The sequence below is a fragment of the Mauremys mutica genome, chromosome 7 (genome assembly GCF_020497125.1).
Source record: "Mauremys mutica isolate MM-2020 ecotype Southern chromosome 7, ASM2049712v1, whole genome shotgun sequence".
Classification (NCBI taxonomy): domain Eukaryota; kingdom Metazoa; phylum Chordata; order Testudines; family Geoemydidae; genus Mauremys; species Mauremys mutica.
In genome coordinates, this window is record NC_059078.1 from 10,262,771 (window position 1) to 10,808,250 (window position 545,480).

At 44.9% G+C, this 545,480-nt stretch overlaps 4 protein-coding genes, 2 long non-coding RNA genes and 1 other non-coding gene across 24 annotated transcripts; 3 read left to right on the forward strand and 4 right to left on the reverse strand.

Annotated features, from left to right (window-relative positions):
• Positions 1 to 4,005: 4,005 nt before the first annotated feature.
• EIF4E3 (eukaryotic translation initiation factor 4E family member 3) lies at positions 4,006 to 75,037 on the reverse strand. Of its 3 annotated transcripts, none has more exons than XM_045024878.1 (7): positions 74,950 to 75,037; positions 17,612 to 17,684; positions 13,351 to 13,445; positions 11,166 to 11,226; positions 9,169 to 9,235; positions 6,781 to 6,936; positions 4,006 to 5,793 (listed from the first exon to the last, which is right to left on the reverse strand). In XM_045024878.1, exons 3-7 carry the CDS (start codon positions 13,374 to 13,376, stop codon positions 5,747 to 5,749), a joined length of 357 nt encoding a protein of 118 aa, XP_044880813.1. In that variant the 5' UTR covers positions 13,377 to 13,445; positions 17,612 to 17,684; positions 74,950 to 75,037; the 3' UTR covers positions 4,006 to 5,746. The 3 variants fall into 3 exon arrangements, with proteins under 3 accessions (XP_044880813.1, XP_044880811.1, XP_044880810.1); XM_045024876.1 differs by lacking the exon at positions 74,950 to 75,037 and adding an exon at positions 47,441 to 47,839; XM_045024875.1 differs by lacking the exon at positions 74,950 to 75,037 and adding an exon at positions 33,509 to 33,716.
• Positions 59,378 to 61,584, forward strand: GPR27 (G protein-coupled receptor 27). The gene has a single exon (XM_045024874.1). The coding sequence runs from the start codon at positions 59,411 to 59,413 to the stop codon at positions 60,551 to 60,553; it is 1,143 nt and encodes a 380-aa protein (XP_044880809.1). The 5' UTR covers positions 59,378 to 59,410; the 3' UTR covers positions 60,554 to 61,584.
• Positions 75,038 to 79,403: 4,366 nt separating the features above from the next.
• On the forward strand, positions 79,404 to 79,590 carry LOC123375220. Its single transcript, XR_006581344.1, has one exon. It is a non-coding gene; the product is annotated as a U2 spliceosomal RNA (small nuclear RNA).
• Positions 79,591 to 81,769: 2,179 nt separating this feature from the next.
• Positions 81,770 to 306,157, reverse strand: PROK2 (prokineticin 2). Of its 13 annotated transcripts, XR_006580818.1 has the most exons (6): positions 306,031 to 306,157; positions 298,080 to 298,174; positions 293,756 to 293,943; positions 246,214 to 246,409; positions 109,184 to 109,318; positions 87,988 to 88,115 (listed from the first exon to the last, which is right to left on the reverse strand). XR_006580818.1 is itself a non-coding variant. In XM_045022728.1 (3 exons), exons 1-3 carry the CDS (start codon positions 93,703 to 93,705, stop codon positions 82,618 to 82,620), a joined length of 330 nt encoding a protein of 109 aa, XP_044878663.1. In that variant the 5' UTR covers positions 93,706 to 93,713; the 3' UTR covers positions 81,770 to 82,617. The 13 variants fall into 13 exon arrangements, 1 of the variants encoding a protein (XP_044878663.1); XR_006580819.1 differs by lacking the exon at positions 109,184 to 109,318 and having other exon boundaries at positions 88,000 to 88,115; XR_006580817.1 differs by lacking the exons at positions 87,988 to 88,115; positions 109,184 to 109,318 and adding an exon at positions 131,525 to 132,332.
• LOC123373679 lies at positions 247,850 to 253,928 on the forward strand. The gene is made up of 3 exons (XR_006580825.1): positions 247,850 to 247,940; positions 248,877 to 249,006; positions 253,673 to 253,928. It is a non-coding gene; the product is annotated as an uncharacterized LOC123373679 (long non-coding RNA).
• A 5,436-nt stretch (positions 306,158 to 311,593) lies between the features above and the next one.
• LOC123375012 lies at positions 311,594 to 329,972 on the reverse strand. 2 transcript variants are annotated; one of them, XR_006581292.1, is made up of 3 exons: positions 329,898 to 329,972; positions 321,505 to 321,697; positions 311,594 to 312,204 (listed from the first exon to the last, which is right to left on the reverse strand). It is a non-coding gene; the product is annotated as an uncharacterized LOC123375012 (long non-coding RNA). The 2 variants fall into 2 exon arrangements; XR_006581293.1 differs by having other exon boundaries at positions 321,505 to 321,724; positions 329,898 to 329,971.
• Positions 329,973 to 352,956: 22,984 nt separating this feature from the next.
• LOC123374777 (RING1 and YY1 binding protein) lies at positions 352,957 to 437,300 on the reverse strand. 3 transcript variants are annotated; one of them, XM_045025058.1, is made up of 6 exons: positions 437,117 to 437,300; positions 427,586 to 427,636; positions 426,372 to 426,497; positions 361,384 to 361,560; positions 361,146 to 361,244; positions 352,957 to 357,050 (listed from the first exon to the last, which is right to left on the reverse strand). In XM_045025058.1, exons 2-6 carry the CDS (start codon positions 427,615 to 427,617, stop codon positions 356,798 to 356,800), a joined length of 687 nt encoding a protein of 228 aa, XP_044880993.1. In that variant the 5' UTR covers positions 427,618 to 427,636; positions 437,117 to 437,300; the 3' UTR covers positions 352,957 to 356,797. The 3 variants fall into 3 exon arrangements, with proteins under 3 accessions (XP_044880993.1, XP_044880992.1, XP_044880994.1); XM_045025057.1 differs by lacking the exon at positions 437,117 to 437,300 and having other exon boundaries at positions 427,586 to 427,836; XM_045025059.1 differs by lacking the exons at positions 427,586 to 427,636; positions 437,117 to 437,300 and adding an exon at positions 381,351 to 381,434 and having other exon boundaries at positions 426,372 to 426,404.
• Positions 437,301 to 545,480: the final 108,180 nt, after the last annotated feature.

Genomic DNA, 545,480 nt, shown 5'->3' on the forward strand with positions numbered 1-545,480 from the left:
AGGTTTTCAACCTGGGGGTCCGCACGCTATGTCTAACGGGTCTGTGAAAGGTTGTCGTTACCATAGAACTGTGGTTTTCAACCTGTGGTCCGCAAACTGCTTGGGGTCCACAGACTACGTCTAAGATTTCCAAAGGGGTCCACACCTCCATTCAAAAATACTAGGGGTTTGCAAATGAAAAAAAAGGTTGGAAACCACTCGTCTAGCGCCATTAATATTGTGACTCTCCTGTTCCCATACAAATTACTCAGTCTGCAGAAGCCTGTGTTAAAAAACAGACAGCACAACATTTGAGAGAGTTGACTTGGAGGAGACAAGTCTCAGTATGCAGCTGTGTCCTGTTTAAATCCATGATAACTGCAGATGTGTAGCGCCTCCTGCTGAAGAGAATTTAATGTGCTTTATAAGTTACATACGGGAATCATGTCACCTGGTTTGAGCCTTGAGATGAGTAAAATGTTTCATAGTGCAAAACACTGCACAACACTTCAGTGCTAACCGCGTGAGAAAACTCTCTCCACCATTGAGTGTACATGGGGTAAGCAAAATGCAGTTATTCAAACTGAAATCTGGCTACAACACCAGGGCTAACCTTTAACTTTGCAAAAGATGTCAGGATTTTTTGAACGAGGAATACATCTCCCTCAGTATTAACATCTGATCACGCAAATAGCTCCTTGGAGTGCCTTCTAGCGCCATGCTAGGACGCTGGTTAAGCACCAACTTAGAAAGAGAAATACCCTCTACAACTTCCTGCAATCCCCTGGATAAAGGACTGGCAGCCAAGTACTTGGCTTGACTTTGTTTAGTTTGTGAGATCAGAAAATAGCCAGTGGCAGTACTGGCTGCAGATACCACTGCATAACAAGGCTACCAAGGTGATCCAATTGGTAAGGATATTACTCATGAAGACGTTAGCGAACAAGGAGGTTAACTGATACCAGTTGATGCAGGAAGAATAACTTGTTCAAAACCCAAGCACCATTTAAAATGCTGAGATGAATCCATACCAAAGCTCTTGCTCCAACAGCAGGAGAGGGGGAATACGTTGTCAAATAATATTGCTGGAAAAGTATACATAAAACAGCCACAGCTAGATATGTTTAGAAGAAGGGAGGATTAAAAGGATAAGTGACAAGCTGGGAGTTGAGGTGTTGAGGCAAAGTGGCCTTTTCCTGCTTATTAATTCTTATGTCTTCACAGATTTCATCAAATAAGTTGTGTTCAGGGAACTGCTCCTTGTTTATTACAGTGGAATCCTGTTAACTAGGCTGCCCCAGAAGACAGTGTTTCAGCCCCCTGAAGTCAAGCGTACAATTAACAGTCACCACAGTAGCAGTAACGCTGCTGAAGAGCCCATCCAGAGAGGCCCCGGAAGTTGGGAGGAAGCACTGCCAGAGTCACAGCTCAGAGCCCGGCCACTGGCACATGGCTCAGTGGTCCAGCAGCCAATGTCGCTGTGAAAGTGGAAGGGACAAAACAACAGCTAGCGTAAGACAGCAGGAAAGCCAGTGATCCTCATCCTGCACGTATCCCCGCAGAGGAGGATTCAAAGCCGACAGAGGAGCCCAGTCAGAACAAGCGTGAGACAAACACCAGAAATCCCACGCGTCACTAAATCATTAAGCAGGATGATCATCCGCTTTAAACACCGCCACTAAGAACCAGCACTGCCGGGCCTCTCGATCCCCTGGAAAATGCCTATCATTATTATTTATTGTTTGTATTATTGTAGCACCTGCGGCCCCAGTCAGAGACCTGGACCCCATCGTGCCAGGTGCTGAACAGAGAACAAAAAGACGGTCTGTGTGTACAAGTGACAACAGATGGATACAGGCAGATGGGTGACTACAGCGAAACACTGAGACCATATTGTCTACAGTAGTCAAGACAGACACGGGGTGGGGGGGAAGGGCTGTAACAAGCAGAGTGAGCAATGTGATGGCAGCAAATGTCACGGGAGTCCACGGTTTTGGGGGTGGGTGGGGTTTCCTGAGGAGGGGGTCAGCTCAACGGAAAGAAAAGAGAAGTGAAGAGCGGGTGGGGGACAGGGTAGAGGAGAAGAGGGTAGGAGAAGAGTGACGCTGAGGTGAAGAGATGAGGGAGGGTTGGAGCAGACTGTCCATCAGCACAGGGCAGAGAACGCCTGAAATTCCAACAGCTTTGCCCGGAGGTGCGATATCCAGTAGCCCCTGCTTTGGCTGCTCCTGTTCCTATGGGCTGGAGTTTATGCAGATTTCCCGGTTACCTCAAGCATAACGCACAGGGACTTCTTGAGCTGCTCATGCATCACTAACGGTCAAGGGGCGAGCTCTAGAGCAGGAGGCATCACACGTTGCGAGAGCCTGGGCAGCTTCTCAAGAGGGGCCCAACCTTCCCTTGCAAGTCCCTGCCACCACCCATTGCTGGGGCAACCACCACAAGTGATTATATTTAAAAGTAATCATCCACGGCTGTTTCTCTCACCCCTTTTCCTCTGTTCTCCTCAGGGCAACTCCTTCGCCTGCCCGCCCATTGGCTCTGCTTCAGCAGCAGGCCACAGGGCCTTCCCCTTCTCTCTCCCACTCCCCTGTGCTCAGCAGCCTGCCAGCAGGACATCCATGCTTCTGTTCCCTCTGCACGCAGCAGTGCCTTCTCCCCTCACAACACGGATCCACCTTGCTCCCCTTTCCTGCCTTATGCACTTGGTTCCGCACTTCTCCAGTCAGTGCAACTACTCCCTAGCTAAGCTCTACTCTTCTTCCCACCCTTGCAGAGGTTGCTCAGCTCCTGGGTTTCTCTTCAGTTGGAGGCTGTAGTGGTAGCCTCTTACTCAAATGGTAAGAACAGTTCCCAGAGAAGGCAGCTATTTATCACCTCCTGACAACAGCAGCAACTCTTTTGCTTTTCTTTCCCTTCCTCCTTTTCGGGAATATTTATAGAAGATCTTTGATGCTATTAATACTTAGCTGATCTACTATCAGAACTGGCCATTAGTTTTACTAGGAATTTGTTCGTGGTCTATTTTGAGATCCTTTTGACTAGTCTGGGGTTATTTTACATCAGTGCACTGTTCGTTTAATCGCGTTCAGTGAAGCGGGATCTCTAGGTACAATAAGACATTACAGAAAAATACTTATGGCACTTACAGAGTGTCCCTTTTCTGAACTTTACTGTAACATACTTCAGAAAACATCACATAGATCAGTCTGAACTAAAGACCAATTGACTCCAATTCTGTAAGCTCGCTTGACTGAGGCCTGGTCTACACTACAGAGTTAAGTTGACATAAGGCAGCTTATGTCGACTTAATTATGGCAGTGTACACACTATAGCCTTGCTCTCGCCGATGTAAGTGCCCTGCTACACCAACACAACTCCACCTCCACGAGAGGCGTAGGGCTTCTGTTGGCGTAGCTAGGATTCAGTGTCTGTGGAGTCACTGCATTACTTACATTGGATGGTGGCTATCATTCTGGTCAATCTCATGGCTCCATGCTGGAGCCATGAGATTGACAAGAAACTGGGGCTGTCACCAGGGTGGGTGGGTGGGTCCCAGCTAGAGCCTGACTGCCCCCGGGGTCCCCATTGCCAGCCATGCTGCCCGGAGGCTCCCTGCTCGGACCCCCAGCTGCTGCCCAGAGTATCTCCACTCCCTGCAGAGAGCCCAGGTGCTGCCTGGAGGCTCCTGGCTCCCCACTGTCTCTTCTTTAAAGCTACTGTGTTATCAAGAAATCTTAAAAATAATTTAAACAGCTTCTTTAGTTTGAAGTCTATTGTAAGTTAAATATTGAATTTTAAAATTGCTGAAACAAATTTAAAGATTTCAGACAGATATGGGGTAACCAAGAGAGGATATGTTCCTAATTCAACTTAATGGAAGGAAATCCTTGCAATTTGTAACTAGATTTTAGAATAGCACAGGTGTTAAAGCTCATTTAGACAAACAACAGTAACTAGTACATTTCATATTCTGAGACACTGAAACAATGCAAACTGCAAAATATCAAGTCATTAAGATGAGCATATAGTCTCTCTGCTTTTATTTCAGAACATCAAACTACATGCGAAGTTTAATACAACATATAAAGAAATACAAGTCTTTCAAAATAAAAAAAAATCCTAAATCAGATTTACTACTGAAAATATACAAGAGCAGTTCTGATAAAGATTAATCAAACATGCCCTTTCTTCATACTTTAACAAAAAAAAATATATTTGAATTTTTAAAAATAAATATTTCAATGTATGTTCAGGATTAGATGTATAGTTTCTTGGAGGTAAATTTTCATCCAAACATATCTAGTTTAAGAAAGCAGCTCCAGTAACACAATCTTAAAAAGCAATTATTGAAGCAAGTCATTTGATTTTAGAAAAATTTTGTTTAATTAATAATCCTCATTAACTGCACAATTCATAAATACAGATGGTGATGTAAAAAAAATGCAAAGGGAATTTTTATTTATAAATGTAATTAATTCCAATGGTTGCCTCTTAATATACTAAATATGTGAAAATCAGTGCAATCTGAACAATTTCCAAACAAACACACCAATCCAGTAATACTCAGTGGAGTATACATTCATTTCTACTTTGTAGCTTCCTTTAGTAAAAAGAACTAACTCAATAAATCTTTGGTACTATAATAAAACATACTGAAACCTCCAATAATTAATATAGACAAAAACACACGGCGTTAAACATTGTAAATATTCACATTCATGCTGTAAAATGTTAATCAACTTCATTTTTCTAAATTAAGAACAACCTCACTTAAGGTGCCACCATAGCTTGAAACTAAGTATAGTGGGGTTTATCTGTTTGCACTGAAGCCAACAGGAGTTTTGGTACTGACCTTTATGGGTGCAGATAGAGGCGAAATATGATCAAAACACAGTGACAGAAGGATCTATTTAGTAAAATGCGTTAGAATTGACTTGTGAAACTTTTTTTTAGTGAGTGCACCGAAAAACTTCATAAGAAAGCATACAAAACTATTTAAATATCATCTCCTCTAAAATACGAGGTGAAGGGTTTAATATTGAAAGATCTCTCATTCTAGGCTGAATGTGTTGTTTTGAGATAGCTAAAATCGAACACTGGTTAACAACAACTCACAGAATTTAAGACAGTCCCTATACAAATGTGTTCTTTGTTTGCAAGATCTCATTCAGTGATTATTATTTATTTTTACAGTATGTGTGCTATTATCAGTGCAAGACCACGTGACTTGATATTAGAATAATGCAGTGCAATTTCTCTCTCGGGACAAAGAGAGTGAGTAAATCTTAACATGATAGGAATGTTTCAAAACAAATATTGAAAACACATGTTTGACCAAGACAGAATTCCTCTATGTACAGCAAATCTAGAAAAAGCAGCATATCATGTTTGTGCATATTTGCATTTTACTAAGTACAGTACAACTACTTCAAAAGAAAGGAAAGTCTACTAAATTTAACAAAACAGAAATACAAATACAGTCTGAATGAAAGAAAAACAAGTGGCCAAAAATATATTTTTTTTTCCAACAAGGAAACTAAACTGAGAATGTACAAAGCCAAAAAAGGAAGGAGCACCATGTTTAGTAATCAAGGCAACCATTTTCCTCATTTTGAGTAATAATGGCTCAATTTGAAAGCATTAGAAACAAACTGAAAATGACCAGCAGACGTGGTGCTTCTGCAAGGCTTCTGCCCATCCATCTCCCTGCTTAGACCACTTCCCAAACTCAGACTACAAAGTATGAGTTTTTTACAGGGTGCAGTTAATGTCTTCTACGTCCACCTTCAAAAGCATGATGCTCTCTGTGAGCTAAGGGGGGAAAAAAGGAAAAACTCAGCTTTTACATTGACTATATGAACAAGTACTAAGTAAAAAGATGCTAGGGGATGGAGATTTGGGGACTGAGGTATATTTTAATGGATAAAAAGTATTCCTATTGTTGCTTTTACTGTTAGTAAGAAATAGTCTGTTTCAATTAAGGCATTAAGCTTTTTGTTACAAATGCCTGTACACTTAAGGCATAATGGAAGATCTAACATGACTGTACTTACGGGCCTGACCCTGCCACCCTTACTCATATGGATGTGAGTTGCTATATCAGGTCCTAAGTAAATTTCAGTTTTTTTGTGCTGCAGCTTGATCCAAAACTCCCATTGACTTCTATGGGCTTTGGATCAGACCCCTGGAGGGATTCCCCCCATTCTCTTCTCCTTCCCAGACCAGCACCATGAATTAGCAAAATAGCACTCCGACTTCAAAGGCAAGAATTTCATCCAGAGTCCTTACCTGGAAGAGCTTACAGTTTAAATTAAGATGAGAACAAGAGAAGACAATAATAAGGGTGAGTGGTAAGGGAGGACAAGAGAAAAGATAACCATTTTTACTAGTGTGTTTATATAGAGCTTAGCAGAAGGCCCCCCCAATCCTGACTGTAGTTGCTACAACAATACCAATAAATATATTACTTAACAATAACTCACAATCTTGAGGGTTATGTGGCATTTTTTTATTATTTCATTTGCAGACAAAAAAAAATCCTTGTAAATCTGACAAACCAATTTGTTAAAACTTAACTATGAAAGCCATCCTCGCTATTTCGTACAGAGGGAAAAAAAAGCTCCAATAATTAGAAAGTAAAAAATCCTCATGAAACAAGAGATACTAAATTTCAGAATGCTAAAAATTCAGTCAGTCACTTAACAAGGTTATCCTATAGCATACATCTCAACTATGATGACTTTCGCTAACAAAACCTGGAAATCCTGCTATGAGGAAATAAACTGACAAGATACTTACGCTTATAAAACACTGCTTTAAAGGAGGTGTGCGGCAGAAGTTCATAGATCTTTTCTAAAACTGTTGCTTCACTTGCCAAAGATGCATTCACATTCCAAACTTGAACAACATCTTCACGGTCACGAACACTAACACTAACCCCTATTACTTCGTCATCTGTATAGAGGAAGAAGCGTTGAAAAAACAATCAGTTTTTTAAAAAGGGAGAAGAGTCTATACTGGCTAGTTATGCTACTGTGGAACATTTTTTACAAAAAAATCAAACATGAAATGAAAAAATGAAAAAGAGCAGTCTAGAATGAAGGGAATACTAGTGTAGAAACCATATGTATGCTTACTTGCAGCAGTTATTGTAAATAGTACTTCAGAGTGAAATGGTGCAGTTCATAAACAATCTATAGCTATGGCTTTAATTCTTTGTTGCAGTAATATAAGGAACTTATGCTGAGGGACTGAAAAATGTGTCACCACGATGTGGGAAGCTTTATTTTTCAAAGTGTGATGGAGACTGAGACAGTAAAGTTTCCAGAATGTAAGCTTCAATAGGGCTGCCACACAGTTTTCTCAAGCAGCAGCAGAATGAAATTAACAAGTCTATGGTCAGTTTCACACAGCTGCTACCAGTATTCAGACCTCTGTGCTCTACTGCTGAATCACTGAGATTGGGACAGAATTCTGCACACAGAATTACATGTAAATGGCATACATGCTTTTTCACTTCCGGATGTCAGCTTAACTAAGCATAAGACTGAACAGACACAGATTTAAAAAGTTTCTTACTGTGGAAGGATGTGGGTCACCTTTATTCTGTTTCCTATAATGCTGAAAGTTGTGCAAGCAGTCAGAGAAGTATATTATCTGTGATACTAGCTCAACAAACCCTTGCTGGAAAAAACTCAAAACAACCAAGCCAAACACAGCAAAAATATGCGCAAATACTTCTTTTCTGCTCTACTGTACTGATCAGGCTGGAGAGAAATTCCCTGTTTGAAAGGTCTTTGTTGAACTGCATTATGGAGTTAAGAAACCAAGTTCTTTTTTACTGAACGATAAATCAGAAATGGAACTACTTCAAAATGTAATATTCAGGGCATTAAATAAACATATGTCTAACCAGATGTTTGTGTTTAGGACATATAAATGTAGTTATAAAGGTATCTTTTTATCATTCCTTGATCAAACAGAAAAGTTAGCTTAGTAACAATTTTTGAGCATTTATTTCCTAGTTCAATGGACTGACAAGTTAGCCAAGCATTTGCCTTCTCCAGTAACTATGGACAATTCCTGTAACTCAGCCTTATATTCTGAAACAGACACAGACCTCTACCAGTGTTTGATGACTGGAATATGTAAAATGTGGTTATATGTCTTGGGCAAGATTACACTCACAAGCCCTCTGCAGTCCATTCCCAAATAAAGCATGCAATCTCAAGTATATTTTTAGGGACTAGAGTTAATTTGAAAACATGGTAATTCAATTATTGCATCTGAACAATATCATTTATTGAGTGAATTTAGTGGTTCCATTTAACAGGCAACATATTTTAAGTACAAATTTTGTGTAAAATCAATACTAACAACTAGTTTGAATCAAGTGATATCAAATGAGAAAAAGAGTGGTCCACTGATTAGGGTGCTAACCTAGCATTCAGGAGAGCCTAGGTCATTCCCAGCTCTGCCACAGAATTCCTTTGTGACCCTGGACAAATCACTTAACCTCTCTGTGCCTCCATTCCTTATCTGTTAAATGGGAAAACAGTACTTCCTTACCCCACAAAGGTGTTGCAAGGATAAATACGTTAAAGATTGTGTCCCCCCTGCTCTATGGAAGATGGGGTAAGTGGGGTGCAGGAGCAAGGGGAAAGGGGACACCCTGACATTAGCCCCCCTCTTCCTTCTCTCCCCCCCTGCACAGCAAGCAGGAGTCTCGGGGAGCAGCTCCAAGCAGAGGGCAGAAGCAGCACATGGCAGTGGGGGGGATGAACAGCTGCAATTGCTAGCTTGCTGGGTAGCTGCTGCACAGGGAACTTAGGGGAACGGGGAGCTGATAGGGGGGCTGCTGGTCCACCCTGGTTCCAACCACCCACCAGTGAGCTCCAAGGGGCTGCTCTTCCTGCAAGCAGTGGACAAAGCAGGCGGCTACCAAACAACATTAGAAGGGAGCATTGGGCAACTTTAAATGAGCATGTTCCCTAATTGATCAACAACGAAACAACAAAATGATGTTAACCAGGGCGACTTTAAGTGAGGAGTTACTGTATGCTGTGCCAAAAGATTTAAGTGTTGAATGTTTTAATATTTTGAACAAGAACCTACTGCTTGGGACAGGGGCTTAAAATAAATCTAAAGAAATAAAAAGAAAGCACTGTAAGAAAACGATCTCTTTACCTGCTGCAGAGCAATCTGTAAACTGTTCCCCAATAGTTGCCAGCAATAACTCTTTCCAAACTGCAGACTAACAAGAAAAAAAAATCAGTTATTATTCTAGGTTATTGATCTTTCAGTGTACGTGTTAGGTTTGCTTGCTAAGTCTTGAGGGCAGTTTCTGAGGCTGTGTGTTACAAGTGCATCTTATATTATATTCTTTCTTTCCACAGAGTTGGAGAAAACATTTATAACACTTATAATAAGTAGCATAACTTGACATTCTTCTATTAAATGTTTAAATATAAATTTACCTTCTTTAAATTTTTGTCTGGGATTCAACCTAAATAGATTCATTAATGTAAAGTACAAAAGTACGGTAGATTTCTCTCAAGTATATCTCCTGCTTATGCAAGATAAAAGACCATTAAACTACATTTGTGAACACTTCTTTCTATAAAAAATAAGTACTATTCATTTTAAGAAAAGAACCAATCTGTACTAGAAAAACTGATGAATTTATATTTAAATCTCATGTCTTGATTTTCCTTTGACTATGAAAAAAGTTTCTTTCAACAAATTCAAATGCTAACTAGAGAATTATAATAATAATGAAAAAAAGTCTATCACACAGTTGTCTTTGGCTATGTTAGACAGATGATACTGTTATTTCCTTTTTGACATTTGTTACTATCTAAGCCAAAAGAGCATTCAAAACTTGGAATCCTGTTGCTGATCATATGCAACTCTGGGCTAATAAATTCAATAATATGCTCCAAGGTGTGTGCTTACAGGGAAATAATAATATTTCTGGAGCATATGGCAACATCTATCTTTGTCTATACAGCCATAATGACTTTTGCATATGCTGCTTTTAAACAAACCTCACTATTATTTCAATTTAGTTTGTGCTTTTTAGTACTATTAAAAATGGTAAGAAATTAAAACAAAATAAGTTTAAAACCACAAAGCACAAACACAATGAGCCAAGAAAAATTTGACTTTGTTTCTGAACATTCTTATCCGCCTTTAAGGATGCAAAGAATTGGGATAAAACATTTCATTGGTTCATTATCAGCCAATACAAGGTCCTCTATTAATCTATAGTAGGGAAAGATAAATTGGAGGTCATGCAACAACGTGCAGTCTGAAGATGTCAATCTGACAATCTTTGACATGATCTATTTTTTCTGTCAATGGAGCGATTCATACATGAATGTAGAGACTGATCCTGCAAACTCTCATTACCAGCACAGAGCATAAGCCACCAGGCATAAACACACTACTGTGAGTTGTCCTATAGTCTTGTGCGTAGGAAGCATTTCATCCAGTAAAAAATGTTTGCAGGATTTGGCTTAGGAGAATAAAAAGCACATTAGTTGGTGTGTTGAAAAACTAATATTATTATGCAGTACCTTTTAGTACTTATGGCAGTGAAAAACAGGACTGGCTAGAGATAGGCACAGTGTGATCCTCACTATTTCGGCCCTACTCCTAAAACACTTATGTAGAGGAGTATTGTTATGCACAAGTAGTTCTACTGGGGCTACTCACATGTGTCAGTTTTGCAGGACTGGGCAATCTTTGCTGCTCCAGCTATTATTAACTATTAACTTGCAATCATAACAACAATTGCTAAATTTTATCTTGCGTATCTGTAAGTGAATAAATCAAGTCTTGAGATGGAAGTTAAAAATTACCAAATAGTATATCTGCCAAGCGGAGATGCTATATGAAACCTTTAACTACAGCTTTTATTTAATTAATAAAATATTGTCAAATATTGTTATAAGCAAAAAATCAAGTACTGAATTATCTACACTAACAAATTTTCTCACCTTCTTAACATAAAAGGTGTTAGACTTTATAATGGTGCACTGGCATCAATCAACACAGTTCAATAACCAAACTAAGAACTCCACAAAAGGAATTTCTATAAAGAAAATTGTCATCATTTTATATATGGAGATTAAGCTGAAACCCCGACTAGTCATTTCCAGATAGAAATTGACATTACATACCGTACTTTCTTTAGGGACCTTCATTTTCCATATACCTCCTTTGGCATTGCTTTCCTCTTCCCTGGTTGTGGGAAATATGTCAAAGAAAACAAACCATTCAAATCCACATGTAGGTAAAGTTTACATACAGTGTGCTTTTCATAGTATGATACAAATTGAAACTTATTTATGGGGTTAATTTTTCCAGGACAGTCCGATTTAAAATCTGAGCACTAATTCCAGGTAACAAGGCTTGTGCTAGGAATTCTGACACCAGAGAGAAATCATTCATTGTTCATGTGAAGCACACCTGTTGACATCCAATACCTCTCCTACGTTGTGTCTCTTAGGAAATGATTCTATTTTCCCTGGTCACAGGGCACCTTTGAAATGGCTGCAAATTCTTAGAGAGCACATGACCACAAAACATTTCATGGTTTATTGTGGTAACCTCAAATTTTGGCATTTCATTTCTTCTCAGGTTCTTGCTAGTGAACACAGGAGCTTGTACATATTTCAGTTAAGTTCTGTGATCACTGGAAATTAATTGTCCTTCAAAAAAAAATCAAGTGATCTGTGGTTAGGGCTGACAACACTTTTAAACCATGCTTCATAATGCTACAGTTATTAGTTACAGCTTTTTCCAATTCATTCTGTTGCAGCTAATTTATAAACTTGAATTGGTGTTTTCAGTCACGGCTCCACAAAAGAAAAAGTCTAAGAACCAGTTTTTAAAAGGTATCCACTAATATGTTCAATGTACGTCTGAACTGCTGAAAATTGTTTGCAGCCTCTAAAGATTCCCTAGCCAAAACAGGCTCCCATCAATGGGAATGAATGTTGAGGGAAGGCTTGGGACATAAATCAAGGAAAGCACATTTTTAAACACCAATAAAAATAGATTGGTATTTATAAAAGCATGGCCATAATTAGCCAAAAACCACACTTTAAACCCTAACTAATTGAGAATCTCAACAAGACCCTTGTTTCCTGTGCAATAATTTATTAATACTTACTAAGACGACAGTGACTTAGTGATGAGATCAACATTGCACATTCCTTCCCTTAAATACAGTACACTGAATTTCTTTGACAGAGGAGTTTTAAAATAGACCTGCATCATCTTCAGAGAAGGTCTTTGAAGTGCACCCCCCTCAAAATCACTGACCAAATCAAAACTAAAAATAGGGAAGAACAAAGCCAGGAAGTTCTCTCACTCATCCTTTGACATTGTCAATGAAGAGATCAAGACTGGTGTCCACATATCCCAATGTCGACATTTACTTAAAACCAATTTAACCTACACTGTTCAGCAGTAATATCTTTTAAAAGGAGTTCTTGTGCTTACTTGCCAGTCACTTGAACCTATAGTCGTTTGTCAAAATTCAGTGAAACATGTTATGGTCTATTGTTAATATGTAAAGAATTGTAATTCGATCATAAGCCAAACTAATAAGAAACCGTGCAAACAAGTAGCAAGCCTACTCAGAAGGTTCCTAATCCATCTAACTAAAAAGTACATGAACTATATAAATGGGAAGAGAAATTAAACTCAGTTTATAAAGAAAAAATTTATGGTTTATAGTTCTGAGTTTCCATTCTACGAACAATAAACTATCAAATTGGAATAAGCTGCAACATACTGTTACAAAACTTGATAGTCAATCTTCTGTGATCTAAGCCTATAGGAACGTGTGTGTGTACGTCTTTAGGTATGGGTATGTTTGTGCATATATGGAGCATACTTGGCACAGTGAATATTACCAATGAATATTAGTCACCTGCATTAATGTCCCCCTATTTTGTGTGGCGAGAAAAGAAAAATCAGTAAATTCAAAATAATTCAAATACAATTAATCAACATAAACGTGTACTATACTGTTAGCTTTTTCTTAGAACACTTGACTTTAAACAGGATGTCTGTTTAATTCAGGATTTCTTATAATGTACATGTATAATCAAATATGGACAATTAATTTGTAGCCCATATTGCCACATACTAATTTTCAATAAATTCTCAATTTCAGATAATTAGCTTTTAAGCTCAACAAGATCTTTAGTGATATATGAAAGTCACTTTTGAATCCCAATGGCAGTACGGGACAGACATGCTACTCTTTGCCCCCTCCTTCCACTCATTATTTATTATTTCTACAATGACGTAAGTGTCCCTAGCCCCAGGAGCTTACAGTGATAAGATACTTACCAAAGTGGCCGTCTTTCTCCCCGCATTAAATGGTAACTACATCTCAGAGGCAACTTTGTCACAGCAGGAATATTATTATAGACACTCCAGAAAATCTTTAAAGGAAAAAAAAGGTTCTAGTATCATTCATGTACGACAGTGAACTGTATACTGATTTACTTGTATACTTTGCTTTGCTTATACTTCATAAAATTATCAAGATTCTTGCTCATAGAAAACTATAATTTACCCTTGTTAGGTATTTAAGCTCTTTAAAGTACAAGCACTTGTCACGATTTCACTTTCAGCTTTTTGTTAAAGAGAACATAATTCAGAAGTGGTAATATTTTAATTACAAGCCACTAAAACTAAGACAAGTTGTGTCCTATTAGGAAGCCACTGTTGCTTAGCAAATGCATGTTTCTATGAGAGGTAAAGGTGGAGAGAAGGGAAACAACTGGTCTGTAACGAAGTTCCCAAAGTGCAGAATACTCCACACTCGGTGTTCTCATATGAGAACCTGGAATAGAAGTAGCAGCTCTTAAATCTACTATTTTAATCGAGGCTACGTCTACACTACTGCGGTAAGTCAATCTATGCTACACAACTCCAACTACGTAGCTACGTGAATAACATAGCTGGAGTTGACGTACCTTAGGTCAAGTTACTGTGGGGTCTACACTGCGGGGGAGGGGAGTGTGTGTCGATGGGAGAAACTCTCCCATCGACTTACCTTACTCTTCTCGTCGGGGGTAGAATACAGGGTTGACTGGAGAGCAATCTGCTGTTGATTTGGCAGGTCTTCACTAGACCCGCTAAATTGACCACCGGTGGATCGATCACAGAGCATCGATCCTGGCTGTAGTGTAGACCAGCCCCTACTAGCTTGCTGTATGTGCTGAAGAGATGTGTGCTATATCACAGCCTCCAACCAACACCTTTTTACCCTAACAACAGAGCCTTTGATACTAAAGCATAATGAGTGTGAGAAAGAAAACAAGTATATTAAATATTATTATCTAAATCTGAGTTACAATGGAACATATATCCAAAGCATTTGAGTAAAACTTCCTTAACATGCTTTTTAAAAAGACATAAACACTTATTCTGTCTATCTACTGAACTAGTTCAATACCATAAAACAGTAATCCTCTAGCTCTTCTGTCTAGAGATTTAGATCACACACAGCTCGTCATAGTATCGTGTATCACAAGATTACATTATAGCTCTTGTGAGCATCATGACTAGTTGTTGATCCGCTTATTTTGTCTGAGATCAGGCAGAAAGAGTACTGCCCACGACAAAATATGATATACCATGACAATGCAAGATTGGGGATTTCTGAACAGTCCAAGTAGCAGGGGAACCATCAGACTCTCCGTCTCAGCTGCAGGTAAGAGAGGAAGCCACCATCGAGGGGATGGGGTAGGAAAAGAGCAGAGATAATCCCATTTAGCTGCTAGAAGTGGTAGTGGGGGCTGGAGGAGAACAAAGAGATCCCTCCTTCCCAGAAGATAGGTAAAGGAGAAGCAACAAAGATGTTAAGTCATTATGTTGCATCATAATCATGCATTAGTACAACTTTACAACAACAACAAAAAACTTTGCAGCATTATAATATGATTTTGTGGCTTTCTGCAATTCCATTTGAGAGCTACTTTGTTATCCAGCTGTTAAAAGTTGAGTACCACTACGTAAAGCCATGAGAACTGATAATAGAAAAGTCTGACAGAAAAACAGAAGAACTGGGTGACTTTAGATTGGTGAAAGCAGGGCACACAAGACAATCTAGTAGTAAGCAATAATCTGCTGAAATTGAAAGAATAAGAGACACCTTTGTGTTTACAAGGTTTTAGCTCACACCTATAATATTCTTGAACTTGTACAGGCTACTATGTTCTGTACCAACTACCTTTGATGAGATACAAATTCTAAAGAGTACAGAGAAAGTCACTAAACATTTCTGTTGTTTTCCACAGGGCAGTCATATCAGATATATGATAGTACATCTGAGGCTAAACCTATCAATAGACAAGTTATAGGCCAAGCTGTTGGCCTCCAATAATTCATCTAGTGGAAACAGCTTTCTCAGGGGACCTGAAGGAATTCTCTAAAACTTCAACAACCTGATGGGAGGAAACCAATGTAGCTCTTCAATACAGTAAGGTCCAGTTTAATTAACTGGGTCTGGATTAAGAGTGGAAAAGGCAATGATAAGTGATGCTATGTACACCATACTCTGGGCTTAAGCAGTGCTCTCTTCAGTTGTCAAAGCGACAACCATTTCAGCCACTTTAGACAGGGGTGTAGTTATGCTGTTAAACTTAATTCTCTGGGCATAAATCGCTACAGAAATCACCTGAATGATGTGCATATTCTCCTTCATAGGTAGGGCAACAGACACTCCAACAGAGATCTGCAAAGCCCAACCACAAGCTATCCAACTGCAGCCTGTTTGCCAGAGCTCTGACCGGTGCCCTCATTTCCTGAAAATTTCTAAAGCAAATTGCCTCAAAGTGAACAGAGGAAAAAAGTGTGGCTGGGAAGGGACAACTGATACAAGGCATAAACTAAACAGTACAAATGTCAAGGCAGTTTTATTTCAAAACATAGCCACCAAGACAGTGTCCCTTTAAAGACAGGGTTTTAGCCTCATCTCCGAATTTCCAGGCTTTTGTCACACAGCCCTTGTAAAGCCTCCTTGACACTCACCAGGCTGCGATGTATGGGTCCCGTCCCACCACACTGGGCCCAGATATTCTTAAGCTTCCCTTGGTCTGAGGAGGCTGCAGCACTCTCTCTCTCTCCAGCATACTTCCTGGGCACAGACTCTCTGTCTTCTACCCCGTCACAGAAATTGACTCTTTTGGTCCAGCTGACCTAGGCCTGCAGGACCAGTGCTAACACTGCTCTCCCTCACCCTACTGGATGCCCCAGCACATGATCGTAGAAGCAAACAGACACACAGGCTTTGCCAAGGGTTCAAAAGCCAATCCCTCTTCAGGTAGCAGAAGAATATACAGATTTAGACAAAACAATAAAATACCCCTCTCTCTGAACTCGGCTGTCGGTGCCCAGCCTCCCTTACCGCCTGCCAAAAAACGACTGATGAGAGACCCTTTCTTTTATAACCTCCTGTTCCTTATGTCAGGTGACCCTCTCATCAGCCTTGTTATGTGATAAAGTCCCCACACTAGATGGCCCTTTGTTTCATTACTAGCCCCTGGAGTTCAGACTTGAAAAAAAAACCTCATTTGCCCTGAGCGGTATCCACCTATTCATCCAAGGCACTCCATTTGAATAGGCAATAATCAAAGTTTAGCAACCTTCCACTGTTAGTCTTGTGCCAGGTGCAAGAACTTCTCCTGACACCTCCTGTGGGTTTTAGCCTCATGAGGAGGCAAAAGACAGCAGAAAAGATGAACAAGATCCACATTCAAAAGGGAGTTTGCAGTCTGACACAGATACACAGAGTCTCCAATATCAACCAGTCATAAGCTGTACATAGATCTCCCAAATTGCCACAACAGTTTTAGCCTCATATCAGAATATCCTGGCTTTTTGTGAATTAAAGCCAGACTTTTAACATTATGTAAGACAAACCCAACAACAGATATTTCATGCCTGCACCAGTACTAATATGGACCCACACTCCTAATAAGGTTGTTTCCATTCAGAATGCAGAGTGCAGGTATTACCCACTGACTTTTTGCAAATACAAAGTTATATGACAAGTAAAGGGAAAACACGGAATGATATTATGCAGAACCTCTCATCTGTTGCAAGCGTTCCGGAAACAGACAAAGCCTTAACATAACAAATCAGTTCACAAGAAAAAAAGTCACAAACAGGGAACTCAAAGGTAGACTTCTGTGTACTATATCTTCCGTTGCTCATATAATAATTTATTACACTGGAGAATAGCTGGAGAAAAGGCAGACAAATACTTAAAGTAAATCAAGTTTCATGATCCAATTTAGAGGCACGGCCTGAGGCTCTGAAATCTTCTAGAAAGACAGAGTATCTGGCAAAGCAAGTGTATTACCCTGCAACTCACCCCTTTATGATCCCTCAAAACCACCAAGGAATCAAACACGCTATCAATGAAATTCTAGGGAAGCCTAAGGAATAGCATATACTATCAACTGATACTTAGATTTTGTACCTCAGAGAGGTGAAAGCATGAGAATCACTCATCTGGCACATGGCTGTCAATATAACCTCACAACTTGAGTGTTATTTCTTGTGTGTAGCAATTTCTGTCGTTCTATTTTAATCTTACCTGTACTGTCTGTACTGTATAGATCTTCTTGAGATTTGATGCACATTCAGCTGCTGTGGTACCTGGAAGTGACCTAAAAAAAAGTTTATCTTAATAAAATACTTTATCCAAAAAATGATTACTTGATTGTCTTAGCAAATGACTGAAACATTTACAAACATATCAAAGTTATACAATCAACTCCAATCAATATAAAAATTACTATAAAAAGTTTTAAAAGTAAAGGCTGAGCATTCTTAGGTTTAGTTTAATTTGAGAGTTGTCAGGATATTTTAAAAAAATATTTATGTTCTAATTAAAATGTGCATTAAATATTTAAAACAAAGATATGTCTGATGGTTCTAAAAAGGCACCCACCCACTTTATTTATGCAAGTGCACTGGTCTGTAATTATAGATTACTGGTGTGGATTTTGAGAAAGGGAAAGAGTAGCTAAGTGGATTTCTATTTGTTTGTAATCAAAAGGAGCCCTCGGAAATCAGAAAAAATCCAGATCAAATTTTGAACCATGGGTACTGAGAGTGTCACTTTAAAACAAATTTCAGGATTAATGTTTTTAAATTTCAACTTGATTTACATCTGATTTATCTTTGAATACTTTAAAATATTTTAATGTCATACTTTAATGTTCTCTTACGGAGTTTTAGCTGTATTAACTATACAGTTCAAAGTAATAATTATGATTTTTTTTAAAGAAATCACCTTTAATTTACATACACATCCCACTAGATGGCAACATACTACAAACTCTCACAACTAATATAGTACCTGAAATTTAAAACAACCAAAACCAAAAACCATGCCAGACTTTAAAAAAAAAAAGCAGCTAATTTTACCAACTCTTAGCTGTATTTTCTCTTAGGGGAAACAGAAGCACTTTTAGTCAGATGTCACATTTTAAAAATGGCATTGATTACACAGAGATCAAGCAGGTAGATCCAGCATATAGGGCCACGTCTTTGGCTGCAAAGCCAGCAGTTAAAGTTGCAGAGAATTTACACAGGGTCTTGCAGCATTATGCTTAATTATTCTGAAAATACGCTGACATTCCACCAAAACCCTGATACTTAAATTCTCCCCCTACTGTGCACAACCAAATGACGACAGATAAAACAAACATACATAGAGAAAAGTGGAAAAGAAACAAATGATACAGGAAGTCTCCCTGCAAAAAACAGGCAGAGTTTACATTGACAAGAAGCATACAGTACATATGCACCGATGCAAGTATAAACCCTAAAGGTCAGCTCTCTTCTAGTTTTTCTTCTTGTGATCCATGCAATGCAGTGCATTCAGTCTATGCCTACACTGAGCATTTCAGATAGTTCTCCCACCATTGTCCTAACGCCAAATGCTGATACAGATCCAGCATCAACAACAGCTGGAGTGGCAGCACATGGTACGTCTTCACTACCGGCCGTATCAGCGGGTAGCAATCGATTTCTCGGGGATCGATATATCGCGTCTCATCTAGACGCGATATATCAATCCCCGAACACGTTCCTGTCGACTCCGGAACTCCACCAACGCGAACGGCGGTAGCGGAGTCGACATCGGGAGCCGCGGACGTCGATCCCACGCCGTGAGGATGGTAGGTAACTCGATCTAAGATACTACGACTTCAGCTACGCTATTCACGTAGCTGAAGTTGCATAGCTTAGATCGATCCCCCCTCCAGGGTAGACTAGCCCACAGACCAGATGCTAGCATTTTCACCCCCCGAGTTGTCTAGCCATTTATGACATGGAGGTGAAACACCTTATCCCTGTATATGTTGGTGTTTACACCATTGCTATCACAGATACGGCTGCATTGTTGATCGCAGCTGCAGTAGTAAAGGTACTATCTTCATCTAGTGAAGCCACAGGGCAAGGTCCTCAGCTGATACACGTCAGTATAGCCTCACTGAAGTAATGGAACTATGTTGATTTACACCAGATGAGGAACTGAACTAACCCCTCTCAGCTTCTCCAAGCAACTTCCGTACTATTTTCATAGCCTTAAGGTTTTATAAGGTGAAATGCATGCAAACTCCAATGCAAAAGACTGCAGAAGCTTGAAACAAACAAGTAATCAGGAAAACAGGAGACAGTGAACAGAGTAGTCAATTGGCATGGTGTTGGAGACTGTGGGCGTGTACTGGGAGGATCAATTACAATGGTGCAAATTCAGCACTAATGGTTTTTGCGTACATTAGCACCACAACAATGCACAGTGACCTAATGCAGGATACAAGAGTGGTGTATCTTGCAGGCTGAGCCTGAACAAGTAAATATTGTAGCTATTATTTCTGTGCAGCTCCACTGACAGAAGCAACAGCGTAAAACACTCAAACAAATATCACTGAATGGCAGGTGTGTATTTTCTGATATTACTACTGCCAGTGGAGCTGCACAAGTGCTGTGCAAAGCTGCAAACAACTGTGTGTGCGGACGACACATGTTACAAGCATGACAGGTGCATGAAATGGCAAAATCCTCTAGTGGACAGAAGGTAGAGAAGACAGCACATTACTCTGTCTGGGTGTTTGTCCATCTTGCCTCCCAAATCCTGAAATGCTTTGTCTTGTCTTTGATCTGGACAACTCAAATTGGTCTCTCTCTTCAAACCAATGAGTGCTGTCAAAATTCTTATTTCTCTCTTCTTACTGGCAGTAATACATTTTACATTATTTGTGTTTAACCATTGGGTTAAAATGGTAACCTCATGTAAGTCATACTGAGAAAGCAATAAGGAGAAAAGAAAGATTGTATTTCGTCTCTATTTCTGGAATCTTTGTAGCTGTATCTTCAGCGTGTTTTTTTAAGAACACACAAAAGATAGCTTAGAACAATTACTTATTTTTTTCTTCAGTGCAGAGCAGACAACAATGTATGTTTAACCATTTCTCTGTTGATACAATGGCATAGACATTGCATTGTGCTGATGGACCCAATGAGAAAACTGTTTAAATAAATGTTAGAACAGTTACACTGGTGTCACATTGTTTCTAAAGTAGTCATGGGTTCAGTACAATGTCGATTATTTTTAATGGGAGTGTTTTATACACTATGAAAATTTTACTGAAAGTGACATTCTGTCAGCAGATCTGCTAAATTAAAAAGAAATATTTGCCCTATGTCCCCTGAATGAATTATTACAGTGACAAATGAAGATGTTCTTCACAAACACACACACACACACACACACCTTACTTTTTGAGTATTGTAAGTCCAGGGAAACTGGTCTTAATTTAGCAAAAAAAATCATTTTCATGACAGAAAGATTTTGCTAATAAATGGAGAGTAGGCTGACAGTCAACATATTTGGCAATACCCAGAAGTAGTCTCTGAGGCCAGAAGATTGCTTAATAAGGGTAGTAGTCCTTGCACAACTTTTACTGCATTCACGCAACTCTTTACTAATCAGTGTAAAATACTGTGGCTATCATTTGCAACAACGGTATTTTGTCTCTTCTCACATCTTAGAGTCTCTAACATTTTGTGCTTCTTACACTGTAACTCCATCGTCAAAAGACAAGGGCAGATTGTTTTGTTTTTACATGTATCAGATAATGGTCTGAAAAATTAGTTGTGACATGCTTTCCTTTTGCCTGTTTCCTAACTTCACAGTCATACATGGACATAATTTTGCCTTACTATACATTGCATCATCATCCCCACGTACGTTCACTGATGTTGCCGCTGGAGTGTTGTGGTAAGACAAAAACCTATTCCCATGAAAGGTAAATAAACATTATAAAACAGTAAACTTCAAAAGGCAGCAGGGTGTCAGCAGTGGATATTTATCACATTTTTATGCCGCTTCAAATATCTCTTGGGGAATAAAGAACAGAGTACTCCACTTTGGGGCCACAAAAATCATTCGTTTTGATAGCTACAAATCACATGTTCCCGAGAAACAACATTACAAACTGGTAGAGAATAACAACCAACCACCACATTACTCATTTTAAGGTTTAGGTGGAAGACTATTCGCTGCTTATTTTTAGCAGCTTGACTGACAAGTACTACAGGTGCTGCGTGGACAAGCTTGCATAGCATATTTCAGCATTACGCCCAACTCTAGCAAATGACATCAATCTTCTGTCATGAGCACTAACACAAATGAAAGAACAGAAAAATATCTAAGCTGCAAAGAAAAAATTAACATTTAAAGAAAAGCGCTCACCATAACTATATTAAAATGGCCCAGTAATCTTGGTTGAGTTGCTATCTAACTCACTTTAAAATCATTTTCAAGGTCCTTAAGAATACTCCTCTGTATTTCTACATTGTTTATTTGTGAAAAAATTGTTTTTCTACAAAAAAGCATTATTGGACTAGTGAGAAAGAAACTGTTGAAAGTCCTAAAATGCAAGCAATGGTCAATTTGGAAGTTTTAGCTTTGAACTACTTGCCACGCTAAATGGAATTACACATTTGTTTATGGGACAGAAAACTGTAGCTGAAGCCACAACTTGAGATGAAGAAAAAGTATCCAAAATACAGACAACAGCTAGAAGAATGGAGAAATGTCTAATCTTGCTGCAAAATGTACAGAAAACACTGACAGAATTTGGGGTGCCTAGTGTTTCAATACCTGGAAGTGCAAGAGGTCAGTCTAGATCAGGGGTAGGCAACCTGCAGCACGCAAGCTGATTTTCAGTGGCACTCACACTGCCTGGGTCCTGGCCACCGGTCCGGGGGGCTCTGCATTTTAATTTAATTTTAAATGAAGCTTCTTAAACATTTTGAAAACCTTATTTACTTTACATACAACAACAGTTTAGTTATATATTATAGACTTATAGAAAGAGACCTTCTAAAAACATTCAAATATATTACTGGCACGCGAAACCTTAAATTAGAGTGAATAAATGAAAACTCAGCACACCACTTCTGAAAGGTTGCCGACCCCTGGTCTAGATTATCAGAATGGTTCCTCCCAGGCCTTAGATCTATGAAACTATTAACTTTTGTTGTAGAATGGACAGGACAAAAGTTTAGATCATTTATAAACTGGCACATAAACAAGTATGAAAAACAAACAAAACTTAGAAAACTCCTTTTTCTGTATTCTTCCAACAAATGATACAACATCCAATTATACTGATTCACAAATTCACAGTTTATAAAGCCAGAAGAGACCAGTGGGATCTAGTCTGACTTTCTCCATATGAACTAATGGAGTCTACATACAGAAATAGGAGCCCTAAGGAGATTTAATTGCCCTTTCATATAAAAAGAGTTTAATTCTGGAGCCTAACGATGATAAATTAATAGTTATTAACTATCTTTCTACAACATGAGTAAAGTTCCACCGATTTCTCCTCCCTAGTTCTTATTAACCTTGAAGCACTGCTCCAACCACAACAGAATTTTTCTCTATTCAATTTTAAAATTTCCCTCATGGAATCCTTCAATTTTTGCTTCATGTTTGTTCTCACGCAAGTTAACATAAAATTATCTAGACCTTTCTTACCTTTCTTGTGCCTTCTCTTGATAAATAAGGCCCTTATGCCAGAGAAGTTTAAAAAGTTTTTCTTCTCTGTGAAAAGTCAGAGGAATAGCCGGTCTAACCACAGGATGAAAAAGAGGAGGCCATTTCCCTGAATTCATATGATAAATGTGGCCCTTAGCATATTTTTTCCACATAACATCAGAGACAGAAAAGTTTTCTATCAGCTGACAAATTCTAATTTTAAAATGTACCCTTGACTTTCTTTGAGGTTGTTACAGTAGGCTCAAATCACTGCTCTCAATCATCTCCAGACTCCCTAGGGCTGTGTAATGGATGGTCAGAGCCCCGGTAGTCAGGTCAGTCAACAATGTAACAGATTTATGATGAATACCTCTACTGTATCTATGTTATAAACTGGACAAATTGCAAAAATAGTCCTCCACTGGATAGGGAAGATGTGAGCTTCTAGTCAGAGGCAGCGTGAGCCTCTATTGCTGTTCCAACAGTAGGGAAGCTGTCATAATTCAAGATTCAACATATAAACCTCCTCGCTGTCCATTCAGCAGACTCAGCACATCTTATTCTGACCAAAAGGTTCTTAGACACCACAGAGATGATTATAAGATATATTAAGTTACGTTAGTTATAAAAGGCTTTCTTTAGAATCATAGAAATGTAGGACAAGAAGGGACCTTGATAGTCATCTAGTCCCCTAACCTGCACTGATCCAGGACTAAGTATTATCTAGACCACTGATACTCAGACTGAAGCCTGTGAGCTGCAAATGACTCTTAAATCACATGGTATTAACCAATCTAAGTTATTAACCAATCAGGATGCTTTTACTCTGTTATTAACCAATTGTAGTTGATAAAAAAATACACGGTCAGTCATGTTGCTATGAGATATCTATAAACTAAATATTTCCACATCATACTGTTTAAATATGATTAGTACTATAGTAAATGAAACAATGAATTCTCACTACTGTGGCTCTTTTGGGTAAGGCTGATCGCTAACTTGGCTCCTGAAACACTGAGGTCTGAGTCTCACTGATCTAGACCATTCCTGATGGGTGTTTATCTAACCTGTTCTTAAAAAAACCTCCAAGGATGGAGATTACACAACCTCCCTAGGTAAGTTGTTCCAATGCTTAACTACCTTTACAGTTAGGAAGTTTTTCCTGATGTCTAACCTAAATCTTCCTTACTGCAATTTAAGCCCATTACTTTTTGTCCTGTCCTCAGTAGCTAAGGAGAACAATGTATCACCTTCCTCCTTATAACAACCTTTTATGTACTTGAAGGTTGGTATCATATTCTCCTCCTCCCGTCAGTCTTCTCTTCTCCAGACTAAACAAACCCAATTTTTTTCAATCTTTCCTCATAGGTCATGATTTCTAGATCTTTAATTGTTTTTGTTGCTCTCCTCTGGGCACCAATTTGTTCACATCTTTCCTGAAGTAGGATGCTCAGGAACTGGACACAATACTCCATTTGAGATCTTATCAGTGATGAGTAGAAGAATTAATTCCTGTGTCTTGCACACAACTCTGCTGCTAATACACCCCTAAATGATGTTTGTTCTTTTTTTTGCAACAGCACTATATTGTTGACCCATATATAGTTTGTGATCCCCTATAGCCCCCCAGTGCATCAACAGCCACTTTCTGAAGTATATGGCAGGAGGGCTCATTGGGCTTATTTACCACCAAAAAGCTGGTGGGTTTTGTGCATGTGGTTCTAAGAATCAGTGTATTTTATATAAGATGCTGATGAACTGAAATATATCCTTGTGCTCTCTATTTTCCAGTTTATGCACCAACTTATTAGAATACATGTGCATCAGTATTTATTTTGTTTTAGTTTAGTACCACAGCAAATATCAATTTAAAAAAAAATGTTTATGGGGGTGATTTTGCTAGTTATCACAACTATTATTGCTGTTCAATAGGGGGTTGGCAACTGATTGCCCATTGTTAATCTCCCCTAAATCTTTGATGCCAAGACTAAAATACAGGACAGCTTTAGAGCTCTTTCTGTCCAATCACCTTCACATTTTCAAAACAGGTAAAGCAAAAGTGCCATTTCACCTTTCTATGAAGACCAGAAATTAATCTTTATAGCTCTTCACTGCTAAATTCTATGTACTAAGGAACAACATAATTTTAAGCACCGAATTACTGAAGTTGAAGGATAAAACTAATATTAGCCCATTTAGATCATCTACCTGGCAATGAAGGATTTATCCTAATTTTAATAATAGATGCAGACAAAAGCAGATATTGACAACAAATGCCTTGAAAATTGTTTGCCATGGCAAAATAGTGCCTTTCATTTGCTCCTCTCTTACGGAAATAGTTACAACATCCCTTGCCCCACTCCTATCCGTTAGGATACTGTTTTATTCCCTTCTAAGGTGGAATATACAAAAAGTCTCGCACATACTTATGTGAAAAAACTGTACTATCAACAATTTTATCATTAATAAAAAGTCAGTAACTAAAGTATTTACTTAGCCAATAAGACACCAATCATTTAAACACAGGATGTTTCATGCTTTTTGGTTTTGGGTCTGGTTATTATCTTATTTCACTTCTTTATATGCACCATATAAGTGATATTTTCTTTTAGAATTCTATGAACAATCTACTGATAAAATAACATTACTCTGCTATGTGCCAAAAATCATGGACTGAACAAAGACACTGGACTTATGGCTTATTACAACAACCTGTATTCCCCTCTTTTTGTCCTATGACGGCAGAGGTGTTAACATGCCACTCTATCTTGAACGGTCCCTTACAATATGAGCTAACCACTTATGCTAACCAATCTGTTCCACCTTGCATCTTGCTCTGAGGCTGGGTGTTCCTTTCCCAAATACTGCATGGTCATCAGGATCTTAGCAGGGGAAAAATTAATGCAACAAGAAATAAAGGAGTTGCCAGACCACATGGGACCCAGAAGTCCACCTATCCTCATATGCTGTCTTTGACAGTAAGCAGTAAAGTTGCTTGGGACAAAAGTGCAAGAAACCTGGCACTTTAAATAACTTGCCCAGACATGAAGATTTTTTTCTTACCCATAGCAGTTAGTGGTTCCTTATTATGCCTGAGCCATTAGGATTTATATCCCATTTTTTATTTTCTAATGCTACTCAGGACGTTCTCACTATCCATGTCTAACGCTGACTTGCGGCTCAGACATTATCTGCAAGAATTAAGGGTCAGATTTTCGGACGTGCTCAGCACCGACATAACTCGGCTCCCACAGACATCAATGGGAGTTTTACCACTGGTTTTGATGGGAGGAGAATCAGACCAAAGTTGAGAACTTCTGCAAATTTCACCCTAAATATTTAGATGCAAACGTTTTTGGTCTAGAAAAGCAAAATATTTACCTCCAAAATGTACACTCAGAAGCACCCACTAACAACCAGCCAAATCTGGTAATCCAGCCTGAATATAGACAAAGAATGACTTCAAACCACTAAAACTGTCACGAAGCACTTGCTAAGCTGAACATTTTTATATTACTAATGTTTTTCATTGCAAGCCACCTCTTCATGATCCTAGATAGCTGATATAGATGCCTAGACAACTAAAGGTTTGCTGCAGGAGAAGCTTTAAAAGTCTAAATTGTTTCAAATATGTTATATCCACAACTGTATAATTTCAAAATGGTCACTAAAATACCATTGGTGGAAATGTTTAAAACTAGTGATTGGTGGAAATGTTTAGTGATTGGTGGAAATGTTTAAAACTATATTTTAAACTCCTTTATTTGTAATTACAAAGCTCATAATAATGTTAAAGGGAAAAGGGAAATCTAAAATTTTGACAGGATAAGTGCTGTATATAAAAGTTTTCACTTCCCTGGAGTGGATTAACAACATTGCACTAAATTTGTCAATGTTTAGTCACAAGATATTTTTTCTTTTTTAAAAACAAAGAGGTTTGTGGTTTTTTTGTTACAGTGGTATTAATCTATGCTTATAACATAAGTAATTTAGCTTAAAAGCATTGCTTTAGCAGTCATGCGGGAACAGAATTAGGTCATGATCCTACCATCTAACCTACTTAGCAGACCCGTGCACCCATGTGGAGTCCCACTGAAGTAACTGGGGCTCTGGAGAAGTTACCCGCAGATCAGATTGCTGGATCCAGCTGTAGTCTTTTCCTGCCACAGCTTGAATAACTAGCATATTCTTTTAGTTATTCATTAGAAAGGTTTTTACTCAGTGTAGCATTGACCATAAATTGTTATACATTTGGTCATATTACAGGCTGTGTTCAAATTTTCTGGGGCTTATTAACTGCTATAAAATTTGCTCAATACTGACATATGAAATTGATATACATGTGTAAATGGGCACATATATTAGTTTCAGTTGTAGCTTTGTTTTTTATACAAAGATGATCTGCAGATCTAAATTCCAAAATTGAATGAAACAATTGTTCTGAATGCCTCAAGCCACCTTAGTACCTGCAAGACCCAAATCCAAGACTTTCTGCAAGACCTGTCGAATTCTCATTTAACACAATAAGCCAGACATCACACGCACCAGGAAACTGCTAACTGCCTAACGAGAGTCTTCATTTTTTAAAGCACTGTTTTTAAAATGCTTATACCCTATGGGATATGATTATTTTTGAAAACTGGCAAGACTGCAGGGTATTGTAAAAACCACAAGACTTCCCTTTCACTCAAAGGCCCAAGATCCTGAAAGCTGATTCATGTGGGCAGAACCCTACACCTGTGCAGAGCATGGGCCCCATGTGGGCATAAGGGTGCATTAATACAGATCAGTTTGCTGAGTTGGAGTGACAGGCATCTGTAAGACCCAATGGAGGTCCATCGGCAATACAATGTCACCAATGCAGTTCATACTGCAGCTTTCCAACAAACAACAAAAACAGGTAAACTACAGCAGGCGCAGACTAGTGGCCCTGCAAAAGGAGGAGGAAAACAGTTTAATTTTCATGTGCTAAATGCTCCTTTCTAGTTTTGGAACACTTGCAAACTTCTACTTTTAGGTTATGTTCTATCACTTTTTAAAACGTTATATCGTCTTTTTTTTTTAAAAGCTGGAGGTGAAGCAGAGACATTTATTTTTCAAAGCAGGAAATATTAATCAAATTACTATTATAATACAATGAGATTAAATTTAAATCATCCATTTGGTAGTACACCAGGCACTAGTAATATATGTGTGTGTGTTTGTTACAAATTATTATTTATCTTGTTATAAGAGAATGGACTTGATGCAGATGTATAAATTCCTTGGAGGTCTTTTAACGTATGTTATAACTCTCTCCCTCAATACAGTTTTGTAATTTAAAGTTACCAGAGGTTACAGACAATTCTACACACCTACCTCAGTGTTTTCTTGATACTTAGCAGCCACTTCATCTAGCATTTCAAAACAAGTCTGGAGTAACATTATATTTAATGGTAGGCAAAAATACTATTCCCTGTCACGAGATAGTCTCTTCACCAACCCACATTAAGTGGTTTTAGAAGCAAATGAAAAATATGTTTGCATTTATAGATAAAGTTGTGCACTGTTTGGATATATTTCAGTTATTTACAACTCATTACAGACGGTACAAGCCTAAGCACTGATCCTACAACAATCAGTTCTGCATAGGTGGATGCCTCCGATGCCTCCGCCCATAGCCACTTCAATGAGACTTTGCATAAGCACAGAGGTCTGCCCACACAAAGATAAGTGCAGGATTGGGGCCCTGCGTATCAAAAGCTACCTTCTGTTTTTATGCTTTAAGCTTATATTTATTTTTAATGTATAAAACACCTATTCTGTTTTCTGCCATCCTTCTCTCTTGACATTAATCCATTATTTGTTCACCTCTTCCTTATTATTAGTAAATGCACAAAAATATTTTTTTGTGTATTATGAGTATGAAGACCACTAGAAACTTTTGACTTCTGAGCCATGCTTTTAGAATTACATATTGCACAACCTTCAACTCCTAACTGGTTAGAAGGGGCTTGTCAGACAACTCAGTAACGCAAAAACATATCTTCCAGTTCTGTGGTGTTTAATTTCACTATTTTTATTAATTTAAAATAAGCAAAAACGTACACTATCGTATGTACTTATATGAGGTAGTTAAGGCAAAAGTTAGTAAAAAAATCAATTTAAATTTAAAAAATTCTGAAATAGGATGGGCTTTAACATTTCATAATATATAATTCAATAATTTGACATGGATCTTAAACTTTCTTTGCTGTTGGCCACAAGAGATAAACATGCACATCTCCAAATGGCTGTGTAGATCAACTGGGAACAAATCCAACTGACAAATCAGCTTCAGGGTAGCTAACTCCAGCAGGGTCTGAATGGTTATTTAACACTTTAGGCCTTGATCCTGCACATACTTATGACTTAAACCCAATGGGATTACTCAAGTGAGTGTTTGCAGGATCGGAAGATCCTCTTGTGTATTCTCAAAGGTTTCTCCACATTTCTCAATTAAACAGTTAATAAGACACAGTGAAGATATTTTTTACCGGAGATACTAGGATAGAAAAGAACTTGCGATTCTTTTTTTTAAAAGGTTGTATTTCTCCAAAGAGGATAGTTGTAAAAAGTCAAAGATTAAAGCCTCTTCCTCATGCTGTCACATAATTTCTGAACTCTTGTGGGTTTTGCATTGTTCCTGTATGTCCATCTGTAAGCCTCACCAGTATCAATTCCAGTGTTGATAATTGCCCACGTTTAAGACTGCGGGTTTGTCATGGAGACTTTCTGTGACCTCCATGACTTCTGCAGCAGCTCAGGGGCAGCTCGGGCAGCCCCTGTGCCAGTCACACCGGCTGCTGCTGGGGCAGTCTCGGGCTACCACACCCCTCCCCCCGGCAGTGGCAGAGTTTGGGTGTGGGCGCTGGCAGGAGGTTGGGGCATGGGATGGGGTGAGGTGAGCTGTGGGCGGCGCTTACCTGGGGGGCTCCCCAGAAGCAGCGACATCCCCCTTGCTCAGCTGCTACACGGAGGCATGGCCAGGCAGCACTGCACGCTGCCTCCGCCCAGAGCACTGGCCTCGCAGCTCGCGGCCCGCCCCGCGCCGCGCCCCCAGTACCTAGGCCGCTCTCCTTCCGACACACATCCCCCGCCCAAGTTTTAGTCAGGGGTATATAGCAGAAGTCATGGACAGGTCACGGGCTGTAATTTTTTGTTTACGGCCTGTGACTTTTACTAAAAATACCTGTGACTAAAACGTAGCCTTACCCATGTTTCAGCTACAGAGTAAGGTCAGGTTTCAGAGTAGCAGCTGTGTTAGTCTGTATCCGCAAAAAGAACAGGAGTACTTGTGGCATCTTAAGAGACTAACAAATTTATTTGAGCATAAGCTTTCGTGGGCTACAGCCCACTTTATCAGATGCATGCAGTGGAAAATACAGTAGGAAGATAGATATACACTTCAATCTCCCATGTCACTTGATTACAGACCTAAAAGTCGAATATTACAACAAAAAAAAGTCAAAAACAGACTCCAATGAGAGACTGCTGAACTGGAATTAATTTGCAAAATGGACACCATTAAATTAGGCTTGAATAAAGACTAGGAGTGGATGGGTCATTAAACAAAGTAAAACTATTTCCCCATGTTTATTCCCGCCCCACCACCATCACTGTTCCTCATAACTTCTTGTCAACTGCTGCAAATGGACCATTTTGATTACCACTACAAAAAGTTTTTTTTCTCTCCTGCTGGTAATAGTTCACCTTAACTGATCACTCTCATTAGTGTGTGTATGGTAACACATATTGTTTCATGTTCTCTGTGTGTATATATCTTCTTACTGTATTTTCCATTGCATGCATCCGAGGAAGTGGGCTATAGACCACAAAAGCTTATGCTCAAATAAATTTGTTAGTCTCTAGATTAAGGTAAAGCTCCTAAAAAAAGTCAAGTAGGTAAAATGTTAGGTGGCAATTAGATATTCACTTTGCTTAACTAATGTAAGATTTAGCTAATTCCTCCAAAAATCTCACTTCTGCTGGACCATCTATAAGAAGTGAGTTGATACAGTTTTTAAAAGATTATAAATGTAGGCCACAGTCCTTCAAATAACTCAGTGTAGGTAGATCCCTGCACCCAGATATAATCACGCTAAAGTCGGGGAAGGCGGCATTACAGAAACTATCAAGGTTGTACATGCCTTAAGTGAAATAACAGCATGATCTTATAAATATAACCATTAGTCTACTGTTATTTCCCTTACAAGCATTATGTCTAAATTTAGGGCTTGAAACAACACTATTACCTGAATCAATGTTTGTTTGTTACAGTACAAAGAAAAGCCATTTCTGAAATGTATTTTCTTAATGTTATGACTATAGTATTAGAAAAAGTTAAAGCTATCAACTAGTGGTATATAAAAAAGTTTTGTTGAATTAATGTCTATACTAGCTACCTATAGAAAGTTTTCCCATGTGTAGTACACATGAAAGTCAGGGTGAGACAAATAACTCGCCATCATTCAACCCAGGTTACAAAAGACACCGGTGAAGATCAGAGCTGTTTTTCAGTGTTTTTACGCTTATTTTTAAAAAGAACATTATATCAAAACCCTAGAGTATGTTGTGAGTAATAGCAGTAATCAATGGATACTTATTGGCCAAAACAGTCTAGGTTGTTTACCATAAAACAAATACAACTTAATTTGCTAAAACATTATATATAGACGGCCTGTAGCATCTGAACTGCATTGTCAGTGTTCAATTTAGATCATTAACACTATGGCACTGGGACAATTTCTTCTTCTGTACTGTACTCATTGCACTGCAGATGCACAATAACTAGCAATAAGAGTATTTCAGGAAACTTGGTGAGCTCTTACTCCTTTAAAAATTCATTTATGATCTTATTAAGTGTCAGCATTACAAGGAAGTTTTGTTTTTATTACTGTCGTCCTTCACTTCATGTTCTAATTTGTTGTGCTGTGAGTTGTTTTGTTCACATGTTAAACAGCTGCCATAAGCATGGCAACGTTTCAGCAACAGCTGAAATGATCCCTGAATACATGTTGAACATTAGTTTGTAAAGCCCTGTGGGGGGAAAGGTGCTAATGAAATCCAAGATGTTGTAAGAAATTGTATTAGTTTCAGGCCACAGCTGACTAATAGAAAGAAGCTTTTTATTTATGGCTCCTGGACTCATTCTCTGGTTACAACCCAGTTCTGTAGGACAACAAGCCAATCTCACATTATGAAGTTTGGGTAAAGATGTGTGCGCTTTGACTTTAGGGTGAGGCAGTCAAAGATGGGAGCAGGCATCAAACTTTCACTCTAAGCTGGGTAGTCAGGAATGGAGGGGTGTCGGGTTTGAGTCTGGACTGTGGCAGTTAGGAGTGTGTGGGCTGGGACAGTTAGGAGCAGCGGGGGGGGGGGGCTTCTAGTCTAGGCTGGGAGAGGGTCCCCCCTGCTGCTCAGCCCCATGTATTTGGGGTTGGGGGTTATGGAGCTGGTCTCTCACCCCCGGGCAGAGCCCGCAAGGCAGAGAAGACCAGACCCACCCCCCACCACCCCGGTCTGAGAGACCCAGCAGCGCTGAGCCCTGGGCTTGGGGGTCTAGCAGGGCCCTGCTCAGGACAGAGGTTCCTATGCTGGGGGGAGGGGTGTCTCACAGAGGGTCCTTAGGCGGGGGGGGGGCGGTCTCTTGGGGCCTAGCAGAGAGTCCCTGTGCGGGGGGGGGGGGGTTGGTCAGGCAGAGGTTTCGGGGGGGGGGGAATCGCGGAGGGGCCCGGGGGCGGGGGTCAGGCGGGCGGTCCCGCGGGCTGGGGGGGGAGGTATCGCGGAGGGTCCCTAGGCCCGGGCCCGGAGTCAGTCAGGCGGGCGGGGTTATCGCGGAGGGTCCCGGGGGCGGAGGTCAGGCAGGCGGGCGCGGGGGGGGGGGGATATCGCGGAGGGCCCCGGGGGTCAGGCGGGCGGGGGCGGAGGGTCCGGCGGACGGTCCCCGGGGCAGGCGGCGGGGAGGGGATCGCGGAGGGTCCCGGGGGCGGAGGTCAGGCGGGCGGGGGGCGGGGATAGCGCGGAGGGCCCCGGGCCCGGGGGTCAGGCGGGCGGGGGCGGAGGGTCCGGCGGACGGTCCCCGGGTCAGGCGGGGGGGGGGTATCGCGGAGGGCCCCGGGGGTCAGGCGGGCGGGGGCGGAGGGTCCGGCGGCCGGTCCCCGGGTCAGGCGGGGGGGAGTATCGCGGAGGGGCCCGGGGGCCGGGGTCAAGCGGGCGGTCCCGCGGGCGGGGGGGTATCGCGGAGGGGCCCGGGGGTCAGGCGGGCGGGGGCGGAGGGTCCGGCGGACGGTCCCCGGGTCAGGCGGGGGGGGGGGTATCGCGGAGGGGCCCGGGGGCCGGGGTCAGGCGGGCGGTCCCGCGGGCGGGGGGGTATCGCGGAGGGTCCCCGGGCCCCGGCCGCAGCCCCGCACTCACTTGTCCAGCCAGAAGGTCCACGGCGAGTGCAGCGGGATCCCGCCCGGCTCGGGCTCCAGGCTCCGCAGCTGCTGGTGGTTGATGGGCACCGGGTCCTCGTCGCCCTCCTGCTCGGGCGGCGGGTGCGGGGGCTCCGGGCCCGGCTGGCTCTCGGGGGGGCTCAGCGCCATGGCCCTGCGCTTCCTCCCGCCGGCCGAGGCTGTCAGGGCCTCCCGTCCCCGGCCTGCCAGCCCCGCGCCGGGCAGCAGGGGGCGCCGCGCCGGCAGGGATACGGGCGGGGAGGGGAGGCGATAGGGCCGCGGGCAGCCATCGGGACCCACAAACAGACAGACACACACACAGACACACACACACACACACACCCCGACAAAGAGGGAGACTCAGGCAGTGAGAGGGACAGATACCCAGAGCCTAGCAGCGTTGCCAGCCCTCCAGGATTGCCCTGGAGTCTCCAGGAATTAAAATTAAATCTGTCCTTAAATATTATGTCCTGAGATGAAACCTCCAAGGGAGACGTCCAACCTAAATTGGCAACCCTACGCCTACTGGAAAGGGACAGACAGATGGGAAGGCGGGGAGGACACACTGGCAAAGGGACACAGACAGGTCGGTGCACCACTTCAGGATACCGACCACTACCGCGAAGGAGAAAGACACAGAGACACCCCCAGAAATGCAGGGACATTGAAGACAGTGACATGTGCGCCCTTCTAATGAGGGAGAACCATTTTTTAAAAGCAAATCATCCATTTTCCATTATTGCACACTCCTACCGCACTGGAAAGTTTGCCAGATGCATATGCTTTACAGCTGGAGAAAGATTCCCTGTCCCAAAGAACTCCCAGCCTAAGGCCCTGATCCTGCAGTAGGCTCTGTGGGCAGACCAATTCACACATGTTGACCTCACTGTCAATGGGACTTTAGTTCCTAAGTCTCCTTTCAAAAATGAGACTTGGGGTATGTCTAGACTGTAGAAATTATACGTGCATTGCTATGTTGTCACAGCCTCAGAGGGCAGACAGTCTACACCGATAAAAGGATTTTTCCCTCAACGGTATTAGCTATAGCTACATTGATGGAAGAATTCTGCCATCGGCATAGCTGTGTCTGCAATGGAGGTTATGGCAGCATAGCTACAGTCCATAAGACTGCATTTTTTCCACACCTCTGATGGATTGTAACTATGCAGATATAACTTTCAAATGGAGACCAACCCATAGGCTCAGAAATCACTTAGATCTTGGAAGGCTGAACTGGTCAGAGCAGTGCCTAAATACCTTTAAAATCTGGACTTTAGGGCCTAATCCTGCAAACACCTGGGTAACAAATGCATGTTTCATCCCATGGAGTGAAATGGGACTGCTCATGTGTATCTGCAGGATAAAGGCATAAGTAGACCACATACAGTCACAGGGAGGGACATAGCATATGACAAATCTTTAGTTAATTTTTTTAATTCTCCATATACCTTTTTGATCATCCTTTTTTATTGAATGTATTTACCTTTGTCTATAGAAAGCTGTTCCTTATATTTCAGAAAGCACACATGCTAGAACCTTACTCTAATAAAAAGTAAATACAAAGTAATTTTACTCATAGTAAAGTTAAGTAGGTGCATAACTGATAGCATGACTGAAGACCATGAATCGTATAGGATTCTTGGAAAGCATATTTAATGGGCTGAATAATTTCATACATACCTCATCCTAAAAGAGCATCAATAAAACCATGTTCCTTTTAAAAAACGAATCCATCAGTAAGGTCACCCATAAAAAACAGGATGTACATTACCAGGGAAACAAAATGTTAATGATTATACTGTGCAGATGGAACCTGCTAACTGCTTTGACAAATCAAATAAGATCTGGAAAACTAGTTGCATCATCTCTTGTTATTTAATTTACTCTTAAAATAGAAGGCAGAAGATAATGACCATTTGGAATTGTTTGGATTCCTGTATCCATTGATATGCCTGTTGTGGACCCTCCTTTTATTTTGGCGGTGAACATCAAAAATTGTAATCTTGCAAAAAAAATACAATATGGGGCCTTATCCAGCCAAAATAACCCATGTGGTTTGTTTTACTCAGAAGGAGTAGGGGATGAGGAAGGGGCCAATGTCTAGGCCCTGTGACTGCAGTAGTTCAGTCTCCATGCCAATATTAAGTTATTGGTATGCCTTTGCTGAGATTCCCAACCAACGTGTCCATCAGTGCCAATAGATGTGGTGATTTTCTCATATGCGCAGCTGTTGCCCTAGGAACGAGGCTGAGACCACCAACTCATTTCACAAACTCCAGCAGATTACTAGCTGTTACTAGCTTTTGTTCACCATCAACCTAGACCAGACAGAAATCAGTGGCCTCATCAAGGTGAAATGTTCCATATTCCATTAGCACTGAGGTATCCAGCCTCCAAGCCCTATTTCTCAATTTTAAAAGAAATTGCTGTTATCATGAACTCTGTAAGTAACAGTACACAAAAGGACTCCAGAAATAGAGAGAACCAAATCACCCAGATTCAGGGCTTGTCTATGTGGGGAAGTCAATTACAAAATAAGCTAGTCATGAATTTAAAGCTCAGTAACTATTCTGCTACAACTTTCCTTCTGGACACTCTTATTTTGCACTGATGCCATTTTGTGGTTTAGCTTAATCCCCTTCCAAAATGGATTAAGCCAGGAGTTCTCAAACTGTGGGTCTCCAGGGCTGGTGTTAGACTTGCTGGGGACTGAGGCCAAAGCCCGAACCCCAGTGCCGAAGCCCGAGGGCTAAAGCCCTGGGTGGCAGGGCTCAGGCTTCGGCTTTAGTCCTGGGCAGCAGGGCTCAGTTTACAGGCCTCCTGCCTGGGGGTGAAGCCTTGGGCTTGGGCCCCCGACCTGGGGTGGCGAGGCTCGGGTGAGCTCAGGCTCCAGTCCCTCCCTGGGGTCATGTAGTAATTTTAGTTGTCAGAAGGGGGTGGCGGTGCAATGAAGTTTGAGAACCGCTGGATTAAGCTAAAATCAGAAAAAGACCCTCGTAGTGTCCAGAATAAGAGCATCTACCTGGGGAGCTTGTGCAGATTGGCTGTTTCCCCATGCAGACAAGCCCTCAGCCATTTTTTCCAAGAGAGACGTGTACAATCTAAATTCCCCCCTAGTTTACACCAGTGCAAACGAGGGCTGCCAATGACAGAAAGTCTACAGTGGGGAACAGAGGATACAACAAATGCTGGAAATCCCATTGAAGAGGGTAAATCTGGCTGGGGAGGAGGAGTGCAGCCAGATGATGCACTGGATTAGTGCATTCTTTATCTACGGGGCTTGTATGGAGCCTTTGATAGAAGCTAAAGCTACCTTCCTAGGTGGATCAAACAAAGAACAACTATGAAAACACTACCTGCCCCCTACAACCCTAGGATGAATCCTCTGTGCATCACAAGCACCTCCTTGCACTAGCAGGTTTGAATTCAGACCAATGAGGAAAAATCTAAGGAAATAAGCATTGAAACATTTAAAGATTTTTACAGGATTTTTGTTTAAAATACTGTTTTAATGTTTGTCATGTAGTTAAGATTTCTTTTTAAAGGGATACACACTGATAAAAGCCACCCTTTGCCATCTCCTCTTACAAAGTAAATACTGGTATGTACTGGAAACTTCTGCTTTCTGTATCTATAAAGTCAGTAAAAAAATTTGATAACCCTTAAGCCATGGTCAAATTGAGGAGATGTGAGTATGCCATAACCTCAGTTCTCCTAACTGACAGATGAAAAATACAGTTGGGAGTGGGACATATACTACTATCACATTTTGTGGGTGATGGATTTGGAGCTGCTCTGTAATTATTTATGAATATTGTATGTTGCCCTGGTTCTTGGGGTACTTTTTGTCTGACTATATTATGTTAACAACAAAAGTCGGTCTGAAAAAAACAGGAAGGAAAGAAAATGGCTCAACAAACACTTAGGAGTCGTGAAGGGACAATGCCAGAGATACTACCTTTGCTTAATTTTGCTTCATCTCTAACCTACAAAACTGATTTGAACCAGGGCAGGAAAAGTCCTATGAACACAGAAGGACAAAAGAATTCTGCCAGTTTAAAAGGAGTAAAATTCTCCTGAGAGAGGTGTAAATTGTTTGGGGGAACCGGACTGAGGAACTGGGACCTGCTGGGGCGTCTGAAAAAGTTAGAACTGCCTAGGTCACCATCACAATAAGGCACAGACACACGTAGACTGTTTTAAAACCCTTTTTTCTTTAATGCTTTGTTCTTCCTGCTAAAATAACTAATACTTTGGTTTTAAGAAAGCTGCCTTGATCACTGTACATCACTGGTCACAGACTCCCAAAGGGCGAAAAAGATCACAGATGTTGAACAAGTTAGACCTGCTGATACACAGGCTACTGTAGCCGAGGGTGAGACTAAGAGTGAGAGAACTGCAAAATTCCATCCTGGAATAGGTAAAGGCCAAGGCCTGGCACCACTCAAAGAAACCCGGGAGGCAACAGAGGCACAGCTAGCTCTGTAACTGTAGCAGTGTGCCTCTAGCAGCACTTTCCTGCACCTAATTTGAGTTCTTGCACCTCTCTGCCATAGCAGAGCCTCAACCAATTTCATGTTGGGGGCAGGTAATTACAGACACACAATGCTGGAGTAGGCTCTTTGGAAGCATCAGGAAGAAGTGCTGAATATTGCCTAGAAAATTGGGATGGAGGTGATTTACATTTAGGGTCTACACTTACAATCTCCAAAAGTGTTACTGACTTCAGAGGGAGTTTCACAATGCAAGAGCTGGTTCTGATTTGCAAAAAGAGACACCCATCGCAGGGGAGCATTAAATATAAACCCCTACTTTAATCTTAACTTAGGGTAGTTTAGAATGGGGGCACTCAGTCTTAAAACATGAGATTGTTTGGTGGAATCCTTTCCTCTCCCATATGGGACTGTTCACATCCCCTCCAGTCCCATTTGCTGTTGTAGAAGATCGATGTGGCAATGACCACAATTGCATATGTGAAAATGAGACCGAATTTGATGAATTTTTAGCTTTTTTTTTTTTAAGTGCAATTTAGCAACTGGAAGCAAGGAAGAGAACTATCACAACACGATAGTCCGCTCTTTTTGGACCATGGGAAAGTGCATCGCTGACCACCAGTAAGGTCCACTGACCACAGGTTTGATACGACAGTACTTTGGAAGACTTCTCTGAGAGAAAAAAATCCAGCACTCAGAATGGCAAAGCAAGCAGCCTGGAATGACTGATGTACAGTCAATTGGGAATGACCTGTTGTGAATAGACAAATATACCCTAATTGTGAGCTCACCTGTAAAAAGTATATGAACAGTCATAGGATTTTACAATAACCTACAAGAAAAAGGTTGATGGAAAGTAGGTCAAGTTGTTTTCAGTAATGAATGTTATAAACAGGTGTAAGAGAACCAGACAGAGCCTAAATTAATTCAAACAAAAAAAGGCCACATTCTTGTAATTCAAGACTATCTTGAAATCATGCTTGGTAAAAACAGAAGACGTGGAACCAGAAATTAATGAACCAATACTGGTGTGTCGGATTTCACTCTAGCTAATTGCTAGAATGATTACTGTAATACTACCCTATGTATTATTGTGCATTCATTTATTTTCCCCAGCACATATCTAGTAATATTAGCACTTAATTTAACTAAAGACATATTAATTTTACATAACGTATTTAAGGACATGAATATTATCAATGATCTAAGGACATTTATTCTACACCATGACTATAGACACGGTACCAAGTTATTTCTTATACTACCCAGTTTATAACTAGGCATCAGTTGGTTTTACTTGCAATATACTAGTTCTATTTTTCTGTTTGTTCTCAGGCATAACTGATACCTGCCAACTAACTGAGACTGAACCCTTGTTAAAATTGTTTGTTTTTTTTTAAATGTCACCTCCATTCTAAACCAACTAGGGGTCTCCTATCATCATCTGATCCAAAGCCCACCGAAGTCAACGAAAATATCCACGGACTCCAATGAGACTTGGATCAGGCTCCAAGTTCAATGGATCCTCAAGCTGGTACTGCTCACAATTCAGTTGCTGATTCTGGTATTCTTGAGGCTCACAGAATGGGCCAGCAGCCATGAAAACTAATTTCTACTGGATATAAACCTTATGTTACAGTCACTACTGAATCATTGACTGCGACAATGCTGTGGGTTGAGGCATTGTGAGAAATAAAAGACTTGCTGATGGTAGGTGGAAAGAGTGACAAGCAAACCGTTCAAAAGCCAAAGCAAAGTTTAGAATAAAATAAAAGCATCCTTTATAACCCATTATATTTACTTCTAAAAGGTTAAAGGAAATGTTTTAAAATGCCTAAAAATATGTATAATGTTGAACTGCACTGTTTTTGGCAAGAGATCCCCCATCTAGGAAAGATTTCATATCAGCCAAGCTGTTAAGCAGAGGTTGTCATGGAAACAGAATGTATTCAAGTGATACGGGCAGTGATATACTCTATTTAATGTGTTCTTCATTTGCTGCAAATTTGGAACATGTCAGAGCTAAAATCCATTATGTAACTTTATTTTGTTAAAAACAAATGGGCTTCCCTTTAATTTTGTTACAAAGCATGGAACCAGTCCTGCACAGTGCACTGTTTTCCACTGGCATATCCAACCAGAGGTGCTCTGAGTTACAGCTGTAGTGCAACCTTAGCTATGGCATTTCCTGACTTTTGCGTACCTAGCCAGGCATCCTAAATGTAGTATTTAGTTTGGAATTTACTAGTTTTTTTCCTTAGGAGAAACTAAGGATGCTCAGAGCTGGGGTCCCTCTTGCAAAATTTGTGACGTGCCTAGTACTCATCTCTAACCTTTACATCCTCTAGACCCCCTTGGTAAATTACAAAGCAAACAGCAACCTTCTCAGAACCCACTGCCTCTTCAGTACATTTTTTTATAGTGAGAAAGGAATTATACATATTTAGAATACAGAAAAGGGACTGAATTGGTTTTGTTCAAATTTAAAAAACAAAAAATCACCTTTGGGAAGGACAGCCAAGCTTGGAAATCTTCTATCTGGAATAAAATGTGACCCAAACTGACCCTGCAATGGAAACCATTATGGAGTTTTTACTATAGCAGACGTTGCTGCTTCTATTACAATTGCAAAGAAAATTGCATGTAAAGTTACACTATGAAAGCCATTAGCATGCAACACATGGATTAGAGAAGATAATGCACTGGAAAGTGTTCAGGGGAAAATGTCTTAAGTGATGACACAAGGGAGCAGGAAATTCTGGCTGCCTGGTACAGGTTGATCTTCAGGTAAAAGATCAAAAAATTGAAACTTTGCTCAGCACGTCTGTATTGAAGGCGTTAAAATGGTCAGTAGAATGGTTATGGTATTTCATGATCTCCTGCTCTTGTGGTTATGAAAACTGGCTGAAAGTTTCTTTTCTTCTGGGGCAGAGGAGCCTGTCTTTCTCTTTGGACATTCCCTGTAGTTTAGCTCATGAGGCAAAACCGAAGGTGAAACAGGCATTGCAGCCAAAGAAGAGGTTAGAAGAGTAGCTATAGGGCAAACATCTTGGGTTCTAAACAGACTAGCTCTTCCAAGCCAGCATCCTACTTTGAGCTTCTGATATCTTCTTTCTATCTACCATATAGTGCATTATCTATCTATTGCATGACTCACAACTGGGAGAAAAATATGCACTGATATAAATCTATCCTGTATCCTTTTAAAGACAAATATCTTCATGATAAATAATGACCAATCTTTCCTGTTCTATATCACCCTTGATTCAAGGAACTCAAAGTGATTTACAATTCATTAAGCCTCAGTTCCTATGGACCAGAGTGGAAGGTTAGTACTAAGGGCATAGATAGTGCCGCTATAGCACTCTCCGAAGCTAGATGCTTCAGAACCATCTTGGGAATCTGCAGCTGGGCAAAGGGAAGGTTGAGGATATAACAGGGGGGAAATACCTTCCCCTCCATGCACCAATGGAAAAGGTTATGGAAAAAATCTGGGCCTGATCCAAGCCCACCGAAGTTAACGTAAAGACCCCCATTGACTTCAGTGGGCATTAAATCAGCTCCTTAATCCTCCCATGACCAGTTCGACTGGCTTTGGGGCAACACAGCTTCAACACAGCACAGAATCTTTGCCTCAGAGTTAGAGCTTGGTAGGGAACCCAGATCTCCAGACTCTACTTTCACTGCTAGACCACCAATGCTCACTTATAGAACACCTCTGCTCCCAGTGTCATAAGGCATTGAATCAGGCCCTGAGACACTGAAAGGAACACAAAGAACAGGAGTACGTGTGGCACCTTAGAGACTAACAAATTTATTTGCGCATAAGCTTTCGTGGGCTAAAACCCACTTCTTCGGATGCATAGAATGGAACGTACAATTTGTTAGTCTCTAAGGTGCCACAAGTACTCCCGTTCTTTTTGTGGATACAGACTAACACGGCTGCTACTCTGAAACCTGAAAGGAACAAATACTAAGCAGGGTAGGAATTTCACGTGCAGAAATGTAAAAAAAAAATAAAATTGATCAGAGTAGTGCTTTAAAACCAGGATTGGATGTATAAAGAAAAAGACCCTCTCACCATCTTTCCTTTCCTCATGTCACCAAGAAATGTCTGTAATACTCTTTACTTAACATATGCACTTTCCCAAATATATGTTCTTTATTTCGTTACTAGTATCCTCCATTGGAGCAAAGATTTGACTTTTTTTTTTTTGGATGAATGCTATTGGCACTGCAACTAACAGCTGCTTTATGCTGACACCAGCTCAGATGGAAATCTTTTCATGTTATGGCTCATAGCTGAAGGGAACAATATGCAGGAGAGAGATCCTAAACAATGGGCAAAACATTTCAGCTTGTGTGCTAGAGTGGATTTGATCTGGGAACTGCAAAGTTTGGGAGCAGCATACGTTATTTAAATAGTGAAGAATTAAACAAGATTCCACAATAAAGGGAAGAATATGAAAAAGGAAAAGAAAAGATATGGTGGAGTCTATTCTCATCTTTTGCAGATTATGAGTTATAATCTGTTTTATGATTCAGCCAACAATCTTTTATACCAAGGTCAGCAACTCTAGGCTACACCAGTACTTTAAGAAAGAAAAGCCATGGACCCCTATGTAAGTTAGCCCCCAGAGGCAGACTAGCTTCATGGAAGTAACGGAAACATGCAGATTTAATATATTATATATAAAAATTTAAAAAATAAAAGCTACAGAGTTCAAACAAAGTGTGTTCCTTAGTTCAGATCAAGAACACAGACTTCGGTGCAAACATTTCTTCTTCACATAAAAAGGTAAGGATAAATCAAATGGGTCAAATTTTGCTCAGTTATGTCAATATAAATTGGGGTTAACTTCACTGAAATCATACTGTAAATGAGATAAAAATCAGGCCCATAGCCTTCTATTAAATAGTAAAGCTCCCATTAACATATTGTTTGTATATTATGTTAGAATGAACCTATTAAAACAAAAAAGAATACTAATGGTTGTTAGTATCCTGGCAACGCGCCAGATTCCATGAAAACTTGGATTGTAATAGCAATCCTGTTTCACCAATATAGTAATGCTTTATTTCCAGCTTGTTTGAAATAACTTTTTGACTCTCAATACCATCAACAGCCAGATAACACTTACTGTATGTAAGTGTCCTCTATTAGGGGAGGGATAGCTCAGTGGTTTGAGCAGTGGCCTGCTAAACCCAGGGCTGTGAATTCAATCCTGGAGGAGGCCGATTAGGGGATTGGCCCTGCTTTGAGCAGCAGGTTGGACTAGATGATCTCCTGAGGTCCCTTCCAACCCTAATAATCTATTATTTGGCACATCGACCAAGATAAAATGGAGCATTGCATGCTAGAACTCAGTCTTGATGGATGTTCAATCCTGCTCTCACTGAAGTCAATGTCAAACTCCCATTTTCTTCGAAGGGAGCAGTATCAGATCTTGGGTGCCTTATTGAACTTGGTGAGCCAAATTTTGCTCACAGGACTCAATTCACCCCAGTCTTGATGTCTCTTTCCACCACGTAAGCCCTTAATGTGAAGCTTAAATGGGTGTTGAATGGCCTGGAATGTTTTAAATGCCATGCACCATCACTTGAGGGATGGATTTTACTTATTGTGCATAACTGATCCTCCCCTTTTTAAATATAACTACAACATTTAAAAGGGCAAACAAAAAATCATAAATCTATTAAAAGTCCTTTCCCACAGCACTCACTCACAAGAGAAGTCTCATTTTCTCACATGAGTGAGGACTGCAGGATTAATACACAAGGCATTAAAAATAATATTCTGGAAGATTAAAGTACCTTGTTTTTTATGGCACTGAACAAGCTGCCTCTTATTTCCCAGATGTTTGCAAATTTTATGCTGGCTATTTTAAAGAGCTTTCCCCCCCTTATTCTGACACAGCTCTGGCCTCTGGGTCATCCTGAAGTGGAGCTTTTGTTCCAAACACTCCTGTCAAACTGAACCTAGTTAGATAGAATGTGAGAACCAAGAATAAAAATAAAAAGACCCAATACACAAGGGGTTAAAACATGGGTAAAATAACAAGGAAAACAGTCCATTATGTCTGACAACCTGAATGGGCATCTGGGAGTTCTGGGGCATTTTGACGTTTAAACTCCACTCAAATTTTGGTTACAGAATTCACTTGTCTCCATTACATGTCACAGCCTTCCTGTCAGTTTCTAGCTGATATTTCAAGTTCTACTTACATCAGTAAGTGAGTAAGACCTTTTACCAGAGAGCTAAGGAGTGAGCTATTAAAATAATAGATTCCCTTTCATTAGACTGTCTTAAAAGCTAAAATAATAATATAGCATGATAAAAATGTTTTAAAAGCCTTAGTTAGTAGCCCACAAAAGCTCAGTTCAGACCTATGAATACTCATAAAAATTAGATACCCTTTTTCTGCACTATTTCAATAACATATTTTTTTTTCAAATGAGATAATGTTGGAGAAGTACTTTAAATATAAAAAGTGCTGGATAGCTTACTTAACCCCCCGCTCCATACATGAAAGCAATGAGGGCGAGATTCTAACCCTTGGCACAATCCTGAGCAAACTGCACCATCCCAGACATAGTCTCTGGAGGCACTGTAGCTAAGACATACACCTCAAGTCCCAGTTCTTTCTTTAATTCCTCTTTTCTCCAGGGGGGTCATAGCCTATAGCAGCCCATCCTAGCACACTGGCTTAGGGCTTGTCTAAACACAGAAGTTGCACCAATTTAACTTAAGTCAGTTTAATTAAACTGGTGTGACTGTTGTATGTGCACTCTCTAGTATTGGTATAAATCTTATATTAGTTCAGCTTGTGCCTGAAAAAGTACCCATTTCTCACCCTCCCGTTCCATTTGCTCCAGGCACGTTGACTCAAGACCTGGGTAGCCTGTCCAATGATGTAAAGGATGTACGGGAGGGGCAGGGCAGTGTCTTGCTTTTACTCAGGCACATAGGCCACATGAAACTTTCTAAAGCCAGCTTGTTCACAGCTATCATTCATAAATCACCTGAAGCCTAATATACAAAGTACACCTCTACCCCGCTATAACGCGACCCGATATAACACAGGTTCGCATATAGTGCTGTAGCAGTGGGGCTCCAGCGGCGCTTTAAAGGGTCCGGGGCTCCGGCTGCTGTGGGGAGCCCCGGGCCCTTTTAATCCTGCTGGAGCCCTGCCGCTGCTATCCCGGGGCTGCGGCAGCGGAGCTTGCCAGTGATTTAAAGGGCCCGGGGCTCCTTGCAGTGGCTGGAGCCCAGAGCTCTTTAAATCACCGCCGGAGCCCTGCCACCCCTACCCCGATATAACGGGGTTTCAGCTATAACGCGATAGGGATTTTTGGCTCCCCATGACCGCGTTATAGCAGGGTAGAGGTGTGTGGTATAATAGTAATATCAGATTTCAGGTATTATTATTTGTTCAAGTTAAATGATCTTATAACTTGAGAGTGAATGAGAGAAGTGTAACAATTTTGAAGAAGTACAAATAAATCATCTCTCTCAACCCTTTGATGGTTTAAAATAAAAATATTAAAGTTTTAATGTGAAGAGATTCTCAAAATGCTTTCTGGATTCTGGAATCAACAGAAATATGGAAATTAATGCCCCCAAGAAGACTGATGTCTGAGAGCATTTCTTCTGTATGACAACAGGCTTTTCAGTAGAACGCCTTAAGCTTTTATCTGAACAATTATGTTGTGAAACTCTGACCTGAGCACTTTCTGTATCACCGGAAAAACAAAATTTATCAGTACAACAAAAGCACCATAGAAATATATTTAAGTAATTATTATAAGGTGGAATAATACCCAAGCAACAGTAGTGGTTAAAGATTTTTATTTGTGATATGTTCCATCATAACCTAGTGACAACATATGACTCCATTATTACTGCTGTCATGCCAAATAATTCAATTAGGAGATCAAATCTACAGGTATTCCCATGGAGAGCAAGTGACTTCAAAACTTAAAAGACACATGGGGTGCGTTCCAAATTCTCTCCTCAGTTATACTAGTGCAGCTCCATTGAAGTCAGAACTGGGCTCACTTATTTTTAGCTAAAATAAGGCAAAACGCAGAACAAAAATAAAGGTGCTTTGACTAGCCAATTAGAAATGTTTTTATTTCTAAAATCTTGCAGACACAAAGAGTAGCAATTACTCCCAGGAGTCACCCCATTGATTTCAATAAAAACTATTTGTGGTAGTGGGCATTAAGCTTAGTAAGAAGTGGGTGGAGGATTGGGTCCTTAATATAGTGCTGAAGACTCATTCCCTCTGAAAAAAAAAGACTTTGTTGAGGTTTCCCTTTTTTAGCTAAATCTCCCATGTGTGGAAGTTTGTAGTTGATTCTATCTGATGGCAGATGAAGGAAAGGTTGGAGTAATTAGTGTTTCCTATTTTGGTAAAACATGATTCTATGTTTTAATTATGGAAATTTAGGTCAGGTATTATAGTAATACCTAGCGATTCCAATCAGGATCATATTCTGTGCTGTACAAATAGAATGATAAGAAGCACATCTTACATGTTTAACAAATAATTATTACTACAGTATCCAGTGTAGAAGTCAAGCTATATATTAAGTATTGCAAAACAACTTCCATTCTAACCTGGTTTCATACCACATGCTCATAACGTTCCAAAAGATTCCCTTTTCTCTGAAACCGTCCATGCTTTGACCCTGCTGAGAAGTGAATTTGTTTTTGTAGAAAGCTTGTGCAAAACCTTGTAACCCTTAGAAAACATTAAAAAGCCCTTTCCACGTGATAAAATTACTGTGTCCACTTGCTTTTAACAGCAAAGAGCATGGTAACACACTTGTTTTCTGTTTCTATTTCAATCAATGGGTGTTTTACCATTTACTTCAATGTTAACAGGTTCAGCCCATGATCGCTAAATGGACCTTTCTGCAGAGAGAACATGTTTGGCTAAGTCCGAATACTGAAAAGGTTGGACAATAAAGTTCTGAATGTGGAAGAGGACATGACGCACAAAACTATATGTTAAAAAGACAAATTCCCCCTCAGTCTCCCAACAGGAGGGTCCTGAATTCAGGGGTCCAAAAGGGTCCTGCTACACCAAGGACAGAATTTGGGGAGCTCACAAAGGGGGGGGGGTCTACTCCTCCTTCATACCATGCAACACAGCTCCACAGGAGCTTATGGCACCCCACCTCCAGGGCCTGGTTTGGGGAGAGACAGGAGTAGAACTAGAAGTAGATCACCAATTCCCCATATGCATTGTTGTCACAGGGGGACAAGAATTCCTTCCCTTTTTCTCAGCCCCCTATTTCACAGCCTGTATATTCATCTCTGTGTTCAAGTGACATCCAGTCCTTAAAGAAGGATGCAGCATATGCAGATAATTAATAGCACATTATTTAGTCACAAGAATTTATAACCTCACCTGCTGAAGCAGGGGATTTTGAAGTTGAGAGGCATAATAGCTTCAGAGCAAGAGGCTGGTGCAGCTTCTAAGTGCAGCAAGCTACTTATCGCTGGACTAAGGTGTTTAAGCACCTTTGTATCCCCATAAGCTCATTAGCTCTAGAATAAGGAGCTGAGACTTTAGGTGCACAGGCAGAATAGCCCTGATTCCAGGTAGTTACATTGCTACTGACAAAGCCTGTGCAGTTGGCATGTTGAGGGAGCCAAAGAGTTGTAGTTCAAAGAACTGAAGAGCTTCAGCTATTTCCCTTTGTTGGGCATTATAAGCAGATAGTATCTTTACACTGCTCCAATACAGCCACCACCTGCTGGGAGGTTCACTCCACTAGCATAAAAACAGCCTGCTAAGCCCCAGACTCAGAACCTTCTCTTCTGACCAGAAGTGGTGTTGCCTAGCTCCCTTTATACTCAGGGTGACTCAATGAGCTGCACCTGCCATAATGATCAGGGCTCAATTCGCTTTTCCTTGCAGGCTTCCAACACCTGTTTAATGGGGCAGGTGCCAGATACGCATCAAAATCTAGACACTCTTTCAGTCAGATACAGGGCCTGAGTCCCCACTGCCTTCCATAGTGATTAGTCAGTTACACATGCGCGAGGAGGGTGTAAAATGCTACCAAATCAAACAAGTTGTGGCCCAAAGAGAGGGTAACATGGCAAAGTGGACTGAGGCAGGAAGAAAACTTACATGCGCATAGAAAGTTTCCTTAGAGATTTTCATACGATTATTTTTTGCAACTTTCTCAAAATGTCTCTGGCAGGGTCTGGAAGTGCCGCCAAAAGCTTATATAGAAAGACTTGATGGTGCTGGTATTTCCTGCCTTGCTACTGTTGTGTCCTCTGTCACAGAGGAACTGATCTACAAAAGCTCAGTTTCTAAAGAACAGCACGTTATCAACAGCACACAATGTCAACCTTAGGCCTGGTCTACACTAGGACTTTAATTCGAATTTAGCAGCGTTAATTCGAACTAACCACTCAACCGTCCACACCAGGAAGCCATTTAATTCGAACTAGAGGGCTCGTTAGTTCGAATTTGGTACTCCACCCCGGCAGGTGGAGTAACGCTAAATTCGACATGGCTAGCTCGAATTAGGCTAGGTGTGGATGCAAATCAAACTTAGTAGCTCCGGGAGCTATCCCACAGTGCACCACTGTGTTGACGCTCTGGACAGCAGTCCGAGCTTGGATTCTCTGACCAGCGACACAGGAAATGACCCGGGAAAATTTGAATTCATTTTCCTGTCTGGGCACTTTGAATCTGACGTCCTGGCTGGACATCGGGGCGAGCTCCGCAGCACCTGCAACGATGCAGAGCTCTCCAGGAGAGGAGTTCATGTTATCTGTGAATAGAAAGAGGGACCCAGCATAGACTGACTGGGAACTCTTCGATCTGATCGGTGTGTGGGGCGAGGAGTCTGTGCTTTCGGAGCTGCGCTCCAAAACAGGGAATGCGAAGACCTATGAGAAGGTCTCCAAAGCCATGAGAGACAGAGGATACAGGCGGGATGCAACGCAGCGCCGCGTGAAAATCAAGGACCCCAGACAAGGCTACCAAAAAATCAAAGCGGCAAACGGACGCTACGGAGCCTGCCACCACTGCCCCACCAGTGACCGTGGACTCTGACGATGGGACAGTGTCGACGGCCAGTTCCTTGGTGATGTTCGCGGACGGGGAAGATGAGGAAGGGTTTGTGGAGGACGAGGCAGGCGAGAGCGCTTACAACACTGGTTTCCCCGACAGCCAGGATTCTTTCATCACCGTCACGGAGATCCCCCAACAACCCTCCCCGGCCATTAACCCGGACCCTGAATCAGGGGAAGGAGCAGTCGGTAAGTGCTTTAACCATGTTAACTTTTATTCTTAATATAACAGGAATCTTAACTGTGTGAAAAGGAGGACTCTCTATATATGGGGATAGAACAGAAATCATCCTTGGAGATCTCCACGAAGCTCTCCTTGCGTTAATCGAAAAGCATCAGCAGGAGGTTCCTGAGGAGAGCTGCCTTATTGGGTGCTCCGTGGTAGCACAGTTTTCCGCGCAAGGCTTTCATGAGGTACTCAGGGAGCACTGCCTCCCCGAGCACAGCTGCATCGGGCCCTGGTTCGTGCTAGCTTTCACGCAGCATGCGCTCTCTATCTCCTTCAGTGACCCTCCTCAGGGTGATCTCGCTCGGAGACTCCTGCATCTAACTAGGTTAATTACTGTAATTTTACGCCTGGTCCAAAGTATTTTTAAAAAATCTACGGACAGACGGCATAGCACAGACTCAGCACGCAGCTGCGTGACGAGCGTAACGGAAAGCCAAAGAATATAATGGACGCTCATGGAGGGAGGGGGGAATGAGGATGCAAGGTATCCCACAGTTCCTGCTGTCTCCGAAAAGTATTTGCATTCTTGGATGAGCTCCAAATGCTTCTAGGGTCAAACACAGTGTCTGCGGTGGGTCAGGGCATAGTTCGGCAATTTGCGCACACACCCCACCCACCACCAGAAGTGAAAACAATCCTCTGTTGACTCTTTTACATGTCACCCTATCTTTACTGAATGCTGCAGATAGACGCGATGGTGCAGCACTCAACACCAACATCCTTGCTCCCCCACGCTATGGATGGCTGATGGTACAAAAAGATGGAAATCCATCCTCATCATCAGCCTATTGGCACATGGGGCAGTGCAAAAGGGCTGGTAACCATGCCGACTAGCATCAGTAAGGTCGATCAAGGGCGCCTGTCCCTAATTTTTCATGGCAGATGGTGCAATATGGCTGGTAACCGTCCTCATCATTGCAACAGGGGGCTGAGCTCCATCAGCCCCCACCCTTCATTGTAAATAAAAGATTCGATTGCCCCTGGACTAGCAGAGGGATGATGGGCTCCTTCATCCACACTCCTTAATGTCCTGCCTGGACTATCATTGCAGCTGGAGGCTTCCTTCCAGTCATTTCTCACAAACAAGTCACTGTGTCTTATTCCTGCATTCTTTATTACTTCATCACACAAGTGGGGGGACAATGGTATGGTAGCCCAGGAAGGCTGGGATAAGAACGGAATGAACAGGTGGTGTTGTTGCAGGAGCACCCCCTGTGAATAGCATACAGCTCATAATTTATGCAGGATCGGACACAGAGCAGCTGTGCTCTCTGGTTCTATGATACAGTGGTTCTCTAGTACACTTGCCCATAATCTAGGCAGGACTGATTCTATTTTTAGATACCAAAAAGGAGGGATTGACTCAGGGAGTCATTCCCAATTTTTGCTTTTGCGCCCCTGGCTGCTCGGCCAGGGGCACTTATGACAGCCCCAAATGGGGCAGTGCAAAAGGACAGGTAACCATGCCCATCTTATTACCATCTTATTACCAATTTATGGTATGGTTGATGGTACAATATGGCTGGTAACCATCTCTGCTGTCATGCAAAAGCAAAAGCATGCTGCTGTGTAGCGCTGCTGGCCCGCCTCTGTCAGCGGCATCTAGTACACATACGGTGACATACACAAAAGGCAAAACAGTGTCCATGGTTGCCACGCTATGGCGTATGCCAGGGCAATTCTGGGAAAACGGGCTTGAAATGATTGTCTGCCGTTGCTTTCCCGGAGGAAGGAATGACTGGCGACATTTACCCAGAATCCACCGCGAAAATGATTTCTGCCCCAGCAGGCACAGGGGTCTCAACCCAGAATTCACAGAGACAGCCTACACTCAGTTAATTGTTCGCAAAAATGTATCTTTGCAAGGAATTCACTCCCTGTTTCCCATCTCACAGCTTCCACTGTCTCCAGACCTGCCACAGCATCCCCCTCGCAGAGGCTGGCGAAGATTAGGTGGCGAAAGAAAAAGACAAGGGACAAGATGTTCGAGGAACGTATGGGCTGCTACCTAGCAGAGGCGGACCAGCAGAGCCAGTGGAGGGAGACCGTCTCTCTGTGCCAGCGCTCACACAGCGAACGGGAGGAGAGGTGGCGTGAGGAAGACAAGCAGGCGACTGAAACAATGCTTGGACTAGTGAGGGAGCAAACGGACACGCTCAGGCGCCTTGTGGATGTTCTGCAGGACCGCAGGAGGACAGAGCCCCCCTGCAGTGTATCTGCAACCGCCCTCCCCCGCCACAAAGTCCCATACCCCCCTCACCGAAAATAATCAGGAGGAGGGGCGGCCGGGGACGTGAATACTGTCACTGCACCACAGCACAGTGCTCAAGTACCCAAAAGCTCTCATACCCTACATTTGCCGAAGTCCTTCACTTCCAGACTCACAGTAGTCCCAATCCCAGTCCCATCCCCTAACTGTCTACTTAATTAATAAAAATGATTTGCTGTTAATTACTGTTTCCGTTATGTTTTTTCAAAGAAGACTGTGTTCGAATGGGGGGCGTGGGGAAGGGGGTGGTTAATTGCATAGGACAGTCACCTTTCCCAGGGTACAGACACGGGGGCAGGATCAGCAGCGGGTCACACACACGGTGCAGTCAGTAGGCAACCTGGTCGGTTTTTGGAGGTGGTTTCCAGGATCTGTGTGGGTGGGGGAGATGTGACTTTGCAGCGGGGGAGGGCGGTTTCAGATCTTATACAGCGGTCCTTGTCCTGGACCGCTGAGTCACGCAGCTGAGGAATCTGTATCCGTCCTCCTCCACCACAAGGTCACATATCCGCCCGCACACAGAATTCCATAAAGAGGGACGGCAGGCTCCGTTGAAAGAAGCCTTCCGGCACTGCGGATCGCTCCAGGAGCAGGAGCCTGTCATTCCTTGAGTTTAGAGGCGGTCTTTACATCACCGCACACCCTACCCAGCACAGCCTGCGTCCCAGTTTCAACCCTTTCACGAAAAGTCATGAATAAAGAAACCTTTGTTAAGTAATAATGGGACATGTATTTTATTTTTACATGTGTGCTGGAAGTGGGGGTAACGGGGTGAACGGGGTATGTAAGCGAAGAGGAGAGTCAACAGTCAGTGGGTAAAGAAACAGGGGCAGGTTCAGCTTCTCTGTAAAGAAACTGAACAGTCACAGGTCACGCTGCTCGCTGCTCGCTGGTATTTGAAGAGTTCCTTGTCGCTGTCCCAGGCGCCTGTATAGGGCTTCATGAGCAAGTGCATTAGCGGGCAGGCTGGGTCCCCGAGGATGACTATAGGCATCTGCACATCCACAACAGTTATTTCGTGGTCCGGGAAGAAACTACCTTCCTGCAGGCGTCTGAGCAGCCCACAGTTCCTGAAAACACACGCATCATGAACCTTGCCCGGCCACCCGACGTTGATGTTTGTAAAACGTCCCCTATGGTCCCCCAGTGCTTGCAGCACCATTGAAAAGTAGCCCAATTTCTCAGCAGCTGACTGTGGAAGAGGTGAACAATAAAGTGCGAGGAGGAGAAAACGGCGATGATTGCAGCGGGCTCCGTGCTTGCAGTGCTGTGGCGTCCGCGCTGTCACTGACCAGAAAAGTGCACGAACAGATTGCCCGCAGGCGCTTTCACAGAGGGAGGGAGGGAGGTTGTGATTGACGGTTCAATGACGACACTTACCCAAAACCACCCTCGACACATTTCTCCCCCCAGCAGGCATTGGGGGCTCTACCCAGCATTCAAATGGGCAGCGGGGACTGCGGGAACTGTGGGATAGCTTCCCACAGTGCACCGCTTCCAAAGTCGACGCTGGCCCCGTGAATGTGGACTCAGAAATTCGAATTAGTGTATTTAGTATGGATACACAAATTCGACTTCATAAGGTCGAATCCACAAATTCGAACTAAGTTGATTCGAAATAGTCTTGTAGTGTAGACAAGGCCTTAGAAAAGACAGCGATAGAACTGAATTCCAAATGCCCATTCTTCTCTCCTCCTTTTCTTCCCTCTCCATTAAGCGAGCTCTTAAAAAGCTAACATCTGTTGTAAGGAATGCAAGTGCTAAAGAACTTTTAGCAAGTGGCATGCATGGAGGCAATCACAGTCATGGTACCTGGGTCTGTCTGGTTATTTCCAGTCAAAATAATCTTCTGTTCAATTATGGAGAAGAATAGAGAAGCCAAGCCTGACTCACAATCACATGGGGGAAAATGCGAGTAACTCTTCTAGTTCAAAACATCCAGCTTGCTGTGGAGGAGGATTACTGTCAGTGCAGAGCTCTGCTCTCTTTTTCTATTCAAGAGCTACAGGAACTTGGTAGTTAGAGATGGAATAGACCCATTAAGTCAGAGACCATTTTCCTGTCAGGATAGAATCTACTCCCCCGGTATGGAAATGTCAGGTATTAAGCTGTCAGGGATAACCCCTTCAAAAATTGGATCGCTCATCTCGAATACCTCTGGACCAGACCTGCATAGCTATATGCATGCTTAGTGGCTTGGTGGAAGGGTATTGTGCTGGATTCATTAATACTCATTCATTCTCCATTATCTCAGAGACACAGGGGGAGAACATCCTGGTCAGGTCTAACTTGTATGTTTTGCACTAGTGTGGCAATATTTCTATGGACAGAGACAAGCCAAAAATGCTTAAATCTAGTTTTACGGGCTGCAAAGCTTTCCTGCGCTAAACTATCCCACTGTCGTGGCAGGCCTGAATATGCCACCTCTGTGACCTGGCAGCTGGAACTCCTGAAAACGGAGTTAAGGACTGATGTTGAGAGAGGCTTGTTTTGCTTTAAATCACCATTTTATTCTATACTCATTGTTTACTTATTTGGGAGACAATGCAATGTGTGATATAGGCTACAGCAGGGAAGCATGGTTGCTGTGCAACCCTCTTTAAATCAGGTAATACTAATCAAGGTTTACAATTCCTTACACCATTGTCATGGTAATGTCCCAATATTCATTTAATGGTGTGTCACTTTCTGTTTTACAGTTGTCACACAGTATTATTCCTTGGGGGATCTCCCCAAAAACATCCACAAAGCTCCCTCATTATCCTCCTTCAAAATCCCTCCTTAAAACTCTCCTTTGCCATCATACTACCAAAAAAATTGACACCAGTTAGGCTGCCTTTCCACTGATACCACTGCCTATCATGCTGACCAACACTGTCACCTTGTTTCCTTATACTCCCCCATCTATCTATATTCATCTGTTGTCTTGTCTTATACTTGGATTGTAAATTCCTTGGGGGCAGGGACTATCTTTTTGTTCTGTGTTTATACAGCTCCTAGCACCATGAGGCCCTTGTCCATGAACAAGGCTCCTAAAATCTGAATCTTGCCCACTGCGTCAGATGGGTTTAAATTATGGAAAAAGCTCCACCCTCCCTGTCTAGCCTAGGCTGCTCTTTGCACGTATCAAGTCCCAGACATGTTCCTCTCGGAGTATTATTTGATGGAGTTTATTCTTTCAGCGAGCCCCTTTTGCATGTTACTCCAGTTGCCCAATTATTTGTATATCGGTAGTGTCTGAGAGCACTGGAATAACTTCCCCGGTAAAGTTATCCAGGATTCCTAGGTGCTACCGTAATACAAATTATTATTCTCTCTGAACTAATCCAGACAAAAAGATGGAAATATTTGGGACATGTGTTAAGGATCAAGCCAGATCATCTTGCTGTTCTTGGAGGACACAGCTGTGCGCTGCCCGTTGCTCAGGATGAGACACAAATTCACAGGGCCAGATTCTGTGCTAGCTGAGGCACAGCACAGAAAGCAAAACTCAGAAGAGGAGGAGACACAGGTAGCTTTTAAGCCCTGATGGCTTCTGTAATTCACACCAGCCCCCAACAGATGGCTACAGGTGGCGCTACAGCCCAGAATCCCCCTACTGCTCTATGCTACAGGCATGCTCTCTCCAACCCACAATCCACCCCCAATGCCAGGGTAATGTATGGACTTTTATGCCATGGGATTCTCCCCCAGCCCGCTGTGGCTCCTTTGCAGCCTCTATACACTGCTGGGGTGGAGTGTAGCAGTGAGGCCCAGAATCTCCCCCTGCATTTTGCCCAAAGAGAAATTCCCACCCAATTCCTTCCCTGTCTCTCCCGTACCCACCACCTGCTTCATTCCAGTAACACTGAGCACTATGGGGATTCTGGACTGCAGTGCCACCCACAGGCATTGGTTGGAAGTTGGTGTAAATGACAGCAGCCATTAGGGCTGCTCTAACTCCACTTCAGCCCCTGCCGCCACCAGGCAGTGCTGAGATGGCTTAAAAGCCACTTTTGTCTCCTCCTCCCCTGAGCTCAGCCTTCTCTGCGGTGCCTTTCAGGAGGTGTGCTACAGAATCTGGGCTTGAGAATTTACCTCTCACCCTGCATAGGGGCAGCACATAGCTGTGTCATCCCAGCAGCAGCACAGGGAAGGAATCATTCCTCTGAGAACCAGGATTCCTTTCCTGCCTCCCCGTTGCTCTGCGGGGGAGAGAGGATAGCAGGTGTGCGGTACCCGCATGCTCTTTGACCCTGAACCCAAGATTCAAGTAGCCTGCACAGACATCAGGGGTTCTAATTCCCTCTTACTCCCCTGCCTAGTCCTGTAGTTGCACTTGGGAAAATGTTTAATTTTTCTCCTGGCAGCCTACATTTTGTTGTGCCAGAGTCCATTAGCTTAGTCCTTTGTTGTACTGTGGGCAATTAGGATATCAAGTGCCTTAGCTCCCTCCTGGAAGGCACTGCTGCTGCTAACCTTGGTGCCAAGGAATGCAGGACCATTCAGGCTGTATAGGGGAGACCGCACATCACATACTCAAGTAAACTGCCTGCTGTACAAATATGAGAAATGCCTTGAAAACTGTGCAGAACACTAAATGACCCATAGGCATAGTAAAACTTTTGTGCAAATGAGAAACCTAACAGCTGAAATCAGCTTGGGGATGTATCGGTAGTAAGCAAAAACCAGACTTAATTACCTGCATTTTGCTATCAGGGTCTCTCTGCTTGCCTAATGATAGCAATATACAAAAATACAAACCAGAACAAAGGTCAACAAAAATCTATGGGATGAATTAGCGTAAATTGCCCCTGCCAGTTCTTTGTGTGAGTCTGATCTCAGTTTCACCAATGGTGGGATTTCAATGGAGTTAATCCAAACGTACAGTGGTGGTGTAACAGAGATCAGAATCTGATCCCTTGGCACTAAATCCAATAGTAAAATGTTGAAATTAGGCAGAAAGTTCTATTCCAATAGATTCTGTCTAGCCTGGTATTTTGATTTTCTTGGGCTGCTATGAATGACTAACTATTTTTTATGGAATCCACTTTGACAGCCTGAAGAAGAAATAATACTGAATAAAACTAAACGGATTCCTACAATTTGTTTACATTTTCAGGAAGTCTTTGACAAAGGCCCTCACAAGAGACTATTAAGAAAACTACATCACATTGTAATTATTTATATTACAGTTGCACCTATAGGCCCCAACCGAGAACAGGGCTTCACTGTGATAGATGCTGTCTGAACACAAAGTGAGAGAGAGAGTCCTGAAGTTTATACTAAGTAGGCAAGACAAAGGGTGGAAGGGGAAACAGAAGCACAGCACTGTGCCCTACACCCCACTGGCTCCCCAGGACAACACTAGCCAAACTAGTAGCCTTATTATATCAATTGTCACCAACAGTTCAGTTGCACCAGCGTACGCAGATCTAAAGTGTGTTCACCACCTTGTCACAAAAAACTTTCTGTGGCTATTCTGAGTTGGTGGATGGTGCCACGGTTGCTGTAACTTAACTCTGGAGTTGACAGGCCCCTAGACATGAAAACAGCAAGCAGCTAGGTGTTTTAAAGCCACTTTTGCCCACCATCCCTGTCCCTCAGTTCCTATGCAGGAACAGAACATTAGCTCCAAATCTCTCAGAGCACTTGAGCCATATTTCTGAATTCACTCCCATTACTAGGGAACAGCCTTTATTTGGTACCTCCATTTACTTGTTTGCCGCATAAACCTGTTTTTGTTTTTTTTTAAACCAGCCAATAAATAATGATGGGCCCCACCCTGGCAGCCTTACTCTTGTAGAGTTGCAGTTACTGTGAACGGTTCCATTGAAGCCAAGGGGCTACCCATGGAGTAAAGTACTAATCCCTGTAATGCTGGCAAAAGCTCTCTCAAGAATATTTTGCATGGATATACTCTCATATGAAATGGGCACTTTATAAATTATATGTGCATTAGGGATCACTTCACCCTTCTCTGACAGCTACCTCTGGGGTGGAACCTGGAGGCTATTAACAGCCCACAGCTGTTAGACCAAGAGGGGAAGCATTTTCTACTCCGTATTGTATTATTGGAATGAGGACAGGCAATGCCTCAGTTGGAATTTGGCCAGGGCAGTGGGATTAGTGTCCCTATTCCGACGTTTCATTTCAAACATTATTTATTTTGGGCCAGATTTTGACATTCCTACCCATATTGAATAGTATTGTATTCTTTGTGTGGCCCCAAAGAAATCAATGGGGTTACTTGAGGAGTCAGATACTAATCAACACGTGCCAGGGCTGTGGAATCCAGACCTGCTGTGGTTTTGATTTGTATTTGTACACTTTATTTAACGTTGCAAATTATTTCTGTCAGGAAGCCAGGAAATCAAAGTTCCTGAAAGTATTAGCTATCAAACAAATGGACCCCATGCTACTTTACATTTCAGGAACTATTCTTTTCCATTGTGTCCTTCATTTAGGGTGACCAGACATCCCAATATTATCAGGACCATCCTGATATTAGGGGCTTTGTCTTATATAAGCAACTATTTCCACCACCACCACCCCCCGCCAAAAAAAAAAAAGTGTCCCGATTTTTCACACTTGGTCTCCCTATCCTCATTCTGGGTCTTTCTGTCCCCATGTTTGGATTATGGCAGGCAGGCGCTCATTGGTAACGGATAAGGATCGTGTTCCCTTGGGAAGAGAGGGAAAATCCATGCGGATGGGGACAGCCTCTGAATTTAAGAGTGAGTGGGGGGTGGAGGGGAATGTCTCCCCCTTTCTCCCCAGGGATTTTACATGACAGCTGGTCCCCGCTGAAGGCAAAGGAGCTCCAGGGAGAGATAAAAAACCAACAAACAACAATTTATCCTCCGGCAGGGAGGGGCCCAGAAATGTCCAAGCAGCAGGGCGAAGCCCACCAACCCTTCAACTCCCCACGCACACGCAGGACACGACTCAGCTGCCCCAGTGGATCAGCGCCACTAAAGAGCCTTGGCCCCATTTCATCCCCTCGTTAACGCCCTGCCCCACGCGTGGGTCCCCCCCGCTGTCCGGGGGGGGGGGAAGCAAGGACAGGGCGAGCAGCTGACAGCTCCGCCGGACCCCCCACCCCACCCCGGGCTTTCCCGGCTCCGGCTCCTCTGCGCAGGCTCAGCCGGCCCCTAAACTTGGCTCCGGAGAAGCGTCTCGCCGGAAGTTGAGCCCGAGCCAGCGCCCGAAGGTAGCGGCTGCTCGGCGGCTCCAGCCCCGGTGCCTGCGGCGCTCCCCGCCCCGCCGCGAGCGGCGGCCCCGCGGGAAGCGAGCGCGGCAGGTGAAGCCCCGTGGGAAGGAAGGAGGGAGACAAAAGACTCGGCAGCCGGGCCATGCCGCACCATGCCGGAGCCCAGGCGCCCCCGCCCCCTGCAGCCGCCCTCCCCCGGCGGCGGCGCTAGGCGCCCTTGCGAGCTGCATGGCCCCCGATGATCCCAGGCGCCCGCCCCGCTGCAGCAGGGACACCGCGGGGGCCCGCCCGTGCCTGGGCGGGGGCGGAGGCGGAGGGGAAGGGGGGGCAGCATGCCGGCATGGGGGCGCAGCAGCCGCCGCCGCGCTCCGCACGCGCCCAGCCCAGCCCTGAGCCCGGCCTGCGCATGAAGCCGCGGAGCGGGAGCCGGCGGGGAGCGGGGATGGGGCCGGAGCGGGGATGGATGCAGCCGCCGCCGCCTGTGTCCTGGGGGGGCGCCGCGGGAGCTGAGAGCTGAGCCGGGAGCCCCCCGCCGCGCGTGAGCGGAGCCAGGAGCAGCAGGAGGCGAGGCGCCCCCCTCCCCTTTCCCCGCTCGATGGCGAACGCCAGCGAGCTCAGCAGCAGCAGCCCGCACCTGCCCAGCCCGGGCGGCCCGCTCAGCGCCTCCGGCCTCAAGCTGGCCACGCTGGGCTTGATCCTGTGCGTCAGCCTGGCCGGCAACGTGCTCTTCGCCTGGCTGATCCTGAAGGAGCGGCACTTGCGCCGCGCGCCCTACTACCTGCTGCTGGACCTGTGCCTGGCCGACGCGCTGCGCTCGCTGGCCTGCTTCCCCTTCGTCATGCTGTCGGTGCGCAGCGGGGCGGCCGCCTGGCCCCACGGGCCGCTCAGCTGCAAGGTGCTGGCCTTCCTGGCCGTCCTCTTCTGCTTCCACGCCGCCTTCCTGCTCTTCTGCGTGGGGGTGACCCGCTACATGGCCATCGCCCACCACCGCTTCTACGCCAAGCGCATGACGGGCTGGACCTGCCTGGCCATGGTGTGCATGGTCTGGACCCTGGCCATGGCCATGGCCTTCCCGCCCGTCTTCGACGTGGGCACCTACAAGTTCATCCGGGAGGAGGAGCAGTGCATCTTCGAGCACCGCTACGTCAAGGCCAACGACACGCTGGGCTTCATGCTCATGCTGGCCGCCGTCATCGCCGCCACCCACCTGGTCTACGTCAAGCTCCTCTTCTTCATCCACGGCCACCGCAAGATGAAGCCGGCCCAGCTCGTCCCGGCCATCAGCCAGAACTGGACCTTCCACGGGCCGGGAGCCACCGGCCAAGCTGCTGCCAACTGGACGGCTGGCTTTGGCAGGGGCCCCACGCCGCCCACGCTGGTGGGCATCAGGCAGGCCACCCACAGCCAGATCAAGAGGCTGCTGGTGCTGGAGGAGTTCAAGATGGAGAAGAGGATCTGCAAGATGTTCTACATGATCACCCTGCTCTTCCTGCTGCTCTGGTCCCCCTACATTGTGGCCTGTTACCTGCGGGTCTTCATCAAGGCCAGCACCATCCCGCAGGTCTACTTGACTGCTTCGGTCTGGATGACATTCGCCCAGGCAGGAGTCAACCCCATCCTGTGCTTCATCTTCAACAAGGAGCTCAGGGTCTGCTTCAGAGCCCACTTCCCCTGCTGCCAAAGCATACAGAGCACCCAGGGCACCCTCCTTTGTGATCTCAAGAGCTTTGGCATGTAGGGTCGCTTTTCTATTAATGAAAAAAAATAGATCATTTTCCATATTTCTGCATATGCACTCCAGAGTGCTGGTTCTGAGGAAATTCAAATCACCACCCTGCCCCCAAACTTTCAGCTGTAAGAAGCTATTTTGTTTATTTTTTTTATACTCTGCATATGCCATCTTCAAAACATAAGAGATTGCTGCCCTATGGGCCACTTCCATGAACAAAATACCCCAAACCTTAGGCTGTAAGAAGCAGTTTTATTTATGTCTTTGTGTGGTTTTTAAAAAAAAACAAAACAGGGCTCCAAGTTTCTGGTCTTGCTTCTAACCTTTGTAGGTGTGACTGCACCTGATCTGGATAAAAGGCCATGGTAGTTTTATCCCTTATTCCTGTCTGTTTTGATAAAGGCTTAACAATTTTATTCAAGATTTGATAAAGGCCAAGACAAAATTTTATACAAAAGTTATTTTTGATGACCTCAACAGGTGTTGTTTTATTATTTGTTTTGAAGTCAAGAAGAGGAAGTTCCTAATGTGTTCAGAAGCAGTGTTCAGTTTCTATGGGGAGCTGTTGGGTTGACATTCGCAAGTGATTTTAAGTATTGAAAGCAGTGATGTAATTTTTGCCTGAAATGCAAACACAGTGTAGAACTAATTTTAATTTTCTTGTTGCACTACTCATTTGGTAATATTTCAGAATTCTTTGTGAAATGTGATTTTAAAATGAATATCAACTTTAAAAATGATCAATTCTACCAGTTTTTAAACTAGATTGAATTAATATTTTACTGACTTTGTAGGAAGTTATCTACAAAACTGGGTCACATACTTGTATGTTTTGACTGTTTTCTTTAATAAAATACTGACACTTTATGAAGTTGTTTTAGAATGGAAGAATAGTGCTTTCTGACAGAATTTGTGTGCAAAATTGCATGTCTTATGTCTGAGTATAATTCACAGTTTAGGATGTCATGGAGAAGCACAGAGTTCTCATTTGCTGTTCAAAGTCATTTTAGGTATTTATACCAATAAAAGTGACTAAAGTATTTTTAAAGAGACTTAAGTTCATGATGGGTGACAGGTTTAAATAGCACAATTCTTTTTCTGTCTGGTAAAACTAATTGCCATGTAAAAAATTGCTCTTCTATTAATGATGGGAAAATTCTGGATAATTATGTATCACTAATTTTAGTAGGCAAAGGAGTTTAACACAGTTGCTTGGTTTAACATTGTGCTCATCTATAGGCTCCACTTATCAGGAAGGTTATTTTGAATTATTAATGGGCTGGGCATTTTTATATTTTATTATTGTGGCTTATGCTGTAAAAAACTTACCTAAAAGGCATTAACTGAGTTGTTGGGAGTGGGATCCTGAACCAATCTATCCTATCCATACCAGGAATTAAGCTTTCTTCAGAGATATGTAGTCAAAAACATTTGTTTGGCAAGGAAGCTCTCTCTGACATAAAATTTAGCAAACAGTAATATTTTCACTGTTTTATAACAAGCCGCATACATGACAAATAAGGGACTTAATTTCTGCGAAGAAATTTCAGTGACTGCTACAAGAGTATTTCCATAAACACTAGTCCAAAATTATTATACATCTACTAGATGAGAGATCTGTCCTGAGTGTAAAGTTACTGCATAGATGTATTTGCTATATCCTAACCTTAATGGAAGAGACTACAAGTTGTTAGGTGAGACAGTTAAATTAGAGGGCTGAGAAGATTTGGATAATGAATGGTGAAACCAAATTTTTGCTGTAACTCTGAGTCTAGAAAACTTAAGAAACAAAATTTCCTGAAGTATGTAGTGTAGGCTTTGCGATTTGAGCTTTCACTTCAGTAGTAATGTACAAAAAGCAGATGAAAGGTTCAAAAACAGGAACATGAATTTAAATCATCAGTGGCTGGATTTTGCCAAAGTTTGAAAAAGGAGCCTGATAGTGACTTAAATAGTTCAAAGCTTTGATCTACAAAGTGAAACTTAAATCAACAGTTACAGAATTGCAAGTGGAAATGTTTGTTTTTTTTTTTAGGGGAGGGGGAGAACATACAATTTTTATGTTACAATTCCTAGTCAGTTAAGACTTATTCACAGACATCCATACATCACTGGTAATTGCCTTTTGGGTATCACTAGTTCTTTTCAGTTTTATTTAAGTTTTACAGAGTAACACTGACTTTGAAAATTAAAAAATGTCTTGTAGAGATATAAGAATGTGACAACTGGGGATACTGTTTAAGGACACATTAACAGTCTGAAAATATGCATCCAAGTTCTCTTCCCTTTACATACCAACAGAAATAATAAACCCAGTATATTTTTTTTTCTCTAAGCTTGATTTAAAAAGCTTTCTTGGTGAGTGCAGGGCGGCGGGGAGAGGATGAAGAAACCACTAAACATAGCTTCTAAACTCTTAGGGGGAAGATAACTGCATCTTAACGCTATATTTTTATAAATCAGCGATGTAAAAGTGTTCTTGCCACTGCAAGAGCCAGATTTCACTTCTTGTAAGACTAGAGGCATGAACAGAAATCTATAGTCAACACTGGTGGAAATGAAAAATCACCTCCAGGAGAATGGTGGTTCTATTAATATTTAGTAACTCAGACAGCAGCATCAGATCATTCTGCTGTAAAGGACAATGTCGCTGTGTGACAGTCTCACTAAAACCAGAGAAGTTTCCACCTCAATACATGAAATCCCATGTAGGGATGGTGAGCCTGATCCTGCACCCTTTGAAGATGGTGGTGGTTTTGCCGCTCACTTCAATGACAGTGAAATCTGGCTCTGATATACTAGAAGGCTTAGATAAAACAAAAGAATGCCAACAAATACGTAAGGTTGTATACTACTCCCTATTGTAGGCAATTCCCAGTGCTATCTAAGAGAATTCTGACATGGACAGAGGGCAGAGTATGGAAATGCTTAATACACCTCTACCCTGCTATAACGCTGTCCTCGGGAGCCAAAAAATCTTACCCTGTTATAGCTGAAACCGTATTATATCGAACTTGCGTTGATCTGCCGGAGCGCACAGCCCCGCCCCCCTGTAGCACTGCTTTACTGCGTTATGTCGGGTCGTGTTATAGCGAGGTAGAGGTGTATATTTCATTCTTAACCCACCTACACAAAGAAAATACTGAGCTGGATTTGGATCTCAGTCGTATTGCTGTAAGACCGGAGTGACTCCTCTGACTTTAATGAAGCTATTTTGGACTTATATCAGTGTTCCATAACAGAATATAATTTAGGCCCAGAAAATACAAAATTAAGCACCAAAGACTGACGCAAAGGAAGAAAGCTGTATTGCTTACAGTACATGTATACCAACCAAACCCACTTCACAAGTTATATACAATTGGCAGAATCAATCACTGCCCTAAGAATACACAAAGCAATTTATCAGGAAGTAAAACAGCAGCAAAAGAAACGTAGAAACAGTAAGATGAAGACTGTTCTTCCATAGATGGTTATAAAAGAGTGAGAAAGTTACTAAAAATAAATGCACAAACCATCATATTCGGTAATAATTGTAATGAACCCCTTCAAAGCACTTACAATGTTAGCTAACTAGTTTTCACATTGTCCATACGAAGTATTATCCCCATCCTATAGATGGGGTAACTGAGGGAGAGATTTTAAGTGGTTTGACCAAGGTCACGGAAGGAGTAATTGGCAGCAAAAGGACAACAATCTCAGATAGTCTGATTACCACTCTTGCATGCTAACAACTGGACACCATCCCTCTGAACAACTGGATGAGAGAAACATACATAAGCCAGCATGGGTTAGTGGATATGGCACTGGACTGGGACTCAGGACCCTGGGTTTTATTTCTGAGTCTGTTGCTGGCCTGTTGGGTGACTTTGTGCAAAAACCTTTGTCTGTACCTCAGTTTCCCCATCTATAAAATGGGGATAATTATGTCTACCCCCTTAAAGGTGCTTTGAGGTCTATGGGTGAAAGGCAGTAAATAACTAGATATTTGTATTACCTAGCCTCTTCCACCAAAAGAGGTGTTTGTTAGTACTGCGTTCACAACAGACTTTTCAGAAGGTCCTGCAAGGTAATTTATGGGGCTGTGTTGACATACTGTTGCTTTCAAACTTAATGTCCCTAAGTAGGATTTGTATTTAGTGTTCCTTACTTGATTCATATATACTGTATTAAAATAGCATTCCTTTTCTGGGGAACATTATTGTTCAGTGTCACAGACAATACCAGCATCAGCTCATGGTAGCATCTTATTAGCCCAGCTCATATACTGTAGCTCATTTTGCATAGATTATGGCAGGTTAGTGAAAGTTAGCTCCTGCATTATACTGAAAATATTTGTTTATATTGGCAACAAATCCCTAACTTTGAAGTATTTCATGCATTCTTTTCAGATACCCCCGGTGACATCCTCTCTGATGAAGTCAATAGAAGTTTTGCCAATGACTTCAAGAGGGCCAGGATTTCACCCTCTACATGCAAGCAAATAATTGAAATCTAAACAAAGACTGGGTATAAGCATCTCAGCTCTGCAAGACAAAGTGCTGTCATGCCCTCAGAGGCCTGCAGTATTACTGTGCTGAGGGTCGGATGCGGTCAGAAAATGGCTGCGGAAAATGTAAAAAAGGGGGGAAGTTTTGCCCTAGCCATCATGCAGGGGATGAGAGGCCCCCATCCTTGCATGGTCATGTAAGGGCTGCCAGGTTTGCAAAGCTGGAGGACGAGCAGGGGCTGTACAATCAGCACTCCCCTCAAGGCAGGGACTAGGCAGAGCAGAGTCTGTTTCCCCGCTCCCAGCAAGCCAATCTGGCCATGCACAAAGGGAGAGAAAGCTGCATCCCAGAAAGAGGGGAATAAACTAACAAGAGGGCAGAAATTAGGACTGAGTCAGTGCTTTCCTCAGGCTTTGCCTGGGTGCAGTGCAGCTACATGAGACAAAGGGTTGAACCTACAGGCTGCTCTGACTTATGCTGGAGGATTGGCCCAGCATACTCTAGGATCAGAGGCGTGCAAAGATGAGCTTTACACTACACCCATACTCTTCCCTCTCACACACCCAAACACTATGCATGCAGCTCCTGGTCTGGCCCACTGTACTTACATGTAAAATCCTTCCACGCCTGGTGCCCCATCCCACAACCAGTGCTCACCAAGAATTCCCACTGGAGCTTCTCACCACAGAAGTGGCCTCACAGCTTTGACAGTGGAATATTTTTGCCTCCGAGAGCATAAGTCTAAAATATCCAAGGATACAGTATTTGTTTAGATTTCAGCTGAGCTGGTAACTGAGAGGTGTAATCCCACCTTAAAAACCCGTATTTAAAGTTGACAGCTCTGTTGCAAAATAAAATATATTATCAATGTGACTGGGGCTCTAATTTCTAATCCCTCCGCCCAGTATAGACAAAAATAGACTATTGTGATGCATAATCTGAGCCAGAAAGCTGTGATGCTGGCACTGTTCAGAATGTCAAAGAATATAATGAGGCCCAGGAAAAATGAAACCTGTCTTAGCCACCACTCAAGGGAGTGATAAAAATTGGTTGCTCAACAAAAGTGATCTCTTAATAAAGATGGCATAGAATTGTACCCAGTGGGGGAAGAGGTAATTTTGGGTGGTCTCTTAAGACAGGCAGTTGCCTAATAAAGGTGATTACTGTACATTTAATAAAGTTTACTAGATATGCAGCAAATCAAGCTAATTAAGTTTGAAAACAGCAGCCTCTCAGTGAGGCAAGTTGCCACAGTGCAACACAGATCACAAAAGCTTGGTTTCGTTATGTCATAGTGCACTTTTGTACCTTTACAAAGATTTTCCTTCATGAAGACTGGAGTCAGTGTATTTCTTTTGTGAAGTCCCTCAGGCTAACTTTTTCAGAAGTAGGTACTGATTTTTGGGGACCCACCTTGGGCCTTTTTTTTTTAAAAGAGATAAGTATCTAAGACTCCAATTAAAGTCAGGCTCAGAAAAATCAGGCCCAAGGTGTCTAAGGTTGATCACTCCCAAAATTGGAGCATCCATAATTAGAGAATGGTTTTAAATGTCTGTTTTGACATGCTTTGTTCAAAGCCATGGAGGGGATTATTATTTGAGACCATGTATTAAAACTCAGGAGTTCCTGGCTCCCACTCATGCTCAAACCACTCTTCTCTCACTACTACTGCACTGAAGGGTTGAAATTTTCAAAAGTATCTAAGTCTCATTTTCAGAAGTGACCCAAGTTCCCAAGTTACTTTTGAAAATGGGACTTGGGTAAAAATTTCAAAAGCACCGAAGACATGCTCCTGTAGTCTTTGCTCACCTAGAATTGCCACTGACTTGGGGCCCAATTTCATAGCCCTTATATATTGAGTGATTCAGTAATCCTTACTCACATAACAGTCCAAGCTAAGGACTGCAGAATTGGACCCTAAAAGTCTGATTTTCAAAAGGGTCTGAGCAGGTTTCTGGGTGCTAAGCACTTCTGAACATCAGGCCCTATGTGACCTTGAACAAGTCAATTAACCATCCCATGCCTCAGTTTCCCTATCTTTGTAAAAGTACTAATTATTATGGGTGAACAGTCAGTCACTATGCAGGGTTTCGTCAACTAACTGTGAAAGTAAAGCTAAACAGTTTTTAATGTGCATTTCTCTGCATCTTTATTTGTATGTAATTACCTCAGTACTTGTAGCTCCTTTGATTTTGTGGGTCAGGCACATTTGTACTGTAAAATTTTACTGGAAAGCTCTTGAAGCCATCACTGCTCCCTTTGGTTCACACTTTTCACCTGTGTTGTGTCCAGGTTGATAACAGTCAGCAGTTAGCGTGGGAAACTTTTAAAATCATCTTGTAAGGATATGAGGAAGTTATGAAGTCCCAGCTGATTTTAAGCAGTCAGCATAGTACGTTGCAAGGAAGTGGAAACCTAGAGCCAGAAACCTTCACAAGGAATGACAAATAAAAGAAAATCCTTCCCTGAAACTTCTGGCTTGCGTTATTGGTTTTGTAATTAAAATTAACATGTTATAGGTTAAAAGTGAGGATTAGCCATTGGAACAAGCTACCAAGGGAAGAGGTGGATCCTCCATTTCTTGAAGTCTTCATAATCAATATTCTGGAAGATAACTTGTGTTTGACTAGAGCCTATTAGACTCAGGACAGGAGTAACCTGATTCAGTTCTATGACCTCAGTTAGGCAGGAGGTCAGACCAGATGATCGAGTGTTCCCTTCTGGCCTTAAAATCTATGAAAATAGGCACAGGGCCAGATCTTCGGCATTGTCATTGGAGCTACACTGATTTGACCCAGATGAGGATCAGGCCCATAGTTTTCATTTCCCATACGCATACAGTGAGGAAGGACCGATGATGAGGGCCTCTCCCATCAAGTTTGATGGATGAGCTCACCTATTGTGAGTCCTGAGATGGGGCCAAAGACCAATTTTGGAGTTGCAGCCCTGTCTGCAAGTGCCAGAGGCGAAGACAATGGTAGATGAATGTGAGCTGCTTCCAGTTTTATGCCTCACATGTTTCTCCTTGGATGCGGCAATCTACGAGCTCTCAAAGTCCATCGGGCTCAGGTGGTGGAGCTACTGCCATTGGGCCTGGTCAGGGGCTCAAAGCTCCCAGGTGTTGAGATCAGCATTGCAAAATCGGAGGTTAGTCTCGAGAGTGTCTGTGGAGCGTTTTCTTGGTCTTCCCCTAAAACAAGTTCCAGTCTCTTGTTCTCCGTCTGCAATAAATACAGGCACAAAGAGAGCAACCCCCCTTTTTCCTCTTGAACCCACTGTCCTTGGCATCCAGGCATCTCTTTAAAAGCCAACCAACCAGAGGAGAGGGAACAGATTCTTACTAGGTTACTGTAATTAGCCTGTTTAAGGTTAACAATGTCATCTGCCCTGACTAGCTGAATCATGAACAAGACTCTGCTGCTTTGCCTCTGCTCAGCCCAGCTAGGTCCACCACTTGCTGTTTTGGAATTCTGCTTCCAAGGATGCACAAGACAACTCTCCTCTCTCTCCAAAAGCATAAACAGGCCTCCTATGGCAGGTGACAGAGGCCTATAAACATTCCAGTCTATATCTAACAACATAGCCTAAAACGGTAGGCCAGGCGTAGAAGGGAAGGCTGGATGCTGCTGGCCCACGAGAGCTCCCCATTGAGATTTAGATGGAAATTCAACAGGAGCCTTGTAATTTTCTGTAGGGATCTGACAAATAGATAGGAAGCCTTTCAGGAGTTGCTCAGTCCCCATTTTTTTTTACAGTGGCCCATAGGGGCTGGAACTAGGGGTGCTGCTGCACCCCCTGGCTTGAAGTGGTTTCCCACATATACAAGCAGCAAAGAGTCCTGTGGCACCTTATAGACTAACAGACGTATTGGAGCATGAGCTTTCATGGGTGAATACCCACTTCGTCAGGGGCATGTGACATATACAAGGTTCAATGGCTTTCAGCACCCCCACTATACAGATTGTTCCAGCACCCTTGCAGTGGTCAGTGCCGTCCACTCAAAGGCACAGCAGAAGAGAATGCGCAGTGGCTTACTTTCAAAGAAGTGTGTTTTGGGGTTCTGATCTCTCATTCCAACAGGGAGAGAGTAAATTCCCAAACATGTCAGACAACCAAGAGACCATGAAAAAAAAGAAAAAAGAAAAAACCTTGTTTGTTTTATTTATAATTTGTTGCCATATTTCAGAATTAGGAAACAACACTCTAACCAATGTGCACCAGCAGCAGATCAGTCCCTAAAGTCAGTGGAGCTAGACCACTTTACAGCCACTGATGATCTGGCCCATTGTCTTTGGTTAGGTCAATAGTGAGATGTGCTCCCCAGCCTGAAACCATGAGAAAAAACAGAGAAAAATAATAAAAGGGACATCAACAAGCATTAGTTCTCCAGGCTCCGATAGCTTTCAAGGCACCCTCTCGTGTTTGCGAAGCTTTTAGAACACTTGCTCGTGTAGTATAAGTATTACTGCTTGCTTCTTAGTCATTTTAACAAAAAAGTATTGTAAAAATTCCAAAGGGGAAAACAACAAAAGGCAAAGATTTGAGGATTGAAGGCACGGTGCTTTTTGACAATGAGAGAAAGTGGAATGATTTAGTGGAGTATTACCTCACTCCATCGGACTATTCAATCTGTTCCCATCTGTCACCCCCGCGCTCGGAGAGGGAGGGAAGCTGTGGAGCAGTGTGATAGAGTGAAGTAGATGAAGTGGGTTCCCCCCTCCCTGCATTAGGCCTGACATACTAGTGCTGAGCAATATTGCTGTACGCCTCCGGTGTATTACATCACACTGGAAAGGACGGAAGTAACAGCCATCCCTCTCTATACAGCGCTAGTGACCCTGCCCCCGGAGTGAGTACGGTGTTCGGTTCTTTGCACCATGTTACCAAAAAGACACCGCCCAAGTGGAATGAGATCAGACAAGAGTAGTCAAAAGGATCAGGGTCTGGACGCACTGATTGATGAGAGCTTGATATGTACAGCTGAGCTAAACTACGACTAAGGGGAGAGACTGTGGGCGTAAGTGCCAAGAGCTATAACTAGGAGCAGTGGTATGAAATTAAGAAAGAAAAAACGTAGGCTGAATATCATGAGAAAAAAAAAAGTCTTCCTGACAGCAATATTTATTAAGCTGCAAAACAGTCGTTTCTCAAGGGAAGTTCGGGATGCTCAATCACTTGTTACGTTTAAAAGTCAGCACGGACATAACTCTGAAGGAAATGGTCCCCTTGTGACCAAGAGAAGGACTGGATGATCTAACAAGTTGTTTCCCTCTCCAATCTCTATGGCACACATTGGATCAAAATCTCTCCTGCCCTTGGGCTGCTTTCTCTGGTCAGACTGTAAGCTCTTCAAGGCACGGACTGTCTCTTTACTACGTGTGTGTAGCACACATAACACAAAGGAGCTCGGGTCTGGGCTGGAATCCCGAGGTGCTAACGTAATACACACAAAGTAAAAAGGAGCTTGAGCCACAGCTCCCTGAAGTTACAGCAGCTTTGTCATTGACTTCAGTGCGCTTTGGATCAAGCTCTGTGGGTGAAATCCAGGCTCCACTGAAGCCCAAGAGAGTTTTGCCATTGACTTTAATAAGCCCAGGATTTCACCCTAAAAGCTGCATCCATGGGACAGAAGTAGTAAGAAAAAAAATAAATTACTGATGTGGAGAAATCACAAGTAAAAATGAGTGAGAGAGAATGCATGGAAGCAGTCACCAAAGGTTCCACCCCTGAGTTTGCCTTCCTGGTAGACCGTGCTAAAGACCCCAGACCCTCTTTCTCATGCCTTTGTTCTAAGATATCTCAACCCAGGAGTAGGTCTGATTCTACAACCATTAAAGTCAATGGCAGCTTTGTTTGATTGTAAGCTCTTGGCAGCAGGAGCCATGTCTTTGTATTTGTTCTGTAAAGGGTCCTAACATACTTTTGCATGCTCTGCGTAAAAACAACACAGTTAGTGCTCTGGAATGCTTATATATATATATATAAAAAAAAGCTCAGTCTTGCGCTTGTTTAGTTGGAACCAAGCATTTTCACTGTGTTTCTGAACTGTGCTAGGTCCTTGGGATCTGCAAAGCTGCATTACAATTAAAACAGGGTTTAATCCCATCCACATGGGCTGGTCTTGTGGTCGAGGCACTGGCCTAGAACTCAGGAGGCCTGGGTGCAATTCCAGTTCTTCACTAACTTCCTGTAGGACCGTGGGCAAGTTGTTTCTGTGGCTCAGTTCCCCATCTGTGAAATGGGAATAGTGAAAGTGCCTTTCTCCCACTTTGTCTTGTTTAGTGGAACTGTAAACTTTATGGGGCAGAGACTTCTTTTACTGTGTATTTGTCCAGTGCCTAGCTACAATGAGCCCCAATCTTGGTTGGGTACTCTAGGTATTACTGAAATACAAACAATAACAACTGGATTCCTAAACATGTTAGTTTTTGTCATGTTGATGGTACCTTGCCTCCCTTTTCCACAGCCAAGTTTTCCTGATACCTATTAGGGAATTTTCCCCCTACCCCATGTCTCCTTCAGCTATTTGAAGGCAATACTGTGATGCACTTAGAAGACTTAGAACAGGCCTGGCTTTTCTTCCCTGTAGTTATAGGAATAGATAATACCCCTTTAATTTGTGAGCCTTGTAGTGGTGCTCTCCACAGTCTTGGTGTTAGAAGCCATCAGACCCCAACCAGAGCAGCAGTGTGTGTATGTTTAGGCCTCGCATGTTGCGGATTTTCAGTAGATGTGGTTATTTGGATCCAACAGTGCCCTTCTATTTCTTTCATATTTGTTGCATAAAGATCACGAGACGCAACATTTCCTATCTGTATTCATTCTGCAGCTTCCAATAAAACGCACCATTGCCTTTCTACCACCAAGACCATAGCTTGAATATTGCACACTGCAGAACAAACAGTAGAGATGTGCAGCAGCTTGCAGGACCTACTCCACCAGGGCTGCCATCTTGGATTCCCTTCTCTGAGGAAAGGGTCACTCATGTCTGTGTTTGGGAGAGTTAATCGCTTCTTTTTGCATTTTAAATTCCTCCTCTTCCGACAACTCCCCAATAGACCTGCAGCTCCCTCCTTGCTAGAGTAAGAACTGCAGTCTATTCTCATTACACTGTGTCAGAATTTATTCACAGATAGATCTCTGATTGAGGAGTCTGAAGTCCAGAAACGCCCCCCAAACACACTCAGCCCTCCTGCCCCATTAGAGCTGTATGCTCCCTGAACAAAACAAGGAGTTGCTATGTAAGCCAATGGTTTACAAGGCTCTATCTATGTCTGCACCCTGCGCAACATTTAATAGATACATTTGTGCACTTTACAATTCAAACCACTTGCAAGCCTGGGGCCAGTTTCTCTAGGATGCTACGGCTCCATTCTGGTGATGCAAAGCAGCTGATGCATACCAGTGAATTGGGCATATATATCTGACCGCTTGCACATTATTGGCCTAATTCTGCATTCTGCAAGCACCCACAACTACCACTGAGAAGGAACAGAGGAGTCACGCTGTGTTAGATGTGCATTAAAATCTTCCAGATTCCTGGGTCCATGTTACTGATTGATGATGACGCGAGTGCTACTCACTGAGTTTGGTAACTGGTTTCAAAAAACCTTATTTTGTCTTTAAAAAGAGTCCTGCCACTCCTTGTGATTCTTCTAACGCCTGCTGGAAAACACATTATGCGTCGTCAAGATCAGACTCCTGAGACATCTTGTTTAAATCAAGGGATTCTGAACACCTTCTGTTTCTTTTGAACAGCCATCTGTGCAGCAATAATAAGATGTGGCGCTAAAGGGGGGCTGTGAACAAGGGCCTTAGTTTGAGGTCAGACTTGCCGGTATTGTACATCATTAAGGTGCATTATGTTGACAAGGCAAATGAGTAAAAAGCCTCTTGTAACGGGGTCGGACCCACCTCACGCGAGTGCCTCCTGGCTGGGTGGGTGTCTGCACCTTTCTCAGTCTGTAGCGACCCCTGTTGGTGGTTTCTCAGGCGGCTTCGGTGACTCAGGCCGAGTCACACACAAGTCTGTATGTGAAACACAACTCAAGCAGACCCCTTCCAGGGTATGCGTCCAACAGGGCCTTTCAGGTGTCCTCAGCACGGACTAACTGTAGCTTTCCCCAAACTCAGTCCATAATTACTCCCACTGTCTTTACACAGTCCCAGCCCAGGTCTGGGGCCGTGCCCCAAGGGCTTCCTCCCTGAAGCTGATATTTTCACCCTCTCGGTGCCTTCCACTGACCACAGCTTTCCAGCTGAGTCATTAATTTCAAGTCCCCTTTCAACAGTGTATCAGAGTCCAACAGAGTCCAGTACCACTAACCCTCTTCAGGGGTTTTCAGTCTCCTTTCTGAGTGCTAGGCCACTGCCCTGTGGCAGGGGGGCAGGGGGGGAAAATCCAGGCTGCCCACTAGTCTGAGTCCCAGCCCAGGTCTGACCCGGTGGTGCCCAGGGCAGCTCTCCCTAGAAATGCCCAGGTCAGGGCAGGCTGCAAAAAGGAGAGCAGATATTCCCAAGACTGGTGGGTAACGCTGAAGTTAAACTCCCAGCCCGTCAAAAACTCTGCTCCTGATCCCCACATTGGTTATCAAGAAGAAAAAACAACAACAACAACAGTAATAATAATAATAATAAAAATCATACAATCCCCTTTACTGCATTCCAGTTCTCTGCCTCCCGTCAGCACCTAGGTCCAGTACAGTGAGAAGTTATTTGAAACTCTGCTCAGTATACAAACTTCTTCTGACCCCCAAAGGGTTGGCCACGTTACCAGGTTAATATGAGTTTGGATCTTACCCAAAATACCACGCTGCCAGCCAGTCCTTTAGTATCTAAAACTAAAGGTTTATTATAAAGAAGAAAGAACAAGAAGAGAGTTGTTAAATGGTAAACCAGTCACATACATACCCCCCACGGCAGGGAGCCTGTCTCCCTGTGTGTTTGCAAAGCACCTAGCCCACTTTGGATGCTGTATAAATTAATAAGCTTTGATACTTCAGAGTCATTTTGTATTGATCAGACAGTTGTATAGCCACAGTGAAGGAGGATTTACATTTGAGGGTGGAGAAGCTCAATAGCATGACCGACGTTTTCTTAGGTAGTCTGAATGTGCTATAAAAGGGTTTCAAATTAATGAATTATGCTGAGAAGCGGACACCTAGACTCACAATTCCCTGGAAAGTCAACAGGTTGAGTGACAGAGGCCCAGCCCCCCCCAAAAAAAGTATTTAGGTACCTAACTCTCACTGAAATCAATGGGAGTTAGGCACCTACATATCTTTAAAGATCTGGGCAAACATCCATAGGCCAAACTCATCTCACAGCTCTGGGGCTGTAAAGGACACTTAGCCATGGAAATGGTGCATTTCCACTATGCAGGCAGGTAGGTGGATAGGCAGGAGCAAACCTGCAGCATGGAGTCCAGCTACGTCAGGCTCTTTGCATGACAGTTCACAGGAGGTCAGTGGGAGGCTGGCAAAGAATCAGCTACTGCACCAATTCACTGGTTCTGCCCCCCATGGCAGGTGCATACTGGGGCTTCAAATGGGTCCCACACTCATTAGGCTCAGCTGCAATTGCTTTAGAGCCAGAGATGGAGAATTCCTTTCCCCTGGCCATTGTGCAGAGCTAGCCAGGGCACAGCCCACAACTCAGGATGGTTCCTGGCTCTGTCGCCCCATACCCACAGTGGCTCCCAGGATAGGGGCACATAGTCACTGCAGAAGCAGCACTACAATGCACCTGCATTCTAGTTGGCAATGGCCCTCTGTGTAGTTCACCACACACACTTATTCCTAGCTCTATAGCTATCATGATCTTAAGAAATTCCTGCAGCTAGGAAGATTCCGTGCATGGGCTCGTGAACAGACCCATTGCAGAAACAAGATGGATGATATAAATACAGGCTCATACCTTTCTGATGCTGCACTGGAAAAATCTCTCTGCACTCCTGTTTCTGAAACCTGTGGAGTGGGTTCCTTGTGGTCCTAATGCTCCCCTGTTTTACACCTGTGCAGATTGAGTGCAAAGTGGATGTAAAACTCTAGCCAATCAGAATTCTCTACTCATGTACCCAGTGGGTGTTTCACACCCACTTTCCCTAGATGTAGATGGCTAAAGCAGGTGCAAGAGAGTGGAGATGCAAAGTCACTGGGCCAGATCTTTGTTCCCTATCCCCTCAACATGCTTTCCCCTGCACCAGCAGCACACTGCCTGGGGAATTACTCTAATCTCTCCTGGTTAGCATAGTATGTGTGTGTCAGAGGCATAACTGATGGAAAGGGGGAATAGCTTGAGAGCTGCTGTGGTCTGCTGATCCACTTGTGCCACAATGATTCTTTGGGGGAAGGAGAGGAGAGCATTGCACCTGGGCTCAACTTAGAGAAGCCACGAGGTTGCTCTGAATTGTTCCAGGGGGTCACACTGGCTGCAGGATCAGGACAGCTGCACCCAGATAGCACTTGATTGGGACATTCAAAGGGACCAAAAGGGAGTTAGGTGCCCACTGAAAGTCAGGAGGAGTTGAGCACCTAACTAATTTAGGCCCCTTTGAAGATCCCAGCCTTTCTCCTGCTGAGCCAGGTGCAGCACCAGTGCATCTGAGGACCTGGAACATGTAGAGGTGGGGGAAGGCAGCATAGGGCTGAGACAGCTTCCCCTTTGCTCGCCTTGTGCTGGGCTCAGATTTGCTGGCAGATCCCTGTGTGTAGCACGTGCCAGAATTTGGCCAAGGATATGAGGTGGACGTGACAGGACTAGGATAATACAGGTGGGAAAAGTGGAAGGTTGTTGCTTGAATAAGGTCCATATGGCAGCTGTAATGGCAACTGAGAGGGGAAGTGGAAACTGCAGCAGTTATAAGTTACGTATATAAATAGATGCTGTAGAGAACTGGGATGTCAGTAACAAGAATATATAAAGCTCAGAACAATATGCAAGCTAAGAGGTGAGGGTTGTGACCCACTATATGTGCCTGGTCAGGGAAGTAAGGGAGTGAAAGGTGCCTCCTTATATCCTACTCCCTGACATGGGCTATATCACAGCACATGGAGGAGAGGAGGGAGGTTCCATATTCCACTCCCCTTCCCCTGATGTACCAGCTCAGTGGCAGGGGAAATAATCTGTGCAAGGCATGGGGCTGGCTCACATTGCTCCCTCCTGGAGCAAGGCAAGGCTGGGGTTGGGCGGGGGAGGAGAGCAGGGAGCAGACTGTGACCCTCCACGCCACGATCCGGTTTATTCCTCGAGCTGTGCAAGATGCCATAGATTTGCCAGTAGGTTTTGTCCAAAGAGAGAGGAATTGACATTCTAGCCCCACTGTTTTTTATCACAGAGAGATACATGGAATGGGAACACTATTCACAGCTGGAACCTGATAAAGTAGTAAGTAAATTTCCCTACGGGTAAATTCAGCAGAAGTCCTTCAAATCCTACCTACCCTTTATAGAGCATGTTCCATCAGGAGGTCTCATAATGCCACAATGGAGGGTAGTAGCATCATCCCCATTTTACAGATGGGTAAACTGAGGTACAGAAATTAAATGACTTGTAAACACTCACCTAGCAGGTCAGTGACAGAACTGGGAATAGAATCCAGGTCTCCAGAAGCCCAGTCTAGTGGGCTGTTCACCACAGACCATTCCCTCCTGCTTAGATAAAGGCAATCAAATCCAGGTCTTGTATATGCTGTGATTCCACTGTCTTGGCATTCACCTCTTAACTTGCCCAAGAAAGCCCTTCTAAGCCCATCACTGGTATTACAATGAAAGTCAAACCATAAGACCGTAGGATCTGGTCATTTTCAAGCTTTCCATTAAGCTACAAAAGCCAACCACTGAGTGCAAAATAAATAGACCACATGTTTTTTTACCAAAAGTCAAGATTAGTTACCATTGACAAAGCAGGTTTGGGGTTTTTCCTCCTTCCCCTGTTAATGAACATATCCAAATCACAAACAAAGGCACAGTAACACACAGAGACATACTGTCAGAAGAACTAATTATCTATCACAGGGGATGATGGGGGTCTTCCTTGCAGACAGAGGCCTGAGAAGCCAATAGTCCTGGCCTAGAATTTTTACCCAATATTATGTCAAGACAAATAGTGTAGCATAAAAGTCTGAAGCAACACCTTAATGGCAGGGCTAGCTACCCACTATCCCATTGTCTCTGCTGACTAAATTTTGATATGGCCCTTAGGTAAAAAAACCAGTTCAGCTAAAGGTTAAGGATAACAGGGAGGGAATGCCTCACCGTGAACATTTTGAAATACTCGGTGTCAAATGAAGCAAAACTGAAGTGTGTCATGGTTTTCGGGTGAGGGGGTGTTCCACTGCAGAGAGAAATTGAGGGAACTTTTCAGCTGTAGTTAATGCATGAAATATTCACTGGGACAGGTAAAGGGTGTTGACTAAGGCAGAGTTTAGGAAAGAATTTGAGTGGAATAAGCCATATCTTTATCTACAACAGTCATGCTAAGCGCTTATTCCTGCCAACCCAACCTTCATTTAACATGTGAGAATTAACAAGGCTCAAGTGGCTAAAATCAGGGTTATGGTAATATTAACACAAAGTGACTATTCCATGGCATGGGAAATACTATACCAGACTGGTGATTCATTTAGTCCAGTTTCCTGTGGCTGACAATGAGCAGAACAAGCTGCTTCACAGAAAGGTGCAAGAAACTCTGTTATGGATAATTATGGCATTAGAAGCATCTTCCTAACCCCCACTAATTAGTTAGTGATTGGCTCTGAAACATGAGAGTTTAGAGCCCCTATACATTGCTACAACCTTATCTAATATCATTATGGATGGTCTCATTACCCGGCTAAATCTCTAATCCCATTAAAAGTTAATTGGCATGAGTTAACTACAGCAGTTGCTCTGCTTCTGTGTGATAAAATCTGCTAGGATTTCTATCTGATGGACAGCTCTCTAGTAGTCTTTGCTCACACTGATACATAATGGGAGTATTGGCTTCAGGTGAGTTACTCCTTATTTATGTGAGTGTGCAATGAGCTGCAGGCCCTGTGTCCTCTTGTATGTTGTCACAGCTCTGCGCACAGTATCACTGCTCAGTAAGAAATAATAGCCTAAGACTGCCTGGATATGTGCATAGACTACAGTATACTTTTGGGGTGCCATGGACCTGTTTCTCTTCTCATGGGTGTGAACTAGGGGTAACGCCACTGAGGTGACAGCATGCTATTGAAGTCAATGGAGTTACACCTGTGTAAAAGTAGCATAAGGGAATGGAGACTCAGGCCCCAGATTTCTGAAGCCTGCTCTCATCTGCAGCCTTGGGCTCATTTCCTTGACCTTATGTGTATTGCCAATAGCTTTACTGAGTTCAGTGGAGCTACTCTGACATCAGCTCCTGGTTTCCAAGGCTGACTGGCCTAGAGTTAGCCTTTACTCTGGCAGAATCAGGCCCACAAAGAGAAAAACAAAAACGAATCCATCCATTGGATTCGAATGCTTGTGCTCTTAAGGCTCTTGGACTGAAGCTCTCACCAAATTATTCAACCCTGAAAGATTTACAAAGATCCCTCCTACAAAGGCAGAGCAAATTAAGACCCTCGGAGACTTCAGATTTGATTCTCCCTTGTGTTCTATAGCCATTGACACCTCCGCCACATGGATGCAAAATGGTTATAGAACAGTCCTGTTCCGATGGGGTAGCATCTTAACAAGTGCAAAGTAGGTGTAAGGTGGCTGTACACAATGCAAGACAATGGAGAATAAGGTCCTTCATTGTTTTATATGCCAGTGAGTTCTGACTTGGGAATAATAGTTGATGCCATCAAGTATGACATCCTTAGCCAAGCCCGTGAATGTGCTCCTGCTGAATTCTCAATTCTGCTGTCATGCTTTTGGGGGATACAACTGTGGGAAGACAGACTTTTACTTGAGCTACGCTTGGGACATTGCACTTCCTAGATTGGAACTTTGATTTTCTGAATAAGTATGTTATGGCAATTATTTAATTAGGAGAGAGCTTGCTCTTGGATCATCTGTTTACAACTGGGAGTAGCCGATGTCTTGGAAGTATGAGTAAGGGATTTTATCGTGGTGGAACATGGTAAGGAACTCCTCCACCTTCTGGCTGCACCCAGTAATTCACAGATCTGTTTCTTGGCTTTGTGGTAAAGGAAGTGTAAGCACTTGCTGTGTATCAAATGTTACCATCATTCTGTGCTTTGCTGGCTCTACATCTAGATCCTCTCAACTGGCATAGAGTTGAATATGCTGATTATGCACTATATGTATCTTATGACTTTAAAAACAAACTGTGTATTTGTGGATAATCTAAGCACTCTACCCAGATGTACAGAGACTCTTTTCTCAATATTCTCTTAATGTTATATAATTTTAACATTAGCTTAATAAAAAAAAGTTATCTGTTCTTATCAGTTTAATATCTGATATGTCCTTTATTAGAGGACTGTATATTAAATTGATTTTTGAAACAGGGGGATGGAATAGGAGCGTGCTCTGTCCACACCATGCGTTGACCTAGTATTGCAGTGCCTCTAGGAACGGTGCATCTCCTTTTGGTGAGAATATTCTGGTTAGAAAAGCAGACCAAGTTTCACTGGGAAGATGCTGATTTTGTATGGTTTCTTTAAAATGGGAAAGTAACTCAAATACTTTCCTGGTGGACTGTTTTCTCTAAATAGACAACCTAGTCTAAATTCTCCATTACTGAGGGACAATCTTCACCCATTGATATATTTTGCTTTCCGCCACCAACTCTCTGTATAACTTTTTTCATGAGTAATGTACCCGAATGCAGGGATGCTAAACATATAAACTGTATTCTTAAATTCATTCACCTAAATTTGGGTTATTGCTGGATTATGCACTATATGTATCTTATGACTTTAAAAACAAACTGTGTATTTGTGGATAATCTAAGCACTATACTCAGATGTACAGACACTTTTCTCAACCTATGTATTATATAATTTTTTAACATTAGCTTTAATAAAAATTTTAAATCTGTTCTTATATTTTAAAAAAGGGTAGAAATGTCTCCTTAACCCTTTGTTCCAGGGTCAGTAAGAAGTGAGTGCCAGTCAGCAAAGGGTGTACTAAGTACCATTAACCAATTTTTAAAAGGTAGTTTTACCTCTTACACTCATGGTTTATGTGAAATGCTGCCTATGTCTACATTCTGTCCTTTGATTAGCTCCATAGCTACTAAACCAATTATTTGTTTCCCATGTCATATGTTTATTGTAGGCAGATGCTTCTGGATCTCCTCCTTAAATCTGGAAAATCACTCACCTCCAAAGTTGTAGCGTAGCATCATTTAGGTGCATCACATTAAATCATGTATCAACTGTACATTCAAATATGAAAGCTGAGTCAAAAATCATTTATCGAAGAGCAACAAAACAGTGGTGTGTTTTCAATGCACAGGTCCTCAAGCACATGCCCTTGCTAAATAACATACACATTACAGCTGGACTGAATTGAAGGCAGAAGCCCTGTCTTGACTTGTATTAGGAGATAGAATTGTCTCTGAAGTGCTACGGCAAGACTGACGAGGATATCATAGAACATCAGGGTTGGAAGGGACCTCAGGAGGTCATCTAGTCCAGCCCCCTGCTCAAAAGCAGGACCAATCCCCAGACAGATTTTTGCCCCAGATCCCTAAATGGCCCCCTCAAGGATTGAACTCCTAACCCTCTGTTTAGCAGGCCAATGCTCAAACCGCTGAGCTCTCTCTCTAGGATGGCTGTGCTTCCAGGGTGACTAACAAATTGCAGACACCTTGATTGTCTGAAGTGATGCATGGTGGTCACACAACCAGAACCACCATAATCTACACCAACACAGTCAAGGACAGTTTCTCTGTTCTTCTAAGGCCATTTTACGCAAATGAGGCAGAGGGAGCATTCTGTTTTGCAGGGGTGGAAATCCTGTACCAGCTGCCCCAACCCCACTGTAAGGGGAACAGGAAGGTGGCATGAAGTAGAACTCTCAGCTACACCCAATATTCCACTGGAAGCTTCCAAAGAGGGACAACTAACTTGTACTGGCATCAGGCAGCTTTGAATCGGGGAGATGCAACCTGCTCTCAGTGGCTCCCCCTTCTCCATTCCATCCAAGCTCCACAAGAAGAAATGGAGGAGCATCAAGACCACAATGTTCCTCTCCTGGGGGTCCATGGCAGTGCATGGAAAGGTATTTGTTGACAAGGCCAAGGTATTTCCCATCCCCTCTGACTTTAACACACTTTGCTTTAATACACCAGAATACAACTTGTCTCAGAACAGTAAAGCAGCAGAAAAGGAACTTATTGTTGGAAGATGAATGGCTCCCTTTTTCTCCTTCTGGGTCTATAGACACAACTGGTGGTAGACAAGTGTGAGAAACTCACACAAACTATAGGAATTCTTACCATGGCATTGACAAGTTACATGGTGTTTCATAAAAATCACACTCTACGTATATCTGACAGGCTTCAGACACTTGGGGGCACATGCCTAGCAAATGCCTTGATGTTAGCGCCAAGAAAATTCTCCGTTATTCAGGTCACATCAGCTAAGAATCTGCTGGAAACTTGCATTAGGGAGCTTTTAGTGTATGAACCATGGAGTTTCCTTAGAAATATATAAAAGTGTGTACTCTTTTATGGACCTACTTTTAGGGAACTTTGTTAATTTTGGTCTGTGATATATGTAATAGCAGTTTACATGGAATAAAAATTGAAGACCAAAGTGACAAAAATAATGCTATAATATTAAAATAAATCAAATGATATACTGCCATTATTCTGATACAGAATTTTTACACAGCAATATTAATACATGTACATGACAAGAAGTCAGGCGGCCTCTTAGAATAGATTTTAGGGGTTCTTTTAAAATATAAACTACATTTTAATACATAATTTCAGATGAGCAGCACGTTTTATGCCAGATTAAGTAACAAGTCTTTCTTCTCTTTGAACACTAAAACAACATATAGAATTCTTTGAACACTTTTTACACTTAGATGCTTTGGTTTAATGTGACAGTTTTAAAAAATGTAGAAGCTACACCTATTGGTTAAATTGTTAATGTAGTGATGCACCTAACCTACGAATACTATAATAATTACAATAAAGTTACCAAATTTAATCTAAATACACTTCTTTTGACAGTCATCTTATGCTTGGCTCTATACTTCTGTACAACCCGCCCCCAAACACACACACACACACCCCACATTTTTAATCAAGCTTATTCAAGTATAAAAATATTGGCCAAGAGTTACCAAGCGACGAGTGATTTTGGAAGCTTCCATTTCTGGGCCCTGTCGGGACATTTTAAAGGGGCATGATTTCCGGAAAGTGCTATAAAATTGCCAATCACTCCCCTTTAAGATATCTCAGTTTGGGCATCCAAAAATGGAAGCATCTAACAGCAGTAGTCCCTTATGAAAATCTTGGCCATAACACCACAGTATCTCAATGTTTGTTTTCAACGTTTACGAGGCAAGAACGTATGTTAAAGAATTTCCTCTGGCATATAACTTGTTAATCACAATAACAAGGAAAAATGTAAATACATGAAGTGCCTGTTTATGGTTAAGAACTGCTCCTGCTAAAAAAAAAATCTTCGTTTCTGAACTCTGGTAAACATTTGAATCTGCTAGGAGATATCCGTAGGCAGGCCAAGTTAGGCAGACATGGGCAGGTGTGATGCATTCTTCTCCCAAGAAACGGGACCTGGAAGCAAGTATTGAAAAGGTCAGAAGTGACAAGAGGAAGCAGCGTCAACAGCAGGTAGCAATAGTACACATTGGTATGCTGAGATGGAGGCAGTGACACGAGGTCATCTTTTCCTCCAATTTTATAAATAGGCATATTGTAAAAATGCATTAACCTTAGTCATCAGGTCCCTGCTTTTTCATCTGTACTTCATACTGGTATCTGCGTGCAGTGATCTAGATGGACTCCTGCCTTCATGACTCTTTGCTCTGTACTGCCATTACAAAGCAGCCACAAAGCAGCATAATTGGCCATAGGAAGACCACCCAACTGGAGAAGAATTACCTGGTGGCATACAGCTCACATAATGGTTTCTATGTGTCACTCCTGCTTCTGCCCCCACTATTCCCTGTGCCCAGCAATTCCTGGCTTCTGTAATGGCTTGTTGGCCTTAACAGTGCTCTAAATTATGTCCAGAGAACAGATAGATCAGGACTGGAGAAGTTCAAGCCACCTTTGTGCACAATTTCAAGTTGTGCTGTGCTTTTCTTGGTGTGTATATCTATATTAAATTGACAAAACCCCTGCATTAAAAAAATGTTGCTTGTGCCAACTTAACTCACTTCCCTTGTGCATATGCATTATGATACAGTGTTTGGTTACATGATAATATACTCTTTTTCCACAGGATCCCTGCCTTATTCAGCTCTAGCATCTACTCAGCATGTGTGAAATATGGTTTTGCAATTTGGCCAAATTTGGGCATATTTTTATGGGGACAGCAAAAGGTACATCCCTGCGACAAAGGCCCTGCTCATAAGCCTGGGGACACTTAGCTTTCCAAGAAAAGATCACTAGATTTTTTTTAAAAAACAAAACACATTTCCCCCCCCCCCCATTTTATTCTTGGAAACAGATGAAACATTTTGGCTGAAACCTTCCAAAAAGCTCAGCCTGAGGCAGACACCTGGCATGGGAAATTTCAGCCCAAGTAGTTAAAGTTTGACAAAGCTACAAGCAATTGAAAACAAGGTCTTACAATGGGAAGTGTCAGGCAATGTTAATCACAGGCAGTGCTACTAGCCATGCCTATAATACAGATCTGTAGATTTAGAACATAGGAACATCTTTTCCTTCCAGTTCTATTATTTCACAAAATTAAATGAAAGTAATTTGACTCTTTTTTGCCATAAAGCTCAAATATGTCTGTTGCATAAATTACAATCTAATATTTCTATTATAGAAGTGCTGAGAGGGCTGTACATATACATATGAAGACATTGGGGGATGATTCTCCTCTTACTTACACCAGTTTTATCTTAGTAAAACTCCTAACTTATTTATATTAGTGGGAAAGGAGATTCAGACCCAGCACCTGTGACCCAAACAACCTGCAGCCTAAGAAATCCTGTTGCGTTTCTCTTTTATGTGTTACAGAAAAAGGCTTGTCTTGGAATTGTTCTCTGCTATGACCTAGAGGTGTGTGTGAAAAAGAATGGGATTAATTTAAATGCAGAGTGAGTGAAACTCTCCAAAAGGATAATACAAATGTATTCCTCAGTCTAAAAACTGAGCAACTCTCAAACAGCTACTTACCATGTGATACTCTCATACCACACCTCTACCTCAGTATAATGCTGTCCTTGGGAGCCAAAAAATCTTACTGCATTATAGATGAAACCACGTTATATCAAACTTGCTTTGATCCACCGGAGTGCACAGCCCCCCCGCCCCCGAGTGCTGCTTTACCGCGTTATATCCGAATTTGTGCTATAACCTGATAGATGTTAAGGTCTTCTTCGAAAACGATGGACGAACATCATATCGGGGTAGAGGTGAATCCCGAACCTAACCATGGGCCCAATCCCACAAGTGCAATCCCACAAGTGCAATCTCCAGTGAAGTCGAAGGGAGTTTCATTGCCACATATGACAGATTCAAACCCAAGGAAACCAACACTTATATCCTTGCATGCTTGTCACTAAAATGGCACATTGCACTTGGCCAATAAGGACAGAGGCAAGTGGAATGTGTCCAAGTAGCTAAAAAAAAATATTAAAAAGTTGAAAAAACCCCACATACAAAGCAGCTTAAAGGCACCTGTCTTGGCAGCAGTCAGTGACTGCGGGGAGGACAACGTTCACCCTGAACTGTAGTGGTCTCCCCCAGTTTGACACTCAAGCCCAAGCAATTTAAATGTCCTGAGGGGCCCACACAATTTCAAGGCCTCACCAAGCAATGTCTGTCAAGGAACCCCCAGTGTGGGGAAATCCCCAGCTGGCAAAGGGCCAGCATACATGGCTCCCATGCTCTCCCTGATGCCGCCTGAGGAGAGAGGGAGGGTGAGTGGAGTGCAGTGCTCTCAGACTACGCCCAGTTGGCATACAGTCCCTGGGGAGCTTTTGCCAGTCAGCACAAGTTAGAGCAGGCCCTGTTCTAACCAGAGCTGGGGCAGAGAATCAGGGAGCCATAATTGTCATCTGCTCCCTTTCCCCCCACCCCTTTATTAGGTTGCCTCGTGTCAGGGGCTGGAGCCACCCTTTGCTAGGCACTTCCCTAGGCTAGGCAGAGCCAGTTTTTCCCCACAGCTCAGTAGGAAGCAGGCAACGGATCAGCGACTCTCTCCTCTCTGCAACATAGCAGGCAGCCAGCAGGGGAACTGCTTACCAGCTGCAGTCGGGAAGGAAGAACAGCTGCTCAGAGCACAACTGGCTCACACCAGAGCTGCTGCTGATGCTGTAGGAGGAGTGGGATGCAGTTGAGAAGGCGGCGCCCACCGCTGCCTCCTCAAAGCCATGGGGCTGATCCAAACACTTCAATTTAGAAAAATTACAAGGGGCAGCTCAGGGAGCACGTTTTCCCCATCCACAATCATGACATTTTCCACCTCATAAAATTGACCTTAAGGGCCACAGATTGCACAGCATTGCCCTAGAGATACGGTGACTGATGCATTACAAACAGAGAGAGAGAGAGAGATCTGACAGGACACAAATTCATCTTCATAGTCACAGGGTGTACATTTCTGGGTTGATCCTTAGTGAAACAACGGTTTAAACCTTTTGCTGTACAATATGTACAGAAATAACAGTTTACTCATTTTATACATGGAAAAGTATGTTGGGGTGTGGGGGGAGATTGGTGTTTAATTTGGGAGGAAGGACTGTCCAGTGATTAGGGCGTAGCCTAGTATTTAGGAGACCTGGGTTGTAGTTCCTGCTCTACCACAGACTACCTGTGTGATCTTGGGCAAATCAGTCTCTCTGTTCCCCATCTGTAACATGGGGATAACACCACTGCCCTACCTCCCAGGGGTGTTGTGAGGATAAATATGATAAAGATTGTGAGGTGAGCAAATGGGGGATGGACTTTAAATAGAAACTAAAGGGCAGGTCTGCACTAAAAAGTTACATCAGCCCAGTTACAGCACTCAGGGGTGTGAAAAATCCATATCCCTGAGTGACGTAGTTAAACCGACTTAATCCCTCACGTAGAAAGCACTAGGACAATAGAAGAATTCTTCTATCAGTGACGTTACTGCCTCTTTGGAGGTGGATTCACTACAGCCATGGGACAACCCCTCCCATCGCTGTAGTGAGTGTCTACACTGAAGCGCGGACTTAGCCTAAGGAACAGTTTTCTGCAGTAAGTGAAATGCTTTTAGTGGTCTCAGAACAGTTGCTACCAGTCAGGAGTCCACCACACAAACTCATCATGTGTTATTTAACACAGGTGAGAGTTTCTGCCCAAGTGAGCGCAAGGCTAATCTTTCATGAAGACTAAATTGCCTCGCAATGCAGGTTAGTCTTTGCAGAGCGCGTTTAAATTCAATGGCAAAACAGTGTGGGCAAGTATAAACTGAAGGTGTGTGGTTTGTACCTGACCTGCAGACGAATGAAATGTTTCAATACTCAGCAGTCCTGGTCTCTCAATCCTCACACACTAAATATTTAAAGGAGAGGAAAGAAACCTTGAGAATAACAACAAACTCATTGAACAATTAGGTCCTGATTTTCATTTACAGTGAAGCTTCCTTACATCCCTCTGTTAATGAAAGGGGCCTTAAAATGGGAGTAAGTGACATTACTTAGTGCAATCTGGTTCCTAATACCTTACTGGAAGATTTAAGGGTATATTTTTAGCTAGACTGAGACCTGTATTTTCTTTCAGGAAATGAATTGCAGACTCAAAGTTGTGACGTTGTGCCTACAATCAGCTAGTCAGAGATACAACTAATTTGTACGGCACTCACAGATCTGAAATTAGTATCTTCCACACATGGCTACTCTTAGGTCACATATTTTCTTTGGCATGACCTTCAAGACCACCCAGTTTTAAAATTATGGTCTCAAACCTGTCGGTAAAAACACTTTCAAAATGAATATATGGTTCTGATTCCATTCTATGTCAATTTCTCTCCCATCAACTTCAATGAAAGGACTAAACCCTAACAAAGTTTAGCTCAACGTACATAGTTGTAAGTAGTATTTTGGGTTACGTGGCTGCTGTTGACTATGCTTGGAAAAGACTTGGATCATGCTGTTAGATTTGCAATTAAAGTTAAGCATTGTGACAAGATATTCCAATGTGGCTTGTACTGTATAAAAATATCGGTCAGAGCTAGATGGTCAGTCATATGTTTTTGAGCATCCGTTTAGTAAAAGTAGCCTTTAATCAGAGTTCTCAAATGCAATTTCTACTTTTCTGGAAACCAATATCTTTTTTAATGGCTTTTTGTGGCATCAATGGATCTTTAAGAGTAAAAGCACAACTGGCATTGATGTGGAATATCAGGGAATACGCTCCAATGAATACACCAGGTGCCCACTAATGTTGTTATTTGTGTGACTACTGTAGTTCTTACTCACTAGAGTAGTTCCACTGAAGCTACTGGCACTTACTTGTATTATCAAGGACTACTTGCATGAGAAAGGGCATCAAGAGTTGGGCCCTGGAATTGTGAAATACTGTTTCTATCAAATAATGCAAAAAAAAACCCCGTACAGTACTTTTGACCTTGGGTTTTCTTCAGAATAATTTTGACAGTAATATATTTCTTTACGTATGTTCCTTCAATGCTGTTTCCATAAAGGAGCAAACTGCTGGGTATTGTAACTGACACTACGGATCCCTACGTTTTTACCATGTATAATTTTTTTATGCAATTTGACTTACAACAAAATATAGTCACATTTATTTCTGCCTTGTCAGTTTCAGTGTCGTAAGAACCGCCATTAGTACATACTAACTTTATTACTCAAAGGATGACATTCTTCTCCCAAGTCGCCCATTGGAGTGCACATTCGGAGGCTGCGAATCCAGAGACTAACAGCGCAGCACATGTCGCCCCCACACTGTAGATCCTTGTCGCAAGCCTGAAGTTTAATAAACAGATAAATAGTATTAGGCAAAGAAAAACACTCCAAAAATAGCACAGTCCACTGCTTTTTGCAAATGTCTGAGCTACACTTTTATGTGGGAACCTTACAATACATTGAAAAGATAGCAAGCTACAATGGCTCATTTAACATTTATAACAACAGAATCTAGACCTGTATGTTTAAACAAGCCATGACTATGTAGGGGGTCTGGATCAGGGCTGAAGGATCAACTCTGCCACCAGGTACCCCCCATGTATCTGGGAGGGGTAAAACTGGCATTAGTCTACAACCCTCATTCAACTTCCCAAAATGCTGTCCTGAATAGTGATGGCCTTAAGCGTATGCTGACATTCTTTCCAATCCATGGCCTGAGGTATTTGTAAAAGGAGTAAAGTGTGCCAAATAGATAAGTGGCCCTGTCTTGAAGAGAAGCTAATGCTGAGAAATTCATAAATGAATGTAAATATTTTTGAATCATTTTTCCTTCTAGATTCTAATGCTAGTGTTTTATGGTTGAGTGCCTTTGCAAATGTAAGACCGTATTATACTTTTATCAAAAAAGTCCTCTTGGAACTAGATAAAATAAAAGCTTAATCAGGGATGTTATGATTATTATCTAGACCATATTATGCATCTAAATTAAAAGGGGTTTTTAGTAACTAAGAGTAGCTTGGCATAAACAGTCCACACCCAGATAGGTGCTGATGTGAGCTGTAGAAGGAGGGGCTGTCCATTGTAAATTTCAGCTGTTGGTTTAAGGCATACGGTACTTGTATAAACACAAAATGAACTAGGAATTGCTTTGTGCATTTTGAAAACCAAAAATTTATGAGCAAGTGAAATGCTGGGGTTCAGAAGTGAATGGCTATACATGTTCATTCCTGTTAAAATACATTAAAAAAACCACAAAAGGTTATAAGGATTTTAATTATAGCATTATAGGGCCAAATTCCATTCTACTTGCTCAAGTGAGGAGTCTCACTGAAGTAATGGGCCTCATCACATAACTAAGATAAACTGAATCTGACCTCCTCCCCTTTCCCCCCCAGTATCTGACAGCAGGACTGACAGGCAAAAAAGGGTTTTGATCCATTGTCTCAAACAGGCAAACTGAGAACAGGATGCATAAGGAATCTTAACTGATCTGAGGGAGACCGTCTATTGAAGCAAACCCTCATTTTAGAAAAAAGTGCTGAAGTATCTTATACTGGGATTTACATGATAAATGCCATTCTATGTACTCCCCCAGGTAAATATTATGCCATTTCAAACTCACATCAAAATACATATTTACTGAACAGACAGTAACTTAGAAAAAGCTCTTGGGGCTAGGGAAGAGTGATGAAATAGCATATGTAACCAACCTGTGTAGCACTCACATTAAAATATATATTGAATAAATTCAACAGCTGTTACAAACCAGTCTAAATACATACTTACCCAAAAGACTAGTCCGACTCTAAAACTGCTGTTAGAACCTCTCAGGTAGATAATGTTTGTTTTCTAACCTTCCATAAACAACAAAATAAATCTACTGGTCAAATTCTGCACTAGTGACACTGGGATAAAGCCACAGTATTGCCACTGATTCAAAATAAGTTCTTTTGGCTTTACAGCAGAGTTTAGCAGTGGTGCAACCACATGCAAAAAGTTTGAGGAAGACAGAGTAGTCTGAGAATGCAACCCCACTGAGGTACACGTAAACAAGACAATTCAAAAAGGGGAGGGGCTTCCTCTTTGTTCTTCTGTTGTCCTGTCTCTGGAATTTGGTCCTTTAATTTTGTATACAAAATTAAATTATTAAGTCTGTCATTTGAGGTGGGGGAGAGGGAAGATGCTAACACTACCACTGCACAGAATCAAGTTTTAACTAGTTTCAGAGTAGCATGCCTGGGTGCTTATCAGACCCATCTTGTGCTGGTGCATTTTGAATTAATCAAACGCATGCAAATTTACAGCATTCATTGCCCTGGTCTTGTGAATGTTGTACAGCTCGCAGTGCTTTCCCAGAAGGCAGGGAAACTCATGCTATGGTGATGTAAAATCTGCTTCTGACCATGAACAACAGGCTGTACATTTGACTACCATGCTACTCTTTATGGGTCATATTCTGGCACCTGTGCTCACCCCGAGTAGTACCTTACTCCCCAAGGAGTCCCATTCATTTCAGTGGGACTACTGGCAGAGTGAGGTGTTACTCAGTGTCAGTCAGGGTGGCAGAACCTAGCCCTGAAACAACAGTGAATACATTCTAAATAATAATGACACTTACGGCATTGTGTTAGTCAATATTCCTTTTCAACCTGATCTTCAGCTATTTCCTCTGGAACCCATTGAAGGTTTTCCCTCTAAGAATTAAATTATATTGTCCCAAATCCTAAAAAAGGGATGGCCCCGCCATTCACTTTTTAGGTCCCCACTTTCTCTTATCTCCAACCTTTAACTTAAACCAATATTCCCCATATTTGGGGCATAACACGGTGGTTACTTAATGACATTCCTGCTCCTCAGTCTGCGTTCAACTAAATTCTTGTGGAAAACCCTGGTAACTTTCTGTGTGCTTTATTTGTGATTCAGTGTCTGAACCAAAGTCGATTTAAGTTAATGGAAAGACCCTTCCTGACTTCAATAGGCTTTGGATCAAGCCCTTAAATCAGACATGCCAAACCCATGAAATTGGGCTTGTTTTTGGCTTAATTAACTTGTGAGTTGCTTGTTGGCTAGTTTTTGGCTTGTAGCTTCTTTTTTTTTTGATCAGCTCCCAGCAAGCAGGGCCAATGAGGGAAAGAGAGTCTGGGGTGCACAGCGGGCCCACCACAGTCCCAGACTGCACGCCAGCGGGGATCTAGTCACAGGGTGTTGGGGTTCTTAGGGATTGCCTTGTTTTGAAATGGGATTAGCTTGAGTGTGTCTTATTGTGAAAGTCGGGGTGCTTATTTACCGCGGGAAAGTTGGCAACTGTGCCTTAAATTCACAATGCTCATGCATGCTGAGTGTACACTAAAAAGAAAAATGAACAACGCAGTCACCCAGTGTATGAGTGTACAGTGTATGAGTGTACATGGTAAAGGGATGAGTAAAAATACATTTCAGTTTCAAGCAAATAGCATTTTATAATTCTAATACACTTTTCTGTTCTAATCCATTTAGTCCCTGCCTACTATTCTGTTCTTCACTATTAGCTTTTTTACTGGGGTTTTTAATGCTTTAAAGGTGTAGCTAAGACTTTATTGGCAAATATTTAGACTGGACCTACAGCGTATCCGGAAATATTCTTAATGTAAAGAGATTTTCAAATTCTCAGATATTTCAAAACTCCTTCACAGTTTCCCATGTGCAAGTAAACAGGTTCTCAACGAAGTATTCCCATTGATTAGACCAGAACCTTGTTAAATAATGAAATATCTGTTGCCATGAATACAATTTCTAAATGGTTACATTATGTACTGAAAATACGCTTTAAGATGTCCAAAGAATGTAAATGCTTAACTATTACTCTAAAGCAAACATTGAAAAAGAACAGTTTACACTTTAAAATAATCTAACAGTTTTTATTTAAACAATGAACATATTAAAAAATTTGTATTTTTCACCCCAAAAGTATATTCTAATAAAAAATAGCAACGAACAATTCGCTATAAACTAATGGCCAGTTCAGGAAAGAAAAAAGAGAGAGAGAGAGACAGTAAAGCATTGTGCTTTCTGAACCTTTTAAAGCAGGTGCATTTCAGCGGATGAAACCAATAGAATAATCTCAGAATGTATTTAAAGGAAATTAAGCCTGTACAGACATTAGACATTTTTAACATCAATTTTTAACTGGGCAATTGGAGACAAGTTATAGAAGGAAAATGAATGGACAGTAGAGTTTTAAAAACTCTACATACATTAATACACAATAAACCCTCTCTTAAATAACCATTCAAGGGATGAATAAAATTGACTTCTTAACAGAGATACTCTTCTAATAACGCTAATTCTCTTAAGTATGATTGAGGATAGGTTTGGGAGATTGGTCCTGCTTTGAGCAGGGGGTTGGACTAGATGACCTCCTGAGGTCCCTTTCAACCCTGATATTCTATGATTCTATGAGATCTTTTAGGGACAATAGGAAGTTAAATGATCAAGTTTCACTGCATATTAAATGTTTAAACTGGAAAGTACTGTGGCTAATTCTTTAAAGGGACACACAGTCTACAAATCTCAGCTAGAACTTCAAGGGGAAAACTGACAGCTGTCAATCCATCTGCTGGAAATAAGCTAAAGAACTGAAAGGAGGTGGATTTCCTTGTGAGAAAAGTGAAATCTTGTGGTAAGTTATGCAAGAAGAAAAGCAAAATCAAAGGGGGGGGGCATTAGCTGTTACTGGGAATCGGCTCCAGCCCTGCTTTTCATTTTAACTAGTTACAAATAAAATGTCAGTTGCAACTAGTGCGAACTGTCCCCCGCACAGGGCCAACCCATCTGGGCTAAAACTGTCATCTCCACCCTGCAGGCTTCAGTGGGAGATCTGCGTGAGGCAGGACCGCAGGGTGGGACCCTGGGCCTGGACACAGCTTGGGGGTGAAGCTCAAACCAAGGGCAGGGATGTTCACCAGTCAGAAAAGTCATTTCATCTCCTTTAACAAACTCTTCCTGCCCTACAATAACTCCCCACCTGGTGCAGACCAGGCGCGGGCACCTTTGCACTGAGTGTGCAATAACACCCGGCCAGACGGGGGGCAGAAAAGTACGTTAGGGGGAACAGAATAAGGGCTCTGCTTGCTCCCGATGCAGCAGCTGCTGGCAGAACGCAGTGTGGGCAGGTTAGGCACCCAGCGCCCACACACATGGTGTAACAGGAGAGACCCCATTACCTCCACAGCCCCCCAGCACATGGGACCATCCACCCCCATAGAAACCCCCCAACTTCAGAGACCACTGATCCCCAATCATCCCCAGAGACCCCCAGGATCTGGGACCGTTCCCCCTCTCCCCCCGGGAAGCCCAAACCATCTTGCAGAGACCTCCAGTACCTGGGACCATCCCCATAACCCCCTCCCCCCAACCATCCCCGCAGGGATCCTCAGTACCTGGGACCACGAACATCCACAGAGACACCCCCAGAACTTGGAACCGTTCATCCCATAGGAACCCCAAACCATCCTGCAGAGACCTCCAGTACCTGGGACTACTGGCACCCCCCCAGCCCACTAGGACCACTCACCCCCAGGACACCCCCAGCACCTGGGACCATGAACCTCCCACCCCAGACGCCCCCTGCACCTGGGACCACTCAGCCCCATAGAAGCCCCCCCAACACCAGGGACCACTGATCCCCAACCATCCCCAGAGACCCCCAGGACCTGGGACCGTTCCCCGCTCCCGGGAACCCCAAACCACCCCCCAGAACCACTCAGCCCCTTGCCCCCGTCCCAGGAGCCGGCTCAGCCCTGCCCCGCTCCCAGCCGGAGCCGGGGGCTGGGACGTTCGCGCGGCGCTGGGCGGGCTCCCAGGACCCCCGGCCGCCCCCGGCTCTCACCCCGGTGATGACCGCGGCGTGCCCCGCGGAGAGCAGCAGCAGCAGGAGGGGGGCGCAGCGCATGGTGCCCGGTGCCCGGAGCGGGTCCGCCCCGAGGGCAGCGGCGGCGGCAGCTGGAGGAGCAGAGCCGGGAGCTCGGGCCGCTCCCGCCGTTATAAAGCTCGGGGCTGCCATTCAAAGGCAGCGTGAGTCACCCACCCGCCCCGGCAGCGCCGCCGCGAGAGGGGGAGAGACGGGGGGGGGGGGCACGCCCACGGGGGTAGGGGCAGCGACACACCCACCCACTGGGAGTCGGGGCAGTGACACCCCCCCTCCCACGGGGGTAGGGAGAGCGACACACTCACCCACTCACTCACTGGGAGTCGGGGCAGCGACACACACACCCACCCACTGGGGTAGGGGCAGCGACACACCCACCCACCCACGGGGGGTAGGGGGAGCCACACACCCACCCACTCACTCACTGGGAATAGGGGCAGTGACACACCCACCTACTGGGGTAGGGGGAGCCACACACCCATCCGCTCACTGTGGGTAGGGGAGCGATACTCCCACCCACCAGGGGTAGGGGGAGCCACCCACCCACTGGGGGTAGGGGGAGTGACACACCCACCCACCCACCCACTGGGAGTTGGGGCAGCGACACACCCACCCACTGGGGTAGGGGGAGCGACACACCCACCCACTCACTCACTGGGGTAGGGGCAGCGACACCCCCCCCCTCCCACTGGGGTAGGGGGAGCGACACACCCACCCACTCACTCACTGGGAGTAGGGGCAGCGACACACCCACCCACTCACTCACTGGGGTAGGGGCAGCGACACCCCCCCCTCCCACTGGGGTAGGGGGAGCCACACACCCACCCACTCACTCACTGGGAATAGGGGCAGTGACACACCCACCTACTGGGGTAGGGGGAGCCACACACCCACTGGGGGTAGGGGGAGTGACACACCCATCCACTCACTGGGGTAGGGGCAGTGACACACCCACCCACTGGGGTAGGGGGAGCGATACACCCACCCACTCACCCACTGGGAATAGGGGCAGTGACACACCCACCCACCCACTGGGGGTAGAGGGAGCGACCCACCCACCCACTCACTGGGGGTAGGGGGAGTGACACACCCACCCACCCACCCACTGGGAGTTGGGGCAGCGACACACCCACCCACTGGGGTAGGGGGAGCGACACACCCACCCACTCACTCACTGGGGTAGGGGCAGCGACACACCCACCCACAGGTGTAGGGGGAGCGAGACACCCACCCACTCACCCACTGGGAATAGGGGCAGTGACACACCCACCCACCCACTGGGGGTAGGGAGAGCGACACACCCATCCACTCACTGGGGTAGGGGCAGTGACACCCCCCCCTCCCACTGGGGTAGGGGGAGCGACACACCCACCCACTCACTCACTGGGAGTAGGGGCAGCGACACACCCACCCACCCACTGGGGTAGGGGTAGCCACACACCCATCCGCTCACTGTGGGTAGGGGAGCGATACTCCCACCCACCGGGGATAGGGGGAGCCACCCACCCACTGGGGGTAGGGGGAGTGACACACCCATCCACTCACTGGGGTAGGGGCAGTGACACACCCACCCACTGGGGTAGGGGGAGCGATACACCCACCCACTCACCCACTGGGAATAGGGGCAGTGACACACCCACCCACCCACTGGGGGTAGAGGGAGTGACCCACCCACCCACTCACTGGGGGTAGGGGCAGCGACCCACCCACCCACTCACTGGGGGCAGCGACCCACCCACTCACCCACCCACAGGGGGTAGGGGGAGCGACACACCCACCCATCCACCCACTGGGGGGGACAGAGAGCGACACACCCACCCACTCACTAGGGTACAGGAGCCACCCACCCACCCATGGGTGGGCGGGAATGGAGAGAGGCGCACCCACGGGGGCAAGGAGAGCAACATTCCCATCCACCCACTTGTGGCAGAGGGAGCAACACACCCACCCACTCACAGGAGGAGCGACACACCCACCCACTCCCTGGGGGCAGGAGGAGCGACACGCTCACTGGGGACACAGGGAGCAGCGCGCTGGTACAGAGAGGGTCGAAGTGGCACGCACAAACACGCGAAACAGACACACAGATTGATGCAGAGGTGCTGATAAGAGAATTGTGTAGTGGGGGACACAGGACAATGCACACAGAGTGACACGGCACAGAAAGAGAGGCATGAAGGCCAGCACAGTGGGCTACATGTGCAGTGACCAGAGGCACCCATGAGGGAACAGATGCAAACACAGGGATGCAAACACAAGTACAAGATACACACACACACTATCATAGTTTGGGATCAGCCATTTTTGAACTGCAACAAAATGTTGCGAATCATTGAACCAGTTCTTCAGCTGATGTAACTGTGCATAGCTTCACTGAAATTAGGGCCACTTTGCACCAGCTGAAGATCTGGCCCATTATTTTTGGTATCCTAGATGTAAAACTGGCTGATTTAATGAATGAATTACTATTTTCATAGTTCAGATATCCAGCATTTGGAGAGTCAGACTAGCTATTTGAACGCCAAATGTGTTGAGCCCCTCAAAACCCAACAAACTTCCGATCAAGAGGGGAGAAGGGAAGAATTTTATCATGTCTCATGTGCAGTCAGTGTTTTCTTTTAAAATATATTCATTTACAATTTGGTGTGAATTTTATTGCTCTGCGAAAGGTTCCCAGTTACCAGCCCTAAAGGTTGACATTATATCCATGGAACAGCTACTCATCCATCCCACGCTACCCTATAATGTCCCTCCAACTATGTTCTGCTGGGAACACATCTAGGAGTAGAGGATAGTTTAAAGCCATTCATGTCTTGGCCTCTTAGCTGAGTCTACTGACAAGGGGGGTAATTAGTGCCAAATGCGGTCACATATCCAATGGGACATGGAGTGAAATCATGACACTCATTTCAGATAGGACGTAAAGCAGCTATGATATTACCAACTTTTGGTTGCTACTGACTTGTGCTAGATCTGGATTGGTGATCTAGAGGTGAAAGGCTCTATATACACCACTACAAATTCCTGCACCAGTAGTTTTTTGAGAGTGCAAATTAAGAATGATTTTTACTGAAGAAATGAACTCAGTCCAAAACTATATGGGGTTTTAGTTCATCACAAAACCATAATTTTGAATCAAATTAAATTAAAAGTTTGGTGCCTTTCAAAGTAAAAGGATTTACCATTTTATGACTAGTATTTAGTGAGCTTTCCAAGGAAGAATGCCTGGACACTTGTTGACTTCAATGGACCATAGAGGCTCGCATTATATCTTTCCAAACCTCTGGACAGATTTGCTGGTTCCTTTCCTTGTCCATGTCTAACCTCACAGTCAGTATTGCCCCACTGTTCTACAGTAGAGAAAAGAAGTACCTGCAGCATACTTATTTCTCTCTCTCTCCCTCTTTTTTTTTTAAACCGAATATCTGCTTATCCTGTAATTTCTTTGCATTGTCCTCAAACTACTAACATCTGGAAACAGTATCATTTTACAGCACCGATCAACCATAAATGATGTTAAATTTACAGAAAATGTTAATAAAAGAATATGTTTCCACACCACCCATCTCACAAAGTGTGTCAGAACTTCAAAGTCCTTTTATTTCTTAAAATCAGTCTTGAAGAAGAGCCTTGTACTAGTTCCTGTTGTTTTAAGCATTCTGGATGGCCCTCAGTCAGCACCTCTGGAACATGTAGTATTTCTTACATTAGTGGCATCATAGGGCCTGGCTCCTTTCTCTCCTTCTCCCCGCAGAAACTGGATAGATTCCAGTAGTTGTCCCTTCACCATATTCTTTTAAGTTCCCTCTACCATTTCTCCAATTCCCAAGCAACAGTCTATTTACAGTGCTGACGAGACTTTTGGCCCTCTCCCTAGGACCTGAGGGGAACAGAGGCCTCTCTCCCTTGAGGCCTCCATGGTACTGAGCTATTAGTCACTCAGTCGGTTGGTCAGGCGGTCGGTCTGTCCACCCTCTTTCTCTCTTCCCCCAACTTTTGGGGCTTCGTTCCTGCCTCTTTATCAGTCTTAGGCTGAGGGGGTAATTGGCTCCTTAGACCTTCCAGCCAGTTAGCCTGATTTTTCTCAGGGGGAACTAATTAACATCTGAGTGATCAGAGTGCGTGCTCATCTGATCCCACCCTGCAGTCTGTCACAAATGGATTCTCAGCTTGAGGAATAACACAAATACCTCCATAGTGTCCATAGCAAAGGATCTCTCTGTGCTATTTCTTTCTGCCCTGAGTGGCAGGGCTGAGCTCTAGGAACAAAATAACTGTACTTCACTCATCAGCCTTTCCCATATGTCCATGTTTCCCAAGTCAAATAGGAATATGATCAAAATGGATTTATTTCTCATTCCTCCACAGAGATAACTTTCCAATTTACTATTTGCGGAGTAAAAGGATATCAGAATCTAGCCCTTCAGTGGTATTGTGTCTTCCATATTAACATTCCAAACTTCTGCTAGGACTTTCATGATGATCAAACCTATTGCATCCACTCCTTTTATACCAGGAAACACAATACTATTGAGCCGTCGACTCCTGTCTCCGATAGGCCCAGGAATCCATCATTCACTTGTGACATTTTCGAACAAACACCTTCATGCTTTTCCCCCATGCTGCCCCTCACACTTGGGAGGTGCTCCTCATAAAATCCACAAATCTACCCCTTCATTCTCCTTCAAAACACTCAACTTTCTCCTTTGCCATGAGGCCTACAAAAAGCTTGACTGTGGTTAGGCTGCTGGTGTCCTGAGATCACTGCCTATCATGTGGATCAATATTGTCTCAATGTTTCCTTGTACTCCCTGCCTGTCTGTCTCCATTTGTTGTCTCTTTGTCTTATAGAATGTAAACTCTTTGGGGGGTAAGGACAGCCTTTTTTTGTTTGTTTTGGGTTTGTACAGCACCTAGCACAGTGGGTCCTGGTCCATGATTAGAGCTTCTAAGTGCCACAGTGATGCAAATAAATAAGTGCCTGTAGAATTATAGCCTTGCTTGTTTCTGATAGGTTCACCCTCCCCTCATAGTAAAAGTTTGTGATTATATATCTGTATGTATCTCAGATTAGAATCCTGACTGATTTTTTTTAAAGCAAGTCACTTTCGATGAAAAGGATTCCTTTACGACCTTTGCTTTCAATCTGCTGACTTCAAGCACTTGCGGTAAGTGGGATTAAAATGCTATAGTATAATGCTATAGTATGACCCACTTGGAGACACATGCTACGTACATTCAAGTTGGGAGTTTCAAAGAAGCCTAAAGGTACCCAACTTCCTAATGCCTTTAAAGTCCTTTGATATTCTACCCAGAAGGCCATGATACTTCCATGACTTATCTTTTTATTTAACCCTGCTTGCATTTTACATCACCCTCAGCAATCCATTAAACAGCAGCTTTTTTAATCACAAAAACTCTAATACCAGAATTGGGAATACCATCCTAAATTAATAATGATACTTTTAAATGTGACACAATAAGTTATTGTTAGGTTTCTAAAAGCAATTGAGATCTTATAGTCTAAATGAAACCCTTATTTTTAGATTTTCAATGCAGTTAGTAACTGTCTTTTAAAAATTCTTTTATAAACTTCAGTTTTACTGAAAGCTAATTGTCTATGAGTAGGCACTCTAATTATTTGGTCTATTCAAGTGATAATGTGCAACAAAGTTTACAGATTTCTAAAGAATAAGAATACGAATATATCAGTTATCTAAAAAGACTATTTTCTCATTAAAGAAATAAGTAAATGCATATAATACAATACAAGACACGAACATTAACTTTTTGTCCTGAAAGCTCGGTTAATAACTAATGTGTCTAATTTGTTTGATCTTTCTTTCACACTTAGTACAAAACAAAGGTCTGAAGTCATCAAAGCTTAGTCCAAGTTCTGTGGGTTCTAGACAACAGGAAGAATAGTCATGTAAATCAGACGCTTATGGGGATTAGTGTAGGGTTATGAACAAAGTCACTAGAATATTATATACCTTTCCCTAGCACTGCATATACGACATTTTTCCCCTGAAAGAAAAATGGTCAAGCAGCTGAAACAGCTGCCAACCAGGGAGCTCAGAGATGGCCCACTGAGGCAAAGATACACTCACCACCCTAGGCAATTTGAGGTGCAGACAATCATCCTAGTGGAACATTCCTTGAAATGCAGAACAGTGGAGATATACTGTACTGCTACAGCCTATGCTCTCCTTCTTCAGCGCTTTGGAGCCTTGCATTTTCTCTGCATCTGTATGAAGAATCAATAGAGCTGGTTGAAAAATAGGGCGGGATTTTTTGGTGAAAATTAAGGGAAAAAATAGTTTGTTTTTGCTGACGTTTTCTGTGGGAAAATATAACATTTCATCTAAATATTTTGGCTGAAAACTAAAATATTTAATTTCAAACTGGCTCCAGGGTGTCTCACAGGAATTGTAGGTCAGGTCTTGTATTCCCGTTGCGTTCTTTGGGCTGGACCTTCTAACTCAGTGATACTCAGACCTGAATGGTTCAGGAGCCAAATTAGCGATCAACATTACACAAAAGAGTCACAGTAGTGTGAATTCATTGTTTCATTTAGTATAGTACTATTCATATTCACTATGACGGGAAATATTTAGTGTGTGTGTGTGTATATATATACGTGTGTTATTCTCCAAGCAAATAAGTTAATAACTTAGTGCAAGTTGATAACTTGATTGGTTATTAACATAGCAAAGGCATCCTGACTGGTTAATAATTATATCACACAGTGTTTTAATAGTGTGTGTTGTAAAGAGCCGCAGGAGACAAATTAAAGAGTCACTTGTGGCTCGTGAGCTGCAGTCTGAGTATCACTGCTCTAACTGGACTACATTACCCATTAGGTACCACAGCCAGGAACACCTATGATGCACCCTTTTCCCTCACCAAGAGAACCGCAAGTGTTGCATCATGGGAAATGTAGTCCAATCTGAGGTCTTAGTCTATGGTGGAGAATGGGAGCATAAGGCACTCAAACTGCAATACCCATGAAACACCATGGTGCCATTTTGAATTTAAATATTTGTGGACAAAATATTTCAATTTTTTCTGATTAAATATTGAAACTTTCTGCAAAAAGCAGGCACTTCTTGTGAAAAATGTAGTTGAAAACCCAATTTTCCATTAAAAACAAGTTTCAGCAGAAAATTTTAAACCAGCCCCAGAGCAGAGAAACTTTTGAGGGTGATAAAAATTGCCAGTTCCTATGACTTTGCTTGACAGAAGCCAGCAGAGAAACCTTAAACATTTATAAAGAACCCGGGAAAACATCTTTTTTTCATCCACAAACTCTACAGTAGAAAGTATAGGTTGTGTTAATTAATCATGGTAAAGTTGGCCTTTCGTGTTTATTTGGAAGAAAGGCTGTACAACATGTGGAAATTAAGTTCTGATGCTATGATGCTAAGCCTCCAGACCTTGATTCAGCCATTCACTTATATTCAGCAAAAGATTTAAGCATATGTTTAGGCATATTTTACATTCCATTGAAGAATCCACATGGCTTAAGTGCTTTGGATATACAGGAATGGACATTAGAACATTGTCAAATGCTTTGCTGATTTATGACCTCAGAAGCTGAGAAACTCATTGAAACCTCTTGAATCTGCAAAATTAAGTTGACTTTCCTGGGGACTTCTCAGTTCTAGTTTTTTCCAGTGTAGCCAGAAACATGATGAGAGATCGTATTATGGAAATAAGGCTCCAGATATACATTTACTTTGAAGATGAAAGTAAAACTAAAAAATAGAGACTGGAATCTCATTTGTTCAGGACAGTTTATCTGTAAATACATATAACGCTTATAAAATGTTTCTAGCCCTCATGATAGTCGAGAAAAGCTTGAAAACAGGAACCCTAAAGGCTCAACATGGGGAGGTAAATAAAGTGAATTTAAAAAAAAAATCAACTTTTTAAAGCCAGTTGCATGATTTCAGGGGACTGAACTCATAATTTTTGTCTGCTTGGAGCTGGCAATACTCAACCAGCTAAATGCTAAGGATAAAAAAACTGATCAGCACTCTTGGATAAACTCTACCTGTAGATGTGTGACACAAAGGTTTAAGTGGGAGCTGCACTCACGTAGCCAGGGATGGAATCTGTCATATGATAATAGCAAAGATTCCAAGAGACCGTCACTTTCTCTCAACAGTGAACTAAGAACTTTGTTAGACAGTATTAACCTCATACCATTCATTTTCCACTCCCACTCTGCTTCACGACAGAGCTTCTGCCTAGGACCTTCCTACACAAATCATTGTAGTTCCTCCCCCACCCTGCCTTTTGTATATATAATCTTTAACAAGGCTTCATATCTAATAATGCATTATCGATCAAAGTGCCTCATCACAGTCGCCATTTGCCATACCTAGTCATCGTCTAGTCTTGAGGAGGGTTCTATCCATGCAATTCACTTGGATTATCAAACTCTGAAGATGTAGACTCCTGATTTATCTGAAATATGGGATTTATTTAATCCGGCAATGATTCAAAGCCAGCAAACTATTAATACTAAGCCAAATCCTGGAGTCCTCAATTTTCATTCATTGCTTATCTAACCCTGTGTGTGTTATGTGTCCCCTTCTGTGCCTGAACCATAGAGATCATGGGTCTGTTACAGCTCTGAGATGGAGCCTGACTCTTTAGTTGTAGAGATTCATGCTTCTAGTTCTACAGGTTGTCTGTTCAATTCCCTGTGTTGGCCATTACACAAGTAAAACTCCAGCTAAAGTCAATGGGCAGACTGGTGCTTAGTCCCTTCTGCCCTTAATGAAGCCAAAGGGCCATATTCTGATAAACCTCTATTACTATAAAGAGAGTTTTCACCTGAGTAAGGACTCCAAGATATGTCTCAATAGGAACTCTGCTAGGGCTTGTCTATGAAAATTAATCCAGGATAAAATAGGGTGTTAATTTAAAGCGGAATAAGAGTGCTTATTCCAAATTAGTTTAATCTACTTTCAAAGAATAAGAGAGTATCCACACACGGAGTTAATCTGGAATAGCCCCCCATGTAGACAAGTCCTAAGTAAGAACTTCAGGGCTTTGCTCATGACATGTAATGACAAATACTTTAGGACTAGTAGGAAAACTGTTTTCTTATGTAATTTATTTTATTTTTCATTACAAATGGCCTTGAACTTTTCTAAACCATTCAATGTTTTCATTATCTAGAAACAGGTAATGAATAGAAACCAGCCTTTTTTCTCCCTCATTAAGACTGGTTTCAGTATATCCTGGTCTTTTCTTAGTGTGTTCCATTTTATCAAGGCCTTGTCAACAGTATAGGGACAAATAAACATATCCATCATGAAAGCAACTGGAAGGCGATCACGCATAAATGTGACCCATAACCTTGACTCATACAAACAACACAAAATATTGTATAGCGTTTCTAAAGAACCTCTGAATTTGTTCACAATGTATGAAAGCTTTAAATATCATTGCTAGATATTCCTCATATAGTAGTGTCCTTGGAACGGAAGGACATTTATTTATGACAGGACACATTTTTTATAAAGCAAGGTGGGAGCTAAGGTGTAAAGAATTTAACAAGGGTGGAACACCCAATGATGTTATTTTAGTTTACTATAAATACTTGGCTTGTGTGTATTCATATATTGTCAAGAAAGTTAAAGTTCATGTAGCAATGCTACACAGCATTTGTAATGCTGTTATGATTCAAGGGCACATCTCACATTTACCTCTAACTTCCTTCCAGCTGCATTCTGAGTTGCCCATGCAAACCGAATTTGTATGCAAAACCAATAGCTAAGCATCTATCTACCCAGTTTGTACAGAAACATGGGTATCCAGATGTGACACTTTAAACAGACAAGCAGGTAGCGCATGCAGTGTTGTTGTAGCTGAGTTGGTCCCAGGATATTAGAAAGACAAGGTGGGCAAGGTAACATCTTTTATTGAACCAACTTCTGTTGGTGAGAGAGACAAGATTTCAAAGAACTCTTCTTCTGAAGAAGACCTGACAAAGAGCTCTGTGTAGCTCTGTCTCTCTCACCAACAGAAGCTGGTCCATTAAAATATATTACCTCACCCACCTTGTTTTTTGCTACATTGGTGGACACACTAAGTAGGTAGTGTGTCCACCAATGTAGCAAAAAACAAACAAACAAACAAAAAAGCACAACTGTATGAAAAATACAGGGAAATGATTGTTAGTAAGGTACCCCTCTCTATGATTCAAAATGAATCACAGTCTTGATTATTACTAGACTATGCGATGAAGTGTGTTCTCTTTTGACTTGCATGCATCCGACGAAGAGGGTATTCACCCACGACAGCTCATGCTCCAATACGTCTGTTAGTCTATAAGGTGCCACAGGACTCTTTGCTGCTTTTAAAGATCCAGATTAACATGGCGACCCCTCTGATACTTGACTCTTTTGACTTGATAGAGATAGGGTGACCAGACAGCAAGTGTGAAAAATCGGGACGGGGGTGGAGGGTAACAGGCGCCTATATAAGAAAAAGACCCCAAAATCGGGACTGTCCCTATAAAATCAGGACATCTGGTCACCCTAGACAGAGAGGATAGGACATTAGGCACCAAATAAAGGATGTCTCAAAATAAGAGAGTCAAAGATTCACCAATTTTAGGACAAAGGCCCATTGGAATAGTTTACTCTGACCTTCTACATAACATAGGCCATACATTTCACCCAGTAAATCCTGCATGTAGCCCAACATCTTGGGCTTGAACATCTTTTAGAGACATCCAGTCTTGATTTAAAGACTCCAAGCAATGAAGAATTCCCATGGTAAGCTATTCCAATTGTTAGTTACCTTCTCTGTCTAAAACTTCTTATTTCCAGTTTGGATTTTGCTGATTTCATCTTGTGACTACCGGATATTACTGTGCCTTTGTCTGCTAGATCAAAGAGTCCTCTAGCAGTAGAAATCTTCTGTGTAGGTAATTATAGGCTGAGAACAAGTCACCTTAACCTTCTTTTTGATCAATTAAAATAGATTTGAACTCCCTTAGTCTCTTACTGTAAGGAATATTTTTCTAGACCTCAAATCATTAAGGTAATAATTGGAGATATACCAATCTCCTAGAACTGGAAGGGACCTTGAAAGGTCATCAAGTCCAGCCCCCTGCCTTCACTAGCAGGACCAATTTTTGCCCCAGATCTCTAAGTGGCCTCCTCAAGGATTGAACTCACAATCCTGGGTTTAGCAGGCCAATGTTCAAACCACTGAGCTATCCTTCTCTGAGCCTTCACCAATGTTTTAACTAACTTTTTAAAATGTAGACACCAAAACTGGAGCGTTATTCCAGTAGCGATCTCACTAGTGCCATATATAGAGGAAACATCACATCCCTGTTCTTGCTAGGTATTCCTAACGCCCCCAGAAAATTCTTTTAATTTTTTTGATAACTTTTCATTTTATTTTTCTGCGATTCCTTGTTATTTTGTTTTATGTGTTACCTCTCTCCCCTCAGGTGTCAAATCCTGCCCCTGTGGTGTGTGTGGGAGACCCTAGGGCATGGGTGTGTGTGTGTGTCAAGTTTTGCATCCCCCAGGGGGTGTATGGGGCAGTGTACAATAGGGTTCAGCCCTGGGTTGGAGGCCCTGGTGCAGGGTCAGATTCTTTCCCTAGAGTGTGGGAGGTCCCGGGGGGCGGGTTGCAGAATGAGTCTTCCCCGCTCTCAGCCTGCAGCAATGGCTTCTGTCCTGCGGGGCTCGATCTGGCTCCCCTCTCCAGGCGCTGCGACTTGGCACACTGGGTCGCAGAGCCACTCAGGGTTGGCCCAGCCACCTCTCTGTCATGGTGATGACCGGGGGGGCGGCCAGGCCAAATCTGAGCCAGCGGCACACACTCCAGCATCTCCCATTCCCCACTCTTTGGCCCATACTGGTTCCCTGAACAGCCCTTTCCATGCTGTGCTGCTACTCTATAATGCTGGGTACTCAAGTAGAAACACAGAGAAGGCATAAGCAGAAGGGTCTTACCCGGTCTTCCTTTGCCTTCAGCGTCTATCTGCAGCCTTGTTTCTCTTTGTCTCTCTGCCTGCCTTCTCTCTCTCCCACCTTCCTCTTGTGCTTTCATTTCTCTCCTCCTCCTCTTCCCCCTGAACTCTGTGCCTCTTCTCTTCTCCCTGGGGCCAAGCAGCAGTAACTGCCATTGCCAGCATGCCAGTTCGCTGAGGTGCCTCTGGGGCTGGGAGCTATACCGTGTTCCTTTTTCACTTACACATGAAGATCTGCTCAGAAAGGTGAAAAATTCCCAAGGAAATGGTACATTAGCAAAAGCACCCCCCCCCAAAGCCTCGTGGGACACCTGCAAAATGTTTCACCTTGTCAGAGCCATCTCCAATGTGCAAACTTTGCCTAATTTTCTCCTAAATATAGATGTAAAAAATGGTAACATATCTCTAGTGACTTATGTCTCAAAGAATCCCAAAGCCCTTCACGAGCCACAGATACACGAATGACTTTAACTGCCACTGACATGCACCCAACTCTAGGGTGACACATCACAGCTATTTAACTTCGCACCGTAACATTGCACAACAGTTAAGGACAGGAAGTGAAACAACACCACTGTCTGCAATTCAGACTGTAGTGGGGGGTTTAAAATAAAGGATGCAGAACATAAATAGCTAACATGGAATTTGGCTGGTACCCTGAGGCTAATACTCCTACTCTTAGGACAAGAGCTATGAGATCTTCAATGACCACAAAAGGTCAACATCTCAGCTTTACCACAGAACCTCAGAGTTACGAACGCCAGAGTTACAAACTGACCACTCAACTACACTCCACATTCAGAACCAGAATCATGCAATCAGGCAGAAGCAGAGACAAAAATAATAGCAAATACAGTACAGTGCTGTGTTAAATATAAACTCCTAAAAAAATAAAGGGAATGTTTAAAAAAAAGATTCGAGAAGGTGAAGAAACTGTTTGTTTCATTGTGCTTGTTTCATTTAAATTCAGGTGGTTAAAAGCAGCATTTTTCTTCTGCAGAGTAAGTTTCAAAGCTGTATTAAGTCAATGTTCAGTTGTAAACTTTTGAAAGAACAACCAGAATGTTTTGTTCAGAGTTACGAACATTTCAGAGTTACAACCAACCTCCATTCCTGAGGCATCTGTAACTCTGAGGTTCTACTGCATCACTCCTCTCAATGATGGGACCTCTGGCAGCCCAGTACCAAAGCCACAGAACTAGGATTAGTCAATTCTGCCTAAGAGGAAAGAGTGCCCCCTGCTGAAGCATTGTAAAGAGGAAACATTTTGAAGAACAATTTTGGGTCCCCCTGCTTCTCTCATTTTTTCCCTATTCTCCAGCCATCTCTTTCAGGCTGCTCTGCATTTCATGAGCCACTAGAGCAAAAGCCACTTAGTTCTTCAACCCTAAAATCTAAAATAAAAGTTTAATTCCAGGGAATCAAATACACGTTTCTCCTTCTCTTACCAGAAAGACTAAATGAAAGGGGAAAAAAATGAAGTTCCCTGCTGCTGACTCTGTTAGTCTTCCACACAACCAGGATAGCCGTTGGAGGCTGCATTTTGGGCCTCAGGCAGGGAGGACCAAGCAGATAGGAGAAGTTTCACGGCGGTTGGAAGAGGAAACTGAAGAAAACAAACTGTTAATAGTGTGGAAAGCTAACAACATGGCACTGGCCCCTCTTCAATGCATCTGGTAGCACCTGGGAGGCCAGCACTGAGTGGGCAACACACCCCGAAGCAGGTCTATCATGAAAAACCCCTTTAATTCCTCGCATGACTTCCTCTTGATTCTGGCCCCTCGGTGCTACTTGGTGCATGAAGAAGGGCTTCAGGTTATGCCTTCTACCCACCTAGCCACGCCTCTTTGGGGGAGTAAATGCCTTTTCTCATCATTCTCCCCCAGATCCTCCAGAGGCCTTGTGCCTGCCTCTGCCCTGCACTGGCTTAATGCCTTCCGCTAATACCATCTTGGCTGTACACACACACACACACACGGTGACAGCCCTGCCCCACCTAGGTGCTCAGATACAGGTAGATAGTGCAGTTGTACAATCCGTTTTTCCCTTTTCCTGACTATTGCCAAAACATGAAAGCGCTACCAAGAACAGGCAGGGTGACATTTCGCACTCTGCACCATTCCTATAAAGCTGACTTCTCCTGTTACCATAGAAGCCTGGCTGCTTGGAAACACAATCTCACATAAAGACCTTTGCCCAAGGGTAACAAGGCTGGGGTGAATGGCAGAATAAAACCTTAGTGTATTTTCTCGTTGCCTTGACAATATGCTTGTGCTCAAAGAGATCTACTGTAACCCTCATGCTACAGTAAGCCGTGTTGATAAAGCCTGCTGGAAACATGACAAGTAACGACACTTGCCCAAACCAGTTTTCTCACACACAGTAAGCTCATCATTAAGATAAAGTGGCCTTTTGCATTGCAAGATGGATTGGCTACATGCCAGAAGAAGATTTTGCAGCATTAGAGTCTAAGTGCCAGATTTTCCAAAGAGCTCAGCATCCAACATGCCCCCCATGCCCTGAGCTGTTCTGAAAATCTGGCCCTAAAATACAGCAATAAATAAGGATTTATGAACTCCTAAGATAGTCTCTGAATGGAACCTGATCCAAAGCCCAGTGGTGCTAATGGAAAGACTCCTGTTGATTTCAAAAGGCTTTGGAACATCTTGGATTTACAACTTTCCTCTTGTACCATATGGATTCACAACAGATTGTTGCTCACAGAAAACTGTAGTTGCTGTTTCCCAGACGGTTGGTTCTCTTATCCTGTTTATTACCTCACATCATGGCACATTTGATTTAAGAATTCCCCAATGACCAATATATTTCACCATGAGGACAGCAGCTTTCGGCATAATCAGACAGTGAGAAATCAGTTAAACGCAATTCCCTAAGACCAATCCCTTAGGTATTCTCTGGAGTGTAGTACCATTCCCTAAGGGGAGCCCTCTCTTTGATAACTGACATAATTGCACAGTCCATAAGTTGCAGGTGGGCTTGCTCATGATAATGTCAAAATGACCATCGTTCAGTGAGGCTCTCCATGCACAATTTGGGAGCAATTGCTCTGGGAGGCACAGAGAAATCTGTCAGAGGCTTTACTAAATGTAGCGTCACTGATAACTCTGGCTTTTACAAATCTGTACGGTACCTGCAGAATCCACAGCTGTGTGTGAAAGTCTAGGAGACAGGGCAAGTGTTTATGGGCTTCCTCATCTCTAGGGTCATAGAATAGTCACAGCACTACTGATTAGTGTGGAATTTAGTGGAAAGTGAAAGATGTCACAAGACAGATATGCTTAATAGTGTTTATTTGTCTTGTCATTTAAGACTGCAAGCTCTTTGGGGCAGAGACCATCTTCTATTCTATGTTTGTAGAGTGTTTACCACAACAGAGCCCCAAACTCACATGAGGCCTGTAGGTGCTACCAAAATACAAATAATAAATAATAGTAATACCACCTCAGACCATTGCTCCATCCAGCCTATTACCTTTCCTCCAGTAGTGGCCAATACTGGATGCTTCAGAGGAAGGTGGCTTATGTGGACTGTATGTTCAATGGGACAGAGACTATGCATTCTTCTGTGCTTGAAAAGTTCCTAGTAAATTCTGGGCACCACTGCAATCTAAATAAAAAATAACAACAAACAACTTTGTGGAAAGCTATACATAGGGATCAGGAGAAACATCTTTCTTTAGTCTTGCGACAGATCATTTATGCATGTGGCAGATCATCTGTGTATGAAGACTAATGTGCCTTGTCTTAGTATGCAGACCTCATGGAGGCACAGTGATGAACATAAATACCTAGACCTGAAAAACAGAAAGGCAGATACGGTTAATGGTTCATTATCCAGCTCTGTTCTAATCTGGGCCATGGCACCTAACTTCCAGTGGCAGTGAAGACTGCTTATGTGCTAAATGTGAAGTAATATTTCCTTTACTTTATCGTAAATTCCCTGGTGGTGACCAAGAAGGATTGATCAATTTTCACTAGACCATTGAGAACCTTCAATACCTCACTCAAATCTATTCTCTTCTGGTTCCCTCTGTGCCCATCAGCACAGCATCCAAGTGCCTAAATATTTCTCTTTTCCAAGTTTAGCAATCATAGATGTCACTGTCTCTCCCCATTTCATCATTCTGCCTGAGACAACATTTTTATCAGAAGGTGCTTTGTGTTTTATCAGCTTAATGTCAAGTGACTGTTACCTTTGATAGCTAATGATGCGCAGTACATCCATTTAATCAATTTTCTGATAAATGGCTTGTCCATATAATTAGGATAATTGCTCAGGAACAGATTCAGGGGTATGCACTGGGCATGCATTTCAGGGGAGAAATTGCACCTCTGGTGTCGTATGCTGCCGAGATGTCCCTTTGCTCTTTGATTATGGGTCAGTATGAAGAGTTGGTTGAAGGCCAGAAGAGGAGTCTGAGGAAAGATTTCATTCAGGATGGGGTCCCCACTGAATATGGGTAGTAATTGTTTAATGATAGCCCATATGGATTCCAGTCTGGGATAGTAGGTGCAGCTTCAGCTCAAGCAATAGATTCTGTGATGCGAAGTGTCTCAAATCAACGTAACTTGGGCTGGAACTGTTCTGAACTGCAGTGAAGTAGCAATAAAAGAAAAACCAGCTTTTATTCTGACAGTCAAGCTTAAGTCTGCCCTTGTTGCAAATAAAAGGCAAACTTTAAACAGAAAAACAATCAAAGGGAAGGATTCAATATATCACATAAGCTTGGCTGCCAGTGGAATAAAAGCATTAAAAAAAAAATCAAAGCCCTAGTTCCGCTTTACAGGCCGGAGTAATTTCAGCACCAGCTATTTTAACTCAATGCAACTAACAGATGCAACTTAAAGTAGCCCTAAGGCATTGGAGTAGATTGGGTCCAACTCTCATAGAAATTAGAGTGGGGTGGGAAACTGCTTGCCCATCCAATGAAAATTGAGAGTGAGAGACAGATACATACCAAACCTGCCCCAGGGATGTGAGAGATGCGGGTTCAAATTCCTGTTCTTACTCCGGCTATTCTGGGGTGGGACTCTCTCTCTGGTTTTCACCAGAAATTTCATCCTGGACCTGAGAACCTTTCCCAATCAAAACTGACCCTTTCCCCACCAAAATATTTGGTCTTGATATTTGTTTTTTTTCTGATGAAGAAAACGCTCTGTCAATAAATCCTGACCGGCTCTACTAATAATTATCTGGGGAAAGTTAATAAAATTACATTCTCTGTGACTGTTGCCCCTTATCTTCATGAGTTATAACCAGCAAATCCAATTGCTCTTTATTAACAGCCCATTTTACAACCGCCAATATCCATATCTACCTCTATGGATCTTCATTGGTAATAGATACAGGAAAGAGTTCTTATTCCCAGCTTCAATTCTTGCATGATGGTTGACTTCAGCCCCAAAAGTTAGCATGCACCTGTTTTGTGCGCATAGACAGACATCTGCACATGCAAATGAGGTAAAAAAATGTACCCAGACTGGCTGGAAATTGAGAAAAAATAAAGTACCCAAACTAGATTTGATGATAATTAATTTGATTAAACTTTCCTTTCTAAAGGGCATAAGATACTTGAGATAAAACTTAAAGTAACATCAATGAACTATTGATGAGGCATGAGTTAGAGCTGAAATTAATTTTTAAAGCAGATATTATGCTTAAACTGTAATGCATTATGTTTCACTTGAGGAGGTGCAGTCTAGTGGGCTGCATGGGCAACCCAAAGGCAGGAAATCTCAGTTCTAATACTGACTGGCTGCATTTGGCCTGGAGTAAGTCACTAAATTCTCGCTGCCTCAGTCCTTGTGGTATTTTCAGTAATGACTGCGGCAGGTTTTAAGATAATTTAACCAACTGCGAGAAATCACTTTATGTCTACACTGCAAGCGAAGGAGAGATTGGAGCAGGGGTAGGTGTCTCTGTGCTAGTTCTAATCTAGGTAGCCTGGGTAATAACAACAGTTTAGATGTGGTACCACAGGCTTAAACATGGGCTAGCAACCAGTGTATGTACCCAGGCTTTCTGGAGGGCTTGTACTCTTGTTGCTAAGCCTGGGGGGAAGCCCACGCCACTATGTCTACACTACTATTGATCCCAATGCCAGTTAGATGAAAACTATCCTGGGTAGGCACATCTATGCTACGGTCACACCTTCACCTGCCGTGTAGACATACCCATAAAGAAAACAGCACTGATGCTGCTGTCATCTAGCCTGACTATATTCTCAGACCGAGTCCCTGCAACTAGTTCCCATCTACCTGTGTGTGAGAGTCTGTATGAATCAACAGTCAACATAACACTGCAGAGGGTTCTGGAGAATATGTACAACTTTACACTTTCTGCCGAATATTAACCCTTGACGACATGGTCACCATCCGTAGCTGAGATGGTAATGCCTTCGTCTACGGAGGATGTTCCAAGCATTAACTAGTTCCTGCTTTAAATTCCTTTGAACATTAAATGCATTAGATAAAGCCTCATTGTCATACTTTTGCTTGAATCACAAAGAAATGCTGAAAATATAAATGTGTAATATAGATCATTAAAATATTTGACTTAACATTTTGCCATGCAGTATAAAACAAAATTAAAGTAATTTCAGTTCAAATATATTTTAACTGTAAGCAGAATTTTTAGCCATGATTTTTAAATAGCTACATAATACATGCATGTTCATAACTATGTATTAAACATGTCACTATATATTACATAAATAATAAGACTTTTACTGTAGAAAAACTATAAAATATTGTAATTGGTCATTGCGTACTTACAAGAGACAGTAAAAAACTGTGCTCATATTCAAAATGCCTCTGGTGAGAAAAGATCATTGGGAAAATGGCAAATTGGGGATGCATATAGTACATGTGCTGCTCTCTGACTTCCCTGTCATGTTTGCTCAGTTTATTAGCAAAAAACATATTTTTGCCGCATTCCTTACTTCAAATTTAATCTACTTCAGGAGACTCAGACACAGAGTGTGTCTTGCTCTTTATAGATCACAATTTGGTACCAATCATTCTGAAGTAAGAACTCTCTTTCCATTACCAGGTCAGTGATGATAACTCCGTATGATGAGACCGGAACTCAGAACAGCATGTTACTATCATCTCAAGCTAAACCTATTCTGCTAGTTAACTCAGACTGGTGCAAACATATTCAGTACAAATATCCTTTTGGCGTAAAATAAATCTCTGATGTGTTTGAATAAGGCATATGTAAGAAAGATAGAGTATAAAACAAACCTAGGTTAAGCCGCAATTTAACCAATTATCTGTACCAATTTAGGGTTTTTAATTTCGATTGCATCATTATTTTAAAAAAAAATCTCAGGAGCTGAAATTAGTTTGATATAGTTCATTAAATATCCTTAATGATAGCAATTAATACTATAGGATATAAGAAGGCAAAACCAGTATTAGACCATGATTTGGTACAAACTAGAAAGTTGGTCGATATAACCACTCAGGTCTTCAGAATCAAATCACACAACCACACTAGGATACAACACTTATATACAGTGAGGTGGCAAAATTTGCTGATGATACAAACTACTCAAGATAGATAAGTCCCAGGCAGACTGCGAAGAGCTACAAAGGGATCACACAAAACTGGGTGACTGGGCAACAAAATGGCAGATGAAATTGAATGTTGATAAATGCAAAGTAATGCACATTGGAAAACATAATCCCAACTATACATATAAAATGATGGGATCTAAATTAGCTATTAGCACTCAAGAGATCTTGGAGTTATTGTAGATAGTTCTCTGAAAACATCCACTCAATGTGCAGCGGCAGTCAAAAAAGTAAACAGAATGTTGGGAATCATTAAGAAAGGGATAGATAAGACAGAAAATATATTGCCTCTATATAAATCCATGGTATACCCACATCTTGAATACTGCATGCAGATGTGGTCGCCCCATCTCAAAAAAGATATATTGGAATTGGAAAAGGTTCAGAAAAGGGCAACGAAAATTATTAGGGGTATGGAATGGCTGCCATATGAGGAGATATGGGACTTTTCAGCTAGGAAGAGAGATGACTAAGGGAGGATATGAATATGATTTAGGTTTATAAAATCATGAGTGGTGTGGAGAAAGTAAATAAGGGAGTGTTATTTACTCCTTCTCATAACAAAGAACTAGGAGTCACCAAATGAAATTAATAGGCAGCAGGTTTACAAGAAACAAAAGGAAGTAGTTTTTCACACAAAGCACCGTCAACCTGTGGAACTCCTTGCCAGAGGATGTTGTGAAGGCCAAGACTATAACAGGGCTAAAAAAAAAAACAACAAACAAACAAACTAGATAAGTTCATGGAGGATAGGTCCATCAATGGCTATTAGCCAGGATGGGCAGGGATGGTGTCCCTAATCTCTGTTTGCCAGAAGCTGGGAATGGGTGACAGGGGGTGGATCACTTGATGATTACCTGTTCAGTTCATTCCCTCTGGGGCACCTGGCACTGGCCACTGTTGGAAGACAGGATGCTGAGTTAGATGGATCTTTGGTCTGACCCAGTATGGCCATTCTTATGTTCTTACACTGCAGATGACCAGATGACCGCGGAAACTGACTTGGATGCTGAGCTGCTGCCAGTCAAGAAGATGCCTGAAATGGGCCTTGTGGTAGGAAGTGACCCAGTGAATGTATTACAAACCGATGCTTGAACCTTTAACTGGGAATTTCCCAGCTTCATAGTGCCCTATGTCAGAACCCAATGGAGTAGGGTGGGCCTGGGTTCCCCTACCTTTCATCCCGCATTTGCCACTAGGTGTGGCTACTGGGGGATACAGCCATAGATTGACTGTTTGCTCTGCCCCGCCCAGGGGCTACAGGTGAGGTGTTGGCTTCACCCTGCCCAGAGGGTCAGAGCCCCCCAACTGCTATTGCCTGCCCCAGTCAGGAGGTTTGGGAGGCACAGACGGAGTGTTTACCAGGCCCTTCCAGGGGCCCTGAATCCCCTTAACTGCAATTGCTTGATACAACATGGAGTCCCGGTGACCGTGTGATGGGGTGTACCAAGCCCGCACTGTGCTAATGGGGGCGGCCCTGCTCGACACGCAGGCACCTTTCATTTGGAGATCCCAAAGCACTTTACAAAGGTGGGAATTAGGTCAACTGAGACACAGAGAAGTCAAAATCCTGATCTAAATCCCAGTGAAGTCAGTGAGAGTTTGCCTTTAAGGGCCAGGCCGTCAGAGAGTTGTTCAAGGTACTGCATCAAGCCATTGGCCATGCTAGCAATTGAACACCGAGTCCTATGCTTCAATCATTAGCCCATTTTTCCTCCCATTGAAGGTAAATAGAAGAAAGGTGAAACGAGAAGTGGTGATTCTGTAATTGTTATTCTAGAATAAGCCGCATTAACTATTATATATTTAAGAAAGATGATAGAACAGAAAGGATATTACATGGGTAAGTGAACTATACAGCTGACAATACACCGCACACCTTTAGGAGCTCTGATTATTAACCATTTACAAGAGTGTACATGGTGCTGCGTTAAACCTAGGACAAGACACAAACCCAATTGAACCTAGGGCAAGACTGATTTTTCTGAGGAAGAGAATTGAGAGGCACTGGGGAGGTGCAGTGCACTGGGGAAGGATTGACTCTTATGTTTCCTCCCTGGTTCAAAATGCTACCTACTCCCCACTCCTACCTGCCCATCCTTGCTTGCATAGTGTAACACCTGCTCTCCTCTGCATGCTACATACCCCCATGTATACAAAAACCCATCGTCAATGAATTCAGAAGCATTTGACAGAGCTCAACATGTATCTGTAAGTGGGGAATCATCACTGAATGGTGGTGTTTCTAGTGGGGTCCCCCAGGGATCTGCACTCAGTTCAGCGCTATCCCATATCATTCTTGGCGATCTAGAAGAAAATAGAAAATCATTGCTGTTAAAGCTTGTAGATGAAACAAAAATGGATGGAAGGGTAAATAGTAAGAACAGGTCAGTCACATCGAGTGATATGGATCACTTGGTAAGCTGGGCACAATCAAATGTGCATTTTAATACAGCCAAATGCAAAATACAAAAATATTGTTTTCAATAATATCTGTCAGCTCTAGTTGTAGATAAGCCACTGGGCATTATCTGCCAGTGTGATGATATGATAAAGAGGGCCACCATGATTCTTGGCTCTATACACAGAGCAATAGAGAGTAGGAACAGGGAGGTGGTATTACGTCTGCTTTCAGCAGGTGCAAGTCCACTGCTCAAATACTGGGTCCAGTCCTGGTGTCCACACAAGGTTGTTGAAAAGCTGGAAAGGGTTCAGAAAAGAACTCCAAGAATGACTCAAGGCCTGGAAAACTTGCCTTACAGGGAGAAACTAAAGGAGCCAAACCTCCATCTCACCGAAGAGATAGTACTAAGGGTACATATGTACTTCCCGCCAGATTGGCGGATAGTGTTCGATGTATCGGGGATTGATTTATCACGTCTCGTCTGGACACGATAAATCAATCCACTAATCGATGCCCGTATTTCACCTCGGCAGGAGGAGTAAGCGGAGTCGATGGGGGAGCCGTGGCAGTCAACTCACTGCCGTGAGGACAGCCAGGTAAGTCGAACTAAGATACTTCAACTTCAGCTACGCGAATAGCGTAACTGATGTTGCGTATCTTAGTTCGAACCCCCCCGCTAGTGTAGCCCCGGCCTAAGATGAGTACGGGGATCACAACCTAACCCTAGATTTTAGATGTGACACAATGAATGAGGGTGATGAATGGTAGGGAGGGGATGGGTGAGAATGGAATAGGGGTTATCACCACGAGGTGACTCAGCTGAGGTGGGTGCGCATCTTGCGGGTTTAAGTAAGTTTTCGTTTAAACCATCATTAACTCATTTCCTGCGGGCCTGGTGGAAGAGTGCCCTGAAAGCTACAGATGAACAACGCTATATAGGCCTGCTCCAAAGCCCACTGCAGTCAATGGAAAGACTCCCACTGACTTCAACGGGCTTGGGATCAGGGCCTGGTAGCACTAGGTCTATAAAGGAGGGATTTGAACACGGCTTTTTTGCAGAACAGGATTTGGAGGGTATGAAGAGAGGCATGGAAACAGTTAGGGGAAGTGGACAAAGGGCACAATCTTGAAAGGGGATGAGCCTTTCTGACTGTGGAGCATTCTCGCTGCCCTTTGACTTTAACAGGAATGAGGATGCTCAGCACAATTGAATATCAGTGCCGTCTTCACTGGGAGAGTGGAGTGGTGGGGTGATGGAATAAACAGCTGGGTCAGAGAAGTAGGCAGAGACTGTATTACCAAGACTGAGGAGTGATTAAAATGAAAGTGCCCTCCAGTGCCAGCTTCCTTCTATTTCACTCAATTCCATTAGCAGCTCACTTTCATGATATTGAAGCAAAACAGTTGCACAGAACGGTAGGGCTGCTGGATGTGGGTTTGCTAGATACAGGCTATAACATTTTCAGTAGCATCCTGGGTAGCAATGAGCAAAATGGATGTTGTGGTTCCCCAGGAATTGCTCTCATTTCCCATCCTTGAGCAAGATTTGCAGCTCTGGCTGCCAGAGATCCCTCATCCATATGATCACCAACTGTTCTCCTCTTAATAACCTGAATCTCTGTGTCTGAAAAGCAAGCAGCATCCCAGAGCTTGTAATGTAATTGACAGCTACACCCTCTGGTTCCACTGAGACAAACAACTATGCAGCAGCCGTGTCTGGAAGCTGTAATACTGTGGGCCACGTTCCCCTTGCATAGGAGTCATCTGCATGGGGGAATTGGGGGGGGGCACACTGTAGGATGCCAACTTGCCCCCAGCCCACAAAGAACCCAGTGCCACACCTACAGTCTCTTTCCAGACACAGTTTTATTTGTCAAAAGGGCCACAAAACCAGCCCACTCTTGGCTACAATTCCCAGGGGATTTTCCCCCTTTGCCTCTCTCGGACCCTCTTGCTTCATTGCTCCTTTAGCTGAGCACTGCCTACCAGGCTTTCTCCCTGGAGGCCCTTTTCCCCCAGCAGATTTCCACTGCCCCACCTCCCAGGGGACCCAGTCTCCATCTCCCTCTCCTGCTTCTGCCACTTCCTTACTGACAGCCTGGCTCTTCATAGCCCCACGTGCTGCTCTGCCTCTTAACTGGCAAAACTGGGAGCACCTCTTCTGGCACAGGGGATCTGGCCCTGCTTCATGTAAAGGGACCAGCCACCCTGTGACACACACACGGTGTCCTAATAATTCTTCCTTTACTGCCTTGCCTCCTATAGACGAAGCCAGGGGCTCCATCCTGTTGGCAAGGAGTGTCTGCACAGAGGCCCCTCCACGCTGCCCAGCAGTTCTCTTGGATCTATGGGCTGCCTGGCTCCTGCGGGTGGCATGCTTTCAGGGGCTCCCCCTGCTGTGGCTGAAGACAGAACCCACCAGAAGGGGACAGTGCTGTTTCCACATTACTGGAGCAAGCATTACAGATCGATATAGTCTCAAACTGTATTGACGTGCACTGGGAGCCCCTCTGGGGTGGGAAGAGCATCCCACCAGCTCCTGTAGAGCAGGGGAGTTGTGAAACTTTCACGGGACTGTTGTAGTGGTGGAACTTTTCCATTCTGTGGTGACAAGCTCCACTTCTAAGGCCTGATCTTTTACCTGTTGACTCCAGTGGGAGCAAGATGATGTCTCAATTGTAGGCTTGGAAGCAAGTATGAGTCCCTATATTTTTATTATTGGCATTTAAATGCTACATCCCTACATATCTGTATTCCACAGCCTAGAGTGCGTCACTGCTATTACAAAATGGAAATTACAAAAAAAAAAAATCAGACATGTGCATTTACTCAGAATTATGATGTGTCAAGTATTATAGGACGATTAGATTCGGAAGGAAATTTTAAAATCATTCTTCTGACATGTAGTCATACAAATAAGCTATTGAAAGTACATTCTAAGGCATTATATTTAGCAAAAAACACATAGTGCTTTTATGCTTCTTCCCTTTATAATAAAACCAAACCATAAACAATAGAGCCAAAGAAAGAAAGACTAATTTCATTACTGTAAAAGTGACATAAATTTAATAATAAATAATGGCCTTTATCTATAAAAATATGAAAAACCATTTTCAAAATCATTAGCTCTAATCACAAATGAATTTTGCAGTGTTTCTTGATATTTTGCACCTTTGTAATGAACGCTGATAAATTCATGGGACTACATGTTAAATAAAGAGATAGAAAGGTCTAATTTGCTGCTTCATTAAACCAGCTTATTTCCAGGCATCTTGCATATTGCTTTGAATTTCGTATCTCTGAAAGGCGGAGACAATGGAACTATTCGTCTCTAATGTAGTGTGGCACACAATTAGGGGCTCAAAAGGATGTGAATCTCTTTCCATCAGAGATACACACCGAGATGATTATTTTATTACCGAAGACTGTCAGCATTACATATCTCCAACAGCTATGGAGACACCTGACTTGCATGTTTAATTTTGTGCTAAGCATTGCAAAAGCAGTAATTTGGAACTTCTTGTTTCATAGCGTTATTCCTTACAAAGTGCAGCATGTAGCCCTCGAAAGGGCACAGTGCACTTCAGAAACATCTGGGTGGGGTTCAACACCATTGATAATTTGCAAGCCGTTTGAAAATTGAAGCCAGTGGGACTTAAGCGTGTGTGCTGTCCTGGGGTGTTAGTCTTTACAGGATCGGAGCTTAACATTATTAAAGAGAGAGCTTTGTGTTTTTACTGCAACTTCATTTGTTCAAACCACAAACGCTTGGGAGGTGGGGTGGGGTGGGGTGGGGTAGGATGGGAGGATACTAATCCTAAAGGGTCCTATCTTACAACCTGTACTTACACAAGAGTTCCTTAGGCACGCATGGCCGCTCAGCAGAAGGGTGACAGAATCTCAGCCTGAATTTTTACCAGGCTTATAGATCCAAATCCTGCCCTGTCCTGTGACCATGCAGAGGTTCTGCTGGTTTTAACGCAAGGGCAGAATTCATTCTGTTGTCCTTGAAAGTGGCTCAGTTGATATTTTGAACAATAGCAAAATGAAATGACAGAGATTTAGAGCCAGAGTCTGTCTTCAGTATTGGGAGGTAGGAATTATATACACGCATCACAGAGTAGAACTTGGCCAGAGCTTTCAGTGTTCTACTCACCCAGGGAGCATAGTGAGTAGAACACTGGTGAGTAGAATATATATATTTTCCCATTATTATTCTCAAAGTAAAGGGCCTGATCCAACTCTTAATGGCGTCAAAGTGGGAGATTGAATTTTGTACCTGTACTGGTAAATTTTCATGACAGTTTTGCAAGGCTCTTTTCAAATACACCTGGGGCAGTAACTATTTTATATGTTTTCCCTATGATGTTAATTTCCAGGTAAATGAACGGGATGGCAGAACCAGTCTCTTTAATGAGATACAAGGTAGCTCTACAAGGAACTTCTTATTCAAGATTCTTCATTACATGACCCTTCTGATAGGGAGGGAGGGTATGTCTACACTAGAAATGCTTCAGCGGCACAGCAGCAGTGCTGTAGCACTTCCATATAGAAACCACAGTCACTGAAAGTGTTCTCCCATTGCTATAGTTAATCCACCTCTTCAAGAGGCGGTAGCGAGGCTGATGGAAAACTTCTTCCGTCGACCGAGCGCAGTGTACACAGGGCTTAGGTAGGCTTAACTAAGGGCTTGTCTACACTACCTGCTGGATCAATGGGCAGCGATCGATCCAGTGGGGTTGATTTATCGTGTCTAGTCTAGACGCGAAAAATCGACTGCCGAGAGCTCTCCTGTCGACTCTGGTACTCCACCAGGGCGAGAGACGCAGGTGGAGTCGACGGGAGAGCGTCAGCTATCGACTTACCACAGTGAAGACACCATGGTAAGTAGATCTAAGTAAGTCTAAGTTCACATAGCTGAAGTTGTGTAACTTAGATTGATCTCCCCACAGTGTAGACCAGACCTCGGTTTCCCAGGGATGTGAATTTTTCACACTCCTGAACAACGTAGCTGGATCCACCAAACTTTCTGGTGTAGGCCAGCCCTGAGCACAATTGAAATGCAAAGCTCTCTATTGACCCTTGCTTGCCATAATTCCTCAGGCTGATCTATGATAGAAAATTAGGTTGACCCAGCTATGTCTCTCAGTGGTGAGAAAAACTCACACCCCGAGAGACATAGTTAAGCTGACCTAAACCCCAGTGTAGACATTGCTGGTTTGACAGAATAATTTTCCCGTCCACTTAGCTACTGCCTCTGAGACGTGGATTTATTGCGGTGACGGAAGCACTCCTAGAAAGTGTTTACAGTGATGCAGATGCAGTGTTGAGGCTGTAGCCTTTCTAGTGTAGCCATAGCGTTAGTAAATGCCTTCCAAGTCCCTGAAAACCTCCCACCAGGGAAAATAAAGCAGGGATTTAAAGGAGATTTGCAAGGTTATCATCATACAGATGACTGAGTGTACTGGTGAGACAACAGACCAACTCTGCCCTTTTGGAGATATATTCATTGAAATACAAGTAAATGTGGTGGAACTGTGCACCATCAGATCTTGTATTCTGCCCTGGGATTTTCACTGGCATGTATGTATCTAACTGAGGTTGCATTATCAAATCCTCACATCTGCCATACGTGATTAGTGCTTAAGCTGCACCCATTTACATACAGAGGTGTCTGCTTAAGCTTGCTCATGGTTACCATGTAAGTAGCTAACAGAGCAGGCTTCTTAGTTCTATCTTTTTCAGATACAAACAAGACAGACCAGTATAGTGGCCTATATAGGAGATTAGATGAGATGATCTAATGGTCCCTTCTGGCCTTAAAAATCTATGAAGCTGAGAATAGTAACTGTGATCAGCTTTATGTGAAGCATAAACAGTCTTTGGCTATTTAAACTGCAGAATCCAAACTGCTGTGCCAGCATATGGGAGACCAGGAGCTACAATATATTTTATAGCCACACAATGCAAAAAACCCTAGTACATTAGGCCTGAGAATTTAAACTCACAAGTCAGGACATTCAGAATGATGATTCCCACAGCATCCATAACTCAGCCCCTTGCACATATGTAGCATGCTTTAGTGGAGATGTAGGGAAATTTATGCCTTACTATATATGTGTAAGGGGCAGAGTTATGGGTGTTGGGGGAGCCATAACTTTCTATTTCCTGACTTTGGTGCACTGATTCTTTAAGAAATGGAAAGAAGATAAATAAAGGTCCATTTTGTACTATGGTGAATGTTCCTCTTTCTTCCCGTTTTCCTTTCCCTTCCCACATGCCCTCTGCTTCCTCACACACACTACCCCAGTGCTTTACATGCACACGCCCGGTAGTTACCATTGAACAAAACAAGCAACCAGTAAGCTCTTTGGGGCAAGGACTCTCTTTTCTTTACTCATGTACATTGCCTGGCGCAGGGAGGCCACGTGGCACTACTGCAGTACAAATAATTGGTCACACTTTATATTAACGTTCCACTGCTAAATAATGTATAAAGGCTTAATGATTGATAGATGTTTTATTTAATTTTTAATCGAGTATTCGAGTCTCCAACAGGTTGCTTGTAACCTTGTTTTGTAATGAGCTGTAACGCCTTCGACTTATGTACTTATGATCATCTATAACCTATAACTACTCATGTCTCGAACATGCTTATAACTATTTATTTATTAACTCTTTATATATGGCAACTTTAATATAAAGTGTGAGTAGTGTGAAAAATCATTACTAATCGTATGCCAATAGTTACCACACTGCAGCAGTGGAGATCCCACGATCATTATTATTTTAGGCACAGGGTAATTGTAGGTGAATGTTGATATTTTGCTGGTGACTGCTGCAGGGTGTTGAAACAGATGTTTAATGGCCCATAGCTGGGCTGATTGTTACCAGTACCAGTGAAAATTTGGATTCAATTTGCTCAATGCACAGCAATTTATTTGAGAAAGAATCACACAAGCAGTAAAAGTTTATATAATACTTCTCCCTAATAAGCCTCAATTCCCCAAGCATAATCCCTCAGTAACTATGTTGCCCTTACACAGTATCCTGATTGGCAAACAATAGCTATCACTCCTAGATAGAGACTTTTTTTTGTTTTTCCCCCGTCAAGTACTTGGTCTGTCAAATGTCCCCCGAAGCAGGGTGTTGGTTACCCCGAGGCCTTCTGGTTTAAAAGTCCTACAAAAACCTCCCTCATAGCAGTGTCTTGGCTACCCTGAGACCTGCTGTCTTCTAGCATCACAGACTCTTTAGATGTTAATTGGGGAACTAACTAATTAACTAACTCTGCTTAGCATTTATACCTTTTGTTTTCAAAGGAGTCACATGTCCCAGAAATATGCCCTGTGAGAGTTTCATGACTGTTTTTTTAAATTAATATTTTAGAAGCGGGCTGCAAACAGACACAGACCAAAGATCAGGTGACGTTTACCCTCTTATCAATTATTCACTTGAACTCTTAGTGTGATGTCATCCAAAAGGGCCTGTGCCGAGCTCACTGATGGCGCGTTTCTGTGGTTTTTTGTTAAAACACATACACAGATAAAGCCTATAATCACTGTCAGTAAATTTCTATACCAACTGTATAATGCGAAAAGACCCTGCTCCCCAAAATCGTCTAGCAAATACAGACGTACCAAGCCATTCCAAACTCATGTTCACCACATTCATTCATATCAATTACATCATAATAATTTGGCACTGTCCCAACTTAGGGGAGACATGTACCCACTTTTAATGAATGTTTTCACTTTTGTGTCTCTCCCTGACACAAATAAGGACTTCAAGTATGGTCCAACAGGTGTTATAATTAAGGCTGCAAGTTTGTCACGGAGGTCACGGATTCCGTGACTTCTGCAACAGCCGCTGCACCTGGCCTAGGGGCTGCCTGAGCAGTTCTGGCAGCCCCTGGGCCAGTTGTACCTGCCACTGCTGGGGCAGTCTCAGGCCCCCATGGGCCCCTCCCCCCGCAGCAGAAGGAGTTTGGGTGTGGGAGGTGGCAAGGGGTTGGGGCACGGCATGGGGTGAGGCAGGCTCTGGGTGGCGCTTACCTCAGGGTGGGGACATTCCTCCACCCTCAGCTCCTAGGCAGAGATGTGGCCAGGGAGCTCTGCGGGCTACCTGTGCCTGCAGGCACTGCCCCGCAGCTCCCATTGGCTGTGGTTCCTGTCCAATGGGAGCTGCAGGGCTGGTGCTCTGGGCAGAGGCAGCATGCAGAGCTGCCTGGACACGCCTCCACCTAGGAGCTGAGCGAGGGGGATGTCACCACTTCCAGGGAGGCACGGAGCCAGGTAGGGAGCCTGCCAGCTCCACCAACCTCCCCCCACCCAGCACCCACGGTGCCCCCGGGCTGTCCCCCTCCACCTCCGACCAGCCGTGGAGTGGCAGCACCCCCCAGGCCACTCCTTCCCCCCACCAAAATTTAGTCAGGGGTATATAGAAGAAGGACAGGTCACAGGCTGTGAATTTTTATTTACTGCCCATGACCTGTCCATGACTTTTACTAAAATGTAGCCTTAGTTATATCAGTGGAAGGACTAGAATCTTTACCACAGCTCACTGAAATGTATGGTGAGCTTCACATTGACTTCAATGCGCTTCGGATCAGGCCCCAAATCACTCTGTCTCTTTCCTCCCCCCCCCGCCCCCCCGCTGCCTGTCCACGTTTTCATCAATTAACCAGATAACATGAATTGCATTCAATGGTAGCAGAAATAGTAAGATATATGATCAAATGCTTTAATATATGTAACTATTCAGAGAATAATAAGTAGCAGTAATATTATAAACTTGATAATACATGACATTTTAACATTCAGTAGAATGCCATTGAGACGTTTCTCATCGTAGTGCAACCAATATTTCTCCTTCTAACTTTCAGTTTCTTCATTTATTTGAAGGAAAGAAGGAAAGAAAATAAACCTGTATTCCACTACTCTGCCTTTCATAAAATGATACTTTTTTGTAAGCACTAGTGATTAAAAATATGTGTTTGATTTGGTCTCCTGGAACATTATGTTATTTTCAGCTTCAATCAGGATGCATTTCTGATATACTTCAGATGCTTTGAATGAGCAAAGATGCAAGGAAATGTATTACATTGGAGAAAATCATACAACTGGTAAATGTCTTTTCAAATAAGTTATAATGATATTTCAAGGGCAGTTTAGATCTATTCATATTCCGTATTCTCATTACCATTCTTAGCAACAGGCCCAAGTCCCTCAATTCCTGTGTAGTTCTGTTAATCTCTCTCCACAATGTCCAATTTCCTTACAACTATTCAGCTGATTTATTATTTCCCTTCTGTATTTTAACTGCATTGTAACCCCATAAATTTGTTTCACTCTCTCAGCTTCAATACTCAAGGTCATTAATACCCCCCAAATATCCTTTGCTTATATCACAACCTTAAATGTGCTCTTTCTTGCCCAATGGCTTGCTAAATAATTACCAGTGGCAATATCATCTTGTTTTTATAGTTTTATGATTAAAGAGAGAAAAATTAACTGAATCGAGTAAAATGTAAAAAGACACATGAAATATACGTGAAAGTGCTGCTGCTATTTAACTCGCACCAACGATATACAGAGAGCCAAAATTATTTTTTCTTGGAATGTTGCTTAAGAGAGGGCTAGGGTAAAATGAATGCTTCGTTTGGGATTGGATGCTGCATAAAACATGGGCAGATTTTTTTCATGCATACAGATGTGCAATATCTAATGCAAATGTGAAGGCCCACCTTACATGCATGCTCTGCTGGAACCGTTCTATTCCCCTTGTGATGCTGTATGGAATTTGGGGGACACTTGAGGATATTTTGAATATTAATATTGTAAAATTGTAGTGAGTTATGCCAGATATGCCATGTGAGGTATCTGCAAAAATGTTATACCTTGCCAGATATGATAATCTCATTTATGTGTTTGTATCACCTTTGTATTATGAGTTATACATATCTATGTCTGTATTTCAAACTTGTGCTATGCTTCTGGGTGTCACCCCCAGACAGTTTGGGTGTCAGCTCTGCCTAGCCTGCTTCATGGCCCGCTAAGGACCACCAGCTACACAACTGACCCATAGAGAGAAGACAGATGCACCTTGTGACTCAGCAAGGCATGCAGGGACATGCCTATGGACAGAACTCTAAGACTTATAAGCCAAGTGTTGGGCAGCTTTTTGTTTGAAACAAAGGCCACAAAGGCCACATGGCAAGAGACTATAAAAGGCAGCGGCATCTTCTCCATTTTGTCTTCAATCAGGGCTGGCTCCAGGCACCAGTGTAGCAAGCAGGTGCTTGGGGCAGCCAACAGAAAGGGGCAGCACGTCCGGCTCTTCGGCAGCAATTCGGCGGCAGGTCCCTCACTCCCTCTCGGAGGGAAGGACCTGCCGCCGAATTGCCGCCAAAGAATGAAACAGCGGTGGTAGAGCTGCTGCCGAAGTGCCGCCGATCGCGGCTTTTTTTTTTCCCTGCCGCTTGGGGCGGCAAAAACGCTGGAGCTGGCTCTGTCTTCAATCCTGCTTCTTACCTCTGGAGGAACCTTGCTACAAACTGAAGCTCTGAACAAAGGCCTGAATGACCCATCCAAGCTGTGGCTGTTCCAGAGGACTTTCAAGCCAGCAAACTCACCAATACTGCTAGGAACCTGATAAATGGACTTTGAACTCTTTGTATGTATGTGACTGTTTTACTATTTAACAACTCGCTTCTTGTTCTTTCTTTTTTCTTTATAATAAAACTTTAGTTTTAGATACTAAAGGATTGGCTGGCAGCGTGGTATTTTGGGTAAGATTCAAACCTAGACTGACCTAGTAATGGGGCTGATCCTTTGGGGGCAGAAGAACATTTTGTATATGTGAGAAGAGTTTAAAATAACTTCTAACCAGTTTGTGACTGGTTGGGAGGTTTAACTTCAGTGTTACCAACCAGTCTTGGGAGTATCTGCTCTCCCTTTTGAAGCCTGCCCTGACCTTGGCATTTCCAGCGAGGACTGCCCCGGGCGCCATGGGTCACACACCTTATCCTGGCTCCAGCTGAGGGCTGGTTCAGCTTCCATATTTTAGAGCAGTCTGTAGGCTGCTCTAAATTAAAACAGCTTTGGAGAAGACCATTCTGAGATCACAGGACCCAAAGGGCTTTGGCCGTGCTCCTTTCACCCTTCTTTCATACCTAGCACCCTGGAAGAGAGGAGAAGTAGGTGATGTAGAACTGGTTACATTGGTTCTATGCAACCTGAGAGTCCACCCATGCTAGATCCCCTGCTGGGCTCTCTTTTCTTACCCAGTTCTCAAACTGCTCCTACTGTTGCCAGATTCCAGAGAGCATAAGCTCTTCCTCGAATAGATCTTTTCCCTCTTGGTCATGAGAGTCCAGAGGGAGAAATGTTGTGAAGCTGTTGCTTAACTGCTTAGAAAGGGCGTGTGGGTCAGGCAAACAAGGCCGGGAATTGGGATAGCTAGGTTCTATTCCCAGTTCTGCCACTGACCTGCTGTGTGATCCTAGAAAAAAAGGCCAGTGTGGGACTCTCTTTTACTAAATGTTTGTGCAGCACCTAGCACAACGAGGGCCCTATCTTGATTTGAGAAAGTATCATTCAAGCTGTATTCTGACTATGCCAGAAAGAAGCAGAGCAGCAAAGCTGTTTGTCTTTTTTAAAATAAACTTTGCAAGAAAAGTTTGGAGAAAATCATATTTCCATTGTACCAAAAGGAAAAAAGCAAGATACATAGGAGAGAGCAGGGCTGAACATGGGAGGTGCAAGGCAATAAGTCTGTGTCTATCTAACAGATTTTAAAAAGTGTTTTTTGTGAATTTAGCACCCATGAAAGCAACAAGAGAATTTATATCCTGGGATGGCGGGCAGAGCCCCGCCAAGCAAAGGACAGATTACCCCCTTCAGATGAGGGTGGGGTCATTGAACTCAGATATCAGCCAAGTATGGGGAACAAAAAATGAAAAAACAGAGATAGAGTTCAGGTCACAGAGTCCAAATGAGGGATCCAAAATGGGACACAGCGCATAGAACTTTGGGCAATGCCTGTTGCCCTAAGGAAGAGGCAATAGATGCCACTCAGGAACTCTGTGCTGACGTATGCATGGCTGAGAGACTGGAAAAAGGCCCCAGCCACCCAACAGTTGCAGAGGATCCCCCAATCCTGCCTCCTCCTGGTCTGATAGATGGCCCAACATCAGGAGAAGGTTGATGAGACAGTCTCAGGATCTTGCGTGGCCACAGACAGGAAGTGTGTAGGGGAACAGGTGTGCGAAGAAGTACAGCCAGAACTTCAATTCTAGGTTCTGGAGAAGATGGAAGAGGAGCTGCAACTGATCAACAGCCCTGGAGACTGAAATCCCTGTCGACAGACGGTGCCACCTGAGCACTCCCCGATCATCTCCTTGAGGTACCACCCCCTACCCAAAGCTGCACCTAAGAGCCCTATATCCCTAAGTGTTTTAAAGTAAAACCAGTATTCACTGTAACTGACAAACATGACCATGAAGACACTCCCAAATTATGTAGCACTCATTCCTGACAATGCTACTGCTGCATATTATGGAAGTGTCAGTCATGGTTCTAAAATTAAGGTTGAGTTGAGTTTGCAACCAGGGCTGGTATTAGCGGGTAGCAAGCAGGGCAACTGCCTAGAGTCAGGCTTCACATGGCAGGGCTTAGGCTCAGGCCCTGTACAGTGGGTCTTGGGCATGGGCTTCAGACGTGTTGTAGAAGTGTTGCAGAAATCCAATGTGTACGCAGGCAAGGGGGCCCACTCCTTAGTTTCTGCCCTGGGCCCCAGTGAGTCTAACGCCGTCCCTGTTTGCAACTAAAGCAGGATTTCAGGCACTTCGTTACACGTGACAAATATAGCTCATCCTCTCCAAAATTATAGTACTTACTCTTTGAGCAGAGAATGGATTTTCTGAGAATTCACAAGTTGATGGGTTAAGAAAACATCCTTTTATGCCTAATGCTGACCTCACAGAGCAAGAGAAGAACATCCATACTGGCCCGAGAAGTATTGCTCCCAACCAACTGATGGCAACTGCATATCTAGCACAGGATAATGGGTCCTGTCGATTGCCATATGTTAGTGTTAAAAGATTATTATTTTCAAGGAAACATTAATACGTTGGAACTTTTCAATATCCTTTCTTCCCCCCCATCCCCTTTTTACCATCCATATATACTCTGAACTGTGACTCGATCGGTAAGCAAGGTGAATTCCCAACTTGCTCACAAGTGGATTTGTATTGTTATTTAAGGTGAGAAAATATACAGTGTTCTTGGATTGACAATGGCTCCATGGGTCAGTTAAGACCTGGGGCTCAATGGATAACAAGATCGCCACAAAGAATATGAGCTGGAAACAGTTTGACACTCATGCAGCTGCTATGCGCCTCCCAGTAGCAGTGCAGTGCTAGGAAGCTATGAGAAAAGCATGACTATGGAGATATGAAAATTCTTCACGACCTCCAGATCGGCAAGAATGACCTGAAATGTAGCTAAAATACAATGTTACCTGCATGTATGAATGTGTGGGACCGTTATTACCAAGACAACACAGGTCAACTCAACAAACCCTGTGCACCGAGTTGCCCCGTGATGTCTCTGCACTGCTTGGAGAGGGAGAGGAAAAGGTGGGCTGGCCTGTGGACTATTGCAAATATAACCCACTGCCCCCAACTGCCAGGAGGATCGTGCTGCATCTGCCATTCCCCATACCCAGTCATAGTGATTGCGGCTTGGCAATAGAGGTGCCCTAGACTCTACTTGTGGACTGGGGGCAGATTTTGTATCCATTAGCCCACATAGTCCTCATACTTGGGCTTTGCTTGTAGGGTCATCATTTGGGCTTTGGTGACTGGATTATATGATGAACGGGTTGCTGAAAAAAGAGAAAGGGGAAAATAAAAACCTAGACTCTTTCCTTTAAAGACACAGAATATATTACAATGAAGAGGTTTGTGAAGAAAGCGACTACTTTTTATTCTACAGTAGGTGGGAACAAAGTGGCAAAAATTAATTAAACCAAATTGGGACAGTGCTATTTGCGTGTGCCCGGGAAGTACGGTATGGAGGTGTTTTAAAATGCTGTGGGTCCCTTCCATTTTATGGTGTAATGAGTGAATGATAACCCTTAATTGTTGCTCATTACAATCATTTTTTATTCAAAGGCAAAATAACACTTCTTATACTTTGCTGTAACATGCTTAATTTATAGAAGGTAAAAATATTGTAGGAGGCACTGACTATTCCCTATAGACAAAGAAGCCAAGCAGCAACCTCTTAAAATATATCAAGAATGACAATGAAAGAGCACATTTCCCAAACTCTAACCACCAGGCAGTGAAGGAAGTAATTCAACAGAGAAATACTGATATGGTGCCTTCACCAGACATGTAACTCAAGACAGTTGACAAAGCAACAAGAAAAACAGATCAGCTGTAGGTATGATTAAAGTATGATTAAAAGTGGTCGAAAGATCAGAAAACGAAACCTGCTGAGCAGAGTAGCCAAATTATATCCCACAGTTATACCCACAGCCATGTGTGTTCAGACTGGCTGTTCCTCTATAAGAGCTGCTCACCCCACACTCTAGATCCTCTTTTCTGTTCCCATCTTCTTTATAACCAGTGTGATAACAAGCTACATTGCTCTGGAAGAAAGAGGTCTGGTGAAATATTGAAGAAACCTGAAGTTACAACAGAGCTGTGAAGGAGGAAACCTAAAACCACAAGGTGTCTCCAACTGATTAGACAGCTGAATGGGTTGGGGGCAGGAAAAGAGAAACTCTCCATACAAATGTGAGGTGTCCTTTATTCACTGTACCTAAACCCTCTGCTCTATGACCCGAGTTAGATTTTACCAGTAAGGCCTTGTCTACATACAAAAGTTGTACAGATTTAACTATAGTAGTAGAGGGAAAGTGATACAACAAACCCTGGGGTGGGTGCAGTTAAGACGGGTATATATTACTAATCTTGCTATGACTTAAGGGGGATATGAGTGAAAGGCACTGACGCTGGCCTAACTGTCCACACTAGAGATTGTACTTGTATAACCCTGCTGGTTAAAAAAAAATTCACCCCTAACCACTACAAAAACTATGTGTACTACATGTGCTGTGTAAAGCATTTCTTTTGTTTTAAATTGACCTTTCCCCCTACTTTTAATAAATCCCGTATTCAGTTAGACAACTTGAGTCTTAGGCCTGGTCTACACCTCAGCGTTAGGTCGACATAAGGGAGGAAATGTCTAATGACCATGGAGGAGAATAGGGTAGGGTGGTAACACATAAAATTACATATTATCAAGTGAGGCTACGTATGTGTCAGGAAGGTTAAGGAAGTCTATGCTGGTTTAATTTCTATACTGCATGGCTGGAAGAAAAAGCATGCAGTAGGTCAAGAAAGTACCTGTCAGTCACCACTATGTGGGCAATCATGCCTAGTGGTCAGAGCAGGAGTCAGGCCTAGTGGTCAGGACCAGGTTACCTGGAGTGAGGCAGGGCTGGAACAAGCAGGCACAGGAGCCATCACAGCCCTGGGCAAATGCTTTGAGAAGCCACTGAATTGCTGCTCACTTTTCCAGCCAATCAGGCGGTGCAGTTAATCAGGCAGCCTAGTACAGGCCAGCTGGGCTTGTTAGGTGGCCTGGAGACTGGCTCTGCTGCAGATGCTGATTCCTGACAGTACCAAGAATCCCTGCCACATTCACATACCTGCACCTTTTGCATCCTATTAATGTGTAAATTATAATTTAGACTCCTTCAGGCACCCTTATTCTCATCTTGGGAGCTGGGACTGAAAGGCTGAGAGCTGGGGTGGGAAGCAGACTGTTCTTGCAAATAGGCCAGTGGTAGCCAGGACAAGTGGATACTCGCAAGGGACCTGCAAAAAAAGGGGCCATGCAGATGAACTAAAGGATTGAATTCTGGCAGGGGATCTGCCAGGCAGTGCTTGATTGTCTTTGGAAAGAGCCCCATTTTCATACCCCTGTACTGGACTGCCCCTAGTGACTGAGATTGGAACCGTTGCTCATCTTTTGTTTGTAATTGGTAAAGCGACCGTGTCTCGGCTGTTTGCACTGTTTATTCCGAGGGAGGGAATCCTTTGTTATTCATCAGAGTCTGTGAGCATTTATGGGAACCCACCGAGGGCTAGAGCCTGCTGAACCTAGTTCTTGGAGCACCTACAGGTCTGATGGGGTACACCCAGCATGCTCCTGATACAGACTGGTGTACTATACCACTCGCCGTCAGACCCTGCAGCATGGCTAGGTCCAGCATCATTTCTGACCCAGTCTGGCATAGCACTGAAGAATGCATTTGCAGGACCCACTGGAGATAGTTCTTTGGAGCAGGGGCTGGCTTTTCTTTATGTTCATTTTTAGCACATAGCACACTGGGGCCCCGATCCCTGACTGGAAGTTCTAGGCCACAATGAAAATTCATAACAGTGTCACCTCACACAATCCAGATACATTCTCAGAAATCTGCTAACATCCAGAAATTATCGCCAAAGTCAAGGTCACATTTCTGAAGCTCCAGTTCAGTACAGTGCAGTGTCGCTTTGTGGCCGTTGTTTAGCGAATGATTAAAGGAACATTGTAGGCAAGTGTGGGTACTGGGGTCCCATCTGTCGGAGGAAGAGTCAGAAGTTAATTTAAGTGACTCCTACAACATGTTGCCTAATTCCAGTAGCAGTGGGGCTAATTAAAATGGAGTTGGTCCAAGAGCACAGCAGAGTATCAGCAGTAAGGCATAAATCCTGTCTTACAGGCACCAATAAAATTCCAGGCACAGTAATGAACAAGACATGCTGGAAGCATGCAACGTGTGTTACAAAGCCGGGAAGGAATGCTAAGCAGCATAATTAACTGATAACCCCCCTGGTGCCATTGATAACTCCGTGAATATTTCATAATCTCTTCCCACAAATCTGTACTGACAAACATGATATAGAACTAGTTACAACAGAATGTCTTTAATATGCCTGTATGGTGCAACTGCTATTTCTGTAACTATGAATGTATCATTAAACATATTATTTTTCAGATACTCCTGTAGGAGACTTACTAGCTACAGAGACATAGCCAACTTCCACTTTCTGCGTGGACTTTGGAGAAGACTTCCTCTAACGGACATTTTAAAGCTCCTAGCAATATAGCTAGGTACTAAACTTATTCAAGGAAAATCAAAACAATATAAAACAGGTCTTTAAAAATAAACAACAAGCAAGAAATACTAACCCTTAGTTACACCTATGACGCATTATTGGTGTCAATGAAGGTACACAATTTTACTTGAGGAAATAATTATACCCTGTCGCTTTACAAATAATTTCTTATTTACCAACCTTGCCAAGTTATCATTACACTTTGCCAGGCCAGGCACAAAATCTACTTGCCTTCCCATTACCATAAATGGTCTTTGGTATTTGAAAGATACACTGTCTCTGTCCAGCGACTCAGTTACCGCTGGGGCCTTTCCCAATGCTAACCAATTACAGATGGAGCTATTGCAAGAAATGTAGGATACTTAGGCTCTCCTGTATATGAAAGAGGGGCTGAACAGAAGAACAAACACCCAAATTCCACAAGAAAAGCTGTTCTCACATTATTTGCTACCTAGAACAATCCATAAGTGTCCAGAACTTTGCTGGGAAGTCTGTTCTAGTGGGATTTTTATTCTAATTCCTAGATCAGAAAGATGGGGTTAAGAGTTCATAAATATTAGAGAGAGCCTGGAGCCACAAAGGTAAGATCCAGATCAAATCTTCTCTTTAGCCAAGGGTTTGGAGCCAAGATTGAGCTCCTCTCTCTATCGAGTATTTAGATGACTTGATGCTTAATATTCAGTGAATGCTCTGAGGTTCGTTCATCTACTAGGTTTTACCTAGAGCTATGTGGAACAACCTTAGTGCCTTTTTTTATGATTTGAATTATTTGATTCTTATGATTTCACCCCTGAGGTTTGCTTTCAAGTTTCAGCATCAAATAATCCCCAGATTTCAAAGTGAAAAGTCAGCTGATTCCACTGAGTTTTGCTTTGTTTTAAGGGCAAACCATGCAAAACTAAGGAGTTTTGTGTGGTTTCCAGTTCCATTCAAACCTAGATGTTTCTTCTTGACCTATTGTACTGCAGATATTTATAAAAGACTATTTCTCTTTATGGAGCTATTGTGCATAGGTACTGGCATGACTGCAGGATTCAGCGTAATATGCTTGCTTCCTCTGAGGTATTTTTCCCCGGATACTGGCACTGCTGTCACTCGTTTTTGAAACTATATCCTCTTTTTACAAACACGACCGTATCGTGGTATTTATAAAATTCAGCCCTGAGAGCTCTGAAAAGTGCTGCCTTCATTAATCATTTGAAATGTTTAAACCAGTTGATCTCATTAAATATACATTTTTGAGTGGACAATAGAATATGTGCTGCTAGATTTCTTTCTATGCCTAACCTAAGGTACTGTAGACACCTGAATCTTTTCCAGATTATTTTCCTTTTATTGCAAGCAAATTAGGCCCTGATTCAGCAAGGGATTGTAGCAAGGGTTTACCATTGATTTGAATGGGAGTTAAGCATGTGCTTAAGTGGTTTGTTGAATTGGGTCTTCATACACCAGTCTTTTACTGGTACCAACAAGGGCCTGGTCTTAAAGGTGCACCAAAAGGTTCAGCAGCTCACAGGATCAGGTTTCTTGGTTACCGAGAGTGGGCCCAGTCTTGCTCCTACCATTGCTTGATCATTGGCTTCAACCGGAGCTAGACTGAGCCTACTCACTGTAACCATTTTATGCAAACCTTGGAATGGTTTTGGCTATTGACTCAATGGCCAAATCCCAACCTCCTGCTCTTTGTTTGCACATGTTAACAGTATGTGTATATTCACACTTCTGGCTGTGTGTTTGCCTCTTAAAATATGCTCTGCTCTCACTTATTTGCATGCTCCCAAGTCCATGGAGGTCACTGCACCTAAGTATCTCTGCAAGAGATCATCTGTATACACACACATGCAATATACAGAAAGCAGGCATGCATAAACAAATCCCTTCACTTTTACATTGTTCCTGCTCTGCTGTTGCTTTTACTATGCCAACTGCCTCACCTAAAATGAGAGAAACAACTTTCCACTCCACAACAGTACATAGATAAGGACATGATTAAACCGTACTGGGTGCTGCTGAGAGGCAAACTACTGCACTCCGATGTTCAAAAAGCCAGAATAATGTGATGGTTATATAGACAGACAGCTCAGGCAAAGATTGCCTAGAGCATGGAATGATTGTCAGAATGGGCAAAAATGTAGAAAATCATGTGAGTGTGTAATCTGCCAAAGCCAATTAACCCAAAGTACATTTTGCAACCATTAGTGCTGTATTACTGTGCATGCATCATAATCACTACAGGTCTATGTGGACAAGATTGCAGATCTTAAACGATATCGAGTTTTCATGTGACCTTTAATTATTTTCAGTGTGTTTATTTGCATTGAATAGCTGCAGTATCTCATGTTAAAAAATTGACTCATTTTTAATTCGCCATTCACGCAGTACTGCAAGAGACCACCAGGATCTTTCTAAAGAACACCGGGATCTTTCCAATAACAACGTACAAGAACGTGCTCTGATGGTGGAGACTGGAAGAAAATCTATAAAGAAGCAGACACCATGTATTAGACAACATCAGAGGAAAAGAGAAGTGTAAAGGTGCATTTGTGTCATCCTTTTCTCACACACGCTTTATTGACATACCACATGGTTAATACCATGCCTGAAAAAACATTAGGAACTTAAAAACATAGTGTCTAAGTCAACTATATAAATCAAAGCTCCAGACTGCACTTTAGCCTTGCAGCTTTGATGTAATCACACTTCCCTAGGTTTGGAATGCAGGCGCCATGAGTTAGAAGTGGTGGTGAGCCGAAACCAAACACCCAGCTCTGAACGTTTCTGGAATTTAAGAGGATGGGGTGGACTTCAGCATTTGAACTTGGATACACATTTTGCAGTTGGCCCCATCTCTATAATTGGCAGAATTAAAACCGTGGATCAACATACTCTACAACTTTGGGTTCTGTGAAATCTGGATCCTACCGTTGTGGTCTGGACCCAATTCTAGCCAAAAGTCAACCATATGGGCTCATGCCCAACTTGGTGCAGGTGTCTACTGTAGCTGAAGGCCATATCCAATAAATAACACGGAAAATACTTTTTAAATTTAAGGACTTGGTGATACAGTGTTTGCTGGCTGCTTCTACTCCTGGCCTTGGGAGGAGAGGCCAAATATTTACTACATTCCGGGGGAAGAGGGAATAGGTCCAATTTTTTTTCTTTCTGATTTATTTGGTCTCCTAAAATTAGTGTTAAATTAGTGCAAAGCACTTCACTACCTCAGCCTTCACTATCTTCACTGTCATAATTCCTATAGCACGTGCCTGCACTCTAGACTTTGGGTAAAATTTTCAGAAACACCTAAATGACTTTGGTGCCAAAGTGCCACTGAATTTCCATGAGTCTTAGGCCTCTAAATCACTTTGGTCTTTCAAAAATGTTGCCCCTTGACTTCAATAGAGTTTAAGTTCACTTCATACAAGGCTGAAATTCAGCCTAAGGGGAGTTGCCCTTAAAAAGGCCCTCTATTCTAAATGCTCTATACAGAATCGTTTAACTTGTGTTCTGTGTCCTCATTTGTGGAATGTCAGAACTTCTAGTACTTTTTTCAACCACAGCCACATAACCGTTACCTGGTTGTGTCTAGCTTCAGTCCCATCAGTCCCCTGGAGAAGAAATGCGCCTGTTGAACATAAACTCCCTCTTTATTTTGAACCTTAAATCTCATGACCTTATATTTGTCTAAGCAGAAATTCCCCTAATACTTCCCCATGTGTGTCTCCATCTTGATGTCAAGCCTTTTCTTTTACATCACTTCTTTCTCTGCTTGATCGGATGGCGTCCGCAAACCTTGGCCTGTCTGTTCCCCTTCTGCATTCAGAGAAATATAAAACCCTCCAAATCACCAGCAGCATGGTCTGCCCAGTAGCTCGGCTGCCTAGCCCGTAGCTACACTCTGCGACCCATCCAGGGCAGCAGGAATTAACTGAATCAGGCCGCATGCACTTGATGTCACATTCACTGCATTTGCTACGTGGATTTCCTAGAGGAATGTTTTTGCCTAGAGTGGCCGGCTCCCTAATCCCTCCTCTACCCTCATCCCCTACACCCTTGAAATCCATCTGCTAAACAGATGTTTGGCAGAGGGGAAGGAAGGACTAAATAGATAGGATGAGTGTTGGCACTTAGAAGCGGATTAAGATTTATTGGAGTCGAGGGCACAAAGAACATTTGGGCCCCTCACATGCCCCTTGCCATAGGGCCCTGCCCCCTGATTCTCCTCTTCCTCTAAGGGTCCCACCCCGTTGCCAGGCTGGAAGCTGGAGTCGGGTTGTGGTAAGAGCTTCCCAGGGAGCCTGGGCCACTGTGGGGAGCCGTGGACCCTCCACCTGCCCGGGGCAATATGCCTGTGTGGGGACATAGGCCGGTGGCTTCTCTCAGGCACCTCAGCCCCCCAGTTGGAGGGTCCAGGGCTCCCCACAGCAGCTCACGCTCCCTGAGAGGCTCTTACCATGACCCGAGTCTGGCTTCTGGCCTGGCCAGCAGGGCAGGGTCTGGGGGAAGAGGAAGAGCAGCGGGGGTGACCACAGTTCTGGCCTCACCACTTCTACACAGGTTCTGGTGATCCTGTGGGTGCCCTCCAATTGGCCAGGGCCCCAGGGCACGGCCCCTGTGGGCCTGTGTGTTAATCCACCACTGCTGGCACTAAGGGCATCCTGAGCAGTTGCCTTTACCTTCTGCATTACTCAACCACACAGATCTCCCCATGGTTTTGTTTCTCTACCATACTGGGAGGTTGCAGGGAGACTTACTGGGGCCGGATCCTCAGCTGGTGTGAGACAGCACTGCTCTATTAAAGTCAATGGAGTTACATTGATTTACACCAGCCGAGGATCTGGCCCCACATCAGTGTTATCGTTCTGGAAATCTTTTCCATACAAACCAAATTGTACTAGGTCCCTAGCCTTGCAGAGCTGTGCGTCAGTCCAGTCCTTGTAGGCAATGTGCATTAGACCAGAAGGACAAGAGAGTCCTCTTCAATAAATTATTTTTAAAAAATCAGTTAAAAGAATAAATTCCCCTTACATCAAAAGTAGAGCAGCTCTGCTAGCAGTGCTCATCCCCAGCATATTTCCTTGGCCTCTTCTCTTTCTAGGTTTAAAAGTCGTTAGGAGATGGATTTATTTAGACAAGCCTTTAATTGTTAATCTGTTTTCTTTGTTCGGGAATTGATTGTGAACTGCAAGTTATATATTGTTTTTCCCGGATGTTATTTTAAGTGCCTGTGTTCTATAATTGGATAGTGCTTTGGGCAACTCAGTTGGAAACGCACCATATCCATAAATCTGCCTTGCCTTTCTGCTAGCATTTAACCACTCCTTTGGCTCTGAAAGAGGAGGAAGAGACAAGAAGCAAAACAGCCTCTTTTAGAGACAAAAGCAGCCTGCCTTTTAGCGTCGCCCTCCCATCTGAGCACCCAACAGGCACCTTGCACCAGTGCAGGCTTTCAGAAATGATGGCCAAGGAGTATAGCTCTGGAATTCCACGGCTGCACACATCTGCGACTCCTTGCACGCTGGGGCCATGGAGGGGATGTTATTCCAGCTGAAGTAAAACAGGGCAAAGAACAGGTGGCTGTGCTGAACAGAGAGCTAGTCTGCATGAGCTCTCACCAGCTCAGTCAGCTCCCCTTTACCACGTGCACATGGGTTTTTTCTTTTCTTTGGCCTTCTATTCTGTACCAGGCTGATGTGTCTGGCGAGCGGATCGGCCTACTGCACAGCCAGTATTCTCTGCCCTCCAGTTCTCTTGCAGACCAGAAGGTTCCCGATATTTACAGCCAAACACTTTTCCTCTGCAGCAGAACTTGGGCTACAGATCACTCAGTACAGCTACAGTACATGGACTGAGTGAAATAATTATTTTAGACCAAGGCTGACAATTATTTAAAGGAGTTTGGAAGACCCATTAAAATAACTGGGCCCAACTCCAGTTCCGATGTCTCCCTGTGCAGTCCTGGCAGGGGGCGTAAAGCAAGACTGATCATAACATGATGAATTAATATTATTATGTTAGTGGCGTTATCGAGCTGGACCTCACAAGGCCTATTCAGAAGTGTAATGGAAAGCGCAAAAGTGAATACGAAGCCAAAGAGCACTCATGGGGCCATGTTGTGCCATCGATTTTGAAACGTTTTAGGAGTTCTGCTGAAAAATTGATGACACAAGATGGCCCATAGTTCCTATCCACAGTGAGAGCTTTAGCTGATTGTCTGAATCAAAGCCCTATAGCTGAACCTCCTACCCATTCAATTTTAATTCACTTTCAGAAACTTCTGCCTCATGCAGTGCCAGACATCAGTTAGACAGCATGAAACACGAAGAAACAGTCCTTTGATGCAACAAAGACAGACAGATTTGGGTATCATCTCTGCTAAGATGATACTTGACTATCCATATGGCTGGGTTCAATCACCGGCTGGTTTTGTGAATAGGCGTGTACACACACACACACACACACACACACACACAAATGAAATACAAAAGCTGGCCATGACAGAGGACAGAAGCTGAAAGCAAAAGCCTTTGATTCAATTCAGTGTCTCAATCCGGCTGCATAATTTAGCATCCTGGAAACATCCATGCTATTCAGCATGAAAGATTAAAATAAAATAAATGTATGGAGATATACCTATCTCATAGAACTGGAAGAGACCCTGAAAGTTCATCGAGTCCAACCCCCTGCCTTCACTAGCAGGACCAAGTACTGATTTTGCCCCAGATCCCTAAGCAGCCCCCTCAAGGATTGAACTCACAACCCTGGATTTAGCAGAGCCAAAGTTTTCAAAATCAGAAGCCTGGGGCTCCTAAATACATACTAAGGCATGTGTCTGATTTTCCCATTGTGGATAATGGAGGCTGTTGGAGACTCCACACATTTGAAAATTGACGGGTGTTTTACTCTGGATTTAGGAGGCTAAGGCTCTTGTTTTTAAAATCTTGGCCAGAACTGCTCTCTCTGATGCAAACATCTGATTGCTAGTATTTACTTAGGAATAAGCTACTTGTTGGTGATCTATTTAATCCCACACTCCCTGGTTTATATCTTCTAGGGTACCCGAGTCCCTTAGTCCACTTCCCAAAACAATATCAAAAGAGTCTTCAGCCCCACTGCGCTCAGGCTAAAACCCTCTTCTTTACAGGCAAGCTCCCAGGAGCTAATTGCCTGTCTCACTGTCTAACCACTGACTTTTGGGTTCCGATCAACCCAACCTGGGTCAGGTCTACCCTCCCACCAAGAGCCTCCGACAGTCTGTAGCCTTCAGCCAGTTCCCCAATCGAGCTTGTCTGCTCTCCTTCCCAGTCAGCTCTGCCCTGCTGGCAGGGGCGGCTCTAGAAATCAGGCTGCCCCAAGCAGCGCGGTGCGCTGCGCCGCCCTTCCCCGGTCCTGCGGCGGGTCCCCTCTTCCCGCGGCTCCGGTTAAGCTCCCGCAGGCATGCCTGCGGCAGGTCAACCGGAGCCCGGGACGAGCGGACCTGCTGCAGGCATGACTGCGGCGGGTGCCGTGGTCCCGCGGCTCCGGTTGACCTGCCGCAGTCATGCCTGCGGGAGCTCAACCGGAGCCGCGGGACGAGCGCCCCCTCCGCAGTGATGCCTGCAGCAGGTCCACTCGTCCCGGAGCTCCGGTGGACCTCCCGCAGGCATGACTGCGGCAGGTCCGCCGGCCCAGCCTCCCGCCCTCCCCGGCGGCAGGGGACGCCCCCTACATTTTGCCGCCCTAGGCACCAGCTTGTTTTGCTGGTGCCTAGAGCCGCCCCTGCCTGCTGGACTTTCCTGCTCTTCAGTCCAACACTCTGCACAGGTGTAGCAGGATCAGAGTAACTGAACGGGGCTCACTGGCCCAAGGCCTCTTGCCCTTAAAAGGGAAGACTGGCGTGTTTCAATCACCTACCAGTGGGGGCTCATTATAATGCAATATTTGGCATGGGCCATATCTTGAGGTCCTTTCTCAGAAGTGGGCTTAGCAAACCACGTACATTCCTGCTGAACTTTAACCACCTAGGGATAGGATTACGCATGTGCTAAGGGCTGGCTCCAATGCCAAGCGAAGTCAAAGTCAAAAAGCAGGGCTTGCCTCAAAGAATTTACAATCCAAGGCCCCAGTCCAGCATAGCACTTAAGCTGACCTTGGCTTTAAGTACACGAACAGTCCTGTTTACGTCGGTAGGATTACTCATATGCTTAAAGTCAAGCACGTGCTTAGGTGTTTTTTTAAATCAAGGCCTAATTTAGTGTTCTTCTTACAGGATTATTTAAAACATAGTACCAGACCCTCTAATGGAAAATATTTTCTTAAAGGAAAATTCTTCTGTAGAATCAACAACAAAGAGCTCTAACAAAATTCAGGGGGTGTTGCCTCTGGCTCTTGTTGCCTTTAATGGGAGTCCATGGGTAAAATCTGGCTTACCATGTGGAGAATTAAGGAGAAAGGCTGCAGATGTTCGACTTCAATAACAGAACAAGCCATTTTGACAAAGATATGAAATATTTAGACTCGAAGTGTTTCCTTTCACTTAATTTCATCTCACTAAACACTTTGAAAACTGCTATAGGTGAAACCACCAGAGACTTGGATTCATACTGTGTCCAAATGTATCCACAAGAGAAATGCATCCATTTTCTATGCAACAAATGCTCAATTGCAGATTTTCTGGGTAATAAAACCTCCAGCCTAGCTATTTAATTATTCAGCTGACTGCCAGAGGAACATGAAGCCATAGAACGCTAAAGCCACTTGCTTGAAACTCTGGAGTAAGGGATAACAAATGTTTGTTTTAAAAGACACGAAGGCTCCAAGCAGGCAAAAACTCTCCCCATACAAGCCCTACTGCAGGTAGGCAACCGATGGCACGGCACGCAAGCTGATTTTCAGTGGCGCACACACTGCCCAGGTCCTGGCCACCGGTCCGGGGGGGGGAGGGCTCTGCATTTTAATTTAATTTTAAATGAAGTTTCTTAAACATTTTAAAAACCTTATTTACTTTACATACAACAATAGTTTAGTTATCTACTATAGACTTATAGAAAGAGACCTTCTAAAAATGTTAAAATGTATGACTGGCACACGAAACCTTAAATTAGAGTGAATAAATGAAGACCCGGCACAGCGCTTCTGAAAGGTTGCCGATCCCTGCCCTACTGGCTAAAATAGGAGCATTGAAAAATTACATAAATAGCAAGATTAAGAGCACTATATAATTACGAGGGATTTTTCATTCCCATCCAATAATTTCCTGGGAGCAATTCATGCTTTTGCAGTGGGTCATTATTAATAATGTTTATATTGGGATAGTGCCTAGAGGCCAAACAGGTCAAGGCGCCATTTGTGCTAGGTCCTATACAAACAAAGACACAGTCATTCATAGATTTGTAGATTTTCAAGGCCAGATGGTGCCATTAGAACATCTAATTTGACTTCCTGCATAACACAGGCCAGATACTAACGAGCAGGCCCGGCTCCCAAAAGATGACAATCTTCATGACTGAGACAGACAGGTGAGCCTGGCCAGGGCAATAGGGAAACACCCACACTAGGGTGTGTGCAATTCGTAGCCAATCGTAACAGCTAGGCTAGTCGGAATGGATCAGGTTGCTGCTGCTGCTGCTGCTGCTATGCTTTGAGGAGTTTTGAGGAGGACTAGATGAGGGGTTTGCCCATTTTGGCTGGGATTTTTTCCCATGCGTAAAGGTTGGCATGGGAAATGGTGCAGGAGTGGTTGTGGGAGAGGTGAGCAATGGAGGCTGGCATCGCTGGTAGAAAGGAGGCAGGAGTCAAACTTGCACTAAAATATGAGAGCAGATAGGTAGGACAGGGCTAAATTGTGAAGGGCTTTGAGGGGCGTTTGAAGCAGCGAAAGAAGGGGAGTCAATGCAGAGACTTAAAGAGAAGCATAGTCAGAGTGATGACAGGAAGACTATCTTAGCAGAGCATTTGGAATAGATTTGGGCAGCCTGAGGTTGCCAGGAATCTAGGCCAGGGATAGCAGCGGTCAAGGCATGAGATGACCAAGGTTTGGGCAAGAGTTTTGGCCACCTGGGCAGAGAGGCAAGGTTGGCTCTTGGAAATGCTGTGCTGGATCAAGCAGCAAAGATTTGGACAGGCTGGATGAGTGGACCGAGTTAAAGATGAAACCGTGGGGGCTTGAGCAAATGGAAAGATGGTGGGGCTACCCAGCCTGCTACAGAAAAAGAAAAGTGGGTCGGGGGTGGGGGGAGAGAAGAACTCACCCAAGATTCACAAATGGAAAACAACTGCCCAAGGGACAAGGCAGGGCAGATTCAGACCCCATCATTTATCGTTGCTTTAAGAGGAACTCCATGAAGGCAGCAACGGTTGGAGCAATTAGTGGTCATGATAATAATCACATATACTGAAGAGATTCGCAGGTTCAGCCTTCATTGCTACTACCCGGGACAGCATTACTTTTTAGTTTATGTAAATGTTCCTCTCTTTGTCTTAAAAAAGTTTGTGGCTATGTCATCACAGCTGCTTTTCAGCTCTGTGCAGCTGCTCCAAGTGTCATCAGCTTGGCATCCCTGGAGTGCCTGTATCGTTATAACTGTACTGCGGTCTGCTTTGCAGAGCATAGATCACTAATTATATGGCCAGGCAGACCACAATACAGCACCACTGACAGCTTTATGGTTGATCTAGTGGCGACTGGATGGCGTCATCTAGATATACGGTAGCGGCCAGCAAAGAGAGCAGCAGCAGGGCTACGGGGCAATGCCCCCTATGGTTTTAAGAGCTGAAAAGCGACACTTTGCCCACCTGCAGAGAGCCCCTGATGGGCTGGGTGGTCCCTTCCCTAGTCCTGGGGTCGTAGCTTTGCTTTAATTGAATGTACTGTAACATGATTCATAAAGGAAATGTAAAGGCAGCTCCTAGGCAATTTGCACAGTTGACTTCTCCCAGAACTAGGGTGGGTGTGTGACTCCTGAAAATCCATGTGGATGAAGGGAGCATCAGACAGCAAAAGCAGGGGAAAACAACTGGAAAGTGGGCCATAGTTCAGGGCAACTGCACCTGTACTCCCCCTCTGTGGTCCCCTGAGGACACCCAGGGTACGTCCACACTACCCGCCGGATTGGCGGGTAGCAATCGATCTATTGGGGATTGATTTATCGTGTCTCGTCTAGATGCGATAAATTGATCCCTGAACGCACTCCCCATCGACTCCGGAACTCCACCAGGGCGAGAGGCGGAAGCGGAGTCGATGGGGGAGCCGTGGCCGTCAATCCCGCGCCGTGAGGATGGGAGGTAAGTCGATCTAAGATATGTCGACTTCAGCTATGCTAGTCTCGTAGCTGAAGTTGCATATCTTAGCTCGATCCCCCCCCCCCCACGCCTCAGTGTAGACCAGGCCGAAGTGTAAGCCCTCTCTTGGGTGGAGGCCTGTCTCTCTCTCTCCGTCCTGTCTAGATTTTTCCAGGCTGCGCAGTTCCCTGCCTACACTGTGGTATCCCCAGCAAGCCAGACTGCCTAAGCAGGCCAGTGCCTGAGCTTTACTTTCTCTAGAGGCTATGAACAGTGGCAATTGCCAGCAGTTACAAGTTATGACACGGCTCTTTCTAAGCAAGCACACTTATTCTTAAGGTGAAAGCATTACAGAGAAAACATTTAACATGTTTTTAAAAACTTCATGCTTGCTAAAAAACTTAGAGGTCACCCCCACAACTCCAACATGGACTCTGGGAGGAGTCAGTCCTTCAAACCAGCTCACAACAGCTTTAGCTTACAACTAGCGCCCCCATGAATAGGCCTAGTCTTTCCTTTATTCAGCATGGGCCCTTTGGAGCAGGTAATTAGCAGACAATGGTCCCCTCTTCAGGGCATGGCTTCAGAAGTCTGGGATGTTCACAACCGGAGGTGGGGAATTTGCATTCACCTCCCCCTAGAGATTCCCCAGGAAAGCCATTTAATACTGTTTGTCCCAAAAGTCCATTCTCACCTGGCACATTGTACGATACAGTCCTCTGAAGTTCTACTCCTGAGGGCATTCTGTTCCAAAAAAAATAAAAAATTCTGCCCACAATATTTTAAAATTTTGCAAAATTCTGCAAATTTTATTTGTCAAATAAATGTGGAGGCTCCAACCTGGCACTGGGGAGCACAGGCCACTGGCTGCAGAGAGGTGGGAGATCACTGTGCAGCTTTCCCCCAGGACACGGACTCAGTGGTGAGGCTGCATCCAACCCTGACACAGCGCAAGGACCGGGCCTGCCCCAGAAACTCCCCAGGGCCCTACCCCTCTGTGCCAGGTGCACCAGGTGTGGGCAGACAGGCTCAGCAAGGCAAGATCCAAGTGGTGAGGGGCTTAGTTGGGGGGAATCCAGGTGTGGGTTGAGAGGGCTCTTGTGGGGCAATCTGGGTGCAGTGGCTCAGTGGGGGATCCAGAAACTGAGAGAGTGGGGCTCAGTGTGGTGGGGGTCCAGGTGCAGCTGGCTGGGGCTTGGTAGGGTGGGGGTGCAGGTGGCTCATTGGGATGGTCCAGGTGCAGTGGGAGTGGGGCTCGTTGCAGGTGGAGAGGCTCATTGGGAGATGAATGGGGGAGCGACTCCCTGTATAGTGATTGCTCCCCGTGCAGCTGAGGAGTGATGGCTGCAGGAAGCACGGGGAGTGAGGGGGAGTTTGCAGAGCTTCCTACAGCTGGGGGAGAAATCTGGGGGTGGGTCTGACACAGCCCTGGATGCCGTGCATGGGAAGAGGAAGTCTCATCCTCCCCAACCCAGCTGAGACTAGCAGCTGAGCCCAGCACAGGGTAGGAGCCACCAGTCAGGTCTTCCACAGTCCTGCCGCCTGCCCCACAGTGATTTACCTCTCTGCCAGCTGCCCTGAGCACCAGAAACTTACTGCTGGGGAGGGTTGCATGACCGCTTTTGTTGCTTCCTATTGCTTCCCTATCAGAAAGCCATTTTTCTGTGGGAAAGCAAAGAAATTTGCAGGGAACATAAATTCTGCACATGTGCAGTGGCGGAGAATTCCCCTAGGAGTAAAATTCATAACACTTCCCAGGGTTCGAAACCTATCCCTCCCCCCGAGAGATTACATGCTATCACAGTCCACAATAACACCCAACCTTTGCATTTAATACAACGGACTCCCAGGATACTTAAACTTAATTCAGTAAGGTTGTTCAAGGATAGTGCAGGGAATTGCCAAATCTGGCACAAAGTGCCCCCTCTCCTGCAACATTAGCTACATCTTGTGGCATCGGTGTCCCCTCACCTAGTGACAACACTGGAGTGGTGCTGCCAAGAAGCTGATGGAGAGACACAGACGTTCCTGCTCTTCAGCAGACCCCCTGAATGCCACATGCATTGTGAAGGGCTAACAGGTTCTGCCCATTCTGAAGGAGCCAAACCCCATCTCCCTGACACAGCCTGTGGGGAGCACCAGGTGTACAGCAGCCCCAGCCATGCCCTGTTCCTCATTACTGGGCCCCCAACGCTGGCAGCCAGGAGGGGGTTGGTGTGGGAGCAGCCAAGGATCCCCCTTTGCACGGAGGTTCTCCAGGCTTCAGGCTGATTTTTGCAGGCAGAATGGTGCAAAGCAGCCAGCATGTGGATCAGGAATGGGGCCGGAATCTGAATGTGCTTCTCTGGCTCGGTGAATTACCACCAGCTACTTCAGGAACCAGGCAGTTTACACTAACATTACTAACTACATTACTACTCATCACTCACAATGCAGTTTCTGGAATTTACTTGCTAACCAAATCCTCTGTCCCCAGCTCATGAGACACACCCCTACAAGTATGGCAGTAGAGAGAACTCACGTGGCCCTCGTTATTGCAATATCTCCTGCTGAGCCAGAGGTGATCAGATGTCAGATCAGTTAGCAGGAGCTCAGCAGGCTAAGCCCAATCGAACTGTGCATTCATGCGAACTGCAGCAGCAGTTGCGGATAAACCCACTAGGTGGTGGCATGAGGGAAAGAAACATGCTAAATGAGTTCAATTCCCCGCCTGCGACAGCTCATGGGAGAAAGGGGAAAATCAGCCTTAATACTGTCCAAACACATCAAAACACTATTGACAATTTTGCTCCCATTTCACGATGGTGTCATCTGTTTCAGGCCACTCTTTCCATAGACTTACAGCTATGCTACTGTATATTATGTTCTGTGTCATTTAGAAGCATGTGATGCTATGATTAGCATGGCTCTCATTCCATGCCATGGACCGGTAAGCAGGCAGCTCTCACTCTGGACACACTGGCCCAGATTTGAGGAGCAGGCGATAATTTCAGACACAGCGTTGGATGTCTTTGGGCTGATTTTCAAACGTGACATGCCACAGTCAGTCAAATCCTCTGATCTGGCCTCAGCGTGCCCAGCACCAGTCAGAAGGAAGGAAGGGGGTATGCCATGGTGGTTTAAAGCCAACCTCACCTTCTCCCAATTCTAGGGGTACCAGGCATGCACCAGTCCCGTACTGAAACGTAAAGGAGCCTGCAGGTTTCTCAAACTAGAATGCCGCCAAGGGGGCCATTCTCATTTCTAGGGACGGCCCGGCAGCAGGCACCTCCTGAAGTAGTGACAGCTCTGCGGCTGCTTTGCTGGCTCTGCTCCACCAGAGGATTCTGTCATGCCAGAGAAATCCTCTACTGGCCTTTACAACATATTTAAGGCTTCTTTCCTCATGCCATGGAGATGTGCTTCCAAGAAGTCCCTTCATGTGACTTAATCTGGGAAACTGACCCCTCTGTGCATACTGCCTTGTACTCTGAGCACTGCTGATTATACTTCATCTGTATCCACCTGTTGTCTCTTGTCACAGACTTAGACTGTAAACTCTCCAGGGCCGCCCTGAGCTCAGTGAGGCCCTGGTTGGGCCCCTAGACACTGTCGTAATACAGCAAAGAGTCTTGTGGCACCTTAGAGACTAACAGACGTTTGGGAGCATGAGCTTCCGTGGGTGAATCCCCACTTTGTCGGATGTATTTGTCGTAATACAAATAACAAACACCAACAAAATCTCTTGGTGGCTTTATTGAAATGTTTATTAATGGCTTCTCTCACTGAGCGGGGAACAAGCCTGAACAATGAAATAAGCAAAAAAGAAAGAAAAAAAGAAAGAAAGAAAGAAAGAAAGAAAGAAAAATCAACCCCCCCAACCTCCCTCAAGCCAAAACAACAACAACAAAAACACCCAAAGCTAAGAACCACATACAACCTCTTGCTTCATGTTATAACATAGTATTTCACCAGTGGTCATTGCTTCATGTTGCAGGAAAAGCCAGAGAAAGAACCACAGGAGAGAGGAAAGAGAAAGAAACCACAGGAAGTGAGAGAAGGGTGATGCACAGGACATTGCTCCTCAGACGGAAGAAATGCCAAGCGGTGCCAGAAAATGGGCACCACACAGAAATGACAACATCTGTCTACGGGTTCGATTTTTAGCTGGGACACATCAGCGTAGCTCCACTGACTTCTATGGAGCTATCCGGCCCCCAGTCCCACAAGTGACTCTTTGTTCCATAGGTTTATCTATCGAACGCACAGGCATGATGATACTGGCCTCCTTTATAAAGCACTCTGAAATCCACTGATGCAACGTGCTATCTCAGAGTTGGGTATTATCAACACTACTAGACCTCCTTGAGCACAACTCCATTCCAAATGTTCTCTCTGTTGAATTACTAAAGAAAAAGGCAAATGTCGCCATCTTTGTGGAGTTCTTCTCCTCTTTTATATCCTGCTTTCGCTAGAGCTGCCCAATCACTCACCCTAGCGTATCAGTTTTCTATCTTGGGCATTGTGGACGATTTCCAGTGTTGCACTGTCAGATATTTTGCTACCGGGAGGCCGGTGGGAGCCAGCAGTTATGCAAATCAGTGAGTGCTTTGGGCTGGTGAGCCTCAATACCAACAATTCTGCCTGCAATAAGAGAAAAGTCCCTAATATTAGTCCCAAAATGGGTGACTCAAGTAGGCGGCTAAATCTATATTTAGGCTCCTAAATAAGTGGTTTGATTTTCAGAGGTGCTGAGCAAATTGAATCTGGAGATCTTGGGCGAGTAAAACCAATGTCATTGACGAAATCTATAGGAGTGACACAAGAGTGCAATACTAACTATTTTTCCTGCCTAGGTGTAAAAACCCCTCTCTCATCTTTGATGGCTTCCAAAAGCACTAATTTAATCTTTCTTGACAGTTTGTCCAACTATAGTGCCGATTTTTTTAGCGTGATAAAGCAGTCATTAATTTCCACAGGAAAGAAAAGAAGACATTAACTGCTCTACTGTTCAAACAACAATGCTGCAATTGTTACATTGTCAGGATAAATTAGGCTGCAGAGTGGTGAAAACCCCAAAGGAAACTACATTCCCTTCTGAAATGTTCCTGCAAAGACCTTAGCTGGCCTTTTCCTGCAACGATGCTTTCAGAAATATTCCAACAGCTCAAGTTTGGACACTAAAGGCTCGGATTTTCAAGAGACTAAGGTGCTCCACTCCATTGGATTTCTATACAGTTTTGGGCACCAGAATCCCTTGGGATCCTTTGAAAATCCCAACTTAAATGAAAGGCATGTTGCAAACAGAACTGAAATTGTTCCCCTAAAGGATATGCCTTTTCTTAGCTGTTTACACTGGATTTCTGGGCAAGTAACATTGGAAATGTTGATCTATCATGTCAGACCCTCCTCTCGTCATCTGATGCTCTTACTCCCCCCTTCTCAGGTTTGTCGTCATCAAAGTTAGCTCCCTGTCTTCTCAGGAGATTCATGATATGTATATTTTTGTGCCGGATGCTCTTGAGATGTCTGAAAAATGTTCCTGTGAACCAGTCACCGTTGCATCACTCTCAAGTGAAGATAAATTTCTGCCCATTCCACCCTTCCCCCTGTTCCAAGCCATGCCAGGAATACAAATTTGCTTTGCAAAGTTAGGGCTAAGCCGATAATATACCTAGTTTTTATAAGGCAGCAGTTTCACTTTTAAAATTTAAGATGACAGAGTTTGAAGGGATATCTGGCTTGTTTGACTCAAGATGTTTCCAATTTAAGCCAAGTCTAATTTTTTCTTTAGTAATATCCATGTCTGTTCTTCTGTAACTTAAGAGAGACAAAACATTTACTAAGAACTTAACAGAACAACAACCATGGAACACTTGATCAATATTGATGCTTATTTTCCCCCACTGAATTCCTTGTATGCTTTGAATTTCTTTCACTATAAACGCTCCTGGGCTGAGATTTGCTATTGTTTGGCATAATTTTGCCACTGCATTGCAACTGCATCCATGGGCTGAATTCAAAGGCTATCAAAGCCAATGGAAAGACGTCCATCAGCACCAATGGGCTATGGGTCAGGTCCTTATAGCACAGATGATGAACAATAATTTAACAGTGTTAAAGTCAAAGGGCTTCAGAGTAGCAGCCGTGTTAAAGGGCCTGGTTCTACTTCCACTTGCAGTATATAATCAGGAATAAATGGAGTCAATTGGCCTGATTCACCTTCCTTTATGCTGGTGCAATTCCACTCACTTCAGTGGAGTTATTCCTGGTTTACATTTTTGTAAGTGAGAGGAGAATGAGGCCCCAACTATTGTCTGGATTACAAAGTGATACATTTCTCAGGTGGAATCTGTCACACTAGGAAATTCAAGCAATCCGACTTCACGGTGGGGAAATCAGATCTTCTTCATTACTTTTAAGAGGTTTGCAACTGTCAGAGACAAGGCCGCTGCAATGAACTGTAAATCCCGGGCTAGCCGGCTGAGAACAGGGGGCTGAGAATTTGTTGGGCTAGATCAGTGGTTCTCAAAGTTTGTTGCACCGCGACCCCGTTCTGACAACAAAAATTACTACACGACCCCAGGAGGGGAGACCAAAGCCTGAGCCTGCCTGAGCCCCACCACCCTGTGTGTGTGTGGGGCGGGGGGAAAGCCCAGGGGTTTCAGCTCCAGGCAGGGGGCCTGTCACCTGAACCCCGCTGCCCAGGGCTGAAGCCCTCAGGCTTTGGCTTTGACACTGAGCGGTGGGACTTGGCTTCAGCCCTTGGCCCCGGCAAATCTAACACCAGCCCTGGCGACCCCATTAAAATGGGTCACGACCCACTTTGGGACCCCACCCCACAGTTTGAAAACCCCTGCTCTGGATCCTTTAACAGCAAATGAGGCGAGGGAGGGGGACTGGGTGGTTCAGGGGACTGGCAATTGGATCCAGTGCTTGAGTCATCTCTCTTAGGAGTGAGTGAAGGAAGGGAGGAGATGGGGCAAATATCACTTGCCCTTTGTGCTTGTCAGCATGGTTGCCAACTTTCCCGCGGTAAATAAGCGCCCCGACTTTCACAATAAGCCAAAAATCAAGCTCATCCCATTTCAACACAAGCCAGTCCCTAAGAACCCCACCACTCTATGTGACTAGATCCCCCGGCGTACAGTCTGGGACTGTGGTGAACCGCTGGGCACCCCTGACTCTCTGCCCCCCATAGCTCCTGCTTGCCCCCCGTTGCCCCTGCTTGCCGGGAGCTGATAAAAAAAAAAAAGGCAGCAACAAGCTACAAGCCAAACAAGCAAGAAGCTACAAGCCAAAAACTAGCCAACAAGCAACTCGCAAGCCAATTAAGCCAGAAACAAGCCCCAAGTCTGGGTTTTCCCCACGGGTTTGGCGTGTTTGCTTGTCACCCTTATGCCTGGGACAAACTCCACAAAGTCTGTATCCTCCTACAAAACGCTCCTTAAGATTCGCTGCTGCCAGGAGGTTTACAGAGTGCTTCCATCTGAGTGACAAGGGCACAGGCAGGCAGGGAACTGAGCACGCTGCTTATTATGGAAAAAAGAGTTTGTTTCACTGTGTCCTGTCCCTCCCCTCCCTGCCGCTGCCCCTGCCCCTGCCCCTGCCCCTGCCCTCTCACTTCTGCTTGGCTATTTCATCCACCTGTTGCATTTGGCCAAAATCCTAAATTCAGGACCGGTTTTATGACCCGCGGGGCCCAATTAGGATACTCAGCAGTGGGGCATCTGCTCCGGGTTTTCCATGGCACCAAAGGACCCCCCGCCACCGAAATGCCACCGAAGACCCCCAGAGCGGACCCCCTGCTGCTGAAGACCCCCAGAGTAGGGCCCCCTTAGGCGTGGGGCCTCTTTGGTGCAGGGCCCGATTCCGGGGAATCGGGTGAATCGGCTTAAAGCCGGCCCTGCCTAGATTGTAAGCTCTCTGGTGCAGGGACTGCCTTTTTACTATGGGTTTGTACAGCACCCTGCACACTGGGTCTCCCAGTCCTTGACTGGGCTCCATAGTTGCTACTGTATGACAACAGATAATAACGTTAATAATAAAAAACCATTAATACAAGTTGTCTGTGCACTTATTCGTTGCCCCAAATCATGACGTGAAAAGCAGCAAAAAGAACTGCTAATGGTTAGCAGAGCCGGCAAATGATCAGAATGATTTCCTATTGCTGAAGTGTCTGATTCACAGTATAACTTTGTCCTTCTATCTCAGCTGCGGGATAACTGCTCTGACTGGCAAAGGATCGGGGGGTAATGTTTTTAAGCATGCCAGGCTCTTCCGTGCTTGCGTAACTAGTAGCAGAACAGAAGGAGGGGCACAGCTGGTGCTCCAGCCAGCCGTAAAAGAAACGGGGAGAGAATAAAGTAGTGTACATTTTGTAGAAATCATGAACCAACTAGGACAGAGCTGTGTCAGGCACAGCTGGCACCGTGGACTTGCAATATGAAGCATGACTTTCAAAAATAAGTTTGCCATGACTGGGCAGATGCCAGCAGCTTCTGAGACAGAAGGATTAGAAATCATTTGCATGGAGCCTCATGAAAACAAGAAGTCAGGATTTGTTATGGCATGTGTCACATTCTTGGTTGAGCGTCTCCTGATGGATATTCACTAGGTAGTTGTGTTTTGGACCCACAGACTGAACCCCCGTGTTTCTAAGCTGCCTGGGTTTTGGGGCAGGCTCCAGCCACATCCTTGGATGTTTTTCTACATTCTGGCTCCTTAGGCACATTTCTCAGACATGGACTCTGTCTGGTACCACTTCTAGGGAATTGAGATCCTCTGGTCCAGCTGCACCGGGCCCCCCAGGACACCCCTGCCACTCAAGTTCATCTTCTCCAGAATTCCACCCCTCTGAGTACTCTGGTCTATAGTTTAACCCTTCGGGGATACGTGGTAGTTGAAGCAAGAAAGACAGCCTCTGAGCAGAGGGATTTCTGAGCCAATCACTCTTCACTTTTAGAGTTACAAGAAATACACAGATCTATTCTAGGCAATATACCAGGGGTAGGCAACCTATGGCACGTGTGCCGAAGGCGGCACGTGAGCTGATTTTAGTGGCACTCACACTGCCCGGGTCCTGGCCACCGGTCCGGGGGGCTCTGCATTTTAATTTAATTTTAAATGAAGCTTCTTAAACATTTTTAAAACCTTCTTTACTTGACATACAACAATAGTTTAGTTATATATTATAGACTTATAGAAAAAGACCTTCTAAAATCGAATGACCAGCTGATGGCCATTCCGAGTGATCTTGAGCACCAGACTTGGCCCACTGCCCTTACAGACACGTCAGGAATACCATCTGATCTGTGGTCATGGAAACATACTTGCACACTTTCTGGATGGAAGTGTGGACATTTACAGTGCTCCTTCCAAGCATATGGACCGGTGAGGGGGGGTGTGGGCTCCCACATACCGAATCCTGCCGGGTCCATGGGGAGGATGCATGTGGGACTGAATTCTTTACCGAGACATCTGGGAAATTAGACCACCTGGTATACCTAACTGATTTATAGACAGTACCCCTAGAATAACACCTGACATTTTGGATAAGAATAGAGAGTCAATGGACATTTTGTCCGTTAGAACCACCACAGCTCAGTGTATCTATAAACTGAAGCCAGGGGAAGTTGTCACTGTTTATGACAATATTTGCTGAGAGGGTGGAGGTCAAGGAACTATCCTGATGGGACACCCACTTTTTCAAGCTAATGATAGCTGTGTGTACATTAAAGCCACCACATTGCAAGATATACATATTAATCTTACCACTGCTGCAGGCAATCATATCATTTACTGGCCTGCAGATAGAATGTTGCAAGTAGCTCTTAGATTTCAGGTATATTTTAATTGGACTAGAGTAGTGCCTGATCGGTTTCAAAATTTGCTTTCATTGTTACCAGAGGTTTAAAGAATCTCTGAATTGCAAGGGCAAATTCGCATGCTTCAGAATATATATATCAAGCTGAAAAGAATGCCTCTCATACAGCTTGTCGGAGAAAAACTCAGTTCTCGCTTTTTCGTTTGGGTGCAGCAAAATCAAATACTTTATTATTTCTCCAGTAATTACAATGGAGGGAGAGAGTGCCATAGGACACAGGGTCGCCCCAGTCCCGAACAGGTCTCTCAACTGGTAAACAATTACAGCAAGCCTTTATACTTTTGTTACAGACAATAACTAGCAATAATACAAACAATAAAGAGCAACAACTAAATTTTGTTTATACATAAGCCATTCTGCTATCTTGTTTTCTCACTCCTAAAAGACACCAGGCTGCATATTTGGTTATCAGTTAAAAGGTCGTAATAACTTTTTACACAGTTCTTTCCCTGCTTCCACAATGGTATGCCCACATCTCGAATACTGTGTACGGATGTGATCTCCTCACCTCAAAAAAGATATACTGGCACTAGAAAAGGTTCAGAGAAGGGCAACTAAAATGATTAGGGGTTTGGAGAGGGTCTCATATGAGGAAAGATTGAAGAGGCTAGGACTCTTCAGCTTGGAAAAGAGGACACTAAGGGGGGATATGATAGAGGTATATAAAATCATGAGTGATGTTGAGAAAGTGGATAAGGAAAAGTTATTTACTTATTCCCGTAATATAAGAACTAGGGGTCACCAAATGAAATTAATAGGCAGCAGGTTTAAAACAAATAAAAGGAAGTTCTTCTTCACGCAGCGCACAGTCAACTTGTGGAACTCTTTGCCTGAGGAGGTTGTGAAGGCTAGGACTATAACAGTGTTTAAAAGGGAACTGGATAAATTCATGGTGGCTAAGTCCATAAATGGCTATTAGCCAGGATGGGTAAGGAATGGTGTCCCTAGCCTCTGTTCGTCAGAGGATGGAGATGGATGGCAGGAGAGAGATCACTTGATCAATGCCTGTTAGGTTCACTCCCTCTGGGGCACCTGGCATTGGCCACTGTCGGTAGACAGATACTGGGCTAGATGGACCTTTGGTCTGACCCAGTACGGCCGTTCTTATGTTCTTATGTTCTTATGTTATGACTGGCAGGCAAAACCTTAAATTAGAGTGAATAAATGAGGACTCGGCACAGCACTTCTGAAAGGTTGCCGACCCCTGCAATATATTAAGGCACAGTACACCATTCCCTCCCTCTGAGTCCTCACTGCTCTTTGGGTGTTCTTTGGGATTCAGTCAGTGTCTTAGTTTGAAACCCAGTTCCTCCCCCGGACCTCTTTCTTCTGGCTCAATCTTCTCCTGGTCATGCAGCCTCCTCTCTGACCCTACAGCAAGCTCCCTTCAGCTTGGCTGATCCAAAGGTTCCCTCTAGCTCAGGACGCATGCCTCTTGGTGCATCTTAAACCACACAGAGTCTGAGTTTTTTAAACCCAGTTCTAGCACCTTTACATAAGAACTAGGGCTGTCAATTAATCGCAGTTAACTCACGCGATTAACTAAAAAAAAAAATCACGATTAATTGCACTGTTAAACAATAGAATACCAATTGGAATTTATTAAATATCTTTGGATTTTTTCTACATTTTCAAATATACTGATTTCTATTACAAAACAGAATACAACGTGTACAGTGCTCACTTTTTTATTACAAATATTTGCACTGTAAAAATAACAAACAAAATAAATAGTATTTTTCAATTCACCTCATACAAGTACTGTAGTGCATTCTCTTTATCATGAAAGTGTAACTTACAAATGTAGATTTTTTTTGTTACACAACTGCACTCAAAAACAAAACAATGTAAAACTTTAGAGCCTACAAGTCCACTCAGTCCTACTTCTTAGAGGACGGGTTTCGTTTAGGCTGCAGCCATCTCATTGTTCTGCTAGGTGTGATGGGGTGTTTAACTGCCCCGAAGCAGTTAAAATGGCTCCAAAGAGTCTGCTTAACAGGATGGGCTGCACCTGGGTGAGGTGTAGGCTTGATATACAGCCTTAAGTGACCCTGAAGTCTAGCTAGGCAGGAAGAGGCTGGCTCCTATAAAGCCAGGGAGAGGCAAGCAGAAGGGGCTGCAGGGGGGGAGAGTCAGCAGTTACTCTCCGTATTGAGATAAAGCCTAGGGAAAACGGCAGCAAGGGTGAGACCGTAGGTACCTGAACTGTGGATTGTAGGGTCCATCAGCTGGAACCCAGTGTAGAGGGCGGACCTGGGTTCCCCTACCAGCCACCGGGAGAGTGGCACGGGGAAGGCAGTGGATTTTGAAGAGTGTCTGAGACAGTTTTGTTTAGAGAGAATTTGATACCCCAAAAGGGGGAGAAACTATAGTGACCGAGCCAGAGAGCTAAGAGCCGAAGAGGAAGTGCTGCCGCTCCCGGGGCATGAGAGAGGCCCCAGAGTGAGGGATTGGGACAAGGGATGGAGAAACGGCAAGGGAGGAGTGTGTCAAACTACTGGTGAGCTCATCCCCAGAGGAGCCACAAGGAGGCACCCCCGCAGTGAGTGCAGCAAACCCCAGGACATAGGGGAAGGCGGTTCAATGGTTGAGGATCCTAAACAACCATCCCGTTCAGGGGCAGAGGCGCATGCCAGCCCTTCTCCCCTTATGACAAGAGGAATGAGGCAGTGACAGAACTTTACGTGTGTAAACGTACAGAGAGTTCGTAAAACTAAACTGGAATTTGTATGTTCACACAGATACATTTCCTAATGGTCACAGCCCGTACTTAGTAATGAGGGGAGGGGAGGATATGAATAAATGTGCTCAGTTTGTGAGTAAAAGATGGCTTTGCCTATCTCCTAGTCCTGCAGCCTCAGCTTGGGATCTGAGAATCAAGCTGTATTCATTCTGGCTTGGGCATCATGAGCTTTGCAGGCCAAATTCTTCTATCAGTGACACCTGTACAACTGCACTGCCTCCCATTGGAACTTCATTAACAATTCCCTTGACACAGCATGAGGCAGGGAGAATTTAGATGCCTCTTGCATAGCACTGCTCAGCCACCACCAGCGCTAATGGGGGTATGAACATATTCTGGGCATCGGAGTCAGCAGATGTGAATGCACACCGGGAGCTGACATATTTGGTAAGACGACGCTATTTCTACAAGGTCGCTTCTCAGGGTAGAATCACATTTTCAGATCTATGAAGTTACCAAAACAAAGTTCTTATATGTCCCTGCCCCCATTGCTCTCTCAACACCAATTTCAAACAATGTTCCTCTACTCTGGTCAGGAATCTCTGCCTCTAGTCCACCGCTTGACAGCAAAGCAAAACAATTCCTAATATCCAATGTACGCTGCCCACACGGGTCACATCATATAGCAATCAACTTCTCCACCTATAAATCCCTGCTTAAGAGGCACTTCTTCAATCAAGCCTACAACCCTCTGCCCCTGAGGGAAATGCAAATAACCCCTTAAACAAATAGGAAAAACCATGAGATTCAACCCACTTTCTGCTGCTTATCCACACTGATCTCTCTGGTCTCTCTATCCTGGGTGTCTATGCTGTGTATCTAGACTGTAAGCTCCACAGATCCAGGACTGTGTATTTTATATGTCTGCAGAGCACCTGGCATACTGTGGGCACTGTACAAATACCGGTAAATGTCATCCACACTGGCAGTGTGGGACTTTGGCCATCTCAAGTGACTGGGCCACATTCAAGGTTTAGGAGTCTGCTATCACCTCTGCCCGAAGGAGATGGCCCTTCAGCTCAAGCAATACAGGCTCATGCTTTTAGATCCAGAGGTTCTGGATTCAGTCTTGCAGACATGCCCAGTGGCAGCACTGTGACAGCATCACAAAGTGGAACCACGACAGCACTAGTTGCTATGCTTGGCCATACACCAGGCCAGCCATTAACAGGCAGAACAAATGTTGTTCTCACAACTTTTCTAGCTTCCATTTATTCCTTTCTGCTGCAGGGCATCTCCAGAGTGGGGCAGCCTACTAAGCAGAGCTCCTCTTACCACCTCAACCCAGACTGAAAGGCCCTTGAAAAATTCATAATACTTTTCCATACACCTTACCCCACTGTGTCCCACATCTTCCCTAGCACCTGGGGTGAAATCCTGACCCTAATGAAGTCAGTCAAAGGCAAAACTCCCAGGGACTTCAATGAGGCCAGAATTTGACCCAGCATCTGTAAGATTTAGAATCTTTTCACTGGGCATTTCTAGCTACATGACATTCTTCTCATGGCTGGACTGTACGATGCGCATGTTAACGTAGGCAGCTCAATTCCGCAGTGTGTTCCCAGGGTCTTAGCATTTTCCACGGCTTTCTCTTACAAAGGTGAGCATGCCACTGGGCTGGCCACCTCCCGAGTGCCCCTCTGTGGCCAGAGGTTGCTCTGCAGTTGGACTGCCTCAGTTTCTCCCCATTCAAGGAGCTTCTTAAATAAACGTCACGCAGACTTTCATGAGTCTAACGACAAGAGCCCTCCTTAGGGTTTGGGATTTATTAACTTCAAGTTCCGAATCATAGAAGATAAACATAAAAGTCTTCCCCCAGCCGTAAGCTGGTCAGTCAGGGCCGGATTTAAACCTTACGTGCCCCTAGGCACAGCATCTTCAGCGCCCCCTCGCCCCCTGCCTCCAGCTGACCTTTGTGTTACACACAGTTTTAGAGAGGTAAAGTGCCCCTAGAAAGCCGGCAACCCTAGGCATGTGCCTACTGTGCCTAATTGGAAATCCGTCCCAGCAGCCCTGGTTACAGTCCCAACCTCTCCTGGTGTCTCCGGGTCATTCTTGTCTTAGCAGGCTACTGCCAGCCCTTCCTATCTGGAGAAATGACTAGGGTCTCAGGGTCCTCCCTGTAGGAGCTTCTCTCATTCTCTGCAGTCTCTCTGCAGCTTCCTGCTGCTCTTTATAGGAGATTCAGCTCTTCCAGACCCAGCAAATTAACCCCAGGCCTCATCCTAGATGTGGCAGGCAAGGCTAATTGGATGGGGCTGGCCAGTTCCAAGCCTCCCACCCTCGAAGGAGCAAGCTAGCCCCTCACAGAGCACATGGCACTAAATGCTTGTTAGAAATCCATGAACAGTCCTGGGAATTTAAAAGCAAATTTTAATTTGACCATTTTCACCTCCCCTTTGTGTTCATTTGCTGCACTCAAGCATCACCAAAAGCAAATGCTGAGCTCAAAGCGTCACTGAAAAGAAACTTTGAATGGAAAAATTCACAATTCGTGCTGTGTGGGTTAACTATACAGATGGTCTGGAATAAAAAACATCCAAACAAATCAAAACCACTTGTGATTCATGGAGCTAACCAACCCAGCATCAATAGTGAATATTTGCTGAGAACAGTTTGCAAATAAGTTGCAGATCAAGAATTATTTTTGGAGTAAATGCACAAGCAATTTTAAATGATAATCAGTGGGAGAATTTTGCAGTCTGCTTGTTGACAAGTCACAAACTAAATCAAAGGAGAAATTAAATAAATTAGCAGTGGTGAATTATTCTCTTAGGTCTAGTGATTAGAATTTTACTGATCTCACTTCCTCATTAAAGTCAGTTTTATCAACCTGTAAGATTCACTGTTGTAACAAAAAATAACCTTTAAAATCTCTCTCCCTAAGGCAAACACACTTTGATCTCATCTGCCTCATAAAGAAGCCTAATGAAAAACTATTTTTCTCAGACACACTGAAAGACACTTAGTTCCAGACATGTCAAATCCATGAAAAAAACGCAGAAATTGGGCTTCTTTTTGGCTTAATTGGCTTGTGAGTTTGCTTGTGGGCTAGTTTTTGGCTTGTAGCTTGTTGCTTCTGTTTTTTGATCTGCTCCCGGCAAGCAGGGGCAGGGGGGAGAAGCAATGGCAAGTGGGGGAGAGAGTTTGGGGTGCACAGTGGGCCCACAATCCCAGACTGTACGCCGGGGGATCTAGTCACATGGAGTGTTGGGGCTCTTAGGGATTGGCTTGTTTTGGCCTTGTTTTGAACTGGGATTAGCTTGATTTTTGGCTTATTGTGAAAGTCAAGGTGCTTATTTACCACGGGAAAGTTAGCAACTGAGCTTAGTTCTCAATGGAACCATTCATCCCTCCTTATAAAAGTGCATTAAAAGAGGGTCTATAAGTATTAGGCATCAGCCAAAGTAAACCTTTATTTCACTTTCACACTGTGCCAACTTCAGTTGAAGTCCCGCAGAGCTGAGACTCTGTGATTGTTGTGTAGACTCCTAGTTCTTCCCTCCAGTTATCATGGACATGTCTGATGAGGAGACCAACATATAACGCATGTTTGCAGTGTTGTTTTAGCCTTGTTGGTCCCAGGGTCTGACAGAGACAAGTACGTGAAGTAATATCTGTTATTGGAACAACTTCTGTTGGTCATGGGCGGTGGATATTGAAGGCCGGGGGAAGCTAAGTTTCCCCTAACCCAGGCTGTGGCTCTGCCCCAGCTCCACCCAACTCCGCCCCTGTTCCTCCCTCTCCCCAGAAGCTGGCAAGGGCTCAACTCTAGCAGGTGGCCTGGAGCTTGGTGGTTGGGCCAGCCTGCGCTTCTCTGCCATGCAGGGCGGCTTGGGCGGATAGCATAGGGCGCTACCCTCCCCACCTGCCGCCCATGCTGTTGGTGAAAGGTACAAGCTTTCAAGCCACACAGACTTTGGAAGACCTGTAAGAAGAGCTTTGTGTAGCTTGAAAGCTTGTACCTTCCTCCAACAGAGGTTGATCTGATAAAAGATATTACGGTAGTTCATATACCATACATGCACTGGTTCATTCCATAATAGGTGACATAGAAACTACACAGTTTTCATTAACCCTTCCGTAGGAGTTTTGGATACTCAGCAGTCGGTAAGTTTGGGCCCTCAATCAAGATCCACTTCTGGGATTGGCCTTAACTTAGGAAAGAAAAGGCCTAGCAGTCATCAGTTGTACTTCTGCAACAAGTATCTCTCCATGTCATATTTCTATCAACTCCAGGGCCCTCCATCAAAATGAACTTGACAACCCTGGTATAGCTAAAAGCAAAAAAAGATTTCTTATACATTAAAATGGAATGATCCCAGAAGTCAAGGGTGATAGCCGCAGTTAGTGACACTGCCTGAGTAGCTCTGGCATACGGAGAAGACTCAAGTCATTTTCAGTGGCATACAACCTTATGTACACCAAAGTTCATGCATACTCAGCATAGACTGTTATGCAGCTAACGATGCATAAGAAAAGCAAACACTTCACATTTAAAATGTTCAGCTAGAAAATACTATTTCAAGGTTTGTGAAGGCAGGTCAACAACAAAAAGTGAGCTATTCCTGAACAATTCAAAGTGCAGCGTTTTCTGCAAGACTGATTTATGAAATACCTCTCAGGTCAAATCTTGCATTATTTACCATATTAAGGCAAAACTCCCATTGCATTCAATGGGAATTTTGCTTGAGAAAGACGGAGTAAGGAATTGGCCCTAGCTAATGTTTACCTTTGCATCTCATCACACTTGGCACAGAATTTTATTCCCAAGGGACACAAACCAGCATGGCAGGAAAAATTTGCATTGTCCTCTCTTCAGCTAGGCTGAGACACTATATTCAAATGGCAATTTTTTTTTTTAAAAGAGTGGACAGAAGCAAAGTGAAGAGCAAAATATTTGCATTGTTATAATCTGCCAGGTTGCGTGGGCTGTGAAGTCAACAGACTATTTTTGGGATAATTCAGCACCTTTCAACTGTCACATAACATTTCATGGAGGATGATGCCTAGCATTGTTCATATGACATTAAACTTCACCTCTTCATCCTAGTGGGACCATCAAACGCAAAGTTGGATTAAATTCAGCAGATCACATTATATGTGGGAAAGTGAGAAATATTGCTGTATCACAATTGATTTTCCCAAAGGCACAAGCCATTGATACGGCAATGACAAATAATTGTCCACCAGTACTTTTCATATTCAGCAAGCCGAAAAGTTCTTCTGCATATGCAAGTAAGATTTATTTAAAGCATATTTTATGTCGCTTACAATCTGAGAATGGCAGGCAAGGTTTTGTCTTGGTTGATTTTTTTTTGAATGGGTCGGAACACAAAAGGGACAGTCCTTTGTACCATGATTAGAGTCACCTTTGACCTGAGACAGATGTAAGTGTGGCTGGATAAAAGTCACACAAAAATAGACAAAACGGGAATGTGGCAATTATAAACTGTTGCATGCTTCATGTGATGTCTGAAACATCAGAAATTATTGCTGTGCTAGGACAGTTTCACAAGCTACAGGCCTGCTTTAGCCATAAGATTTCTGGAGCTAATTGGCTCATCTGCCATATTTCTGGATGACGGATTTTACAGTGTAAAACCAAAATCCACAGCCTGATTATTCACATCTGAACCATTTAAAAACCCATGCCATGAATCACATTCCTTTTACATTTGCTCTAAATATTTCTGCAGTACAGGTCTGATCCAAAGTTTATTGAAGTCAGTGGGAGTCGTTCCATAGATTTAGATCCAATCCCGTATGCATGGGAAACTCGCTGCATTCTAACGTGTGCTGGGTCATTAGAATTTGTGTGGGTTCCAAATTTTGATTCAATATCATCATTTATATTAACAGTAGCACTCAAAGACTGGAATTTGTGCAATACTATCGATTCAATTTCACCTCCGCCTTTTCGAGCTTTAGATTTTATTTGAACTGCTCTATTGCAGTCTCCGTTCCTACATTGACTTGCACTCCGGTTTCTATTCTGTATGTCACATGGAAGCCATCTGGGTGACATTCATCCCCGTGCAGTAAGTCAGAATAAGGCTGTGCATCACTTAAGCCCTGTTTTGATGAACTGAATGGTACACAATGCTTGTGCTGGCTCTAGGCACATGGGGGAATTTCGCCCATTGAGCATATTTATATTAGCTACTATTGCAGCTTCTCTTCATTCTATGTATGAACAGAATATTCCCTTCACTTGAGAGAGCCCCACGTTTTAGCTTTACCCCATGCATTTTTCTATTTTCTCTGTCAAAGCAGTTGCAGTTAGTGCAGTGTCTACCTATTGCCCGATTGCTGAACCTTTTCTTCGCTCCTGCCAGCTGCCACATGGCTGACGTACTTCCTCCTTTGGCATGGTTTTCTCCCTTTTCTTTTTTTATTTTATGTTCAGCAGACTGCCTGTTTGTTTAACTGGTATTTACAGTCCCATGCGCCGTAGTCTTCTCTAAGGCCTTTAATTTGCATGGCTGTTTATTCAATAGTTGAGCTGATTCCTGAATGGAAGATCTCCATAGATGGTGATGTGTGCTTTCACATGACTCTTCCTTGCAGGATGCTACCTTTGATCCAACCCTTGCTGCTGTACAGTATGCAGGAAGTCTCCAGGGGATATTGTGAGAGAGGATGTGGGCAGAGGCACCATTAATATTGTAATGGTAGTACTCAGCTACTGTCAATCTGCTGTGAAATGTTTCCTGGCTCTCTGATTGTCTGCAGGACATTTTTGTTCCACCAAAGCACAGAGGGCTAGGTTAAAAATCGTGGGCCCAACTCTCAGCTTGGGTGCAGCTCCTTTGTCTTAATGGAATTTCACTCACTTATACCAGTAGAGAACTTAGCCCTCTGTATTTAAAAATGTTCTTGACTTATGTTACTAATGTAATCTGTATGGTTATGTTAGTGCAGCACTCTGTCTCCCTCTAGTGGCTGATCTACCACTTATAACACCCCGGGTTGGTCATTGGCTGGAACTTCTGGATCTTGAAGCATCAGCCTCTGATACCTGCGCTAAAAGATCCAACTTTGTTAGCCAAGGTTCTAATAGGCTCATCAACCTTTATGTGTGTCTCATCCACCACGACAGGAGGACAGAGCTCTACACTAAGCGGGTGTGGGCTACACCCATGGCATATTATGGCAGCAATCAAGGTCCAATCTAGTCAAACCATCTCTCTGCCTAGGTGCCTCCAAGCAAAATGCAAATGCATGGGATTGGTAGACATGTTATAGTCCACAAGTGACTAGTGATTCTGGATGTCTCAATGTTTGGTGCTCAACTTGAGACATCTTAAAGGAACCTGATTTTCCAAAAGTGCCAAGTGCTTACTCTCTGCAAATCAGATCCCTTTCACATGTAAGGCACCCAAAATTACTAGCCAGTTTTGAAAATCTTAGCCAGAGTCCACCTGACCTGAGACCCACACCCAGGGCCAGCAACCTAATCCTCGAAATCACACCACCTGCCCTCTCAACTTAAAAAACAAAACAAAACAAACACACCTTAAACATTTCCACGGAGCCTGCTGTAGTATTAGTCCCCAGTCAGAAATTGCGGATCATCAATATTAAAGAAGAGAAAAATAGGCTTGTCTGAGCCAGTTTAGAAGTTCCTCCTCTGGCAGCAATTAGGGAGAACTATGTTTTTGTATATAAGTGCTACCCAGAGTTTAATAAATGCTCACATACATTATTAATCTGGCATATTAACCAAAGATCATATAATAAAATAACTCAAGCTTTGCAAGTTATCTCAAGGGCTTGCAAAATCCTTATAAGTCACTAATTAAGGATGCATTAGAACAATAGTGCAGTAAATTTTATAGCCAGGTTTCATCTTCTCTGTAGAAAGAGTGGACTGCAAATTTATGCCACATAAAATGGGACCTAATGAATTCCAAGCACATTCAGTACAGTGTGCATTTAACAACTGGGAATAATAATGTTAACAGCGCTTTGAGGTAATAGACTATTTAAATCCATATTTATAAAAGAAGCCAGAATAATATACAATACTACTAATGACACATTTGTTACCTTTATTATTCAGGTTGTTAATATACATCACAAACTATGAAGCAGAGACACAAATTCTCAGGCACACCAGATTGCTGTCAAGCCATGGAACTGGTGGCTCAGAAAGGAGATAAATAGACACGTTATGTCTTTACCATGAGGTGTAGCAATGGGATTCTGTACTGCAAAAAGAAAGCCTATTGCAGGGCCACTTTGACATCCCTAGTATCTGTAACTTAGGTGGGATTTCTGTTGCAGGTATTATTGCTGCAGGCATCTTGTACTAAAGAGAACACCTTGTATTGCCCTCAATCAAGTAGTGAATCAAATAGCAGTGTCACCTCTCCTCACTCAAGAAAGCTTCTTTGTGTGCAAAAAGCCTCACTTCTTAGCCTGAGTCCTAGGGCCGAAGCCCAGGAAGATTAACATGTGTCTCTGTGTTTGGTTTTCTCTTTGTTGCATGCTACGGGCAGGACTCTTTTTAATGGTCTACATAAGATGTAAATATTAAAAGTACCACCAAGTTCTGGCCATTTAAAGTACACTATAATAATACCTAACTCTTTTATAGTGCTTTCCATCAGTAGATCTCAAAGCACTTTCCAAAGCAAGTATTGTTATCTCAGTCTTACAGATAGGGAAACTGAGGCACAGAGTGATAAATGACTTGCCCAACGTCACCCAGCAGGCCACAGGCAGAGCTGAGAATAGAGGCCAAATCTACTGAGTCCCAGTCCAATGATTTATCCACAAGGCCACACCGCCTATTATATTAGTGGTATTATATTGTGTATAGTTAGTTTATGCAATGTACCAACTCCCCCCTCCCCATCAGGTTCCTGTATTGAGAGTTCTAGGCATCTCCAAACATTTAAAACACACAATTATATTCTAAAGTTTTCAATACAAAAAGTTAATTCTTCAATTTGTTTTTTAAGTTATGAGTCTTCCAATAGAGGGTTGGGGCTAGGTGAAATGAATGCATCTATGCTGATTTCCACCATCTGCGTATCAATCTGGCCCTTAATTATTAGAGGTTTACATTGTGCCTCTAGCAGTGACAACTGTCTGGCAATTAATTAATTTATTAAGGTATTAGACTTCTATATTTTTTTCATATGCTGCTACATTAACCCTGGCATGTCATGACATTAAGGAGTCCCCTCCCATGCATGCAATGAGGAATTTGATTGCATATCTGCTGATTTTAGGGCAGTGGGTCAAATCTAGTCGGCAATTATAGCCACACAGCCCACTGACTTTGGCCTTGGGTCTCTAGCATTAGGTTATATGGGACCCCCTAGTATGAGATTTGGAAGCAGAGTTTTTCTAGAAGATCATTTCCATGGCCACAGTACACCCTGCTGAAGGGCTCTCCGATGCAGCCCTTGGTGTTCAGAATGCTTTCAGTTTTCTGCAGTGTGTGGTTAAATATCTCTCTATCTGGGGGGTGGGGGGAAGGAAGGCGTATGTATAGAGTGCCTAACACAATACTGGGCCATTAATCAAACACCTGCATGGTTTTCTCAGATGTCCTTTTGAGAACGCATCATGCTGCCTTTAAAAAAAAAAAAAATCTCATGAAGCACTATTAGCATGCTCAGTGCTCTCCTGTAGCAAGGGGGAGACATGGCCCCTTGCCCCAAAGAGCTAACAATACTATTCAAGCGCAGGCAAAACTATTCAGATCCATATAAAAACCAGAAGGAAGTTCAGCGTTAAGTGGTGAGGGCACGTCCTGAGAGATCAGCATTGCAAGGCTTGACAGAAGAAGTGGGCTTTGAAGAAGGATTTGAAGGATAAGAGGGAGGACACTTAATGGCTGTGAAGAAGGAACGTACCAAACGTGAAAAGAAAAGTGCTTTAAGTGATGCAAGTCAAGACCGTTCCTTCGCTCTGTAGCATCCACACACACCCACTGGAAGTGGCAGGCCCTGAGGAGCGTCTGTACCAGTGTTGCCCCTTTGGTCTGAGCAGTTAGCCAATATTCGGGGCCTTCCAGGATTGTTTCCATTGGTGGTAGGAGTCGGGTGTGTTGTTGGTGTCATTTTGTTTATTGACAGTAAAGGACACGAGGCCCCTTTCCCTGCTCACAGTAGAAACAAAGAGCAGCAGGTGCTTTCCTTCCTCAGAGTTCCCCATGTCTGCCACTCAGGCGACTTCTTTGCGCTACTTTTACAGATGACAATATGGGGCTTGATCCAAAGCACAATGAAATCAATGGGAGTCTTAACAGAAGCAAGAATTCACAGTTAACGAGGGTAAAAACTCACTTATCAGACTAACAGTAACTCCGGAAGCAGCTTCCAGAGACATCCCCGGAGACATCCTTGTGGCAGTAATCACTTAGCATCACTATTGTTACATTCATTTTAAGTGTATTTGTTTTCTTTTTGAAGTTAAAATGGAAAAATTGAATCAAGTGAGAGGCGTGCATATTTACCTATGCAAGGAACAAGTATGTAGGAGGCAAAATACAGGTGTCCATATCTGTAGATTTATTAGAAGATGTGCTCTCATTGTAATTAACTAGTGTTTGATCATTAATAAAAAAGGAAATTAAAACCACCCTAACAAACAGGAAAAAATGTAAATAAAACGTAAAAGTGGCTCAAATCAGAACATCAGCTCCAACTCCCTTTCTTTCCTATGCAGGGGCCTGCAAAAATGGAGGGTGTGTGTGTTTTTTGACATTGACCACACATGTCTGCTATAAATCAAGGTGCCATTCACATAAAAAGAACAAGTTATCCTAATTGCTGCTTTCCACAATACCCCCTTACAATCATCCACCTTACAGCACTCTACACCACCGAATAAAGCTCTTGAAAACATCTTTCCTAGGGGGCCGGAGGGGGGTGGGAAAAGCTCCCCTAAAAAATGATGAATCTGAAAGTTATGAACTCAAAAGCTGCCCTCTGTCCACCGTGCAACACTCTGCCTATGCCAGGAGCGGCCATCTCAGACAAGGAGGGCCAATCACGGTGAAAACTACTTTCTAAAAGGACAGAACACACCAATAGCACATTTCCCTTTGTTCTGTCCTCCTCCAGGGCTTATTTTGCTGAACCTGTTTGACTGCAGCAGCGGAGGGGAAGCTCAGCTGCTTTGCTGTGTAGGAGGATATAATCCTCACACAGCATACTTCATACCAAGGTGCCTCTCGTGTCCTTTACAAATCAAATAAAGCATCTCTGACGAGCAGATCTAGGTCACAGCAAACAAGCAGGTTTGAACTTTGATTTCCAAACAACCAGTGACTCAGCCCCATCGATGGCGGGATAAGAGTTCCAAAGGCAACTGTGCAAAACCCCAACATATAAGTGGAAAAAACTTGGTGCTGAAAACAGGCTGGTGGATGAAGATCTCAAAGCTCACCACAGTCTAGAGGGAACAAGCAAATCAATAATGTAGGAAAAGCCCTGGCTCTAGAGTGCTTTAAAAGTCAATAAAAAGATTTGAAATCAGTGTGAAACTTGACAGGAAGCCAATGCAAGGGTCGGCGCACAGGAGTGATGTGCAGCAATTGTGCAGAATGGGTAAATAGCTGAGCTGCATCTTTTTGAATGAAGTGAATCCTATAAGCCAATTTTACCCAGTAATCCAACTAATAGGGATGATTGTGTAATCCTGCAGTGATTAGAATGTGGATCAGCACCTCAGCACCTCGGAGAATTTAAGGGACGCTACATGGTAACTAGAATCCAAGACCGGCATCCACAAAGCTACATTTCTCCTTTTCACTAGAAAAAGAGGAAGTGCATTCGGGCACGGAGCTATAAGCCCATTTGTATTACTCTCAGGAGGAAGGAAAAAAAGCAAGATCATCTGATCCATAACAGCTGCCAGGCAGTGTGACAAAACAGGCTGAAACTAAAGCATGAGAAGAGAGGGTGACACAGAACGGAGCCTCACTGGGCAAAAATATGCAACATAATAAGTTAACGTACACCATGGAAACAGCTGAATTAACGGGACTAAGCAAATAAATAAGCATAATTAGCCCAATACCGAGTCTTAACAGCAAAATACTGATATAGGTGGCCCAATTTTACCTTTTGAAACTCTTTCAATCCAAGATTTTGCAAGGGATCTAACTGGCCCCTGGACTCCAGCAAGGCTGTTTGTCATTTAATAACAGAGCCCCCAAAATAACCACTTGCCCCCACTCCCCCAATAATGGGACCCTGGAAGCAGCCCTCACAGGGGATTACTTTCCCTGTAAGGTGATACTTGCTCTGAGTAAGGGTATCAGGTTCTGACCCTTTGGACAAGTCACATAAACTGTGTGGCACTTTACAGATGAAGTTGTCGCTAATTTATTGGAAGCCGCTCTGGTACAATATTTTCAGTGACTATAGCCAGCAAGTGGACCAAAGTTAGACGGCAGATTAGACAAGTGAATGTTTTTTTAAAACTAAGGAATAACAAATTGTACGTTGAGAACAAGTGGAACAGAACCAGGAGCCAAGGGCAGATGCAGGAACAATTGATGCAACACAATCACCAACTTTCTTGTCTAAGCAAGGCAGGCCAGGAGTCCAAAGAACAGCTGCCCAGAGGGGACTTGCTGAATTAGTGTAACAAAATCAGATAAGGAAACAGAAAATGATCTCAACAATTCATATGGAAGAGAGCGACTGTCCACACTTTAACAGCTGGAGGAATGGCAGTGCAACTCTAATAGAGCCCATTTTCTCCTGCAAGTAATTACTAACTTGGTTATATTTAGTCACTGAAGAGGTCTCATTATGAACAGATGGAATTTTGGGATTTAACTAATTCCCCTCTGTGTGTGTGTGTGAAATTACTGATGATTATCTTGTTGTGGCGCTATACCCCATATTCTTTATGGAAATATGGTTATGTTATAGATATGACAGAACTGAAATTACTTTATGCAAGATGGCTCAGGAAAGGTACCATTGGAAAGGTTACGAATTACCGAATGTGTTTATCCAATTTGTATGTATGTATCATTTTTGTATCTGAAGCTGGGAATATTGACCATGGCTCTGTATTTAAAATGTGCTACGTTGGATGAGGCCAACCAATGTTAGTGGTTTATTGAAAAAATGCGCACAAGCGTAAGGATCACCCCAAGAACTGTGTGCAATAGAAACCTCTCAGAGACAGCGCTACACAATGGGAGTTGTTTGACCCAGGTCACAGCAAAAAAACTTTCCAGCAAGGGTGGGGGATGATATAAAAGAGGGACAATTACAACATGCGGGGGTCCTCCCTCTCCCTACAACAACACACCTGAAAACATCGGAGGAACAAAGACTGAACGGTGAGCTGAAAGCCAAGGCAACTTGCGCCATAAGAATCTGCCAGCCTGTTTATCACTCAGGGTGAGACTTTGCTAATTTCTTTTCTACCTATCTAGTGCATCAAGCTTAGTTTGCGTGTTTTGTTTCATTTGCTTAGGAATCTGCTTTGTTCTGTTTGCTATCCCTTGAACTACTTAAAATCTGCCTTTTATAGTTAATTAAATTTGTTTTGTTTATTATTAAACCCAGTTTCTGTAATTTCTAATTGGGGTGTGGGGGGGGGAGCAAGAAATTGTGCATACTTTCCTCCACATTGAGAGGGAGGTGGATTTCATAATACATCTTTGGGTCTGCACTCCAAGGGAGGTGGACACCTGTGTGCTGGGGCATGTCCCTTAAGCTGAGTCTTCCCAGAGCTGAACTGCAGCTGGGTATGGCCCTGCCTGTGTGTGCAGGAGGAGGCTTTAATAGCCTGGCTCAGCAAGACAGGTTAAAAGGGGCCCACGCTGGCAGAACAGGAAGACTCAGAGGTATCTCAGCACATCAGGTGGCATCCCAAGGGGTCCAACCCGTCACACTTGTATCTGTGCAGATGAGATTTGAAAAATAAGTCCTGTTGCTAGACAGGCTCTGAATATAGCTAGGGCCTGGCACAGTGTACAATGGCAAATGAAGCCCAGTTTTCCTACCTGCTACAATCTTTATCCAGTAATCTAGAATCTCTTCATTCTGATGTGTCTCCAAGTGACCTGAGTGGCAGAGGGCACACTCAGGCCTGACACACTCATTGCCCCAAGTCACTGTTATCATTACTGGTTTCTAAAAGGGGTCATGTAAGGTGTCATATGCAACACTCTGGTCATTAATATTATTGTGTGATGTAGTTACAGGTGGTATATAAAGAACTGTAGGTGAGTGCTGGAAATGTGGCCCTAAAATGTGTTTGGCAGACGGAGCCTAAACCCTGCCTGTCCAAGACAAAGGGATGTTGTTTCACAGGCTTGACTGCGGCTCCAGTGTAAATTAAGCAAGGTGTGACAAAAGAGATTTACAGCAAAGATAAAACAAGCCATCAGGTGAGCAAGCGGAGGAAGATGATCACTTCCCAATCTCAAGAAGGGATGGAGACTAGACGTCCAGGAAACCTTCCTGCTTCTTGAAATGGGATCCAGGAACTTTGGAGAGGTATAAAAGCAGAATCAAAAAGCCATTCTGTGATTCATCATTGAGGAGCCGATAGGGTACAGCAAACCTTCAAGCCTAGGAAAGTTGGGTCCCCTCGTCTGGAGGATTCAGGATGCTGATAACTTGACGTAAGTGAGGAAACCGCTTAGGCCAAGATTATCACTCGCTAGAATTAAGTTCTAGGCCCTAGAAAGCGCGGTTTGTTTGTTTTTATTTGGAACCTTTCCCATCTCTTTCACTCTTATGATCACTTAAACCTCTGTTCTTTGTTAATAAACTCATCCTTGTTTTATTACAAATCCACCTCAGTGCTGTGCATTAAACTGGAGCGTGAGCCTTCAGCCAAATTATCAGGCTGATGTGTGCTCTGTCTTTTTGGGGGGTCCACTGAGCGGAACTGGGCACAGCACGGGAGACGTTTTGGGGGGGAGTCTCAGGAATGGAAGGGCTGTTGGTGTCACCCTGCAAGGAATAACCGGGTTGGTGGACGCCAGGCCAAGGCCACTGTGCTATGAGCAGCCTGCTGGCATCAGGGCTCTAAGCCAAAGCGGCACAGCACAGAGGCACCTAGGGTTATGGGACAGGTGGTGACCCAGCCCTCTTACTGGTCTGGGTGAAACCCCAAAGCATTACAGCCCCTGGGGTGCGCTGGGAGATACAGCAGAGATGGGGCAGGGATTACAGAAGGGTGCTCCATTATGTTTACAATACTTGCTATGATAGAAGCGAATACTTAAATTGGATAAGTTAAAATCACATCCTGAATCCTGGGGTACTGATGGAAATGAGAGGTACCAAGGTAAGGGGTATCAGAATAAAAATGTGAGTGATTATTTAGCACCATGTGCACAGAGAGCAAATGAAGTTTAAAATATCAAGAGGAGGGCAGAAGGGTTTCCTTCATGGTCAACATAAACTTCAGTGGTGCTTGAGCAGTCTGAGAGCGGGAACAATCTAACTCATTTTGGCAGCGTAGGCCACGGTAGCGTGTTAGAGGAGATAAAGGATCATGGCTGGCTGCCTGAAGGGGATAAAAATGAGGCAGGTGTTTTACATCACGGACTATACAGGTGCTTTCCTTACTCGGTCATTGATCACATGCCCCTAGCGCTCTCCTTACAATACCTTTGCCTTCTGCTCTAATAAGCAATTCCATTCAGTGATGTCAATCCCATTTGGTTGGCACATTCTGCCTAAACTAACGCTACGACAAGTAGTTTTCTTGCAGAAATAGAGTTTTAAAATGTCAGGATTTGGTAGCATCAAAAACCGAGTGTCTCTTTCTGTGAGACTCAAGAAAAAAAAGTCATAGGCTATTATGGCTACACTTACGATGACATATGGAGTACAGGCGCTATGTGGGTAGCTACATGCAGAGCCATCCCTTGGGTACGGTGAATCGGGGAGACCGCTGCGGGCCCCATGCTTTGGGGGGCCCTGCGGGCCGGTGCGATTGGCCAGTGGGTCAGTCCTGGAAGTGACTATAAAAAGCATTCCAACGCCACTGCTGAAAGTAGCCAGTATCAGAAACTCCAGAGCAAGGTGTAAGCCCTGCAATAGGAAGTTATGAAATAACGTGACTACAGTGAACATTTCTTCTTCACTCTCCATATTTTAGAGGTTGGCTCATATCCTGAATCATGAGGGTTTACTTCCAAAAATCTGATTGATTCTTTTCCATATTTACTGTACACACATAAACAGTCCGACACTTTTTTTAAACTTTCAAACTCTTTGCCTAATGCAAAGATCTTGTGGCAATGAGTTCCACAGGCAAACTGTGCACAGCTTGAAATTTCTTGTTATTTTTTAAAATTTGCTCTCTTCCAATTTCATTAAAATGTCCTCTTGTTCTTGTATCATGAAAGAAGTACCTTTTCTATACCAGTCATTATTTGCATACATTCATCATGTACCCTCTTAATTTATAACATTTCCACCACCCAGGTTTTACACTGCTAATACAATAATACTATCACAGTGATGTTCCAACATTTTGGCACTAGATGATGTTTTTTGTGTGCTCACATCTCCGTATTAGCAAAATCTTACGGCCAGCCTGTTAGAGTGGAGCTGACTAATTCAGCAAAGTTCAGGAAGATAATTGTAGGTGGTGCCACCTAGTGGTGGGAGCAGGAGTCTTGCCTAGTGATCGGAACAGAATCAGAGGGCAGAACCAGAGGTGTGGTCAGGAGAGAAGCCAATGGTTGGAGCCAGGAGTTAGGAATCAGGGGTTCAGGCAGGCAAGGACTCAGGTTGGAGCAGAACAGGCAAGAAGTGGAGCAAAGCCTGCACAGGAAGCAGGAAGAATGTCTGGTGCAGCTGCGGGCATGGAATGCATCAAACAGACCCTGTGCCGCTGATGCTACCAGGCTTAAATAGAGATCCTTTGGCCCTTAAATAGGGATCTGTCCAATCAGGGAGTGTGACACTGTATGGAATATGTGGAACACATTATGATACTTTAATACCAATATTATAAAATTGCAAGAAATCTCACCAGTTATGCCATGTGAGGTATCTGCAAAAATGTTATAATCTGCCAAATCTGGTAATCCTGTTTATGTATGTATCATCTTTGTATTATGACTTATAGATATGTAGGGTATATCTGTATTTCAAACTTGTGCTGTGCATCTGGGTGACACCCCCAGACAGATTGGCATCAGCACTGCCTGGCCTGCTTGATGGGCCATCAAGGGATATCAGCTGTACAATGAATCCATTAAAAGACCAGGGACTACACCTTATAACTCAACAAGCCATGTAGGGGCATGCCTATGGACAGAACTCTCAGGCTTTCCATGCCATGTGCTGTGAAGCTTGTGTTTGGGACACAAAGTACAAGCCACATAACAAAAGGAATATAAAGGGCAGCTGCATCTTCTCCATTTTGTCTTCAATCCTGCTTCTTGTCTTCAATCCTGTTTCTTACCTCTGGAGGAACCTTTCTACAAACAAATCTTTGAACAAAGGCCTGAATGATGTGCTCCAGAGGGACTGTCAAGCCAGCGAACTCACCAATACTGCTAAGAACCTGATAAATGGACTTTGAAGTCTCTGTAAGTATGTGACTGCTTTACCATCTAACAACTGTTGCTCTTTCTTCTTTACAATAAACCTTTAGTTTTAGACACTAAAGGATTGGCTGGCAGCGTGGTATTTTGGGTAAGATCCAAACTCATAGTGACCGGGTAACATGTCTGGCCCTTTGGGGTCAGAAGAACATTTTGTACAGTGAGCAGAGTTTTAAAATAACTTCTCACTGTACTGGACCTAGGTGCTGACTGGAGTCCAGAGAACTGGAATGCAGTAAAGGGGATTGTGTGATTTTTGTTATTATTGTTGTTGTTATTATTTAGCTTCTTGATAACCAGTGTGGGGATCAGGAGCAGAGTTTATGACGGGCTGGGGAGTTTAACTTCAGTGTTACCCACCAGTCTTGGGAGTATCCGCTCTCCTTTTTGCAGCCTGCCCTGACCTCGGCATTTCCAGTGAGGGCTGCCCTGGGCACCCTGGGTCACCTAGTGAAGGTTTATGGGGCGCAGCTGAGCTCGTTGGGTTGCTAGTGACTGTGCCGGGAGGCAGCTGAGTTCCTGGCAATAACACAGTATGGTGTGGGAACAACAGCACAAAAGGAAAGCATAGATGACGTTCAATTATAAGTTCTCCCAGAGGTGAAGAAAAGGTGCCAGTGGAAAGGATGGGACCTACAGGCTATAGGGTCAAACACAGGAGTCTAAGCAGCATCAGAAACTGCTCTCTAGCAGAAAAGAAGAGAGGTGAGTAAGACGTTATGATAGTATGACTCCAAAGTGCAAGTGACCTAGAAAATGAATGAAATCCTCTAGGAAAGCTGGGCCAGTGACACTCTGAGCCAGCAGCATAAGAAAGGGAACTTAGGAACTAGTTTCTTTCAGTGTACAAAGAAATTACACAGCAAAAGATGCACTGTCCTCTCTCAGTCTGAAGTAAAGTGACAGCCAGGGGATTTCTAGAATCAGGAGTTAGGAGTATAAGGAATGTGTGGGGTTTGGTCAGACACCTCTTTACACTTGGAGAATGATCACACTAGATCAGGGTGTGCAAACTTTTTGGGCCGAGAGCCACATCCAGGTGGGAAAATTGTATGCAGGGCTGAGGCAGGGGGTTGGGGTGTGGAAGGGGGTGCGGTGTGCAGGAAGGGGCTCAGGGCAAGGGATGGGGCAGAGAAGGGGTGCAGGGTGTATAGGGGGCTCAGGGAAGGGGGTTGGGGTGCAGAGTGCAGGAGGGGGCTCAGGGCATGGCTGCGGACTGCGGGAGTGGGCTCAGGGCAGGGGGTTGGGGTGCACAGGGGTGCAGAGTGCAGCAGGGAGCTCAGGGAAGGGGGTTGGGGTGCAGGAGGGGTGCGGAGTGTACGAGGGGGCTCAGGGCAGGGGTGCAGGAGGGGTGCAGACTATAGGTGGGGGATCAGGGCAGGGGGTTGGGTTGCAGGAGGGGTGTGAGGTGCAGGCAGTGGGCTCAGGGCAGGGGGTTGGGGTGTGGAAGGGGGTGCGGTGTGCAGGAAGGGGCTCAGGGCAAGGGATGGGGCAGAGAAGGGGTGCAGGGTGTATAGGGGGCTCAGGGAAGGGGGTTGGGGTGCAGAGTACAGGAGGGGGCTCAGGGCATGGCTGTGGACTGCGGGAGTGGGCTCAGGGCAGGGGGTTGGGGTGCACAGGGGTGCAGAGTGCAGCAGGGAGCTCAGGGCAGGGAATTGGGGTGCAGGAGGGGTGTGAGGTGCAGGCAGGGGGCTCAGGGCAGGGAGTTGGGGGGCGGGATGCAGGAAGGGTTCAGGCTCCGGCCTGGCCCCGCTTACCTAAAGTGGCTCCGGGGTGGCAGCGGCGCGCACCGAGGCCAGGGCAGGCTCCCTGCCTGCCTGCCCTGTCCCCGGCCCCGCTCCAGGAAGCGCTGTGCCCCTCGGGGAGGAGGGGCAGAGGGCTCTGCGTGGGCTGCCCTTTCCGCGCCTCCAGGTACCTCCCCCGAAGCTCCCATTGGCCACGGTTCCCTGTTCCTGGCCAATGGGAGCTGCGGGGGGCGGTGCCTGGAGGCAAGGGCAATGCACAGACCCCTCTGCCCCCCGCCAGGGGGCCGCAGGGAAGTGGTGCCGGCCGCTTCTGCAGAGCGGCGCGGGGCCCACAGCGCCATGGGGGGCAATCTGCGGGCTGGATCCAAAGCCCTGAGGAGCCAGATCTGGCCCGCGGGCCGTAGTTTGCCCACCTCTGCACTAGCTGGTATTTGTCACACATTTTTGTAGGTGGTGAAATGTAGGATCCATGGCAGGGCATGTTAAAATGTCGCTCGCTAGGGTTTGAGAATGGGTTAGCGGCCAAACAGTAAGCTTGAGTTCAGGTTCTTCTGTTGACTGCAAAGTTCATTTAGTTCAAAATTGAACAGCTTCTGTCTACCTAAAGCCTAGGTAGATTTTTTCTGGTCCTTTCTGTGCTGAAAGGATGAGCAGGAGCTCATTCAGGGTAGCACTTGTGTGCTGGCCACCCAATAGGATGATCTTTGCACTGCAATAGGAGTGTCCAAAGATGGAAACCTTGTGTCTGATAAATGAATATCTCAATGTTTGAATTCAATAGCAGAGAATATGACTGTGTCAGGCAAGCTTGGATCTCTGCTCTGTTTGCTCATAAAGATGAAAATAAGCCTGTAAGCATGCATGACAATATTTAAACAATGCCTCTTGTGTGACCCTGCTAGGTACGTCCTTCGGATTGTGATTTGCTCTCACCCTTCAGCTTTCATTCTATTGCAGAATATCTCTCCCATTACTATTAAGCTAGGGTATGAATCATGAGAAGTCATATATGGGGTTGTGGATATTTTACAGAACCCTTATGTCAACTCGCAGCCGGAGAGGGGATTCTTTTCAGTAGCCTTTAATCCATTGCTTTCATCGTTACAATGAGTTTTTGCAGGTCATTTTCTCCAATGCTGAACAAAGACCCTTTCCAAACACAAGTGTTCATACACGAAGCATTAAAAGATGCCTTTTTGTTGTATTTCACAAATATAGGCAGTTTCCATGAACCTCACTTGCATTTATCCTTGTAAAGTATTAACAAAGAAACTGACACTGAGTGAACCAGTAAGAGCTTTAGAGTTTCCTGCAAAGGCATTAGTATTATCATTTTTAAAAAATCCTTTGAAAAAGAAAAAGCAACTGAAAACAAGCAGCTACTAAATGCCATTCCCAGTTCTCCGATCTCCCGAGTCAGACCATGTAGATACAGTCAGATTTTTCAAGCGCTCAGCACCCACCAATGGAGTCAGATTTTCAACACTACAGAGCACGCAACATGTCAAGCTCCCTTGCAAAATCTGGTCACTTATTTGGATGCCTAAATGGGAGCTGAACTCTTAAAAACTGGAGCCTGTTTATGAGTGCTGAGCAATGTTGAAAACACAGCTCTTAACATGCAATGTAATGCATCCATGTCTTGACAGTTAAAAAGTGAAAAAAAAAATTAGAACAGCTGCTTCTCCTGTTCTTCTTCCCTAAAATGGCAGGTTGCTGCAGGAGAGCAACAAGTTATGGGCAAAAAATGGACTGGAAATTTAATGAAAATAAATCTTTCCAGGTTTCCAGTGTTTCCTGGTTTCAGCTCTATTGGAAATATCATCACACCATCCGCCATGACTCCCATACTAGTTAGTTAACTGTCCAGCCAGGGTCTTAAAATAGGTAGATAGATAGGTAGACAGACAGACAGACAGACCGACCGACCGACCAGGAAATATGGAGGGGCATAAAATTGAGACAGAGAGAGATGAGTCAAGCTGTGTAGGACCTCACAGAAGGTTGTATTTCATTGAAGGAATAGACAAAGGTTAATCATTCGTCCAGCCTTTGATCCAGCAAATTTGCTTCACAGGAGCAGTTCTTACCTCTACAAAGTTCTACACATGAGTAATTCCACTGTGAGGAAGTGACTGGTTGGTGCTGGTCCTGCTTTGAGGAGGGGATTGAACTAGGTGACCTCCTGAGGTCTCTTCCAACCCTAATTTTCTATGATTCTGTGACTCATAGTGGTGGAAATTCAAGGGAAGACCAAGTCTCTTAGGAACTTAGTAAGGTGTGCAGTGTGCACAGAACCATGTAGAGGTTAGTAAACAGAGTGAGCAAGTGAAAATCCCACCCTGCTCTGAGCAAACACACACCATACATAGTGCAAACTTATCCCCTCCCTGGGCTTTGGGATGGGAATAAATAAATCCAACAAAACAAACTTCAGCCTAAGTTTGGCTATTCCTAGTGTTTCACTGTAGGGCTTACTCTGTCCCTTCCCCTAGTTCTCTCTGCCCCCGAGATAGACACCAGCCTTTTCTTAAGTTCTGCTTAGAACTAACTAGCTTCATCTGCCAGCATGATTCAGCAGTACCCGCTCTGTATTTTTATGGAAGGTTTAGCACCTGAACATAGGAATACAGGGCTCCTTTGTTGAACCACCCTATGTGGGGCTCTAGAAACACGTACGGAGATGAATCCTAAATTACTTTGGGATGCAAAGCTGAGGAATGTCCATGCTTTCTATAGAGGAGCTATAAAATTTTGGAGGAGAGTTTCTTTACCGGTAAATAATGCAGTTAAAAATGCTACCTCTTTTTTGTGTAGCATCCATCATACAAAGCAACTCAAAATACATAGTGGGGAGAGGTAAGAGGAATAATTCTTCGTGGAGGTCAACACGACGACTGTCACATAAGGAAAACTGCATGTGGCTACTGAACAGAGGTGATCCTTTTTACATTTCCGCTTTCTTTTTTGAAACTAGTAAATAACTAATTGTTGACTCTGCTTTCACCATACCGTGACTTTACACTGCCAGTCTGCAAAGGAAGCTAGGAGCACAAGGTGGGTGAGATAATATCTTTTATTGGACCAACTTCAGTTGGTGAGAGAGACAAGCTTTTGACACAGATCTCTTCTTCAGCCCTGAAGAAGTTGGTCCAGTAAAAGATATTACCTCCCCTCCCTTGTATCCGGGACCAACACAACAATAACAACACTGCATACAACCAGGCAAAGGATGCTGCTATTTTGGGAAAAAGGACCAACAGGACATACCACCGCAGAGTGCAGACTCACATGATGGTTTCTTTCAGAGACTTTATGTAGGATCAGGTGCTTCCAAGGTACTTCTAGCCTCCCTTTCGCCCAATTACCAACATATCTGAGTGCCTCATAATTGTTAACGTATTTATCTTCACAACACGGCAGTGATGTAGGGCAGTGCCATTATCCCATTTCACAAATGGGGAACTGAAGCACAGAGAGGCTACGTGGCTTGGCTAACGTCACACAGGAAGTCTGCAGCAGAATGACAACTTGAACCTCTATTTACAGAGCTCTTGGCCAGCTGTCTAACCCATAGCCATCTTTCCTTTGTGTCTCGCTCCCTCTGGCGAGCAGGTACTCACAGGGAGAGTCCCATTTTGTCCCTTTTTAATTGGCTCTTCTTATTACATTTAAAGTCATTCAGACTGAAAGGCTGCTGCACCATCGTTACTTCTGCATGGAAAAACATCAGGACTCTTCCTTCCTCGTTACGGTGAGGAGTCAGATTAATACAAAATTGTATATTTGTCTAAAACCATATTGTGCCCCTTCTGACCGGCTTCCTGAGTGCTTTTAAACAAATTGTTGTAAAAAAAAAAAGATGTAAAAATAAAAATATCACTGCTTAGCCAGTGTTAGAAGTATTGTAAAGGCAGGATTTTCTGCCCCTCCTGCAGGGGGAAGGAATATTCTCCATTCAGCTGCAGAGGACACAAGAAATACTACTAATCGCTTTTGGTGAGAGCCATTAACTTCTGTTTCCAGCAGAAGGGGTGTGTGCATCTGTGCAGGATACGGGCATAGGCACTGACTCCATGGGTGCTCTGGGGCTGGAGCACCCACAGGGAAAAAATGGTGGGTGCTGAGCACCCTCTGGCAGCCCCCATCAGCTCCACCCCACCCCCCTAGCACTTCCAGCCCGCCTTCCGCGATCAGCTGTTTCATGGTGTGCAGGAGGCTGGGAGAGACGGGGAGGAACGAGGACACGGCATGCTCGGGGAAGGGGCGGGACTGGATGGGACGGGGCCTTGGGGGAAAGGGGTGGGGTGGGGGCAGGGCCTGGGGGGAGACGGGCTCTTAAAAAAAGTGAGCCATGATGTCCATAATGGTTTCATTGGGTATGTGTCCACTACAGCTGTGAGTGTGCCTCCTGCATGGGCAGACAGACACACGCTAGCTCTGCTTGAGCTAGTGTGTTAAGAATTGCGACATGGGCAGCAGCGTGGGCTAAAAACCCGAGCTCAGATGCAAGGGATCAGGCAGGCGTGTACTCGGCTGGCTAGCCCTTGTTGCTGCCCATGCTGCAATTAGGGTCACCAGATGTCCCGATTTTATAAGGACAGCCCTGATTTTTGGGTCTTTTTCTAATATAGGCTCCTATTACCCCTCACCCCCTATCCCGATTTTTCACACTTGCTGTCTGGTCACCTTAGCTGCAATGTTCAAACTGCTCTGTTTAACATGCTAGCTCACGTGGCGCTTGCGTGTGGCTGTCTACCTGGGCTGGGAGGTGCGCTCCCAGCTGTACTGTGGACGTGCCCGTTGTTAGCTGGTGTGTTGCTCCCACACCTCCTGCCCCCCCAGTTGTAGCCACCTGTTGTCTCTTCTTATTCTTAGATCGCGAACTCTTTGGTGCCGGGACTGAGTTATGCATGTGCACCGGGATTAGCACAACCAACCTCGAGGGCCCCTAGCTACTACCACGGTACAAATCAAGTGACAGAGGGGAATGGGGCCCCAAAAGGAGAATGCCCTAAAAAAAGATTCACTCGTGTGCCATGATGGTGTTAGATATTCAGAGCAGACGGATAGGGGAATGAACTCCCTCTATACAAACGCAGCTTGGTCACAAGCAGCTATATATATAGTTGCAGTCCAAACATGTCATCAGACAGCATCAATTTAGCAGAACTGTTTGGACCCAATATGTTCATCGCTTGCCACTACTCGATGTGGCCTGAAGCTATGTCGGAATCAGAGAGAAAGCGAACGCCTGTTACCAGTTATGGTTTATCAACCAAATACTAAGGAGAAACATATTAATAATATCATCTAAAATGCATTCACTTGGCATGAACTAATTGGCTGTCCAAAGAACTGCAACCACTGTAACAAACTGTGTCGAAGAGTAAGTGAGACTGTGTGTGTGTGTGTGTGTGTGTGTGTGTGTGTGTGTGTACGTATATATATATATACGGAGCATAGGACACCCACATTTAAAGAAAGCATTCGATCATTCTTTGCACAGTTCTTGGGATGTCTACATGCACATTGAGACTATGCTGATTCTGAATACAGCAGCTGTGTAGGGTAGGCACAGGGATGACTGCGGGACAGTGACTAAGGGTATGTCTACACTGCCCACTGGACTGGCGGACAGCAATCGATCCAGCGGGGGTCGATCTATCGCATCTAGTCTAGACGTGATAAATCGACCCCCAAGCGCTCTCCCGTCAACTCCTGTACTCCAGCTCGGCAAGAGGCGCAGGCGGAGTCGACAGGGGAGCAGCAGCAGTCGACTCACCACCGGGAAGACACCACGGTAAGTCGATCTAAGTACGTTGACTTCAGCTACAAAGTTGCATAACTTAGATCGACCCCCCGCCCGCCACCTCCAGTGTAGACCAGGCCCAGCATTGCTCAGTGTGTTAGGCATCCCCCGGTAGTCTCTGGACCACAGAGGTTCTGAGTCTCCTACAGTTACTGGCTAAAGAAGTTATTCCTTAGGCTCAAGCAGTAGAGGCTCATGCGTTAATCCTCTGTGCGTACTAAATGGTTCTCACTCAGTATCTAGCATTTCAATGGTGATAAAAAAAAAGGCTTTGTGCAGCTTTATTCCGGCCACAGCTGAGAACCCAGCTGAATGACAGTGCAGGGGGGTGAGTGATCATAAGGAGCCCCTGACTGCTAGTGTAGGTTGTCCGCTTCGCTAGACCCTGCACTGGCAGAACAGCTGCTGTGGGGCTGCCCTTCCCCTCCCTTGCAGGGGGGCAGGCAGGGGTGGGGATCTGGTAACGGGAAATGCAGCAGTGCTGGTGCAGGAAGAAAAATAAGCTGCACCAAGACTACAGATGGTGCCTCCTTTCCCCATGGAGCAAAGAGGGACTGAATTGTGACCGGTGGCGGATTAATGCATGGGCCCCTGGGGGCCCCTGGTCAGTTTGGGGGGCACCTGCAGGTAGAAGTGGGGGGCCACTGGCGCTGGAACAGTGAACCTGTCCCCTACTCCTCCTCCTCTTCCCCTGGCATCCCACCCAGGCCACGAGCCAGAGCCCAACAGTGGTAAGAGCTGCCCAGGAAGCCCAGGGCACTTTGGGAAGCCCTGGACCTTCCACTGCCCCGGGCGGGGGCCAGGGTGTCCGAGAGAAGCTCCCGGCCGGTGTCCCTGCCCCCTGGTCCAGCCTCCTGCCCCCTCCCCAGGGCCTGCAGACACACTGCGTGGAGATGGGGCCCTGCCGCGGCTGGAAGGCGGCGGGGAACCCTGGGAAGATCCCAGACAGCAAGGACCCTGCAGGGAGAGTCGCTGCACTCTGCCCTGGCTCATTAATGCCTGTGCCCAGCTCACTGCCAGGCTGCCCCCGCCAGGACCCTCCTGCTCCCGGTGACAGCCTGCCCCCACTGCTGTCTGGGCTTTGTGCCTGAGGCAGTAACCACACGTGGCACCACCCTTCCTGTCGCTTCTGGCCCGAGGCTCGCAATTTTCACCTCCTCCCGTCCCCGCCACTCCTCCCAAACTACGCCTATGCCACTGCTGCTCCGTGTTTGCCTGCAGGGCCGGCTCTGAACCAAAAAGAACCCCCCACAGCGCCACTCCGCCGAAACAAAAAGAGAATGACCCCCTCCCCCCTGGAGCGCCGCCCCGCCAAACCAAAACCAACAACAACAACAAAAAAACCCAGCGCCGCCCCACCAAACCACAAACAACCCCCCGCAGTGCCGCCCCGCCAAACCAAAAAGAAAATCAAAACCCCCCTGCATGCTGCCCCACCGAACCAAAAACAACAACAACAAAAACCCAGCGCCGCCCCGCTGAACCAAAATCAACCCCCCCAAGCGCCGCCCCGCCAAACCAAAAAGAAAATCAACACCCCCCTGTGTGCTGCCCCACCGAACCAAAAACAACAACAAAAAAACCCAGCGCCGCCCCGCCGAAGCAAAAACAAACCCCCTGAGCGCCGCCCCACCAACTCCAAAAGATAATCAACAACCCCCCGCAGAACACCGCCCCGCCAAACCAAAAAAAAAACCCCTGAGTGCGGCCCTGCCGAACCAAGATTGCCCGCCCTTTATAGGGTGCCGCCCCAAGCACGTGCTTGGTCGGCTGGTGCCTGGAGCTGGCCCTGTCTGCCTGAGGCTATTACGCCTGTGTCTAAAAAGTAGGCAGGCATGGTCCTCCCACTTTTAGAAGTGTGTGTGTGGGGGGGGCATGACCCCCCTGGTTCTGATGCCCCTAGGCCCCCGGGGTGTGCGGGACCCAGGGCCGGCTCCAGACCCCAGCGCGCCAAGCGTGTGCTTGGGGCGGCATGCCGCAGGGGGTGCTCTGCCTGTCGCTGGGAGGGCGGCAGGCGGCTCCGGTGGACCTGCTGCAGGCGTGCCTGCGGAGGGTCTGCTGGTCCCGCGGCTCCGGTGGAGCTCCCGCAGGCACGTCTGCAGGAGGTCTACTGGAGCCGCGGGACCGGCGACCGCCAGAGCGCCCCCCACGGCATGCCGCCGTGCTTGGGGCGGCGAAATGTCTAGAAGCGCCCCTGGCGGGACCCAACGTTCCTTGTGCCCAGGGCCCCAATAAATCTTAATCCACCTCTGATTGTGACAATCCAGTCTCTTCCCTGCTGCTCCTTTACAAGGCCACAATCCAACCTTCCGAGAACTAATTACCTGTATACCTCATTGGGTGACAGTTGATGGCAGAAAAGGACTCAAAGCAATAAACAACAAAGAATCCCCTTACTATTCCCACTGATGCGAGTCCCGAGAAATCCCCGACTGTATTTCAGTGAACTTTTTCCCTTACGAATTTCTGATTCATTCGGTATGAGAAACGCGGAGATGATGGGTTTTTTTAAAACAAATATCCCCTCTGCATGTGCTCAGGTGTGTGCTTTGTGTACTTGGCATTATTTTGCTTCTTTAGTATGCCCCAAAATGCTGCTAAACAATGAATTGCTTCACCTTTCCCTGTCTGAAGAGGATGTGTCTCTTATACATAGCAACAGTGAAGTCAAATTTTTGACTTAGTGTCTTTGTTCATATTGCTAAGCAGATCAAGTAGGAAGAAAAATGAGACAAGAGATAAACAATGTTGTTTTGTCTGCTAACATGATTGATAGACAAGGTTCAATTATTGTCTCTTCGACTGACAAGAAGCACCTTAAAAAAAATCCTAAAAGATATTGTTTCTTTCTGGCTCAATGCTATTTCCATGGAAAAAATATACAAGGTTGCTCTCTGGTGGTAACTGCATGGCTGTGCCAGGCAGACTGACTGTTTCAAGGTCTTTTTTATCAATTATTATAATGGTGTGAATCCTTGCTTGCTATCGGAATAGCCAAAAAGTAGTTTATGCATCATGTTCAATCCAGTTTACATTTGTTCTAAAGAAACAACCAAAATCTGAAGGCTGGTTTTAATGATTTCTTAATTGAGTTCAGCCAGACTGAAGGAAAAGGTTAGTTTAAACTATAATAATAAAAAAAGTTCCTCTGGGAGTTTTTGCCATCCCGCTGGGCTCAGCAGACATACTAGATTTATCAGTACTCCCTGGGCAGCAGGGGGGAGAAACGCAGTTCTCTTATCTGAGCGGGAAAGCCTCAGCAGGCATTTTGTGCTTCCCTATCTCAGGAGTTTTATCAACTTTTATGAGACTGGTGTATGGAATTTTTCTGAGTGATAATCGCATTCCAAAGAGTTTGCTGGCCATTCTCAGGTCATCTCTTAAATGTTATGTTGGGGCCACATACTTTGTTACTCTGCATGGTCCCTCCCGGTAGTATTTCAGTCTCATAGCACCCCTGTGAGGTAGGGAAGTGCTACTACCTCCATTGTACAGCTGCAGAACTGAGGCACAGAGAGACTAAGGGTATGTCTACACTTGTAGAGTTTTTGCGCTGCAAGTTTCACCGGTGATAGGGAACCAGTGAAAGAAAAGCGCTGGTTTGTGTACTCACTCAGTTCCTCAGGCGTCACGCGTCAGAGAGAGTTTACACTAGCAGCACTTCCATCGCGGATGAGAGCAGCGCTGTAGGGCAGCTATCCCACAGCTCTCTTGATAGGTCTTGTGGGAAGGAGCGCAAGGCATTCTGGGTCCCTGCTCAGTGCCCCATGCTGCCCTGCTTCATGTCCCAGCAGCCTCGTTACTTACTTGTTTCTTTCGTGGCATTTTTTTTAAACCCTCCCTGCTGTTCGGCTGCTTTCCCTGCCATATCTACAAGCAAAGGGAAAGGGAGTTTCAAACTTCCCATGGTTTACAGATGGAGGGGCGGACGTCCATTTACCTGGCATCAGAGCAGCGGAGATGCTGGCCAGAGTGGTCACTTTTGGAACTGTGGGATATCCTTCGGAGGCCAAAAGGGGTTTACACTGGTAGAACATGTCTTCACTTTCAGAGCAGCACAGAAAGAACAGTGGTTAGAGCTATATGCCTCTTGTGAAGGTGGTTTTCTTTTTGCAGTGAAACTTCTGAGTTTCACTGCAAAAAGTCATTAACAAGTGTAGACGCTCCCATGGTTTTAGTGAAAAAAAAATTTTGCGCTTTAAATGGTAAACGTAAACATAGCCTAAGAGAATATCTACAGTGAAAAGAAAAGACCCGCTGCAGCGACCCTCAAAACTGGGGCTTGTGCTACAGGACTAAAAAGAGCAGTGTAGACGTTTGGGCTCAGGCTGAAACCTGGGCTCTGAAACCTGGGGAGTGGGTCCCAGACCCTGGGATTGGCGGGTAGTGATCGATCTATCATCTAGTGTAGACACGATAAAATTGATCCCCGATCGCTCTGCCGTCAACTCCAGAACTCCACCGCAGCGAGAGGCGGAAGCAGAGTCGACAGGGGAGCGGCAGCGGTTGACTCGCCACCGTCCTTGTGGCTAGGTAAATCAACCTAAGATACGCCGACTCCAGCTACGCTATTCTCGTAGCAGAAGTTGCGTATCTTAGGTCGACCCCCTCTCCCCCCACCAGTGTAGACCTAGCCTGAGTCAGTTGACCTGGGCTCTGAGACGCACTGCCAAGGGTCTGTTTTTACAGTGTAGACATACTCTAACTGACTTGCCCAAAGGTTGCACAGGAAGTCTGTGGCAGAGCAGGAACTGAACCCAGCTCTCCTGGGTGTGAGGATAGTGTCTTTAGCCCCAGACGTTCCACCCTACTCTAAATACAGAATACTAGGGCTTTATACTAAATCCCCTTTGACTATCGTGTATATGGGCAGGTTTCCTTAACTGCTTTAAAAAACAGACCTTTCAGTCTATTATAAAAGAGCTTTACAATTACAATTGTCAGAAACCTTGGCATGGCCATAAGCCAGAATGTAGTAGATGATTCATTTATTGTTAGATTTATGACTGGTGAATTCTGGCCATTTGGAAGCTGGGCCTATATTTCACGGACACTCAGCAGAGATATTCTGCTTGATTCAAATCCCTGGACTGTGAAATTCAGTGCCTGGTCCCTGCTGAGGGTTAGAAGATGTCTATGAGGGAGGCAAACCAGATGATGGAGAAGGTGAGCTTATCTCAGTGAATTCCCCACCTCCCTGTGGGCCTCACTTCTTTTAAATACAGCACCAAGCAAAGGCTTGAAGAAGTATGGCAAATTTACTATCAGCTGGCCAGGTACTGAATCTATTTTCAGCAATTTCCAGAATATTAAATGAACTTGAAGTTTCCTGAAATATTCCATGCAGTATATGTGTTTTAACCGATCCTTCGAATGGCAGCTTACCACATGTGTGCACACTGCATTAAAAAATATCTACTTGTTTTTGCAACTTTTTCTTTCAGAACAGTTCAGTCCTGATGGATTGCATTTGTACTATAAACTGTATTTTTATAACACATCTATATGTCCTTTTAATTAAAAATACTAAAGCAAAAGGTCAAAGTAATGAAGATCGATTAATGCATTTTTAAAAAAGGGACTGTAGCGAGGCGGTCTGGTTCCCCGCCCCCTGGAGAGGGACGAACCTGGCCGAACCCTTCTACAGGGACAGTTGGGTCAAATTCCCCCAGTTTAGATTTCAAGACCAACTGAAGTGTTTCTGTGAAATTTTTTATTCTAACAAGAACAGTGCATTTTTAAACCAATGTGCACTGAACTGAGAGTCAGATGATCTTGCTCTGCCAAGGACATTGGCAAGTCATTTAACCTCTCTCTGCCTTGGTTTCCCCACTTGTAAAATAGAGCCAATAAGACTTTGTGAAGTGCTTTGACAGATATGGCTGACGAGAGCTATATGAAAGAGCTAGGTATTGTTAATAAGGTTCTAAATGGTCAGAGAAGTGTGTGTAATTGTGTGTCTAATTTGTGTAGAGGTTTAATGTGATGAGACATCAGGCCCTTTCTTCCCCTGGGTGTGGGATTTGAGTTGACACACAATATACTCCTTTAGCATATCTGATGTGCGTCAGTCCAAGAACTCAGGGACTGAGATACATTGATTAATTTAGATCTGCCTGTGTGGTGGCATGCGGTGCTAGTTCCAGGTGTTATTACCATGCTGTGCTATTAGCCTGCCAGCCTAGCTCCTTAACATTTTTTTTTAAATCACATCTAACATATAGCCACTGCCTGATTTGTTATGGGTGTAGATTTTTGTCTGGCCACCAACTCAAAGGTTAGATACATTACCTCTGTAACCACAAACCTGAATGCAATTTCCATTTTACAAGGATTATGTGAAAATTTATGGCCCATCAATAGTTGAAAACGTATCTTCATGATTCCATTGTGCACTGTGGTTCCAAAAACAGTGCATAAGCCTATAAGTTGTGCTCCACAGATTGGGTCATACTGACCACCAATATACCAAGAACCTGTCTCACTTCTGATGAGGAATTCAGGATTTTCATAGAATCATAGAACTGGAAGGTACCTCGAGAGGTCATCTAGTCCAGTCCCCTGCACTCAAGGCAGGACTAAGTATTATCTAGACCATTCCTGACAGGTGTTTGTCTAACCTGCTCTTAAAAATATCCAATGATGGAGATTGCACAACCTCTCTAGGCAATTTATTCCAGTGCTTAACCACTCAGAGTTAGGAAGCTTTTCTAGTTAGCAACCTAAAGTGCCCTTGCTGCAATTTAAGCCCATTGCTTCTTGTCCTATCCTCAGAGGTTAAGAAGAACATTTCTTCTTCCTCCTCCTTGTAACAACTTTTTACGTACTTGAAAACTGTTATCGTGTCCCCTCTCAGTCTTCTCTTCTCCAGACTAAACAAACTCAATGTTTTAAATCTTCCCTCATAGGTCATGTTTTCTGGACCTTTAATCACTTTTGTTGCTCTTCTCTGGAGTTTCTCCAATTTGTTCACATCTTTCCTGAAATGTAGTGCCCAGAACTGGACACAATACTCCAGCTGAGGCCTAATCAGTGTGGAGTAGAGGGGAAGAATTACTTCTCGTGTCTTGCTTACAATGCTTTGGATAATACACCCCAGAATTATGTTAGCTTTTTTTGCAACAGTGTTACACTGTTGACTCATATTTAGCTTGTGATCCACTATGACCCCCAGATCCCTTTCCGCAGTGGGCATTTTATTTCCTTGCTTAAGAGTCTAACATAAACTGAATTCTTGCAGAATATTGGGATGATGGGAAATGCAGATCAATGATGAAAATTAGAGAGAAAAGGTGGGCGAGGTAATATCTTTTATTGGACTGACTTCTGTTGGTGTAAGAGACAAGCTTTGGAGTTACACAACGTACCTTGAAAGCTTGTCTCTTTCATCAACAGAAGTTGGTCCAGTAAAAATTATTACCTCGCCCACCTTGTCACTCTAATATCCTTGAACTGACATGCTGACAACAGCAAGGCAAACAACAATGGAAAATTAAAGTGAAATTTAGGATAAAAATGAATCTGAAGGATTCCCAGTGTTGACAGTTTTCTTTGATAGTAGCCTAGTGAAAAATGCAACACCTGATTTATTTTTTCTTGATTAAATGGTGCCTCAGGAATAGCTGCTGTGCTTTCAGTTCATACCCTACCTTAATTTGAATTAATTTTCAAGTATAGACAAGCTCCTAGATTTGGGATCTACTTGTATCGGTATAGAAAGACTTATCCATAGACGTATTGCCTTTTATATCAGGGTTGTTCTTACATCAGTGGAATGAGAACCACTGCTGCCTTCTGGTAATGTGTACAGCCATAAAGATTTGTTGGTTCAGTTTAGTTCACATGAGCATCGCAACGTTCAGATGCTCACTCAAACCTCTGATCTCATGTGATTTTTTTTCAACTCAGATTTCAAATGAAACTGCATGACAGAGATTCACCAATACTTTAGCCTGAGCTGGACATACTGCAAGAGCTTCCCTCTCATAGTCAGGGCCGGCTCCAGGCACCAGACGACCAAGCACGTGCTTGGGGCAGCACCTTGGGGCGGGGTGGTGCTCGGGTTTTTTTTTTTTTTTTGGTTTGTTGGGGCAGAGCTGGAGGGGTTTTTCTTTTGATTCGGCAGCGTGGCACTCGGAGGGGGGCGGGGGCTTGGGGCGGTGCTCGGAGAGGGGGTGGGGGTTTGGGGTGGCGTGGCGCTCGGAGGAGGGAGGGGACTTGGCGCAGTGCGGTGCTCGGGGGCTTCGGGCGGCGTGGTGCTTGGGAGGGCGGGGGTTTTGGCGGCGCGGCACTGGGGGGGTCAGCGGCGCTCGCAGGGTGGGGTGTATGACGGGGCTGTGCTCTTCTTTTTTGCTTGAGACGACCAAAAAAGTTAGAGCCGGCCCTGCTCATAGTCAGTATTTCTGGGTTTTGCTGAGGCCAGTCTGGTGCAGGAGGCGAATGAGAGCATGCCACTTCAAATTTTAAATAAAAAAATTTTTTTTTCAAACTACACACACAAAATCTACACATGCCAATTACAGCTACAGGTAGAAGTAGGCAGAATGTAATTGCATGAGTCTGAATTTGGTCAAGACACTGTGGTGAATACCTTCCTTCTCTGATGCCATGTCTATCCAAGAATTTTTGCTAAATTTTCCCTGGTATTGGTCTGAAAGGCTTTGTTTGTTTGTTTTGTAGCTTTCTTTTTATCTTTGGCCTGGTACTGCTTTATAATGGTCTGGTTAAAATGGCACAGCCCCACAAGTGTGGATGTGGTCACACCAGTATAAATGGCCTTTACTGGTCTAGTTTTATACCAATAACTATATTGCTAAAAAACCCCACACCGTAACCAACATGCTTATCCTGGTACAAAGTCTCTGTGTAGAGCGGGCCTGAGAAATATCAGGAATGTCAACTCTGGCCTGCCCAGGTTTCCTGGAGGACTTTGAGGTTCTCAGAGCATGTATATATTTTAGCTTTCAGACTTCATCTGACAGTTGAGAGAGCTCAAACTTCAAAAAACATTTCCCTTCTCCCAAAACAATTAGTAGTTGAAGTTAAATAGGTGTTAAAAAAATTAAAAATTTTAGACACTCTGACAACAGATTGCTTCCCTTTCAATTGCTTGGACCTTGTGATATAAAAGTTTCATTAGCTCTTAAAGGTTTTATAAATAGAAAAGACCCAAATTTCTCATCTAAAAAACAAAGAGGGAAAATTAAATAACTACAAACCATTAGCCCTCAAAAGAAAGCCCTGAAAGCATACTACTCCAATTTATATTTCCCTTCACAAGTCACCTTTAAGACTCTCGTCATGAACCAATTCCCTTTCCACAGAATTGCTAATGATGAGATGTAAATAAAAGTGCTTAAAGAATTAGTGGAGAACCCAAACAGCCTTTTAGAACATTGATTAGCAATTAAATCAGCAACCTTGTAGTGACTGTGCAGTTTAAGGCAATTTCTATTTTTAGGACCTATAAATAGCAATGGTGGCCCAAGTTCACATTCCACACCTGGGACAGAGTTTGCTCTTTTGTATACACACTTGAAAACAAAGTAAAATATTTCCTATACCCAAAAGGCTTCCTAACTTGGCTCAAACCCACTATCCACTTCCTGGTCTTTGAGTATTTTCCTTGAATGCAAGATTTCCCCCAATATGCCCAAACCTGGGTTGACATTTTCTTGTAGTGAATTTTCCACATTTAATATAAACCTCCACCTGTAGATTGCTCAATCTGGACTGAGCAGATCACAGTCTGAAATGCTGTAGCCAGGTAGAATTTTTATTCAACTTAGAATGATGAAAGATCTTCTGCCTCACTGAAACGGGACTTGTTCTTGTAAAAAAAATATTCTCTCCTCTTTAATTGTTCAACCACTTAGGAAAAAAGAAAGACCATTGTTGGTTAGGCTGAAGCCATAACATGTATGCTGCGCCCCTTGGTAAGCCATGAACGAATAGAAGAAATGCTTTGATCAGCTCAAGCCTTTACACGTCAGGAAAGTGATACTAATAGCATATAATGAAACACAACGGCGGAGTAGAGCACTGGAGACCCTACAAGTAAGCATGCAATCACCAGCTTTATCAAAAAGGGAACATACACTACCATAATCTGATATACCACACAAGCCATTTCCCTTCCTCCTAAAGCAGCGGTTCTCAAACTGTGGGCTGGGACCCCAAGGTGGGTCGCAACCTGATTTTAATGGGGTCACCAGGGGAAGCTGGGACCCAGGGCTGAAGCTGAAGCCCTAGCTCCAGCCCCACTTAGGGTGGTGAGGCACAGGCACAGGCTCCGGCCCACTCCCGGGGTCATTTAGTAACTTTGTTGTCAGAAGGGGGTCACGGTGCAATGAAGTTTGAGAACCCCTGCTCTAAAGCCAATTGACACCTAAACCCCTTTAAGAATCTGGGCCTTAGTCTACCAGTCTGATAGTAGCTATCCGGCTTTAATGGGAAATACGGAATGTTACTGAGCAAGAAGTGATCAAGTGCCTCAAAGTTTGGCTCCACAACGGAGCTACCCCAAAGCGCAGGGCTGTGAGGTGTTTTGGGAGTGGTTCTGGCCCATCTTTGCTAGGGTGACCAGAGAGCAAGTGTGAAAAATCGGGACTGGGGTTGGGGGTAATAGGCACCCATAGAAGACAAAGCCTCAAATATCGTGACTGTCCCTATAAAATCGGGACATCTGGTCACCCTAATCTCTGCTTGTATCAAAGCAGGCAATGTCAGTAAAGCCAAATTCAGAGGCCGGTGCTGCAGGGTGAGCTCTTTTTCAACGCTGGCACCTGTACCGAAATTGGAAGAACCACACTATTTCTCATTGTTCAGATCTTAAAAGGTGAATATTTCCTCTTCAATACGTATCTGAACTGTTTACACCAATAAGGATGGGGCCTAAGAAGGATCTGACCTTTATTAATAAGGACTTGGCCCCGATGAGGGCCTGTTTGAACTACTACTAAAGAAGTTCATTACATGCCCAAAATGTATGAAAACAGAGAGTTTGGGTCATTCATTCCAAAAGGGACAGGATGAACCATGCTCCCTCCATTATCTTCTTCCTGTTTCACTCTAGAGCCATGGGAAAGCCCACTGTTCCTTTCCAGTTCAGGACATGGGATCTCCATGCCTGTCAAAGCTTCGCTCGCCAGTTTGCTCCCTGCTGCAGTGGAAGCTTAGCTGACAACATCCCAGACAGAGACAATCAAAGGGGCTCTGCCGTGGATGACATTTGCTCACCCTGTGCTCTCTAATATGGATTCAGTTAACACAGGTTAAAGGCTGTAGAAAGAAGAGTGTTATTCCAGCGGCTCAGTCGCAACTTTGACCCCTAAAACCAGCTAAACCATGAGGAAAAGACACGCAGATCAGCAGGGAGCATGTACACCACCAGTCTCATCTGCACATGTATGCAGTGCTGGTGGGGTGGAGAGAAGGGGCATAATTGTACCAGGGCCCAAAGCTAGGGGGCCCCCGAAAACATCTGTAACTGGGATGAAATAGGGGTGAAAAGGGAGAGGGTCAGACCCTGGCAAAATGATGTACCGGGCCCCCAAATTTCTCTCCGTGGTCCTGCACATATGTTGCATGGCTTTAACTCTACCATTATACTGGTAGAGTTAAAGTGGTGTAACCCTCATAGCATACATGCAGTTATACTGGTGCATACGACAAGTATAACTATATTGATAAAAAGATTACACCCTAATAGAGTTATACTGGCACAAAACTGTGTGTAGACCAGGACCTAACGGGAGATGGTTGGAAAGAGGCTTTTAGGGCAGAACAAGAGCTGGCCAATACTGCAAGAAAATTCATGAGGACTTGTTGAAATAAAAAACACTAACTTTGCTTTGATGGCATTTGACACCCTTATTATGCTGTCGTGGCCATCTTGAAATCCCTATGAGTTATAAAAAGGAGGAGAGAAATGTTTCAATCATCAAATCTGGGAGCAGCACCAGTGCCATGTGACTTGTATGAGTGGTTACCTATCGGGCAGAATAAAGGGCCCCGCGAGATAAGCCAAAGCGAAGAACTTACCAACAGCCTTATAACCTGAAATATGTTCACCCAACAGGTTTGTGGAGCATTTTCCAACAACACAAACAATTCATAGCAATCAGAGTCCGACAACAGCAAACTCAGAACAAATGACATGGGTAAGATTGTAGAATACGTGATTTGCCATGAACACTTGGCTTTAAGCAGAACAGCCTGCCTGCCCGAATACACAGCAACATCATATTACTGCAGCTCCAAGGAAGCTAATGAAGATGTCTTTCCCAGGGCTGTCACTGCCGCCCACCTGCCGTTTGATGACTTTACACATGTGTGACAGGTAGTAATGTCACTGACAATCTTTCCCTAGCACCCGCTTTTTATTCCTCCCGACACTACATCTGTCTGCACCGTTCCAAGGGACAGGCTCTATTCACCAACAAGCCGTAGATTATTTCCCCCTTTCTTATTGCTGTTTATCTTTCTACAGAATTGGATTTATTAATTCTCTGCTCCTCCACCATTCCAGGCAGTAGATCAGCTTACAAGTGTAAACCTCAGATCACAGCAGGAAAGGATCAGGTCAGCACTAGACAAGACGTACATGGTGTCAAATCCCCTACAAAAGCAGAATATAGTCTCCTGACAGAGGATATATCAGATACTAAACTAATAGCACACTGGGTCTGAGCCAAAAGGCCAAAGAGAAGTGATCCCACAGGAAAAAGCATCCAAAAGCTTTACTTACTCACGTCTTCACTAAGCTGATTTCAAGTCAAATTCTCTTTAAGTATTAATGTTGGGAGAACTGTATTTGTCCCTATTGTGCCGTCATTTTATTTTTCTGCAAACCCTTTATCTCATGTTATGCTTGCCTAGCCTTCGTCAATCATTTTGTGCAGATACTCTTATCTGTCACTAGAGGGCACTGTGGAATCCCTAGACTTAAGCATTACTTGTTAACCCTTTTCCAGGGAGGTGACTTTACCTAGCGTAGAAAATCTCCTTTCCTTACCTCGCGCATTTCTTCCCTGACTTGCAGGGGTGCTGGAACAATTTGTATAGTGGGGGTGCTGAGAGCCATTGAACCAAACTGTAAACCTGCTATATAATGGAAACTACTTCAAGTCAGGGGGTGCTGCAGCACTCCCCCACATCCCTAGTTCCAGCCCCTATGCTGACTCATTATAATTGAGAGGGAATGTTAACACAGTAACAAATGCATTTTTCAAAAACATAACTCGTGCAAAGGCCAGAAGCAGGACAGAGCACAATATTCCTCCACATCCAATAACTCAACTGAAATCACTGTTAAAGTTTCAGGGGAACATTGTTCATCCAAACCGTTCAGCAGACTGGAAATTCACTTGCTCCCAGGAGTCAAGAGACCTGTGTTCTGTTCCCACATCTGCCACTGACCTGCTGTGTCACTTTGGACAGATCATTTCTCTCTGTCTCCGCTTTCCTTTGCAGTCTGTGTCATTTTTTCAAATCCAGATTGCAAGCTCTTTAGGGGCAGAGACTGTCTTTTATTATGTGTCTGTACAGTACCTAGCAAAATGGGGCCCTGATCTTAGCTGGGATCTTTGGAGGCTACGGTCCTAAAAAATAATTGACTAAGGGGTGGCTTGGATAAATGTGGGCTCTGATAGATAATGAGATTGTTAGCAGGTAACTGATTCACACTGTGGGTCCAGGAGTCCTGATGCATTGGGTCATGGCTGGGGACAGAGGTCCTTCTGGCTTTCCAGGAATCAGTTCCCATCTGCTAGGCACCGTACACACATGTAGTTGAAAAACCAACCGTCTATGCCCTGAAGAAGTGATGAGCGATAACAGGCAGAGAAAAGCAAACAAACAAGGGAAGGACAAGATAACAGGGAAACAATCACATATGGTAAGGTAAACTGGAGTCACAGCATGGCCCCCTGCCCCGCCTTTGCCAAGTGTTTGGTAGGCTGTGAAAACTCACTGCTCCCACTCGCCTCCATGATAATGCCAAAGCACACAACACTTGGAAGTGGAATTTATGCATCCAAAATTTTCCGGATGTGGTTAGGTCGGGTTTTCACTACAGATTTCTGCTAGGTTGGTCAGGAGTGAGGAGAGGTTTGAACCCTGACTGACGCAGCTGTGCTGGCAGAAGCCCCTAGTGTAGAGAGAATTATACCAGCAAAGCTGTACTTTCCCTGGTGAAACTCATGTCGCTCGGGGTGAGGGAGGGAGAGGGCTGGAATAAGCTATACTGGCCAAAGTGGTACAGCTGCATCCACACTAGGAGTGCTCTGCTGATATAGTATATACCAGTATCGCTATCCCGAGGAAGGGCTCTGTAAGGGCCTGGGGCCAGCCAGCCCTGCTCAGTTTCTCAGACCCAGCTGGGAAGGGGCCAGGTGTTTTCTATAAAGGGCTGGGAGATATCAGTTGAAGGGAGCTGCAGGTGGGAGAGGGCTCTGCCTCCTGCAGTTGGCCCTGAAGGAGAAGGGGCAAAGGGAAAAAGGCTCTGGGTGCTGTAGCCCAGAGTGGGCTGAGGAACTGTTTGTGTTTGATGTTTTGCCTAAATTTTATGACGGGAGAATACAATTGTGCTGGAAAAAGACTTTGGGTGCAGAAGTGAGTCCTTCATGGATTGTCGAGACAGAAGCTTATATACGGTGCAGCATGCGTGCAGGCAATTAGCCCCAGGAACAGAAGGGAAACTGAGGCAGCAGCTAACCCAAAGCCAGATTGGATAAGGTGGCCTATGACATGCTCCGAGTGTAGACATGGCCTTAGAAGAGAAAATACACACACAGGAGCTTGCTCCCTGATCCTGGTTAGTCCTTCTGCTTAGCTCTGCTCTCTCTCTGACCTATACAGCTCCCTCAAGTGCGTGGTAGGTTACCCAGAGGGGATGCACATGCATCCGAAGAACAGGAAAACCTGGGATAGATGAGAAGTGTTACAAAGGCAAATCAGGGCCTTTGGGCCCTAATTCAGTAAGGTGCTTAAGCATGTGCCTAACTTTAAGCATTGACTACTGGCTGAATGCTTTTGGAAATCAGATCATAGCCCTTCTGCCTCCAACCTCCCTGGAGGATTATGGAATCTGGGAAGGTGGGACTAGAAAAATAAATTCCTCTCCGATTAATGGGCCTGTAAACGTACGGATGCTTTTAAAAAATGAAGCTTGGATCTATTGCTTGCAGTAAGTCAAGTCTAGTTTCAATGAAATAGTACCCAGCGCTATTTGTGTTTTAAACGGTACAGTGCTATTAATTAGTGTTCAAATTAGGCAATAAGATAAGAGTGGGCATATAATAGGCTGCTAATATATGCCCTGGGGGTGTTGGGAGGTGCAAGTCTGAAGGAAAAGTGATTTTAATCACCACAGAAGTGTATTAATAATGGCCCATAGATTCTTGTATTGCTCTTCTGACACTTTGGAATATTACATTTTCCTATTAAAATGCCCATTATCCTTGAGCCCGCTAAAAATTTATCAGTGCAGCCATATTCTGCCAATTCCTACTCCACATATTATATATTTAGCACAATCCAAAGGACTTATAATTAGAGATGGGCCTGAATCAAACTCCCAGATCCAGAGGCCACCCAGCTTTCAGAACTGAGAGACTCGGCTCCATCTTTGCTCAGGAGATGACACCTCCTCCTTTTGCTGCCCCTGCCGGCTTTTTTGCCCTCTCTGTGCCCCATGGAGCAGGCCGTGTGGAGAAGAGTCAGACAATAGAAAGGAGGCAGCAGTTTGGCATTCACTGCCCAACTGCCTCTTGGCCCTGAGCAGCAGCAGAACACCCTCCTCTCAGGAGGACAATGTGAATGTGTGGGCAGGAAAGACCAGGCCTGAAGACAGGAACAATGTTTGGGAGACACACAGGATCTAGGCTGGACACATGGTGGGACAAGAGAGAGGACCAGAAGAGTGACAAGTAAATGGAGGCAAGGGAAAGAACTGAGGGGAGAAGTCAGGTGGGGACACTGGACCATTGTGTGAGAGAGTATAAGTAGAAGTGGTGGGGGATATTAAGCCAGGTTGCTGGCAAAGGCTGTAGGACAATGGTAGTGGTGAAATACGATGGGGAGATATTGGGAGCAAGAATAGAAGGGTTGATTGGTATTGTGATCAATGCATATCACTTGGAATCAGGCTGCCTTGGATTCTAATTTCAGGTCTGCCAGCGACTCAGGTCTTGTCTCCCTGCAAAAGATGTACTTAATTGGTTTGTAGACTAATACAGTTAAACTGATGCGCACACTCCTTTGTGGGCACGCTTATTTCGGTTTAAGAGGGGTTTACTTCAGTTTAACTTGAACATGTTCCTAGTAGACTTAAACTAAACTGAAAAAGAGACACATATCCAAAATGAAAGTGGCCACACAGGAGTCTGCACTAGTTTAGCTATATGGGTTTTAGTTCATACCATAGGTTAAATATCGGCGCAAAATCCTGTTAAGCCAAAATAAGAGGTTCCACACAGCCTTCTGCACCAGGTTCATTCCACACCTTACATAAAATTGTTTCATGTAGAAAATCCCTCAGTGTGTCTCCTTGGACAACTCAGTTCACATCTATGTGCCTCAGATTTTCCCATTTTAGGAATATTTCCCTACCTCCCAGCCGAGAGAAAAGTACTGTAAGGATCTTGGACGGCTGGAGTTCTAGAAGTGCCAAGTATTGTTCTTACTGTTGGGTTAGGAGTATGAGAAAGAGCCAGAAAGGCTAGATGAGAAGAAAGTCATGGGATGGTCACCATTTTAGCAGACACAGCAGAGATTGAAGTGGATACTATGGAGGAACTGCTGTAGCTTGAGCTTGAGTGCCAGGGCTCCCTAGCACTCGTATCTTCTTTGGATTGGCACAGAGGGAGAGCTGTACACACACCAGTGGGCTACATTCACTCACATCTGTGGGAAGTATTATGGGAGGAGAAGCAGAGTTTTGGAAGCCATCAGACCAGATCATTGCAAACTTGTATCCGTCGTCTACAAAAATCAAAGCCTACAAAGTACACCGAGGGTTGTTGTTCTACTGACCCCAGGGTATTCTGGGGGTATTTCACAGACAATTAAAGCCACTGCACTGAGGAGCTTACTGTCTAAATACTGCACTGCGCTAGGTACAGTATGTGAGTGGTTATACAATGGCATCAGTGAAAATAGTGATATTTTTCATTTTCGCCTGGATACATTACTCCTCCAAAAAGTCATTTGTACTCAATGCCATTTGACTGCAGTACATTGCTAATCACCTACAAAGACATTTTTGGGCAGAGTTTATTGATTGATTCCATGTAAATAGGTGGAACTTTTAATTAAATACAAATGCAGATGAATAACTCACAGTGCATTGACAACATGCAGCACAGACCACTGGAAGGGGCTGATTCTGGTCTCATCGACTCATAGACTTTAAGGTCAGAAGGGACCATTATGATCATCTAGTCTGACCTCCTGCACAATGCAGGCCACAGAATCTCACCCACCCACTCCTGTAACAAACCCCTAACCTATGTCTGAGTTATTGAAGTCCTCAAATTGTGGTTTGAAGACCTCAAGCTGCAGAGAATCCTCCAGCAAGTGACCCATACCCCATGCTGCAGAGGAAGGCGAAAAACCTCCAGGGCTTCTGCCAATCTGCCCTGGAGGAAAATTCCTTCCCGACCCCAAATATGGCAATCAGCCAGCACCCAGGAAAGAATTCTCTGTAGTAACTCAGATCCCACCCCATCTAACATCCCCTCACAGACCACTGGGCATACTTACCTGTTGATAATCAAAGATCAGTTGCCAAATTAATTGCCAAAATTAGGCTATCCCATCATACCAACCCCTCCATAAACTTATCAAGCTTAGTCTTAAAGCCAGATATGTCTTTTGCCCCCACTACTCCCCTTGGAAGGCTGTTCCAGAATTTCACTACTCTAATGGTTAGAAACCTTCGTCTAATTTCAAGTCTAAACTTCCTAGTGTCCAGTTTATATCCATTTGTTTTTGTGTCCACATTGGTACTAAGCTTAAATAATTCCTCTCCCTCCCTAATATTTATCCCTCTGATATATTTATAAAAAGCAATCATATCCCCCCTCAACCTTCTTTTGGTTAGGCTAAACAAGCCAAGCTCTTTGAGTCTCCTTTCATAAGATAGGTTTTCCATTCCTCGGATCATCCTAGTAGCCCTTCTCTGTACCTGTTCCAGTTTGAATTCATCTTTCTTAAACGTGGGAGACCAGAACTGCACACAGTATTCCAGATGAGGTCTCACCAGTGCCTTGTATAATGGTACTAACACCTCCTTATCTTTGCTGGAAATACCTCGCCTGATGCATCCTAAAAACGCATTAGCTTTTTTCACGGCCATATCACATTGGCGGCTCATAGTCATCCTGTGATCAACCAATACTCCAAGGTCCTTCTCCTCCTCTGTTACTTCCAACTGATGTGCCCCCAATTTATAACTAAAATTCTTGTTATTACTACCTAAATGCATGACCTTGCACTTTTCACTATTAAATTTCATCCTATTACTATTACTCCAGTTTACAAGTTCATCCAGATCTTCTTGTATGATATCCCGGTCCTTCTCTGTATTAGCAATACCTCCCACCTTTGTGTCATCCGCAAACTTTATTAGCACATTCCCACTTTTTGTGCCAAGGTCAGTAATAAAAATTTTCCCTGGCATAAACCAGGAGCAAGGCTCCAGTTCAACAAAGCACTTTAGCACATGTTTAAGTCGGTCATATTGAACAAAAGAACTTAAGCACGTGCTTCGGTTCCTTTTAAATCAATGGGATTACTCAAGTGCTTAAAATGACGCACTTTCTGAATCAAGGTCAATGGTGTTGTATTGTGGGTGTGAGGTCATACTCAGACCCAAAGAATTCCAGCTGCTAAAATGCCCATGTTAATAGCTGCACAAGTTAAGCAGCAAAAGAACATTACGGATCAGATCCTGCAAGGTTAGAAAAAGCCTAGGCTCCCTTTGATTTCATTGGGAGAGGAGGGTGCTCAGCACATCACAGGACCAGGCCCTAGAGGACTACGTTAGCTAAAGAAATAAACTGTCTACATTCCCCTTCAGAGGGTATCACATAACACATTATGGTACTGGTTAAAAGAATGAGTGTGAGTGTGAGTGTGTGTGTGTGTGTGTGTGTGTGTGTGTGTGTGTGTGTGTGTGTGTGTGTGTGTGTGTGTGTGTGTGTGTGTGTGTGTGTGTGTGTGTGTGTGTGAGAAGATGATTCATTAAGCAGGTTCTCTCCCATCAGCTAATATAATAGGTTTATGACTTTAGAGACAAACTGACAAGGTTCGTAAAACATAACAATGAGGTGCTATTTAACCCAGTGAATAGCATTCCAGTGAAAGCTATAAGGATGTTAGAAAAAAATAAGGAATTAGCTTTTGCTCATTTGTCAGGCTAAACAGCAGAGCTACTTGGGGCTTTATATTATCTTTAAAGGGTTTATTTTTTATTTTTAAGCAATTGCACATTTCACTGGCTGTTGGTAATTAATTCCCCTCTCCGAGCAGCGATGATAACACTTCATTTAGATTTCACAGATGTGAAGTGATCGCTTTTAAAAATCTTTCATCCTTCAGCTCTGTTTGATGGATATCTCAAATGACAGAAGACATGATTAACTTGAGGACAGACAGAAAGTGTAAGTGGCTGTTCAGATTCACTCGGAGCACAGACACAGGAAAGCAATCTGGGTCTTTCAGCTTGACCCCTATTATCTGATGACTCCACACACCATTCCCACTAAGGTTTTCTCTAAGCTCTTCCCCAGATCCCTAAGCAGAGGTCCTGGATCACCTCCCTGGTTAGTTTATTCCACGGGCTCTTAACCTTTTCCATAAAGAGACTCCTCTCCTACAAAACCCCACTCCCACCCAGCTAGGACCCCCCTCCCTTCAAATTAGCAATATGGGAAGGGCAGGGTAGTCTCAACCCCAAATCTATTCAATTCCCAGTTGTTCTAACTGTTAAGAATTTACTAAGATGTGGGGGTAACATTTTCAAAAAGTGCCCAAGTGGTTTAGGAGTCTAAAGTTATGTCTGCGCTACAGAGCTTATGTTGGCATAGCAACCTATTGTAGACACAGCCAACACCGACAGAAGGGTTTTTTCAGTCAGTGTAGGAACCCCACCTCCCTCAACAATGTTAGGTATGTCTAGAGAAGCCCTCTTCCATCAACATAGCTGCATGTACACTGTGGGTTTTGTCAGCATAACTATGACAGATGTAACTTTTAAGTGTAGACCAAGCTTGAGTCCCAGAGACTTTCAAGTGCGTGTCTACACAGGAAAAAATGGTGTGTTAACTCAGGGCTGTATTACACTTAAAATGTCACACCCGAGTGCTATAGTTAAGATGACCTAACCTCCAGCATTGATGCAAGTAAGTTGCTTGCTCGGGACAGCGGACTACATACAGCAACAGAAAAAAACCTTTCCATCGATGTAGGAAGTGCCTACACTAGGGCTATGTCTACACTAGCAATTGAATGACAAAACTTTTGTCTTTTAGAGGTGCTAAACCCTCTCTCCCAGAAAGACAAAAGTTTTGCTGATGACAAGCACCAGTGTGAACAGTGTGTTGTTGGCAGGAGCGCTCTCTTGCCGACAACGCAAACGCCGTTCATTGGGAGTGGAAGTTTTTTTGTCAGCAAGAGAGCTGACAAACAGCGGCTACACAGCAAGACTTTTCGCAGCATGGCTGTAACCACACAGATGTGTTGCTAAAAATGGTGTAGTGTAGACATAGCCAAGGGTACTACAGCAGTATGTGCTTGTAGTGTAGACATGGCTAACCTGGGTTAAAATAGCAATCACGACATGGCAACTTGACTTTTAACTCATGCTGCTACCCCAAGTTAAACCTGGGGGTTGAACTTGCACGGCTATCCCGAGTTAATAGCGAGATAGCCATGTCTTCACTGCTATTTTAACCCAAGGTAGCTAACCCAAGTTAAGAACACACTCCCTCCCCCACACAGTATAGACATACTCTGAGGTTCCTAAGTGATAGTTGGTGGAACGTGGATGCCTTTGAAGATTTTACCCAGGCTAGTCCTTCCTCAGTTTTAGGTCATGGTTCTGTGCCTTTAGCTCTTTCCAACCATGTAACAAAGCCTGTGTCTGCACTAGGATTGTTTGGGCCCATAATTTCCAGCAGGTACAGATTTCACTGTGGGAGGCTATTGTACAAGCAGGGCTCAGGTGTTTCTTCCTCTGTATCATCTAATCTTGATCTATGCAGGGTCAGACAACATGGTGGTAAAAATGCCTGAGCACACCTGGGCCTTATCTACACCGCAGCTTCCTCTGGTGGACCTGCAGCGGTCTGAAAAGTCCTAGTGAAAGTCTAATGCACAAAAAGGTTCTACAAAGGTTAGATGGTAAAGATACATAATACATGAAGGATTTAAACCCAAATATCTGTCGGCATCTCGTAAATAGGCGATATTATCACATTCACTCCAGCAGTAAAGTAAATGCTACGGTTATCCTCTATATTCAGCCTTGGAGTAATGTGATGGGGCGCTTTCCACCTGCAGATCATTGATTCACATACAATATCTTTGGTGTTGACCCAAAGATACCAGCTGATGGCTGTTAGGTGGGTTTTGTGGGTTGGTCTTATTTCTGTTCCTAAGTATATCCATGGATCCCAAGGATTGTTATCGGCAGAGTCAGCCGCAAGAACAAGGATTAAAAGGTCTGGGCAGCCAACCCCTCAATTCATTCCTGGTCAGGGTGGAGGCACATTGGCAGAGTAGCTGACTATGGTATCCGTTTAGTGGATAGAGAGAGGATATAATTCCATCCCCTTTTCGCAAACACTAATTCCCTTTGGTAAGTACAGAAAGAAAACAAGATTGAAACCTTAACTAAAGGCTGCTCTTTGGATAGCAGCATAAAGGGAGCTCAGTCACTGAAGCCATCAATTTTCATAAGGCAGGGAAAACATATGGGAGACAAAATCCTTCTAGTCTTGGTGCACTTTGCCAGCTCATTAATATGATAGCAATAATGTCCTTACTTGGAGGAGGTGGTCGCAAGAGGAGTCTTGCTATGGAAATCTGTGACATGTTTGCATTCCAAGCTCTAGAGAAAACAGAGAGGAAGCAAAGGATTAAAGCAATTAAAAATGTTAATTTTTGCAGATTAGCAAAATAAGTAATTAAAAACAGGATAGTAATTCCAGGGCTCAGAGGAGAGAATTACAGGACCTGCTGGCATATAAACTGCAAGGGGATTTTTATCATTCATTCTGCTTCTACACACTGGAATAAATCAAGTCCGGTATTTGCTGCATTAATTGATGGCAGAAAGCAGATCTGAAAAATTGCTTTCCTTAACTTTCTGAAGCATTACATTGGGTTATGATAGTTTAGAAATACCTGCTGCTTGGGTCACCAATTTCCTTACGTTTGCAAGGTGAAAAAAAAATTCCCTATGTACAGTAGTGTACATTCATTAGATTCAAAGTTGATAAATTAAATTCAGGCAGGCAGAATCCCAAGTGCCTCATGTAATGATGTGAGGATGTAATGAAGTATGAGATTGGAAAGTGGGGAGGGGAGAATTATGATTTTGGATTCTCTCACTCTGAAATTGGAGAACAACAAGCAAGTTATAGTTAAGTGGAAAGTCTAGTTCTCTGGAGTTCACAGAAGTGGACAAGTTTGCTCTATATTAGGGGTAGGCAACCTATGGCATGTGAGCCGAAGGCGGCACTCGAGCTGATTTTCAGTGGCACTCACACTGCCTGGGTCCTGGCCACTGGTCCGGGGGACTCTGCATTTTAATTTAATTTTAAATGAAGTTTCTTAAACATTTTAAAAACCTTATTTACTTTACATACAACAATAGCTTAGTTATATATTATAGACTTCTAGAGAGAGACCTTCTAAAAATGTTAACATGTATTACTGGCACGCGAAACCTTAAATTAGAGTGAATAAATGAAGACTCAGCACAGCACCTCTGAAAGGTTGCTGACCCCTGCTCTACATGTTGAGCAGTGATGGGCATGAGATGGAGAGTTGAGATCTTCCCCAAATTTTCTGGGTGGGAACCGATCAGATCCAGTGCTGCGGTCTGGGCATATTTCTGCCACTGATGAGAATTTGTGCTTTTTTGGAGGGGAGGGCGGGGAGCGAGGAGATGCTATTCAAAGAACCTGAGCTTTTCACTCTTTGTGGAGAAAGGATTTGGCACAGACGTAGACTTGACTCCTTTGCTTTAATGTCTCTGCTATCTGACACCATTCTAGTGTCCCTCATTGCAGGGGATGTCACCCATTTTGATCTCACAGTTACCTGCCTTCCACCTCATATTTATTGTTCAAAACCATTTACCTCAGGAATGGAGAGTCCTGGAACAGAGGTTATGTACGGAGACAATAATTTACTCTGCAGGAATGAAGCCCTCAGTTATAGTTACAGTTTCCTGCATGAATGGCTTTTTTTTGTCCTGCCCCATATTTTGGGCCTTCGTCACATCCCACATTTCCGTCTTGGCAGGTTTAAATGTATCAACCCAACAGAGCGGGAAGAGAAAGGTGCAGTTAGACTGGAATACAGTTGAAATGTCACCGTAAACTGCATTTATATTAGCCTGTTTCTTGCTGCACTGGTGATGAAGCCAGGGGCCAATGGTAAAGTCATAATCAAGACCCTGTGGTAAAATCTTGGCCCAATTGAAGTCAACGACAAAATTTCCCATTGATGTCAGTGAGACCAGGATTTCATCCCAAGTACGTGGTAAGATGTCTGTTTCGTGCTGCAGAATTGAGTGTGCAGCCAGCTGGGAATTACAGAGTTGTGTTAATACATAAAATTGTTTAATAGCCTTTAGTTTTCATCAAAATATTCTAATAATGCACCTTCAAGTGGTCCCTAATAAAGACGGGCTGAACCAAATACCCCCAGATGTTGGGAAAAATTGGGATCTAGATTTGAACTTCTTGGCCTGAATCCACCCATGGTATCTCACAGCTATATGTACACCCTCTGCTAGTATCAAAGGGTGCACAAAGCAGCAGCCAAAGAGCTACTTATGATTGGCTGGCTCTAGCCGGATATGAGATGAAAGACTGGAGGTAGAATGGCTTGAGATTACTGGAGCCTCTTGGGGACTGAGCACTGCATCGTGATCTGCTCACCCATTTTGCTGGTGGCATCTGTGGCTGCCTGTATGAAGAAGGCACTGTGGGAGGGAAACAAGCTAAACCTGCTACAGCAGGGGTAGGCAACCTATGGCACATGTGCCGAAGGCGGCACGCGAGCTGATTTTAGCGGCACTCACACCGCCCGGGTCCTGGCCACCAGTCCAGGGGGCTCTGCATTTTAATTTAATTTTAAATGAAGCTTCCTAAACATTTTAAAAACCTTATTTACTTTACATACAACGATAGTTTAGTTATATATTATATACTTATGGAAAGAGACCTTCTAAAAACGTTAAAATGTATGACTGGCACGCGAAACCTTAAATTAGAGTGAATAAATGAAGGCTCGGCACAGCACTTCTGAAAGGTTGCCGACCCCTGTGCTACAGATTTCTACTCAGAGATCACTACATTTCTAAGGATCTCAAAATAACCCTCAGAAGCCAAGGACAGAACTTCAGCTGGTGTAAATTGTCATTGTTCCATTGACTTCATAATTTCCAAAGTCAGAAGGGACCATTGTGATCACCTAGTCTGACCTCCTGTAGAACACAGGCCCTAGAACTGCCCCCAAATAATTCCTAGAGCAGAGCTTTTCGAAAAACCTCCCATCTAGATTTAAAAATTGCCAGTGATGAAAAATCCACCATGACCCTTAATAAGTTGTTCCAATGGAACTAGGCCAATTTATACCAGCAGAGGATCTGCCCACAAATATTTGCCATCAGAAGCCCTGGCAAAACTCTCCCAATTCTAAGGCTGATCTTTAAATAGAAACAAAACAATTGCATCATGCATAAGCACTGCATGATTTGCAGCACATACAGTTCGTGCTAAATCCTATCCCCGATGTATATAAAAGGGCTGTGATTTTATTTCTAAAAACAACAGCTATTTTAGTTATTCATGTTCTTTTTTTAAATTAACTTTTGATCATTCCATCAGAAATATTCCCACTACCCAGAATGCTTTGGACAGGTCTTTGAGGTCAGTAACAAACGTGTTGGATGCTAGTGGATACAGTAGTATTATTCCTAAACTGTGATATTTCAGAGCAGCACTGAAACAGTCTGGGAGAAAATACTATTGAGTGTATTAGCATTATTATTAATTATAGTACCTACAGGGCTCAGCCGAGAGCTTTGTTTGCACTGTGCAAACACATACCGAAAGCCATTGCCTGCCGGGACTAGCTTTTACAATCTGCCTTCTTGGAATCAGGGAAAAACTTCACAGTCTGGAAAGCAGGGCTGGGTGGGTAGTAATCCAAAATGTAATGAGTTTGGGCTTTACGAGGCATTCATAAACCAGGCTCGTTATTTACTAATCTATGAAAATACTCAATGAACATGGCTGTTCTTCGGCGTACTCCTGCAGCGTCCAGTGTTAGTATTTGAGATTCAAGCTTAAAAACGGGTCGCCCATGCCATCGGTAGGTCAAATGCACATATTAAGTTCTGAATATGAGCTCTAGGGGGAAGCAGGCAGACTAGTTTAGAAGCTTCACCGATCTGTGAATGCTAAAGGGCTCAAATAAGGTCAAATTGAACCGAATGCCTGGTATTCACAAAATAGTCAAACATTTGTTTTCCAGGATTTAATGAGTTCCGCTGAAAACCCACAGCCTGGTTTTCCAGGGGAAGTAGAACTTGATTCTGAAAATTCTTTGGTGGTTTTTTAAATGGTCAGTTAATGCTATTTCCCTGTGTAAAACTTACACCATCCAACGTAACTTTTTTCTGGAGCACTCATGTGCTGTTTTAGGAATAAGAACAGAGGCTGGAGGTGTTGGTGCAGGCTTGGATATTTGGAAACCAATTAAAAATGGGGGGGAAAGAATTAACTTTGAGATGTGTCCGTCTATAATTAGCTATGATTTTGGTTTCCAGGACTATTTTTCTTGCCCAATACCTCACACCTCCTTTGTTCAGAGATGCTTTAATTAGATCAATCCAGTGCAATGGTTTTCTGTGTATAGAAATCAACACAGAAATACATCTGCAAGATGGAAGAGAGTCGGCAGTCTCAATGGACAAGGGCACACCAATACATGGAGAAAGTTTAGCATCAAATTTCCTAAGCTTTGGGACTGCTGCTTTGCTAATGCGGTGTAGACTTTAAATTTAAAAATGCAAAAATTACTCTTAAATTTCTTTGTGTAACCTTTTAACGGTGACTTCTCATAAGGTCAATGGCTACTGACCATTAGGGACAATTTCTGATATCATTACTCATGCTGATTAGCACCTTACTCCATGAGCAGTCGCTTCCATGGTGCTAATCAATTTGAGTAAGGGTATCAAAATCTGGATTTTGGTGTCCTTTGGTGGATACTGTTGAAGATTTTGAGCCAGATTTGGCTACTTTGGCTTCAGTGGGGCTACGTAGATTTGTACCAGCTGAGGATCTGGCCCTTGACCCATAGCAGCACTAGTATAGGGTATGTATACAGTGCACATTTAACTGAGGTTTTTACCTGGGTTTCAGCCATAAGCCAACCTACCATCCATCTACCCCTTTTGGAGGTGCTTTAAGCCAAGCCTAGCTGACTTGGCGGAGGGGGCGGTAGGGGGCGGCGGGAAGGGGGAAGGGAAGGAGGCTAGAGACCAAGCTCTACTGTAACTTGGACGGGAACCCATCTACTTCGCTGTGGTTAATCGGTGCATCTGAAGAAGTGGGGTTTTTACCCATGAAAGCTTATGCCCAAATAAATCTGTTAGTCTTCAAGGTGCCACCGGACTCCTCGTTGTAGCAATGAAGGGTTATTATGGATGGCTCATTCCCATGATTATGAGTTAGGAATGTACCGATCGATGAAGCCATTATGGTCTTTCAAGTCAATTCGAGGATAATGAGAGAATCCTATACGCATCCATAACAATCTCAAAGGAGAATAAAAACTTGAAGGGTCTTAGCCAAAATCCCAAATCTGAACACACCTGAACTCTGGGGTGTTTGAAATCCAGACATGGATGTAAACTTTGCAAATGGCCAATATCTTTATTATGGGTTAAGCCACAAGTGGGTCAAAAAGTGAGTGAAATTCAATGGGTCACGTTATACAGAAAGTTAGACCAGCTGATCATTGTGGTCCCTTCTAGCCTTAAAAATCCACCGGTTTCTGACCCAAAACACTCTTGCACCAGGCAGATTTTGAAACCCAGATCTGAAATGTGTGGCGGCGTTGGTCTCAGTCTAAAGAAAAGAGGGTGAAAAGAATCTAGTCACTGAAAGTGTATTGGGTCCTTGAGGCAGAAGTGATTTCATGATAGCTGAAAAGTTCATAATGAAAGCTTCTCCTTCTGCCCATAAACTACATCTTTGTACACCGCACAAGTGAAATGTCTGAGTTCTGCAGCACATGAAATTTTGGTGACTCATTCAAGAACTTTCAGCTCTGGAGATCATTTTCATTCAAATATGTGCTGACCATTAAGCTAGTGATTCTAACACAAGGAGGAATAATGCTTTCCAGTTTGGGGTCGGACATTAACATTAATGCGTTTCTGCCAGATGTGTTGCCTTAAACATGGTTATGGAGGAGAATAATTTGTTTTTTCCACATACTGTGGCATGGCTTGGAAGCCAATGCTCTGACTTCATGCCTGCATTTGTCCCGATGGGGATTTGGATGCATTTATCACTGTTACAATCTGCCAGTTCAGAGGTGTCTTCCCTGCATTTATTATAACTCTGCAACACATGGGTTAGCAGGCTGGATTGCCTCACTTTTATCCTGTCAGTAACTCAGAGCACAAGTCTAATTGAATTGTAGCAGAAGGGCTGCACACCCTCAGATATGCAGTGGCAGGATGGAGAAATGTATATTCCCCTAAATCTTTAACTCCTAATTTGCCATTTTAACAAAATCTTGAGCTAACTTGATATGAGCCCAACAAATTTGGAAAGATTTAGGTACTCAGGTGCTTGAAAGCCTTTATGGAAATTTTCTTCTGGGAACTCCCACCACGGTCTTGTTAGATCTCAGATTCTACCAGCAAACAGGTTCCACTGAGGTTACAGCTGTAGTTAATGCTTAGATGGAAGACCAAACTCCTCAGTTACCATGGGAATTTGCATGGAACAAAAAACAGAACAACTATCTAAGGGAAACTCAGGATGCTGTAGAAAGTGATAGTGGCAATTCATTAACTGACACTTTCCTCTCAAAGATCAATACTAGTCCAATGCCTCAGCATGGTGTTAGGGGGAAGTGCTCTCTTCAGGGTGACATGTAAAACAAACATAAGCCCTGGCCATTAGCAGTATTAAGGTTCCCATAGCGCTTTTCACCAAAAGAAGAGTGTTCTCATCTCAGTCTCGTGGTGAAATTCCACTTGCCATTTCGACTGACTGCTCTAAATTGCTAGGTTTCACCCAGAAGTGGCTGCATTTCATTTGTCAGTGTATTAAAACAGTAAACCAAAAGGCTTTGGGTTCCTTTAAAAAGCACAAGATAGCCTTGTATTGAGAATGTACAGTCCAATGTGGACCTGCAGAATGATGCTTCAGCAATGGAAAGGAAGGGGATGGCCCAGGACCTAGACGCTGACCCCGTGAGTGCTCCAGCCCTGGAGCACCCACAGGAAAAAAATAGTGGGTGCTCAGCACCCACCAGCAGCCCCCAATCAGCTCCTCCCTCTCCGTCCAAACACCTCCTGCCCACTGGCAGGCCCTGCCAATCAGCTCCTTCCCCTCCCTCCCAGTGCCTCTTGCCCGCTGCAATCAGCTGTTCAGCAGCAGGCAGGAGGTGCTTGGAGGGAGGGGATGGAGCGAGGGTGGGGTGTGCTCGGGGGAGGGGGCAGAAAGATGCAGAATGGGGGTGGGAAGAGGCAGGGTGGGGCCGTGAGGGACACGCTGGAGTAGGGGCGGGGCCTGGAGCAGATCTGGGGGTTGAGCACCCCAAGGAATGAGAAAGTTGGCACCTGTGGCCCAGGAAGAAAATATTCACTGAATATTCAGGCTCAGAGAAAGACACTGCAGTGGGTGTTCAGCATTTTTCATTTCGACTTGGAGGTTCCCACAAGAATCCGCTAATATTCTACTCAGGTGAAAGCTCCATCCCTGGGAAAATTGAAAACTAAACTGGACAAAGCACTAGAAAATACTCCAACAAATCAGTGGCAAGCTAGGACTTTACTTGTCACTATGCTGCACCATGTGGCCATTTGGAACAATATGGGCAGCCATGGGGATGACACCCATATCCTCCTGCTCCAAAAGCACAAGCTGAAGATGAATCTCTCTTAGCAGTATAAGGCCTGTGACACACACCTGAGCAGTTCTGATTCCACCCAGTAGGGGGCAGTGGAACACCACCACACTAGCCAGTTTATTATAATACTGTTCTATCGAGAACAATACTGCACTACAGGAGGATGGACTAGATCTGCAGGGGGTGAACCAACAGATCTTTTCCACCTCTAATTCACGTGAGTTAGGCAACTCATCTCTGGTGTGAAGCAAGGATAATTAAGACGATGATCAGCAGCTAAAGGATCCTAACTCAGCATCGACCGTTTCCTCTTTCAATGAGTCCCATCAATGCAACAGATTACAGATGGGGGGAAAAAAAACACACAGAGCTGCACATGGTGCCTGCTGTACCTTGGGAAGATTCAGTGTCACAAGTGAGCATTCAGTAGATTAGGCCAGGTGGGTGCCATTACCTAGAAATAAAGTGAGGGCATCCATGGGGCACCAAAGCTGTTAATATTTTAGCATTATCTCAAGCCAGGCTGTCATTCCTCCTGGCACAGCGAGCCCACAAATCTCTTGTCTGGAAAATTATCCTTCTGCAACAGTGGAAGTAGTTACCATGGCAATCAGAAAAGCTTCTCAAACCAAATCTACCAAAATACTGATCGGACATCCAGAGTTCCACAGGCCTCTCATTAACAAGAAGAACAAGAAATAAAAACCAACGAGACACAGTGGCAAGATAAATTAGGTTCGGAAAGAGTCGACAGCTCTTAAGCGATGATTCATTTGTCAATGCTTGCGTATAAACATGTGAAACCTTGGTGTCTAATTATTTCCCGGCTCCTACTGGATCTGCAGCCTCTCTCCTCTTCATAATCAAATGCACAAAGACAGGGTGGATTCAAATGCAGCATCTCCCTCTGGTTCCTGCTGCTCCATTGTGCACTAGTATTAATAACTAGTGCCAGCAGCGGAGTAGAAGGGATTTAAGAGCCTGATACTTAGCTGGTGTACATTAGTATAGATGTAGTGACTTCAGCTGGCATAAATCTACATAAGTCCCTTGATGTTCTGGCCCAAAATTCTTTCCCTAGATTCACTCTAAAAGTCGTCTTTTCCGCTAGTGCTTACAATGCATACATCGCTTTCCAACTATAAAAGAAGTACAGACCCTTCCCCGGAGAGCTGCATTCTAGAGGACGAGAGAGACACAAACTCCCAAATGGAAGGAGAAAGAGTAAAAGAGTGGAAGAAAAGAGGTGGAAGAGGAGGAGGACTCCCAAGGAGAGAAGCAGAGACTCAGGAGAGGACAGTATTGTGAAACTCAGAGTGGAAAAAATGTTAAGAGGAAAGGTATGATTGACTGGGTCACCAACAGCAGGCACATCCAGGAGGATGTGGATGGGAGAGAAGCCCTGAGATCTGGCCAGGAAGATGTCATGGGACAGCTTGGTAAACGGGCAGTTTTACTGGCGTGCAGAGTGTGGAAGTAGCAGCGGAAGAGAAACTTGAGGCAATGGTTATAGACGACACAATGGAACAAACCCACATTGTTCAAAGTCCCCAAATTACGCTGCCTTTCTTAGGCCATGAACGCTGAATCTAAATATTGTTTCAGAACTGGTGACAGAGAAGGGCCAGCAAGCCAAAGGGGTAGGTTCTCTAGAGTTAGATCAAACCTGACGTCTGGGAAGAGCTAGGGATGAGGTGGTAAGAGGCAGCTGCAGTGCTGGAAGGAAGGGGGTTCAGGGGCGGGGGTGGCAGTAAGTGGGGCAGGGGTGAGATGCGGGGCAATCCCTGTGTTAGGGAGGGTGGCATCAGAGAACTGTATGACACTTCATGTCATGCTGGCAGCAGCAATTCTAAGTCCCCAAAGCAGTTTGCTTGCAGGCGTGTTTCACAGTTGAGATGCCACCTTCGTGGTTTTATAGGAATAACTCTAATCGCTTCTTAGCAGCTCCCAACCAAGGCTCAGCGCGCTTTTCTGTTGGGTGGGGAACTCTTATTATCCCCTTTGTACAGATGGGGAACCCCGAGCACAGAGAAGTTAAGTGACACACCTAACGGCTCCTAGTCCCTGCTGGCCGACAGACTGAGACATGGACTTAGGAGTCAAGACTCCCACATCCGGCCTGGCAGCACAATGCACTATCCCCTAACCCCGGGCCAGAGCTCAGCCTCATGATCTGGTGCTAGTTCAATTTCAGGTACAACTCCTCAAGAGAATGGCTTTGGTTATTCCTTAGCCAAATACTACACAGAGAGACCTAATGCTAATGCTGCTCTCAGACAGCAAACCTCAGTCGGTTCTGTAAGGTGAAATCCTGAACTTCTCATCAAATCGGTAACTGCTTTCACAGTATTTTTGCCTTGCCAGAGACTTTTAAGGGCTTTGGGCTATCCAATGAGAACCTACATCACCAATTTTCTTTGTACATTTTTCCTTTCTCACCGAACGCTTAATGTTCCAGAAAAGAGAGGTTAGACAAAATCCTTACAAGCTCCCATCCGCAACAAGAGAGTCATGGGGAAAGACAAGTTGGATGAACAATATAATGAAGTGTACCACTATTAGAGTTCACGCTATATTGTATTGTGCAAAGCAGGGAGAAAATAACCATCTGAAATACCCTGCCGGGCTTTTAAAAAGTTAACTTTCCTGCATGCCTTCAGCTAGAAAACCTTCCGCACTTTTGTATTGCACGTTTCAACTCTGCTCTTGTCTATTTCACCCTGTGCTCCTTTCAGCCAAAACTCTACTTACCTAGAAGAATCCTAATATCAGAATAGGAGATTTTAGGTAATATGTTGCTTACAAACGTGAAAGCACATGGATGGTATTCATTATTCAGAGTTTGGAGCAGAACGTTCAGTGAAATAATAGACTAGATTGGGGTAGTCAATTATTTTTTGTCAAGGTCCAAATTTCTTGGTCGAGGTCCAGACTCCAGAGAAAATAATAAAAAACCCAAAAATGTTAATAAGTAAATAAAAATAATTCAGGGTCCATTCAAAAGTGTCTGCCAGTCTGGATTTGGCCTGTGGTCCGCCTATTGACTACTCCGGCTTTAAAGAGTCCAGGCACTGCTGGTGAACACCGCCATCACTGATTCTTTCCTCCTTGGAGGATATGGGGACTTTCTTAAAGGACCATGCCACCGGGGAAACTCCATGAAGGATTCCAATTCACAGGCTGCTCATGGGATGGGACGGGGGGTGCTGTTAGGGCCACATCTCCCTGAAATTCTTGCTCTGATGTACCTTACATAATGGGTGATTTGATTTTTTGCAAACCCGTGTCCCAGAAACGTAAGTCCCATTTCCCAAGCCCTCCAGGCTTGCAGGTTGTGTGCACATATGTGCATCTGAGTGCAAGAGCAGAGGCGTGGGGAGAGATGTGCAGGAGATCAGACTGGATGATCACGATCGTCCCTTCTGACCTTAAAGTCTATGAGATTTTAGATAGAGGATGATTTGGCCTCACTGTAAATATAAGAAACTGCCAATTTTTCATTGCAATGGGGTAGATCAAGGTGTGGTCAAAGAGCACTGAACTATGGCTATTCATCATCTCTTTCCAAGGTGCATAAGAGGCTCTGGCAAGCAAAGCAGAAGTTACAGCAGCGTCCAGGCTGCTCTGACCCACACCAGGCCCCTGCGTGGCCTCAGAATTCCAGGAACACAAGAAGTATCTTCAAGCCACCTTTCCTTCCTCTCCATCTCTGGCCCAGGTGTAGGTAGACCGTGACCAGGACTCCTCCCCAAGACCCATCTGCTTTCAGCACCTTCTTTCGTCCAGCCCCACTGAGCTCAGGTGCAGGAGAAAATGTGGTGTATCTTTTTGGGGTAGCCTACAGGGTCATGAGAGAAAGCTAGTCCTGTTGCTTTTACCCAGTTGAAACTGCAGCATGCTGAAGGGTTTTTTTTGAATGTATTTATTTATGTCGGGCTCTCACAAAGAGTCTGCTTGATTAGTCTTATTTAAAATATGATTGTCCCTAAAATCTTTGTGCATAAATCAGTCTCAGGGCACTGCGCCTGCCTCGCTCTCATGGCTCCCAGCTGAGAGGATTACTCAGCCTAAACAAAAGAGGCACATAAAAAACAAAGAAAAAAAAACCCCAAAACAAAACATGCAGACAGGCAGGGGGAAAAAACTCCAACCCACTAGCCCTACGCACTAACAGTAACCGATCGTCTCCAGCTGAGCTGAACCACTCAGAGACTCATTCCAATGACTGAGCTCAGAGGGGTTGGAAAGGAACCTGGCCGTGTGGCAAATTCTGTGCTCAGGCCAAGCAACACACACTGTTTCAGTGCTGTAGTAAATTTAATTTGTTGCAACTGTTTCAACAATCCCTAAGCCCCTGTAGCACTGTTACATACTAAAATTGCTCAACGTTATTTAAAAATGGGGGAGAGGGGAAGAGAGAGAGGGGCAGAAAATGCTATCTAAACAGATTCACCATTTGGCATAATTTAAGCACCCATTATAGCTTGGGCAGCTGGACAATATAAAAGCCACTAAAATTTAAAAAATATAAAAAATAATAATGAATAATCCCAGAGCATTTATCAAATGGTTTGAGCCAAATGGCTGTTCTATTGTTCTTTAATTTAATGTGTCTGGGTGGAGGGGATAAAACTGTACACTTGATGTTCTGGAGTTTGTTTAAAAGAAAAAGGGAACGGGTTTTCTCAAGAAGTGGCATGGGAAGAATTTTAAACAACGTATTTTGCACTTGTAAGATGAGCTAGTCTTGGTGCTGGCATAAGTGGACAGCTGACCAACCAAAAAAAGGCAAGGAAAAAAAAGGGCTAGATTTACATGGTAATGAACCTTTATGATAAAGCTGGAGGTCAGTATTGATTGCAGCGAACCTCTTGTACTTTTCCCTTCATTGTCTTAAGGAAGCGAGTTCTTTCACGCGCAAGAGACCCATGTGCTTTGATTGCTGTGCCCATACAGAGCCTCCATGTGCTTGAGTGAGGCTCCCATGGCTTCAGTGGGGGACTGCAGGGGCACAGGGATCTGCCCAGGTGATTCTCTTTGCAGGATTGAAGCCTAAGGTAGGAAAACAAAAGAACAAGGGAAAACCTGGAAGATGAACAATAGAATCCCTTGTACTTCTATGGCACCTTCCATCTGAGGATTTAAAGCAATTTACAAACATGAACTAACGGTGACCCGCAGTTTGGGATTGTGCCGTTGTTTCAGTTCTTTATGATGTGTAGAAAAGAACCTTTCCGAGTGTCTTTGCTTGTTTTTAACCTCAGAAATAACTGGAATGTCAAGTCTGGTCTTCCCTGGTTTGTTTGGCAAAAGTCTTGGGGGAAGGGTCTCGGTCTCAGAGCATGTAGAGATGGCAAGTTCTCACACCTGTATTAAAATGAGCAGGGTTGTTGACTCCTTAATTAGTCACTTCGCTGACTAGATATTAGCAACAAAAAACAAAGAATTCAAGTGATCTTGACTAAAAATCCCTTCTCCTCGCCACTGTTCAACTTTACTCTGAATTAGCCTGGCCCTATGTGAGGATTTAAACCAATGGATCTGCCAAGTTGCCAACCCACTGGTGCCATCCTGCCTCCAAACCCTCTCTGTGCTGCCTGGAGGAGATGCCAGAATGGGGTACATGGAGTTACATGCCATGGAGAGGCTATGAATCCACACCCCGTGGATTAACTCCTTTAGCTCAGCCAGTGGAGCAAAGATACTGTGCATCCAGGTGAACGGGCACGATTGCATATACAAGAGGCCATTGTGCCCCAGCACCAGGTGCATGGACTGCACAGATTCCATGTGCACTGGCCCTACACCAATGTCATTCCATCGTTGTAGGAGGGAAATTATTTAACCTGAAAAGGTGAATCACACCTCTACACCTCTTGTTCACAGCACACCACATGTTCCTGCTTCCCTTCCAGGGACACTGGGCTCTTTGGTTCTCAGGGTATTTTGAATGAATTTGTTCATCTGCTCTTTTTCCTTTTGCCAGCATGGCCTCTCTGTTGTTATTTGTATAACTTAACTCTCTGAATAAGACCGAGTGTTCTGGTTTATTCTGTTATCTACTGAGTTTCAATTTGATCATGTAGCAGAATCCTCACTGTGCCCTGCTTCTGCTGTAGTAAAAGACCATGTCTCTGAGCTACCATCATCTCAATGCCAAACACCATAATCTGAGAGATCCGGCTTCATTCAGAAGTAGAGTTGCATGGTTATTGGCCATATCGTCAGGATGGACCACACTGCCTCCCCACCTCCCCACACACACTGTGACATCCTGGCACGCCCTTATTCACCATCATCGTATAATTAGGATCTGTTTTGTACAAAGTATGCCGTCTGAGACATCATTCTATAAGTTTTGATCTGCTAGACATTGGATCTCATTGGACTGTATGTGCTATCGTCTGTGAAGTTATGAAGTTTGGCTGTGTATGTGTTACTGAAACATGTTGTGAGGTTGAAAACACCCACAAGCAGCCTTTCAGGTACAAGAGTGAAAAGGCCAAACAATGTTAAAGGCTTATTGAGGAAATACACACGAGCACACGGATTACCTCAGGAACTGTGTACGATAGAAACCTCTCAGAGATAGCACTACACACTGGGAACTGTTTGACCCAGGTCACAGCAAAAGAGCTTTCCAGCAATTGGGAAGAAGATATAGAAGGGGGACAATGACATCATGATGGTACCTCACTCTCCCTACAACAATATACTTGAAAATACCTGAGGAACAAAGACTGACCTGGGGGAAGTGATGGTCTCAGGGTAAAGGGATTTCTAGCCTGTATATGAAAACCTGGGAAGCCCAAGCTGCAAAGCAAAGACAGTATGTGCCTTAAGAATCTGCCAGCCTATTTATCACACAGGGTGAGAATTTGCTAATTCATATCCTACTTTAAAATGAGTTTGCATTTTTGTTTATTTACTAGGTAATCTGCTTTGATCTGTTTGCTGTCACTTAGAATCACTTAAAATTTACCCTTCTGTAGTTAATAAACTTATTTTGTGTTTTAATCCAAACTAGTGTATGTTCAACTAAGGTGTCTAGGGAAAATCTCAGCTTGGCTACCACAAGTGTGCATGGTCCTCTTCACACTGAAGAAGAGGCAGACCGGGTATTATATTGGCCAGATTTGACCAGGGCAGGACGGTACTGTTCTGGAGTCCTAGACTGGGAGGCTGGTGGTTAGAGAGCCTGTGTGTAACTGCAGCTGGGTGTGTCCCTACCTGTGTGAACGCTGGTGAAAGTGCAAGCCTGGAAGGCTTTGCAGCTTGTCATAGCAGCACAGTATGAGAAGGAGCCCTGGCTGGTGGGTCAGAGGGCTCAGTGGTACCCCAGTTCCAGGTGACACCCCAGGGGGAACCTGTCACACACACCGCCTCAGCACACCATATTTTCAAACTCTCCATCGATGCGCAAGGGGGGTGCACACCATGACCTTTCCTGGAATTGCCCACGGGACCACCCCAGAGATGTATGGATTCACAGATGTGGGAACTTCACTCTGATGATGTCTGGTATGATGTCATCAACCAAGGTCACTCTGGCTGGCACAATGGTTTTCAGTAGATTATGCATGTTTGGTGATGATCTCAGCTGCATTTGTTGTTGCTGAATAGATGCCCTAGTTTAAGGCTTTCCTTTTCCAGAGAAGAGGGAGGCCTTTTCACCCTGCCAAAGCATTTAAGCCAAACCAGGTTTCCTTTTCTTGACTTCTTCCATCTGGTTTCTATCTGACCTGTGAAGCTGTCCAATTTATAGCTATTCAATGAGATTTCCATTCCATCCAGCCTTTCCTCGACATAGTGTTAATTTCAACCAGGTTACTTTCCTGCCCTCCTGGAAGAGATTTAGATCGGTTTGTTACAGTTTTATCATACGCATTCCAACACATTCAGAATATTTCAAAATTCTTGCACATGTATGTAGATATGTTGAAGTGAGTCATTCTGGAGAATTTACTGTTCAGTGCAGGGCTGGAAACGGGAGTGGTTATATTGTGAAAGGGTGAAGACAGAGGAAAAACAGGTGCTTGCTATCTTGTAATCCTTTAACTCCACATTGATCACACACAGTCCCCCTTTCCCCAGCACCACTCCCTTAGATCATCTCTTCTCTTTCATCTTCTCTTCTCAATGGTTATTTCTCTTTCCTTTTACTCCCAGCTGGATGCCTTCCTCAGAGTGGGTCACGCTGGAAACAATGCCAGATCAGACCGCTCATTTCTGTAGCATGCAGACAAAATGCCAAAGGTGGTGGGCAGATTTCACCAAACAGGCCTTGCAGGCTCAGGGAGTGGGGGAAGAGGGCCGCAAATCCTAATTTGAGAACAGGACCATTTGCACACCCAGTACTGGGTTCCAAAATAAGATACAAAGGGCGATCTGACCGGCAGAAGAGAGCTGCTGGAGAGTGCACAGTAAATGCATTAGTTATGAAGCTGATTATTTACACCCAGGTTGCCATTTACACTAAAGCTACATCTACCCTGCGAGGTAGGGATGTTCCTCCCCTGCGCTCATACGCATACTCGCGCTCGCTCTCATCAAGCAAGCACAAGCCGAGTTGTGCCCAGGGCATACCCACCAGTTTCAGATGGGTTTGTATTCTGCATGGCTCAGCCAAGGACAGTGACCAGACAGCAAGCATGAAAAATTGGGACGGGGTGGTGGGGGGGGGGGGTAATAGGCACCTATATAAGACAAAGCCCCAAATGTCAGGACTGTCCCTACAAAAATCGGGACTTCTGGTCACCCTACAGCCAAGCCTCCGCTGTTGCCACCTGTACTAATATGGCTCCACTGCTATTTATACTTGCGTTCGCTTGATGAGCACTAGCATGAGTATGCCTACATGAGCCGGCGAATCACTCCCTAGCTCTGAGTGCAGACGTAGCCTAAAGCTCCTTTCCAGCATTCTGACAGCACAGAGAGGCTTCAGGGTGGCTGTATCTTACATTTCCACCCACTTTAAGAACAATGTACAGGACCCTCAGTGTAAATAAGAATCTAGCCCTTAATGTTAACGTTGTCTGCACAGTCCTGGGACTAGCTCCCAGTCTCGTGCACACCAGTTTTACAATGATTGCAGTGGAGGGTGTTACTGCTGGATTACAGCAAGGTGCATGAGAGCTGAAAGAGGTTCCGGACATTCTGAAGATGCCCATTCCAAGTTAACGTTCTCCCCCGTCACTAGTGGGCAGGGAATGATTTCTGTAATTCTGCACCATTAACTTCTAAGGCGATTGGACTATTGCTGAATCAAATTTCAGATCTAATTGTAACATAAGACCTATGGTTTGGTTAGGTAGGGCCTAGGTCAACAAAACACTTAAGCACAGGCTTAACTTGAAACAGGAGAGTAGCCTCAATGATTCAATGGGACGGCTCACATGCTCTAAGTTATGCTTGAGCTTAAGTGCTTTGTTGAAACAGCACCTTGGTAATATTTTTTATAGTTAATCCCACAGCATTATAAACGAGCAGTGTAATGCGGAATCTGCTAACCAATGATTTAAAACCATAAGAGTAAGCCAACGGGACATGTTCAGAAGCAAACATCAGTTCTGTTTGGTTCTACGCTCTGCTTCTCTGCCTTCAGCTGCCAAAACCTCAGTCAGGATCAGCTCTTGCCAAGGATAATAAGCATCACCTTACATTGCCAGACTTGTTTGTTTCTCATTATCATGAGGTTCTGACTCCATCCAGGTAGCCACATTATGCATCGTGCAGCCACACATGTTAAAACAGCCCCCCTATTTCAAGTTGGAAAACGAACAACCCCACCACCACACACAACTCACCATGCTGCTTAACTGACATGAGACATTCCTCTATGCATCTTGAAGGTGAGGAATCCATCCCCTTTGGTTGCTGAGGAGCTTTCTGTAGCATCATCAAATTCAAATGCATTACTTCTGGCTGCAATTGGAGAGTGCAGCTCTGGGGTTCAGTCTGGCACAACCATCTTGCCTTCTATTCTAAGACCTGAGAAATTGATGTGGTGCTCACTCCTGATACATCATCATTATCACAGTCATTAAGAAGATTCATAGATGTAGTCAGTTGTGCAAGGTACATATTGTAACACTTGGCAAAAGGAGAGTAAGGTTAGGAGGGGAACTTAATTTGATTGCAGTTTCCTTTGACACATCGTATCACAGGATTAGACAATTGCCATACCCAGGTAAGAACCCATATGAAATTTCACAACATGCTCCTGCTGTATAGCTTTCCTGCTCTATTTAATCTTCCATGAACGCCGTTTCCTTCACTGCACTTTGCCATCTTTTGTATTCCTTAATTTTCCTCTCTCCATATCCATTATTGTGATCAATTGTAAGAAGAGTTATTTAAAAACCTTTGGACTATAATGGGCATGGTGTTTCTAAAAAAAATAAATAAAGCAGCACCCCAGGAAATTCTTGCTTATTTCAGCCTTCCAATTTATGCCATCATGCATCACACGGTACTCTAATGTCTCACTAATCTGCAGCTCAATCTGCTGTTAAGCCGATTTATGATGCGGCAGCTCTCACCGAGGTTGTCTGATGTTCATCTGTTGATTGAATCATCTGCTACGTGTGATTTGCCAATGTGCCAGGGCAACCAGGGGCTCTTTTCTGCAGGAAAAGCTAATTGGCTCTCACAGTCCTGCAAATGACACCATGCAGATGGTACTCTGCTCCTGCGTTGACACCCCCCCACCCGACACACTGATTTCAATGGAGCTCTATACAGACAAAAGGGCTGCCCGGGCAAATCAAGCTGCAGGATCATTGTCAATGTGGAAAAAGTTTCCAAACAGACCTGATCAGAACTCAGGGACTTTTTGAAAACTTTCCAATTGGGTTTGGAACATGGAAGTGAAGTTCCTCAAGCCACACACAACTGTACTCATCCCACGTCCCCTATCTAGAGACTACTGCCCTGAAATGATCTTTCTCCCTTCTGCCTGCTCAACATTATTGGCCCGTAATGACAGTTGTGATTTCTTTCCCAGAGACCACTACCATGGCCAGGGCCCTTTCTCTTCCTCTCGCCCAGCTGCCTTCTTTATCCAGAAATGATCTTAGACGTCTGCTCACTGGGATCTCCTGGTCGAGCCATCGTTCCTTTCTCAGCATTGATAACAATGTGCCAAACTACTAGATGCTTCCCAGAAACCAGAGATAGGCATGAGCCAGAACTACAGATCTGATTACGCCCACTGTCTGGGGGAAGTTTGGATGTGGATCTGGAGCCAAAGCAAAACAAAGCACCGCATCACTTGGCTATTTGCTGGGTCCGAGTATATCTTTCTGAATCAGAGCATATCTTTCTGAAAAACAAACAGGAATTATTCCTGGAAGTTCTATGGCCTCTGTTACGCAGGAGGTCAGACTAGATCAGTGGTTCTCAAACTTTTGTGCTGGTGACCCCTTTCACATAGCAATCCTCCGAGTGTGACCCTCCTTATAAACTATAAACACTTTTTAATATATTTAACACCATTATAAATGCTGGAGGCAAAGCAGGGCTTGGGGTGGAGGCTGACAGCTCGCAACCCCCCCATGTAATAACCTCGTGATCCCCTGAGGGGACCTGACCCCCAGTTTGAGAACCCCTGGACTAGATGATCACAGGGGGCCCTTCTGGCCTTAGACTCTATGCCAACAAAATACTGCATCACTCAACTGTTTGCTGGGTCCAACAGGGCCTATTCTATAATCCAGCCCTATCTACTCTAGCCTTAAAATGTCCCATAGTTGTTTGTGGCTGCCAGTGCAGCTCCATTGGAGGCAGCAAGGTGCGAGCAGGAGTGTTCTGAGCGGTAGTGCTGTTCCACTCTGTGGTCTAGAAGATGACAGCAGTTCAAACACCAGTTCCCTCCAGCAACTTGTGTATGCAGCATCCATTCCCCTGGTCGCTACCCCCAGCAGAGCTCCATTTTGGGTCAATATTTACTCATGAGCTAATACAGTATGTTTCTGTGTTTAAAACATGGGATTTCAGAAGTACTGGAGAGTTAATGGGACCTCAGCATCCGGTCCTATATGAACTGCAGCATCTTTTCACATTTGCAGTCAGAGGAAGGTCCATTCACACAGAAGCACAAGTGTTGGAAGTAGGAGTGCTCGGGGTGCTGCAGCACCCGCTGGCTTAAGAACATAAGAACAGCCCTACTGGGTCAGACCAAAGGTCCATCCAGCCCAGTATCCTGTCTACCGACAGTGGCCAATGCCAGGTGCCCCAGAGGGAGTGAACCTAACAGGTAATGATCAAGTGATCTCTCTCCTGCCATCCATCTCCACCCTCTGACAAACAGAGGCTAGGGGACACCATTCCTTACCCATCCTGGCTAACAGCCATTAACGGACTTGACTTAACCTCCATGAATTTATCTAGTTCTCTTTTAGTTCTCGCTTGAAGTGGTTTCCATCATATGCATATGGCTCTCAGCACCTGCATGATACAAATTGTTCCAGCACCTCTGAACAGAAGCACTGGAATGTCGCTGGCATGAGAGATCCTGATGTTTCAGGAGACAAGCTGGTAGGAAAGCCCGGACGGTTTGTTTCGGACTGTTTCCAGCTGACACTTGAATGGCTTGCTGAGTTGACCATTTGAGCTGGTAAATGAACGGCACAACTTGTCTCTCATGGCACAGAATTTTCGGAACCAATTTGAACCACTTGGAAATAGAGGTCACCAGAGGCTGCTGGATGCCTCGAAAACAGATCTTTCTGGCTTTGCACAGGCTCTGAGACACAGTACAGGATGGAGAAGAACATTTGTTGGCAAACTGACTCTACCAATACCTCGACAGTGTAGACCTTCCAACTACTGTGGTTTGTGCTACTTTGACTTCTTCCACAGAACACAATGTAGAATGAGGTTTAAAATTTCCACAGCTACATCTTTGCCATTTGTAAGAGCTAACTATTACTGAAGAGTCCCTTTCCTTTTATCCGTTCTCATCTCAACTTGCTTTCAATGCTTTGTTTGTATTTATTTTATGGGTGCAAACATTTTTTTTTTAAAAAGCCTTGTAAATTGAAAATGAACTCCAGGTCCATCTGACTTTACCTAGGTTTTACTATTATGGTATTAGATGAATGATCTGTGAATCTTACTTGATAATTAGGCAATTAGTGCTATTGTCAGGGAAGCTGTTAACTACATTTGTACTGGGTTTTAAACTCACTGTGATTCCGGCCCCAAACAGGGAAATATTAGATGGTGGGACTACAAGAATACATCACTGTGATTATCTGGCTGTAAATAAACCCTCAGGATGTATGGTTTATTGTGGTGATAACATACATTTTGTAGGTTACATAAATTGAGCAATCCTGCTGACAGAGGAAAAACCTGCGATGCTTTCCTCTGGTTGCTAGGAAATAGAGTTTGCTCTCTGATCCTTACATGCTTTGGTGCACACTCATGACAAATGATAGATTCTGTACATGTGTGGTGGAGACCAGCCTGTTAGCAATCACTGAAAGAAGGCAAGGCAGAAACAGAGTGAAAGCCGAATTAATTTAACAAAAACAAAGAAGTATTTTTAGTGAAATTTAGTTCAATTAAATCTGTTTGCCCAAGGCATTTAGGAAAACGTAAAGGAAGGATAAAGTTAGCAATAAAGAGACAAGTGGTCAAAGACCTGGAGTCAGAGACAGATCTATTACACGAGCATAAGAGCTTGTATACATAAGGGATTTTCTCACCTATCAAAGCCCCTGGCGTAGAAGCGCTGTGGTTTCAAACCAGGGTAATTCACACTAGTGCAAGCCCCACTTCACCACAGGTGCAAAAGTTCCCAGTCTGGAGCGACTCCCAATTGACTTCTGAGGTCAGAGTAAATTGAAGGAGCTCCACTGGAGTTAATGGAACTCCACAGATTTACAACAGCTGCCTGGCAATCTGGCTTCCATTTACTAACTACAGGACGCTGCCTGTTGAAACGTATGGAAAGTGATCAGATAGGAATATGCAACAGCCGAACTGGTGCTAAAAGAGATACAGGCATAAATTCTTTTCACACACATAGACGAAGCCCACTTGTCCCCTCCTCAGCATTCGTAAGTGAGCATTTCTGAGATAATTAATTGTACTACACAATTATAATTAAAAGTCAGTAAAATAATCATAGGTGGTCATGTGATAGCCATTTCACCCAATCGGGACCTCACTGTGCTGCACAAACATATAGTAACAAACAAATCTTTGTCCCAAGAACTCACTGAGTTGGGTTCATAACAAGCTGGATCAGAAGGACTAACCAGACAGAGAGGAGTGGGAAGCAGGAGAAACGGAAGTCCAGGTAACAATGATATGAGCAGGCTTTCAGGTAGACCTGCCATGCACACAGTGGTAGTTGGCCAGCTGCCTGACTGTTATTTGGCAACTCTTCTCAGTCTCACCGCTGCCATAACAGGCGTGTTCAGAAATAGGTACATACCCCTCCGCTTGTTTCACTTTCTAGCACTGGTCCAAACCTTAAGGTGCTGAGCATGTACCGCAAGTGGTTACATATCCACAAGTCCCATTGAAGTCAACGGCCTTCCCTGGCCTGCTCTCACTGGGACCAGTGGGAGTCCCGCGAGTGACTTCCAATAGGAGCCAGTCCAGCGGATGCTGAAGGTTCTCAGCAGGGTCAGACTGTCATGTATTTCCTACCCATCAGAATCACTAAAGTGACTCTTAACCGGCAATAAATCAAAGTTATTTTTAAAAAGAAGTGACGTGCTAAGTGACGTGTGCAAATACACAGACAGTACATCCCTTGCCCGCCAGTCATTCTTTGGGGGGGGGTCATTTATTTGAGAATAATCTCTACACATTGTGATTACTCTGACTTATCCCTGCCACAATTTGCACATGGATCTAGGCAACAAATGTTAGGTACAGACATTAGAGAGGGCCCCAAAGTGCAAAATTGGGATAATTATAAAGATGGGATAGACCAGGCTTTTGGCTCTGCTCCAACTCTATAGGATATTTATTGGGGGGAAACGTTGAGGCCTCGCTCAGTTGGAGTCAGAGTTTGACTTAAGTGCCTTCTTCCCTCTGACTTGAATAGGTTTTCCTAGCACATCTTGAATTACCGGAGGAAAGGGAGCTGCTGAACCGTCAGTCACAGCGTCTGGCTAACAATCAATATTCTCTCCGGGACTCAGTATTGTGTGACTCAAACTTTCACACTCTAGGAGACAGATGCAGAGCCCACTTTTATTAGTCTGATAAAAATATAATCTTATCCCAGTGACACTATATTTCCCTAAGTCCTTTAAAGGACTTTGAGCCTCGTTTTCCTCCCTGGTGTAAGTTTTCTTCCCCTGAAATCTCCAAGTTCTTTTGAAAAGCTAAGATCATTTTGTTTATCATTTGCCTCCTTGCCTAATTACATTATTCAAGACCTTCTGATAGGAGACACAGAAAACGTTCACCTTGTCCTGATACAAATGAATTCAGAGGTCTCGTGGTTAATCTGAACCTTCCCATTCTGCTTTAATAGCATGTGTCCCGTCTTTGTTGGTCTGTTTCTTGCAAGGTCTAATGTCGTCTGCTGAGTGCTCGTATCGCCAGTGAACTTCAGTTGGTGTCCATGATGATCAGCACTTTGCAGGGTCTGACTTTGGAGCATAACTTCCTGAGTAAATTCTGTATATATGGCTCTATACCAGTGTTTCCCAAACTTGGGACGCTGATTGTTCAGGGAAAGCCCCTGGTGGGCCGGGCGGTTTGTTTACCTGCCGCATCCACAGGTCCAGTCGATCGCGGCTCCCACTGGCTGCGGATCGCTGCTCCAGGCCAATGGGAGCTGCTGGAAGCGGCGCGGGCCGAAGAACGTATTGGCTGCCGCTTCCAGCAGCCCTCATTGGCCTGGAGCAGCGAACCGCAGCCAGTGGGAGCCGCGATCGGCCAGACCTGCGGACGGGGCAGGTAAACAAATCAGCCTGGCCCGCTAGGGGCTTTCCCTACACAAGCGGTCCCAAGTTTGGGAAACACTGCTCTATACAATTGATTAGTAATAATAATATATTTGCATCCTGGTGCACTGGACAACTGTTAAATGTATAGTCTGGGAGTTGGGTGCCTAACCTCCTTAACCCCTGCAGCTACACCCCATAGCCTTTCACAACATCAGCAACTGCTCCACACAGTGACTAGTTAATCATCCAAGCCAATCTACTCCAGCACCTTTGTTCTGAGACTGCCACCAAAGATGTTAGACAGCAGCAATTGGTGGCAGTGAACAGGGAAGTGGAGTGAGACCAAAACTATTTCACAGGGGCCACTCAACAGCTGTCACGTAGTAGCAACTTTTGATCAGCAGCAGCCTGAGCAGAGAGTACCCATAACATAGACTGCATAGAGCAAAACATGCCGTCAGTGGGCAAAGTACCCCCATGTATGGATTCAAATGAATACAGAAAAGCTGAGCACCAGCAATTCCCAATCTAGAAAATAGCTAGTTTCCCCATGTTCCTAATTTGTATGTGAGGCTCCCTAGAAAGTGCCTGTTATTGCAGAACGTGCCCCAAGGGGATGATAGCCTATCCACCATTCACTTGACGCAAGGACTGTCAGGTTGCACTTTGGCCTTGTGTAAAACGGTCGCCATTTGTTCTGAAGGCAAACAGAACATTTATGAATAGATGCATCAATAATGAAAATGCAATTTATGAAATTCTTTCCAAATCAAGCCAATGGAAGGTATTTTTAAAAATGAACTATTTAGCATTACACACAGCTTTGCAGCTAATGGTGCTGTCAGGAGGCAATCACAGCAAATCCATCCGTGCGAATCCTGTCTCTAGCCAGCCAAGTGAAGGCTCAGTTATTTAACAGTGCACCCTCATCCAGTCTGTTGGAGCGGCATCCTCGTTAGGCCTTTCATCTGCTTCTTTACTGCATCCCTCGCCCGAGAACAGCCGCTGCCACGGCACTTTTTCTCCTACAGCAAACGGGGTCCAGGTGTTTGTGGACTGCTCCAGTCCATCACTAATGCTGCCTTATGAGCTGGTCTGCCCGTATCCTCTACAGCAGGGGAAGGCAAACTACGGCCCGCGGGCCGGATCCGGCCCATCAGGGCTTTCAATCTGGCCAGCGGGATTGCCAGCCCTGTGGCGCAGCAGGGCTAAGGCACATCCCTGCAGCCCCGGGGGGGAGAGGGAGGCAGAGGGCTCCATGCACTACTCCATGCAGCACCCCCCGCAGCTCCCATTGGCCGGGAACAGGGAACCACGGCCAATAGGAGCTTTGGGGGTGGTACCCGCAGGCGAGGGCAGCGCATGGAGCTGCCTGCCCCACACTACCCCCAGGAGCCACTGCCGGACATGCCGGCTGTGGGATTGTTGTGCATGAGAGTGTGGGAAGTTTGAGATGTTTAGGTTTTTAGGTTGGGTTAATTAGGCTGTGAGTTTTGTTATGAGAAGTTGGCCTTGGCTAACTTCTCTCTAGCAGGCAATAATAGGATAATAAATTAGAAGGTTGTCTAGGATGATGTTACCCTATGAAGTTATAGCAGTGCTTGTGTGTATTTTGTTAACCAATTAGCAATTGCTTGCTTGCCTGCTTCAAGAGTATAAAGATGTATGCTGGAGAGAAATAAATTGACTCTGCTTCAAATCAAATTGATTGTTGAGCTTTGTCCACGCACGCCTGCGCTGCAACAGCCGGCCACTTCCGGGAGCAGCGTGGGGCCAGGGCAGGCAGGGAGCCTGCCTTAGCCCCGTTGTGTACCGCTGCCACCCTGGAGCTGCTCGAGGTAAGTGGCACCAGCAGGCTGGAGCCTGCACCCCAAACCCCTCCTACACCCCGCCCCCAACCCCCTGCCTTGAGTCCCCTCCTGCACCCTGCACCCCTTTTACCCCCCAACCCCCTGCCCTGAGTCCCCTCCCGCAACCCTCCTGCACCCTCAACCCCCTTCCCTGAGCCCCCTCCTGCACCCCTATCCCTCCTCCACCCCAACCCCTTGCCCTAAGCCCGTTCCTGCACACTGTACCCCTTCCCACACCCCAAACCCCCCCCCCCACCCAAACCCCCTGCCCCAGCCCTACATTTATGGCCCTGCGCACAATTTCCCCACCCAGCTGTGGCCCTCGGATCAAAAAGATTGCCCACCCCGCTGTACAGCCCAGTGGCAGTCAGTCCAGTGCAGAAGACCTGCCCAAGTCCTCTGCATCATGTGCTCCCTTATTCCTACTGCCTGGGGAGGGATACAAAGGGGCAGCAATCACGCAGGATGGTGAACACACCCTTTCATGCTGGAGAAAGAGGGTTACATTCCAGTTCCAAACAATCCAGTACAGCTTTTTATGAGGAAAAGAGTCTGTGTAGGAGGCTAAAAGGCCAGTCACAGCAATTTCAGTATACAAAGGTGTTCTTCAAGTGACATCTCAGGCAGGAGTCTTGTCTTGAGCCAATCTGCATTCTCTCATGTGATGGCCTATGGCTGATACGACATCATAACGACATTAAAAGGCAGGGTCCTGAGATATTTGGCTCCAAATTTTCAACCTTCTCTTTCCTTAACTGCACATAAAAACATGGTTTGAAACAAGCCCCAGAGAGTTTTATAGTCAGGACTCACACATTCAAGCACTCAGAAACTAGTCTGATGCGTTCTATACCAAACCTTAAGAGACCTAGATTAAATTTTGCAGCCTGAGAGAGCCATGGGATATAATTCCACTAAATCAGAGACAAGATGCACTATGTTCTAGGGTATCTATAATACTGGAAAAGTCTCTGGAAATTTGCAAGACTGAATATTTGAAAATTAAAGGCCAACATTTTCTAACTTGGGGCCCCACAGTTATTTGCAGCCTGGAGCGTAGGTCAGGCTTCCATTTCTCTCTCTTTCACCAAGTAAGCTGCATATGAAATGAAGAAGCAGAAAGGAATACAGCATTAAAAAAAAAAAAAAAAGCCTTGAAACTGTCTTGCCTTCCAATTTTGTTGTCAAAAATGGTTGGGACTTGACAACCAACATCTAGCTGTGACCTAATTTTTAGACTCATTACCACATTTTTTTCCTAGTGTTTTTGGCATGATGTTCTCATTAATATAGAAGTGAGAGTTTGCTGATTAAAATGGAGAAGAAAAAATGTAAGATACTGAAAATTCTTCAGTACGCCTGCCTTTAGCAGGAGTAATTTAATACCAGATTTGGGGGGAAAAGATCAGCTACACATTTTTCCTCTGTAAATCCAGATGTCTACCACTTGGATCTACTTTTAGACAGAGGAAAAATAGTTGCTATTTTCAGCAACTCATTCATATTATCCACAGCAACCAAAGTGCTTTCAACAGCTCTTCTGCCCAAAATGCTTGTGAGAAGCAGGCCAGTTTTCTTCTTCTTTGAAAGAGTAAGAAAGCAACTAACTTTTACTTAGAGATGGACCTGAACCAAAATCCCAGATCAGCACATGAATCTGAACTTCTGAGTCAAAGCCATCTCCGATCATAATGACATGTAAAATGTTACACAGTTAACTAGCATGGGGCTTGAAACAAACATTGCCTTCAGTTGAAAACAAGACAAGTCATCTCCCCAGGTTGCACCAAAATTAAAACACACACACCCCTCACCAGTGTTAAGCTTTATAATGCAACGGTTCTTATAACAGATCAACGAGGTCCATCATCGTGTGACCTAGCAACTGAACAGTTCAGCTTTCCGTTGAAATATCATAAGAGGTAAGGTAGAAAGCAGACAAGACCTGCAAGATTGGCTTTCAATTCTCAAGGGGTTCAATACAACCCTTTTTTAGTTTGTATGTTTCAGTTCACATGGGTTTGCACCTGCTGTGTTTAACTCAGAGTTTCATTTTAAAATGAATCCAGAAACTCAGAGTGAAACTCAGTCAAAGCTGTCAAATTTCAGTTACTGGTCAAAGTCAGTGGGCTTAACTGCCGTGGCCCCAGCATTAGGAAAAGCTGTGATCATGGTGGAACTGTGTATATTAGAACAAGTAGCCTCCTCACATCACACCCCATATTAAAATTGTGGGCAGAAGTGGGCCACATTTTATATTTATTTAGATTTAAATAAGATGCCTATCCCCCGACCTAGGCATCCTCGCTGCTGTTTAAACCAATGATCCATGCTAAGAGTAACTACCCAGTACCACAAGAGAATTAACTTAACCAGCCAGTAATCTGAACAGCAAGAGAATATATTTAAATGGCTTCCCACCCACCCACCCCATATCTCTAGCAAACAGACAGTGTTTGTAGCATGCCTTAAAGGTAAAGAGATTCAGACCGTTTCATATCGAGAGTAGGGAGCAAATTCCAGAGCTTGATGTAGAATGATATTTGAAGTGTTTTACAAACCTTAATTAACTAAGCCTCACACCAGCCCCACAGGAAAGGCAGGTAACACCAGCCCCGCAGGAAAGGAAGTGCTATTTCCATTTTAGAAATGGGCGAACTGAGGCAAAGAGAAATTAAGTGACTTGGTCAAAATTACCCCAAAATCTGTCAGAGCCAGGAATAAAAAAAGCCCACATCTCCTCACCCCCTAGTCCTGGACTTGTAGAGAGCTTAGATATTTTACATACTATAGTTTTGCAGGCAGTCCCAGAAAGGTTGTAGGAACAGAGAGGCAATATTTTCCTTAGAGAACTAGAAGCTTTAATTCCTGTAGCCTAGCAAGCACACAAAACAGTATTATCTTGGGGCAATGGGAAAGCTAATGCATGTCATCTCCCCACCGTTCTTGGACTGAAGGAGAAGAAAAACAAAAACAAACCCAAGGGATCCATAAAGACTGAACTAGAAATAGGCCGACTATGCTGGATCATTGTTTTGCGACTGTGGCATCCTTCACAGCCTGTTTTATGCTTGTACTTAATGGCAAGAGGAATCTAAACTTTGGTGTGAAGTGAACAGCGAAGAAAAATTCAGTCTCTATCACACCACAAACTAATAAACACAAGTAGAGAGTCATATACCAATAACACGAGCTAGAAAGTCCAGCTGGGGGCGGGGGGAAGGGAAAGGAGGGATGGAGGAAAGCAGTCTCCTGACATGGCCAAGTATGGGGGAGGAGGGTAAATAAGAGGATGGTTTATTGTGCTAACATAAACACGAGGAAAATCTGAAAGACTAGAAGGACAGAAAACAACTGAAAACTATACAGAGACAGTCCTAAATCCAGGAGCAATAACACACACTAATAAATGATCAGGAGAAGATTTTAAATTGCATCTGTTTTGGTTTTTTTGAAATCAAGGAGGAAAACTGGTCAGGCAATACACTTCTGTGGATTATAGCATGCCTGGAGTGAGATGTGGGACACCAAGCCAAATGCGGTAATTTTACCCACAGAGAGAGGCAGTAACCCCTAGAAAGACATTTCCTGAAGTGGGTTTGGTCTGATATGGAAGAGGGTATATAGTTGAAAACAATGTTAAAAATACATTTTAGGGAAATCAGAAAACTCCAGCAGCATCTGGAATTCTAAAGCAATTTCAAAAGGAAGAAAATGTAACAGAGCTCCAGTCAAAGACAAACAAGGATAGGAGAAGTCCCCGTCTTTTGAATTCACTGGACGCCAGATATCAGGCTTTCCATTTCAGATCGTGGATATAAATTGGGATATTAAGACTGTGTGACGGGATCTAGCTACCCTGCCAGCTTTCCCAGCAAACAGGGGTCACAGAACTGGACTAGGTCCCAAGCTGGAGAATTTTCCCCATTCATTTTCTGGTGATGATAAATCATTCTATTTTCTTGTAGTAAATAGTGCTCTTTAATCTCCCAGAGCCCTGAGGAAGAGACCTGGAAGACCAAGACTTTTTTCGGGGGTAGGGTGAGAGATGGAGCTGCTGAATTATTGGACTGGCCAAACACAGACACAACATTTTATACACACACAAAAATGCATATAAAATGCTCCACACCTGCTGTGCTTAAATTTTTTTTACAATAACCTGTAATCACTGGGCCTCTGCGTATCTGTAGTGTTAAGTCCTTCTGAGAAAGAAAACTAGACCAGAACCAAACGGAACTTTTTACCCCCATTTTTCCTGCAAAAATCACATTTCTATATATTGAAATAAATAAAGTCTTAGTTTAGCAGGTGTGATGCATGCCATGTGCACTGCTAAGTTTACCGCATCACCACTCCTGGGACAAGACTTCAGCCCCAAATGGTGTCTTTTTTGTCTGATCTGCCAATTTTAACAAATGTCCAGAATCATGGGCCAAAATCTCATGTGAACGGCTATGGCCTGAGATTTAGCTGTTTCTGGGCTTGAAAGGGAAAATAAGTCCCTCTTGTTTTTGTATCTGTCCTGGAAACAAAGTCACAGGGACAGGTAATTTGAACCAAAACCAGTAGCCGCTACCACTCTAAACCCTCAAATTGCAATATTGTCAGCACCAAGCATTCAAAAATCCTCCCCTCCCCAACAGTCATGAGACTGGCTTAAAAGTCAGGAGAACGGTACGGACTTTAGATCCCCTTTTCTAAATGAAAGCCAAGATTTTCACACAGACACATGAATCCAGAACCTGGGACTTTAAATAAAAATTGCAAGACTCATAATAAAAGTAGCTAAAGTTTGCAACAGATTCAAGGTCCAAATGTTGCCCTTGTTATTAATGGCTAGTGACAGTCCTGTTAAGAATGATATTTAAAGCAATTAACAGTTCAGAAAATGGCCAGTGCTCTTCAGAATTTTTCCAGGTACTTGTTCTGGTAGAGATGGTTTAAGACGAGTGCTTGAAAGACCTTGGTGCAATCTGTGAAATGGGATAGATACTAAGGAAACAAAGATTTTGCCGGCAATTAAAAACCAAAACCAAAAAAACATTCCTGTTCCTGCTGGTTTTATTTTTCATGGTCAGGAAGACTTAACCCTTCACAGTTAGAGGCTTTGTCTACTTTTGTCAGTAAAACTTTCGTTGGTCAGGGGTGTGGAAAAAACACCCTGCCGACGGACGTAAGTTTCATCGACAAAAGAGATGGTGTGCACAGCACTATGTTGGCAGGAGACGCTGTCCCACCAACATTGCGACTGCTGCTCATTGGGGGCGGTTTAATGATGCCGATGGGAGAGCTCTCTCCCGCCCGCATAGAGCAACTACATGGGAGACCTTACAGTGCTGCAAGACGCTGTAACGTCTGTAGTGTAGACACAGCCAGAGTTCTTCAGATAAGCTGAAGTCTCAGGGTATGTCTACACTTGCAGAGTTTTTGCACTGTAAGTTTCACCGGTGAGAGGGAACCGGTGAAAGTAAAGCGCTGGTTCGTGTACTCACTTAATTCCTCAGGCGTCAGAGAGTGTTTACACTAGCAGCACTTCCATCCCGGATGAGAGCAGCGCTGTAGGGCAGCTATCCCACAGTGCAGCTCTTTCCATTTTGATGATGGGTCTTGTGGGAAGGCTGGGGGGAGGGGTTTGATCGCGGGGCATCCTGGGTCCTTGCACAGCCTCCTCTCCCCAAACGCTGATCAGCTCCAGTAGCTCAGCATTGCTCTAAGCGGGGGATCGTTTGCTTCAGGGAGCAGGCATTGTCACCTGGACAGATAAGTGAGCATTTGCCAAGAAAACAAAAAGGGGAGTTTCAAAGTTCCCGGGGCTTTACAGGGGGAGGGGTGAATGTCTCTTTTCCTGCTGGCCAGAGTGGTCACTTAGGCACTGTGGGATATTCTCAGGAGGCTAAAAGCTGTGTAAACAAGAAGAACGTGTCTTCACTTGCACATCACCGCAAAAGCATCACAGGTAAGAGCTGTACCCCTCTTGTGGAGGTGGTTGGTGTTTTTTTTGTGCAGTGAAACTTCTGAGTTTCACCACAAAAAGTCATTGGCAAGTGTAGATGCTCCCATGTTTTTTGTGCAAAAAATGGACTTTTTCTGCTTTAAATGGCAAGTGTAGACATGCCCACAGGGTCTGACTTTTAGTTATTCCATTCCTGTGCTTGGGGTAGGGGTGTGTGTGGGGTGAAGAGGGGTGGGGGGGAAAGGTGGTGTTAAACTACCTTTGTGCTCACTGTATTCTAGAGCTATGCAAGTGCTGCTCTAACACACACACACACACACAGCTTTCCCAGGGCTCACAGAATAGCTGCCATGTAGTGCATACGAGCTATGTACCAATACACTCCTGATCTGACCCTTACATCTTGGGCTAGGAGCAACTCTGCCTTGGCCACTGAGGTCCTCTGCATAGGAGGTTTCTTAGAAGAGCATTTCTACCCTCTGTAAAGTCCCTTTATGCTGCTGGAATACCCAAAAGGGACCTTACTGTACAAATGAGAATCTGTCCCTGAAACATCACTGGGCTGGGGGTGAGGTTAGTGGAAGGGAAGACTGGAATGATTTGAATATATACACATCGGACTGAGTCAAACAGAATTGTTCATAGCTTCAGAAGGCTGAACTTACATGTTAAGTACCTTCCCTTCCCCCACACCCCATTAAGGATTAGACTGTCAGATCTCCAATAGTGGGCCCTGTTCAAGGGTGAACAGATATAACACATGTCAGGCTTAGAACCTAAGAACACAGCTGGCACTGAAAAGTCAGCCATTTTCCATGGCTTTCGTCTTGTCACTGAGCCAGTTTGATTGTGGGCAAGGACTTCTACAGATTCTGCGGAAGGTTCAGTGAACCATATACTTTTAAAACATGCCTATTTATCACTAAATGGTTTTATTTTCTCACATGAGACTCTATGAAAAAAGACTATAATGTATGGAGATATACCTATCTCATAGAACTGGATGGGACCCTGAAAGGTCTTTGAGTCCAGCCCCCTGCTCTCACTAGTAGGACCAAGTACTGATTTTGCCTCAGATCCCTAAATGGCCTCCTCAAGGATTGAACTCACAACCCTGGGTTTAGCAGCCCAATGCTCAAACCACTAAGCTATCCCTCCCTGCTTCCATGTTGAATCCTGTTTTGTAAAAAGTGTGAGTTTTCTATTGGATTTAAAGGTTTGTGTTGTACCTTGAGAATGCTCATTTAGTCCTTTAATACAAAGACCTCTGGACAAGAGACCTCCCAACAGACACACTGGCAAGGCTCCGTGTGACAGTAGCAGGTTGACATGCACCTAGAAAGACGCAATGCACTGGGAATTAGAAGTGGCTGTAGGCTACAGCAAATGTCAATAGACTCGCTTCAAGCGGATGAATAGGGATGTTTGAGTCACAAACAGTATAATCCTTTTTTGTTGTATATATTCATTTAAAAAAAAACGTGATGGAAGTAAGAAATTCTTCACAACTGGCAATGGATCAGTCGTCCTCTGGGGAACGTAAATAAGACAAGACACAGGATATTGGTTTAGGCAAAGGTTTTCAGCTGAGCTGGTTGAAGAGTGTGAGGGGGGGAAATATCCTGACAATTTTTCTTTATTTTAGTTAAAAAAAAGAAAGAATAACTGGATGAAACTTTCCCACCCAGCTCACGTTTTCAATGAGGGTGGACATCCAGAGCGCTGAAGTGCAGAGATGACTTGGTATAGAATTACCCTGTTTTGGCTATATAGAGAAGCGAATGACTGTTAAGCATTCTCCACACAGGGTGGGGGAAGTTTGCAATGTCATTTCCCACATTGTTCTGGTTCACTGATTTTTGGCAGCTTTTTGGCATGATCTGTGAATGTTTGAGGTTGGTCACACTGAATATTTGCACAGCGCTGTTGTAATTCAGGGCTTAATTCAGAGCTTTTGTGAGGCTAACAGGATAGGAAGAGCCTTTTGCCAGCCTTCTACCTAAGGTGCATTTAACACGTTGAGCCTTTGAAATACAAGGCCCAGCCCAACTTCTGTTGAAGCCTGTGGTGTATGGAGTTATCTACCCCTTTCAGCTTTCAAAGTAGCAGCCATCTTAGTCTGTATCCGCAAAAAGAACAGGAGTACTTGTGGCACCTTAAATTTGTTAGTCTCTAAGGTGCCACAAGTACTCATAGACTCATAGACTTTAAGGTCAGAAGGGACCATTATGATCATCTAGTCTGACCTCCTGCACAATGCAGGTCACAGAATCTCACCCACCCACTTCTATAACAAACCCCTAACCTATGTCTGAGTTATTGAAATCCTCAAATTGTGGTTTGAAGACCTCAAGCTGCAGAGAATCCTCCAGCACGTGACCCGTGCTGCAGAGGAAGGCGAAAAACCTCCAGGGCCTCTGCCAATCTGCCCTGGAGGAAAATTCCTTCCCAACCCCAAATATGGTGATCAGTTAAACCCTGAGCATGTGGGCAAGACTCACCAGCCAGCATTCTTTATGGAGAACAATAGATGTCAACTAGATTACCTTTTTGTTTTTTTTTAATAGGCCTTGTTTGTTATAAATCCTCCAGGCCCATTACTCCTGTTCTTTCTACCCCTTTCAGTGTACAGACAAATATTCAGACTGCAGAACCACTGAAGTGAAGCAAACACTGCTCCATGAGAACTTGTTGCAAAAACATGGAATTCTTTTAATTGTTTATTTTCGTCAGTGTTTAAACACTACCACCCCCACTCTGAGTTGGAAACTATCTTTTTTAATGGCACCTATAAAGAATCGCTTCCTCTGTAATTAAGAATGGTGCAATTGATAGATATCTAATTCTGGTTGATGATATCATCATGTTTATATAGGAAAACTTGCAAAGAGTTCCAAAAATGATTTTAAAAAAATCCACCACAAAATTATTCCCAGACCTTGCTGTTCTGAATGTATTTATTTGCAGTAATGAGTGTGGCTTTATGGGAGCAGATGGGCAGTCCCAGAGAGGATGATTTGTTTCCCCTCTTTTCTTACTTCATGATGTATTTTATGATTTCAGCAGGTCAGTGGCTGCCATGTGTTCTTTCTAATCTGTAAGTGCTTTTCGTTTGCTTCATTCTTGGCAGCCTTTGTATTTACCAAAGAGATCAGATACGGACAGATGATGGCTGAGTCCCAGTCTCTTTGAGAGTTCAGTGCTTGGATGTTGGCAGCAGATAAAGAAATATGGATTGCTGTTGCTGTTACAAACTTTCTCTGTGTGTGTGTGTGTGTGTGTGTGTGTGTGTGTGTGTGTGTGTGTGTGTGTGTGTAAATGCTTCTTGTAACACCCTCAATAGATGTAATACAGATGGGCTGCTTTATGGAGAACAATAGAAGTCAACTAGATTACCTTTTTGTTTTTTTTTTAATAGGCCTTGTTTGTTATAAATCCTCCAGGCCCATTAACCTCTGAACCACATCGATGATATCTCTTCTGAGCTAAATTGCCTGTATTTACAGACATTTTTTTGTTCACTTAGAGCTGTATTCAGGAGAAAAAATAGCCCATTACTGCACCGTTCTCATGGATTATAAATGAAAATCCTCTCTTTGTAAGATGATGCTTTTCTGAGACCTGTTATAAAAGTGGACAGCTCTCACTGATGCACTCAAGGGTGGAGTCCAAGAGTAGAAAGTTAATCATGCTGATACCAAAACTATTCTAGCAAAATAGTAGGCAAGAACTGGATCATTTTCCTTAGCTAAATTCAAAGGAGCAAAAACCTCCATGCCGATAATATGAGGTCACTTGCTATCCCTGTTAACTTCCTAGTTGTAGCGCTAGAAATGATGGGCTAAACCTGTGGAGGCCAAGGACCAGGTTGCACATACAGCAGGGTATCACAGAAATCTTATAAGCAGCAAAGCAGTGACTTAAACTGAAGAAATCAGATGGGCAGAGTCAGAGACAGGGCTGGCAACATGGAATCCAACCATCAGAAAAATGCACGTCGGAAAGATATACGATGACAATTTAAGGAAGACGGGTCCGGCAATAACAAACAAGCTCATTTATGAGGATCCTGCGCATACCCAAGCTGCCAGTTAGTTGGTTGAAGGGACCATTGAGTGCTATCGGGGAGATCACTCTTCCCCACTTCTTTCACCCTGCTTATTGTGCTGCTCCAAACAGTCTGCATACACCTGCTGTCCGCAACATTGGCTGCCGTGGGAGCGGATGCCCTGCCGTGCCTTCTCCAAGTGAGCCTTGCATCTGGGCAATATCAAAGTAGCCTGCCTCATTGCTCCTCAGTCTATCCCTACTCCTGCTTTTCCATGGGAGTTGCTTGTTGTCTACATGTTCTGGTACATGCCTTAACTCATTTTATCCTGCACTAGTTTTTCTTCCATGCCTTATGGGCTTGATTTTTTAAAGGGGTGCACGATTTAACTGCATGCACAACAAATAAAAGCATGCCTGCCGGCCTAATTTTCCTGTGCAATTCCTGTAGTTGCACACAAATATCTGATTGTCAAGGGCCCACCTGATTTTCTGGGGGAACAAACATCCTAATGATCACCCAATTTACTTTTTTCTGCACACCAGAGAGTAATTAAAAAAAAAAAAAAAAGGTAATAATTGGAGATATACCAATCTCCTAGAACTGGAAAGGACCTTGAAAGGTCATTGAGTCCAGCCTCCTGCCTTCATTAGCAGGACCAATTTTTGCCCCAGATCCCTAAGTGGCCTCCTCAAGGATTGAACTCCCAACCCTGGGTTTAGCAGGCCAATGCTTGAACCACTGAGCTATCCCTCCCCCTGTAAGTAGAGTATAAAGCTCTTAATTTTGCCCTCTTTCCACACAACAGTCCATGCCTTTTAAAATCATTCATGCTTTTCGCCCTCATTTACTCTGCTGTTTAGTAATCTACAAACTATAACATCCATTGCAACCCGTAGATGGCACAGTGCATGTTACTTTTCACATACACCTACATATCATGGTGACTGCTGTACGAAAATACCTAATAGAATGCTTTCAAAACAGACATGCTCACCTCCCTCTCCCCCCTGGTGTCTCATTCAAGCATTTGCATATTTCATGACTCCTTAAAGAACATTGTGTCATAACAAATGGATATACAGTACAGCCTATTCCAGATCTGAAAGCTCATTTTAAACTTCTTTCTTGGCTTTTCTATTTTAATTCTAAACACACATTTTTGGAAACTCTAAACCATTAACACGTTGTCATGAAAGGAAAGATTGAGATTAGCATTTTTTTTTCCTACTACCAATTATTTTAGTGTCACCTTTTAGCGGCTAACAGAGCTGCAACAATAAAGTGGCTAAAACTGTGTATAAAATTCTGGCTGGTGCCCATTCTTCTATAGCAAAACTAATTTCCCTCTGCATGGCTTTGCTTTTTCCTCACCTGTGCATCTGATTGCATATATATATATCTGCCCCTGGAAATTTCCACTACTTGCATCCGATAAAGTGGGTATTCACCCACGAAAGCTCATGCTCCAAAACGTCTGTTAGTCTATAAGGTGTCACAGGATTCTTTGCTGCTTTTTCTGATTTCATTGAAATTCCTGCACATATCACTAAAATGTACATCATGGACCTGGATCAAAGCCCATTAAATTTCCATTGGCTTCAATGGGTTTTGGGTCAGGCCTCATATTCACCAAGAAAAAATCTCCATTTGCCTGAACTACCCCTTTTGAATCCCTGTCACATACCCACTCTGAAGGCCTCTTTAAATGAGAACTAATTTCTAAAATAAAGAACCAGCAATTACTACATTTATTTATTTTACTGGGATTCAAATTGCAGCAACATCTCCCTGTCTCCTGGCCAAACTGCAGAATAAATAGAGTCCCTATTAAATCTCTTGCATTTCTCACATATGGCAGGTCAGAGGGTAAAAGAAGGCTGAGGTAAGAGTCTGCTGAGGGAGGAGACACTGGACCATGTGAAGTCAAGAGGAAAAAGAAAATTCAGTCCATGTGGATGCACATTAGTGCATGAAGGAGGGAGAGCAGAACTGGCATAACAGGCAGAAGTAGAGAAGCAACTCAGAGGTGAATATATAATCCAGCTGCAAAGAATGTTGCCAGAGACCACTTTATGGGTAGAGCATGTTCCTATTTCAATTTGCATTGTGTTCATACTTGGTTGGCTTTATTTTCAATAGTTTATAGTTCCCCATAATGATACTTAGAGCAACTTTGCAGATGATGTTCATAATTAAGATATTACAAATGTATTGTATTCTGCAACCAAAGAGTGAGCAAGCTGGCTAGGGAGGGCTGATCACAGATGCCAGGCCATAATGACAATGACAATACTTCCTGGACATTGAATGTGTAGGAATAGCTTTATTTACCCAGGGTTGGGCTGTCGGTGGGGACTGAGCCTAGGACCCCTGGATCTAAAAACCATCTGCTGCTTCAACTAAAGGACCAAGTACACTAATTTGAAAGCCATAGCAGATTCAAACCTCTATACTCAAACTAGCTGCTAGAGAGGGACAGAGAGTCACATGGTTCAGTTAGCCCACTAATCAGTGCACGTTATGCCTCCCCCTCTCTGGCCAATCCACAGAAGATATTGGTCTGTGACAGCCTCCACTACAGAGCTCAAGCTGTAGAGGCTCATGGTTCCAGTTCTGGAGGTCCATAGGTGAGTCATCAGTGCCAAGATGGCAGTTGTCACATAACCACAGGTTACCAATAGCTCAGTTAAATATTAGTCGGGACAAATAATCAGTTAAGGCAGATGCCACGTCATCACTGCATAGTGGGATGATATATTTTCAGGTTTGAAATGGATGGACGTCTATGATATAAAAACAAATTTAATGTGGGAATGGGTAATGACTATCCAAAATTCAACCCAATTGACTGCCAGTAGGTACTGTCATTCTTAAAGTGTCAATATTTACCCACAGTTCCACATCATTGTACCTCCGATACTATAGCACATCCACCCCACCTCCACCCCTGTGCTCGGAATAGGAAATAAACTGCCTCAGGTACCAACTACACCCACGTAACCCCATTGACTTGGCAGAAATGTAATTAAAAGTAGAATTTGTTACAACAAATGTAAATTAAACCCTTCATGTTGGGATAAATCCTGTGCTTAGCTCACAACCAAGTAAGTAGGCTGTGCACGGAAGAGTCCTACAGTGCCTTCATACCTCTTTATGGAACAAGCCATATATTTTCTACTCAGTAAGAGCAAGCTTTACCACCTCATCATCTCTTAATGACCACTTTACGGTCTTGAAGGAAGGGTGCTCACTGTCTGTGGAATCAGTTAATAGAAAATGTGCCAGCACACAATGCTCAAGAATTCACAGCATTATTTATGGTTTTCATAGGACCAATAAAGTTTGTTGTGGTGCACTGCAAATGATTTCCTTTTGTGCAACTCTTTACAACAACATCTAACATGCTGCTGCTTAAATGTTTCCCTTAAATAGATGCAGAAGTGGCCCCCAACCACTTATGGCATCTTATGGCTCCCAACCATCGCTTCTTTTTAAACCCATTTTCTCGCTGAGCACTTGCTACATGTCAGCAAGGTCCTTGGAGAAAGTGCCATCATCACATCAGTTAAAAGAGTAAGATTTATTTTGCCTGTTTGTTCTATGTCTTAGTTTGACATTAGGGCTGAAATAATCACTCTATTGATACAGAAACCCAAACAGAGGGAAGGGAAGGTTTTGCTCCATTACTTTAGCATACTTTAGTCAACTCAGAGCGCTAATGGCCTGATCCAAAGCCCAGTGTCTTTCCACTGACCTCAGTGGGTTTTTAATCGGGCGCTTACAGTGAGTATGAAAATCAGTGAAAGCCGACTTTCTCCACAAATAATGCTCCTGTATATGTCCTTCTATGCAAAGAGCACCTCTCCAAATTTCTCACTTATTTCTGGTCACTGAATGATTCTGGCTGCATCTCCATTATTATCTTGACCGGGCTATTCCCACGGTGTTTCAGATTCTCCATTGTATATTTCATTGTTTTCATTTATACCAGTACATTCAAACAGAGGGAAATAGTTTTGAGAGATGCCTTTATATACCCACAAGGTCTATCAATAGCCATTTAGGTCCATCAATGGCTATTAACCAGGATGGGCAGGGATGGTGTCCCTCGCCTCTGTTTGCCAGAAGCTGGGAATGGGCGACAGGACATGGATAACTTGATGATCACCTGTTCTGTTCATTCCTTCTGGGGCACCTGGCATTGGCCACTGTCGGAAGACAGGATACTGGGCTAGCTGGACAATTGGTCTGACCCAGTATGGTTTGACCCAGTGTGGTCTGACCCAGTTCTTAAGAGTGCAAGAAATCACAAGGAATAAGAGGAAATCTCACATGGAAGGGAACAAAGATAAAGGCTTGACTTCATATGTGGACTAAAATGCATGCAGACATCTGGTCTAGATAAGGATTATTTTAAATGAAAATGGTATCTTTGAAGACATGTCAGGAGGTGAGCAGCTACACCTAAACTTTAGAGAGACAAGTAAGGAAAGCAATTTGGACAAGGGTTGTAAAAGGCACTTTCACCACCAGGAAAAGTAATGAGTGTTGCATGAATTATATCAAGGGATTAAAAGGCTGCCTATCAATTATAAAGGAATTGTGTAACTGCTACAGAACACTAAATATTGGGGGACTAGTGAAAAATTTTGATGATTAGGGGGTGGGAGTCTGAGAATTAAGACTCTGGCTCAGCTGGAAGCCTTTGAACATAGCCTTCAAAGCCTGCTGGCATGCGTCTTTGTTAGTATGACAGACAGCGCTGCATATTTGTTTACTATGGTTTAAGCACTTCAGTCGAATTAGCCAGTCTTGGAGAAGCCAGTGTGTTGTCTACCCAAACATCTCTTAGCTATAAGTCCAGGGGGATGTGATTATATTTTGGTTAACAGGGCAGTTCAGATTAGGTTCTGCCATTTGAAGCATAGCATATAATCAAAACTTCCTGGTTCCCTTCTCTCATGTTGGATAATGAGATTTAAAAAAAAAAAAAAAAAGGATAAACTCAGTCTGTTTTGTGTTCCATTAAGATGTATTTAACATTCAAGAGTGCCGACTAACTATGTAGTGGAATGAACTGGAAATGACAGCTTCAAAGAAAGGAATGGAGAAATCAGCTGAGTGGCATGTTATATGCAAACACCTAATAAATATGACAAAAACCCCATTAGACCAAGAGAAGATTACTTGACTTTAAGATTAAACAGTTTACACCTGCTTCCTCAAAAGTTGAAGGAGATGTGAAGACACAGACAAGGAATTTTCTATAGGAAAGCTGAGGAATGATGGAGGTAGGAAGGCCTTCCTAGAGACCCTGATTTGAGTGGGGAGTCATAGCTTTTCCTCAAAGAGCAAGGTGAAGTTTAGTCTTTTGAAACAGATGATCACCAACAGGAAGCAGAAGCTAGGGCTGTGTGGAGACAGGTAATTCTGTTTCGTAAAGGATTTGAATACTTCAAAATTTCGTTTCGGTCTGATTAGGAATGAAAACGAAAGATTTCAAAATTCTCCACAAAAGAGAATGGTCTCCATTGTATATTTCACTGATTCCATTTGTACCAGTACATTCCAACAGAGGGAAATAGTTTTGAGAGGTGCATTTATAGACCCATAGTAATATGAGGAAATCTCACATGGAGGAAAACAAAACTAAAGGCTTGACTTCACACGTGGATGCCTCCTGCACTGCAATTGCATTCACAACAAGCCATAGGTGTACCCCACATGAGAAAATGGAGCAACACCCGTTCTATATTCACTAGTAGTTTCTCTAAAAAACATGTAGATATATTCAAATTATCTCTGAAAAGAAAACCTAGCCCAGCCCAAACACCAAACAGGCCTAAAAACACATTGGAAAGCCTACCCGAGCCAGCCTGCAAGACCCAGTGTGAATATAGAACCAACAGAAAAAATGGGAAGATCAAGTCAGGTATTGGCTACCACGCTTCAAACAGGTCTTTGAAATATTGCTGTTCTGTGGTTTAGGCCTCAACAAACTCTAGTCACCACAGACACATCAAGCTGCGATGAGAGCTCGTGAAAAACAGCCACTGAGAAGACACAACTGAGCACAAACCCATCCCACTGCTACTCTTGGGAATGTGGTGATCTCTCAAGTGACTATGGGTATGTTTACACGAGAGCTGGGAGATGTACATTCCTGCTTGAGAAGACATACCCAGGCTAGCTCTAATTGATCTAGCATACTAAAAGTGGAAGTGTCGGCATGGTGATGGGAGGTGGCTAGTTGCCACAGTATGTACCTAGTGTCTCAGACAGGATTGTAGTTGGAGTGGCCAGCCCTTCCCACCTCTGCAGCTACCCTTCCATTTTTAGAGCTACCACAAGTCAGTCTCCTTGAGCTAGAGTTTACACCTTCCAAATCTAGCACAGATGTACCCTAAGGCTCCTTCTGGCTTCCCCATCCCTGACATATTGTGAACCCCGATAGAGCAGCAAGTGAGGGGGGAGCTTGACTGTTCCAGCTTCTTTGGACGGCAGCTACCTCCTTCCTATCAGGTTGACTATACATTAGAGTGATGTATCATGCTGCTTGCAAATCCCAAGAAGGCATTTCCTTGGCACAGAGGTAACGTTCCTTGTGTGATGATGACTACAATTATGACCGATAACTATGTCATCATATTTATTTAGATCTACTTTAGATCTTTGTCCCTTGGACAGTTGCAACCTTACTTCCCATCATGTTTCCTCCCCGCCCCTTCCCCCTCCGCCCCCCTACTCCATTTCAAACTCTCATGGACAACATACGAATGGCTGACTTCCGTTTGATCTCAGTTCTGTTTGATACATTTCGAGTAAGCTTTGGCAAAAATATTCTAAAGCTGAAACTCATGTTCATTAATGATATTCATATTGCCTCCTACTCTAGTTCTTTAACATGTTGTTTTTATTTGATCTAAGTGCAACTCTAAGCATGATTAATTGCAAAATATTTGTGGTTAACTGGAAAATCTGATACCCCTGCACTTATGTTGATCTGAATGTATCCTTGCTCGGAGTCCAGGCACATTTCCTGAAATCCTAGTACTAAAGCTTAGCTCCAAATGATCCTACACCCTAGAGGTTCTGTAGTTAGCTTGTCTCCAAGCTTGACATGACGTCAGATATTAAGATTCAGTCTTGAGACATAGCATCCTAAACAGTAACTACTTACATTCGCTGCCTTCTTATCCTTCTTATAAAGGAGGCTTCTCTCTTCTTCCTCCTTTCACTTATGGACACAGGCCTTGTAATAGATGAAAAGCTTGTAGTAATTGTGGGAGTTCAAAGAGCTGTACGTTGCTATTCTAAATGGTACTCAGCAGGAATCCAGGGACCAATTCTCCTTGTAGGAATTCAGTATCAGAAACCTTGAACAGAGTGATAAATTCAGTATTAATATATATTGCTTATTAAGTGTGAGCCATAAGCCTATCATAATACAATTTGCAGAGGTTCTTAAATGCCAACACATCAGGTTTTCTGCCTAAGGAAGTATTCTGAGAACTAGATACATTTTTTCCAATGATTACAGCTTTTTTTAAAACAATGTTTTTATATTGTTTAAATCTACCGTTAAAAAGTTCTCACATAAGCAACCTTAAGGCATGTGGCTGTTGCCATAGAAGTTAACAGCAATACTCCCATGGACTTCAATGGGACCTGGATCAGGCCCTCAGTGAAGAGACATCTTCACCATTTCAGTGTAAGAAAGTTCCTAAAATGTCTTTTGAAGGGCACACACTACACACATGAGATTGATGGGGCCAAGTGTTGGTCTCATCATGTACCCACCTTCATTGCAGTTAGCTTGGGCTTATGAACTCAAGGCAGAATCTTTCCCCTCCTGCTTAGTTGGTACAGTAGTTTCTTAGCCATTTTTCTCCTTCTAACCCTCATCTTTTCCCTCTCTCCAGCAACTGGACTGAGAGTTTGCTTTTGGTTGTATTCACTTGAAGCTTTGGTAATGAAGTACGTGTAAGTCAGCTCTATTACCAACTCATTCAAGGAAAGCTTCTATTTAACTCACTTAGTAAAGAGCTGCTGTCACATCATCCTTGCTAGAGTGCAACCTGTGATCTGATGTGTGTCACATGCACCAAGGAGAACTTTGGCCTATGAGACCAGCTATAGACACTTAGGTACCACTGCAGTAGGCTTTCTTGATTATACCTGCCATAGAACTGCGATTCCAGTGCTCTCAAAGCATCTAACAGGTTGGCAGATACAGCAATTAACTGATTTTGGTGAGAGGTCTCTAATTTTCACACTGATTTACAGTATAGTCCGAGATATTATCAGTTTGGAAAAGTATCCTATACTAGGTCACCTGGGTTTTTAGTAAATGCGCATTCCAAGCCCCTAAAGCTTCCATTAACAAAAGACTTGATTAAACCTCCTGATCATTGGAATCTGCCTTTCTTATCTTCTTTCCCTGGATGACAGGTAAAACATTCCTACACAAGCTTATTGGCTAAGATCTACTGATTATTGCCTACCCAGAAAACACCAATCAAAACAAGGGAATTAAATGCAGGCTCCCATTCAATACAGAGCCACGGTCTGGAAGAGAGTGAGGAAGGAGGCAAAAGGTGTCATTCCTCTTTACCTGCTTTACTTGCATTCCCGCTAGATGCTACCACTTTTACCTATGGAACCTTTTAACATAAAGAACCACATTCAGCTCAGGCTTAGGGTCCAGCGGGGGAAGAGGGCTAGGTTGCAGAAACAAGCACCTCCAGTCCACCAGGGGGCCCAGAGGAAGGCCAAAGCGGTGATGTTGGCCAAAAGGAGGTTCAACAAGGGTAACCGTTCTGATCAATTCAACCTCACGCACCGCGCTCCTACAGAGCCAACCACGGTTAAGAAAGCTGCCCTCCCTGATGGAAACTCCACCCGAGGGTGAGTAGTGGTGATCCCCACCTTCCCTCCCTCAGTGTGAGGGAACAATAAGGCACGAACAAAGCAGCCGGGGGTGTAGCTTACACATCCCTCTGCCAGCATGTATGAATTTGGCCTATTGCCTATGTAGCTGCATATAGTTACCCATTTAGAGTAAAATCGCTCCAGTGACAAGCCAAAAATAACGGAATGTGTAATTCATGCATGAGTGCTTGGGCAGAAAACGATGAGTGAGTATTAATAGGATGTGACACTCCTAAAATTCTTTGCCTGAAATCTCCAGTTGTTTACGCAGAATTTCACACCCCCATCTGTAATTCTCAGTAACCCTGACAACAGGCTCCTGTTAAAATAGCGTCTCCAGGTTTATGACATTGAATGACAGAACTGAAAAAAACAGGCCCTGCAAAATCCTGAAGGGAGAGCGTAGGATGCCCCTGTCAGAACTGACACCTAACTATTTTTCATTTACCTCAAGTGATCCCCTACCAATGCCGTCACCAGTCCATGTACAGTGTGCTAGCTTCCAAAACTCCTCCATATGCTTTGACAATGACTAGCTTACAGCACATCACCTGTGGCAGAAATAGGCTCCAGAATCACATCATTTCATCACACACCTTAAAATATTAAAGAAAAAAAGTCAACTCCTTCTTAGAAGAAATACTACAATATCCTAAAACGATGGTACAAATCACTGCATTAACACTACTATAAAATTTAATGCTTCAGACTGCAGCTTTACTGTATGGGGTGGGCAGGATTTTTATAAAAAGAGGTGGTACCACATAGAACAAAATAAATTCAAAGAAACTAGAAATTATACATTAATTAACCTGTATCTAGTTATAAAGAAACAAAAGGTTACTTTGTTTTGCCTCTCTACCCTGTAATTTACTATCTAACCATACCCTTACTTTAAATTTTCCCATTTAGATTTGTCAGGTCTGATGGATGTCAGAAGTCTTATATCTATCCTCAGTACAATACATTCAAAAGGAGTTTTTCCATTCGATTAAAACCAGGCTGGAGAACAAGAACTCGGTTTTGCCAAACGAATGTCAAGGTTAGTTTTCTTTTTGATTTGGAACAAAAATAAGACCTTTTGAAATTTGCCACGAAAAGCACGAGAGAGAGAGAGAGAGAGAGACACCCGAGAACAATGGTAGCCTGGTGGTTCATACTATAAATGGTCTCTCTCTCTTTCTGGCCCAATAAGTGTTTGTTTATTGATATGAAGTGGAACAATTCCAAAAGAATCTGTGTGTGTGTCTCTCTCTCTCTACTAGAAATTCCATACCAATGAAAGTTTTGTCAAAACCAATACATTTCAGCAAAAGGTTCAGTTTAGTCAACTCTGTTTTAAGTAGAGCTGGTCAGTAATTTTTCAACAACGCCAACATCCGTGAAGATGAGCCCTAAGAAGACAGGAAGCTGCCATCCAAGATCAAGCCAAAATCAAGTAGTCTCTTCTTCTGCAGGTCTAGCATTTGCACTAACTCATTTCAACCGGACTCATCCAATGGCACTGGAACAATTTTTATAGGGGGTGCTGAAGGCAGAAGCCATGTATTAGGGTTATTACTACTACTTCAAGCCAGGGGGTGTGGCAGCACCCCCCCACATCCCTACTTCCAGCACCTATGGACTCATCCTTAGAATCCGCTGCACAAGTGTGCAGAGATACACACACAAAATCAAGCTAGGGAGTTTCCTTCAGATTGCTAAGGGTCAGTCATAGCTCCATTGATTTACAACAGCTGAGGATTTAGCCCTGTGATTTAATTTTAGTAGACTGAACTAACCAAATTTTGTCTCTGCTCTTAAGGCCAATTTTAAACACAAAATTTCTCCACAGGATGTTGATTAACCATTGCAATTTATTACCCTTCCTGCCTAAACCAAGTGAATTTGCATCCTCGCTGATGATTAGCACATCAAGAGGTTATTTTTATGCAGCTTGCTAAGGCTATCAATAGCCAATCCCTTAACAGAAAAACAAGACTCTCAAAAATCCAGTAAACTATAAGCTGTTAGTTCATTGTTTTCCCCAAAATGTTAACAAGACAGTGACATACTGTAGTACTTGCTATGTGAAATCTGCTGTATTCGGGGCTTACTGGCATATTGTGAAGGCTATGAATCAACTAAAGTACATAGGCTTGAGTTCCTAGGGCTGGACAAGGGTGAAATATGTTTGCTTACGAGGGAATGACCAGTTCAGTATTTCTACTAGTTACCTTTGGAACATTTATTAGATTAGGATAATGTTTTATTTATGGACCCTACGATTTTGCTTTCCACTTTGAAGAGTTACTCAGAGGGAAGAGGCTGCTTAATGTTCCTTCTATTCTTGACATTCAAATGTCTTTATTTAGATTTATTGTTGTATTATCAGTCTAATTTTAAACATGCTTACAGCAATCACGTTTCAGAAACATTTAAATTAGCCTCCACAGTGCCCAAACTCCCTACAACTCCCACTCTTGGGCACTACAAAACTAGAACCATCACCAATTCTCAAAGATATTAACTCCCAAAAAGAAAGCCACCCTTCAAAGATTCCCCTACATGAGTATATTTCATGTTTTAGGGCTTCTACAGTGAACATGGGGAAGAGTGGCTCTGGATGAGATAAAGAAACAGTTTCACATTAAGCTTTTTACATAGAGAGCCTGATTCTCCTGTGCCTCGCACCTCGTGGAGTTATTTACATCACGGGATGGGACCAAGCACCTGACAGCTGCTCAGCCTGTCCAGAGACCCTCACCCAGAGTCTTTATTCTTGATCTACCTTAAGATCATTGTCAGTGATCCGTTAGCCCTTTCTCTCCCCCACCCCCGGAAGATTTAAAATGCTCTCCACCATCACCGCAGGTTATTTCATTTTAGGGCAAGACATAAGACTGTCCCCTCCACTCAGATTACAGTTGAACACTCGTGTATTCAAAGGAGATTCTTTGGGCAGTCGAGGCACCTGACCCCAGGCCATTCTCTTCAACCGTGCATAAACAGGGCCCTAAATGAGCAGAGCCATAGAGAGAGAGCCCATAATCATGTGTCTGCCAGAAGCCCTAAGGCAAAGCAAACTCCAAATGGAAACATGGCATGAGAGCTTTCTCTGACTGCTGGGTCTTAGCTTTTGCTTAGGGTTTCCCCAGCCCATTCCCCAGAGCCACTCAGTCCTGCATTAATAAGGGATTAAACAATTTAAAGAAAAAAGCTTCTGATGTATAAATACTGACACTACAGTCCAGCTCTTCTGTTAACAGAAGCCACTGTAGCTCCATTCAAGTCAGTGCAGCTACATGGAGTTCACCAACTGAGCATCTGACTTCAGGGCTGCCCAGAGGATTCATGGCGCCTGGGGCAAAGCAATTTCGGGGGCCCCTTCCATTAAAAAAGTTGCAATACTATAGAATACTATATTCTCATGGGGGCTCGGGGCAAATTGCCCCACGTGCACCCCCCTGGGAGGCCCTGTCTGACCCCATATGATTACTTGAGAGGAGAAAATACCTCAAGAAACATTTCCATTTTTAAACATAAGAAGATGAATTCTAACCTTGTTCTTCTAAATATCATTCATTCCATGCACACGCACACATCAGCTACCGATAGCTGCCACCAATGGGCAGAGAGAAATCACGAGAATCAGCAAATTTTGGGATGGGAGTTGAGTCTGCTGTGCTGCCATGGAATGTGGTATCTGGTTTGGAGTCTGGCTCCACTGTGCAGGGATCACACCTAACACATAGTGGGAGATTGTCTCACCTGTTTGTGAGTTCTATGGGGGCAGGGACTGAGGCACAGTGAAGTGAGTTGCCAAAGGTCATAGAGCAGCACAGTGGCAAAGTCACTTGAAGAGTAGAATCTAGGTGTCCTCCTGAGTCCCGGTCCAGTATGCTCTCTACAAACCCATGCTAACACCCATGGACCTGGATGAAAGCATAGTATAACTCTGTGAGCATAAATGAAGCCAGCCATCCAACAGACCACAGTTTCTATAATGTATTTTTACTGGAGATATAAGATATATGTTGATGGTGGCTGTTTTTTTTAACTGGCAAATTCAGAACCACGAACAAACGTTTTCAAAGTATGGTCCTGCTGGTGGCCCATATTCAGGACAGTTCTTAAGAAGCAGCACGTTTTTAAAATTTCACAGAGGTTAGTCAATCCCCTCACTGGGAGAATATCTGGAGCCAAATAGCTTGCTGCCAGTAGCAGAGGCAATAGTGAAATGACTCGAGATGGAAGTTTTAAGGCTTCCTTTAAGAACCAAGTTTTGTTGTTTATTGTTTGGATTCTTGAATCGGGTTTTTTTCTTACTAGCCTCTGCGGGGATTTAGAGCTGCTCTGTAACAGTTTGTGAATACTGCATGGTGACCTGGTTGTTGAGATCTTTTCTGTATGACTATCGGTTTAGTTCAATAGAGCGCTGTTGTGAAAAAAACAAGCAGGAGAAGAAAGAACGGCTCAGAATAAGCAACTTTTCCATAAATCCTTGAGGGTTCTTAAGAGACAATGCCAGGATAGCAAGGGGCCCAGGAACACAACAAAAGAAGCGTGTGTGTGTGTGTGTGTGTTTATAAAGGGACTCTCTCAAGTGAAAGGACTAGTTGTTTGGAGGAAACCTGACTGAAAACATTGGGACCTGCTGGGGTTGTCTGAAGAAGTTAAGTTTGTCTAGGTTACCATTAGGGGATGGGAAGCCTTTAGGTCAGACAGATGGGTGTGGACTGTTTTAAAACCTCTCTCTTTAAATGCTTTGTTCCTACTGCAAAACAAACAATACTTCGGTTGAAGCGGCTGTCTGGTCATCATATTCACCCCAGTCGCAGACTCCTGAGAGGAAGAACTGCAGCCGGCTGAACTCAGACCTGCTGGGTAAGCACTGTTGATACACAGGGTACTGTAGCCCAGGGATTGGTCTAAGAGTGAGAAAATCACTGAATTCCACCCCAGGAGTGATAAACAGGGCTGCCTGGGGGCGGGGGGGGGGGCAAGTGGGGCAATTTTTCCCAGGCCCCCACGAGAATACAGTATTCTATAGTATTGCCACTTTTTTTTTTATGGAAGGGGCCCCCGAAATTGCTTTGCCCCAGACCCCCTGAATCCTCTGGGCAGCCCTGGTGATAAAGGCACAAGGGTGTATCTTCAGAGAGACCAGAAAGGAGACAGAGGTGCAGCTAGGACTGGGACCATGACAGTAGCGTCTTCTTAAAGCAGCCTTACAGGATAGGGTAGAATGCAGCTACCAAGAAGAAACTCTTGAAGACAATATGGTCCAATAATGAAGGGGGGGGGGGAAGGCGGTGGGTGTTGGGGGGATAGCCTAATGGTGGAAGTGCTTTCAAGGTGACCCACCGTTTACTTCTGCTTAGTTCCCCGGCTAACTAGTCACTGAAAATATTCATTCCTGTGCTTGTCAGATTGCTAAGGGAGACATGAACCTCTTGCTGGAGGATTACATCCAATGCCACGCATGCGTCTCAGCCAAAATGGCAACTACCCTAATTTCTGTATCACTTTCGTCAAATATCACCTTCCTAGTAGCCCTTTGTGTGATTTAACTGTCAGTATCATAAAAGGACAAGCATGACCCCCTAGTGCTGTTACTGGAGTTTAGTCGTATAAGTAAAGACATGCCAAACCTAGCAGTTACTTTAGACCTGTCATTCTGGTTGTCAACCATTACCCTGATCTTATTCATCTTCTTGCCTTCCAAGGTGTCTTTTTGAACTCTTCCCCAGCGCTTGCACTGAGGTACAGCCGTGAATGCTCAGGCCTTATGCTATGAACTAAATCTTCTTCAGTCATCCCAGTGAAGTCCCTACTCTTGTTTTGAAGCCAGCGAGAAGATGAAATGTGGAGGAGACATGGAGATCTGGTCTCAAAACCATCTGGGATTCCCCACCCCCGCATCATTCTGGGTATGTAAGAACAAAGGGCAAAATGTCTTTGCAAGAACTATATTCCTTGCTTCTTGTTTGTACCAAAATCAAAGGGCCACACAGGCAGCGCCTTCATTCTGCACAAACCTACCAGGAGAGTTTTCATTTTGTAAAACCTAAACTCTGGTGTATTGAGGACTGTGTTGGAATTGCAAGTTATCACTTTAAGATTGTGTGGGATTGGCAGTGGGTTCCTGGTCCTGCTTGCTTAGAGGATCTGAAGGTCCTGCTTGCTTAGAGGATTTGAAATGAAGCATATGTGATCAATCACCAGCCAGCCTAGAGCAAGGTAGGGTGAGTTGTGCTTCTTTGGTTTTAGGGAGCAGCCTGCTTTGTCTCTGTGTTTGGATTCTTTTGTGTTATCGTTCTGAAGTTTAAGAAATAAAATAGCATTACACTGCAGCCTTCCAGCAAGGTTATTTATGTTTGTATCTAACGTCTCCGTATGTATGCTGTGAACATAACATAAACCAGGCGTGGCTTGGATCCATTTCTATTTTATCCAGACCAACAAAGCTTGGATAGTTTCAAATGAAAGGTCCCAGGTTTAACCCACTTGAGTCAGTAAGATTTGCAGTTGTGCATTCTGACCCTGATTTAGGAAAACATTCCTATTCAGGAAGAACACATGCTTAAGTACCCCTGCAAAGCACTGCCAATCACCACAAGGCAACACACAAAAGACAAATACTTAACATGAAAAAAACCCAGCAACAAATGGCTTTAAAAGCAGATTCTTTAAGACATTGGTGGGCTTTTGAATAGTGAATAACGACCACTTTGGGAAAAAATAGCTGTGTACAGAAATATTCTTTTTGGATTGTCTATGATGCAGGTGGCAAAGTACTAGAGTGCCTGAAAATCAGCCATAAGCCCCATTCAACACTCCTCCAATCATTTTCATATTAACATATCTCTAAGTGCGTATAATTTTCACATCAAAAAGTTGGTTTTTTTTAAACACAGAGTGGAGTAGAGAATATTTCCTCCACTGAAGTCTCTCAAGCAGCCCCTCTCTAGGGCATGACAGAAAAATTACAGAGGAGACAGACGTTTAGAAAATTCTTCAGTAGAATTCAGATTATTTATCAAGTGAAGGTTGTGGGGGAAAAGGGGAAATCGGCCAAACTGATATGAAAATGTAAAATAAGAATATTATTCTTTAGATACATTAAAATGAAAACTGGCTGACAAGCAGCAGTAGAGTCCAGTACGTTGGTGGGGACTGTAAGACCTGCGTTCTATTCCCATTTCTGTGGCTCAATCTTGGGCCAGGCGCGTCGGGCTGATCCTGGCAAGTGCTGAATTCCTTTGGCTTCCTGCTCACACTAGCTGTGATCTGTGGATCTTGCTCCATCTATCCCTATGTAGAGACTGGGTAAATTACTGAAGCTCCGAGTATGCAGTAATCAGCTCTGAGCAGTCTGTAAGGAGAAGGTAGCAGGAGATGGGTCTAGGATCCCCACCCCGGCAAGAGAAGAAGATTGGTAAAGGGCCTGGAGTGGCCTAAAGTGGTGAAGGAGTCTCCATGCAAATAGCCACTGTTCCCTCTGCTCATTGACAGAACTTTCATCTGTTCCTACTGTGCATGGCCCATTGAGTTTCTCTTCACCTCAGCTAAAAGAACTTGCTGTGATCCAAGAACTTCTGGATGCCAACTAGCAGAGGGCACAGTGGTATGTAGGTACAGGGATCCCCTGGGTTCATCAAAACGACATCATGTGAGGTTTCTAAGAGCATGGCTACACTTGCAGATATAGAGCGCTGTGAGTTAAACCCGCCTTCGGAGAGCGCAGTAGGGAAAGCGCTGCAGTCTGTCCACACTGACAGCTGCTTGCGCACTGGCATGGCCACATTTGCAGCACTTGCAGCTGCATTGGGAGAGTGCATTATGGGCAGCTATCCCAGCATTCAAGTGACTGCAACGTGCTTTTCAAATGGGGTGGGGGGAGTGTGACAGGGAATGTGTTGTGTGTATGTCGGGGGAGAGAGAGAGTGGGTTGGGGTGGGGCTGAGAGCATGTCAGCATGCTGTCTTGTAAGATCAGACAGCAGCAGACCTCCCCCCCCCCACGCCTCTCTCTCTCTCACACAGCATTCCACAGTAATGGCTTGCATGCCGGCTGTCAGAAACGGAGCTTTGAAAGGGCATTTCCGCATTCCTACAGGAGTTCAAAACAATGACAAGAGTGGCCACTTGACTTAAGGGGATTATGGGAGGTTTCCGGAGGCCCAATCAGAGCGCATTAATGCAACACCTCATTCACACTGATGCCCGGGTGTTGAAGCCAAGGTGCAGCAAACGTTATTCCTCTCGCCAAGGTGGAGTACCAGCAGCGCTGTAGCCGCGGAGTCAGAGCACTCTACAAGCCTTGCCAGTGTGGACGGGGAGTGAGCTAGGGAGCCCGGGCCTCCTTTTTTGCGCTGTAACTCGCAAGCGTAGCCAAGCCCTAATAAAAGCCTGTGTCACACCAGTCATTTTTATCATTGCAAACCATGTATGGGTGTTGCATAAAGAATGATGTATATACATACTAACAATTATGTTCTCCAGCTCTGTAGTTAAAAGCAGGTCACTTAAAAGTAGCATGTCTTGAGACAAACCTCTCCAGACAAGGTGTGAACGTCACTCATCTGGACATTATGTATTGTATGTAAGACAACAGGATTCTATTTGCATTTTAAGTCAAATGCTAATGAAGATCTGGCTGAGACTTCAGAAGGAAAGTTGCAGGAAGTAGTAAATAAGAGAGTGGGGGAACCCTATTTTGAGGTGAACATCAAATATCTGGTTTGGCATATCCAGAGATGCAGAGAGATGACCAGGCATCCTTCACTGAGGCAGTAAACTTACAGTGGGTTTGCTTCACAAAAAAGCAATCTCAGCCATAGGCAGGCTTGGCTGAAAACTCTGCCAAGAACTTTGGGTGAGAAACTTCCTCAGGCAGGGGGATAACTCGTTAGTTAAGTTTAGTCTCTAGAAAGTGTGTTATGATTTTGTTTCGTATCTACCCTTATTCCCAATATTTGTACATCCTATTGCTTGAATCTGTGTTCTTTGATAATAAACATTCAGTCTTAGGGCCGGCTCTGGCTTTTTTGCTGCCCCACGCAAAAAAAAAAAAGAAAGAAAAATTCGGGGGCGGGGGGGCCGGAGCAGCGAAGCAAAAAAGAAACAAAAACAAAAAAACACCTGTGGGTCGGCCAGAGCGGCAAAGCGCGCGCATACACACACAAAAACCACCTGCAGGGCGGCCGGAGTGTCAAAGCAGGAAAAAAAACCCCCAAAACCCCAAAACCCCACAGACCTGCAGGGCGGCCGGAGTGGCAAAGGAGAAAAAAAAAAAAAAACCTGCCGGGCGGCCGGAGACAGGGTGCAGGGGGACTCCCTGTGCTGCAGACATGCAGCGGAGTGCACGCCCGGTCTAGCAGCGGGAGAGGGAGGGGGAGGGGAAGGGAGTGGAGGGAGAGAGAGAAGGGGGGTGGCCAGGGCTTCAGTGGGGCGCTCGCCACACGGCCCCTTTCGCCGCGCTGCCTGCCGGGAGGGCTCTGCACCCAGGGCCGGCTCCAGGCACCAGCTTATCAAGCAGGTGCTTGGGGCAGCCACTCTGGAGCGGGGCGGCACTTTTAGGTATTCGGTGGCAATTCGACGGAGGGTCCCTCACTCCCACTGGGAGCGAAGGACCTTCCGCTGAATTGCCGCAGATCGCGATCGCGGCACGCTTTTTTTTTTTGGCTGCTTGGGGCGGCAAAACCCCTGGAGCCGGCCCCGTCTGCACCGCTCCGGTCGGCTGGGAGGGAAGGACACGGGCTGCCCTGTCGAGTTTGCTGCAGGGTGCACCCTCCTCCGCGCCGCCACCCTCTACAGGGCGGCCAGAGCAGGGAACCAAAAAGAAAAAAAAAGGGCGGCCGGAATGCCGCCCCTTGGAATCTGCCGCCCCAAGCACGAGCTTGCTCAGCTGGTGCCTGGAGCCGGCCCTGCTCTCTCTAAGGGCGGTGCGTTAGAGTGGAGATGCTGAGCTGCACCTTAGAAGCTGGCATGATGCTATTCCTGTGGGAATAGCAGATCTGAGCATTCTGAGAGTGTGGGAAATGCCACCACAGCTGCCCTCCACACACCCTGCACACGAGCAGAACCGACAAGTACCAAGTGGTTTTCTCAAGCCCTAATTGGGCCCTTCCAAGGGTCTCTCCGTTTTATCCTGTGTCATGAAAACAGCTGCCTAGAGAAGTCCCCACTGGTCTTTTGCAGCGATCCTGAAGACAAGGCAGGAACTTTCTTTTAAGGAGATTTTATTTCTAAAAGGTTCAACAAAAATAGTCACATGAGCAAGCAAATGGCTAGAGACTTTAGCCCTTAATATCAGAACTACGTCTGGATGTTTCTCAGGAAAATGAAATCTAGTGCTGTTCTGTATTACAGCTATAAGACACTTTAAGTACATTAGGCATGATGTCAGCATGGATTTTTGTGCCATCTCAGAGTCTAACATTATGTTGCAGTGAGGTCGAGTGGATCGGGCACTGGACATGGACTCAGGAGACCTTAGTTCTATAGCTGGCTTGGTTAAGACCCTGGTGTGTGACTTTAGATAAGTCACTTCCCCCACCCACTTTTGTCTGTCTTGTCTATGTAGATTGTGAGCTTTTGGGGGCCAGGGATGTCTCTTACTTTGTGTACATACAGCATCTAGCACATTGGGCCTCTGATCTCAGGGCCTGTGAATGCATGGTGTGCTCCTGGACATGTCCCCTTGTGGTCTAAGGACAGTACTGCAAGATACCCCACCCCTCAGTTTCCACTCTTGGACTGCTCAATAAACTTCACCGCTCGTTTTTTTTTTGGTGGCCAGAAATACCCTTCCTTGGGGTCTCGGTTTATTAATATAAAAATAAACTCCAAATAAAACTCCAAGACCCAAATTAAAGTCCCACAAAAGTCCTCACAAAACAAAAGTTTATGTTCCTCCTCCCAGGCCTTCCTACCTGGGACCTTTCCTGCTTTGGCAAGCCACTCACTGGCCCTACCTGGCTGGAGAGTCTTCTCCTTCTTACACCTTTGGAGTCTGCTGTCCCTGGCCCTCGGGCATCTGCCTTCCAGGCTCAAACCCTTCCTCTGCTCAAGGGTTTTCTGAAGGAGCCTCTCTCACACTCTGTTCTGCATGTCTTTTCTCCTCTCCACACAGCTTCTTGCTGCTCTACTAAGAGAATCACCTGGTCCCTGCCCAGCTGGCTCTAATTAAAGCCACACCTCATCCCTGGTGTGACAGGCTAATTGTATGGAGCTGGCCAGCTCCAGGCCTCCAATCCTTAAAGGGGCAGCCCCCTCCCCCCCATTAGAGGCCCTCTAGGCATTCCTATAGTGCAAATAGGATAGAATATTACAATTGTCCTTTTTGCATCACGATGTCAGTTATGGTGACCATTTTTATAGCCTGCGCATATTTATACAAAACGTAGTGGGTCTAGATGTCACATGCACACCCATGTGCATGACTGTGACATGTATATCCCCCGGCAATCCTGGAAGCCTAGGTTTGTATGCCAACCTCCCACTGTATGCACAAACCCAGAGCTGTTCATGTTGAGCAGTGCAGGCCTGGCCATGTTTGCAAAAATCAGGGCCAGTATAAATTAGGAAATCCAAGACATTATTTCAAGTTAAATGTTGGTAAATGTTTAGAACTAACAATCTGCATATTATTCCTCTATCAATCACTTACCCCTTATCAACTGAGGAATAACATGCAGATCAGAAGTTAATTGCTTTGTAATCTACAACTTTCCACCCATAGGTGGCACTAGCAATTTTTAGTTTTGCTACAATATTGTGCTTTCATTTTCTTTCTGTAAAGGCAGAAAACTAACAATCTCTCTCTTTTTAAAAGCGGATAGCCCATCCACTGCAGCTTTTTAAAAAAGCACAAGAGCATTTAAAAAAGTCACTAATTTGTAGTTTATTCATTTGTACTTGAGGAAAGATGAAGAGGGAAGGGAGTGTGTATCCTTCCAACCAGCTGATTTTCCCCAAAGAAGTTTACTTAAATTGGTCCTGACTCCAGTGACTCTTATGAAGTATTATTCTGTCGAAAAATGATATAATTGGATCATAAAAATCTTAAAAACTGCAGGCTGAGCTTTATTGCAGAAGGATTAGTGTTCACACCATTTAAAATATAACCAAAGCCCTGAGCTTCTGAATCGAACAATTCCGTCACAACATCAGAAATGTACAAATACACCACTGAGGTTACATGTTAACACCTACTTTATTAGATGGAATCCTACAGAATTTAGTGTCGCAACTGAACATTCAGGTGGAACATAATATAGTCGGCCCAGTTCTGCTTTCACACCAATGTAAAGGAGGAGTAAAACCAATGATATCAAAAGCAGTTCAGATTCAAGCCTGATTTTTCGATGAGCCTGATCCTGTGCCATTGACTTCAATGGGGGCAGAATAAACCCTGTAATCAAGGAATATAAAACAGGTTGCTAGGAAACAACTTGACAGGCAGACCCATGTCTACAATCCCATCCAGATACAGGTGTGTATTATCTAACAACTCCAGCTTACAACTCCGTGCAGCTGAATTCATTGCATATACATTATTAAAGAGTCTGCAGAACATTACACAGTTCATGTAGTTAATGATTATAGTTCAGAGTCTAGGTCAGATATAATTAGGTGTTACATTAAAATATCTTCACAGAGCCATTTATTCTGATTTAATTACTTAAAATGATAGTATAATGAGCAGTGCTTTCAAGGGAAAAAAAGTACATTTTTAATGGGATCATTTTAAGTTAATCTAAGGAAAATTAATCATCTAACAAAATGTGGTAAAAGACAAGTTCATTTTTTAAATGATGTTGTTCCAATGTCAGAAAGGTGACTTAGTTTAATGACACTTTACTGATTGATACATATATAAATAAAGGTCGGAGCCCAAATACCTGCACATCTGGAACATCTTTTTAAAATGGCCCTCTTACTTCACCATATGTACTTGCCATGTCAGACACCTTTTAAATACAACCTTGGTAGGAGATTTATGACCGTCAAAATTTGTTTTTATTCCAGTGTGACAATAAGGAGTAGCAACATGGAACAGCTGTCAAATATAGGTGAATTAGCCAATTAAAGGGTTAATTAGGGGTTGGGTTATTAACCATTCAGTTGCAGGCTTGGGAAATTAGTTTTAACTTGTTTACGGCTATAATAGTTTATTCAAGAAGTGAGGAGCCCATTTCTTTGCTGGCTCATCTGTTTCCCTTCCTTTACAGTCTTTAGAGATTAGGGTTTTTTTTAAAAAGCATTAATTTATCCCTTAGCCATGACCACATAGCAGAATGCGGTGCTTATTGCACGAGCAATTCATTGCAGCAAATACAGTAGGCCCTGTTATGCAGCCCTTCCCCCCCACACGGGCCCCACTTGAAAGAGAGGTACCACTCTTCACTTCTATCAGTGCAGTAAATACTATACGCTATGGGTCACTTGTGGAGCATGTGGTTTTGACTGTTCATTATTCACTGTGCAACTGCTCACTTAGAGTCACACCTGAGTATTATTTTCATTCCCTTAATAGCCAGAGTCTCAGCACTTGTGATACAAACAGATCATTCCTCAAACATTCATGTGACAAAAAGCCCATTCACTAGTGCAGATCCGCTAAAATCGACTGCCAATCTCTCTCTCGTTGACTCCTGTATGCCATCGGATCAAGAAGAGTAAGGGGAGTCAGCAAGAGAGCGTTTCCCATCAACATTGCGTAGTGTGGACCCCACGATAAGTAGACCTAAGCTACGTTGATTTGCGTTATGCTATTCACGTAACTCAAACCGTGTAACTTAAATCAATTTTTCCTTTTAGTGCAGACAAGGTTTAAGTGACAAAGAACAAGCGTGAACATGGACTAAAGTACTCACAGATAGTTCTATCCCTGAGCTTAAGTTTCGAAATCACTAATTTTTTCTTTGGCCCTTCTAGCTTTCCGTGCGTCACAGAGCAACTCACCCTTTTATGTTTGAGTGAATCTAATGAAACCCAACTGGTCTGGCTACTATGGTGAGTCAGCAAATTAGCTCTGTCCCTACAACTTGACACCAGGTCAAGAGCTATGCAGTCCTTCACTGATTGTTCAGGACTGATCTCACTCTTTCATGAGGTGCTTAACTCTGTTTCCTGATGTTTTGGTTAGTAGGCAAGGATGCTCAGCAACTAGCTGACTAATCCCAAACTGCAAAAAACAAAACAACCTCTTCCCCTCCCTCTCTCCTTCCAAGTAATTTATGTTTTATGGATCATTTAGTCTAATCAGGCTGGATTGTATTACATCAGGACATTAAACCCAGATTAGCTAAAATATTCAGTTCAAAATTTCCATTTACAAATTTATACATAACACATGCCTGCATTTCTATTTTACAGGCAGATACCAAAGAAAGTACTGTAGTTGGAAATATACAGACTGGGTATGTGTTTTCCACGCCCAAACCACATTTTTCCCCTGAAAAAAATGAAAGATTAACAACAAAAACCTCACAATAAAACATTTGCAAATGTTTATAAATAATTGCTTGCAAAATGAGCAAGAAAGAGTTGGATGCATTGTCAAAAAAAAAAATCAACGTAGTATCTGACTGCAACCCAGCAAGTATTCCCGTTAGCAATATAAATCATTTTGGGTTGCACATTACATTCTTAATGCAGATTCTCTGTTCCTGATTATCTAAAACCAGTAGCTTTTAAATGCTTTGCTTCCTCCACAACAGAGACAATAGCAGGAGTTTGGTGCTATGACAACATTGTGTTTGTCAGCTGGATGGTGTCCTGTAGATGGGTACAAAAGGCCAACTAGCATTCATAAGTATTGAACGAGAGATGGGCCAAAATTAGGACCAATTAGGCCCCTTCCTCTACCCCGTACATCCCAGCTAGTGAGGGTTTGGATAAACCAGAGTTTGGATCTGAGCCATCCTTTGTTTTGAACCCCAACCAACGAGGTTTCCAAAACCAAAACCACCTCTGGATTTTGCCTGACAATTCAAAACTGAGAAGGAGCAAAACAGGAAATGTTCATCTGAGCCCAAGCCCAGGCCCACCCTCACCCCACTCACACACTTAGTGAGGTTTGGATACAATGTAATGCTTATCTCAAAACACTCCTCACCCCATGTCCCCTTTTCTAATGGGAAAATTTGGATTTCTAAGAAAGACAACATTTCTCTGAGCTTGAAAATTAAAAGCCCCAACATAAGAATCATGGCATGCAGTCATTAATAAGACTTTCCAGACAAATCTGACTGGAAAGATAATAGGGTTAGAACAATTAGGAAAAACATTTTCTACAATGGAATATTTTTCTTGTCATATTCACTGTAATTATTTTCTAAATGTAGATCGTTTATACGATTGCAGCAGCAATGTTCCAGAGTTAATTAGACCATATGTTTTCACATTAAGAAAAGAAAGCTAATTTAAAAAAAACGAAACTAAAAGATTTCTAAGTAGGAATATTGAGTTTGGGGCAGAGGAGAACGGTGAAGGAATCCTTTAGAAATGTATACTTTCATCCTACTCTGTTCTGCTTTCTGTTTTTGGAATTGTTTCTGGCAGCAACCTAAAGAAAAATATGAACCAGATGTACAGAGAAATATTTTCTTCATCAGCAAGAGAAGAACAGCTCTCCGTGTGCCAAGAGATGTTAACCTTCATGTTTAAATAAAGGTGATGTTAAAAATATACTCCAAACACAGCTTCTTATTCTATCATTGGGGCCGTTCCATTATTATTACAATTAGAGCTAGGTGGAGAAAGGTAACTTGTGGAGGATTTCATTCCGAGTTGGAACAAAACCCCAAAGTTTCAAAATTCTCTGCAAAAGGGAATGGAGCCCACGCTCTGGGGCAGTGCGCTTGGTGTACTGCACCAGAGCCGGGGAACCTGGCAGCCCAGCCTGCCAAGTAGCCACAAGCCTGGGAACTGGGGCACGCAGACTCCCAGCTCCCTGTCAGCCTGCCAGGAGGCCTACTGAAGAGTTGGGAGTCTTCCAAAGCAGGCTGCCAAGGAGCCAGACAGGTGATCTGGCAGAAAACCTGCTTGGCAGGCAGGATTCCATCAGAACTTCATCAAAATCAAACTGTCTCTGCAAAACACTTCAATTAAAAAAGAATTGGCAAATTCTTGCAGAAGAATGTTTCATGGAACTTTTTCTTGCCATTGTAACCCACACACCTCCTGGGTATGGTGCTCCGTCCCCTCTAGTGTCACTGAGACCACTTAGGGCTTGGCTACACTTGAAAGTTGCAGCGCTGGGAGTTACAGTGCTGGTCATGCAGCTGTGTAGGGACAGCGCTGGTGTGTGGCCACACTGACAGCTACCAGCGCGTTCCCGTTCTCCCCTCTGCCCCCGCTGTTCCTCGTCAAGCAAACACTCAACCCCTGTGAATGAGACAGGGCAGGGGGTTTTCTCATTTGATTGTTCACAGTCAGGTACAGATTGATCACAGCAAGCAGGAGCTGTGTTTGTTTTTTAGATAAGCAGCTCCCTGTGCTCCGGAGCGCGGCGGAGCTCCGAGTTCACAACAAAACAAAGAGAGGCTGCATAACAAAACAAAGAAAGTAATTTAGTTAAAAGCATTCTGGGATATCTCCTAATACCCTGGAGGCCAACAACAGCGCTGGTGTGTGGCCACACTTGACGAGCAGCGCTGGATCACCAGCGCTGCCCTCGTTATACCCCAAGCAGACCAGGTGTACAGCCAGCGCTGCAGCCAGGGAGTTGCAGCGCTGGATGTGCCTTGCAGGTGTGGACAGTTACTAATTGCCGCGCTGGAAAGCCTCCACCAGCGCTGCAACTTTCAAGTGTAGCCAAGCCCTTAGAGATTGATGAATCCGCTACAGCCTTAGCTAAGAGGCACGTGGCTTTTAGCTCATATAGTAGAGGCTCATGCATTTAACTCCAGAGATCCCAGGTTCAATCCTGCCCGCCAACGACCAGGGTCTGGTGGTATTACACCATCTCTAATTATGATAGGGGCTCGGAGCAGGGCCCCATCGTGCTATGGGGTTGGTTAGCACCTAACAAAAAGAAGATCCCTTCCCCAAAGGGCTTACCGATCAGGTATAAGACAAGACACAGTGGTGGCTACAAAAAGCAGACTGAGCGCACAAGGTAACTGTGAGACCAATGTGAATGGCAGGATAAGCAGCAGTCACAGCAGAGTGCATACCGGCTGCCTAGCCATTGGCAAGTGCTTTGCGGGTACCATTGGCAGAGGAGGTTTAAGGAGCAATGCGTGGGAGGACAGCAAGATGGTTTTGCAGAGCTCTACGGGGAGTTTCTTCCATGCATGGGGGCAGCATGGGAGAAAGCATGAAGGTGCATGTTGGGAAATCTGATAAATAAGTTCTAATTCAAAACCAGCTGTTTGCAAGGGGAGGAAAGCAAGCGGCCGGAAGAGTTTAGGCGCAACCTTTCCATTTTTCATCATCATCAAATTTAAAAAAAGTTTAACTGATTTTTTCTTCATTGGGGGGAGGGTATTTTGTGATACCCTCACACCCACAAATCAGCTCTCTCCCCCCTGAAGCCCCCTACCCCCAATCTCAAGATACTACTTTCTCTTCTAGTCTCTAGGCATTACAGAGCTATCAGGTGGGCTGGATGTTCCACTGGGTAACAGTGTCCTCTACTGGCTTCATCCTTTCCCTCCAGCTATTGTAGGATGGAAGGAAAATCCCCAGTCAGGAGCCAGCAGGTTCATCACAACAATACCCTATTCTTTTTGCTGAAAAACATATTTTTGTCTGGAAATGCTTCCCCGCCCCATGCCCTTTTTTCCTTTATAGGGTGGACTCCCTGGTTGGATTACATCTCCCATGATGCATAGGAACAGCAGAATGGCCATACTGGGTCAGACCAAAGGTTCATCTGATCTAGTATCCTGTCTTCCGACAGTGACCAATGCCAGATACTCAGAGGGAAAGAATAGAACAGGGAATCATCAAGTGATCCATCCCCTGTCGCCCATTCCCAGCTTCTGGCAAACAGGGGCTAGGGACACCATCCCTGCCCATCCTGGCTAACAGCCATTGATGGACCTACCCTCCATGAACTTATCTAGTTCTTCTTTGAACCCTGTTATAAGCTTGGCCTTCACAACATCCTCTGGCAAGGAGTTCCACAATCTGACTGTGCAGTGTGTGAAGAAATACTTCCTTCTGCTTATTTTAAACCTGCTGCATAATGGTCTCCCCCTTGGTGAAGGGAAACAATGCTTCAGTCCTTGGTGAGAGTCCTGTGATCATGGTGCATCGTGGGCAATATAATCCAAGGAGAGCCTGGACTACAGAGAATAGGCCTGGACTATAAGGTGCCACTCTTATGAGAGACTGCAGCAGCATTTCTGAATTGAATTATTTCAGTTCAAAAGGTTTTTTTTTTAAATGAAATATCAACGTTTTCCTCGGGAGGACTCTAGACACTGTCAAGAAACAGTTGGTTCCACTGAAAATCCAAAGTGAAATCTACAAACAGCTTCAACTGAAAATTTTCACACACACACACACACACAGAGGCTGGGGTGGGAGTATAGCGAGTGTCTGGTTACGGAAAACATTTCCTCTGCCATGCTGCCTGGCCGGCTGCCCACACAGACTCCTCCTCTGTCGTCCTGCACGCTCCGGCAGAGCGAATCTGCAGGGCACTCTATATTCATTCCTCTCACGTGACACATTATGCTCCCCCATCAGATAAGGAACTCGCTTGGCTGAAGTTTTTATTTGTGCTGATAGGGCTGCCAAGTGCCACCCACAGCTCCCTGTACAATCTCCACTACCACCCTTCGCGCTAGTCCCCACCCACCCCTGGTGAGGCACTGATCCTGCCCTCCCTTCCCAGCCACCCCACTCCCACTGCTCTGGGAAAGCCAGGAGTGGAGACAGGAGTCCATTCCTACCTCCCCGACACAGCTGATCTCACTGCTTGGGGGTCAGCCAGAGGGGAGATGGATTCCTGCCTCTCCCTCTTTCACGTCTGTGCTCCCAATGCTCAAATGTGGGGGTGTATATGGGGGAGAGGACCTGCTATCACCCTGACACCTGCTTCTACTGCTTGCAGCAGGGCGGATGGGAAGAAGTCCGTGAGCGGCACCCAGAGCTGCCAAAAACTTCTGAGCTCTTCCTCTCAGGGGATGCCAGGCCGTGAACAACGCCCAAAGCTCTAAGATACAGTGGATTCCTGCAATGCAACCCCCCTGGGGCTGCTCCACCAGCCCAGGATAGGCAGAGAGCGTGACACACTCCAGCCAAGGGGAGTGGGGCGATGCATGCATAGGCACCAGAAAGGCCCCTTAACACAGGAGTTACTCCAAGGGGCCCATCCATTCCTTTACATTACTGGAGCAGCACGAGGAGCTGCGGGCAGAGAGAGAACTGGCACTATGTGGCTACTGTTATGTCCTGTGGAAAGTCAGTTCCGCGTGGTTTTCGTAGGATCCGTATCCCCTGCTGGGATGACGACCATGACAACCTCTTTCAAGAAGTCTTACAGTCTGCTTCACCTGAGGGGACAACACAAGCCGCTAATATGCTAATGGAATGGCTTAGTGGTAAGAGGCAGGAAAGATGGCATGAAAAGCCTGGAGTTCATGCGTTCTAGCGGTCGGGCTTTGGTCTTCATGGCCTTTAGGAGTCTGCTCTGCCTGAAAACCCTGCATATCTCTGCAAATGCGGTGGGAGCCCACTTTGTGGCCGACAGCCAGCCAGCAATTACAAATAGTGATCATTGTTGGAAGATATTCTCTGCTCCCAGGAAGATTTAGTCAGCCCCTTCCTCTGACTCCAGCTCATCCCGGCCATTCACTAGGGAGGACCTGGGATCAGGGAGTTCTTTCTTCAAACCTTACAAGGCTCCTGAGCTTGACATCCATGGGGAGTTTGTGCATCACATAGGCATGTCCTGTTGCACCTTTCTGCTAAACATGCTAAAATACTTGCCTGGAATACTGCACAGTTCCAGAGATCTGGGGCAGGTCACACATTGTGGCACTTCTCAAGCTTGGAAGGAAGGCAGATGACACGAAAAACTATCACCCAATTGCTCTGATCAGCATCGCTTTTAAGTCGCTCTAGAGACTGGTACTTAGATGACTGTTGCCTTTAAATCGACCCAGGCAGGGATCTGACCAGGCCATAGTGCTGAGGAGCAAGTGATTAGATCGACATATTTTACTACACATGCCTTTGAGGCAGGACAGAAGGTCAGCATCATTTTTGTTGACCTTTGGTTGGCATGACAGTTTGGCACCATGGACTAGTCTTAAAATTATATTCCATGGGTCCCAGACAACAAACTTGCAGAGTTTATGATGAGATGATCACGGTTCTGTTGAAAATGGTCAGATGTGGAGATAGTTCAAGTCGCCCATGTCATATGAACAATGGACTTCCCTAGGGATCTGCAGTTGTTCCAATGCTCTCATATATGTACAGCTGATCTGCCATCAATCTTGGCAACTAAGTTTGCGCACATTAGCAACATGTGTCTGGCAATAGCCAGAAGGAGCTTTGAGGAGCTGGAGTAATGTCTGTCATCTGACCTTGACACCTTGGCTAAGTTGCCACTTCGAAAAGTACCTGAACTAAACTCATTACAGACAGCATCCATCTTGTCTCCATCCTGCCCCCTAGTTAGCTCATCAACAGCTGCAGGTTCTTCTGAATAATCAGCCAATTGTTTTTGAACTGCACCTTACTTATTTGGGGAAAGAGCTTGGCCACTTTTTGTCCTTTTTAACACATTGAGAAGACACAATAAAATCCAGTCGAGAATCACGCTTCTCTGCAGGCTTGCCAGCCACTAGCTTATGGACATTCACCAATGTCCTAATTATTGCACCTGCTGAACTGACAATTAGGCATGAAAGCAGGGCCCTGGACGCATTACAGCCTGTAGCCACCTATCAAACAGCTGACTTCACAATTTCATCTCAAAGCCACATCAAAAATGCCAGATAAAGTGAAATAGTGGCGTGTACTCTGGGACAGTACATTGGGCATGACCTGACTAAGGAACAGCAGAAATCGGTGGTGTAGGACTGCATTTTGGATTGATGGTACATTTCTTGGCAGATAGACAACTCAGATCTGCTTCCCATAGTTCTCCGGGATCAGCTCGCTCGTGTCCTTCAGAATAACCATATGGACCAGAAGATCTTTCTTCATTGGAAAAGGATAGGTTATGCTCACGGGCAGTTTAACTTACTTCTTTAGCATTGGGGCTTCCTGAACTCCCCCAGTCCTGCCCCCATGGAGCTCAAGAATGAACAGCACGCCACCTGGTTATGGACTGTTCCCCTTTATCATCTTGATGGTGGACGGATTCCTTAATGTCTCTAGATGATGTTGCCGTGATACAATAGTGATACCTGTAGAGTGGCTACATCATTTACCCAACATCTAAATGTATCTGTGCCTTTAAAAGCCATATGTTAGAACAAGCTAAGTCTTGCTGAGATCTCCCCTCCTACTGAAAAAAAAAAAAGAAAAAAAACCCAAACACACAGCACCCAATATTCCCAGGAGGTTTCCCATCCAAATATTAACCAGGCCTGACCTTGCTTAGCTTCTGAGATCAGGTGTGTTCAGGGTGCAAGAATTTGGTGTAACCAAGGAACCCATCCTGATGTTGAACCCAGAGAATCCATCCTGATTTTACATGAGAAGTACCCCTTGCGGTTTATGTACTGTTTGGCAAGGTGGTCCGGTGCCAAAATAGGGATATGCGTTCTATCGCCCCACCACAGTTAGGGAACCCCACTGCAGGAAAGCCATCCACTATGACCTGCACATTTCCCAGAGTCACTACCCTTGTCAGCAGAAGGTTATTGATTGCCCTGGCTACTTGGATCAAAGCAGCCCCCATGGTAGATTTGCCCACTCTGAATTGAATCCCGACTGACTGGGAGCAGTCAGGCATTGCAAGCTTCCAGAGGGCTATCGCTACTTGCTTCTCAACTGTCAGGGCAGGTCTCATCTTGGTATTCCTGCACTTCAGGGTGGGGGAAAGCAACTCACAGAGTTCCAGGAAAGTGGCCTTACGCATGCGAAAGTTTTGCAGCCACTGGGAATCATCCCATACCCGCAACACTATGCGGTCCCATCTGTTTGCCAGGCCCAGAATCGGCATTCCACTGTATCAACATGCCTCAATGCCACCATGATGTCCCAATTGCCACAGCCCGTGCTTTCAGGAACATCTGTGTCCATGTCCTCCTCACAATCTTCCTCGTGCTGGCGGCTCCTAGCTAGGCGCTGCAGGATAATGCGTGAGGTGTTTACAATGCTCACAAAAGCAGTGTGCAGTTGAGCGGGCTCCATGCTTGCCGTGCTATGGCGTCTGCATGGATAACCCAGGAAAAAAGGCGCCACACAATTGTTTGCCGTTGCTTTCAAGGAGGGAGGGAGGGGAGACGGACGACATGTACCCAAAATCACCCGCGACAATGTTTTTGCCCCACCAGAAATTGGGAGCTTAACCCAGAATTCCAGTGGGCAGCAGGGACTGAGGGATAGCTACCCACAGTGCACCACTCTGAGTCGAGACTAGCCACGGTACCGAGGATGCACTCCACCGACCTAATGAGCTTAGTGGGGACACGCACGATCAACTGTATAAAATCGCTTACTAAAGATCGACTTCTATAAAACTGACCTAATTTCCTAGTGTAGACATGCCCTGAGAGTCCCCTGCATTTGCCATTGGCCCTTCCGCCTCAGAGAATATTAAATTTAAATCCTTTAAATCCTGAAAACAGAATAAAGATCGCTAACTTCCCTGTCCCCCCAAGGCATTTTTCAGACCTCCTAAATATCCTTCTTGTCAGTCTCCCTCTGCAGAAATTTCCCAAATCCCTCTGGCAATGTATGGGTATTTCATGCAGACAATACTCCTCTGAACACAAAGGGATGACTCTCCTTCCCCCTGCCTAGCGTGCTGAAGGGCCTCAACGCATGCTTTTGATGCAGACAGAACTCCCATTGGAGTCAGTGGGAGTTTTGCTCAAGCAAAGGAGTACATGATTAGGTCAAAAGCTTTAAAGAGGAGTCTAGTAGAAATTAATTAGGACTGGAGCAGGACAAGTGGGAGTGAACTGGGAACTTTAAACTAATTAAACATACCTTGAGGCTTAAAGTGTCAGAACTTGCTTATTAGTCATTTTGCCAGAAGAACTCGCTCTCTCCTATCAACCTCCATCTAGCCTTTTCCTTGTCCACTTCAGGGAAGCAAGAGACTTGCTTTTGATCAGGAAAAAGTAGATCTGAAGTCTCTAGATCTCCCCTAAAATGCCTACATTCGCCTCTTGCTTATCTGAATTTAAGCCTTTTTCAGAGACTTCTGCACAGTGGCAGAATCTATCCAGTCAAAATGAAGCTCTTCCAGTCTGTTAAATCGCAATCTGTCTGCGTTTGTTTTATATTCTTCGTGCTTTCCACTCCTGTTTTCATCACTGGATTCCTGCTGACCCCAGGCTCCCCATCCCACCTTCTACCTTCAGTTTTCCCCAGAAGCCCCTTCTTAGTAGAGACAAGTACTCAAACATTAGATTTTGAGTCAAAAATTCAACCTCCCAGTGTCTGAGTGGATTCAACGTTAGAGCTAAGCAAACTAGTTTTTGTCTACCAAATAATGCCACAAAACAAAAGGACAAGAAACAAGCAATTTTTCCTCAAAGACTGCATGTTCTCCCTTTGGAAGCAAATAGCCAGCTACATTGGTTTCCCGTGTCTACCAAACAGAAGAAGAAGAAAAAGGTTTAAAAATCCAATTATATTTCCTGAAGCAACAAAGCAGGAGAGAGTTCCCATGTGGGACATCGGGGAAAAAAGTCAGATCATGCATGTTGATTGGCAAATCATCAGATCACTGTTCCAACTTCCACAAACGCAGCCAGCCAACTGCGATAAAAATGCAGGTTTTTACTCCCAAGAGCCTGAGACACTGTTTGCCAGAGTTCAAATTCTACTGTAAGTGGCTCACTATGACTCTGCATGAGCACTGAGCCGGTTAATTAGCTGCACGGATGCACTTTACTGTAGTTTGATTTTCAAGTCAATCACTGGTAAATACAGGGTCACCTATTGCAAGAGATGCTATAACTTTTGCTTTTTATTATTGTTCTGAAGAATCAAATTCCTTGGTGGGGGAGCAAGGAGACGGAGGAATTATACAAGGCAAGTTTACATTATTTATTTTGTCAGTGTGTGATTTGGGGGTTATTTTAGAGCAACTGTTAAAGGCAAATTTCATCTACAGTGTAAACCCTCTACATTAGCAAGTCATTCACTTTTTGATAAAAAAAAGTCTTTAATGTGTGTGCAGGCATGTACATACATACTTATGTAGTGTAGTGAAAGGATGTTTTAGTCCCAAAACACTAAGCTACAATCAGGAAGATGAGTAGCCTTTCCCAGGGGCCACTTTACACGTGGCAACAACAATAGACCCTTAAATCTGTTTTTATTTAAACATACCTAAGTATGATGTAATCATAAAGGGTTGACTGCGACATGGAATACGAAAGAGACATTGTATAGGAGTCATTGTTCTGCCCAGAGGTGGAAGAAATACCAGCACTGGGGGTTGTTATTCAGAACAGTCCCAAAAGTTATGGTGATTTTTTGCTTACTTTAAAAATTATCAAGTTACTCAGTTATCAAGGGGAAACCGTTCTCTTCCAAGGGTCTCCTTTGGGCTGTGGATGCTGCCACAAACATAAGCAGCAGCTTCCTGTCAGAAATGCTGTCCAAAGGAAGTTACTAAAGTACAGGAGCCAGGATTCCCGGGTCCTTGTCCCAATTCTTGTGTGACAAGCCTAGGCGTCGACTCTGTGGGTGCTCCAGGAATTAGTGGGTGCTTAGCACCCACCAGTAGCCAGTTCCCCCCCTCCCCCACCAGCCCTCCCAGCTGCCGATCAACTCCCTCATCAGCTGTTCCTCGGCATGCAGGAGGCTCTGGGGGTGGAGGGACAAGGGGGAGAGAAGAGACAGGGCAGGGGTGAGAGTCTGGGGGAAGGGGTTGGGTGGGGGATGGGGCCTGGGGAAACGCAGGCAGTTGAGCACCCCTGGGACCTGGAGGAAGCCAGCACCTGTGGTGACAAGTCACTTAACGATGCAAAATATTATTAGTGTTCAGAGTGCAGAATTCTCTCTCTGCCTTGCTTAATTTGCAATGAAAGAGGTGCTGGGGCTCAAGCGATTTCTTTACTTTCACAACTGAGGCGGCCAGCCCAGAGGTGCCGGGGCTATGAACTGCCTGCGCTAGTCAGTCACCTGCCTTGAACCAGAACTCCCAGGCTCCGCTTGCCCTTTCGCTGCAGGGTATCAGCCTCATGAGAAGAGGTGCAGCCCTCTTCAGCCCCTGACAAGCTGGGAAGGCCTGACTCCGTGGAGCCCATCTGGTAGGGCCGTGTTCAGTTTACAAACTGTTTACTTTCACTGCTTAGTGTTTTCTGCTCGTCCCTAAGCCCTCCCTGCTGTTGACAGGTTCTTCCTGAGCACGCGCCATGGCTGTAGCTCAGCAGGGTCCAGAGGGATTGGAGGAGAGGAAGCACTCAGCCTTCGCTGCTGTCAGCAAGGAGAGAGAGAGAGAAAGAGAGTGTATTGTACCAGTTGAACACACATCCACAGTGGGGTCATTTCCATCTCGCTCAGCAGAGGGCTGCACACAGGGCTTAATTTGTAATGAAAGAGATGCTGGGGCTCAAGCAATTAGATGCTGGGCCTTAATCAATTTTTTTATATTCATAATGGATCCAGCAAGCCCAGAGGTGCCGAGACTATGAACTGCCAACCCTGGAAGTGCCAAGGCTCAGACCTGGCACAAATTAAGCACTGGCTGCCCAGGGTTCAGAGACTCAGGTGGCTTTGCTATTACTTATTCTCTACTGGCTGACGTGAAAACTCCAAGGTTCCTTTCTTGCGCTAGAAGGTGTCTCAGATAGGCTTGGAAGAATTAAAGACCTTTAATCCGTAAATCTCAAATCAACGTCAGTTTCACCATACACACCCAAACCAATGAAAAAAAAAATGTCCATTGATAATCATCAGAATATACCAGATAGGCAAAGTAAGAAAAATGCTGCTTCAGAACTTAGAGTTTGATGTAAGGCTATTTACTTTGTCTATTTCGACAAGTTGTATTTTAAGTTATAAAGTTTTAACTTTTTGAATCTCATTGTCGACTGTCATTATTGTGTGACCTCCCCCGCGTCCCCCATTTCCTGAAACTCTGAAAATTTTAATCAATAAAAAATACTTAAAAACAACCCATGTTATCCTTCTCTATATATTTAAAAAAATATACAAATGATATAATTATAAATTTAATATATATATTTTTAAAAAATCAAATTCTGCCCGAGCCTATTCATAGATGACCAGCTATTGCAGGATTGCTCAGATCCGCCTTGCACAGCTCACTCCCCGGTGTTCTTACACGTACACACTTAGGCAAATGGTTTTGTTTTAAGAAAAAACTAGGTGGGATGAGATTTCTCCTCGGAAAGTCACTGCCAGGACCGATCACCCAGTGAAGGGAGGGGCATGATGCACAAACAAGAACGTATGGTCACTTTAAAAACAAAAACAAACCCCTCCCGCCTCCCACAGGACAGAACCCAGGACTTATGGCACCAAGGGCCAGAATTTCAGATGAGGTCAGCATTCAAGTGCTCAGCAGTTTTGAAAAAAAAACAAAAAACTAGCTCCAATCAGGAACTCTGAGCCCTTTAAAAAAATCTGGCTCCAAAGCACACTGGACCAGCCACTAAAGGGTGGCACAACATATTTAAGGCTGGATTGGACTTGGACTGTAGGCCCGCCCAGGGAGAACCTGCCCCTCCCTTCACCTCTGAGCATAGCCCCTGGTCCTTGGGTCCCAGTGCACAGGGTAGGTGGCACGTGCAGCACCTGCTTCCTTTTACTTCCTCACCATCCCAGCAGGTGCCCAGCGAACGGAGGAGGACTCTACCCTGCCACTGCGCTGGCCCGCCCACAGAGGTGCGTGCTGCAATGGCCTTCTTGCATAGGCTAACCGTGAATCACTACTCGCCAACTCTTGGGCTTCCCCTGGAGCGGTGCGGCTCACGCACCGACTCTTGCTCAGAAGCCTGCCTAAAGGCAAACGCCAGCCATTACCAGCATATTACACCCTCCTGCTGTTAGCGCCACAAAACACCGGTACAAACCACAGACAGCCCCCCGAGACGGGTCAGCAGCAGGGACAGAGTCCCAGATCCTGCACCTCCAAAGCACAGCCCTCTGCCACTTGAACTAAATGAGTAACTGTTAGCTAGTGACAGTGGTAGCCTCTTATTCTCAGTGGGGATTAAGCACACTTAACCAGCATGTTATGACAGCTCAGTATGGGAATGAGACAGCAAGTGACAACAGCCTCGGCCGCCCTGGCAAACACCACTAACGTACAGCATTTTGGTGAAGGAGGGTGGGTCGTGGCAAGGTTGGGATGAAATGGAGGAGAGAAGCCGCCACCCACCTCTATCCGCTGGCATTGCCCAAGGAGTCAGTATTTAAACAGGGACCCTGCCTCCCCATTTCACTTTGCTGCTGAAAACATCTGGTCTGCTTGGCACCTAGGCGTCAGCAAAAATAGCACAGCATCTTGTGCCTGGGCACGGTGCCATCTTAACAGACGGGCATGAGCACAGGCAGCCAAGAGACCTTGTATCAGCATCAAATACATTCGCCGAGGGCAGGATTCGCAGCCAGGAATGTCCAAACGGCTGAATTTCCAGGCCTATGGATATGGGGGAAACAAGGTTACGTTACACAGGCTCTTAGCGGGATTAACTCTGAAAAGGGAAAAAACAAATCTCACTGCTGCAGCTGTGTCGGGTTTTGGTCATGTGGCATTTGATTAGGCTTCCATCGCAAAGACTGTTATTGCTAGAGAGTCTCCATTCCAGTAAGTTTGGTTTCGAAGCAAAAGCACCATAAAAACCCCTCTGCAAAGAGTTCTTGGAACATCTTTAGCAGGGCCGGCTCCGGCTTTTTTGCTGCCCCAAGTGGCGAAGCGAAAAAAAGATAAAAGCCGATCAGCGGCACTTCGGTGGCAGCTCAGTCGCGCGGCTCCATTCTTTGGCTGCAGGTCCTTCACTCCCGAATTTCCTTTTCGGTGGCACTTTGGCGGTAGCTCAATCGCACGGCTCCATTCTTCAGCAGCGGGTCCTTCGCTCCTGACCTTCCTTTTCGGTAGCACTTCGGCGGCAGCTCAAAGGGGAAGAGAGGGACTGAGGGACCCTCCGCCGAATTGCCGCAGAAGACCCGGACGTGCCGCCCTTTTCCATTGGCCACCCCAAGCACCTGCTTTCTTTGCCGGTGTCTGGAGCCGGCCCTGCTTTTCACAGCGGCCTAGTAGCTGATGGGCAAAACCATGGATAATCAGCCTACTGCTGTAAATATCCACGGTAAGAATGGACCCAGACTGCACCTTTTGCCATTGCAAACAAAGAGCAGTAGGACAGGAGCCAGTGGAATGCATCTGCTCTCACATCTGATTGCTGGAAGAGATCTGCCATGTTGCAGAGGCAGAGCCAACGGGAGGCATGAGCAGACTAAGGGGGCCCATTATTAATTGTTAGTATGTGCTGTGTGTGGGGGAGGGGGGGAAGCAAAATATTCCTGCTTATGGCCCCAGTGGGCTAGCCCCGCCTCCGCGCAGAGGTGACTTAGAGAAGGGTGGACGTGGCAGAACTGTGCGTGGGACAGCCGGGTTTAGACACAGCCGTGGAAGGGTTCAGCCATGATCCCTGCCCGGGGTGCATTGGAATTTGTTTCCTTACTAACGATAACCATAGGCGCCAACTCCGTGGGTGCTCCAGAGCTGGAGCACCCACGGAGAAAACTTAACGGGTGCTCAGCACCCACCGGCAGCCAAGCTCCCCCTCTCCCCCCCCAGCCCCCAAAGACTCTCCCCTGTTCGCGACCCCACTGATCATGCCTTCCCCTCCCTCCCAGCACCTCCCGCCCTCCACAAACTGCTGCTTCACGGCGTGCAGGCGGCTCTGGGAGGGAGAGGGAGGAGCAGGGATGGGGCGTGCTGGGGGGAGGGGTGGAAAGAGGTGGGGAAGAGGCAGGGTGGAGCAGGGGTGGGAAGAGGTGGGGCGAGGGCTTGGGGGAAGGGGTGGAGTCGGGGCAGGGCCCGGTGTGAAGGGGGTTTCGAGCACCCCCTGGGTACGGGGAAGTTGACACCTATGACAATAACACTGACAGACATTAGAGAAGTGTACTCTAGCCCCACTCCCTACAGGGAATAGACAGTATGGTTCTCCGAAAGGCAACCGGTCCATACTGATCAGGGAATGCACGACACAACCCAGCCACCCAACCGAGATGTTCCGGATGCAAGACCCATGATGTCGCACCGCAGTCCCCTGACTGAGATAGAATGCGGTTCCAGTCTCACCTGGATAGAGAAGACCCCGCAGTTGCATAACTTTGTTGTGCAACAGCATTACAGGAGCATGAAGACAAACCCTCCTGTCGTCGCCAGTGAGGAAGTGGGGAAAAAAGTTGAACCAGTGTCTGATGGGAGGCAAGAAGGCAAATGGAGATCCCCTGAAGCAAACCCTATAAAGACCAGGGACCTGATTGTCCATTGCCTTGCACCTCGTGCAGCCAGTTACACCAGTACAGAGTGAATGTCAAAGGCTGCCCTTCTCATCTGGTGCCTGGGTATAGGACAATGGAGAATCAGACCCCCAGACCATGACGGCTCCATAACAAGGTTACGGTCATGAACCAGGCATTACCCCATACAGAGGAGGCTTGTAGGTGGGCAGCAGGTTTAAATCCAATAGTAACGTCATCATTCTCTCACGGCAGAAGAGAACCAGAGCTCTGTCAGCATTAATACCAGAGTGGATTCTTTAACGGGGCTGCGGGACGCAGAGATTCTCTCTGATTTTCTGGCGCCCAGAATGACTGTCACAGCCATGCTACCTACCGTCAACACACAGGATTTCACACAAGCCCCCGAGTGGCCGAAGCAATCCTGGAACGGACTGATGACCACCTCACAGTAACCAGCCTGGTTCTACCCCCGACGGCAGCCATAGCCTTTACATGCCGGTTACGCGCACGCCGTCAATATTAACAGAGAGCACAAAGCACTATCCGGGCAATAAAAGAGTGAGTTTCCCCCTCCCACGCTCCCTGCTGAGCACAGTGTGCTATCGACTACCCACTTTCTTGTCTATACCAGCGATAATGAGCCCTTTCTGACAAGTGATTGACTCAGCCATTATGGTCCCTGGTGATCAGAGAAACAAACACACTCCATACACAATCTCAGCATTCTAGTGCTGGGGACGCTTCCTGTGAGAAAGCGGGGCCTGTTTGGAGTGGGACAGAGTGCCATAGCGAGCGCTATTGAAAGACGTTTGTTAGACGTTTAGGAGCAGGGCGGTGATTTCCCCCCCTATCCTCCCCGATTGTTCCGTCCTGCTTTGCTATTTCTTCTGCTGCTATTAAAAGAGCCATCCTGAACTAGAAGGGAAGGAGCAGTGGCAGGAGCCAGCATGTCTGCACTTGTTTTAAACTTTCATATTTATTAAAATACTCTGGAGCTCTCGTGCATTCCAGCAGCTGCTGCCTTTGGAACACCACTGAAATAAGTTATCTAGTAGGAAAAGCTTTATGCTGGACAACTGCATTTCTCCAATGGAGCTAACAGCAGGGAATAGGCAAAGTAGGATTCAAGTCAGTGGCAGAATATTGATTTTGAACACCCTAAAATCAGGGGGAGCGTTTGGCCCTTTTAGAGAGACAGGAGCTGGGCTCTGGCCTCATAGTTTGAAGGTGGTGGGAGATGGTTTAGGTTGATAAGAACCTAAGAACGGCCATACTGGGTCAGACCAAAGGTCCATCTAGCCCAGTATCCTGTCTTCCGACAGTGGCCAATGTCAGGTGCCCCAGAGGGAATCAGCAAGTGATCCATCTCCTGTTGCCCATTCCCAGCTTCTGGCAAACAGAGGCAAGGGACACTCTCCCTGTCCATCCTAGCTAATAGCTATCCTCCATGAACTTGTCTAGTTCTTTTTTGAATCCTGTTATAGTCTGATCCTTCACAGTATCCTCTGGCAAGGAGGAGTTCCACAGGTAGGGTGACCAGATAGCAAGTGTGAAAAATCAGGACGGAAGGTGGGGGGTAATAGGTGCCTATATAAGACAAAGCCCCAAATATCAGGACTGTCTCTATAAAATCGGGACCTCTGGTCACCCTATCCACAGGTTGAAGGCGTTGTGTGAAAAAAATGCTTCCTTTTGTGTGTTTTAAACCCACCGCCTAATAATTTCATTTGGTGACCCCTAGTTCTTGTGTTCTGAGAAGGAGTAAATAACACTTCCTTATTTAGTTTCTTCACACCAGTCATGATTTTATAGACCTCTATCATATCCCCCCTTAGTCATCTTTTCCAAGATGAAAAGTCCCAGTCTTATTAATCTCTCCTCAGATGGCAGCTGTTCCATACCCCAAATCATTTTTGTTGCCCTTTTCTGAACGCTTTTCCAATTCCAAACTAACACATCAAACTAACAACTGCTCAAAGTAAGAGCTAACCTGACTTGTGCTAGAAGTGCACCACCTCCAAAGCTCTTCCCAGGTCTGGAGAAGTAGCATCAGGCTTAGGATACCCGTCGCAGGAGTGAGGTGGGGAGTTATCAGGAAGGTGTGTCAATGGGAGGATCAGCGAGGAGGGGGTTCCTGCTCCTCTCTCTACTTCTCCACGGCTTTGACTCTACATGTGGGTCAGGGCAGATTCCCTACCACACCCACCACGAGTCCTTGAATGTCTGGGAAGGGCAAGGCGGCAACCAAATAAGGTCCTTGAGGTGAGATTGCCGGTACTTCCTGGGTCTTGTGGGATTCTGGTACTTCTGCTCCCGAGAAGAGAGCACAAAAAATTAGAGGGAGGAGGAAAGGCCAAAAAAAAAATGGATCTCATGGGGGCAAATCTAAAGCCCCTTGAAGTCAATGGGAGTCTTTCGGGTGGCTTTTATGGGATCTGAATCAGGCCAAACTGTTTACAAACTGGTGCCCATCCCCTGAGCCTTCCTAAAAACACTTAAAATGCACTCGTCCCTCCACCCTCGCCTTCCTAAGCTGCTGCTATTTTCACCCACCTACCTCCAAATATATACAACCATGACACAGAAGCAATTAAAAAACTGACTAAAATGCAGGGCATTAACTTTTAATGTTCAGGGGTTTTAGTGAGATGGAAGCTGGGTCTACAGTAATTTACATTGCTAGGTGTCAGCAAGATGGCCAGGCATAGGCTCCCCCCAATCAGTGCCCACCATGGGAAGGTTTCGGCACACTGCAATGGGGTGGGAGGGATGCGCTCCTTTGGCTGAGCAGGTGAATAGGAGAACAGCAGGCATGTGCAAGTTTCTCCCACAAAGGGGGGGATTCAGGAGCCTCTGATCAGGTCTGGTTCAGAGGCTGCTGCCAGATCCACATCTGCAGGTAGCCTGGACCCTGCAGGCTGAAATGCTAGTACAATATTTACTGCTCATGCCACGCAAGCTGGAGTGGGAGCTGCTACATGCTGATGGAAATCTCCCACCTGGATGTGACACAGCCCCACGTCACACAGTCCCACCTTTCTAATCAGGATATTGCCACCCCGCTAAATCTCTCTGCACAAACACATCCCAGGCGCCACACTCCATCCCTTCCAGGGCTGAACACAGCTCCAGTAAGTGTAGGAGTTTGGGGTGTGGGGGAGTCCCGAGCAGTGCAGCCAGGGTGTGGGGGGGGGGATGACACTTAGCGCTGGTAGGGAAAGGATGTACCTTGTGCCCGAGTATGAATTTGGGGGGAGGGGAGGTTGGAGTTTTCAATAAAAGAAACGCCAACATTGTTCAATTTAGATTTTTTTTTCCCAGTCTGGGTTTTGGCTTTTTGACAAAAACCCTCCCTCCCCACAAAGAAATGAACCAAAACCGTTCAGCCAGTTCTACTGACAATCCAAACTTTGCTTGCACAAGCCCTTCCTTATTTTCTGGGGCTGGGGAAGCCACTCCCCTAGCCCCCCTTGTAACTAAGATTTGCACCCCCTGACACGCAGCAGCATTTTTCTCTCTAGCAACGTGGACGTTACCCACCCCTGCGTCTGCCAGAATGCAAACGGCTCTAGCGTTGTAACTGGCTCAGCCGAGACTGGCACCAAACGCCAGACAAACTCGCACTGGCCCTAGCATGCAGCAGCGCGAGAGGCGAGGGGACTGGCTGGAACATAAAAACATTTCTCTTCAGTTACGCTGAAAGGGACCGGTGGGTGGCCGAGTGCACATGAGGAAATCGGCGAGAGATCAAAGCAATGATGTGAAATCCACTGCGGGGGGGGGACGAGGGGGGAACCCAAAGAAAGTTATTTAGGAAGAAGCCCAAGTGGACCCAAGGGAAGGCGGCACATGAGAAAAGGAAATAAACTAGCCAGGAGCAGCTCAGGCAGCTAAGAAAGAGGGAAGGGGGTCGGTGGGGGGAAATCTGTATAAATACTGAATGAGGAAGGAAATGACATATACATGGTAACATTCTGAAAAGCACTTGAATGATTCAGAAGCCCAAGTCCTATTGACTTGCAATAGGACTTAGGCACTTTTGAAAATTTTATCCACAATCAGAAAAATTCACGCAGCAGTTTTAGGGCAGTGGAGTAAGTCGCAGGAGGGAACGTGAAACACCAATATTGCATCTGGAGATACAGTAAGCGTTGAACAATAGTAGCATAAAAAGAAAAGGCACAGGAGGTTCAAATAACTGTGTAAACTAAACATACACGACACGCAAGGCCTACATCCATATACACACTGCTACCCTGGTTTGTTTCTAACACACTGAGCACCACGAACAGGTGTCAAACTATTTAGAGGGATACTATTCAGTTTCCACACACCACAGTAACAGCATAGGAGCTCTTCACCCTTCAGCTGATTTGTTGTTTTAACATAATCTTTTCTTAATCAGTCTTCTCCCTTTCACCCCACACTTCCCAGATCCCACCATCCTGAAAAATAAAAACAAAACCCCCTCTCATCTGAGAAGAGCTTGAGACGATTGGGACTGCTTCCCGGAGAGAAGGGACATGAGAAAAGCACACAAACTAAATGACATAAAGAAGGCAGACAGTGAATAGAAGTTCCACTTTCTCATGATACAGAAACAAAGACACATTCAATGATAATGATGTGAAATAAATTGAAAACCGGATCAACAGAAAGGCCCTTCCCCCATCCCAGAGGTGAAAGTAAGCCGGTACCCGCTGGTACGGCGTACTGGGGCGGATCGGCTTCCCCTGGGGGCAATTTAAAGGCCCTGGGGCTCCCAGCAGCGGCTGGAGCCCTGGGCTCTTTAAATTGCCACTAGAGCCCTGCTGTCGGAGCCCTGGGAAAGCGGCGGCGGGGCTCGGGCAGCAATTTAAAGGGCCAGGGGCGCCTGCCGCAGCTACTGCCCCGGGCCCTTTAAATCATCCCCGGAGCCCTGGGGTAGCGGTGGTGGGGCTCTGGCGGCTATTTAAAGGGTCCGGGGCTGTGGCAGCCGCTAGCACCCCGGCCCTTAAAATAGCCACCGGAGATCCACCGCCACCTTCCCAGGGCTCCGGCAGGAGGGATTTGGGGACGATTTAAAGGGTCTGGGGCTCCGGTAGCCGCTACCGCCCCAGGCCCTTTAAATGGTCCCTGGAGCCTGCCAGAGCCCTGGGGTAGCAGCATCGGGGCTCAGGCAGCGATTTAAAGGGCCAGGGGCTCGGCCGCCACTACCATCCCGGGCCCCTTAACTTGCCGCCGGAGCACCACTGCTGCTACCCCAGGGCTCCAGCAGCAGGGCTCTGGGGATGACTTAAAGGGCCTGGTGGTAGTGGCAGCTGGAGCCCTGGGCCCTTTAAATCACTGCTCGAGCCCCCGGCGGCTGCTGCTACCCCAGGGCTCCAGCAGCACGGCTCAGGTGGCGATTTAAAGGGCTCAAGACTCCCACTGCCGCTACCCTCCGGTCCCCTTTAAATCACCACCTGAACCCCTCTGCTGGAGCCCTGGGGTAGCGGCCGTGGGGCTCTGGTGGTGATTTAAAGGGCCAGGGGCTCCCGGCTGCTGCTACTGCCCAGGCCCTTTAAAGCTCTGCCAGAGGCCAGGGCCCCCGCTGATAGTGATTTAAAGGGCCCGGGACTCCGCTGCGGTAGCTGCAGCTGGAGCCCTGGGCCCTTTAAATCACCCCCAGGGCTCCCAGCCACCTCTGTGGGGGTGATTTAAAGGGCCCAGGGCTCCCAGCTGCTGCTACCACAGCCCCAGCTCCTTTAAATCCTGATTTAAAGTGCCCGGGGATTTAAAGGCCCCGCCTCTTCCAGTAGAGGCCCCGCCCCCTCCTAAGGACTCCGGAGTACTGGTAAGTCCTTTAAGTTACTTTCACCCTTCCCCCTCCCGCACACCACACAAGGAGGTTATGACACTCTCATGGTTTCTGCGGGCCCAACTTGTGGTTTTGAAGGCTTGGAGTTGACATTATTAATAATAATGTTCGGCACCTCTTAAATTTGTGTGTTTAAAAATCCGTTAATGACTTGAGAAGTCTTAGTTGCAGGGTAAGAGGAGGCTGGGTGGGAAGTGGTTTATGGCTTTGCAATAAAGCTTTTAAGGTGGGGGAAAAAACCAATTATTTAATAAAAGAGCAGCAGGGAACAGGGGACCTTGCCCAGTTTGTCAGCAAGGAGTCAGAACAGAGGTGGAAAAAACCCACATTACGTAACTAAATCCCGCAACACGAGGGATTTTGGTGGGAGACAGGGAAAGCCGCTTGTATGGAGTGCATCCCCTTGCCCGCTTTGGGGATTTATTTTCCGTGCAGTGTGTCTCCATCCATACACAGCTTTTGCAGGGGGGTTGGGCGGGGGGGGAAGTCAGCCTTTTCTAGTGTGCAGGTGCTACCTCTTGGCACGTTTAGACTCTACTTCTAATATAGATTCTGCACTGCTTCTTCCCACTTCAATGGCTTTAGAAGCAGCAGCATAGTTGACAGCCTTTAAGATCTTTCCTTTAGGATATTTGGTAAATGCCAACTCTTCGGCACTGGGAAAGAGTCTTACATCTAAGCATGCATGATCACCCTGTAAATAATGCATTCAGACAGACACGGGATCCGGGCAGTCTCTCTGTCATAGAACAGGCTTATCCGCTATGTCCCTTCTCTATTGACCTGACCCTCCCCTCCATCCTGCAATGATCAGATGCTTTTTAACATAACATCCTTAAGAGGTGTAGGTGTTTTTAAAAGGGTGGTGCTAGACACTGGCTGTGTTCTGCTTATAACAGGGTTGGGCAAACTTTTTGGCCCGAGGGCCACATTGGGGTTGCAAAACTGTATGGAGGGCCGGGTAGGGAAGGCTGTGCCTCCCCAAACAGCCTGGCCCCCACCCCGTATCTGCCCTCCCCTTACCACCCCCTTACCACACAGCTCCTCCACCCAGAGTGCTGCCCGCGTGGCGGCGTGGCTGCGGGGGAGGGGGAACAGCGGGAGAGGGGCTGGGGGCTAGCCGGGCCGGATGTGGCCCACAGGCCGTAGTTTGCCCACCTCTGGCTTATAAGATGTGGACTCAGCCACTCCTGAGATCCTGTCAGTTTCCTCGTGACTATCACAAATTCGTAGGCTAAGTCACTGTATAAAAGTTACTGTCTTGTGTATTTACACACAGCCGTGACACTCCCTGGGGCACCCAGGGCTGAGAGGCACCTCACCATCAGCTTAGCATGAGGGAGTCTTGTCTGCATGAGCGGGGGATAATGGAGGCTAAGCCTCCGCTAATGCTCCTCACTGCAGCCCCACCATGGCAGGGCTCCAAGTTCCTCTGGGCGGCTGGGGTTCGGGGCCGTGCCAGGCGCTGGCTGGACAGAGCAGGGGCGAGGCTTCAAGTGTGAAGCCTGGCAGGGTCTCCAGTGGAAGGGGGCAGAGCTGGGGGCCAGCCTCCCCGCACGGGGGGAGGAGGGGTGCGCGCACCAGCCATGCTTGTCTGTGATCATCAGAACGGCCACAGTGGGAGCAGACCAATGGTCATCTAAGGCCTTGTCTACACTGGCACTTTACAGCCCTGAAACTTTCTTGCTCAGGGGTGTGGAAAAAACCCAGCCCCCTGAGTGATGCAAGTTTCAGCGCTGTAATGTGGCAGTGTAGACAGTTCTCCCCATGCTGGTTTTTTGCTGCTGTTTTTTAAACAGCTGGTGCCATGACTACACAGACACGTTAAAGTGCTGCCGGAAGACATACCCTAAGTCAGCATCCTGTCTTCCAACAGCGGCCCGGGCCTGATGCCTCACAGGGAACGAGCAGAGCAGGGCCATTTTCAAGTGACCCGTTCCCTGCCAGCCAATCCTAGCTTCTGGCAATAAGAGGTTTGAGACACCCCGAGACTGGGGTTGCCCTCCTGACCATCTTGGCTAATCACCATTAAGGAGAAGATTTAGTCACGGGTATTTTTGGTAAAAGGTATAGGCAGGTCACAGGCAAAAAATTCACGGCCCGTGACCTGTCTAGGATTGTTATAAAAAATACCTGTGACTAAATCTCTACTTCTGGGGCCCCGCTGCTCTGTGGGGGAGGGGGGGCGAGGGAGGGCCCTGCTCCAGTGCTGGGGGTTGATTGCACACACCCCCCAACTGCTGTTCCCAGGGACAGGCGTGTGGATGGCCTCCGGGTACCCTAGGGCACCGCTCCACCCTCCCCAGGATCCCTGCTGCTTGGGCCGTCCCCAGAGCCAGCTGCCTGGGGCCACTGCTTGGGCGGTCCCCCGAGCTAGCCACACTGGCCCCTGGGACTGCTGCTCTGGGGGTCTGTGGGACCAACCGCACCAGCCGCTGCTCACACGCTCCCCATCATGACCCAGGCAGTACTCAGTTTGCACATAACCAGCCCGAGCGAGAGAAGCATCTGCCCCCATCCCCCGAAGGGTACGGATCCCCTTTGGAGCCCTGCCTTAACTCTCAGACTAGACCCTGCCCTGACATTCTTTGGTAGATTAGTATGTAGCTAGCAAGCCCAGGGGATCCCTGCAACCTTTATGTACCTCTGTGCCCTCCGCCAGTGGCATCAAGAGGCCATAACAAATGTTAATCGGCAGAAAAGTGCTAAGAGCCAGATTTCACCCACCTTTACCGGCATTGAGTAGCATGGATGCCGATTTTGTGAGTGCTCCGGAGCTGGAGTGCCTATGGAAAAAAGTTAGCAGGTGCTTAGCACCCACTGGCAGCCAACCCCCCCACCCCCAGAACCACCTGCCTGCAGGCGTCCCTGCTGATCAACTCCTCCTCCTCCCTCCCAGTGCCTCCTGCACACCACCAAACAGCTGTTCAGCAGCATGCAGGAGGCACTGGGAGGGAGGGGGAGGAGCAGGGATGGGGCGTGCTCGGGGGAGGAGGGGACTTGGCGGAAGGGGTGGAGTGGGGGCAGGCCTGGGGCAGAGGGTCGAGCACCCCCGGGTAAAGAGGAAGTCAGTGTCTATGTTAAGTAGGACCCCACTTGACCAACAGTCCGACTGATTAAAGTGAGACAATCCCACAGCTAGTCAACTTGAGTGAGGGCAGCAGAAACTGGGGTGATTTTAATCAAGGCCTGCTGTGGGCAAAGGGGAGGAGTGGCTTCCCTAGCACGGAAGAGTATTCCCTGCTCTTGCAAGTTACCAGCTTCAGCTAACGAGAAACTGCTGTGGAATATTTTGAAGTTTCTATTTTTTTTTTTTAAATAATAAAGCTGCTCTACAAGAGATTGATGAGTACAAGTGCTGGATCAACTGCTGTACAAGCATGGGGTGAAATCCTGGTGGAACTTCCATTGGCTTTAAACGAAGCCAGGAATTCACCCTGGCTTTCTACCTAGCAGAATGGACTTTCACATAAAACCCATGCGTAATATATAGAGCCAGATCTCCGTAGAAGAACACATATCACAGTGATCCGCCAAAGGGGGTTCTTCAGAGGCTCTGAACTAGGAATCCACACCCTTTTCCAGAGAAGGCGAAGTCTTGTGGCGCTGCAGGAATACACGCTACATGAAAAGAAGGGAGTGTAAATTACTGCAGCCTTGGGGCAGCAGTAACTCGCCTGCCTGCCAACAAGCTACACAAGTTGTGTGCGTTAGTTTACTCTAGTGACCAATAAAACACTTTATGCTTAACGTAACACCGCGACCTCTGGCTCCTAGCGAGAGTACAAGTGGTCTGAAAAATGGTAGTGCTGTGGTTAATTACAGTATTAGTATTGCCCTGGTGCCTCGAGGGCTCACTCAGACTCAGGGCCCTTGTGTGTTGAGGGCTGTATGATAACCCCTGCCCTTCTCTCCCCCCCTCCCCGCAAAAAAACAAAACAAAACCCCCATGGTTTCTGCTTCAGAGAGCTTACAGTCCAATTTAAAACAAGACGCTCCACGTACACACCCCATGTAATGGACTTTTACAGAATCACAGATTTGGAGACAAATCCTTTTTTTTTAAATGGACATAACAGGGCCTGCTCATACTGTTCCCAGTTTACACCAGTTTAATGCATTCACACTACCACAGAACTGGTATCACCCCCAAACTCTTGTGCTTTACTGAAACAGAGAAGTAAAGCTAACTCAGGCCCCCTCCCCCGAGCCCACTGATGACAATGTGGGAGTTCTTTTGCTGACTTGACATGGCTTCGGATCAGGCCCTACAAAACAGAAGCAAGCTTTCACCGGACTGATTTAATCTGTCACCATTTTAAAAAATTCAGTGGTAGGACAGCAGTGGAAATGATGGGGTACCAGGAACTCTGTAGGACAAGTCTGTTCACGGCACAATATGAAAATGGGTACGTGCCCCCATGTTTTCTAGCGAGGCATTCCTAATGTACTCTGATAGTCTCAAATGAAACACCACACGTGTGAGCACGCGTCAGCCCCACACTGACCTGCACCCTGAGCTAGGCTGATTGGGTGTTTTAAACACATCAATGGAAGAACATCCCACATGCTGGATCTTAGCACTTCTAGTCTGTCAGAAGCCTGGAGGTCCTGGACCGTTATGCACTTTCCCAAGTAAGCAATTTGCACCTAATATTTTCCTCTCTGAACACTTCCTTTTGAGTGAATCTCAGGGACCACGAAAGATGCAAAACAGACAATACGGGAAACTGAACTCAGACCCAGAAAAGAGGTGGGACGCCCTTAGATACCATCGCGAGAGCTGCCCTAGAGCAGGGAGCCAGGGGGGCAGCGGGGTATACTTTCCCCACGCTGTCCCAGCAGGCCCGTGCAGAGGGAGCAGTTTGCTCTCCATCCCCATTCTCCTTGCTCAATCTTCAGAGATGGGCAGAGCAGCCGAAGAAAGGCAATCAGTGTGTGTTTGGGGTTGAGCCACGTCTACACTCGGAGCCCCCTTGCAAACCTGTTATCCGAGTAGTTCAGCTGACGTCATTGTGACCACTCAGATGCTTCAAGCGAAGCAAGTGAATATGTGTTTGCAGGATAGGGGCCAAAGACATGTGTGGTGTAACAGTACATTACCAGAAAGGAAATATCGTGTCTAAAACTGATTCATGTAAATTCTTGACAGAACAAGGAGCAATGGTCTCAAGTTGCAGTGGGGGAGGTTTAGGTTGGATATTAGGAAAAACATTTTCACTAGGAGAGTGGTGAAGGACTGGAATGGGTTACCTAGGGAGGTGGTGGAATCTCCTTCCTTAGAGGTTTTTAAGGTCAGGCTTGACAAAGCCCTGGCTGGGATGATTTAGTTGGGGATTGGTTCTGCTTTGAGCAGGGGGTTGGACTAGATACCTCCTGAGGTCCCTTCCAACCCTGAGATTCTATGAAGTAGAGTCCCACCAGCTACGTTGCTCAGGGGTGTGAAAAATCCATACTCCTGGTCATCTTAACTAAGCTGCTCTAACCCCCAGTGCAGACAATACTAAGTCAACAGAAGAATTCTTCAGCTGACCTAGCTACGGCCTCCTTGGGAGGTGGATTGACTGCAGCCATGGGAGAACCACTCCTGTTGCTGTCGCGAGTGTTTCAAGTGTCGACAAACCCTTACCTAGTTCGAAGTTAAGACCCTAAGAGAAAACAAGAGCCAGGCAGTGAGATAAATTATGAACTGAACAAACAGAGTGGATCTCCTTGAGGAAGCGTCAGGGTGATGGGTAACATGTTTTGCCCTGCACATCAGCAAGTGGATGTGATTTATACCCTGGGTGATGGGGAATCAGGAGAGGATGCAAGAGGTTAAAAAGTAGCCCCTGCACATTCACTCTAGCTTACATATTAGCTTTCCATTCACTTACCATGGAAGATACCATCAACCTAAACTCACACCCTCTGACCAACATATAACTTTCCCAACCTAACACGTCACCTCGGAGTTTAATGTCAGCCATGGCTAGAAATTAAACACAAAATGTTTCCTTTTAGGTCTTTTGAAAAGACTCTCTGGCTTTTGATTCATAGTTGAGCAGGGTGATTAATGGATTGTTTGGCAATTTTGAAAAAAAAAAAAAGTTCGAAAATACATTTTGGAGGAGTCAGACCAAAATCAAGTTTTCAGTGAATTAGGACAAACTTGTGAATGTTTGAAACAATTTCTAGTTTAATAAATTAAAGAAAATTTTTAAACAAAAATGTTTTTAAAGCAAACAAAAATGTTTCAATTATTTTCCAGATTTTTTTTTCCTGAAATGAATTGAGAAATTTTTCATTTCAAAACAGTTTTAGCCAAAAAATTTCATTCTTCTCTAGTCATAGCCTTTATGGCACTTTTCTGCTTTGAATGTAACAAATCCCAATACAGGTTATTAACCTGCAAGGTCCTCAACACTTGCAGGGTCAGATCTAGAGACCATATATGAAGGCAGTGTTTCCCAAATGGTGGATCCTGAGCCACTTGTGGGTCACAGGAAGGTTCAACACAGGCTGCAGGCCTGTTCTAGATGGATAGTGGGCCCAGTGTTGTATATAGATTGACATATAATGGTGGATCACAAAAACAATGCAGTTGGTGGGTTACCTTAATAAAAAGTTTTGTAAACAACTGCATTAAGGCCATTGCTATGGAGTTTGCTGCTACTTAGCCAGCTGCAATTAATGTCAGAGCCTCAACTAGCCTCAGTGCAGGACTCCTTAACAACTTTGTGGAGAACAGAAGAACTAAAATTTCTTATATAATTTTGTCTGAGTGGATCAGGAACAGTGTCTACTTTAATTAATGATCCATTTCTATTAATTTATAAGGGCTTCGTTCAAGTAAAAGAATGAGTTAATTTTCATAGCAAAGGATTAATGGAAGTTTTCGCATCTCTCTCAGGGTTAAATGAAAGTAAAGAATGACTAATATCCATCAACTCCAGTGTTATTGTCAGGACTTCTATCAAGTGCTTGGAAAAAGCGTTTAAAGCAGAAAGCTCAGATTGTATATTTTCACTGGATATGGAATATAAAAAGCACTCCATTCAAAGTAGCCTGGTCAGACATACCACAAGTGTTCTTTGCTCCGTAACTGCTATGCAAAGGGATTTGTAATGGAATGGAGATTTGCCACATATAATGACTATTGTATTAAAGTTTTAATAAAAACAACTGAGTCTCTGTCTAAGGATAGGTAAATCATTCGTGAAAATAGCACAAATTTATTTTAAGATATTTTACAACAAGTCTCAAAAAACAAAAAACAAAAAAACAAACCCCTCATTTTGTGTTTCACAATACAGCTCTTGACAGAGACAGAATCTTACTCCTATGCCATATTGTGTCTTATTTCAGTGCAATTCAAAATGTTCTCTATAGCCATCTTAGTTGGACATCTTAGATACCTCTCTTCATTGTCTTCCCTCACAACTAGATGTTCTTTCCTTGGTGTCTCTTCATCTATAGTCTTTTTAAAAATTCACTTTCCATTACATCCCACCTGATCCATACCTAGGTCATCTCCTCTGGAATATTTAACCCTGATCCAGCTCCATCCTGCATTCCTGGCATTTCATGTCTCTTCATTCCACTCCACTGAAGATGCCTCTGCTAAAAATCTCATCTTCTTCCACTGTCCTGCCCCACCCCTTCCAGAACTCCTCTGGTGGCTTCTCTCTCCTTCTACATCAAGAGATGTAGCCTCCTCCTCAAGGTTCATTTTTCTAGTGGTTGGGGTGGGGGATCTGTTGTGCTGATTTCTTCATCAAACATTTCTCCACAGCTTATCTATGAACCATTATTCTACAAGATGTATTTATCTGAAAGATTTTAAGGTCTTTGGCACAGGGACAATGCAAAAACACCCACAAACCCACAGGTACCAGGTACACTGAGTTCAGCAAAGTAAGGGGAAAAAAATCAATAATCCAGATAGCTGCAAACAAGAAAGGAACCAGCGAGTGAGCATGCAGGGGCTGTTTCAGAGATTCAACATTAGCTCAAAAAGCCAGCGCATCTGCATTTCATTAGGCAGCAGGAGTGGTGGAGAGAGGATCTCTGAACAGTATCCCTGTAAGTGGGTTAGCTGCCTCCTGAGCGCCCTCTCACAGCCAAGAGTGGCTTTTCAGCACCCTGCCTTGATTTCCCCTCTTGGGATCCTGAAACTGTACTCACAAGAGGCTTCCATCAGTCCAACAGCCACTTCTTGGAGTCTGTTTTTGTTAACAAAAGTCCAAAATTAAAATATAAAGTCTCACTCAAATTGGGCATAGCACCTCCTCTCACAGGTGTTCTCTCCTTGCTCTCAGAACAGCTGAAAAAGATGCAAGGCTCAGCCTGCCTTCTTCCCAAGACAAAAATAAACTTCCAACCAGGGCTTTCTACCCAACCACAACTCCCAGGCATCCCAGATGGAGCCTTCCTTCCTCATGGACAACTGCTGGAGACTCTCCCACCCAGGAGCTTCATTTTGCAGTTCCTAGCTGTCCACAGGCCTCTATTTTTCTTAGAACCCTCTCCCCAAAGAGGCCTGTTTTAGTCACATGACAGGGTCCTGGGTCTTAATTCATTCTCTCCTCCTTGGGAGGTAAATCTGCTGTGTCACAGCGGGCTGAGCCCTCAGTTAAGCATATATGCAGAGAGGTGAGATTCACTCTAGTGTGGTGGGACCCTGTAGCTCTGAGTTCTCCAGACGATGCAAGGAGGAGGGCAGCCTCTGCACAGCCAGCGTGCCCGGAGGAAGGAGCTGAGGGGGTTGGTTCACAGAAAGGGCTAACTGGAGCCACACACTTTTAGATCCAGTGACCTGCTCTGAGTCTGTAGAGACTTTGCAGGATCAGGGTGAGAGTGACTGGGCAAGATCATACAGGCAGAGCCAGAAACTCAGCCCAGCTCTCCAGAGCCTTAACCACAAGGCTGGCCTGCCTCTCTTGACCTAGCTGCTTGCTGTTCATGTTGTATGGAATGCATCTTACAAGCAAGACTGTATTAAGCTATACAATTCTTTTTGAAATGTGCACATCAAATGTTCCTGTCATAAAACATACAGGATATTCAACAGAGTGGAGCTAACGCAGTTGTTCAAACCTTAACTTTCAGGCTGCTTTTTATTTTATTTTAACTGCTAAGTCTTAATGCTACATTAAGAGAGTGTTTTTTGTCAGTTGACACAATTAAGCTTCTCCACAGTCGTTCAGGATAAAGGTGCATTAGAGATCAAAGTCTGGCAGCTAAGTTTTTCTTTGTCAGCTGGAAGAACACAAACAGAAAACTGTGCAAGAGTAGATTCATTTACAGAAACCACATTTAAGGTGAAAAATCCTTTTAGCTTCAATAACTAGATTCTTAACAGATGTTGCAATCAAATACTGGTGTACCCTTTTCCAGCTAAAAGCCCCGTGCTACATAGTACACTGTAGCATAGCTGTATTTAATCACCACACTTTTCTCTCATAACACACATCTCTAAAATGTTTGAGTCCTAGGGAAAAAAAAATACAGAACTGATTTCATTTATAATACATTTAAAGGCAACTTTGAACCAGAAGCTGTTACGAGTGGGCTTGTCATAAAAGCTCCTAACTACAGCTTTTTCAAATACTTCTTTGCCTCCCCGTGGGCCCAGCTCTGGAAGTTGGAGTCAGAGAGCTCAGGCTCAGAGCAGAACATCATCCCCCATTAAATATGTAGCCAGAGGGCTGACTGGAGGAATTGTCCATAGAGAAGGGAGAGAAGCAGTAATAAGGACAAGTTTCTGTATGAGTTGTGACATATTTATTTCAAGACATCTCCTGTAAATAAGCACAAGTCTCTAGACCAGCAAGTCCAGGAGGAGAAAAGTTGACATGCAAAGTAGTGGGCAGTGGGTAATGATATATTTTTGCCCATGGTTAGAGATAAATAATTGGTCTGAAGAAGTCATTACAGATTAATATTATAGGAAGCTGGTTTAATCTCAGCATCCATGTATTATGAGTGAGGAATTCCCAGTCAATTTGTCAAATACTGAATAATTAAATATCCCAGATTCTGATTCTCTGCCATGCTGCTGCTTTCAGGTTTATTCAGTGCAAGACAGAGGCCTTAAAAAACAGAGGAATTCAGCTACATGGCATACGTAGAACACTGCTGCATAGGAAGTTTCAAGCTATGAGCAACAAACACAAAGATAACCAAGATCATTGCTGCATAGTTTCCAGGCCTTGATTTTGGGGGGGGAGGGGGGGTTGGGGGAAGCTGGACCTTTGCTATTCTTGCCTATATGTAGGTATTGGTAGCAGAACCCTAGCAGATAAAATAGTTGCACAGCCTGACAAGCAATCTCAGACTGCAAAATATCAGCGAGGGTGGAAACGTATTTTTAAGCCTACCTGTGTCTACTCCATTGTGAAGAGAGCTGGATTTGTTCCAACGGTCTCTGTTGGCATGAAGCAGCACCCAAGGCTGCTCTTCTCTAACTAAGAGAGAGGCAGTTGTGGTGCAACAAGTTGAGTTATTCTTCCATATATACAGATCCTTTCCCTTGGTTTCTCTAGTTAATTCTGTCTCTCGTTGCCACCTAGGAAGTCAAGTAGGAGATTTCAGCAGTTTACAGACCTGATTCTGAGAAGAGAGGAGAATGTGCAGCTCTTAAGGACATCAGACTAGGTTGTGTTTTGTGAGAAGACTAGCCTAGCTTTGAAGAAACCCCCAACATGCTGTGGTTGGACTGTGGGACCATTGGTACAGTCCTGAGATTTAGGGCTTCTCTTTGGGTTTGCTTGTGATTGCCAATCATGAAATGAAATCAGACAACAAGCTGTTCCGGTTTGCATAAATCCTGGTGCCAGCTGATTTTTATAGTCTAACTGATCACTAAGGCCTGGTCTACACTCTAGTTTTATATTGGTATTGCTACATTGCTCAGGAGTGTGAAAAATCCACACCCAAGAGTTGTAGCTATACCAACCTAACCCCCAGTGCAGACAGCACTAGGTCGACGGAAGAATTCTTCCATCAACCTAGCTACCACTCCCTGGGAGATGATTACCTATGCTGACAGGAGAATCTCTTCTGTCACGGTAGTTAGTGTCTACACTGTAGCTTTTTATGGGTACAAAAGCCCTAAGTGCTCCCATAATAGGCTATTGTTGTGGGGAGTCAGACAGCTCTTCATAAAGCCAACCTCAGGAGGGGTTGTAGCCTTGCCAAATATTGCACAGCGCCAAGTAGGTTAGAGTATTTGTTGACTCGTCCCAGAGACAGTGCACAGATCCTAATGGAGAGGAATAGTTAAATGAAGAGAAAATGCCTCTAGAGAGGCACCACAGGTCTCCAGAAAGATAAAAGTCCATTTCCCCTGTGCTGTATTTCTTCCGATCTGCAATGGCTCTGATGCATGAGAATGAAAACTCCAACCTTGGTAACGTCCAGAAAGGATCAGGACAAGATAGGACCTTAATCTTTAGCAGAAAAGGAACCTGGAGACACTAGCAATCACCAGAGTGCAAAAGTCCTTACCAACATTAATATCTTTATCCTCACACCCCCGTGCGAGGTTAGGAAGTACTATTAACCCTACTTTACAGATGGGAACAGAGGCAGAGAGAGCAATTAAGTTACCCACAGCAACACAAAAGCCCATGGGAAAGCCAAGAAATTGAACCCAGATTTTCTGAGGCTGCAGTCTAGTTTTCCCCCCTTCCTCTTCGCCACACATCCAGTTTCTTCCTCGTGAGAGTCACAAATTTTAGTAGTCCCTTCTGGCTTTATGATCACTTAATCTGACCTTCTTCATAAAACAGGCCATACTATTTCACCAAGTGCTTCCTGCATCAAGCCCATAACTTCTGGGTGAGCTACAGCATAAGCTTTTAGAAAGACATCCAGTTTTGATTCAAAGACCTCAAGTGATGGGGAATCCACCACGTTCCTAGGTAGAGTAGCCATTGGAACCATTACCTCTGCATTACAAATCTGCATTTTATTTCTAGCCTGAATTGGTTTGGCTTCAGCTTCCAGTCAATGGATCCCATTATACCTTTGCTACATTAGAGAGACCTCAGCTATCAGTAATCTTCTCCCCATGTAGGTACGTAAATACCATGATCAAGTTACATCTTAACCTTCTCTTGGATAAATTCAACAGACTGATTGTCTCTAGTTTCACTGTAGGGCAGGTTTTCCAGACCTCAGTTCATTCAAGCTGCTCTTTTCTGAACTCTTTCCGATTTATCAGCTTTCTTATTAAAAAGTATGGACATCAGAATCGAACCCAGTATTCCAGTAACGGTTTCATTAAATCGTGTGGTAACAGCAGGTTAGCAGCTGCTAAAGAGCAAGTTGCTGGTGTCACTCAATTTGGTTAGGCTCGGTGAGCATAATCTGGCACAGAGACTATAATGCAGTGTCACCCTGACTTCCTGCCCATTATACTGCTCAGTCCATTTACTATATGTATTATAGTCGCAGCTAGAGATCTGGCTAGGCACTGTACAAATACAGAACCAGGAACAGGCTCCATCCCCCAGATCTTACAACCTAAGTAGACACAGCAGCGTCGGCAGACAGGGGAAGGGGTATAACATAAGCAGAACAAACAACGTGGTTTGCGAACCAGCTTCAATGGCCCGAGCTCTGTGCCAGATTCTGCTCACCAAGCCTAACCAAACCGAGAGATCACCAGCAACTTGAACTAGCGCTCTCAAGCAGTTCCTAATATTTTATTACTACTGGATATGAAAGTAAGTGAGCAGTAACTGTGCTAGTACTTTAAGATGCAGGTTAACAGTAACTAGTGAGATATTTGTCTCAGCTATCTTCCCACACCCTCACTCCACCAACGGCTTCTTCCATTTTTAAAGGAGACCTTCACAACACCATCAGATTTTTCTTCATATTGAGTTATGTCACAGTAAAGGGAGGTTAAACAGCATTTTTAAGCTGCATCATTGCAATAGATGAGAAGGCAGGAAAATGTGTTGTTTGAGGTCTTCCACCACTCCTCGCCCAGCAGCGAATATTTTTGGTACAATGCCAGGAGTGTCATGAGGAGATGTCAAATTAGGAACATGGTTTTATAGACTTGCTGGAACCACAGGTACATTAGAATGAGTACATAAAATAAAAAAGGATAATTTCTTTTATTTTATCGGAGGATGATTTGAAGTAGACTCTCTTCCTAAGGTTCAACCACTTTCTCCTTTGAAAATGCTATCCGCCGTCAGTACTCTGTTTACGATAAGTAGATTTCTGCAACAACAAAACCTAGACCGGAGATGGAAAACAAGCATATGGGACTATCCTGAATGAGTTGTAGGATTGTCACTCATCTTACGTTCGGCACATTCCTCAACACTAACACAGCACCATAACACCACACAAAAAACATTCAGTCTCCACTTTCCCACCTCTTAATGAAATGGCTTACCAGCTGTAGCAGGTATGTTAGACTGCCTAAGGCTGAGCTCCTGTCGTGCCAGCAAACTAGGATATTTATAGAGAAGTTGGGCCAAGTTTTACTTTCATTTGCACTGGTATCAAAACAATAAAAATAAATAAAGTGTTGCATTCCTCCAGTGATGTTACCCTGGTGTAAACGAGAGAAGAATCTGACCCAATTGCTACAAAAGCAGGAGCTACCACCTGGGAAGAAGAAAGGATTCATGTCATCATCAGGATAGTAGCAGTTATAAGTTTATGCTCAAAGAGATCATGCCAAAGACTGTTTTGAGCTAATATTAGACGGGTATAGTGCTGAGGATTTTGTAATCCATTTCTTCCCGCCTTCTGTATGAAGCACTGGCATTAAGTACATTTGTTTATACTTTTAAAGAACATTTCATGTGTGGGGAATGAGGGAGACATGAGGAGAAAAGTTCTTTTCCATGCTAATGCTGCCAACCACCATTAATGAGCTTTGGCTGGCTTGCAAGGAGTTTTGACAGGCCTGTTGAACTAGTGCCAAGAAGAGATGAATGTTTGGCTTAGAACAGCACAATGCCCTGTTTGTCTCATTGTTAAATTGGAAGCGTGAGCAGACTAATGCAATGGGATGTAGAAACATACAACTGAAAAATGACTGAAAATAGAATTCTGTGTCAGTAGTGGCTATTGAAAGATTGTCTTTGTCTTGGAGGGAACCTTTCTGATAAACTAAAAATAAAAAAAAAAACAGGTGTGTGTGTTTGGGGAAGCAATCATTTAGTTGTAAACCTAGATCTGAGGAATTGCACTCTGCATTGGCTAGACCTTATTTGCTTCTCAAGATTTACCTATAGTTCTATCAGCAACTATACTACAATCCTGTTTTCTACAGTGCATGTTCTTGCAAAGAATGGTTATGCAAAGCATATAGGAGTCTGAGCTCATTTCTGCTCTCAGGTATGTCCCCATATTCCTGTGATGTCAATGAAAGGGATCCCCTGTATCTGAAGGTAGAATGCCAGAACTGCCATACCAGATCAGAGGGCATCTCCTTCAGTATCCTGATCCTTCAGAGGAAGCTATGAGAATCCCAAAGTGAGTCATGGGATGACCTGCCTACAGGGAAAGTATTTCTTATTTCTCCTCAGATGTTACCTTATACCCTGAGGACCCTTTATGTTAAATAGCAGACTGACGTAAATTCATCCTTACACTGAGCCACGTTGTCCCTTCCCTTCCAGTGGAAAGCCGCTCATGGGATAAGTTCAACTGGGAATTCTGTTGGCTTACCTGAAGTTTTCCCCTGAGTTGTTCTGCCTAGGAGTGACCAAACTGCCAGCCCATGCAGTGAACAGGGAGCTTAGCTCTCTACATGGATGGATAGCCTGAGAACCAAGGGGAAATATGGTAAGTCTTGGGGCAACTGTTGCCACCCTGTGCCACTACATTGCTACTGAACCTCTTCCCCACCCCAACGCTGCACCTCTGTCAGGAAATATGGTAAAACTTGGGGTATCGGTGGAGACCCTGTGACTCCACATGACCACCTGGACACCTTCTCACCCCCGACAGTACCACTCTCTCAGGAGCCATTCTGTTGTGCAGTGCCACTGGGGGCTGCCTCCCCCACACCAGCTTCTGGCACCTCCATGGCTAAAGCTCTTTCCGGGCTTTCAGAGATCGGTGGATAAGAATCCAAAAGAGCGGCAACTTCTCTGCTATAGAGAAAGGGTGGTGCGGTTAAGGCACTGGACTGGGACTGAGGAAATCTAGGCTCCATTCTCTGCTCCGCTGTAGATCTCCTAGGCAAAGCACTTAAGCCCCACATCTTACCAAGACATGCTTAGCTTTCAGCATGTGACTTCAGCAAACCTGCTCATGTGCTTAAAGTTAAAGCACCTACTTAAATCTTTGCAGGATCAGGGCCTTGCTCTCTCATTACTTCAGCTCCCCATATGTTAAATGGGGATAATACATCCTTTCTTCCATCCTCTCCTCTGCATATGTCAATAATTAGCTCTTTGGGGCTGGGATTGTCAGTCTGTTACTTTATGTACAGCACCAAACACAATATGTTTCTCCTCACCCCCCAAAAAAAATCAGCTGAGGACTCTTGGTCCTACTGTAACATAACTCGTTATCTAACCTAAATTTATAGTCCAAGCATTGAGTCTCTTCATCACCAGTATAAAAATGCTTTAATTTGGAATTGCTCAGTAAAGAAAACTCAGTCAGTAATTGGGAGAATGTAGAGAGATATTGGGCCAGAATTAGAGGTATTTAGGAGCCTAATGATGCAAATAGGTGCCTCGTGTGGTTTAGAAAAGTCCCATGACATGGAATGGCAGTTAATTGCCTAATCGGTTATATGCCACTACGTGCCGATATGCAACTTTAGGCTCCTAAATACCTTTGCAACCACAGACCAGATTTATAGTGTACTTACCCTCCAAAAATAATTGGATTGCATCTAAAACCAGCAGTACATAAAGGAGTACTCAGCTTCTCTATTTTATAGTGTCTCATTTTTATATATTATCAATGCATTGAAACATATCTGTTTAGCTAAGATGGCTGTACTGTAGGTTGAAAAGACAAACCATGAACATTTATTTAGATTCCTGGCACATTAGTATCAAGCTTAAAGTTCATCATATAATCATGTAAAATAGCTAGTCCTACTCTACCGAGACTATGTATAACCATTTAGTTATAGCTATATAGTCTGCGGCTTGTATGTCAGGAAGAGACTAGCTGGTGCTAAATGTGCCCAGTTCAGTGCAGTATCGTTCAGCTGTTCAAATCATTCAAGGTTTAAAAAAATTGCAAGAAAAATGTGAGTCCTTTGATCTTGTTACAGTCTATTTTTCATTCATGAGATAGTTCACTAGGATTGCAGCACACGGAGTACAAATGTGTTTCCCACCTAGCAAAGTTACTAAAATCCCAGGCTAAAGGAACTAGAGATTTGAAGTGTCAGCAGATTGGATTTTGGAGACTAGAACACAGAGGCAATATCCCCGGTGAGTTCTTTGGGGCAAGGATGGTCATTTATTCTACGTCTGTACCATTGCTAGCATGAGGGGGCTCTGGTTAAAGGATCTAGGCTAGAAGTGATCGGGGAGAGGCGTGAAGCGGGGGGACAATTTTATGGAAAAAAATGTTTGTTGTTTGCATTTTGTAGGGCTCAACAAATGGACCCATTGTCAATTTTTTGGTGATGTTTCCCCACAATAATTTTAATGAAAACTTTATCAAGGAGTTTGTTTATCGAAAGCCACATTTTCCTACTGAAAGGCAGGGGTTTTGGCACACAGGTGTGTTCCTACACACACAGTGATAGGGACTTTGGTAAAAAAGATATTCGCGGAAAACTTCAATACATTTGAGAATTAAATAATAAGAAGAAGAAACCCACAGTATTCCCCCTTTTGTGCAAATGAGTTTTCACCTGTCTCCAATATACTTGTCTGAGGTCTAGAAGGAGGTGAAAAGTAGACCAGTTGAAAGTTTCTAGGTAAAGATAAAGGGGGGCGGGGGGAAACAGACAAACCAGGAGTGATGTCTTGGTAGGGGGTCTAGTACAAAATCACCAAGTCAGGAAGAGGTGGAGGATGTGGCATTTCTAGAACCAACAAATATCCAAAAGCACAAGACCTGGTAGTAATGGGGTGACTTTAACTACCCAGATATCTGTGGGAAAAATAACAATGCAAACAAACTTTCCCATAAGTTCTTGGAATGTATCAGGGACAACTGCGTGTTTCAAGAAGTGGCAGGGGACAGCCATTTTAGACTTGATGCTGACCAGCATGGAGGAATTGGTTGTGAATCTGAAGGTGGAAGGCAATTTGGGTGAAAGTGATCATGAAATGATAGATTTGATGATTCTAAGAAAAAGGAAGGAGTAAGAGCAGTAGAATAAGGACAATGGACTTCGGACAAGCAGACTAAAACTCAGAGACCTGGCAAGTAGTGTCCCTTGGAAAGAAAACTTCAGGGATAAAAAAGTTCAGGAAACCTTGCAGTTTCTCAAGGAGAAAATACTAAAGGTTCAATGGTAGACTATCCCAATGTGAAGGAAAGATAGAAAGACTAGTAACAGGCCAATACAGCTCCACCAGAAGCTCTTTAGTAAGCTGAATAATCAAAGGAGGAATCCTACCAAAAATAAATAAATAAATGGAAACATGGACTAATTGCTGAGGAGGAATACAAAAGAATAGCACAGGCATGTAAGAAAATCCGAAAGGCTAAGGCACAACATGAATTACACATAGCAAGGGACACAGAAGGCAATAAGAAGAGGTTCTTAAAATACATTGTGAGAGAGAGAGAGAAAGACAAAGAAAAGTGTAGGTCCCCTACTTAGCAGGGAAGGAGAGCTCAAAACTGATGACATCAAGAAAGCGACGGTGTTTGAAGCAAAATAGGCATTAGTCTTTCCTAGAAAGGGAAATGGTGACCAGATACTAAACACAATTAATATTAACAACAAGGGGGAAGGAATGCAAATCAGAATAGGGAAAGAACAAGTTAAAGAATATTTGGAGAAGTTAGATGTATTCAAGTCAGCAGGGACTGATGAAATTCATCCTAGTGCACTTAAGGAATTAGCTGAAGCAGTCTTGGAACTTTAGCAATTATCTTTGAGAACTCTTGGAAGACTGGTGAGGTCCCAGAGGACTGGAGGATGGCAAAAGATTGTACCTATCTTTAAAAAGGGGAACAAAGAAGAGCCAAGGAATTGTAGACCAGTCGCCTAACGTCAATACCTAGAAAGATAGTTTGTAAGCACCTAGCGGATGCTAGGGAATAGCCAGTATGGATTTGTCAAGGACAAGACCTGCCAAAACAAACTCATTCCCCTCTTTGATAGGATTACTGGCCCAGTGGACAGGAAAGAAAAGCTGTAGATGTGACATGATTGTGATTTTAGTAAGCTTTTGACACGGTCCCACATAATATTCTCATAGGCAAAGTAGGGAAATGCAGTCTAGATGAAATTAATATAAGGTGGGTGCAAAACTGGCTGAAAGACCGCACTCGAACAGTAGCTATCAATGGTTTGCTGTCAAATTGGGAGGGCATGTCTAGTGGGGTCCTGCAGGGCTCAATCTTGGGTCCATACTATTCAATAGGACTTGGAAAATGGAGTGGAGTAGATGTATGAAATTCACAGATGAGACCAAGCCAGGAGGGGTTGCAAGTCGGGCTGTGAATTAATTGCAGTTAATACCTGCAATTAACTGACAACAAAATGAATGCATTAATTTTGAATGCATTAATCACATGCCTCCCTCTCCGCCCACAGGTACCAGCAGTGCAGGAGCTGAAACCCCAGTCCAGAGCTCTGCGGGCAGCAGTGGGGGAAGGGTGTCTGAAGCCCAAAGCTCCACACCTATATTTGAAAAATATAGAAAACCCAAAACTATTTGAATACATGGTATTATAATATAATTAGCCATGTGATTAAAACTGCTGTTAATTATGATTAATCGCTTGACAGCCCTAGTTGCAAGCACTTTGGAGGATCTGATCTGGGTTCAGAAATTCTGATTCCGGCTCACTGTGGGTTTCAGCAAGTCATTCTGTGTTATGTCTCCATCTGTACAGTGGGGATACCACCTGACCGCCTGCCACAAAGGGTTGTCAAGAGTTAGTGAGTGCCTGTCTCTCTAGCACTCTGAATGCCAGCCCTTAGCACCTGGATACCAGCTAAACATTATTAAGGGACCATTGAAATTCAAAGCAATTGCTTCCAGACACACCTATATGGGGAGAATTACAAGCCTGAAATACGGCCCCTTGATGCATATTTTGGAGGAGGTGACTTGCACATTAGACCTTTGGGAGGTTGTGCACCAGCATTTCAGATTCAATGACCCCATCATTCTGTGTATAGTAAAGGAAAAAAAGCAATCGCAATCCATGTCTGGAGCCACTCTCATACAATATAAATGAGAGCCTGCTGCTGCATACAGCGAGCACCTGTGATTCAGACTCTCAGAAACAGGTTTAACAGGCAGTGTGAAATCAGGGCTGGCTCTCTCAGGAGCCAATCTGAAGCAGGCTGCTCTGAGAGGAGCTACTCTCTTTCAGAAGGAAGCACATGTCAGTGCCATTCCTGTGAGAGCTAGTAGGTGGCAGCTCTCTCATAAAGTGACAGAGAGATGCTCATGGGTCACCACGCATGAGTCAATATCACTTCTCCCCCATGCAAACCCAATGATTATCAAAAACACAAAAGAAAAACCCACACGCCAGTGGGAAAGTTTATCATTGCAAGATGAAAGAACACTGAGGGATCCCAAGCCAGTCTTCTGCCCAGCACCGCTTGTCCCCAGGAGGAATTAACCAGAGGCCTGATTAGCTCATCTAGTCCACAAACCATATCTGACAAAAGAGGTGCATGTCTAATTCTTTCAAGAAGTTCCACCAAAAATAGATGTCTTATGACTAGGGTTGCCAACCCTCCTGGTTTCACCAGGAGTCTCCCGGAGTCAGGCTCTATCTCCCAGAGCTACTGAAGCCAAACCGGGAGATTTTGGATGATAAAAGTCCAGGTCCCTACCCGCCCTGGTTCCGTGCCACTCCAGGAAGCATCTGGCACATCCCTGTGGTCCCTGGAGCGGGGTCTCTGTGCACTGCTCCCGCCCCGAGCGCTGACTCCGCAGCTTCCATTGGCTGGGAACTGCAGCCAGTGGGAGCTGTGGAGAAAGTGCCTGCAGGCAGGGGCACCATGCGGAGACCTCCTAGGCCCCCCGCCTGAGGGATGTGACGGTCGCTTTTGGGAGCTGCCTGAGGTAAGCACCCCCTGGCTGGAGCCCGCACTCCTCACCCCTCCCACACCCTAACCCTCTGCCCCAGCCCAGAGCCTGCCCCCCCTACCCCTGCCCCAGCCTGGTGAAAGTGATGGTGGAGGAGAGCGAGCAATGGGGGAGGGGGGGAATGGAGTGAGCGGAGGCAGGGCAGGGCAAGGGTGTTTCAGTTTGTGGGATCAGACAGTTGCCAACCCTACTTATGACCCAGAAGGCTTATACCATGCATGGGACTTGCTCCTTTTTTGGAGGGTGGAGGACACTGTAGAATACATGGCCCTGGTATTAAAACCCCCTCACAAGCTCAGGACGTGTTCCCCGCCCCCCAGATTTCTGAGATAATAGGTATACATGGATGTAAAAGAAATAGTGTGTTCACAGCACTATTAGACAGGGCACTCTGCAGTGTCCAGGCACAGTCACGTCAGATGAATATTTTGCCTCATCACCTTTGATTTACCTGCGGTATGATGGTGTTTGTCACTGAGATTCAGAACCATTCATCACCCGCCCTCATACTGTCCCCTCTACCTGCTTCAGTGATGCCCCTACCTCTGTGCTATGTGTACCAGAGACCTTTCCCAGCTCAGCTTGTTCCTTTAGTTACATGCTACAGGCAACACGTTCGTTTTCAGGGTCCCCAGGCGCCATAAAGGGAGGTGCTTTTGCAGCATTTGGTAAAAAGTTGCCTCTTCACCTGCCCTGGTTTCCATCTCAGATGGGTTTCCTGCTTAGCTGTTGGGCAAGGACCCACACTTAAGTAGCCTGTTCTGCCCAGAGCACAGCTGTAGACCAGCGTGCCTCAGGGGTGCTCCACAGGAATGTTACAGGGACAACAGCTGTCGCATCTGTTAATCGGCTCTGCTGTCTCTGACAGAAAGCAAAGCGAACAGTTTACTTTCACGTGCTGTCACCTCTCAATTAATTCTGTTGCTTCTGCAGGGGAACATGTGACAACAGGTCACAGGGTCACCGCAGCTCTGTTTCTTTGCCACAAAGAGTGAATAGCTCTGCAGAGCAACATATGTGATCAACTCTCCTCTTTCGCTGGAAGGGAGTGGCAGGAGGTCAGCGTTCAGGGTGAGTGCAGCTACTGTGATCAGAAGTGGGGAGGCGGCTAGACAGGGGAAGGAAGAAAGAAAAGATGAAGGCAGCAGGGGACGCCTTAGAATGTTTACTCAGAGCAGCTGATGCAGGAAACACCTTGTCTCCTCTCTGGGAAGAGGTCTGAGCGCTCTCTTGTCCGTTTTAGATGGAGATAGGCCACAACTGAAGTACAGAATCCAAATACCTTTGTACTTGAGAAGCAGGAGGGATACAGTATTTGAATTTATAGGCCTGGATCTGCACTCACCCTTAGGATCTTGGGACAGATACAAAAAAGAGGGAGAGAGACTGGGAGCGGCTGGATCATTACACATATTGAATCTATTTCCCTATGTTAAGTATCCTCACACCTTCTTGTCAAACTGTCTGAAATGGGCCATCTTGATTATCACTACAAAAAGTTTTTTTTCCTCCTGCTGATAATAGCTCATCTTAATTAGCCTCTTACAGTTGGTATGGCTACTTCCACTTTTTCATGTTCTCTGTATGTGTGTGTATATTATATATAACTATACGTTCCATTCTATTCATCTGAAGAAGTGGGCTGTAGCCCATGAAAGCTTATGCTAAAATAAATTTGTTAGTCTCTAAGGTGCCACAAGTACTCCTGTTCTTTTTGCGGATACAGACTAACACGGCTGCTACTCTGAAACCTAAAAGAGAGGAAGGAGTCTGCTTTCTTGAGAAAGACACTATTTCAGGCTGAAATCTCACCAGCTTAACCGCTCTGAGACTTTTGTTTTCTGTTCAAGAGCCACAGAACAACCTGAGAAGTTACAGCCCACCTATTATCCTTAACTTGCACATCACATTAAGCACGAGTGAGCTCACTGAAATGAGAGGGGCTACACACCCGCTTAAGTACCTTCCTGGGTTAGGGGCCAGTAGTGCTTAGTGCAGCTGACCAGAAAAGGCATTTCTATCTTGGGGTTTACTCAGCCCTTGGGGCCAGATCCATAGAGGGCATTTAGACACCTAATTCACATGGGAGTTAGGCACTTTGAGGATCTAAGCCTTAGGAACTATGGCAAGGGGTGCTAGAGAGCACCCCAAGGTAAAGTGATCTAAAGCAGCAAACACCTCTCCTCAGTAGAATTACTTGTACCAAAAGGAGCGAGTGTTGGCAGTGACAAACCCCTGGAAATAAAACAGGCTGTAACTGCAGCACCATTAATGAAATGCTGGAGAGAAGTACATAAAAACTTGCTTTCCCAGACATTCAGGGCCTGCAGTAGAGTTTCATCATGAAAAAATCCTCTACATCAGAGCCTAACATTGCAGACAAAAAGCAAAAACCAAAAGGCCCCACATACCTACAAGTTCTTCAGCTCCTGCTGTGCTCCCTAGTTCACTCTTTCAGGAATAGTTTAGCCCAGGGCTTTTCAACTCATCCTTTTTACAAGCTAAGCTTCCCCTCCTGTTTCTCTATCTAGTTGGTTTTTTTGCTAGGCTTTTATACACCTGCCAACTCACCCCCCCATTTGCTACCAATTAGCATTTAATCATCCAATTACCTTAGAAGTACAAACTTTCCCACAGCTGAAGACATACAGCTACTTAACAAAGAGTTAGCCCTTGCTTTGCATGAGGCCTCATGGTATGATACTACCCAGTTCGGTGGCTAGGGCTCAGAGGTAGGAGTAAAGAAAGCCGGGTTTTAGTTCTATCAGAGATGGGTTGGATGGCTTGGGGCAAGTAAGTTCACTTCTGCCTCAGTTTCCCCACCTCTAATATGGAAATAAGGGTACTCTCCTTCAGGGAGTGTTTTGAGGTCTAAAGTAAGGCCACTGCGCCAAAGACCTGGGTTCAGTTTCCAACTCATCCACAGATTATCCAATCTGAGCTTGGGCTAGTCACTTCAATCACCCTGTGCCTTGTTTTCCCCAGAGGGATTTTATTAGTTGTAAAAAGAACAGGAGCACTTGTGGCACCTTAGAGACTAACAAATTTATTTGAGCATAAGCTTTCATGGGCTACAGCCCACTTCATCAGATGCACAGAATGGAACATCTAGTAAGAAATCTATATCCATACAGAGAACAAGAAAAGCTGGAAGTAGCCATACCAACTGTAAGAGGCTAATTAATTAAGATGAGACTAACACGGCTGCTACTCTGAAACCTTTATTAGCTGTATTACCATACAGCCTAGGATGCCTAGACAGCCCCTTTTGTGCTAGGTGCTGTACAAGCACAGAACAAAAGGACTATCCTTGCCCCAATCTAAGTAATAATGTTTCCTGATCTGACGGGGGTGTTGGGAGCACAAAATCCATTAATGATTTTGCAGCATTCTTATCGTACAGTAACAGGGGCCAGCTAAGTACTTAGCTATAAGAGGTAAGAATTATCTTATCTGCTTTTAACAACAGACTTCAATCATTAAACACTGTCCCTGTGCTGTGGTGAGTAATGAATAATGAGCACTGTCTATCATTTATCATTAATTATGTGCATTTTTAAAGTTCCTGTACTTAGGGAGCTAGGATCTGCTGTCCTGACATTTCTTTTCCATTTTCTGAAATGTAACCATTTGAAATAACTATAATTGGTAGAGCTGGTTGGAAAACATTGACAAAAATTCAATTTTTACAAACGCTGGAAATCAAAAGTTTGTGAAAATGTGAGCCGTGTTCCTCCTTTTCCCCTTAACTCTACTAACCAGTTACATTTGTGCGCTGTGTATTGATTGTTTTCAGTTACATATGTATAGCTGAAATTATCTTATAGACATAAGCTCAATAGAGAGAGGCATGAAGGTGGAACAGCCATATTCTCACCTTTCTTCCATCTGCTTTAGTCGTTTTCTATACTTCCCAAAATGTTGGTTTTGTATGTGGGACGTTTGCTGCAAACTGTTGATTAGTCTCATGGTTACTTTTGAGAGCTGGACTTTCTGGCGTGATGCTCACCTACTTACGTGTCTCTAAAGCTACCTCTGAAAAAATGTATGGAGGCAGGAAAAAAAAAGGCACGAGCTGAGTACAGGACTAGGAACTGGGAATTTCTGGCCCTAATGATGTGACCTTGTCTCAGTTTCCCTTCTGTAAAATGAGGGTAATATTTATTCACCTACCTCACAGAGATGTTATGAGGACAGTTGGTTGCCATCTTCTCTAAGGCTGACGGTGCTGCATCATTTCTCTTGGGAGGATTTAATTTCTTGGATCATAGCCCATCAATTTTAGAGAGTCATGTGAGACTTGTATGATCTGCCAATTGTCAATCAATAAAGAGCTATTTGGAGTCTTTCCTTGATTGTCTTTCCCTTCTGGCCATTTTGGAACTATTATCTATATCTTCCCATCATTTGTAGTTGGCACCACATGCACGTCCTTCACTAAGGGAACAGAATGTTCAGTGCATGAGCTTCATGCGAGCACATTCTAGTCACCATCTGACCTCATGGCATGAAAGTATGCTGGGGTAACGGTGAATGTTGTCTCTACGGTGCCACGAGTACTCCTCGTTCTTCTTGCCGATACCCTGTGGTTCCGGAAGTCCTCAATCAGGCAGCAGCACAGACAAAAAACCAAACAAACAAAAAGGCAAATACTGCTCGGGGCTTCAGCCATGGGGGGTTGGGGGTGCAGCTGCACGGTGTGTGTGTGTGTGGGGGGGGTTGGGGCTTCTGACCCTCAGGGCGCACCAGGGCTCAGGGCTTTAGACTGGGGGGTGGGTGCTGGGGTTCCAGGCTTCAGCCCCATAACCCTGTTTCCAGCTTCAGCCCCCTGGGGGGGGCACCAGGGATCGGGGCTTTAGCTACGAGGGGAGTGCCCATTTCAGCCCCAGTGCTCCCCCCATTGCTAAAGCCCTGAGCCCTGGCATGCCCTCCTCCCCTGCCCCCCACTGAACCCAGGGGGCCAAGCCATGGGGAGCCCTGAACCCCAGCCCCCCTCACGGGCTGAAGGCAGGAATGGAGCTATGGGGATGAAGCCCCAAGCCCCAGTGCTTCTCCCAGGTCTAAAGTGGTGAGCCCTGGTGCTCCCATGCGGCAGAAGTCCTGAGCCCACCGCCCAGAGCCCTGGCGCCTCAAGGGTCAGAAGCCCCAACTCCCTCCCACCCCCGGAAGCCCTGATGCCCCCCCACACACACACACCATTTCCATTTCTGAGGTGTCCGTAAGTCTGAGGTTCTACTGTATTCTCATAAGCAAACTAGGGAAATGCAGTTTAGACGAAATTACTGTAAGGTGGGTGCACAACTGCTGGAAAGGCTGTACTCAAACAGTATATCAATGGTTTGCTGTCAAATTGGGAGGACCTTGTCTAGTGGGGTCCCACAGAGGTCAGTCTTAGGTCCAGAACTTCTCAGTATTTTCATTAAGGACTTGGATAATGGAGTGTAGAATATGCTTATTAAACTTGCAGATAACACCAAGCTGGGAGGGGTCGCAGATATTTTGGAGGACAGAATTAAAATTCAGCATGACCTTGACAAACTGAAGACCTAGTCTGAATTCAATCAGATGAAATTCAATAAAGGTAAGTGCAAAACACTTCACTTCGGAAGGAAAAAATCAACTGCACAACTACAAACTGGCTATGCAATATTCCTGCTGAAAAGGACCTGGGGGTTATAATAAATCACAAAATGAATCTGAGTCAACAGTGTGCATGTAACACACAGGAGGTAACTGTCCTGCTCTGCTCAGCACTGCGCTGGCATACTGTGTCCAGTTCTGGGGGGGTCGCACTTTAAGAAAGATGTGGACAAATTGGAGAGTCCAGAGGAGCTCAACAAAAATTATAGCCTGGCCTGTCAGGGAAGGTTTAAAACCCTGGGCCTGTTCAGTCTTGAGGGAAAAAAGACTAAGATGGGACCTGGTAACAGTCTTCAACTATCAGAGGGGTAGCTGTGTTAGTCTGGATCTGTAAAATGTGACAAAGAGTCTGTGGCACCTTATAGACTAACAGATGTATTGGAGCTTTCGTGGGTGAATCCCCACTTCGTCAGTCTTCAGCTATGTTATGGGCTGTTATAAAAAAGATGGTGATCAGTTGTTCTCCATGTCCGCTGAAGGTAGGACAAGAAGAAGTGGGATTAATTTGTAGCAAGGAAGATTTAGGTTAGATATTAGGAAAATCTTTCTAACTGTAAGGGTGGTGAAGCTCTGGAATAGGCTTCCAAGGAAGGTTGTGGAATCCCCATCACTGGAGGTTTTTATGAACAGGTTGGACAAACACCAGTGTCAGGGATGGTCTGGGTTTACTTGGTCCTGCCTCAGTGCAGGAGGCTGGACTTGCTGACCTTTTGAGGTCCCTACCAGCCCTACAACTCTATGGTTATTTATATTACAGCAGTGCCTGCAGGCCCCGGTAAGATCAGGCCCCCATTGTGCTAGGTACAGTAAAAGACTAAGCTCTTTGGGGAAAGGGTTCAGTCTGAATACTGAAGCCAGACAAAGCCTGGGAGAAAAAACAGAGGCACAGGCCTGGGAAGCGACTTGCCCCAGCGCACACACCAGACAAGTGGCAGAGCTGGGACTGAGAACCCAGGTGTCCTAGGCCAGTGTTGTAGCCAGCTATAGGCCACGCTGCTGCCGATCAACCCCATTCTTTCACATTTCTACAGTGCCCGCTTGTGTGCTGCTAGTGTTACAGGTCAGTGCAATCAGGCAGATTCTCCGGTTCAAAGCTAGCCTCGGACCTTTGTTCTAGCACGTGAGTTTTTCCCCTGCCTGCGGTGCCCTCTTTCACAGTGTTTCGTTTGTGATGCTGAAGTACAAATTGCCTGAGCATGTCCATTATAATTTCCTGGTGGTTGTTCTTTTTAATGAGTTGTAAGCAGAGCTGTGAAAAAACTGTCTGTTCCAGTTCACACTGGCTTCTACAAGCTGTTCTTGGTCAGTTGCTGTTCATGTGGTTTCAGGTCCTTGACTTTACCTTGAAAGGCCAAATTCAAAGGACAAAAAATAGAGGAAAAAGGTGGTTTGCTCTTTCCCGCTTCTTTGGATTCAGCACACCGGGTATTCCCTCTGCTCGCCCCTGAGCATCTCTGCATTCAGCTTCCCCTCACTCAGGGGATCCTGATCAGTAGCACTCAAGGAGCATTTGGCATAAAGTGGTACCTGGGGAATGGAAAAGCAGCTGCCAGACCTGAAGGATCCTGAAAGGCAGGAAATCCTAAGGAGGGAGTTGAGAATCTGTATCATGCAGGAGAGAGGAGGACACATTTAATTTTCAGGGGGTAGCTGTGTTAGTCTGTATCCACAAAAACAACAAACTCCTTGACATTTAATTTTGGAAAGCTGCTTCACACATTCTTAATATTCATATATAAGAAGCCCCTAATTCAGGACACCTCCATGGGACTGGACACCTCCTAATACCTATTGTCAGCTGTGTATTAAAATCTCAAGCTCTTGGACTGCTGGGTCCTGATTCAGCCAGTTAATTAAACCTTTGCCTACCTAAGTATACGAATATATTTATTGAAACCATTGGGATTGATCAGAGGTTTAAAATTAGGCCCATATATAAACTACCTTGCTGAATTGGGCCTGGAAGAGAGGAAGACAAGAGGATTCTGGGTACTGCACATGGGCTTGCTAACTAGATTATATTCAGCAGGTGCCAGGGAAGTGGACCTAAGATTATGTTCAATATCTCCCAGACACTCTGTGAGCAAAATGCAATTGCTGAAAAAGTCATCCGGGGACCAGGCTGAACACAATGGAGTCAAAGCCTAGGAAGGCTGATTTGTCTGATCTGTGAATGCTGGACCTGGAAGGAGGAATGAGGATTGGCAACTCCTTGGAAATCTGGCATCCAAAGCCAAGCAACACCCTTTCCAGGAAAGCTGCTGCTCTTTCACCATGTGGCGTATTAAATTGGAAACAAGAAAGCTTCAGCAAAAGAGGAACTGATGGGTCCCAAGGCTCCCCCCCGCCAATGAGAATGTAGACAGACCCAATGGCAACGTTTCAGAAACAATCTTCAAAGCACTAAAGCTTAGTCCCCTAGTGGCTAAGTCCCTTGGTGGACTGTAAGCCACTGAGCGCATGCAGCTGTCTGAAGCCAGGGCACACGCGCACAGACAGGTTACAGGTGTGTCAGGATTATGCAACACTTACATTTTCAATTTATACTATTCATTACAGTCGCTCTGAAATGTCAAGCTTTAGGGCCAAATTCTGAACTCAGCTAGCTGGAGTTATGGAGCTCCTAGCACCATGTGCTCTAAAGATATGGTGAAGTCTAGCACCACGTACCACATAGCAGTGCATTCAATGGAGTGGACTCATTGCCTCAGATCTGCTCCAGTGCCTCTCTGCAGAGATGTTTTGCTCTTAGTAAGGGGACAATAACCCTGCACCAGCATTTTTCAGTATTCCTTAAATGTTCCTCACGATAGTCCTCTTCTTTTTCTTCTGAATACAGATTCTTGCAGTGCCTGGAACAAACAGGGGCGCGTGTAACATTTTCACAAAGATGACGCTTTACAGACCAAAAATGTTTGACTTTGGCTGAAATCACATCCCAGCTCCTGTGAAAGTAGAATGAATTATATTGTAAAAATAAGAATGGATTAAAGAAATGTTGTATGTACCTTTAAGCAGAAATAAGAAATGTTGAAATACAGGTGCCAGGAAAAGAAACATTAGGCATAAACAATGGTGCTAATGGCGAAACATTAACAGAAGATGGGTAATAGTTAGTAAGGAAATAAGATATGCATGCCTAGCCCAGGTAAACTTATCTGATTCTTCGGATGAAGAAGAAGAAGTGAGCTTTAGCTCACGAAAGCTCATGCTACAATAAATTTGTTAGTCTTTAAGGTGCCACAAGTACTCCTGTTTTTTTTTTGCGGATACAGACTAACACGGCTGCTACTCTGAATCTTATCTGATTCTGCTTCCTTTGTTACCTTGTTAAGTTCTCACCCTTTTATCTGTATAAATAAGATAGTTTGTGTCTTGCATGGTGCTCACATTATCTGGGTGTCATTAGCAGAGCGCTGTGCTAATAAAACAGAGTGGTCTGACAAACTGTGAGTCCTGAGTCTAACTTTGACACTCCCCTTGCCTGGGCACTGCAGCTGTCCTCTGTACAGTCTCTCCAACTCTTGAGGCTCTCAGGTACGCAGCATGCTATTGCCTGCCTTCCTATGCACACAAGGAAGAATGATCAAATAAGCCGGATCCCTGTTGTGTTTCCAGCCACAAAGCACATTCTGTCTGTCTCAAATGACTCTAAGGGGGCGGGAAACAACAACTGGCCAGAAGCAAAGTCAAGCCTGCTTGAGAGAGCAGAGTGTGCATGAGCCCCCACCAGGGCCGCCCAGAGGATTCCGGGGGCCCGGGGTCTTCGGCGGCGGGGGGCCCTCCCGTTCCGGGACCCGCCGCCAAAGTGCCCCGAAGACCCGCGGCGGGGGCCCCCCCGCCGCCGAATTACCGCCGAAGCGGGACCCGCCGCCGAAGTGCAGCCCGGTCTTCGGCAGTAATTCGGTGGGGGGGGGGTCCCCGCCGCAGGCCTTCGGGGCACTTCGGCGGTGGGTCCCGGAACAGAAGGGGCCCCCCGCCGCCGAAGACCGGGCTGCGCTTCGGTGGCGGTGGGGGCGGGTCCCGCTCCCCCCCCCCCACCCCGGCCCCGGCCCCGGCCCCGGCCCCAGCCCCAGCCTCTTACCTGAGCGCATCTCCGGCGGGGCCAAAGCTCCGTCCCGCTCAGAGCCGCGTGGTGAGGGGGCGGGGCTGTGAGCTCCACGCCGAGCGGAGGCAGCTGCCCCGCCCCCTCCCCACGCCGCTCTGAGTGGGGCGGGGCTCAGGCCCCGTTGGAGCTCCCAGCCCCGCCCCCTGACCACGCGGCTCGGATCGGGGCGGGGCTCAGGGGCCCCGGCGGAGACTCGGCGCTTGATGCGCTGAGGCTCCAGGAGAGGGGCGGAGGCGGGAGCCTCCGCTTTTCTCTTGGGGGCCCCTGCGGAGCCCGGGGCAAATTGCCCCCTTTGCCCCCCCCTCTGGGCGGCCCTGGCCCCCACTAGAACAGCTCCCAGAGCAACATGGCTGCTGCCTGCAGGCAGCAGTCTCAGAAACTTGAAAGTGCAGCACCCAGAAAGCAAAGGCAAAATGGTTGCACAGCAGCATTGGCCTCAAACAGCTCCATCAGCTCCCCATTCGTTTCAGGAGAGCATTAGAAATGGCGTTTTGTTCACATTCAGAATGGCAGGGGGTGGATGGACTTACCCAAACTGAAATCGGACAAGGCCTCTGACACCACCAAAGTCTGGAAAAGTTGGCTTTGAATCCAGGCCTCAATGACTGGCCCCTGCATCCAATTCTCCCCTCCCAGGTACCAGTTTTGCACGGGGCTAGCACCACTGACTTCTACGAAGTCACTGCCGATATACGCTGGTGGAAATGAGAGCAGAATCAACCCCCCTAGGTGTGATTCTCTACCATCCTGCACCCTGCACTTCCTCTGGTGCAAAACGAGCGTGTGATGCTGCTAGTGATCTGGTGGAACTGTACACTCACTTTGCACAGGTGTAAATGACAAGACAAGGGGCAGGGCAGGGGGGAATTAGGCCTCTTTTCACTAACATGTGGCAAAGCAAGGCGAGGCTTGCTGCACTCCTGCTATTTGAATCCACTGCCTTTCATGCAGCTCTGTTAAAGAATAAAGACTGAAATTCTGTGCTGAGGTACAGCGGGGAGGCAAAGGTAGCTTTAAGAATTCCTCATCCACTACCATCTGGCATCCACCGTGCTTCACCTGTGGTGCCTTCTTGCACCAGGGCTTGGGAGGGGCACACACATAGGAGAAGCAGCAGCCATAGGTGAACCTCTCTGCACCATGAGAATTCTTACAGCTCCTCTGCACCCATAAACCCTCCCTAAAGAGCCTGCTAGATTTGCATTTCTGCTGTAAGATACACGTAGAGTCTTTCACATGCTTGATGGGTGGATCCCGGTGTAAAATGCAAACATTTTCGAACAACACTTCTGTTTGTCGAGTGGAAGGTAAAGTAAACAAGGAAACATCCAACTGCTGAATGCCATTGGTTCTTGCATGATTTCTACCGAGTGCTGAGACTTGGTCGTTTGCTTTCATAAGAGTTTGGCCTGTAATGAAAATCCCTAAAATAAACATGCCCATTTCATTAGCTTTCTGTGTGTTTTTAAAGCCCTTATCCCTGCAGTTATGTTTGAGGAGCTAAAAATAGGCAGCAGAGTCACATGGAAATCTCCGGATGTGAGAATTCACATAAAAGATATGAGCGTGAGTCCTCGTTTCCTTGGAAATAATACTAGTAGTAACTCTTGAATGTGAGGGCGTAATGGTGAGATCTAAAAATGGCCTATTGTTCTCTGAACCGCTCCAGGAATATCCAGGGACAGCATAAAAACTGGCTACAAAAGAGAATCAGCTGCTCTAGTTCTTCGTGCTGAGTGGTGCTTCGCAATTGTAGCAATGCCACATACATTATTCAAAACTCAGAGGTACCGATCAGTACATTCCTGTTACACAGTGAGACAATCCTCCCCTGCAGGGCTCTGGAAAACGGATAGAGGCCTGATTCTGGGAAGCAATTCATACATGTGGAAGACTTTCCCGACTAGTCCAGAGATATCCAATAATTACAGAGAGTGGGAGAGGGCATTCCAGAGCTCTAGAACTGGCTGGTTGAAATTTTGATTGAAGGTTTGGATTAGGGATTAGAACTGGGTCTTGGATTGGATTAAAGATGGGCCTATGCTGTGACGGGCTGGATCACAGAACCCCCCCCTGGGAGCTGCCACCTGATGTGGCCAGACTACTTCTACTCCTGCCTTCCCTGCCAGCTCGGGGCCCCCGCACCCTGTCTTGCTGAGCCAGACACGCCCGTCTGCTCCAACACAGACCCAGGGTCTGAATTACCTGCCCCAAAGCTGCAGGTTTACCGGAAATCAGCTAACAGAAGTGTTCCTGCCTTTAACACTCAGATGCCCAACTCCCAATGGGGTCTAAACCCACATAAATCTGTTTTACCCTGTATAAATCTTATGCAGGGAAAACTCATAAATTGTTCGCCCTCTATAACACTGATAGGGAGATATGCACAGTTGTTTGCTTCCCTCAGGTATTAACACACACTCTGAGTTCATTACTAAGTAAAGAGTGATTTTATTAAATACAGAAAGTAGGATTTAAATGGTTCCAAGTAGTAACAGACAGAACAAAGTAAGTCACCAATCAAAATAAAATGCGCAAATCTATGTCTAATCAAACTGAATACCGATAATCTCACCCTCAGAGATGCTTCAGTACGTTTTTTCCTCAGGCTGGACACCTTCCAGGCCTGGGCACAATTCTTTCCCCTGGTACAGCTCTTGTTCCAGCTCAGGTGGTAGCTAGGGGATTCCTCATGATGGCTCCTCCCCATTGTTCTCTTCCACCCCGTTATAGATCTTTTGCATAAGGCGGGAATCCTTTGTCCCTCTCTGGGTTCCCAGCCCCTCCTTCTCAATGGAAAGACACCAGGTTAAAGATGGATTCCAGTTCAGGTGGCATGATCACAAGTCACTGCAAGACTTCATTGCCCACTTGCCAGCACACAGGGTACACAGGAAGACTTACAGGTAAAACACACCCATCTGCAGTCAATTGTCCTGGTTAAGGGGAGTCATCAAGATTCCAAACCACCATTAACGGCCCACACTTATTGCATAATTACAATAGGCCCTGAGAGTTATAGTTCATATTTCTAGTTTCAGAAACAAGAGCGGTACATTTACGCAACTAGGATGATCACACTCAGTAGATTATAAGCTTTGTAATGATACCTTATAAGAGACCTTTTGCGTGAAGCATATTCCAGTTACATTGTATTAACTCTTTAGCATATTTTTATAAAACCATATAGATGCAACATCACATATGCCCAGAGGCCCCCGGCCAATTTGGGGCCCCCAGAAAAATCTTCCCCGCTGCTGCGGCCCCAGGGCTGGAAAAGACACAGAACTTCTCCAGTCGCAAGGCCACAGCAGGGGTGGGGGGCAGAAAGGAGTGAGTGGGGAGCAGGGCCCCAGGGGAAGGGGCATAACAGGGCGTGGCTGTGGGCAGAACAAAGGCGGGGCCACGGGGCAAGGGGTGGAACGGCACAGGGCCTGGGTCTGGTCACAGGCGGAAGGGATGGGGCAGGGCCTCGGTTCCCACCGGGACCCTCTCACTTGCTTCAGCCCCTGGCCCCAGGAGACCTTGACCGGCCTGAACTCAAAGCTCGGCTCCCCACTCTCCCAATCTTCGGATCTGGATACAGATTTGGAGCTGAGCTTGGCAGCTGGTGATGAATGGGAGAGTTGAACCTGGGCACTCTGGGGAAAGTTCAGCTCTGAATCTGAACTCCATGGCTTAGGCCCACCCCTGGCAGGAATCTGTTAGCCATATGATAACACAGCAGCTTTTCTTTAGCAATCAATCCTTTTATATTTTAATTGTCATGACTTGAGGCTGTGAGATTCTGCGTACCTCTTGCGTGATGCTTCGTATCCTCCACTTCCATTCAGTGGGCAGGCTGGTCATTCCGCATCATATAAGGAAGCACATGGCAATTTACATGGATAAAAAACACCCAGGGGGTGAGCTTGCCAAAGTTTCCTAGGGGATTCAGATGCACAACTCCTTCACACTTCAATGGGACTCAGGAGTCTAAATCACAGCTTGGACAATCACAGCCGACATTTCTAAATTCGTTCATTCCTTCTGCAGTGGAATCTATTTTCTTTCCACTCAAAGGTTTTCAATTTCTGCATTGTCAAGATGAATTATGTGCTGGCTCTTACAAATCCTTTCTAAAGGAACATCAGTATTTACTTTCTTTCCAAAAAGCTTATTGCTCTCTCTAGAGATTTATTACATTAAAAACACCCCCATGAAAAGAACATTAAGGTGGCAAAGTCGAGTGCTCAGAAGTTAGGAAATGCCAGAATTAAGGAGCTGTGGGGGAGATGGTGCATGCTTAGTGCAGCCAAAATCTTAAGAGAATTTAGGTGCCAAACTCTAACAAGTCTCTACTGAGCACTTGCAAAATGAGATTTTTCTGAGACTCATGACTAAGGCTCCGTGTTTGTCACAGAGGTTGTGGAAGTCATGGATTCCGTGCCTTCTGCAGCAGCTAGTACGGCTGACCCCAGGGCCGCCCAAGCAGCTGGCCCTGGAGACGCCACACTGGCCGCTGCTGGAGCGGCTCTGCAGCCAGCCGCTCAGACAGTCATGCAGCCAGCCGCACCAGCCGTTGATCTGGTGGCCCCGGGCAGTGGCCAATGAGGCTGTCCCTGGGGACTGCCTGATCAGCAGTACCGGGGGCGGCAGGAGCAGACACAGCTCAGGAGCTCCCAGCAGCGATCCCAGAGCGGTTGGCGCAGCAGCTGGCCCTGGGGCTCCCCACCCCGGTGGCGGCCGGAGTGGCAATGGGCCCCCTGGGGCTCCCCTCCACCCCCCGACTACGGCTGAAACAGCCGCTGGCTGCCCGGGGCTTCCCTCCCCACCCCACCAGTGGCAGCAGGCCCCACTGGATTCCCCCGCTGGCCTCAACGGCAGCAGACCTCCTGGGGATCCCCCACCCTGCAGTTGGTGCCACAGGCCCCCCAGGGCTCCCTGCCCACCACTGCTGGAGCAGCAGTGGGCCCCAAGGGGCTCTTCCCCCCCCCCATCACAACTGGTGCCGCAAGCCCCCCAGGGTTCCCCCCCACAGCTGGTGCTGCAGGCTCACTCCCCCTCATAGCACCCCCTCCCGCTCAGGATTCAATCAGGGGTATTTATGGCATAAGTCATGGGCAGGTCACGGGCTGTGATTTTTTGTTTTTTTTGCCCATGACCTGTCCATGACTTTTACTAAAAATACCCATAACTAAATTTTAGCCTTAATCATAATTAGGCCATATCTGGGCAGATTTTCACAGGGAGGGCAAAAGGCATCCCCTGACCACAGGGCCACTCTCCCGCCAAATTTAAAGCTTCTCGATGGAATGGTTGGAAGAATTTTTTTTTTTTTAACATGGGCAAAACTATGTCTTTTGCCCTAATCTTGCTTTCAGAAGTGGCTGAACCATTTTAGCTGAAACTTCCCCCAAAACTTCAGCCTGAGGCAGATACCCCACATGGGACATTTTAGCCCAAATAGTTAAGTTTGGGACCATAACTACATATTTAAGTGGAGCTGGTAACACTGCCTAAGTAGTAGTTACTGTTATCTCTGCTATAGTGCTTTACAGCAGTAGATCCTAAAGCACTTTGCAGAGGAGGACGGTATCATTAGTCCTGTTTTACAAAGGAAGAAACTGAAGCACAGGGCAGTGAAGTGAGTTGCCCAAGTTCACCCACAGGCCTGTGGTGGAAACAGAGCCCGGGTCTCCTGAGTCCCAGTCCAGTGCACTATCCACTAGGCCACACTACCTCCATATTTGCCCCCAGCACATCCTCCTTTAACAAAAGGAGGGAAAAGAGAAGACGACTCCTTGATGGCCACTAGGTATTTGACTGTGCTGTTCTTACAGACCTAGAAAGCGCTTAGATGCTACAGCAATGAGCATAGAAAACCCTAAGAGACACATGTATTAGCAAAATATTGCTGGTGGTATCTAGTGCTATTCTCTAGCTAACAGACTGCTGCTGTTCTCCAGCTCCTGCCTATTTAGAGCTGCAGAAGGAACTCCCAGGCCACCCTCATTAGCAAATTGATTTTAAAATAACACGATTATCCCTTCCCTCATCACCTATTATCTACCTAATTCCACCCCAATACTATTTCAAGTTCATCTCCAGATGATAATACAGGGGCAAGCATTTATGAGCCATCCATCAAACACTCCTGCCGTGCCTGAGTTAGGTTTATGTTCATTGCATTGTATTTGTTTTGTGTATTTGATTTCTTTTCTCTGGGATACTATTTCCCCCTTATGCTGATGGTTTCTGTTGTAAATCCACCATGGCAATAATACCATACATATAAAAATCCTTTCACCGCTGAGAGTGTAAAGACATCTGCTAGAGCTGGGCAACATTTTTCAAATTTGAGGCAATTCTGATGAAATTCCAACCAAGTTTTTCGCAGCTTCCGAAATTGCAAATTTCAAAATTGCAAATGTAGGGAATGGACCCCACCCCACTTCTTAACACCAGCTCCGGAGCTCCTGTGGGTCACTTACGTGCAGACGTATAAATGAAACCAGCCTCCTTGCAAGTCACCAATGTAGAGTGCCTTAAGGGCTGGCTACACTTCAAGCTGGGGTGTAATTTCCAGCTCTAGGTGACATATCTGTGCTAGTTCAGAGCCCCTCCCGCTGCTCATGCTGCTGTAGGTTCCCTCTGTTTTTTGTGTGAAGAGCCTCTAGCTCCATCTCTAACTTTCCTATCGGGGGATCTGTTCTGTGACAGTTCTCCTGCCGCCTCTGTTTCACGTTCTAGAATCTGGGAACTTTCTGTAGCTTAAGACATCCTGTGCTGAGAGATCCTGTGCTGAGCCTAGGGTGACCGGATGAGAGACGGGATGCGGGGCGGAGGGGTACCGGCGCAGAAAAAAACAAAAAACAAAAAAACCAAGAGCTGCCGGAACATAGGAAAAATTGGTGGGGGCTGAGCACCCACTGGCAGCTCCACGCCCCGCCCCCCCAGCTCACCTCCGCTCTGCCTCCTGCCGCATCATGCTTCTCCCTCCAGCACTTGCGCAGCCATACAGCTGATGAGCGCAAGCCTGGGAGGGAGGGGGGAGGAGGAGGAATGCAGCGTGCTTGGGGAAGAGGAAGGGCCAGGGCGGGGATTTCGGGTGGGATCCAATGGGGCAGTGAGGGGGAGGGGTGGGAGGCGGGGCAAGGGTGGGAATTTGGGGAGGGATCCAATGGGGGAGGGAAGGGGCGGAGTCGGGGTGGGAGGCACGAGCCCCCTCCGCCTGTGCGCCGGAGGACAAATATCGGGATAATCCGCGTCCCGACTGAACATCGGTCGGGACGCGGGACAAACAAGTAAATATCGGGACAGTCCCGATAAAATCGGGACGTGCGGTCATCCTAGCTGAGCCGCTGAGAGAGACAGCCTAGAACGCTCAGCCTGCGGGTGGCACAGGCCCAAGATGACTTTAACCACCTTTGGTAACCTGAGCTGCTGTGAATAACAGCAGCCTCTCCTGGCTGTTCTGGGGACTGCAGCGCTGCCTGGGATCTCCACAACCCCCAGTGCACCCCCTCTGCCAAGGCTTTCAAGAGGGTCCCCACTTACAGCTGGCTTCCACTGATCCCGCTCCAGAGGAATCCACCCCTGCCTGCATACGGGGCTTTGTGAGCCCGTTTACGCTGCTCCTGTCCTTTTATCTGCCACGAAGAGACCGGAGTCGGGGGTTAGGAGGATATCACCCAAAGACTTGGAAAAGTCCCAGCCCGATCCCCTACCCCAGGAAGCCAAATGGAATTGTTGCCATTAGCGTCAATGAGAGCAGGACTGGACTTGAATTTGTATTACGAGTCAGCCGTCTCCTTTCCTGTAATGAGCGTAGGGTGCCCCATAGAGAGGGGGTACGGCTCAGGATTGTTCCAGGCATTGCGGCCACTTCTCCCACTCTCTACATCAGTCGGTTTGTCCTGTTTCTAGGGTTGCCAACCCTCCAGGGTTGCCCCTGGAGTCTCCAGGAATTAAAAATTAATCTTTCATTAAAGATTATGTCATATGATGAAACCTCCAGGAATAGTCCAACCTAAATTGGCAACCCTACCAGTTTCATGTATTTGTTTTCGTTTCTCCTGGTTACTGACCTTTTACTGCTAGTGGCTTTTACTGTAAGTCCTCAGTGGCTAGATAAAAAAATATGCACAAATCTTACCTTGTCATTATATCTGTTGGTGTTGCCACTGCTGGGTGTATTCGGGGTTCCTGCTGCTGCTACTGGAGATAATTTTGCCTGAATAACAACTTTCTTCCTGCCCCACATTTTCTGCAGGATCCTGAGACTGCAGCAATCAATCTGATGTGATGAGAGTCATAACAGAGAGTGCAAAACCCTGCTGCTGATTTCACTGCAAGAAGTGAAAGGGGAGCGTGAGCTGTAAGGGGAAAACCCAAGGAGTGAAAGAGAACGGGCTGGAAAGAGCAAAAACATCAAGAGACAGTACAGAAAAAAATCAGAACAATAAAAAGGGTCTTAGAGTCAAGAGGATTTGTTCTGTATTATTTGTGTTGTGATAGAGCATACAGGCCACTCCCCCATTGTGCAAGGTACTGTGCAAACACAGAACAAAGAGCCAGTCCCTGCCCGAAGTGCTTACAAACGAAGACTATTTCATGGGTAGTAGCAGCGCACTCCAAAGTGCTGCACGGTTAGTCCCTTGTGGGGATGCCGTGTGCACCAACTAAAAGACTCCTACTTTGCATGAATGGAATCCTGTCTGAAGAGGACTACATTAATGTGAACTGGGAACTTTTTAGCTCACGCCCGCAGCATCCGCATGGGAGAGATACAGCGCCGCACTTCGGTGCACCAGGGCCGCCCAGAGGATTCCGGGGGCCTGGGGTCTTCGGCAGCGGGGGGGCCCTTCCGTTTCGGGACCCGCCAGCAAAGTGCCCCGAAGACCCGCGGCGGGGACCCCCCCCCCGCCGCCGCATTACCGCCGAAGTGGGACCCGCCGCCGAAGTTCAGCTCGGTCTTTGGCGGTAATTTGGCGGCGGGGGGGTCCCCGCCGCGGGTCTTCGAGGCACTTCGGCAGCGGGTCCCGGAACGGAAGGGCCCCCCGCCGCCGAATTACCGCCGAAGACCGAGCTGAACTTCGGCGGTGGGTCCCGCTCGGTCTTCGGCGGTAATTCACCAGTGGGGGGTCCTTCCGCCCCAGCGAAGGCCGGGAGTGGAAGAAGCTCCTGTGCCCGGCCCCGCGAGAGTTTTCCGGGCCCCCCGGAGCGAGTGAAGGACCCCGCTCCAGGGGCCCCGAAAAATTCTCGTGGGGGCCCCTGTGGGGCCTGGGGCAAATTGCCCCTCTTGCCCCCCCCTCTGGGCGGCCCTGCGGTGCACACCGCTAGTCACACCCCCGATGGCAGGGTGGTGTAGACAAGCCCTGCGTAACTGACCAAGTGATTGAATGCTTCTGATCGGAGTTACAGCAGATCAAATGGGGAGGGACTCCAATGAAGCAAATGGGGCTACGTTAGTGTAAAAGAGGGGGTCAGTGAGATCAGAGTCAGATCTAAGTTGTGCGTGTTCACCATAAAACATAAAAACACTTCAAAGTTGCCTGGTCGGGGGGGTTGTTCTCGGTTTGTTTGTTTTTAAATACACCCTCATTCAAAAGGTTCACAAACTTTTCAAATAAACTTGAGTCTTGTGGTCGTGCATTAAAATCATGTGGAGTTTGTGGTTCCTGTGCAAAACCAGTCACCCAGACAGCTACTTTCAAACTTGATGTGAGCCTGCAGCGGAGGGGGTAAAGTTAGAAGCCCAGAGGACATATTCACATGGACCCCTGAGGGGCAGACCGGCTGAGTGTTGTACAGCTCTGCTTGGTAGTAGGTTTAAGTAATGGTAAATTTTAAACTCGGCACCTGTCTGATCACCCTCCTTTAATAGTGTTACCGTGTTTGAAAACACTGATTCACTGATGCCTGTTCTGCTTTGATCAGTGTAGAACTTCTAGTTTGACACGTCTCTGGGGCTTGCTTCAGAATTTCACCCGTTTTAGTCTTCAGCAGATAACAGATAGATAAGGCTCAGCATGGGGAGATGGATGAGATGGCCTCTTGAGGTCTCTTCCAGCCCTACATTTCTACGATTCTATAATTGAGGCTTGGTCTATGCACATGAGCAGGGTAGCAAGAATCCCAGGTATATGCCCATGAAAGCTACCAGGACCTTGGGTCTGGATACACGTGGGGATGTTGCATGCCCCCTTACTCCTTTGACCAAGTTGAATAAGGCCTTGGTTCTACCCTCTTTACTCATTGGCTCAAGGGGTGTAGTAATTTTGCTGGTATAGGCCAGCAACAAATTGCTACTCCTCCCACTGGAGCAAGGAGAGTAGGAATTGCATTTCTAGGGTTGCTCCTTGTGTTATGCAACGTGCACTGCTCTGTGCTCAGGGAGTGTCTCTAAAGGCACAGCCTAGCCCACAGCGAGCTCGAATTTCATATCCATCCACTGTGCTAGCAACATGCATGTGTAACCCACACACATGGAACTTGGAGGGAGGAGCAGAGGTTGCAGGAGGGAAGAGTTTGGAGGAGGTATCACAAAGCCAATCTGTTTGCACCTGGCTGGAACAGAGCTGTAATTGCAACATCTCTGTGGGTACGTCTTCACTACCCGCCGGATCGGCGGGTAGCAATCGAATTCTCGGAGTTCGATATATCGCGTCTCATCTAGACGCGATATATCGAACTCCGAACGCGCTCCCGTCGACTCCGGAACTCCACCACCGCGAACGGCGGTGGCGGAGTTGACGGGGGAGCCGCGGACTTCGATTCCGCACCGTGAGGACGGGTAAGTACTTCGAACTAAGGTAGTTCGACTTCAGCTACGCTATTCGCGTAGCTGAAATTGCGTACCTTAGTTCTAACCCCCCCCCCCCCCCGCAGTGTAGACCAGGCCTGTAAGTCAGTTACTTAATAAAGAGCACATTTAGTTTTAGAAGCCTGGAGTCTTCTCCTGCTATTACCCAGTGCATGGTACATGAAACAACTGCAGGCTCAAACCTAGAGAAAATCTTTGGAACAGGACAGATATCTCCATGCCTTATGCCCCACTTTCACCTGTGCTCATTTGTCACTGCTACTGCAGCACAGATCACCTCATCTGGGCTCATCTGCCTGGTAGGGTTGCCAGGTGTCCAGTTTTCGACCGGAACGCCTGGTCAAAAAGGGACCCTAGTGTCGCTGGTCAGCACAGCTGACTGGGCCATTATAAGTCCAGTCGATGGTGCAGCAGGGCTGGTAGGATTCCTGCCTGCCCTGGCTCTGTGCGGCTCCCGGAAGCGGACGATGTTTCCCTGCAGCCCCTAGGCGCAGGGGTGGCCAGGGAGGCTCTGCTGCCCATGCCCCAAGCACCAGCTCCACAGCTCCCATTGGCCAGGAACCACAGCCAATGGGAGCTGCAGGGTGGCATCTGCAGGTGAGGGCAGTGTGCAGAACCCTCAGGCCACCCCGGCACCCAAGGGCTGCAGGGACATGTTGGCCACTTCCGGGAGCCGCCTAACGTAAGTGCCACCCAGAGGCTGTTAAGAATGCTGGAGACACAACTCAGTTCATGCGAACAAACATGGCTGTGGCATCATACTTTCTATTTAAGCAAGAGATACCACACACTACAAACTGGAGGCCAATGTTAAGTGCATTGTCACTTGTTCATCCTGAAGTTGAACACTGGTTCCGAACAAGACCAGCAAATGCTCACTATCTTTCTGTAAGAAACTCAACTGACTGGCTAGAAGCATATGGTGCAACAGTGAAAGACTCAACAGTTGAAAAAGTGAAAAACTCTCTCATCACATTCAAAAAAATTTCATACATGGCTGATGAATGCACCGATGCAAATGCGCATCCAGTATTAAGTCACTGTGTATGTTATCTTGATGTCAGTGGTAGGCCAATAGATGCATTTCTAGATGTTCAAGTTATAGAAGATACATCGGATGCATCTGTGACAACCCACATCTTAGAAGAGTTAAATGCCTGTCATTTGGACCCCAGACAGATGGCTGCTTGTGCATTTGATGGAGCTGCAAACTTCTCTGGAAGACATGGTGGAGAGAAAAGTGTAACCCTAATCTCTCCTATACACACTGCAGAGGCCATCTACTCCAACTAGCGCTAGTACATGATGCAGACTCTTCAAAAGACATTTTAAAAGCTATGCAGTTAATGTCTTCATTATATTCTTTTTTCAGCAAGAGTCCAAAAAGACTGAATATCTTGGAAAATATAGAAAATACCCTGGGACTGAAGTTCAAATTAGTCCAATCTGTGAAAACCTGCTGGCTTTCTCATGAGTGATCTTTGGCTGTGGTCTTAAAATTACTCCAGCCGTTATTACTTGCTTTGGAAAGTATCTACCAAGATGGGCTGGATCTAAGTAGTGAGGCTGGTGGATTACTTTTGCTACTACGTTCAGAGAAGACTATTGCCATTCTCTCTCTTGTAAGTCTACTGTTGAAACCACTTGGGTCATTAAGCGATGCTGTCATAAATATAAAGGGAAGGGTAACAACCTTCCTGTATACAGTACTATAATATCCCTCCTGGCCAGAGGCACAAAATCCTTTTACCTGTAAAGGGTTAAGAAGCTCAGGTAACCTAGCTGGCACCTGACCAAAGGGATCAATAAAGGGACAAGATAACTTTCAAATCGGGGGCTTTGTTTGTCTGTTCTTTGTCTGTCTGTTCTGTGTGCTTGCCGGAGACAGATCAAGAAAGCAAGCAATCCAACTCCATTAGAATTAGTAAGTACTAGCAAGGGAATGCATTAGCTTACTTTTATTTTGGCTTGTGATTCTCTCTGTGCTGAGAGGGAGGTGTATTCCTGGTTTTCTTTTTGTAACTTTAAAAGTTTTGCCCAGAGGGAAAGCCTCTGTGTTTTGAATCTGATTGCCCTGTGAGATTAGCTTCCATTCCAATTTTACAGAGGTGCTTCTTTTACCATTTTTCTTTCTAATAAAGTTCTGGTTTTTTTAAGAATCTGATTGGGTTTTTTTTTTAGTGTCCTAAAAAACCTCAAGGTTCGTCTGTGCTCATCTTGTTTATTCTCAAGCCTCCCCAGGAAAGGGGGTGTAGGGCTTGGAGGGATATTAGGGGGAGTAGGATTTCCAAGTGGTCCTTTCCCTGAGTTTTGTCCAATCACTTGGTGGTGGCAGCGTTACCTAATCCAAAGTACAAGGAAGAATTTGTGCCTTGGGGAGTTTTTAACCTAAGCTGGTAGAAATAAGCTTAGGGGATCTTTCATGTGGGTCCCCACATCTGTACCCTAGAGTTCAGAGTGGGGAGGGAACCCTGACAAATGCCATCCATCAGTAGTAGATCTTTGTCCAGCAATAGAATCTACATTTGGATCAGAGAGCTATCCACTGAAAAAATACTGGAAGAAGCAAAGACTTCAGTCCAAAAGTTGACTAATAAAGGCATTTATATTGAATCCATAAGTGAAGAGGACAAGAAGGATAAAAGGGATAAAAGGAAAGGTCCATGGGATAAAAGGAAAGGTCCTTTCATGGATTGAGAACTGGTTAAAGGACAGGGAACAAAGGGTAGGAATTAATGGTAAATTCTCAGAATGGAGAGGGGTAACTAGTGGTGTTCCCCAAGGGTCAGTCCTAGGACCAATCCTATTCAATTTATTCATAAATGATCTGGAGAAAGGAGTAAACAGTGAGGTGGCAAAGTTTGCAGATGATACTAAACTACTCAAGATAGTTAAGACCAAAGCAGATTGTGAAAAACTTCAAAAAGATCTTACAAAACTAAGTGATTGGGCAACAAAATGGCAAATGAAATTTAATGTGGATAAATGTAAAGTAATGCACATTGGAAAAAATAACCCCAACTATACATACAACATGATGGGGGCTAATTTAGCTACAACGAGTCAGGAAAAAGATCTTGGAGTTATCGTGGATAGTTCTCTGAAGATGTCCACGCAGTGTGCAGAGGCGGTCAAAAAAGCAAACAGGATGTTAGGAATCATTAAAAAGGGGATAGAGAATAAGACTGAGAATATATTATTGCCCTTATATAAATCCATGGTACGCCCACATCTCGAATACTGTGTACAGATGTGGTCTCCTCACCTCAAAAAAGATATTCTAGCACTAGAAAAGGTTCAGAAAAGAGCAACTAAAATGATTAGGGGTTTAGAGAGGGTCCCATATGAGGAAAGATTAAAGAGGCTAGGACTCTTCAGTTTGGAAAAGAGAAGACTAAGGGGGGACATGATAGAGGTATATAAAATCATGAGTGATGTTGAGGAAAGTGGATAAGGAAAAGTTATTTACTTATTCCCATAATACAAGAACTAGGGGTCACCAAATGAAATTAATAGGCAGCAGGTTTAAAACAAATAAAAGGAAGTTCTTCTTCACGCAGCGCACAGTCAACTTGTGGAATTCCTTACCTGAGGAGGTTGTGAAGGCTAGGACTATAACAATGTTTAAAAGGGGACTGGATAAATTCATGGTGGCTAAGTCCATAAATGGCTATTAGCCAGGATGGGTAAGAATGGTGTCCCTAGCCTCTGTTCGTCAGAGGATGGAGATGGATGGCAGGAGAGAGATCACTTGATCATTGCCTGTTAGGTTCACTCCCTCAGGGGCACCTGGCATTGGCCACTGTCGGTAGACAGATACTGGGCTAGATGGACCTTTGGTCTGACCCAGTACGGCCTTTCTTATGTTCTTATGTTAAGTGTTTGTTAAGACAACTGAAAAAGTGCACAGACTTGATTCTTAAAAATCTACAGCAGCGGCTTCTAGATTCTACTCAACCGCTACGTAGCTTTTACAGATCCCTGTCCTATAAAACACCGACAGTTGAGTGGAGTGGGGCAATACCAGCAATGGGGCTGCCATGTGCTCAGGACAGAATAGAGAATTTGAACACAGAGTGGAATATCATACGACGAATGAATGAAGATTTGACTTCAACTTCATTTTTATCATCACTAGTGGCTCGACCCGATGTTTGTGTTCTGTTTCCTGGGATGAAAAAAGTAGGAATTCATCTCTTGCTACTCCCAGTCACAACAGCTGCAGTCGAGCATTCTTTTTCATCATCGAATAGAATTTTGTGTTCTGAAAGAAGTCACCTTCTGTCTGATCATATGAACTAATGAGCATATCAATTGAAGGAATGGAAGTACCGGACACACGAGAAGCCACCAAAGATGAACGCATTGCATTCAAGAAGTTCATTAACAGAGTTGTGCAAAATTATAACAAGAAACCAAGAAGGATGTAGACGTAATGCTTCATAGAAGGCTTGAGTAGCCAACTCTAGTTTGTGTGATGATTTTAAAACACGAGTTAAATCTAATACAATGGTCATGAAACATTTTTCAGTTTCTACTATGTGCCATACAGGCCACCTTCACCCTCATTGGCCTCATCCCTCATCAGCCCTGACCACACCCCCGTAAATTCAAACACCCCTTTCCCCCCACCCCCATTTCAATTCCCGGGGAAAACACTGGTTCTAATCAACCTGTGTACTGGGGCAGGAGGACAGACTGCTACAAGACTAACCAGTAAGAATTTTATAGGCAGGCTCTTCATCAGCATCTGAAATGCTGTCTGTCTGAGAGCACAGATTTTGCTCAAATGATCAGCTTTGGCTAGCAGCACGCCCACCCTTTTCCATAGGCTGGGGCTTGTCTGTCTCTTGCTTCGCCAGATGCCTTGATGAGGTTTTGTTATGGATGACCAGAAACTGAATTAGGTTGCATCCAGAGAGACAGAGCCATGTTGCTGGGCAATTGTGCCTGGCTGAAAGAAACTGACAGTCATCCAGAGTTACTGATTTGTACAGAGTGCAGTCTCAAGGTTACCTAATTCTGAATGTGACCTGTATATATTTTGTGTATGTTTTAACTGACAGCGAGCTGAGCCTTGAAGGTCAAGGCATGTTAGGTGCTTAGGACCTACAGGGCCGGTTTTATGACCCGCGGGGCCCGATTCGAATACCCAGCAGTGGTCCAGGGCTTCGGTGGCACTTTGACGGCAGGGAGTCTGCTACGGGTCTTCCGTGGTACTGAAGGACACCCCCCCCCGCTGCCAAAATGCCGCTGAAGACCCCTGGAGTGGACTCCCTGCCGCCAAAATGCCGCTGGAGACCCCCAGAGATTCTGGGGAATCGGGGGAATTGGCCTAAAGCTGGTCCTGAGGACCCAATTAAGGAGTAGGCTGCTTAAGTAGGAGTTGCAGAGAAAACAGAGCAGAAAGCAGGCCATTCAGTTCAGTCTGTTTGGGTCTCTGGGGTGTAGAGCAGGTTCCTCCATAGCAAAACTGCAGTCAGGATGTCTGGAGAGCTAAGTTATGAAGCAAATCAGAGGGGGTTGTGAGTTCAGCAAGGTTCTGAATCCAATCCTACTCCAATGTTAAAAAACAAGTTCAGTGTGACATGAACTGCTTTTCCCTCAGAGAAAGTGGTCCCCCTTTCCCCATCAAGGTGTTTCCCCATCAAGGTGTTATTATTGAACAGAATCTTTTTTTTCTACCACTACAGACTGTGAGCTGGTATAAATTTCCAACATACCTGTCTTCAAAATAGCAGAATAGTCTCCATTTTGGAACATTGGTTCAGCAACCAGGGAGCAGGATTTTCTCCAGGCCTCACCCCCTTTTAGCTGCTGGTGGCATCCTGCTGGTTGCTGTTGCAGATTAATTCCTGCTGATGCTTTGGGGCAGGTGTGGTTCGTTAAACTCCACCCTGAATGCAAGGGTTGCTGTTGGGGCAGTGAGTTAGGGGGGAAGGAGCTCAAACAGCCAAAGCTGAGATGATTTACACTGGTTCATGGAGTGTTATTTTGGAATTACCTTTTTGTTAATAAAAACTAGACCCCGGGAAGAGGGACTTTGGGACTCTGTGTAATAGAGCTCATCACAACACAACCTTTTTATTGTCTGAAAATGCTGATTCATCAAAACTGAAACTGTTCGGTCGGTTTCAGCTGATCTCCCAATTTGAAAATTTTGGTGGGGGAGAACAGTTTCAAACTTATCAAAAAAATCCCATTTGCACATTTTTTGAAGTGAAACATTTCGCTTTCCAGTCTGAAACGTCCCTTCATTTCAAAAATAAAAACGTCACGCTGAAAACAAAATACTGCAAAACTACCGACATTAAATATTTGTTACCCCAATTCAAAAATGTTTTTGAATTATCAGTTTTCAAAATTCTTATTGTTTGTCCTGATTCAGTGGCTCTCGTGTGCAGTTTTTCTTTGGAGCCGGTAGCGACTACATCAGCGTCCACTCCTGATTCCCTCTGCTAGAGGGTACAGAAAACACGGAAAAGAAGAGAGCTCTTCCAGCAGGCTCAGCTAGTTTATAATCAGCAATGTCCAAAGGAATCTGAAACCTGTTAAGTTCCTCGCCAAGAAGCCAGTGAGCTGAAAGGAAGACACGGACTAGAATGAACAACTCTGAAGGCTGGTGATAAGGGACACAGTGCAGGAAAACCCTCCTTTAGGATCAGATTCAACACGGTCCTAAGCATGTGCCTAATTTCTAAGTGTGCAACGGTTACATTGGTTTCAATGAAAATCCTGGATCACTTCACTGCACTGTACAAATTACAGCTATTATTTGAGTGACTCTCTACTTTCTAGTTGTTCTGCAGAAAAGAGGCAGGGTTCACTAAGGCCCTGAATGATTCAGCAAGTTAGTTAAGCACGTGCCTAACTTTGTGCAGGAGAGCCATGCTCCTGATTTACACACACACCAGGGCAATGCATGAACTCTAGCCAGTGGCATGTGAAATAGGAGTGTCCTTTAGATCATGTGGGACTGTGGTCACTTCATTACAGCACGCTGTGCACATTACAGCAGTATGAATGCCCACCCCCCTTAGAGGTGTTCTGGGAGCAGGGGGCAAAGGAGGGCTTCTGGGTTTGCAAAACGTAAGCCACATAGCCTGAGATTTATCTTTGCTGCTTTAATTCCCTCTCTAAGAATCTAAAATGCCTCCCTTTACCAAGCTAGTGCACACGCTAGCTGGCATGCCCTATGCTAGCAAACCAGGCCCAAGCTCATTCAGCGCTGACAGTATTTCAGCGCTATGCAGCACGTTGCTTTTCACTGCAAGCCTCAGCCCCTGAACGGCACGGGCCCACAGCCTCGGAATAAGGATGTATTGTTTGCTGCCGAGCAGGCTCTTGGCTCATAACACCAGTCAGCGCCTTATCAGCTAGCACATTAATCTTAATTAACAGATCGACAGCTGCAGTGCCTCCCTCCAGCTCCCCAGAGCATTCACAGGCTCGGCCTGTGCACAATGCTGTATTGCGGCTCAGACATCACCATTGTTTCCACTATAGGGAGGGCCAAATTCTGTTCTCAGCGCAAATGTGGAGTCACTTCACTGACTTCAGCACTTAGATGCTGTCCCCTGACAGGAGCGTTATAAATACCCAACTGGCACCAGGGGGACTATGCGCAGAATCCAAGTCGCCTCATGGTAAAACCCAGGGGAGTGGTCCCAGCAGAAAGAACATTCTGTGAGCTGCCTGCTGTGAAGTTTCCACAAAATCCTCCTGTTCAGGGGGTGGGTTTGATCCATTCTTCCACCCCGGCAAGAAGCAGTAGATCTGGCCCCCGTACTTCATGGATAGAGTGACCAGATGTCCCGATTTTATAGAGACAGTCCCGCTATTTGGGGCTTTTTCTTATATAGGCTCCTATTACCCTCCAGCCTGTCCCGATTTTTCACACTTGCTGTCTGGTCACCCTATTCATGGATCACACAAGCTCTGCCAGCAGCCCGTGCCTTCTGAATAGAGCCCTCATATCTTTGCTTTGCCTGCAAAGTTCTTCACACCTCGCCCGGCCTCTCTGCCAATTGTTGCTTCAAACCAGGGCTTCCTTGGCCAGTTTCCCGCCCAAGAAGGGTGGGGGAGGTCCCTGGATGTCCCGGAGATATAGAATGGGCAATACAGCCTGGAGCGCTGCTATCTAGTACCACTGGTTGCTGGGGGGATTCATGCACCTGGACCTACTTGCAGTCCACTCCTCATGCACAGGGTGCTGGTTCCAGACAGGGAGCTCCACAAGGTCAAGGGAAGATGGGGGGGGTCCATGCCACAGAGGCCGCTGACCCTCCTCCCCTGCTCCATGAGGGAGTGGCGAGAGCCGCATGTGGGGGGAGACCCTCTAGGCCAGCGGTTCTCAAACTGTGGGTGGTGACCCCAAAGTGCCAGGGCTGACTTAGACTTGCTGGAGCCCAAGGCCAAAGCCCAAGCCCCACGGCCCAGGTCTGAAGCAGAAGCCTGAGGGCTTCAGCCCTGGGAGGCGGGGCTCAGGTTACAGGCCCCCCGCCTGGGGCTGGAGCCCTGGGGCTTTGGCCCCCTCATCCGGAGCAGTGGGGTTTGGGTGGGCTCAGGCTTCATACTCCATCCTGGGTAGTGGTTTTTGTTGTCAGAAGAGGGTCACGGTGCAATGACGTTTGGGAGCCCTGCTCTCAGCGAAACAATTCCCCTCCCCCGCATTCTATACAATGGTAGCTCAGTAGAGGCTTACACCTGATTGGTCAGTTGCTCTTGTGACCAAGATGGTTACCTGTTGGGTATTTTAAATAACTGTCCATTTCCCCCTCTCCTCACATTACTCATGGTTCAGGTTAAGATTCTGTCACGGGTATTTTTATTAAAAGTCAGGGACGGGTCACGGGCAATAAACAAAAATTCACAGACGCCCAGGGACCCGTCCCTGACTTTTACTAAAATACCCAGGGGTGAGGTGACAACCAGAGCTCTGCTGGGGCTTGCAGCGGCTCCAGCCCTGGTACTGCTCCTGTGGCAGGGCTGACTGCTGCTGCATCAGCCCCAGGGGAGCTCACCCAACCCAGCGGGCCAGGGCTGGCCGTTGGTCAGCTGTTCTGTCGACCCCCTGACCACTGCTCTGGTGGCCCCAGGGCTGACTGCTGGGCAGCTGCTGCTCCAGTAGCCCCAAGGCTGAGAGCTGCCCCAGAAATCACAGAGGTCCGGGGGGAGGGGGCGAATCACAGAATCTGTAACCTCTGTGACAGAATCGTATCCTTACTAATGGTCCCTGTTTCAGACAAACACTGATGGCCAGATTTACATGGCCGAACTCTATCTTAGCATCCCTTGCTTTGAAATCACCTTGGGCTTGGTTGGTATATCGTGAATTCTCCCAACTGTTCTTGGAGCAGTTGGGAGAATTCACAATATACTGGCCAACTGCAGCCCTAAACGTGACGCTCTGTCCCCAGTGCACTGCTTTCAACTCACAGCTTACAGCCTTTCCCTTTTGGCAGCAGAATGCAGGGCTGAGCCACTCGGAGACAAAAGAATGTTGGAAGAGTCCGACGCATTTCATTCTAGCTGGTCTCATTTCTTTGCAGTGCATCGCTCTAGTTTCAATAGTGTTCCAAAACAATAAATAGTTAATCAGAGTCTGCTACACTTCATGCTACACCAGAGCAGTAATAGATGCTATGAGTAATAGCATGTTACAACAGGATGGGCTGCTAGGTCAAAACTTCCACCTGGCTAGAACTTGATATATAAAGACTTAGCTAGGGACGCCATTTCCCCCTTGTCTATTCCCAAACTCATGCTGGTTTTTCATTGCAGAGAATAGAAATTCAAGAGTTTGAGACCATTTTTAGCGCTTAGAATGGCAAGAATTTTTGTTACAGGTAATTTGATGCTAATATGCTAAAGTTTGAGGCCAACATTTTCAAACACAGGAGCTTAATTCTACATCCACGGCAATTAGGTTCCTAAATAAGTGGCCTAATTTTCAAAAGTAAATTTCAGTGGAAGCAACAGGGAGCTCAGTAGTTTTGAAAATACTCAATGGATCCATGCTTCAGATGGCTACTTCTTAGTCTAAACGCTTTTCCAACTTAGGAAAAAAGAAATGTAGTTGAAATACTGAGGCTTTAAACATTAGTTGCTGTCCATGTGCAGTAGCTCTTTTCATTAAAAAGCTCATAAAGGTTTTTACTATGCTGACTTAGGGTGTATGTTAGGCATCTAACTTGCCTTGACAGACCATAAAGGAACTTTTGTGACCTATTCGGCCAATGATGTGTGAGGAAGTGTTTACACAATAGTCTATAGCTGGGATGCATTGTCAGTGTTAGTAAGTTTTGCACCAAAATAATGCTTCAACCTGACAGATGCAGCTGCTAGGCTCTGATGGGTAAATAATGCATATATTTAACATTAAAATTTGTATCAACATACCTGCTTAATTGTTCTGTAGATTGTATTTATTCAGAAGGACCCAGAACTGGATGTATTTAGCTAATTTTTTTTTTTGTTAATGATCTTTTGAGTCACAAATATGGCTTTATAAAAGATCCTGAAAAGCTCACAGAAGGAAGTCCATTACAGTCCATCATATCAATTCTCACACGGGGATAGGAGTCAGGAAGTCTAAGGTCCAGTCCCAGCTCTGCTACTGATGTGTGTGATCTCAGGAAAGTCACTTAACTTCTCTAGCCCAGGTTTTGCTCTCATTTAATTCAGCATACATATGGAGTAACTCTGCTAAATCAGATTCTGCTCTCCTTTACACCAATGTTAATCTGGAATGACTTCAGTGAAGTCATGGAGTTATTTGGGGTTTACACTGGTGGAACTGAGCACCAAAGCGGAATCTTAGTTTTCCATCAGTGTCTAGGGATGATGGCAACACTGCTCACCCATCTTTATAATGCATGTGATAGGGCCTTCATGGCTAGATGGCCTAGTGGCTAGGTGGCTGGTTCATCACAGGGCCACCCAGACAATTCAGGGGGCCTGGGGCAAAGCAATTTCAGGGGCCCCTTCCATAAAAAATAAGTTGCAATACTATATTCTCGTGGGGGCCCCTGCGGGGCCCAGGGCCTGGGGCAAATTGCCCCACTTACCCCCCCTCCCCCCCCAGGCAGCCCTGGTTCATCAGGCTAAAGGGAGTGGTAGGGGGACTTGGTCCTCCCTCTCCACCAGGTCCCAGATGCCCAGGGCCATGTGTAGTTCAACCTATAAGCCGAGGGATGGGTTTCCCCTCCTAGCAGTGAGAGGACAGGGGCTGGGGGGGGGCAGGGTCAACACCATTTTCCATGGGCTTCTTCATACAAGTCCCTTTAGTTTGGGGCGTGGCCAGACCAGTCCAGTTACCGTACTGCTGAGGCTTAGCTGCAGGGGAAGGCTGACTTGCTTCCAGTGTCCACGCTGGCTGTCAGGTCACTGATCCATCCCTTTGGACAGGCAAAGAGAGGTCCTGCCTCCTCACCAGTCAGCCCGCAACTGAGCCAGCTTCCCTTCTTTTCTCCCCCCTCCAAGCCTGGCATTGGTTGCAGGTATAGCGGGGCGGGGCGATCTGAACCCAAAGCTTTTCTTTAACTCCTGCTGTGCCAGGCAGCAGTTTCTCTGCTCCCTCACAATGCACTTTGAGCTCTACGGGTGTGTAGCTCAGCACGTCATACTGAAGCACATACACGTGAACGATTTAATCCTGCATTCCAGTGAAATCCAAATAGATGACTCACAGATAGAAAATTTGGCAGGTGTTTTTATAAATTGAAGCCATAGCCCCAATCCCACCTCTGTAATCTTCAGCCTAAACGTGCTCAGGAATTCCTAACCCCAGTGAAAAGAAAGTCCCTCGGCACCAATCTTGGAACGCCTCGCTGAGACTGCCTAGATGGGCACCAACTGCGGGGGGTGGGGTGTAACCAGGACACCGATCTACTAAGAACTGGACTTAACTGATAGCTTATTTCACATTGTCCTTGTTTACAGTCCCACCCACCCACCCACCCAAACCTATCTGAGCAAGGGAATATCTTCATAACCCAGCCTCTGGCACCAGCCAGTCCCCCATTTAGTGATGAAAAGCAAACGTACACCAAACCCCACCCCAACTAGTTCTCTTGGGGACATTGACATGCCAAATTTTCTCTTTCATGCGGCCGAATTCTGCCCGCCGTGAGGGCCGACGGCACAAAATGAATCTTTTTCCTATTGTTCTTAACTGCAGATGATTAGGGCAGCGCCGGGCATAGCCGAGGGCAGGACATAGTATGTTAGTTGTGTGCCTGTTGTCTCCTTTAGGAACAAATCAGCTGAGGGAGGGTAGCGCTCCGGAGCTGGGTGCCTGTGGGAGGCAGAAGCAGTCTGACAATCAAACACTGCAGAAGTTTCTCTCCAAAGTGACAGTGTGGGCTGAAAGGAGGAGACCAAAGTGTTTCAAGTGCTAGGGGTTGAAGGGCTCTTTCAGATGTATGCTCACTGCCATCTCTTCCCGCCTGGCTAAACCTTCTGAAATATTTCCCAGCTGAGGCGCAGCCCTGCAGAGACCATGAGGCTCTAGGAGCATGCCACAAGTTCCACTTCTGGCTTTTACATTCTTAGAAAGGTCCCGTCCCTTTGGCCAAGCTGCTGGCTAGAGACCCCCCCCCAGGCTCATCTCCATGTGTGCACTCAACCCCACCTACCAGAGATCCTCCAGAGCCCGGCCCCGCGTTCATAGATCCAGCCGCACAGTATTGTTTAATGACGCTGGTTTCCTTTGCATGCCTTCTTCCCCAGCATTCGCCCCACGCTGTGCCCCTGGGGATGCAGCCACGAACTGAATGGGGGCTGCTAAGCATGTGGAAGGGTTTCTTTGGCAACAGTAGTAAAAGCTCGCTGCACTTTTCTTGCTCTCACTCACATGACTTTGGCCGCCCAGGTAATGGGGACTGTGAAAGCAAAGAAACTGTAAGCATCTGGTTTAAATTACTGCCGCTGATAGGAATCAGACACACACTCCAGCCCGCCTGCTGCATATTTATTCATTTGTTTGGAATCTGATTGATTGATGGAGTCCCTATCGCCCAGGCAGCAGCCTGGCACAATAATTCACTCACTCTCCTGCTGTAACAAAGCAGGTTGCTGTTGCCCTGCCCAGCGCTAGGCTGGATGAGTCAATAGCGAGCGTTGCAGGACATCAGCACGTGTAGTGCACGCTAGGGCAAGCAAGCCCTGCATTAGGGCGCTGATCCTGCGGTGTAATCCATGTGCACGGAGGCCTGCGCCCAGGGCTGAGTGCCATTGGGCAGTAGAATTTCCTGTATGGATCCGATTGTAGGTCAAGGGCCTTAGTTTCCTTCTGTCCCCTGCAACTTTAGAGCTCAATCTGGCACGGTGGGCTGTTAAGTAAGGGAGGACGCCAGAGAAGAGACTCACCATCCGCTCCCCTGTACGTGTGTTGTACGCTACTGTCACTGCCCCTTGCCCTCTGGCTCTTCAGGCAGGTGCAACATGTGATTGGACCATCCACACCTACTGCTGCCTCAGCCCATTCAGCCCCAGCCGCTCTCACTCCAGTGGGGCCCGGGCCTACACTCAGGTGGGCTCTCCCGGAGGGGGGTGTGGAAGGGCTGCTCAGTGCTTGGTGAGTTTTCCCCAGTGGCAGGGGAGGCAGGAAGGGGAGACATGTGACTCAGGGATACCTGGTGCCTGCTGAAGGGACGGGCTCGAGCCCCGCGAGGTGCCTGCCTGAATGAGGCACCTCTGTGCCTGCAATACCCCTGGCCAGCCCTGGGCCTGAGTGAGAGGCACAAGTCAAGCATTGCCCCTGCCCTGCCCCCAGAATACGTCCCAGTTCGTTTCAAGGCCCAGCTTGGTTTGGTTTCCTTGTTACATTTGCCTGTGTGCGTATTTCCTCTACGCGTCGGAGGAAGGTGAAAGTCTCTGCTCTCTTGGAGGGTTCTCTGTTCTGATGCTTACCCAGTGCTCGCCAGGGGCCCGGCAGCTGTTTATTACACTCATGCTGTTACCTTGGGCTCCCGCCTGTAGTCCTGCTCTTTGGCGGGGGCGGTGCAGCGTACCGCACCTAGCACAGTGGGGCCTACCTCCCTGCTTTCGTCAGGCCTCTAGTCCCCACCACAGGTCACATAATATTGGGGCTACACCCCCATTTATTACACCAGCAACATTGTTTTACTCAGGGTTTCTCAAAGGGGGTCGCCGCTTCTGTAGGGAAAGCCCCTGGCGGGCCGGGCCGGGTTATGTACCTGCCCCGTCCGCAGGTCCGGCCAATCGTAGCTCCCACTGGCTGCAGTTCGCTGCTCCAGGCCAATGGGAGCTGCGGGAAGTGGCGCGGGCCGAGGGACTTACTGGCTGCCGCTTCCAGCAGCTCCCATTGGCCCGGAGCAGCGAATCGCGGCCAGTGGGAGCCGCGATCGGCCGGACCTGCAGACTGGGCGGGTAAACAAACCGGCCCGGCCCGCCAGGGGCTTTCCCTACACAAGTGGTGACCCCAGTTTGAGAAACCCTGGTTTTACTTTAGTGCACAGAATCCCAGGGGCTTACAGGCATTAGGCCCCGACTGTGTAAAATGTGCGATTGCCCTGACGGTACCTGGTGGAGCAGCCCCAAGATCAATCCTTGCTGTCGGTGTCACGACAACACCGGACCTGAACACCTGGGCTTGGCTGTTGCGCTGTGGATGGGAAAGCCCAGAGATGTTGGCTCATTACTGGCTGGGCTGGATCAGCAGCATCCATCAGTATGACACGCGAACAAGCTGCAGCAGGGAGCCAGGGTCAACCCAGCAGTAATTAGACTATCTCCTGCTGTTTGCTTCCCTGCTTGTGGGTTTAAGACAGACTATTAATGTTCCTTAATCATTGTATTATTTGTAGGGGCTTTTTAAATGAGTGCAGTGTAAAAAGGATACAGGGATGTTGGGAGGTTTTTTATAGGCTCCCAAGAAGCACAATTATTAGGGTGCAAGAAGGAAATTTCCAGGGGAATCATATTGAGCTTGCGCCTTTCTCCAGCATTCTGGAATCTTTGTTTTGTTCAGGGACCTTGGGTTTTAGGCAACTGTTTGTTAGCAACACTACTAGGAAGTAGAAAGAGGATGGCCCAGTGGTTAGGAGCTAAGCAGGGACTCAGCTGACCTGGGTTCAATTGCAGGCTATGCCAGAGACTGCCTGTATGACCTCTGGCAAATAGAGTGAAATCCTGGCCCCATTGACGTCAAGCCAGGATTTTACCCAATTCCTCTCTCTGTGCCTCAGTTCCCCATCTGTAAAATGGGGATGAAAGTACATGACAGACTGTGAGGTGCTTGGATGCTATGCTAGCAGGTGTCACGTAAGTATCTAAAAGTAGATGCAGCGTCAGGCTATTTGCTTGAGCTTGAGTTTCATACACTTCTTTCTCCTTCGTCTTTATAGTACTAATTGTATCGAACAATGTCAAGCTCTGCTATTCACTGGGCTGCTTCCCACATGGAAATAGCCTATAGCATTTAACAGGGATAAAAACAAGAGCTTTCTGTGGAATGCTGCTTCCCGTATGGAAATATCGTAGAGAGGTTAATAGGAATAAAACCAAGAGCCTTCTTTGGAAATGTAAGAGGGTTCTTCTAAAGTTACCCTAATCGTATGGGCCAGAGTCCGAGATCTTTACTCTCATTGAGTTCTCTGAGTAGCCCCATTGATTTCAGTGAAATAAAGTATGATTTAATAATGACAAAGACAGCAGAATATGGCCCTTACAGAACTTCAGAGGATTAAGTCCTTTCTGTTGGTTGGCGGGAGGGGGAGATTTAGCCATCGTATATAATTTTATTTCTAATTCATATTCTTAGTCTAAATTGTATAGGATGGTCCAGTAGACTGGTTATGTTCTATTCAGTTCTAGAGGACTTTTGCCATATGGACTCTTATTTGGATTTGAACAAGAGGGTAATAAAGAGACTTGACAGCGTTTGCTGGATTAAACCCACTGCTAATGAGAAGGCCTGAAGCTAAAGGAACACTAACGATTTAAAAAAAATAATCTAGTTAATAGCCCAGTATCCCTTGTTCCATGTACGTGTAGCTGCCAAGCTTGGTTGAGGCAGTCAGTTAGGAGGGGTTTGAAAATACTGAGTGGTATCTCTTGCACTGATCTGAGTCACGTACTGTGAGTTTGTGCATAAGAAGTGGTGTGGGGAGCATGGCAATTAGACTCTCATGCGTCCCGGGTTTGAAAGCATTTTGCGCCTCTGATCAGTGCACTAGTGTCGTACACTGGCTCTTGCTGCTCATGTGTGTAGCACCAGGGCATTCGTGCATGGTGTAACTGCACAATAGCGTGGGTTTCCCTGAAGCCTCGATATGGGAGCTGTAATAGGATGAGCACAATTAGTTGCTCCAGCTGGATGCAGCAGCTTTCATCTATTAACTTTACTGGACATAAATACAATGGAAGTGGTGTCGAAGTGACACACAAGATACGAGTCATTCCTGCTGATTCACATGTACAGGGGAGAAAGTGCCTGAGAATGGCCAAGATCAATTTGGCTGAGGGAACTGGGCTTATTTAGTCTGCAGAAGGGAAGAGTGAGGGGGGATTTGATAGCTGCTTTCAACTACCTGAAAGGGGGTTCCAAAGAGGATGGATCTAGACTGTTCTCAGTGGTACCTGGTGACAGAACAAGGAGTAATGGTCTCAAGTTACAATGGGGGAGGTTTAGGGATATTAGGAAAAACATTTTCACTAGGAGGGTGGTGAAGCACTGGAATGGGTTCCCTAGGGAGGTGGTGGAATCTCCTTCCTTAGAGGTTTTTAAGGTCAGGCTTGACAAAGCCCTGGCTGGGATGATTTAGTTGGGGATTGGTCCTGCTTTGAGCAGGGGGTTGGGCTAAATGACCTCCTGAGGCCCCTTCCAACCCTGATATTCTATGATTTTGTGAAACCAGCTCTTCTGCCCCCTCCACAATCCTTAATCTACAAGCTCCACAGCCACACTCTGTGGATCGTGTACACACACACACACACCCTTTCTAGCTTTAACCGTGTCTTCTTCCAGCTGTCTAGCTCAGTGAGTGCCCAAACTTTTCCTCTTGCGCCCCCCTACCAGTACTGGAATGTGCCCACGCCCCCAGAGGCCCGGAGTGGAGCTTCGGCTGGGACCGGAGCAGAGCTGGGGGGCAGGGTGGGGCTAGATGGTGCTTCCTCCCTCCACACCCACCGTGGGGCTGGCCTGGGTCCTACCATGTCCCCCCTGGACATTCCTCCGCGCCCCCCTGAGCGGGGGTGCCTCACAGTTTGGGGGTCACTGGTCTAGCAGGAAGTCAGAACATCAGTCGAATAATATGTGACAAACCCGGTGATCCTAGCTCACTTGCCATTGCTCATTAAAAGCAGGTTGTGCCAAAGCCGGGTGAGAGCTGCTACGGGAATCATACCTGTGACCTACACGGCTACCTGCTCAAGGTGCCAGTAGTATCTAAGGCGGTGTCTACTCCGCGGACCTTACAGCTGTACCGCTGCAGCTGCGCAGAAGTCTCCAGTGTAGTCGCTTTGTGCTGGCAGGAGCGAACTGACCGACAAAAGTTTTGCCGACAAAAATGCTAGGGTAGAGTCTACCGCACTTATGACCACCGCACGTGAAAACTGGTCTGGAGGAAACAACTATCCATTCCCCTAGAGGATCTTCTCCCCATCTAGTCCAATGGCATGTAGCCCATGATCCTCCACCCATCAGTTCTAACTCACTCCTCTTCAACTAACTGACTGGTTTGATTTACATGGTTTTTGGAGCAAATGGCAGTGGGATTTTAAGACTTCAGGCGGGTTGAAAAGTGTGGCTGCTTTTGTCTTGTGGGAGGAACTGGGAACTAGGTTTTGGAGCTATTCCTATAAGACAAAAATCACAGGAAGTGCTGCAGCTGCTATGCTTGATGACATTAGTGGGTATTAAAGGTGCTGTTTCTCTCTCAGGACTTGGCTCCTAGTTCTAGCTGGGGGGAAGCCCCTGATTGATGCCTGTTCAGCTTTTGTTTCAGAGTCCACATGAGGGGACAACGGTGCCACTGGCGGCCTAGATCAATTAATTGTTGCCCAGCTGGGAGCATTTGGAATGTCTGAGAGTGAGCTGGAAAGAGGTGGGGAGGGAGTTAGGACGCTCACCATCAATGCTTTTATTCTACAGAATGTCGTTGGCTGCTGGAAATGTTGAAACATCCCAGGCCGTGTAGGCTGTTTTTGAAGGATTTCATAGCCGTATTTGAGCGGGGTTTGTCAGATCTGGCACTGCTGGAGAGCTGCATTTTACATTGGCGTAGGCAAGTAAGACCATTATAATAGATCAGGAATTGGAGAGTAATAGAGAGCCAGAGCACGGAGTGACCTGTCTTCCGATGGACAGAATCTCCCTTAGTCAATGTCAGGGCTGGGGAGATATGGTATTTGCTTCGTTTGCGACAGACAGCAATGTAGTGAGATTGAATTCAGTTTCTTTTGCCCTGCTCCAGCTTTTTCAGTGTGGTAATAATTGGAGATATACCAAATCTCCTAAAACTGGAAGGGACCTTGAAAGGTCATTGAGTCCAGCCCCCTGCCTTCACTAGCAGGACCCATTTTTGCCCCAGATCCCTAAGTGGCCCCCTCAAGGATTGAACTCACAACCTTGGGTTTAGCAGGCCAATGCTCAAACCACTGAGCTATCCCTCCCCCTAGGGTAGCTGTTGTCAGGACAGAAGCTGGAAGTTTTGGGAACTGGGTTTGGAAGTTCTGGACAGCTGGGATTTTAGGGAGTGTGTGCGTGCGCGCGTGCGCACGCAAGAGGTAGAAAGCCAGCACTATCTAGCAGACAGCAAGAGAAGTAGTCATGAGCATGGCCCTGGGAGGAAGCAGGGGGATGATGCTTGTTGGGCACAGGACTGGCAGGAAAGGCAGGCTTGGAAATTGTGAGCAAGGAAATTGCCTGGTACTGTTTGTTCCTTTTGTGTCCAGGGAACACAGGACTTTGTGTACGTGCTTGGTAAATAAAAGAGAAATACCTTGCTCGGATCATCAGTTCCTCCTCCTACCAACCAACCAATCAAGGCCCTGCACACTGGCTAACAACTCGGGCCCAAAGTACAGCAGCTAAATGTCTCCGCTAAAGCAGTCAGCTGTGAATCATTAACAATGGTGACATTTACCTTATCATTTTAGGTTTCATAGTTGAGTTGTAAAGAGACAGGCTGGCCCAGTGGTTGGGGAACCAGCCTAGGACTTGAGAGCTGGGCTCACTTCCCTGTGAGACCCTGATCATGTCAGTAAGGTCTTGTCTTCACTGTAGCATGAGCTCAAACTGTAACTCGAATGATGCTATAATGGTTGAGGTGCAGGCAGCCGGACAAGGAGTCCAAGGGAGGAGTTGAGACTAGTTACCAAGCCACATCAGCAGACAGGCACCAAGCTGGGTCAGGTTTGAAGGCAGGAGTCAGCAGCAAAATGGGACGAAAGACTAAATCTGTAACAGTAGCCAGCTGTTCTGCAGTGTTGCTCAGACAATTCCTTGGTTTGAAAAGTTGATGTGGACTGATCAGGTGGCCACAGGGTTCTGTCACTCTGGCCTCTCCAAGCAGTACTTTCTGCAGTGCCTAACCCACCACTAATTCTCGGATGCTCCTTCGCCTCGCTTCCCAGTGGCAATGTGGAGGCGTCGGTCCTCCAGGACCCCACAACCGCAGGTTCTAGCCCTGTGGATCCTTAGTTGCCCCGACCCCCGTTCACACACAAAGTCTCTATTCAGTGGTGCTTTAAACTCCAGCTATTTGCCCCCTTGCGGGAGAGGAGGTGTTGACGCGTGAGCACTACTGATGCAGCTCCAGTTAGCACCGCCCATCAGCTGCTAACCCAATCACTCTGCGCAGCTGGCATGGTGCTTCGCAATGTGATCAAGTGGAGTGACACTAGTTAACCTTTGCAGCGAAGATAAGTCCTCGGTGTCTCAGTTCCCCGTCTGTAAAATGGGATTAGTAAATACTGCCTACTTCACCATCTCACGAGGTGCTGTTAATTTTCCAGGTGATTATGGCAACTGAGGGCTAGGCACAAAATCTTTTTAAAAGAATGGCCTATTTTCTCGGTGCACATGCCCTGCTCAAGAGAACTCTTGCCGGTTGCAAGGTCTAAAAAAAACCAAACAGAACAATGCAGCACTTCCATTTTTGTCAGGTAGGCCCCGGGGCTGGTTTAGGGGCTGGCGTAAAGGAGGAGACCATTGAGGGACATGCTCCCTTCTCAGTTCACTCCTGTTCCGATTGTTTTCGTGTTGCTGTTCTCTGATTTTCCTTGGCAGGGTAAGTACAGCACAGGGACAGGTCTGCTCAAGTTGCTCTCGTTAGGCAAGCAGCACACGAGCGCGAGCACGCGCACACACACCCCCCCCCCACGCGCTTCCCCCAGACAAGCTGGAAGCAAACCAGAGCCCTGCAGTGGGACTGGGATCCCACAGGTCCCAGAGGACCCGCTGCCATAATTGAAGGAGCAGGATTAAAGAGGAGGCCTGCCCAGGGCTCTAAAGCAAACCGGGCTATGGCTGAACTGCCTGCCTGCGTCACCCCCTGCCAGTGACAGTCAGGCTTGCCCTGTGGATTCACGGGACTCTGGCTGCTTTCACACTGCAGCCTCCAAGCGGGAAACTTCAGTGCTTCCCTGGAAGCCGAGCGAAGGTGGCTGCAGGCAACAGACTCCTCTGTTCTGAGTCAGCGCTGCCAGTCACCACACAACACCCAAACCTAGCACCTTCCCAGAGCAGCCTCCCCTTGCACCCACTGCCTCTGATTCGTCTCAGCCTCCCCCTCCTCCCTCAAAATGTCATCACATTTCATGATCATTTGCAGTCATGCAGGTTTCCCATCAGTCATTTTTCTCCTTGCTATTGTATTGCAGTGACTCCCAATTAGCTCCTTGTCACAGCCTGTCACACACCCATCAAGCTCAGCACGGCAGTAACAATTAAACCCCTCTGGGTTTGCCAGCACAGCGCAGCACTTATCCCTACATCCAGGCCAGGGTTTTAACTCCAGCCCCGCTGTTACGTTGCTCAGTTCACACCAACAACGTTTCTATTGAATAGCTGTTCCAATCGCTCCCCAGTTAACTACACGACCAGCCCGACCGTCTCCTGATAGGGAGAACAAACCCTGCAGCAAACACATGACGATACTGTTTCGCTCACTGCGGGTTTTTTCCCCTATCTGCTATATTCTGCCCATCAGTGCCCAAGCACCTACAATCCCCTGTCCAGCCAAGCCCTTTGCAGGGAAGATTTCAAAGGCCTTCCACATTCTCCTTGGTGGAAATCAAAGGCAGGAGCATCTGGATTAAGGATACAAACTGGTTTTTGCAGCGTTGTAGAAGCTGTGATGGTCAGGGGTTGGCAACCTATGGCACACGTGCAAAGGCGGCATGCGAGCTGATTTTTAATGGCATGCTGCTGCCTGCCGGAGTCCCAGCAGCGTGCCATTAAAAATCCAGCCCAGCCCGGCCCGCTCTTCTCCACCCTCCGCTCCCCCCGTGGGGGCAGGGGGCAGAAGCATAGGCATGCGCACGGGGTGTGCCCAGGCACACCCTAATGCAGGGGTGGGAAAATGGCCCCACTCTCCCAGCGCGGCAAGCCGCAGGGCCCGTGCTCCTGGGCCAGAGCCCCCAGCCCGCTGCCGGCCTAGGCGAACAGAACCCCTGACCAGCAGTGGGCTGAGCGGGCCGGCAGCATAAGATCAACATTTTAATTTCATTTTAAATGAAGCTTCTTAAACATTTTGAAAACCTTGTTTATTTTACAATACAACAGTAGTTTAGTTATATAAAATATAGACTTATAGAGAGAGACCCTCTGAACACGTTAACATTTATTACCGGCACACGAAACCTTAAATCAGAGTGAATAAATGAAGACTCGGCACAGCACTTCTGAAAGGTTGCCGACCCCTGCCCTAGATGGTCCCAGGATATGAGACACATGGAGTGGGTGAGGTAATATTTTAATTGGACCAACTGCTGTAGGTGGACAAATCAAGCATTCAAGCTACGCAGAATTCTTCAGAGACCAGAAGCACCGTGGTGGCCACCGCCGCCTCCCCTGAAGCCAGTTTGATGAAAAAAGATTGCAGGAAACAGCTTTGGGCTTTGTTAACAAACATCCCTCAGCTTCAGGCATGCCCCCACTCCCCCATGCCCAGCTGTGAGCACATCCAACCGCCCCCAGCTTCCTGACACACTGCTGGGTGTCTCACAAGGATCTGCAGTCAGGGATGTTGGCATGGCCCAATATGGATCCCAGGAAGATGGCAGGCTGTGATCTGCATCCCTCTGCCTGTAGGGCATCTTTCCCCAGACGGTCTCTGATCCTCCTCCAACTGGCGCTCAGCCCAGAAGCACATTGTGGTTGCTTAGCAGATAATGGGTGGGATTTTCAAAAATGCCTAAGGGAGATGGACGTGCCAACTCTGTCAAACACTTGAAAATCCCACCCATGTAACTGGCTTAGCAGACACTAAAGCAGCCCTGGAAATCAGTTGGTGTCTGCCTCCAATCCAAGACCAAAAAGAATGTGCCGCTGAAGGACAAAGTGATCCAGCAAGCGATGAGAATGAGATCTGAGGGTTGATAGCCAGCACTGCTAGAGCACTCACAGCCAGGCTGCGGGCCATTCTTGGTGTGGTTGTCCAGAACATATGCCCATTTTCCTCCTAGCCTCTGATCATAGTGGAGCCGGGTCCCGGCAGTGCATAATGTGCATAGTGTCTGTATGATCACACTCCGGCTTACAGCTGCAGGGCAAGGCTTGTGTGCTCGGTTATATAAAGCTGTTTGTTTTGAGGAATGAAACAGCAGCCACAGTCTCATTTATTTACAGTAAACAAGGTGGTAGTGGAGTGTTACAATGGCAGCTGAGCAGCTAAGGTGTACAGAAAAGCAGCAGAACTCCATTCATGTTACATTATTCAACTTGTCTAGAATAAAGCAGAGTAAAACGATAAATGGGGGAAAAAATTGTTTCTGCTTTTGAACTGCTGGCCTCCACATTTCTCCCGCTAAAAAAATGGTGGCGGATGGTAGGATTTATAATTGAATGGTGGCTGTGAATTAGCCTTGGATGCGGTCAATGGAAAAATACCATTTCTTCAAAACTGGAAACTCTGTCCTGCGATCTCTACATTGAACTTCCCAGAGAAGATCAGTCAGCAGCCATGAATCTAACTATTGCAGATATGAGAGCAGATCTTTGTCCTTCCAGAACCTGGAAAGGTTACATATCGCTACCAGAGTCCATATCTACTGGCACTTACAGAAGGTCAAGATCTCTCCTGCTAGAACACGGCTGCTACTCTGATACTCTCTTTATGTTTCTAGACACCCCTATGCTAGAGAAATCAGTTTAATCCAATAGGTAGCTAAAGTTGTTTTATTATTTTATATAAACTACATTGGGATCCTCTCTGAGAACTGATTTAAGGAGCAAGTGGGCTGAATCTTTCTGCTCCAATTCAGTGATAATAGGCTAAGCTTTACGCAGAATAGTTGAGATTCTTATGCATAGTGATAAGTTGCCAATTCTTGCTAGTGCTAAGATGAGCCAGCAGAGGTGGGTGAGCAGACATTAGACAGAGAAATTTGGAGGTCACATCTTTCTGTAGCTTTATGTGTTTACCCTGTCGCTGAGGATGTCTCTGCAGCCCTGAGCCTGTTTCCATTTTAAATCATAAGATTTTTAACTTGCAGGGGAAAGGTGTAATTAAAATAATTCAATGGCTCTACCAATTCTGTACTGCTCTGGGCTTTACATTTAAAAACAGCGAGTTGCACACGACGTGCAGGGTAATACAAACCACATGTCTGAATGCCGCATTCTTCAGGCAGACAATCTGAAGCAAGCCGTACAGCAGAAAGCCCCATAAACAGCAGATGAAAGGCACAGTGTGGCACCAGGCAAACAACTGTTTTGATGCATTATCGGTCCCTCCTCTTCTGCTGTGTGCAACATGCTGTCCCGCTGCAGCATGCTGGAGCTCTGTTTGATTGCATACATGCTCCATTCTCCCGGGGCCATTCTAAAATTCACTCTGTTTCCCTGCTAGCTTTCTCCAACACTCACCTACAGCCTCCAACAGCCTTTCAGGCCCTTTAGATTTCTGGCCAGCTCTAGTAGCTATAACCAATGAACACATCCTAAAAGCTTTTGATGTGCAATTTTCAAATGTGTATTATACAGGATATTTCAGAGCATTTAAGTGACCTGTCAGGTTACATGCTTCAAACATTTCTGACTCACCTGCTGGCAGGAGGAAATGGAGAGCAGCAGCTCCAGGGAATCCAGGACGTGGATTTTCACAGCATGACTCTTTCAAGCACTTCAAGTGTAATTTTCGATTTTGAAAATGAAAACACTTGTGAGCAAACAGGAAACAAGCCTGCTGGAACACCCTTTCAGACACATCAGGTGCAGCATTGCCAACACCAAATGGTTAAAAAAAACTCTCATGAATCAGGCCCCTAAATAGATTGATTTTTTTTTTTAATATAATGAATTCAGGGATTTTGACTTCTTGGTTTCAGATCCTTTAGGAGGTACTTAGGTTACATTTAAACCCTCTGCAAGCAAGAGGGCTAGAAACTTTTCTTTTCTTTTTTTAAAAGGAAACTTGAGAGTCAGCACCAGGAGGAGCTGGGACCTTAAACAAAGGAGTAAATATTATGAGACTTGTGATAACATCATGAGTTGGCAAGACTGCAGCTACCATATTTTCCAGTTAAAGCCAAAGAGCAAAGCAAAGAAATAAAACTTCATAGCTATTGCTCGTTACTGCTTATTTTCTTGCCATCATGTGTTTGGCTGTGACTGCATTGTTGGTACTTAGAAACTAAGATTTATTTAAAAAAAATCATTTTGGAATTTCTCAAGTTTGTTGTTGGTGGTGGTTGCGCGCACACACACACATCCCTTTCCTTTTGTGAGTACACTACGTAGGGCAAACTTTCTCTTGCTGATCTCTCTATATTAGATATAATGGTAACAGGATAGCAGGTTTCAAAGGATGGATTGATGTTAGATTCAATCCACCCCTGGAGAGTGATTTCTTATAAATATAAAGCAAACATCCCAAGGTTAGGGAGAGTAATAGATCTGTATTATTTGGCTTAACAATTATAGACGTAAAAATAGGATTAGCAATTATATAACTATTATAGAAGGAAACCACCAATACAGAAGAAAAACAAGGAAAACGTTGTAAATAAATATTGCCTAGGCTTTATAACAGCTATGCACAGCAGCATGAACAGATTTGAAATCCCATAGATCACAGTATCTTTCCTCAGATGTGTCCTGATCATCTTTCTTTTCCACAAGAAGTTGCCAGGGATTATTTGTGCAACCTGAGCTGCAAATCCTCCTTTCCTTGCTGCTTAAGTGGAAACCCAGGCTCTTTCCACACAATCCTTCCACCAGCCTCAAGAGTTGGATAACTCTTGCTGGACTCAGTGCCATATCACAGAAGAACTCTAACCAGGTATAACCAAGTTAGAGACCACTCTTCCGGGCTAGCACTCCAGATCTCCTAGGGGAGACAGCCATGTCATCAGGTTCCTGAGCACATGGCTACCGCACAAAACCCCATTCCGAGACCAAATATACCAAGGTCAGACTACTTATTTAGAACTTTAGCTGGTCATCATTAAGCAATGCCCAAGAAGTGACTCCTTCCAAAGTGTACAACTTGGGACTCTCAGAAAAAGGGCCTGATTTTCAAGAAAGTGTGAGCACCCATCCTCTGGAAGATCAAGCCCTTTCAAGGTGTTTTCAAACAGGGTACACAAAAACAGAGGCACCCAGCCTCACTAGTCACTTTCGAAAATCTTAACATTGCATTGAAGGAGGCTAAGAATGATGGATGGAGTTAAAGCAATGGAGTTACCCAAGGGATCACTCGACTAACATTTAGCATGGAGCAAGCACTGCCAGTCAGTGATAGGCACACGTTTATATAAAGAGATTGAGCGTGGACAGTGCTAAGCTTATTGGCATGGAAACAAACCCAAAGCCATTGAGAAGAGAATTGCACATTCAAAGCAGAATTAAAAGAGCAGCACATCATCCTGCTGCAAGCTGTTCTTGCATTAAGTGGAACAGAAGTATTTTCTAATTAGACTGCACAGCGCTGTTTGAGTTCACATACCTCAACCAAAGATATCTTCACAGTGGTTCCAAAGAGGCTGTCTCTGCTTGCTTTGCACACGGGTATTAAAGAAACTGGAGTTTTGTCAGCCTTGCAAGGACGGATGGGAAGCAGCTACAATCCTAAAGACAAAAGCAGCCGCCATTTCTTCTCTGATGTAACAGTGTCTCCATGGGATTCTGAAGGGTTTGCCTACACTCTGGATCTAACAAATCCTGTCTTCTGGTGTTTTCCTGATTTGACATGGTACTCAGTGGTCTGTAATCCAACACCTTGCTACAGCTGGGGCAGAAACTGCCATTCGTCACATCTGTCATCTCTTTTGTAGACAATTTTCAGCTTGAGCCCTAGAAACTCCAGTTGTGAGTTCACTGCAATAAAAGTGATGCTAGGCGCATGTAATTAATCACTATGAGGGTATCTGTCTAGTAGTTAAATAGAGTAATCCTGCTGTGGGTTTCTAATACTCTTACCCGGTCTTCAGGGGTATCTTTCTGTGTTAATTATCCTGTTCGCTTTATGACTTTTTTGTTCCTATTTAATTAGTAAGGCAAGTTATTTTACAGCAGATGCCACCCTCACACTCTTATTCGCTGTGTTGTTTTAAAGCTAGATCAGGATTCCTACTCATTTTTATGTCAGATAAAGACAGTTAGTTGGTGCAGCTGATAATTGGGCTCCATAGCCCTGGACTGAAATTTACATGGCCTTGTGTCTTTCAAAGGATTGATTGCATGGGTCTTTCAAACTGGTTGTCATCTAGCCCTTCCTAACAAAAAAATATTTTATTTTATTAATATGAAGTTATGGAATATTAGGGCATAGGCAACCGTTTCAAAACATGGCTCTTGGCTGTTCAGCCTGTGCCCCCAAACTAACCCAGTGAGTTCATGGTTCCGCAATGGATGTTGAAAGTGACACCAAGCACTAAAAGACTTCGGCGAATTCTTATTACAGCTGGCACCTCTTTGGTGTGTCTATCCCTATTCTTCTCTACAAAGCCAGTAAAGAAAAGCTTTCAAATTAGCTGACATACAAGCTGATGAGTTTTATCACCTTTATTTTGTATAATGAAATAGCAGGATACTATTTTATAACCATGACCAATATAAACTTTAAAATTTGTGACATTTTAGGGCAGAAGTTGAACAGCTGCTATGAACTAGATTCCCGCATGCAAATACATCTGGCTTTTGCCTTGTTCCCTACAAGTAGCTGGTTAAAAACACTAATTTAATGGATCTTTCAAGCTGTGTATGTTTCTTAATAAAAGTGATCCTATTACTGCAGTCCTCACTTTCTCCTTTCTATCTCTCATCAAAGCTGAGGCCCCAATCCTGCAAATGATTACGCTGACTCTGAGTTCTGCCTGCCCAGCTGCCTGAAGGGTTAGGGCCTTACACTTTCATTTTTTTGAAGCAAGGCCGGTTTCTTTACTTTTTTCTGTGATGCACCAAGCAATGCTTCTGGGCTCTCTAAAACAACCTTCCTGTTGCTACTTATTTTTTTGAAACATTTCCAAGTGAGATAAATATTTAAACAGTTTGCATCTATAGCAGGGGTCGGCAATCTCTGGCACGCGGCTTGCCAGGGTAAGCACCCTGGCTGGCTGGGCCAGTTTGTTTACCTGCTGCGTCGGCAGGTTAGGCCGATTGCGGCTCCCACTGGCCGCGGTTCGCCGTCCCAGGCCAATGGGGGCGGTGGGAAGCGGTGCGGGCCGGGGGATGTGCTGGCCACAGCTTCCCGCCGTCCCCATTGGCCTGGAGCGGCGAACCGCGGCCAGTGGGAGCCGCAATCAGCCGAATCTGCCGACGCAGCAGGTAAACAAACTGGCCTGGTCCACCAGGGTAAGCCGTGTGCCAGAGGTTGCCGACCCCTGATCTATAGTGAGGTTTGTTTGTTTTTTTTAAAAGCAACTTCTAGTCACATTAGTTATAAGACACAGAAGAATCCCAACTCCTTTTAGTTTGATAGCTCTCCATGTGTTTCAGTGCAAGAATTTTATGGTTATAGATTGGAAAGAAGAATACTACTCTTTTCCCCTATATTGTGAGTACTGTTTGGGTCCTAAGCCTTCCAATTTAGCATTTAACTTGTACAGTTCTATCGAATTACTCAATCACTTAAAAAAAAAAAAAGAACCGGTAGGAGTTCAGTATTTCATACCATCTTGTTTCCTAGACAGTGCAAGCAAATATTACTTGTAAAATAGCAGTATTTTACAATGCAAAAATATATCTAGATTTCCAATTAAAGTCTTATAAAATTTTACTCTTAAGAGTTTGGTAGCGCGAGATAATCCAGGAGCTCTCACTAAAATTCTTTGCACTAAGCTTCACCATAGCTGCAGAAGTGGGAGGGGAAGAAATTGTCTATTTCTGTTATTTGCAAAGCAATATAACCCAAATTCTGCAAACACATCTGCAACTTTACTCATGCAATTAGCCCCAGTGAACAATATGGTATTACTCACATGCGTGAAGTTCACCACGTGCATTAAGTGTTTGCAGGATTGGAGTACAGGAATTGTGTTTCCCATATATAATTATTCTGTACATTCTGCAGAAAAGCAGCTATAATAATACAAGCTCTTCACCTTATCTGAATACTGGCATCTCCCAAAAAAGAGAGCTTTCAGATTCAATTAAATTTTACTATTTTATTTGTGAAAAAAACTACAAGCAGAATTCATAAATAGACATTTCTATTTAAAGCAGGAAAATGATAAAGTGGCTTCTAATAACAGTCGTGCACATGCCAGTAACAGGAATATATTAACATCTTTTATTTGCTAGACAAAGAGCAGTGTCCAATATAAATTTCCCGAAAACATTTAAGACCTGTGAATTTCTGACCAGTTCACAAAACCACCATTGACACTTTAGCATGAAGATCAAAACAAACCTAACAGGACTGTCAGCTCTAAAGACTTTACAGAGCGGAGAAACTTTCAAAAGCGTTATACAAGCTGTCTTTCTGGGCAAATGAAAAATATAGCTCGTATAATACATTAACATAAAAATCCACAAGATAAGATTATGTTTTGACATACTTAAACAAGCATTCTATATTTGTCTCCAACAAACAAAGCTAAGGAAATAATGTAACCATCTTTACACAGTAAATTAAGGTTACAAGTCATACACAAGAACAGAACTGCTTGCGCATTAAAAACTGTTCAGCTCCATTGTCATACTCTAAATGTTGGCTCTTAAAACCATGTTTCGGTTACATACAAGCAAAGGTTATTATATAGTCAGCAATTAATAAATTTTCAATAATTTAAGTTTATTGTAGCTTAAAAAAGTAGACTGAGAATGATCTTAATAAGGCAGGTGAAAATATCTCAGTGGAAATAAACTCACAGAAGCTACTGCCAAATTTTAAATCTGTCCAATTTGAAATGACCAAAGTGTTTTGATTAAAATAAATAGTCTGTGTTAAAATTATTTTACTTTTTCTTTTGCATGACTATGTCAAACTGAGCAAGTCAGGCAAGCTGTGTTTGTGTGTAAAAGTTGAAACTTGCAAACATAACACTGTGCTTTTCTTACCTGCTTTCTGTGCCACTGAATACCAAGCATTTCTGGTCTTTCCTTTACACTAGTGTCTTATTTTATTTGTAAAACATGCTCCCTAATGATAGCAGGGTAAACTGAAAATGCAGAAAGTGAAGGGAAGTCCATTTCCAGATACATGCCTTAGGGGGTGTTATCAATTTCAGAAATTAAGTGTAAAAGTAAACACTATCCTTCAAATCCACAACACAACAGTTAAAAATGTGGCCCGGTTAGGTTCAAATGCTTAGCTAGCAATTTCTACTAAATGCAGAGTTTCAGTTCTCTTGTACCAAAGCAATTTTCCACTCCATCCTTACAATAAGCTAATTTATCAAGGAGGCACACCCAAAATAAACAACCACCAAAGAAGATTTCACTGACTTAATCAGTAGCCTCTGAGTAGCTCGTTACTGCGTGTTAAAGCTTTTTCAAATGATCTATGGGTCCATTCATTTAACATGAAGTAATTTTCTGGTACATACAGTGCTTTTTTGCACAAAGTACGACAGCCAACAAAGCACACAAGCACGTGCATAACTTTAAGCTTCAGTGTGGCCCCACTAAAGTCAGTGGGACTAGACTCCTGCTTACATACTTTGCTGGCTTAGGCCAAATGCATTCAAGCTAACTGATTATGGTTCATTTATAAAGCAGTGCAAAATATATAAGTTCAGGGGCATCTTCAGAAAAATCTCTCTTTAAAAAAATTATTCCAATACACCTCAGTAAAATAAATAAATATGGCTGACCGGTTTACCCTCCCTGAGACCCTTAAAGGAACATTAAAACTTGAAAAGGAATGTCTTTGCAATGTTCCACTAATGTTAAAATGTGGATTGAGAAATTCATAGTATTAAAACTATGTATAACATATTGATGCTCATAGGTAGCATCTGATTTCCTTTGGTTTTTCAATAAATACTTTAAAAATGCGGTTTAAAAAAGGTAAATATAGCTTATATCCCAGATATAAAACAGAATTAAAAGGGGGTGCCCATGTTAACATGTTCAGAATAAAACTGCAGCTTTTAAGACACTGCTTTGCACCCTACACATGCAAGCAGAGCTGGTAACGGATTTAGTTAAGCACAGAATAATTTTATCATCAGTTTGAAAGGAACGTACATGTCTGCTACTCAAAACCAAGCTGATTTCAAAATAGAATTTTATTCAGCTGCCTCCACAGACAGAAATTATTTTGATCAGGCAACTAATTCTCAATGCAAGAAGCTGGCACCAAGTTACCGAGAAGTGGCCCTCTTTCCAAGTGTAACACCCAAAAGCTATCTTGCTGATGTTAAATAAAGCTACAGACTCTGTGCCTGAAATTACTGCAAAGCACTCTGGGCCACATAATTAAGGATAAAAAGACAAATAGAGCTTGAATCTTAAAAAAAAACATTTGTTTCACCTCTTCAGGTTATTATTTGAGCAGGATAATGCACAGAAGGTAAACTGTAAAGCAATGCTAACAGAGCAGGAAAGAAGTTTATAGTCTGAAAAGATATAGAGCAAGAATGAAAGAGACACGGACCATCAACATGAGCAGCACTTGCTGCTCACTTGCCAGCATGAAAGTTTTTTCTCAACTGTAGCTCCCACAGCAGAATATCTAGAAGTGTCCAAACATTAACAGGCCTATTTATGTCATCATTGGATGATATGCTGTTCAGAAATTGCTCTTGGAATAACAAACCCAAATCAATTAAACACAAAAATAATCCCCAGAACAGAATGGAAAGAGACAGAAATGGAAAAAAAGAGTTGACCAAGAAAGAACCAAGCCACATCGGATGTGAACATGCAGTGGTTTGGTTCACCAGCTCAAAAAAGCTTCCAGTCTTAGGGCTCTCTTCTGCCTTGAATTCTAAAGCAAACAGCCACTCCACAGAGATTTAATGTCACCTCAGTCATTGATGCCGGTCTGGAAAATGGATGGAATTAATCAAAATTACAGAATACCACATTTTTGTATGATTGGCTATGAAAGAAATAGCCATGTCAACAAGTAAACAAAATATACATTAATGCATGGCATTCTGAAACCAGCTTAGTTACTTTTGAATAAGCACACTCCAATTGGACACAGCCTTGTGATTTGTCATTCTGAGTTATTCTATTGGGAATGCAGGCTATCTGGAGGAGTCTTCCCATTACAGATCACAATGTATAATAAAAACTATTTGTCCAGAACTGTTTAGCTAAAAGTTGGCAGGGAAGGGGAGGAGGGAGAAATCAGGTCTCATCTAGGTTTAAACCTTCCGGAACACACTTTTCATCTAAGCCTGGTTCCATTTCAGTATCAGCACTTTCACAAAAGGGGACTGTCCCAGATCTTTAACTGTTCAATATTTTTGTTTCACTTCACAGTGTTTCAAGCACCAGCGTTTCCATGTATTGGTTTCAAATAACCCTTTATATATATTTATTTATATATATATTTATATATAATTTATATCAAAACTGATAGTACACAGTATAACTGGAAGAAGAAAGAACTGAACTTAAAGGATATGCTGAAGGAGGATGGAGGTTGTGAATGCAATAAATAAAGTCCCGTTCCCCTCCCCCCACACACTCCAAAAAACAAAAAGTTGTAATGTTCATGGAAAATTGTGCACAGCAGATATTATAAAAAAGTAGATTCAGGAGCACATCCAATTATAAATGATTGTTAGGAAAATTATATAAAACAATGGAATACATAAAAGTGTCAAGAGTAACTGTCAGGGTGCGAAATTCCTTGGTGGCCAGATGCCCATGACAAGCAGAAATTATCCTGGTTGCATCAGTATAGGGGTGATGTCCAAGAAAGTGTGTGTTCAAGCACAGATGAGGCTCTCCAGGATTGAAGCCCCATGGGCAGGTGGAGTGTTTGAATTTCATACCCTGATTCATAGTTTTCCACAACTCCATGTGCAATTTTCAGAAAGATTCATCGTTAACTGCTGACATGTCGCCCTTTGGCGTGGAGGAACGGGACGAGCCTTTGTCTGTGCTCTCAGAGCCGGAGCTGCTCTGATTCTGCTGTTCTGATCCTGCACTGGAGGTCACTGTAGATGAAGATGTGGAAGAGGAGCGAGTCTTTTCTTTAAAGTCTGTGATAATTACTGTGACGTTCCCCACTGTGACTGCCAGCTGCTGTGCGGTACTTCTGTCCACATTTTTCAGTCTGGGCCTAAAGAACAAGAGAGAAAAAAAAAGGGAAAAAAATTATTAGGAACCATATTTCAGAAACAAACTTTCTACTAAGTGACATGTTCTGAGCACTCTTGGACTGTGTAGTATCATGCAAATGACCTAGGAGTGACCTTTTGCTCCCTGCAACAGCACAGGCTGTGAGGGCTGCAGCAGCAGTCCTCAGAAAATCACATGCAAGTGCGGGGTTCTCCACTTTCGTTTCACTTCTTCACGTTAATGCCTGATCTCGTTTTAGGCACGAGAACCACGACAGCTCATTACACAGACTGCAGCCCAAGCCAGTACGTGATTAATCAGGCCCGGCTGCAACTGCTTAGGGAAGGGATGCCTTGCAAAGCACAGCAGAGATTACTTGGATGTAGGGAATAGAGGTCTTGGCTACACTGGAGAGTTGCAGCGCTGGTAGTGGCTTTACAGCGCTGCAACTTACTCCCTGTCCACACTGGCAAGGCACATACGGCGCTGTATCTCCCTGGCTACAGCGCTGGCTGTACTCCACCTCGGCCTGGGGAATAACGACTGCAGCGCTGGAGTGCCAGTGTAAACAGTGATTAATCTTACTACGCTGTAACTGACCTCCAGAATTTTCCCATAATGCTTTTAACTAAAGAACTCTCTTTGTTTTGTTATGATGCCTCTCTTTGTTTTGTTGTGAACTCAGGGCTCCCGGAGCTGCTTATCTAAAAAACAAACACAGCTACTGTTTGCTGTGAATGAGGCAGGCAGGGGGATGAATGTCCACAGCTAGTGTTTGCTTGAGGAGAGAAACAGCACGGCGGGGGGAAGGGAGGGGGAAGAGTCCGTGGGAGCAGCTGCTTATCTGGTCTGAAGCCTATTTGCATTTAAGAGTGAATGAGGGGTGGGGGAAGTGGTCGGAATTTGCAAGGCAGGGAGCTGACACAGTGTCGGCTCCAAAAATCCACTCTCTCTCTCTCTCTCCCCCGCTTGCTGTCACACTCCACCCCACCCCCCTCTTTTGAAAAGCATGTTGCAGCCACTTGAACGCTGGGATAGCTGCCCATAATGCACCACTCCCAACACCGCTGCAAATGCTGCAAATGTGGCCACACTGCAACGCTTTCCCTACACAGCTGTATGAAGACAGCTTTAACTCCCAGCGCTGTACAGCTGCAAGTGTAGCCAAACCCAGACTTTAACCCCACTCAGCCAGAAGGACCAAAGATGACAGGCATATGGGGTTGGGAGACAGATTTTCAGAATCTTCCCCCCTCCACCCGCCCATGCAATAGATAAAATAATTCTGTTATCTGAATTCTCCATCTTGTCACATCACATGCCCTGATGTTCTGAGACAAGGCTGTGACTTTGCAATACAAAACCACATGAAAGCATTCGAATATGGACCTTCAGTCCCATGTGGGGAACACTGTAGCTGCATATAACTCAGGCACTGGGACAACTTGGCTTCTCCTTCTCAACTATTTTGAGTTTATACAAATCAGAGCCCAATCAATCCAAGTATAAAATTGCTCAAAACGCTCCCTTCAGAAGGCTGTTGTAAGTAAAACCCAGGACATTTCTCAGTGTTAGCTTTTCTCTGTCAAGAGACAAAACAAAGCAAACACGTTGGTTTTTCAGCTCAGGATTATTTCAGTAATTTGTTTCTGCACTATCATGCAATTAGTAACCCAGCTAATAAAGGACTGTGCTCTGCACAGAGGCTGACATTCATGTGTTTGCAGGATTTGGTCCAAAATTCTGATACAAATACAATGTAATGAGTTTATTTAAGGGCAAACTTCTGCTGGTGTGCGCTGTTGCTGGCCATGTGCAGTCCTTTAGCTGTTGGCAGATGCCATGTCTGCTTCAGTGACTACCTGTGATTTACAGTCAACTCTTTTCCCTTCCAACCGTGGGTCAGACTGATGCAGCAGAACTTTCCCCACTAGGGAAATCAGAGGGGTCATTCTCCAGACATCAGATAGAACTAGCTCGCTAGTGGTAGAAATTGCCTTTTTCAGGGAAACAGGAGGCAGATAGGTTTTTGTTCAAGACCAGGCCCCAGTTTTCCAACTGAGCAGAAAACAACCCTTTCCTCTCCATTTGGGTCATACTGGACTAACTCAGAATAGTGAGAAAAGAGGAAGTGGACCCGATTTTATATTTTTGATGCATCTCCACTGGTGTCGGGAATTTGTAGATGATCATCCCAGTGCTACCCCTTGCAAGATTATCCTATAAAATCACTGAAACAGATGTAGGTTCTACGTGAGGATTATCTAAAGTGGGGGGAAAATAATGATAAATAGTTTCAAAAGGAAAATAACGATATTCTTGTGAATTTAAACCTTCAATCAAGTGTGCTGTAAATTTCTCACTCTAAAAACAGTGTTTTGTAGGTAACCTAGAAAGAAAATTGCATCACATTTAAAAGGAAAAACATTAATATTTTAATCACGTTTAAATATTAAATTATAACTATGTTGGGATAACCTGACACTGAATAACTATTTTCTTTTTAATACTGCCCCTCCACTTAGTCACTAGATTCTTCAAAACCGTAGGTGCTGTCAGTAAGTTCTAATGTGAAGCCACACATACACACAAGTACGTATACACTCATTTACACATCTATGTAACCACAGACTTGGATGAAAAGATTAACGTCACCTGGCTTGTGGGGGTGCTAAAGGCCAACTAGCTCAGCATATCTGGGCAATTTCGTCAGCTCTGAGACTTAGTAGGCGAAGGCTCCCCTATACTGATAGATCCTTGGTATCTGCAGTAAATATTCCAGGAAATGTAATAGGTTTGTTTATTTTTCTCCCCCAAGTCCCCATTTCCTTTAGGAAACCCAGTTCTTCCTGTAACTTTACAGACTCATTTGTTTTCTCTCGTACTCAGAAACAGCTAAAAAGCCTGGCCCGGATCTTGTCACTGGGATCCTGGTGCAGATCTCTCTGCCAGTGCCCTTCTCTGCTATTGAGTACACCTCTCTGCTGTGACTTGGCAGGAGCTGGAACAGTGACAGGTGCACTGAGCAGACTTCTCCCTCTCAATGGTCTGCTTAACATAGCCCCAAGCCACATTAACTTCTGTCCAGAATAACTCCATGCTACCAAACCACTTCAGGGGATTCCTGAACAGCTGCAGCTGGGAGATACCCTGTTGCTGACAAGAAAATAGGGAAGAACTGCAGGAGTGTGATAGGTGGTAACAGCCGTGGCTTTCCATCCACCCTGATGTTTGGGACTAACCCCCCTGCTCATTCTTCAGGGTCTGGGAGGGCTTAACAAATCTGGTTGATGCTCAAAAGGGAATTTAAAGGCACTCTCCTCCCCTTGGTACTTTCACACAGGTAGTCAAACTGTGGTGTCAAATTCTGCTTGTTGCCTCCATGACTTCAAGGTGTAAAGACGACCAGAATTTGGGCCTGCTGCATTGGAGGAGAAATAGCTTTTATTTCAAAAGAAACCTGCAATGTCAGCACAGCTGAGGATAGGACTTAACTCTAACACACAGGCAAAAGCCCATCTGAAATATCAACTCGAATCAACTGTTTTATCCTTGGACAAAAATAAAGTTTGTAAATGCCTGAATTGTTTAATGAGACCTTTCATGTGGTCCCCTAAGAACACAATCAAAATAGTGCTTGAATTGGAGGCGTGGGCACAGGCAAATATAATATATCCACTCTTTACACAGTTATTGGGTATAAATAGAGAAAAGGTAAGAAGAAATTGACTGGTGCCCTCCTTTGAGGAGATTAATGTCTATTTTTTACACAGCAGTTTAACTGCCTAAAAGCAACAAACCACCACAACTGACACATGACAGTTTTATCAGAAGGCCAAGGACTGAGTGTCTAGTGAGTCAACAGCTTCCACTATTTGAAGCTACTCTTTTCCAGGTAATCATTCAGATGCACAGGCACAGAGGAAGCTTGTACTACTGATATTCATGCCATACCAATTCTGTGGATAAATCAGAGTCTTCTGTCTCTAGGGCTGTCAACCCAATTAAAAAACCCACTAATATGGACCCTTCAGTTCAATTCTCAGATGTCAAGATCTAACTAAATGAACATCAATTGATTCTATATTAAACTTACCTTGAAGTGTGATTTAAGTCGTTGGTCTTTGTTGTAGTATTCCCAGACTGTATACTGTTTGCTTCACTAGGAGGATCTTTTACAATATCTGACTTTGGTCTGTAGAAGTAGGGGAAAAAAATTATAATAGGTTTTCTGGCTGATTAAAGTGCACTATTGCTTGGCAAGACAACCATTAATAAAGCTTACATAATGAATAACTAACTGTAAACCTTACTAGTGTCCCCCTGAAACTTACTTAGTCTTTTTATTGGTGTTCTTCTTCGTAACACTTGGACTGATTTCTTTTTCTTTGTCAGGCTTTTCTTTGTCTTGTTTTTCCACTTTCTCTTTCTTCTCCTTTTTGGGAGGCGGAGGTGTGGCATATTGCTGGGCAACTTGTTGAGCAACCAGCTGAGAGTTTATTCTAGGTTTTCTATAAAGAGAAAAAAATAAGACCCACAATCAATGATTTAATAAAGGACATGTCATTTCAAATATAGCAGAAGCACCATTAAGATCCGTTTAATCGTTTATGGAAGGATATTTGACTTTCAGGTACAGAAGATATTTCCTTACTTAGTATCCGGTATTACCAGCTACCTGCAAGTATGAAACTTTCAAACTAAAAATCTGACAGCCCTACAAACTAGAATTTTATTGGTACTAATCCACAGTCCAGGAACCCTTCTCAATATTTCTAACAAATATAATATTCTTTTCCACGTGCTTCACAAATTTACACTCTTAAACCTTTCACAATTACATGGACAGACAGCTTTCAAACATCTGAGACTTAAAGTGCTATCTCATTTTATTAAAGAGACAGATTGGTAATATGTTAAATACAGAAAAATAAAGTTAGTAAGGTGCCATTCACATTTAGTTTTTCAGAATAAGTTCTAGTTCTCTGAAGCAGTGGACTTGGCCTGAACAACAGATAAAGAGCAACAGAAGGTTTACTGATAAGGAGCAACTAAGATTTACTGTGTCCCACCAAAGGCTCAGATTGTAATTCATTGCAAACAACAAAACAAATGGGACATTCACTGTACCATTAAGTGTCATGTCTGTCTGTGCCAATCTCCAGCTAGCATTCACTCTCAACACAATTGTTTACAAACTCCAAATAGTATTCAGTAATCTTTACAACGTATATATTTCTTTAGACAAAAAACAAACAAACAAACAAACAAAAATTGAAGGATGCTCTTTCTGGAATATGAGGTCCTTAGTCAAAGATCCTAGTTAGCTGACTTGCTGTAACTGAGATCAAGAATTCTAAAATGGTCTATTGCTGTCCAGGTGAGGGGCAAAAAAGACAACGTGAGGTGAAATGGCTGGTTTCTGCTGTGACTAATGGCTAGTAGGTTTGAGTTTTTGAGGGAGATAATGTGATTAAGGGGGCAGGCAGTGTGCAGGCAGAACAAGAGAAAAGGTTACATTAAGGAGGGGAAATGGGAAGAGAAGAGGTAAACAAACTACTCTGTCTTTTTAGACAGATTTTTATTTCAAATGTTTCAAGCAGAAATCTAACCCACCAGATAGTTAACAATTCAGTGCTGAGTGCTCTCAGTAGTAATTCATACATTCATCCCTTCTACAATCCTCATTCCTGCCTTCATCTCCTCTCACCTTGACAACTGTATATTTTCCTTCTCTCTGGCCTCTCCAAAGCCCAGCATGTGCAGACTGCTGACTTCCTTCACACATGTTCAAAAGCAGCACTAACACATCCTCCCTATCGTCAAACATCTCCATTGGCTCCCTATTTTTATTTCAGGTTCAAGTTAAAAATTGTTCTGGTTAATAAAACATCTCTATGAATGCTTCCTAGGACAAAACTTTTCCAAGTGTCCAAATGGATTAGGATCCTTGGTCTCACTAAAAATCAATGGAACTCAGGCTCCCAAATCACTCAAGGGCTTTTGAAAATGTTACCAGATCCTCTCTACTTCCCTCACCTAGCACCACCCTTTGCTCACTCTCTGCAAACTCCTTGGATTGTAGAGAGAGCATTCACCTCTGCAGCTCTAGCCATCCCTAACAGCCTTCTTCTTCACACAGCCCATCTGTTTGCTACCTTGTTTATACCTCTTCATTTCTCTCTCTTGGGCCTAACGTTTAACTCTGGATATACCGACACTGTACTTTTATAAACACTATATAAAATTAAAGTTGTAGTGTACACACATATTCGCACATTTTCAATTACTTTTTTTTTTAAAGCAGATTTAGATATAGCTTAAACTCATCCAGCATGGATCTCTAGTTCTGCTAGATTAAATCAAAAACAAAAATACTACAGACTACAAAATAAACTCAAGAATGAAATCAGCCAGATTTTCCTGGCACACAAAGTTCTCATTTCATACAAGATCCGAAGATAGTACAAAATGTTCTGCAGGGAACCAGAGACATAAACATAATCAATGCATTCTTTGCTACACATACAAAGTTTTACATAGGTCAGTCCATTTGTGTAACCGCTCTTGTATGTCTTTACAAAAAGACTCCATAAATTATTACACCTCAGCACTAAATGAAAAATTTAGAAAAGGTCAGTTAATATTAGTTCCAAAGTTAAAATAAATAAATGAAAACAAATCTAAACAATCCCTAGTTTTGCAAGAAAAAAAATTAAAATATTTGCTGAACAACTTTTTGGGATTCAGACATTTCGCAAATACTATGCTAGAGCAGAACTGGATATTGAAAGTTACTAGAAACTAAAAGTGCAATTGACTAGTCTATTTTTGCTGTCCAACCTGAATGAAATAGAGATGAAACAGCACAAGTGGGTAAAAGATACGTTTTAAAGATTCTTCCAGTTTTATTAATCTAGGATGTCATTATTAAAAGGCAAGAAAACTTTTTTTAATATAAAAACCCATATAAATTACACACCATTTTAAACTATTAATGTTCCTTTATTTTAGGCTAGAATCTGTGTGACCAAACCTCTTTAGGGGCCTGATCCAAAGCCCATTTAAATCAAATTAATTGAATGGAAAGATACTCCCACAACTTCGCAGTCTTTGGATTAGGTCCTAGTTACCTCTACACCAAAAAAATCTGCAGTAATTTTTCAGCAGCAATGCAATTGCATCAGTGCTACCAGTTGTGTAGTGTAGACTCATCACAGGCTTTTAAAAAATAATAATACAAAACCCTATGATGCTATGGTTAGATAACATTGTATTAAAAATGTGCCCAACACCAGACGCCAACTTTACCCAGCACCAGTGGGTGCTTGCACCCCACTCCCGCCTCTGGCCCCACCCCCATTCCAACCCCTTCCCCAAAGTCCCCGCCCCAACTCCACCCCCTCCCTACCTCATTGGACCCCTTCCCCAAATCCCTGCTCCAGCCCTGTCTCTTCCCTGAGCGCGCCATATTCCCCCTCTTCCACCCTCCCTCCCAGTGCTTGCCGCGCAAAAGACCTGTTTCGTGGCGCAAGCGCTGGGAGCTAGGGGGAGAAGCGGCACACTCAGGGAGGAGGTGGAGCAGAGGCGAGCTGCGGTGAGGAGCTGCCGGTGGGTGCAAAGCACCCACCAATTTTTTCCCCGTGGGTGCTCCAGCCCCGTAGCACCCATGGAGTTGGCGCCTATGCCCAACACACCATTAACAGGACTCCTGCATCTACACTGGTTCTGAAAAACAGATTTGCCTAGTTAGTGCATACAAGGCCTCTGGTTTCACACAGTCACATAGGACGACTAGTAGGAGACGGTGTGTCTGAAATAGTGTGAAAACAACTCTACATAACACTATCCTATACTTCACTCGTTTGGGCGCTGCTTTCTTAGTTATACACACGTGCATTATAAGAGCAATTTTTCACCTTTTTTTTGGTCATGTGTCAATATTTTTGCCTTTCTAAGACTACTGATGAAGTTTTTAAGCCCAATAATTTAAATTGTAAAAGTTTAATTACAATTGTAAAAGTTAGGGCTCTGTGACAAGATCAAAATTAACCTCTCTCTGCAAGTTAGCAATATGTAAAATCACCATTGCAGATCACCAAATTTGGAACCACTGATTAGCCAGCTCTTCAGAATGACAGTTCTGTGGGCCTGTTAGATATTACCAAGTAGTAAAAACAAGGCAGCTAAAGATACCTACTGTAAATAGTTGCTTTTCCAGACTAAGACGTCTGCTGTATAAACGTATTTTAACAGAAAGAAGTACCACACTAAGAACTGCCTGTGACATTTCTGTTAAAGAAACACCAACATTTAGATATGAGAGCTTGTTTAAAACCTGCTTAGCGGTCTCATGTTTTTTTAAATGAAGGTGAACAATACTATTTGCTGATAAAAATGTAACATTTAAATCTACAGATGCCCCATGAAAACAATGGAAGTGTCCCCAGAAGTTTCTGCCACCATTATGTGAAGGCCTATGTAACGAAAAACTTCTCTTGATATCAACAGAAGGGATTTTGCTGGCAGTTGTTTTGTGGGTCCAAAGCTGCTTCTATTAAGACCATGTCTGTACTACAAACATGGTCCTGTTTGTACAAGGCTTTAGCTTTATCACAACATACCATTATGGTCCAGTCTGCACAACAAATTGGAATAATATTTGTAACCAGGTTATGAAACACCCATGTTGCATTTAGAATCTTCAACACAGTTACAGCCCAATTCAGTTTATAATGTGGTTTACTTACACTTCTCAAGAGTGTGCATACAGAGGGCCTCACTAAACAGTAAAACTGAAAAATGTATCCTAGAAAGCTTTTTTGGTACAATTATTGCTCATATGACCTATAGTATGCACAAGGCCCAAGTTATGAACAATTCTAAATACTGTTATATTAGCAGCCTACTTATCTTATCAATAATATTCCTTGGGGGTGGGGGTGGGGGAGATTTAAGAATAAGAGACTATCTACTGATTTTTTTTAATGGAATACTGGGGACAGTTTTGCATCCTTGCATTTTAAATAAGGATTCTACAGCTGTGACTGCATAACAACTAGTGGATATAAACATGACAAACAGAACAGTTTGGTTATGCATGTAGAAGGAAGATTTTACCTAATTAATGAATCCATTCTCACAAAAGTCTTACTTAAATAGCAGAGATTGTGAAATGCAACCTATTGATCTTTTAAACTTTAAATAAATTTTGCAACTTTTACAATTTTCCATGTCATCAGCTTGTACTATTGGATCGAAAAAATGGATGTTCACACATTGCTTCATCTTCACATCCTTTCTTCAAAATGGATCACACAAAGTAGGAGTTAACAAATCCTTGGAGAGCACAGGCTGTCCCCCTGCATGGCTGACCTCACTGCTGAAGCTGCCTTTCCAGCAGTGACTGGAAGTTCTAGTTACTTGCTGCTTACATAACTAGTTAAATCAGAAACACATCATTTGTGTTTATGCATTTTGTCTAAACATCATATTAGGAAATTCACACTCTTAAGAATCTCATATAAGGTTTTCTATTTAGTAGCACTTTGATCTGCTCTTCATAATGTTAGCCAAGTGTGGAGCTTTGCTCCAACTTCAATGATTGGGGAGCTTGCATATCAGTATATTTTATTTATAAACCCTCCACCCATATTCTCTGCTGAGGAGTTAAGAGTGCAGCACTGTATAGTTAAAAATATAACTTCTTTAAAGGGACACTAAAACTTGAAAATCACATCTACCTCTGGAAACAGTCAAAGGTAACCTCCAGAAGAAAGATCACAGAAAATAAAGAGGATTTTTCATAATTTCGCATGCTTCGTTTACTCTGTGCACTTGACAGCACTGTATGTATAGTCAGTTTTACTGTCTCAGGGATGGTCAGTGACATAACTCTCATGCATAGTTCCAGCAAGCTCACGTACACGCTCTTCCCTACTCCATGCAAAAGATTATTTACTAGTAGCACAGCCACAAAGAGGTAGCAGGCAGGAGAGTGCACAAATAAAGGGGAATTGGGAGAGTGGGGTGAGAAAAAGGATGGATCTGAGCATGTTTGATAGCAAATATTTTTGTTTTTAATTCAGGACATGCTATTTTAAAAGAGACGCTAGGTCGAAAAACAGTCTATTTCAATAATTTTTAAAAAATCCAAAATGATAGTGTCCCTTTAAACCAAACTAGGGGCTTGTCTACATGAACATTTATGTAGTTAATGACAAGCTTGAGTGTGAATCTAACCCGCAGTAGCCCACCACGCGCTGTCTGTGTAGACCTTACTGATATGCACTAAAAGTTCATTAGTGCACTTTAATCTACTTGCATTTCAAAGTGGCATAGAATAAAGTGCACAAATGAACTTTCAGTGCACATCAGCACATGGACAGTTAGTGTGTGAGAAGCTAGTGTGGGATAGATTCATACCTCACTCTGAACTAAATGTTCACGCAGACAAGGCCTCAGTAAACATTTAGTCATCTACTTCAGATATCTATCAAACTTAGGAGAAAAGTAAAGAATGCCTGGGTGAATTATGGGGACCCCATGTCCCTGAAAATCCAAGGAAAAACACAATTTTAGGATATAGTTTACAAAATTATGATTATCAAACTATACCGGATAGAAGACCTTTGCATGGAGAAAAGCCAAGCAAGCACGCACCTACCACAATGCATTTTTAACCACAGAGGATGATGCAGAAGTAATGCTTTTGCTGTGTCCAGATATGTAAGTTGCTTGCCTGGCCTCTGGGCCATACTCTATCTCAAACAGGAGATCTTTTCCACAGAGAACTCAAATTTTAAAAATAGTTAATAACCCCTCTCAACATAAAAATGCATGGTATCCCTTTGGTTATGTGTCCACATACAGCATCCTTCATCTCAATTATTTTTTGAAATATCCCATTCTTTTCCTGAGATATGAGAACCTTTTTTCTATATTTCTCTATTTTATAGCTTAGGTTTTTCCAATTTGAGGCTATGGCTACATTAGCGCTTCAAAGCGCTGCCGCGCTCCCGCGGCAGCGCTTTGAAGCGCTAAGTGTAGTCAAAGCCCCAGCGCTGGGAGAAAGCTCTCCCAGCGCTGTCCGTACTCCAGCTCCCTGTGGGGAATAACGGACAGCGCTGGGAGCGCGGCTCCCAGCGCTGGGGCTTTGACTACACTGGCGCTTTGTAGCGCCGCAATTTGCAGCGCTGCAGAGGGTGTTTTTTCACACCCTGCTGCAGCGCTGCAAATTTGCAAGTGTAGCCATACCCTTAGAGTGGAGCAGGACTTGTTACAAGATGTCCCTATAACAATCTCATGAGTCCTTATAATAATATATGGAGATATACCTATCTCATAGAGCTGGAAGGTACCTTGAAAGGTCATCAAATCCAGCCCCCTGCCTTCACTAGCAGGACCAAGTACTGATTTTACCCCAGATCCCTAAGTGGCCCCCTGAAGGACTGAACTCACAACCCTGGGTTTAGCGGGCCAATGCTCAAACTACTGAGCTATCCCTCCCTTCTCCTTCACTGGCTGTGGCTATAAAATAGCTTACTTTGCTTTCCAGAAAGGTAGAAAACAGACAAAAATCAGTATATTCAGAGGTATACAATTCTGCTCATATTTTAAAAATTAAAAGGAGATGGTGATTTGAAGCCTCATTTCCATTTGGAATAGAATGAATTAACCTGCTCAGGCATCTGTTCCAGAGTTCTGAGTCACTAAAAGTATAGCAGGATCTCTCTGTGCTAGTTTAACACCACACTGCACTTGAGTATTTCTGGCCACAATTTTGCTCTTATCTGCCATTTTATGACTGGAGAGCTGGCAAAAAACAGACTACTGCTTTAAACAAAAATATCCCATTTTTTAAACAAGTTAGCATGAGAACAGAGTGACCTGCGCAGAAACTTGTCTCCAACATACACTTGTTGCAAGAAAAAAAAATTACCTCGAAAATGAAGATTAACTGCTTTGTGCCCAAATCCTGCTGAGACAGAAAGGAAATTGAACTTTAATGCACTTCACATACCAAGATCCTGTTTGGGTGCCAAAACGAAAACACAAGGCAGTCTGCACTCTAAGCCTTCTGTCAAACAGAAATGCTCAGGAAACAGCTCGACTTTTACTGTATTGTGATTTTAGTGCCTTTTACTCAGTCCTGATCTATACTAAAAAGTTACCCAGCTCTGGTAGCTCAGAGGTGTGAAAAATCCACCCACTGAGCGACATAGTTAAGCCGACCTAACTCCTGGGGGTAGAGAGTGTTGGGCTGATAAAGTAATTCTTCCGTTCACTTAGCTACTGCCTCTTGGGGACATGTATTACAAATGCAGATGGAAGCTGCAGCACTGCAGCTGTGCCGCTGAAGTGCTGCAAGTGTAGACAAGCTTCTCACTTGCATCAATGAATGTATGAATACAGACTGCATGAACTAGCGAGAATGTTAAGATTAACCAGCACTATACATGAGCCAGAGTTAGGTAATGAATCACAATATCCCCCTGAAAAACTTTTAAACACAAGTGACATTTCAGGAATTCATAAAGCTACATTCACACGAAACTGCCACACATTAAATATGGTGGTAACTACAATGTCCCACCTGTTTTTGCAACCTAATCAGAGCCCTCCCCAAGCACCCAAGCAAGAAGATACACATTTTAAGTAACATCTACCAATCTGTTGCAGAGGATTTTCCTCTCAGCAGTGGTGAGCTTAGTAGTTGAGTTAGCTCTCATGTTGTCACTTGGACAACACAGAGGCCACCAAATATCTTATGGGCCTGTATGATGTTCTGTCCTGTGCCAAATCTTGTGTGTTATGGGGTGGAGAACAGGTGTCTGTTGCCACTGTCCAGCCATCATGTTTTAGGATTCGTAGGGGGTCTTTTCCATCCTGCTTTCACTGGATCCAATTTGAAGATGATTCTTGCAGAAAAGTTGGTAGACATTTGGAGCAGATGACCATACTCCTTAGAGAGCATTGGGTGACCATTTGAGAGAGTGGGACGTCTTTAGTTAGGAAGTGGATCTCTTCACTCAACTTGAATTCGTGCTGAGGGCTATTGCAATTTGGTAACTCACAGAAGGCTTGACAGTAAACACCATGTGACTGAATTCTTAATACTATGGGTAGGCTTGGACGGGTTAGATTTTTACTGGTAAATGTTGATAAACATCAACTTGACCACATATACACAAACCAATAAGAAATATTTCCATCAATAATAATCAAAATTTACAAAGTAAGAACAATGCTGCTTGAGAATTTCTTAGATTTTGATTTAAGGCTATTTACTTTATATATTTTTACATATATGATGTTGACAATTTGTGTTTTAACAGTTATAAAGCTTAACTTTTTCCATATCGATATCGGTCATTAAATAATGATTGTCTGGCCCCTCATTTTTTCCTGCGCTGTGAAAATTTAAATCAATAAACATTGGGAAAAAATGCTTAAAAATAAACATCATTATCCATCAAAATATTTAAAAAATAAAAATAGAATTTTGCCACGCTTACCTATGGGACAGACACCTGCAACAGATTAGCCAAGCTTTTCTGTGACTTTTTACAAAAATTATTATTTCAAGTAGCTGGCAGTGAGAAATCATTGGCCAATATGGGTTTTAATTTGTAGTCACTGTTTAGTAGTTTTCAGACCAGGATCGCGGAGATGTAACAGACCAGACCAAAAACAAAAAAGTGAGGGCCAAGTTTTACTGATGTTCAAACAGCTGAGTAAAATCCAAAGGATATTCACACAACAGCCTGCCAGTCAATATCGTTCCAAAGAATCTGGATCCCTGGGTCACAACATCATTCCAATGGATCTGGCCAAAGTCTGGATTCCTGTGAACTGGTATTTGCTACATGTCAGCAGCCAGCTTTGCTTGTCAAGTATATTTTATAGGTTCTGATGCTAGTGAGATGAGTGATTGGAAGTGAAGGCAAAGAAACTACTAAGTATTATATGACAATACTTACAGCTATGGAGAGAGTTAATGTGGCAGGGACATTCTCCTCAGCCTAGCAAGCCACACTTAGATCCTTGATTCATGTGGACTTTTGGAGCAAGGCAAATATAATGGTCAGAAATCCAGAGAGGCAGCAAGCTGCTAGGCAAAAGTCTTAGTCAAGAAGTTACACCCCAGGGAGGAACAATGATTAGCAGACTCAGGTCCACAGGAAAAGGAGTAGTAAACAGAGCAGGTTTTTAATCTCTAGGATTATTTAGAGCAATGGGAATGAGACGGTAACTAATATGCTAGGCTAGCAAAGGAAACTGAACTAAAGACAGATAGGAAATATGTTCCTACCTGTAAAAGAGGCGGCTGTTGTTACACTTTCACTCTTCAACTGAACAGATCCTTAAGACTGAAAGTAACTCAATAATGAGAGTTTACACTGCCGAAGCAGGAAGGTTACAAAATGCAATAGCACAGAGTGGTACAAACAGTAAGGCTAATGCATGAGGATGCTACTTTGTGCAGTGAAGCCTCACGTTCACTTTCATCTTTACGAATGATTACAAAGAGGTACACTACAAGTATTTTTTGACTGCACCTCTCTCCTTTGGATCACCTTGATGCCATGATTATTTCTGGAATACGAGGAGATTCAGCTGGTGCCCAGTTAGGCAAGACAGATACTTCTTTCCCAATCAGGCTTTTTTGGTATCTTCTGTAAGAGAACACACTTGCACATGGCTTTGTAACTAGGAACTCACTGCAGACACCCCAGATTTCTGCATTAAAAATATAAACCTTAAAATGACACGCAAATTTCAGAACACCTGCAAGTTCTTTAATATTACCAAGATAGTAGTAAAAGACCAAATTCTGACTCAAGCATCTAAAACAGTTAATTTTTTCGGGTCAAAGGCTGAGATCTTAGTCTCATAGACTTTAAGGTCAGAAGGGACCATTATGATCATCTAGTCCGACCTCATGCACAATGCAGGCCACAGAATCTCACCCACTCACTCCTGAAACAAATCTCTAACCTATGTCTGAGCCATTGAAGTGCTCAAATCATGGTTTAAAGACTTCAAGGTGCAAAAAATCCTCCAGCAAGTGACCCGTGCCCCATGCTACAGAGAAAGGCAAAAAAAACCCCAGGGCCTCTGCCAATCTGCCCTGGGGGAAAATTCCTTCCCAACCCCAAATATGGCGATCAGCTAAACCCTGAGCATGTGGGCAAGACTCACCAGCCAGACACCCAGGAAAGAATTCTCTGTAGTAACTCAGATCCCACCCCATCTAACATCCCATCACAAACCATTGGGCATATTTACCGCTAATAGTCAAAGACCAATTAATTGCCAACATCAGTCATTCCTTACTTGGCCAAATGCCTGCTTATTTAAGTGACAGTTTTCCTGGGTAAGGGCTTAGCTATTAAATTTGACCCTGATGTGACTAATAACATAAGATGATTTCAGAAGCAAGTAAACCAGATAAATAATACCTTTGTCCTCTAAGACAAGTAACAAAACAAAACCAAATTAATCTGCGTTTTGAAAATTATCACTGGAGAGCAGTAAAATAGTCCAGTTAAAATGAGTTTGGCAGTCTCTGGGAAGCCGCAGTTCATGTCACAAAAGCAGATGTTTGCAGAATAAAATACAATTAGTAATCTTTGTAGGAAGACAATAGTGAGGCATGAACCGACAGGATGAAATACATACACCTCTCCACAAAGCAGTTTTGGCACCTAGGTCTTACAAATTGAAATTTTTATTACCAAAAAGTGATACCCAATCACTGCAATAGTTGAGTTTCATACATACATAGATTCTAAGGCCAGAAAGAATCTTTATAATTATCTAGTCTGACCTCCTGTATGGCCATACAATTTATTCCAAGTAATTCTTAGAGCATATCTTTTAGAAAAGCATCCAATCTTGATTTAAAAAATAGTGATGGAGAAACTATCATGACCCATGGTAAATTGTTTCAATGATTAATTACTCTCGCTGTTAAAAATTGTGTGCGTATGCCTGATGTACACTTACCAAAACAACTGCTGTATGCCCAACTCACCAAAGGAGAAAGTAAATGGGGAGGCCAAAAGAAACGCTTTAAAGACACCCTCAAGATAAACATCAAGAAATGTGGCACTGACACCAAACACTGGGAGACAGCAGCCCAGGATAGGGATGACTGGCAAAGACTCTTCAAAGAGAGAACATCCACTTTTGAGGAAAACTGCTTTGCCCTGGTCGCAGAAAAACGCCAGAAAAGAAAGGAAAGACAACTGTCACGCAGCAATCGCATCCCAGCCCTGTCTTCCAACACCACCTGTAATGTCTGCCAATGAGTCTGTAGCTTAACGATCAGACTCCTCAGTCAAAGGACCCATGAAAAATAAAACCTGTAAAAGAGATCTTCCTCGTCCTCGAGGGATCGCTGATGACTCTCACTGTTAAAAATTTACCCCTTACTTCCAGTCTGAATTTGTCTAGCCATTGGATACTGTATACCTTTCTCTGATACAATGAACAGCCCATTATTAAGTATTTGTTCCCCATGTAGGAACATATAGCATAATTACGTCATTCCTAAATATTTTCCTTGTTAAACTAGACAGATTGACATGCTTAAGTCTATCACTGTAAGGAATGTTTTCTAATCCTTAAATCAGTCTCATGGCTCTTCCCTGAGCCCTCTCCAATTTACCAACATCCTTCTTGAACTGTGGGCACCGGAACTGGAAACGATATTCCAGCAGTGGTCATACCAATTCCAAATAAAGAACTTAGGAGTTTGGGTTTGGTTTGATTTTAATGACACAGTAGCACAAGATCGCTCAGCAGGGGTCTCATTGCACATGTCTCTAATTTCCAAGAGTGGTAATTGATCCACATTCTTGGGACTCTGATAAGTCTCTGTAGATACCTCACACACATTTCCTTCCTTTTCTCCAACAAAATGTTTCCCTGCCAAAGTACCATCTGTCCTTTGGAATCAGGTCCAGGGTATTAAAATCCATTAGTTCTGCCCTTTTATTCACAACTACTGTTAATGCCAAATTAACTGGAATAATAGCTAGCAGCATACTTTTGATGCAAGTTATTTACTGGGAAATAAAGTAGAATTATTTAGCAAAATCACTTTTAGCACATGGTACGGAATATTTTCTATGTGCTCCCAAATTCTGTACCTGCACAAGAGTCCTTGACCCTTTCTCTAGGACGGGGGTAGGCAACCTATGGCACACGTGCCGAAGGCGGCATGTGAGCTCATTTTCAGTGGCACTCACACTGGCCGGGTCCTGGCCACCGGTCCAGGGGCCTCTGCATTTTCATTTAATTTTAAATGAAGCTTCTTAAAACATTTTAAAAACCTTATTTACTTCACATACAACAATAGTTTAGTTATATATTATAGACTTATAGAAAGAGACCTTCTAAAAACGTTAAAATGTATTACTGGCACGCGAAACCTTACATTAGAGTGAATAAATGAAGACTCGGCACACCATTTCTGAAAGGTTGCCGACCCCTGCTCTAGGATTTGAAAGGCATAAGCCAGCCGCCTCCTGAAGACTGAGACAATTGACTCCTCCAGGATAGACTCAATGCCTGGTAACACTCATGGAAGCACAGAAAGTCTTAGGGGACTCATGCCATTCCCAGGAGTGTGGCTCTAATTATAATTGCTTTTACCTTTATACTATGTTACCGCAGGAGTGAAAGTAGCATCAAGTGGTATTTTACCAAGTAAAAAATCTCAAAGTAACATGAAGTACTGATGATTTGAATAATTTCACACAGTGGTGCAATATGCCAACCTCTGAGTGGGGTCTCACCATTTCTTCAAAGAAAGCAAATGTGTCTCATATGCAATGCAGCATGAAGTCTAAGTACACAAACAGTTTAAGAATCCTCAAGTGTTCAACTACACATTTAACAAAGAAAGAGTCCAAAGCAGTTTGTGAGAGTTGTTTATAAAACAATCTGTTCCAAGATCATAATGCAATAAGGAGCACTCTTCTGAGACAGATGCACTGCAAGAAGAGGGTAGACAATAACCCTTCAAAACATTACTTCAAATACCAAGTTCTACTTTCTCAAAACCTTGTTTTTTTCAAATCTAAAAACAGCAAAAGTTTTAGAAGATGTTAAGCCAGCTATGTAGTTGCATATTATGAAACTCACTTGTGAGCCCACTGTCATTTTCAGAGATCAGAAAGAGTGTAGACTAATGGACAAGCTCTCCTTGTATAAACATGCACAACATTAATGACTTCAGTGGAAGTTGCTCAGATGTATCTGAGGGGAGATTTTAGTCCCAAGTGTACATGTTAAGCAATACACCGAAAGGACAAGGCAACTGGATGACTACAGAGCACACTAACAGGAATAGAAAGAGCATGAGAGATTAAATAAAAGTACACAAACCATTACTTCTGAAGATTTTGGATTTTCTTGACGTATTGTTTCAAATGCAATTAGCCAAAAGTAAAACAAAAACTACTATGAATGACTTTTACTCTTAGATGACAAGTAACCAGAAATAGTTAATTAAATCTAAGTAACCCAAACATCGGATAAATATAATCAGAAACAGTATAGACTTCTCAAGTGAAGAAATATACTGTGCATCAGTATACACAGCCACCTCCAAGGCCCTGTCTACATTACAGTAATAACCAAGACATAGAAACTGGCTCAAGCACAGTTCCACTTTGCAGTGTAGATGGAAACCATAACAATGTTCCATAATTGGACTTAACAGTTGTGGTCCCACCCATAATACTTCAGTTTTCAGTAAAACTAACAAGACCATGGGACTCTCACTATCTTGTAGCCAGTTGACAAATTATAACCACAGTGTAAATGGGGCTTCAGTTGTTCTTTATACTATCAGTCTGGAGCAATTATTCTTTAGAAGTGAAAAAAAATTTGAATTGATATTAATCTAAGATGCAATATGTAAGGAAATACAGGAAAGTTATCTCAGGGAAGCTACATATAAGATTAAGTATCACTGATAACATTTTCTAAATTTAACAAAATGTGAAAGAAGAAAATCATCATCCATTTGACAAAAAGCCAAGATATGTAATTTTGCTCCTCAAACAAAAAGACCCCAACAAACTTAAGTACCATATATACTCGTTCATAACCCAAATTTTTTTAGTAAAAAAGGGACGCACCAGAGGAGGGGGTCGGCTTATGAACAGGTATAGAGAGGGAGAGGTGGGACACAGCCCCTCCCCTCAGAGGGAGCAAGGAGAGGCAGCACAGCCAGCAAAGCAGAAGGGAAGAGACGGGGCCAGAGTCTCTCCACTTCCAGCCATGCGGCTCTCCCCCCAGCCTCCGAAGAAGCAGCTGCAGCTCCGGGGCTGGCAGGCTGCAGCCATGCCACTCAGCCTCGCCCCCAGAGCAGGCTGTGGCCGTGCCGTGCTGCCCAGCCCGCTGGAACACGCTGCATGGAGCCGCTCCAGCCAGGTCAGAGACATCCTCCCTTGGCCCTCCCCAGATAAGGTGAGAAGGGATGGGATGGGGAGTGTGGGGGTCCTGGGCTCGGGGTGGGGTCATGTGGGGGGTGGTCACAGGGGTTACTCCCCTGACTCCCAGCTTCCCCTCCCCCAATTTCCCCACCAGTTGCTGTCTGGGCCATCAGAGTAAGCAGCTAGCACGGGGGACACTTTGTTTACTTAGGTTTGCCTCAGTGCCTGCCCATGCTTGCTCGAGGTAAACAAACCATCTCGGCCCACCAGCAGCTTATCCTGATGGCCTGGGAGCCAAAGTTTGCTGACCCCTGAATTATAAGATCGGTTATGAACGGGTTATAAATTTTTTCCATTTTTACTTCTCCATTGGATGTATACGGTAAATTTAAACATACACAATAAACTATTGAAAGGCTTCAATATACCACTTACGGATTGGAACTTTTAACTCTTTGCTACCAACTAAGTTGAAACACCTGATTTTGTGAAATCAACTCCCCTGGCCTCAATTTTTTTATGTTGTCTCATCTGTTCCTTTTAGTAAATTATAAAGTCATCACATTCATAGTTACATGTACACACCAAGATGTATCAATGGATCAACTGCAGAGCTTATTCAATAAAACTTTTAACTTGACAGAACTCAGAAGAAATAGTTTACAACCAAAATACACATTACAGGGGGAAACAACTGTAGATTCACCATTATGAGCGCGAGCCTACCAGCATTAAGGAGGTACAAGAAGCAAGTTACATTAATATACTCACTAAAAATCCTAACTCTGCTTCATAAGGAATATTACATAAAAAGAAGTCACTTTCCAAATCTAAGAGTTCCTTCTGATTTTGACTAGAACATTAGAATACAGCAGAGATACTGTATGTAATGTAATTAAAGACCATAGGAATTTTTCAGCAGGGAGGTCAAAGCTTCAGCTTTAAGGAAATAATAGTTATCTCTTAAGTGCTTGGTTCCTGAAAACTGTATGCTGCAGGACTGAATGAAAATCTGTACTACAGGAGGAATTCTTGAGAAACTGAGTGAAATCTGTTCACAAGAATTTTTAAACCTTTGCACAATTTGAGGCCACCTAACAATGTTTCTAAGAAGTTAAGGCATAATTTATACTAGGTACCAGAAAATATTAAAACAGGAGTTAAATCCCAAACAGGCTGCAGAGTAATTAAGGGGGAAAAACTATTAAAAAAGAAACAAAAACAAAAACCTGATTTTCAATTGATCTCAAGCCTAGGATCTGGAACTGTTACAATCAAAACCTTCTCTTAAAACATCCAAATTTAAGCTACATTAGCATGCAGGTTTTTCTTCAGAAGTAGCTTTCTCCTACAAAGAAGTTGCTAAAGAAATGTTAATTTCTTTTCCTTATACTGTGGACTGGAGAGATCCACAATGAATACTGCATATTCAGACAGCTAATTTTGATGGTACTGTATATTTAATGAAAGGTTCAATATGCATCCAGAGCCTCTTAAAGATTTGGGCACAATAAATCAAAAACTTAATGGCAGAAGGGGCATATACTAAGACGTCCCCGGCCCCTTTCTCTTCCTCAGATCAGGCACAGGCTGCCTTTGACAGTGAGACCAACACCCTGACCTCCCCCTTTTCATATGGAGGCCCTACGTCAGTAAGGAAGAGCCAGAAGGAGACCTATCTAAGGCTTCATTCCATGGTGCACCCTCTCTCCTCTCAGCAGCACCTCCAGAAAAGACCAGCCAGAAAGACTAGGGTCTCCCAGGCTCCTCCCCATGAGCATCTTCACAGCCTGGTAGACCCTTGGTGCCACAGGAATCATTCAGTTTTGAAATCTCAACTCTGGATTCTACAATTAATTCCCTGATCTGTGTCTCCCTTACCCACCAAAACTCCTTGGATACCCAACCTCCTTCTCCATGTTCACCCACTTTTCTCAGTCCTTTCCTTCCCTTTTACAAAATACACCAGCTTTTAATTCCCAGGCCATGGAGGGACCATTTTCAAGAGTGAGTGGAGGATTGGGTCTTCAGTTTTCAAACAGGTATCCCCAGCTGGGATGACAGAGCTGATTTAGAAATGAGGAGGATATTTTGAACTTCACTCCTATCGAAGAATTTTATATTGCTGCCCATCACCCTAGTATGAGCATCTTCCTTTTAAAATCAACAGCAATAGTGAAGTCCCTACTAGACTTCACAGAGTCTCTGCCTCTCCTCCATTTTAGGGGTAAAAACTCTGCTTTTTTCCCCCCTCATAAGAGGGTTTTTTAAATAAAGGACAGTAGGAGAGCGATTATGAAGGGCAAGGTTTCATTTCTCTATTTAAATCAATATAACATAGGCATTAGGGAGGGAAGCATCTGCTTGTAATGGGCTAGCCATGTTCTGCCTATTTATTTATAATTAGTGAACTATCTGAGTGTCCTAAGGAATCCAGGACACCATCATGCCACCAGGGATCCACATTTGTTTTATTTAAGGCTTATAACTAAGGATGCGAGTTTGTCACGGCGGTCACCGATTCCGTGACTTTCCATGACCTCTGTGACTTCTGCAGCATGACCTGTTCATGAGTTTTACTAAAAATACCCATGACTAAAATGTAGCCTTACTTATAACCACAGTATCGAAGTATCAGGATTACAGCTCCATATTTGTAACAGCATGGTTTTCATGACCAATGCTTATGGTCTTTCATGTTTTATGAAATGACCTAAAAGTCATAGTTTTTGACATCTTACTTAGTGAACCTACTACTGAGCAAGATTCCATGATTAATTAACAAATCTGTCTCTATGTGGTCTCCTTTCAGTATAGTAAAATTTCATGTTTTTATATCTTTAAAAAATGTTACACAACATTGTAGTTTGCAGTGTAGCTGCATTGGTCTCAGGGTATTACAAAGAGAAAGTGGGTGAGGTAATATATTTTACTGGACCAACTCCTGTTGGGGAAAAACACAAGTTTTTGAGCGATACAGAGTTCTTCAGATCTAGGAAAGATATTACCCATCCAACCTTGTTTCTCTTACACAATATTGTAGTTTTTATAATATTAAAGAATGAGTACTTGACTTCTTACAATTTCTATCAAAATAGCTTATTAAAAGATTGTGACATGACTTTTCTTTAAATTAAAATTATCATCAGATAATGCTATGAATATTCAGATATTTTGCCATGACAAACAACCCATCTAAAACTGTGATGCCAAATCAAAACCATGTACACAACTTCTCATAATTGGTAGCACAGGCACTTTCACAAGTCTAAATATAAAAGCAAAGCAGGACAATTAAGTAAGAGCCAAAAACAAACAACATCTTACATCGTCCTCAGTAAGCTGCCAAACTGAGGCTCTGGTAGACTGCCAATTGGAATGAGTTCCAAAGTTCAGGCCCTGTACTGAGAAGGCCCAAGTGCCAAGTTCGACACCAGGGCCAACAGTCAGAGCATCCCAGTTGATTTTATCTTTATGGCATAACTATCATGAGGCACTCACTTAGGGTATATGCCTACACTTAAAATGCTACAGCAGCACAGCTGCAGTATTGCAGTAGCTTCACCAAGAGGCGGTAACTACAATCCTTCCATTGGGGTGGGTGTGTGAGTGAGAGAGAGAGAATGTTTCACACCCCTGAGACACATAGCTATGCCAATACAAGTTTTCAGTGTAGACCAGGAGGATCTGCTAAACTGAATATGACTACATACACCTAAGTTAAGCACATAAATATGTCTTTTCAGCATCAGAGCCTTAAATAGTTGGGTCCCACAGCATTCACTGCCAACCTTTAAATGCAAATGGGGAGTCTTTAAGGGTAGCCCTAATAGAAGGATGTTACAGTAATCATGGCTGGAGGTAACAAAGACATGGATGCCATTCTGAGCCTTGCATTAAAGTAGTAAGGTCATAACCTCTTGGTAGTCAGATGGAAAAAGGCATTATGCACCACCGCTACTTCCTGAGAATCTACGAGGAGTGATGGATCCCAACAGGATCCAGGGGCTATGAATCATGTCGGTGAACAGTAGGCAATTCCAGTACAGAGTGTATTCCAGATGCAAATACTAAATTAAGAGAAGGATTAAATCAAGCAAGACATATCAGACATGCCTCTGGAGAGACTGCTCCTTACCAAATCAGTCTGTTCATTTGAGATGGTCTCCAAACCAAAAGAAAAAACTTTCAAAAACCTGAATCATCTATCCTCTAAGGAACAAACCTGCTACAGTACATATCCAAAATGAAAGGAGTCCGTTTTCCCATTTTGAGCAAGAAATGGCAACAGACCAACAAAGGTTAAACCAGATCAGGCAAGTTGTAAACTATTTGTCAAAATGAGTTTGTGCTTTTAATTCCACCTCCTCGCCCCCAAACAGTCACGAGTAGGGCTGCAGGTTTGTCACGGCATTAAAAATCTCATGGATACCATACGTTTGTCCGTGTCTTTTTCTTGTGTCTGTGATTTTAATAAACCCACCCTGCAGTGCTGGCTTCTGGCCTGTGGGGCTGGGCCTGGATTCCCGTTCCAGGTATTGCAACCTGGCACTGAGGGTCACAGTGCTGCTCAAGTTTGGACCAGCCACTCCTCCCTCATGACAGGAGCTGCTGCTGCAGGGCAGGCTTATTTTCTAGCCCCTCCCAGAGTCTCCCACCCCTGGGTCAGGACTCAACATCTCCCCTCCCGCATAGCTCCACCACTTTAAATGGCACTCCCAAGATGTTACGTCACTTTCCCCCCATAGTGACTTTTACTAAATTTACCATGATTTTGATAAATTCCATGACAAATCTGCCCTTCTAAATCATGACTGAAAGTCATATGGAGTTTTCACTATGCTTACCTTCTATACATTCTTACACATAATTTTCTCCAGAAGTCCTTTCATCAGTGTGAATAAAATTCACAATACTGCACACTGCCTTACCTGTATTGGAATGAGAGCTTCAATTATTCTCATAAGGCAAGAGCAAAAGGCACTACAAAGTCTGTTTTCACAATAGCATGGTTTAAGGCTAGGAGCAGCCACATTTTCTTTCATTCATGAAATATTTCACACAGCAGCTCAACGTGGTTAGAAACAATAGTTAACCAATAGTTATTCTCCACCACTGTTCTATGCCAATACATATGGGGGGAGGGGGAGGAAGGTGGTGGGGGAGAAGTTCTGCTTTTCAAAAAAATAAAACCATGATAGATTAAAAAAATAGGGGAGACCAAGGATCACCTTAACTATCTAACACACTGAGATTACAACTTCCCACATCTACATTAGGATTTTAAAATATTAGCCATCATGTTTTAAAAAAACAGGCAACACCCAGCACTTTTTCCTGGTTAAGCCCTCAGAAGGGCTGACAATTTTGTAGCATTAGAGAGATGGGCATAGCAGATCACAAAGAGAATACAGAAGAACCTCAGAGATACGAACACTAGAGTTATGAACTGACATGGGCGTAAGTTGGGGAGGCTTGGGGTGGGAGGGGGCACTGCCCGACCAAGCAGAGGAAAGGTGTGGGCGGGGGGGAGAGCACGCGGGGTCATGAGTCACTGCCCCCACCCTTGATTTCTCCGAGGACTGAGCTGCCCAGGGTTTGCTCTACTCGGTCTGCTGGAGAAGGGGGCCCTGTTGTTCCCACGCTGCACCTCCCTCACCCCCCGACATGATTCCAGCTCACCCTGGTGGGGAGCAGAGGTGGTGGGATGGAGCCTCTTCTGTTGGGTGAGGGAGGGTGGCCGCTCCGGCTCACTGCCTCCTGGATCCTAGTGTGGGTCATCTTCCCCTTCTGTGTGCGCTGGGCGCCTTGCATGGCCACCATCCTATTTCCTGTACAATACTGAATGCCAGCGGTGGGGCAGGGCAGGGGAGGTGGGGTAGGGCAGTGGAAATGGGGGGAAGGAGAGTTGGGTAGTGGGTTAGGGTTAGCATTTTTCTTCTGCATAATAAGTTTCAAAGCTGTATTAAGTCAATGTTCAGCTGTAATCTTTTGAAAGAACCATAACATTTTGTTCAGAGTTCTGAACAATCTCCATTCCCGAGGTGTTCGTAACTCTGAGGTTCTGCTTTACTTCCAAATGTAATCTCTAGTTGCTAACAAAAGTGCTGGGGGAAGCCCAAGTGACTGTTCAACAATTGCAGGGAAAAACATCCACCTTCTTTACCATGTCTAGTGTCCTGGCCAAATTCCAATTTGAGCAACTGAACTGTATTCTGCCTACCTATATCCCATCCTCCCCCCGCAGTTGCAATTCTATCCAACAGTCTTCGCTTCTTGTCCTAAGCAGTTGTGTAGGGAGTTGCTTATGTGCGCCGATAGAATTCTCTGTGACCAGTTCAGTAACTCCTGTATATAAAATTTGTAAAGTATGGAATGCTTTCATATATATACAGTGCAAGATTTCATAAGAACATCAGAACGGCTACACTGGGTCAGACCAATGGTCCATCTAGCCCAACACCCTGTTTTCTGACAGTAGCCAATGCCAGGTGCTTCAGAGGAAATGAACAGAACAGGTGATCCATCCCCTATCACCCATGCCCAGTTTCTGGCAAACAGAGACTAGGGGCACTTCAGAGCATGGGTTTGTATCCCTGCCCATCCTGGCTAATGGCCATTGATGAACCAATCCTCCATAAACTTATCTAGTTCTTTTTTGAATCCTGTTATAGTCTTGGCTTTTACAACATCCTCTGGCAAAGTGTTCCATAAGTTGACTGTGCATTCTGTGAAGAAATACTTCCTTTTGTTTTAAACCTGCTGCCTATTAATTTCATTTGGTGACCCCTAGTTCCTGAATTATGAGGAGTAAATAACATTTCTGTATTTACTTTCTCCACACCAGTCATGATTTCATAGATCTTTATCATATCGTCACTTAGTTGTCTCTTTTCCAAGCTGAAAAGTCCCAGTCTTATTATTTTACAGTTAACTCACACTTCCTCCAGTTAATTAAGTACATCTACTACAGGACAGAAAGAATAGTTAAAAATCAGCACATTCTATTTCATCTTTAGTTAAACATACAGGATAAAGCACTTTTCCCTATGCAACAGCTTAGACTACTCCACTAGGACACTGCTGAGCATAAAGTGTAAGAATTAGTATGAAGAAATTGGTACACTATACAAAAATTACACAGCTCTTGAGAGTAAGGGGGAGGGGAAGAGAGACAGTTTAAAAAAATTAAACTTAGGGCATCAGAAAATAGCACAAATATATCCATCCTCTTCTCAAAGAAGAAAGAACAAACGCACAAGTCTTTCACCTCTTAAAAGAAAACCGAAGATACAGAAGGGATCTGAAACTCTTGGTGTTGTCATTATAAAAACTCTTCACGTCATTAAAAATGCAGTCTTCATATCAAAACTACTGTGGTTCACACACCACATGAAAACTAAAAGAAAAGATACATCATAGTTTACAATCAAACAGGATATCAGTTTTCCAGAAGTGTCACCTACATTTTTTTATTTTGGCTGTTTTAAACAAACAGAAATGCTCTAACCAGGCTAGGATATGAAGAGGGTTAAAGAGGAATTCAGAAACTAACTAGGTAACAAGGAAAGAATCACCTTTCTTATGTGGCTCTGAAATCTGCAGCATGCGCTAATTTACAAACCGTACTAATTTCATATTGCAATGTCTTCCAAACATCCAACGGGTCATGCAATTAAGGAAAGTTCTGATTAGTTCTGATGTAACAAGTGTTCCCATTTTAATTCTAATTATTAGTCCCATGTCAAAGCATTAGTTTTGAGGATTTAAAGGAATTGAAAATACCGTTGACTAGAACTTCTATATTGTATCTAAAGGGAGAAAAGTTTTCTTACAACACAGACATGTCTTACAAGTGCAAACATATATTCCACACCCAATTCTATTGAAAAAGATGAGGAATAAGACAAGTGGCTCCAATGTAAACCCCCAAAATGATGTCTGAACTGACCAATAAATAAATAAATTTTATATGTATGTATGTATGTATGTATGTATGTATGTATGTATGTGTGTGTGTGTATATATATATATATATATAAATAAAAGAGTAAATGGGCTATTTTAGATTTATCAGATGAAAAACACAACAGAAAATGAAACCACCTGTAAAGCATCACCAGAATTAAAATATTGAACCACTATCGTTTTATTAAGCACACAACATTCTTTTAGAAACAACTGATATTTTAAGAAACTTTTGTGTCACAACTATAGCATTACTAACATTTCTCTGTAATAAAGATAGTAATTTAAAATGAGCCTACACGTTGCCCATAACGCAAGGAAATAACTGCACAACTGCAATCTCAGACTCATGAGGCAGCACAGGAACATCCCACAGAAACTTTTAAGTATAAAAGAGTAAAAATTATTTGGTTCTTGTATAAATATGTTTTACATGAGTGGATTTGTAAATGTTAAGCCATATGTCAGGAATCATTTACCATTCTGTAGGAGCTAACTGATATCCCACCTGCACACTCATCATGCTCAACTAACCCTTTGAGTGATATTCAAAAGAAGAGACAAGAATATAAGACACCAAAAATGGTTCTGAAACTCTCTGCCACTGTCTTCAACACAATAATGTAATCAATAAGCTCCTGTTTGGGCTAAAAAAAATCTAGTACTGAAACTCCAAATTGGTACTTTGCATAAGAACAGGGGAAAAATTAAGGATGAGATTTCTTGGGTTATTTTCACTTTTGTTTAAGCCTTCCAATTAAGTAAATGGTGAGAATTATTTAACAGCCCCTCCTCCCCCCAAAAAACACAGCACTTTACTGCAGGCTCATAATTTATGATGTCTTTCAAAAATCACTATGAAAATTTACTAGCCTGGACACAAATTTCACTTGCCTGCTATTGCCACGATTATGCAAAACTAATGAAATTTTACTTGCCTGTTTTAAAAAAAAAAAGTTGCTCTTGCCAATGGAATTCAGCAAGGCTGCGATAGAATGAGGAGCTACCAGCAACTGTGATGACCATAATCAAATGTTCAGATTTACAATACAAATACGTAACTAATTTATTTTAAATAATTCCTCTAATTTATGACCGTTTGTTAAGCTAAGTGAACCTTCTGAATCAAGAATCAGAATATGCTAATTATAGCAGTGTGCATTACACAATATGGAGTACAAATGTGTCCAAAATCAAGCTTGCCTTATCACACAGGTTTCACGGAAGTTTGCAGAACTACTGCTAACTGCCAACACCATGTCATTGTTTTAACTCAAACTCAGAACTGAAGTACCGATGGGATCCATTATAACATTAACCATATCTGAAGTAGAGTAATATTTGAATTAACACGATTTACACAAATACTTTAAAACAACTCCTAATATGTTTCATACTCCGAATTCTCAAGTTTAAAAAGGGATATTGTCAAGGTTATATCACACCTTAATTTATCTTGACATCTGTCCCATCTGGAAGCATTTGTCTCAAGGATTTCTGCCACTTCAAACAAGAAGGTTCAAGCTAATTTAAAATGCTTCAACTCAGTGTTTCTCCAGCCTTGCCTCGGAAGGTGACAGATTGTGTCCCTTTTGGAGGTAGAGGGGACCCATACTTGTTCAGGGAGAGGAGCATATGCCAAAGAGGGATGGGAAAAGCTGCGTGCTCTCATGTTTATCTCCTACTGCAAATGTGCTCCCATGGCTTCGGGTATAGCAGTGGATGGCTGCTTGAAAGCTGCCTGGCTTCCCTCCATGATCCCACAGCTGTCCCTATTACAGTGGGCTGCTGAAGAATTTCACATGTAAGCCGCAGGCTCTGACAGCAGCAGCCTGCCAAACTTTTCTCTGCTCCCACAGCGCTCATCTCAGTCATTAGAGCACATGCAGCCCAGCCATGAATGAATAATACCAAGTCCCCACTACAAACAGCGTGTTGCTGTCTATTGAAGGGATAGGAAGGAGAAAGAAGAACAGAAATAGAGGGAAAAGATGGCAATACTATCATCCAAAGGAAAAAACAGCACTGGAAAAAGAAAAAGGTCAGGGGAGAGAGAGACTACTGAGGAAAAAAAGGATAAATGCTAATAACTGTGCCAGAGCACAGTGAGAAGGGACATTGGGAATGGCAAACATTGTTTTGTTATAGCAACTTTTGGGCAAGATGTGTTCTTCCCTAAACTCCCCATCATAAATGTTTCCTTATTTCCATAGCCTGTATTAAACATTTCACAAAACAAAATCAGTGTTTTTAAAAAATTTAGAAGTATGGTCCTGGGTTACTCATGTCAAAACATATATGACATACACATTTCAGTGTTATAACATATTAAGTAGTACTGTTGTGATCCCTGAGAACTACTCCTACCCCCCCAAAAAATGTGAAGACAATTTAACAGGATATAGTCTATAAAACCAACAGCATGACAATCATGCCCGGATAAATATAACAAATGTTGGATGGGATTCTAAAGGAGTTACAATGATCCCTTCAAAATTACTTTATCAAGGTTACTAGGTCCACAATCTGACACTTTTGATAACATACATGTTTTCCAGATATGCACTTTTCATAATTTGAATCCATCCTTAAATGTAATAAATGTGGTGAATTTATTTCCCTAGACAATTAAATCTTTTTGATCAATAAAGTCAAGCACAACATTAACTCAAACTTCCCCGCATACTTCCCTAACCATGTGCCTCAACCCTGACCCAAAGGACCACTTTTTAAATTCTCCCCATACCCACATTCTTAAATATTGGCCTGAAGTCAATGCTGTCAGTTGTGTCTGAAACAGCTTTTCAATCTGTCAGTGGTGGTCCCTGGCAGGAACATCAACTGGCTGTTCCATCCAGGCCAGTCACTCTTGAGAGATCCATGGTTAAAGTGACACATAACAGTAGAATGTCAGAGTTACAAACTGACCGGTCAATCACACACCTCATTTGGAACTGGAATTATGCTCTCAGAGACCCGAAAAACACACACTGTACAGTATAATACGGTGTTAAACATGAACTATTAAAAAAATCAAGGGAAAATTTAAAAAAGATTTGACAAAGTAAGGAACCTGTAGATGGTTAAAAAAGCAGCATTTTCCTTCTGCATAGTAAAGACTTTTGAAAGAATCACCATAATGTTTTGTTCAGAATTACGATCATTTCAGAGTTACAAAGAACCTCAATTCCCAAAAAGTGTTTATAATTCTGAGGATGGATAGATAGATACACACACACACACACACACACACACCTCCATCCCTTTGGAGAAGCATGGATATTTCAAATATTTACATTTCTGCTTCCAATGTAGATATTTAAATCATTATGTCACTACAGATACACCTGCTTCAAGTAATGGTAGGTCTTGCTTAAAATGACACAGAAATGAGCATGGAAATTGATTTGTGCTGTAATACTACACGGCAAGCTGGGATGCACTGGCAGATTACAGTAAAGTTTTACACTCACAAAATATTGGGACACCTTACACATATAGATAAGCAAAGGAACACTGTCTTCAACCTATCATTCATTGTTAAGCACTAAATTAATCATAAACAAGTAAAACTGGAACGTCTACCTGTTCAAAAATAGATACATCAAACCATGTTTTCCTATTACACTTCCTACATCTCTTAGGATTCCATCTGAAAACCAAGTAAGAATCCAGCTATAAATAAGACACGTTTTCTCCAGCCACTTCAGATGCTACAAGTTTTACTCAAATGAAGGGCGTTTTGACTTTAGAGCAAGTGAAAATCTATTTAAGAGAGGATCAAGGATAGATTTCATTTGATATGAAAACAAAGCTTCAGTCCTTCAAGTAACAGTAATTTTATGAACAAAGTTTCAGTTTATAGTACAAAGGCAATTTATGTCACATACTTCTGACAAAATCTGTAAGGAAATTTGATTTGCCAATGGTTATTTTAAGAGGAAAATTTACCACTCAAGATGTCAGTTTGCTTCTTTCAAAAATGAAATGTGAGATTAAAAATTCCTGTAATTATCTTTATCAGCAGAAGACAATGCATAGCATACCTATGTATCCTGTATTTTCAAATTTGCACCAACACATTTAAGTACTATCAATATAGGTGCTGCTAGAATAGCTATTAGAAATACAGAACACTGTGCATTCCTACTTGCTAATTTTATTCTTAATGGGCTTGAGGATATGGCCCAATGTTTGCTGAAAGTTTACAGGGAGCTACAGAGCGCATTGCTATGCTCAGCTGAAAACCTCTCTCTTCCTGTCCTTTAACTAGGGAACATCAGAAGAGATTTACTTCATAAACAATCAATTCCTCACTTAGAGTCCTAATCCTAATTGTCCACATGTACCAAACAAACTGTCCAATAAGGAAAAACAACTAACTTTATAAACAAAATTAGCATGACAAAGAACAATCCTACACAACAGAAAGCCAGGAATAATTAATTTAAGTATCAGCATTTTTCCTATATTCAAGGTATTTGTCCAAGATGCAAAATTACCATTTTTAGGAAAAACTGCTTGCTTAAAGTGAGCCTAAGTATAACATTAATTCTACTGTATTTGTCCAGCAGATTAAATATTTGCATATTTTACTTATAACATGCCAAATATTTTAAATACATTCATGTGCCATATGTATAGCATCTTTAATCTCCTTCATTCTGGTGCATGCGCTAAAGAAGAGGGGAAGCCAGCAAATTTCAGATTGAAGGTTTGTTTTCTTTTTAATTCTAAAAGCACATTTCTGGTGCTACATTCTGAAGTGGACAGTGTTGTTGAGAACTAACAGTTAAACTGTGAACTTGTACCAGCTGTAAATCACTCCAACCATCCTGGCACCATCATTTAAAGTCATTTTCTATTTAAAGAGTCTCACATCAATGCCAGTATAGCCTTTCATTACCCATCCCATTTAATACCCGCAATCTCTCCACAAATCACTTGTTCAGTCTCCACTGACCAAGGAGTATACAGAGACTGATGGGTGGATTATTGGGATTCCTAATGCTTTTTTCCCCTGCTGGCTAAATGCTGAAAACTTGGCAGTGTGTCTGACCCACAACATGTGTGGAATTGTCAGCCCAATACAATGCGTCATCTGGAGAGTCTCAGATTGAAGTAAAACTAAACAACACCTGATTAGTAACAGCCTCAGGCTTCCAAAACTTCCAATTATTAAAGTTTCAAATACTGGTCCAAAAAGATTGGTGCATGAATATTTGGGTTTTTTTTCTCCCCCTTGTTTTATGGGACGGATGAATAGATTGATAAACTCAAGAACAACATTGATCCTTATATTGCTGTAACTTAAAGCATGTAAACACAAATATACTGCATTCAACTTTCATTTGTTTATTTCCTTTCCAACAGCGAAAAGGATTCAAAATTTGGAAGTAAGAATTCTATTTTAAAATTACTTTGTATGTAACTAATCTTCTTAATTGTATAATTACAGAAAAGGTTCAATGGGATGATCTCAAAAATGAATTCTGAGTGAAATAGTTATCACTAACAGGATTAAGATGTAGCTATTTTAAAAAGTTCTTCATGATTTGACTTGGGGCTGAAGGAGGAGACGGAAATCAGACACAAAAATTCTGAGTATAGACATGGTCCCTGCCATTAAGAGTTTACAATTGAAAAGAACAGTCCATTTAGCCCATTATCCTGTCTTCTGACAGCTGCCAGTGCCAGACGCTTCAGAAGGAATGAAGAGAACAGGGCAATTCCGAATGATCCATCCCATCCATCCAGTCCCGGGTTCTGGCAGTCAGAGGTTTAGGGATACCCAGCGCATAGGTTTACATCCCTGACCATTTTGGCTAGTAGCCATTCGTGGACCTATCCTCCATGAATTCTTTTTTTAACCCAGTTATAGTTTTGGCCTTCACAACATCGCCTGGCAAGGCATTCCACATGTTAACTATGTGTCTTGTGAAGAAGTGCATCCTTTTGTTTGTTTTAAAACTGCTGCGTATTAATTTCACTGGGTGACCCCCTGATTCTTGTGTTATGTGAAGGGGTGAATAATACTTCCCTATTCACTTTCTTCACCTTTCATTAATTTATGAACCTCTATCATAACCCCTTCTTTGTCATTTCTTTCTAAACTGAACCATTCAAGTCTTTTTACTCTCTCTTCATATGGAAGCTGCTCCATACCCCCCCCCTACTCACTTTTGTTGTCCTTCTCTGTGCCTTTTCAAATCCCAATATATCTGAAACTCCACCACAAAATACACTTTGAAAAGCATAGTATAGTTCTCATTTTTTTTTCTTATTAGCAAATGTACTATAAAGGTAATACACCTTATCACAGCACAGCCATATTAAGTTTTTGCTGAGAAGTGCTGAGAGACCACCAGCTTGGGTTGCTCTGGGGTTTTTATGGCTATTTTAAGGGCTTATATGACCTCCCATTGCCAAGGTATCAGTGTGTCTCACAACCTATTAGCACATTTATCCTCAACATCCCTGTGAGGTAGAAAAATACTATTATCCGCATTTTACAGATGGGGAACTGAGGAACAAAGAGACTAAACGACTTACCTGAATTTCACATAAGATTTTGTACAACAAGGAATTAAACTCAGGTTTCCTGAGTCCCTGGCTAGTGCCCTAACAACTCGATCATACTTCCTCAGGTTGGGACAATTACTCACTTATTTTTGTTAAGCTGCAGGCTGCAGTGAGAGTCTAACTTACTTACTACTGTGCTAATAAGCGATGGTCACATAAATACCACCCACCTGGAAACCTACTGACCGCTATACTTACCTACATGCCTCCAGCTTCCATCCAGGACACACCACATGATCCACTGTCTATAGCCAAGCTTTAAGATACAACCGCATTTGATCCAATCCCTCAGACAGAGACAAACACCTACAAGATCTCTATCAAGCATTCTTAAAACTACAATACCCACCTGCTGAAGTGAAAAAACAGATTGACAGAGCCAGAAGAATACCCAGAAGTCACCTACTACAAGACAGGCCCAACAAAGAAAACAACAGAACGCCACTAGCCATCACCTTCAGCCCCCGACTAAAACCTCTTCAGCACATCAAAGATCTACAACCTATCCTGAAAGATGATCCCTCTCTCTCACAGATCTTCAGCGACAGACCTGTCCTTGCTTAGAGACAGCCCCTCAACCTGAAGCAAATACTCACCAGCAACCCCACACCACAGAATAAAAACACTAACCCAGGAACCTATCCTTGCAACAAAGCCCGATGCCAACTCTGTCCACATATCTATCCAAGTGACATCATCATAGGACTTAATTACATCAGCCACGCCATCAGGGGCTCATTCACCTGCACATCTACCTATGTGATATATGCCATCATGTGCCAGCAATGCCCCTCTGCCATGTACATTGGCCAAACTGGACAGCCTCTACGCAAAAGAATAAATGGACACAAATCTGACATCAGGAATCATAACTTTCAAAAACCAGTAGGAGAACACTTCAGCCTCTCTGGTCACTCAGTAACAGACTTACATGCATCCAGTGAAGTGGGTATTCACCCACGAAAGTTCATGCTCCAGTACGTCTGTTAGTCTATAAGGTGCCACAGGACTCTCTGCTGCTTTTACAGACTTAAAGATACAACAGAACAGCTTCAAAAACAGACTCTGAGAAACTGCTGAACTTGAATTAATATGCAAACTAGATACCATCAATTTAGGCTTGAATAGAGACTGGGAATGGCTGAGCCATTACACACATTGAATCTATTTCCCCATGTTAAGTATCCTCACACCTTCTTGTCAAAATGTCTGAAATGGGCTATCTTGATTATCACTACAAAAGTTTTTTTTCTTCCTGCTGATAATTGCTCATCCTAATTAATTAGCCTCTTAGAGTTGGTAGGGCAACTCCCACCTTTTCATGTTCTCTGTATGTGTATATACATCCTTACTAGATGTTCCATTCTATGCATCTGATGAAGTGAGCTGTAGCCCACAAAAGCTTATGCTCAAATAAATTTTACATTTATGCTCAAATAAATATACTTTCAAGTACTCCTGTTCTTTTAACTTACTTACGTTGTTTCCTATATTAATTGCTTCCTGGGATTGGATAGCCAATCACTTATTTTTGACTAACTTCTTGGAAATTGTGATGGTCTAGAAACAGTAACAAGTTCTTGTTGTATATTTATTAATAAATCACACTGGATCTGATCCAGTGACCTACTAAGCACCTCCCTGCATGCCCTAGCTTGTACTAACATCAGGTAGATTGGGGAGTGCTTAGCAATTTACATGTCTCGTCCTAGTTTCAGGATAAACATACAAATTCATAAAGTAAATAAACTGAAAAAGACTAGAAAAACATTTTCTCACTAACTTCTTAGTCTTAATGATCTGGATGCCCTTTTAAACAATAGCAGGTATAATTTTTTCATACAAATGTGATTTTCATGCTAGTGGCACCCATTTAAGTAAATTAGTAATTATTGCCCAATTTTCAAGTACAATTGGAAAGTTTACTTTCCATACGAGTTTCCTCAAGAGAAAAATAATCTGCAAGTGATATCAGCTACACAAGCAAAATGCCTGGAAATGAACAATATTATGGTACAAATGCAAGAGTTAAAATGCTTTTTTCTGTACATCATTCCTAATAAAATAAATCTCATTTTCAAACAACTTTTGAAAATTGTTGCTTTTTTCAACCTATTTTAGTTTTAAACACACTCTACGTAGGAGCAAAGTTTTACTTTGTTTCTGTTTATTCCATAGTTTCACCTTTTATTCAGCCTCTTTCCTCCCCTGTAGCAGTAAGAAGCCATGCAACTAGCTGAAGCACAGGGAAGATTGCTTTATCCAAAAACAAGAACTACTCTCAATTGATCACTCCATACCATTGGGTTCACCTCACATAAGATACTCTACAATTCAGGCAGCTACTCCCCTTTGACCATGTACACAGGTTCAAATGGCTTTTAAGGAGAAGAGGGCAAATTATTTCAATTCAAAATGTGTTATTATACAAACTAAAAAGAAAAAAAAAGAAAAAAACATACAGCTTCTGTTTAATTTCATTCCCCTGACACACACAGCGCTTAGTTTGAATTTTGTCTTGTACCTATAGAATTTAAACTTTAACTACTACTTAGGAAGTTGAATCTGCATTCAAGACTTAAAGCAGGAAAAGACTTCTAAGTATTACAAAACCTTATACCACTGGCAAACTTTTTCCCAGAGATCCTTTATTCGCTCTCATATGAACTAAATGTTCGATATGAATTGTATTTCTTCAGATATTGAAAAGTACACCTCAGAGATGTGTTGTGTGTGCTCAGTAAAAACACACAACACATACTGCACACATTTACCCATATACTTAACTTACCCATATACTTAACTTGATTCATGAGTAGGTCCACTGACTTCAGTGGGGCTATTCATATTTAAACAATTGTGTGTTCGCAGGGTTGGGCTTACGCTGAGAGTAAGGTCAAAAAAAAGCTAGCTAGAGTCAAAACAGTTACTGCAAATTTGTCTGGATGTAGCTTGGCTAATGAGCATTATTCCTAATATGCAACATCATTGCTATTCTAATGCTGTAGCCTTTCCATGCACAGATGATCATTATTGTAGAACAACTTTAAGTGCATCCCCTCAGGTGTCAGGCCTTGTGGCTTCACCTATCCTAGGGCAGAATTCCACAGTTTCCCACTCTTAGGCCTGGTCTACACTGGGGGGGGGGGGGGGTTCGAATTCGCGTAGCTGAACTCGAAGTACCTTAGTTCGAAGTACTTACCCGTCCTCACGCGCGGGATCGAAGTCCGCGGCTCCCCCGTCGACTCCGCCACCGCCGTTCGCGGTGGTGGAGTTCCGGAGTCGACGGGAGCACGTTCGGAGTTCGATATATCACGTCTAGATGAGACGCGATATATCGAACTCCGAGAAGTCGATCGCTACCCGCCGACCCGGGCGGGTAGTATGGACGTACCCTTAGATTGAGCCCTGAACTACAGTACCTTGTGTCTCAGCCATGCTTACCCAGCAGATCCGACTCAGCTCAGCACCTGCAATTTTTCCCTTTGGGAATCTGTGAGCACTGACAGATGCAGTAACTAGACCACTTTTAAAACCAAACTATTGTTTATTTTAAAAGTAGGCACAAACCCACACCTATCCTACCTAAAGCCCTACCATTCTGAGTTGAAGATGTAGGCAAGCCTATCTTCTTCAGATATCCCCAGCTAGTGCCTGTGTGTCAGTTTGGTTCTGCTGAACAACTTCTCCACTCTCGAGAGAGTTACTTTTAACCCAGCAAAAGTTCCTTTAAACTTTCAAGCTCTCACACGTTGATCCTGCTTATCAAAACCAGTTCTGTAAATGGGCTGGATTTAGGTGGTAGAATCTTCAAAACTAACAATTTGGGCATTCTCTCTTAACAACCTGTAAGTGTTTACTGAGGGATGGCACATCTTGAGCCATTGTTTCCCTGTTTGTTTTTCCTGACAACCCCCTATTACTAAACTAACATTCACACAAACATTCAGAGCAGCTTCAATTCCATTACAAGCTGAAATAGTTGCAGCTCAAACTCATGTTCCCCTCTGGCCTAAGCCAGAATTAACACATGGGGATTCTAAAAAAAGGATTACTGAGGCAACACTCATTTGAGGGACAGAGGTAACTTGAAATCTAGTCAATTTTAAAGAATTAGTTAAAGTAGTTTTCCATGTTAAACCTACCAGAGTCCTCCATAATGATTTTTGTGCTTTTACCATCATAAATTCCACATTCTTGGATGCTTCTCTTTCCACATTCTTGGATGCTTCTCTTTCCCTAATTTGTGAGTCTTTCATGCAGCAACAGAGTGCAGCAGCCTACAGTAACTCCCCACTTAACATCCTCTTACTTAATGTTGTTTCGATCTTATGTCCCTGCTCAATTACAGAACATGCTCCATTTAAAGCTGTGCAATGCTTCGCTATAATGTTGTTTGGCTGCTTGCTTTGTCCACAGCTGGCAGCCCCCCATTAGCTCCCCACACACCCCCACAGTCCCTGCTGCCCGCCGGCAGATCCCGCAGATCAGCACCTTCCAGATGGCTTGCGGCATTCGGGGGGGAGAAGCGAGGACTCGGCATGCAGGCTTCCCCTCCTGCCTGCCTCCTGAATGCCGCAAGCCAGCTGACTGCCGCGGGCAGGAGGGAGGGGGAAGGAGCGAGGACATGGCGTGCGGAGTAAAGGGGGAGGAAGAAGAAGTGGGTTGAGGATGGGGGAAGGGGTGGAGTGGGCAGGCCGAAGGTTGAATAGGAGAAGCTGCCGCTGCTGCTGCGCAACATGCTTCTCCTAGCCTACAGCACCTTCAGCCTCCTTACCCGCCTCATTGTCTCCAGCGCCAATGAGCTGTGCCTGTGTGGGGTAAGGCAGGGGCACCTCTCAACTATAGTACTGTATGTCAAAAAAAAATTTCCCTGGAACCTAATCCCCACCATTTACATTCATTCTTATGGGGAAACTGGATTAGCTTAACATCGTTTCACTTAAAGTCGCATTTTTCAGGAACATAACTTCATTATGTGAGGAGTTGCTGTATAGACACGTGCTGTCAAAATCCACAATAAAGTAGCCTAAATCTTGGGTGTTACTCAGAGTAAGTGGTTGGAAACAAAAAAAAAAGTTGTCAGATAGATGTGTAACAAAGATAATTTCAAATGACTGACATGCATTTTCATGAAATATCTGAAAGTTAAAACTGCATACTTATAGCAAGAACAAACATAGATCACCTTTACAAAATGCCTCAATAATACTTTAATTAACTCCACGGGACAACTGAAGTCTGCCCTTATGGAGCTCATTGCACGATCAGCACCTAAGTCTTTCACAAAGCCACTGTTATCCACCACTTCATAAACAATAAGCATCACACTGGGTTCCTGGTTTTAAGAATTTATTCATGTTTGTCCTATGCTTGCCTCCCAGATTTGAGAAGACATACACTCTAATCGATGCCTCCCTGAGTAAGGAAAACAATTGGATTACTGTTTTAAATAATTGGTGTACTTCACAAGACAGACCGGAACATCTAATACTCATAGACTCTTCCACCCATTCCCTAGAAGTATTTCACTCAAAATGACACATACTCAAAGGACTATTTGTTGATTACTACTATTGTATATTAATGATAGTTGAAAACTTTGCTACAAACTTGAAAACTTTGGATCATTTATTCTCTTTTAAGCTCATTCCAGTGAGACAGTTATTCCTATTATCATGGCATTGGGTTTTTTCAGATCTTAAAGGACTAATGTGCCAAATTCCTCAGTGTGATGAAACTATTTTAACCCTGTATTCATACACTCCAATGGACTAAATAGATACAAAACCAATTCTGCTCACTGGGAAGAGATTGCTCAGCAATGATTTACAAACCATATGGAAGTTAACCTGTGCGTATGTTTTAGATAAAGACTGGGGATTTTTCTATCAAAGTAATAGATGCTGAAGATGGAGACCTTTGCTATCAAAGCGGCATTCAGAAATTTGTGAATGTGTATATTCACAAGATATTTCTAAGTCAGTTTAAAATGGTTTCCACACAAGTCTTTTCCAAAAACCACTTTAAATTATGTATGTTCTCCATCCTAAAATTTTAAGCTCTGATTTTTAGCTCTCATTATGTCCTAATTATGACACAATCTAACTGCTTAGGCAGGCCCCAATTTTAATCGTGGATTTTAAGAAAGTGAACTAAGAACGTGGTGTCAAGTTCAGGGCAATTGTACCAGTATTTCCCCCCAGTGGTTCAGCAAGGGCACCCAGTGTCTGGCTTTCAACTCCCCAGCTGTTGCCTCTCTTGGGTGGAGGCACATCTCACTCCCTTCTGACCAGGATAAGTCCACGCTGAGCAGTTCCCTGCCTTCACTGTGTTAGTCCCACCAAAGACAGTCTGCCTAAACAGACCAACTTGCTTTCTCTTCAGAGACTGATAACAGAGTGATCAAGTGATTGCTACAGATCTAAAATCATCACACAGTTCTTTCTAAGCAAGCCTTATTTTATTCTTAAGATAAAAAGCACTATAGAGAAAACATTAAAAACAATAAAAGAACCTACACATGTGCTTAATAAGTTTACCAGAGTTCATGTCAGCTCTAACATCATTTCTGGCAAAAGCAGTCTTTCAACACTCTACCCTAGGGTTTTCCTTGTGGTTACAAATACACCACAGCTTCAGCTCAGAATGGGCACCCCGTCTAATGGTGCCTCATTAGGTCAAAACCCTCCAATCCTTCCCTATGGATTGAGGCACTCTGTGGCCCAGAGGATCTATCAAATGTGTGTGGGGGTGGGGGACATGGGGATTCAGGAAGAAGGCCCCGAGTCTCAGGCTATTTATCCCAAAGTCTTTTCTTCTGTTGATTTCTAGAGAATCCTGTTTGAACTTCTATATGCAAACCTCCCCGCTGATGGGTGGGAGAGGGGTCTTCAAAGGGCCACAACTGGAAGAACTATATTAGCATATAACCCCTCCCCCTTGAGAAACTCCCTTAATCTTAAAAATTTGCATTGTTTCAAAGGGTCCTTTGAAGATCCTTACAATCCCTTCCAGAGATTGCATTAATCCTGGCTTCTTGATAAAGTTCCATATAATATCACAATAGTGCATAAATATTTGCATTTTAATACAATGAACTCCAAAGACGTTAAAACTAATTCAGAAGGTTTAACTTAATTTAATAAAGTTCATTCAGAATATTGTTAGTCTGTCACATGACTCCAAGTGCTTGATTTAACTCCTACTTTAGTCTTTCCTTTTACTTTAATGAGAGCTGGATGGACCCCTGTATCCCCATATTTTATTTGGTTACTCAGGACCTGATGCTCACATATAAACAATGCTGGGGGCATTAAAAATACTTGGGTTACAACAACCCTGTTAACAATGCTGGAGCACATGCTTTAAAGTTGGAATAAAAAATGATGGAGGAATGTTCCATCTTTTAGTTCCGCTGAAGTCTGGATCCACTCTGAGTGGATGTACTTGTACTGATAAGTGATTCTAGGCTCTTGTTAATATTTCTTGTTTTATACCACATTTCATTTCTAATCTCTGGTGTGAACACATAAAAGGACAGTAATACATTTCCTTACATGGGAAATGAAAGGGGAAAACCCGGGCTTTTCTAAACTCTTGTGATAGATATTGGTAATATTAAGTAATCTGTACACAAACTAACAGTCCTTTGGGTCTGTCATTTGAGCGAAGTACTTCCAGGAAACCAATGGAAGGACAGAAGAGTCTATGAACATCAGACGTGCCTGTCTGCTTCATGAAGTGAGTCAATTATTTAAAACAGTAATCCAATTGTTTTCCTTACTCAGGGAGGCACAGATTAGGGTGCGTGTCTTATCATATGTGGGAGGCAAAGTATAAAATGCTCTCAAGTGGCAGCAAAATGTAGGAGGGAAAATAAATCACCCCTGGGAAGTACTAGTTATGACAAGAAATATCTTCACTTTAATCTTTTTCTATTCTGGAAACAAAAAAATCTTTTACTCTTAACCACACAACATGCAACAAATCTTCATAATACATCTGTTTCCTAACAACCAGAATTTAGATGTGCATCCAATTTTCAGTTTAACTTTATAGAGGTATCATCAGTTTAATTTTATTCTAAGTAGCGGCCCCACGTATTGCTGTGGATTATCCATCACCGTCTCCTGAAAAGCTCTCCAGACTCTACTGACAGAGCAAAGCTGATGATCAACAGCTGCCACCTCAACTGCTGAGTTCAGCCAACAAGCTACTTGTGAATTCAACAGCCAGAACAAATTTTATTGATCACTTTTAGTGCTCTCTCTTTTACCAGAGAATATACAGGCATGGTCAGGTTCTTGCTAAGATACACAAGAAGGAAAGCACAAAGGGAATAAGTGGCTTGGAGAGTCCTTTTTTGATGCTTGAAATGTTCTTTAATAAGTATTCCATTTTTGCCATCAATCTCATAAAAACCGAAAGATTGAGATTATGCATATTTATGAAAAGAATAAAGATGGGATCCACGCTAGTTTAAGAAAGTAATTTAATTCTTAAAATGCTATAAGTAATTGAAATGAATATTATACACACACACACTTTCATAAAAGATAAGAAAATATATAGTGAGCATTTAGTAGGATTATGTTATGTTTCCCACTCTAAATACCATCCTTCCCCTCACTTGTTTCTCAGAATGCAGGACACAGGGTAGGAAATAGAAGAGTTTACACCCCTTTTCATGAACAATTCAAAGAGTTGATAAAGGTAAAAAATCCATTCAATTGATTAGACTCTTCCTGTTGGTATGCATACTTCCACCTTTTCATGTTCTCTGTATGTATAAATATCTCCTGTCTGTGTGTTCCATTCTATGCATCCGAAGAAGTGAGCTGTAGCTCACGAAAGCTCATGCTGAAATAAATTTGTTAGTCTCTAAGGTGCCACAAGTACTCCTGTTCTTTTTGCGGATACAGACTAACACGGCTGCTACTCAGAACACTGTTCTGTGTCACTCATTGCAAATCAAGAACCACCTTCATTAAAGCCCTTTCCCATTCAACTTTTTTCCCTTGCAGAACTTCAATGTCAGTGACAGTCGCTGCCTGACTTTTTTTTTTAAATATATTTAATATTTTTATATTAAACCAATTATAGAAGTTGTAAAACCTACAGTAGCTACACAGTGATAATTTCAACAAAGATTATGCATCATTTCAAACAACTGATATCCTATCAAAAAGGCTAAAATAAACAAAGATTTTCAAAGTCTGCAGTCAATAAGTATTGGTTTCAGAAGTTTGTAAAACTTGGGTGGCACCCCAAGGACATCCCATATTTTTGTGTTTACCATTTGTACTTCAGGTTCAGTAATAAAGACTATACCTATTAATTACTTGCACTGTAGCAGAACCCAAGGATGCCAACCATAATCAGTGCTACACTGTGTTAAGTGCTTTACCAACAAATAGAATATACAGTCCTTGCCCAAAAGAGCTTCCAATTTAAGGGACTGTCTACACAGGATATTCAGAAAACTTAAGGTGAATCAAATAAATAAAGGTATGAAATTTAAAAAATTCTGCAATCAAGATCATAGAGCACCAAATAACGGAAGCGGGATGCCGATGTGATGTCTGAGATCCTGGCCAACATTAGGGACCTACAAAGCTAAAACCATGAGTAAGGCTAAGATTTAGTTATAGGTATTTTTAGTAAAAGTCATGGAAAGGTCACAGGCCGTGAATTTTTGTTTACTGCCCATGACCTATCCAAGACTTTTACCATAAATACTCCTCCTGGGGCCCCCCCGGCACCACTGCTGCCCCGGGGAAGGAGGGGCCCGCTGTTGCTCCAGAGGTAGGGGGAGGGAGGTTGCCTGAGGCGCCGCTGCTCCGGGGCTGTCCTCGGGACTGCTGCTGCTCAGGCAGCTCCAGGGCCAGCAGCTACCCGGTGCGGCTGTAGAAGTCACGGAGGTCCCAGAAAGTCACAGAATCCAGGACTTCTGTAACCAACTTGCAGTTTCAACCATGAGCTAAAAACAACAAGGGGCTGTTACACAACTCGTATCATCAAGCACAAATGGGGACATGTACCATGCACTGATCAGAGGGTTATACATTTCCTCTAGGCAGAAAAACTTCATCTTCACCATCTAAGGCACATAGCAGTTTGAATCCTGGACAAGCCCCCACTTATGGACACACAGAGGGACATGCAACACACACTGAACAGTGGATTACACTAGTTTGCCTGAAGCCATAGGACCGAAAAAAGGTGTGTAAGTTTCTCAAGTGTGTTCTTTTGAAACGTAGCGATTCCTTTTCTAATGATCTTCCTCTTGGAAAATTCTGAAATCGAATCAAACCAACTATCAGCTGCAATATTAATATATTAATATCCACCTTTGAAATAGAGACATTGGGCTTGTATGCCAGCACAAACCTTCCTTCAGTTGACTACAGAAGAAGGCTCTTTAGAAGATGATATACATTCAGAGGCATTCAAGCAGCTGTTTAACCTCATTCAATTACTTTTCCTCCCTTCCCTCAGAACTACAGCTACATCTGATAATTTTGATTGACCATCACCTTTATATGCTTAGAACAGCGATACAACAATAATCTTGGAGAACACACACGGATGGCATCCACCCACTTGGTCTGATGCCTATTAAGAGTTCAGATCTGAGAACTATACAGAATGGTTAGCACTACCTTCCAAAAGCTTGGTGTCTCTATGAAGTCTATGGTCTTTCCAGACATTAGAGCTTTCCAAACAGCAGAAATTTCTTTGCTAATTGTCAGCATCTCTGAACGAAGTAGATTGTTCACAAGGTAGATAAAATGTTGACCAAGTTTTATTAATGCTCCATTAAAGAAAGGTGCTGTACAATTTCTTCAAAACTCCTGAACAAAACAGGCGACACAAGTAGCAGCAGGGAAAAGTAGATCATATTGTAATGAACTGAAGGGTTTACTTTCTGCAAAGAGGATGCAGAATCCTGTTTGTGGGAGCAGCAATTAGAAATTGTAGCAATAGCATCAGCAAAAAGCAGATTTAACAAGCAAGGTGAGACTATCCATCCCTGCTTGACACCTGTTTCAACCGGAAAGGCATTTTAAAAGACAATTGTAAAAGATTCTTCCAGATTTATCCTGGTGGAATAACACAGGATGGTACAAACTTATCCGAGCAGCTGAGTGTCTTGAAGAGCTACCACAGTGCCTCTTTAATACCACCAAAGGCCTCTGTTAACTCAGTAAAAAGCCATGGATAGACCTATGGACCATGTCCCTGGAAGACAGGGTAGGAAGCAGCCCAAGGGAACAAGCCATTGGTCCGGTTGTAGAACTGAACAATAAATCAGTACATTTCAGTTGGATCCCCAGTGACCCAGTGGTAAATATACTCGCCACTGACAGGGCCCTGGGCTGGGACCTGGTGGAATAGGGAGAGACCAGATCCCCCTGCCCCGGCCACTACCCCCCTCTGGCCTCAGGCTACACAGCCCTGCTAAAGAGGGCAGCTGTACTGACTCTGACCACTAAGCCACATAGCCTTGTGAGGGAGGGCAACTGTATTGACTCTGGCCATTAGGACAGGCAGTCCCACTAAAGAGGGCAGTCATATTGACACTGGACACTAGGTTATACTGCTATGAAACTAAGGGTGGTTACACGGGCTCAGCTGCGGGGCTATAACGTCCTTTTCCCCACCCCAAAGGGGGACAGGGTGTACTTGCACTGCAACAATGGGTTTTAACACATAAGAGTTACACACAGCTTTGAGAGAATTTCTTTTAAGAGGTGAGCTGCTTTTCAAACTGTATTCTGTTTTCCTGTGCTTATTCATGATGCTGAAGTTTTGGTACATCCCATACTAGTAATTACTTCATACTATGTTTCAAAGTTATTTACAGTGTGACAGATTCATAAACCGTTGCCAGTCCTCCATTAATCTAGAATGCATGGGTTGCTACCTCTCTCTCTCTTTACAGAGGTACACAGACCAAGAGTATTTGTTTTTTCTATCTTTAAAAGTATTAAATAGCAGTCCTAATTTTGCCATTCAAATGTGCTTGAAAAAATTCAGAGCAGAAGATGAGAGTGAAGTGCTGTGCTAGTGTACTGAGGCCATATCTACACTACAGAGTTAAGTTAAGTTCCATCCACAATCATAAACCACTGTAATTATATCACTTGTGCACGTTCACACAACGCTCCTTGTGTCAGTAGACCACATCCACAGTTGGTGCATTAGTACTGACAGAGAGCAGTGCACCGTGGGTCCCACTACACGAATCACCACCTTCTCCCCTCTCTCCACAGACCCAAAAAGATACGGCAACGCCAGACTCCATCAACAGACATTTGCTGCGGACAGCTGGCATGGTCAGCTAGGAAGATGCAATGTGAGCTGTCCACACTGAGCAAACAGGAAGTAGAATTTCAAAAATTCCCAGGGCTTTAAAGGGGGAGGAGCAAATGCCTGTGTACCTGGCTTCAGGGCAGCAGAGTAGAAACTGCTTACCAGAGCAGTCATGATGGGCATTGTGGGACATGTCCTGGAGCCACTTACGGCGACATAAGTAAGCAGTGTCTACACTGACACTACGTCACTAACTTTGTTGCAAAAGCTCTATGTCGCTGGTTGAGATAGTTTTATTATGTCGGTGTAGCAGGAGAGTTAAATCAGCGGGAGGAGAACTGTTGTCTCCTGACTTTTGTCGACAAAACTGTGAAGTATAGACAAACCCTGTGTATGACTTTCACTCTCCTCTTTGCTCTCAAAGGCTCAGACAACAGCAGACAAGGATGTATGGCAGACAAAGAATGCAGATGAAGTGTATAGAAATTGATGGAGGTGCTGTGAGAAAAAGCAACTGGCCATATAGAGCCAAAGGAGGAACAGAGAGCCTGAGGAGTTCCACAGCAGCAGATGCCCTCACCCATCCGTCCTATAGGCTATGGGGAGCCTGCAATCTGGAGGCAAGAGGCAGAGGAAGGAATTTGCTCCTGAGAGCAGAGCCAATGCAGGAGACGAAGGGGTTGCTCCCTACTCCAGCTCTCTGATCTCTCATGACTCAGGAGAAGGAGGCAGAGCTGCTGCAGATGAGATAACTCCACTTGGTTGCCTATTCTCCTATGACTCCTGGACACCAGCTTCCCAAACTATCGTCAACCCATTCCCTCCTGCACAATTCACGTCACAACCCAGCCCCAAAACTGGATCCCCACCAAAACTAGCTGAGCTCTTTAGGGAGACGCACTCTTGCCAACATCCCAGCACAGTAGCTAGTTCAGCATGTGCTGTCTCTTGTCAGCTCCCTGGCCCAGACAGAAGGAGCTCTCCAACAATAAAGTAGAGGCAGGGCTGGATAAATCCTAAATATAATCTGAAATTAAACTACAAGCCAGTTACAAACAAAACCTCAGACTAGGTTTTATTTTTTTAAATTTATTTATGTTTTAATAATGTCTTGGTGAAAAGGAAGGGAGGCCAACTTTTAGAGGATGGTAGTGCCACCAACGACAATTGGTTTGCTAACGTGGCAATGATAACCTTTAGGAAGGAAGCTACCTCACAGCCAATAAGAGTAATAGAAAACTACATCTTACTTAACATAAGCACTGAATTGAGTCAGTGGCTTCCAAGAAAAGGATCTGATATGTCAGGCTGTGCGTGCTGTGCTCCCTATCTTCCTCTCTCTTTCATCCACTCTGCCAGCATGTGTCTTCCCTTGCAAGCACCAACACAATTCTATATGCATTATTTATTGGCTCTGCTAAGTCATGCAGTGGGATAATTATTTAAATATTGCAGTGATACTTTGCAATGGTTGTATTAGATTTTATGTGCTCTATTATTCTATCCGATTTTCTTGGGACTGCTTTTGATGCATGGTTTGAGCATAGAAAATGTATTTTTCCCCCATCATATTAAAAAAAATGTAAAATTTAAAATGCTTTGTTTAGGAGTAGAGTGTTAGAAGTGAATTTTAAAAAGGAGGATACCAATATGAAAGATGGTATTTTTAATAAAGCCAAAATTAATGCACTATTTAGATTTTCACATCTACCAATAACCACTGAACACGAGCTGGTTTTGTAAAACATCCAGGGTGGATAAAAAAATCAATTATTTAAAATAAATAAATAAAATTGGATTTTTTTTTCATTTAAATTGGATTTTTTTGGTAAAATGCTTTTTGAGGAAAAAACTATCTAAAGAAAGGTTTAATTAAGACACATTATAGCTCAAACATCTCTCATCATGGAATAGGGATTATAAAGTCTAATTCTATTGTATGTGACAATATAGTCATGTAATATTTAAGAAAAGTTTTGTAAATGAGTTCCAATAGTTCATGGATTAGGGACCCAATCTTACGGGGTTCCACAGAGTTCTATCTATCCAGTGGGACTCAGTGCTCAGTCTAGAAGATACCATCAGAGATGCTTAGTTTTGCAATTCTCAAACTGTGGATTTGTCTCTCCAGAGGTAACATGCTTGTAAACAGCAAAAATGTTTTTAAATAAATAAATAGAGGTGAGAAATAACAGACCTCAACTCTATTGTCCCTCTGCAAATTTGTGTACACAGAGTCAATCCCTTACCTCTCTCTAAAGGTGCAAAGTTTCAAAAAGTTCAATGAGCCATAGGAGTAAGGGATACTCTGTTGGGGGCAGAATAGATCTGGACGAGGAGAAGAAGTCTGGAGATAAATGTGAGAAGTGAAGGACATATGCTTGTTTTGTTAAAATATTATATGTTTGCTGTTGCTGAAAAAAATCCATAATACTTAACATTGTTGTTTTAGTTAAATAAAACAATTTAAATGTCTGTCTGGTGATGTTCTCCTAGTACAGCATGGCAAGACAATCCTTCAAATATTAATGATTAACCTGTTGAATTGGAGATAGTTCACCTCCCAGTGACTTCATAAATATCTGCTTCAATTACCTTTGGTAAATGAAATAACCAATCATTAATTTTCCAATATAGCTGTAAAACTAATCTGAAAAGTTTTCAAAATAGATCACTGTTTAAAAACGTATAGTGTGTACCTTCTAAAAATGAAACCTACATCTATCTCTGAGTTGTGAAGAATATGTATTAAGGTTATAACAACCAACAAGAATGAACTTTTATGTAGAAAAACATGATTAAATTGAGTCTTCCTGTCTAATGATTTAAATCATGATTGATTTAAAATCAAATCATGGACTGATTTAAATCAAATCCACCCTGAAAACATCTAATGAAATGTTAGGAAAGTTATGAAATTCTTCTTTGTGATTTACAGGGCTTCATGTAGAACAATATTGAAATATGTTAAAGATGAGATATCTATAGAACTTCTATTGATTAGCAAAGAATAAATGAAATCAAGGCATATATCCTTGCTTTAACAGCACATTTTACTAGGACAAAGATTCAGTTGACTACAATAAGTGCTCTTCTAATCAACAAGTAAATTCAGTCTCATCCAAGAACTTAACGTGATGGAAGTTACATTCTAAGACAGTCCAATTCGACACTTAAAAAATGATTTATTTTAAATGCAATTTTAAAAATTATCCATCTCCTTTCCCCAGGAATACTCTTTCCTGCTACATAGTGATGAGATGAAGATAACAAAGAAAATTAGTGTTTTCCATTAGAAGTTTTATAGATCAAACTATATGAATTTAAAAACAAAAACAAACCCCAGGAGATCACATTTGGTAATGGAACACGGATATGCCGCTTTGCCCCAAGCCAGAATTTTTTCTGTACAGGAAGATCATTGCTTTGCTGCTACTGCACACAGTACTTCTTAGTTGACCAGGCAGGGGGAGTAGCATGGAACTCAGACTTCTACTCTTCTGTCCCACTCATGACTGCACAGGCATGATTCTCTGCAGCTGGGAGCTTTTACCTATGATTAAGGCTAAGATTTTGTCAGAGATATTTTTGGAAAAAAGTCACGGACAGGTCAATAATGAAAAATTCACAGAAGACCCTGACCTGTCCCTGACTTTTACTAAAAATATCCATTACAAAATGGGGAGCCTGGGCATCTGCCATGGGCTGGGAGCTCCAGGGGCCCCAACCACCCATGGGGGCTTGGAGCTACAGGGTCCCCCTCCTATGGTGGCTCCCAGCTGCAGGGTCCCCCCTGCAACCAAGATGATGGGGAGCAGGTAGGGGTCCCCTGCTGCATCCCCCGTGCAGCCCGCAGCGGCAGGGAGTTCCGGGGTGCCCTGTGTCACCCGCAGCAGTGGGAAACGGCGGGGGTGCCACCTGCCGCCCGCTGGCAGGAAAGTGCAGAGGAGGGTCTGCCTGCTGTATCTGGGAACTGCAGGAGGCTCTCACTGCCTGGGGTGGCGGGAGTACCCTGCAGCTCTCTGCTTCGACAGGCAGCAAGGAACCCTGCAGCTCCCTACCGGTGTTGGCTGAAGTCATGGAGGTCTTTGGAAGTCACAGATTCCGTGACATCTGTAACCTCCGTGACTAAATTGCAGCCTTACTTATGGCCCAAGATGACAAACAGGTATTTAGTCAGTCAAAGGAGGGCCAGCATGTTCTACACTGAATGCAATAAAAACATGGAATATTACACAGAAAAGTGATTAAGAGAAAAGATAATGTTCAAAGTCTACGCTCTTCATCAGAGAATTATAGCTATGCAAAAATGAATGAAAATTACACTTTTACTCTTTTGTTCCTTAAAAAAAATAGATTTTTCCTGCACTTTAACTATGAAATGTCACCATTTATAAGATTGCTACAGAAATTTTATACAAGATGGTCTGCGTTATTAAGGATTTGCAAACACAAGAAGAGTAAATACCATCAAGACTGGTAGAAGTGCTATATGCCCGATTTCACATCAATTTCAGCTCTCTGTAGAAAACAGCAGTAGTATTCTTTCTCCAGACTAAGACAACATTAAAAATTCCCATACCTTTTTATCCCATGGTTACAATAAACCAACTTTTATTCCACAGACTGAATTATTTTAAAGCAGAGAGAGCAGGCCTAGGGCAGGTCTACACTAAGGGTGGGGGTCGAACTACGGTACACAAGTTCAGCTACGTGAATAGCGTAGCTGAACTCGAAGTACCCTAGTTCGAACTACTTACCCGTCCAGACGCCGTGGGATTGAAGTCCACGGCTCCAAGGTCGACTCCGTCACCACCGTTTGCAGTGGTGGAGTACCGGAGTCGACCGGAGCGCGCGGGGAGTTCGAACTATCGCGTCCAGATTAGACGCGATAGTTCGAACTCCGAGAAGTCGAACTCACCGCGTCGACCCGGCAGGTAAGTGTAGACTAGCCCCTAGAATTAACAGTCAGAGGTATCTCTTTAAAATGAAGAGATTAAACTGGCATTAAACTCAATTTTATTTTATTTTTTTGTGGCAGAAACCCATCAAGGGACTGATCCAATATCCATCAATGACAACTGAAAGATTTCCACTGACTTCAGTGGACTTTGGACAAGGTCCACAGGAGATTACCCAAATAGCTATAAAAGAAAAATAAGCAGTTTTTCTCTATCTGTGAAATGCCTGTCTTACCATTATATTTCAAATACCCTCTAGGTAAGAATCAGAAGTTACCAACAAACCAAAGGGAAAACTTCACATTTACAACACGGGAGAAACTGATAGGCAATGGCTTAGCAACGAAAGGAAGCAAAGAGAAAAAGGAACTACAGTTAGGTGTTTTTTTCCACTGCATATACAAGATAAATCACAGAACTTTAATTATTGGTATAGAATTACCAGAGATACCTGGTTATAGTTCATTTTCTATGATTTACCTTGACAGTTGGTGAGGGGGTGCTGTTAAAGCACAGATGGTGGGGGTGTACCAAAATTCAAGACCTTTGGGAATTAGTATGTTCCCCGATGTATTAAAATTATAGGGTGTGATCTCATACATTTAATAGCTACATATGGACTCAAGAGTCTAACCTGTGTACTGACCATCACTATTATTCAACAGCCATTCAGTGGAGTGTAATGAAGCTTTGAACCAAGATTGAATCTTTCTATTTTTTTAACATTAAAGGATCAGTTTATTTGATTTCTTGAATATGGAGAAACCAATTTATACAACAAAATAATGCTAAAAGGATAGCATAACTGCCTGGCTTCCCTTTACACATTTCTTACAGTACTGTAGATACTTTAGCTGGGAATTCAAAATAAGACTCAGAACAAAACTCTTGAACTTAGAGATACCAAGAATTTGCAACTCCAACTGAAGTCAATGGAAATGTCTCAATACAGATATCAGTTCTTCAGTTAAGACACCCAAACCTAAAAATGTTGGTCACAGTATACAGCAATAAGCAATCTGCTTGGGGGCATTTTTAAGTACTCTAGTTCTTTAATTTGCAGAAACCCTGTAGAAAAAGCTTTCAAAAAAAACACATGAAGAGTGCCATGCTTTGTTTGAAATTTTACTTTGTGCTAATCAGGTTGTGCCTCTGTCTGGATAATGTATTGTTGCTTACCAGTGTGCATGTCAAGTAACTGCAGAAAGTTATCTAACAGAACCTCAGGATTAAGGCTATAGTTCAGACTCTGGTCTTGACAAGTGGACCGTAAGGATGGACTCTTACACACCCAGAACTCCACTGATGCTGAGGCACCTTAAAGGTGCAGGGGTCTGCTTGCATGAAATAGCTTACAGAATCAGGGCTGATGTGTCTAAGGTTTTTTGGTGCTCTAAAATGAATTGTGGCTTCCCCCATCTATTTCCAGACGTGATTTTATGATTTGTATTCGTAAGTAATGATCCTTAACTGTTCCCAGTATAACACACTGTAGTACCATCTTTAAGCAAGTGTATTCCACTCTCCAAGACATAAAACATACAGCCTCCACCTACCAATCATATGCCTATTTAAAAGTATGTATGATATAAATGAGTCTGAATTTAAATTCCTGTAACATGTTGGAGAAATTTCACTGCAGTCCATACAACAGCTAAATTCTAGTGGATAAATCCAACTCGCACGTTAAACTATTAGCCATGCCACACCAAGAATAGTTTAGTAGATATCATCCCCAGTCCTCTTGCAGCCTAGGTGGTGTCCCAGTCACTTTAAAGGCGTATTTGTATAGATTGGGGAATGGAAGGTCCAAAAGTTGCTTCTAAGTCTAAGCCTACTTGCATTTATTTCGGATGGGGGGGGGGAAGAGACTGAGGATCTCAAAGCACTTTACAAACATTAAACAAACCACACAGCAGCCATTTGTGACTTGTTTTGCAGATGGATAAACTGAAGCATAAAAGAAGTTAGGTAATCGACTAATGTCAAAGCTAGTTAATAGAAGATCCAGAAATATCCATTCTTGACTCCTACTTTCATGCTCTTAGCTCTGACCACTCCCGCTCTTGAGCCTCCCAAGCTGTAGCTCATAACATTAAGACCAAGCAACTGATCCAACTAATACGCTTGTTAAACTCTCCTATCTTCTTTTGCCAATGTTTATACTCTCCTGCTGCGGGGGAGGGAGAGCAGAGGAGGAAGAAAGGGGGGGTGGAGGGAAGCACACAAAAAAAATCAGACGTCTTTGGACAGTTGGCCTTCTCACACATGCAAAATTTTCAGCCCTTGTCTTTTTAGGCAGGACCGCCCCAAGACCTCAAGCTACTTTGGAAAAAAAACTCCTCCCCTTGGTCTGCTCCTCATTTGAGGCAGTTGGGTTTACCTTTACACTAATCCCCAATGAATGATATCCAATAGAATATACCCAAAATATATATAGCAAGTTTCTAATATCTGGTAATGATACAAGGTGCAAGAGGTTGATAAACAATATTTGAAAATAAAATAAAACAACAAAGTTTAAACAATTAAATACAGTTCCATGAGTCAGTAACTCAGGCTCACATCTTACAAAGCTTTCTAGTATGCTTTGTTACAGCAAATGTGAACCTGACAGTAAACAGTTTGGGTGATAAGCTGAGTCCACCAGGAAAACTACTCCAGCTCTAACCCACCATGACTGAAAACGAGTTCTGTCAGGCTCCATTATAATAGCAGTTCTTTGACCTAGAAGGCTAATTTAATCATCAGCTGTATGCCTCTATTTTGTCTTTGAAGAAAGTTTTGTCACTCCATGAAAAATGTATTGGCCATTGGCAAACAGGAAGCTTTTCCTCAGCAAAGTGAAACTAACAATAATCAGATCAGTTTCACAACTACTCAAAATAGGGGATAGGACATGTCAATTTCACTCTTATATTTGAAGTTGTTCATAGAACAACAGAAAAGCGTGGGTGATTTGGTTTTCTTTGGTGGGGCGGAAGAAGGTGGGGCTGACAGGGAGAGAAAGGTGAATGAGTGGCAAGCTTCCCCAAGAACACTTTTTTGCAGCCAAAGTTGGAAAGGTTGGGATGAGGGGACAGAGACTCTCTCTCACAAGGCAACAGGAAGTTTCAGAATAAAAGATGCATCTCTTCTTTGCATTTATCTGGCAGCTGCAAGTCAGAATTACGGTGAAAAGTGAGCCCTAGACTGGGGTCTTGGAAACTGCACTCTTGGGAAAACATCCAATCTCAACCAACCAACATCCCCATCCCCTTCTGCTCCATGCAGGCTTCAAAACAGCCAAAGGGATACAATAGGCCTCTCACCTCTATGTTGCCCCACATCTTGCTGGGATGGTTCCCTTTCTTTGATTCCTAATTCAGGCAACAAGAGTCTGGTTTTCAAGCCCTGATCTTAATCATTTATAGAAAAGGCACCAAAATAAGTTCATTACATTGTTTTTCTGATGTTCCAGATCAGATAACCTGTGTCCCACTACATTCTTGAAACTGATATTATTTGTCTCAACAAGAAAATGTGCACTTAATTTGTGATGTCCTTTCTTACGTCCAACACCCCATGTTACGCTATTTGTATTTAACTTGCCAGTAAAAACCTTCCGCTTTGGAAAAAAGTTGCTTATAAACCACACTGGGTTTATAAAGAAAAAAACCTGAATAGTCAAAAGCTTTAAATAAGCAATTTACATTAAACATTTTTGGGTGGATGTAGATTGGAAGGGAGAGAAGTTTTTAAAGATATGACCCTATTCCGTTTCTTTTCTGTTTCAGTTTCCACCAACCTGAGTATGCTCAGTTTAAAAATAATTCCTTACTGGACTAGATTACTAGCGTTACATGTCAACAATCTTAGTGACACAATAAAGCTCTATGAGGACTCAGCTGTTCCCCAATACAGATGTTTACAATTTTAATACTACAAGTTTACCATATAAGCAGAATGCATAATGCTTCATTGAAACGTTAAATAAACAAGCCGTTAGCTGTAGTCACGTATTTTAAGGAGACAAATACTCCTGCTTTATTTTCTATATTTATAGCAATGCCTGGCCAAAAATTCTAAAACTGCTAATACTTGAAATAAAATATTGAAAGTATTTTTAAAAATAGCCTGTCTCCTTCTATATTCTACCTCTGATATAAAACGGTGACTGGAATTCTCAAATTTATTCTTAAATTAAGTGTATAAAAGCAGTTTAAAAACTGGAAAATCACACGTCACAAACAAAGGAAGGTTTGCAACTTTTGGACTTAAGCATTTGTTAGAAATATTTGTTTGTGACATAGTCTTGCCTAGGGTGACCAGTCAGCAAATGTGAAAAATCGGGACAGCAGGTGGGAGGTAATAGGAGCCTATACAAGAAAAAGACCCAAAAATCAGGACTGTCCCTATAAAATCGGCTCATCTGGTCACCCTAGTCTTGCCTCTACTTAAGAGCATTTCAATAAAACTCAATAAATATTATTAAACTGAGCACTACACCCACTCTTACTATATTTAAACACACAATAGCAGCAAAGGGATAGCAAAGTTTCTACATTATATTAAGATCACAGAGGAATACCCCTCCCCGCAACAGCAAATGCTGTGCTCCATCCTAGTATCCCCAGGAGACAAATGACTACACTGGCTGATTGACTCCATCACAGGGCCATCATCCATCAATATATTGCCTCTTCTGCTGAAATCTCAGGAAGACGGTGCTCAGTGCTGCTTCAGAAAAAAACAGTGCATGTATTTTCATAATAAGAATGTCAAATACAGCAGCTCAAATAATTAGATCCAAATATTTGAGCAGAATCTCAGAACACAGCTTCAAGAGCTTGAGCATAAGTGAATGCACTGTTCAACTAAGAATAAATAAAGTTATATGCCCTCACATGCATCTGGATTTTACAAGCTACAAACGGAGTAACACACTTTGTACATAAATTAATCTATACAGAATTATATTCACCCGTCACATCTGATCTCAACTAATTAGCAAATGCTAAATTGGGGATAATTAAGAAAAGACTAGCTGATCCCCTGACATTTTTAAACTGCTCTTTTCACGTAGGCTCGGAATGCACTGGATATTACATTACCTTGATGGCCACTAAAGATAGGACTGAGAGGGAAATATAAAAGTAGGAGAATTTATATTACTTTACTATTAACCACATATAGAACATTTTTATATTCACATAGGCCTCCACCCTACACTCACTAACGTCATTGCAAATTGTGTCAGAGGTTTAACAAGGAGCAGGATTAGACCTCTAGTCTGCCTTCAAATTAGAGCAGCTGATGGTCCCAACTTCCAAACCTGCAGAACTTTTGTAAAATAATTCAAACAAATTAATCTGGGTCCATCTACATCTCCTAACCAAATCTGTTAGAATGAATAATGGTTAAATTACTCTGCCTGTTATGTTTGAATATTTTATGTAACATCTCCCAGTATAGGTCAACCCCAGACAAATGAATCCACCAACTTAGTTCAGAAAATAAACAATATTTCGGATTCCACTCAGTCACATGTTTACTCACTATAAATCTGAAGACGACAGTTTTATCATAGGCAAGATAATTCATGTCATTCAGCACTTCTGCGTGCTACAAAGAAATCTATCATAACTCTTAAATACTGAAGAATATAGTCCTGCTTGGTGAAAGACCCACAAGTCTAAGCATTTATTCATTGTTTGTCCCTAAGCAGAATGCAAACTACCTTATGTGCATTACAAGGAGTGGAGCAAGCTTTAAAAAAGATAGTCTAAAAGGATACCATGGGCTTTAAAGCAGCTAAAACTTGTGTACATATTTGAACACAAGTTGTAAAAAGGATTCTTGGGGATTTCAATAATTTCAAATTAAGAATGGCAGTAAAGGAGATAAAGAAAATACATTGCTACATTTACCTAAAAGTGGAGGCTTCCCATCAAAACACCATAAATTATAAACTTTGATCAGATACATAGTAATCTAAATTCATATCTGTCAGAAATGTATCAGCTCAAAAATAAAATAAAAAAATCCTGTGCTTCTACTGCAATTCCAAGCTGTGAATCTCAAAGTGCATTACAAATATTAAGCTTCAACTCCCTTGTAACAGACAGTGATCACCATTGTACAGAGGCAAAAGTAGGAAGGAAGACTAGGGCCAGGTCCACACTACAGACCTATATCAGTATAACTACATCACTCAGGGGTGTGAAAGATCCACACCCCTGAGAGAGACAGTTATACCATCTACTCAGGAGGTTAAATCAGCGCTATGTCGGGGGCGGGGAGGTAACTATGCTGACAGGAGAGGCTATCCTGTTGGTGTAGGAGCGTCTTCACCAAAGTGTCAAGTATCAGAGGGGTAGCCGTGTTAGTCTGGTTCTGTAGAAGCAGCAAAGAATCACCACTGGTGCAGCTGCACAGCTATAGCGCTTTATGTGAAGACAAGCCCTAGCAGAATCAGGGATCAAACCCAGGTCATCTCCTGAGTACCAAAAGTTCCTTGCTTTAATTGTAGATATATCCTTGTCTCAAGTATTCCTAGCAACAATCATTTGTGAAAAGAGTGCTGACCATGGACACACCGGGCCCACTTCTACTTCCAGGCCTTGTCTACACTACAGAGTTTTGTTGATGCAAGTTAAACCGATAATCAAAAAACGGTATAATTACACCACTTGTGCATGGTCACACTACGCTCCTTCTGTCGGTGGTGCACATCCACTCTTGGTGCTCTACCACTGACACAGAGCATTACACTGTGGGTAGCTATCCCACTGTGCTACTTGCCACCTTCTGCAGCTGGGAGTTGTGGGATGGCAGAGTGGATCGTAGTGCATCATGGGTGTAGGCACAACATCCCATGATGTAGTTCTTTCTGTCGCAGCATTCTATGGTTTACCAACTATGTTTCGTGGCATTTTTCAAGGGCCCCTGTTCACTGTGCGCGCGCCATCTCTGTCTGAAAAGATGGATCCGCACGGCTCTACTGTTGTGGTCACAGTTACAAAAATATCGCGGTTGGTCATGCAGTATATCATGAGTTTCCAATCTGAACAGGAATCAGAGTTGCCTGACCTCCTGTGTGCCATGGAAAAAACAACACCAGATTACTTTTTGCATTCATGGAGCAAATGAACACAGTGGACCGTTGCTTTTGGGCACAGGAAACAAGCACTGAGCGGTGGGATTGCATTGTTATGCAGGTCTGGAATGACAAGCAGTGGCTGCAGGACTTCCGGATGCAGAAAGCCACCTCCCTAGAACTGTGTTCAGATCTAGCCCCAGCACTGCAGTACAAAGACACCAAAAACTGAGATACCCTAGCAGTGAAGAAGCGTGTGATTATCACTGTGTGGAACCTGGCGACTCCAGATTGCTACCGGTCTGTTGCGAATCAGTTTGGAGTCGGGAAATCGACTGTTGGGGCTGCGGTAATGCAAGTGTACAGGGCATCCTGCTATGAGGGACAGTGACTCTGGGCAATGTGCGTGAAATAGAGGATGACTTTGCAGCAGTGGGATTCCCTAACTGCAGAAGGGCGATAGATGGCACGCATATCCCAATTTTGGCCCCAGACCATCTTGTGATGGAGTATGTCAACGGAAAGGGCTACTTCTTTATGGTACTGCAGGCGCTGGTGGATCACTGGGGTCATTTCACTGATATCAACGCAGGGTGGTCCAGAAAGATGCATGATGCACACATCTTCAGGAACACTGGCCGTTACTGAGAGCTCCAAGCAGGGACTTTCTTTCCAGACCAGAAGATTCCAGTGGAGGATGTTGAGATGCCCATAGTGATCCTGGGAGACCCACAGTATCCCTTACTCCTATGGCTCATGAAGTTTTACATGGGAAACCTGGACAGCAGCAAGGAGCACTTCAATAATAGGCTGAGCAGGTGCAGAATGATAGTGGAGGATTAAAAGCATGCTCGCGCTGCCTTTATGGCAGGTTAGATCTAAATGAGGACAACATTCCCATCGTCATAGCAGCCTGCTGCATACTCCATAATATTTGTGAGGCTAAGGGTGAAAAATTTCCCCTGGTGTGGAGCATGGAGGCGGATCGCCTGGCTGAATTTGAATCAGGGAGGCTTTGAAACAACATTTGTATAATGACCACCAGTAACATCTCTTTCTATACAGCACTCTGCCATGCTTTGTTAACTTGCCACCTTGCATGAAAATTGTGAGGATTCCTGACCGGGATTTATAGTCAGAAAATGATCAAACTGATACTATGTATTACTACCAACAGAAATCACCATGTGTAGGAGACAAAAGATTGGCTATATTTCAGAGTTTGTTTTTATTAAATAACAATTAACAACACACACACACTCACACGGTTTGATGGGAAGGGAGATAACAGTGAGGGGCAGTGTAGGCTCTCATAGCTGTGTGTAAGTCCAGCTATCATTTTGGAAGCTGTCCAAAGGGGTGGAGTGAATAGAGTCCTGAGATGGTCAAGGAAGCTGCAAGGAATGTGCGGGATGAGTTTGGAAAGGGCATGGAAAGCAGTTCTGTATCGGCTGGGGCGGGGAGGAAGAGGGAGCACACGTGATCTCCCTGGAGCATGATTAGGGACTTCAACATCTCTGTTTGTTCCTCCATCACCTTTATCATCCACTCCCAGCCCTTTACAATGCGCTTCTCTCTCCTTTCTGTCCAGTCTTTCCTCCCTGCATTCTCTTTTTTCGGCCTCTGAGGATTGGAACACCTCTCGGAACATGTCCTCCTTGCACCGCTTTGGTAATTTCCTTATCTGGCAGAGGCGTTCTGACGGTGTGGCCTTCACAGGAACCCCCTACACAAGTGGTTCTTAACCTGTGGATTGGGACCACAAAGTGGGTCACACCCCCATTTTAACAGGGTCACCGGGGCTGGTGTTAGACTTGCTGAGGCCTGGGGCCAAAGCCCTTCAGCTATGGGTGGCAGAGCTCGGTTACAGCCCCTCTCCTAGGGCTGAAGCCCTGGGGCTTTGGGCCCCCCACCCCCACCCAGGTCATGGGGCTCAGGCTTTGCCCCTGGCCTTCCCTGCCAGAGCAGCTGGGCTCGGATTTTGGCCCCCCGGAGCGGTGGGGCTCAGGCTTTGGTCCCCCCTCATGGGGTCATGTAGTAATTTTTGTTATCAAAAGGGGGTTGTGGTGCAATGAAGTTTGAGAACGCCTACCCTATACATCTGCAGAAGCACAAGAAACAATACATAGAAGCATGATTGTTGGTTCACGCACAGCATTGAATCATTATAGTAAATTACACATCTTTTTACATACAAATCACTTTCTCATTGTCCCTTTGCAAGCACACATCTCTGTGAATGCCCTAAACATGGTGAGTTCGGCTCGTGTGGGAGTTGGACATTTACGATAGGGCAAAGGGTCTAGGTGGGTTTTTTTAAGGTCATCAGGGCAGGCGACTAGGGACAATATTGTAAATTCTGCCACCATTTTCCACAGACAGGGGTCACTGAAGCCGATATCTCACTCCTGAGGGTAAGCAAGGATGCATCTCCTGCATGCTTTCCGCTTCAGACCCTATGCTGCTTGCCTGTGTGCTGCTTTGGTCCCTGCACAAGTGATTGCCGAGTGGTGCAAGAAAGTTTCCTACAAAAGGGGGAAGGAACAAAGCAGCTCTTCCAAGGAACCTTCAGGAAAGGATTGGCGAATACCTCCAGGAAAGTTTCCTAGAGATCTCTCTGGAGGAGTCCCATGAAATCTCAGTGTGCATTAACAGACTGCTGTTCCGCCGCACTGCTTAGTTGCGCAAAGGAATGTGGAGCACACTCAAACACAACTAGTCTTGTACATTAGTCTCATACAATAGAGCAGCATCAATTCAAAAAGATCACTTACCAGGGCTCTCCTCTCCTGCATCATGCGTGCCAGAGACAGATGGCTGGGACTAGCTAGATCCTCCAGAGTGGAAAAGAGCTCCTGATTCGCTGTGCCACCAGACAACCCTGCCATGTGCTCCACATCGTCCTCTAATTTGACCTCCTCGTCCATGACTTTCTCCTTGGGGTTAGGTTCACTATCCACCACCTCCAGCCTCACCAAAGCATCCACAGGGCTCTCTGCAGTGGAAGTGGAGTTGCCACAGAGGATGGCATCCAATTCCTTATAAAAGCGGGAGGTCTTCGGCGCAGCACAAGAGCAACGGTTGGCCTCCCTTGCAACTGGCACGCCTGCCTCAGCTCCTTTATCTTTTCACAGCACTGCTGCATGTCCTGTTCATAGCCCTTATCCAACAGGCCATGAGAAACCTGCCCGTAGACATCAAAGTTTCTATGGCTGGAGTGAAGCTGGGATTGCACTGCCTCCTCTTCCCATAGTGCCAGTAAATCCAATGACTCACATGTGCTTCAAGCGGAATAGCATTTGCTACGTGGAGCCACCATGCTCAGCTGGGAAGATGCAACGTGAGCTCTCCATACCGAGCAAACAGGATGGGGAATTAAAAAAATTCCTGGGCCTTTAAAGGGGAAGGGCAAATGCCTGTGTACCAGGCTGCAGGCCAGGGGAGTTCGAACTGCTGACCAGAGCGGCCAGAATGGGCACTGTGGGACCCTTCCTGGAGGCCATTTTACAGCAACATAACCAAGCGCGGTGTCTACGCTGACACTGGGGGATATATCTTTGCCGCAAAAAGCTCTATGCCTCTTGCCAAGGTGGTTTTATTTTGTCTGCAAAGCAGGAGAGTTTTGTTGGCAAAGGGAGCACTGTAGTGTGTACACTGCCTCAGAAACACAGGCAACACCTCCCATGACAAAAGGGAAATGCCCCACGATACGATGGGAGCTGCACCCAGATATTTAACCAATTCTATCATGTTTGTGTCCGTTTTAATTTCTCTGGCTACAGCAAAATTTATCAGAATTTTCTGAAGATACCACTGTTGAGTCCAAAGTGAAAACAAGGAAAAATAGACCCACTTTCTCAGTCCTTAATTGAACATTGGGAATATAAGAATTCTAATGTAAACTGACATGGTTGACAAGCTTATTAGCATGTCAATATCCAGAATGTGCTTCTAATTTGCACCTGTTTTATGGAAGGGGTGATGTTGTGTTTAGGAAATAAACTGAAAGGACTGGCTGTGCTTATAGATGCACTAAAGATGTGTGAGTAGAGCACTGGTTGTGTGTTCACAGAAATATTTTATTTGCACAAAAGGTTGACAGGTGTAGTAAGCACATACAGCCATAGAGCGGACTTAGATGAGATAAGCCAAAAATTTCACAATTTTCTCCCTCCTCTGGAATACCGAAGATTTGCTTAGTGTATTATATAAAAAATATTAAATAGATGTTTCTGTGATTTTGCTGAGCACTAAATAGAAACCAGGCAGCAATAAGTACAGGTTGTCCCTATCTGTCTGTCTAAAATATGAATACTTAAAATACAATTTAAAAATCCACACAAGTCCTCTTGTAAAAATGCTTCCATCCAGGAAAGCCCAAATTCTTTACTGTACCTTAGGAAAAGGAACAACAGGACAAAGACAGATACTAAGCTATACCTAGTACTGCTACAAAAAAAGTTGCATGCATGGCCTGGATAAATTTTGTTTCAGGTCAAAAGCTACTCATTATAGAAGCGCTGCACACCTTCCAGGTGACCTACATTGTGGAATGGAAACCTACTGACCTACAGAACTAGCTGAATGCTCACGAAGTAGGTTATTGGGTTCCTCTCTTTAGAAAGAGTGTTTAATCATTGTGAAAGTGACATGACTGACTACACAGATGTAGAGACAAGTTTATGTGTTTCATGCAGAGGAGCAAATTACCAAATGAAAACAGTTAGGGTAGGTCTTCACTATGAAATTAACTCAAGTGTTCGGCACTAAGGTCTAAGCACCCAGGTTAGCCTAACCTGGGTGTGAGCAGCCACACTGAAAACCTATACCCATTACCAGGTCCTCACTGATGCTGTACTCAGCTGAGCGTGTGTCACTATGGCACATCTCGTGATTCTTTGCGCTGCAATATGCTGAGCCGCTCTATGACTCTTTCCTACTGAATTGTAGGAGAACTTGTCTGTCCTTCTGGGCGCACAGGGTGGAATTGTGGGAAGGCACTGGAGGACTATCAGCATGAGTATCAAGTATGAGTGCAAGCTAATTCTGCAGAAAAGACATGCTCTAAGGAGGTGACAGGATCTGGTAGTTTCCTAACTACTTGGTATAGTGTTACGATGACCAGATGTCCCGATTTTATAGGGACAGTCTCAATTTTTGGGTCTTTTTCTTAGATAGGCTCCTATTACCCTCCACCCCGTCCCGATTTTTCAGATTTGCTGTCTGGTCACCCTATATAGTGTACACTTGCTGCCTATTTCCGGTCCACATGAGATTGGGTTCCCGTAATTTAAAGGGCCCACATAAGAGATCTTTCAGGGTGCACTGCATAGAAGCCACTCTCAAATCTGCTCAGCTTTCCTATGGGTTGATCAAAAAACTGGAAAGTGAAACAATCAAGTCAGTTTAAGGAAAGCATGCCCGGAAAGGGACTTTGCATTCCTCTGCCTTCACGTAGTTCCAGCACAAGACTCTATAGACACACAGAGGGAGCTGGCGTCCAGCTGATGCAGGGCCTGTTTACAAGAGACAAACCAAGATGAAGGGGGGCCATCCACAGCGTGTATATCTGGTGCTGGAGTAGCAGGGTCAATGCCAGAGGCAGGGGCTAACCCGTGGGGGCAACTAACGTCTTGTTTTCACTAGGAATAATGTTATGTCTTTTACACCTTCAGCTTCCCCCTAGTGTTTACCTCATCCTGTTAACATCCTGCTAACAGACTGCTGTGTCCAAAATAGGATTTTATCATGTCAGCTAACAGTAAAAAACACAACATTTTCCCAGTGAAGATGTACCCCAAAAGCTCTATTTATTTTGTTTGAATAAGGTGTTCAGAAATGGGAAGAGAGGAGTAGGGAATGGAGGTAGAAAACAAACATCTCTGCCAGTCAGATGGCACCTGCTGTATTAATCACCTGTAGCATTTCAGATGCCCAAGACTGGGAGCTAAAAAGATCCAGGGAGGGGATCTGGGGGTGTCTCCTGATGTGCTTATTTGTATGTCAATAACTAGGACACACTTCCTGTTCAGAGTTATTTCCCAGAGATGCTGGATTTTTAGCTCCGGGAAAAAACCTGAGTGGTTCAGGCCACGTTTGTAAACATCCAATATTTTCTGCTTTACAATGCCAGATCTGTGGAAGGTTCTTCCTATTTTTAGCTCCCCAATCACACTGGGTTTGCCAACTCCAGTGTTGTTGGGGAGTTAAAAATAGGAAGAACCTTTTTACAGGGGTACAGCTGTAGCATATTAAGAGTATAGAAATATACTTATGTTGAAAAATCAAATGAATTTTAATACATGTGAAAGACACTTAACTGAGAGCTAAATGAAAGCAGCTTGCATCTAACTACCTTATGACTATAGAGGTAAACAAAAATCTTCAGGAAAGGATGGTCCAGCAGTTAAGTCAAAAGGATGGGACACAATTAGAGTTCAGCCCCTCGTTCCCAGAACAGAGCTGGGCTACCTAGCAACTATTACAATGAGCTCAGCACTGACAATAAAAAGAGCCACACAGTGATGCGTGTGTTTGTATTCGATACAGAACGAGGGAAATGTTTTTTTAAATCAGATAGGCTGGAGATTTGTGTCCTTCAAAAATGGGTTGGAAGCCACATGCATTCTAAAGGGGGGGGGGAGAAAAGGAGGGAGGCTGGTAATTTAGATTTTTGTCCCCAACTACAGATTATTAATTTTGTATCAAATGCTTTTATTATGATCCATAACCATTTGTTTCCAAATAAGGATGTAGGGGAAGGATTGTAAATCTGTGTTTTATGAATATACTATACTGAAATGAGAAATAAGATCAAGATCCTAATATCAAACATGTATTACCCCAAGTACAACGAAGATATCTAATCAGATCTCCAAGTGCACACCTTGTGTCTACAAATACTAGTGATAACACACCTACCCTCTTCAGGGTATTTATGGGGCAAATTGTTGCTCTTTTATTCAAAAGTCACTTACTCTCAAGAATAAGATGGCAAATTTCCACGCTCACATTTTTCACATGTACAGAGAAGACGCCAATCTCTGTAACTTGAAAGGAAAAGCCCTGCTTTGGGAGCAGAGAAGCAAACAAGGAGCCTATCCTAAAGGGTTAAGCTAGGAAAACTATCAGACATTCTGTGTTTTCTCCATCACCTTCCCACATTTTCCCCAGTCACCTGAGTAGGAAAATCCCAGAGAATGATCACTAATTGTTGCTAAATACCACTTTTCTGGGAGTACCAGTAGCAGTGTGAAACTAATTATGAACAGGGGCAGGATTCTCAGGTATGATCACTCAGCTGGGAGAGGAAGTGACCAGGAGAAGGGGAGGGCTGGGTGAGAATGCAACATGTGCACACACCAAAATAGAAACAAAGGGAGAGGACTGCCAGGACCTTTAAGAGAACTAGTTGGAAATAATGGACTAAACTCTGCCCTCAAACAAACAACTCGTATTAATATAAATGGGGGCAAAATCTGGCCCTAAAATGTCCAGATTAAATATTCCTTCTACATTCTGAAGTAATATTCGATACTGGAAGGGTAGTGTGTGTTGAGCAAATCTCCCCAATAGTAGAAGTTTTTATTCAAGCCCTAATCTCTTTTTAGGTACCATGTAGCTATATCAGCACAAACCCCTTAGTAGATGCAAGTGGACTTGCCTTAGTGCAACTTTCCCTGGTTTGAAACCAGTATAAGCCATGTTACCATAAGTCATCTTTTACACATGTGCACCACACCTACACTGGCAGTTCACATTGATGTGGCTATGCCAGTACAAAAACCCCAGTGTAGACAAAGCATCAGCCTACTTGGCTTGATGTTACTATTGTTCTGTCTCAATTCAGCTTTGAAGTTTTCACCTCACTGAAATGAATGTTGGATTGTATGTAATTTGCACCTTTGTTTCTTTTACTGTTTATCGGAAAATTCCTTAGAACACTCAATACTAGATAAATTTATTGAAGTAGAGGGAGATAACATTTTAGAAGTTAAAAAGTGAGAAGATAAGTTGTGAAAGTAAATGGTTGCATATTATGACTACCCTAGAATTTACATCATGTGTTTAAACCAACCATAAAATTTATGAATTCTCCCGGGCTGAATGTGGACCTACACATTTTAAAAATATTATTTCGTAACTTAAATATTTACATGGGGTCCACTGAAAAAAACTCTGTTCAGGTACAGAGTAATAATTAATAGTCTACCTTGGTTCTTCCTGTTCATTAGCAAATTTGGAAGTCACTGTATCTGTATGTAAAATTCCTTTTAGGCTCCTAGGGAAGGGACATTAAATCAGAAAATAAGTGAAACTTCTCACTGAAGCCAGTCACTCCTCCCACACAGCAGACAAGGATTATATCAAGTCTGTAAAAACGTACACAATGAGAGTTAGCTAAAGTCTAAAGTAGTTCACAAATCAGAAAACATAAATTCTACAGCAAATCACTGACTTCACTGTGGGGTTAAAAAAAAAGTCACTTTGGGTCCATGTAAATCTGTTGAAACTGGGCACATTTCAACTGCACAGAGTTAAAGATGAAAGACATTTGCTTCTCTTCATGTCTTTGAAAAAATATTACAAATCTGCCAAATTACTTGTAAATATAAAGCAAAATACTTCAAACTTTAATGAAACTCACTAGCTGTAAGTATGGCTAAATGACATCAATTTGTCAAATTATATCTTAAATTTCTGATCCAATCTCTCAGGTTAACCAGAGTTTTATCTGGATAAAATTTATATAAAATCACTCAAACAGATTTCGTCATCAAACAGAAGTATTCTGAGTAATAAATTGTCAGCCATAAACCACTACATTTCCTTAGTCACTTATGAAAAAGACTCTGAAGAGTTTCCCAGCTATTGACTTATACGTCACATACAGTAACACTCAAAGCCAAACCACAATAAAGAACTATGACCTCTGAGGTCTTCTACTTACGCACAAAAACAAAAGTGCACTCACAACAGACAGTGACTACTACTTTCAGTTGACTATTCTTAAATGACACTGAAGCAAAACTTTATGATTTTTTAGAGAGCATCCTGTACCATACATACTTTCAAATTCTACAACATAAATCAAACAGCGGCACACAAAAACTTAATGCACTCAAATGCACAGAAACTTAATATATTCTAAATTAAAATAAGCTGTCCAGAAAAAGTGCTAATGGAAAAATGATCTATGATGTTCTAGACCCAATGATCACATTTGCAAATTTATGCAGCATTTCTTAACCTAAAGTTGTCTCTTACAAAACAATTTTTCATTCTTAACTGGAAGAGTAATCGTTCTGGCTCAACAAACATTTTCAAATGTATCCTTTTCAAAAAAGTTTTATATGGATTTTCATTTCTCAAAAAGGACATCAGTACTGTGCTCAAATTGAAAAGATCTCATAGGGATACACCAAGTGAGCCCATGCACCACCCACACTTGCAATCCTAGTCTTATTTAGACACCCATCCTGCAAGCACTTATACACATGCTCAACCTTATGACCATGATTACACTCACTGATTTCAACAGGACTACTCATAGGAGTAAAGTCAGGCCTTAACCCTGCAGATGGATCCATTAAGATATCCCACAGAAGCCCATAGCACTTTGCCCAGACTCAAGAGATCCACCTGTGCAGGTTAAATTGCAGGACTGGAGCCTAACAGAACAAGATTCAGGTCCACATGCAAATAGCTTTATATTCTTCATATTATCGTATCTAAATGAATGATATATCAAATTCAGATAAGACAATTTAGCTCAACACTTTTCAGAATACCCTACTGTAAAGCATACACACACTATAATCAACATTCAATATAATTAAATCATGCTAGATACCTAGTGGAGTACTACAATACTATACATAGCTATAGTGGTCATGTCACCCACAGGCTCAATGGCCCAAAAGCATGGTCTAAATTAAAAAAAAAAAAAGCTTAGCACTTATAAGGCACTTTTTTCTGTTCAAAGCACTGTACAAACAAACTAACAATACATTTTTAGCCTCCTTTGTCAATCAACTCAAAGCACTAGAAGTCTTCAAGAAAGTCTGCTCATGAAAATGTCTCTCAGCATGCAAAGAGTTTTACTTAAAACAGTCTTAAACTTTGAAAAAAAATAATAATATAATATTTCCTTAATAGAAGGAGACAAAAATATGAACTCCTCAAATTTAGGAATGTACTTGTACAAAATATAAAAACATTAAAATGAGTCAAAGGCATTTGAAAGGAGATTTTCAAACAAAAAAAGCAGTTCTGTGTTCATAGTCTAGTCCTAACTCACACAGTAAAGAGTAACTTTCTAAAAGGGGAGGGGGGGCAGGGAGAGTGATTATGTGTACTCATTTAACTAGAGTATGGCAGTCTCACCATCTTGAGAAAACTCCCATCATGCAGAAAGAACCAACAGTTAAAGATTTCAGAAATCCACATAAATTTCCATATTAAATTCTGCGGAAAACCAACTCATTTCAAATGACAATAGGAATTCAAGATCAACAAGACAAGAGGAATAAAAAAAGTTGTTTCTGTGGCATCTTTAGTTTCAACTATTTCTCTTCACTTCCCTTATCCCCAACATGCATAACAATATTTCCAACAAAACAAAAATTGTTTCCCCAAATGTCAGAGAAATATCCACCCAAATCAGAACTGAAAGGTTAAAAAAAGTAGTGAGCCTTTTTTACATCAAATGGAGCATATAGAAAAAAAACATCAGGTCAGTACCATGCCTACAAAACAGTTGTGTCCAAGGTATATTTAAGCATTGAAACAGAATTTAAAACAACACACAGTATTAAGCGCAGGACAGGGGAGATTATTTCCTCTAAAGGAAATAAAATACTGAACCCACTTCAAGGTAGCAGGTAAAAATCAACAAAACAGAATAATTATGGATTAAATAAATAAAAAGCAAAGCTACATATTTTAATGTATATCTATACCTTGTGGAGGTGCCTTTCCTGACATCGCAGATGCTGCATTTGAAGGCTTCAGCACTGTTCCTAAAGGTGCAGACACTACAATCCCAAAAGCCTTCGTCTGCTGCAGGTTTTGCTTGCCTTTTTGGCCTTGAGGAGAGAGTGTGCGTGTGCGTATGTGTGTATGGGGAGGAGGAAAAAAAGGAGGAGGAGGAAGAGAGGAGGAGAAAAAGAAAAACACACACATTAGAAACCATATTATCAAGCGGTGAAATCCAGTGCATTCTGTAATTCTCAACTTGCATCGCCAGACTCCGTTTCTCTTCCTTGCCTAAAGAGTCATCAAATATCTGCTCTTGGGGGCGAGAGGGGGTACTATTATGAAGCAGTAATCCCACACTTTGCTTTACACTAGCCTGCGCCCCCACCCCCGTCCACACCCCCAGCTTTACCCAACTCCCCCCACACACACTACACACCCTGCATTACCTAACCACCACCCCACACACACCCTGGAAGGAAAGAAACTGGGGGGGGGGTGCGTTTCCCCTCAATCTTTAAATCCAGACAATCGATTTTCACACAAACAACAGCGGTTACCCAGTGAACCTGGGAGGGCGAGACTTGGGCAGGGGAGGGGAGAGACAAGAGGAGCCCGTCTCCCCCTCGCCCTCCTTTTTCGGAGAGGGGTGGGTGGTGAGACTTGAAAAGCTGGGAGGCGTGTTCCCCCCACCCCCGTGTCTGTGTGTCTCCTCCACCTTGGTAAATCTCCCTTTGTCTGGGAGAAGTGAGGAGCGGAGGAGAGTGTGTTGTGTGAGGGAGAGGAGCCGCCATAGCTGCTCTCACACCAGCTCAGCCCTGGCACCAGCAGCAAGGAGACACAAGCCCTTCTCCCTCCTCCTCTTGCCCTCGCACACTCCCTCCATCTTAGGCGCCTCGCTGCTCGCGAACAGCCCCTCGCACACCGCGGAGAGGCTGGAGTTTCGGTACCTGGCTGGAGGGGCACAAACAGCCCCCCCCGCTCCCTCCATCTTAGGAGCCCCCCCCACCCCGCAGCCACACAAGGGCCTAGGCGCCCCCAGCACCCAGACAAGAGGGGAGCTGCCCGCGGGGGGAGGCCCCACACTCCTCCCCTACCCCGGCCGGCCACCCTCCCTCCCTCCATCTTAGGCGCCTCTCTCCGCCGACCCCCCCGGGGCCTCCCCTGGCCGGACCCCGGGAGCCCGCTCGTTCCGTACCTGGTCGGGCTCTTCTTGTCGCCCATGGTCATGGATCGGGGCCCCCCTGCCCTGCGCGCGAAGGGAGAGGAGACGGGTCGGGGCTGACTCGGTCCAGCGGGCTCCGGCTGCTCCTCAGCCGCCGCCGACGCTCCAGCCGCTGCCAGGCTCCGCTCCAGACTAGCAGCGCAGCCCGGCTGCCTCCCTCCCACCCACAGCACGGCGACAGCGGGCGGAGCTCGCCGCCCGGCCCGGCCAATCCGGGCGGCCCGGCCTTGGGCTCCGCCGGGGAGGGGAGCAGGGACGGGAACGCGCCCCCAGCTAACCACCCGCAGGGCGGCGGGGCCCCCGCGGGCAGCCCGCAGCGGGGAGGGGAACGTGCCCCCCGAACCACCCACCGGCAGGGGAGAGAGGAACGTGCCCCCCCCCAGCCACAGGGCAATGTGCCCCCGAGGGGAACGTAGCCAGCCCCCCCCCCGGGGAACGTGCCCCCCCCAGCCACAGGGCAATGTGCCCCCGAGGGGAACGTAACCACCCCCCCCAGGGGAACGTGCCCCCCCCCGCCACAGGGCAATGTGCCCCCGAGGGGAACGTAGCCCGCCCCCCCCCGGGAACGTGCCCCCCCCCAGCCACAGGGCAATGTGCCCCCGAGGGGAACATAGCCAGCCCCCCCCCCGGGAACGTGCCCCCCCCAGCCACAGGGCAATGTGCCCCCGAGGGGAACTTCGCCAGCCCCCCCCCCGGGAACGTGCCCCCCCCCAGCCACAGGGCAATGTGCCCCCGAGGGGAACGTAGCCAGCCCCCCCCCGGGAACGTGCCCCCCCAGCCACAGGGCAATGTGCCCCCGAGGGGAACGTAGCCAGTCCCCCCCACCCCCGGGAACGTGCCCCCCCGCCACAGGGCAATGTGCCCCCGAGGGGAACGTGCCCCCCCCAGCCACAGGGCAATGTGCCCCCGAGGGGAACGTAGCCAGCCCCCCCCGGGGAACGTGCCCCCAGCCACAGGGCAATGTGCCCCCGAGGGGAACGTAGCCAGTCCCCCCCCGGGAACGTGCCCCCAGCCACAGGGCAATGTGCCCCCGAGGGGAACGTAGCCAGCCCCCCCCGGGGAATGTGCCCCCCCAGCCACAGGGCAATGTGCCCCCGAGGGGAACGTAGCCAGCCCCCCCACCCCCCGGGAACGTGCCCCCCCCAGCCACAGGGCAATGTGCCCCCGCGGGGAACGTAGCCAGCCCCCCCCCCCCCCCGGGAACGTGCCCCCAGCCACAGGGCAATGTGCCCCCGAGGGGAACGTAGCCAGCCCCCCCCCGGGAACGTGCCCCCCTGCCACAGGGCAATGTGCTCCCAGAGGGGAACGTAGCCAGCCCCCTCCCCGGGAACGTGCCCCCCAACCACAGGGCAATGTGTCCCCGGAGGGGAATGTAGCCAGCCCCCCCCGGGAACGTGCCCCCCAGCCACAGGGCAATATGCCCCCGAGGGGAACGTGACCCCCGAGGGGAATGTAGCCACCCCCCCCTGGGAACTTGCCCTCCCAGCCACAGGGCAATGTGCCCCCCAGTGGGGAATGTAGCCAGCCCACCCGGGGAACGTGACCCCCAAGGGGAATGTAGCCAGCCCCCCCGGGGGAACGTGCCCCCCCACAACCAGCCACCCACTGGGGAAGAGATGAACCTGCCTCCCCAGCGAAACATGCCCCCCCACAACCACCCACCCACTAGAGGAGAGAACCTCTAGAGAGAGGAACCTGCCTCCACTCCCCCGCCAGGGGAACGTGCCCCCCCACAACCACCCACCCACTAGGGAGAGAGGAACCTGCCTCCCCGCCCCCCTCCCCGGAAATGTGCCCTCCCACAACCAGCCACCCACTGGGGAGAGAGGAACCTGCCTCCACCAACTCCCCTAGGGGAACATGCCCCCCAGCCCTAACCAGCCACTCACTAGGGAGAGGGGAACCTGCTTCCCCAGCCACAACCAGCCACTTACCCACAGGGCAGAGGGAAGCGTGCCCCTGACAACCACTCAGCCACCCACGCACAGGGAATGGAGGAATGTCCCTCCCCGCCCCCCAGCCACAACCAGCCACCCACCCACAGCGGAGGGGGGAATGTGCCCCCACCCAACAACCAGCCCCCCACCCACCTGAAGAGGAAAGGGGAATGTAGCCAGCTAACAACCCCCACCCCAGCCCAGCCAGCTGCCCACCCACAGGAGAGAGGGGAATGTGTTCCCCACCCCAGCCAGTCAGCCACCACCCACAGGAGAGAGGGAACCGTGTCCCACAGCCAGCCCCGACCTCCCCAAAGGTGAGCCCAGGTAACCCAGGAGAGGGAAGAGGAGAAAGGGAGCTCCTGAGACCAGGTACAGAACAAGCTAAACCAACCAACAGGGAAGGCACAGCCTGAGCCCAGGGAAGAGGGCGCTCTTGATAGTGCAGTGGGGTCTGTACCCACCCAAAGCAGCGTAGAGCCACCCCATGGGAATGGTGGGGGACAACAAGGCAGCTTGTTTCCAGCTGTAACACAGTCGCCTGCCCCTTTAAGGAGCCGGGATGCCTGGGGCCGGCCAGCCCTGTTGTCTATAAAGGACGGAGAGGTTAGTTGGGGGCAGCTCTAGAAGGTGAGGGGCTCTGCAGGAGGCCCTGAAGCAGGGGAGGTTGAAGGAAAGGGTGTGTCTTGTTGCAACTGCTGTGTTGTGATGGTTTTGCCTAAAAGATTTATGTTTTGAAAGACTAAAACTAAGCCCTGGGGCAAGGCCCTGAAAGTCGCAGGTGCAGCAGTCTCTCCTTCCTGGGCTGGGGAAACAGGCCAGCAGCAGCCTACACCGCCCAACAGCCATCTCAGCCCCTGGGAGAAGAGACCTGTGAATGTGCCACACCCAGTTCCTCTATCACGGGCCACAAAATAGCCCAGGGGAAGGAAAGGGATGGTCTCCCCCACTGAACCCAAAGAGATTTTACAGCCCATGGCCGGGAGGACAGGGGCTTCCTAAGAGAGAGTAAGGTCACAAACCCCCCTCCATCCAATGCAACCAGAGGGGACCACAGTGAGCCCAGGGAAGAGTGAAACACTGTGTCCCCTAAGAGCCCTCCCCGTCCCCGAAGTCAAGAGTCCAGCCAAGTGGAGAGAGAGTATGGGGAGAAAGCAAGGGGGACTGTGTCCGTATCTAGCCCACACAGAAAGCCAAGAGCTAGCCCAGGAGAAAGAGGCAGATGGGAGTCCTGATCAAGAAACCGAGGATATCTACTCCCATTCCTTCCCTGTAGGGACTAGCGATGGGAGATCTTGGGAGAGGGCATTGAGGAAAGACCAGCATCACCCCCAGTCAGCCCAGTGAAAAGGGGACTTGTGCACCAGAGCAGTGGGAGATTTGCTCACTCTCCCATCCACCAAAAGGAGGGTTCAGTGAGTCCGGAGGAGAGAGGGGAGGTACCCACCCAAAGGATGATGCAGTAAGTCCCAGGGCAAGGGAAAGCGAGTCTACTCCCATGGGAGCAAAGTTGAGTATCTCAGAGGCAAGGGACATTAAGAGGAAAGCCGAGCAAGTATATCCTCATTTCCCTGCCACACATTCCCTCAGACCCTGCAAAGGGTATCATAGCCAGCTCGGGGGAGAGAGGGGGCCAATCTCTGTCCTCACACACGTAAGCAACTTCACTGACTTCAATGGAATTTGCCCTGGTGTAATGGAGTGTGGAATTTAGCCTGGAAAGAGAAGCAAAGAGTGTAGTGAGTTCCTGAGGAGAGGCATCCATACTTGAGCCCCAAGTCTCCACTTCCCCCTCAGAGTACATGAGCCACCTCTGAAGATGTCCAGACTTTACCTACTTTCTTTCTTCTCTCCATTGCTCTTCATGGTGAATCATAGACCCACACAGATACTTGACTATTGCCTTTATGGCATATTTGTAATTTCTTAGCTTTTCAAAAGTGACATACACATTTGTTCATGGTTGACTCATGAACCATTTGACATTTTTTAAAAACAAAAAGGGAATAGGGAGTAGTATATTCAGCATGAGCTGTGCATCCCCTCTCCTTCCCCTAATGCACACGCAAAGGAGTGTACACGCAAATATAGTGGTATTAGCCACGCAAATATAGTGGTATAGTGGTATTAGCCAGAACCATAGTTCTGCACCGACGTAGCTGCATAGTGGAAGCTGTGTAGTGTACACAGGCGTTTATCATTACCAGGGTTAGATGATGCACTGGCAAAAATGTATGTCTACATTCACAGCCTCCACTGCTGAAGAATTACAGCTGCCAAATTTGCTAGTGCAGACAAGACCATAGGATGCAACATGGTCTAGAGGGCCAGGTCTACTCTTAAAATTTAAATTGACCTAGCTGCGTCATTCAGGGGTGTGAAAAATTCACATCCCTGAGCAATTTAGTTAAGCTGACCTAACCAGGTAGATTGACAGAAGAATTCTTCCATCGCCCTATCTATCGCCACTCAGAGAAGTGGATTAACAATAGCAATGGAAAATCCCCTTCTGTTGATGTAGGACACAGCTACACTATGATGGTATACCGACACAATGGCAGTGCCGTACCTGTGCCACTATACAGCCTGTAGTGTTAACCTAGGAGAGTTTAAGTGGCACGCACTGAGCCATACCCAGCAATACAAAGGGAAAAAGATCAGTCAGCAAGAAGGCAGGGCTTGAGAGTGACAAAGGAAGGCAGGGCTGGAGAAGTCAGCTGGTGACAATGCACCCAAAAAAGAGAGTTGTTTCATGATTTAGAAAACAAACTCTTGTAAATGACTTAAGGCAGTATATGCTTGTATCAGGAAAAGGCGAGAGTGTGGCTGTGCTTTGCACTTTAAAGCCTCAGTGACATAGGCTTATCCATAGGTGGTGAGAGTCCTGCCCACATGCCCATTCACAGCCAAGCCCTGGGTATAATTTAACAGATTTGGATTGTATTTTTATGGAGCAGCAGGCCTCTCAGTAGTCAAAGGTTGCAGCCCAGTTCCACGCCTAGCCCTTCCCACACATGAGAATTTCACAACCTAAACCCTTTGCCTACAGGGATGTCAAGAGAAACTCAAAACACCACAATATCCTACCTATCCTGAACACAAAGCAGAATTACCAACCCCAGGGGTTCAAAAACCATGAGTCAGGCCCCTAAAAATCATGATAATTTTACAAAGTAATAAATTTTGGGTTCTTTTTATTTGGCTTTTGAGACTTTAGGCGTTATGTTTTCAAGTTTTTTCCACAACCCTTAGGGCTAGAAAATTACTTTTAAAAAAATGAAAGTTAAGATTCTCATGTAACCACATGACTCCAGGAGCTGTGGCTTTAAAGAAAACCACCAGATATGAGATTTGTGATAAAATCAGTGGAGTTAGCAACACTGAAAAGTTACATGTTATCTGGACTCACCATAACTTCCAATTAAGATTCCTGTTTGTACAGCCTGTGTAGTAGCAGTGATCTGCACAGTAATTGCTACTGATTGACAGACTGCTACCACTCCTCCTTGTTTCCAGCTGTGCAATTACAATTAAAGAGGCTAACAATACACTAGGGGATTTCTGAAAATTGCTTTCTTGTACTTTATACAGATCACCAATTCCCTCTTCATCCAGCCCCAAGGACTGAGACAACAGGATGCTAACATCCCTACCAGGACAAAGTTAAGGTTATGTGGATATATGTGAGAAATATCACCTTATTTCCTAAAAGTACAGGAGTACTTGTGGCACCTTAGAGACTAACAAATTTATTTGAGCATAAGCTTTCGTGGGCTACAGCCCATTTCATTGGATGCATTTCCTGTTTTCCTAATATTTGCTGTTTGCTCTATATCATAGCGCTAATGTTCTTGTGAGGGATTTATGTTGGAACAGTAACTGCAACATTCACTAAGGACATGGTGAGGTTGTTTTCACGTACAGTACTACAGCAGTGCAGTTGCACCAATGCAACTCGGCCACTGTAGCACCTTAGTGAAGACACTACTACGCCAATGGGAGAGCTCCTCCCATTGCCGTAGTCAGGGCCAGCTTCAGGCACCAGCAAAACAAGCAGGTGCTTGGGGCGGCACATTTCTAGGGGCGGCATTCTGGCGCCGGCCATCATAGGTGACGACTCCGGGGCATGGGGGAAAAGTGCCCCCGCCGCCCCAACTCGCCGCCCCAGCTCGCCTCCGCCTGCTCCCCTGAGCGTGCCGCCGCCACTTCTCTTCTCCCCCCTCCCTCCCAGGCTTGCCGGGCATGAAACAGCTGTTTCGTGCAGCAAGGCTGGGAGGGAGGGAGGGAGGGAGAAGCCGAGCGGCGGGCGCTCGGGGGAGGCGGCAGTGGTGGAGCGGAGGTGAGCTGGAGTGGTTCCTCTATCCCCCGTACTTCCTGCGCCCACCCCCAGCTCACCTCTGCTCCGCCTGCTCCTCTGAATGCTCCGCTGCTCCGCCCTCCCTTGCCTGAGAGGGAGTGGGGAGAAGCCAAGCAGCGGCACACCGGGGGGAGCAGGCGGAGCGGAGGTGAGCTAGGGTGGGATGTCGTGGGGGCCCCCAGGAAGCAATGGGGAGGGAAATGCTGCACGCCCGGGGGAGGAGGCGGGGCTGGGGATTTGGGGAAGGGGCTTAGAAGGGGTGGAGTTGGGGAGGGGCTGGGGGGGATGAAAAAAAAAATGGGGGGCGGCCAAAAAATTTTTTGCTTGGGACGGCAAAAATCCTAGAGCCGGCCCTGGCCGTAGTTAATCCACTTCCCCCAGAAGCGGTAGCTATGTTGGTAGGAGAAACTCTCCTGTCAACATAGCGCTCTCTACATGGGGAGTTAGACCAGTATAACTATGTCGCTCAGGTGTAGATTTTTCACACCCCTGAACACCATAGGTCTGTAGTGCCAGTAATCGCAATGGCCCAGATCCTCAAAGATGTAGAGGCCTGATCTACACTAAAAAGTTAGGTCAACCCATCTGCGGCGTTCAGGGCTGTGCAAAATCCTCACTGAGTGACGTAGTAAGCCGACCTAACCCGTGGTGTTGTCAGCGCTAGGTCAGCGGAAGAATTCTGTCAACCTAGCTACCACCTTTCAGGGAGGTGGATTACCTACACTGATTGGAAGAGTTCTGTACTGTCTACACTAAAGTACTATTCAGCGCAGCTGAAGCTCTGCCTCTGTGCTGCTGTAGCAGACACCTAACTTCCATTGATTTCAGTGAATCTGGGCCAAGGGTGACTGCAACCAGAACACTATCATACCAAAGGTTTTGTGTGTGTGATTGAGTACTTTGAGGAACATCAGTGGATAATCAGAAATGAATACACTGAATTGAAAAGCTTCAGAACTTTGATTCAATTGTTGATTGGAGCAGAATTTGACTCTCACATTCTGAAATACCAGAAAAATCTCATGTTGGCTTGAGTTTTTTGCTAAAGATTTAACTCAGAGTGCCTGTACTATACTAAAGGACAGTCTCTGCAAACAAAGAATAAGTTATTGTTGAGCGGTACTAAGGAGCCATGGCACATCATAGGAAGCAATTTATCTCCTCAAAAAGTTATTTTTTTTTCTTAGTGAAAATTGTTTTCTTTCTAAAACCTACAACATCCGTTATGTAAATTGCCCTGGAAACCTTCCTTGCTTAGCAAATAATGTTTTCATAGTCACATGTTGAAAGCTTGGCAACCTAACCATAGTGTGACTTCATTTAATCATGTATATACAACAGGAGGTAATTATTCCCAGTTTATTAAATGCTCTTCAAGTGGCAATTAGTAGATTCTAGCTTCCTAGACTGGATGGAAAGGCTGCAATGGTTCACTGAGAAGCAGCATAGTCTAGTGGTTGTCTAGTATAGTTACTCTTCAGCAGGAAGCTTGATGTTGCCACTTCTTACAGGACACTATTTCCTGCAGACCCACACAGACCCTCTAACACAGAGAGTGAGAGACAGGAACCAGGTGCAGAGAGTAAGACTGTGACTATAGTCAGCACTAGAGCCTGCCTCTGAATTCACTGAAATGCAACAGTGGCTAGAGCACAGGACTGAGCATGAGAAGACCTGTATTGTAGTCCAGGTTCTGTTATTGACTTACTATGTGGCCTTGGACAAGTCACTTAGCATCTTCTTTTTATGAACTCCAGCACTACCGATGTTAAGAGCTAAAGCGGTAGGTTGCTTAGCTCCCATGTGAAATCTATGGCACCCATTTCAAAACCAAACAATGCCAGTTAGATCTAGGGTGGCTTTGCCCAGCAGTCACCCACAGACCCTAAAATTTGGGACACACCCATTCTGAATCTCTAACCTGTACCTCTGTTGTGCAATTAAAGCCGCGCATTAGGAACAGCTCTGAGATCAAACAGCTGCAGCCCTCCACCATGTTACTATCATTTCTTTGAAAGACTCCTCTGTAGCTTGTTCTCCCTCCCCCTGGATCTGTCTTTATACCCTTCTTCCCCAACTAGCCAGCTTGCCACTTCCCTATTGCATACATCCAGGGCCCTCTGGGCACAACTGCAGTTGTTATTGTTAAACAACATGTGCCATTCATATTCAGCCAGCCACTCCATTGGCTGCTCCCTTCCTAGTGATCCTAACTCTTTCTGCTTTCCTGGCTGTCCACCCCCGTGCCTGGCTTCGTGTCCAAATCAGTGTCCACTAAATAGTTGTACGATACGCCAGATCTTTGCATTCCTGGTAGTTAATAAAGCACTGATTAGGTCAGGGGTGGGCAAAGTTTTTGGCCCAAGGGCCACATCTGGGAATAGAAATGGTATGGCAGGCCATGAATGCTCACAAAATTGGGACTGGGGTGCAGAAGGGGGTGAGGGCTCTGGTGGGGGGTGCGGGCTCCAGGGTGGGGCCAGAAATGAGGAGTTTAGAGTGTGGGAGGGGGCTCTGGGCTGGGGCAAGGGGGGGGTAAGGGCTCCGGCTGGGGGGGGCGAGCTCTGGGATGGGGCTGGGGATGAGAAGTTTGGGGTGTAGTAGGGTTCTCCAGGCTGGGATTGAGGGGTTCAGAGGGCAAGAGGGGGATCAGGGCTGAGGCAGGTGTTTGAGGCACAGGAATAGGCTCAGGGGTACAGGCTCCAGGTGGCACTTACCTCAAGCCGCTCCTGGAAGCAGCGGCCATGTCCGCCCTCCGGCTCCTATGCGGAGCCGCAGCCAGGTGGTTCTGAGCACTACCCAGTCTGCAGGTGCCGCCCCTGCAGCTCCCATTGGCCGCAGTTCCCAGTTAATGGGAGCTGTGGGGGCAGCACTTGGGTCTGGGCAGCATGCAGAGTGGAGCCCCCTGGCTGCCCCTACACATAGGAGCCGGAGGAGGGCCTTGCCACTGCTTCTGGGAGCTATGTAGAGCGGCCCCCAACCCTGCTCCCCGGCTAGAACACTGGAGTGGGGCAAGCCCTAGACCTCACTCCCCAGCAGCTTGAGGCTGGATTATAATAGCTGGAGGGCCGGATCCAGCCCGCGGGCCATAGTTTGCCCACCCCTGTATTAGGACATTTCTTGGGTCATGTGTGGGAGGAGAAAGTGCTACTAAAATATTGATATACATACATGCAAAATATAGATAAATATATGCAAATCATAAATTACCATCTTAATCTTGGAAGATCCAACAGTTTGCAGTTAGTAGTGATCCATCTTTGTTCTATGGTAATCACTGGATGAAGAACCTAGATCCCAGGTGATGAGCACATTAGAAATGCCAAATGAGCAGATAGGTTTAACAAATTATAACCACTTTCTGTGCACTTTTGTTCACAAAGGTCATGTTGACCATGTGCGAGATGAATGCTAGCAAGGGCATCTCCTCCCAACCCCCCAATATATAAGAATCCCCCCTAGAGAAATCTAAGCAACGCACCTAACTCTGCCTTCCCAATCCCTCTCCCTGCAGCCACTTAACTCCTGATTGAATGATCTCTCATCCCCAGTAGCAAGCAACTGCAGCTGCTCTGGCTTCTTTGCTTCAGCTGAGAAAGTGGGATACGGTCCAAGTCTACTGTCCAGGCTTCTCCATGGAGCAGCTGGCAAGGGATGCTCTGTGAGCATACCAACAACTTGCACCCTCCACTCAGCACCCAGTTAATTGCTTCTGCAACGTGGGTGGATTTCCCCAACCCAGGGAGCAAAGATCCTGAGATTATTTTCCTGCACCTAGTCTGTCAGTATAAACTGTTTTAATAATAAACTGGTGTGAAACATAAGGGGACAAAGTCAGTATTTGTGTATAGGATTTGATGCCAAATATAAATATTAACTCAAGCTTAATAGCCACCAATGTGGTAAATATGCATTTTTTAAAATTTTACGTCAGATGTGTGCAATTTCTGAGAATAGATTTGTTGTGCACAACAGCCTGATTCCTAACCACTTGTAAATGGCTGTTTTTATTTGTTTGTTTATTGGTGGTGGGTTTATTTTAGTAAAGAATTTGTTACACTGGATTTGGGAACAAACTCAGAACTTGGGGGTCTGTATTAAGATATGTCTATACTACAGCAGAGACAAGGTGGGTGAGGTAATATCTTTTTTTAGACAAGCTTCTGTGGTGAGAAAGACAAGCTTTTGAGCTCCCCAGAGCTCTTTCTCACATCTGGGAAAGGTAATCAGAGTGTCTCAGCTAAATACAAAGTTGAACAGATAGTTTAGCATAAGTAGTTAGCCCATATTCTAAGAGACCATTCAAAGTGAAGTGGCCCGTTAGCATCCTTGTAGTCAAAAGACAAAAAGGAGGGGTGGGGTGGGACTCAGTGGGTTACGAACTGTTGTAATAAGCCGTAAATCCAGTGTCTTTATTAAGACTAGGACTTTTAGTGTCTAGCAAAGTTATGAATTTAAGCTCCCAGGCTTGTCTTTTGAAAGTGTTGTACAGGTTTCCTTTGAGGATAAGGACTGATAGGTTAGATATCACTTTGTGAAAAGTGTTCACTCACAGGTGATACAGTGTTTTTGTCTTTTATATTTTCCTGTGAGAGTTCATTTGAGATTGTAGTGATTGTCAGTTATTGGGGGATTTATTGCATTTGATAATGTACACCACATGTTGTGATAGGCATGTGTAGGACCCATGGATCTTCAAGGCTGTGTTGTGGAGGGTGTTGATCATTGTAGCAGTGAAGATATATCTGCAGGTTTTGCATCTGTTGTTCTGGCAGGGTCTGGTGCCACTTTGAGTTGGTGTGTCCTTGTCTGTGGGAAGCGGGCTTCTGATGATGAGTTTGGAGAGATTGGGGGTTGTTTGAAGGCCAGAAGAGGGGACTAGGGAAAGATTTCTTTCAGGATGGCGAGCAGGTTCTCTCGGGGTATTTGGGTGGCCCGTTACATAACGTGGCAGAGTATCCTTGTTTGGGGAAGGCAGTTTTGAGTGTGTGAAGGTGCATATTCTGGACTTTAACCTTGAAGCATATCCTGTGGTATCTGAGTGCCTGGCTGTACATAACAGATTTCTTGGTGAGTTTGGGGGTTTACTTTCAAGATCGCTGGGTCCTACACATGTCTAGCACAGTATGTGGAATACCTCATCCAGTGCACTAAATGACCCGCGCCACGCCTCTAGAAAAAAAGAGGATGGTTTGGTAACAGCCTGTGGACCTCACACAGACTAACATCATATACTGTACCCGTGTGATCACTCCCTTGGCTGGGACCATGAGGAAGACATGCTCAGAAGCCTGAGAGCCTCCACCACAAGAGAAAATACCAGAACAGAAAGTATGTGTTAAATTTGTCCAACTGACCTCACCTTCTTTTATGATCACATACTCTTAAAAAATAGCACTAAACCACACTGACTGTCAGGTGTTGATTTCAATGAGAGTTAGGCACGTGAGCCCAGATCCTCAAAGGTATTCATGAGTCCAAGGCTATGTCTACACAGGCAACTCAACGTCAAAGCTTTTGTCTTTCAGAGGTGTCAAACCCTCCCCCGAAAGACAAAAGTTTTTCCCCGACAAGTGCCAGTGCGAACAGCATGTTGTCAGCAGGAGTGCTCTCTTGCCATCAACCAAAACGCCGCTCATTGGGGGTGGAAATTTTTTATCGGCAGGAGAGCCAACATACAGTGGCTACACTGCACGAGTTTTAGCGGCACGGCTGTGGTAACACAGCCATGTCACTAAAAGCTGTGTAGTGTAGACAAAGCCTAACTCCCATTGAGATTGATGCCTAAACACCTTTGAGGATCTGGTAGGGTTGCCAGCTTTCTGATTGCAGAAAACTGAACACCCCCGCCGCTTCTCTGAGACCCCACCCCCACTCACTCCATCCCCCCTCCCTCCATCGCTCGCTCTCCCCCACCCTCACTCACTCGCTCATTTTCACTGGGCTGGGGCAGGGTTTTGAGGTGCAGGACGGGGTACAGGCTCAGGGCTGGGGCCATGGGTTGAGGGTTGGCATGCGGGAGGATGAGGGCTCCAGCTGGGGATGTGGGCTCTGGCGTGGGGCTGGCGATGAGGGGTTTGAGGTGCGGGATGGGGCTCAGGGCTACGGCAGGGGGCCTGAAGAAACTGTAGTGACAATCACAAGAACCCTTGAGGAGAGAAGCAGGAAATAGTTGAGGAAGCATTCATAGAAACGATGGCAGTTTGTGAGGAGGGCGTTGTCAGAGGAGGGAAGAGGAGTTAAAGAAATAAAAAATGGAGACAGTTACAATATAAAAGAAGGGAGTGAGTGGCAAAGAAAGAAGAACAGACTGAGGGTACGTCTTCACTACCCGCCATATCGGCGGGTAGCAATCGATTTCTCTGAGTTCTATATCTCGCGTCTCATCTAGACGCGATATATCGAACTCCGAACGCGCTCCCGTCGACTCCGAAACTCCACCACCGCGAACGGCGGTGGTGGAGTCGATGGGGGAGCCGCGGACGTCGATCCCACGCTGTGAGGATGGGTAAGTAATTCGAACTAAGGTACTTCGACTTCCTTAGATCGAACCCCCCCCCCCCCCCAGTGTAGACCAGGCCTGAGAAATTCATCATGAATGACAAAAGTGCTCCTGAGGCCTGGTCTACACTGGTGGGGGGAGGGGTTCGATCTAAGGTACGCAACTTCAGCTACGCGGATAGCGTAGCTGAATCCGAAGTACCTTAGTTCGAATTACTTACCCGTCCTCACGGCGCGGGATCGACGTCCGCAGCTCCCCCGTCGACTCCGCCACCGCCGTTCGCGGTGGTGGAGTTCCGGAGTCGACGGGAGCGCGTTCGGAGTTCGATATATCGCGTCTAGTTGAGACGCGATATATCGAACTCCGAGAAATCGATTGCTACCCGCCGATATGGCGGGCAGTGAAGACGTACCCTGAGTCTCTCTAAGTTGTAGGAAGGGCTGGAGTTTTGAATTGCTCTCTCTGTCCCCTCTTTTGTCCAGGGCTTTCCCACACATACAGTGCTTCAGCAGCCCCGCATCGCTGTAGCGCTTTAATGTTACTACACCAATGAGAGCGCGTCTCCCTTCGACCTAGTTAATCCACCTCTATGAGAGGCAGTCGCATGGATTTTTCACACCCCTGAGCAATGTAGTTATACTGATGTAAATTTGTAGTGTAGAAGGCCTGGCCTAAATTTTGTTATGCTGAGAGGTAGTGGTGACTGCACTGATCAAAAACCTCACGGAGATTGGGTGCGAACACATAAGTCAGTTAACGTAACTGTCAGAATGAGTTAATCAGAAGCCCCTCACCTAAGACAAAAGGAGGTTGTGAACCAGCCCAGAATGTGTAGTGAGTGGGCGGTGTTGCTGAGCAATGTGTGTGTGTATGTCTACTGTGGTGCTGGAACACTTTTAGTAGTGGGGATGCTGAAAGCCAGCCCCCTTGCCCCTGTCCACACCCCCCCCCACCCCCAGAGCTGAGGCTGGGAGTAAAGCCCCAGGCACTGGGTGGCAGCAGAGCCCTGGGTGCAGGGGTGGCATCTGGGAGCCCAGGGTGCTGCAGCACCCCCTGCACCCAAAATTCCCATGCCTACGTGTGTGTAGGGAGAACACACAGAAATCGAGAATAGACAGAACAGAGGGAAGCAGAGGCAAAAAGCCAAGCAGTAGCCACTGAACACAGTGTGACCCTAGAAAAAGCTAGACAGATCTTTGGGTCTGTTGGCTAAAGAGACTTGGGGCTATAAGTTAAGAAACTCAGCCTTTTGTTCTTGCTTCCTCCTGTGTTCAGAGAAGCAGGACTTTGTACATTCTTTGTAAATAAACAAGATTGCATCAAACAAATTACCAGACTCCATCTATTTCTGCTCCCAAATGGAACATCCCCGGGCCCTGAACTTTGACTAGCCACTCAAATCAGAAAGGGGGGACAATATATGTTATTTTATAACTCTAGCCTTCTTTTCCCTCACTGAATACATTTCTCAGACTTAGTCCTAGTGAATGGGATTCAGGGGATGCTCCTCCTGATAGGTATTTGCAATTTATGCGTCAAGGCACAGGGATTTAGAGGGCAGGGAAGAGAGACCTCATGGTGATAAGTATCAGAGGGGTAGCCGTGTTAGTCTGGATCTGTAAAAGCAGCAAAGAGTCCTGTGGCACCTTATAGACTAACAGACGTATTGGAGCATGAGCTTTCGTGGGATGCATCCGACGAAGTGGGTATTCACCAACGAAAGCTCATGCTCCAATACGTCTGTTAGTCTATAAGGTGCCACAGGACTCTTTGCTGCTCATGGTGATATGTACCTAGATACAAAAACAGTTTGCACATTGAAATGCCCCAAAGTTTTTTGGCTTCTTTTTAAATTCAGTTTCTTAATTTGAAGTCTTCCAGAAAAACAAAATAGTTTTTAATAATCTATTTCTAGATTATCTTTCATGATTCTTTAGGAACAATAAATAAAATAGCTAATTAGCACCAAATTAGCAAATGATCAAATCCCTGCTATCAATAACTTAAATTCATGAGCCAAAAACTTTCCATCAGAAACACCCTACAGCAAGCACAACACAGTGTAAAAAGGATCTGAAAGATGAGGTGTAACATGCAAGCCAGTCAGTGCCATGAATCTACAAACTGCCCACCACTGACAGACAGAGAATGGAGTAGAAAAAAAATCTGAATAGGTAAAAAGATGCTTGAAATACTTTGCGTGGCAGAGTCAAATATGAATCTCACCTGAGTAGAACTGAAGAGAAAGCCAGCTAAAACCAGGGACACTGGTAAAGCATCCCGCTTGCTATATTCTGCAGAGGCTGATGTCCGTGCAATTTAAATCTCTAATCCCTTCCCTACCAAAGAGGTTTTTTGCAACAGTATAATCTAGATGTCACTAGTGAATGAATAGGCATCTTGGGACCGCTCTAGGGAGCATAGGTCAAAGTTTAGTGATGTATGTAGTTGTCTTTCTAATGGGTCTTATTGATTGTTATCCATAGAAAAACCCAACAGCTCAGAATCTTCCCCCTCTCACCAGACACTGGCAACCCACAAAAAAGCACCTTTGTCTACCAGCTCTAAACAATTTGTTGAATATACAAGCTTGCAATATGGAAAGACACTAAGGCACTGAAGAGATTACCACAACAGGATAAGTGGAAAATGATAAATAGATCTGTGTAACATCTGCATAGCAATGATACCTAGCAGCAAAATGCTGGAAAACAATAAATATTATATTAAAACACTGAAAAGCAGGGGAGCATGATGGAGCCCTCAGGGACCCAACATTGCAATTCAACCAGCTGAGCAAAATATGTTTGGTGGAAACAAATTGACAGCACTAGTGCAGACAGAACTGAATGCACACTCGCTAAGTCTCATGTAAGGGTTCTGAAGTATTCCCACGAAACCTCCAGGTTCACAGTACAAAATGCTGCTAACAGGTTGATGTGCTAGTGACACGGAGCCAATCCTGTAGTCAGGATTTCAATGGGTTCAGTAAGGATGTTTTCAGGATGGAGTAATTGTTTGCAGGGTTGTCTGGGCTAATAAATGCAAATCTAGAATCTACAGCCTTGGCTACAGACTTGTGGTGCATGAACAGCAAATACCCTTTTATAGCACAATCAGACAATACCAATGATGTGGCCTTCTTATCAGAGGTCGAATCCTGCTTGTTCTACTCTTATCAGCAGTGGCACTGAAGCCAGCAGGATTTGCTCTCAGCTTTCTAACGGAGAGCCAGAAACCCCCTTGAAAATGGAGATCAAACTAAAGGGGGAATCTATCTTTGCAAAGGTCTGTGTCATCGAGCGCTGGGGTTCAGGTTTAGTTCGGAAAAGCAACCAAAATGACGGATGCTTATCTGAACTATCAAAACTTCCTGTGTGTGCAAGCTTGAGCTCGTGAGGACTGACGTGCTCACAAGATTTCTAGCTATGACCAGAAGTGGAAGTGAAAAAGCCTTATCCATGGGTTTCAGATTCTTACCAAAAGATTCCATTTGTGTGCAGTTCTAGAAAAGCTCTGTGGTGGAGGTAGGGGTCTGGCTTTCTTGGAACCAAACTGCGCATTGCCAGACCCAGTCAACACTAGTGTCCTGTGACTAATAGGCATATGAAACAATTCCCTGAAAAAGTAGCATCAGGGCTATGTCAGCAATGTCTGGTGCATGAGCCTAAAACCGAACTGCAAAGAGTTGTTTTGAGCCTTGTATGTATTTTTGCAAATTTTAGAGGGCTTTAAATTTTAAAGTTAAGGCAGGGAGGGCAGTGTCATTCAAGAGGGGTGGGGATAAATAGGAACTGGCTGGATCCTACCACTGTTCATTTACATTTAACACCTTGTATTTAACACCTGGTATTGCCAATGCTCATGATTTTATCATGAGTCTCAAGGTATTTGGTGTTCTTAAAACCCCAGCTCTTGGAATCTTATTACTAGGTGAGAATCTGAGCTACGGTTGCCAACTGTCCGGGATTGTCCTGGAGTCTCCAGGAATTAAAGATGAATCTTTAATTAACGATTTTGTCATGTGATGAAACCTCCAGGAATATGTCCAACCAAAACTGGCAACCCTAATTTTAAAAATAAAATAAGTTGCTAGCCCTCACGGCTGCGGAGCTTGAAAACGTGAACCCAAGCTCAATAACAAAATAGCAAATAAAAAGAACCTCAGACTTAAAAAAAAAAAAATCTAATAATTTAAGCCAAACTCACGATTTTTTAATGCTTGGAGTTGGCACTACAGCTGTCCTTAATATTTCTGTTGTTGAGTTGGCAACCCCGGTAAGTCCCATTCCAATGGCACAATCTTTCAGGCTGAAGAAAGTTAAGCCTTAATCATTGGCCCAAGGAGCTGCCGCCGTGTAACATAAGACATCTCCTGCTAACCAAAGGCTGAGGCTATGTCTACAGTACAAGCGTTACTGCAGCTATGCCACTGTAGCACAATAGCATGAGCAAGTCCTGCATCGACAGAAGGGGTTTTTCCATGGATGTAGGTCATCCACCTCCTTGAGTGGTGATAGCTAGGTTGAGGGAAGTATTCTTCCGTTGACCTAACCCCATCTACACTGTGGGTAGGTTGGGTTAACTATGCTGCTCAGGGGTGTGAACCGTAAGGGTAGACCAGGTCTAATGCCCGTCCCCTGCAATACATTCAGTTCCTGCTGCCCTGGAAACAAGAGCAATGGAACAATGTTCCTGCAGGAACCCCATGCATGGAACTCCTATTGACTTTAATGGGAGTGCCCCAGGCAGGGCTCTGAAAGTCCAAAGTGAAGCTTCTCCTGGCACTAGGATTTGAGCACATGATCTTTGCAGATAAGGTTTCTGCTGCCCCAGAGGAATAGAGGCACTTCACTGCTGCATCCGAAACAATAGGGCTTGTCTACATGGGGACACTCAGGAAAAGTAATCCAAATTAACTTTAATGCATTCATTAAACCCCTTTGTGGATGCTCTTGTTCAGAATTAAATGGCCTCAATGCAACGTAGTTTATTTTGGGCTTGTCTACACTTAAAATGCTGCAGCTGCTCTGCTGTAGCACTTCTGTGAAGACACAACCTACGCACTATCAGTGTTGGTACTCCACCTCCCCGAGAGGTGGCAGGTGACTCAGTGTAATGCTGACAGACCCCAGTCGTTGGCAGGCAGGATTAGACCTGGGACCTCTGGAACTTAGTGCATGAGCCTCTACTGCAGGGGTTCTCAAACTGGGGGTCGGGACCCTTCAGGGGGTTGTGAGGTTATTACACGGGGGGTCGCGAGCTATCAGCCTCCACCCCAAACCCTGCTTTGCCTCCAGCATTTATAATGGTGTTAAATATATAAAAAAGTGTTTTTAATTTATAAGGGGGTGGGGTCGCACTCAGAGGCTTGCTATGTGAAAGGGGTCATCAGTACAAAAGTTTGAGAGCCACTGATCTACTGCATGAGCTAAAAGCCAGCTTGCTGTTAGCTAAGGCTGTAGAGCAGATTCATTAACTCTCTCTCTAAGGCTTTGGCTACACTTGCACTTCAAAGCAAGCGCTAAGTGTAGTCAAAGCGCCAGCGCTGGGAGAAAGCTCTCCCAGCGCTGTCCGTACTCCACCTCCCTGTGGGGAATAACGTACAGCACTGGGACCCGCGCTCCCAGCGCTGGGGCTTTGACCACACTGGCGCTTTGCAGTGCCGCAATTTGCAGCGCTGGAGAGGGTGTGTTTTCACACCCTGCTGCAGCACTGCAAATTTGCAAGTGAAGCCAAGGCCTCTGTGGTCTCAGTGCTACTAGATGGCACCAGCACTATCTACGGGCTTGGCTACACTTACAAATTTGCAGCGCTGCAGCAGGGTGTGAAAACACACCCTCTCCAGCGCTGCAAATTGCGGCGCTGCAAAGCGCCAGTGTAGTCAAAGCCCCAGCGCTGGGAGCGCGGCTCCCAGCGCTGTCCGTTATTCCCCACAGGGAGGTGGAGTACGGACAGCGCTGGGAGAGCTTTCTCCCAGCGCTGGTGCTTTGACTACACTTAGCGCTTCAAAGCGCTGCCGCGGCAGCGCTTTGAAGTGTAAGTGTAGCCAAAGCCTACACCATTTGTTAGGTTGGTTTAACTGCATTGCTGATGGGTGTGGATTTTTCACACCCCTGATCAATGCAATCATACTGATCCAATTTCCTAGTGTAGACCTGGCCTTCAGTTCCAAAGTAGCCTTACATTGATTTAGCTGAATTCAGCTAAATCAAACTGAAGCCACTTTAATTTGGAATAAGAGTTTAATGTGGTTTAAGTATCAAACTTTAAATTCACACTTTTAGTTAATTTGGATTAATTTTCCTGAGGCTATGTCTACACTACAGAGCCTATGCTTGCATTGCTATTAGGCATAGCCCCCTGGTGTAGATTGAGCATATGCTGACAGAAGAAGTTCTGCCAGTACAGGAATACCACTTCCCCAGATGGCAACACTTATGCCAAAAGAAGCCCTCTTCTGTTGTCACTGCTATGTCTATCCTGGGGGTTTTGTTGGCACAGCTATGTGAGCAGGGGGGTTGGATTTTTCACACCCCTAACCAACATAGCTATGCTGGTGTAAGTTTTAAGTACAGACCAGGTCTGAGTGTCATGTACTCCTCCTCCCTCTCCCCCTCACGCCCACACACAGAGAACCCTCAGGTCGACAAGCCCTAAGGTATTTTCCTCCTCCAGGGGCTGAGTACACTGACTTTGTAGCACTTTCAGCCTATACTAATGCAGGCACCAAAAGACCAAGACCAATAGTCAAAGCCAGGTATTTTGCCTGGCTGTGCAGGACACTATAACTATTAATTACGCCAGGCCAGATGCTTTAAGACACACACACACAAAAAAGCCATTCATCCAGTATAAAAACTTAGGTTAACGGTTTTCACATTGGAAGCTTAAAGCGAGGAACCTAAGGTCCAAATGGAAGCAGCTGCATAACCCTGATTTTCAGGGTTGCAGACACCACAACTGTGAAAATCAGGCCCCTTTTATTTGGACTGAGTTGCCTACCTTTAGGTCCCCAAGTTTGAAAAGTTTAGCCTTAGTACCAGCAAAATAATAATAATAATAATCAAATCAGCTTGAAAGGTAATTCAGAGTAAATTTGGATTGTGTCACCTATAAGAAATACTATGGACCCACCCGAGACCGGGCGTAGCTGCGTTTAGTTCAGTAGCTGCAGCAACGTTACACCAAAGCTGAATAACAAGCCTGTTGCATGGGATGATGCAGAGATTTCAAATCTTTGTTACAGGTGCTGTAAACCCATCTTGCTCTGGGATATAATAAAAGCCCAACCTTGGGAAAGGACAGCTGGATGGCACCTGCCATCATTAATATCAGTAGCATTTGAAGTGAATGAAGCTGGATAGGACTTAATGTTTTCAGGGAGTCATTTTTTCCCTCTGACCCCCTTCCCCAGCATGCGGCTCCTCAGCTGGTCTGAGTGGGTGGAGCTCCATAATGTTTGATTTACCCCATTTGCCATTTATGCTAGCTGAGGCTCCGGCCCACTGTTTCTGAGTCCCATTCCAAGGGGCATGTGTGTGTTTTTAAATTAACTTCATTTAAACGTTTTTAGTAGTGAACTCTTAGCTCCAAGCCAAAGAACATTTGCCAGGTTTCAGCTCAATGTGAATTTTCATGACGGAGTAATAAACACCTCAGTGTGGAGGTTCAAAATGAAAATGCCGGGAGAACTTTGCTCCCAGCAGACCCCCACTCCACTCCCTCACCCCCCAACAAAAAACAAAAGAAAAGTATTTTTTACAGAGGAAAATCATCAAGTAAGCTTAGGGGGTTGTTTTACAACCCTTTGGTTAAAAAAAAATAAAAAGAGAAGAGAAAAGGTAATATACAAAAAACACCATGAGATTCAGCTGTTGACTGTGGTCCTGATCCTGCAGGTGGACCCTGGCAGGAGCAGGGATTTTGCCTTCTGTGAACCACAACCAGGCTCCAGAGTGTTTTAAAACCTGTTCCTGCGGCCAGCTCCGTTGATTCTGTGGCACGTAATGCTGATTTCTGGGGTGTAATATCTAACTTCCTCTAGCACAGTAACAATGACTGTGTACCACAACGGTGATCAGTGGAGGCACTGGAACCAGATGGCCTGTGAGTTAAAAGAGATGGCTGGTGGCAAAGCATTCCCCATGAGGGGCCCTCAGCTTTGGAATCAATTCACGGCTTTGATCTGAAATAGCCCAGCTTTGTTGGCCTTCAAGGCATATTGGGGAAGCACTTCTCTATTTATCTGGGCCTTTGAAGAGGGTGGGGTTTGATGGGGACTCAGATTTGTGTGGGAGGTGGGGAATTCCTTGGTGGGCAAATTTTATTGTCTGCTGTGGGGACAGCTGCTAGTTTGTTTGGGTTTGAAACTCATGTCAAAGGCACCCTAGAGTCCCAAATAGGCACCTTTTAAAATCTGTCTATCCAGGACAGGGTAGCTGCCTGCCTCGTATCCTGAAGGGATAACTGTCTCTGCTGAGCCATCCACGGTGATTCTGCAGGCCCTGGGATCACAGCACGACCATGGCAACAGAGTCAGAGGTGGCCAACATGCATGGGCGGAGGATAACCTAAGAGTCATGGAGTCCCGCAGCAATCATGAGGCAGAAAAGAAAGACAATTAATGGACAGAGTGCAGCACCTTTTCCAAGACCCCGAGAGACAAAGAGTTCCTGAAAAAAATCTTTACTTTAGACTTTACTTCTATTAATTTTCTTTGGTGGATAGAAGTTTTCCTTAAACGTGCACATTGGGTTCACAAACCCCATGCTCATTTTCAAACACAAATTACAGAGGGGCTAATTTTGAAAACACTAGAGCATCACAGCATTTACTGCCCCCCACCAGCCCTGCTCAGACTGGGAGTGACTCCAACTGAGATGGGGAAAGCAGGGGCCCCTGGCCTGCTACTCCCTGCCACAAGCAATTGGAAATGGCAGGCGTGGAGATGGCTGGAAAGTGGGAGGACTAAAAGCCATGCTGCTGTAGCTCTGAGTCCCCAGCCCGGGGCACAGGAAGGAGCAAAACACTCCACAGAAAGGGGTGAACTAGCGGGGGGAACAGGAGAGGAAGTCTGACTCTGAGTCATGGTCCAGTCTCTGGTCTGCTTCTGCGGTGGTGCAGCTACACACAACTCTTCCACACAGCTGACTGGGTAGTCACAATCAGGCAATAATACTTTCCTCTTTAGAAGAGCAATTTACTTTGGGGGCTGAAGTCATGATTTAGTTAAACTTGTCCAGACAAAAAAGTTAGTGGATTTTTTCTCTAGGCTATGAGTAAAATGTTTCCTTAGGATCAATTCAAACATAACAGATTGCCGCATTCAGAGCTAAAATTAATCTCATGCCAAGAGGATGAATTAAAAACTAACAGGTTGCAGCATTCAGAGCTAACAATTAATCTGGTGCTGAGAGCCTCCCTTTCTACTTTCCAACTGGCCGCCTTGCTTTCATTCAAAGAAAGCCTGAGTGGAAATGTGTTTCCAGGTGGTTTTGGTTAAAGCAGCGAAGAGCGATGAATTCTGTCACTGTCTGGTTTCAATCACAGGATAAGGTGGAGGGTTAGCCAAAAGAGAGAGAACTGGCCTAATTAGCAATAGCAATTCCACCTAATTAGTAATTAGATTAATTACCTAATTAACTGAGATTGTTGTTAGACTAAGGCGGGTAACGTCCCAGAGGTGATAAGAAAGATACCCGGTCAAGGTTACTTCCTGATTTATATTGATTTCTTTAATAGTTCAACAAGTCCCCGGGCCTCCATATATATTTACCTTGGTCGTCGTCCTCCAGGATGCTTGTTAAATTATTAAAAATTTAATTAAAAAGGAATTCTCACCTCAAATTTATCTCCATTAAATCACCTTGTGCCAATGAACATCCAGAATTCAGGCTCAATAAAAATACAACAGAGGGTTGGCCTGGGCAGACTGCATGGCAATATTTCCTGCAAACACTTGTAAGAAACACTGCACATCCCCTGCATTCAGAATTCTACTTCCCAGCATCCCACTCTGAGTTCCTTGTGCCACCCCACCTCCCTTTGTCTTCAGTGGGAGGCTGAAGTGCACAAGCATGGGCTGATTATGCACAGGATGGGTTGGGCAGAACCACTGCCTTTCATTCAGGATAAATGTAAAGAAGTGGCTGAAACAATAGTAGCAGCACCCAAAACACATGCACATGAAAAAGCTTGAGTAGAAGCTGAACCATGTGGCTCAAGGGGTTTGAAAGGCAGTGGCTAGGGCTTAGATTGGTAAAGCTGTTTTTGTCTCTGGGTGAGACACACAAGAGAGAGACAGAACAGAGCCCTCCCTCCTCTACTGTCCCATCACTGGCCATTGGAGATATTTGCTGCTAGCAGACTCAGAGCAGCTACATGCCATTGTAGGCAGTCTCATCATATCATCCCCTCCATAAACTTATCAAGCTCAGTCTTGAAGCCAGTTAGGTGTTTTGCCACCACTGCTCCCCTTGGAAGGCTGCCCCAGACCTTCACTCCACTGATGGTTAGAAACGTTTGCCTAGTTTTCAAGCCTACATTTGTTGATGGGCAGTTTATAGCCATTTGTTCTTGTCTCCACATTGGCGCTTAACTTAAATAACTCCTCTCCCTCCCTGGTATTTATCCCTCTGATGTATTTATAGAAAACAATCATATCTCCCCTCAGCCTTCTTTTGGTTAGGCTAAACAAGCACCTGTTCCAGTTTGCATTCATCTTTTTTAAACAAGGGAGACCAGAATTGCACACAGCATTCCAGATGAAGTCTCACCTTGTATAATGATACTAATGCTTCCCTGTCTCTACTGGAAATACCTCACCTGATGCATCCTAGGACTGCATTAGCCTTTTTCATGGCTGCATCACATTGGCGACTCAGTCATCCTGTGATCAACCAATTCCCCTAGGTCTTTCTCCTCCTCTGTCACTTCCAATTTATAAGTCCCCAGTTTATAGCAAAAATTCTTGTGGTTAGTCCCTAAATGCATGACTTTGCACTTTGCACTATTAAATTGCATCCCATTTTTATTATTCCAGTTTACAAGGACCTCCAGATTTTCTTGTATGATATTCTGGCCCTCTTCTATAGTGGTAATATCTCCTAACTTTGTATCATCCACAAATGTTATTCACACACTCCCACTTTTTGTGCCAAGGTCACTAACAAAAATGTCAAGTAAGATTGGTCCCAAGACCGATCCCTCAGGAAGTCCACTAGTAACCTCCCTCCAGCCTGACAGTTCAGCTTTCTGTTTGACCCCTTGTAGTCTCCCCTTCAACCAGTTCCTTAATCCACTTTCAGTTCTCATATTAATCCCCAGTTTCTTCAGTTTAACTAATAATTTCCCATGTGGAACTGTATCAAATACTTTACTGAAATCCAGGTCGATCAGATCTGCATTTCCTTTGTCTGAAAAATCAGTGATCTTCTCAAAGGAGATCAGGTTGGTCTGGCACAATCTACCTTTTATAAACCATGATGTAGTTTATCCCAATGACCATTCACCTCTATCTCCTTAACTACTTTCTCTTTCAACATTTGTTCCAAGACCTTACATACAATTGAGGTCAAACTAACAGGCCTGTCATTTTCCAGACCACATTTTTTCCCTTTCTTAAAAATAGGTACTATATTAGCCTATCTCTAGTCACAGGGTATGACCCCCGAGTTTACAGATTTATTAAAAATCCTTGCTATTGGGCTTGCAATTTCATGCACCAGTTCTTTTAATATTCTTGGGTGGAGATTATCTGTTTCTCCCCTGCCCCCCCAGTTTAGTCCCATTAAACTGTTTGATTTCCACTTTGGATGTGGTAATTTCTACCTCCATAGCCTCGTTCCTATTAGCCACCTTGCCATTACCCCTAAACTCTTTGTTAGCCTCATTAAAAACTGAGGCCAAGTATTTGTTTAGGTTTTGGGCCATGCCTAGATAATCTTTAATCTCCACTCCATCCTCAGCGCTTAGTGGTCCCACTTCTTCTTTGTTCCTTATTTATATGGCTATATAATCTTTTACTATTGGTTTTAATTCCTTTTGCAAGGTCCAGCTCTGCTTGGCTTTTAGCAGTTCTCATGTTCTCCCTACACTTGCTGATCTCCAAGAGGTAGCTTTCCTTGCTGATTCTTCCCATCTTCCATTTCTTGTAGGCTTTCTGCTTTCTCTTAATTGCCTCTTTGAGATGCTTGCTCATCCTGCTTGGTCTGAAACCCTTCCCTATGAATATTTTCCCCTTGCCTGGGAGGCAGGCATCAGATGGTTTCTCCAGAAAGATGTTGCCCACAAGCCCAATGCTGAAGCATTAGTGAATTAGAAGAGAGCACATTACCTATGGAAACATTTCTTGCAGCATCTCTGCTTTCCTTAGACATCTGCAGTCTAAGCACTAACCAAGCCCAACCCTGATTAGTCTACATCTGTGAGACAGAATGAGATCACAACTAACAGGAAAATTTTATACACTGGTGCAGAAACCAGAGGTCCTGATTCTGTTTTCACTTGGTTCAAAGGGTTTGCCTGAATAAAGGCCGAGTAAGAATCTCAGGATTCAGGCCACTTACTTCAAGTTGTTGAAAGTTAATCAGCTAATAGAAAGCAGCTAATCCACCTGTTACGCTTGGTGCTCGAGGGCCCGGGTGGCAGCTATTTCATTTTGAGGGCTCAGAAACAAGCAGCATTTCCTAGCTCAGCATCTCAATTTGAACCCCCATGGATGGTAAATCACAGAACAGAGCAGAGGCCAGGTGTTGACACTCCAGAGTAGAAATATCAATTTTTCACACCATAGCGGGGTTTGATAAGTGTAGAGAATTAGTGTGGCGACATGATTTTATAAAGGCCTGGTTGAGATTAATGATTTCCATCCAGTTACTCTAGATAGTTGGATTCCTAATGATCAGCAGATAATTAAGATACTATTCAAAACTGCAAAGGAAGGTGATGGACAATAGCAGAAAACAAAAACTGGCAACATATAGAGAAAGTAATTTCACGGACTAGCTCACTTCTAAGAGTGAACCCAAATTTATGGGCAGTGTAAATATTTAGGTCTTATCTGAATATTCCATCTCTCTCTGATGTGTCAAAGAAAGTACGGCAGCTACAAGAGTAGCTATATATACCAGTATCAAAGAAGAATTGATAGACTAAGGCCACCACTGCACTACCACTTATTTTGGCAAAATGTATGTCACTCAGAAGTGTGAAAAACCACCCCCCTGAGCAACACAAGTTTCGTCAGCATAAGTGGTAGTGTGCACTGCGCTGTGTCAGCGGGAGAGCTTCTCCCACCAACACAGCTACCGCCGCTCGTGCAGGTGGTTTTATGATGTCGACCGGAGAGCTCTCTCCCGTTGGCATAGAGCAGCTACACGAGCGAGTTTACAGCTGTGCCACTATAATCTCTCTAGTGCAGACATGGCCTTATATCATAATAGACATGAATGCAGGATTGAATATAGGTCTGAGACAGCTTCGTTGCATGGGACTAAAATGAAGAGTAAGTGTGTAATAGAGCAATATCCACCAGTCTAGGCCTTGAGCTATAGCTTTTTCACACCATGTAATATTATGGGGGTAGAAAGTTGTTTCTAACACTTCTAAAGTAAAGATTAAATTCTTGTGTTTTCTTTAGTGTATGTAAAGAACTCTCTCCCCTTTCTTTTCTTGCTAAGAGAGCCCATATTTACTGAATCCTACTTGGTACCTTTACCTCCTACATAAAGGATGGTCTATAAGAAAAGGTCTCAAACTGGCATCTGCAGAAATTCCCGGAGACTTAATTGGGATGGTCCAGAAAGTGTCTGAGTGTTTGCTCTTAAATTTGCAAATTTACATCTCCTACATTTGATAGGAGGTCCATGAATATCTCTGCCATCCAGTGTAAAGAGAGGTGAATATCAACTATCTTTGCTCACAAACCCATCCTGCACAACATCCTCAAAGAAGATAGGATGACCAGATGTCCTGTTTTTAAAGGGACAGTCCCGTTTTTGGGGACTTTTTCTTATATAGGCAACTATTACCCCCCACCCCCATTCCATTTGCTTCACAGCTGCTATCTGGTCACCCTACAAAGAAGATAGCTTTTTCTAAGTCATCAACAGTAGGTAGAGAGAGTTCATGATAGAGTCTGATGCCAGCAAAGTCCTTTTTATGGCTCATAAGGAGATGTTTAGATTTTTCATTCTAGCATTTATCACAGTCAAGTCTACCTGGCAGAAGAGAACATGTCTAATTTAGTGCTTTCATTGTACAAGTTCTGCTGGAAGAGGTTCCTCTCTTGGTGTAAGAACTCGGTCATTGCCTTTTGATGTTCCACAGAGTCCTTCCAACTCATGTTCCAAGGCAGAAGTTCTTTTACAGAAATGTGGCACTCCTGGTAGTTGTGCTAACCAAAAGTGGGCCTCTTAAAGTGTTCTTTCTTTCAAGCATATATGGGAGTGCCTGTCAGACACACACAGATACCCTCATTTAATGCCCTATTCATCCTCCAGCAGACACAGGAAATCCCTCTGTACCAACCAACCAACTGTAGGCTAGTGGAGGGGAAGTAAGAGGAGGCAGCAGCTGTTGCCATGTCAAGGATATAGAATAAGTGCACAAAGAAACAGAAACCAACCAATTCAAGTTCCTGCTGTAGGTCCTTTACCCAGTTCCTCCTCCTTCGTCATCTTGCTCTTTACACTGTGATTCTGAAGATTTTGTGCCCTGTAGCTAAGACTAAGAAGGGAGAGAAGCACTGCAAGTTTACAGAGCACAAGGCATATACACATTCCATACAAGATCTGCATCTATCTTATCTATCCCCAGCTGCTCTAAATCTGGCTTCCTACACAAGGAAAACAACAAAGAGGTGCTTCTAATTCTTCCCACTCTTCCTGTCCTGTGAGTAGGCAGCTTTTTGTTATCCACAGCAGAGGACAGAAGCAGTGGCATGGCCGACAAGGGTGTGGATGAGGCCCGTGGCCTTGTACGAGACTGGTCTGCAGAGCTTCCATAAAGATAAAAGCCACATGGCAAGAGAATATAATACTGCATGTTCACAAATACTGTGGCAGTGCTCAGATACTACAGTGATAAGTGCAGTATAAGAACCTAGAAATCCCACCCAGCTTTCTAGTCCTTTATTCAATCCCGCACTCCTTTTCCCAACAGCACCAGTGGGAGTGAGGGTAGGGCATACCCACCTCCCTCCCAGCCCAGCTGCTGGACAGTACTGCAATGATAAGCACTTTCAAGACTATGGAATAAATACATACACCATAATAGGCCAAACTCATCCCAGGTGTCCTTCCAGCGACGTAAATGAAGGGGCACCTGGGATGAATTTGGCCCATTATGCAGCATGTAAATCATATTACTGCAGAAACCTGACACATTTCCCAAAGCGCATGCTGGAGAATTCTCCCACCACCTTGCAGGCCTCTAAACCTCATTTCCAGCATGCCAGAGGTTCTTTTATTCATTAATCATATTTGCTTAATAACCTCGTTATAGCTCTCCAGTGCAGGAAACTGACAGGGTCACATAAGGTAATTGTAAGATGTCTCTTCTGGTGAAAAGAAGTGTTAGATGTACTGTCATTCTCTGCTGATGCATATGGTATAGATCCTTATTAATTTATTTCCCCAACTTCACCCAAGAAGTTCCTGCGAGATGCATAAAGATGTTCAGATACTAGGTACCTATTCTGACAATACTTCTGTTTAAACCTTGCAGTAAAGTTTATGATGGTGAATTTATAATGTTCTGGCTTTCACTTGCCGGTTGATTGAAAATGCTGCGCTGAGCTGTAATGTGTTTATTGCAGATAATCACTGGTGATGTCAAGGAAAAGATTGCAGAGAGAGAATATCCTGGATTCAATCTGTTCATTAGCTCATTGTACTAATTTTTCTCATTAAAAGTTTTGGTAACTATAATCCATAAAACAGTCTATCCCCATAAGGATGCATAAAATCTAAGGGCACAATCCTGCTGCCATTGAAGTCAATGGGAATTTGCCATTGGGAACAGGATCTGGCCCTCGATGGTCTTTTCCATCTCCTAGTTCTGTGATCCTGTGTTAATGTACATGAAATGGCCTGGATGTGAATTGTGGAGTGTGCTTCTTTCTCTCTCAGGCTATGTCTACACTTCTCACAGCATGTAGCATACGGATGTTGCGCACTCCCCTCGCACGGTATGAATAGCAGTGTAGATGGAGAGGCACAGCTTAGGTGAGTAAAAACCTGCCTGAGGCCCTAGGGTAGGTACCCGGCATGGCTCTCTACAAGCAGCGCCTCCCCCATCTACACAGCTGTTTTTAGCAGTGTAGTCTTCCACTGCCGGAACCTTTCCCTGCCTGAGTGAAAGGCTCCCACTGTGGGGAAAGGCTCTGGCAGGGACAGGCAGCGGGGAAAGGTTCTGGCCACACAGCATTGCCTTCCTCCTGTCAAAGCCTTTCACTGCCATGTACAGCTACACACTACAGTGTGTGGATGCAGCCTGCTTTTCACTGCGGTGTGTAGCTACGCGTACCGTGCATGCTGCCACCAGGGTCGACAGGGCCTAACTGTCTCTTTAAGCAGCTTCTACTCTCTCTGCCCCATATACATTGTTTCCTCTTGTGCTCCTTAAAGCTCCTGAGATTAGCACTTGTGTTATCACTGCATAGCTGAAGTTCTGGACCTTCTCTTTGATTGTTCTTCTGGTTGAAAATCAGGCGTTTTCAATATCCTGCAATGAGTTCACTGAAAGTCTTCAACAGGCACAGAATTCTCTGCTGCTTGCAAGTCTTTATCAACCCTCGTTTTTCTTGCCCTCCAATACATCCATTTCCCAACAGCCTCACCTGAACAACAGTCCTCGAGCAATAGAAAATTTTGTTCCTCCTGGAATTCCAAATGTTATGGCTTGGGGTTGTTTGTTTGTGTTTTATTGCAGAGCAGTGGAGAATAACAAGCTGGGTAAGGGAATCCTTTTCAACAGCATTTGCCAAACAAAGTATGAAGGAGACTTCATTCCTCATTGTTCACTCAGTACCAACCACTGGGCAAGCTGTTTAGTTATGTCGCAAAAATGGTGATGGTTTAGGCATTGTATGGGAAATAGGAAGTGCTATAGCTAGGTTCTACTCTATGTAGTGTGACAAAGTTCCTCCTCTGCATTGGTGGGTCCTGCGCTTATTGGCGGATTTGCTCGCCTCACAGATTCACCCTGTGGGTCGGGAAACAGCCCAGAGACCTTCCCCTCTGGTAGAAGCCACAGTCCAGGTCAATTCCTCCTGTGTTTGATCAGGAGTTGGGAGGTTTGGGGGGAACCCGGGCCACCCTATACTCCAGGTTCCAGCCCAGGGCCCTGTGGACTGAAGCTGTCTAGAGTGCCTCCTGGTACAGCTGCATGTCAGCTACAACTCCCTGGGCTACTTCCCCATGGCCTCCTCCCAACACCTTCTTTGTCCTCACCACCGAACCTTCCTCCTGATGTCTGATAACGCTTGTACTTCCCCGTCCTCCAGCAGTGTGCCCAGTCACTCTCAGCTCCTCGCACGTCTCTTGCTCCCAGTTCCTCGCACACACGTCCTCCCCTCTGGCTCCCCCTTGGCCTGACTGGAGTGAGCCCTTTTATAGCCTCAGAGGGGCCTTAGAGTCAGGTGCTTAACAGCCTCACCTGACTCTTAGCAGATTCATTGCAGTCAGGTGTTCTCATTAGCCTGGAGCAGCCCCTGCTCTGGTCACTCAGGGAACAGAAAACTGCTTCTCCAGTGGCCAGTATATCTCCCTTCTACTACTCTGCTGTTCCCAACTGGCCTGGGTCTATCACAGTAGGTTCCTGCATCGTGCTCATCACCATAACACTTGAGTGCCTTCCAACAGGGCATTAAGCAACACGATCAGCATCCTGTCCTCTCATGTGGAATGGGTTCACATTCATCAGGCCTAAAGACAAACCTGGGTGCGCCTACCTCTTAAAACACAAACTGGGCCCCATTCTGCCCTCACTTATAACACTGTCAATCTAAGGGACTCTCTTCTATCCCTTCAGTCTAAGTAGTATTAAGGCACGGCTCATCTTGGTATGTAAAGGGCCAATCCAACTCCCAATGACTTCAGTGGGCACTAGATCAGTAAGAACACCATGTAGGTCTGGTCTACACTAGAAGATTAGATTGGCATAACTACATAGTTCAGGGGGTGTGAAAAATCCACACCCCTAAGTGGCATAGTTAAAATGCCCTAAATCCCTGTGCAGACAGCACTGAGATGGAAGAATTCTTCTGTTGACCTAGCTACCGCCTCTTGGGGAGGTGGATTACTTACACCGATGGGAGACTCCCTCCCACTGGTGTATATAGTGTCTACGCAGAAGTGCTACAGTTACCGGTGTAGCATTTTAAGTGTAGACAACCTCTTGGTATTTCTATATTGCTTTACATGCTCAAAACGCTGTGAAAACTACTTGCTAATCTTCACAACACTCCTGTGAGGTGTAGGTTAAGTTGCATGATCACCATTTTAACAGATGGAGAGACTGAGACAGGTGTCAAGTGACTTGCTCCAGAGAGCTGGGATCACAACAGCTCAACCAACCTTTGCTAATTCCTCCAGAGCACAACAGTCCCATCCCAATGCAATGCAGAAATGATGCTGGAGGAACACTGCTGGATTGTCTATTCATCCCCCATTGAAAACCATAAGAATTGTGCATTCATATTGGACGGTGGATTTTGGTCACTTTTCTGTCTGAATTACACTATCAGGATTCCCAGTCCTGTAGCTACAAGGTGAAAACAATTAAAAGAATGAAAAAATAAGGATTTAGGATAATTAATTAAAATGCTGTAAAAAAGCTAAAGAAACAACTGCAAGTGCAAAGCAGACACCATCCATACAGAGATCACTGAGAAGAGCTTATACTGTTGAGAGAAGCTATACACCTAACTGTGACCATCTATACCTTAGGGGAGCGTATTGTAACCCCCATATTCTTCATTTTCATATAATCGTGATCTTACCTTACAAGCCATGCTTTATATGTACCAGGGGAAAGGTTATAATCTGCTGAAAGTCATTTCTCTATCTCTATGTGTATCATTAATGCATATGAAGTTATGAGAATTGTGTTGTATGGTTGTCACTAAAGTATGCTGTAAATTGGGGACTCACACAGATATTAGCTCCCCAGAGGCAACAGCAAGGAAAGTAACCAACGCCCGGGCGGGGTGTCAAACAGCCCATCAGCAGCCATTGTCCAGCAAGGGAGCTACAATGCAATGACTCACCTGCATGAGGCCCCACCAGGGGAATTGCTCAACCTTGCTTGGAGAGACTCAGCAATGCCCCCCAGACATGCCTGGACTTGTGTTCTACAGGCACAAGACTCCAGCATAGAAGATTGGCCCAGGTTTAACTATCAGACCTGTATATTAAGGACTGCAATATCCAGTGGGGTGAGAAAAACTGCTTCATCTAGTTGCTGCCCAGTCTAATTGGATTGAGAGATTAGACTGCGTGCTTATATTTTATTTGATTTTGGTAACCACTCTGACTTGTTATGCTTTAACTTATAATCACTTTAAATCTATATTTACAGTTAATAAATTTGTTTGTTTATTCTACCTGAAGCAGTAGTTTGGTTTGCAGTGTGTCAGAGACTCTCCTTGGGATAACAAGCCTGGTACATATCAGTTTCTTTATTAAATTGACGAACTCATATGAGCTTGCAGCATCCAGCAGGCATAACTAGACACTGCAAGACGGAGGTTCCTAGGGCTGTGTCTGGGACCGGAGATATTGGCTTGTGTCATTCACTTGCAAGTAGCTGAGAGCAGCTGACATGCCAGAGGCTGTGTGTGAACAGCTCAGGAGTGGGGGGTTCTCACAGCAGAGCAGGGTAAGGCTGGCTTCCAGAGTCAAGGATTGGAGAGGCCGAGCAGGTCACCGGTCCAGATAACACCAGAGGGGAACGTCACACTAACAAGGGGTGGTTTTGGAAGAGTCGCAAAATCCTTTAACACTGTTCGAAAGTTACCTGTATTTTTTAAAAGTGAATTTAATGTGGAGCAACTTGGAATACAAGAAAGCAACTGTCTAATCAGTACTATATGTTCATTGTCCGAGTTTAACTAAATATTAGGGTAATATTTTATACAGCGTCTATCTATATAAGCCTGCTCAACAGTTCACTGGCTAGTTATTTTGCCTTGGTTCTTAAAGAGAAAAATACACTCATTTATTTCTCTGAAATAGCATATTATGATGGATGCAACTGCCAAGCTATAGCTAATGGATGTAACATGATGGAAAACATCATTATTTAGGTGTGAAAAATTATTCTTAAAGAATCCATTGTCCATGGTAGACCTGCACTTCTTGAGCCTGAATCCTACAACATATTTCAGCTAAGGATTTCAGTGTGAACATTCCCAATTAGTGTATCAGGAAACCCTGTCAAACCATCATTTGCTGAAGGGGAATAGTGTGTGTACAGGATTTTAAAAGGGCTCTAAAGAAAAGTCATTCAAACATTCCTACCCCATAAGAATGGCTGCAGAGCCATAAATTACATAGCATTGTGGAAGCCTCTCAGTAAGATCAAGCCTCTGTCTAAATGAAGTCCAACCAAGCAACAAAACGCAAAGAGGAAAAAGAGCATGGCCTAGTGGACTGAGCACATGACTAATCCCAGCACTGACACTGTTCTGACCTTAGACTAACCCTGTGGCTCAGTTTGTCCCTCTGGACAAGTTCACTAATCCTTGTATACCTGCCTCACATTAGGGTTGGGACCAGGTTCTATGCTGTGCTTCTCTGAAGGCACAGCCCAGGGGGTGGAGGGAAGAGGCGTCTTGAAACCACTTTTGTCCCTCCTAGATTTGGGCTCACTCTAGCCTCTACTTAAATTAGAGCAGCCCCACTGGCTGCTCTAGCAGACCGTAGTTTCCCCCTGCTGCCTACAGACTGCAGTGCATTTGGGAATTGCCAGAGCACAGAGTGCTTCAGCCACTCCCTTTCCCACCACTGATCCTGCCCTCGGGACCGTCATGTGCCAAAGTCACACCGGGAATGGCAATGGGCAGCACACAACCAGCCCTCTGTTGCCTCTGCAGTGGGAGAATTGATGGGCCACTGCATCCCTGTGCCCCCCTGGAGTGCCTGGCCCAGGATCTGGAAAGCACCATGGCAATGAAACGAGCCCCGGAAGGGCTCAGTGTCGGGATTACGCCTCACTCAGGTGAATGGAAAATCTCCTGCTGACGGGAACGGGAGCTGGGTCAGGCCCTTCGCTGGTGCTTATGACCAATACACTGGAGAGGTGGGTGCACCTTGCATGGGGGCAGGGAGGTGCCAAACAGCATATAAAATGCACTCAGATTGGAAGGGTCGCCTCACCTTTTAACCCCTCGTGGTCAGTGAGTGTTTTGCCTGAATAAAGCACGCAGAATAGGGCCCTTCTTACCAACTGAGTGCAATGTCTCTGAACGGTTGGAGGACATCTACACTGCAATGTAAGCCCAGGGTTAGTGGGACGCGAGTCAGCTGACCTGTGTTAGGGAACCCTGGGCTTGAGCATCTACATTGTATTTTAACCCTTCTCTCACCCATGCTCGAAATTAGGGCTCTGGCGTTCACACTGCAGTGCGCAGACCCGAGTCAAAGTAGCCATATCCCAGGATCCCTAGTGTCCCCCCCTTATCTCCCCCCCAAATGTCGCTGCTCTATCCCTAGGACTGTGGTCCACTGTGGGAAAACTTTACTGCCCACCCTTACAGGAAGTTGGAAGCAGCTTGCTTTGCAAAAGGTTTGATCAGTTTGCTCTCCATTGCAAACCCAGGAGGCTCTCTGATAGTGTGCTTGCAGATCCGTGATCAGAAGAGACTGGGTTAATGCTGACCTCAGCTGCTGACCCCAGCTGACTCCCGGGACCCAAGTCTAGTGGGGCTGCGTCTACACTGCAAAGCAATAGGTCTCGGACCCTTGGCTTAACTCAAGATATGACCCTCCAGCCCTGCAGGGTCCTGGGACTCTGGGTTAGCGCAACCATGGGCGCCGACTCTGGGAGTGCTCTGGGGCTGGAGCACCCACGGGAAAAAAATGATGGGTGCTGAGCACCCACCGGCAGCCGCTCCCCTAATCAGCTGCTCCCTCTCCCCCGAGGGCCTCCTGCCCACTGGTGCCAGTCAGTGCCTCCCCCTCCCTCCAGCAGCTCCCGCCTACCGCTGGGGGGAGGGGGAGGAGCCAGGGCGGGGCACTCGGAGGAGGGGGCAGAACGGTTTGGGAAGAGGTGGGGCGGGGCTGCAGCAGGCGCTGGAAGAGGCAAGATGGGGGGTGGGAAGAGGCTAGGCTGACCAGATAGCAAGTGTGAAAAATTGGAACAAGGGGTGGGTGGTAATAGGAGCCTATGGCCATGGCTACACTTGCAAATTTGCAGCGCTGCAGCAGGGTGTGAAAACACACCCTCTCCAGCACTGCAAATTGCGGCGCTGCAAAGCGCCAGTGTGGTCAAAGCCCCAGCGCTGGGAGCGCGGCTCCCAGCGCTGTCCGTTATTCCCCACAGGGAGGTGGAGTACGGACAGCGCTGGGAGAGCTCTCGCCCAGCGCTGGCGCTTTGACTACACTTAGCGCTTCAAAGCGCTGCCGCGGTAGCGCTTTGAACTGCAAGTGTAGCCTCAGCCTCAATAAGAAAAAGCTCCAAATATCGGGACTGTCCCTATAAAATCAGGACATCTGGGGTGGGAAGAGGCAGGGTTGGGGTGGGGCCTTGGGGGAAGGAGTGCAGTGGAAGCGAGGTCTGGGGCAGAATGGGGGGGTCAGGCACCCCCTGGCAGATTAGAAAGTCGGCGCCTCCAAGCACAGCTGCAGTGTAGACGCGAGGCAGGGCTAGGCATGGCTTACATAGCAGCGCAGACGTACCCAGAGACGTGTCAGAAGTGTGACTGCAGCACATGTAGACAGACGCCAGGGAGCTCTGATCTAGTTAGCTCCAATAGCAGCAGCCGCAAAGTCACAGCAGCAGGGCCTAGCAAGTCTAGTACATACTGGGGGTCCTGGATGAGCGTGTACCACCCAACCTGCCACTGCTTCCCTGCAAGTGTTATTCGAGCTAGGTAGATCATACTGCAGTCACACCTCGGACTGCAGCGTAGACCTTCACAGCGAACCTGATCCAAAGACCGGCAAAGTCAGTTCAAACACTCCCATTGACCTCGAGCAGTGTTCAAGCACACCCCCACCTAAGCACAGCAAACCTTAGGCAATGGGGAAGTGATGCATGCCCATACCCCAGCCACATAAAGATGGGTCTAGGTGAGAGCGTAAAGTGCTTATTGTCAATTGGGAACACTGCTATCTGTTCCTCCAGCAAAGACACTAATATAAACATTAGCTGGCTGGATCACATCAACCCAGCGAAGGCTGCTGTGCAGAAATACAGGTATTGCTTGACAAATGTTTCTTACTTTCAGTGAATGCTTCCGCTGCATATCAAAGAGGCACTAAACTTGCCTGTCCTCATACAGGGTTTTTTGGGTTTTTTGACCATTTCTACTGTGCTAGAATAAGCTAGTTTAGCCCTGAGTTCTGCCCTTAGATACATACGACAAACTCCCACTGACTTCTGTGGAAGTCACATTGCTGTATTTGAAAGCAGGAGGGGGTGGATTTCTAAATGCCCAGCACTCACAACTGGGGCCAGATTTTCACAAGGGCTGTCTTGAAAATGTGACCGCTTATTCTGGTGCCCAAATGGGAGCAGTGCTCTTTTGAGAAACTGCCCCCAATTGTAAGCATTGAGCTCTCCTGACAATTTCTGGCAGTAGCGACTTGGATGCCGTCAGAGTAACCACAGGATCTTACACAGCTGTGCTAAGGAAACTGGTTTGGGGAGGCGATGTTCTTAATTTCCAAACAAACGCTGGATCTCGCTAGCATTGTCATAAGCTCACAGGATGCTTGAGTTACCAGCTGTCAGGATTTTATTGCAAATCGAACAACATTTGACTTTGTTAAAAGCCCCAGCTCCTGCATTCATGTGATTAGGTAAGACTCCGGACTTTCATTTAAACAAGAGGTAAGTTTCTAGACCCCATGGGGGAAGAGGAAAGCTTAAATTCCTGACCCACATGTATCTTAAAGAGTCAGAACCCAGCAGGCAAATAAAATGAGCCTCAAAGGTGTGTTGGGTTTTTTTTTTGTTTTTTTTAATGTCATGATTTTGGAGGCTGACTCCTGATGTTAAATGCTAGGGGTTGGCATTCCCCACAGCACACAAGCATAGTCGCCTGGCACTGCCTTGCTTGGTTACCCTGAGCAGAGATTGTCTTCCTTTTGAGTATCATCCAGCACCAAGCCCATCAACAGTGCTTAACAAATATAGCAATAATAATTAACTAAACACACAAGCATTAATCCAAGCAGGCGACGAGTCACTCTCTCTGTGGCTAGACTCACTGCCGAGGGCTCAAATTCCGCTATGGAATTGCAGGTGCTACAGGTGGTTGAGCGGTAGAACTTACCCTGCCATCTCATTCCTTAAAACGAAGCCGCAGAACAGCTGGGCGGTTCCTTTTTAGTTCTGGTGGCCAGCATGGCTTATTGCCACAAGCCGAGGGCTCGTGGAAGGCGTCTGGGTGGATAAAGCACAGGTGTAAGTTAAGGAACACCCCCCACCCCTATAGAGGCCCCTTACTAAGCATCATTCTGCTACTTTGTTCAGCCTGCCCCAGCTCCAGTAGCTCCGTCTTCAGTGCATTATACATTCCCATTATTCCCCACTGCATCATATCAGGCCCCCGTGTGCAGAGCTTAATGCACATTCTTCCCAAACACAGCTCTTGCTTTCAGTCTTTTCACTGCCTGCCAGACAAAGAGCCTAACTCCGCACAGTCAGCATGGGGGGAGGTGGCAAGTGGGGTGGGAGATGTTTCACATTCCTGCGACTCCTGGCTCCCGTTTGCTTGGCTGCCGAACTCTTACAAGCAGAACTCGGCAGGAAGCTAGGAAGGGCACAACTGTTTAGTTCAGAGACCTGAGTTAATATCCCAGGCTACAAATGCTAGAGGGCCAGATTCAGCCCTTGGGTAAGTGCACGGAAGTCAAAGGGCTTATCTGACCCATTGGGGCTCAAGATAGCCTCCATGTGTGCACAGTGCCACAGAGGCTGCTATATGGGTTTGATCTGCTTATTCGCCCATCTCTAGTGCTATCTGGGGTGGGTCTGGGGGTATAACAGCTGATCATTAAGTCAGGCCTGGAAACTGCCTCCCGTGGGAGCTTTCAGTCACAAGTGAATGGGGCACAGTGACCTTCATCTCCTACCCATTACCAGTCCCTTCAGACAAAGAGTGTAGAACACATGCATAGAAAAGATGCGGGTTACCCTAATACAGTGGTTCTCCCTGGTGACCCCTTTCACACAGCAAACCTCTGAGTGCGACCCCCCCTTATAAATTAAAAACACTTTTTAAAAAATATTTAACACTATTATAAATGCTGGAGGCGAAGTGAGGCTTGGGGGCGGAGGCTGACAGCTTGTGACCCCTCCATGTAATAACCTTGCAACCCCCTGAGGGGTCACGACCCTCAGTTTGAGAATCCCCTGACCTAATACATCCATTCTAGATTTCATCCCATGATGCTCTACACCCAATACACATCAGCTCCTGGCTCCGGCCAATAGAAAAACTATCACCTCGTTCAACAAGAAACACTAATTGCAGCGGTTAAACTGATAATCACACCCAAGTGAGAGGCCCTTTCCTGACACAAGATGAAATGATTTAAGCAGAGATTAAACTAGTTTTTGTCTCTATTAGGGGCTTACATCAGTTTAACTAGACCACTTTGAAATCATTTTAGTTCAACTGGGGCAATTTTTCTAATACAGACAAGCACTAAGTTTGTAGAGAGCCTGAAACAACACCTCTGAGAGGTGTTAACTGCTTCTGTCCAGGAGGATGCAGAGGCAGGAGAGAATTGGAGGAAAAGGTGTTAACTCAGATGCCTGAAGCTGATTGAAGTGTCACCCTTGTAAGCTATTTCACTGCTGATCAAAGCAGTGAAAGTATCAGAGGGGTAGCCCTGTTAGTCTGGATCTGTAAAAGCAGCAAAGAATCCTGTGGCACCTTATAGACTAACAGATGTTTTGGAGCATGAGCTTTCATGGGTGAATACCCACTTCGTCGGATGGCATCCGATGAAGTGGGTATTCACCCACGAAAGCTCATGCTCCAAAACATCTGTTAGTCTATAAGGTGCCACAGGATTCTTTGCTGCTCAAAGCAGTGAAAGAAAGGAGAGAGACAAGGAAAAGCTGGTCAGTCCACTGAGAGCGACACTTTAGCATCTCAGGTGGCTGGAGCCTGTTCGCGCTGGGAGCGTGAAAGAACGCTGCACGCTAGTGTGCAGACTCACCGGCCGGGGAAGGATACAAGTCACTTGACATCCCTTTCCTCGGGGCTTGCTTCATTTCCAAGAATAAACCTCAGAACCAGAACAAATCAGCTCAAACCACCTAAGGCCTTCCCAGCTTCAGCCAGCTGGGAGAAGAGAGGCCATGACCCCTTCCCTCTGGTAGCTTCTCCTTTCCTTTTATAACCCACCCACATGAGTCATGTGACAGACAGGCACCGCTTACATGCCCAATCATCGTTACATCTCATCACAAGTCCCCTGATATTTTTAGCCCCCCGTTTGCCCCCTGCCTAGGCATAAATGTTGCTCATGGCCCACAGGTGTATTTCGATACTGGGCGGAAGCTTACCCTTATTTAACAGGGGCGCTTGCTCCCATTCGGGGGGAGAGGAGTTGAATGAATTGAAAAGAGCACTGCATGCCCAGCTCCGATGTATGTTGTAAATGGTGTGTGGGCAATTTTTAATAAAGCAGGTTTTTCATGTGGAACCAAGAGGCTTAATTGAAGGATGCAAGGGAGCTGGAATGTAATTGCTGCTAATCACTCTGCACCCAGGAACCTGCTGCAAAATGCATTTTTTTTTTTTTTTGTTCCTGTTCATAGCACATTTCTCTCTATTTCTATTTGGGGGATGCTCCTAGGTAATGGGCTGATTTGTAAGGTGTGAAAAGATGGGGGGGGGGGAATGGGGGAAGGAGAAGGGAAGCTGCATCACCTTAGATCCCAGACTGCAAAAGTGATTCTGCTGCTGTGGGTAAAGCCTCAGGCAGGCTGCACCTTCCCTCCCTGCCCTGGCGGTGGCCCTTAAAGTAGCCAGCCACTGAATCAGCTGCCATGTCTGTGGCTGCAGGCAGCAAACATGCCAGCCCCAAGCTTTTCTCCTGCACTCCTGGGGTGCTCAGCTTATTTTCTGGGGAGTGGTGCAGTGCTCTGGCTGGTTTGGGGAAGCTAGAAGCCTCTCATCACGAGTGCTCCAGCCTTCCCTGCTCGCCTCCTGCCTCTCCCTGGGCTTGTTACCAACTGCCGCTGGAAAAAGAGAGCGTTCCTGCCCCTGCTCCCTTACAGAACAAGTACTGGAGTGGAGTCGTCTATTGCTGGTGCGGAGGTGAAGGGTCAGGCCTCCAAGGAGCCTAAAGCACAGCTGCTCTAGAGAGCATCCTGCGCCGCTGTCTGGAAGGCAGAGCTAGGGGCAGGCAAAGCGAGCATGCAGTAGCGGCAGCCTGACATCAAGCAGATGAAATCCACAGCAGGTACAGCAATCCCAGCCCCTCCATCAGAGAGAAGAGGCGGGAGCTGAGCAAACTGCCTGCCAGCAGCAGAATAAGTAAAGCAGGAGAAAACGAGGCGTGGGCCAGGTTCTCTGCTCAGCCAAGTTTCTGATTGGTGCAGCCGAGGGAGGAGGGGGAAGACTACATGAATCAGGTGGCTGTGCCCCAGCCCTGGCCCTGATTACAGCAGCTTAGGCAATGCTAACCTGTGCCAGCTGGCAACCGTCCCCGAGGGGCTGGATGTCAGCTGGGGAGAGCCAGAGTGCAGCATGCCCCAGCCACTCGCTCTGTGACAGCGCAGCGGGGAGAGGAGGCAGACGAATGGGGAACGTGAGTTCTGTGCCAGCAGAGAGCTGCTCAGAGCGGGGGTGGGGGGGGATACTCAGCTGGGCACATCCAGCTGCTTTCCAACCTGGTTGTGCTGCCAGCGTGATTGGAAGGCAACAGAAAATCTGGCCTACTGTATTTAACGGGTAACGTGAACAGCGCCATGTCTGGTGCTGCACAGAGAATGAACGACGATCAGCTCCTCGGAAATGCCAAACACGCTGGGTGATTCGCTGTCGTTGGAGAGACAGCAGCGGTATCCTTATTAGGAATTCAGATAATTACACGGAATTACTTGGTCCGCTCTGGTATCTCAGGGTGGGTGGAACGAGGGGCTGAACTGAGGCAGTTCTTGTGCACGCATACAGGGCAAACCGCCCCACTCACACCCCAAATGCCAATTTTAAAGGCTGCTTGCAAACTCCCTCCCTGGGCACAGTGGGGTGTGGGGCCTGTCCTCCAGTGCAATGAATGGGAAGCCACTGTCAGGATGCGCTGAGCACCTACTAATTAATTCCCTGTGATTGCAGTGGGGGCAATACCAGTGGACCCTGAGTACTTATTGATTATCTGTACTGAAGTAGCACAACTCCATTGTGCCAGGCCCTGTACGCACACAATCCCTGCCCCACTTCATTTCTAGCGCACTTTGAGCCTAGTCTGGCAGCCCTTACTCACTCCAGTAAGATCGATTCCAACCTGAGCAATTGGCCCAGGACTTTTCCCAGTTCTCCCCTATGTTAGGGGTAGCAGCTCCCCCATTCTGTACCAGCTTGGCCCCAGCACAAGGCAAAGCTACTGTCCTAAGGTCCTGCCAGTGGGGGGTCGGCTTAGCAGACCTCCATACCCCCTTGTTCCCCGGAACACACCCTACATTATAGTCGGGGTAGATAGGGCAAAATCCACCTCCCTGTTACACCAGTTGGGAGTCTCTCTCCACCAGGGATATCCTCAGCTGGTGACTTACAGCCCAAATAAAGCCCCTTTTGCATTTACCAAGCAGCACAAATGGGCCGGATTGTGAAAAGGAATCCGGGCCACTGTCTAATCTATCTACGCTTGGTATATTAGAGCCTTTCCGGAAACACTGAAAGGTAGCAGCTAATGAGAATGGATGTTTGTGAACCAGCTGAGTGACAATTGGGGACAATCTTTGTTCACAATTTCGCCAACTTTAACACTCACACACACATACTTGCTTGAGAGCATTTGTCAGATTCCATTGTTCCTTGCTCTCACACCAGGCTTTTTATTCCCCAGCTCATGCCTGCTCGTTTGCTCAGAGGGAACATGCATGCAAGAGTTGCTAAGCAGCTGCGTGGTGGTTGTTTTTTTCTTTTGGTTTGGGTTGGTTTTTTTGTTAAGCTGGGAGTATATTGTTCCTTCCCGTTTCCAGCAGTGGCAGTGTGACCCAGGTGACAATACAGCTGCCACTCAACCCAGCACCATAACAACTTGGCTGCATTTCAGACACCTGGCATAACACAAGAAGATATAGTGACAAAGGGGTGATCGCTTAACCTTGGACACAACACAGAACTCATTTAAATGAGCTCGATTTTGGCATGACTCACAAAAAGTAGCCAAACAAGTGTAGCAAAGTGCAAATGGTCCCAGCAGAGCTGGTGATTGTTGACGGCTTGTTATTTTAATTCCTACCACCCTTCCTCTAACACACCTAAGCACCGTGTACTGCTTCCTGACAGCGCTTCCAGGACTGAGTGTGCAGTATCAGGAGGGTCTGTGGGGAGCAGAAGCATTTCCTCAACACGTTCCATCTGGGAAGGCCATCCCTGGGTTGGCCGGCCTGCCAGCATTGGAGGGCTGGGTATCTCCAAGCCAGCTCACCTCACAGGAAGCCAGGGCAGGAACCACAGGCATATTTTCTCTTTTTCTTTCCCCTTCCCCGAACCTCCCCTCCCTCCCGCACCAGCCCCAGACATTTCTAGAGGTGGGCTGGAACCAAAACTCTGGATATGAACAACCTCAAACCTTGGAGAAGTCTGGAGCTGCATTTAAGTCCACACTGGGCTTCTGGCCCATCCTCAGGTCTTTATTCCTTCCCAGCAGATCTCCTCCCATCCACTCTTCATATCTTCTTCTCTCTAGCCCAGGGAGACTCAGACCTCAGTGGTTCAGGAGCCAAATTAGCGACCCGCAAAAGGGCCGCAGTAATGTGAATTCATTGTTGCATTTACTATAGTATTATACATATTATATATGTTCTTCTCACAGCAAATAAGTTAATAAGTTAGTGCAAGTTGATAACTTAATTGGTTAATAACATAGTAAAAGTACCCTGAGTGGTTAATAATTAAATCACACAGTGTTTTAATAGCATGTGCTGCAAAGATCCACAGGATGGGGAGCTTCAGTCTGAGTATCACTGCTCTAGCCTATACGTCACTATGTGCTTCTCTTCTTCCCTTCCCCTCCTTTTCAATCCAGAGCCTGTTGTTTCTGCTTTCTCCCTCCCTCCTGGGGAATACCCACGGAATGAATGGCTATTCACTCCATCCCTCAAAGGCCCTAGACATTGCCGTGTCTATTCCTCCCACAAATGGCGCAAGGTCTCACCAGAACCTGACGCGACTACTCCTTCAGCTGACCAGAAGGGGTCACTAGAGAGCAACATTAGACACCTCACCACCTGGGAATGGAGAACCTTGTCTTTGCAGTTCTCCCAATCTCTGCCAGTGGTGGGAGCCAAATGGAAACCCTCCATCTTACATTGCTACTTATGTGCCAGCCCAGCCATTCTCTCTCCTTCCCATCTTTTGGGTTCTCCATTTACATGTAGACTGGGCTTTGAGACTGGCAATGAACCTCTTGACTTCCGCATTGGAGAAAATGTACAAAGTTAAGTGAGCCTCAGGATTTCCAAAGTTTGCTGGCAATCCTGCTCCCAGAGTGTGGCAGAGTTCTTGGTGAGGTTGGGTGGTTCCCTGCAGTGCCCTGTTGCTCCAGAATTCTCTTATCCATTTTCTGCCCCACCCCACACCGTTTTCTTCTGGTTACCCTGCCTGAGATTCAATAAGCAAGGACATAAGCCACTTACAAAAGAAGGGGAGTTTTTATTTATTTATTCAGCCATCTCCAGCGCTTCAGTGCCACGAGTTAGCATACTTCCCATGTGCATTATTTATTTCAGAGTTCAACACAGGTAAAGCTAAAGCTAGTATTGCATAAACATATGCCTCAGGCTTATTGAAAGAGTGACCCAGCCAAGCTTCCTTCATACCAAGACAAATTTTCCCTGCAGGCTGAAATCGTGGTCCTATTCAAGTCAATGGGAGTTTCACAACTGACTTCAGTAGGGCCAGGATTCCACCCACAATGTTTCTGCAAGTTCATCAAATCCACTCTGATCTGAGTATCCCTTGCAGAGGCATTCCTCCTAGTGGGGAACCATCAGTTTAGTGATTACTGGTTCTGATGCTCCTGATCAACGAGCATTTGTTCCATCAGCTTGTGTATCCCACAGCCCTTGGCAAGGGTTTTCTACCTTGGTCACATATAGAGGTCCAGTCAAGACTCCCTTATGAATGAAGGCCCCTGGTTTATCTTTCGGCTTCATGATAGTCCTCAAAAGCTGAGGGTGCTGTTCCTCCTTGCAGGGATGTTCATTCTGCTAAAATACTTTAAGAAGGGGGAGCAGCAACACTTAGCTTCCATGTTCCAGGAGCAAGTTGCCTCTTTCTCAGTCTACAGCCAGCACCATACACCATTGATATCCATGGCAAAGCCCTGCCTCTTTTCATTGTTCAGCAATCTCCCTCCATTTCACCAGGAGCCTGACCACTAGGATGAACACTGCTGAAATTTAAAGGTACAGAACCCTAATAAGATTACTACAGTTTGCACAATACCCATTGAAATCATCATGAGGAGAATACAGGATGGCTATCAACACAACGTGAGTGAGCTTCCTCCGCTCTTGCAGAAGTAATTCCCCTGGTAGTGTTGCTCTAAAACACGAAGGAAGTTCTCTCACTTTGTTTCACCAATGTTTGCACCAAGAACTTTTGTACCCTGAAAATAAAATCAACCTTGACTATGAAAGATGTGGCAATGGCCCAGTAACAAAACATCAGGAAGTTCTGATTCCATCAGGAAGAATTCAGAACGGGCCTGTTTAATTATTTTGTTCTGAGTTGTTAGAATTATTAGAGGTGACCTTCCCCAGAGACCCTTACAATGGATTCAGCCACAGCGAGGAAGAGCTGGACTCTACACACTGTAAGATGTGAATTCCTAAGAGATCACAGAAAAGCAGACAGGTTGGTATATTAAATCCAGGTTTACAAAACATCCTGGATCCAAATATCATATTTTTTATAATATCAGAACAAAAGCATTCCTGGCAGCTGGAGATATTTCCAAGCCCTTTGGGTCCTGGATTTACTGCCATGGGCCTCTGCTAAGGAGGCAATCAAATTCCACCTTAACTTGCATCATTAGTTCTGCCCACCTTTCAGGAGAGTATTGGCTAAGCCATTGTATTTAGGAAGCCGAGTTACATTAATGCAAATGATTGTGAAAGTCCCATCACCTCTCAAGCTTAATAAGGGAGAGAGGAATGAATTCCATTTTTCTAACCCTGCATGGTCCCCAGTCTAAAGTACTGGGTGATGTAGGTGATGAGGTTGTTTCCATTGACTGTGGACCGCTCTCCGCTGGTGCACAAGGTGATATTTCAGGCTCTGGCTGAGCCTTTTGGGTAGAGTTGTCTGCTGCTCCTGCCAGTTTAGGCCCGTTGGCGCCCCCTGGCGGTAGAGTTGCAAGCGCTGGCGTCAGTGCTGGCGCTGGTTCTGCCGCTGGTTGCTTTTCCAGTTCCGGTCCTGGGACTGGATGTACTATGGCTGCTGTAGTTGTTGGCATGAGATCCGGTTCCACCACCTCTGTCTGGGTCTCTGGTAACACAGACAGGGTCCTGGTGGATGGCTCAGGAACAGGGATGGGAGTGCCTGCTTGTTTGGCCTGGCCGCAGGTGACCACTCCCCCCCTCTTGGCCAGCTGCACATGGTTGGCCAAGTCTTCCCCCAGTAGCATGGGGATGGAATAATTGTTATAGACAGCAAAAGTCCACTTTCCTGACCAGTCCTTGTACTGGTCTTCAGGGATGCTGTACCCATGGCAGGTCCTTTTAACCTTTTTGAAGAAGGCCTTAGTGTCCTCACCTGCCATGTAGGTGGGAAATTTCTTGGGATGGGGAACAGTGCCTTCTGGTGTTGGCCACACCCCTCTGCAGTCAGTGAATTTTATGTGTGGCTTGCTGGTGTTGCTTTTTGGTGCTGGTCACACCCCTCTGCAGTCAGTGAATTTTATGTGTGGCTTGCTGGTGTTGCTTTTTGGTGCTGGCCACACCCCTTTGCAGTCAGGGAATTGGTTTCCCCAATTCCTAACCCTCTCTATTCCCGAGAGACTGAATAGAAAAGAAACAAAACCTTTTCATTTGCAAATGTGTAGTTGCTGTTTGCTGATATACTGAGAAGACCAAAAAAACTGGTTTGTCCTGTTTCTAGCACTTGCTAAGTACCTCACAGTGGGGGTCCTTTCTAACAAGCCTCCTAGAAAAACTTGCACCTCTTCCCTAGCTGTTTTTAAGCGGACAGAAAGAAAAAAAAAAAGGAGAAAAAAGAAAAGAAGGAGGAAAAAAATCCTTTTCTAACACAGCCTGTTAGAAACCTTATGCCTCAGCTAAACCCAGCTGAAAATCTGTTTCCAAAAAAACAATCTTCCTAATAAGCCCAGCTAACCGGCTGGTGCTACTTAGTACCTGCAGAAAAGTGTAGTAAATCCTCTCAGAGATTTGTATTCCCTGGCTTCAGAGGATTTCAAAAGACACAGGGAAAAAAAAATCTGGCTGGAGGGTTTGTGTCTCCCCCCCCCCAAACCTATTTTCCCTGTTGGATGGGAATGTACTTTGTCGAGCACTTCCCCCCACCTTAGGAATCCTGAGTGATACCTGATATCACAAAGGAAGGACACACCTCTAGGGAAGAGTTTTTCCTCAGCATAGCCAGCAGAGAAAAAAACTCCTCCTTTTCCTGAAAACTGCTTGAAACTTGCCTTTTCCTCAAGCTGCCTGTCCAAGCAACAAGAACGAAAATATACTTCCAACAAAGCCTGCTGGAAAACTAAATTGCCTCCAGCCAACCTGGCTGAAACTGTAAACTGCCTCTGCTCTGAGTTGCTGTACTCAGCAGCCCAGCTGAAAGGCTGCTGCTAACAATACCCCTGAGAAAAATCTGGTCTATTCCTCAGGGATTTGTGTTGTCCTGTCTTCTGATCCTTTCGAAACCTGTTTTTCCTGTTGGATGGGAATGTACTTTGGCGAGCACTTCCCCCCACCTCAGGAATCCTGAGTGGTACCTCGTATCACAATGGACGCAAGTACTGTAACAGAAAGCCCTGCAAAAAACTGAAAATACTTGTAACCCTGAAACTGCCTCAGAGTGCCTCTGGTAGAAAAGCCTTGCCTCTCTCTCTGGGTCCGAAACACCGCTGCCACCATGTCAGGAGTCTACCCTCACTTGAAACTGGGCGGTTTCAAAGTGAGGACCCGCATGTCTTCCCCCACCCCAAAATCCTAGGGTAGGTCTCCCCTTCGGCTGCCACCACCCGGTCAATTCCGTGGGCCGGGACACCCCTGTTTCCCCCCTTGGGAACACAGATCAATTCACAGAGGAGGAACCTCCCCCCTCCTCCCTCTCTCCAGCCTGCTCTGGAGACAGAGGTGCCTGGATTCAAACGCCTTGAATCTCTACACACAGGGAAGCAGCCCACTTCCCCCTCCCCTTCCCCTGAATTTCCCCAAGGGAAGGAATTAACCAAGTCCAAAGAAAAGAAAGAATTTATTAAGAGAACAAAAGAAAAATACAGAATCTCTATGAATCCAAGCTGGACACTCATAGGGTATAACCTTATCAATCTCTGGAGAGAATCCCCTCTCCCCCTTTTCTCAGTAAAAGCAATATCAGCAAACAGGAATAAAGCATTTCCTTTAGCAAACACACAATTGCCAATATAGAAATCAAATCATAAGACTAATTCACCTTTCTAATTAATACTCACTATTAATTAGTAGAAACTACTCCAGGAGAACTTGGAGACATGACTGTCTTCTGTTAAATCCAAAACCAGTTCTCACCCAGACAAAGGCTTCCCTCCACAGAGATTTGAAAAAATCTTATCTCTGATTGGTCCTCTGGTCAGATGGTCACCAGGTACTACATGTTAACCCTTTACAGGTAAAAGAGACCTTAACCCTTAACTATCTGTTTATGACAGGCCTGTTTAATTATTTTGTTCTGAGTTGTTAGAATTATTAGAGGTGACCTTCCCCAGAGACCCTTACAATGGATTCAGCCACAGCGAGGAAGAGCTGGACTCTACACACTGTAAGATGTGAATTCCTAAGAGATCACAGAAAAGCAGACAGGTTGGTATATTAAATCCAGGTTTACAAAACATCCTGGATCCAAATATCATATTTTTTATAATATCAGAACAAAAGCATTCCTGGCAGCTGGAGATATTTCCAAGCCCTTTGGGTCCTGGATTTACTGCCATGGGCCTCTGCTAAGGAGGCAATCAAATTCCACCTTAACTTGCATCATTAGTTCTGCCCACCTTTCAGGAGAGTATTGGCTAAGCCATTGTATTTAGGAAGCCGAGTTACATTAATGCAAATGATTGTGAAAGTCCCATCACCTCTCAAGCTTAATAAGGGAGAGAGAAATGAATTCCATTTTTCTAACCCTGCATGGTCCCCAGTCTAAAGTACTGGAGTTTTGCGGCTGAGGTGAAAGCATGTATGTTCCCCAACCAGGTTGTGTTTAGGTGAGTGAGAAGGCAGAAGATAACACTTCATCACATGGGTCCCAAGAGGGGAATGAGAAATATCGGTGAGGATTATTCACATAATTGACATTTTCATTTCAGATTTAACCTTCCTGTGAACATCTTTCAAGAGAACTATTAAATTCTCTTCTACGTTTGGTGCGATAGATGGACACCAATGGACAGAGCAACATTATATTTTGTAGCATTTAATAAAAAAAATGCATCTTTACACAACATAGTTCCTGACTCTGTTGATGTGGAATTGCAGTATCATCCACACCCTTGTAGAAATACACCTATATTCTACCCCAAACCCCACTGCATAGATACTGGAGGAGTGTTACCGTTGAGTAGGATAGTACTTGCTAGTGCATAGCATTTATAGAACACTTTACAAACAGCAACTAAGCCTCACTTCCCCCCTGGGAGGCAGAAGAGTATTGTTAGCCCTATTTTACACCTGGGGAAACATTGGCCCAGTGAGGTCTCGCCGCGAGTCAGCGGGCAGGATTAGAACTCATTCTCCGCCGTGCTGATCCAAGCACTGGCCTTGCCTTACTGGAGCGACCCACAGAACTCCTCTCACATATGCCAGCTGGAAGGGTCCCTTAGGGACTGTTCCACTGACCCAAGAATGCCTCTTTCCACCTTAAGATGCCTCGTCCCTGCTCTTGATATGCCCATTGTCAGGTGGCTGGCAACCTCCGCTTTCTGCCTGCTGAGGATTCTGCCCGTTTAAGGCAGCTTTGGGTATGTCTACCCAGCAAAGAAAAACCCGCAGCAGGCTCACAGGGCAGCAGCGTAGACATGCCTGGTCAGGCTGGAGACCAAGGTCTGCGACTCTCCCCTCTTGCCAGGTTTCAGAGTCTGGGCTCCAGCCTGAGCAGGAACATCTATACCACTATTTGTAGCCCCACAGCCCCCATCCTGAGAGCCCAAGTCAGCTGACCTGGGCTCTGCAACTCAAAACCAACCAGGGGTTTTTCTTTGCAGTGTAAACATACCCTGTAAGCCCCCAGCTCCCACCCCTATGCTTGTTAATCCAGCCTCCACCTTTGATAAGGGACTAAGAGCTCGTTTAACAATCCCACTGCTTTTCCACAGGACGCATGGATTCCACCAGTTCCCCAGCTCAGAACTACCAGCTCTCCCAGAGGAGCGTGAACCATTTGCTTTCTTTACCATCCCCGGGCTGCAAAACCCCAACAGGGTGAAAGAGAATCAGCCGGGAGAAGAAACGCCAATTACTCAGACAAGTTGCTGCGAGTCTGAGGTAGGACAGAAAGATTCCGCGCCTTTTCCTCAGCTTTAGAGCAGCACTGCACAAGGCTGCTCTGTGACTGCTCCACACAGACTTACTTCAGATTATTTTATCATTTGGTGTGCAGTCAACAAGCAAAATTTGCCATGGTAACAACTGCAGCTTGAGAGCCGTTCCCAGCAGTGCTGTGCTCTGAACACACGCACCTTCTTCTTGTTTGCCTTCTGAAGTCAGAGCGCAGCTTCTTGGAGCTAGATTCCTCCCCCTCCCCCTGCATCCAAGGGGCCTTTGGCTTGAACACCGGAGGCAGGTTTTGGAGCTTAAGGATTAGGACTGCCATCCACCACTGCTTTTGGCTGGGTGTGTGGCCCTACGAAGGGAAATTGCACTGCTGTGTTCGAATCAAACAGCGGCTCGCTCTCTGGCCCTGATTCAGGAAAGCACTCACACACATTTACCTTTACATCAGTGAGACTTGAGCTGAAGAGGAAAGTTAAACACACGGTTAAATGCAGTCCTGAATCAGGGCCTCTGTTTCCAGATAGCCCAAAGTGCTGAATGAGTTTAATTGGGTAGGGCACTGGACTGGGAGTCACGACACTCTGGATATGTTTACACTACGAAATTAGGTTGATTTTATAGAAGTCGATTTTTGGAAATCTATTTTATACAGTCGATAGCGTATGTCCACACTAAGCTCATTAAGTCGGCGGCATGCGTCCTCACTAACGTGGCTAGCATGGATTTACGGAGCGGTGCACTGTGGGTAGCTATCCCACAGTTCCTGCAGTCTCCGCCACCCATTGGAGCTCTGGGTTGAGCTCCCAATGCCTGATGGGGCAAAAACACTGTCGCGGGTGGTTTTGGGTACATGTCAGTCGCCCCTCTGTGAAAGCAATGGCAGACAATCATTTTGCGCCTTTTTTCCTGGGTTACCCGTGCAGACGCCATACCACGGCGAGCATGGAGCCCGCTTAGCTCACCATCACCGCTGCTGTTGTGGGCAAGTCTACTGTAGGGGCTGCTGTGATCCAAGTAGCCAATGCAATCACTGACGTTCTGTTATCAAGGGTAGTGTCTCTGGGAAATGTGCGGGCATTTTTAGATTTTAGGTGCATCGTATTCCTGTCCTTAGTCACTGGTGAAGAAAACTTGCAGCCGTACATTCCCGTCCAGTCAGCGCTGTAACATCCCAAGGCACTTCTGTGGTTGACACATGTAACAGCTCCAGGGCTCTTTTTCTTTTGCCTTGGCCGAGGTACCTTGCCCTACCCGGACCGCCAAGCATTTGACACAGAAGCACCTGCAGCAGCTGGCATTGCTACACAGCAGCAGCTCCTCGCCTTCGCAGCAGACAGTGCAGTAGGACTGGTACCCATCCTCGTCGGACATGGAGCTTGGCCGGGGATTCTGGGAACGTCTTCCCTGCCTGGCTCCTAGGAACCTCCAGGGCATGGTGTATGACTCCACCGCTTCTGCTGCAACTCTGCTCTCCTGCTCCCCAGCAACAAGCTCGGGGGATCCGTTCTGGTCCTCCTGGGTGCCGCTGGCAGCAGACGGTGCAGTAGGACTGCTAATTGTCCTTGTCCACTGCTTCCGCTGCAACTCTGCTCTCCTGCTCAGGGGATCGTGAAGCCTGGACAGTAGTCAGGAGCAGTTCAACTATAGGCTGAGCAAGTGCAGAATGGTGGTAGAATGTGCCTTTGGAGGTTTAAAATTTTGCTGGCGCTGTTGGTCAGACCTCAGCGCAACCAACATTCCCATTGTTATTGCTGCTTGCTGTGTGCTCCATAATATCTGTGAGAGTAGGGGAGACGTTATTGTGGGGTGGGAGGTTGAGGAAAGTCGCCTGGCATCTGATTTTGAGCAGCCAGACACCAGGGCGATTAGAAGAGCTCAGCAAGGTGCGCTGCGCATCAGAGAGGCTTTGAAAACCAGTTTCATGACTGGCCAGGCTTCGGTGTGACCGTTGTGTGTGTTTCTCCTTGATGCAAACCCGCCCCCCTTTGTTGATTTTAATTCCACCCTCCACCCAACCACCCTCTCCCCTTCCAAATAAAGTAACCGTTGTTTTGAAACCAGGCACTCTTTCTTCCAATCTGCGATAACGTCAGGGACGGAGATGATAGGGGGAGCATAGAAACATTCTAAGCTCTATGATTCTGGGGGGACTGCATGGTCACCTGTGCTGCTGAGTTTGCCACGCTGACCAAACAGGAAATGAAATTCAAAAGTTCCCATGGCTCTTCCTGTCAGGGCCGGCTCTACAGTTTTTGCCGCCCCAAGCAGCGCACCGAATTGCCGCCGCGGACAGCGGGGGGCAGTCCGTGTGCCGTTAGGGCGGCAGGCGCGTTTCCTCGGCGGCAGCAATTCGGCGGCAGCTTCTATGTTTAGCTGAAGCCACCGCGGACAGCGAAACATAGAAGCTGCTGCCAAATTGCCGCCACCGCGGAAACACGCCTGCCGCCCTAAGGGCACACGGACTGCCCCCGCTGTCCGCGGAGTCAATTCGGCGCGCTGCTTGGGGGCAAAACAACAGGGACTGCCGCCCCTTGCAGATTGCCACCCCAAGCACCAGCTTGGAATCCTGGTGCCTGGAGCCGGCCCTGTTTCCTGTGTACCTGGCTAGTGCATCGGAGTTCAAAGTGCTCTCCAGAAGAGTCACAATGGAGCACTCTGGGATAGCTCCCGGAGACCAATACCATCGATTTGCATCTGCACTACCCCAAATTTGACCCAGCAAAGTCGATTTTCGCGCTACTCCCCTCGTCAGGGAGTACAGAAGTTGATTTTAAGAGCCCTTTAGGTCGACAGAATGGGGTTGGTTGTGTGGACACAGTCATTTTTAAATCGACCTAACGCGGCTAAATTTGACTTAACCCCATAGTGTAGACCAGGCCTTTGGCTCTGTTCTTAACTCCGCCATTGATCTGATCGGGGGCCTTGGGCAAGTCTCTGTGTCTCTGTGTTCCTTCTCATCCTTTGTTTATTTTGTGCAGTAAGCTCTTCGGGGCAGCGACTATCTCTCACTGTGTGTTTGTGCAGTGCCTAGCACAACAGGGTCCTGACCTTGGCAAGCTCATTTAGGCCCCACTGTAATAATAGTTTCAATAAAAAAAAAAGCATATTTCAATAGCTCATATTGGCTTTGCATGTGCTCAGTCCCTCTCTGGATCAGGCCCATTTTTCTGCTCTGACGTAGAATTTCTGCACTCATAGAATTTCTGCGATGTAGAAATTTCTTCTGATGTAGAATTTCACTTGACACTACTTGGCGTATTTGCAGACCTTCCACCGAACCTGAGCTGAATTCCAAGTGATGAATAATCTTGTGGTTTGAGCCGAGCACTGAGAGTCATGAGATGATTCTGTTCCCGGCGCTGTCACACACTTCCTGCGTGACCTCAGGCAAGTCATTTAACCTGTCAAATGATGCAGAGGCCCCATGTGGGGGCATTTCACCCTGACCAAACTCATGGGGAACAAGCTTCCCTCAGATAGGCGAGATCTATGAGCCACAAGCACTGATACACCGTATACCATTTGCTATGCTAAGTAGCACTGTTTAAACAAGCAGTGCCCTTAAGTATGGTGTGGTAGAGGCCATGTCAATATTAACTTGCCTGCAGCAGAGACTAGATAAGCATTCGGCTCTAAGGAGAAGCTTCTATCATGTATAATGCATACCTGTGTCATTCTTTGGTCTCACTGCTCACGCGCTGTTTTAAAGTTAGTATCACTGCCCTGTTGTCAGACAGTAACAGACCTTTGCTATAAATAGCTCACTTTCTTCCAGCTAATGTTTGAAATTTAATTTAATGTCAATATCTGTAGGCCTCAATTCAGCAAAGCTCTTAAGCACATACTTGACTTGAATAATACTATTCCCTATTCAGCAAAGCACTTTAGAATATACATAAGTTCAATTAAGTTCAATGGAAGTTAAGCACAGGCTTAAACACTTGAATAGGGATGGGATTACTCACATGCTTAAAGTTAAGCATGTGCTTAAGTGACTTGCTGCTCTGGGAGAAATCAGTTTAACTGAATGTTAATGCCACTTCTTCTTACACCTGGAGCTATTTTTGAATGACTGCTGTTTAACTGGATTTCAGTTTAAAATATTAAAAGAACTGCTTTTGCATCTGGTTAACACAGGAGCAGCATTTCTTGTCCATATGGAGAACATATTGGCTGGCTCCACTATGAATCAACCTTTATCTTCACTCGTGGAGAGAGACCAAATAAGTCTATGTTGCCAGTGAGTTATCATTCTCCTTACTCAGGAAGATAAAGGTCAGACACGAGCCCATGTATTCTCTGTATACATAGAATTGTTCTTACACCTGTTGCCTCAAGATTAGTGTACGCCCCCATGCTGCTTCTTTGATGACTCACATGTTAATTTCCAGCTAGCAGAATAACTACCAGATCCCAATATGATCTGAGAGACGGGTTAGCAACTTACTGGGTCTTCTGTCCGCAGCTCCTCTTCCACTGGCTAATCTTGGGTCATCTTCAGCTTCCACTGAAATCAGCTGATGTTAAAGCAAAACCACAAATGCCATTAAAATGAAGGTGGTGGTGGTGTGTGTGTGGGGGGGGGGGAGATTTAAATATATATCTATAAATTACAAATTAAACAATAAAGCTGCCTCAGCACCACTAACATAAGGTTTGCTCATATAGATTTAGAAAAGGCCCTGAGTTGTGATGTTTGGATCTCTGGCCAGACTTCTTGGGAGTCTTGGGAGATGGGATTTTGGTTTGGGCTCATAGTTAAGGTAGCTCAATTCATAGATATTGCAGGTGAAATCCTGGCCCAGTTGAAGTCCAGGGCAAGACTCCCATTGACATCATTGGGACCAGGAGTTCACCCTCTGTGGCTGGTTATTCAAAGTTGAAAACTTTTCCAATGTGTTCCAGCAGAAGGGTCCTTAGTGTCCAGGAGAAGATTTACAAGCTGTAATCCTGCCAGCTCCCATCGCCGGAAGAGATCCCGCCAGCCCCTGTGCTGTGCTGCGTACTAGCTCCGAGGATGGATACAGCTCCCCTTCCCAAAGCTTGTGTAGGAGGGTAGGCTCAGCCCATTTGATCAAAGAGTACAGGGCTGTAGTCAGTCAGAGTCATTTGGCAAACTGACCTCCTGTCTTCCTGGAGGCACAGCAATGTAGAAAATCGAACAACAGTAATAACAACAACGGTTCTTCTCGCTTATGTAACGCCTTTCATGTGAGCAGCTCCAAGCACTTCATAGACAATAAAGAATTAAGACCTCCAAAACCTCAGTGACGTAGGCACATATAATTAGCTCCATTACCCATCATTACAAGCGTGGCACTAAGAATATTAAGAGCAGAGTTGGAAATACGACCCAACAGTCAGCTTCCCAATCTCCTGCTCCAAGCACTTGGCCACACTGTGTTCTATTAACCGCTATGGATTGAGAAAGAAAGTCACAAAGCCGTCCAAAGCTCAAAACCAAAAGCAGTTGCACAGCTGCATTTGTTTATTTTTCCCTTCTGGCCCTCCATATGGTCCTCTCTCACCGCAGGATGCTGCCCAGTTACCAGGGCTTTAAATAATACTTCACAATGTTCAAATATCCTGGTCCTCCTGGGTGTGGTATATGAACCTTCCTAGATGGATGGATGCATTAGATAGCACTAAACCACACTAATCTCAACATGCCGTTTTTATTCAAACCATAAATCAGGAGAAATAAATAGCTCCGCTTCATATATAGCCATCAGAATGAAGCCAAAAGTTGGTTCTGGGGCTTTATCAGGGTCAGTGAGGAGGTCTGGATCTGAAGGGAGAGCCAGGCAAACATGGCATTGCTGGCTCAGCTCTTCCAGTACACTTGCCTGCTTTGCACTGATCTGGCACTAAGAAATGACCGTAAAGCCAGTGAATCCATCCACTGGAGGACTCTCCCCGTTTAGAGGAATACTTGAACATAAGAACGGCCATACTGGGTGAGACCAATCCTGTCTTCCGACAATGGGCAGTTCCAGAGGAAATGAACAGAACAGGGCAATTATCACGTGATCCATTCCCTCTCACCCAGCATCTGGCAATCAGAGGCTTAGGGACACCAGGAGCAGGGGGTTATGTCCCTGGTCATCTTGGCTAATAGCCATTGATGGACCTATCCTGCATGAACTGATCTAATTCTTTTTTGAACCCAGTTATACTTTTGGCCTTCACAACATCCCCTGGCAATGAGTTCCACAGGTTAACTGTGTGTGTTTTGTGCAGAACTGCATCCTTTTGTTTGTTTTAAACCTGCTGCCTATTAATTTCATTGGGTGACCCCTGGTTCTTGTGTTATACGTAGGGGTAAATAACACTTTATTCGCTTTCTCCTTATCATTTATGATTGTATAGACCTCTATCATATCCCCGTCATCTCTTTTCCAAGCTGAACAGTCCCGGTCTTTTTAATCGCTCCTCGTACGGAAGCTGTTCCATTCTCCTACTCATTTTTGTTGCCCTTCTCTGAGCCTTTCCCGATACATTTTTTGAGCTGAGGTGACCAGAACTGTACGTAGTATTCAAGGTGTGGGCACACCCGGGATTTATATAGTGGCACAGGGTGACGAAGAGACATAGGAATGGCTCCTATGCCACCTCCCTCTCCCGGATAGTGGCCTGTGGGAAGCGGTGAGACAGAAAGAGGTGGGGTAGGGCATTCTTGCTGCCAGTTGTTGCCAGCTGTTGGAGTGGCCCTGGTGGCCTTCAGAATTTAGCCTGAAGGACCAGCTGGGAGCCCAGCAACTCCAGAACTGGGGAGGCAAGAGGTGGCTTAAAGCTATTTCCCCCTCTTCCTCACGCATCACACCATCTTTGAACTTGCACCAAACGCTGCTCAGCTCGAGAGGGAATCCGGCCCCCTGTAACCTGGCTGCTAGGGGGCTGGTGCATGGTGTGACTCACCCTTTTAAATGCAACAGGATGTTCTCAAAATAGAGCACGTTTTAGCCTGTCTCAGGCTTGAGAGAGTAACGTACTTGGGGGAAATTTCAGTGCTCCAGCTACGCCCTGTCTGCAAGCAGGCTGAGCTGCTTGTGGAATGAGCGCACAATGTGCCCCTCAGTCTCTCACTTGGCCTTTGCCCTGAGACCTTTCGCTTGACCTGTGCTCTCATAAATTCAGCTCACACATAAAAGAGCCCAATCTGCCCCCCATTGAAGTCAGTGGGGGTTTGGTCATTGAGTTCAATGGGGGGCAGGATTGGGCCGAAAGCGGCGCAGCTGGCAGGGGCTCTTCCTGAACAAAGCAGCGGCAGGCGGGGTTTTGTCAGCCGCCAAGAAAGCAGCACAAAGACTGCCCGCACATGCCACAGTTCTGGCAGACGGCTTCAGAGCCAGCAGGAGCATCATTCTGCCTCTTGCACTCCGAGGGCAGCAGTGTAGTGGGGCCTTTTCAACTAACACGCTGCCTGGGTTGGCACGATCAAGAGTGAGTTGTTGGGTTTTAAACGTGACTCGTCAATCATTTGCTGCTACACACATGGATTAAATGCAATCAATGCTGATTAAATACAGGCTGATGTTTACTGCAAGTTCACAATTCAGACCAATAGATCCCCACCCCAACACCCTCCTCACAGAGCTGTCACCACACTTCCTAAGCCATACTGACACTATGCACATGCAATACACATGCAAACCAGAACAGAGGAGATTCAAAGGAACAGCCTGTATTCTACCAGGCACCCTTGTATGAAGTTCCTGTTGCTTACCCAGTTCAGCCAACCCTGCTTTAATTACCCTCATGATAACAATACCTTCTGCTGTGCAGTGTTAGGTAAGACCATCCGTGGGTGCATTGAACTGGAACTCAGACAATATAATCCCAATTTATGCCAGAGAAATATGGGGAATTAGTTATTTCCTCCTCTCCCTATCACCACCATTAATTTTCTTCTTCTGTTCTGATGATGGCATGCTGGGCACAGATCCCCAAAGGTATTAAGCACCTACCTCCTATTGAAATCAATGGGAGTTAGGTGCCTAAATACCTTTGGGGATCTGAGCCTTGGTGGTTAGGAAATTTGGAAAGCAAACATCTTCAGCTGCATAACACCAACGTATTCCCATAGTCAATGGTGTTCTCTGCTCCTAGTGACTCAAGGGGATAAAAATGTCTCTTTTCCACTAAATGCTTTATAATTTGGAAGGGGAAAAAGACAAAGCAGCACATGAAGATCACTGCATCCCAGCCACAAAACACAGACATACCCGAAGAGCATTTCCTACATGGGATGCCCTCCTCGGGTGAATCTGTCATCTGTTTAATAGACTTGCATCCAAAGACTGAAAACAGTGAAAATAGCAACTATAAGGGCTGTTAGTGCCAAGAAAGTGTGGAATGCTGTCAGACTGGAACAGCAGGGTTTCATACCCACTTTGCCTTGGTATAAATAATCACACAAGGTGCCAGGCAATGGAGAATCAGGCTCATGGTCTTATTCTTAAGAACTCTGAATAATCCGCAGAGTCTTGTGGTCAGGGTCCTTCTGATGAAAGTGAGGTGAAACTTCTTCAGGGGAATTGCTGCCCTGAATCTTTCCAAACACGCCACAAATGCTCCAGCTTCCTCTGAGTAGGGTTCTCCTAACACGTTTCAACATTCTAATGGCCCTTCGGATCGGATCCTATTCCCATTGACAAAAATGGCAAAACCCCCATTATTTCAAAGGGAGCCCAAAGGGTGTTTTCTTCAGAAGATGCTTTGCTGGACAAAAATGTCAGGATTGCTATAAGAAAGCCAAGTACTTCTATTTATTAATGGTCTTTCCATTGACTTCAGTGGGCCATCAATTTGTCTGACTTGTTTTTGTGAGCGTACGTTTCTGTTACCCTGGTGCCACAGTATTTTGGATCTGCTGCTCCCTTCGGTTTTGAAAGTTTCCCCTGTTGTTGGCTAGCATAGTTCCATGCTAAAAACAGGAACACCCTTTTACCAGTCATGTCTGTCTAGAATTATGTATTCGAAGGGTGGGATAGAGAGACGTGGAATAAAGGTTTAATGAATCACAAAACTGAATCCTTTATGGGCCAGCAGCCTATTCTCTGTTTTTCTGCATAAAACAACAACTTTATGTCCTGTGTGTTGTGCTCTATGAATTGGGAGCTAAACTTATCGTATAGAAAGAAAATTACAAAGGCAATCATGCGAAGTCTCTTATTAGTAATTCTTTTATCCCCAGCTCACAGTAGAATATGAATTGATTGTCAAAGATTTTTTAAGTGCCTTTGATTGAGGAGATGATTTCTGATAAGCTGCTAGAGTGAAATAAAAGCTAACAGCTGCTCCATTTAACATCAGTTTGCCTCCAGTTCTGGTGGTTTGCTAAATAACTAGTTTGTATTCATCAACACATCTGCGGCTCAGCTCCCCTCGTACACACCTCCCTACTTATGCAGAAGACTTGATGCTGACAGAGATGTCAGGTATTAAATCTGGGATTAGAAAAAGTTTTTGCAGTAAGTCTTAAAACATAGACTTCCTGTTTCTGTGCTAGCACTTTGAACTATTTTGTTTTAAACCAGCCATAGCATCTGACAGCGATAGGGCTGTACTGCGCATACCCTATAAAAGTGGAGAAATAAGGCAATGTCTGTGCTTGAGAAGAAATACAGGAAACGTCTTGATGTGCTCTTCGTGGTGTTGGGTACATGAAGCAATAAAATAATTTTATGATCAACCAACCTTCTGGGTGTTGTGGACATATGTACAAGATCTCCCAAGCATTTATCTGGCTTGCAGCGTGTAAAGGGTTAAACACCAGCCAAGCCCCCATAGCACAGGCATTTGATAACCGCACATGCTGTTTACTACTGACAGTTGTTTTCTCCAATGTCATAAGCATTATCCCTATTTTATTATGTTTAGCGCATCCACTGATGTGCTAAGCACCTGACAATCAAGTAAAGACATGCTCCTTGCCCCAGAGAACTTGCAGTCTTTGGGCGCTATCATGGCTCTGTTCCAAGGACCACGTGTGATTCAGTCACAGTCTGACCCCTGGTTCCCTCCCATCTCTGGTCGGGTGGGTGGGGGAACCCGTACACTGTGCCAGCCCTACACCTGGTGCAGCTTTCATCCAGCACAATGCATTACTATCCATCACTCCACACTCCCATCCACACAAAGTGCCCCTCTTGTACAAATAGCCCTGGCATTGGTAGCTGGGGCAGAGGAGTAAGTCAACTTCCCCATCTCAAAAGAGAGAGGAACCATCAAGTCAGTCACTGTGCAGAACAAAACCTCTCTCCTAATCAATCCGTGCTGGCCCCCTCACCTCGCCTACTTCCCTCAACACCTGGTAATCACATGATGTGCAGCAATTGCATTCAGAGCCCAGTTCTGCACAACTTTGCTTCCACGATTAGCCCCTGTGACGCCTTGCATGAGTCAGGGTCACAGGATAACTACCACCTCGCTCGCAGCTAGCATTTTTCTGCAGTAGATCTCAAATGAGGTAAGTGTCATTAGTCCCATTTTACAGCTGGGCAAACTGAGGCACAGAGAGGGGAAGTGACTTGCCCAAGGTCTCCGTGCAATAAAGCTGGGAATAGAACCAAGTCTCCAACCAGTCCTCTATCCTCTAGGCAACACTGCCTCCCTAGCCCTTGGACTGTAAACTCCTTGAGACAGGGACCTGCTTCTACCTTTTTGTTGCATCATACAGCCCTATAGCACTGCAAAAATGATCAGCATGTGATCATGCTGTTTACCGTACATGATCCTAATGTACGGTAAACAGCTGCACAGTAAACAGTGTCCCAATGCACCACAAATTAATTCTTCAATACACCTCTACCTCGATATAACGCGACCCAATATAACATGAATTCGGATATAACGCGGTAAAGCAGTGTTCCGGGGGGGGGGGGGAGGGGGCTGTACACTCCGGTGAATCAAAGCAAGTTCGATATAATGTGGTTTCACCTATAACACGGTAAGATTTTTTGGCTCCCAAGGACAGCGTTGTATCGAGGTAGAGGTGTAGTTCTTCTAATCGGAGTTCAAAGTGTATCAGAAAAGTATAGTTGTATTTCTCCCCTCCCCCCCCATAAGAAATGTTTGCAAGGGAGCACGAAGGAAATAATGATGCAGGATCCCATAAACAGTGGGCATCAATACCCAGTGCCTTTGCCCTCACGCTATGCAGAGGCAGAACCACCAGCCTTTCACATCTGCTGCTGCCTTATTTATTGGCAGGCCACATTTGACACTGTCTTTGAAAGATTCTTAGAAGTTCACAGATTCAGTGTTTAGACTGAGCTAAGCCTTTTCCAAAGGAATCACATCAAGGCTTATGCAGGAGCAGAGCTAAAATGCCTTTATATTTATTTATAGTAGCTAAGTTAGGGAAGCACAGTCTTTAGCCATTTAAAAACAAAGGACCAGATCCTCAGCTGGTATAAATCAGCATAACCTCATTGAATTCAATAGTGTTATGCCAACTTACTCTAGCTAGGAAACTGGCCCATCATGAGCCTTTACTTATCTTGGGAGGCCTTTTAATCCATGCTCAGGTCCCTAAGTGATTAGTCTTAGAATTCAACACCCTAGACAATATCCATCACATTTGTTGTTTTGATCATAACCACGCATCATCCTGAGAAGCCAGTTTTCTCAGTGGTATGCCAATCCTGTAGCAAAGTGAGATTGTGCCAGTAATTCCTCCTAGAGCTCTGCATCTTTACCCCTCAATAACTAATAATAGTTATTAGAAGGGCTAGTGAGGTATCCGGGCCTCACAGTGCTAGGTGCTGAAACACAAAGATGGTCCCTGCCCTGAAGACCTTATAGCACAAGTATGTGATAGGAGACAACAGGTGGCTACAACCAACAGATGGGCGAGTCCAAGGGAACAATGAGATGATTCTAAACAGCATCTAATAAAACATTCAGGGCCAAGCACGGAACTGTTTTTGGGTCAGGAGCTGCTCCAAACTTGCACGACCATGCACGATGGACTACCTCAGTGGCCAACCTTCCAAGGAGAACTCCTATTTTTTCAGAGGGCTTAATGCTCTGAAAGACTCTTTTAACCTCTATCCAGCCAACAGACCTCTGTCAATAGTCTGAGGGGATGTTCTAATAAACTTTTGTCCTTCACTGTCCATCTAGCAATTCCTATAAGCCACTTGTCTCCCCCTCCCAGGTCACTGTGCCTCAGAGACTGTGCCTGTGAGAAATGAAGGGAGAGGGAAGCCAGTGGCACAAGATGCCTTATGACAGTTCTGACCAATTGTTGCTCACCTCCACCTAAGCCAGGCCAGCAGATGGCGGATAGTTTGCCTGACTGGCCTACCTTCACTTGGGAGCAAAGGCAAGTTCTTTCTCCTAGGTTGAGGAATTTCCTTGCTGCTTTATGGATAAAATAAGAACACAAGAACGGCTATACTGTGTCAGACCAATGGTCCATGTAGCCCAGTATCCTGTCTCTGACAATGGCCAGTGCTGGATGCTTCAGAGCAGTGGTCCCCAACATGGTGCTTGTGAGCGCCATGGTGCCTGCCGGGGCATCTATCTGCGCCCGCGTACTGGCTGGCAGACAAGCATCCGCCGAAATGCTGCCGAAAAGCAGAAAAGTTAAGAGGCATCGCCAGACGACAAGCCACCGAGGACCGTGGCCGGCGGACAAGCATCCGCCGAAAAGCCACCAAAAAGCAGCGCCATCAAGAGGCGTCGCCGCCAAAATGCTGCTGATTTTCGGCGGCATTTCGGCAGTGATGCCTCTTGACATTGCTGCTTCTCGGCGGCATTTCGGAGGATGCTTGTCCGCCGGCCACGGTCCTCGGTAGCTTGTCGTCTGGTGCCCACCAGACGAAAAAGGTTGGGGACCACTGCTTCAGAGGGAATGAACAGAATTGGGCAATTTGTTATGATCCATCCCTGGTTGCCCAGTCACAGCTTCTGGCAGCTGGAGGTTTAGGGACACTAAGAGCATGGGATTGCACCTCTGACCAATCTTGGCTAACTTTGATGGACCTATCCTCCATGAATTTATCTAATTCTTTTTTTAATCCGGTTATACTTTTGGCCTTCGCAACATCCAGTGGCAATGATTTTCTCAGATTGACTGTGCGTTGTGTGAAGAAATACTTTCTTATGTTTGTTTTAAACCTGCTGCCTATTAAATTAATAGGGTGACCTCTAGTTCTTGTATATGTGAAAAGGTAAACAACACTTCTTTCTCACTCCATTCTTTGTTTTATAGACCTCATATCCCCCCTTGATTCTCTTTTCTAAGCTGAACAGTCCCAGTCTATTTAATCTTTCCTCCTATGGAAGCTGTTCCATACCCCTAATCATTTTTGTTGCCCTTCTCTGCACTTTTTCCAATTATAATATATCATTTGAGATGGGGCGACCAGATCTTCGTGGAGTATTCCAGGTGTGGGCGTATCATGGATTTATGTACTGGCATTATGATATTTCCTGTCATATTATCTATCCCTTTTCTAATGGTTCCTAACGTTGTTAGCTTTTTTGACAGTCAATGCGCATTGAGCAGATGTTTTCAGAGAACTATCCAGGATGACTCAAGAAGATCTCTCTTGAGTGGTAACAGATAATTTAGAACACAATTTTATGTGTAGTTGGGATTATTTTTCCAATGTACATTGCTTTACACTTAACATAAAATGTCAGATGAAATTCAGTCGCCCAGTCACCAGGCTTGGTGAGATACCTTTATAACTTCTCACAATCAGCTTTGAACTTACCTTAAGTAATTGTCATCTGCAAATTTTGCCACCTCACTGTTTAGCCCTTTTTCCAGATCATTTATGAATATGTTGAACAGCGCAGGTCTCTGTACAGATCCTTGGGGCTATTTACCTCTCTCCATTGTGAGAGCTGACCATTTATTCCTACTCGTTATCTTTTAACCAGTTACCAGAGTCATGAGAGGACCTTCCTTCCTATCCCATTACTATTTACTTTGCTTAAGTGCCTTTGGTGAGGGACCTTGTCAAAGGCTTTCTGAAAGTCCAGGTAAACTATATCCATTGGATCACCTTTGTCCACATGCTTGGTGAGCGCCTCAAGTAATTCTAATAGGTTGGTGAGGCAAAAGCAGTGTTGATTCTTCCCAAAAAATATTATGTTCATCTGTGTTCTTTACTATAGTTTCAACCAATTTGCCTAGCGCTGAAGTTAGGCTTACTGGCCTGTAATTGCCAGGATCACCTCTGGAGCCTTTTTTTTAAAATAGATGTTGCATTAGCTACTCTCCAGCTAGCTGGTGCAGAGGTTGATTTAAGCAGTAGGTTACATACCACAGTTAGTAGTTGTGCAATTTCATCTTTTAGTTCCTTCAGAACTCTTGGGTGAATGCCATTGGGTCCTGGTGACTTATTACTGTTTAGTTCATTCATTTGTTCCTCAGATTTGTCACCTCAAAAGAGTGGCTCGAGTGTGGGGAACTGCAGTGAAGACCAATGCAAAGAATTCATTGAGCGTCTCTGCAATAACCTGGCCTTCCTTGAGTGTTCTTTGAGCACCTCAATTATCCAGTGGCCCCACTGACTGTCTGTCAGGCGTCTGATGTACTGAAGCACATTTGTGCTGTTAGTTTTTGTGTCCTTAGTAGGTGCTCTTCAAATCCTTTCTTGACATACCTTATATTTTTAAACTAGACTTGCCAGAGTTTATGATCCTTTCTGTTTTCCTCACTAGGATTTGACTGCCAATTTTTAAAGGATGCTTTTTTCTTTTTTTGGCCTCCAACCACCTCTTTTACTCTGTTGGTTAGCCATGGTGGCCTTTTTTGGGGGGGGTACTCTTAGTGGGTTTTTTATTAGTGGTTACATTTATTTTGAGCCTTTTATATGGTATTTTTAAATAGACTCCATGCAATTTGCAGGCATTTCACCCTTATGACTGTTCCTTTTAGTCTCCATTTAAAAAGTTTCCCTTTTTGAAGTTAAATGTTATTGTGGTGGGTTTCTTTGGCATTCTTCCCACTGCATGGATGGTAAATTTAATTACAATATGGTCATTACTGCAGAGAGGTTCAGTTACATTCACCTATTGAACTAGATGCTGTGCGCTGTTAGGACTAAATCAAGAATTGTCTCTCCCCTTATGGGTTGCAGGACAAGCTGCTGCAAGAAGCAGTCATTTACAGGGTCTATAAATTTTATCTCTGCATCCATTCCTGAAGTGACTATGAGGATAGTTGAAATCACCCATCATTATTGCTTTTTCTGCCTTTGTAGCCTCTCTAGTCTCCCTGAACATTTCACAATCACAGTCACCATCATGGCAGTATATTCCTACTGCTATACTCTTATTGTTTAAGCATGGAATTTTTATCCATAGCGAGTCTATGGATCAGTCTGATTTATTTACAATTTTTATTTTATGTGACACTATGCTTTCTTTCACATATAGTACCACTCCTCCACCATCACAATCTACTCTGTCATTCCTATATATTTTGTACCCTGATATTATAGTGTCCCTTTGCTTATCATCATTCTACCAAGTTTCTGTGATGTCTATTACATCAATATCCTCATGTAAAGTCAGGTACCCATCTTAGTACTTAGGCTTCTATCAGTCACATATAAACTGTACATTTTGTTACTACGTAATGGTCTATCTTTGTGTGTAATATTTAAATGGGACTCATGCTTTACTATTCCTCCCTAGTTCCTACCTGTACTTTACCAACTTGTTCCTATCCCTTTTACTAGGATATCAAGTTCTCCCTTTAATGAATTCATCCTTAAGTGATGCCTCCACCCGAAACGGGTGTTTCTCCACACCTTTCCGCCCTCCCACAGCCCTTAGTTTAAAAAAAAAAAATCTCTACAACTTTTTTAATTTTATAAGCCAGCAACCTGGTTTCACTTTGGTTTAGATGGAGCCCATCCTTCCTGTATAGGGTCCTCCTTTCCCAAAAGGTTTTGCAGTGCCTAATAAACCTAAACCCTTCCTCCCTACATCATCTCATCTATTCATTGAGACCCTGCAGTTCTGCCTGTCTTTCTGTCGTGTGCAGCTGGAAGCATATCAGAGAATGCTACCATGGAGGTCCTAGACTTTAATTTCTTACCTCTCTTACCCTTTCTTAGTTCAGATCCAGACCGAGCTCCATTGTGGCAGAGCAGAATCACAAGGGGATGCTGAAACTGACCTGTGCCTGAATCTAGTGACCAAGGGTCTGCCTGAGTTAGACAGAGCTGCAATTACGCTGCAGGGCGTTTGCTCCACAGTCTGTGGCTTTGATCTGTACCCTTCCTGTAGGGTGACCTGACGTCCCGATAAAATCGGGACTGTCCCGATATTTAGGCATTTGTCCCGCGTCCCGACTGATCTTTGGTCGGAAGGCAATTTGTCCTGATATTTCATGGTACTCTTTTTTTTTTTTTGCCCTCTGCCGGCAGCACTCGGCAACACCCCCCCCCCCCCCCCGCCCATGTGTCCCGATATTTTCTTCATCTCATCTGGTCACGCTACCTTCCTGACAGGTGTAGGCCAGGGGGGATTATTAGAACGGTTTCTGATGAAGGCAGTCTACAGCTCCACTGGGGAGGACAAAGGGGCAGCTATCTTCAAGGAAGCATTTGGGATACGTCTGCTCATGAAACCATTTCTTGTCATTAATAGCCTGGATGATCTTCTGGCTGCTTCGAACCTCCCTTGATTGGAGTGTAATCATCGTAGAGTTTGTAGCATTATCTAGAGTCCAGATATTGACCTTAAACACATCTGCCTTCAAGCCTGGGTACAATATGAAAATGGTGCTAGTTGCATGACTGAGGATGTCCTCCTGGAGATGGATGAAGATTGGTGCCCAGGTTCTTTCAGAACTGTAGGCTTTGATGGTTCCTGACAGGGATCATGACATTTTGGATACACATTTGCTGTGTATTTGGATATACATTTGCGCCTAGCTGGGCCTGATGGAGTTGTCTTTGATTCGCATTGCTCCTTTTTCTACCCAACAGATCCCATAGAACGGCATGGAGTAATTGCTTTTCTTCCCCACCTTGGAAGGGGCCACAGTTTCCGTGTTGAAAGCCCTTCTGTTCAAAGTATGTCTGAGGTTGTTAGGGGAGGCCTGTGTCTTCAGTAGACTCATGACACTCATCCCAATGACTCCATCTCATGTGATCCAGTTGATTTGACTGAGCGTCTTAGAGCACTTTAACTGATTTTACCCCAGAATGTGACCAGTTTGTGTTTATCCTACCTTATAGTTCGGTTATTTCTAATATCTTGTCTTCCTTATTCTGAGTGCTGGAGAAGTTTGGAAGATCAATACAGATGCAGGGACGCAAGCCCAGCTTTTATGAATTTCCAGGGGTTTTCAAATGAATGTAATAACAGAAAATTAAGATTCAGTGTCTTGCTGAGTTCTCTTGGGATACAGAAATAAACAGAATTTGGTACTATGATACAATCTCACCATAGTTGATATCATTTCGATTAAAATAAACCCTTCTGCATCCTCTCTACTCTGGGAGAGCTCCCTAAAAGACCCACATGTGGAAGTTAAGGCTGAATTTTTGAGCAATGTAGTTATAGCAACAGGTACTTTCGTTTATGAGAGACACTACATAACAATCAGCTTCACGTTAAGAAGTGGAATGCACGGAACAAAGGGTATGATCAAAAGAGATGACAAAAACAAGTGGGAATGGGTTGGGGGGGAAATTGCTTTGAGGAATGGAGAAAGACTTTTGGTTTAATATACCTGTCTGGGGTAACTGATCCGAGCTAACATACCTTCCTCTGTTTGTTTGATCTTAGTGCTTAGCTTCCTACTTAGCACCAAATCCCTCAAGCCCATTTCTATGCACAAGCAAACCCATGTGTCTCCTGATCTCATTTATACCCCAAAGCCTCAAATCACTGTTCTATGTAAACAATACAGAGACATGCCAATGCACACGGGAGCAAGACAGCCCCCGTAAATGCACAAGACACACTGGTTCTGCGAGGTGCCCTGGTGTCTTTAATTACACTTTGCTGACTGTCTCTTACTCACAACATGCAGCTGGGCTAAAGAGCAATTCTCTTGCCTACAACTCAGAGACCCTGCTAGAAAAAATCAATAGTAATTTGGAAATATTCTGGCACTTGAACAGCTGCATTGCAATGTCTCTGGAGAAGCCGATTCAATCTGCCAGTCCCTAGATTAAGCAAAAACACTAGTAACTTTCATATTGGCTTTAAGCAGAAATTCTTTTGCCTGCATGATATAGTATCCCAGTGAATTCACTTAAAACATGAGGAATCTGATTTTTGTGCACACTCAAAGTAGATCCCATCAGCGGAGTTATAGACTGAATCAAGCATAGGAGAGGAGAGATGAAAGACGGCCTGTTAGGTGATGTGGGGCATGTCTGAATTATGGGCAATATGGCAGCATAGCTACATAGCTATGCTGCTGTAACCCTGTAGAGTAGAGGCAGGCTACAGTGACAGAAGAGGTTTGCCCAAACAACAGTAGCTAGATCAATTGGAAGCATCCTTCCATGGACCTAGCTGCATCTACCTGGGGGTTAGGTCAGTATAGCTACAGCGCTCAGGGATGTGGAATTTTCACACCGCCGCTGTGATGACCTAAATTGTAAGTGCAGACCAGGCCTTAGTCTATTGCCCAGCCAGGACAGCCCTTCTGTTTACAGCATATTGTCTAACTCTGGGTCCACGCTAGTCCTACACATCCCCAGGGATGGGGCTTCCACCCCTGCTCTTCTATACTGGTCCACCGTGTAAGTCAAAGAAACATGGGCCAGTGGTTGGGGCCTTACCTGGAATTCAGGACACTTGGGTTTGGTTCCCAGCTCTCACATGCTCGGCCAAGTCACTTATGGTCTGGCCGTACCGTGTAAGCTGTGCGTGGGCGAGCCTACCCAAGCTGCCTTGAATGCAGCTAGGGTGGGTAATAATAGCAGTGAATACAGCCCAGAGGCTAACGAGCCCAGTAGGTATCCTGGGTCAATGCTAGGCTCGTACCACCGGTGCTGTTACCTGTGCTAGCTGCATTCAAGCTAGCCCATACCCAGCGTTTGCTGTCTGGGCCGACTCTGAGGTTATGTCTGCACAGCAATTAAGCACCACGGATGGCCTGGGTCAGCCGACTCCGGCTCGTGGGGCTGTAAAACTGTCGTGTAGACATCTGGGCTCAGGCTGCATCCTGAGTTCTAGGCCCCTGCAAGAGCGGGTCCCAGAGCTTGGGCTCCAGCCTGAGCCTGAATGGCTCCACGGCCATTTTTAGCCTGCCACCTGAGCCTTGTGAGCCTGAGTCAGCTGAGCCAGGCCAGCCGCAGCCTGCTCTGGGTCTGTTACTCCAGTGTAGAGGCGTCTCTCTGGGCCTCAGCTCTCCAGCTACAAAGCAGGAATAACTTCATTTCCCTACCCCACACAGGTCTTGTGAGGATTAAATGCATTAGACTGTGGGCTGCTCAGCTATGACACTATTGGCAGCCATTAGATAGACTGACATGCATGGTGAGAAATTCAGCCATGCTTATTTGAACGACATTCCAGCAGAAGTCAATCTGGTGTTTTGCCTGGAACTAGCCAACCAGCAGGGGACTTGTTCTACATGTTCCGTCTGAACTGTTTTTAACTTCATCCATTTCTTCCAGGTTATACCAACTGTGCCAGCCACCTCCACAGTCCCTTTCTCCTGCACATTCACGGACTTCAGTGGACTGATTGGGAGTGTGGTGCTACCCAATCAGAACAAGACTGTCCGAATCAGACCTTCATTCAAAGGAAACCAGGTCTCTGCCCTCCCACCCCTAGACTGCCAGATACAGCACACAGCAGCATCAAGGACACAGAGACTAAAATGAATTATTTACATGATAGGACTTAAGTGGGATTTGCCTGTGGACACATAAGAAGTCTGCGGCAGAGCCAGGAATTGAACCCAGCCCTTCTTGCAGGCTATGCTGAGGCAACGTTTTCTTAGCCACAGATCCAACATGAAGCTCTGGAGAGAAACAAAGGGTGGATACACCAACTGGGGTTAAAATAATCAGCTTAAAATATGTTTAAACCACAAACAAAGGCTAGTAGAGTCTATGGTTACTGAGAGCAGAGGTCTGTTCGTTTATATGAATTCAGTAAAGCCCTACTTTATAAGGGCCAGATTCTCAGCTGGTATAAACAGGCCTAGCTCCCTTGAATTCAATATTAATCAGTGATAAATAATATACATTATTGTGACATCAGGATAAGATCCTCTACTTTAAATGCATGTCTGCTTCTTTGATTGCTCTCAATAGCTACCTATTGCTATAGATATATTTACTTGTATAAATTCCTGCCACTTCCCCATCCAAAGCTGCTCTTGGTTATGGTCTGGAAACAAATCCCTAAAGGAGGGTGGGAAGAGAAAGCCTGGACTCTCTTCCCATGGGTGTTGTCTGTGATAAGAGAATTAAGACCTCTAATCTATTTCTATTGGGGAGGTTACATAAGGTGATTTTGGAAGCAATTGAAAGGTTAGTAAGGACCCTCTACCAGGAAACGTATGGAGTCTCATTATCTTTTATCTGACAAATGCATAAAGTGTGCAGAAATCACTAGTTAGCCTAGAAGGAAACCTCTAGAAGACTTATCTACGCAGCGTGCATGCTTATCGAGAGAACAAGAGCCGGGTTCTATCAGCCAGCTGTGGTGCCCTGCAGAGATAAAGATATCCTTCTGCCCAGCGCTGATTGGGATAAATCATTCTGTCCTCTCGGTGCCATTACTCCTAACCTCTCTTTGGCCCTTCCAATTGTCACACAATTTAGCTCCAGGAGCCAGTGCAAGCGAGCACAACATCTGTGTCTTTTCTCAAGTTTCTTGATGCGTTCTCACCGGTGGAGGGGAAAAAAGCAGTTGCTTAATTTACAAAAGGAGTTAACTCAGTTCAGTTACAAATGTCTTAGTTCAGACAGCCTACTGAGAGGGTGGTTACTCACACAGACAGACACAGACATCAAACAGGCAGAGGAAATAGTGTTTGGATCCAGATCAGGTTGGGATCTGGATTGGCATTTAGACTAGGGTTTGGGGTTCAAGGCTGAACCAGAGTTAGGGTCCAGATATGGGTCTGATCACATCCATTTCCAGCAAGATATTCTCACCAGGTTTTGGCTAAGGATTCGATTCTATTCTCTCCTATTCAGCATCTTATTTCACCCCATTCACCACGACATCTGAGCCCCCTTTGTCCCTGACACACAAACTGTGTGTTAAATAAGAAAGAAAGATGTCAGCTGCCCCCTTCAGCCCTAACACACACAATCTGGCAGAAACCTCAGGAGAACAGGGGAGTGGATCTAGCAAGATCTCCTTCATATTCTGCTGAAATGTAGCACCAACACTATATCCTAGCAAACTGGAAAGCTGGCAAAGGTCTAACCACTCTGCACAGGGAGGCAGAGCCCTTCTCTTGACCTACCCTCAGCAAAAGTACGAATCCTGCACACAGCTACTGCATGAGTTCTGCTGCATTACTGTGGCAGATGTGGTTTGTTAACCTCAATGACATTGGAGATGAGCATGACCTTCTGGACAGGGAGAAGTAGGGGAGAGACAGGGGGGTCCTACAGGAAAGCCTAGCAATTGTGTGTGTGTACTAACTGCTGAACACACTGGTGTTAAACTTGTTGGAGAGTCCACATGGTGGAAAGTCTGCCAGGGAAAGAAGTTTGAAAGTGATTGTGTCTTTTCTTCCATTGAAAAGAGGAGGGGGATCAGAGAGGCCCAGGGTGGCCCCAAAAGTGGACAGTGTTGGCTAGAAAAGGTAAGAGTCCAGGTGGCTGGGGAGTGCACTGATCCAGTATTCTCCTGAAGGAGGTCCCTGAAACGGAGTTTGCATGGTGCCAGCATGTGCCAGGTTGCAAACCCTAGAATAGGGCGCCAGGCCCAGCCCCGTGGGACCGGAGCCACTGCGACAGTATGGGACAGACTCATCCTCTACACACATCTCCCCACTCCCATCAGTGAGAACTTTTTGGAAGTGTGGGGGGACCTCCATTTGAGATTTTGGCCCAGGCCCCCAAAAACCTGTGGGTGGCCCTGGATCTCATTCCCTAGCTTTGTTGTCCCCAGCTGTATGAACCCTGTTTTGCCAATGACCTTGGAAATGTGTTTCATCTACTGTTACAAGACACAGTAAAATTGGAGAGACTTGAAATGGAGCCCATGTCACCAAAATCCCAGAAAACTTTTTTTTTTTTTTTAAATTATTACATAAGGCCCAAGCACACACCTGGAAAATAAAACTGTGTGAGAGAGAGCAAATTAAAATTCAGTTTAATCTCTACCAAATAGATGCTATCATCTGTAGAAGGATGCGAGAGAGATATGGGTAATTCCTTGGTGAACTGTTATGGGCCAATTGATAAATAAAATTCTTATGCTGGCAATATGCATTACTTCTAGGGCTACAGTATTTAACTAGCAAGGCAGTGTGGGGATGCGTGCTTTACACAGTGAAAACAGAAGGCTACCTAGGCATGGGTCATAGAAGCTTGGCTCCACTGGGAATTTTACACTGAAATCAATGACTCATCACTGGTTTGCCTGCAGAGAGCTGACAATCTGAGGTGGGATTTCCATGCATCTTTACAATTAAAAAAAAGTATCAGATACTTTTTCCTGCATTCATTCCAAAGCAGGGCAAAATACGGAAAGGAAAGATCCAGTCCACTCACTCATCTTTTCCTTTTCTTAAAAAGGAAAGAACGGCTAAGACCCATAGCAGAGAGCAGAACAATTTTCTTCAATGCTACATAAACATGAACATGGAAGAACTATCTCCATTTGCCACATCTCTCCAGATGTGTGGAGTTGGTTTGAATTTCTCAACTAAAATGAGCTGCCCAATTAAGAACTAACATCCTCATTACTGGTGAAATTCACCCCTGTGCAGAGGGCCAGCACAGCATTCAGGAAAACATATTTTGGGGGCTTACATGGAACTTGAGTGGCACACAGGCCTTGTGTTGGGCCTGTTCTGCATAGTGGCCAGTCTTCCAACTGAGGATCTCAGATATTAATTAATTCTGCTTCTTCTCTTGGTCCAGCACCCACTGAAATCACTGGAAAGACTCTTACTGAGCTCCATTGGTGAGGTTTTCTGTAGGGTACGGTAGAGTTATCACCCGTGATTTGCTGATGGAGAAATTGAGGCAAAGAGAGGTTACGTGATTTAAACCTTCGCTACGTCCACTGTGGGCCAAATTCTAGTCTCATTGTGATCAGTGACAAAAGTTTCCATTGTCAAGAATTTGGTCCTAGATGACGCAGGGATGGGACACAGGAAGAATTCAGAAAAGAAGTTTGTGTACCTGGATGATGTGGTTTCTGCTGCCCTGCGAGTCCTATACTTTATCCCTCACGTGCTGAGATAAAGTAGTAAGTTACTTGTAGAAGCAGCAAAGAATCCTGTGGCACCTTATAGACTAACAGACGTTTTGCAGCATGAGCTTTCGTGGGTGAATACCCACTTCTTCGGATGCAAGTCCGAAGTTACTTGTGTATACTGCAGGGGCACAGGATTTAAACAAGATCAGGTGCTCAACAGCCTGGTGAGTTTTGCAACCACGTGTCTCTCTGCAGATCTGAATTCACTAGCCTCTGAGAGGAAGAGGGTCAATGAACAATAAATTACCATAGTTTATCTAGAGAAGTGCATTCAAAAACCAACTGAGCAAAGTGCATGAAATGTACTTCCCTTGAAATGTGGGCAAATAACTCTAGCAATCAGAGGCTTAAGTGGTAACATTCTTTCATTTGACTACGCTCCTGCTTTCTGTCTGTATTCTGCTGACGCAAGGGAGTTCCACAGGCCCAAGACTCCAAAGATAGTTTTCTACATACAGCATGATTCACCATGTCATATACTGCAGCAGTAAACAGCAGAGATCTAGCTTTTTACCTAGGGCACAGAGAGCTTGCAAGTTAAAACCTCTCACCCCTTATTATAAGGAGGCAGTGACTTGCTTAACTTGCTGTGTGGCAGGGGCTGGGAGGAGAGGGTTACGTGAGCAAATGTTTAATGTGGCCTAACAGTCGTATCTGGGCTTTTTCATTTGTATGTATCTGTACTAACCTCTGTTAGAGTGAACTCAAACTTACATTTAAATATTTCTATTCACCTTAATCACGTGAATATTTCTATTCACCTTAATACTGCACCAGTAGCCCCAGTGAATTCAATGGGATGAATCCCTAGATTATAGAGCAGGGGTGGGCAAACTTTTTGGCCCAAGGGCCACATCTGGGTGAGGAAATTGCATGAAGGGCCACGAATGTAGGGCTGGGGGTGGGGGTTGGGGTGTGGGAGGGAGTGCAGTGTGCAGCAGGGGGCTCAGGGCGGGGGGTCAGGGTGTGGAGTGCAGGACGGGGCTTGGGGCAGGGGCTTGGGGTGCAGGAGGGGTGCAGGGTGCAGCAGGGGGCTCAGGGCAGGGGTGCAGGAGGGTTTTGGGGTGCGGGCTCCGGCCCGGCGCCACTTACCTCAAGCGGCTCCAGGGTGGCAGCAGTGCTCAGTGGGGCTAAGGCAGGCTCCTTGCCTGCCCTGGCCTTGTGCTGCCCCTGGAAGTGGCCAGCATGTCCGGCAGTGGCTCCTGGAGGTGGGGTGGGGCAGGCAGCTCTGCCATGCGCTGCCCTCACCTGTGGGTACCACCCCCGAAGCTCCCATTGATTGCGGGGGGGGGGGGGTGTCTGCAGGCGAGGGCAGCACATGGAGCCCTCTGCCCCCCACGTCCCCAGGGCCACAGGGCTGGCAATCCCGTGGGCTGGACTGAAAGCCCTGACAGGCCAGAACCGGCCCACAGGTCGTTGTTTCCCCTTCCCTGTTATAGAACCTGAAGGGATCACTATGATAATCTAGTCTGGCCTCCTGTATAAGATAGGCCATAGAACTCCCTTGAATTAATTCCTATTGGAACAAGAATTGATGAGTGGTGTATTATTACCAATGAGTAAAAAGGTCAGAATTTGCCTGATAAGTACAATGACTTCACTAAGATTTTTAGTAATTACCAGTGTGATCGCTTTCCTTCAGTTTTAGCTTATTCGGCAGTTTTGTTCCTATTCATCTTCCTATGCAGGCATATGTTGTTAAAATCAAATTTAGCTACAAAAAAATGAAAGCCCAACATAGACACCTAGGTCTAATTACAGACCAAAAAAAAAAAGAGTTTGTGTCCCTTTAGATTAATAAACTGCCCACATTTTACTCCAATAGTCACAAAGGAGTAGACACATATTCTTCTAAGTCAGCAAGTTCAGGCTTTTCTAGAAAAAAAAATCTAAAAATTGTCTGATCAGCAAATCAAAGAGTTGGCAGGTGTCATGGCAAGAGACTGAAGTGATGATATGGTCAGATTATTGCTTATTTGCAGTGTTATGGCTGTGTTGGTCCCAGGATATTAGAGACAAAAATTCCTGCCTATCCAAATCTAGCTACCGCCACTGCCTAAGCAACAATCTAGAGGGGGTGAGGTAAGATTTTTTTATTGAACCAACTTCTGTGTAGCTTGAAAGCTCGTCTCTTTCACCAATGGAAAAGTTGGTCCAATAAAACGTTACCTCACCCACCTTATCTCTCTAGACTGTTGCATAGGCAGTGGAGGGAGCTAGGAGTGGATAGGCAGGAATTTCGTATTTTCATAGACTCTAAGGCCAGAAGGGCCTGACCTCCTGCATATCACAGGCCATTGCATTTCAGCCAGATACCCTTACATCCTGGGTACTCACCATTAGGATGCCTCTTTATGGCTGCCTCCAGGGATTAGCTCCTTTCAGGACAGAAACCCTCCGCTTCATGGTGCTCACACTGTGTCCTCCCTCACTCTCCAGGACTCGTGGTGCTCCCTCTTCATCATTCCATCCTCCAGCCAGGTCACTGTACTGTCCTCCCATCCCAGGGTATCAAAGTCCCACTGGATCAGCCATCCGCAAGCCATGCTTCAGCAGCTGGTAGTGGAACCCAGGCTCCAGCCCAGGGACCCTATGTCTAGCAACTGTGGTCTGCTGGCTCCCAGACCCTGTTGCTATTTCCCCGGACTCCTTCTTTTCTCTAACTTCTGGCCCCCTTCTCTGGGTTTACCAACCCAAACTCCCTCTTTCTGGGGAGTAACTGTAGAATATGCCTGGTTTGGGTTTTCTGGCAAACTCTGTAATCTCCAGACATACCTCTCTCCAGCTAGACAATGATTGCAGACTACTTCCCCTGCTGCCCCTGTTTGTTCTCAGCTTCATCCCTTAATACAGGCCCAACCTGCTTTTCCTGGCCGAACTTCATCTTCCATTAGGCTTTACTGGCCCCTGGTTCTCCTCCAGGGCCAGCGTAGAAGGTTAATTGTCCTAACACCCTGGATGCCTCATCACACCCTGTATTAAGCCCAAATACTTTAGTAAGAGAAAAACATTTCAATCCTTTGGAAACTAAACTGTACAGTGCACCACAGGCAGAGAATTAGGTGAGACCAAGGTGCCACCACTGCCCGAGGCCCCTACAGTGGCAGGAGGTCCTTAATTTTAGTGATCAATTATTTGGCTGGATGGATGACATGTCACCTTCCAAAAGCCGGGTCCCATGGCTTCTGATGTTCTTACCCTTTTGCTTTTTACTATTCACTGAGGCTTTCAGTTGTGAAGATCAGTTTGCAAATGATTTCTGTGATGTCTTTGATGTTTTCAACAGCAGGAAAGGATGTAGCATTTCAGAGTGCCCCTTAGCCATGCAATTTAACAGCTTGGGGAAACCAGTTAGAACCAATTTGAACTTGAGTGACTTCCTTTGGTACTAAGGTGCCTAAGAGAACCTACTTTGCCCTTCTAAAATGCAGATCTTGCCTCTATGTATATGGTAGATTTGCAAGCTCATGGCTTCATAGATCCACAGTGTAATGATTGCTTGATGCAAGATCAAAGTGGAGGATATCCAAGCTGGCGATTATATCTGAAATCCAATGCACATATTGTGAAGTGAACACTGGCTTTCCCCATTTTACACCTCAGCCCCCAAATATCACATTGTCTTTTCTGTCTCAAAACAATTATTTTAGAATTGAAACAGCTTATTCAAAATGCACCAATTTTGAACCATGGCAACAGATTTCAAAATGTGACCACGCAGTGAATAATGAGCTCAGGCCTCAGCTGGTGTGAGTCACTGGAGCGCCATTGACTGCAATACAGCTCGGAGGATTTATACCAGCTGTGAACCTGGCATAACATGTCTACATCATCCTGTGGGTTTGAGGGAATTTCCCTGGCTTCTCAAACTACCACAAGCACATTCACAAATGTTTTCTAGATGGTCATTGATTATACCAAGATGGCAACGTAATTAAGTTGCCAGAATGCTTTAGGCAAATACCTGGTAGCATCAGGTGCTATGTGCTTTCTGGCATGAGATTTATTTAAACACATTGGATCAATTTGAATCAATTTGACATGTACACACTTCAGGGCCTGGCTACTTTCAAATCAATTAAACTCCTTATGACTTTATGATTAGAAACCTGAGGTTATAAAACATTAATATAAAACTCACAGTTTATAAAGTGAAAAATAAAATCCCAGCGTAATGTTTCATGAAGATCACAGGAATCGTTATATAAGCTTCATTAAACAAACAAGGTAAAGGTAATTAGGCTGTAAATTGAGTACAGTAGTTAAAAAGAGAGACTATAATTAGGATGTGCTGGCCAGTTAAATAAAAATAAGGAAGCCTGACTGACTAGTTGCCTTCTGTAAAATTCCAAACACAAAGGCAATTGATCTTCTTATGAAACAATGCTTCCAAACTAAACTTTAAACAAGAAGGAAAGGACTACGAACAAGCAAGCCAAATAAATAGATTTGGAGGCAATGAAAATAGAAAAATACACATTGAAAGTAATAGACTATATACAAAGCCTGCACCAACTACTGTGCAAAACTCATGGGTGGTACATTGGCTATAACTCATCTTCTCTATAGCTGTGATACAGCAAAGCACTCAAATGTGCTCAAATTCGTCCCTATTTAACAAGCACTTCAGCACATGCTTTCCTTGAAGCACATCCCTACATTCCATTAACGTCCATGAGACTTCAGCACAGGCTTAAATCTTTTGCTGAACAAAGATGAACTTAAGCCAGGGGCTGAGAGTTTGGTTGAGTTGTGGCCTACGTGTGGGTTGCACACTTGTGCATTCAGCCGGGAGGTGAGAAGTTCAAAACCACCACTCTGCCCAGTCCCAAAAAACTGCCCACCACTCTGCCCAGTCCCAAAAAACCCCAACAGAACAAAACTCTCCAAGAAAGCCAGATCACTGTGCTTGGGCTGCTAAGGGAATGGGTTCTTGCTCCGTGCAGACAAAGTACAATGCACGCACAATTGGACAGCGGTCACCACCAATATTACTTGGACATTTTTGTCTGTGGGAATTATCCTTCATAAAGGGCATGATCCAAAGCCCACTGAAGACAAAGGACAGACTCCCATTGACTTCAGAGGGCTGTGGGTCAGACCCAAAAATGGTTCTGAAGCCAACGTGCATCCGCTTTCTTTTTGACCAGGCGTTCCAAGAACAGCTAAAATCCCACTGCACTCTCGGATGATAATCTATAGCTTGTTATTTTAACCCTTTGTCATTTTGTTCTCACAAATTTCACCATCAATACAAAAAACTGCACTGTAACACAATGAATAATGATAGGCAGGGGAAACACTACCACTGGGACTCCGTGCATGAGTGATGGCTCACTAACGTGTACAAGGAGTTCACATTCAGGCACTATGAGATTGCACAATACTCTTCCAATGCTGCCTCCACGCATCACAGGGCCGCCCAGAGGATTCCGGGGGCCCCCCCACCGCTGAATTACCGCTGAAGCCGGACCCGCCGCCAAAGTGCAGCCCGGTCTTTGGCGGTAATTCGGCAGAGGGGGGCCCCCGCCATGGGTCTTCGGGGCACTTCGGCGGCGGGTCCCGGAAGGGAAGGGGCCCCCCACCGCCGAATTACCGCCGAAGACCGAGCTGAACTTCGGCGGCGGGTCCCGCTCCGTCTTCGGTGGTAATTCGCCAGTGGGGGGGTCCTTGCGCCCCGGAGCGGAAGGACTCCCCGCCGGCGAAGACCTGGAGCAGAAGCAGCTCCTGCGCCCGGCCCCGCAAGAGTTTTCTGGGCCTCCCGGAGGGAGAGAAGGACCCCGCTCCAGGGGCCCCGAAAAACTCTGGTGGGGGCCCCTGTGGGGCCCGGGGCCTGGGGCAAATTGCCCCTCTTGCCCCCCCCTCTGGGCGGCCCTGACGCATCAGGCCAGTAAATATGAGAATGTGAAGCTGGAGAGAAGGAGCTGCATAGTTAAAGATGTAGGTTACACTGATGCACATCTGAATCATTGCACTTTCACTTCTTCCTGGATGCAATGAGTGCCACACAGAGGGCATTTTTAAGCAGCCAAGGGTGATGAGCATGTGTGTTCATGTGGATAAATGGGCCAATTTGCTTAACACGCAGTCTGAAGGGATGGAATGGCTGGTCTTACACTACCACAGATCATTTGTTTTAGCCTGTTTTTGAGAATGGGGCAGGCTGGGTTTCCTGGACCAGGCAGGGATTGATACCCATGTGTCGTCATCATGTCTGCTCTCCTTTTGTGGTGCGCATTGAGCTACAGTTATTCGTCACACACCAAAGCTGGCGTCATTGATTGTAATCCTTAGAGCTAGACTTGACCCACAAATCTATTTCCAAGCACATTGGAATACTGGGTAAGTTCAGCTCCAGGTCCAGATGTGAACTCCACCACTGGCCGGTACCTCTAAGGAGGGTTGAACCAAATGCCTAGAGTCTGAGCATCCCCAAATGGTGAGAAAGTTCACAGCCAGACCACAGCCTGAGCTCCGTGGCTCAGGCCCATCTTTGATGGTTATTCCCCCTTCAACAAAGCAAGACTGGAGGGAAAAAAAAAACAAACCACAGCGTGACACACAAAAGTCCCCTTTCAGGCCACTGCTACCAGAGCCAAGTGCCTGCCCAGGCTGGTTTAAAGCTAAAAGCAACACTCTTGTACAGGCTGATAAAGATGTACCTGCTGAACAATAGCTTCATTCCTGCTCCTGAAGCTGACAGCCACTTCCTTGGCGAGCAGGCCAGAATACCAGGTTTTCAGGGAATCCATGCTACGTGGCCTAGCCATGTGCAACCAGAGGTCCGCTGTTTCACTGTCGCCATATGGTTTTACTTCACACATAATGGCATCCGGTCCCCCGCCTCCTGTTTCCTTTGTGTCTGATGTAGAATTTACAACAGACTCCAGGGAGGAGGGGTCAGGTTAATCCATCCATCCCATGAGAGAAGTACAGGAGTGCAAGCCATCAGCAGCACAAATGTGTAGCAGAGGGGATCTCCCTAGCACGCACCCCACGTAGATACAAGATACAACTGAACTATTTTATGGGGATTTAAACAAAAACAGGGCTACTCATAAACCTGATACCTACTTCATCAAGGCAAGGAAGAAAACCAAGCAATGAGACCCATCCAGCCCCCAATATAAAGTCCTAATGGCTAAGAAAATAATCAATCAAGAGTTTCTTCAGACCTAAAATAAAATCCAAATGTAGATCATTTCAGCCTTTTGTTGTTACTTTGAACTTTTTGGCAACTGGTCCGAGTCCTTTGAAGCTTGAACACAATTCTATCTCCCCCCCAGTTCAAACGCTGGGAGATGCCGTGAGCTGGGCTCTGACTCAATCAGCTGTTCAACACATTCGTTCCAGCAGCATGGATGAGTGATAGGTGAGTCAACATACGGGGCCCTCCCATTGCAATAGCATGAAGACGCCTGTTGCAGGTTGGCTGCAGAGCTGGGGAGGAGGGTGAAACAAGAAAAGCCAGTTCATTTGGCCTCGCCTGCTGCAGAGAAATCACTGTGCCCTCTAACGTGCTTTGTTTTTGGAGCTATTAAATGGCCTGGGACAGATATTAACCTGAGAGTCATTCGAGGGGAAGCTACCAGTAGGGACATGTTATTAGAGGACAGTGAATTAACGAAACAGCGGCAAAGAGTTCTGTGGCACCTTATAGACGAACAAACATGTTTGTTAGTCTATAAGATGCCACAGAACTCTTTGCTGCTTTTACAGATCCACACTAACATGGCTACCCCTCTGATACTTGAATTAATGAAGAGAAAGACAGAAAAGATTAGCATGCCCAAGACTTAACATGACAATGGACTGCAATTTTACAGCTTGCACCCAATTATCTCTCTATCGTAGGTACGCGGATGGCCCTCAGCACTGTACTATCTGAGCGCACCACAATCTTGAATGTATTAATCCTCACAACACCCCTCCTGGGCTGTTCTGTTACTGCATTTGACTGGTGGGGACCTGAGAGAGAGGCGGTGATGTACTCCTGGCTTGCACTCCTGTATTTCTCTCATGGGACAGATGGATTAACCTGCCCCCGCTCCCTTGAATGGGTAGCCCAAGGTCAGGCAGGAAATCTGTGGTGGAGCAGGAAACTGAACCCAGGTTGCTGAAGTCCCAGACCAGCTGTGCAGGGGGTTAGCACACAGCCTACGCATGCCCCACGTAAGTCACATGTAAACCCTCAGAAGGGGGCTTACCTGGTCCACATACCTCTCTGCTGGCCCCTGAATCGGGAGGCGGGTGGAGAATTTACCCACCTAAAGCTGCACAGGATTGTTTCCCACACCCACAACTATATCCTCTCTTTGAAGTTCAAGGCTTGAAAACACTTGGTGTGCCCATACACTGTACTCTCTCTGCCCCAGGGGCGAGCCTCCCCTAACGTAAGCTATGACCCCGCCACGCACTCCCCTGAAGCTTTCGAGGGCTCAGCTCCAGCCGCAGCCGGGAGCTCAGGGCTCAGCTGGCGGCCAGGGGCTGGGACGGCCAGGAGCTGCTCCGGACAGTGCTTGGGCCAGCCCAGGGGTCAGGCCAGCAGCCAGGGAGGCTCGGGCTGGCCGGTGGGGCTCAGGGCTCCAGACAGCTGGTGTGGCCGCAGCAAGCTGGCCAGGGCTCCTCCGGTCACTGGGGGCAAGGGGGTGTCTCGGGGGTCTGGCTGCAGGAGAAGAGGGGGCGGGGCATCAGGCAGAAGGGGTGGGGCCGGCAGGCTAGCCTCCCCAAAGGGTGGGTTCACCCACCGCCCATCTGCTCCCTCCATTTCCTACCCAGTCTGGAGGGGTGAACATCCCCTGATGCTGGTGCCCCTCAGGCCTGGCAGGGGGGGTCATATCAGGACAGGGGCTTAGTATATACGACTAGGTGGGTGTTTCAGTCATGGGAGATATCAATCGTGGGGTTGTATGAGGATTTGTACGTTTGGTGTGTCAGTTTTGGGTGGGTTGGTGTGGAGGAGCACATCAATTGTGCGTGTGGGTTTGTGTTAGTGTCTGTAGATTCTCTATCAATTGTGGGGGCTGTGTGTGTGGGGCACTCTAATAAATATGGAGTCTATCAAGTGCGGGAAGGGCTGTATCAGCTGGGTGTGTGGGCTGTATCAATTGTGGGAAGGATCTGCACTGTGTGGCAATCTGTCTGGGGTTTGGGTAGGGGTCTGTATCAATCGTGGGGGGCAGAATTAAATGGGTATTCACTTTGGGGAGGGCAGTGTGTTGTGAGGGGGGAAGAAAGAAATGCCACCTAGGAACTGAGGGATGTCGCCGCTTCCCGAGGAGCCACCTGAGGTAAAAGCTGCCTGGAGCCTGCACCCCTCACCCCCATCCCTGCCCCAACCATGAGCCCTCTCCTGCACCCAACCCCCTCATCCCCGGCCCCACTGCAGAGCCCACCCCCCGGCCGGAGCCCTCACCTCTTCCCACACCCCAACCCACTGCCCCAGCCGATGAAAATAAGTGAGTGAGCGAGGGTGGGGGAGAGCGAGTGACAGAGGGAGAAGGGATGGCGTGAACGGGGGCTGGCCTCAGAGAAGTGGCAGGGCAGTCGTGGGGGCTCGGGGAAGGGGCAGGGCAAAGGTGGTTGGTTTTGTGGGATTAGAAAGTTGGCAACCCTAAGGGAAAACCCAGTTTTCCATGGAAAAAAGTTTCTACAGAAAACTTGCATCTGGCCATAATCACTATTTATTTCTTTCCAATCTTATTTCTACACATGCGAGTGGCAGATGTTCACCACACTCAGTATAAGGCTCAAAGTTTGAGTGAGTAACCCCCCCAAAATGAAAAAAAAATAAATAAAGACAAGTACTGGGGAATTACCTAGATCCCAGAAAATGAGAGTGTGAGGTATTCAGTAAAAGGATTCAGAAGGATGCACTTTACTTTCAGCGCAATAGAAACAAACTTTTGCTCAAATTCCTGAAAAGATAACCTCAAAGCACTTAAAAGGCATCAGAGTGGGAGACAGCAGATGATTTTAAAGAGCTAAAAACCATTAGAAGTGACAAACGGCTGTGTGATCTCCAGTACTGCCATGAACCAGACTCCCCAAAATCATGATATTGTCTTAAAAGATCATGAGATTTTAAAAAATAATAAAGATTTGGTTCTGTTTGTACGCCATCTGGGTTTGTTTGGTTTTTTTGAGTGTTCAAGGTCACATTTTCAAGCCTTTCTCCACAACCATGAGGGCTAGAAATTCACAAAAACAAAAGCCAACCAACCAACCAACACACACAGACACACATATACACACACAAGCTGCTGAGATTTCCTCCTAATCATATAGCTGCATGAGTGGGGCTTTAAGAAACATACCAAAAATATCGCTCTATTGATAGGAAAGTTTCCTGTAAGTATAAATGTAGAGGGGGGGAGATTGGCCCCATCAAGAATGGTAGTAGAGAACCAGAAGTCATCAAGCACTAACTTTACTCGTGTCTGAACAAAGCAGCTTTTTGTTTCAAATCAGATTTGGAGGCACTACAGATGATTTACAAATGTGTCCAGGACTGTTAAGAAGGGTAGAAGCTCTGATAAGGGAGCAGGATCAGCCTTTGTTGGTCACGAATGGCAAAGGGAGCAGGCATAGAAACAGGAGATGTTTTAGCAAATGTTTTTCCAAGCTCACTTTCTGGAATTCATGAGAGATCCCTGAAACCTGGCTTGTTGCCAACGCAACCCTAGTATATTTATTAGGGAACCTGCTGGCTTACCAGGAAATTACAGACCAGTAAATATTTTATAGATCTAACTAGTTTATTAAGGAGCTATTTGAGATTATCGAAGAGGGAGCATTCTGGAAAGTATAATATTGTGAATGGGAGGCAGGAGACCTTCAGAGACATTTCTATGTCACTTTAGAGCAGGGGTCGGGAACCTTTCAGAAGTGCTGTGCCGAGTCTTCATTTATTCACTCTAATTTAAGGTTTCACGTGCCAGTCATACATTTTAATGTTTTTAGAAGGTCTCTTTCTATGTCTATAATATATAACTAAACTATTGTTGTATGTAAAGTAAATAAGGTTTTTAAAATGTTTTAAAAGTTTCATTTAAAATTAAATTAAAATGCAGAGCCCCCCGGACCGGTGGCCAGGACCCGGGCAGTGAGAGTGCCACTGAAAATCAGCTCACGTGCCACCTTCGGCACGCGTGCCATAGGTTGCCTACCCCTGCCTTAGAGCCTTCTCTAGTAGCAGAGGAATGTGGCCACACCAAGCAGATAAAAGAGGTGGCCTGGATATTGTAGGATTGAAGAACCATTGCACTGTGGATTTCATGTGCGTGAGGAGGAGTGGGGGAGCGAGTCACATAACAACAGGAGATTAATCTCACTAGATTGAAAATACATTTAAAAGAGCAAATAACAAAGGGTGTATGTGAAATGAAACTCCTAGCAGCAAGGAATGCACCACGGTAGCCAGGGCGGGTGCAAGGATGTTTTGCGCCCTAGGCGAAACTTCCACCTTGCGCCCCCTCCCTGAGGCCTGTGGTAGCTCTCCGCCCCCACTCCACCCTAAGGCGCCCCCCGCGGCAGCTCCCCCTGGCCCAGGGAGCTGTGCGGCAGCTCCCCGCCCCAGCTCACCTCTGCTCCACCTCCTCCCCGATCACAATATTGCTCTCCACTTCTCCCGCCTCCCAGGCTTGCGGCACCAATCAGCTGTTTGGCACCGCAAGCCTGGGAGGGAGAGAAGCGGAGCGGGGCGGCCTGATCGGGGGAGGAAGCGGAGCAGAGGTGAGCTGGGGCGGGGAGCGGTTCCCCTGGGTGCTGCACACCCCCCTTACTTGCTGCAAGCGGCCCTCCTCGCGCCCCTCCTTCCCCAGATCCCTTTGCCTAAATGCCGATGATGACCGGGGTGGCCAAAGATCCAGCCGTCACGGTTGCTGCCGAAGGACCCAAAATGCTGCCCCCCAAATGCTAGTGCCCTAGGTGACTGCCTAGGTCGCCTAATGGGTTGCACTGGCCCTGACTGTAGCACTGCATTGATTCAGAGCCAGTTGCTAATTTTCCATCTATGTAAAAACAACTGCACTGTTCAGGAGGGCTGTAAAAAAAGATTTCCAAGTGCAGCCAACGGTAAATGGGGAAGCACAGTAATGAGGAAGAATAGTACAGCCAGGTAAAGACTGATTCAGATTAGTCACATACCTTAGGCCAACAGATGCCAATAAGCCAATCCAGACAAATGACAATGAACCTTGAGACTAGAAATAAAATGACAAAATACCCGCTGGGTGGAAAGGCAGTGCTAGCGACTGACCAGCAAAGCCATCAAGGTGATTGCAGGTAAGATAATAAAGGGGAAACACCGAAAATTTTATTCTGATTGCAGTTAGGATGCCAGCCAGGGAAAATGGGATTTCTTAACTGGGGTCTTGTCTTGCGTCCCCCTTGTGCGGCACCCCAGACAAAGCGACTTTAGTTCTGTTTCCTCCTCATGGAGCTATGGAAAGGGGCCCTATCCGCTGATTGCTGAGAAACCCACACTTGGTCCCAGGCCAGACAACTTCTCCCTTGTAAGGTTTGAACAAATGAGCCAAAACGTGTAGGTAGGTAACATATTTTGGTCATGCTTAAAGACACACAAGTGCCGATTGAAGCACTTTCAGAGGGGCTTTAGATCCCTTAGGAGAGGGAACAGGCCATGGAAAGCAGCTATTGCCTGACTCCCCCCACTCTGGTTCCTTGGAGATTTGAGTGAGGAGGCACTGGCAGTGATGCAAAGTGGAGGGAATAACCACATCCCCTACCCAGTTTCTCAAATGCAGCCATCAGGGGCTTTTCTTGTGGCCACAGCCTCCTGGGTAGTGACTGGGGGGAGGGGGCAAAGCAGCGGCTCCTCCCCTGGTGACTCCGGACGTGGTTGGGCCCTATCCCCCCTCTGGACACACAAAAGCTGGAGGAGCAGGCAGCCAGAGAGACCCCACCCTCCTGGGGATGATGGGTGGTAGGTTCCAGCCATGGGGCTTCGGGCTCCATCCCCAGGAAACGCCCCCTGGTTGTGTGGCTTCAGGCTCCGTTCCCCAGCCATGCAGTGGCAGACTCTGGCCCTGAGCTCACCCCTCCATCACCCCTGGCTCCCGCTGCCTCCATATCCACCTCCCCATCCAGAGCTTAATTTGTCCCCAGGCTTGCCAAGGCTGAGTAAGTCTGCTGTGAAAAGTGATATTTGTGTCGTTGTTAATATTGATTTTCACAGCAGACTTACTAGCTCGCAAGTCTGGAAAAAACAAGCAACCAAAAAAGCAAAAGAAACAACAAGAAAAAAGACAAGAACGTGCAAAACACCTTCTTTATGTTTCTATTCTGTTTAGGTCCAGACAACTGTACATTATTTTTATTATTGAGTCGGCAAAAAAAACTCACATCAATAAATGACGAATTGGACATGTACATGGGCATATTTATTGGTTTTTCCTAAAGTTAATTAAGTATTTTAGGAAAAATTATCAGAGCGGCCACCAGCAAGAGATGGTGGCTGCACTCTGATGTCATCAAAATATTTGTTGTGAGAAAAGGTTGTGTCTACACTACAGACCTGACAGTGGCACAGCTGTCCCACTGTAGCTGCGCTGTTGTAAGGTCTCCCAGGTAGCCGCTCTAGGCCGGCAGGAGAGCGCGTTCCCGCTGGCGTAATTAAACCACCCTCAACAAGCGTCGGTAGCTATGTCGGCAGGAGAGCGTCTCCTATCAACATAGCAGTATCCACACCAGCACTTTTGCTGGTGAAAGTTATGTTGGTCGGGGGGCGTGTTTTTTCACACTCCTGCCCGACAAAAATTTTACCAACAAAAGTGCTAGTGCAGACATGGCCCCCGAAACAACGTTCCCTACAAGGCCTAGAGGGCACAGGCTGTGTGTATCTTCCTTAGCTCTGACATGCGGAGAGTAAGCTGCTGTTCTAGTGTGTGAGTCCCACAGCTTCAGGGTAAATCCTGCAGACTGTTCAGGCCACCTTCATCGGCTTAAGTGGGACCTCAGTGGTGCATAAGCCGTAGTGCTGGCTCCAGGCACAAGGGTGAATTTCACTCAGAGATCACTTAATAAACAAAACCGCAACCATATTTTGTCAGTTAAAATTGTCCCCACACTAATGAGTTAACGTTTGTGTAGCACTTTGAAGAGGAAAAGATGCTAAGTCCAATGCTATTACACAGGCCAGAGCCACAATGGTAACTCCTCAAGGAGTGCCTCTCCCTGTCAGACTTCTCTCTGCGCCTGGGAGGCACTGTAGCCTAGTGGAGAGAGTGCTGGAGTGGGACTGACAAGATCCCCAGCTCTGCCACTGGTCTGTTAAGTGGCAATGGGCAAATCACTTTGCTTCCGTCAGCTTCCCTATCTGTAAAATGGGAATAATTATACTGCCCTGCTTTGTAAAGCCCTTTGAAGGCTACTGATGAACAGTGCTATAAGAGCTAGTTATTGGCATTAAACTAATTGTCATGTCCTAACAAGTTCAGCTCCAGTTTAAACACCACTTCAAGAACATACAAGATTGAAGCATTTCTGATGGCTCTCTCTCATAGGTCCATTCTATCTCCATCACAGATAAAAAGGCAAACAGAAGGGACAGGAACAACTGAGGAGGAAACAGGAGTGGGAAACGCACTCTGGTTTAGAGGCTAAGATACTAGAATAGGAGCCAGAAGACCTAGATTCTAATTCTGATCTCTGCCACTGACCTGAGTGACCTTGGGCAAGTCCCTTCACTGCTATTTCTCCCTCCATGTCTGTTATCTCTATGTAGAGGCTGTAAGCTCTTTAGGGCAGGGGCTCTCTCTTACCATGTGTTTGTTTTAACAGCACCTAGCACAATGGGGCCTCAAATCTTGTTTGGAGCTATTCGGCTGTACATCAATACAAATAATAATGATGTAATGGATTGGGGGAGGGGGGGAGAATCATCTTGATCACAATTGCAGGAATCCCTCTAACCTGTGAGCTCCCAAAGGAATTTATTAAAATCACTTGTACCAACACCCAACAAAAGTTTGGTTCAGGATGAAGCGCCCACATGTGGCAATGATCAGGGGAAAGAGGCATTCTGCAAGGCCCAAAGAGGAGAGGCAGAAAATGAGTTTTACATGGCAGGCATAACTGTCAGCACCGTGTTTGCATCACATTGATTATCTCCGGAGAAAACAGGGAAGGAAAGTGTCTTGACCTTTACGGAGAAGGCATGAAATATCTGCAGGCTGTATTCTGCAGGCCTCACTCCCCCTAACAGCAGCTGGCTGGCTGTGCATTAGGCTAAAAGGAAGGTGCAGCATGACCCCTCCTTCTCTCTTGAGCATGTGTGTTATGAACAGGGATCATGGCACCTTGGGGCTTTTAGCACATCTGTTCTGCAGCAATTCAGGACATGATGTAGCAATGCTTCCCCCCCAGGGCCAGATCTTCTGGCGCTTTCCCGGTGTCGCTCTTTGGCTCTGGAAGCAAGGTTGCGAAGGATATTCAAGGAGCTAAACAGTATTTCAGCATCAGTCTCTAATCCTGCAAAATCCAGGTGCGCTTGGTGCAGCAGAGTGGTAGATCATGTAGAACTGTTTCACTGTCACCAGCAGCTAGGATGGAGCAAGCTGAGGCTGCAGCCACTCACCCATGAAATGTAAATCTAATGTAACTATTTGCAATGTAAAGTATTTTGAGCTTTGAAAAAATATGCCATTATTTGTGTCTTGTATTGAAAGAAAAGAAAAAAAAAAGACATCCTGGCTTTTGGAAATTGTCTCTCGTGCCTGTTCACTTCTCTCCGCAACCAGAGATACGGCGTTTAGATTGAAATTTGCCAGCTGTAGAATCCGTGGACCAACAGTGCCATGACCACTCAATCACCTCTTATTTAGTTAATGTCCTTCATCTCTCTCTCTCTCTCTCTCTGCTGCACAAGCTACATACAGAATAGAAACTGACCTGCCAGACTGGCAATAGGCGGATCAAAATATTTCTTCCCTCCAGTGCAGCTCAGATGCTGCAACATGCACAATCCCCAGTAATATCAACAGTATATTTACAAATAGCAAGAACATTAGGTTTATTCCTATGCATTAGCTACACATATTTTCCTCAATACCAATGAGTGTTCACTGCTAAGTGGCTGAACCAATGCATGTGAAGGAATATACATACCTGAATTACAGAACAGCTATCTGACAGTCCTAGAATTGCTGCATTTCAACTCATTTAAAAGTTATAATAAAACCTTTTCCATTAAAGAAAGTTTTGTAGTATGTGTCTATTATTAAGGAGTTGTTTGTCTAGCTTTGTAACCATGTATGAGTGGATCTCACCAAGCCACTCTGTTGTTTTCAGCTATGTGAGAAAATTGATGCATCTGGAGAAAGGACTTAAGTTATTTTATGATTAATCTAATATTTTTTGCAGTTGTTTTTTGTTCTAAATTCATTTTTCTCCCACTGTAAACTCAACATAGTGAATTATTGTTTTTGACAGGGAAGGGATTAGAACTGGTGAGAAAATATGGATTAAAAACAAAAGCTTGCCCCATCCCCCACCCAATAATTTTTTTTTATGATGTTTCTTTCCATTGTCCAAACAGTAATAGAAGAGACACAAGGAAATATTTTTCTGGACAAACATTAATGCCACTTTACGGATCAATAAACATAAATCCTAGAGGAAATGCCACTAGCACCTCACTCACCCTTTATACTCACTAGAAAATTAATTCCATCCATAGGTTTTTAAACATTAGCCAGCCCACGCTCCAACCTTTATATATTTCTCAGCTCTGATCATCCCGAACAAATATCCTGTTTCCTAATGTTAAAGCATAGTTTTACTTTGAACAGAGACTGTAAAAATGGCACTTTGAGGTATACATGTTTATTGTCTCTCAGTAGGTCTACATTAAATTTGCACAGTTTAGACGGATTTTTTTTCTACCAGCTTTGCAAACGCACCATGGGGCTTGAAAATCAAGCTGGGTTCTTTCTGACTTTCACATTATCATCAGTAATATTTTGAAACTGGAACTTAGGTAACAATATTGATGATGATGCATGAGCCAGACTGGAATCCAGTTCATTCACTCAGAGCATGGCAGAGCCGGTCTGGAAAATCATAGAAAATACTAAATAAACAGAAAATATCTGTGACACTCTGAGTACATTTCCCAGACCTGAAGAAGAGCCCTGTGTAAGCTCAAAAGCTCGTCTCTCCCATAAACAAAAGATGGTCCAATAAGCCCAATAAACTTCATCCATCTTGTATCTCTTAAAGAAATATATTTCTGCCGGTAAAGTAACTTGCAATCTATGTCATACCACAAGAGGTAAACCTATTAAATGAGAAGGTGCCATTTTTATATAACCAGTTTTTTGAGCACCACACACCTAGGATTTGATTCTCCTTTACATTAAAACTATTTTACATCTCTGGCAGTGTAATGGGACCTTAAGGAGGGCATAAAATACAAGTTACATCATGTTCAGGCCTTCTTACACTGACAGAATGGTGTAAAATGACCTTACTGCAAATGAGAATCAGGCTCTTAAAAGCCTTGTCTTCACTATGAAAAAAGGTGTGTGCTCAACTCACGTAAGCTAACTCCAGGTAAACACCTAGTGAAGACAAAGCAGTTTGTAGTTTTAATGCAAGTTATCACGTCAAGTTAGGTCATGTCTTCACTGACCAAAAAAAACTATATGCAGCCACTCTATGGGTGCTTCAGAGTTGGGGCCGCAGGGACGTACCAGCCACTTCCAGGAGCGGCACAGAGTCGGGGCAGGCAGGTTGCTGTGCTGCCAACTGGAAGTCACGCAAGGTAAACGCCTCCTGGTCGGAGCCCACACCCCTCACCCCCTCCCGCAACCCAACCCAGCCGAGCCCCTTCCTGGAACTCACACTCCTCACCCCCTCCTATACCCCCAACGCCCTCCCCCAGGCTCAGCCCAGAGCCCCCTCCCACACTCCAAACCCCTCGGCCCCAGCCCAGACCCTGCACCCCCTCCCACACCCCCAAATCCCTGCCACAGCCCAGTATTTAGGGTGTGTCTACACTTGAAATGCTGCAGTTGCACCAGTGTAGTGCTTCAGTGTAGACACTATCTAAACGGAGGTGGGGGGAGATTCTCCTGTCGGCATAAAAAATCCATCTCCCCAAGAGGCAGTAGCGAGGTCAACGGAAGAATTCTTTCATCAACCTAGTGCTGTCTACACCAGGGGTTAGGTCGGCTTAACTATGTTGCTCAGGGCTGTGGATTTTTCACACCCCGAGCAACGTTGCTAGGTCAACTACTTAACTTTTTAGTGGTCACGAGGCCAAAGACTCAAAGGCTACAGGGAAACCACATCTTCGACTTGACCTGCTAGTGCATGTGAAACCAAAAACTGACTTGTCTCCACCAGGATTTTATCTCATTTTAGTAAACTTGAGGTGGTGAAGATGAGTTCAGAACACACCTCTTTTTTTCATAGTGAAGACCAGGCCAAAGCCTTTTTTTTTTGGTCCCAGAAGGTGTGAACGACCCATATTGTCTAGCTGGACTTTCAGGTGGAGATAAGATTAGGCAGTGGGAACAAGGATTTTAAAATCCTTGGAAACGCGACAGAGAATGCCCCTTTGTCAAACGTCAATCTTCCATCAGAGATCAGTCATGTTTAACAGCCTCACTGCAAATCTTGCACCCTGTTATGACAGCAGGCACAATTTACCTCAGACTGACAGCTTACCTTGTCAGACACTGTGGCAAGTGACCACAGGGAGCAATCATCCAGCAGCAGGGCAGAAAGCAAAGTGCTCCACCCCCCATCATTCACCAAGATAAGCTCACGGGTTACATATTGGACTAGACGTGTTGACACAGTAAGTTGAAGATAGATGATGATGGACAAGATTTTAATTGTTCAGTGAGATAATTTAGATCAGAGATAAATACTTCTCTAGGCTGCCAGGTGGGTAGGAGTAGTTTTACCTGTTGGTTTCATTCCCTCCCCAGAGAGCTCCTTCTGCCCACGTTAATTGACAGTTCAGTGCAATTCGTTAGTTTTCTCAATGACATCTACATTTAGGGGACACAGTAAAACTTCTCTTTAATCACTTTGCTAATTGTTTTTAGCGATTGGATGACATCAGATAATAGGCAAGCGGGGGTCACTATAGTCATGATGTGCCCTATAGGTGGATCTGCATTAAGCTAATCAGTGAAGGGATTAATAGTAATAGTGAACAGAGTAACCCATTCTGGGGCAAAGGTTCCCATCCCATAACCAGCAGAGTCAAGGGAGAGAATTAGTTCAGGGAGTGGGTGGATCGGCTTATGTGGCCTGCATCTTGCAGGAGGTCAGACTAGATGATCATAATGGTCCCTTCTGATCTTGAATTCTATGAACCCCTTTGCAACTAAATCACATTACACCTTGCAGTCACTTCTATCAAGGTGTATCAGAAAAGCAACTAGGCGTCCATATCCACTACTGCACATTGTAGGGGATAATTATAAACGGCCTGATTCTTCTCACATTTACACCAATAGAAGTCAGAGGTAACTACATTGGCGTTACACTGCTCTGATATCAGTCTAAATGACAGGCCAATCCATCTCAAAAGGTCTAATCCTGTTGCCACTGAAGCCAATGGTAAATCTCCCACTGGATTCAGTGGGAACAGAATTGGGTCCTAAAACTGCTACTGCCATAGGCTCTATTCAGGAAGGCCACTCAAGCACTCTTGCAGTCCTTTCAAAGACCCTTTAAAATGAAACACGCACTTAAGTGCTTTTCTGCAACAAGCAACAGATAATTTCATAGCTTAAATTTCCCTCAAGTTGATATAGTGTGCAGTGTAAACAGCATTCTGCTTTGCACCAACAGGAATCCATGATTATCCCTTTGTGACAGGGTGACCACTGACCAGATATCCCGATTTTATAGGGAGAGTCCCAATATTCGGGACTTTGTCTTATATAGGTGTCTATTTGCCCCCCACTATACACACACCCCACCATCCCGCTTTTTCACACTTGCTCCCAGGTCACCCTACTCTGCGATGGCGGATCGCAGTTACATTGCATTTCGGTAGCTCCTTTATTGCTAAATCCTACACTCAATCTGAAGAATTTTATTAAGACTCATTGAGGCAAAATCCATGATGTGGCTGAACTTTAGCAGGCCTCAGGTTTGCAAAAACTGTTCTCAGCAAATATTTTTCTTAAAACATATTGGCAATGTCATAGCTGGGATAAGGAGGCAGCTTGTCCTTCCTATGCATTCCTGGAAAGAAGAAGGGGCTGCACTGCAGAACTTCAAAGAGAGAAAAATGGAGGCCAAAGAAAGTGAATGTGGACATCATTTAAAAAAGGAAGTGGGAGAAGAAGTCATCTCTTTGCCTCACATTAATTAGACATGGTGATTTATCTCTTTGCACATTATGCCTTATATAGGACATTACACACTGTGCTTCACAGAGTACCGGTTAAATCCTGCAGTCTTTACTCGGGCAAAACTCCCACTGCTCCATTTGAGAGTTGCATTTGTAAGAATTGCAATAGATTTTCAAATGCATTCAACATCATAGACCTAGAATGCGGTAAGTTCAGAGGAACAGTCACAATTTTGCAACCAGCTGTTACAACGTTTCACGGGACAGACAGCCACATAGATCTCATATCCTGGGCAAAATTCTGCTCTGAGTTACCCCCATTGCTCATGTGTAAGTGATCTGCACTGCCCAAGTTACTGTCCCTGCAAGCTCACAGGGTTTGTATGGTGCTTTCCTTCACATTTATTTCATTTATAAAGTGAAAAAATTAAACCTTCACCCTGCTTAAAAACTGTTCTAAAGAATCCTTTAAAAAATTCTGTGTAGCGAATGTAGAAAACAATACTTAGAATTTTTTGGAAAATCTTTACTTTTTTGGCTTTGATTAAACACTTCAAAGAATGAGCAGGTTATTTATAGGTCACAGTTAAATGTAACGTGAGGGAAGATAGCGTAAAAGGAGTTCAAAGGGTGTCTGTGAAATGAAAAAACCACAGTGTTGTTGACACTGCTTCCTGTTTTCTCACACTCGACAACAAACTGGAGAAAACCAAAAAAAAGGTGTTGCAAACCACTCAAGACCCATCATTTGCAGGGGGCTGTTATGAAAAGGTTTGGTCCCATGTGCGCTTAGAATGGCACATTATTCTTCTTAATTATTGGCATTTGCAGTACAAGCCCAAGGTCCAAAATAAAATCAGGGCCCCATTCTGGTAGGTACTGTACTTAGGGTTGCCGACTTGGTAATATTTAAAAACCAGACACTCCAGCAGGAGTGCCGGAATCGCCCCTGCCCTGCCTCTTCCCCCGCGGCCCCATTCCCGCCTACTCCTCTTCCCTTCATCGCTCGCTGCTTTTCCCCTCCCACGTCTCAGGTCAGGAGGCACTTGCCTGTGGAGCCGGGGCGGGGAGCTGCATCTGCCTGATGAAGGTAGGAGGCAGCCCTGGCTGAGTAGGGGCTGAAGTGGGTAATGACCCGGTGCTTTCCCCACTCGCAGTAACCAGAATTTGGGCAGCTGGTGAGTATATCTGACCGGACACTGTCAGGTCCCCTTTTCGACCTGGCCACCCTAACTGTACTACACGCAGTGAGAGACAGACCCTACCCTGAAGAGCATACAAGCCAAACAGACAAGACAAAGAATGGGAAGAAAAACAGAGGTCTGAAGTTACTTGCTGACCATCACTAGTAGAGGCAGGAACAGAACCCAGGACTCCTGACTCCAGTCCGACACCCCTTTTTGCCTCTCTAATAATGAATCAAATGACTCTTTAAAAGCATTCCAGGGTATAGCCAATTTCCCTGGGAGAACAGGGTCTCTGCTATGGCATCCCTAGTAGCACTGTTCTGGGGGGCACGCAACAATTCTTTACTCCTTGATGACAATTTTGTTAAGTGCCTGGTAACATTTGCCAGGTGTTCACCACTAGGTTTCTGATTCACAGCTCGATCCTGTGAAGTGCTGAGCAGCCTCAGCTCCCACTGAACTTAAGAGGAGTTGGGTGTGCTCAGCACCTTGCAGAATCGATTCAGCTTGAAGACCAAGGGGTTCCACAGGTATCGCTGGGTCATGTAACGCTATTTAGAAGGGAGAGAGCATTCCACCTTACACAGTTAGGGGTTCTGCTTTTAAGGCAGGTTTCTAGCAGTGGATTTTTTATCACTGGAATTATGGGTGGCTAGAAAGTCTGAAGCATTTCAAAAAGTCTGTGAAGCTTTAAACTAGGTTCACTGAGGGAAGGAGACCAAAGCCCTGAGAAGTGGGATACCAGGAGGAAGCACGAGCAGGAGAGCGCAAGAAGGGAGGACTCCTGCCTCATACTGAGAAAGCAGGACAATCAGCGAGTTATCTTAAGTGCCTATACACAAATGCAAGAAGCCTGAGAAACAAGCAGGGAGAACTGGAAGTCCTGGCACAGTCAAGGAAGTATGATGTGATTGGAATAACAGAGACTTGGTGGGATAACTCACATGACTGGAGTACTGTCATGGATGGATATAAACTGTTCAGGAAGGACAGAAAAGGTGGGGGAGTTGCATTGTATGTAAGAGAGCAGTATGACTGCTCAGAGCTCCAGTATGAAACTGCAGAAAAACCTGAAAGTCTCTGGATTAAGTTTAGCAATGTGAGGAACAAGGGTGATGTCATGATGAGAAAGCAACAAAGAATCCTGTGGCACCTTATAGACTAACAGACGTTTTGCAGCATGAGCTTTCGTGGGTGAATACCCACTTCTTCAGATGCAAGAGAAGAAGTGGGTATTCACCCACGAAAGCTCATGCTGCAAAACGTCTGTTAGTCTATAAGGTGCCACAGGATTCTTTGTTGCTTTTACAGATCCAGACTAACACGGCTACCCCTCTGATACTTGACGTCATGATGAGAGTCTGCTATAGACCACCAGACCAGGGGGATGAGGTGGACGAGGCTTTCTTCAGGCAACTAACAGAAGTTACTAGATCACAGGCCCTGGTTCTCATGGGAGACTTCAATCACCCTGATATCTGCTGGGAGAGCAATATAGCGGTGCACAGACAATCCAGGAAGTTTTTGGAAAATGTAGGGGACAATTTTCTGGTGCAAGCGCTGGAGGAACGAACTAGGGACAGAGCTCTTCTTGACCTGCTGCTCATAAACAGGGAAGAATTTGTAGGGGAAGCAAAAGTGGATGGGAACCTGGGAGGCAGCAACCATGAGATGGTTGAGTTCAGGATCCTGACAAAAGGAAGAAAGGAGAGCAGCAGGAGCACCCACGGGGAAAAATTAGTGAGTGCTCTGCACCCACCGGCAGCCAAGCTCCCCTCCCTGCCCCCCGCCTCACCTCACCTCCATCTCTTCCCCTGAGTGCACCACGCCCCCACTCCTCCACCTACCTCACAGCGCTTGCCGCTGCCAAACAGCTGTAGCAAGCTCCAGGAGGGAGGGGGGAGGAGCGGGGACACAGCGCGCTCAGGGGAGGAAGCGGGGAAGAGGTGAGGCTGGGGCGAGGATTTGAGGAAGGAGTTGGAATAGGGGCAGGGAGGGGGCAGAGACTTTGGGGAGGGGGTTGGAATGGGGGTCGGAGGGGGCAGGGCAGGGTGGAGTCAGGGCAGGGATAGGGGGGTTGAGTACCCACCAGCGCCAGTAGAAGTCGGCGCCTATGGTAAGATAGTAAATATGGCAGCAACCAGCTTTGCTTAACAGTGAAATCCTTGCTGATCTCAGGGTACGTCCAGACTACCCACTGGATCGGCGGGTAGCGATCGATTTATCAGGGATTGATATATCACGTCTCATCTAGATGCGATATATCAATCCCCGAACGCGCTCCCATCGACTCCGGAACTCCACCAGAGCGAGCAGTGGTAGCGGAGTCGATGGGGGGAGCCGTGGCCGTCGAGCCCGCGCCATGAGGACGGGAGGTAAGTCAAAATAAGATACGTCGATTTTAGCTAGGCTATTCCCATAGCTGAAGTTGCATATCCCTCCCCCCCCAGTGTAGACCAGGCCTTAAACAGAAAAAAGCAGCTTACGAGAAGTGGACGCTTGGACAAATGACCAGGTAGGAGTATAAAAATATTGCTCAGGCATGCAGGAGTGAAATCAGGAAGGCCAAATCATAATTGGAGTTGCAGCTAGCAAGAGATGTTAAGAGTAACAAGAATGGTTTCTAGAGGTATGTTAGCAATAAGAAGGTGGTCAGGGAAAGTGTGGGCCCCTTACTGAATGGGGGAGGCAACCTAGTGACAGAGGATGTGGAAAAAGCTAGTGTACTCAATGCTTTTTTTGCCTCTGTCTTCACGGACAAGGTCAGCTCCCAGACTACTGCACTGGGCAGCACAGTATGGGGAGGAGATGACCTGCCCTCTGTGGAGAAAGAAGTGATTCAGGACCATATAGAAAAGATGGACGAGCACAAGTCCATGGGGCCGGATGCGCTGCATCCGAGGGTGCTAAAGGAGTTGGCTGATGTGATTGCAGAGCCATTGGCCATTATCTTTGAAAACTCATGGCGATCAGGGGAGGTTCCGGATGACTGGAAAAAGGCTAATGTAGTGCCCATCTTTAAAAAAGGGAAGGAGGAGGATCCGGGGAACTACAGGCCAGTCAGCCTCACGTCAGTCCCTGGAAAAATCATGGAGCAAGTCCTCAAGGAATCAATTTTGAAGCACTTCAAGGAGAGGAAAGTGATCAAGAACAGTCAGCACAGATTCACCAAGGGCAAGTCATGCCTGACTAACCTAAGATAACTGGTTTTGTGGATGAGGGGAAAGCAGTGGATCTGTTTATTTCTTGAGTTTAGCAAAGCTTTTGATATGGTCTCCCACACTATTCTTGCCAGCAAGTTAAGGAAGTATAGGCTGGATGAATGCACTATAAGGTGGATAGAAAGCTGGCTAGATCATCGGGCTCAACAGGTAGTGATCAATGGCTCCATGTCTAGTTGGCAGCCGACCCCAAAGGTCGGTCCTGGGACCAGTTTTGTTCAATATCTTCATTAATGATCTGGAGGATGGCGTGGACTGCACCCTCAGCAAGTTTGCAGGTGACACTAAACTAGGAGGAGTGGTAGATACGCTGGAGGGTAGGGATAGGATACAGAGGGACCTAGACAAATTAGAGGATTGGGCCAAAAGAAACCTGATGAGGTTCGACAAGTGCAGAGTCCTGCACTTAGGACGGAAGAATCCCATGCACTCCTACAGACGAGGGACCAACTGACTAGGCAGCAGTTCTGCAGAAAAAGACATAGGGGTTACAGTGGACGAGAAGCTGGATATGAGTTGACAGTGTGCCCTTGTTGCCAAGAAGGCTAATGGCATTTTGGGCTGTATAAGTAGGGGCATTGCCAGCAGATCAATGGAGGTGATCATTCCCCTCTATTTGGCATTGGTGAGGCCTCATCTGGAGTACTGCGTCCAGTTTTGGGCCCCACACTACAAGGGGGATGTGGAAAAATTGGAAAGAGTCCAGCGGAGGGCAACAAAAATGATTAGGGGGCTGGAACACATGCCTTACGAGGAGAGGCTGAGGGAACTGGGATTGTTTAGTCTGCAGAAGAGAACAATGAGGGGGGATTTGATAGCTGCTTTCAACTACCTGAAAGGGGGTTCCAAAGAGGATGGATCTAGACTGTTCTCTGTGGTACCAGATGTCAGAACAAGGAGTAATGGTCTCAAGTTGCAGTGGGGCAGGTTTAGGTTGGATATTAGGAAAAAAATTTCACTAGGAGGGTGATGAAGCACTGGAATGGGTTACCTAGGGAGGTGGTGGAATCTCCTTCCTTAGAGATTTTTAAGGTCAAGCTTGACAAAACCCTGGCTGGGATGATTTAGTTGGTGTTGGTCCTGCTTTGAGCAGGGGGCTGGACTAGATGACCTCCTGAGGTCCCTTCCATCCCTGATATTCTATGATTCTAAAATAATTGCTTTTAAATTCACAACCAGTTTCAGCGGTGTAAGATTTTGAGCCTGATTCCCTGCTGTTACACCAGCTATAAAATTGTGGTAACATAGCAGAGAATGAGGCCCACTGCCTTCTTCCTTACTTTACATGCCTCTATGAAAATGAGCGATGTGCTAGTCTGCTACTGTTTCCATTTCTGAAGATGCTCTGAGACACCACATTGTCTCTGGGGGAAAAATTAGTAGGGGAATAGGCCAAGTTCTGGTTGGTGTTTGCCTATTCCATGCGGCTGGAGAAGAAAGCAAGAGTCTGCTGTCTCTGCAGGTGGAGAGACCATCTGGAAATGGAGCCATAGGAGGGGAATCCCAGTGCTCGACCTAAGGGCTGAGGTATGTACGCTGAGCCATGCACACTGATTGCTGCCCAGTTTGACAAATGTGATTGAGTGGGGAAAAAACTGATGAGACCATTTGAAAGCAGAGTAGTGAGTATGGACAGTAAGAAATGGTCTTAAACCCACGAACGCGCTGCATGTGTGTGTTCCGTTAGCAAACGGCCAAGGTGGGAGGAAAGAGCGAGGAGCCTTTCCCCTCTTAGTACCCACAAAAAGGGTCAGGGAGGCATAAGAGCCATGGCTACACTCCTCTCCTCTGGCCAGGCCAGCAGTCTGGCCAGACAGGAAGAGGAAGGGCTATAGAAGGGATTGTGCTTCTCCTGTGCTTGTGGGGACCTCGAGAGGCACTTCAAGGGACTGGAGCCACCATGCTCCCGCCTCAGGGCTGTGGCTCAGAGCCAGAATAGAGCCTGGAGCGTGGTCTTGTTGATTCAAAGAACTTGCCAGGTGAGTTGGCGAAGCGAAGCGGGTGTGGAGCATGGAATACACAAGCCTCTAGCCTCCCGCTTGTTTTTATTTTGAAGGAAATAAAAGGAGGAAGAAAAAACGACTACAATATGAAATGCAAAAAAACCCCAACAACCCTACACCCCAAACACAAAGCTACCTACCATTAACACAGTATAAAGGTTGTGAGATCACACGCCCCAAATCAGGACATTTTAATAGCTCAGGCTATTGAATGTTGACTTGCTCACAGAAGATTTTTTTCCTTCTTTCCTTTCCCAATGAATCTTAACCTGTTGCTCTGCTACTAACATATGAACATATGCCAGGATGTGAAAAGCATCTGAGTTTTGAGTGCCAAATCTCCCACCTTAATGCTGCATTGATACTAGGTTGGGGGCAGGGATGGGCTGTGTGGCACGCTGCAGCGTAGGGGTTGTATTTAGCTTTAAAGTACTAAGCTGTACAACTTGGAGCCAAGTGAAGCTGAATGAAAACAATAGGTTACAAAGATGGGGTTTTGTTGTTGGATTTTTTTTTTCATTAACACCCCTCCCCCCCTCAACACATTGTAGAAAACCCCATTGGTTCATCTGGCTGCTTCCGTTAAGTTTCATAAAAGTCACCTAGTGTATCAGAGAGCCATTAATTCCAGGCTAACTATCTTTTTCATTTCTGAACAGCTTCAATTTTCTCCATGTGTCAAGGAACAGTTTATGAGGAAATAAGGCCTTGAGGGTGGACAGAGAAAAATCTCCTCTTCTCACAGAAGCTGATCATGATAATCTTTCATCTCCTCTGTGTGGATTTAGGCTGCTGGTATTCCAAGGTGCTGCAACTCCACCAGTGAGTCTTCTTCATGTACCTGCATTATGTTTAAATGCTGCTACTTTTGGCTCATTTCCATTAGCTGATGGGCTACACATCAAGGCAACTTTCAGATATAAAACAAGTAATTCAGACCCGCTGAGGGGTGGCTATTTCAGTAGCAGTGCAGCCAGTCCAAAGCATTTCATGTGGCGCATGGATAGGATACAAGACAGAGAGTTAGGATGGTTAGGTTCTATTCGCAGCTCTGCTACCGACCTGCTGTGCAGCTAAATACAACCCCAAACGTTGCACTCCTGTAACGTACTAGGGCACAATCTATTCCCCTACCTGGACGCATTTGTACTGGTATAAAGGAACTTTTGCTAAGTAAAGCTATCCCTGTACAGGAAGAGAATTCAACTACAGTAACTCCTCACTTAAAGTCGTCCCGGTTAACATTGTTTCGTTGCTGATCAATTAGGGAACATGCTCGTTTAAAGTTGCACAGTGCTCCCTTCTAACGTTGTTTGGCAGCCGCCTGCTTTGTCCACTGCTTGCAGAAAGAGCAGCCAGGTGGAGCTCGCTGGTGGGGGCTTGGAACCAGGGTGGGCCGGCAGCTCCCCTATCAGCTCACCACTCCCCTAAGTTCCCTGTGTGGCAGCCGCCCAGCCAGAGCCGGTGCTATCATTAAGGCAAACTAGGCGGTTGCCTCAAGATTTAGGGGCGCCAAAAAGCAGTGCCCCTAATTATTTTTTTACAGCGTTCCTGGGCTGGGCTGCCTGCGGCGCGCTGACACATGCGGCTCAGACTCCCTCTCCCAGTGCAGTGGCTGCTCCGTGCAATTATTGTCATTGCCGGCGGAGGCGCCGGCAGCTGGGCAGAGCTCCGCTTAGCGCTCACATGGCACAAGCCCAGCGACGGGCACAACAGCAGGGTTTCGGCTCAGCCTCCACCAGAGGTGAAAGTAAGGCGGTAAGGTCAGTTACGGCGTGCCGGACCGCACCGGCTTCCATGGCTGGGATTAAAAGGGCTTGGAGCTCCCCGCCACCGCGGAGAGCCCAGAGCCCTTTAAATCCCGCCCGCAGCTCCGGCGGCAGTGCTGGGGCCAGGATTTAAAGGGCTCGGAGCTCCCTGCCGCCGCGGGGAGCCCAGAGCCCTTTAAATCCCGCCCACAGCTCCAGCGGCAGTGCTGGGGCCAGGATTTAAAGGGCTCGGAGCTCCCTGCCGCTGCGGGGAGCCCAGAGCCCTTTAAGTCCCGCCTGCAGCTTCAGCAGCCGGGCTGGGGCTGGGATTTAAAGGGCTCGGAGCTCCCCGCAGCTGCGGAAGCTCCAGGCCCTTTAAATCCCGGCCCCAGCCCCCGAGCCCTTTAAATCCCAGCTGGTGCTGTGGTGGGGATTTAAAGGGCCCGGAGCTCCGCGGCAGCCGCTGCCCCAGGCCCTTTAATTTGCCCATGAGCCCCAGGGGCTCCCAGCTACCTCTGCAGCTGGGAGCCCCGGGTTGATTTAAATGTATACATGTATCATGTATGTGATTTATTTGGGGGGAGGGGGCGGGGCGCCAGGTGGAAGTTTCACCTAGGGCACAAAATATCCTTGCACTGGCCCTGCGCCCAGCAGGCTAGTAATTGCCGGCAGGTCAGCTGTCCCTCCACCCACTGCCACGTGCTGCTCCTGCCCTCTGCCTTGGAGCTGCTTCCTGAGACCCCTGCTTGCTGTTCGGGTGTGTGTGTGTGTTAATGTCAGGGTGTCCCCCCCTCCCCCTGCTGCTACCCCCCGCTTACCCATCTCCATAGAGGGGGCGGGGGACACAACCGGGCTCAGGACAGAGGGAGCTTCCTGGCAGCAGCTGCAGTCTCAACTTGCTGATCTACTTAAAAAGGCAATGTACTTAGAGTGGGGTCAATTTACTTAAAGGGGCAATGCACATCTCTCTCTCTCACACACACACACACACACACACACACACACACACACAGGGTGTGTCTCTCTGTCTGCGATGCTGTCTCCCCTCCCTCCATCTGTGCTGCCTTGTAGAGTGTGAGGCTACATTAACAACAATGTGTTAACCCTTGAGGGCTCAGCCGAGTGCTAGTTCATCATTTAGCAGCAAGGCATTCCCTGGGAAATATCCCTCCCTCTGGCTCCACCAGCTCAACCAAGCTTCACAATCATCATTGCTGTGTACAGTATTAAATTGTTTGTTTAAAAGAGAGAGAGTGTGTGTGTGTAGAGCGAGAGAGAGTGTCTTTTGCTGGTGAAAAAAATTTCCCTGGAACCTAAACCCCCCCCCCCCATTCACATTAATTCTTGTGGGGAAATTGGATTTGCTCAACATCATTTCGCTAAAAGTCGCATTTTTCAGGAACATAACTGCAGCGTTAAGCGAGGAGTTCCTGTACAGCTGTAAGGCATTTTTATATCGTTAGTGTAGTATCCACATTTGAGGTTATGATTATTTTTAATGACTAGAGCACCCAGGAGCTCTAGTCATTGTGCTAGTCACTGTACAAACAGAACAAAAAGACAGCCCCTGCCTCAAAGAGCTTACAATGTAGGTATAAAGACAACAGATGGATACAGACAGACAGGGGAGTACATGGAAACGATAAGACAATACTGGTCAGCATGATCAGCAATGGCCTCAGTGCACCTACAGCCTAATTACTATCAAGTTTTTTTGTAGGCATCATGGAAAAGGACAGTTTTCAGCAGGCCAATGAGTTAGTTTTGTAGATGTTTATGGGGAGCTGCTCCCAAGCGTATAGGCCAGCACAGGAGAAAGCACAGAGGTGTTTTTTGGAAATTTAACAAGTGGGCAGTAAAGACTGGCTGTGATGCTGACAGACGAGGGGCCAGCTCGCGCCAAGGTTCCCATGTCTCAACTGAACACTGACAAACACAGGCGCTGACTCTGTGGGTGCTCCAGGGCTGGAGCACCCATGGGGAAAAAATGGTGGGTGCTCAGTACCCACCAGCAGCCCCCACCTCCATCCCCCAGCGTCTCCTGCCCACCAGCGGGCCCTGCCTATCAGTGCCTCCTCCTCCCTCCCTGTGCCTCCCGCCCGCTGTGATCAGCTGTTTCACGGTGTGCAGGGGGCTCCGGGCAGGGAGGGGGAAGGAGAGAGGATGCAGCACACTCGGTGGATGGAATGGGGCGGAAAGAGGAGGGGCTGGGGTGAAGACTTGGGGGAGGGGTGGAGTGGGGGCAGAGCCTGAGCTTAAGTACCCCCTGCACATTGGAAAGCCGGCACCTGTACTGACAAATACGTAGCTGGACTCAATCTGGCTCACTTGTGTTAATATTGTTAAAATAGTTATTAGAATGATAAGAATCTGTTTATTGAATGCTTGTGCATTGCTGCCTGCATTAATCTCACTTGTAACCTCTGTATCCTATTTTGTAAGGTCATATTTGAACAGGGGGCATTGTGATCCTCTGTGACTGTATAGATCACCAGATAGGAGAGAGAGATTAACTAGTGTGACACGCTGATCTCCAACAGGTGGTGGTATGTCCTGTCCAACAGGAAAGGTCCATTGACCCCAGATGGACTATTGTGGGAGGATAAAGAGGACAAAAGGTATTTGTTGTTTTACTGCCCACTCTCCAGCCCATGAAGATGAGTCATGGAAGTGGATTCCAATTAGCTAAGCTTGCAGCTCAGTGCACAAAGTAGGAGAATAAAAAAAATACCTAGCAAGGAAGGAACTGGATCTCTATGCTGCTTAGACGCTAAGGGGCAAGTATAAGTGAGAAACCCCAATGTCTGAGCCTGGGTTAGCCCTAAAGGACATATAGAACTTGCTTATTAGAAGCTTCTATTACTTTTTGAAAGTTAAAGATTGTAACTCATTGGTGTATCTTACCGCGTTATAGGTGAAACCGCATTATATCGAACTTGCTTTGATCTGCCAGAGTGCGCAGCCCCGCCCCCTCGGAGAACTGCTTTACCGCGTTATAGCCGAATTTGTGTTATATCGGGTCGCGTTATATTGGGGTAGAGGTGTATATGTTTACCTGCTTTAACCTTGTAAATATCTCCTTTGTTTCCTTTTCCTACTTAATAATTCTTCTTATAGTTTATTGTAAGGCTAGCTCACATGTTGTCTTTGGTGAGAGATCTAAGCGGCAATTGATCTGAGGTAAGTGACTGGTCCTTGAGGCCTGGAAATATTGCTGTGACTCTTGGTGTAAGGAACCATCTATCACTGAGGCGTGTTCAGCAGGGGGGCAGAGAGAGAATTCGAAGTACCCCAGGGAGCTGTCAGTGACTCCATGGGCTGTTCCAGTGCCTGGGGAGTTTACACTTGATAATTGGTTGGGAAAATCTAAGGATAGAACATACAGGCGATATGGGGTTTGTGCCCTGCTCCCTCACAGTCTGCCCGAGTTGAGTGCTCACGCTCTTTACTCACTACAGGAAGCTTTATGTTGGCATTAGGGGGTGGGTGTCGACATGGTGATAGCCAATGAAAGATGAGAGGTGGGGTGGAGATAGGCTGGGAGTGCTGTGAAGTATTTTGAAAGCAAAGACAAGCAGCTTGTGTTTGATGTGATTGAGAATGGAGAGCCAGAGGAGGGATGGCTTGGTCAAATCGATAAATGATGAGAATGATCTTTGCCGTGGCATTCTGAATGGCTACGAGTGGGGGCAAAATTTGTCAAGGCCAGAGAACGATGGTGCAGTAATCAAGATGTGAGATGATAAGAGCTTGGCTGAGCATTTTAGCTGTGTGGCTGGCTAGGAAAAGCCGTATCCTAGTGATGTTATGCAGAGAAATCTGCAAGATTTAGACACAGCCTGGATGTGAGCATCGAGAAAGAGGTCGGAGTCGAAGATGATGCCCAGGTCCTAGTTGCAGTGGTGCAAGTATCTCAGTATAAAATCACAAGAGAATTATACTGGTACAAAAACCGTGTGCTGACCAGGCTTTCAGCAAAGAACATATTTGTCGGACCATTGATGAATTGGGGGGGGGGCATGATACCCTCTTTTGAAGGGTGACTTGAGATCTTTGGATAAGAAGCAGTGAGTATTTTTAATAAGAGTGCTCATGCCAAGAACAGTCCTGATGGATAAAAATGTGATACCCATGTTAAAAAAGGGTTAGCCATAGTAATGGTGCAATTCAATGGGGGCACAGTCTGGAGCAAACACTGATGCCTGTATACAAAGCCTGTATACTATTCATCTGGGGCCTGATCCAAGCCTTCAAAGAACCAGCAGAACCACGTGTAGACACCATAGGAAGCCTCACGGATGCACATTTCTCTCTTGTTCCAATTTGATCAAGAGCACTGGGAAACTGAGTCACATTTCCAGTTCTCCCCTCTGCATAGTTGTATGCATAGAGCTATCCCACAGAGCGGCCCCACCACACTCAGAGCGAGCAGAGACCCCTGCATAGGGTCTCTGGGGCCGGGACCCGCCCCCCACACTGGCATGGCACTTGGCCTGCTGCCTTACAGGCTTTGGCGATGATTCTGGTATGTTATCACAGCCCATCGTTCGCTCTTTAGTCTGACCCTCTCATGGTCCCCTATCAGCGTGTGCCTGTGCTAAGATATTTTAAGGATGGAATGGCCACTCATTTTACTAATCACCATTTTGGTTCTGAGGCTGCTTCTCAACCCATTCCTGAAAGCCTCTTAATTTATTCCTCTCAGGTATTTATGAACTCCTTCCTTTCCTTTCACAGGAGGGCATTTAAATATGGCTTCCCCCCCCCCCCCCGCCAGTCATGGGGATATAATCTCTGCTCCCAGGCTGAGAAGGTCACTCCAAAGGGTCTCTCTACCTCCCAGCACCTTTGCCCAGCCACTACTGACAGCCCATTCAGTCTGCCTTACAGGCCCGTGGTGTATTTGCCACAGAAGGGCAGAAACCCTCTTCCAATGCCCCTGCACAAGAGACAAGTAAACGTGGTTTGTGTTCATTCTTAAAGAACCGGAAGGACCATGTTCCATTTGTTCCACCTTGGGCTAGCAAAAGGGTTACTGTGTCCCTGGGGGATTCACTGCCACCATCCGTGGAGGGGATGTGTCTGAGGAAGGCGTTTTGGGGGATGTACTGAATCAACGCAGTCCCTGGTCATCCCGGCCATGCTGCTTCCCAGGGCAGAGTTAAAGTTGCAGCTGCCTTTACCATAGTAATCTCCTGCGATAAGATTTTTACTGCCAGGGTTTATGTCAGCCAAAGGCAATGGGTGAATTTATTCCAAGGAGACTTCTTCCTCTGATCAGTTTTGTAAGTGATGTCAGAGCCTATAGGTGTGGGCCCAAGGGCAGACACCACAAATTTCCCAGCCCACATTCCCCATCTCACCAAGCCATGTGCAGAGTTACGGTCATGCCCTCTCTTCCCCTTGGCTCGAGTCACTCCCACGACTCTCAATTAACATTTAAGATTTCACTCCATAGCTGGCTGATTTATTTCACTTCCCATCCAGTAATTTATGGAAATAGATTCTTGGATCAAACAAAATGCACTTTACAGAAAGATGGTCCATTCTCTGACATTTCACTGAGTAAATGAGCATTTGTGCTCATGGGCATGTCGTCCCATGACCGTGCCCATATCAAGGACTTTTAAAAAAAGCTACATTCATTAGTTTAAATCTCATTACAATATATTATATTAAAATTGGCTTTGGATCAGCCCCCAAATGAATAGTATTCTCATCATATAATAGTAGGGGTCATATGCTCACCTACTCTAAGACCCCTCGACAGCACTTTGGCATATAAAGAGATCTTAAAACTGGTGTTAGTGTAATTTACACTGACTTTAAGAATGCTAGAGTGGTGTAAAGGGGCCTTACCATAAATCAGAATCTGGCCCTATATGTTTCTATTTAACATAATACATAGAAATTAAACAATGATATTAAATTAGCAGGACCAAAGTTTATTTTTCACAAGAGGTGGCTTTAAAATGTGCTTCTTAGGTCTTGTCAACATGCACAACTTTTATCACCTTAAATTAAATTAGTTTTTAAACTGATTTGGTTCAAGCAGTGCAAGACCATCTTTAACATTCATTTTGGTTTAAGAGTGGCTTATTTTGGTTCGGACTAATCTGTCTGGGTTTTCTTCACAAGATGAAACTAAATACTGAGCGCATCTCCACACAAACCTGCCCTGACCCAACCAAGGCCACGTCTACCGTAGCGAACTTACAGCAGCACTGTCATACCGATGCGGCTGCGTGCCTGCAAGGTGGCTCAGGTAGCTGCTCTATGCTGACGGGAGAGAGCTCTCCCGTTGACATCATAAAACCACCTCCACGAGCGAGCGGCGGTAGCTATGAAGCTCTCCCGCCGACGTAGCGCTGTGCACACTTTGCGGGTGAAACGTAGGTCGCTCAGGGGTGTATTTTTTTCACATACGTTTTGCTGATGTTAAGTGGCAGTGCAGATGTGGCCTCAGTCGGGTAAAGACACATCTTTAATAAAACTGTTGCGAATCTGAGAGTGTCGACACCAGGCACTTATAGCGGTATAGCCGTCTCTCTCAGGTGTGCTGTATCTGCTGACTTTGTGTTTGTTAGCAAAGAGTGAGTGACTTGGATTCTATTCCTGCTCCTGGTGCATCATGGAGGCCAGGTCTATGCTATAAACTTACACTGGTATAACTACATTGCTCAGGGGTATGAGAAATCCCCACCTCGGAGTTGCACAGTTATACTGACCTAACCTCCCCAAGTAGACAGTGCTACGTTGACGGTAGAGCTTCTCCCGTTGCCATAGCTACCGCCTCTCGCAGAGGTGGATTACCTACATCAATGGGAGAAGCTCTTCCCTTGGTGAAGTAGCATCTTTACTGAAGTGCTGCGCCACTGTAGAGGGTAGACCAGCCCCAAGAGAATTGTTTGCTACGCTCTGGTTACAGCTGTGCAAGCCTATGGAAGACAACGTAACACAAAGGTGTCACTAAGGGTGTAACTGGGAGACAGTGGAGTTGCACAGGTGAAAGAGAGGGTTTTGCTTGACCTGCTGAACCTTTATTGCACTGTTGATGTGCAAAGGGGAAAGAATCTAGCTTGGCTCTCAGAATTCAGGCTGAGTTTTCAGGCCTGGCTATTAAAAAACCAAACCAAAACATATTTTTTACTTGTAACATGAGTGCATTTGATCTGGAAATCATTGAGACACAACAAACTTGGCACACCACAAAGCTATGGCATCCCACCCCTACAGTCACTTTCAAGAGCAGAGTCACATGTAATCATTTGGAAGAATTAGGATATTCACCCCTTCATTTTCTTAAAATCTTTTAAAAAATAATTTCTTTGTATAAAAATGCACATACAAATGACTAGTTACAAGTCAAGTTGGTCATTTGCACACACAACTAGTATAACTGAGCATGCAATTACTGTAATTGCAAGCACAAATTAGACAGCAAGCAATTCTGAAGCCTGGATCTTACTGGTCATCTCTGCAGCAAAAGGTACTTGCTGCTACAAAGCAATTTGTTTTTCTAGTCACAGAGTATTGTGCTACTCCACTATACTCCTCTTGTTAGCAGAATCTAGAAAGTATTATATCCAATCTAACAGCAATTCAAAGTTAAACTTCTCCTGTTAGCACTATGACAGATTGCAGGGAGTAACAATGAAGTGATTGAGGATCTGTATTAATCACATCAATTGATATAAATTATGATGTCAGCTGTACCATGCCGTCTGTAGGTTTACACCTCATTAAGTTTCCAAGTGCTAAATGAATCAACAGGGTTCAATGGTATCATTTTTAATGAATTGTCCTAGTTATAGGGCAAAAGTAACAGAAAAAGAGAAGCAGAACTTTCAGTGAACTCACTCAGGTTTTACTAGGGTGATCAGATGTCCTGATTTTATAGGGACAGTCCTGGAATTTCGGGCTTTTTTTTTTTAATATGGTCTCCTATTACCCCCCACCCCCGTCCTGATTTTTCACACTTGCTATCTAGTCACCTTAGGTTTTACAGAAACCAAAACCAAGTTTCCAATTTAACGTTACACATTAAGAACACCCATGTGCTAATCTCATGCAGAGAATCAGCACCAGGGGGTGGCTTTGAAACAGGGTTGGATGAAAATGGTGGCAGGTGTTTTGGAAAACGTTTGTACAAAATTAGTCCCCAGCTTGTTTCACATGATTCTCAAGGTTTCAAAATATTGCTATTTGTGAAATTTCAAGGTGTCAGCTCTCTTCTATTTGGCAGAGCAGCCTGGGGTATCAAGATTCCATGGCTTTTGCAGTTTCACAAATTCAGTATTTTATGCAGAAATATCACAGCAGCCTCAGCTGGCAATATTGCCTTGTGGAGAGAAGACAGGGCAACATACAGACAAATCCAGTCGCACATAGATGCAGGTCAAGCCGGAAGGTGGCCAGCACCGACTCTGACCCTACCTCCAGAAGTACCACAAGGGTCTATACCGGGGCCTGCAAGCCCAAAATTCCCAGGGTCAAGCTAAAATGGGAACGCATCAGCAGCCACGATGGAGGCAGGCGAGCAAAGTGCTATCCAGTTTCCCACCTGAGTAGGAGGAGGTAATGGGCCAGATGAGAGAGGTTGCTTGGCTCTGGTGGGGCTGCTTTCACTCAGCATGATGAAGAACTCGGACTGCTCTACAGGAAATACAGGCCCATCGAGGGTCCAGTCACTGTGCAGTGAGACTGCAGTGTCCTACAGCTGATGATCAGGTGGCAGTAGTGCCTGTAGGGTTAGCAGCTGCTGGTCTTAGCACCATCTCTGTACTGTATTGCCAAGAGTGTGCTCCACTTCTGGCCCAACCCTGCCTCCTACAACCCTCCTCCCCAGTTCTCGGGGACATGGCAGGTTCCCAAGGGCGGTGGCATGTGTCTGAAAATTGGAATTCTGGGCGGTCAGATTGTGGGAAACCTGTATGGAGTTGAAGGTGCAGCAATTATCATCGCTGTGAGGTGGCAGCAGAGAAGCCAGCCTGTTTACCAGCCGGCTTTCACAGGGGATTCAAAGGCATTATTGGCTCTTAAAACCAGCACACGATGGGCAAAGTTCAGAGGAGAGTCTAATGCAGTGGTGGGCAGGGCCGCCCAGAGGATTCAGGGGGTCTGAGGCAAAGCGGGAGAGAGGACATAAAAAAGGCGCCACCTGCTGTGGCGCTTGTACTCACCGGGCAGCGCTCCGAGTCTTCGGCGGCGGGTCCTTCACTCGCTCCGAGTCCTCGGTGGCGGCGGCGGGTCCTTCACTCGCTCCGAGTCTTCGGCGGCGGGTCCTTCACTCGCTCCGAGTCTTCGGCGGCGGGTCCTTCACTCGCTCCGAGTCCTCGGCGGCGGGTCCTTCACTCGCTCCGAGTCCTCGGCGGCGGGTCCTTCACTCGCTCCGAGTCTTCGGCGGCGGGTCCTTCACTCGCTCCGAGTCTTCGGCGGCGGGTCCTTCACTCGCTCCGAGTCCTCGGCGGCGGCGGCGGGTCCTTCACTCGCTCCGAGTCTTCGGCGGCGGGTCCTTCACTCGCTCCGAGTCCTCGGCGGCGGCGGCGGGTCCTTCACTCGCTCCGAGTCCTCGGCGGCGGCGGCAGGTCCTTCACTCGCTCCGAGTCCTCGGCGGCAGGTCCTTCACTCGCTCCGAGTCCTCGGCGGCGGCGGCAGGTCCTTCACTCGCTCCGAGTCCTCGGCGGCGGCGGCGGGTCCTTCACTCGCTCCGAGTCCTCGGCGGCGGGTCCTTCACTCGCTCCGAGTCCTCGGCGGCGGTGCCACCAAAGACCAGGACTGCCGCCGGGTGAGTAAAAATTAAAAAGGCGCCTCTAGCCAGGGAAGGGATTCTCGGCCAGGGCTCACGGGGCCCCTGCAGGGCCCAGGGCACATTGCCCCACTTGGCCCCCCTCTCTGGGCAGCCCTGGTGGTGGGAAACCTGTGGCCTGTCACGGTAATCCACTGGCAGGCCACCAGTTTGTTTACATTTGCACGGCTGCCTGCAGCTCCCACTGGCCGCGGTTCGCCATTCCCGGCCAATGGGAGCTGTGGGAAGTGGCGGCGAGCATGACCCTTGGGCCCATTCCAATTCCCGCAGCTCCCGTTGGCTGGGAACGGCAAACTGCAATCACTGGGAGCTGCAGGCGGCCGTGCAAATGTAAACAAACTGTCTGGTGGCCCACCAGCAGATTACCCTGACGGGCCACATGTGGCCCGTGGGTCGTAGGTTGCTCACCACTGGTCCAGTGCAGGCTAGAAGCACTGTCAATGGAGTTCTGTACATCTTCCTCCTCCTCATCCCATGCTGCTGGTATGCTGAGAACACTGCCTGTCATACTGACCTGTATCGTCTCAGTATACTCTGCATCAGTCTGTATCCATTTGTCATTCGCCTTATACCTAGACTGTAAACCGTTCGGGGTAGGGACCACCTTTTTGTTCTTTGCACTCAGCACAATGCAGTTCTGGTCCATGCTAGGAGCTAGGAATACAAATAATTAATTATAATGATAATTTATATGTTATATCAACTTGCTTAGAAAACTCCCTTGGACTCACATCTGCTTACCATGCACCTATCTACTTGTAGAATGTAATGGGCAGTTTATCTGTTTGAATTACATCACTTACTTTGAGTGCCTCATAACTTTTCACCATCACTCATATTTTCCTTGGGTCATCTTCATAGTTAATATTTATATTTCCATACCACTTTGGGTTGGAGCAGTCTGGGTTTTATTTCTTATCCTGGCTATTTATGGCAGATGGTGTGATGGTTCTGTGATGTGGGCTAGATCTAATTTTGAGCCACTAAATTCAATGAAGACAGAGTGCAAGGCAAATATGAACTCGGGTCTTTAGGCGTTGCCTTGCTGTATACACACTTTTCTGCTCTCCCATAACGCAAACCCAGATGAAGTGATTTTTGCTCCAACTTTTAATACAAATTTCAGTTTCAGGAAGTGGCCAAGAGTGGAAAAGTTCATCCCAAATCATGACTATTTTAGAAAGCTCAGTGTGCAAAAAGGAATTTACAACGGAATCTGCAACCTTGACTTAAGCTGGGACAAGCGACCACTGGACTTCACAGGAATCCATGTGGCTTGAGGGAAAGGGCTGTTAGGCTTTGCTTTGCTGGGAATGCACTCGCTTTGCAGTGTGAGAGAGCCACGTCTTCAAAGTCAGCCTTGGAAAAATGATTTTGCTCCCTTTTAAAGGCACCCTTTTGTGTCAATGCAGCAGCTCACACAATGTCAGGGGAAGAAAAAGAAAAGGAAAGGTAAGCTCAAAAGCACCAGGAACACAGACCCAAGCACCCTACAGATGCAAGAGTGAGTTTAAAAACCATTGAGCACTTGTATTTTTTAAGAAACCCCTATTAGAGAAAAAGCTGGGCTAAACAGCTTTGTACTAATTCACTGTGGAAATTGGCAGTCTGCTCAAGAGCTCTCAAAATGGCTCATTTTCTACCTGTGGGAGTTGATCTAGTGGTTGCACCTTGGCCTTCGGTATACAATATATAAGGACACTAGCTCAATCCGACAATTTTAAAGGAGGTATCTTTGGTCTTTTTTATTTTAACTACTTACAAAGCACACTGCGTTGCTTTGTTGCTGCGTTTCTATTTCAGGATGAAACCGTGCTTCAGAGATGTCACTGAAATAATTATAAGGGCACGAAGAAAATGTGGAAGAAAAATTCATGAGAGATCATCAAGGTTGAGCGGAATGAGGAGGTCTCCTGTACTGGATTCCAGTGCGTTCCCAACAAGGCGAAGGGGTATGCAACACAAACAAGTGAAACATTGACCATAAGTAGTGGATGCGTTCTTATCTCAGCATCTGCTATGCTTTTGAAAGCGTGTTTGTCTCACGCTCACACAATTAGTGGCTTCAGAAATTTACAGTGCAGTATAGGCCCTGGTATAACAATGGTGGAGACACATCCTCACTTTACATTAAAACCCTGAGGGTTTGGGGATACCTAATACACGGGTTGACTTTTTAAATGTTCCAACTGGGACCTAGTCAACAGGACCATTGTAAATAAGGAGTACCAGATTCAATTAAGCTTATTAAAACTAGGCTGGAAGTTTGATTCTCATTTACATAGAGGCCCTAATTCGCTACTACACCCACGCTGCACTTGTATGCACACTAGAGCCTCCATTTTGTAAACACCCAGTCTTACGAAGAGTTAGTTATCCAAAACATTTTTTACAATGGGGAGGGAAAAAGAATCACAGACCGAAAGTGCTGCTGATGAAGAACAAGTCAACATCCTTTCACATTCCGGTGCCGCCACTGTACTGGAAATCACTTTGCAGTGATCTGAAGGACAAGAGGCAAGCGACGCAGTAAGCCAGCAGGCTGCAATTTGTGCAACCTGCCTGCTGTAATTTAGCGATGGTCAATTTTACAAACATTTCAATTGCATGAACTTCTCAATTCCGTTAGTTTGTAAGATGGGGGTTCTGCTGGTCTGGAGAAGGGTGGCTGCAGGGGGACAGTTGCAGCTGTCTGATTCAAGACCATCCAGTCCTTATGGCCTAAATTCGTAAGAGTCCTGCTCTGACTCATGTTGCTGATAAAGAGCTCCTCACACTAGCAGGGGGCTGAGTATAGTGGAGTTCAGCTCTGCCTCACCCTTGTTACCCCCTCCTCTGTCCCTCTTACACCACGGGCAGGGGAGGCCTGGGAATGATTGAAGCTAGGGATAGTTAATCGGCTGACCTTGGGCCAAATCCAGACCACGAGACGCTTTTGAACAGACCCTGACATCTTTTTATTTACATATTATCATCATTACTGTTATTATATTTTTATATTATTTTCTCTATAGTCTGGACCTTGATTATACTTTGACCAAGAAATTTGGACCTTGCCAAAAAATAACTGACCACCCCTGGCAAGGCCACTTGGGACTGGTTTAAAGTAGCCTTATCAGACTGGAGAATCTGGTCCTCAGGCTTTTGTGTCTCTTTTCCCAGCCAGAATGGTGTCAAGGAGCCTCAGGACTGCTCTACACCTAAAATGTAGGCAGACCTAACTACATCGCTCAGGGGTGTGAATTTTTCAAGCCCCCCCCCCCCCCCGCAAGATGTAGTTAAGCCAACCTAAGCCCTGGTGTAGACACCACCAGTTTAGCAGAATAATTCTTCCATTGACACAGTTACTGCCTCTTGATGAGGGTGGATTTATTATAGCAACGCAAAAACACCTTCCGTCTCTTAAGCAAATGTCTCCATTACAGCACTACAGAGGCATGGCTGCAGCATTGTTCAGGATTTAAACTGTTTCCCTTGCTTAATTTCAAAGCCAAACCTCCAGCTGACTCATAGTCCATATACTTTTAAAACTGTTGTCTGTTCCCATATAAATCAATTTCAAATTAGGAAAGCTGACAATCCATTAAGAGATTTGAGTCAGATTTCGAAACAGCAGAACTGCTGATCTAGCAATCATCTAGATAATCATTCCTCATGCTGTAGCACTTAAATAAAATACATAAATTGTTTACTTAAACAATTTCCAGTGAGATTACCCCCAAATTAAACTAGGTAGCCAAAACCATTGAAATGGACGTTTGAAATAATTTGTTACATGCCCTTACTTCACTTTGAAAAACGGGGTAATGGTTTTATAGTAGTTTTGCTGTATTTTAAGGGATTTCAGCAGCAAGCACAGGTTTAGCAATCCAAGCAGAGTGCTCCAAATGCTATCAGACCCATTTATAAACACTAATTGCTGAAGAGTCTCCGTTAATAGCATTCTGTGGCAAGACAAGTGAGGAACCCAACACTGAAAAGCATGTTCTTATGTGGAAAGTCACTTCACACCTCAATTACAGCTTCTGCCAACCACTTCAGATCTGAAGTATAATGTTTTCTCTGCGGAGAGGATACCATTAGCACAATAAGCAGTTAGCACAGAGACTGTGAACTGAACAGCATCAAGGGAAATCACCTCACAGTGGGAACTCCTTAGACTTTTGTTTTTATGTCGCTTTGAAAAGCAAATTGATTAAAACATACACACACACAAAACATCGCCAGGTTGGTACCTTTTCATACCCCATCATCTTTTCAATTAACCAGAAAAGCCCAGTTTAAGATTTTTCATTAAAACAATTTTCAACCATGTACTCAAGTGATACTCTGTGTGCTTATTCATAGTTATGATCAATTTGACACCTCTGAAAGTGACAATGTGTCATTGGTATAATGGTATAATTATTAATAATGCAACCCCCCTAGGGAGACTGGCTTTATCACAGTTGCATATACTCATAGCCATTACTACTCCCAATGCTTTAATGACTAAGTTTCGGACTAAAGGGCTTGGTTTACCTGACTGCAGACTTTTCTAACTAAGTAAGGTGATGGAAATGACCATGAGATTCATAGGACACTGTAGGAATTTAATCTTTCATACTGCACTGGCATCTGCTATTGCGAACCACTGAGCCCAAGTTTGTCGAGTACCACGGGGCCCTTATACTGTAATTCTGACCTCTGGGCCGTGGCCAGAATGATCTGAATAGAGCAGGATACTGGACAGTGTTAATATGAGCAAATAAATAAGTGATCTAGTAGGCTAGAGCGCTTTTAAGCCTCTGCACACCGATTCGCATACCACTGCTGCAAGATGGAGAGAGAAGGAAAGTAGTTGTAAGACTATTTAACCCAAGAAGGAGCACACAGGGGCTTTGTCTACACTAACCTTTGCCCCCAAGAATTTCCCACCACATTACAACTACTTACAGCTGTGCACACCATGTTCTAGGCCCATTCCGGATACCGAAGAAGGGATGGCCCCTGCTCCAAAGAGCTTACAGGCAAACGGACAGATAGCCAAAGTGACAGAGTTTGGAGGGACGTTTTTAAATGTAAGTCAGCCAGATTCAGCTGTCGGCAGCATGGAGGAAATGGGTCTCAGAGGGACTAACATTACACCACATTCCCACTGTTATCACTGATGGAGCTACACCAGCGGGAAATTTAAGCAGGACAAGGCTCAAGCCTGCTCTACGCCTAAAACTTAGGTCGACCTAGAGACATTGTTCAGGATTGTGAAAAATTTTACATCCTGCGTGATGGAGTTAGGTCAACTTAACCCCCAGTGTAGACGCAGGTAGGTCAATGGAAGGATTCTTCCGTCAACCTAACTACTGCCTCTCAAGGGAGTGACTTTACTACAGCAACTGAAAACGTGCAGCTGCAGTGCTACAGCTTGGTCATTTTAGCTCTTGTAGTGTAGACAAACTCTCAGTAGCTGTGCCTCAAGGTAAGTGACTTACCCAAGGCTAGATGGTGTGTCAGTCAGTGGCAGAGTCAGAACGAGAATTCCATTGCATGCTCTGCCCATTAGACTGCACTACCTTTCTCTGGTCATATTTAAGCAAGAGATTAAATGGTGGCCTGAATAGGAATGCGCTCCTGGATCGAGGCCTTTATTACTAAGCATCACTATATTTGCATTTTAAAATGTCTTAATTTAAATACAGATTCCCAGCCTCAAATATTTTGACATTATTGCTGCAATTACCCTGTTACATTCCGATTTTAAAATTAATCATTTAATTCCATGTAATTGTTTTCAGACTCAGCTGAATGGGAAGTGAATCTCACAGAACTGTAAATGCGGGTCTCTGTGGTGAAATAGATTCAACGCTACCATATTCCCCACTTTGTTTCCAAACTTCAGTTGCAATTACCTGCTCTAATTTTAAATGGGAAGTCTCAATATACTGTAATTAAGCATACAGGGGAGACAGGAGCGCTGTCTATCAGCACCTGGCAATGGGATTCCCCTTCCAGAGGCACCTGCACTAAATGGTAATTCCTCACTCTCCCATTCTCCTTCCCCTCCCCTTCTGCTCTGAGGGAACAGATGGAACAATCATCCTGCTCATTCCACAGTAAGGACCCCTGCTGCTACAGTGAGCGTTATGCAGTTGTAATACACATAATTAGCCAAGTCAATGGACAATGCAGCATATTAGCGTGGGCGGAGTTACATCAAGCAAAACATGCATTCCAGTTTATCTACTGCTGTCAATGGACGT

Coding starts and splice junctions, on each gene's coding strand:
- LOC123374777 (XM_045025058.1), bottom strand. CDS start 427,617: ATGACCATGGGCGACAAGAAGAGCCCGACCAG. Junction 426,498..427,585: donor GACAAGAAGAGCCCGACCAG/GTACGGAACGAG, acceptor TCTCTCCTCAAG/GCCAAAAAGGCAAGCAAAAC. Junction 357,051..361,145: donor GACTTAAATCACACTTCAAG/GTAAGTTTAATA, acceptor CTTGTTCTTTAG/GCCCAGACTGAAAAATGTGG.
- EIF4E3 (XM_045024875.1), bottom strand. CDS start 33,678: ATGGCGCTGAGCCCCCCCGAGAGCCAGCCGGGCCCGGAGCCCCCGCAC. Junction 11,227..13,350: donor GGAGAAAGACGGCCACTTTG/GTAAGTATCTTA, acceptor TCCCACAACCAG/GGAAGAGGAAAGCAATGCCA. Junction 9,236..11,165: donor AGGTCCCTAAAGAAAGTACG/GTATGTAATGTC, acceptor TTTTCTTGTTAG/TCTGCAGTTTGGAAAGAGTT.
- GPR27 (XM_045024874.1), top strand. CDS start 59,411: ATGGCGAACGCCAGCGAGCTCAGCAGCAGCAGCCCGCACCTGCCCAGC.
- PROK2 (XM_045022728.1), bottom strand. CDS start 93,705: ATGCGCTGCGCCCCCCTCCTGCTGCTGCTGCTCTCCGCGGGGCACGCC. Junction 88,116..93,642: donor ACGCCGCGGTCATCACCGGG/GTGAGAGCCGGG, acceptor ATTAAACTTCAG/GCTTGCGACAAGGATCTACA. Junction 82,759..87,989: donor GTCATCCTTTGAGTAATAAA/GTTAGTATGTAC, acceptor ACTTGCTTCCAG/GTCCCGTTTCTTGGGAGAAG.